Raw genomic sequence first — 576,716 nt, 5'->3', positions numbered from 1 at the left:
CATGAGCTGTTCCCCAGCCTCTCTTTGCACTTTATTTCCAATTAAACATTGTCCACTCCAAAGGCCATTTACTTGTTGTCAAGCCTAACAACTTCAGTTTTTTATGCCTTTAATGATACAGGGGGTAAATATGAATTCCTGACGTATTGCTAAATCTAATTAGTTTCTCATGCAGTAGAGAACTATTGTAACTTTCACTCTATTCTTGTGTTTTTTGTTTTGTTTCCAGAATCTTTAAATGCTTAGTATTTTAAGGCCTAAATCTGAGGCTCAAGAAGCCTGAGAGAACAATAAATATGTGGAGAGCTATGTGGGTTCTTCCCCTCCCTCCCCCCCTCCAGGATTGGTCAACAGGTTAATCATAAGGAAAAATATGGTTTTCCTATTTTTCTTTGAACATACAAATGAAGGTAGGATTGTGGCTGTAAACCACTTCAGTTACTGTAAACTTGAACCCACATTACAAGCTGGTTGCTATTGGTTACAAAGCATTGCTCTTCTGTGCTCACCAAGTGCTCTGTAATTCTAGAAAACCTATTTCTTTTGGAGACTCTGGATTGTTCTAATATTTACGTCAGTGACAATTTTCTACAAGAACATGTAACTCTGACATTTTTAGCACCAGAAATTCTTATTTTGACCTCTTCCTGTTTTATAAGACAAGAACTGTATAGATTTTGTTTTGTTTTCTGATAGGTTTGTATTTATTTTTGTTTTCACAGGAAAGGTGATTTGTAGCATTACTAAATAGCCACAAAACATTAGTGTGAAAAGTAAGAAACGGTTTAAAAAGGCTGTTTGGGAATGAAAAAGGACAAGACTCCAAACAGCACATCATAGATTAAAATATATATGCCCATCATTTTTCCACCTTTTGCCCCTCGTCATATAATAGTAATTGAAACAAGAAAAACAAAAGGGGAAAGTCTTGATTTTTTTTTTTTTAAACTTGATTTTATAGTACTGTGACAAAGTTCCTCCTCTATCTTGGTGGGTCCTGCGCTTATTGGCAGATTTTCTTGCCTCAAAGATTCACCATGTAGGTAGGGGAACAGCCCTGTCAAGGCTGTATCCCCACTTTGAACTTTAGGGTACAAGTGTGGGGGCCTGCATGAAGACTTCTAAGCTTAACTACCAGCTTAGATCTGGTCCGCTGCCACCATCCCAAAGCTAATTCCCTTCCCTGGGTAGCCTTGAGAGACATTCACCAATTCCCTGGTGAATACAGATCCAAACCCCTTGGATCTTAAAACAAGGAGAAATTAACCATCCCCCCTCCTTCCTTTCACCAACTCCTGGTGAATACAGTTCCAACCCCCCTGGGATCTTTAAACAAGGAGAAATTGACCCTTCCCCCCTCCTTCCTTTCACCAACTCCTGGTGAATACAGATCCAACTCCCTTGGATCTAAAAACAAGGAGAAATTGACCCTTCCCCCCCTCCTTCCTTTCACCAACTCCTGGTGAATACAGATCCAACTCCCTTGGATCTAAAAACAAGGAGAAATTGACCCTTCCCCCCCCTCCTTCCTTTCACCAACTCCTGGTGAATACAGATCCAACTCCCTTGGATCTAAAAACAAGGAAAAATCAATCAGGTTCTTAAAAAGAAGGCTTTTAATTAAAGAAAAAGGTAAAAATCATCTCTGTAAAATCAGTATGGAAAATAACCTTACAGGGTAATCAAACTTAAAGAGCTCCGAGGACTCCCCTCTAGTCTCAGGTTCAAAGTACAGCAAACAAAGATAAACACTCTAGTAAAAGGTACATTTACAAGTTGAGAAAACAAAGTAAAACTAAGACGCCTTGCCTGGCTTTTTTACTTACAAGTTTGAAATATGAGAGACTTGTTTAGAAAGATGGGGAGAACCTGGATTGATGTCTGGTCCCTCTCAGTCCCAAGAGCGAACAACCCCTTAAACAAAGAGCACAAACAAAAGCCTTTCTCCCCCCCCCCCCCCCAAGATTTGAAAGTATCTTGTCCCCTTATTGGTCCTTTGGGTCAGGTGTCAGCCAGGTTACCCGAGCTTCTTAACCCTTTACAGGTAAAAGGATTTTGGAGTCTCTGGCCAGGAGGGATTTTATAGTACTGTACACAGGAGAGCTGTTACCCTTCCCTTTATAGTTATGACACGCCCCCCAAATCACAGATAGTGTTGGACGTCCGGTTCCACACTGGCTGTGATTTCTTCCGGGAGTTCTAGGAGAAAACAGAGTTAATAAGACACATGTACCTTTAGACATACTACTGATTATATAAAAACTAACAATATGTTCCATTCCAAGAACAATTTTTAACCAGTTGACTCTGGGAAACTTTCCCGGGAGAGTGCATCAGCCACTTTGTTAGAAGCTCCTGAAATGTGTTGTATTTCAAAATCAAAATCTTGGAGAGCTAAACTCCACCGAAGAAGTTTTTTGTTATTCCCCTTGGCGGTATGAAGCCACTGTAGCGCAGCATGGTCTGTTTGTAGTTGGAAACGCCGTCCCCAAACATATGGGCGTAGCTTTTCCAGCGCGTACACAATGGCCTAGCATTCCTTTTCGCTGATTGACCAGTGGCTTTCCCTCTCAGTTTCTTGCTGAGAAACACGACAGGATGGAATTCTTGATCCGGTCCTTCCTGCATTAAAACTGCTCCCACGCCTCGCTCGGACGCATCTGTGGTTACTAGGAACGGTTTGTCAAAGTCTGGGGCCCTTAGCACAGGGTCAGACATGAGTGTTGCCTTAAGCTGGTTAAAGGCCTTTTGACACTCATCAGTCCACTGAATTGCATTTGGCTGTTTCTTTCTGGTTAGGTCTGTCAGCAGGGCGGCGATTTGGCTGTAGTGTGGTACAAATCGCCTACAATATCCGGCCAAGCCTAAGAAGGATTGGACCTGTTTCTTTGACTTTGGAACCGGCCACTTTTGGATAGCATCCACTTTGGCCTGTATGGGATTTATAGTTCCTTGACCCACCTGGTGCCCCAGGTACGTCACTCTGTTTTGGCCTATTTGACACTTTTTAGTCTTAACAGTTAGTCCTGCCTGCTGGATGCGCTCGAAGACTTTTTCCAGGTGTTCTGTCCATGAATCAGAAAAAATGGCCACATCATCGAGGTAGGCAACTACAGATTCTCCCAATCCCGCTAGGAGACCATCTACAAGTCTTTGGAAGGTGGCGGGTGCATTTCGCAACCCGAAAGGGAGTACATTGAATTCATACACCCCTGCCTGGGTGACGAAGGCTGACCTTTCCTTAGCGGGTTCATCTAGTGGTACTTGCCAGTACCCTTTTGTTAAGTCTAAAGTAGAGATGAATTGGGCATGTCCCAATTTTTCCAATAGCTCATCTGTGCGTGGCATTGGATAGTTGTCAGGACGAGTTACAGCATTTAGCTTACGGTAGTCCACGCAAAAGCGTATTTCCCCATCTGGTTTGGGAACTAGAACCACTGGAGATGCCCATGCACTATTAGAGGGGCGGATTATACCCATCTGTAGCATGTCCTGGATCTCCCTTTGTATAGCAGTTTGGGCATGAGGTGACTCCCGGTAGGGTGGGGTTCTAATTGGGTGAGCATTACCTGTGTCAATGGAGTGGCTGAGAAAATTGGTGCAAAGCTTGTGCACAGCTCCTTGATCTGCTGTCGCTGCAGACATCCAAGGGTCGTGGAGAGGTTCACCTCTTCCACGCCACCATCCTTTTTTCCTTCGTAGTAGACACCTTCAGGCCACTCCGCGTCATCTGTTTCCTGGGCTGTAAACTGGCAAACGTTTAATTCTCTGGAATAAAAGGGCTTAAGAGAATTAACATGGTATACCTTAGGCTTTATGTGGGAGGTGGGGGAGGCTATGAGATAGTTAACAGCTCCTAGGCGCTCCTGGACCGTGAATGGTCCTTCCCACGACGCTTCCATTTTATGGGCCTGGAACGCCTTTAAGACCATGACTTGATCTCCTACTTTGAAGGACCGTTCTCTGGAATGTTTATCATACCAGGCCTTTTGCTCTTCCTGAGCATCCTTTAGGTTTTCTTTAGCAAGGGCTAAAGAGTGTCGGAGGGTGCTTTGTAGGTTGCTTACAAAGTCTAGAATGTTAGTTCCTGGAGAAGGCATAAACCCCTCCCATTGCTGCTTCACCAACTGTAATGGCCCCTTAACCTCGCGGCCATACACAAGTTCAAATGGTGAAAACCCTAAACTGGGATGTGGTACAGCCCTGTAGGCAAAAAGCAACTGCTGCAACACTAGGTCCCAATCATTGGAGTGTTCATTTACGAATTTACGTATCATGGCCCCCAAAGTTCCATTAAACCTCTCCACCAGACCATTGGTTTGATGGTGATGAGGGGTGGCAACCAAGTGATTCACCCCATGAGCTTCCCACAGGCTTTTCATGGTCCCTGCCAGGAAATTAGTTCCCGAATCTGTAAGGATGTCGGAGGGCCACCCTACCCTGGCAAAAATGTCTGCTAATGCCTGGCACACACTTTTAGCCCTGGTGTTGCTTAAGGGTACAGCTTCCGGCCATCGGGTAGCAAAATCCATGAAAGTCAGTATGTACTGCTTTCCTCTGGGTGTCTTCTTTGGGAAAGGACCCAGAATATCCACAGCTACTCGCTGAAATGGGACCTCAATTATGGGTAGTGGCTGGAGAGGGGCTTTAACCTGGTCTTGGGGCTTTCCCACTCGTTGGCACACCTCACAAGACTGGACATAATTAGCAATGTCCTTGCCCATTCCCTCCCAGTGGAAGGACTTCCCCAACCGGTCTTTGGTTCTGTTCACCCCAGAATGGCCACTGGGATGATCATGGGCTAAGCTCAAGAGCTTTACCCGATATTTAGTGGGAACTACCAACTGTCTTTGAGGATGCCAGTCTTCCTGGTGCCCACCAGAAAGAGTCTCCTTGTATAAAAGTCCTTGTTCTACAACAAACCGGGATCGCTTAGAAAAGCTGAGAGGCGGTGGGGTGCTCCGTGCCGCCGCCCAAGCTTTCTGAAGGCTGTCATCTGCTTCCTGCTCGGCCTGGAACTGTTCCCTTGATGCTGGAGACATCAGTTCCTCCTTGGACTGTGGACTGGGGCTTGGCCCCTCTGGAAGCGATGCAGGTGCTGGGGCTGTTTCCATTGACTGTGAACCGCTGTCCGCTGGTGCACTATGTGGTATTTCAGGCTCTGGCTGAGCCTCTTGGGTAGGGTTATCTGCTGCTTCCGCCAGTTCAGGCTCACTGGTGTCCTCTGGCGTTGGAGTTGTAGACGGGTTTGCAAGCGCTGGACTCAGTGCTGGCAATGGTTCCGGTGCTGGCTGCGTTGCCAGTTCTGGTTTTGGGACTGGCTTTGGCTGGGTCTCTGGGATTGGATCCACTACGGCTGTTGCAGTCGTTGGCAGGGGATCCGGTTCCACCACCTTTGTTTGGGTCTCCGGTAACACAGACGGGGCCCTGGTGGACGGCTCAGGAACAGGGATGGGGGTGAAAGCTTGCCTAGCCTGGCTGCGGGTGACTATTCCCACCCTCTTGGCTAGCTTCACATGGTTGGCCAAGTCTTCCCCCAGCAGCATGGGGATGGGATAATTGTCATAGACTGCAAAAGTCCACATTCCTGACCAGCCCTTGTACTGGACATGCAACTTGGCGGTAGGCAAGGTTACAGACTGTGACACGAAGGGTTGAATTGTCACTGGAGCCTCCGGGTTGATGAGTTTGGGGTCCACTAGGGATTGGTGGATAGTTGACACTTGTGCCCCAGTGTCCCTCCAAGCGAGAACCTTCTTTCCGCCCACTCTCAAGGTTTCCCTTCGCTCCGAGGGTATGAGAGAGGCGTCTGGGGATCTTTGGTGTGATTGGGGTGTAATGAACTGTAATCGGTTGGGGTTCTTGGGGCAGTGAGCCTTTATATGCCCCAGTTCATTACATTTAAAACATCGCCCGGCTAAGGTATCACCGGGGCGATGTTGGTTGGTGGAGACTGGTGGGGTGGGGTGAGAAGGCGTCTGGGGTTTCCCTTGGGATGTGGGTGGGGCCTTGGGTTGTCCCCGGTGGTAAGGTTTTGTTTCGGCTTGCCCCTTCTGGTATTCGCTCCAACTGCTACTAGTTTTTTTCTTTTCTGCCACCTCCACCCATTTGGCTCCAATCTCCCCCGCCTCGGTTACAGTTTTGGGCTTCCTGATCTAGGATGTACCTTTCTATTTCCTCAGGAACACCCTCTAAAAACTGCTCCATTTTTACTAGGGAAACCAGATCTTCCAGAGATTTAACATTTGCTCCTGATATCCAGGCATCACAATTTTTGTCAATGTGGTAGGCATGCCGGGTAAATGCCACGTCTGGTTTCCACCTTAGGGCTCTGAACCGCCGACGGGCATGCTCGGGTGTTAGCCCCATTCTGAGTCTGGCCTTGTTTTTAAAAAGTTCATAACTGTTCATGTGTTCCTTAGGCATTTCAGCCGCCACCTCTGCTAAGGGTCCACTGAGCTGCGGCCTCCGCTCTACCATGTACTGGTTTGGAGTGATGCTGTATCCAAGGCAGGCCCTTTCAAAATTTTCTAAGAAGGCCTCAGTATCATCGCCTGCCTTGTAGGTGGGGAATTTTCTGGGATGGGAAGTGGTACCTGGAGAGGAGTTGCTAGGATGGGCTGGTGCATCCTGCCTAGCCCTTGCTACTTCCAGTTCATGCTTCCTTTCTTTTTCTCTCGCCTCCTCTTTGGCTTTCTCTAGCTCCATAGTTCTCTTGTGGGCCTCCTCTTTGGCTTTCTCTTCTCTTTCTTTTAGGTCCATCTCTCTCTTGTGGGCCTCCTCTTTGGCTTTCTCTTCTTTCTCTCAGCTCCATAGCTCTCTTGTGGGCCTCCTCTTTGGCTTTTTCTTCTTTTGTAGTCATTTTCCTGTTTTCTTGTGCTGGGTCACACCCCTCTGCAGTTGACTGAAACTGGGATTCACTTAGCTCAGGCTGCTGCTGAGTTAACAGAGACTTTCTAACTAGCTACTCCCGAGGATGTAAAAAGGAGAAAAAAAAAAAAAAAAAAAATTCAGCTTGTAAATTCCTTTTACCAGTCGTTTGCTCATTAATTGAACCCTTCTCTTAACAAAGGCTCTTGTTAAAAAAACTTAACACCTCTGCCTTCAGGCAAGGAGAGATAAGATATGCATCTACCTTCAGCTCTGCTTTCCAAGCAGCTAGAAGGGAAAAAAAAAAAATCGTACTGGTGAATACAGATCCAAACCCCTTGGATCTTAAAACAAGGAGAAATTGACCCTTTCCCCCCTCCTTCCTTTCACCAACTCCTGGTGAATACAGATCCAACTCCCTACAGATTCACAAGCCCAGAGACCTTCCCCTCTGGGAGAACCCACAGTCCAGGTCAATTGGGAGGTCTGGGGGGAACCCGGGCCCACCCTCTACTCCGGGTTCCAGCCCAGGGCCCTGTGGACTGCAGCTGTCTATAGTGCCTCCTGTAACTGCTGCATGACAGCTACAACTCCCTGGGCTACTTCCCCATGGCCTCCTCCAAACACCTTCCTTATTCTCACCACAGGACCTTCCTCCTGGTGTCTGATAACGCTTGTGCTCCTCAGTCCTCCAGCAGCACACCCTCTCACTCTCACTCTCAGCTCCTTGCGCCTCTTGCTCCCAGCTCCTCACACTCCCACCACAAACTGAAGTGAGCTCCTTTTTAAAACCCAGGTGCCCTGATTAGCCTGCCTTAATTGATTCTAGAAGCTGCTTCTTAATTGGCTCCGGGTGTCCTAATTAGCCTGCCTGCCTTAACTGGTTCTAGCAGGTTCCTGATTACTCTAGTGCAGCCCCTTCTCTGGTCACTCAGGGAACAGAAAACTACTCATCCAGTGACCAGTATATTTGCCCTCTACCAGACTCCTGGTCTGGGTCTGTCACAGTACATTCAAATAGAAATATCTCAAATTGGATTGTAAACTGCATTCTGATTGCAATGACTCTGGGTTAGTGGGTAAAAGTTACTGTACATAAATGCTGTAATTGGCTACTATTTAAAATAGCAAGACAGATAACTCAAGCACAGTTTAAACAGATTTGAATGTAATTGGAAAATGGAGGGAGTTTTGAGACAACACAAACTGATTTTTCTACCCTCCGTCTCCCCCACTTAAAAGATGAAATGGTGCCTTAGAGAATGGTTGGGCAGATGTTATAGCACGCATTATGTAACTGGATTTGACTTAACTGTATTTCATGAACAAAATAGCTTGCTATCTTCTCATTTAAATCTTTTAGTCAAATTGTATTTTTCCTGAGTACCATTTCTGAACCCATTGGTTTACCATTATATGGGATAAAGTAACATTTCCATTGGTATAATTGTCAAGGGACATCTCAGTTGAAATTCAGCCTGAACTACAAGGCAGAACACTGGAGTGCTGTTCTCTCCTCTGCTATAATTGCCATAGCAACAATTGCAGGTAGGGAAGCAAACCAAGTCGTCTTTCTCTGTCAGAAAGACACCAGTTTTTCGTTTTAACCATAATGGCTATAAGTAGTCTGTTATAGAGCTGTACTCTAAGTACCTGTGGAAGGTGTTTGAATTGGATGTCTAGTATCAGAAATGTTCCATATTAAGGTTTATTGGCACCACAAAAGCATTTTGAAATATTATTTAAAAAGCAAATGTGCACTTTCTAGCAGAAGATGACATTCTATACTGGATTATTTTAGAGGGGAAGGATGGTCCAGTAGTTAGGGCTTAATCTGGGTCTCCCAGGTGCAGGCTCAGTTGCCTGTTCTCCCACAGAGTTCTTATGTGACTTTGGGCAAGTAACTGTTTCTTTGTGCCTCAGTCCCCCATCCCCCAAATGGGGACAGTAACACTTCCCTACCTTATAGAAGTGTAGGGAAAAGCCTGTGTACATTAAAGCCTGTGAGGTGTTCACATACTGCGGTAATGGTGGTCATGTAAGTACTACAGATAGGTGGGGTTTCCCCCATCTCCCCCAGCACTACTTGTTTTCAAATTATACATGATTTACAATAGCCTTGATCTGGATTTCTGAAAGCATCTCCTACCTTGATTTACTTGATATGCTTTGATAGTAAAGGTCTCTGATAGTGTTTCCATTAAATCTCACTGAAATTGCATAGCTATTCTTTAGGACATTTGTTGTACTTGTGTTATTATCCTGAAGCTACAAATATCACAGACTCAAGAGGTGGAAGTAACCTTATTCAGGTTTAGTGTGTGTATATGCATAATTCATATATACAGGCACCATCCTCTGTTTTCTGTAGACTGATTTCCCTTGTTGAAACTTGTGACCAGTTAAGATGTTTTCTTCACTGTATCTAGAAGAGTCTAATATTTAAATACAAAAGAAGTAGCAATTCTGTTTCCTGGTGGCACTGACTAATCTCCTTGCTTCAGTTGAAAGAGGATTTAATCTAACCTATTTTAAATAGAGGATTAAGGACAATTAGGTTCGTCCTCTAGATTACTACTAAGATATTTTTGTGAAATCCCCTGATATGCACATCTACTAAAGCACCAGAAAAGTGTTGGTAAATTAATAAAACACATACATAATCTTTCTCTTTAAAAATAGAAATGAATTGTATGCAGATAAAACTTACTAAATACCAGGGGTGCTGGAACTGGGAGTGCTGGGGGTCCACCCCCAGGCTTGAAGTGGTTTCCATCATATACAGGGTTTACAGTTTTGTTTAAATGGCTTTCAGCACCCCCATCATAAAAATTGTTTCAACGCCTTTGCTAAATACAACATGTACTGTTTGTACACTGTTCTTCGTAGGGTTAAGTGTATAAAAAAAGTATCATAAGCCATGCAGAATGTACCCTGCATCTATCATTTGTAATTTACACTAGTGAACATGTAGATCAACTGGAATGGATTTCTTGAAATGTCTGGTGGCTAATGCAATTCAAATAATATGCTTAGCACTTTATGCAGCCTTTATAGTTTTTCAAAGTACTGTTAATTAGTTGTTTTATAAAGCCATTATAACAATTAAGTACAGACACAAATATACACTAACTTTGCATGTATAAGTGTTTTTACACTGTACCTAATTAATAGAATTACCTCTCAGGAGGTAGTCATACAAGTAAAAATGGATATTGCAGTTTTTGAATGTACATGGATTATAATTATTTAAACAAATAGATGTAAAATACTTAATCATGTGTGAAGGAAAAAGAAATGACTTTTTGTTTTTGTTTTTTAAAATGCGATGGATTAGTTGTAGAGAATATGACTGTTTAAAAGACAGATGAAAGTAAATTGGTTCTGTAACCATGAAGTATGACTAGTTGGGTAATACTAGAATGACACTTGCCTCTGAGAAAAGAGAACCAAAATGTGTTTTTTACAATTTCATCTCTAAATCGAATAATTGTCAGTTATCATAACTTGTATTTTCTTTAGTTTTGTTTCTAACACAAACATTAGTTCAGAGTGCAGGGACTAGTTTGTTCTCTTGGATTACACTATTGTATTATCTCTCTGTATTCAGGTGCTGTTTAACCCTGGCATCTTTAGGGCTGGCAACCAAAAAAATGCTTCAAATTATAAACTTGTCAGAGACTGGACCTAACCCACATATAAAAGGAAAGTGCATGTTGGCCACTTTCTGTTGTTTTCTGAGGGCATGGAAAATGAGGAGGAAACTAATTGCTGGAAAAGTTTAAGGGAGGGATAGCTCAGTAGTTTGAGCATTGGCCTGCTAAACCTAGGGTTGTGAGTTCAATCCTTGAGGGGGCCATTTAGGGATCTGGGGCAAAAATCTGTCAGGGACAGTACTTGGTCTTGCTGTGAAGGCAGGGGACTGAAGTCAATGACCCAAGATCCCTTCCAGTTCTATGAGATAGGTATATCTCCATATTAGCTAACATTCTGCTCTCTCCTTTTTAGAGTTGTGTAAGCCATTATTTTAAATGAAACAGTGCCATGAAAGCTCTTACAAACCACGCTGCTGTTTAATCTTAATACAAAATGTGCCTAGGTATAAACAATGCTATTTTATTATTGGAAATATGATACATGAAGAGGATGAGAATACTGCAAGTTAAGACTTAAGCAGTTTAACTTAATTATTCTTTTATTTATGACTTTGTCAATAACTGTTATGCTGGAGTTAGCAGATATATAATCTAAATGTTAAGAGTTAGCATTTAGTTTTGACTAAAATACTTCATTTATTGTTCTTAAGTAATGGTCAGCATTTTCCTTGTAAACCTGGAATACAAAAATTGAAAATGCTGTTCATGTTTACTGGGATTTCCTGTATCTTCTATATAACAAATGGCAGTTATGAATTAACTAACTTTTTTTGTGTTTTCTAAAGACCAGTTTTAACTAAAAGGACTCTCTAGCTTTGGGATTTTTGTTTTCGTTTTGTTGTTTTGACTGAAATTCATCAGTGAAGTTATGCTAGGAGTGAATATGGGTTTAAACCAACTTCCAGACTCTAGACCCCCTATGTGGCAACTTTTCTTGAATAGTTAAGCAACTTCTGCTAAGATGGGACAGTTTAAAAATGGGAAAACATTTTTCAGACATATGGACAAATGTATAACACTTGAAGCTAAATTTACATTTTTAATCCAATATAAACTTTATATCTCCTTATTGATAAGTTTTTCTATAAAACAGTATAAGTATATATCGGGGTAGCCAAACTCACTGGCCATCCGAGCCGCATACAACAATCATCAGAAGTTTGAGAGCCAAAGCACACCTGCCGGGGCTCAGGGCTTCAGCCCCACTCCTGCTGAAGCTATGAGCTCCAGCAGGTGTGCCCCAGAGGGCTGAAGCCCCAAGACCCTCCTCCCCACTGGACAGAAGCTCCCACCCCACCACACCACTGCAAGACGTATGTTCCGAGCTTCCCCCATCCTCAGTCTGGTAGGCGGAGAATGGTGGGGCAAAGTGTGGCTTGCAAGCCGCACATTAATGGTAAAAGAGCCGCATGTGGCTCGCTAGCCAGTTTGGCCACCCCGGTGTATATATTACAGTGCTTGCAGCTATTCCCTCTTTAGGAAAAAAATCAACAAAAAGTCTAATTGTCATTCACTCATTTTTTATTAAATCTTATCTGTCTTGTTTACTTTATATGCTCTTTGGGGAAGAGTCTGTATTCTCTGTTGTGCTGGTGCTTGACAAATATATAGGACATCTTTGTATTATTATAGCTTGACTTTTTGGGGGGTGGGGGGGCGAATTTTGATTTGTGCATCTAGATAATCACCTTGTTTCAATTTCCATGCGTGCATTTTAAACAAAATGCTCAAGGAAAATCTTGTAAGCTGTTCCTTTTAAAAAAACAAAACCATTATTCGCTTCTTAAAATGAATGACTTATAGCTTCATAACAGTAGAAGTGAATGTTGAAGTAGTGTTAATCTCTTAAATGGTGTTAAGTGGTAAACTGTGAGTTACACTAGGCCATCTGGTCACTTCATTCCTGTGTCTGGCAGGAAGATTCTCTTTTATATGTGTTTGGAGGAAGGAAAGGGGAGATGTGATGAAGAAAGCTGTGACTGTTTTAGTGCACCCACAGCTTTCATTGGGTGTACAAATATGTTGATTTTGTTTTTGAAAGGCCATGCTACTCTTGAGCCATGTGATTTAACAGGGAAGGAAAGCTTGAAATACTTTCTGTTGCGGGGGAGGAATGGGGATTCCAGTGAGCACACAGACTTAAATGTGTGACCTACTATATTCATTTTTTTAGAAGATTTGAGCTCCTAAATTTGGGGCGCTATTTCTTTCCCCAAAGGGGGGTTCCAGCCATTTGAGTTTCTTTTTAAGGGGCGAGTTACCTTAGCGAGTAACTGACTGTAATATTGTGTTCAAACACTTATCTCTGGAGACTTGTGCTGACATGGGTATGTATGACTGAGATGTCCATACACATTTGTCATTGTTTGCATAATGGAAAAGTCTAAATATATTATATTTTTGTTTATAATAATAAAAAGTTCCTGTACACTGGTTCTCTGGTCCCTGCTAATTATTTAAAATGACAAAAACAGTGTGGCCAAACCACGATTGGGGTAGAAATACCAAAGGAAACTACCGACAAATATTTGAAGAGTGGATAGGATTGGTGAAGATCCTTGCCAGAGATGGGGAGAAGTTATAGCAGTGGTTCTCAACCTCTCTTCCTACTCATCCCATCAAATGTTTACTTTCTCCTTTCCTCCCTAGGAGCGCTTTGTTGCTGTGTAACAATGGCTGCCTGTTCTGTGGAGCTCATGCTCTGCTCATTTTCTCAAGTGGTGGCTCAGCGGAGAGGGGAAAGGCGTGTGTAAGGGGTGCAGGGGCGGCTCCAGGCACCAGCACAGCAAGTGCGTGCCTGGGGTGGCAAGCTGCGGGGGGCGGCCTGCCGGTCGCTGTGAGGGCGGCAGTCAGGCGGCCCTCGGCGGCGTGCCTGTGGGAGGTCCGCCGTTCCCGCGATTTCGGCGACATTTCAGCGGCGGGTACGCCGAAGCCGCAGGACCGGCAGATCACCCACAGAAACGCCGCCGAATCTGTGTGACCGCGGACCGCCCACAGGCATGCCGCCGAAGGCCGCCTGGCTGCCGTGCTTGGGGTGGCAAAAAACAGAGCCGCCCCGAAGGGGTGCATTCCTCAGACGGTGGCTACTGCACTGGCTTTGCTCCCCTTCTTATGGCATGAGCGAAAAGGAAAAGTATATGTATGAACTTCCAGTGCTGCCAAGTGCATGGGTTCTTGGTAAGAGCACTTCTAACTGGATGCACCAATGGCCTCATGGGAGTTTGTCCCATAAATTGGGGCCTAATCCAGCAACTTGCTGACATCCTGTGAGGTACTGAGTGCCCCTTAGGGACCATCCAGCATTGGAAAGGAGGGGAATAAATGACCAGAACATTATCTAATTTTCACAAGTTCAGAATAATAGAGAAGAATGTGGGGTGGCATAGCAGTGGGAATGTGAGAGAATGTTGTGGTGTGGAGTTATTTCTTTAATGCCTTTCATTCTTCATGCATGTCTGACCTTCATGAAATATCAACTGAAAGTGTAATGACTACAGGAAAATGGAGGAGCCATTATGTGCTCAGCAATTACTCCCACACATACATTAGAACATCTTTTATTGAAGATGAATATTGGTCAGTACGCTAGAGTTATCCCTTACTCTTGTCCTTGGTAAGCAGTTATATCTTCTTTAACTCTTCCCCAGACAACCAGGAGAGACTGGTAGCAGGGAACTTTTTGGTCTAAGGCCAATTTCTAACAATACAGCATGCAAATAATCTCAGTAGTGGATTATCTGGCTTGGAGGCAATTGTTTTCTTAATTGAGCCATGTTATATCCTTAGGTTTTTCTTCAAAGGTATTTGGGATTTCACTTTTCATTTTATTCTGAAAGCAATTGGTAAAATACAGTAACTTCTCAAGAAATTGTCTTTTAAAAATATACACAGGACTTCAGGGGATGAAAATGGTAAAGTTCCTTTAAAGGGACTCAGTGAACATCATACTGATCAGTATGTATCGCAGCTTGAACTGCATCTTGTTCATACTCTGTAGTCCCCCCCCCCCCTTTGTGTGTGTGTGTGTGTGGCTCATACTAGCAGCACAGTAAGGGGTGGGTGTAGTGTGGTAAGGTAGGATGTAAATGAATTATAAAAACTCTTGAATATTTAACGTCTGTGGATTTCATTGCTAATTAAATAACCAATATAAAAGTTATGATTCAAATAACCTATACATTTCCCCCTTCTCTTTACATGGAATTTACGTCATTAGGATATTCAGTTATCAAAATGTGTGCAGTTATACAACAAAATCATTTTTTAAGTTTCCTTATTCCATTAAGGAATTAACAGGATTTGTCTTTCATAAGATAGATCTATTCAATACCTAATGGTTAGCTTAAACTAGTTTGGATGTTACAAATATAAATTATGTAAATTTCACTCTGGGGCTGGATATTTTAAAACAGGGGCTGCAAATCTTCTTAATTCTTCCAAATTTTACTTGAAAATAACCGTGTCTAAGTAGTTGAATAACTAGTATCTTTCTAAAATCTGCAATGACTTTTTTACAATAGTTCCTGTTAGTCTGAAATTGCAATGTGAGGAGAGATTCCTTTCCAGAAGTATTAACAAGAACTTCTTGTTCTTTCACTCTTGCAGGAAGCAATCTCAAATCCGTGTGGAAGTATTGATGTAACTTTCCTTTGTAAAGCCCTTAGGAGTTATTCAAATAGCAGTTGAGGGTCAGCTGGCAAGCAGAGTCTGAAGCATGTAGGTGAACAAAATAAAATTAGAACTAGAATCTTTGCTGGCTCCCTCTGGCCACTCACTCTGCACCTGTCATATCCAAGTGGTCACTGACAGTGGTGCTCACAGTCCCTACAGATGCTGCAAAAAGCTGGTCTCCTTCACTCCCAGCTTTCCAACTGTCTCCTGTCATCCTCACAGACATTGGTTCTTTGACATTCAGTCAAGCCCTACAGGGTGTATTCGGCAGGTGGGAAAGATTTGGAAGGTTTCAGCAGACAAACTATCCCCACTCTTGACAATAGTCTGGTAATGCGGCTGGGTGGAGAAACGCCCAGTATCACTCTCAGAAGTTTGATGGGTCAAGAGAAAGCCACTATATGTAGACAAGTAACAATATCTTTAGTGGCTTTCCCTTGACCCATCAAACTTCTGAGAGTGATATTTGAGCTGTTCATGATGTTACACAAGAAACCCAAAGATATTTATGCCCCTTTCAATCTGTTTGCATAAAAACAGTTGGGTCCTACTTCCCATTAAATTAAAAAGAAAATGGTCCCTCCTGCCTCTTCAGAAGACATCTTGTTTTATCATCTGGCCAAACGACGACGATAAAAGATCCTGAGAGGTGTTTAAAACTGACTCTGGGTAGAGAGAAGCATACTATTTTTTAATAATTTGCAAAATATGTGCTCTGTTATAGCCATACAGAATATAAAAGGTCATAAAAATTACCAGTGACTCTACTACTTGGTGGCTCTCTCAGTCCCATGCCTGAAGATTGTGGGCCTTTTATTATGGCAGTGATTTGTGTATAGATCTTTACACTATGAAAACTACCTTAGATTTACACTGAATCACCTGTTTTACAGTGAGATTATTGCTGCTGCTTCTAAATACAGAAACATCAATTAGGTAAATGACACAGGGACAGACTAACCATAAAGAACTTATTAGGAAATACAGGGAAATGTAGGAAATCACCCTAAAAAGGATGGAAGTGAACAAATAGGGGATGCAAGTACTTCACACATGACATAAATCTTCTCTTATTCTCACCCCATTCATTTTACACCTCCAAACCCAATCTCAACTCTGGTTACAAGGGAAAGAAGGCAACACTTCTCATAGAAAACTCTTGGGTGTTGGTGACAGATGAACACCTGTGTTAGCTTTTATAAGGTACTGGGCCTGTGATCTGAAAATGAATCTGGCCTCCAAGTGTTTTTAGTGAACTGACATGGCTGCAGTTTTCTTAGCAGTTTGAGGAGAGCGAGCAGAGTTGACTTTGTGGAGATGGTCAGGAATAATACAAACCATATATAGGATTTTCACTTGTTTCTTTTATGGAAATAGGAATAAAAATATTTGACAGTTAAATTTCAAGTTGTTCATAGACTCAAAGTACAAGCTGTTAATTGTACTATATATAACTAATTGGTATGCAAGTTCCAGCCCAGACTGGCCATGGACTTGCCCAAACAGTCCTGAGACATGCTTGTATTGAGTCATTAGATTTTAGAAAAGACTGTGCAATTTTGGAAGCGAGTACTTGGAGGCATGAGTCAGTTGAACTGGGTTCAGACTAGTCGAACTGGCTTCAAACTACCTTATATAATCTTGTACTGTTTCTAGAAGGAATTTTTACAGTAGAGCCTCTTGCTTTTGTTACAAGGTAGCAGAGGATGTAATGTGAAGAAGGATTTCCCCCATAAATAGATAAGGCTCTTGGCTGAAACATACCTTGGGATTTGACACCCATGCTGTTGGGACCAGGTGACCTACCTTTCTGAGATCTGTGAGCTGGTGTTGGTGAAAGCCCTTGACATGTTTTCTGCCATAACAAATATTTTTCTATTCTGCTGTGACGTGGTTAATTGGCACTTGCAGGAGCCTTTTAATAAAATTAATCCAACAACGTGGAGGAGGGTTGGGCTGACTTCTCGGTTTCTGAAGGAGTTCACCACCTCTCTGGATACTGTTAACTTCCATGGCCAATGATTGCTTTTATTTCTGGATTCATTTTTAGATTAAATTGTGAAAAGCTGTTGATACATGTCTCGTATGATATAGTATTAGTAATCTCAGTGCCACCTTCTTGGTAGACTGTAATGTGTCAAAAATCTAATCTAATGGTTTTCTGTAGCTCCTTTAGTATAAGTGCTGCACAGGTAAATTAGTCTTGAATAGTAACTCTGTAATGCATGTAATAAAGGATTCTGCTCTTTGTTCTTCTGGGGGATGTTGGAAGATCAGGTTGGGGTATGTGTTTTGAGAGCATGTATTTTTACACTGAGGTTGCTGATACAGAGCAAATTGGACTGTTTGGCAAGCTGGCCTCAAGCAAACTATGAATTTTAATAAAGCTAAATGTATGCAGCAAGGAACAAAGAATGTAGGCCATCCTTGCAGGATGGGGCAACTCTGTCCTGGGAAGTAGTGACTCTAAAAGGGGATTTGGGGGTCATGGTGAATAATCAGCTGAATATGAGCCCCCAGTGCGATGCTGTGGTTCAGAGGGCTAATGCGAATCTTGAGTAGAAGTAGAGAGGTTATTTTACCTCTATATTTGGAAGTGGTACAACAGCTGCTGGAATTCGGTGTCCAGTTCTGGTGCCCACAGTTTGAAAGACGTTGATCCATTGGAGAGGGTTCAAAGAAGACCCATGGGAATGAGTAAAGTATTAGGAAAAAAATGCCTTGTAGTGTAGACTTAAGGAGCTCAATCCACTTAGTTTAACACAGAGACAGAAAAGGGATGACTTGATTACAGTCTGTACATACCTATATGGGGAACAAATATTTAGTAATGGACTCTTCAGTCTAGCAGAGAAAGGTATAATATGACCCAATGACTGAAAGTTGAAGCTAGACAAAATCGTACTGGAAACAAGACACACATTTGCTGCCCTCTCTACTCCCTCTGTCATGTAGGCTGGTCAGCAATAGTTTGGTCAACCTGGGTTAAAAGTTGCAGGCAGGTTGACTACTCTGGGCATTGAGATAGTGTCCATCCGTTGCCATGAGGTCATTGTATGTTAATGCTAGTCGCACTACCTATGTGCTGATCTGAAGCTCAATTATGAGGCATTTAAAATATCAGATTTCACATATTAGAACTTTCTCAGTGACTTTGCCTAGAAATAGGAGGTTGGAGACAAGGTCAAAGTTGGTGAGACTTTCTATACATGGTATTTGTCTCTTGGAGAATCAGAGTATTGTGTGTTTCAGTGGGTTGGTGTGTGAGCTTCTCTGAAGGTGTTAAAGATTCCCATTAGCAGTGGGCATAGCTGTTCTTCTGTGGCTCTCACCAGCAAAGTGAGGTATTTATCTTTTTCTCAAGTAGTAATGTAAATATTTCTTGTTGCTTTTAAAGTTTCATTGGGTGTGATAGTGCCAAACTCTGTCAGAGAAAGCTAGTGGTCTACTGCATTTGTATGTCACTGAAAGATTTTCCTTTATTTTCTTCTGCAAGTGTCGAACAGTATATTTTTATGTTTGACACAAAGTGACTTCAAAGGAAGAGTTATATTTTAACTTTAAGCTTCTTTTTATGGTGTCTTTGTCTGGGACAATATTTTTAGTGAAAGCCAGAATGTTGACTTTCACTTTGCATTTTATGGCTATTATCCAGACCATTTGCCACTATCTTACCATCTAAATGTAGTTCTTATATCTATTTCTAACTTATAATATTTCTATGCAGTGTTTCAGTGAGGCTGCCAGAACAACCATATGGTAAATATTTAATAAGAGTAGTTAAGACTTCTTGTTCTCAGCAGGCTGAAGTCCAGCCCAAAAGGAAATGAAATAGACTTTTGAAATTATTTATGAAATGCTGCATATAACAAGATTGTTGGCTTTATTGTTCAGTTTACTCGTGTCATCTGTGTATCATAATGCTTTCAGCTTTAAGACATAAATAGTGCAAGTGAGGTTTCTTTTAAGCATAATAAAAATCTAAATAGTTCCATTGTAAGCAGTGGATCTTTTAATGATGCCAGTTCAAGGTGATGTAGTTCCGTATCCAGGATGGTGGGTCAGGTACAGTAGGTGATCTCATGGCCATCTGAAACCTGGAAGACAAAACATGGATCAAATAAATGACTCATCTCAAACTTGAATGGTAATAATTCCAATTTGAAAGACTTTTTTAGAGTTTAACAGTGAAATTGTCACTTGATATAGGAGTGGCCTCAGCTCTCTAGGGAATGTTACATCTCTTTAATTTACTGCTATTTAAAATATGGAACACCACGAAATTCATTTTGATTTGGAGTTGAAGCAACCTTTTAAACTAAAGTTAGAACTGAATAAAAACGTAATAGGGGAGGAAAGCCCACAAAAACTCTAAATTTTTGAACAGTACAAACAAGGAAATTTCTAGTTAAAATATAGAGCTCAACCTTACCTAAAAGAAAAAAAAATTGATGGAGGATATTTAGGATCTTGCTATAGTGGATTCAATGCCCTTTCCTATGCTGATTATCAATAAGGTTTATATGAAATTACAGAAAAAGACGAGCAATTTAAAATTCAAAATTCTTACTGTTCTCATAAGACTTGTAAACTGCATTATTTCACAGGTATCAAAGTCCTCCTTGGAGCAGGTGAGTAATGGCTTTACAGTAAAGATACCTATCAGAAGTTAAAATATCACTTAGTAACTGGCAGGGAATGTGCGTGCCAGCAATCTAGTCTAGGTCACTGAAATATTCTGGAGGCATTTGTAGCAGCTCCATAGCTAATGTTACGTTGAGCTATGCACTCGTAGTGTGACCTAATATATTTCCGTTCCTTGATGTAGTTGTAGGCATGGATGTGTGGTGTGGGGGCAGCAAGCAGTGTACAAGACTTCTGGGGGCTATGGGGGAAATAGGAGGCATGAAGAGGACCAGAGGGGAACAGAGCTGTGGAGAGGAAGGAGCCAGTGCAAGGACTCCACTTAAGGTTGCCAACTTTTCTAATCACACAAACTGAACACCCCTGCCCTGCCCCTTGTCTGAGACCCTGCCCCTGTTCACTCCATTTCTCTCTCCCACCCTCCCTCGCTTGCTTGCTCATTTTCACCAGGCTGGGGGGTGTATGGGGGTGTGTGAGGGCTCTGGCTGGGGGGTGCAAGTTCTGGGGTGAGGCTGGGGCTGAGCGATTTGGGGTGCAGAAGGGGGCTCAGGGCAGGGGTAGGGGGTTGGAGTGTAGGAGCGGGTGTGGGCTCTGGGGTGGAATTTGGGTGTGGGAGTGGGCTCTGAGTTGGGGTGTGGGGGGGGGGGCTCTGGGCTCGGCCTGGGGTTGGGGTGCAGGAGGAGGGGGTGAAGGGTGCAGGCTCCAGAAAGGGGGTTGGGTGCGGGAGGGGGCTCAGGGCTGGAGCAGGGGGGTTGGGTTCAGGGTGGGGTGCAGGCGCCAGGCAGCACTTACTCAAGGTGGCTCCTGGAAGTGACAACACGTCCCTCCCCCTCCTAGTGGGAGGGGCAGCCGGGGCTGTGTATGCTGCACATGCCCGCATGTGCTGCCCCCTCAGCTCCAATTGGCCACGGTTCTTGGCCGATGGGAGCTGCGGAGCCGGCGCTTGGGGTAGGGGCAGTGTGTGGAGCACCTTCTCTCTCCCCCTTCTCTCCTCCCGGGCCATCCCTCCGCCTAGGAGCTGAGGAGTATGTTGCCGCTTCTGGAGAGCTGTGCGGAGCCAGGTAGGGAGCCTGCCAGCCCTGCGCAAACCAGACTTTTAATGGCTTGGTCAGTGATGTTGACTAGAGCTGCCGGGGTCTCTTTTCAACTGGATGTTCAGATCGAAAACCAGAAACCTGGCAACCCTAACTCCACTGTTTCTGCATTGTGGTATTGGAACTCGAAAGGAAATATGTCAAATACTGGTATTTTAGTGTGCAAAAGATAGACTCCCGTCCTGAGCGCTGCTGCCTCAGCTTGCTTGCATGGAAAGGGGAAAAAAGTGAAACCAGTGAATATTAAAAAGGAAGGAAATGCAGAGTCTGGGTTTCACTTCCCAAAAAAGGCATGCAAACTACCTTAGCTAAGGCCTTGCAACAAAGGGCCAGCTGCTGAGAAGGTTGCCTCTAACTAGTGTCACCCTCTTGTTTTGTAGGCAAGTCTGCTGCTCCAGAGGAGTGCATTTGACTTCTCAGGGACAATGAACCTACCTAAACGGATAAGTCTTGGTCGTGAGTGGGAAGCAGTCTCTGAGGTGATGAGTGTCCAGCTCATTGCAAGCTTTGAAGATCCAGACCAGGATCTTAAGCATAATCCTATATTTGATGGAGTGCTCTTGTAGTGATGAGAGCACTAAGGGGGGGTTGATGACCTGTGCTGCTCTGCAAGTAGATAGCCGCAGCGCCCATTGGCTGGGAACGGCGAACCGCAGCCACTGGGAGCTCCAGGCGGCCGTGCATGTGGATGGTTAATGTAAACAAACTGTCTCGCGGCCCGCCAGTGGATTACTCTGATGGGCTGCAGGTTGCCCACCAGTGCCTTTGAAAATCTCAGACTAAAACACTTAGAATGCAAATGTCCTAAAGATAAACTTTCCCACTTCTGGAAAAAACAGTTTTCAAAGAACAATTCTGAGAACAAAGATAAATCCACTCCTCCAAAAGTAACATAACTCCTGAAGGCAATGAGGAGAGGAGGCTCAAACAACAAACCGAAATTATTATTTAGTATTGTCCTGTGCTGGGCAAGACAGGAAGATGCAATACCTACCCTGAGGAGCTTACAGTTTAAATACAACTTAGATACACTAATGAAATATCACTAATTATATAAAGAATGAATGCTGTGAAATATATATTGCATGCTCTGTTACATTTAATATTTCCTGAGTTGACCATCAGATTGACTTAAAAAGTAACAAAAAAGAGCTAAATTTTTTAACAATCTGCCTCAATGTGTGTGTTTTTTCTTCTTCTTTCACTTAAAAAAAAAAAAGAAAAAAAAAATTCCCTCTGTGGAGAATTAAGGGTGTGTCAGCACTGCAGCTGGGAGCAAGCCTCCCAGCCCAGATGGACAGACACATGCTAGCTCCACTTGAACTAGTGTGTGACAAGTAGCAGTGTAGATGTTGCAGCAGGGGCAGCAGCTCAGGCTAGCAACCCTAGTATGGACTTAGGAGGATTGTACTTGGAAGATAGCCCATGTCACCGCCCATCCCACAACATCCATCCGCACCACTACTTTTAGCACGCTCGCTTGAGCAGAGCTAGCATGTGTCTGTCAGCTGGGGCTGGGAGCCATGCTCCCAGCTTTAAGGTACGTCTACACTATAAGATTATTTTCAAGGTGATAATCCTTCACGGCTATTAGCATCCAAACATGTTTGCCACAACCACATGCAACCTATCAGCCTCTGTTGGTGTATCTCAAAACAGAAACGGAAATAAGCCAAAAGGTTCTAGCAATGGTTGGGCAATGTTGTATTCATAATAAATGTAGCCACCATGTTCTCTTTCCCAGCCTGGGTATGTCACAGAATTTAAGATGGTCCAGCATGAAAGTCTGGAGAGAGAGAGACTAGGTGCTCCTATATTTAAGGTAGCACTTTCAGACAGCTTTTAGGAATAAATGTGACCCATACATTATTATGAAACGCTAACAGTCTAGTTTAGAAATGAAAAATGTAGATGCTTACAGACCCAAAGTCTCCAGAGGGAAGCAAATCAATTCCTTCCACTTCTATGGGCCTGTGACAAGATCATCTTAGTTTGTTCAGCTTCCAGTCATGCAGCTCATCAGTTTCTCCATTGTGACTTGCAGTCTTTCCCCAGTCATCCTGTAGCTCAAGGCACTTCAGTCTTCCTTGCTTAGATGCACTAATTCTAGTGCTTATGAATGGCTTAGCACTCCAGCCAAATCATACAGTTCATCCCCCTCCCTGTCCCTGATGAGTAAGCAACAAGCCCGGCAAACCAGCGTCCACCAACCTCATGCTGGGCCTACAACCCAACTCCACGCTCACTAGTCTTTCTGTCCCTGTTGGGGGTTTTCACACCACCTTCTTCTGTGACCTTGTAGGGGAACCCAGGCCCCCTCTCTGCTCTGGGTTTCACTTCAGAGACCCTGTAGCAAGGTCCTGTAGCTGTACAGGGTACCCTGTATTACTACCTGTTGCTTCACACCTCCGTGGCTCTCTGCCTGTTTCTAGGCCTCCTATGTCTTTCGTTCCCTAGGCCTGCAGCAGAGAACCTCCTAGTACTTTTTGCAATCTGTCTGGTTCTACAGTAGGATGGACCTTCCTACCCACTACATGGGCAGAATGTGAAATTCTACAAGAATCCATGAACTCAACTTGATATTTCATTCCCTCCCCCACCTTGTTTTTAGTAAGCGTAAAATCAGTTACTAGTTCTAAAAAACTGCTTAGACACAGGCCCAAAAGTGTCTAATGATTAGATAGTGTGGCATTTTCATCCAAGTATACTCTTTCCTGCATAAGAAGAAATCTTATTTCCTAGGGTCAATATATCACTCAATACCAAAGACTGTGTGAACAAGTAAGTATGTGCGTAGTATTGCTCTCTGGCAACTTGTACAGAAATCCTTGATAAAGATACTAGCTGTTTCATCAGAGGATTATTTAGTGATGCTTACCTGTCCAGAGCATGGTGTAGGTTATCTTCTGTTTTCACTACTAACAATATCCATAGGATACCTGGGCTCAAGGGATAAAGCTGTGTATCACAATAGATGGTATGTTGGTAAGTGCACAGTCAGGGAAAATAGCAGTGGAGATTTTTTTTTCTCCTCCCTGTGCCATGGATTTAGAACATCAACATGGCCAAGAACAAATTGACTGTTACTCAGATACTGAGACAATGGAAGTGAAAATAAACGAGAGAGAGGGGGGGGGGAAAGCCTTCTAACAGAGGATAAATTCAGAAAGATGCAGGATGCAATCTCTTATGTTACTCTGAAGAAGAAAGGGCATGAGACTGTTTTCAGCCTCTGGATATGATGGAGCCACACCTCTGTGCCACATGAGAAGACTTAAATGTCTCACAAAACATGTTTTCAAGTCACTTTTATTTGAAGATACAATGATTATTCAACTTCTTGGCAGTAACTCCCTCCCTTAGGACATAATCCAACACTGCACAATCCTCAAAAGGTAACATCGTTCACATTGGAGAACTCAACCCCACAACATATTGTAAAATACTTTCCTTTAACATGTTTCAAGAATTTGCTTGATACATGTAAGCCTCACCCTTTTTTTTTTTTTTTTAAACATTAGAGATCTCCATTACTAGACACACACACACACCCCCTTGATATAATCTCTACTTTCTTTGATATGTATTGGAAGCGCCCATGTTGTAATGCCTCAGTAGACATTTCTCATATATTATGAGCAAGTTAGAACTTTACAGCCATTACTGACGTAGCTTCCCAATGCATCCTAGAACTCATAGGAGAAATGCTGGCTATAAAGCATCTTTCCTTCTAACAGAACTGAATACTGTAATGGACTAATAGTAGCAACTAGAACTAGACTCTGTTACAAGGGGGAAATAGCTCTTTTATTTCTTCTCCAGAGTACTAACCTACTATTGAGAAAGTTGAAGTGTGAGTCTATCCCTCCTCATGCCTGAGGCTTAGCAATTTCACTTTAAGACAAAATCTGCCTCTGTTAAATAATTAAAGGCTGTACATTGAAAGGCATACCAGAATTAACCTGGCCTTGAATAATGTCTGAACTTATCTTTGGACACTGAGATCAGATCTCTTCTCTTTTAAAACTATCAAAGGCAAAAAAATAAATCATATAAAACATGACTTCCTAAAGCAGGTTTCCTTTAGCTTCAGTATACTCTGTGCAGACTATGTTAAACTGAATCTGATGTGTCTCTACTAATAGACAAGCAGATTTTATTTCTCCATGAGGTGTACATTTAAAAAACAAATGATCCCGACACTTAAATGTTGATTTTAAACTCTGTGGAAAGTGGAACTGAGATCCTTTCCATTGGAACTATGAATGTTGAGACAAGTGCTTAGAAGATGAGTAAGTGCTAAGAGTCTGGTGATTAGAGTAATTCTTTAAGCAGATAAACCGCATGTTTACAAGTAACAGGAAATATATATATATATATGAAAGAAGGAATGAAAACACTAGAACTTGAAAACACAAGATATTGTATTCACATGGTGGGTTGGGATAGGGTGCTTTAACCAAACATATAGGGAGTGACAAATACAGTTACCATGGTGGCATCGTTAATGTTATGGATCTTAAGCTATGTAGGGAACAACTTGGTGATCCAGAAAATATAGAATCCAAAGAGAGATGAAGTTCCTGTTCATCTGTTATTTATTGTGCTTGGATAGAAGTAGGAGAAACATGATGGGGAAACAACCTATAAAACTTGTGGGGAACTTCCATTGTTTGTGAAGAATTTTACTAACTTGTACCGCAAAACTGTACAAAATATCCCTTTACATTGTGATGGTCATTCGTATACTTACTTACCTGACTAAATTGAATCACTGTAGTATTTCTTTCTTTTTCAATTGCAGATTCTGGTACACTGCACCCAAACAGTAGAAAAGCAGCTGCAATCTCTGGGCCAAATCTAGAAGTGGTATATAATTTGGATTTATACTAATTTAAATTCCTTTAGGCTTGCTTATATCAATTCTGCTAATATGTAAGGGACTCTGAGTTAGTGTGAAGGAGCCAGAAGGTGGTATAACTTGACATGTAAGTTGCATCAACCTCAGTTGCCTTATGCGGATGTAAATAGCCCTGAGACTCAAACTTGCGTTTAACTCTGGTCCCTAGCCTCCGCTGCAGATCTTAACTCATTCTTTTACTCCAAGTCTGTACAGTTCTGTATTCACTATGACTTTAAAACCTTTTCAGAGGATGTTAACCACAACTTTGCATCATTCTGAAATCCTGTTCATACTGGGGGCAAAATAAACATGCTTGGAATAACTTGAACTTGCAACATCTGTACATTTTTTTTTTCTTAAATATTTATAGAACTCCAACTTCACTGTTGCACTGAAATGCTGTGACTCTTTGTGTGGGGGATTTTGATGTGTTGGTCTCACACTAGTTTGCAATACCTGTGATTCTGTTTAACCTTGGGTCCGACTGAACCAATGTAGTCTACAATTTTAGCCAACTATGGACCCGACAGCCACAAAAATTATACCTGCATCAGTTGAACTGTTCTCTTTAGCGCATCATGCCTTTAATTTGTAAACTGCCAATACACTTCTTCTTACATAAGTGCTGGTGTAAGTACTTGGAGATTGGTACTTCATGAGTCCGAGAATGCACAAGTACATCAATCATTTGTAAGGGGTGCTTTGTGGATGTGCCAAAACTACTGGAGCAGAATCAGGGTTGCTGTGTGAACAATGCATCAAATGTGTAAATCTGCCTTAAAACTAATTAATTAAACTAGGAAAAATGTTTGATAAACTACTTGAAAAACCAAACCAAACAAAATGCAAACTATTTTTAAAAATAGAAGTGCATTGTAATTTGATGTGGCAATTTAAAAAAAAAACCACCTAGAGAACAGAAGAAAACAAATACTGTGTAAGGCGAACAACACAAAGCTCGTTATAGGCAAATGTGGCACTGTCCTTGTCTCAGTGTTTACAATCCAAGGCCCTCCACTTGGGGTTGCCTGTTATGGTAACTGCTAATGGCAGTAGCAAGTTTAGGAAGGCTTTGGCCATTATATGCAGGCAAAGCAAGATGTACTGAGACCCAGAAGATGGCGTTAACATATCTTAGAATCTCAGCAGAACACTTCCAAAATGGAGGACAAAACTGATGGGCCTGAGGATTGTTTATTGTTAGGCTTCCAAAAACAAGTTATTGGATGAGTAAAAGAACAAACTGTCAAACAAACCCATGCAGTCTTTAAATGTGAGATGGGGAAACTGAAATTGGTTTATATTATAAAACAGGCCATTTTAAGCTCTCTGAATGTCCTTAATTCCTGATCTGCACTTTCCAGCCATTCCAGTCCAAGACCTCTCCTCAACAGGAAGTCTGTTGTACTGTGGCACAGTTTTTGCTAGCTAGTGATTACAGAAATACAAGCGTGGCAGCTTCCAGCTCTCAAGAGGAGATGAGTGCATAACTAGTGTTCTGTTCGGCTTGGATGAATTTAAGCTCTTAAAAATCCTCAATTTTGGGGGGCTGTTCAGGATGCAATTTTCTATAAGCCCTCTATAATATCCCAACTGCTCATATGGATGCCAATGGGAGTTTTACCACTGACTTCAGTGAGGGCAGAGTTAGGTCAATGCTGAGCACTTTTGAAAATCCCACCCTGAATAATTAAATGGAAATAGAGATTCTGTCTTCTAAAACTGCCTTTCTGTGTAGGGTGTGTATTCCGCATGCAACAGAGGTTCAGAACTGTCAAGATACCGGTCTCTCATCTGTTTTTCATCTAAAGATTTCAAAGCACTTTACAGAGGAAGTAAGTATCATCTCCATTTTATGCAGATAGGGAAACTGAGGCACAAAGATGAAGTGATTTGGCCAGGGTCACACAGCAGGCCATTGCAAGAGGCACAGATATTTCTCAAATCCCAGGCCAGCACCCTACCAACTAGGCAACAACGCTTCCCAATAGAACTGTAAGTAACTAAAATGAAGACAGGTTTCAGAGTGGTAGCCGTGTTAGTTGTTTTTCTCCTGCTGATAACCCACCTTAATCGATTAGTCTCATTAGAGTTGGTTTGGCAACACCCATTTTATCATTGTGTGTGTGTGTGTGTGTGTGTGTGTGTGTAATATATAATGTGTGTAGATCTTCCTACTGTATTTTCCACTGCATGCATCTGATGAAGTGGGCTTTAGCCCACGAAAGCTTATGTTCAAATAAATTTGTTAGTCTCTAAGATGCCACAAGTATTCCTCGTTCTTTAAAATGAAGATGGTGATCTAGAAAGAAGTGCACGTTGGGCATGTTTGCAAATGTGTGGATATAATCTTCTCCCCACAGCTGATTACCGGTACATTTGCCTGCTTTTCCAATATATACAAGACAAGAAACTGGTCTTGAAGGATAGTCTTATCACTTAGGATTAATTTTAAACATTGAAAACAGAGCAGTAGTTTAATGCCTTCTATCTGTTTTAGACTGCAGATCAGTTACATGTAATTGAGTTTGGTTTTAGCCTGGTAGCTTAGCTTTTTGAGGCTGCAAATAGCTACATTGTGGTAAGAGGTTAACACTGGTTGGTTGACTGGCTTTTGACTCAGTTAAGCAAATTTTTAATAGTGTCAATAAAACACTTCACAATGGTGATGCTACAGCTCAGCTGTGAGAACAGTTACCTTTCCTATGACTTTTCAGCTGCTGACTGCTCATGTGATCTGTGTTCAATCCCACTCATTGTCTCCTCAGACAAGAGGATATGGAATGTTGGTTTTAGTTTTGCTTCTCAGCATAAACTCTGATAAATGTAATCTGCGAATCCTGTTGTATTAGGCATTCTGGCAGCCTCTGCAATAACTCTTACCCCTTGTACCTCAGCTCTTAAAGATAAGCTGGCTAAAGGTACTGTAGTTTGGCTGTTGGACCGTATGTGTGTTGGTGGTGGTCTTGTAATTGGTTAAGTGGGTAAATAACCATGCATGTTGTAGGTAAATCTAATGCACCAGATCACTAACAATGGTTGTATTCAACTTGTACGGTAAAGGAAAGAGGGACTGCTAAGTGCTTTTGCTTCAGAGACAGGGCTGTGTGAAATTATAAAGCATTTGTATGCTTAATAAACTTTTAAACCTCTTAAAAATATGTGCATGAGCAGTTAATATCTACCCCCTGAAACTTGGTATCATGTTGGATCAGGCCATTAGGAATTCTAAGGTAAAGTTGTGAACTGCTATTTCATATGCTACTGGAACTTTAGGTTTTTGTGTGTGGTTTTTTTAACTAAAACAGATGCAAGCTGTGAATATCAAATAAGATATTTTAATATTTTAGTAAATATTTTAAAAATAAAATGTAAACAAGTGAATTGCAGTCAGAACATATGCAGTAGCTTGTAAAATATTTGTAAGTCTGTTTGCTGAGCAGAAATATGATGTGTTTTACACATCTTCCCTTTCTGACAAGTAGAATAGTGCTTTATTTTTGACAGTCCTGTAAAATATTTAATAATGTTGTTTTCACAGTAATGTTTTAAAACAAATTGTCCTCAAAATATATTAACATACATTAACTGTGAAAGACGGGTATTGTTTCAGAGATAGGACTCTGGGGTTTTATGATGATATACCACTCTAAAGTTGAATTTTCTTGTTTTGCATTGTTCATATGTTTAAAAGGCTGCAGTCATATATTTAAAGGGTTAATTAGGATATATTCTATAACTGGATATTCTAGAAATGTGTGTAGGTGGGTTTAAAAAAAAAAAAAAAAAAAAGTGCTCCACACCAGTGGCACCCTTTCCTTTTTCTCAAATACTATGTTTCTTCTGAGAAGCAAATCCCAGCCACCAGTTTTGGAGATGTTAAAGCTTAATTTTAACTTTAAACATATTTTGAGAATGGAGGTTATTTATAAAACAATCAATAGGATTCTAAAACAATAAAAAGCTGCAGAGATTTTTCTTCAGCATATTTATGAGAATCTGTCAGGAAATGTTGGTAGCAGCTGTTTCAACAGTTAAAAATGTTAATGGCATATTGAGTATCAGCTGATATATTGAAGTTAAGTTAAAAGTATAGCTTTAACATTTAGGACAAAAAATAATTGAAAAATACCATACCAAAATGTCTTGCTCTGTTAACATTATAGACTTTGATATGGCCTACTACATGGCAATGTTTACAATTTTGCTTTAAGAACTAGTCAAGTGTGTATGTAACTTTAAATATCTAAAATTAATTATTGCTTTTGAAAGTCATGTTGCATCCAGGCTGACAATTTATGTACCATGTTTAAGATAAATGTCATTTAAAGAGATAAATGACACTATCAAAGTTGGCCTTCATTCTAAGGTAGTCCCTTATTTTGAAAAACTCCTTGCCCCATTCCCACTCTCAAATTTCAGCATTCTTCCCATTGCTGAAACAATTGAATATAGAGTAGAACCTCAGAGTTGCGAAATCCTCAGGAATGGAGGTTGTTCGTAACTCTGGACAAAACGTTACTGTGATTCTTTCAAAAGTTTACATCTGAACGTTGATTTTAATACAGCTTTGAAACTTTAGTATGCAAAAGAAAAATGCTGCTTTTAACCATCTTAATTTAAATGAAACAAGCCCAGAAACAATTTCCTTCCCTTTTTAAAAAAAGATTTGAAACTTTCCCTTATTTTTTAGTAGTTTACGTTTAACTCAGTACTTTGCTCCATTTCCTTTTTTCCCCTCTGCTACTGCGTGATTGTGTACATCAGTCAACCACACACCTCATTTGGAACCAGTCTGTTCGTAACTCTGCGATTCTACTGTACAGCCTTTTTGCAAAGCCACTATGTGACGCTGGCAAACCAGCTGCAACTTATGCCTAGGTGCCCAGGCCTCATTTGGATACTGACAAATACATAGCTGGAATTAATCTGACTCATATGTGTCAGTATTGTTAAAATAGATATTAGAATGATAAAAATGTGCTTAATGTTTAGACTTTATTGAATGCTTGTAAATTGCTGCATTCATTAATCTCACTTGTAACATCTATATCCCATGTTACAAGGTAAAATGTAAGTGTTTTGCATTGTAAGCCTCTGTAACTATGTAAATTACCCAAGAGGGACCAGCTCTCATAAAGGTAAGCTTACTTGGGTGGCAAGGTAAACCAGAGTACCCAAAGGGACTGTCTGTGACTCCATGGTTAAGCTGTTATAGTGCCTGAGGAGTTTACACTTAATAAATGATTGGTGAAATCGAAGTCTGCAATTCACAATCGGTTTGGAGTGTGTGTCCTGCTTCTTAATAGTCTGCCCTGAGATTGGTACTCATGCTCTTGAGTCACTGGAGGACAGCAAGACGGGTACCCAGAAATCACCTACTACAGGACAGGCCCAACAAGGACAATAACAGAACACAACTGGCCATCACATACAGCCCCCAGCTAAAACCTCTCCAGCGCATTATCCACGATCTACAACCTATCCTGGAAAATGATCCCTCACTCTCACAGACCTTGGGAGGCAGGCCAGTCCTCGCTTACAGACAACCCCCCAACCTGAAGCAAATACTCACCAGCAACTACACACCACACCAACCCAGGAACCAATCCCTGTAGCAAACCTCGTTGCCTACTCTGTCCCCATATCTACTCTGGCGACACCATCAGAGGACCCAACCACATCAGCCACACCATCAAGGGCTCATTCACCTGCACATCCACTAATGTTATATATGCCATCATGTGCCAGCAATGCCCCTCTGCAGCCATGTACATTGGCCAAACCGGACAGTCCCTCTGCAAAAGAATAAATGGACACAAATCGGACATCAGGAATGGTAACATACATAAGCCAGTAAGTGAACACTTCGATCTCCCTGGTCATTCTATTACAGATTTAAAAGTCACTATCATTGAACAAAAAACCTTCAGAAACAGACTTCAAAGAGAAACAGCAGAACTAAAATTGATTTGCAAATTTAACACCATTAATCTGGGCTTGAATAGGGACTGGGAGTGGCTGGCTCATTACAGAAGCAGCTTTTCCTCTCCTGGAATTGACACCTCCTCGTCTATTATTGGGAGTGGACTACATCCACCCTGATTGAATTGGCCCTGTCAACACTGGTTCTCCACTTGCGAAGTAACTCCCTGCTCTCCATGTGTCAGTATATAATGCCTGCATCTGTAACTTTCACTCTATGCATCTGAAGAAGTGAGGTTTTTACCCACGAAAGCTTATGCCCAAATAAATCTGTTAGTCTTTAAGGTGCCACCAGACTCCTTGTTGTTTTTGTAGATACAGACTAACACGGCTACCCCCTGATACTGGAAGACAGCTTGATGCACTATTACTATTGTTCTAGAAAATGGCCTGTGAGGAGGTCCTTCCTCTTTCAACACTACAGATACTACTTCTGTAATAACTGATGCTGCTTCAAGAGATATCCCTGTGGGTGCTCCACTCCAGGTGTTAGTGCGCCCCTCCGCCTTCGCTCGGAGATTTTACAGCAGTACACGCGCAGTGCCTGCCTCACGCGCCGACTGTACCTCAATCACGGGCGCGCAGCCCAGACTCCTCAGTTCCTTCTCTATTGTCTCCGGCCTGAGACGGAGCTCAGCAGTCTCGCTCAATTATTTCTTGCTTTAAATAGATGTTTATACAGTGACAGAGTCCTGTGGCACCTTATGCTCCAATACGTCGGTTAGTCTATAAGCTTTCTTGGGTGGGAAAAGTGGGGGATGGCAACCCATCCTTGACCTCAGGAGACTCAACAAGTTTGTCAAAAAGCAAAAATTCAAAATGGTTACCCACAATTCCAGCACTGGAGCAGGGTGATTGGGTTTCAGCCCTCAACCTGCAGGATGCTTATTTTCATGTAACTATGAATGCCCATAGGTGTTTTCTCAGATTTGTTACGGGCTCAAATACACCTCTACCCCGATATAACGTGACCCGATATAACACGAATTCAGATATAACACAGTAAAGCAGTGCTCCGGGGGGGCTGGGCTGTGCACTCCGGCGGATCAAACCAAGTTCGATATAACGCGGTTTCACCTATAACGCGGTAAGATTTTTTTGGCTCCCGAGGACAGCGTTGTATCGGGGTAGAGGTGTAACTACCAATACATGGTTGTGCCCTTTGGCCTCTCAGCTGCACCCCACATCTTTTCCAAGATTCTCACAGCAGCAACGGTGCACCTACGGAAAAAAGGAGTCATAATTTTTCCTTACCTGGATGATTGCCTGCTCAAGGCACAGACTCTTGGGGAGGCCATCCAAGCCACGCAGATGACCATCGACTGTTTCCAGGGTCTGGGCCTACAAATAAACAAAAACAAATCTACATTAACTCCTACTCCACTTAGAGTTCATAAGGCTCACCTTGATTCCACAACTGGACTTGCATTTCTCACATCTGACAGATTAAACACCATAAAAAATCTTGTTGCCAAGTTGCAAAACAGCCTGCAGGTCACTGTCCAGGACGCTCTCTGCAACTTCTTGGCCATATGGCCTCTTGCACTTTTGTGGTCAAGAATGCATGCCTCTACATGCGGTGCCTGCAGGGTTGGATGAACACTGTCTATAGACCGAATGTGCATAGCCTAAACAGACTTCTATCCATACCTATCAAAGTCAAGGACTTGCATGGCGCACGCTTCCACACAACCTCTGCTCCGGAGTCCAGTTCGTGCAGGAGTCCCCCTCCGTTATAATTACCACAGATGCTTCCCTCATGGGCTGGGGAGCACACATGGCGCACCACACCACTCAAGGACTCTGGTCTCCTACAGAAGCCTCACTACACACACATCTTTTAGCTTCAAGCGGTCCGCAGTGCCTGCCTCCAATTTCTCCCGCACATCCAGAACCAACACATCAGGATCATGACCGACAACATCACCTGCATGTTTTATATAAACAGACAAGGGGGAGCTCAATCCCACTCGCTCTGCACGGAGGCTATGAAACTTTGGAATTGGTGCCTCCAAAACAATATCCAGATTTCAGCCTCCTACCTACCTAGTTCACTAAACACCACTGTGGATGAGCTCAGGAGATCTTTTCCCCTAGATCACAAAGGGGAGATAAATGATACCATCCTACACAAAATATTCAAAATATGGGGCTACCCATGACTGGATCTTTTTGCAGTCATGACCAACAAAAAAATACCCAGAATTTTGTTCCAGAGGAGGCCTAGGAAAGCACTCGATGGGAGACACATTCATCATCAAATGGAACGACAATTTCCTATACGCATTCCCCCCCGATACCACTTCTTCACAGGGTATTACAAATAGGTAACACGCCTGTCTGGGCCACGTAGGGGCTATTAGTAGGATCCTGTCCCTCTCCGCTCGTATTTTTTGTAACGAGGATGTCAGTTTGCCCACCGATTCCACTTCCCACCCTCTTCCGAACCTATTATTGTAATGCAGGAGTCAACTACGCCACCCCAACGTAACGATGCTGCACCTCAAAGCATGGCTCCTCAATGGCTCTCTAATGAGGAACTCGACTGCTCTGAACAGGTACAAAAAAGTACTATTGCATAGAACACAATCCACACTTACCACCTATCTCCATAAATGGACTAGGTTCACTCACTGGTGCTCCACCAAGCAAACCACACCTGCTTCCGCCCCTCTTTCACTAATATTAGACAATTTAAGTTCTAAAAGATAATCTGGGCTCTCCTTTAGCTCCATAAAGGTACATCTAGCAGCAATTACGGTGTTTCCCAATAAGACCGGAGACACTATCTTCACCCACCCCATCACAAAGCGGTTCCTCAAAGGCCTCCGGACACTATACCTGGACATTAGACCACCCACTCAACCCTGGGACCTACACTTGGTCCTCACATGCTTGATGCACCATCCATTTGACCCTCTTGCAACGTTCTCCCTCCTACATCTATCCATGAAAACTGTTTTTAGTTGCCATGACATCTGCCAGATGTGTAGGAGAACTTGGCGAGCTTATGGCTGACTCACCGTACACTACCTCTTTTTTTTTTTTTTTTTTTTTTTTTTAAGGACAAAGTCACGCTCTGAACGCATCCTAAATTTCTCTCAAAGGTGCATTCCTCCTTTCACCTCAACGAATCTATCCATCTACCAACCTTCTATCCTAAACCACATGCAAACACTATCGAATCGGCAGTGCACCCACTTGATGTGCACAGAGCATTGTCCTTTTATTTGGATAGGACTAAGCCCTTTAGAGCTTCCCCTAAACTTTTCATTTCAATTGCAGAATGATCCCAAGGCAAATCCATCTTTACCCAGAGAATATCCAGTTGGATAGCAGACTGCATCCGCTTATGCTACTAACTAAAGGAGATCAATCCTCCAACTTCTGTTGGAGCACGTTCCACCAGATCTGTGTCAACATCTGTGGCATTCTTATGTAACGTTCCCCTCACAGATATTTGCAAAGTTCTTACTTAGGGACCCCTGACTGATGTTCGAATGGGCCGAGCTGTGCCGTCTATAGCTTTCTTACCAGTTCTGAAGTTCCTACCTCCTTAAGAGATACTACTTTTCAGTCACCTGGAGTGGAGCACTCACAGGGACATCTCTCAGAAGAAGAGGTTACTCACCTGTGCAGTAACTGACGTTCTTCGAGATGAGTCTCCCCGTCGGTGATGATCCGCTTCCCACCCGCCTCCCCTCTACTTCAGAGTTTGGAGCGGTCTCCATTGTAGAGAAGGAACTGAGGAGCCTGGGCCACGCGTGCGTTATTGAGGCACAGTCGGCACGTGAGGCAGGCACCACGCATGTGCAGCCTGTGCGAGTACTGCTGTAAAAATTTCCAAGCGAAGGCGTGGGGCGCACCAACACCTGGAGTGGAGCACCCACAAGGACACTCATTTTGAAGAAGGTCAGTTACTGCACAAGTGAGTAACCTCCTCTTCTTGAACAAATGTAGAAGTCTCAAATGTACAAGCCGCTTGGCTAGTGGTTCCCGCCCCTTCACCCCCCGTATTGAGCTTCATGCTGCAATGTAACTTTTGTCTGATATTAAATCACAATGGGCAGTGTTCACTGATCCAGCAAAGGACAATGTATGTGTATAACTGAAGACTGATGAATCAGTCTGAATAAAATACAAAACATCACAGAACCTGTTTTTGCCATATGAAATAATGTAAACTCCCATTTTAATAATTTTATATGCCTCTGAGCTCCTTGCTTACATCTGGAAGTAGAAATAACCACAGGTGTTTTATGGAAGGGAATGTATCTTTCTCTTTATTTGAAAAGGACCTAGTGCACTTCTACCTCGATATAATGCTGTCCTCGGGAGCCAAAAAATCTTACCGCGTTATAGGTGAAACAGTGTTATATCGAACTTGCTTTGATCCACTGGAGTGCGCAGCCCTGCCCCCCCCGGAGCACTGCTTTACCGCGTTATATCCAAATTCGTGTTATATCGGGTCGCGTTATATCGGGGTAGAGGTGTACATTACGGGTGCCTCTGTAATGTAAGTGGTGATGCTGTATTTTTTTTTTTTTTATCGGAACCAAACCAGGGAACTTCACAAGACCCTGATCTCTCAACAGAAGTGGTATGAACACAGCCTTTAACAGAGGTCTGCCCTCACTAAAATAACTGCAGTATAAATTTTTAATCAAGGAAGGTAGGTACAACCTGAAAGAGGTTGCTACAGCCCTATCTGGCGGCACTACAAGTCCTGCCTATACTACTACCAAACAAAGAGTAGCCCGCAGTTCTGCACTTTGTTATAGGCTTGCTTTCTGCTACTCTATTAGGGAGACTTAATACACACACAAACCACACCTTGTCCCACTGACCCCCTCCTACTTTAATCTCTCATTGTCTACTACTAAGGAACCTAGGGAGAAATTTAAATACACAATACACAAGCTCCTCCCCAGACTAACAAAAGTGGTACCGTGCCCCCAAAATTCATGCTTCATAAAACTTTGAGAACAAAGTGCTTTTCCAGCAACTGTGTGACCCCAGAGAGTTTGTAGCATGACGATTGAATGAACATAATCTGTGTATTATATTTTCATTTAAAAAATAGCCAGCAATCAAACCGGTTCTTGTTTCTTTCATTCAAATAAGTTTTCCTCCAAGCTCAACGCACTGAGATTTACTCCTACCTGCATACTCCAAGCTTGTCCACACTGTGGGGCAATATGATGTGGGAGAGAGGAGGATTTAAAGTACATTAACATGCTGAGTATTAATTGATCTGTGTAGACCCAGTTGGGGCACCCCAACTATTCTAGGGAAGTTTAATGTAGCACACATTAATGTGTAACACATTAATGCACTTCAGAAACTATATCCCATAGTGCAAAATTACCTTACCAGACAAACACTAGAACTCTAGTGAAATTATTTCTCTAATCTGTGCCCATTTGGGCAACACCACTCACTACATACTCATGGCTCTGCTTGCTGGTCAGAGTCATGGTTTGTATTCTGTGCGATCTGCCTTCAACGACTACTCCTCCCTTGGACTTCAGCTTCATTTTACACACAGAGTTGTAATTAACCAAAACCCTACTTAGCACATCACTGTGATCACTCAGTGCTCTTCGTGACCACATTTTAGTTTTGCGGTGCTTAAAACACATTATTGCCAATTTCAAGAGATCAAAAAATCATTAATCAGGGCTGAACTTTGCAGGGGGGTTGGAGCTTCTACTGTCATCATGAAATAGGCTCCAAAACCCCATCACACATGATGAAGTAGCAAGAGTTGGCAACACTTAAGGTTGCCAGATACTTTTCATTCTAAAATCCTGTTTTCAGTTGCTTATAAATTTGCTAAACTTTAAATGAGGCAGAAATTTTCCATGCTGGGTATTTTCCTCAAGCTATTTTAAAAAAAAAAAAAAAAAAAAAAAAAAAAATCAGCTAAACAGTCTAGCCCAGAGGTGGGCAAACTACGGCCCGCAGGCCACATCCGGCCCGTGGGACCCTCCTGCCCAGCCCCTGAGCTCCTGGCCCGGGAGGCTAGCCCCCGGCCCCTCCCCTGCTGTTCCCCCTCCCCCGCAGCCTCAGCTCACTGCGCCACTGGCGCAGTGCTCTGGGTGGTGAGCTCCTGGGGCAGCGCAGCTGCAAAGCCACAGTCTGACCCTGTGTTCTTTGTTGTGCTGTGGCGTGGCTGGCTCCAGCTAGGCAGCGCGGCTGCCTGTCCTGGTTCTCTGGGCGGCGCGGCTGTAGCACCGCTAGCCACCGGTGCTCCAGGCAGTGCAGTCAGGGAGCAGGGACGTTGGATAGAGGGCAGGGAAGTTCAGGGGGGAGTGGTCGGGGGTGTGGATAGAGGGGCAACAGTGGTTGAATGGGGGTAGGGATCCCAGGGGGACAGTCAGGAAGGAGAGGGGGGGTTGGATGGGGCGGTGGGGGACGGGCGGGGGTTCTCGGGGCAATCGGGGACAGGAAACGAGGGGTTGGATGGGGCAGAGGTCCCGGGGGGGTGGGGCCATCAGGGAACATGGGGGGATGGATGGGGCAGGAGTCCCAGGGGGGCCGTCAGGGGGCAAGAAGCAGGGGGGGGGGGTCAGATAGGGGGTGTAGGCCGGGCAACGCCTGGCTGTTTGGGGAGGCACAGTCTCCCCTAACCAGCCCTCCATACAATTTCCGAAACCTGATGCGGCCCTCAGGCCAAAAAGTTTGCCCGCCCCGGTCTAGCCATTTATGGGAAGGAGGCTAGGGGAAAATACTTTGTTAAAAATAATGGTGAACTGAGAAGCTCTAACAACCCATGCTTTGGAATAGTGACCTGGAATTTTGGCAGGTGTGGTTTTTGTATCAAGGATGTGCCTTTTGCTGTCCCTATGAAAATCCACCCAAATTTGGCCAGGTTGTAAGCCTCTGAAATATAGCAGTTTGCACATGCTCAGTATAGACACCTTAGATTTTTAGCAGCTAAAATCTCCAAAGATTCCCTTCTTTGCTGAGCATATGCCATCCTCTCTCAGCTCCTAGTGCCAGATTGCACATGTGCCACCCCATCACAAGGCCACTGAGTATGCTCCAATCCAGGGCTACAGGAGCTCAGAAGGACTTTAGAGAAAAAAGACTGGTAGGGCCAGGCACCAGAGTGGAGAGCAGAGAGCCTGTCTCTCCTGTGTTCTCAATGACCCTCCTAGTGACATCCAGGCAGCATGGAGGAGGAAGCAGCAGCCTGATTTTGAATGAGGAAGACACAAAAAATAGACTTTGGGGGGTGGAAAAGGGGCAGGGACAAAGGAATGTAGTGAGATTGGGGTTGGAGGTAGGGGAGAAACTAGATTGGCAGAGCAAGGAGACTGGGAGCTGTGGGAAGCAGGGGAGGCTAGGGATGGTGGTTTTTTGGGGGTGGGGATGGGGACAGGCGCGTTTGTTCTTTCTCTGTGTGTCATGCTGAGCTTGTACCTATGCCATGAGGTAGCACATCATTAGACTACAATGGTAAAGATTGGATGTGTACTTGAAAAAAGGGAGGACATACTAGCAAGTCGTGTAACTAGCATCACCTTTGAGATTTTGCTAGTTTGTCTATCTACAGTTGTTCTGCTCATCTGTTTAGATCATGTGCACTTCAGTGTACGGTCTGTTTTACAGGTGTAGCACCTGGCGCATTTGGTCACTTCTACAATACACAAGTAAATAACATCTGCCTTCAACACACCATTCTCCTCCTGCTTTACTAAAACAACTTTTTTTTTTCTTGTACCTTTCAGAGGTGTTAATTTATATTCACATAAGATGCAATTTAACTGGTTTATAAAATTTAATCTAACAAGCAGTAAGTATTTAGCTTCAACACTCCACATACAGTTCATTTAGAAAAATAAATCAACAAACAGATGAATCCCAGTATTGTCACTCGAGCACTGAAAAATCATGAGACTTCCCCCCCCCCCCCCCCATGATGATATTGGCTTGAAAATCATGAGGTTTTTTTAAGATAGATTTGGAGTTTATTTACCTTCTAGCTTTTGCATTCTCAAACATATCTCCACAACAGTGCAGGTTAGAAACTTTTAAAAAACAATCAAACAAACAAACCCAACTATAGCTGAGGTTCTGATATATCCACATAAAGCCAGGGCCTACAGCTTTAAGAAAAACAGAGTACTGTGAGGCTCCTGTGTGTGGGGGTTTTTTGTGTTTTTTTTGAAAGTTGAGAGCGGACAACAATGCAGTGACTTGAATCAAGAGTTTAAAGAGATTTAAACCGAGAAATAATTGGTTTTCCAGTCACAGGACTAAAACCACCTCTGCACATTGACCGTCCATCAGTTGAGTGTCTGGACGTGTTGCTGGGTATGTGTCCCGGGTTCACCCCCACTCAGTGCTTTGCCTTAACATCTAGACTAGCAGAACTCTATAGGAAAGGAAAAGCAGACCTGATGTCTTTGCTATTCTCCTATAATAACTAACTGAAACAAAATTTCCATGCAAAAGACTCAGGTGAATGTGCTGCAACCCTATTCGATCTTTGAAGATCTGTGCAAGTGTAACCTAGGCCATGCCTGCTTGGTGTGGTACTTTGTTCCCCTCTAGTGGCAGCTAGACCAGCTAGAGATTGATGAGGCTGCTACAGCCTTGGCTAAGAGAGAGCTGTCTTTTAGCGCATGCAGTAGAACAGGGGTGGGGAACCTTTTTTTTTTTTTATCGGGGGGCCATTGACCCACAGAAAATCAGTCGTGGGCCCCACACAGCTCCGCAGGGGAGCACGGAAGCTCCGTGCTTCCCCCTGCAGTGGGGTGAGACAGCGTTTACAGCTCCAGCCCTGCAGGGAGACGCAGAGTCTCGGGGCTTCTCCGGGGTGGGGCCAGAAATGAGAGGTTTGGGGTGCACAAGGAGGTGAGGGTTCTGGCTGGGGGTGCAGGCTCTGGGGTGGGTTTAGGGATGAGGAGTTTGAGTGTGGGAGGGGGTTCTGACCAGGGGCAGAGGGTTGAGGTGCAGGTGGGGGGAGAGTTTGGGTGCGGGAGCCGGGTCAGGTCTGGGGGTTGGTGCGCGGGCGGGGGTGCTGGGTCTGGGAGGGAGTTAGGGTGCAGCAGGGGCTGTGAGGTGCAGACTCTGGCCGTGTGGCACTTACCTGAGGCGGCTCCCGGGCGGCAGCGCACCGGGGATAATGTAGACTCCCTGCCTGCCCTGGCCCTGCACCGCTCCTGGAAGCAGCTGGCACGTCCGGACCCTAGGTGGAGGCGCAGCCAGGTGTGTCTATGCAGTGCGTGCTATCTGCACCTGCAGGCGCCACCCCCGCAGCTCCCATTGGCCGCGGTTCCCAGCCAATGGGAGCTGCAGAGCCAGCGCTGGGGGCTGAGGCAGTGTGCGGAGCTTCCCTGATCGCCAGTCTGCCCAGGAACTGCCGGGGGAGGAGTGATGCCGAGGCTTGGGGCTTCTGGCCCGTGGCACGGAGACTTGCTGTGGGCTGGATTAAATTAAGCAGCGGGCTGGATCCAGTTTGTGGGCCAGAGGTTCCCCACCCATGCAGTAGAAGCTCATGCATTAAACTCCAGGGGTCCCAGGTTTGATTCCGGTTGCCGCCGACCGGGATTTGTCGGCATTACACCAGGACTTCATCTCTCACGACAAGGAGATTGGGCTAGGAGTCATGCATGTTGCTGGTGACCTGAAGATAGGGTGTGGCTTGATCTTACCTCCTCTCTAGCCTTGCTAAATAAATAAGTTCTAACAACGGTGCAGGGGGAAGTAGTGCACAGAGAAACATGCTGGTGAATAGGAGAGCAAGGCCACAAAGAGGGGAATCCAAACATTCCAGAACTGGGCCTGGAGAATGGCCAGAGAGAAGAGAACAACGGGATTGAATTGCTCTAATTTTAAAGGTGGAGGTTCTATTTGAGTTTCAGTACTAATCCAATTACAGCAGCATTAATTTAGATCAGTACCGAAAAGAAACTCAAGAATGTCCTCCCAAAACATGTTAATCCTTAAAGAACTTTTTTTTTTTTTTTAAAGTGTATGTGAACAGTGGAGTGGAGTGGGGGGGGGGGTAGAAGAGGAATAGAAAATATGCAGTTAAGAGATAACACCATTGAAGCTCTGCTTACACCTATGTGTAAATTGCTGAAACTGATTCTGTACCAAAAACCCTTGAAAATTCTGCTGGGGTTTGTTTTGTTTTTTTGGTCTTGCCTAAATTGCAAATAAAAAAATGGAAACACACACACACACACACACACACACACACACACACACACACACACACACACACACACACACAGAGTCTACTAAATGATTATTGGTCTAAAACTATTCCATTTTCTGTTCGGTTTCCTACTACTAACAAGAGACATCCCCATTAGATTCCTTGGTGTCTGAACATGACTTAAAAATCCATGCATATTGAAGCAGGCTCAGTTCAATGATTTAACTCCTACTGCATTATGTCATGTGCCAGGTCAAATAGTATGACAGCACAACTGCAGGTTATGAAACCTTGGCATTTCAAGATCAGAGTCTTTCAAGCCTACAGAACAAAGGCCATTACCATAATGTAACCCAAAACTACTGGCCAGTGTTAAAAATATCTAACCATTGAAACATCACACCAGATTATTTGATTTGATGTGATACTGAAAGGTAGAATACAAACTAATTTATTAGATTATGGAAATGCTACCCGATTTATATAAAGTTTAACATGGGGGTTGGGATTTTATCATATTATGTTACACAGATCTTTTGATTATATCATGTGTTGGCAGCCTGCTCCTACAAAAACCAAATTGGAAATGCATTTTTCACAAAATTACAGATTTTAAATAGGTTTTAGTTCAACAGTTGACAGCCTTATGGTCTCAAATTTATACCTCTCAGATGAACAGGTCATGCCTTTACTATGTATACAAATGTATTTGTAAGAGAATAATTCTCCTCAGAAGAATGCCCCATTATTTTATTTCATTGCATTGTGCAAAGTAAGTACAGCACTGAAATAATTTATCAAGACTTAGCTCTATAATAAAAAAAAATTTTCATAGGATGCGCTCACAAAATATAGTACCTTTTTATAAAATAGAACTGTGTTTATAAAATCAATTATTATTCTCTGTGGATTACATCAGTGAAGGGAATATTTAGGGTCGTACTGGGGAAATCCTACTGTGTATAAGGATTTATCATAAAATTAAAACTTCAATCAACTACCTTTCACAAAGGAATATCTTATTTTAATCACATGGTAAATACCATATTATCTTACAACTATAAAACTGCTTAGAAATGGATTCTTTACTCACCTAAAAATGTCAATAGGGAAGAAAGGAGAGGTAGTAATGTAATATAATTGTGGAAATCAATTTGGCAAAACCCTTCCCTGACTCCTCCATAGAAGAAGGGAGGAAACCGGTTTGCTTTGTTGCATAGCTAGTGAAGGAAATTTAAGGAAAGGCTAAATTCCAAAGTTTCTGAAGAACTTTTATTTTCTTTTAGGAAAATTCAGGATTACATAGAATAAACACTAATCTTATAGTATTGGTTTGCAAACTTCTTTGATCAAAATACTTTTAAAGAAATCACACCACTGTTGAGGTTTAGCATCACAAATGTGGACAAGTTTTTGAACATGTGCATTCTAAAATTATCTGAAGCAACTCAGTTTATATCAGAGAATTTAATAGAATACAAAATAGCTAATTATTTAGTCACTTTATTTATACAGAAGCATTATGCACTTACAAATGTCCTTCAACCAAAAAAGAGAAACACCAGACACTTGTGTTGATCTAATTTCCCCCTTTTCTCTAGAAGATCATTTAGAAAGTGGATACACTTTTTTTGAAGTAGAGAAGTTCAACACTGATGCTATCTTGCACCCCTCCCCCCAAGTTAAAATTCTATAGATACAGCTTATGCTATTGGTTATCACATTACTTCAAAAGCACACTAAAATTGTCATGCCTTTCCTAATAGGGGATGTAATTACAAAATGGACAGGTACAAAGTCAGCGATAGTCATGTTGGACATTGTGCCAACCGATGAGCAAAGTCCTACCGATGGTGTGCCTGCTAATGTAGAAGAAATTAATTTAGTATGTAGGCATACACTTCAGTAAGTGTCGTTCCATTGTAGCTGAACGTGAGAGTGTTCATGATCCAGGTTTGTCATAAACTCACAAGGTGGTAATGTCTCCAGGAATCTTCACCACACAGAGCAACATGCAATATTGTTTTATCGTGTATATACCGTGTTTATGGCCAACTAGGTAAAACTACTGATGCTTATGGAACCTTAATTAATTAACCAGTTTTTCTATTTAGTGACACTGATTTGGACTGATACCATGCTTTTATTATTTTTCCCTTTTTAACTGGAAAAAAAAGTTCATGTCATCTGTGTGTTTCCTTTCACAACACCAAGATTGGATCATGCTACTATGGCAGTGCCCTGTCCTGATCAAAGACCCCCAGTCATGTTTTTTTAATCTTAAAACAATGAATTTCCATCATACACTGAACATTATAGGAGCACATGGCTCTGGGTTTTATAATAAAATTAAACAGATTTCAATCTTGGAACAGAAGTTGTACTTAAAAGCTAGTAGGTTTTAAAGTGTTCAGTAATTTTTATTAAATATGTGAAGAATGACAGATCCTCAGTAACTGCAGCAGTTCCAAGCACCATTATAACTGTTAACTTACATGTAGGTTGAAAAGGTCTGACATTATCAGAGTCTCCATAGATTCATATGTTAATTCATCAGAAAATATTTCCTCAGGAAATACACTAGTCCTTTTGGCTCTTAGAAAATTTTATTTTGCCTAAAGAGTTTTCATTGCTCCAGCAGCAGAATAAATGCCTACAATTGATCCATTTTTTTTAACTTCACCTACAAGGTCCACTTCTTTCAGTGTGATATAAAGTGTGACATTTAATAAAGCTTAAAATCAAGATTTACTGCATACATTGTGTAATTTAGACTATCAACATGCTTGTAATATTGCAGTTTCCAGACTCTTAACAATGCAAAGCTATTTCAAGAGTTGTTATGAATGAGATGGCCAAAGTGCAAGCCACAGAAGAACCATCTCTTTGACCAGGAAGGGTTAAGAATGGGCTAAGACAGAAATAAGGTGAAGATAGAAGATCTTACCGAAGGGCTGAAGCTTTGTAAGAACATCTGAGTCAGAACAGAAATCTGATTGAAGTACTCGAATGTATTCAACACAGGGGGTGACAACTTGGGATGCACAGGATTAGTTCACCACGCAGACACTTGAAAGGCTAGCAAGTCAAGGTGGGACATCGAATTGTCATAAAGCAAAGCTTGAGAGCCACTTTCATCAGACGAAGGAGCATAGAGTTTAACCTTCCACAAATCTATAGAGTCCTCTAATGGTCCTTGTGAAGAAGGATGGGGGAATGAGAAGGTGTGGGGACAATGGGTAGCTGAATAATGTTTCAGAAGGACACATGCCTACACTTAATCTGTGGTCCAAAGCTTCCTGTTTTACTACACTTGACCTTGCCAATGGATACTTGTGGGTGGAGGTTCACCCATGTGATTGGCCTGAGGCATATGTGGGACAAGAGGGGGTGATTCCAAGAACTGTAATGAAGGTAAAGCGTTGCTCCCAGTGAGTTGTTCAAGTCAGTTAAATATTTTCTGTCCTCATTCTCCTCTATTCTAATCAATACCTCTATCCCAGGAGACTTCAGTGAGAGTGGCAGAGATCTGGAATCTCTCTTTCCTGTAAGGAAACAAGAAAGACTCAAGATTACAGGGAAACTACAGTTTACTGTCAATGTCTGGTGGGTTATTAGCAGATTGGAGACTCAGTTCTCCTTTGATGTTTATCTTTACAGTGCTTTCCAAATTGCAGCGTAGGCCAAGGTCTCTGTTTATCATTTTTCTGTGGTAGAACACACATGCAGATGTAAATACTTATTGCAGTCACGAGAATTATATATTGTAAATCTATTTCTTTTAACAATTTATCTTGGAAACCTTTGGAGAAAGTGTTACTACTTCTTGATTTTTATATACAACCTCTAGAGAATCACAGTATGAAACCACCATTCACCTCAGATGGGGGCCTGATGCAAAGCCAGCAGAATCAATGAAACTTTTGACTGCTGGTAGAAATCAAAGAGGACATTTGCAGTTCTGTCATACATTGCACATTTTAAAATGAATTTGAATGTAAGATGAAGAATTAGAATCTAAATTAAAATGTTTCAAGATACTAGATACTGGAGATCCCAGAAATATTTTTTGATCAGAGCTCTGTTTTGTTTTTCCAGATATTTTACAACTCTCTCCAAAAATAGGGGTCTCTAAAAGACAAAATACTGTAACATCTCCCTCAAATAGATTAAACATTTTTTTAAAAAAGATATAAAACTTATGAAGTTCCAGAAGTTTAACACTAAGTTCTGGAAATTTCCTTTTCCATAATCTTCACCAATATTTAAAAACAGGGACATAGGTCAATATGAAAGCTTAAACCACCTAAACTTGCATCTTAGCACTTTAAATAAGAGCAGCCTGACATTCAGAGATGCAGATACAGCTGCAAAGTCTTTGAAAGTCAGGCAGCTTTTAGTTAAGTGCTTTAGTCACCTAAACTTGAAAAGGTTTAGCCAGATCTTTAAACTTCATTGGCCACAAATCTCTTTGGATGGTGTGTATATGCGTGGAGGGGAAATTCATTTTGTAGTAATTCTGTGGATTGTCCCTTTTGAGAATTTCAGTACGTACAAGACTTGCAAAGTTAAGAAGTGCCAAAATTAAAGTTACTCATTCAACCTTAATGCAGCCGCTTTGTGTGTATGCATTATAATACAGTCGTTAGTTACACAACCACATACTATTTTTTCCACTCCCATCCACTTACCTTTATTGTTAGGGTAAGAATATATCTTTGCAGTGATTTTATTTGACTGAGATAGAGCTGATGGTCTGCTCTCTCCAGAGAGTAGGTGTGTGACTGCTTCTGGTTAAGCAAAGTAACCTGAGAACAGTGAGTATATAAATAGATGTTTGGTTTCTTTGCACCGCATGCCCAGATCCTTTAATTGTTTAAGAGTCAAGTAAATACATTTCAGAAACCTACAAGCAAAAAGCAGTTTGCCCTAATACACAGAACTGGAGTCAAGGTAAACAGTACAAACAAAATAAATTCAATATCTATCGTACATGGAATATCAAAAACAAAATAACAAAATTGAGCATATACAGAAAACTGCTGAGGTATTAAATGCCAACATTTAACCAACTTTAAAGGAAACTCTTCTGGCATCTTTTCATGATTTGGCCACTAAAAATGACAGGAGGGTAAGAGGTTGTTTTTTTGGATACATCTATCACTATTAATTTTCTTATGACCTTCATGGAACTGATAATAGAGGGAATAGCTGTTTCCTTCCTCTTAGTACCCTTCACAATCACCTTTAATTGCATCTGGTTTAGAAACATTTTGAATTAGCAGAACAGAAATCTAAGTCCAGTTCTTCACCACATCCTGCTCCTTACATTTCATTGGAGATGATTTTTTGAATGTAATAAAACCACTACAGACTAAAAATGACACATTTGGAGTCTGTTAGATATTGTTTTTCAAATACAATGCTAAATTTAGAATTGCGTAAGAGAGGGGGAAGGAAAAATTGATAAGACCAAGGATTTCTCTTCATGATGTGCTAGCCTCTTCGTGTGGTGGTAGCATTGCAATTCTAGCTGGAACATTTATAAAAGATAATGTGCGTGTTGACTTGATATTAAAACTAATGGAAAACTATTAAAGCCATCACTGAGATTTTTGGTATTCCCAAATATATTGCTGTTGAGGATCTGTTAGTTACATATAAATCTCTTTTAACTTCACTGATAGTAACTGACCCTTCTTTAAACACACTAAGAATGTATCATATATGTCTTGAAAGAAATTCTCCATTTTGATAATTCAAGTTCCATTAGTAGCATCTATTTTATTCATTTTTGTAATATCACCCGCCAACAATCTGTTAATGAGAGAGGTCTGGAAATGAAAAGAGAATCTGAAGTTTTTCTTTGAGTGCTTGCTCATGTCTATGCCTGTGCCTGTAAGTGATCCCGCAAAGCAGCTGCCTCAAGTGCTTGGGGGAATCACACATTAGAGACAAGTGCCGAATTTGTAAAAAATTCTGGCCCTGCACACAAAAGGAGCGGGATATTCGGTTATAGGCTCTCCTCATGGAGCCCGGCCTCCGTGCAGCCCCGCCAGGAATCCCCAAGTACCTCGGCCTTGGTGCACAGTGTGCCCCCAGCACCAGGCTCTGCCTGGCACCGTTCCCAGTTGCCAGTGCCCAAAAAGCATGGCTCCCTGGATGAGGCAGTGGTGGGACCCTCCAGCATTGGTGCTAGAACGTTTTTTATAGTAGGGTGCTGAAAACCAGCAAAACTGTCCCCAAACTTTTTACTTCGTGGCCAGGAGCAGGGCCGGCAGCTGGGACCACGCATGCACAGCTGGGACCCCACATAAAACCTGGGAGTGCTGCAGCAACCCCCGCACCCCTACTTCCTGCACCTATACCATCAAGGGTCAGTCCGCCAGATGATTTCAAAGAGCACCAGGCCCTGCTGCGTCGAGTGGCTGAGAACTTGGGCCTGGAGGTGGACAAAATGGCTGAGCAGGTGGACGCCTTGTTTAATCTCCTGTCAGCCTCTACCCCAACCTGCACTATGGTGCATGATGGTGTCCTTAAGATTGCCAAGGCCTTCTGGCAAACTCCTTCCTGCATTCCTCCCACCTCAAAAAGGGCCAAAAAGAAATATTTTGTCCCGGCCAAAGGGTTGAATACCTCTACACCCACCCTCCCTCTGACTTGCTGGTGGCCTCCGTGTCCCTTTCATTGGCCGAACGGGCATACCAGCTCAACCCCCAAAAATAAAGAGGCCCAAACGGTTGGACCTATTTGGGAGGAAAATCTATTCGATGGCCAGTTTTCACTTCCGGGTGGCAAATCATCAGCCCCTCTTGGGCCATTACAATTTTAACTTATGGAACTCCCTCCATAAGTTCATGGAGTCCCTCCCACAAGGTGTGGTCCAAGAATTTGGCAACCTGGTGGAGGAGGGCACTGCAGTTGCTCCCTCCAGATGGCATGGGATGCGATGGACTCGGCAGCCAGGGTGGTTGCTTTGGCAGTGGTAATGAGACGCAGTTCCTGGATTCAGACCGCCGGACTCTCCCAAGAAATGCAGACCTCTATTCAGGAGGTCCCATTTGATGGGAACAGTCTCTTTTCTGAGCAGACGGATGCGATGCTGCATGGGCTAAAGGACAACAGGGCCACCGTTCGCTCGCTGGGAATGCATACACTGCAGCCTATGAGGAAGCAGTTCCATCCGCCCCACCACCTAAGCTTGGCAGTCTTGTCCAGGGTCTGCAAGGAGAAGGAACCAAGACTTTATTCAGCCACTGTTGCCTTTCCTCCACCTGCTCACCCATGCAGCCTGGCCAAGCAAAACACCCTGGGGGCCAGAAGTGCTCGTTTTGAGGGTTTGGTCGAGAGCAATGCCCCGGTTACCTTCCAGGATCAATCGTGCTCTTTCCTCAACCGTCTTTGTCCCTTCTGTTCGGCCTGGTCCCAAGTCACCTCTGACTGTTGGGTGCTGGACATAGTGTCTCAAGGTTACACTCTGCAGTTTACGGTTGCCTCTCCTTCCCCCCACCCCTTCCTGTCCCTCTTCAGGGACCATTCTCACAAGTAATTTCTTGTTCAAGAGGTCGAGAACTTCTTGCGCATGGGGGCTGTGGAGTAGGTCCCTCGGGACATGGCAGGGAAAGGTTTCTACTTCTGTTATTTTCTAATCCGGAAAGCAAAAGGGGGCCTTAGACCCATTTTGGACCTGCAATACCTCAAAAAGTCTCTCTCAAAAAGTAGAAGTTTCTCATGGTTTCCCTCGCCTCTATCATCCCCTCCCTGGATCCGGGAGACTGGTACGCCGCCCTCGAGTTGGAGGACACCTGTTTTCATATTCCAAGGTCATAGATGTTTCCTCCATTTTATTGTGGGCGAACCCTATTTCCAATTTACACCATTCCCCTGTGGGCTCTCATCAGCCCCAAGGCTCTTCACAAAATATATGGCACCAGTGGCAGCTTACCTGAGCGGTCCAGGTCTTCCCGTATCTCGACGATTGGCTCATCAAGGGCAAGTCTCAGGATCAAGTGCAGAGAAGCCTCGATCTGGTGTGTTCCATCTGCCATGACCTGGGCCTCTTGATAAACAAGAAAAAATCAACCTTAAGGCCAGTTCAACACCTAGAGTTCATAAGGGTGATTCTCGACTCCACGTGAGCCAGGGAATTCCTCCCGGAGGCACGTTTTCAGGCCATGTCGGATCTGATCTCCCATGTGAAGAACCACCCGCTCACCACGGCTCACACCTGCCTGTGGTTGCTGGGCCACATGGCCGCCTGTACATACATGGTCAGTCATGCCCGGCTCCACCTTCAGCCTCTGCAAGTGTGGCTGGTGGCAGTTTACACCCCAACTCATACTATCTGGACTGGGTAGTCAGGATGCTGGATCACATCCTGTCATCCCTGGAGTGGTGATGCAGAGAGTTCCCTTTGCAGCCCTGTCCCTATCACCGACCCTGGTCTCAGATGCTTCGCACCTGGGCTGGGGAGCCCACCAGGGTGAGCTCAGGGCCGGTGGCTGCGGGACGATCTGGCCCTTCACATCAATATCAGGATGCTACGGGCGGTTCACCTGGTTCACCTGGCCTGCCAGGCCTTCTTGCCCCACCGGAAGGGCAAGATGGTGCAGGTCCTCATGGACAATACTGCTGCGATCTATTACATCAACAGGCAGGGCGGGGCCAGGTAGTCACCCCTTTGCCAAGAAGTTCTCAGCCTTTGGGACTTCTGTGTGTCATTCATCTGGTAGCCGTGCACCTTCCTGGGACCAAGAATGCACTAGCAAATTGCCTCAGCAGGACCTTATCATCTCGCCACAAGTGGTCGCTCCATCCGGAGGTGGCCAGTATGATCTTCTGAAAGTGGGGGACTCCCCAGGTGGACTTGTTCGTGTCCCACCAGAACAGGAAATGCCACGTGTTCTGTTCACTCCAGGGGATGGACAGGAGCTCCCTGTCGAAAGCAGATGCTTTTCTGCTTCCATGGTTGGAAGCCCTGGTGTATGCCTTTCCATCAGTGCCATTGATCCACAGAGTCCTCCATGAAGATCAAGTGGGACAGGGCAAGAGTTATCCTGATAGCCCCCGAGTGGCCTCACCAGCACTGGTTCGGCATGCTGCTGGACCTTTCGGTAGCCGCACCACTGTGACTTCGTCTGCTCAGACCTGCTGTCCCAGAACCACGGCAGTCTCCTGCACTCGAACCTGGAGGCGGTGCACTTGACAGTGTGGCTGCTGCATGGCTGAATGCGGATGAGCAGGAATGCCCAACCCGGGTGCAACAGGTCTTGCTGGGCAGCAGAAAGCCCTCCACCAGAGCAACTTACCAGGAAAAGATTCATGTGCTGGGCTTCAGATCAGCACGTCCGGGCTTTGCTGCAGGTGATCCTGGATTATCTTCTGCACCTCAAACTTCAGGGCTTGTTCCTGTCGTCGATCATGGGCCACTATTTCGACTTTTCAGCCACCGTTCCAAGGCAGGTCGGTCTTCACTCATGACATGATGGCCCGGTTCTTGAAAGGTCTGGAGTGTCTTTACCGTCACATCCGGGATCCTGTCCCTCCCTGGGATTTGTATCTCATGCTGTCAAGGCTCATGGGTCCTCCCTTTGAACCTCTGGCTTCCTGCTCTCTTCTCCTTTTCTCCTGGAAGGTTGTGTTCCTGGTGGCAGTTACATCTGCCCGCAGAGTGTCTGAGATCAGAGCATTTATGTCAGAACCACCCCACATAGTGTTCTACAAAGATAAGGTCCAGTTGCAGCTGCACCTGGCGTTCCTGCCCAAGGTAGTTTCCTTGTTTCATACTGGCCAGGACATTTTCTTATCGGTCTTCTTTCCAAAGCCCCGTAAATCTTAAGATCGCAGCTTACATGCCCTGGACATCCGGAGGCACTGGCCTTCTACCTCAATAGGACACAGCCATTCCGTAAGTCAATGCAGCTGTTTGTTGCGGCAGTAGTCAGGATGAAAGGTCACCCAGCGTCTGCTCAAAGGATTTCGTGCTGGATCACAGCCTGCATCCAATACTGCTACGATCTGGCGAGTGTGCCTCCACCGGCAATAGTCAAAGCGCACTTGACTAGAGCACAAGCGTCATCGGCAGCCTTCTTGGCCCAGGTGCTCATTCAAGAGATCTGTAGAGCTGCTACCTGGTCGTCTGTCCACAGGTTTACATCCTATTATGCGCTGACCTAGCAGGCCCAGGACGATGCTGGCTTCAGCAGGGCAGTGAGTGCTGCAAGCTGCCAGACCATGAACTCCGAGCCCACCTCCATTGGCACTGCTTGTGAGTCACCTAGAATGGAATCGACATGAGCAAGCACTCGAAGAAGAAAAACGGTTACCTACCTTTTGTGACTACTGTTCTTCGAGATATGTTGCTCATGTCCATTCCAATATCCACCATCCTGCCACTCTGGAATTGTCGGCAAGAAGGAACTGCCAGAGGGCGAAGGGTCTGCAGCGCCTGATATACCGGCACATGAGCACGGCACTCAAGGGGGCGCCACTGCTGACCCTATGGATACCGCTAAGGAAAAAAATCTCCGACTGCGCATGTGAGTGCGCGCACACCTAGAATGGAATGGACAAGAGCAACACATCTCAAAGAACAACAGTTACGAAAGGGAGGCAACCATTTTTTCATTGAAATATCACTTCCCTGGTATTGCTAAAATAACTCATAATGGCAGAAAATTAACTACATTATCTGAATTCTCGTCTCATGTTTCCAGACCTCAGTATTTTCCCCACTAAATTTAATCCAATTTAAAATGTCTATTTTATACTATGTCTGTTTTTTAAGCTGAAAGAGAACTTTGTTTTTGTATGTGAAGATCTGGATTCATATGTCAGGTCTGATATATTTTTGTTCCCTGAATATCAGTAATGTCATGTTAGCTTAAAAAAACAAAAACCCCTCAGCTTTTTTATTTTTATGTTTAACTATTTGTATGGATCTCATTTTTGAGGACTCTTCTAGCAGGATTTGATATATATTATATTTCTTGTTTGAATGCATACTTTAAATTATTTCAAAAGCTTAATAAATGTTTTCTCATCACAACCGTGAGGGGAGTTATCGAGTGGTTGAAATAACATTTTAGTAGTATTGTTTGTAGACCTAGTTGCCATGTTGTATTCCTTGCCTTGTCTTTAAAAGGGAGAGGTTAGCTCTCCAGTTTAAATTTTTCATTGAAGGATCTGGATCTAGTATGGACTAGTTTGCATTTTATATGTTAAAACTTCTAGCTGCTTTTTTGTGTTTTGTTTGCAACTGTGGTAATACAATCTTGGCGGATAAGTGTTTTGAAATATTTTCCTGGTTAAGTATTCATAGCTGTGCTTTTGTTGCATGTTAAGAAGTTCTTATTTTATGCAGACTTCATTACCTTGAACAAATTCTTGTGGAAATGGCTATGACAGGATTAACATTGCAGAGGTCTGGTACAAGTCTGTCTTTAGGGACTGTGACTGTTGGAAAGATTTTATTTAAAGGCAAAATATTATTTGGCCTTATTTTGTGTGTGTGTAAATCTTGTTTCTAGGCTGAAATCTTACATGAAATGCATCCTAATGTCTCATCTGATATGAAATGTTGACATGAAATGGCTTGTGTAATTAGCAGTCCCATCAAGTTAAAAAAAATCATTGTGATAATGAAGGGGGGGGAGGGGTAGCTCCCTTTGATGGACACCCAGCCAGCCAGCTGTAAAATGCCTCTTGGTAGCTGTTCTCTTCTTGCTTTACCTGTAAAGGGTTAAAAAGTCCCCCAGGTAAAGAAACAAAAAGTGAGCACCTGACCAAAAGAGCCAATGGGAAGGCTAGAACTTTTTAAAATTGGGAAGGAAACTTTCCCTTTGTCTGTTGTTCTCGGGGCTGAGGGGCACGGAGCAGCAATGCTATAAGCAGGAATGCTGTGTAAGGTTTGAACCAGGTATGAGAAAGTATCTTCCACACCTAGAAAAAATAATTTGGATAGGGAATGTTTAGTTAGACACTATCAGGTTTATTTCTTATTTTGGCTTGTGGATCTCCTCTGTGCCAACCCCTGATGCTTTTGTTTGCTTGTAACCTTTAAGTTGAACCCCCAAGAAAGCTAGTTTGGGTGCTTAATTTTTGGAATTGCTCTTCTAAAATCTAGCAAAAGCCTAAGTTCCAGATGTATTTTCTTCCTTTTTGTTTTTAATAAAATTTACCTTTTTTAAGAACAGGATTGGATTTTTGGTGTCCTAAGAGGTTTGTACATATGCTGTTTGATTAGCTGGTGGCAACAGCTAATTTCCTTTGTTTTTTTTCTTCAGCTCTTCCCCGAAGGGCGGGTGAAAGGGCTTGAGGGTACCCCACAGGGAGGAATTCCCAAGTGTTCCTTTCTGGTTCCAAGGTTGTTGGGTTTTTTTGCATTTGGGTGGTGGCAGCGTTTACCAAGCCAAGGTCAGAGAAAAGCTGTAACCTTGGGAGTTTAATACAAGCCTGGAGTGGCAAGTATTAATTTTTAGAATCCTCGCGGGCCTCTACCTTCTGTACTCAAAGTGACAGAGTGGGGATTCAGCCTTGACAGTCATATTTAATCAAACTAGAACAAAATAATTTACCAAAAGGAGACCATTAGATTTTTCTGTATTTTCTGCCCTTCAGTGTGGTTTATCACTTTTTTTCTTTTTACATGTAAAAATACTGTCTCCTTTCCAGTCAGTGTGTTGGTTTTTTTCCTTCCTGATATCAGATACACCACCTGTGACATCAGGTTTACTGCCAAATTTATCTGATTGGGAACATGGCTACTGATAATGCAATCTTTCCCATGCTATCCTGTTGTTTACTTTCGTATCTGAGGGAAGTTATTGCTTGAGCAATTAATAGTGCGTCATGTAGACACCTGGCTGAAGCGATTTATACATTTTTAACTCTGTTATTCTAACTGAAGGAACCATTTTACTTTCCTTATGGGTTAACATCATTATTCCTTTCCATAAGTAGATTACCATCAGTTTTTGCTTTCTTTGTGCCTTTTCCCCTTTACCTTAAGTTACAGAGTGTATTGAAATGTTCATGAGACTTAAAAACAAAATACGTAGCTGGTTGTAAAGACAGTCCTTGGAATATTTCCTTCTGTCCATCTCAAAAGGAATCTTTGAAATTCTGCCAATGTCTTATGTAAATATTTATCTTAAATAAGAGTGACCTTTGCCATATCATTCCTACAGGATACCAGTGTAGTGGGAATTGCTATCTGAAATATAGTATGGCTCACTGAAAGATCCTTCAGAATTGGGAATATCTCCTCCATTAAAACCTGAGGGTACTCTCACTTATGCTTTGTTTGAGAAGGGAGAACATTTCCAAGGATACCGTTCACTTTGTTAAATCCAGATATAGAAACATCATTGTAAAATGCATCTGAGCATTTGTGGCAATGTATGTAAATAGAAAATCTCTCCTATTATTTTGATGAAAATGTTGTCTGAAGCCATTGGAACTATAAAAGAAAAATATTGTAAGAAGCTCAGGCTTGGTGGCTTGTGGGCCTTCTGAATTAAGACCCCACATGACTATTGTTGCTGTCTCATTGTAATTTACCAGGTACCTAGTAGAGAGTGCATCACAGTTAACCAAAGACCCTCTTGGGATTCCTATCAGGCTTACAATAGGATTTTTTTTTTTTTTTTTTTGGTTAAATTCCCTGTAGAACTGATGTTTACTCTCCAAGGAACTTTGCATCACTGGGAGCTGAATGTGCCTAGCATCTGTCATGATCAGTTCCAATGAAACTAACACATTTCTCAAGATACTCATTTTTTTCTTTCCTTGGGGAAATGTATCTCTTTCTGGAGTAATGGAACTGAATGAGTGGACAAGTGTTATTCCTTTTTAACACAAAGGTAAACAGAGGTTAAATGTCTTGACTGGCAGCACAAAAATGGGAAATGACTGCCTAGGAAGGAGTCCTGCGGAAAGGGATCTGGGGGTCATAGTTGACTCATTATGAGTCAACAGTGTAACGCTGTTGCAAAAAAAGCAAACATCATTCTGGGATGTATTAGCAGGAGTATTGTAAGCAAGACACGAGAAGTAATTCTTCCGCTCTACTCCGTGCTGATTAGATCTCAACTGGAGTATTGTGTCCAGTTCTGGGTGCCACATTTCAGGAAAGATGTGGACAAATTGGAGAAAGTCCAGAGAAGAGCAACAAAAATGATTAAAGGTCCAGAAAACATGACCTATGAGGGAAGATTGAAAAAATTGGGTTTGTTTAGTCTGGAGAAGAGAAGAGTGAGAGGGGACATAACAGTTTTCAAGTACATAAAAGGTTGTTAAAAGAAGGAGGGAGAAAAATTGTTTTTCTTAATCTCTGAGAATAGGACAAGAAGCAATGGGCTTAAATTGCAGCAGACACGGTTTAGGTTGAACATTAGGAAAAACTGCCTAACTGTCAGAGTGGTTAAGCACTGGAATAAATTGCTTAGGGAGGTTGTGGAATCTCCATCATTGGGGATTTTTAAGAGCAGGTTGGACAAACACCTGTCAGGGATGGGCTAGATAATACTTAGCCCTGCCTTGAGTGCAGGGGACTGGACTAGATGACCTCTCGAGGTCCCTTCCAGTTCTATGATTCTATACCAGGGATCGGCAACCTTTGGCACACGGCTCGCCAGGATAAGCACCCTGGCAGGCCAGGCCAGTTTGTTTATCTGCCGCGTCCGCAGGTTCGGCCGATTGCGGCTCCCACTGTCCGTGGTTCGCCGCTCCAGGCCAATGGGGGCAGCGGGAAGCCGCGGCCAGCACATCCCTCGTCCCGCGCCGCTTCCTGCAGCCCCTGTTGGCCAGTGGGAGCCGCGATCGGCTGAACCTGCGGATGAGGCAGGTAAACAGACCGGCCCGGCCTGCCAGGGGGCTTACCCTGGCGTGCCGCGTGCCAAAGGTTGCCGATCCCTGTTGTATACCAAATCTGTGGTAGAGTTGGGTGGAAAATTCAGGTTTGCAGTCTCCCAGTCCACTATGCTAACCAACAGGCAATACTGTGGCCCCACAGTTGTCCATCACATGGAAAATGAGGACACCAGTTTTACTAAGCCTTGCATACAAACAGAGCACTCTACCTTCTCAGCAAATTCTTTTTATAGACATTAATTCCTTTCTCTAATTCTACACAGCAGTTCCTTTCTCATTCTCACTCACCCATATCCTTTCTCTGAATTTAGAATTTATTTTGATTTCTGATTTCGGTATCAGATCTATATCTCCATATTCCAGAAGAGCTCAGTCTTTCCCTCTGGTGGATATCTCTGAACAATCATGTCTGAAATGTATTTAATAATGCTAATAAAGTTAGGCAGCACGATGTAAACTTTTAACAATCACTACAGTCTACTTGATACTGTGTAAACCACATTAACATGTATGTTTATAGTAGGGCTGTCAATCGCAGTTAATGCATGTGATTAACCAGCCAAAATCTGAAATGGTGCCCCTGGTGAGCCAGGAATGGCCAGATGGGCTGCGGAATAGCCATGGGCTCTGGCAAGATGCATCCCCTGTGTGAAAGCATGAAGCCTGCCTTGAGAGCTGCAGGCTGAGTGCCAGGCACCACGAGCTGCAGCAGTAACACAGAAGTATGTAACATCCAAAAATATTTAAATAAATGGTATTCTATTATTTAACAGTGTGATTAAAACTGCAATTAATCACAACGTTTTAAATCTTGCTGGTTAATTTTTTTAAATCGTTTGACAGCCCTCGTTTACAGTTGTGCCAAGTAAGACACTTTTTTTTTTTTTTTTTTTTTTAAACAGTCAGAAAATGAGGTAGAGTGGTAGTATAGTCAACAGTAGAAAGCTTAGTATCGGCATAACCAGAGCTTGAAAAACAGGTTTGGCCACGCTAAATTGAAGTTTTGCCAAGTGGGATATGTAGGGAATTGTTCTTTCTCTGAGAATGAGGAACTGGACTGGATTTTATCTTGTACTTAATTTGAGCCAGATAGCCCAGGGTTGAAAGGAAATATATATCTTCACTCCACTAGTTACCACCGAATATTTTTCTGTGAATGTTACTTTTAGTTAGGGATTCATCGTCTGAAGCCAGCAATATTCCTGCACACATCAGTGTATCATTTTATTAATAATAGTTATTTTTGCAGTTTGCATAGAATTTTATTCTTCAGCTAATCCAAACGTGCATTATAGAGAAAACTAAGAAACCTGTGGGAGTCATGCTCTCCCCTTGTAGTTTGCTGTATTCTCAGAATCCAAAGCTTTTATTAATTAAAAAAAAAAAAAAGCCCTTCTAATTGTTAAGATGACCTTCAGAATGTAAACAGATGTACTGTTGTATTGCTTGCAGCCTGCCAAACTGAGATAATAGTAATGAGAGGTGTGAAATGCTTCCATTCATCTAAATGGGGTACTAATTTTGAAACCTTATTATGATGTATTGCCAGTGCTGTTTAACTACTTGACTGCATAATGATATACCAGGTACATTCATCAAATATGACTGAATACATTCAGTGTATATTGTGGCACAGGAACATTTCAAGCAATGGGAAAGGATAGCTGAGAAATTGGGTTTATCTTTGATTGTTAGAGGATTTATATCAAACTGAAAGCAAAATTCCTACCTACAAAAGTATGCTTGCTCAGTGAACTCCATTTAAAGCATTTTTCTGTTTCTAGCCTTTCATTTACATTTAAAATTGCGTATAACTATTACTTGACATACTGTTTTTTATCCAGTATACATGCAGTTCTTTTAGAAAAAATTTAAGAATATGAAGGAAAAAACATCTCGGCAGATCTTATTGTGGGTGATCACAGTTTAACCTGGTTTCCAGAAAATTCTTAGTGACAGGTTGTGTGTGTAGGTGAGGATGGATATGAGCAAATTATTTAATGCCCCTCTAGGTTTTTATATTGTCAAATAAAACTTCACACCCACTGTAGGCAGCATGCCTTTATCTGTGAATCTTCCAGGGTTTGCTGTTCTTTAAATTTCAAAACTTCAACTTTTCTTTGCAAATTAATTTGCAATCAAGTCTGTAAAATTTAGGGGGGGGAGATAGAAAGAGTTTGGGCTTGTTCTTTGTTTCCTATACAGCAGTTTCACTGCCAGTCTTATTTCTGCTGAGCTTATGTTTAGATCTGATGGTTTGGAGTGTTTGTTTTATTAAAAGCTGCATTTTTTGTAGTAGTTACAGAATACCAAAGGAAAATTATTTTGAATCTTTGTAGTGAATTGATACTCTTAAGTCAATAACTTTTTGATTTGACTGTGGGCTAGTGAGAGATTTTCTTATTTGTTTTTAAAAAGTCCATGTGCAGATGTCGTCATCCCCTAACATTTATAAGTGTACTCTTTTTAAAAATATAAAGTGTGGCACAGTATTAATGACATATACTTATTTTTTGGGAGATAATGCACACTTTTATTTTGAATCAATTGCACCATAAACCGCAAGTTAATATAATATGCAGTCAGTTCTGCTGCCTAAGTTATTTTGAGCCATGTTACACTCCTATTGGAGGGATTTATACATTGTAACTTATCAGAGGACTGTTGGTTCTTTAATGTTCTCTTTAAAAAGAAAATGTTTAAAAATAAAGTAACTTTTTAAAACTTTCCCCTAAATATTGGGAATTTAAAAAACAAAAACAAACAAAAAAAACCCTAACCCTGTCAAATATGTAAAAAAAAAAAATATTTTTTTTCATTCAATTCATAATGAGTATGACAGTTCTCGGGGGAGGGAAATGTTCCCCTGCTTGGAATAAAACAATTGAAAGCTGGTGGGATTCCTACATCAACAGAAAAACCTTTTCTGGTGGTGTGGGCTGTGTCTAACTACAGGGCTATGCTGGCATAGCTATGCTGCTGCAGTGTCCATAGTGTAGACCAGGGTTTTTGGTATAGACCAAACGTTTTGCCTGTGACCCCCCATTTTAAGACTTACTGTTTCCAGTGATCCCAGACAGCAACAGAGAAACATAGCGACCAAGGAACTTACACATTAAGTACACTATTTGATGCTCTCTAATGTGGCATTAGAGAACACCATGTGATATAGCAGGCATTTTGTCCTTTCTTTATTTTTGACCAAAACACTGATGAAGCATAATCAAAGAAAGCCTCGTCATATTTGCAAGCACATTTCTTGGATTCTAGTTTTTCGTTCATAACTGCATCACTAGACTCACTGCTGGAAGTTGACGCAGATACTGTCTGTAAAAATGAGTCCATTGTGCCTCGTCTTCAAAAAGTTAAGCAAATGAGGCCAGGACTTACGGAGGCCTTGTGTGTTGATATTAGGGCAGCACTGAGACAGTCATTTTATGTCACTGTCATTGAGTGCTAACAGAATACTCAAGGTGGCATAAAAGAAGATATGGGCCCTGCCTTAGCTTACAAGCCACTGCAGTTTCCATCTCAGAAAAGCTAGCACAGGCTCCTACCAGCTCAAACACAGAGGCTGCTCTTTTGATGAGGCTGGTGCCCACAGATAAGGCTCTTCTGCATTCAAGTATCTCAGCTGGATGCTTGCATAGCTGGATGGTGCAAATGACCAAATTAGCATCCACACAGCCATCTCCGCACAGCCAACGCGTCCGGTTTTGCTCCACAAACACCGCATCAGGTATTGTAAAAGGTCCTTGCTATTATGGCAGCTTGGCTAAGAAGACGAGGAGTCTAGGTGTATCCTTACTAGATGACTGCCTAATACAGAGCTCCTCCCAACAGCAGGTCAGACTCTCTCTCTTCAAAAGACTCTTGACATCTTCTAAGGGTCTCAAGGTCAACAAGGACAAATCCACACTGACCCCAGTGCAAAGCATCAAATTAATAGAAGCAGTATTAGATTCCAGATTGGGAAAAGTGTATCTACCTGAGAGATTCAAAACAATGGCAGACCAGCATACAGGAGCTCCAAGTGCAGCCCTCAACATCAGTGAGAACCTGTCTGTGACTTTTTGTCGTACACGTTTGTCACACAGCATAGTGGACTTCACCTTTGTCCACTACAGGGTAGTTGAAGTGAGCATATCTACCCAACAGAGACAGCCTAGACAAGATGGACTCCCTCCCTGGCTCCTGGGCACCCTGCCTACAGGCTGCAGCTCTCTGGACTCTGAGACTCCCTAGTAGCCTATCTGGCTGCCGGAGTTGGGGCTTCAGGGATGGCCAGCTCCCCAACTGGTGGAATTCCTGGTCTTCCTGGCTTTGTGGGTGGCCAGTTCCTAGATCCTGGGGTCCCAGACTGTGGAGGTGACTGGCTTCCCAGCTAGCAGGATCCCTGCTCCCAGGGTGTTTGAGCGGATGTCTCCTTGGGTAGTCTGGCTCCTTGGCCAGTCCACTTGGCGGGCAACCTGGGAAACCAGCTAGCTGGGCAACTGGGCCTCCCGCCCAGCAGTTTGGAGGCTGGGCAGGTAGCTGGCAAGCCAGAAACCTCCATGCTGATTTTTCTGAAATGGATTTTTTTTTCCTCTTTCCTTATAAAACAAAACAAATCAAAACCACTCCATTCCCATTCGGAACAAAAAACCCTCAATCTTGAGATTTTTTCATGGAATGGAAGATCTTTTTTCCCCACACAGATCTACTAGTCACTTTTGAAGACCTGAGGGCCAATGGAGTACATCACACTCAGTTCTCAGTGTGCTCTATAGGCACCCAGTTTTGTTCAGGATCCAACTCAAGGTTTTTATTCATTTTTAAAGTGCTATCTTAGAATGCCTTTTCTCTGACTCACCCTAAGGAGTCGGCTCTTCGGTGACTTGTTGGTGAATCATTTGTTATCTAGGGGTAAGGCATTCTTGGTCTTTTGTTAATAAGCTCCTTACCACTGAAGAACAGGATGGCCCTGACAGTCATAAGAACCAGGGCCGGCCTGGAGCCAGCCCTGATCAGAACACAGTGCAAGACTGATTCTTTGGCAGAAGCCTTTCCTTGGAGGGTGAACCCGGGGGGGAGGAAATGTTCTCATAGGAGAGAGAACAAAAAAGGCAAAGGAGAAAACTTTCAGTATGTAATTGAGGCAATGGTAATTCAAACAGTGATAAAACCAAGGATACCTTATTAACCTACTCTTTTTTTTTTTAATTTAGTTTCCTGCATGGCACATAGATACCATGGTTATGAGAGCATCAGAAATGTATAGATGGAACTATTGCAGCATTACTTGGCCCTTATATGCACTTTACAAAAAAGAAATGGCCTTAAGTAGTACAGGATATGTGTCGTTTACTGTGGTATTTTTCTTCCAGTATACAAAGGTTATGGTGACAACAGCTATAATGAAGATTTAATAAGGACATGTAACATAAGAGGCTGTTTCTTACTGTATTGTGTTGTGACAACAGCTTATGCTATAGTTTACTTTTCTTTCATGAAAGATGAACTACTTTTATTAAAGGCTTTTTCTTCTAGAATAATGCTGAATAAAATTCCTGTTGCAGCTGCTTACATCATATTGTTTTCAACACAGTTAGAAAGGAAACTCTGAAATTTAAAACACGGAATCTTTTTTTAACTTGGCATTTTGTAGTAGTGTCTCTGATGTGATCTAATTGAAAAGATCCCCGTCAGAAACTCTCTAGTAATGTTTAGTTTATAAGCTTTATTTTTTACAAAAGCAAAGCTAGTTTTTCCCCCCGCACTATGGAAATGTCTTAACACTAGATTTATACATAATGTTTGTAGAAATTTTGTTTTGCTCTAATGAAAAAGTCTTATGTGTAACAATTGGTGCATTGTTAATGTCCAATCTCTTATGTGGTTTACCAACACAGCTTACAAGCTCAGGTTTCAACTTCTGTCTACTTCAGGTTTTCAAGAACAAAGAAAGCAGCATAATCTTGTAACAACAGTTTTTTGTGTGTGTAGAAATAAAAAGGCAAACTTGTATTCTCGATCTTTTTTAACAAACAGTATCAATAGATTATATACAGAATATTTCCTGTCTTGCTTAGTACTTAAGATTTGTTTTTAAAAAAAATCCAGTTTGCTACAATTTGACCCCTACTACAGCACCATCGTGTTGAGAGATAAAGAATGGATCTGCATGAGATTTTGAACAAGCCTTTAGAGAAAGAAAGTTGTTTTGTTTCTACACTATTACAATGAATATATCGGGGCTTTGGAGCGGAGCCCGGAGCTGGAGCGCGAACCAGTAGGTTTTTGCCCGGAGCTGGAGCGGAGCCGGAGTGGAGCAATTCAAAAATTTGATTGCTCCAAATCCCTGGAATATATAGAATGCAGTAACTGATTCTTTCAGATTGTTCTAGCCATGAATTAAAGCCTTTATCTATGCTAATAGGCCTAAAGAAGTAATTGATAAAAAGGCAGCAACGCATAGTTGTGCTATTAATAGGTTAAAAACATAAATTCATAGACTACATACTTCTATCAGTGCAAGCAGAATTTGCCACACTAAAACCAGTATCTCGACAGCAACTTCTTTTTCCAGTGGGATAAAGATTTGGTTTGTTAGATGACATGCTTAAATAAATTAATTGTAAACCTATATTATGGTTAGTTATTTAAAGTGTACAATAAAATATATATTATCACAAGTATTTCATCACATATACTTATACTGTACCTGAGAAACAGTATCCTACCTTTTTTTCCTTAAGAACTTTGCTACAGAAGTGTAGCATCTGGTAAGGTAATACTGTTTCAGACAGTCTGTGAAAATAATGTTTTATAGACAACTACACAGTAGAAGTTTACTTAAGTGTTATACAACTGCGGTGCGTGGCTCTTGACTAACCAAGGTCTCCTGACCTTTGGAACTTGATCCTCAACTGTTCTTCAGAGTCTTTAGATCATGCTGTAACGTTTGTCTGCTCAGCGTGAAAACTTTGTATGTTTCATTTTGACTTTTGATATCTCTTCTGTGTAATTGGATATTGGATGTGGCCAGGTGAGTTTCCATAAAGGTCAGGACTGACTGAGTTGATTTCTGTTCCATCATTATTTTGTTATAGATATTACATAATACAAATTGGACGTGTTGTGTGGATTTGTTGATCATATCTGGCTGTTCACTTAAGATATTGGGAGAAACTTAGTCAAGTAACAGCCTAGTAAGTGACAGTGGATTGGCTGGCTATATTTGGCGGCAATAATTTTTATCATCTTTGCAGTCGATAGCAGTAGTTACTAAAATCCAAAAAGCTACAGTAACTGTTTAAAAAAATCTCAGTAGAAAGCAACTATGAAGCTTATCTTGGATCTTAATTTAATTATGATCAAACTAAAGCATCTTCTAACCACCATCACCAATTACTTTGTGGGGAGAAAGGGCAGCCACCATAGGATTTGGAAGCCGTTTATAAGAGAGTTTGGCTGAGATATTCTAAAGTGACTGGTAATTTTTGAGTGTTTAATTTTTGGGTGCTCATTTTAGAGGACATCTTAAAGGGTCTGATTTTCCCCAGAAGCGTAGTGCACCCAGCTTCTAAGGGGGAGTTGGGCACTTAAAATTACTAGTCACCTCTGAAAATTTTGGGCTTTCTTCTGGAATTATTAGTAATATAACTTCTTACTGAAAACCTTACTCATTTTACTTTAACTTTGGTCTTCTACCACTGGTGGTGATAGCTTTAGTTACAGAGCTTGTTTATAAAGCTGTAATCTCTTTTCATCTAATACAGAAAGGCAGATAAAAAAATTAATTGTTAGGCATCAGTGGGGTTAATAGCAAACAAATGTAACCAATTTATAATCAGCTCTTTTTTTGTCAGTTCAACATTTAGTGTCTGCTCCCAAACTAAGTTGGTAGTATTGATATAGATAGGTTTGCTCAATTATTTTTTTTAAAATCACCCAGGCAATTGATTTACTTAGCATTGTTGTGTAACGCAGTGTGTGTCTGAGCCCATGCAATAGTTTGGGCAACCTAATAAAATTGATCTAAGTTTAATGTAAACCCCTGTAGTATAACTTCTGAAACAATAGGATTTAGCATGATTTGCTTTAGAAGAAATTGCACCAGCCAATAATGACAAGATAGCAATAAAAGCAAAATAGCCTTTTTGGAGAGGTTTCAAAAGCGTAACCATGTTCTTAGATGATTCAATATGTAGTCATTTGAGAGATGCTGAAACTACTTTGCTGCTTGCAAAGTGAAAAACAGAAAGCTAGTGAAATGCTGGCTCTACAAGAAATGGAAAAGGAGACATCTTGGGCTAGATGATCAATGAAGCTATTTTCAATAAGCTTTTGTACCTGTACAATGAAATATAGAGATGGAGACTTTCAAACTTTTGAAAATAGAAACTTAATAGAAAGATCCATGCATTAGTGAATTCCTGGGCATTGCAAAAGTAAATATGCTGACTGCTAGGAAGAATCTCCTTAGCAATAGTACAGAATGCTGGATGTGGCTCTTAAATGAATACTTGAACATCCGGGGGGGGCTGTAAGTTCATGCAAAGTAGGTTTCCCTTATTGTTTAAATTGGAAACCTGTCCAGAGGTATAGTCAGTTGGCTTGACTAAAGTTTTGTTTAAAGCAGAATTGTTGCCAATAGCTATACTACAGTGGCTGCTAAACTTCTTCCAGACATGCTCTGTGACATGTATAGTGTAACTGATGCTGTCCCTGGGACATCTAGTATTTGCTGCATCACTTTTAGAGGTTGAGAAGATTTGCATTGTTTCTTGTAATGTGTAATTACAGCATTGTGACATATAGTAATTGCTTCAGAGATGATGTGTGTCCTGTTGATTTTGGAAAATTTGGACCTGAAAATATTGAAAGAAGTTGCAGAGTTTCTGGGAATAATGGATTACTGTTCTCAGCTACCTGTCTGTAAATCTGGAGTAACTCGAATGAAGTAATGTCACCTAGTGCAGAATTTGGTCCATTACAGGCAACTCCCATTAGGAGTTAGAAAAATGCTCACTTCAGTTACATTAATGCAGAGGTCAGCAACGTTTGGCACGCGGCTCACCAGGGTAAGCACCCTAGCGGGCCGGGCCAGTTTATTTACCTGCTGACGCGGCAGGTTCGGCCGATCACGGCCCCCACTGGCTTCCCGCCGCCCCCATTGGCCCGGGACGGCGAACCGCGGCCAGTGGGGGCCGCGATCGGCCGAACCTGCCGCGTCAGCAAGTAAATAAACTGGCCCGGCCCGCTAGGGTGCTTACCCTGGCGAGCCGCATGCCAAACGTTGCCGACCCCTGCATTAATGTATTCCTTTGTACCTGGGAAGGCTTCTGTAATGTACTTCTCATTTGCCACATTGTAATTTTAAACATTGTGTGGGTTTTTTGTTCTTAATTACAGTGCACAAAACGTCTAAAAAAATCATGCACTTACAATTAATATATTTTTGTTTGAGATCTGCATGGTTAAAGATATAATCTATTTACTTACACACACATGTTCAAGGTGGAGGAAGAGAAGTCTGCTTTTGTAGGATGGGGTTAGAAGATTTCATTCTTAATCAACCAAATGGGTTACACTTTTCTTCTCTCTGGAGCCTTGAATTACAGAGAAGAAGAAACCTCCTTGCAAAATCTTTCACCAGCATTTCTTTCCTACTTGCAGTAGCAGAGTCCTGAAACTGAATGATAGAACAAGTAATGTGTTGCCAAAATTTTAGCAAGGTGTTCCCTCAAAACTTTTCACTTCATGGGGTGATGTATATGACGCTCCGTGGGTGAAATACCTTGCACATATATTCAGCGCTCTTATGTAACCCCTAAAATTCATCAATCTTTCCAATCCCAGTCTTCATGACTGTCCCCCACATCACTTTGCCTTCTGCTCCCCAGCACCTCCATGGAGGCTTTTCAGTGGTGGTGGCAGCTAGCTCGTCCTGGATGCAGCCTTTCTTTGCTGCAAACTGGCTGTCCAGTGTCTGTTGGCTTTCAGGTGGCTAGGATGTTGTAGTTCATGAGAACCCCTGGGACTGGCAGCATTTCGGTATTAAAGGCGTGGCCCATCTCCTAAGGTCTGTAGATCGTTAAAATGCACATATCATGTACATGCTGGCCTGGACACACATCCATGGGCTTGTAGCAGTGTCTGGATTATGTCAGATGTGCTGATTCTTGACTTGCCAAACAAGATGGTAAGTGCTTTATTACATCATGGATTGAGGCCTTATTTTTCTTAAGGCTTTCTTTAAATTCTCTTAATTGTTTGAGAGACTCACTGCCAAACCCATTTCCTTCACCCAGAATTATGCATTTTAAAATGTTGTTAAATTGGGGGGGAAGGGTGTTTTGTTTCTCCTCTGTAAATCAGAAAGTTCTTTCTAAAATTATGGGTTGAGCTCCCACTGCAGGTTTAATATATCATCTGCTACATCTTACAGCTAGGTTTTTCCAGTATGCTGAAAGCAAAATAAATTAACCCTTCTCATTTGAAAACTGCCCATGTATGAATCTACTGCTGTTGGAATAAGCAGTCCCTCGGAGTTTCTAGAAAGCTGTGTCCGTTGGAACCCTTTTGCAGAGTTCCGATGATATAAATCAGGGAGCGACACCAGCCACCCTCCATTTCCTTTTCACCAACAATGCAGCATGTTCAAATGCTGCATCCTCAACGCTTCCCTAGCTTCTCCTCCCCTTTCTCTGCCCCATTTGTGTGCTATTTTTTGTTTTTGTTCAGTGTCCAACTTGGAAGTACAACCTTGTGGTCACTTCTAACTGGTAATACTCATTCCTTTCCTGGTTGTTTAATCTTCCACCTGTGAGTATCCATGTGGGCAGTTTTCAAAGGTGAAAGCCTAGATGGCTCCACACTCTGCCCCCACTGCTTTGGAGCCTCAAAATAAGGATTCCTGAGTTAGTGGCAGGAACCAGGAGGTGGCTGGGCCACTCCCGCTCTGACGTTCCTGGAACCCTGCACGACGCAAAGGGTTGGGGGAAGTGACTCTTAACGGGCAGCACTTTCTAGAAGATTCTGAGATGGTGGGCCAGACATGCAGAGATGCTCGTACTCTAAGAGCGTGGCTCCATATGGGCAGTCTTCATCTTGCAGAACCACAGTTACTATGGTAAGAACCCTTTTTTTCTCCTCATGTGGGCTAACCGGTGGTCTCCAGAGGTCAGTACAGAGGGGATTCGTGACTGCCAGCCTTCTGTAAATGTCCCGGCTTGACAGATTAACGTGTAACTAGCTCTCTGAAGCCATAAATCTGCATCTACAGACATCTGTGTATCATTTAGTCTCTAGGATGTCCTAGCAGTTCTTACCTGTTCTTAGTATGAGAGAAAGCATTCCCCTTGTGGGTGGAAAACCTTCAGTTAGCCCAAGGAGACTTTTTTAATGGGCCTAAATTCTTCTTGTATCTAACCATATGCACTGACTCTTCACTCCTTTCACCAGTTAATCCCTCGCTCTTTAATGTCAGTTGCTTAACACAGACTGTCACTGCTAAATTAGGTAAAGTACAGAATGTAGATAACTCACTCTGTTATACTAAAGAATTTCACAAAACAAATTGGAACTGGGTTTGAAAGACTTGCACCTTTTTGTCTCTTATATTATCTCAAGATTGTTTTGATTGCTGTCCACGTACATTACAGGGTCCCTGTGTAAAACTGCATTTATTATAATAAAATGTTTGGCAAAGCTAACCACCGTGTTCTAGTTTAAAATACTTAAACTCAAGAACTTTCTCTTCAGGTTTGAAGGTCTCCATAAAGAGGTTGTTTCCTTTCTGAAAAGAGGTTGATGAAAGGGAGGAAGGTTTAAGGGAGTTTAATTGTTAGGAAAGGTGCCAGATTTGACATTTCTGGAACTGAAGTATTAATAAACAAATCTTTTTCCCTTTAACTAGAAACCACCGTATCAATGCAGCTCCAGTTCACTACCCCTCTCCATACCAGCCAGGCCATCTTAGAGAGGGGGAGCTTGGGTATTAGCAGTATAGAATGGCAAATTGTCCCATACCGACACTGTGTAAGAGGGCTGTCTTAAAAAGGTCCAGTACTTTTAAAAGGAATTCCAAGTAGAAAAATATTTTTTCTAGAGAAAAGTAAATACTCAAAGTGTGATGCTAATCTGAAGAGAGTTTAGGAATGGCACCATGGAGTTCAGTTTTCAGTTTTTGCATCTCAGAAATATTGAATCAAATACACTCTGTTGACAGGCGGCAGAAGTATGGTTTGCTTTTTGTTATCTTACCTGCCAGCCCTGCAAACTCAACGTGAAAGTCAAGCTGGAGTATTCCCATCTTGTGTATCATCCCCAGGAACTGACCATGTTCTGCATGCTTAATTATGCCCTCAGTTACATCTGTGCAACTTCACTACAGTCAGTAGATTCGCACAGGTGAATCTGATTGGAAATTGACAAACAATTCTCTTCATGATACTCAAGAAGGGAATAGAATCCAACATACCTCAGTTGTCTCCATTTGCTCTGCAGAACTGGAGTGAAAAATTTAAAAAAATTCGTCAAAGTAAACAGCTATGACTGAATACACACACAGCAAATCTTTTAAGACAGTGATTTTTCCACACATTCACTTTAAAACTAAGACTTCACTTTGAAGCCTTGTTTACACTAACAAATCCATTACTATATTCAGCAACTGTGCAGCTGCTAAGTGCTGCTAAAAGATAGCAAAGTTACCCTAGACAACAAAGGGGAAGGAATGCAAATCAGGATAAGTAAAGAACACATCAGAGATCTTCTGACCAATTAGAATGAATTCAAGTCAGCAGAGCCTAATACTATTCACCCCAGGGTACTGAAGGAATTAGCTGAAGAAATCTTGGAGTCATTGGCAATAATACAGCAGAACCCCATTTATTCAATCTCATTGGGATCGGAGCCAGATCGGATAATAAAAAAACTAGATAATCCATAGAACGGGAAAGTGAGATGCTCCAGTGCCATTTAGCAATTACAGACGAGATCGCCCACTTTTGGCCCTGGAGTCCTGGTTGTTTGGTTCACGCGGAGAGCTGGATAATGGAGGATCTGATAAACAGGATTCTGTTATATTTGCAAACTCATGGATGGCAGGAGAGGTCCCGGGAGACTGAAGAAGGACTAACATAGTGCCCATGTTTAAAGAGGAGAAAAAGGCGGAGCCAAGGAACTATAGACCAGTCAGCCTGATCTCAATACCTGGGAATCTACTAGAGCAATGTATACTGTAAAACATTCAATTTGTGAATACCTGGAAGATGAAGGGGTAATCCCTAGCAGCCAGCATGGATTTACTAAAAAAAAAATCATGCCAAACCAGCTTGATTTCCTTTATTGACAGGGTAACTGGTTTGGTGGATGGGGGAAATATGGTGGACATACCTGGACTTCAGCAAGGCTTTTGACAGTCCCACATGACATTCTGATAAGTAAGCTGGAGAAATGTGGTCTCAGCTGAACTACCATTAAGTGGCTACATAACTGGTTAAACAGCCGTAAACAAACAGAGTAACTATTAATGGAATTATGTCAGATTGTAGGGAGATCTCAAGTGAGGTTCCACAGGGTTGTTTAACATCCTTATTAATGACCTGGATTTAGGAATAGAGCATACTGATCAAATATGCAGATGACAAAAAGCTAGGGGGAGTTGTCAATACTTTGGAGGATAGAGCTAAAATTCAGAGGGATCTTGAATAATTTTGAGAACTGGGCTATAGACGACAAAATAAAATTCAACACAGATAAAGGTAAGGTGCTACACTTGGGAAGAAAAACCAAATGCACAAATACAGAATGGGGGATAACTGTTTTGGCAGCAGCACTGCTGAGAAGGATCTGGGATTTGTGCATGATCACAACCGCAACCTGAGTCAGCAATGTGATGCTGTTGCAAAAAAAGAGAAAACTTTAGGTTGCTTTAACAGAGACATAGTCACAGGAGGTGATAGAACTGCTCTACATGGTGCTGATTAGGCCTCAGCTGGAATACTGTATACAATTTTGGTCACCACTGTATATTTACTTAGCATGTACATAGTCGTCTAGCATCTTCAGTGGCATGATGCAGTTCTTCTAGGCCACCGCTGAACCTAGTCAGCAGGCATTCCTCGACAATGTGTCTGATGAAGTGGGCATTCACCCACGAAAGCTTATGCTCCAATACTTCTGTTAGTCTTAAAGGTGCCACAGGACCCTCTGTTGCTTTTTGTTTTTAGTAGTCTTATGATGGATGTAACTCCGTTTTACTTTGAGAAATATTTTTTTGTTAGTGATAATTTACTGTAGCATTAACTATGTCACTATGATGAAGCAGCTTGCTTTAGGTAAAATGATCAACCATTTGAACCACATATGTAGGATACAACCATTCCCTCGTCCCCTCTTGTGGGGTAGGGGCAAAGATAGCAAAGGCAGCCCTGAAAGACATCCCTTCTCTCTCTTTCTCCTAACACACTGATCAGTGTGTTAACATGGGGATGGGGCAGAGTGGATAAAACTCAATGATTTTTTTGAAAATGTTTTAAAACAACAAATCAGATATTTTGATTGTTTACATTAATTATTTTTAAAAAGAAAACCTGTTTGAAATGAAATCTGAATTTAATACAAATTATGTTAAAGACTTAACTTACTATAATCGTTTAGAACATTAAAAAAAATAAATAAATATGCTGAATCCATGAGCCACTATCAAAACTTCAGTGTTAAAGGCTGCTTTTCTCTATAGAAAATCGGGAGCGGAGAACAAATCTAACTTTTGAGGTCAAGCTTTATAAATATGATAGAAAACATAACTTAGACTGTCTCAGTTTCAAGAGACTTAGGCAAATAGGAACTTAACTTCCAGTCACTTTCACTTTGGCATATTTGAAAATGTCCCCAGGCTGAAATGATCAGTTTAACGCGCTATTTATTAATCAGAGGGATTAACTATAATTTAGTTGTAAATGTGAAACGTGTTTTGATAAAAAAATGTATGCATCCAAAACATTGAAGGTTGTTTTGTTTAATAAAAATAAATTTGATATGCTGTTCTGTGTTTAATTAAATTCCAGTTACCATCCGAATGCAGCTTGACAAATGGACAAAAAGTTAATTATCTAGTAAATAAACCATGTATCATTCACCATTTTCTAACATACAAAAATAATACAGTTAATCTGGAAATATTAAGATATACAATTTCTTAAATAAATGTATACAGTTATAGTGTTTATAGTGTAACCTTGGAGGTAGCAAAAAGATGTACCGCATCTAGCATAAAGCTCTATGTAGTTGTAAATCAACATTTCAATCGTTATATCAACCAAGGATAATGCATCTTTCTTTAGAAAATAACTGAAATTGACTAAAAATCAATTCTATAAAATTGAGGTTTTGCACTTGGTGATTTAAGTCACCATTTTTCAACCAGGGGTCCAGGGCCCCCTGGGGGGCTGCGAGCCGGTTTCAGGGGGTCCACCAAGCAGGACCAGCATTAGACTCACTGAGGCCCAGGACAGAAAGCAGAAGCCCCACTATGCAGGGCTGAAGTCCTCGTGGGGCTCAGAGCCCCACCACCTGGGGCTGAAGCTGAAGCTTGAGCAATTTAGCTTTTCAGGGCCCCCTGTGGCATGGAGGCCCTGCTTGCTACTCCCTAATGCCTGCCCTGGCTTTTATATATAGAAAAACAGTTGTTGTGGCACAGGTGGACTGTGGAGTTTATATAGCATGTTGGGGGGGCTCAAAAAGGAAAAGGTTGAGAACCCCTGATTTAAAGTCACCTTGATTTAAATCAATCCACCCTGGGGTGGGGAAGTAGAAGGAGAGAGATTCATGGCTGGGGGCCTCAGAGGGTATTAGGAGGGGAATACAAGTATCATAAAATAATCTGTGCTGGAGAAGGCCCTAAATCCTAGGGAACCTTAATTTAGGGATGGAGCAAAGAATCATTTCACCTACCTTCCTGATTATCCTGAATTCGTCTCTTAGAAAAGGGCTAGAGTTTTATTGATGGTAATATTGCCTGTTGATCATGTTCATAGAGGGAAATTCCATCCTTGCGGACTTGTAAAGCTGAAGATACCAAAAAGTTAAAATATGGTAATCCAATTCTGATAAATTTTATGACAGTTCTACAGGACACCTTTTTTCAGTATCCCTAAACACACTGAAACTGTGCTGCTGATCCCTTTAAGGTTCTAAATGCCTTAAGACGACTGGACTTGATCAATGACCAGGAAATTATCTTCCAAGTTACTGTCAACCTAGGGAAGTCAGTTCAATATATAGGTAGATTAACAAAATCTTTTGGTAGGCAACTAGATTATTGTGATATGAAGTCATATGTTCAACAGTAACTATATTTTATTCTACTTCATAGAAGGCTAATTTAAGGAAATGTACTAGAGTCCACATTGTACTTCATGATAGTGTGTCTGTTAAAATCAATACTTCGAGACTCTCCCATCATATGTCTCCCCTTCAAACAACTAATTCAGTCAATGCAATCAATATTGTTGGACAAGCACCACCCTCTTGCCAGGACAAGTGTGGGAAACAAATCTTAAAAAACAAAAGAGGTTAGCTAGTCTATTGCATAAAAAAGAAAATCAAGTGGTAGAAACTGGGCAAGGAGGAAACCTACACAATGCAAGACAAACAAAAAGCTCTGTGTGCTTAGTGGATTTCAAGTACTTAGTACTTTCAAGGGCACGCATGCCATTATATCAAAGCACAAAACTAAATTTCTTTAATTGTACTTAGTCCAAATATTTTCAACATCTTTAGTACATGCCACTTCAGACATTTAGTATATTTTTTCATTATCACGCATTTTAAAAATACTCTTCTGAAGACTGACTGTAACTCTGGAAATACTATTTAAATTACAACCCATTATAATAATTAGTTATTTTCCAAATCATTATGTGGGAACTCCCACATTTTTCACTGCAATATCAGATTTCACTTGAATAGTCTTTGGACTTATCCATGCAGTGGCTCAGCATTCTTCCTGCCTTCAGATATGAAAATTAATTTAATTCTGTGTAATCATAGACTAAGGCCAGAGGGGACCATTTGATCATGTAGTCTGATGTCTTCTGTAACACAAATTAGAGAACTTCATCCAGTTGCTCCTGTATTAAGCCCAATAACTTGTGTTTGACTAAAGCATATTTTCCAAGAAGGCATCCAGTCTCAATTTTGAAGATTTCAAGAGATAAAGAACCCACCACTTCTCTTGGTAGTTTGTTCCCTCACTGTTATAAATGTGTCTTATTTCTAATTTGTTTGGCTTTAACTTCTAGACGTTGGGTCCTGTTATACCATTCTTGCCTAGATTACGCCTTTAAAGCCTAATATTTTTTCTCCATGAAGGTACTTGTACAGAGTAATCTTGGATGGGGCAAATAGATTGAGTAATTTAGGTCTCTCACTGTAAGCCATTTTTTCTAGCCCTCAATTTCTGTGGCTCATCTCTGCATCCTCTCCACTTTTTCAAAATCCTTTTTAAAATATGGACACCAGAATTGTATATATTATTCCAGTATCACTCTCACCAATGCCGTATACAGAGGTAAAATCACCTCCCTACTTCTCCTTACTATTCCCGGTTATACATCATATAAATATTGTAGGTATGTACAGCATTGTCTATCAATATATTTGTGCCTTGTTTATATGTCTATATAGAGATTTGAGACTGAATAAATGGAGCGGGTTCCCCCACAATTTTAATACTAAGGTTCCTGGCTGCCATTGGCCCGGCTGGATGTGTATTCAGGACCCTTAACAGCAGACAGCCCCCCACCCCATCTCACACACACAAAAATTCTGGCTGCTAGGCAGAAGGTGGTCAAGATGGAGCCATGCAGGTTCAGTGGCTCCTGGCTAGGGAGCCATACGTCCGGATTTCCCCGGACATGTCCAGCTTTTTGGTGCTCAAATCCCCGTCCGGGGGGAATTTTCAAAAAGCCGGACATGTCTGGGGAAATAGGGAGGCATAAGCCAGGGTCCGCCCAGCCCCAGCACGACCCGCCGGATCCGCAGCGCAGCCCAGCCGCCCCGGCTACATTGTAGCGAGCTCGGGCGGCGGAGGGGCCGCTGCTGCCCCCGCAGGCCGGGAAGACCACACGCCCCAGCCGAGCCCGCAGGACCACGGGGAGGCCGGGCCCAGCCAGCGGCTCGGGCTTCCCTTGCGGGCGGGGACCCCCCAGCCACTGGGAGACCCTTCCTGCGGCCCCGTCGCCCCGCGCGGCGGCTCGGAACCCGGCACCGCGAGAGCTGTTCCAGCGGGGACAGGCCGGGGAACGTGCTCGGCGGCGGCAGGGAGTGCGGCGTGTGCTGGGGCTGCAGGGACCCGCACCGCCCCGGTCGCCGCTGAGCCTCCGAAGCCCACACCAGGCAGAGGCTGCCAGGTGAGCGGAGGAACAGGGCAGGCGGGGGGGTGCAGAGGCTGCAGGGCGAGGAGGAGCAGGGCAGGTAGGGGAATAGAGGCTGCAGAGGCAGGGGGGGCGCAGGGGCAGGGCAGGTGGGGGCGCAGAGGCTGCAGGGGTGGGGGGGGTGCAGAGGCTGCAGGGGCAGGGGGCACAGGGTGCAGAGGCGGTGGGGGGTGAGTGGGGAGCAGGGGTCACAGAGGCTGCAGGGGCGGGAGGGGTGCAGGGGCTGCAGGGCGAGTGGGGAGCAGGGAAGCACTTAGCAACCCCCAACCAAGATCAGAGCGGGAGGGAGGAGGGGGAATGCAGGGTGCTCAGAGGAGGGGGCAGAGTTGGGGCAGGGACTTTGGGGAAGGGGTTGGAATGGGGGTGGGGAAGGGGTGGGGTCGGGGGTGGGGAAGGGGCAGAGTTGGGGCAGGGCCAGGGCCCCCATGGAGTGTCCTCTTTTTTCAGTGTTGAAATATGGTAACCCTACTCCTGGCCCTAGTTGCCACTGATGTTTCTTGTGGTTCAGGGGATTCCCTTAAAGGGGCAGACTTTCCAAAAACTGTCCTGGCTGGTAGAGAAAGAAGGCAGGGGAGGACCCTTTCTAAAAATTAGATGCTTTAGCCAGCCACCTGTGTGTAACCTACCCACAAGGTCAGCGCTGCTCTTTTTTCCCCCTGGAAAATATTTGTACTTCTCAGGATTACCTCAGATCTTTTCAAAACAAAACAAGTCTTTGGCCAGTAAAAGGCAAAGGGGGGAGAAAACATTTATACACCCACATATCCATATTCACAGTGATGTTACAAATTTACATAATGGATAATCCTTTAAAAAAATCATAGCTAAACAGTCTGATTTTAATCTTCTTATTAATATAGTAATCGCCAAATATCCCAGTTGGTATTAGGGTCCTGGTGTGCTAGAAGCTGTCTAAACACACCATAATGCACAGTGCCTACCCTGAAGAGCTTACCATCTAATTTAAGAAAAGATGCAATGACTGTGGACAAAAGAGTAGGAAGGACATGGGAGGAAGGACAAGGGTAATGATATCAAAGCCACTTGGTTACATATGTTAATTATCTGATCACCTTGATGGTGGTGAATAATTTCTCTTAAAATTTTTTAGTACTTTTTCTTGTTGCCTCTGACCTAGCCATTGCTATTTGGTTGATAGGTTGTAGACATTATAGCAGAAGGTAGGGTATTGAGGAGTGATTTGAAGGAGTAGAGAATAGTGGCCATATGTGTCTGTTCAGGGAGGATACTCTTTGCATGGGAAATTGCATGATAGAAATTGGGAAGATGGCTGTGGGAGAAGTGTATAAAACAGGCAGCTGAGGCTGATGTTATTGGTAGAGTGGGGGGCGGGCAGAGGGCAATGCAATAAAAGACACAAGCAGTTACGTGTAAACTAAATTTTAAATTGCTTTATGAACCGAAAAGTAGGATAGGATTGTAACACTGCTGTTTATTTTATATAATGGTCAATTATCCAGGAATCAGAAGAAGGTAGGTAAATATTTTTAAATATGGTCCATGAACCACATTGAGGTCTGTTTCTACAATCTAACTTGTATTAATTTGTTGTTTGTCATAGCTCAAGCTCAAACCTAAATCCACTCCATTTTTTTTCTTGTTAGTATAATCCCCTGTGGGGCTGAGGTGGGTGAAGAGAGCTCACAGAGAAGAGGGGACATGTAGTAATAATGATTTAGTCATGGATGTTTCCTGTCTCTTAGCTGTAGGTGAAACTGGAAACTTCTTTGTCTGTGATCACAGCTGTTTTCTTCATTCCTGACTTGACCAGTAGTACTGGGAATCAGTCTGAGATTCTCAAGAACAGTTCCGTGCGCAACCCTTTGGAGCATGTTGAATCTGCACTTACCAAATGTAGTTATTTTTGATTTCCAAATCAGTGCCAAATGGGAACTCTTTCTAATAACAAGAAGGGGTAATTGCCTCTTCAGGTTAGAGCATAATATTTTTTTTTTATCAGATGGCTACAATCTACAGTTTATATAGATGAAACCTCTTTTTCTTTGCAATTCTTTTATGCAGAAGTAGACAAAAATAAGACAGATGTGGCAAAATACAAACTATAAGATAATCTCATTTGTATTAATATCCTTTGGGCTATATTTGAATTTTTATTTTTGGCACTATAGTTTTGATGTCTTGCCCTACTTCTCTGCCTGCAGAACAAATATGTGCCAGGATAAGTGTTTTGGCTTACATAGCATGCATTTACAACCACTTCCAAATTTACAGCTTTTTATGTGAGTGCTTGCTTTTTAACTGATCAAATACTTCAGTTGCTGAAGTCCAACATACTGCTTCATTCAGTGCCATTGCTGGCAGGGGGAATGACTAGACTAGCGTTTTGTTTTATCTTGAGTTAGTTTATTATGATGGACTTGAACTAGGTAACATGCTTAAACATGCTAGTCAGGACACTTGGCAAACATTTGTTCCACAGCATGCATGTTTGTGGTTTATCCTAGGTCAGTGGTCCCCAACCTTTTTCGTCTGGCAGGCGCCAGACGACGAGCCACGGAGGACCGTGGCGGCGAACAAGCATCCGCCGAAATGCCGCCGACAAGCGGCAACATCAATAGGCATCGCCACCGACAAGTAGCGTCATCCAGAGAAGTCGCTGCCGAAATGCCACCGAAAATCGGCGGCATTTTGGCAGCAACGCCTCTGGATGCTGCTGCTTCTCGGTGGCATTTCGGCGGATGCTTGTCCGCCGGCCAGTACGCAGGCGCACTTAGATGCCCCAGCGGGCGCCATGGCCCCCACAGGCACCGCGTTGGGGACCCCTGTCCTAGGTTATCCCCCTAAATATCAATATTTTGAATAGGGTGAAGCACAAACATTTGTGTCTTAGGGATAAGTGTCCAGGCTAGCATTTAGAAACATGTTTGCTGAGTAATTGGTCGTCAATTAATTAATTGGTAGTCAATGAATTCATGTTAAACTCTAGTCTAGACTAATCCTCAAAAATGCAAAAGAAAATCCAAGCAGTACATGTTAAACAAGAGGTTTATACAACCAGTTGCTCAGTAAACCTGGAGTCTTCTGAAAAGATCTATAACTAGACAAGTGTGGAACAAGGTACTGAATTTTCAGGGGCATATATTCTCAGAAGAGGGCGTTGAGTGTAATATATAACAAGTTTTCTTGGATATTCAATGTAAACTTAATTTATACTAATGTATTTTGTAGTCAGTCTTATAAAGGTAGCTTGAGTTTTTCATCACTGCTTTTTGTGGCTCCACTTTGCAGTAGCTGAGCCTTTGCTGTTATAGTTTCTGTGATTTGGCTTAGTTCCAGAACCCCACTTAGACACCAGGAGCAGACTATATGGCCAGGGAAACACCCTGGTGTGGGAAGAGGCAGATCTTATGCTCAGTAAAACTTAAAAACAAAAACATTTTTGATTGCGTACTCAAGACAAGGCTCTGAACAGAAAGCAAATGATTATAAAAGAATTATTTCATTAGATTAAAAGCCCCTTTCTGCTGAATTTCCCTCATTTTAAATTGTATTTATATATATATATATATATATATGTGTGTGTATATGTATTTTTATATATATAAAATACACACATTTTTATATTTGTGCTTACTAATAGGATTCAGCTGCACCAGCTTGTAGGTGATTTGGCCTGTGATATGCAAAAAATCAGACCTTATGATCATAGTCGTCCCCTCTGGTCTTAAAAATCTATACATTTTATCTTCTTATTCTTGAGCGTTTGAGGAAGCAACTCTGAGTCCTAGATTCCCTCTTCTCTGTCTTCATAAGAGAAATTTGAATATGTAGAACTCATAACTTTGAAGCTCCATTTTGGGCTCTGAAAGGTTTGTAGCATTTCATACTCTCATGTAAAGTTCCTTATATGAAAGAACGTCTTGCCTCTCAACAGGCGCATTCCCTCCTGAATCCCTTTTACAGTAGGGTAGCCGAGCAGTTGCAGTGCAAGTTTTTCCTATGCTGCCCTGCTAACATAATGGGTTGAGATTGGTTACATGTTCCTGAAGGGAGGCTCAGTTTTTAAAGGTTTCTTTAGGGAGCGGGCAAAAAGGGATATTAAGGATGTGGGTTAAAGAGTTTTGGAAGACCTTTTGGTTAAGGGTGGAGCACATGGGGAGATATAGTAAGAAGAGACCACCATTCCATGACCAGCTTGTCTCTACAGCTTCTTATCCTTTTCTATAACCACGATTCTCCTCCCTTCCTGTAATCAAACAGTGCATGGCAGCAAATCAGAGACTGGAGGCGTATGCTACCTCGTGTATTGTTTATATATGTTTTTGCTGTTTGAATAGGAAACTGCTACATCAAAATGTTGTTTAACCTTTTTCTATATCATTGAACAACAGACGCGGCTGTGATTACACTTATCTTCTCACCCCAGACAAAAGTACCTAACCTCCCTTGCCATTATCAAAATAATTGAAACTCAAAATGTACTAATATTAAAGTACAGTTCCATAAATGACTTTATAGAAAAATCTTTCCTAGATGAGAGACGACAGTTTTTTCATATGTTAAATGCTCTTGAAATACAGACATATTAAGTCTCTATCCAAATATAAATTGAGGTACATGGTACGTCAAAAGTGTTTTTCCCATCTCCATTCCCCATGTTGTGTAATTATATTGGTGTCATCCACACTGTGATATTCAAAGGTCTGTTACTCTGAGCACATACCTGAATGATATAATGTATGGTTTATATTTAGAGTGGGAAGAGGCTACTATTTCATTAAAATAAAGAAAATTAGTTGAACCCCATCAGCTACTAAGATGACAGTCACAGTTTATAACACAGTTTGATGTGTTACAGTTTGAAGCTTACAATGTTTACCAGGATTTACATTAGCCATGCCCCTCCCTTGAGACACTACATACAATCCCACAATAATACATACATGTTTGCATTTTTTTAATACCATGAACTCCTAAGGTACTGAAAAATGTAACTTAATCCAATAAGGTTTGTCCAGGCATTTGCCATATTGTCACAGGCAGGTACTGTTATCCTTTCAGTTTTAAATGCCTAACCACAAACCCTTAAGCACATCTAACATTGATGGTAATTAGCCTCAATGAGCCTTTCTGAAAACACCTCATGTTTTGGGTTTAAATCCTTTCAGGGGAGGGATGATGGTAGGGCCCATATATTCCCCCTCCCCACCTGGAAGTTGTGTGATCTCAGATTCCTACCCAATATCTCAATTAGGATTTAACACTCTCTTCCTCTACCATTAAATATAGCCCCATTGCAAGCAGACACCTTTGTCACACCATCATAGCAATAGAATACACATGCACCATGAATTCCATGGGTCTCTAGCCCAAGTATGCATGTGCCTTTGTAGGTCAGGCCATGAAACATTGGATTAGTGGGTGTGTATTAGTATCAAGAACTACCCTTTCACCCCTCAGGAGAAAGGGTAGCTATTCTTCCCTTATTCGCATAATGCAGGGCATATTGGGTGGCAACAGTGCAGGCAGATTACAAAGCAAGTATCACTTTAATCCATTTTAGAGAGCCATAAATATAGCTATAAATTGGGTTTATGGGCAGATTATTTATTCAGAATGCACCAGAACGATTGATCTCCCATAGTAGCTGCTGTGTCTTCTACCTGAAAAAAGGGAGACACCGAATACCGTGTGCGGGAAAAGACACCTTTGTTATCCTAGTTTGTAAATGGATGATGATGGTAGATGGTAGGCAATTATTTACTGTACCTGGTACCCAATTAACCATGTCTTATTTCTGTTACTTTAGCCCAAACCTTAAATAAGCAAACCCTGGTATTTTGAAGGATCACTACAAGTTTAACACAACAACTCTTCTTTCTCATGATTTCATTCTTTTTGGTTTCATGCTTTGGGCCTATTTCTCAAAAGTTGAATTTCTCAAGTGCCCCTCAATTTCATTGTCAGTAGTAGAAGTTCTTTAATGTGGAATATGGTAAACTGATGTTCAGTGTTTGTACCAAAAACTGCACCAACAAACATTTAGGGTATTGTTTATACTCTCAAGAGTAGGTACATTCAAAGATAAGATGGATGTTCTATCCTGTTTATTTTGCCTATGTACACTTTTGGAGTGTAGTTCTCAGCAGCAGATGAATTAGGTATTGGATTTTCTTTACCTACCTGTGGTAAGGTATATTGAAATCAGTGTTAGGTTCTGAACTACCTTTTTGTGGATATGAAGTAAACAGGCTATCATGACACACAGTTCAGTGTTTAATTATATTACAAATATATGTTGGTATTTTGTGCTGAAGTCTGGCAGAAGAATGTCTATATTCAGTTCATACTTCCGCAAATATATTCACATTTGGGATTTTTTAGCTTTTCTGAATTGTGGTGGAACTCCTTCCTAAATAGTCAAAATAAGAGTTTGCATCTGATTTCTCCTGCTCTCATGTTACTATTTTTTTTTTTGGAATTATACTTTCATTGCTTTGAGAATATGAATGTCAAAGAAAGATTAAGAATGCAAAGGAAAGTTTGGGATGTGAAATTGAAAATCTTTGTGTGAATATCCAACAAACTTCTGAAATGTAAATAGTACTGAAAATAGTCAATGTTTGCTATGTTAAATATTTGACTGGCTAATGGATAAGTGCTTATCCTTCAAATGAATCTTTTGATGTCATTAAATGCAATACATTGTGAAATATTCATACTTTGATTTTGTATTCGGTTGTAGATGGAAAAAACTATACTCTTTGAAAGAATGAAAAGTAAACATGACTTAAAAGCTCAGTACATCAAAGGAATTTCTTAAATATTTAATCTTTAATTGAATTGTTTCTTTAATTGCTGTGAAAATCAAACTTATTCTACAAATGCTGCGATTAACATTATTGTAAACCTTTTTATTTATTATGAGTCTTCATACTCCTGACGTTAACACACACTAGAGATGTCAAACATGAATTTGCCACTCTGTCAGCGTGAGACATTCACCAGTATAGGTATTACATGAAGTCTGTGATCCAGATGCTGTTAGTTTGAGGTGTATATTAAAGATTCCCACAACTACACTCAGGGATCAAAGAGGGATATATCATCAGCAACTAATATATATAATGGTAGGTAAAACTATAAAATGTAATTTGTGGGTGGTATTAGAATTTAAGTATTTTTCTGCTGATATATTTAAAATCTGAGTTCTTCCTTTATATTAAAGGGTCTGATTGGTATTTTAGGTTCCTTTATCATGGCAAAATTGCAGTGGAGTATTGTTTTTGTAAATATGTGAAATTCCGTCAGAGGACAGTCTGTTTTTCGTATAGCTCTGAACAAATTTCTCATCTAATTTTTATAACTTTCTAGAGTTATAACTTTCATAGCAGATCAAATGTGGGTTAGCATTCTCTAAACCAGACATTACATAACCAAGGATTTGCTGCCAGTCTACTGAAGATAGTCTGGAAATACAGGGAACTATTTAATAATACATTGTAAGATACTATTTATCACTTATCCTAAAGAGATAAGTGATTTTAAAGCTATATGTACAGGAATAACTGTGTGCAGGCTGAAATATAGCTACCCTTGTGTTGGAACATGACAGTCGTATAATGTTTGAGTTGCTAAATAATTATATGCTATCCAACTGACACTGCAGCGGAAATTTAAATAGGAAAAATGTAATAATCCATATTAGAATTTGGCCAGGACATAATTTTGACATAATTTTGCCTAAAGGAAAGGATGGGAACTATAGCAAGTGATCAGGATGTTGGTTTTAATCTTTATCTGAAAAAGGCAGCCCAAGCAACAAAGTGCCTAATGTATTGCTAGGGCATTTGGTCTATACTGACTGATAGTGAAGAGTACCAGCTACTCAGTCAATAACACCACACCCAGAAGCACTTGGTTTTGCTTTAGAGACCTCCCATTAGTGAGCCGGGGAGACCTCGCTCACCGCAAGGGGGAAGGGACCCATATCCCCCCCCCCCCCGAGCCCTGAACCAGCCCAACCCCACCGGCCACCGCCGATAACGAGAGTGAGCCGATGGGACCTCGCCCACTCGCAAGGGGAAAGGGGCCTATATACCCCCCCCCCGATGGGCCTTATCCCTTGAGCCCTGAACTCACCCAACCTCACCGGCCACCGCCAATGCCAAGAGTGAGCCGGGGAGACCTCGCCCACCCGCAAGGGGGAAGGGACCTATTAACCCCCTCCGCTGGGCCTTTTTCCCTGAACCCCGAACCTACCCAACCTAACTGAATCCCACCACGTGAGGGTCGCCCCATCACCATTACCCAGCCCACCTACTTGTACCCATGACTATTTGTACCCCCTATGTGGATGATTGACCCTCACCGCTTACCAACTGTGCCTTGATCTCGCCCACCGCTTACCCCCCCATTGGAGACATCACAGTCTGTATGTATTATGTGTGCTGCCAACCCCGACATAACAACATCCCCCCCCCATACTCTGTATGTTCCCCCAATGATCGACAACTGACTCTTCAAATCTTTTGTACCGTTTATTCTTAAATATTCTCTAATAAAATTTAAATCTCTACTTAGTTTAGGAGATCTGATGAACTTGCAGCTCAAGTTGGTATGGCTATACACATTATTCAGGAGAAACTTGAACACCACTACTTTGTTCAAAAGAGGTTTAAAGTGTGAGGGTTTGCTGCAACAGTGTATTGTTACACAGATTATTCAATAGTGGCACTTATCTTGCTTATATATAAATACTTTTTAGGTTAGATGAATGACTATATATAACTTGACTTCTGTATGCATTAAATTCTACAAATATTTTTCCAACTGTAATAAATACATCACATTTCAGTGTTCATTCTATAATATTTATATATCTGGAACATACGATATTTGACGCATTCTGATGAAGCTTGGTGCCAAAACAGATGTGATGGTTTACAGTCTGAGTTGTGGGATTTTGGCAGTTTGATTTAGTAATGTAAAACTGCATAAGTAACAATTTGTCCGCCAAGATTCATTCAGCGTATTCAATTGTCTTTTGAATTTCTGAGACAGGCTGATGTTTGAATATGCTTACAAGAAAGCAATGTCTGAATAGTAAAGAAAAAGTAGATGTGTTAAATGATGAACTGTTCATTTCAAAATTGGTCCAGTTCATTTTGTGGTAAATGTCCTTAGCATAAGGTCAACATCATAATTCTACAAAATATCTTATTGGGTGTGTACACACACACACACACACACACACACCATTCACAGGTTGGCTAACTTTTATAATGGAAATGGTCAACACAAACACTAAAGCATTGGGATTTTACATATAGAACACTTCGACTAATTGGGGCATTTTTTGATTTATATTGCGGTTAGAAAGTATTGGAAGGCTTCAAATGAACAAATTTTAGCCAATTAATTACTTTGTGAGTTGAGATATTAATTCTTATTGCTATGTGATTGGTTGCCCTCATTAAATGAAACTGTCTTTCCTAACTGCATAACTGTAATCATAATCACTGGGCCTTTGATTCTGTCAGGGAGTAGGGAGGAGTCGTTTATGATATAGGCCTAGGTCTTGCTAAGAAGTTTAGGGATTTTGGGGGGGGGATCTTTACAAAAAAAAAAAAAAAAAAAAGTCTTACAGGTCATCGAGTTACATCCTGTCTGGGATGTAATGACTAGGAAAATAATTAGATTATTGTAATTGAGCCTTGAGACAGAATTTAAGCTAACTTCCAGCATATTCACACACAGTAAATGTGGCATATGAGTTGATAGTCTTACTGCTACAGAGTTTTGAGGAGCTCTTTCAGTGGCGGTTGTCACAGGAACTGGTCTTTCTTAGGAGGCCTGCGGGTGGGAAAAGCCTTAGTAGAAAGAAATCTGGCTTGTATGCCCTTAATTCCTCTCTCCCCAGTTGTGCTCCCTCTCCCCAACTGTTTCCCCAACACCCCCTTCCACAACCAGCCCACAGCAAGAGAGACCACAGCAGCCACCTCTTCTTCCTCTCCCACTGGCTCTTCTTTTCTCCTAGGCAGTTAGCTAGCAATGAACAGGGGCAGAGAGGTGTCTGATTGCCTGTTCCTCCCCATGATACCTAGAAGTACCTGCTTCTGCATGTTCCCAGGGACCTTTATCTCCTGGGTCAATGAGGGAGACAATTACATGGAGGTGTCTGGGTCAGCTGGTTGAGTAGCCTAGTGTGTTGCATGTCTAGGCAGCTGGAGTAGTTGGGTAGTAGAAGTGTGTTAGTTGTGTGGGGTTGCTGGGGAGTGAGGAGGGATCCTGTGGTAGCTTATACTGTGAGAAACCCTGGACCAGTATTGGACTCCTCTCCCTGTGCTGCTGCAATCTCCTCCCTGGTTAAGATCCAGCAGGAAGAGCGGTGAGATGGGAAGCAGGCATCACAGTGGCCCCAGGTGGTGGCCAGATAGCACAACTGGAGGCAAATGCCTCCTGCTTGTCCACAGCTCATTAGCCGTGTGAAAATTAGGCTAGGCAGAATTCATTTTTTTTTTTTTATAATTGACAGGTCAATGTTTATTTAAGCATTTTAATAATTGATTTAAATGTTTACAGGTGTGTGAAATTATGGGGTTTAAGCATTTTTTTCTGTTTTTATCAATTTAAATTGTCAGTTGTGGGGAAATTAAGGGGACATCAGCTAATAAATATTTAATGACCGTTGCTGAATTTCCAAAAGTTGAAGCTACCTAAATGGCGCCTCTGTTCCAGGTCCATTAAATGCCAGCGTAACACGTTTTATATACATTAAGGTGGGACTGTATGTTCTCAAGCAGCATTTTTTTCTTTGTCTATCTGTAAAGTTTGATAATCAAAATATTTTTCATTGGTTTGTGTGTACAGTGAAATTGACATTTGCTGACATTTATTGATTAAAAATCTAATCCTTATTAGTCTAGTGATACTCCATTTGTGATGCAGGTTTGGACCCAGCTGTAAAGAGTGTAACAAAGTCCTTTTCTTTTTTTCTTAATTGTCTCTTTGCCAAGGTTTGTTACAGTAGGTCTGACCAAAGAGTCCAATACATTTTTCCTTCTCTCTATGTTGCTTAATATACTAGTGCTAGGACTCTTGTCTGAGGCTTGGGGAAATCTGCCTCTCTATCTGGTGCAGTGATGGTGGTAAACATTGTACAGCAAAAATTATTTACAGTCAATATTATATGAATGAAAATTTGCTCAGTCAGTTGCTTGCAAAAGAGCTGAATATAAAAGGTGTGTAAACAACAAATAAAATTTGCCTTTATTATTTGCCATAGCATTTGCAAAGAATTTTCCCACTATTGTTTACTTCTAGGCATGATTCTTCAAAGGCTGACAAAATATATTACTTTTACTTAATAATACATTTTTAGAATGCAGCCCCTCTGGACAGTCTGAAAGTACTCTAAAAGCAGGACCACTTCTGAACCAAGGTTCTCGTTTTATCTAATCTCCTGAATTTTTGTGTGTGGGGAGAATACGTTCTCTTACCCCGCCCCCTCAATGCATTAAACTGTGTTTTTGAAAGGGTTGCTTACTGGAACTGTTGCTTGATCTGTCTTAAAAATGTAGTATCTCAGTATTAAAAACTTAAAATACAGAGATTTTGATATTTCCAGAATTTTGCTACTTATTTTTGCATTAATGAAGGGACAAATCACCCCCCAATCTCAAACAACATAGACACTATTTTCAGAATGTGATATGCTGCAAATAACAGCAATACATTTAAAAAATTGAAATGTTTAATTTTGTAGTTTGACATTGTCTCCTTACTTTCTTTTGATGAACAATTGTAAATTCAGTGTTCCCCTTGCAACTAAGAAGATGAAATTGCCAGTCCTCTGCGGCGTCTTATGCAAGTTCTCTTAGTTTAGCCACTACTGCATGTAATTCTTAGCACCGCTATCAGTTATCTTGTAAAAACTGAAAAGGTTTCTTGATACTCTCTAGTCTTCATTAGCTCCAGGAGCAGGAACTCCACATCCTCTTCATAAACTCAAGTTTCAGCTGTTGTCATTGTCTAAGGGCTAGCTAGGTATAAACTTGACTTATAATTAATTTAGATGCCAGGGCTGCCAAGTAGCATGCATCTCATGTGACATCTTATGCCTGCCAGCCCCCCTTGTTATTCCTGCCCACAGTGCAGTTGGATTCTCATGCATCCATCTGGTTTGCAGACAGGCAGGAAAGGTTACTCCGCAGTGACTCCTCCTAACTGTTGGGGGCCACGCAGCCTCTCTGCCTCAGCTCTTTCTGCTGGCCTACAGCCACCATGGATCACAATATGGAGCAGGCAGGAGGGAAAAATGAGGCCCAAAGCACTCCCTTAGATGCCCCGTCACTCCCATGTTCCCCAGACATTTACTTCCTGCTGTTTTCCCCACATTTCCTTGATCTGGGGTCCCAAGAGTGTGTATGAAGGGACCCTAGGGAGTGTTGGAATAAGTTTCTGCTTCTCTGTACCATGTCCATCACTACTCCTTTACAGGGGGGAGGGGGGAGAAATTGGGAACACACTCAGCCATCAGAAGCATCACAGGTTGGTCAGTTCTAAGCCTTTAATATAGTTGTACTTTGTTTGGAGTTAAAGATTACCACATATTAACAATCTGCTTCTTGTTCCAATAATTTAGATTTGTTTATGATCTGAAACAAATTACTGTAAACCCTGCTGAACAAGAAAATGGATGAACTAACCTTGTCAGTTCAGTCATCTGGAATTAAGTACGGACAGCATGGAACTGCAGTTTAAGTGTAGATTTTTAAAATTTGTGAATATAAAGTGAAAGTGGTCTGAGGTGCAAATATCCCTGCTAAAAGATAAGATAATGACTTGATTGAATAATTTCATCATATTAGTGCATAATAATATTCTAGTGATGCCACAGCAAACATGAGGTGAGAAAGGCATCTCAATTTTTTGGATTAGATCGGAAATTAGAAATGATGGATTCTGCTGATTAATTTACTGGAGATGCACTGATAATTTTCAGTTGCAATTCAGTTGGGGTTGATCCTGCTTTGAGCAGGGGGGTGGACTAGATGACCTCCTGTGGTCTCTTCCAACCCTAATTTTCTGTGCTTCTGTTGCCGGCACAGAGTGCCCGAGGAAAGCAACAGCGGTGTTCGTTGCCCGGTGTGCTTCGTGCCAATGAACACACCAGGGTGGAGAAGCAATCAAAGTTTATTTGAGATCTCAAAGCAGTGCAAGGAGACTGGCACGTCTCAGATCAAGCACACTGAGACAAGCAGTTTTCCCTTTTTATTCTTTTTTTTCCTTCCCTACCTTCCCCCCTCTTTCTCCCCCTGCAGTAGTTACATTAAAATGACCTTGGCTGCGTAGCTTGTTCGCTATGTTCCCTTCTGCAACTTATCTTGTCCTTCAGCTAGAAGCATGTAGGTTTCCCTTATCACTACCGCTTCCCAGCTGCTGGCCTGTGAGGTTAGTAAAGGTTAACATGCAGGGGCTTTGATTCACTTTGGCCTAGAGCGGGGGGGCTTCATCGACTCTCGTGGTCTTCCACCCCCCCCCCCCTCCGAGTTACCTAGGGTGATGCCTAGTGACACCAACACTTCTATGAGTAGGCAGAACTAGATCTGCCATGTGGTGGTGTGCTGGATATCACTGTGCTTCATGAGTAATCTGATGTAAAATAGATTTTAACTAGATCTATTAGACGATATTCAGAAATCATTCTTCTGAGCATATGGCTGTTACAGGGCTTCTACTTACTGCTCAAAGGTGCTTCCTCCTGGCTATCTGGGGATTATCTCTGCCAGGCCAATGCCCCTTCCTGCTGTCGCGCTCGATCTCTCTCTCTCTATCTGTGGCCCCTCTCTCGCTCCAGGAGCTGCTACTTCCTCTTCGTGACTCGGCCTTCTTGCCAGGTCACTATGCAGTTTCCCCTTCCAGGGTACAGCCCTTCAAAGTCTTCCTGCCCAAGCAGTGTCAGACAATCCTCGTGCCCGCTGCCCTGGCCCTGTCACTCCTGCAGTGACCTGAGCAGTCTTCTAGTTCACTGCCCCAAGCAGTACCACTCTGCAGTGGTTGGTAGGGGAACCCACACCCATCATCTACTCTGGGTTCCAGTCCAGGGCCCTTTACCAAGCTGTCATGGTCTGCAGCATCCCTAACCTTACTGCTCTCACCACTGGACTACTTCCTACCTTGCTTCCACCCATTCTAGTCAGACCTCTCTCTCCTAGGGTTTACTAGGCCTCAGGGGTTCCTATCCCTCCTTCCTTCAGAGAGAGTGACTGCCACTCTTCACCCTGTAGCCATTTCTCTGGTGCCAGTCTCTTGATTTTATGTAAGCCCTGCCTGTTCCCTCACGGGTGACGGTGCTTCCAATTAGCAGCCTCCTTGTAGCCTAAATCTCTCCCCTTAATTGGTCAATTGATTGGGCCTGCCTGGCCTAATTCAACCCTTTCAGGGCTAGTGTGGGGAGCCTATCACAATGGCCCCAAAGGGGAAGGAGAATGCAGTCAGAAATACATTTTCAGTACATTCCCAGAAACACTAGGCTTTTCACAGAAACTAGAATGTTTGCTTGTTTGTCAGGATATATGTGCCAACAGGTGTGACAGAAAGTAGTTGCATTATGTAATGTTTTGTATCTCCTGTGCCAAAAGTTTAATCAGTGCCCTGACATTGTCTACCATTATAATCAGTGCGTGGCTCTGCAGACACCCATGCAGTCTGTGGATCTGACCAGTGCTCTTTTCACTCTCCTGGAGCACCAATGACTTACCATTGCCATATGCAGTGCTGTTATAGCCATGTAGGTTCCAGGATATTAGTGAGACCAGGTGGGAGAGAGAATCTTTTATGGGACCAACTTCTGTTGGTGAGAGAGAGAAGCTTTATAGAAAATATTGAAGAGCTCTGTGTAGCTCAAAAGCTTCTTTATCTCACCAACAGAAGTTGGACCCATAAAAGATATTACTTCCTCCACCTTGTCCCTCTAAGGGCTTGGCTACACTTGCTAATTAGAGCACATGAAAGCAGCCCCAGGAGCCTTACCTCACTGCCCGTCCACACTGGCAAGGCACGTAGAGCGCTCTGACTCCAGGACTAGAGCGCTCCTGGTACTCTACCTCAGCGAGAAGATTAACACTTGGTGCGCCTTGGCTGAAACGCCCGGGCGTCAGTGTGAAGGAGGTGTTGCATTACTGCGCTCTGATCAGCCTCCGGAAACGTCCCATAATCCCCTTAAGTCCTCTCTTAAGGCCACTCTTGTCACTGTTTTGGAATCACTGCAGGCATGCCAATATGCCCTTTGAAAGCTCAGTTTCTGACAGCCGGCATGCTTATCTGCTCCAAGACAAAGCAACCATTACTGTGGAATGCTGTGTGTGAGAGAGAGAGGCAGGAGGGGAGGGGAGTATGTTGCTGTCTGAACTTACAAGACAGCATGCTGACATGCTCTCAGCCCCCCAAAAACTCTCTCACTCCCCCCACATACACACAACACACTCCCTGTCACACTCCATCCCACCCCCCTCATTTGAAAAGCATGTTGCAGCCACTTGCATGCTGGGATAGCTACCAGAATGCTCTGCTCTCTGTGGCTGTTGCAAGAGCTGCTAATGTGGCCACGCCAGTGTGCTTGCAGCTGTCAGTGTGGACAGATTGCAGCGCTTTCCCTACTGCCTCTACGAAGGTTGGTTTAACTCAAAGCGCTCTACATCTGCAAGTGTAGCCATGCCCTAAGTGACTTAGCATAGTCATTCATAGTCATCAGGCCAGGGAAAGCATGAGAATGACTCCATTGTCTGGTAGTTAGGGCATTCTCCTGCAATATGGAAGACCCAAGTTCAAGTCGTTGCTCCAATGACTAATTAATTATTAATACAAATTGTAACAGCATCAGCAGGTGATTAAGAGCCATACCAGAATATCCTATAACGGCTAGGGTACTCTCCTGCAATGTAGGGAGTGAAGTTCAAATCTCTTCTCTACATCAGGCAGTGGGGTGAATTCTGGATCTCCTATATCCCAGAAGAGAGCCTTAATCTAGAAAGAAACCTATATCTCCATATATTTATTTTTTGGGGGAGGGAGGGATAGCTCAGTGGTTTGAGCATTGGCCTGTTAAACCCAGAGTTGTGAGGTCAATCCTTGAGGGGGCCACTTAGGGACCTGGGGCAAAATCAGTACTTGGTCCTGCTAGTGAAGGCAGGGGGCTGGATTCAATGACTTTTCAGGGTCCCTTCCAGTTCTATGAGATAGGTATATCTCCATATATTTTATAGTAAAATAGTGATCCATAAACAAATTGAGCATAGTCTCTTTTTTTTTTATCTTGGTGAAACATTCTGTTATGATTAAATTAATTTCCTACAATGTTGGGAAGAGATATTTTCAAATATTCTCAATTAAGAAAGTTATTCTTGGAGATTTTAAAAATGTTTCAGTGTTTGTTTCTAGCAATATGCTATAACGTCAGAATGAGACAACAGATCCCATGATGAACATTGTCTAAAGGAACATGCTCATTAAAGTCATTGGAGTTCCTTTGTGCTGTGAACTTTGTTTTGATGGCTGCCTCCGCTGTGCTTGATTAATTAGTAACTGATGATGGAAAAGTCTGCATGCTTTCTAAGCACATAATCCCTATGGCTTGTTGTAGACTGCTAAAGAATCTATTTACACTTTGCTCCACTGGTTTTTGTACCACGCTAATAAATATAAACATAATTCTTCATTTTACTGATTGATTTTTGTAAGTAACCATTGATTTAAAGAATTTAAGGTATTTTGCATCTATAAATTAGGTAAAGACTCATACTTAAAGTAGGTTATCATATGATTGTGAAGTTTACATGGTCAAATGTGGCTGAAACCAGGAAGATGGCTGCCATTTTCCTACATTCTATCTGCATGTAGAAGTGAGGCTGCCCTTAATAAAAATTGGCTGCCAACTCCCACTATCTTCAGTGATACTGAAGCCATGTCCACAGACATAATGTCTGCCACTCATTGGTCCGGGGGCTAGACAGTATACAGGTACTGTGAGGAGCAGGAGACACTGTGAAAGGTGGATGCAGAGAATGAGGGGGAGCAGGAGGCAGATTTAGGGGCTACGGGGGAATGAGGTGCAGGGGAAATGAGGGTGGGGAAGAGAGTGGAGGGGATGAGGGTCCAGAGCCCTGAGAAGCAGGGCATGAATGGGGATGGTGAAGGGGTTCAGAGCAACAGAAGGCAGGGATGGAGTAGGTGGGGGAGTGCTTCCCAGTTCCAGGCAGAGAAATTGCTGGGAGGGAGTCAGGGAAGTACATCTGCTTGCAGAAGGCTAAAACAATCCTGGGATGCATTAACAGGTGTGTTGTGAGCAAGACACGAGAAGTCATTCTTCCGCTCTACTCTGCACTGGTTAGGCCTCAACTGGAGTATTGTGTCCAGTTCTGGGCACCGCATTTCAAGAAAGATGTGGAGAAATTGGAGAGGGTCCAGAGAAGAGCAACAAGAATGAATAAAGGTCTTGAGAACATGACCTATGAAGGAAGGCTGAAAGAATTGGGTTTGTTTAGTTTGGAAAAGAGAAGACTGAGAGGGGACATGATAGCAGTTTTCAGGTATCTAAAAGGGTGTCATAAGGAGGAGGGAGAAAACTTGTTCACCTTAGCTTCTAAGGATAGAACAAGAAGCAATGGGCTTAAACTGCAGCAAGGGAGGTTTAGGTTGGACATTAGGAAAAAGTTCCTAACTGTCAAGGTGGTTGAACACTGGAATAAATTGCCTAGGGAGGTTGTGGAATCTCCATCTCTGGAGATATTTAAGAGTAGGTTAGGGATGGTCTAGACAGTATTTGGTCCTGCCATGAGGGCAGGGGACTGGACTCAATGACCTCTCGAGGTCCCTTCCAGTCCTAGAATCTATGAATCTATTAATTGTTTTTACTGTGACATTTTGCATATATCAATCATTCATATAAGCGATCAAGTTTTTTTAATATGTATATCTGTAACTCATCACCCCTAAAAGGTAATATAAAGGGAGGGGTGTGTGTGTGTGTGTGTGAATCATGATTAAGGTTACCTTTTAGTCACCGGTATTTCCTTCTTACTGCTGCATGGCCCGAGTTGGAATCCTCTGCATCCAGATTTCTTCAGCTTCCTTCTTGTTAAGCATGTAAACAGATATAGTAAATTGCTTTTTTATTAGTATAGTTAGTTTTCTAGTATGGTTAGTATAGCCTGTTTTTCTCAGTCCTGGGGTTCAAGATTTACATCTGTTGCCCTCATTCTTTCTTCATGAATGATGACCACCAGCACTGCCTCTACTCTTCGGTTGAGATACAGATCTCTATCTAGTGCAGCATCTGTTACTCATTTCCCCCACAAACATGTGGTGCTCATGAGCTTCAGTTCAGGAAAACTCCTTATGGAGAAGTCTGAGGCCTTACTCTGATCTGGTCCATGAAGATCCCCCAGTACATTGGCCCCAACCGACAAGTAGCACCCTTCTGAGTATGAGCTTGGAAGTGGTACCTAGAGCTGCCTAGGTCAAGGACTCCTCATACAAGGCTTTGCATGAGTGCAAAGGATACTCTTCTGGTTATAAAGAGCATAAATAATATAGAACATTATCAAGTATGTACTACTTATAATAAACTATAGGTACATTAACCTTTGCGAGCTTATACATGCTACTCATCCTGACTCTGTGCAATCAATACCAAATGCATTGTTATTAACAAAAATAAGTGATTACTCAACAATACACTGTGTCACTTCAGAGAAGAAACAACTTTTCCTCTCCTGGGTGGCAAGTCCTGCTCTACTCTTGCTGTCTTGTTCTTTGCTTCCTTTCAGTTTGAAGTGCTTCTTAGATTTGATGTGCCTATGGCTGTACCTCTTTTCACTGAGTTTATCCACAGGTTTATCTTCACCTTGTGGGCTCTCACTTGTCCATTAGGCATCTTTTGAACTGTATTCCTTCAACAGTTGTTCAAACAGTCATTCTCTCTGTTCATATACTTTAGGTTCTTTGTAGATAGCCTTCTCATTTACTTTTTTCAGGATCTGTTTTCATTGAACAAGCTTTTTGATCAATTTCCTTTTTCACCACTTATATTTCCTTTCAGTTTTCCCCCTTGACTCTCTCTCCAGTACATCTGTAGATTTTATTTCCCTCTTCTTCATAAGGAGGTAGATTCTCTTCTTCAATAACAGGCAATAGAATGATTCCCACCTCAGTATCAAGGGAGAGGATTCTAGTCCCCATACTACTTTAGTCCCCCAAAAAGACAGAAGGTGGACACCCATTTTGGACTTTTGACAACCGAAAATCTTTATTCGAAAGTCAAAATTCAGGATGATTACACTAGCATTAGTAATCCCCTCCCTACAGGAGGGAATGTGGTTTGCGGCTCTTCACATGGACATCTGTTTTCATGTAGATATTCATCTGTCCCACAAAAAGTTTGTTCAGTTCCTGGTAGTTCAGGAACTTTACCAGCGCAGAGTCCTTCCCTTTGGACTAGCAACAGTGTCCAGGTATTCACAAAGGTTTTCTTTGTGGTGGCCGCCCAAATGAGACAAGTTGCCTGTTTGAATTTAATAACAATTTGAGATTATCAAATAACAATAAATGGAATTATTTAATCAAAGATTATTAATGAAAGATGAATACAGCACTATCCAAAATACAGAAAGAATAGATACATTATCACCCCCTGTAGACAGTGAAGAGAAGGTAGTTTAGTCTTTTCTTCTGCACCTGGTGGTATGCTGACAGGGCTCATTCACAATCTAACTCCAAAAACCTCTGTCCTTTACTAGGGTGTGAGACAATAACTCCTTCTCAGAGCGCAAATACTTTCACAAAATTAATGTTATCACGTGTTCTGTTTTCCTAATTACTGACGGAATTTCTTTTATGGTTCTCAGTTTACCTGATTGAGTAAAAGGGAATCTCTAAGCCAGTCATGATTACTAACAGCTGTGATAACCAACAGTTTTCAATGAGTTAAAAACATCTTTCAGTAGGAGATTTTCTTCATTACAGAACCCATCAGTAATAACAACTATTCCTCATCAGTCTCTCAGTTTGGTTTATAACATACTTCTGTAGACATTTTTATTAGTTTGAGGGGTCTTTTCCCTGAACACCTGGATTCCCAAAGACCAGGAGATGCTCAGGATAATTAGATACAGGCCAACACTCAACCAGAAAAAAAAAAAATTCCTGAGTACAAGTAACTTTCAGTTTATGAATTCCTGAGTTCAGGTTACTTCGGGCCTTATAATTCATACACACAATTTGCTTATATTGTAAAAGATTCTGGGGCAATAGTTAATATGCAAATGAATTTAATATACAAGAATAAGTATTAAAAGGGTTAATATTTACTAACATACTAACAGATGTAATGGTCACACAGTTTTCTCATATTTGGATGATTGGCTGTAGTGGATCACTCCAACCATGTGGTCAGGTCAGCAACTTTTTCCTGCTCCATCTTCTAGTAGCGCTGGGTGTCTGCATGAACAAAGAAAAGTCAGTTTTGATGACCATATAGGCAATAAACTTTATGGAAGTGACTCTGGATTCCATCTCAGCAGGAGAATTCCTCCCCAAGGAAAGATTTCAATTAATGGGCAATCTGATAGCATAAATTACTCTCAGACCAAAGATTATGGTTCTAGTGTGCCTTTCTCTTCTAGGCCTCATGGCCTTGTGAATTTACGTGTACCAGATTTAATCTATGCTGCCTACATGCTTGGCTCCAGTCAGTCTGCTCACCAGACAAGGACCACATGAACACCAGCCTGACTCTTCACACGAGAGTAATCACCTCTTACCTGGTGGTTGAACCTGGCACAAGTGTGAATGGAAGTTCCCTTCAACACTCTCAACCTCCCCCCGTGCCACTGTCATCACAGATGCATCCCTTCTGAGTTGAGGTGCTCACCTGAACGACCATACCGTAGAAGGGATTTGAACCCCACAGGAGGCCAGACTTCACATCAACCTGCTAGAACTGAGAGCAGTGCGCCTGGCTTGTGGGGCCCTTTTGCCCACTCATATGTTCACTCCATATCCAAGTAATGTTGGACAACATCACTATGGTCTTTTATATAAACAAGGAGGACCAAGCAAGATCTCTTCCCCTCTTCCTGAAAGTAGTCAGGCATTGGAATTGGTGCATCAGCAACCACATTGCTATCCAAGCCACGTATCTTCCAGGTGTTCAGAATTCTTTAGTGGACAACGTAAGCAGGCACCTCTCTGCAGATCTCAAGTGGAAAATACGCAGCTTTGTCTTGAGCGAGATATTTGCTCAGTGGGGAAAACTTCAATAGGATCTCTTTGTGTCCCAAATGAATAGGAAGCTTCCCTTGTACTGCTCCAGAGCATCTATGGGCCACTACTCCCATGTTTACACTCTAGTGCTGTCAGGTACAGACCAACTGAAAGATCCATTTTAGCCCATTCCCCTGCTACCACAGGTTTTGAGAGTGGCTCTGGCCCTGTCGAGCCAGATCTTTCTCACAGCACCCAACAGTTCCCAGAACTTCTGAGACTCTCAGTCCATCCTCCATCAGCATTTGTCCCTTCCCATATCTGCTAATTCAAGAAGTTGGTAAAATCAGTCACCCCAATTCAGACCCACTTCACCTCATGGCCTGGTGTTTGGATGGACATCAGACCTACAACACTCATGTTCTGAAGCTGTCTAAGCCATTCTTACACAAAGTAGAAAAGATTCAACTAGGAACTGCTACTTAGCTAAATGGGGATGCTTCTCTACCTGAGTATGGTGCAATGGGTCTTCCTCAAACTCCGCAGATAGTCTAAAATGATTGGGATATCTCCTGTTGTTGAAGAACTTGGGTCTTTCCCTAAGCCTACTGTGGGTACTTCTTGCAGCATTCAGTGCCTTTCTTCTTCCAGTAGGGGGACGTTCCATTTTTTACTCACTCAGCAATGGTTAGATTCATGAAGGGCCTAGTCAGGACCTTTACACCAGTGGTCAAGTCTATACCTCAATAGGACCTCAGACTCTCCTGTCAGTGCTTACCAGACCACCATATCAAGCTTTGCCAACGTTCTATGTCCCACTGTAGCGGGGTGGACACCCGCTCCTGCCTGGGAAGGGTTAAAGCCAGCCCTGCAGAGGGCTGGGGCTGTGGGAAAAGCTACCTAGGCTGATTGGGGAAGTAGCCGCAGCTGGGCCACGCCCCAATCAGGCCCCAGCTGGCCTGTATAAAGAGGCTAGGAGCCAGGAGCTCAGCAGTCTCTCTCTGCACTCAGAGAGAGAAGGGCCTGGCTGCAGGGAGCTAAGACAGAGTACCTGGGTGGAGCAGGGCTGGGGAAAGGATGAGGAGCTGGGGAGCTCCAGCCTGGAAAGCCCCAGGCTGCGGCCTAGCATTGGGCCAAGGGGTACTGGGGGTTGCAGAGGGCAGCCCAGAGGTAGGCCAAGGCAGCAGGTCCAAACCCTCCGTGCCAGTGATGAGTAGGCTGATACTGCAGTCTGCCCCAGGCATGGGGCTAAACGATGACTGGCAGTAGCCTTACACTGAGGTGAGGTGGGGTTAGTGGGTGGGGGTTCCCCTGGGAGGGGAGACCCAGCGTGTGTGGGTACTGCCAGGGGGCAGTACCCAGAGCAAGGGGCACTGGGGTCCTGGGAGGGACACGGGGGGCCAGTGCAGATGACAAGGCGGATCACCGGCCTGCAGAGGGCGCTCCGGGCTGTATTGAGCTGATTCTCCGAAGTAACCAGCAGGAGGCGCCGCAGGGGTGAGTCCGTCCCCTTACACCTACCTTTCCATGATAGTTGATATTAGTTCAGTCAGAAGGATGAGCTAGATGGGGGCACTTCTGACCTATCATATACCATTTTTCACAAGGAGAAGGTCTTCCTTCACCTTCATCCAAAATTCCTCCCTAAGGTAACTTCTGAATTTCATGTCAACCAACCTGTCCATGCTTATCATGCTTCCATTGAAGAGAAAAGACTTCATTCCCTGGATGTCAGATGTGCCCTGGCATTCTACCTGCAAAGGACCAAACCAATTAGAAAGTCGCCAAGACTGTTTTTCACTATAGCAAAGAGGTCGCGAGGACAAGCAATATCTTCTCAGAGAATCTCTGAATGGATTTCTGGTTTCATCATCACGTGCTACCAATTAGCAGGTACCCTTCCTCCGAATGGAGTAAGGGCACACTCCACAAGGGCGCAAGCTGCTTCTATGGCATCTCTGCGGGAGGTACAGATACTGGATATATTCAGATCAGGTACCTGGAGTTCCATTCACAAGTTTACAAAACATTATGTGCTAGTTCAGGCCTGCACTGAGGATGCAGTGGTGGGGACTGCAGTTCTTCAAGCATCTTTACTGCCAGCATCCTTACACCCCCCTCTGGTGCTTGTCAGTTGCCCACGTGTGGAATATATGTAGGGACCAGCACTTGAAAAAGTGGAGGTTACTTAACTGTAACTGGAAGTTTTTTTAGGTGTATGATCCCTGTCTGTATTCCACTACCTGCCCTCTGTCCTCTCTGCTTTGGATCCTATTGGATTCACTGTAAGGAGAGGCATTGACCCACACTGCCTCTTATGCCCTTGGTTTGGAGCACGAGATGGGCAATTGCCATGTGCGAGCCAATGGGCGCTGCTTGTTCAGAATCTCCAGACTCAGGTGCATGGTGTGCATGCTTGCCCATGTGTAGACTACACATAGGGACTACACATCTTGAAGAACTTCTAGTTACAGGTATGTAATCACCTTTTAGATTGTTACTTTTGGCTCTGTACCAAACTGATATTCTTTTTATTTGAGATTTCTGGAAATGTCATTCTTTGATTTTCCAGTTTATAGCTCAAAACCATGTTCCTTAAAATTGTCTAAGATTCTGAATCTTTCAAGATCAGTTACTTTTTCAAAATCTGCTGTTGCAAACTAACAGAATTGTCAGTACCTTAATTAATGAGATAAAGTTGCCTGTGGACTGGAAGAGCTAAAATTACATGTGGAGAATAAGCTGATTTGTTATACCCCTGGATTTTATCAAATTGCTTTTATTTCTGTTATTAATATGAAAATGTTTATGTAACTTAATTCTCAGAAAGCATTGTTTTTTAGCTCACAGACTGTTAACTTCTCCCTCTTCACTCCCAACCCCCACCACCTGTTGAATATTTATACCTGGTCTGGTCAATCTCTAAATGTATCTAGCTAAAAACTAGCAGAGTAGCATACAAGTGATTCAGAAGTTTGTCATAGTTTGGAATTTAAACCTAGAAAAAATGCTTAGTGTATTTTGTGTGACTTCCTAAACGTTCAGATTTTATGAAGATCAGCCATCTTTTATGTGATGTACAGACAATTTGATGGATTTTTCACCAGTCTTTGGTTTCTGTGTTGCTGACAGTGCTGAAGAGAGCGTAGAACATAAGTAATGCTGCTTCATTTATGTGCCAATGAAACTAGGTTTCAGTACATTGAGCTTTGTACTATTAATAGAAACACATAATGCTTTAGGTTTATTTATGGTTTCTTGGACATATCTGTAATGGGCTTAAGCAACAGAATATAAAACATTGAATACACTTCATTGCACTGGCCACAGTGCAGAGTTCCTTTTTTCTATTATCCTGGTGTCACTCTGCAAATGATGTCTAATATATAGTACCTGGACATCAAAAGAATTCCTTGTTCAAAGTGTTCTCTTTGTAGGACACTATTACTGTTAATTAAAACATGGTGTTTTGATCTTTGCAAGTGGCATACATTAGAGCTTCACTGTGCCATTTTCCTCTGTATACCTTTTCCTGATTAGTAGAGATGAGTGCCCTTGTGGGATAACTGTATTGCAGTGTTATTGAATAATGCATGATGCTTCCTTTTTTTTTTTTTTACAGTATTACTTCACTGAACAATGCAGTTGCACATTTTATGCAAAATATTCCATGTATATGTTGTGAAATGTCTTTTTGTTTGGAGTAGACCAGTGACGTACATTAATTCATCACTTCTACAAACACATGGACAAAATCAAATTAATTCTGCTGTGACAAGTGGTTAAAACTGTATGTAAAAAGTTAGTTGACTTGTTTTTAAACCATTCTCTATGGTGAATTAATTTTAAGAACAAAAATAAATCTGATGGACTGAGTAAATTAGTCTGTCTTAATCTATATCCCTATGTACAATTAATTGTATTGTACCTCTGTGTAGACAGACAAATGTTGGTCATAATACTTGACTGGCAGCCTGACAGAAAAATACTAGCTTTCAAGTCAGCAAAGTACTGTGGGGGAACTTCAGCTCTTTAAAGGACTTTAAATAAATAATATTGCAACATTATGAGAGTTCCTATTGGTAATACGTTTAATGGGGGAGGGTTGTGCACTTGTAATTGACTCATGGCAAAGACCAGTTTATATTGCAAAATGAAGGAATTGGTTACGTCACCTACTAATGTTCTCTCCAAATCCCTTTATGTGGGCTCATAAACACAAGGAATATGTTTTTCAGTCCTGCTCGGGATAGAAGGAAGAAGCTAAATAGTCAATTCTTGATGTTCAAGGATTTCCTACTTGCATCCCCTGTGTATCTTAAAAATTGTACTACAACACAAAGAATTGTTTGTTTTTTTAAGTCCTTCTTAGTGTAAAAACGAATGCAATATACTGTATAATTTAATAGACTATCCAGGCCTGTACTGTACTCTCTGTTTTCAGAATTCTGGGGTTATTGGGGAGGCAGAGGAGAGCTAATGTTCTAATATGCTAAACACAAGTATGTATAAAATACAACATTTCAATATAAGGCAATATTTTTATTTAAAACAGATTGAAACTCTTTCTCTAAATAAATAATTAAATGTAAACTTAATCCAGTGGCACTTACAATACAGTGAAACTCCTATCTAAAGATAACAAGTACTGCACCCTGCGCAAATACTGAAGAGTTGGTGCACTAGGATAAATTTTAGATATGATATGTGGGAACTACTAAAACTTAGGAAAAAAAATAAGAGGCAAGTACTTTCTATTTTAAACTCTGTGAACCAACCCCTCAAATCATAATCCCAAGGGAAAGGGATCTGTGTCCTCAGATAGTAATTCTTACAAACTGTGAATACATAAATGCTAATTTAATCCAATTATATAGAAGCTTTGTGATGTGGGTACGTGGGGACTAAATGTGGGCCCCACTCATACTCCTTTTTTTTTTTTTCATGATCATAGGCTTTGAACCCAGATAGTATATTCAAAGATGAAAAGCTAATGCACTGCCCTGGTGTACAGCATAGCCCCAGTGTCTGGATTATGGAAAGTATTCTGGGGACTTCTAGATATGCTACTGTGGCTTGGTGCCTGTGGGATTCACCATTACTAGTATTTCAGACAACACAGGGTGGGTTCTGTGTAGAAAGCAAAGCACTTTTCTATTATATTTGCTTTAGTGTTGGGTAAAAATGGAGCTGTAGCTGGCTATTCATCCAATCCAGATTGTTCTTGTCATATGAATGAAATGTTAATATTATCAGTAATTTTATCAGAGTAGTGAGATGAGCGCTGGCCATGTGGAAACTTTTTTAAAACCTGATTTAATGGCAAAATTGTAAACCATCTCTTCTTTGGTTTCAAAGGCTAGCGTTTCAAGGATGTTCCCTTATTGCTATGGGGGAAAACATTACTGAAGACAACTAAAGGCAGAGTTTTGATAGCTTTCTTCTATTTGTCATTTAGGGTTCTTGGGGGGGGGGGGGACGATAGGCAGAGATTTAGGGACAGTATATTGATGACTGTGTGAAAATGGCATCTGCACTGAAAAATGACAGGACTAGCGGACTCAGTCTGACTGTTTTTATACAGAAATGCTGGGTGAACTGAGGATGACTCTTTCTTTCTTCCTTTCGCAGTGTGCTGGGGAAGAGAATTGGGTGGACAATCGGACTATTTATGTTGGGCATCGTGAACCTCCTTCAGGCACTGAAGCATACATTCCACAAAGGTATCCAGATAACAGGATAGTCTCATCAAAGGTAGAAGTATTTCCTTTCATTCAGTGTTAGAAAACGCATCATTTTCTGCTTTATTCTGTTCATTTTTTGTTTCCACAAAAATCTTTTTTTGCTTCTTAATTCATCATCATCTTTACTGTGACAGCTTCTGGAAAAGGTAAAATGAAAAGTGCTGCAAGTTTCCTTCACCAAATTGCCTCTGGCTTGAAGGGGAATAAAATGACTCATTCTGTGTTAATATCAGTGATGTACATTAAGCCAGTAATATGACTCCACATGATTCATCAAAAATGTGGGCTTTTTTATTTAAAAAAAAAAAAGGCAAATATTAGTGTGGAGACAAGTTGGGAAAAATGGAGGAATAAATCTTCCTTCTCTTACTTTATATTCCCCTGCTACATATCCAAGAATAGTGTTAGCTTTCTTAGCTACAGCATTGGACTGGGAGCTTGTGCTCAGTTGGTTATACGCTATGATCGTGGGCAGCAGATGAATCCCTGCTTTGGAGAGGCTAGCCTGCCGCCCCCCGCTTCCGCCCAAGGCCCCGACACCTGCATGCCGCAGCCCCGAAACAACCCCCCAACAGGAGAAGCCCTGAGGGGGCCCCCGCGACCGGAGGAGTCCCAGCCCGCCCACCCCAGCCACATCGGGCTGAGCCCCCAACCCCTCCGAGCTGCCAGGCTGAGCTGCCCAACACACTGCACCCCCACCCCGGGTCCGGCCCCCGTGCCCCCAGCTGAACCACCTCTGAAGGCCATCCCCCGGCCGACCCACCGGCCGCCAACGCTGGACTGAGCCGCTGGCCCCCCGAGTACCAGGCCCGCTCCAATGCCAGGCCAACCCCACAAGCGCCGGACCCGCTCCTCGGCCAAGCCTCTTTACTCCCCCGCCCACTGCTGACTCTCTGCATCCCTCCTCATTCCCCCGTCCCCGAGGAGGAGGGACACTGAGCAGCAGGGCCCTCCAGAGTGGGGGTGGAGTGGAGGAGACATGGCAGGCAGGAGCAGCAGCAGACAGTGGGGGCCTTGGGGAAGTAGTGGGGCCCAGGTGTGCAGCGGCGGGTGGGCAGCAGTGCCAGGGATGGCTAAGCCTTCCCCGGGCTATTATACCTGCCGCCTATGGCTATGATCCCCATAAGTCCCTTTCAGAGTTGATGCATTCTAGGATATTGTCCCCCATCCTGCATGGGCGGCGGGTGGAGCTGCCCTCCAGGGAGGCTAGTCCCCAGCTCCACCCCTTCCACCTGCACCCGTTTCTCTCCTCCCCCCCCCCCCCCGGAGGAGCCCCGGATGCCCCCTCCCCTTGGCTGGAGGAGCCCTGGGCCAGCCAGAGGCCCGAGCACATGCTCCCCCCCCCCCCCCCACTTCAGCCGGAGGAGCCCCGGACCAGCTGAAGCCCCGAGGCACCCTAGCTTATTATACCCGCCACCTATGCCATCCTGCAAGTGTGATCTACTTTAGTTGATCCTAAATTAATGACCATGCATTTGGTGATATTAAAATGGTTATTGTTCAAATGAGCCCAGCTTACCAAGCAATCCAGATCATGCTTAAAACTGTCCTGTTCTTATCACTCTTTATCACTCCACCATTTTTTGTCATCTAGTCAGCAATTTTTCTACCTCGTTGATAAAAATATGCAAATTGTATTGGGCCAAGAAGAGATCTATGCAGGATCCCACTAGAAACCCGTCCCCCTCCCGGAATGAATGATTACTCATTTTGAAATTTATTCACCAGTGTTAAATCCTCATAGTATGTTGCTTCGTTAATTTGTAGAGTGCTTATTTTATTATCAAAATAATATGCATGCAATACTAAGTCAAATGCCTCGCAAAAGTCTAAAAATATTATATCAATGCAGTTACTATTGTTAGCCAAGTTTGTAATCTTATGATAAAACATGACTAGAGGGGATAAAGGTGCAAAGAGGAGGGGGGCATGAGCCAGGGGATGTGAGGGTGGATAGGAGCAAAGAAGCAGGGAGGCAGGAACTGGAGAGTGGGCAGGTTGTGGAGAGGAGAGAGAGAGAGGCAGGACTTTGGGGTGAGATGGGTTAGAAGCAAGGACAGGCTGGGTGTTCAGGGGCAGAAGGGTCTTGTAACTAAAGACCATATCATAATGCATATGCACAAGGAAACCAAACTAAGGTTATATGGGCAGTTCCGGCATTTCTGAACATTAGAGTGTCTGACTTCACAACTTTAACAACCTTATTGTTCTTTTTAACATTTTTGGGGATATAATAAATTACATATACTCTACACTTACGTAGTGTACAATTAACATTTCTGGGGTGGAATGCTGAAATTGTAGTATACAGCAACTTCATTTCCTGTGCTAAGTAAATCTGTTCTCATAGTGACACTCTGAAGGGAATTGAGGTGGACAGAAGAGCACCAGCAAAATGTGCAATTGTCTTCAATGACCACAAGTGCTCACAACTTCTGTTTATGTCTCAGCTGAAAGATGTTACCTCGAGTAGAATCACTGTACCTCCACTGCCACCATTTCTTGTAGTACCTCGGCTTTCCCTGAAGGATTACTGTCCAAATATTGACACAGCTGTTGAGCTTAGGAGACATAGCCTAAGCTAGTAACAGTGTAGTTTGAAAGTCCTCCAAATATCCTTGTTCTGCTAATGAGTCCTCAATTGCATCCTGCAGTAAAACTAAATTATAGTTTTTTTTGAAGATACTAGTTATTTGTGAGTCATCTCAGAACTTCAAAGTCACAATGAATATCTATCTTTTCTTGTAGCTAAAGAGGTCTCTGTTCTCAGTAAATAATTTTAATATGTCACTGCGACAGATATTACAATTACATGGAGTATCTTTGGGGATCATACTGTATTAAATCTATGAATAGCTTATGTATGATTGTGCTCTACATGGGGGGGAGGGGGAAGATTACCACAGCGCCTCCAGGAACTAAAAACAGTGGAAGGTGATTAAGGTGAATCACTGAGAATGAAAAAGTCTAGGGAGGTACCACCCCCCTGGAGTGGCTTGCATATACTATTCATATTGGGTTTTCCAGAGACTAGGGGACAAAGAAAGGGCTTTTGGCATAAAAGAATGAGCTTGAACTGACCCAGTGTCTTCCTTCTGATCCAGCAAACAGACAGGACCAAGGGGGGGGGGGGGCAACCCTTGTGGAAGGTGTGGAATGACTTTGGCTTACTAGGGCCCCATATGGTTGGTGGGTGACCTCTAGTGAGCTTTTTAGCATGTGTACAGGGACTTTTATTTTTTAAGTTTTTCTCTGTAATGCTTTTATTTTAAGAATAAATGTGCTTGCTTATAAAGTACCATGAGGTAACTTGTAATTTCTGGTGATACATTATTTATAGCCTTTGGCAAGAAAGAAAAGCACAGGCTCTGGCCTTTAGGCAGACTGGCTTGCTAAGGCTATCACAGTGTAAGGCAGGGAGCTGTGCAGCCTTAAAACCCTGGGTCAGAAGGAAGTGGGACAAGGGTCCCTGCCCAGAGACAGATGTGGCTGGAGACCTGACTGGGAACTCCTGGAGTGGACCATGCAGAGGGGATACAGTGCAGTTACCCTATCATTGTTGCAGGGTATGTCTACACAGCAACTAGACACTCATGACTGGCCTGTGCCAGCTGACTCGGGCTCACAGGCCTTGGGCTGCGGGGCTGTTTCATTGCTTTGTAGATTTCCAGGTTCAGGCTGGAGCCTGAACTCTGGGACCCTCCCATCTCGCAGGGTGCTCATCATGACCCTGTCCTTAATGCCATTGTCACTTGTTGCCAGTGTTCAAAAGTGTGCACCTAAGAGAGCAGCTAGTGATGAATGCATGTGTAGTTCATTCTGTATTAGGAGCGCACTTAATGAGCCTATGCTAAAAGCCAGCACTACACATGGTCAGTAGGTGTTTTCAGACCTTCATAACTTAGTCAAATAAAATGAATTTTCTTCTGAAACAAGGCCATGTTCTGATCCTCAGTGAGGACTCTTTCTGGAACAAGTTGCAGCTTTTGAAAACCAGACTTTTCAAGTGGATGCCTATTCAAGCATCACTTAAAGATTAAAAAAAGGGTTATGAATGTCCTTTAGGAGGAGGGAACACAGGACTCCTTGACTCCAGCTTTATGTGCATTCCCTATTATGAAGAGGAGTTCTTCTGTGAATAAAGCAGGAGGCAGGGGAAGGTTTTCAGAAACATTTGGACAGCTGTCCATGTTGGTTTGGAGCCATTCTTGGAACCAACCAGTTTGGTGGGAAGCTAAGCTAGCTACAAGGTAAGTTTTATAATGGAAACTGTTTATCAACCACCATTGTGCCCTCCAGATGGCTAGACAGTCTCTGTTCTTTGTTACTTCCTTTTTAAAATGTGGCTAAGGCTTGGTCTACACTTACCCCCCAATTCGAACTAAGGTACGCAACTTCAGCTACGTGAATAACGTAGCTGAAGTTCGAAGTACCTTAGTTCGAACTTACCTCGGTCCACACGCGGCAGGCAGGCTCTCCCGTCGACGCCGCGGTTCCCCCGTCGACGCCGCGGTACTCCTCTCGTCTAGCTGGAGTACCGCAGTCGACGGCGATCACTTCCTGGTTCGACTTATCGCGTCCAGACAAGACGCGATAAGTCGAACCCAGAACTTCGATTCCCAGCCGCCGAACTAGCGGCTGGGTGTAGACATACCCTAAGATATTTGCACATTCATACATTTTTATTTGTCTCTTGCAAAGCACATTACACAATTGCCAAGGCATTATTAGCTCAGTTTTATTTGTAGCATAGCTAAGTTTAGAGGTCTCAAGCAAATTGCTTCAGACACTTCAGTTTGGGGGCTAAGACGTAAGTCTAACACATTAAAGATCAGAGTTCAGTTCTGCCACAAACTTCCTATATGGCAAGTCACTTAATGTCTGATTTCTAGAAAAATGGGAGCAGTGGATGTTGTCCCTCTTTGACTGTTAGCATGAGGACTTTCTAAGAAGAATTGTGAAGCACAGAGACATAAAATATTGGAAGAGGTGGGATTAAACCTCCAAGCCCTGTCTGTGCACATTTCTTTTGGCTGTGGGCAGCATTTTGGTGTGTCTCCCCCAACATTTGAAAAATGTATCCTGGCTAGTTTGCATAAATTTAAGAATGAGCAGTTCAGTGGGTACTTAATTTAACTGTGCATGTGTATTTACTAGATTGGCAGTGCACCCTTCTATAGGTGGGCTTAAAAAATTTGGCAGAAAATCTCTACTGCATATGTTCAGTATGTGATTTTGACTTGTCCAAGTGATGAGCATTTGAAATACATCTTCCAGAATAAAGATGTGAACTGCAACAGTGTTCTCTGTGAAGATTATTTTCTTGGCGAGTAAGAACTCCTAGCTGTTTAGATTATAAGGATATTCAAAATTAACTAGTAGGATTTGTTTTAAATAGTCTGTTTTTCCCCCAAACTGTTTCCCTCATTTCAAAACAGTAGTCCATTTTTGCTCAAACTATACAAAAAAATTCAGTTGAGCAGAGACGAAGCAGAACTGAGACTGCAAGTTGAAAGTCAGAAAATTATGGATTGCAATGGAAATTGTTATGCAACCTTCACTATAGCTGTTGCAGCCTGCTTTCTACTTTGACAAAACTTCATTTGACAAGTTCCATTTCTGAAAAGTGTAATTTTATAAATTCAGAAGTTCTGAAAACAGAACAACTTTCTCTTTATGGATAAAGTATATTGAATATAAACTGTATAATTGCAGCTGGCATTTGAGCTATGCTGCTGAAGGCAGACATCTTGTTTAAAAAAAAAAGAAAATGTAATTTTGCTATTTTGGCAACATGGGAACCTTAAATAAGAAATTGTAAACATTTTCTTTAAATTTTGTTTGTGTCATAAAAATCTATGTGCTGGAAATATTGCTGTTAATACATAGGAATCCAAATATTGTTTAAATATCTTGGTCTTTTCTGATGTATAGTTATACTTATTTTAGATGTTGGTACCTAGCATTTGTTTGGCTTGTTATAAGAAAAAAATTATTTGAAAATTTTAATAAATAAAAAGAGATTTCTATCCACCACCATGGTGGATTCATTCAGGGATGTGACTAGAGGTTTACCATTAGAGGGTTAGATAGAGAGATCACAAGGTTGAGGGTGGCACAACAGCCTGGAGATTCTTGGGCACGTGGGTGAATGGGTATATAAATAGTTATAGGAGGCACCAGGAAGAGTCCAGTAAGATTTGGGGAGGGAGAAATTTGTTTGTGTGAAGTGGGAGAAATTTGGAAAAAGATGAGGATGGGGTGGTAGCTGCTTGGACAAATGGGCTGTGGGAAGTTGAGGAATCAGCTGTCATCAAAAGGATTCTATTACTCCTGGGGGGGTTATGTGCCAAAAAATTAAATATAATGCACTAAAAAATTAAACATTTGGCAAAATTCTGAAAATTTTATTTGTCAAAATAATGCAGTATAATCACACCTGTTTCAATTATTTTGGTATGTTATTTAAACTACAATACAGAAAAAAGTCACAATGACTATTCAGCATTTCCTAAACACATGAAAGTTAAGTTACAAATATTTGGTAACTAATACCCTGCATTCCAGTAATAATCCTGAATTTTTATTCAAACTACATTACAGAACACCAAACGGGGGGGGGGGGGGGAGTAGAATGTCATTTTAAATTGCTCAGACTTTCACACATGAAAATCAGACAGTTTTGCTAATCATTGTCCTGGACCTAGCTGGGTACTTTGGGAAGTGCTTGGTTGTTATCGTCCTGACATTTTACTGACTGCTTGGTAAATGTTTTATTTGCCCTCAAAAGTGGTTTTTTTTGTTTGTTTTTGTTTTTTTTTAATGGGTAAGTAAAAATCTAACCCCATTGTGCCGCTTTGGCACAGGAAAAAAGTGAGAAAGTGCATAGATCTTCCTAGCTGATTCCCTTACTGCCATTTATAAGGTTTTACATCACTCTGGCAATGTAGGGGCCATAAAACTTCTACAGGTTTTTATGCTCCTGGGGGAATTGACTGAGAATGGGAACAGTTAACTAACAATAGAATAATTAACAAAGTTACTATGCAGACAGGTTGCTACATTTGTGCCTCAGAGAATGTGATCAATTAACCATCAACAGCAACATTAGCAAAACAATTTATTTTTTTACAAAAGCTATTTTCTTTAACTTAAAAACAAACAATTTTCAGTAACATGATACAAATATTTAATTAAGTGTTTTTTCAATTCTCAAGAAGTTACATTTTACTAGGCAGGCAGACTGCTACACTTCTGCCTCAGGGACAGAGCCTTCCTCCTGCATAACAAAAAGACCTACCCTCCTCCACGCCCCTGGAGCCGCAGTATCCAGAGAGAGGGACAGAGTCTCTCTCTCTCTCTCTCTCTCTCTCTCTCGCTTGTTGGCCAGCCCTGCCCCCTGACGGTGATCAATGTCTCCCTGCAGGCATGCATGCCGAGCCCCCCTCCCCACCGCAGTCTCTGAAGCTGCTCCAGGCACACTGGAACAGACGCGCTGCCTGGGCTGCTGGGGAAGAGACATGTGCCCCCCCTCCGCAGATTTCTTTTGCATTTTTCTGCATGGGGGCCACAGAAATATGCAGGCCATTTGAATTCTGCGCCCCTGCATCGGTGCAGAATTCTGTCAGGAGTCATTCTATACATACAGGAGCACTGCGACAGGATGCAAGAGCAGCACAGCACTGTAGGAGTGTGCCAGAATTACAGAGGAAGACTGTTATTACAACCTGGAGAAACACTTCTATGATTGAAATTGTACTGTATTAAATGCAGACAAACTGATTTTACGATCCCTTGCATAGTGCTCCAAACACACACAGCAGTTTCTGCAAAATATGCGCAATACACGCAAATTTCAATTGTAATTTAAAATCTATTTTTTTTTTTCAAATGTATGTGGAAGGTTTATACTCGTAATGTTTAGGTACTTTGCAGAAATGTTTTAAAACATTCAGTTAAGCCTTTCCTCCCTTGAGATGGTATCAAGTGATTAACTAGAGCTAGTATTCCCCCATCCAAACATCTGCCTATGGTTATTGCCTTCAGAGAATATACAGGGAAAGGCAATAAAACTGCCACAAATAATGTTTTATGAAGTCTACCAAGAAAAGTTGCTAGAAATTCTCTGAAGCGGAGGAATGGACATATCACTTTATTTGTTTATAGTGGTCGATTTTTATTTAATACTCTCAATTTTAATGCTTGTCCACTAAAGTTTTTTGTTTTGTTTGAACCTTGAATGAAGCTATAAGAGATCCCTTACTGCTAACCACAATCACTGTATTGTTTCGGCTCAGCCCTGACTGTGATTGTTCAGTGTGAATGAGCCATTAGTAGACGTCCCTTTGAGCTATTGATGCCTCAGAGAGGAGGAAAAAGATTTTGTGAGGTATTCCTAAAATATCCTGAAAGTCTGTGGTAGTCAGAAGGCATGAGTCGTGGAAGGAGCTTGTCCTCACAAACTGTTTTGTTCACTTCCGTTGAATTGTCTAGATGTGGCATTAATGCCAAGCTCATTTGGAACACTTGAGATAGAAGGTGTTGATATTGACTCCTGAAGTTGAGGAACCATTTGTTTTCATAATTTCGTGCAATAAGCATTGAAGTTTGCCTTGATTATATGCAGTTCTCCAAGTTCTTCAACACAGTCTCAGCCGAGGTGGGGGGACTCTTCCCTTTCCTGCAATCCAAGGGGCTTGTAATTGGCTGAACAGCTTGTATCACTTGAGAATTTAGAAGTCTCATTAGATGTCCTTTGTATTTTTGGAAAGCTTTAAAATTAAGATTACATCCTTCCTCCTAATTCTTCCTACCTTCAACCCACCAAAAAACAAGTGTTCCCAGTGATCAGAGCTTTGCTAGTTTTGTTTCAGGCATCTGTTAAATGTGGAGAAATTAAGGCATACATAATTGCTTTTCTAAAACTTGGTATTCATCCAGACTGTTGTTAGTACCTTCTGATCTGGTAAAGGAGGGATGTTCTTTCCCTCATTTCTACTTGGCAATATTTGAAAAATCAAAGCTGAACCACTTGACAACTAGAGATGTCTGCCCTTTTATTTTGCCTATCATTTCTTTGGGCAATTGGGTGGTGGAGGCTGAAATGACAAAAAAACAAGACTGGAATAAAGGTTGCCAGCCTCCATTTCTGCAGACCACAATCCAGCCACTGGGATTCCCTTGGTAAGAGTTATTAGTCACTTTACCTTGCCTAACACTGAATTAGAAACCTGGAACAAAGGTTCTTGCCTTGCGGTGAGGCATTCATATTAGAACTTAAAAAAACAGTCAAGCGTTAATTATTAAGGTTTTAATGCTTGCAATGAGTCAGTAAGAACATCTGCTATAGATATCCATGCAGATAGGTATTCAGACCTGTTAGCATCAGGCTTCCCTACAGCAAATATAGCACAGCACAAGCCAGAAGATGTAGTGAATTATAAAGCCCTGTAATGTGGGTGAGGATGCGGAGGATGTAGATCTTACGATGTTAAAGGCCATTCTTAAATTTCTCATCCCTTTGACTCAACCGTCCTACAATTCCTTCTCTGGATTAGATCATGGTGACTGCTTATGTCTTTGGAGCCTTATGGCTGCTTACAGTATGTGCATAAAATTGATATGAATTAATGGTGGCATCTGGAATTTTAGTTAGGAAACAGTGTGATAGGGTTAAGTGCCATCATGTATGGATGGGATCATAGTCAACTGTGTGGCTGTATGGACCAGCTTCTAACCAAGTAGCTAATATGTATTCAAAGGCTGGCCAGTCATCATCAATCATCATCTTCTCTGTATCTCTCGCTTGCTAAATTGCTGCCTGAACAAAACATTAGTTCTTCCTCCTTCTTAGAAGTATGAAGAGAACAGGAAGGAAAGGCACTTGGAGTGTAGTATGTTAAGTAGATATCCATAAACGCATCCTGTACTGAGTGGTTCCCTGTTCTAAAGGAACATTCTGTTTCAGCCAAGAGCATTGCAAAAAGGGAATATTGAAGTAGGAAGGGAAGGATTCCTAACTGTGTGTAAAGAAGTTTCTGAAGAACATCCCCGCCTTTGGTGCCTTGTGTAGTAATGTTTTGAAGTTTTTTATTTTGTCCAGGTCATGCAGTATTTAATGGGAGAAAGGGGTTAATGACTACCAAGGCCTGACACAGGAGTGAAGGACATTATTCTGGTATGAACAAGGAAGACTACCCTCCAGAACTAGGCTCCATTCAGTTTTATTTTCTGTCTCCCCTGATAAATGCTGCCTAGTTACTTTTTGTTTCTTTTTGGTCATTTTTTGTTCAGTTATATCAGAGAGAGTTGTTGTTTACTCCTGGGGGAATTGCGCAATGCAGAATTTGCACAGGAATTAATGTTGTGAGCGCAGAATTTCCTTCGTCCCACCCCAGAAATGGCCTGCAGAGCTGCTGGCCGCCACTAGTGGCTGCTGGACCTGGCAGAGCCCAGCTCGCAAATAGAAGACACTGCCAGGGGAAGGGGCAGGGAGCTGGAGGGTTCCAGGGAGCTGCAGTTCCCGGCACGCCCTGAAGGAAGGAGGTGGCATGCAGGAAAATTCACACGAGCCTGGGACCCAGCATCAGGCTGTTTCTCCCTCCGGATCCCTGGGCTCTGGGGGGGAGGGAGTGTGTGTGTGGGTCCACGGCTGGGCGGGGGTAGGGGGTACGGGTATCTGGGCTGGGGCAGGTCTTCAGTTGGGCCCTGGGTAGGGTTGCCAGGTGTCCAGTTTTTGACAGGAACACCTGGTCAAAACAGAACCCTGGCGGCTCCGGTCGGCACTGCCAACCGGGCCATTGGAAGTCGGGTCAGCGGCGCAGCGGGAGTCCGGGGCTAAGGCAGGCTTCCTGCCTGCCCTAGCTCTGTGCGGCCGCAAGGTCCTTGCAGTCCCTAGGCGCGTGGGCGGCCAGGCAGGTTCCGCATGCTGCCCCCCACCTCGATTGCCATCTCTGCAGCTCCCATTGGCCGGGAACCGTGACCAATGGGAACTGTGTGGGTGGCGCTTGCGGGCCCGAGGGCAGTGCGCGAAGCCTCCCTGGACGCCCATGTGCCATGGGGCTGCAGGGACCTGGCGGCCGTTTTCTGGGAGCCGCAGCAAGCGCTGCCGGGACCCCACACCCTGAACCCTCTCCCGCACCCCAACCCCCAGCCCTAGAGTCCCCTCCTGCACTCAAACACTCTCTCAGAGCCCGCACCCCCCATGCACCCCAACCCCCTGCTGCAACCTGGAGCCCACTCCTGCACTCCAAACCCCTTATCCCTAGCCCCACCCCAGAGTCCTCACCCCCCCTCACACCTTGCCCTCCTGCCCCAACCTGAAGCCCTCTCCCGGCCCCCCAAACCTCTCATCCTCAGCTCCATCCCGGAGCCCTCACCCCCCTCCCGCACCCCAGCCCCCACCTGGTAAAAGTGAGTGAGGGTCAGAGAGAGAGAGCAACAGAGGGAAAGGGGATGGAGAGAGCAGGGGCAGGACCTCAGAGAAGGGACGGGGTAGAGGTGTTTGGTTTTGTGCCATTAGACAACCCTAGCTCTGTGGGGGAGGGGTGCAGGTGTCTGGGCTGGGGGGGGGGGGCGGCACAGCTGTGCTCTGGGTGGGGGAGAGGGTCGAGAAACAGGAACTGGATTGTTGTGGGAGGTTCTTTAACACTCTACTGCTAGGGGAATTTTTGTGTGTGTCTGTATTGTTACAGACATACTTGGTGACGAGTATTTTGAAATGAATTACCAAAATAATTGAAACTAGCATAATTATATACTGTTATTTTTGACAAATAAAATATGCAGAATTTTGCAGAATTTTAAAATATTTTGCGCATAATTTTTAATTTGTTGGTGCAGAATTCCACCAGGAGTAGTTCTTGCAAGGATTCTGATGATTTTGAAGCGGTGTCTGTGCTGCATGTATTTATAAAAAAAAAAAAATTTAGCCATGGTAACAGTATATTTACACCTGAGCTGGAATGTGTCAGTGCATAGTTCATCAAGGATAGATATATTTGGAAGCATTTAAAGGATTAATTTATATACTAACTGAGCTACCTCAGTCACTAGGGTTCCTAATCGATTATGCTGTTCCCTTTTATTCTAAAAATATAACAAATAAAAAAATCTGGCTCAAGCAAAAGCATATATAATATTTGAGGCACCTGAGACCTGTTAAATTGTAGAAAAGTAGGGAGAGGCCTATATGGGATTGGAGAGATGATGTGCTGAGGTTGTAAAGTGGAAGGTGTCGTCTTATCCAGAACTTCTCTCAATCTCAAACCCTTGGGGAAAGGACTAAAATTCATATTTCTGTCTGTTTATTTAAACTACTTGAATTGGCTTTCCCATTCTGACATATAAAGTATCTAGACTGAAGGTAATATGCTTCCAACTTACATTATTACTCAAAATCGCTTACAGAAGAAAAGTCATTCTATAAGCTGTTGAATTTTGACTTGATAAACTGTCTTTAGGGCGGTTTAGTGCTATCAAAAAGCCCTATATGTTAAAATGGTGATCAAAAATGTATGTTTTCCTTCTATAATTAATTTTTGATTTTGATGGAGTGAAAAAAAATCTGTTTATTCCAGACACATTACATTTGTAGTGTAAGTAATTTTTTCTCCTCCTTGTCTGATTTGCTTTGGTAATACTTGGAAGTAAATAGATTCTCTTATTTTGAAACTGAGTATTCTTCTTCGAGTGCTTGCTCATATCCATTCCAGTCAGGTGTGCGCGCGCCGCGTGCACGATCGTCGGAAAACTTTTACCCTAGCAACACCCGGTGGGTCGGCTGTGGAGCCCCCTGGAGTGGCGCCCTCATGGCGCCGGATATATACCGCAGCCGACCCAGCGCCCCCTCAGTTCCTTCTTACCGCCCCTGACGGTCGTTGGAACTACGGAGCACAGCTTAGCTGGTCTCCACACTCCCTAGCGTCTAGCTTATTTCTGTAGATAGTTTAGATAGTTGTATAGTAGTTAGAGTCTTTAGATAGTTGTTATTTAGCTGGTAGCTGTTATAAATTGTGAGCGGGGGTTAAGGGGGTTGTTCTCCCCCCTTTTTTTCCCCCCGGAGCATACCGGGCTCATGCCCAAGGCTCCTGGCTTTAAGCCGTGCGCGTCCTGCGCGAAGCCGATGCCAACAAGTGACCCGCACGCCTCCTGCTTGAAGTGCCTCGGGGAAGCCCATCACGCAGATAAGTGCCCAATCTGCAAGGCCTTCAAGCCTCGAACGAGGAAGGAGCGGGACTTTCGGCTTCGGCAGCTCCTCATGGAGGCGGCGCTCAGCCCGGATCCTCCCTCGGCGCGCCCGACCCCGGCACCGAGCGCGTCGGTGCGCAGCGCCCCAGCGGCTCCGACCGGCGCCGCGGACAAGTCCTCCCGGCACCGGCAGACTTCGGCACCGCGCCCACCTCAGGGGACTCGGCGCCGATCCCTCTCTCCAGGCCATAAGAAGGCCCGCAAGGCTCAGGACACTGCTGCCCTGAAGACGCCGGCTCCCCCTGTGCCGGGGGTAGAGCCGCGTCCGCCTTTGGACCGCCAAAAGCAGGCGGCCACACCGTCGACTCCGGCACCGAGGCCGTTGAGTCCGGTACGGACTGCTTCCCCACCTAGGCTGGTGGTGGAACCTTGTCTCCCCTCGACTCCGGAGACGTTTAATACCGCGAGGGACCTGATCGCACTCACGGAGCCGGCACCGTCGCAGCTCCCGGCACCGGTGGCTCCGCGCATTGTGCAGTCGAGAGGCAAGCCTGCACTGGTGCGCCCACCGTCTCCAACCGTGGACTCTCGGCACCGCTCCAGGTCTCGGAGCAGGTCCCGACGCCGCTCGGAGTCCCGGCGCCGACTATCACCTCGGCGCCGGTCGTACTCGCGGTCGAGGTCCTCTTCGCGGCGCCGCTCCACATCTTGGCACCGTCGCGACCGCCGGCACCGATCGGACTCGAGGCGCACCTCCCGGTACCGGTATGAGCGCCGATCGAGGGACCGCTCCCGGCACCGGGTGTCGTCGCGATCGTCGTCCCGCTCCAGATCCGGATCGCGGCACCGGCGGGGCTACCGGCACCGATCCCGATCCAGGCACCATTCTCCGGCACGCTGGGACAGATCGTCCTACGACCGGCACCGACCGGCACCGCACCAGCCGGGGACGGATGCTTCGCGTTCGGCACCGCCATGGCCGTCAAGATCCGCGTCCCACTCCTCTGAAGGGGCCTCTAGATCGGCCTACCCTCCACAGGGACAGGCGGCTTCGGCGGACTTCGGGCACTTGCAGGACATGGCAGAGGACCCTACGCAGGGACCTGCTCACTGGTCCTTTTGGACCCCATGGGCCTATCACCAAGCCCAAGGGGCCCCACCGTCTGCCTCCCGCTCGGCACGCTCTGAGCCCAGAGCCCCGGAGGCCACCATCTCCCGCCCCCCGCCAGGGGGCATGGAGGCTCCAGTGCCCACGCCGGCGCAGGCCATAGACACTGGGACGAGCGAGGCCCAGCTCCAGGAGCACCTGGAGCAAGACTTGCCTTTGGACCCCTTGCCACCGGGCGTATCCTCCTCCTCCTCGCCTGATGAGGCGGTAGCGGGGACATCCGCCATGGGTCCGCCCCCCATAGACCTCCGGGCCCACCAGGACCTGTTGCGCCGGGTGGCGCGCAATATGGACCTTCAGATGGAGGAGATCGTGGAGGTTCACGACCCGATCGTGAACATCCTTTCAGCGGACACCCCATCCAGGGTCGCGTTACCGCTGATTCGCTCCATTCAGACCAATGCCACCTCCATCTGGCAAACCCCGGCCTCTATTCCCCCCACGGCCAAGGGCGTGGAGAGGAAGTACTTTGTACCCTCCAAGGACCATGAGTACTTGTACACTCACCCTCAACCGTGCTCGCTGGTGGTCTCATCAGTAAATGCACGGGAGCGCCATGGTCAGCAGGCGGCAGCGCCGAAATCGAAGGACGCTAAGCGCTTCGATTTGTTCGGGCGCAAGGTCTATTCCGCGGGGGGGCTTCAGCTTAGGGCGGCCAACCAGCAGGCGCTCCTAAGCCGATATAGTTTTAACACCTGGTCCTCCATGGAGAAGTTCAAGGAACTGGTTCCCCAGGAATCTAGGGAAGAGTTCGGAACTTTGGTAGAGGAGGGTAAGCGGGTGGCACGCACCTCCCTACAGACCTCACTGGATATAGCCGACTCGGCCGCTAGGACCCTAGCGTCGGGTATAGCTATGAGGCGAACCTCCTGGCTCCAGGTGTCGGGCCTGCCACCTGAACTGCAGCAGACCCTCCAGGACTTGCCCTTTGAGGGTCAGGGCCTGTTTTCGGAAAAGACAGACTCGAGGCTCCAAAACCTTAAGGACTCTCGAACAATGATGCGCTCTCTGGGGATGCACGTCCCGGGTCCACAACGCAGACCCTTCAGGCCCCAGCCTCAGAGGTTCTACCCTCCCCCGCCTCGCCCGAGACAGGACTTTGCCAGGAGGCGGGGTCGAGGCGGTAGGCGACGGTCGACCGGCCCTCAACCCGGTCAGAACCAGGGCCAGCCGAGACCACCTTCAGGGCCTAGACAAGCCTTTTGAAGGTGCGGTCGAGGACGGCACCAGAACCAGCACCCAGGATTCATCTCCCCCCTTCCGGGATCGCCTTTCCCGTTTCCACCGTGCTTGGTCCCTTATAACATCAGACCGTTGGGTCCTTCGCACGGTGGAGAAGGGATACGCCCTCCAATTTTCCTCGCCCCCCCCCTCCCACTCCCCCTCCCCGTCCCTCTTCAGGGACCCTTCTCACGAGCAACTCCTTTCACAGGAGGTTTTTGGGCTCCTCTCTATGGGAGCCATAGAGGAGGTTCCGCAGGAGTTAAGGGGCAGGGGGTTTTATTCCCGCTACTTCCTGATCCCCAAATCGAAAGGGGGTCTACGTCCCATCTTAGACCTGCGCGGACTCAACAAATTCATAGTAAAGTTGAAGTTCCGCATGGTATCATTGGGGACCATTATTCCCTCGCTGGATCCTGGAGACTGGTTCGCCGCCCTCGACATGAAGGACGCTTACTTCCATATAGCTATTTATCCGCCTCACAGGCGCTTCCTGCGATTTGTAGTGAACAAGGTGCACTACCAATTCGCAGTCCTTCCCTTCGGCTTGTCCTCGGTTCCCAGAGTGTTCACGAAATGTCTGGCAGTCGTCGCGGCATACCTTCGCCGACGAGGGGTACAGCTGTTCCCGTATTTGGACGACTGGCTGGTGCGCGGCCGCACCAGGGACCAAGTTCAAGCTCACGTCCACATGGTGACACAGACTTTCCACGAACTGGGCATTCTACTCAACAGGGAGAAGTCCACTCTGGTGCCAACACAGAGAATAGAGTTCATTGGAGCGATCCTGGACTCCAGAAGCGCACGAGCCATTCTGCCAGAAGGTCGCTTTCAGTCCATCGCACGCGTCATTCATGGACTGCGGGCATCTCCGTTCACCATCATAAGAACATGCCTTACCCTGTTGGGTCACATGGCCTCGTGCACCTACGTAACCAGCCACGCCAGACTGCGGCTTCGCCCACTGCAGGCTTGGGTGTCATCGGTGTACCGTCCTCACCGGGACGACCTGAACATGCTGGTCACGGTCCCGCCCTCGGTCTTGACCTCCCTCACCTGGTGGTTGGATCGCGCAGTGGTCTGTGCAGGAGTGCCTTTTCACGCCCCACAACCTTCCCTCCACCTAGTCACGGACGCTTCATCTCTAGGATGGGGCGCTCACCTCGGGGAGCGTCATACCCAGGGTCTGTGGTCCGCTTCCGAATTAGCCCTACACATCAACGTCCGGGAACTGATGGCGGTGCGCCTAGCCTGCCAGGCATTCCTCAACTTCCTACAGGGCCGTTGCGTGCTGGTCCTCACCGACAACACCACGGCCATGTTTTACATCAACAAGCAAGGCGGAGCCCACTCATCGCTCCTATGCCAAGAGGCCATTCGCTTGTGGGACTTCTGCATCGCCCACTCGATCTATCTCACCGCATCATTCCTGCCTGGAGTCCAGAATACGCTGGCGGACCGTCTCAGCAGGTCCTTCCAGACGCACGAGTGGTCGATTCGCCCGGATGTCATCTATTCCGTCTTCCGGAGGTGGGGATTTCCCCAGATCGACCTATTCGCATCCCGGGCCAACAGGAAGTGCCACGCATTCTGCTCCCTTTACGGACGAGCTCCAGGCTCTCTGTCGGACGCATTCCTTCTAACGTGGAAGGGTCACCTGTTCTACGCCTTTCCCCCATTTCCGCTTGTCCACAGGGTGCTGCTCAAGATCCGCACCGACCAGGCACGAGTAATTCTAGTGGCTCCCGCTTGGCCGAGGCAGCACTGGTACGCCACACTGCTAGAGCTGTCGGTTCAAGCGCCGATCACGCTCCCCTTGAGTCCGGATCTCATCTCTCAGGACCACGGCCGTCTGTGTCACCCCGACCTACAATCGCTCCACCTCACAGCGTGGATGCTCCATGGCTGAGTCAGACGGAGCAACAATGTTCGCAGTCCGTCCAGCAGATCCTGCTGGGAAGTAGGAAGCCCTCTACACGGTCCACTTACTTAGCCAAGTGGAAGCGGTTCTCCTGTTGGTGTCGGCAACGGGCTACGTCCCCCTTGCAGGCACCTATCCCTCTCATACTGGACTATCTCCTGTCACTAAGACAGCAAGGCTTGGCGGTATCTTCAATCAGGGTTCACCTCGCCGCCATTTCGGCATTCCACCCAGGAGAACTCTCGTCATCGGTCTTCTCTAACCCGATGGTCGTTAGATTCCTCAAGGGCTTGGACCGGCTGTACCCACAAATACGCCAGCCGGTTCCAACGTGGGACCTCAACCTTGTTCTCTCCAGGCTCACAGGGCCCCCGTTTGAACCATTAGCGACCTGTTCGCTCCTGTACTTATCCTGGAAGACGGCCTTCCTCGTAGCCATTACCTCAGCACGGCGTGTTTCTGAACTCAGAGCGCTGACGTCCGAGCCCCCATACACGGTGTTCCACAAGGACAAGGTGCAGCTTCGCCCCCACCCTGCCTTTCTTCCGAAGGTGGTTTCACCTTTCCACGTAAACCAGGACATCTTTCTCCCGGTCTTCCATCCAAAGCCACACGCTACTCGTCAAGACCAGCGTCTGCATTCTTTGGACGTACGCAGGGCCCTGGCTTTCTACATTGACCGTACAAAGCCGTTTAGAAAGACGACGCAACTCTTCGTTGCGGTGGCCGACCGGATGAAGGGCTCACCGGTCTCCTCACAGTGCCTGTCCTCTTGGATCACGTCCTGCATTCGTGCTTGTTACGACCTGGCCGGTGTCCCGACGCCACGCCTCACCGCTCACTCCACGAGGACCCAGGCCTCCTCGACTGCCTTCCTGGCTCAAGTCCCGATCCAGGACATTTGTAGAGCTGCAGTGTGGTCTTCGGTGCACACGTTCGCAGCGCACTATGCGCTGGTGCAACAATCCAGAGACGATGCTGCTTTCGGGTCAGCGGTTCTGCACACAGCAATGTCTCACTCCGACCCCGCCACCTAGGTGGGGCTTGGGAGTCACCTGACTGGAATGGATATGAGCAAGCACTCGAAGAAGAAAAGACGGTTACTCACCGTTGTAACTGTTGTTCTTCGAGATGTGTTGCTCATATCCATTCCAAACCCGCCCCCCTTCCCCACTGTCGGAGTAGCCGGCAAGAAGGAACTGAGGGGGCGCTGGGTCGGCTGCGGTATATATCCGGCGCCATGAGGGCGCCACTCCAGGGGGCTCCACAGCCGACCCACCGGGTGTTGCTAGGGTAAAAGTTTTCCGACGATCGTGCACGCGGCGCGCGCACACCTGACTGGAATGGATATGAGCAACACATCTCGAAGAACAACAGTTACAACGGTGAGTAACCGTCTTTTTCTATTACGTTCCCCAATCAGTCATAGCTGTCTTACCTATGAGAATGCAATAGCAACTAAGGACTGGAGAAGAATTGTATAAATCTGCAGAGACAGTGATTTATTAGGAAGTGATGACTATAAGATCTGAAAAGGATAACTTTTTCTTGTTAGTCTAATTTAACAATGAAAGCGTAGAATTACTTAAATCCGTCTCTTTCCACAAACCATCATCTCCAAATTTAATATAACTGACTGGTCACATTCAGGTTTTAGTGCTTAAATAGTAGAAAATAGAGTTTCAAGTAAAACTTCAGGTGGCCTATCTGAGACTATATTTTGGAATATATGACTTAGCTGCAGATTTTGCCACTTGTAGAGCAACAGTGACCAAAGATGACGACGACAACAACAGGGATCAGGAATCCAAAGAACCTCTCTTTAGCAATCCCTCCTCTTTAAGTGTTGCTAAAGAGTTGGTAATAAATCTTCTTGCTCTCCTCTCTTTAAAAATATCACCTAAGAGATGAAAAGACTAAAGATAAGAGCTGCAAAAGTGGAGAAAGCTTTATATTCTCCCCACAGTCTCTGATATATCATCATTTTATTAATCTAACTGAATTCCCCCATCGCTGCCTCCTCATCACTTTCAGTCCTTAGCAGGTTATAACTGTTATCCCCAGAACTGGCATCAGTAGCTTCTTTTCAAGCAATGACTTTCTCCTCTATTTTCGTTAGTCTTTGTCCTTAACTGGAATTTTAACTTCACATTACACTTACTTGCAGTAGACTTTGATTTTCAGTTTTTATTTTTATTCATTTTCTGTGTTTGTAGCTACATTAAAGCCTTGTAACAGACTAGAAATTTTTTATAGGTTTATTTGAATTGTGATTTCACAGATTTGATTAGAAATTGGTGTTTTGTTAGCAATGAAATAAAAACATAAGCTTTTTTGAAGTCTCAATTATTTTTGCAATCTACATTCCCATTCTGAGTGTAAACACATATAAAAGAACTACCACTTACCATTGTGTTGCTATGTGCAACCAAGTGTGCTGCTGAAAGCACAAAAAGCAAAGCAATGCAGGCTGAGTTTAACTCAAAAGTATGAACAGGACTTGAACTTAGTTGGAAACTTGTCACTCTGGTTTTATTTCTCAATCAGTTTTTTTTCTATTTAATTTTAAACAGAAAATCAGAATCCCAGATAATCTAATACACCTGTAATTGTAGCTCCTTCATCTGACAATTTCAAAACAAGATAACACCTTTTTGTAATCTTGTCTATCTTCCAATTACCCAGGGCTCTTGCTGCACCCCTCTTCTGCATCATTGCACCTGCCATCCTTTCCCCCCTTACTCCTCTTCCCCACTGGCTCCATTTCCCAGTACATGTTACCCTCACCCTTATAAAGTTTCCACCAGCTCTCCTTGCTTTTCTTCCCTTCTCCATCCCTATCTTCCCCATTCTCCCATCAATACAAATCCAGATCTCAGATCCCACATCCACATTCTCCTTTGCCTCCTCACCTCTTGTGACATTTTCCCAACCCTGGCCTTCCCTCCACACAAATCCTCTCCACCACCTTTTTCCCTCGTGTGCCACCATTTCTAACCTCACGCCCATCCACCTACTACCCATCTCCCCCTTCCTTTTCTCTTGCTGTCTGTGGAACCCCCACTCGATCTCTAAAAAGATCTCAGCCGTACACAGCATCCTCATATCTCCCTCCCTCCAGCTCCTGGATCCCTTCATCTGACATTGCCACTGCAGCTGTCCTCTTTTATGAAGGCCTCTCCTGGCTGGATCAGACAATAGTGGGGGTGTTGGGCTTCTCTCCTCCCATTTCTGCCATTTCCAACCTCTCCCTCCCCCCTTCCCACACATTTTCTTTTGAACAGCACTGCATCCGACTCTTGTTCCCCTTCATGTTGCCATCTACCATTCACCCAACTCCTCCCCATCAGCCTGCCTCTCTGATTTCGACTTCTGTCTCTCTCTCTCTCTCTCTCACTTTCCTTACAATCTCCCACACTCGCTCTTTGTGATTTTGTCCCCATGTAGATGACCTATCCAACCCCTTACCTGAACATTTCTTTACCATCACATCTTCACTTGACCTGCAGTCCTGTTTCCACGTTCCCACTCCCCAAGATGGCCATTCACTTGACTTGATCTTCACCAAGCACTGCTCTTTCTGTTGCTGAGTTCCCTCTATCCGACCCAGCTACCAGCTGGTCTCCTTTTCAGCATCACCCATCAACCTCTTCCCTCCTCCTCTACACCCTATCACTTGGCCATTTTGTGACTTCCAATTCACCAGGGTTGATGTCTTCTTGTCTGCTGACATCTGCTCCTATGTGCCAGCTTTTGTGCTGAAGAGCATCTCTGGCAGAAATCTCATGACCAGGCTGACTGACTTAATTACAAATTAGTTCTGCCATCTTCTTAGATAAACAGCTCTACTTCTCCAACTTAATTGAATTCCACGTGTACAGTCACAGCCATTTTTTGCTGCTTTTGACTCCCTCCTCAAATCATTCCCTCTTTTGCCTCCACTTCTCTCCACACTGGATCTCCAAGAGAAAATTATAAGTTTATATAGTCTTTATTTGCATTTTCATATTCTGTAATTTGTGTGTCACATTATATTCATTACAGTTTTGCTATATATAACACCGTTAAATAAAGGTTTTACAACCATAAACTGTTGGTGCTCTTGATTGTTCTGAGGGATGCATGTGTAACAAAATGAAAGAACATAAAGGGGGCTGATACCTTTTGGTTTTGTCCCTGACTTGCTGTCAAAGCAGGTTTAGCATAAATGAAAAAACAAAATGGAGATTAATTAAATACAGCATTAGAAGCAATTGTTTTAATATTTTAAATGTTTTTCAGTGGCTTTCAACTAAATATACCTTAACTAAATATCTGGGTATCATTGCCATAAAAACTTATTTTAGTCCATAGTACCAAGATGTCCAGAGGTCAAATATTTCTGAATGAAACTGTGGAGTGCTAGACTTCTGCTTCAGGTAGCCATGTTAGATAGAATTTCAGTTATTAACTGAATGATTTCAAGAATGCACGAATGCCAATTGCATATAAGTATATTTGCCTAAATAAATTAACAAAAATTTCTTCTAATTTGCATTTAATATTTAAACTTAGTTTGTGAATTTTAAGCTTGTTTGATTCTTAAAAGTACTTGTATATATTTTGGTGCTGTTAGTGATGTAGCAGGGCATGCAGTGTTAGAGAAAACAGCATTATCATCATAAATACTTAAATGCTCTTTACTTTTTTTTTTTAGTACACATTTTGGAACTTTGTACCGAAGAACTTGTTTGAGCAGTTCAGAAGGATAGCTAACTTTTATTTTCTCATCATTTTTCTTGTTCAGGTAAGCATTCCCATTTCTTAAATAGCTTCATATACACGTTGAAAAAATAGAACTTGTAAAATTCAGATAAAGCTTGAAAGAGATTTAAAAAAAAAAAAAAAAACCTGCATCCTCCAATCCACCAGTTTTGGTAGCAGGAGAAATTGAATGGTTGATATTGATTGGTTTAAAGATTGAGTGGTGACATGCTAAAGAACTTTTTCAACTGTTTCTAGTGTGAATCAACCATTTCTAGAGCTGGTGTGAAGCCAATCATGGTGGGAAATGGCAGTTACTTATAGCTGATGATTAGTGTGTATAAAATGAATGTTTTTTATGTTGTAATAAACAGGTTTTCACCTCATTTAAACCCACCATCATAATTGGCACTAACTGGCATCCATGTTGATAATACTCAGGATAAATGGCATAGTCTAAATGGGTATGGAAAGTGGATTATCCTCCATCAGCAAAAGGTAGTCCCTCCAGGCCAGTGTCAAGGCACACTTACAGGGTAGAGTGGGTAAGCTTTCACTGTCACTGTGCATGCTGACATGTTTGAGTAATTATAGGTTGTCACTTTTTAAGTCCCTTAATTTTGCACTTTGAATGAGCACTGAAATACACTAAATGTAATGAAAATTCACTGGTTTGGAATGAAAGGCCTTTTCTGTTTCTTCGCTTGTCTAGATCAGCGTTTTTCAAAGTTCAGGTTGCGACCCAGTACTGGGTCACGGCATGTAAGGCACTGGGTCGGTCTGGTCAGCACCACTGACCAGGATGTTAAAAGTCCTGTCGGCGGTGCTGCCCAGCTAAGGCAGGCTAGTGCCTACCTGTTCCGACAACGTGCTGCGCCCCGGAAGTGGCCAGCAGCGGGCCCGGCTTCTAGGCAGGGGGGTCATGGGGCTCTGTGTGCTGCCCCCGCCCCGAGCACCACTCCGCTGGGGGGAGGGGGCGCATACCTGTGGGCGACAGCTGCACAGAGCCACTTGCGCACCTCCGTCTAGGAGCCGGACCTGCTGCAGGCCACTTCAGGCGCAGCGCGGTCCACCCTGCCAGGACAGGCGGGAAGCCTGCCTCTGCACCCTGGCTGCGCCATTGACCGGGAGCCTCCGGAGGTAAGTTCACACCACAACCCCATGCCCCAATCCCCTGCCCCAGCCCTGAGCCCCCTGAAACCCAGAACCCCCTCCTGCACCCCAAGCCCCTCATCCCTGGCCCCACCCCAGAGCCTGCACCCCCAGCCCAGAGCCCTGACCCCCTCCTGCACCCCAACTCTCTGCCCCAGTCCAGAGCCCCCTCCCATACCCTGAACCCCTCATTCACGGCCCCACCCTGCAGCCCTCACCCCCGCACCCCAACTCTCTGCACCATCCCTTAGCCCCTCCCACACCCCAAACCCCTCATCCTCAGCTCTGTTGGGTTGCGGGCATCAACAATTTTCTTCAACTGGGTCCCCAGGAAAAAAGTTTGAAAACCACTGGTCTAGACAGTAGCAAGCAATAGTTATGTAGGTTCTTAGAACATTTTTGATTTTTCTCATTGCACTGGGACCCCAGTCTGTGTTCTGCCTGCTTACCATCTATATGCAGTAGTTACAGTTTGGTATTTTTGCATTTTCTCTTAGGACAAGAATAGCAGTGTCATGAGGGCTATGAAGAAAGCCCTTTTGCTGCCACTTTGCAGCTAACAATTACTGCAGTCTTATTTCCAGTTCCTCTAGCCTTTACTCCTTGACAACTAGAAGGAGGAGTGAGCATTCCAACCCACATGTTTTAACACTTGATTGTTTATTTTGCACTTAAAAATCCTTCCAAAGTACAAACAGGTATTATGTTTGAAGAAAATTTATAGAATTATAGGGTTAAAAGGGACCGCAAGGGTCATCTAGTCTTAACCGTTTGGCAAGAAGCAGGATTTGTTGTCTAAATCATCCAAGACCGATGTCTATCTAGCCTCCTTTTTAAAAGCTGCAGTGAAGGAACTTCCACTACCTCCCTAAGCAGTCTGTTCTATTGTCCTACTGTTTTTCCTGAGATTTAATCTAATTTGCTATGCTATAGTTTAAACCCATTGTCTCCCTCTGTGGCAAGAGAGAACAAGTTTTCTCCATCTTTTTATGGAAGCCTTTCAAGTATTTGAAGATCGCTATCATGTCTCCCCTTAATCTCCTCTTTTCCAAATTAACATACCCAGTTCCTTCAGCCTTTGCTCATATGGCTTGCATTCTATCCCTTTAATCATCTTTGTTGCTCGCCTCTGGATCCTTTCCAGTTTATCTACAAACATCCTTTCTATACTTTGGTGAACAAAATTGGACACAGCACTCCAGCGGAGACCTAACCAATGCCGAGTAGAGTGGTACTATCACCTCCCATGACTTGTATGTTATGCCTCTGTTAATGCAACCTAAACATGCATTCACTTTTTTTGCAATAGCGTCACATTGCTGAATCATGTTGAGGTTGTGATCCACCACAACTCCCAAATCCTTCACAGCAGTGCTGCTGCAAAGCCAGTTATCCCCCATTCTGCATTTGGTTTTCCTTCCCTATGTGTAGCACCTTACATTCGTCTATGCTGAATTTAATTTTGTCTATTGCCCAATTCTCCAATTTATCAAGATCCCTCTGAATTTTAGCTCTATCCTCCAAAGTGTTGGCAAGCCCTCCTAGCTTTGTCATCTACGAACTTGATCAGTATGCTCTATTCCTACATCCAGGTAATTAATAAAGATGTTAAACAACACCAGACCCAGAACAGATCCCTATGGAACCTCACTTGAGACCTCCCTACAATCTGACATAATTCCATTAATAGTTACTCTTTGTTTGCAGTCGTTTAACCAGTTATGTAGCCACTTAATGGTAGTTCTGCTGAGCCTGCATTTCTCCAGCTTACTTATCAGAATGCCATGTGGGACTGTCTCAAAAGCCTTGCTGAAGTCCAGATATTTTATGTCCATCACATTCCCCCTATCCACCAAACCAGTTATCTTCTCAAAGAAGGAAATCAAGCTGGTTTGGCATGATTTGTTCTTAGTAAATCCATGCTGGCTGCTAATGATTACCCCTTCATCTTCCAGGTATTCACAAATTGAATGTTTTATACATTGTTCTAATAGATTCCCAGGTATCGAGGTCAGGCTGACTGGTCTACAGTTTCTTGACTCCTTCTTTTTCCCCTCTTTAAAGATGGACACTATGTTAGCCCTTCTGCAGTCGTCCAGGACCAGTCCTGTCATCCATGAGTTTCCTCAGCTAATTCCTACAGTACCCTGGGGAGAATAGCATCAGGCCCTGCTGACTTGAATTCATTCAAATTGGTCAGAAGATCTGACATGTTCTTTACTTATCCTAATCTGCATCCCTTCCCCTTTCTTGTCTGTAGTAATTTGACTAGTTGTCCAGTCATGAGTTGTTTTTTGCAAGAAGACTGAAGCAAAGTAGGCATCGAGCAGCTCTGACTTCCTATCATCTTCGGTTAACAAATTACCTTCTCCATTGAGCAGCAGACCCACACCATCCCTGATCTTTCTTTTATGTCTGACTTATTTGAAGAACCCGTTCTTGTTGTCTCTAACATTTCTTGCCAGCTATAACTCATTCTTTGCCTTTGCTTTCCTGGTTTTGTCCATACACACTTGCGCTATTCCTACATATACTTAACTTCCTTGATGATTTGGCCCTCTTTCCATTCCCTGTATGTATCCATTTTGGTTTTTAGATAGCTAAAAAGGTTCTTGTGCAACCACATTTGGCCTCCTGTAGCTCTTATCTTTCCTCTGCATTGGAATAGCATGATGTTGAGCCTCTAGTATTACATCTTTTAGGAACTGCTAGCCCCCTTCAACTCCTGTACTTCCTAATTGGTCTTTCCATGGAACCTTGCCTACTATTTCTCTGAGTTGGTTGAAATCCACCTTTCTGAAGTCCGGTTTCTTGTTTTGCTGTTCTTGTTTCCTCTTTTCCTTAGCATCTTGAATTGTATCAGATCCCGATCCCTTCCGCCGAAGTTCCCGACCACCTTCACCATAGCAAGCATTTACCCTAATTAACTACTTTCACTATGGGGACAGACTTGGATATTTCCAAAAGATAGAACACTAACTTTTACCCAATTAAAACAAGGATTCATTCCATTAGGTTCCTACTAATCTTTGAAATGAGTTTTATATGGTATTTTAAAGGGTACCATTTGAAAGAACATCCACATATTTAGCAGATACTGATATCTAAAACTTAAAGCATACTTTATATGCTCAAAGTACTGTGCAATCATTAACTAATCACAGCACCTCTATAAAGTAGGTATGTAAATGTTATTCCCATTTTAGAGATGGGCATATTGAATAAAATATTAATTGACTTGGTCAAAGTCACACAGCAAGCAAGTGGCAGAACTCTGATTAGAATTTGGAGTTCCTCATTCCCAACCCTACACTCATTTCTCTTAATATTAAACCAATAAAAAAAGAGTGAGTCCTTATGGATTTTTTTTCTTGTGCAATGAGGCCTGCCGCAAGAGAACATCAGAGATCAGAAAAAATAGTCACCTGTGGTACTATTAAATAGACAAACCATTTGAAAATGGTCCTTAGTGCAGGTTTCACTATATTTATCCAGAATTATTATTTTTTATTAATCTAGAACTAGAGTGATAGATTTGAAGGTCAAAAAAAAAGGAATATTGGAAGCCCACTCCATTTGATTTTTTTTTTTTTTAATGGAGGGGACCATAACCAGATAGTTCAAGCGTTTTTCAACAAGAATGTGCTCAGATTTTCTTTCCACAAAATATTTTTTCATAGAAATGTCTCCTAGGTTTGAAAGCAGAGAATAAAGATTCAGACATTTCCAGATATCTAACTTGTTGAAGACTGATTGCTGTTGCAAAGTCAGAATTGTGTCCTTCACTCCATGTATAAACTGTAACATAAAATAGACAAACTATTTACAAGTATTTTAACGTATAGATTCATAGACTTTAAGGTGAGAAGGGACCATCATGATCATTTAGTCTGACCTCCTACACATTGCAGGCCTCAGGACCTTGCCCACCCACTCCTGTAATAGACCCCTAACCTCTTGCTGAGTTACTGAAGTACTCAAATCATGATTTAAAGACTTCAAGTTACAGAGAATTCACCATTTACACTAGTTGAAACTGTAAGTGACCCATGCCCCATGCTGCAGAGGAAGGCGAAAACCCTCCAGGGTCTCTGCCAATCTGATCTCGGGGAAGATTCCTTCCTGACCCTAAATATGGTGATCAGTTAGAGACTCTTAACTAGTTTGTAGTTAGTATAGTCTATGGTTAGCATAGAGTAGTTCCCTCACCCCCAGTTGGGGGAAATCTCCAGTCCCAGGACTATGTCCAGAGACCTGAGCTTCAAGAATTGCATTTCCTGCCCTTGTCTTTCTCCATCAGCAACGATCATCAACGGTGCCTGTACTGTCTAGGAGAAGTACATATCTCTGCAAGTGCAATATCTGCTGATCCTTTCCACCCAGAACTCAAGAGGCCCGGGAGCCCCAACTGAAGTTCCTGATGGAGAAGGCTATGAAGCCCCGCTCTGATCCAGGCCCAGCAGACCTGCCTGTAAATTGTCCTCCACCGACCAGCAGTGCCCCTCCAAGTACTTGGCTTGGAGCGGAACAGTTAACCCTAAAGCCCAAGGACTTTTCCTCCAGGGCTTTCTATGAAAATAGAGGGCACTCTCATGGGTGCAAGGACAGATCCTCACAGAGGACTGTCTATAGGAAATGTGTTTCCTCCCCAAGCCAGTCCAGGTTGGGTGAGACATCACGTCTGGAACCCATGGAAGTGGCTCTGCAAAAGATCCCCAGGTTGGAAGACAAGGCATGCAAAAAGAGGGATCATACGGTGACTGTGCTTCTGAAATGGAAGGACAGATGCTCACCGGTTCCATCTACGAGTGTGGGTCCAGACTCCTCATTGGCACTGCCTTATTCACCTAAAGAATGTTCAGCTTCACAAATGAGCCGGGTCCTTCAGCCATATCTGCTGGAACTCCCTGGATCCCAAGCCATACAGGGACCTATGTAACACCGGAGGACATACTCCTCCCCTACTCACAGTCTCCACTCTTTTCCGGCCCTGCTCCCTTGAGGGATGTTCTTTCTCCAGAGGAGGAATCTTTACTGATGTCTCAGGAGCAGTTCCATCTCCAACTATTGGGCAGGAGCGACCTGGAACCTGCTACCAATGGAACAGTCCTCGTAATCAGAGGAGTCAGAAGAGATAGCCGCACAGTATCTCTGCTCAGGCACAGGAGCCCCAACAGACAGTTGAGAGAGCGTACTTGCTATCTCTCTGGGTATGACCCTCCTAGGCACTGCTGGTACCGATTCCCCTGGGAGCCACTGCAATGGATGGGTCCTGCCATCTGGACTTATTGGGGCCTATGGGATCCTTATGGCAGGCCTCTGGAGCCCTTTCAGAAGTTGCACCGCTCCTCCCCTTCTCGCCAGCCAGTTCCATCTCTGTACAAGGAGGAGGAGCCAGAACCAGTTCCACTGGTACCAACGATTCCAATAGGGTCATTGTCTTCATTATCCCCAAACAATGCTGTCATTCTTTCATTGCTTTTTCTGCCAAATGACCACTGTCAGTACCAGGAGCTTTTAGAAAAGGTCACAAACGATTTACAGATCCCAATAGTGGAGGTTCAGATCCTTCCACACTAGCTCCTGGATATTTTGCAACCACAGAGATGGAGAAAGGTGGCCCTTCCAATTATACTCTCTACTAGAGCCAGCCAGAGTGGTATGGTACACACCAGCATCTTGTGGCCCTACACCAAAAAAGATCGAGCTACGTTATTTTGTTCCTGCCAAAGGAGCTGACTTCTTGTTTTCTCATCCTACCCCCAGTTCTTTGGTGGTACAGACAGTCATGGAAATCCACCCTGGCACATAAGGGCTCAAAGAGACTGGACCTCATGGGAAGAAAGGTCTTCTCCTCCACATGTCTGCAATTTTGCATAGCTAACTACAAGCATTGGTAGCTAAATACGATTTTAATACCTATGCCAGGCTTGCGGACTTTAAAGATAAACTTCCCATAGACAACCCAGTTCCAGTCCCTTTTAGATGAAGGGAAGTTAGTAGCAAAGGTGGCCCTCCACACAGAAGTGGATGCTGCAGACACAGTATCCAGGACTTGTACTGTGAAGGGACTCATGGCTACACTTGTCAAGGTTTCCTAGAAAGGTCCAAATCACCATCCAGGACCTCCCCTTTAATGAGTCCAACCTTTTCAGTGGAAAGACAGATGAGTCCCTGCAGTCACTAAAGGACTTGATCTATTTTGCAGTCCCTGGGGATTTACCTTCCATCCCCCAGGAAGAAAATACCAGAGAGCCTTTTAGATGGGTGCCACCTTACTCTCTTTGCCTACAGCTGGAACAAGATCACCCCAGACAGTTGGGTCCTGGAGATTATTCATCAGGGATACTCCATTGAGTTTCTCTCCTTCCCTTATCACAAACCCCGTTCCCAATTTCCCCTTGAGGACGAAAATTGATTTTTTCAGCTGGAGGCAGAATCCCTTTTACACTGGGGGATGGTAGCAGCCCAGATAAAGTGGCAGGGCTACACGGTGTTCCCATACCTGAACAACAGGCTTCTGGTAGGCCAATCTCATGAGGAAGTCATGTCAGTGATAGGATCTCTTTGGCAACTTCTTTCTACCTTTGGGCATTTGTAAAAATGAAGAAAAGTCTGTTTTGTCACCCACAAGGACAGTAAACTATTACCAGCACCCACCTGAGCCTCCATGCAAAATAGGAGCACGACTGGACTCAGTCTCTGCAAGAGCATTTCTTCCCTCAGGCAGATGTCACATGATGAGCAACCTGATTTTCTGCATTACCCGCAAACCGTGAACTATGGTGCACCAGCGTCTCTTGCTGTTGGGTCACATGGCTGCATATACCTATGTGATGCTGTTCGCCAGACTCCACTTGCTGTATCTGTAATCCTGGCTCCACTTGACTTACCAGCCAAACAGGGACCACATCCTCTCCAAGGTGACTGTTCCCATCAGAGTTCTCACCTCCCTTGCTTGGTGGTCGAACCCAAACAAAGTCATGGTGAGAACTTCTTTCAACCCTCCCATACCAAGAGCCACCATTATGACAGACACCTCCCTCAGGGAGGGGGCCCACACCTTGACTACCACACTGCTCAGTATACCTGGACCCCCAAAAAGGGCAGACTGCATATAAATTTACTGTGACGATGAAATGCTATCAAAATAAAGAACTCAATAGTAGTGGGGGATTTCAATTATCCCCATATTGACTGGGTACATGTCACCTCAGGACGAAATGCAGAGACAAAATTTCTAGATACTTTAAAACTACTGCTTCTTGTAGCAGCTGGTACAGGAACCCACAAGGGGAGAGGCAAATCTCAATTTAGTCCTGAGTGGAGCGCAGGATCTGGTCCAAGAGGTAACTATAACAGGACCTCTTGGAAATAGTGACCATAATATAATAACATTTAACATTCCTGTGGTGGGAAGAACACCTCAACAGCCCAACAACACTGTGGCATTTAATTTCAGAAAGGGGATCTATGCAAAAATGAGGAGGTTAGTTAAACAGAAATTAAAAGGTACAGTGACTAGAGTGAAATCCCTGCAAGCTGCATGGACACTTTTCAAAGACACCATAATAGAGGCCCAATTTAAATGTATACCCCAAATTAAAAAACACAGTAGAAGAACTAAAAAAGAGCCACTGTGGCTTAACCATGTAAAAGAAGCAGTGAGAGATAAAAAGGCATATTTTAAAAAGTGGAAGTCAAATCCTAGTGAGCTAAATAGAAAGGAGCATAATTAAGTGTAAAAATTTAATAAGAAAAGCCCAAAAGGAGTTTGATGAACAGCTAGCCAAAAACTCAAAAGGTAATAACAAAATGTTTAAGTACATCAGAAGCAGAAAGCCTACTAAACAACCAGTGGGGCCCCCTAGACGATCAAGATACAAAAGGAGCACTTAAAGACGATAAAGTCATTGTGGAGAAACTAAATTAATTCTTTGCTTCAGTCTTCACGGCTGAGGATGTTAGGGAGATTCCCAAACCTGAGCCGTCCTTTGTAGGTGACAAATCTGAGGAATTGTCACAGATTGAAGTGTCACTAGAGGAGGTTTTGGAATTAATTGATAAACTTAACAGTAACAAGTCACCGGGACCAGAAGACATTCACCCAAGAGTTCTGAAAGAACTCAAATGTGAAATTGCAGAACTATTAACTATGGTTTGTAACCTGTCCTTTAAATCAGCTTCTGTACCAATGACTAGAAGATAGCTAATGTAACGCCAATATTTTAAAAGGGTTCTAGAGGTGATCCCTGCAATTACAGACTGGTAAGTCTAACATCAGTACCGGGCAAATTAGTTGAAACAATAGTAAAGAATAAAATTGTCAGACACATAGAAGAACATAACTTGTTGGGCAAAAGTCAACATGGTTTCTGTAAAGGGAAATCATGTCTTATTAATCTATTAGAGTTCTTTGAAGGGGTCAACAAACATGTGGACAAGGGGGATCCAGTGGACATAGTATACTTAGATTTCCAGAAAGCTTTTGACAAGGTCCCTCACCAAAGGCTCTTACGTAAATTAAGTTGTCATGGGATAAGAGGGAAGATCCTTTCATGAATTGAGAACTGGTTAAAAGACAGGAAACAAAGGGTAGGAATAAATGGTAAATTTTCAGAATGGAGAGGGGTAACTAGTGGTGTTCCCCAAGGGTCAGTCCTAGGACCAATCCTATTCAACTTATTCATAAATGATCTGGAGAAAGGGGTAAACAGTGAGGGGGCAAAGTTTGCAGATGATACTGAACTGCTCAAGATAGTTAAGACCAAAGCAGACTGTGAAGAACGTCAAAAAGATCGCACAAAACTAAGTGATTGGACAACAAAATGGCAAATGAAATTTAATGTGGATAAATGTAAAGTAATGCACATTGGAAAAAATAACCCTAACTATACATACAATATGATGGGGGCTAATTTAGCTACAACTAATCAGGAAAGAGATCTTGGAGTCATCGTGGATAGTTCTCTGAACACGTCCACGCAGTGTGCAGCGGCAGTCAAAAAAGCAAACAGGATGTTAGGAATCATTAAAAGGGGGATAGAGAATAAGACGGAGAATATCTTATTGCCCTTATATAAATCCATGGTACGCCTACATCTTGAATACTGCGTACAGATGTGGTCTCCTCATCTCAAAAAAGATATACTGGCATTAGAAAAGGTTCAGAGAAGGGCAACTAAAATGATTAGGGGTTTGGAACAGGTCCCATATGAGGAGAGATTAAAGAGGCTAGGACTTTTCAGCTTGGAAAAGAGGAGACTAAGGGGGGATATGATAGAGGTATATAAAATCTTGAGTGATGTGGAGAAAGTGAATAAGGAAAAGTTATTTACTTGTTCCCATAATATAAGAACTAGGGGCCACCAAATGAAATTAATAGGCAGCAGGTTTAAAACAAATAAAAGGAAGTTCTTCACACAGCGCACAGTCAACCTGTGGAACTCCTTGCCTGAGAAGGTTGTGAAGGCTAGGACTATAACAGGGTTTAAAAGAGAACTAGATAAATTCATGGAGGTTAAGTCCATTAATGGCTATTAGCCAGGATGGGTAAGGAATGGTGTCCCTAGCCTCTGTTTGTCAGAGGGTGGAGATGGATGGCAGGAGAGAGATCACTTGATCATTACCTGTTAGGTTCACTCCCTCTGGGACACCTGGCATTGGTCACTGTCGGTAGACCGGATACTGGGCTGGATGGACCTTTGGTCTGACCCAGTATGGCCGTTCTTCTGTTCTTACTGGAACTGAGGTCAATCTGCCTTGTGTTCAAGGCCTTCTTTCCCTTCATATGCTCGCTCCATGTACAGATAATGTCGGACAGCGTACTCATGGTGGGGTATATGAACAGAGGATTAAGATCTTGTCCTCTGTGCCTGGAAGCAGTCAGACTTTGGAAGTGGTGTTTCAGAAACCACATTATGATACAGGCCACATACCTCCCGGGTGTTAATAACTCCCTAGCAAACAAACTAAGCAGACCATGAATGGCAGATCCACAACACAGTCCTAACCAAGATATTTAGGTAATGGGGTACTCCCAGATGAACAGAAAACTTCCCCCTGTATTGTTCCAGGGGAGCGATGGGTTGTGATTCCCAGAGTGATGGTCTCCTGGATGGGCAGCCTCAGATACACCTTTCTTTCCATCCCCCTACCATCGCAAGTCGTAGGGAAGATCCATCCTCCTCCTGCTGGCCCAGACTATCCTGGTTCATAGAACTTCTAACAATGTCCATACACGCCCATCAGGATCCTCCCTTTTGCAGATTTCCTAACCCTTGACAGGGGGGAAAATCAAGCACCCCAATCTGGGATCACTCCACCTCACGGGCCTGGTGTTTGGATGGGCGTCAGAAATAGAATGCTCATGCACCACCCCAGTTTAGGAAATCCTTAACCGAAGTAGAAAGGATTCTCTACAAGCTAGTTATCTAGCTAAATGGAGACACTTTTCAGCCTGGGTACACCTCCACCAACTTTCACTAAATACCGTGAGCATTCCAGTTATCCTATACTATCTCCTCTCCATAAAGACTGCAGGTCTAGCCCTTAGTTTGCTTTGGGTACACTTAGCAGTGATTAGTGCTTTCTTCCCTCCGTTAGAAGAACATTCTGTCTTTGCTCACCCTGCGACTGTATGATTTATGAAGGGCTGATTAGGATCTTTCCACTGGTCATTAAATCTATGGCTCAATGGGACATTAACCTTGTCTTGTTGACATTTAAAGATCCACACTTCTGACCTATGGCAACTTGTGCTATGAACCCCCCCAATCCATGAAGGTGGCATTCTTAGTGACCATCACTTCCACCAGAAGGATCGGGGAGCTAGGAGCCATTATGGCAGATCCTCCCTATACAATGTTTCACAAAGAGAAGGTTTCCCTTAGGTTATACCCCAAATTTCTTCCCCAAGATTGTTTGAGTTCCACATCAATCGGACAACACCATTACCTATATTTTTCTCGAAACCCCATGCTTCTTCCTAAGATAAGAGACTTCACTCCCTCAACATTAGGCTCAATTGGCATTCTGCCTGCAAAGAATCAAACCAATTAGAAAATCTCTGAGACTCTATTGCCATAGCAGAAAGATTGCATGGGCAAGCCATATCCTCCCAGAGGATTTCTAAGTGGGTTTTGGAATGCATCTTAGAATGCTACAAAATAGCAAATATTCCCCTCCAGGGGGTATTACAGATCACTCCATGCAAGCACATGCTGGCTCCATGGCATCCCTATCTGACGTTCTATTACAGGACATTTGCAGGGCATCATCTTGGAGTTCTGTTGACATGTTCATAACACATTACACTCTAGACCAAGCAGCAATTGCAGATGCAGCTGTAGGAAGGGCATAACTACAAGCAATTCTGCTGCCACCTTCCCTGCACCCTTCTCTAGTCTGAACACTGCTTGCCAGTCACCCATGTGTGAAATGTAGATAGGGACCACACATCTCAAAGAATATCCAGTTACAGTAAGTAACCTCCATTTCTTCTTTGAGTGATGGTGCCTATGTGTATTCCACACATGGGTGACTGACCAGCAGTGTTCAGACTGGAGGAGTGTGTGAGAAAGGTGGCACAGAGATGCTTGTAGTGCTGCCTTTCCTATGGCTGCATCTGTAGTCACTGCTTTCCGTCCTCCATCCCTTCTGCTTCAGATCTGGTTGGATTGCAGTAAGAAGAGGAACTGGAGAGGCGTTGACCCACACTGCCTTTCAATCCTTGGTTGGGAGCGCAAGGGGAGCTACTGCACAGGTGCAGGTCAATTGACACTGCTTTGAAGAATTTCCAGACTTGAGCACATGGCGCACATGCATACTCATGTGTGGAATACAGATAGGGACCACATATCTCAAAGAATCTCCAGTTACAGTAAGCAACCTCCATTTTGACAGAGTGCAAGATCATATAAGCCTATCCACCAATTCATGTATTTGCAATTACAGATGGTGTCAGGGAGTGGTATTGTCAATAGAAATAACCTTGATTTCTTATTGCACTTATTGCACTTACTTTCCTTTTTTTAATAATAAGTTGCTTTGTGTATAGTTGCACTGTGAGCTTTTTAAAAAGCCTAATATAAATTTCATGCTTGGAAAATGATTGCATTAAATTCACAAAACTATATTCAGGAAATGGTATGATTATTCTTTGTGTTGCAGTTAATTATTGATACACCAACCAGTCCAGTAACAAGTGGACTTCCGCTTTTCTTTGTCATCACTGTAACAGCTATCAAACAGGTGAGAGTTTCTTTTGGAGGGGAGGCGGGGGAGTAAAACTGAAGATTGTATGAAAATGTAAATGTGTTTTATTTTTCCTTTTTTTATTAACTGCCAATGTTACTTTTGTTTTCTTGGGGATTCAAGGGAAGGGTTATCCTTTCTTTACTTTGAAGGCTTTACTTTTTATTTGCCTCTGTTTTAAGTAGAATTTTATTAGTTGTTAAATGATGCTGGCTTTCATTTATTCAACAGAACTTTCAAAATTATTTTGTAATATTAGTTTGTACTTTGTGTAACTGTGCGCCGAAGAATAGTTTATACAGTTGTATTTATAAAAAGTATCCAGATATTTGTTTCTTTTTGTTCCTAAATATTTATCTACCTACCTATTCAAAAAATTTAAAATATGCGGAGGAAGAATTATAGCAGTAGGTTATAGAATAAAAGTATTGCTCTTATCTGTGAGGAAATGTCCAACATACAGTTGTTGTGATATGTATAGACAACGTCTATACAGTAGCCACAAGATGGACTTTTTAAGTATTTGAATCACATTAATTTTTACTTAAACTATTAACAGTTTATAACGAGACTTAATGGATCTTACAAATGATTGAGTATACTATATAATAATGCTTCAAATATATTTTAAAATTATCTATAAAAACTAAAATAATAAAATTCAAGTAAGTCAGTACTTCCCATATCAATGTAGCTTGGAAGATCTTAATAAAGGTTCCCCTAATCTAAATAAAATAATACTATAATAGTATGGAACTGTGTCAGCCTTCCTTTCTCTTTTGTAGATTTTAAATTAATATTACCATAGAGAGTGGATTACAGCAGTTTGTAACTCTGTGACCCCAGTACTGCAATGGTATCTGCTAGAGTGGATTGGTACACCTGTGTAGAATCCCAATAAAATCAGTGGGGGACCCCACACAGAATATATGCTGTATGCTATGTCTTAACTGTGTAAGAATTTCATACCTTCAGTTACACTGGCTCAACTTGTTCCCATTCAGACTCCAGTCTGCATTCTGCCATTGATCAGGACACCAACAGTTTCATTCACACAATATAGAGGGGGAAGAGAGTAAAGAAGTGTTGTGATAATTGGGCATACAAATTTACCCTAATTGTGAGTTCAAATGTGAAAAGTGATTGAAAGTTCATAAAATGTCACAATAACCTAGAACAACATATGTTGCTGGGAAAAGGTGGGAAAGGGAGACCGTCTGAATTAGTCCGAACAAAAAGGACTGTGTTAAAATCATATCTGGTAAACAAGGAAAATGTTGGCCCAGAAATCAATTTAACCAGCATTAGTGTATAGGAAATTAGGTCTAATTGGTGGATAAAATAGTGAAGGGAAGAGCTGTTTCACCCATCACTACCTTTTAGGGTCCTCAGAAAGACTTTGGGGGAGAATTAGCGAAAGTGGGCTGCCAACAACCACTGACTAAGAGACAGAAGATCAGGAAAGGAGTGAGCTATACCATCATGGCTGTCACCTACTCCATTTCCTGAGACCTCAAGATCCACTGTAACACAGTTGGGCCTTTATCTTGACCCTGGGAGAAGTCCTGACCAGATCAGGCCAGAGAGAGGGACCCAAATCACATTACCCCTTCCATCGAGACTGACTAAATCCCGGCCATCACCTGGGATGTGAGACTTTGTCTTCTGCCTCTCCCCACATTGTGTTTTTTTCCCCTTCCCTACCTTATTTCTTCTCTTTCCTATCCTCCCTCTTTCTTCTATCTAATAAGAGTCTGGGTTAGCTGGTCAAAACTGTGTTTTATGGCACTGCTGTAACCCTGTAACCAGCAATGCCCTAAACAGCCCTGGTACAAGTTTGCCAAGTCTTGGAGTAGCTAATAAGACAATATGCCATGCTTTTGTTTTTTCAGTAGTGAGATGCAAGTAAGAGTCAACACGAGACAGCAGCCTGCATTTTCTATCTTTATTGTTCTTTTCTCTCCCCTTTTGAGTGTGTGTTTTTGTTTTGTCTTCTAAGAAACAGAATCAGATTTTAACACCACCACCACCACCTCCAGACCACCTCAACTAACTTCTTCTCTTTCCGCCAAAATGGCTGTTATTACCACTTTAATACCTCCAAGACACTGTCAGACGGGGATGGTGTGTTTTGGTGGGGTGTCTGTCTTAAAACTTTCTCCAGAAAAGGGAAAGAGAACAAAAAATATTGTTAAAATGAAAGCCCTACTTAATACTTCACATTTCAAAACTTTAACTGTTTTCTGCATCTTTATTAAAAGGTTAAAAAATGTAGTGTGTTTGCCATGGTACTAAGCAGGCTAAGATCTTTGTCTACCAAACCTGGTTTAACACTGTTTAATATTGGACAGTGACAGGATCATGTTGACACCTTTAATTCTTTCGTCCAATATATTCCATCTAACGTGATACAACAGAGGGTACAATTGTTTGAGACTCTGTATTAACATTTTACTGCTCAAAATTGTGTGATGCTATCTGCTCAGTGCCAGGAGTCAACACTCTTTGTACAGACATTAGCCAGTTATTATTTTTCTTAACTTCTTCAAACAAAAGTATTCTGTGCTCAGAGAAAGAAGTTGAGATTATAGGACATCAAGAGAGATTAATATGTCAGACTTCAGTTCAAAACTTTTTGGTTAGCAATGGGGCCTCTTTATTCCAATATTCCATGCCTCCATTTGGGCTTGCCCCAGTTCTGGTCCCTAGAAAGAAAGTAACTTCCATTGTGTCATACTGGGACAACTGGCTACCACTGTAGTTGTTTCAAGTCATTTGGCAGTGATGAATGCAGAGAATACTCATTCTACACATTTCTCATTCATTAGTTGTAATAGAAATTACAAACAGCAGCATTTTCATTCCTTCACACTGCATGACTGACTATACTTTGCAGTCAAATTCAGTATTTGCTGACACTAGGTGGTTGTGGGAAGCACAACAGCTAGTTTTTACGGGTGGTTTTCCCACTCTAAGATTTGGGGGATTATTTTTAACAGTCTGTTGTTGTGGTTTGACAACAATCAAACAAAGACTGGATTATTACAAAGTGTTCCATATAAGGCCTGGTCTACACTAGGAGTTTATGTCGAATTTAGCGCCGTTACATCGAATTAACTCTGCACCCGTCCACACCACGAAGCTATTTAGTTCGACATAGAGGTCTCTTAAATTCGACTTCTGTACTCCTCCCCAACGAGGGGAGTAGCGCTAAATTCGACATGGCCATGTCGAATTAGGCTAGGTGTGGATGGAAATCGACGCTAATAGCTCCGGGAGCTATCCCACAGTGCACCACTCTGTTGACGCTCTGGACAGCAGTCCAAGCTCGGATGCTCTGACCAGCCACACAGGAAAAGCCCCGGGAAAATTTGAATTCCTTTTCCTGTCTGGGCAGTTTGAATCTCATTTCCTGTTTGGACAGCGTGGCGAGCTCAGCAGCACTGGCAACGATGCAGAGCTCTCCAGCAGAGATGGCCATGCAATCTCAGAATAGAAAGAGGGCCCCAGCATGGACTGATCGGGAAGTCTTGGATCTGATCGCTGTGTGGGGCGATGAGTCCGTGCTTTCGGAGCTGCGATCGAAAAGACGGAATGCAAAGATCTACGAGAAGATCTCTAAAGCCATGGCAGAGAGAGGATACAGCCGGGATGCAACGCAGTGCCGCGTGAAAATCAAGGAGCTGAGACAAGGCTACCAGAAGACCAAAGAGGCAAACAGATGCTCCGGATCCCAGCCCCAGACATCCCGTTTCTACGAGGCACTGTATTCCATCCTAGGTGCGGCCGCCACCACTACCCCACCACTGACCGTGGACTCTGAGGATGGGATATTGTCGACGGCCGCTTCCTCGGACATGTTAGCGGATGGGGAAGATGAGGAAGGAGATGAGGAGGACGAGGCAGTCGACAGCGCTTACAACGCTGATTTCCCCGACAGCCAGGATCTCTTCATCACCCTTACAGAGATCCCCTACCAACCGTCCCCAGCCGTTAACCCGGACACAGAATCAGGGGAAGGATCACTCAGTAAGTGTTTAAAACATCTAAACATTTATTTTGAACAGAACAGGAATATTAACAATATTAACAATGGGTTTTGCATGATTACTTTGCCCTAGGCGCTTAACGTTTCAGTCCCTGGCAGTGCAACTACTGAAAAAATCAAACAATGTCCGGTTTAGCATGATTGTTCTGCCCAAGCCGCTCTACTGTTTAGTCCCTGCCAGTGCAGCTACAGTAAAATCCGGTCTATATGTCCGGGGATAGAGCTGAAATCCTCCATGGACATCTCCACGAAGCTCTCCTTGAGGTAATTGGAAAGCCTTTGCATCAGGTTCCTGGGGAGAGCGGCCTTATTGGGTCCTCCGTAGTAGGAAACATTTCCGCGCCAGGAGACAAGCAAGTACTCCGGGATCATTGCCCTGCAGAGCATGGCGGCATACGGCCCTGGTCTTTGCAGGCTTTCCCGAAGCATCCTTTCTTTTTCCGTCTCTGAAATCCTCATCAGAGTGATGTCGCTCATGGTGACCTGCTTTGAATTAGGTAGGGGAATGTTAGTATTGGGACTGCTTGCCTGTTCCTTTACAGAACTGTAACCAGCGGTTTACAGCCACGCGGTGGAGGCGGGAGAGGGGCAGCATACAGGGATCTTTCCCTGGGACAGCCGCGAGGGGGTGGGACCGAGGCAGAGTTCATGCTTGCCGGATTGCTGGCAGCAGGGACTGACATTGCTTTCAACGTGAAAGGAGGCCAGTGCTATTATTAAAGTTTTAAGCAGCCACAAGTCTACGGCTTACCATGTCGGCCTGCTACACAAATTCCGGTGTCCTGCCCCGCTTCTCTGATCTGCACTCCAAGACCCCAGGCACTGAATGCGAAGGCCGAAAATTCGACCTTGTCCTGAGTGCGCATGTGATAGGTGCTGTGCATGGTCTTGTTCACAGAGAAAGACTATGTTCTTTGTTCACAACTAAATTTATCTTTCTGAGGAATTCACTCCCTTTTTCCCATTCCTACAGCTGCGACTGTCTCCCAACCTAGCCTGGCATCACACTCCCAGAGGCTAGCGCAGATTAGGCGTAGGAAGAAGAGGACACGGAAGGACATGTTCTTGGAACTTATGGGCTGCTCCCGAGCCCAGGCAGCCCAGCAGACCCAGTGGAGGTAGAACTTGTCCCAAATCCACCGATCACACATGGAACGGGAGGAGAGGTGGCGGCTGGAAGACCAGCAGGTGACTCAAACGCTGCTTGGACTAATGAGGGAGCAAACTGACACGCTCCGGCGCCTTGTGGATGTTCTGCAGGACCGGAGGCAGGAGGACAGAGCCCCGCTGCAGTCTATCTGTAACCGCCCTCCCCCGCCACCAAGTCCCATACCCCCCTCACCCAAAGTCCAAAGAAGGAGGGGCGGCAGAGTCCGTGAAAACTCTCACTCCACCCCTGCAGACTGCTCAAGTACCAGAAGGCTCTCATTCCCCAAAATTTGACAAGTCCTTTCCTTCCCGCTTCACCCAAGCCCCCGTCCAAGTTTCACCCCCCAGTTTCATGTGTAGTTGCTAATAAAAAATATGTTTCTGTTAATTACTGTTTCCATCATGTTCTTTTAGAGGAGAGTCTGTCTGAAGGGGGGGAAGGGGGTTGGTAATTGGACAGGACAGTCACCTTTACCAGGGTACAGAGGCGGGGGCAGGTTCAGCAGCAGGGCACACACACATTGCAGTCACTAGTTACCCTGGTCAGTCTGGGAGGTGGTTTTCATGTTCTGGGGGGGGGGGGGGGGCTCTGTGACTTTGTGGCGGGGGAGGGCAGTTAGAGATCTTATGCAGCGGTCCTTATCCTGGATCACAGAGCCACGCAGCAGGGGATCTGTAACCGTCCTCCCCCTGCCACAAAGTCACATAGCCCCCACACACACGGAGTTCCGAACAGGAGGGGTGGCAGGCTCCGTTGAAACAACCAGTCCACCACTGCGGAGCCTGTCATTCCTGGAGTTTAGAAGCATCATTTGCATCACTATACTACACCCGCTCCCCACCACAGTCTGCGTCCCAGGTTCAACACTTTCCCGCGAAAACAGTAATAAAGAAAACGGTGTTCATTAACAAAATTCAAGTGATTTTATTTTTAAACGTGTGTTGGAAGGGGGGGAATGGGGTATGTAACTGGAGAGGATACTGAACATTTACTGGGTAAAGAAACGAGGGCAGGTTCAGCTTCTCTGTACACAAACTTAAAAGGCACAGGTTACCCTGCTCACTCAGGAACCTAGCTTTCAAAGCCTCCCGGATGCACAGCGCGTCCCGCTGGGCTCTTCTAATCGCCCGGCTGTCTGGCTGGGCGTAATCAGCAGCCAGGCTATTTGCCTCAACCTCCCACCCCGCCATAAAGGTCTCCCCCTTGCTCTCACAGAGATTGTGGAGCACACAGCAAGCTGCAATAACAATGGGGATATTGGTTTTGCTGAGATCACAGCGAGTCAGTAAGCTTCTCCATCTCCCCTTGAGACGGCCAAAAGCACACTCCACCACCATTCTGCACTTGCTCAGCCGGTAGTTGAAGAGTTCTTTTTCAGTGTCCAGGGCGCCAGTATAGGGCTTCATGAGCCAGGGCATTAGCGGGTAGGCTGGGTCCCCGAGGATGACTATAGGCATCTCCACATCCCCAAGAGTTATTTTGTGGTCCGGGAAGTAAATACCTTCCTGCAGCCGTCTAAACAGACCTGAGTTCCTGAAAACACGAGGGTCATGAACCTTGCCCGGCCATCCGACGTTGATGTTTGTAAAACGTCCCCTATGGTCCACCAGTGCTTGCAGCACCATTGAAAAGTAGCCCTTTCGGTTGATGTACTGGCTGGCCTGGTGGTCCGGTCCCAGGATAGGGATGTGAGTTCCATCTATAGCCCCACCGCAGTTTGGGAATCCCATCGCGGCGAAGCCATCTATGATGACCTGCGCGTTTCCCAGGGTCACTACCTTTGAGAGCAGTACCTCAACGATTGCGCTGGCTACTTGCATGACAACAACCCCCACGGTAGATTTGCCCACGCCACAGTGGTTCGCGACTGACCGGTAGCTGTCTGGCGTTGCAAGCTTCCAGAGGGCTATGGCTACTCATTTCTGGACAGTCAGGGCTGCTCGCATCCGGGTGTCATTGCGCTTCAGGGCAGGGGACAGCAACTCACAAAGTTCAAGGAAAGTCCCCTTCCGCATGCGAAAGTTTCGCAGCCACTGTGATTCATCCCAGACCTGCAGCACTATGCGGTCCCACCAGTCCGTGCTTGTTTCCCGGGCCCAGAATCGCCGTTCCACAACATCAACATGACCCATTGCCACCATGATATCCACGGCGCGGGGTCCCGTGCTTTGTGACAGGTCTGTGCCACTCTCAGACTTCAGGTCCTCACCGCGCTGCCGTAGCCTCCTCGCCTGATTTCTATGCATCTGCCTCTGGGAAAGGTGGATGATAAGCTGCGAGGTGTTGACAACGGCCATAACTGCAGCGATGGTCGCAGCGGGCTCCATGCTCGCAGTGCTGTGGCGTCCGCGCTGTCACTGACCAGAAAAGTGCGCAAACTGATTTCCCGCCGGCGCTTTCAGGGAGGGAGGGCGGGAGTGACGGTCGGATGACGACAGTTACCCAAAAGCACCCTCGACACTTTACCCAGAAGGCATTAGCGGCTCGACCCAGAATTCCAATGGGCAGCGGGGACTGTGGGAACTGTGGGATAGCTGCCCACAGTGCACCGCTTCCAATGTCGACGCTTTCCCCGTTAGTGTGGACTCACAAAGTCGAATTACTGTCCTTAGTGTGGATACACACGTTCGACTTTGTAATATCGATTCCACGTATTCGATTTATTTAAAATCGAACTACTCTCGTAGTGTAGACATACCCTAAGACTACACTTGTATCCACTTGTGACTACTCTCAGAAGCTACAGCTGGTGTGGACTTTGGTGGGCTGCTTGTATACCAGTGTTAGCTGCTGGGAGCATGTTACACAGTGCTCCAAAGACTATACTGGTTCCCTATTCATTTCTGGGTGTAATTCAAAGTGGTGATATTGATCTCTTAGGCAAGGAGTTTCAAACATACCTAAGGGAACTAAAAGCATTGAATTCCAGTGAGATTTGAAATCACAGCTTTTAAACCCACTGTTTTTTAGGCTCTGTGTGTCTGGGGAATCACCTACAGTAGAACCTCAGAGTTACGAACACCTTGGGAATGGAGGTTGTTCGTAACTCTGAAATATTCATAACGCTAAACAGAACGTTATGGTTGTTCTTTCAAAAGTTTACAACTGAACATTGACTTAATACAGCTTTGAAACTTTACTATATAGAAGAAAAATGCTGCTTTTCACCATCTTAATTTAAATGAAACAAGCACAGAAACAGTTTCCTTATTTTGTCAAATCTTTTTTTTAAACTTTATTTTTTAATAATTTACATTTAACACAGTACTGTACTGTATTTGCTCTTTTTTTTTCTCTCTGCTGCTTGATTGCGTACTTCTGGTTCCAAATGAGGTGTGTGGTTGACCGGTCAGTTCATAACTCTGGTGTTCTTACCTCTGAGGTTCTACTGTATTTCTTTACCACAACAATTGAGATTAGCTGATTTGGAATTTCTGAGGAGTAGGGCAGGATGTCTTAAATTGATGGCCGTAGACTCTGGAATTTGCTTTTCCTGCTGGTCCAATAGCCTGTGGAGCGTGACCTTCAGTGGCATGGTGTAAAGGTCATCTGGGCTTTTCTCATTCATTAGTTATTAAAGAAATTACAAACAGCAGCATTTTGATTCCTCCCATTGCTGGGGTATATTTGTGTCTTCAGTTGGATTTTGGAGTTATCTTTTCATATTTGGTTGACATGTCAAATTGCATTTTAATTTGTGTGTATGCTCCTGCACACATGTAATGGGTAAAAAGAACAGGAGTACTTGTGGCACCTTAGAGACTAACACATTTATTAGAGCATAAGCTTTCGTGGGCTACAGCCCACTTCTTTGGATGCATATAGAGTGAAACATATTGAGGAGATATATATACACACATACAGAGAGCATGAACAGGTGGGAGTTGTCTTACCAACTCTGAGAGGCCAATTAAGTAAGAGAAAAAAAACTTTTGAAGTGATAATCAAGATAGCTCAGTACAGACAGTTTGATAAGAAGTGTGAGAATACTTACAAGGGGAGATAGATTCAATGTTTGTAATGGCTCAGCCATTCCCAGTCCTTATTTAATCCTGAGTTGATCGTATCTATATGGGTTTGATATGCAAACTAGATACGATCAACTCAGGATTAAATAAGGACTGGGAATGGCTGAGCCATTACAAACATTGAATCTATCTCCCCTTGTAAGTATTCTCACACTTCTTATCAAACTGTCTGTACTGAGCTATCTTGATTATCACTTCAAAAGTTTTTTTTTCTCTTACTTAATTGGCCTCTCAGAGTTGGTAAGACAACTCCCACCTGTTCATGCTCTCTGTATGTGTGTATATATATCTCCTCAATATGTTTCACTCTATATGCATCCGAAGAAGTGGGCTGTAGCCCACGAAAGCTTATGCTCTAATAAATTTGTTAGTCTCTAAGGTGCCACAAGTACTCCTGTTCTTTTTGCGGATACAGACTAACACGGCTGCTACTCTGAAACATGTAATGGGTGCATCTCTAAAAATAAAAAAATAAATACAGCCATAGAAAATCCTTTATAAGCTTGAAGTTACCCTTTCTCATAAAAAGAATGGAAAACCTGTGGGGTGAACTGTCACTGATATTGTTAGCAACTGTTGTTGCATCTTCCAGTTGTCATTAATCATAAGCAATATGCTGAATTCTGCCCCTGGATATATGGCATCTATTGCCTTGTTTCTAGGAATTTCCAGGCAAAAGAGCAAAAGAGCTGTTTAGGTCGGCTCTCTGTTTAAATATCAGTTCTAGCATCTGGTCTTTGTGTACATTAGGGGCTTCCATGGAATTAATGCAAGAGAGATTTGGGGAGGAGGGAAGTAGGAGGAACTTGCACCTCCAAAAAAAAGTATCCATTCATTTTTTTAAAAAACTAATAAAATAGTAAAACTAATTTTTTTAAATTTTATAATATGGCTATACAAATTTGAAAGCAGAGTTATCATTGTATTGCTGAGATCTTCAACTATATTTGTATTTGTTCCTCTCTAATGTAACCTTATAAATTGGAATAATTCATCAACCAAAATAAGCATCAGCAAGGTCACTGTCTCAAAACTTATTCTGTAGGGTTGGTGTACTGTGTACACCAAATAATAGTTCAGTGTAATCAGAAAACGAACAGGGAAACTCCCCAGTTTGTACAGGCGAGTCTCATCTTACGCGGGGGTTCCGTTCTGCAGTTAGCGCATAAAGTGAAAACCGCGTAAAGTCAAAATTACATTGAGTTGAATGGCGGGCGAAATCGCCCGCACTACAAGTACAATATTAAAATGGTTATTTTTCTCTTTTTTTTTAATTTTTGCCGACCACGTAAAGCTGAAATCGCGAATGTTAAATGCGCGTAAAATGTGACAGACCTGTAGTTCATTCCAGCCCTGTAATCACTTAATGTTGAGCCCAACCTTACCAAATGCATTCTGCACACTATGTCTCTTAAGCAGCCACTCTTATAGAAACCCCTCAGAGCACTTGGGCAAGGAGTGGTGGAAGTTGAGCTGGAGTTTACCCATTATTCACCAGAGATCAAGAAGTGGCTCTGCATTTTTTCACAAACCCTACTCACACCATCAGATTACCTTCACTTATGTTATTTAAGCACATCTGATTTGCTAAATAATAAACTATTGAAGATTTTAGTGATATGCTTTACTTTTAATTATCATCTTGTAATGGAAAATTCTTTAACTATTTTTTGTAAGAAAGCTTTGATCTACAACTGCAATGTAAAGTGTGGCTAGCTGCATTTCCTTAACTTTATTCCATTTCACTCTGTTTTCTAGGGTTATGAAGATTGGCTTCGACATAAAGCAGACAATGCAATGAACCAATGCCCTGTTCATTTCATTCAGCATGGCAAACTGGTTAGAAAGCAAAGCCGAAAATTAAGAGTAAGTAACAACTAACACTGGGTATTTTTTTAGGGATCAGGCTTAACTCTCCCCCACTCCTCCCACTTGCAAAACAAATTAGACAAAAATGTAGTGCGCTCAAGATCACAGTATTCACTACATCAGTGTTTCCCAAACTTGGGATGCCACTTGTTTAGGGAAAGCCCCTGTCGGGCCGGGCCTGTTTGTTTACCTGCCGCGTCCGCAGGTCTGGCCGATCGCGGCTCCCACTGGCCGCGGTTCGCTGCTCCAGGCCAATGGGAGCTGCTGAAAGCGGCGCGGACCGAGGGACGTACTGGCCGCCGCTTCCGACAGCTCCCATTGGCCTGGAGCAGCGAACCGCGGCCAATGGGAGCCATGATCGGACGGACCTGCGGACGCGGCCGGTAAACAAACCGGCCCGGCCCGCCAGGGGCTTTCCCTAAACAAGCGGCGTCCCAAGTTTGGGAAACACTGCACTACATCAATATGGAAAATAAAATTTTAGAAAAGATTAAATCTGAATAAAATATTGTAAAAAGCTATAGCATTTCCTTCCTCATCCTTGCTTTGCTAGGCTCTCCCCATCCATTCCCTATGCTGGGTTGTCTCTCTACCCTCCTTGGTCCTTTCATTATCTCTTTCTTAACTTCTAGCCCTTCACTCGTGGTTTTTCTTCTGTTTTCATCTCTCTCTCTCTCTCTCCAGCAAGATAGTCTCTTTTAATCCAATTTTGATGCAAAATCCATTCCTCTCCTTGCAAAGAGGACACAGCCCAATCAGAATACAATCCTTGCTTTGTACCTTTTCAGCATCATAAAGCCTCTCCTTTAGATTTCTACATTTGTACCTGCACCCCTGATATTTTGGGGGTTATTTTCAGAAACTAATGTCTGTAAATTGTCATAAGCAAAACAACTTGCCTATCTGGTTTAATTTTCAGAATGTCAACAGTTTGAAACAATTGATGGGCATTTCTTTGGAATACCCTTTTTTTTTCTGGTCCCTCCTGTTTTGCCAGAATTCTCTTGTCAGAGCTCTTGGCAAAATTCTTTGTGACTCTTCCGTTTGGTGTTCTGATCTCTTCACTAGCCTAGTATTTTTTTTAAGACCATTTATCCTTATGACACAGTTTGTTTGGGTCCCTTCATCTTTACCTTTTCAAACAAGCAGCTGTAGTTCTAGTGCCAGTCAGGTATTCTTAAATCTTCACTGTCAAAAAAATTACTCTTGCCACCATTTTCAATATAAATATAATTCACTGTTTGTGTCTTGTAAACATAAGCACATTTAATTCTGGTGGTGCGGGTTCTGTAATTTTCGCGTTGGAGTGTTGCTCTTTTAAGACTTCTGAAAGCGCGCTCTACACCTTGTCCCTCTCAGATTTTGGAAGGCACTTCAGATTCTTAAACCTTAGGTCAAGTGCTGTAACTATCTTTAGAAATCTCACATTGATACCTTCTTTCCGTTTTGTCATATCTGTGATGAAAGTGTTCTTAAAACGAACAACATGTTCTGGGTCATCATCCAAGACTGCTATAACATGAAATATATGGCAGAATTTGGGTAAAACAGAGCAGGAGACGTATAATTCTCCCCCAAGGAGTTGAGTCACAAATTTAATTAATGCATTATTTTTTTAACGAGCAACATCTGCATGGAAGCATTTCCTCTGGAATGGTGGCCGAAGCATGAAGGGGCATACATATGTTTAGCATATCTGGCATTTAAATACCTTGCAATGCTGGCTACGCCTGTTCTCATTTTCAGGTAACATTGTAAATAGGAAGCAGGCAGCATTATCTCCCATAAATGTGAACAAACTTGTTTGTCTTAGCGATTGGCTGAACAAGAAGTAGGACTGAGTGGACTTGTAGGCTCTGAAGTTTTACATTGTTCGCTTTTTTTGCAACGGCGTTACATTGTTAACTCATATTTAGCTTGTGGTCCACTATGATCCCCAGATCACTTTCCGCAGTAACTCCTTCCTAGGCAGTCATTTCCCATTTTGTATGTGTGCAACTGATTGTTCCTTCCTAAATGGAGTACTTTGCATTTGTCCTTATTGAATTTCATCCTATTTACTTCAGACCATTTCTCCAGTTTGTCCAGATCATTTTGAATTTTAATCCTATCCTCCAAAGCACTTGCAACCCCTCCCAGCTTGTTATTGTCTGTAAACTTTATAAGTGTACTCTCTATGCCATTATCTAAATCATTGATGAAGATATTGAACAGAACTGGACCCAGAACTGATCCCTGTGGGACCCCACTCGTTATGCCCTTCCAGTATGACTGTGAACCACTGATAACTGCTCTCTGGGAACGGTTTTCCAACCAGTTTTGCACCCACCTTATAGTAGCTGCATCTAGGTTGCATTTCCCTAGTTTGTTTATAAGTTGTAGTAGTATAATGTTTCCTTGTTTCTGCACAAACATGTAAGCAAATTTCTCTCTAATAAAAGTGGAGTGTTAATGCCACGGGCTAATTGTTAGAAGCACACACTCAAATAATCTTACTGACCTCTTGTATTCTCCTGCACCATCGTTCCCTGTGACAGATATGAAGCCTTTCATTCCCATTCTCTAGTGACAAATCTGTTTTACCCATATCCACTGGATTCCAACCATCTTGGATTCCTTTTGTTATTTCTTAATCCCAGTGCCTCCAGGCAGTTTGGACATTTTATGGCACCAATGTGTCTCTGAATTACTATAATTTTAAGAAATGTGATTTGAATATATTCACTGGTATCATGCTCTGAATTTTTTTTTCTTGTTTCTGATTCTTAAAAAGAAGAAAATTCAACCCACAAAACTATTAATACAATATTATGGCTGAGAATTTAAATACATGTACGTTTTCTGTAGCAAAAATGACTTGGTCTTGTTGTGTTGTGTTATGTGTTAGCTTCAACCATATCTATGAAAGAATATATCTTTCCATTAGAAATCTGATTTTTACCCTCACTCCCTGTAAGGATCTGACCACCTGAAACTTCACATTGTCAGGTCTTAATCCAAGATTGACACTTGATTTTTTTGGTACAATTTATCCCAAACTTAAAACCACAAATGCATTTTTGAGGCTGAGGTTGAAGAATTAATCCTTTCATTCACAGAAATATTACTAATGCTTTTTTGGTCTATTTTAATCTGCAAAACTTCTTGACCTAGACTATCAAAATGTGTGTTCTTGTCAAGTAGTTGCATCTTTATTTGTGCCTTTTAAGGGGGCAAGGGAACCGAGGGGCTGCAATCATGTTAACATGACCATGCATGACACTGCGTGCTTTATAAAGCATGCAAGGCCCCAGTAATACTTGTCAAGCTGTGTTTGGCCTGACAAGTGCTTTACAGAGCGTGATATATTTTGCATAGCCCAGATATGGGTGCTCATTAGGAGAGGAATGGAAGGCAGGAAACCACATAGTGCAGAAGGAGCACAAGAAGGAAAGAAACGTAGGGGAGAAAATATCTGGTATTGCGGAAAGGAGGGAGGAAACAACGTATGAGTGTAGGAGGCTGTCTGGAAAAGAATAGGATCCATCCCTGCCAAGCTTGCCAGATCTGAAGGAACTCCTGTCCCTGAGCAACTCCTGAAACATTTTAAAACCCTAAGGAAACTTATAGGGGAAAAAATCTTAAATGAAGTTATGGTTGAAATAATATCACTTCAATCAAGGGTTTTTTTCCCCCCATTGTAGTTTTCTCAAATGCAAATGTTAACATGAAAATTCTAATGTAAACTTCCACTTTACAAAAATACCCAAATTATTTGAAAGTACGCAGATATGGACGTTGGGTCGGCGGCTGAGCTAATTCATTAGGAATTCCTTCCACAATCTGGGAAATGTAAAAATACATTTTACCAAGTCCTACCTAAACTGTCTTGATTTTTACTTTTATACTTGGTCATTGTCAATTACCAAAATATTGTGCATCATTAGAATTGCTCACCTCCTACAAGTTTGTTTTGGTGATGTCAAAATTCAGTCTTTAATGTCATAGTTTTCTGTTATGAAATTCATTTTGTGACCACACTAAATCCGTCTGACAAGAGCACAATGATTAACTAGAAAACTATTTAGACAAGGGCAGTTTAGCATGATAAAGTAGGCAACCCAAGAAATCCACATCAATCGAATGTTCAGTTCGTCAAAATTCCAAAATTTAATTTTTTGATATTTTTCATTGAAACTTTGATATTTTGACACACACCCCCCCCCAATGACTAAATTCTTGCAATTTTTTGACCTTCTTTGACCTGCTGTACTTAAATTTGAGTTTAAAAAAATATATCAGAAGCTGCCTCTGCGGGGGGAAAAAATCTTTAAAATAATCTTTGACTCTGGGAGCTGCTTTGCTGTACTGTGGCACACTATAAGAAGCGGGCCGTGAGACATTTGGTTTATGTTGACCGTCCACAGGCATGGCCCCCCGCAGCTCCCAGTGGCCGTGGTTCGCCGTTCCCAGCCCCATTGTGCCTCAGTGTTTTTATCTGTAAAATAGGGATAATACCACACACATGCAAATCTAGAAGGGATGTTGTAAGGCTTAATAAAAGAATGTGAAGTGCTTTGAGATCGTCAGAGGGTAGATACTATACAAGTGCTAAGTATTATTTATTGTCTTACAGGACTTAGTACTCCTTTTGAGAATTGTATCTGCAGTTCCTTAGTCTTGTGATGAAATCTCAGCCCTATTAAAGTCAATGAAAATTTTTCTATAGACTTTGATAGAACAAGGATTTCATCCTTGGAATCTGATCTTTAGGCTATTTAACTAATGATAAACATGGTTTTTTTCCTATTTTTTTAGGTTGGAGACATTGTGATGGTAAAAGAAGATGAAACATTCCCATGTGACTTAATATTTCTGTCAAGCAGCAGAGGGGATGGAACATGTTTTGTTACAACAGCTAGTTTGGATGGTGAATCTAGTCATAAGGTAATAAAATACTATAGTTTTTTTATTTTAAAAATGCTATAACAAACTTTTTTGCATACAGTGCACAGTAACATCCTATATAATAGTGTAAGCAAAGATATTGGTTTGTGTGATTTTTATTTATTTATTTAAGCTGTCATTAACTTATTTCCCCATTGAGCCATTTTATGAGGAATTTTCTAACTGGTGCTTGCTTATGTGTACTTGCACTTTTGTATGCGCCCAACATGGGCACTCAGAAGTGAAGCCCGAGCTAGAGTTGTGCATGCGTATACATATGTGAAATCCTGGTTTGTGCGAGATTGGGGGCACCGAGGCATGCACCTATTTGGAAATGTGAACCTTTTATGTAAAAGGTTAAGAAAAGGCAAAAATATTTCACTTAGAATTTAGGCTGCTTAGATTAGAGGAAAAGAGTGATTCAGTTTTCTTTGCAGTATGAACTATCTGTGAGTTATGACAGGCAGAGGAAAATTTCAGATCTGTATTTGGAAGCGCATATTTTTTAATGAGAATCATTATTACATGGCTCTTGACAGTCTTAACACAAAATATGAAAAATTTACCTACTTCAGGGCCCTTTTTTCAATTACATAAATAACCTGGTCACTGCATGTGTTCTGGCTTATTTTTTTTGTTACACCTTTCTCATTCATTCTAGACTTACTATGCTGTTCAAGATACCAAGGCATTTCATAATGAACAAGATATCGATGCACTGCATGCTACCATTGAATGTGAACAACCTCAGCCTGACCTTTATAAGTAAGAAAATGATTTGTATTTTTATAGCTTTAGTATATGCTACTAAGGTATCCTGTAAACAAACTGTAAAATAATGTAATTATTAAAGGGATGCTATCAATTCAAACTTAGCCCAAAATTTAAATAATAGAAAATTAAATAAAAATCCAGTGAAATGGCTGATTTTTTTTAAAGAAATGGACTCCTGCAGTATTTGAAACCTAAGCATTGCAATCTAAGAACTTCAAAGTGAAACTGATTTTCATTGTCCTATCCAAGCAGACAGGCAATTCAAAGGCAGGTAAGAAGCATAAATAGTGACATGTAAATTGGATTTTTAAAAATCTTTCTCCTACATTTTAAGATGTTCAAAACATGGGCTAAGAAATGTGTTTGCAACCTCACAATCCCTCAGTTTTTTAGTTGTTCTAGTTGTGTATAGTTAGTACTTAGTTGTTCTAGTTGTGTATAGTTAGTAGTCTTAGTATTAGTGTTAGTTAGCTTAGTTACATGTTTTCCCTGGTGATGCCCTCACCAGGGTTCAAACGTTGTCCATGATGCTGAGGGGTGATTCCTAAATGGTTTGTAAGTGTATGTATGGATGATCATTTGGCAGCCCTGCAAATGTCCAATTGAGATGTCACTTAAGAAAGCCATTGACGTAGCTTGTGCTCTCGTAGAAAGAGCTCACACCCATGGAGGGGGCATAGCCTCACCTATTTTGTATGCAGCCTTGATATAGGATGTTATCCACTTAGTAATTTGTGAAGAGACTGCCTGGCCCTTCACACAGTCCACGTACAACACAAGTAGACGAGGCAAAGCATGACAGGGTTTAGTCTAGAAGGCTAGATGTCATCTGATGTCTAACCTGTGAAGGTGCTGCTCTTCCAGGGATGAATGTGGCTTAGGAAATAAAACAGGTAAATATTCCACCTGGTTCAAATGAAACTGAGAGACTTCTTTAGACATAAATGTTGGTTATAGCCGCAATATCGCGTAGTCTTTGGACAACTGCATATAAGGAGGCTCTGCCATCAAAGCCTGTAACACTCAGACTCTCCTTGCGGATGTTATCGCCACCAGGAATGCAGTTATTTTGACACAAGAAAGGAAAGGAAAGTGACAAGATGACTGACTGGCTCGACCAGAGGTCCCATCAGAGCTGCTGAGACAGTATTAAAGTCCCAAAAAGGAACTGGTTCCCGCACTGGCAGATGGAGATGAAAAATTCCTTTTAAGAATCTTACCATTGGAAAATACTGATCTCCCATGAATAGGTGGATGAAACCGTGAGATCATTGCCAGATGCACCTTCCATGAGCTAAGCATAAGGCCCCATGACTGAGGATGCAGCAAGTTCTCCAAGATGTCCTGGATGCAAGCCAGCATCAGCTGAATTCCATGGGCCAAGGTCACATTGAAAACCACTTCCATTTTGCCTAATAGGCCATTCTGGTAGAGGGCTTTCTACTATTGAGTAGGACCTGTCGAGCAGCTGGCAAACATTGCTCTTCCTCTTCATTCAACCACTGAGCAGCCATGCAGTGAGATGCAGGGAGTTGAGCGCAGGATGCAAATTGCAACTGTGATTCTGTGTGAGCAGGTCAGGATGGAGAGGAAAAAGGTATGGGAGGCTGAATGACAACATGAGAAGGTCAGAAAACCAACATTGCCTCCTCTGTCATGCCAGGGCAATGGGAATAAGCTTGACCCAATCCACTTTCAGCTTGAGGATGACCTGTGGAATGATAGGGATCAGAGGTAAAGCATAGAGGAGAGCTGATTGCCACCTGATTTGGAAGGTGTTGATCAGAGGGGCCGGACTGAGGGCCCTCTCTGTTACCCCCAAGATCAGACTCCAGGCTCCCCTATAATGGCCTGCCTACATTTGTAACTCAGACCTCAATTTGTCTGGTTTTGGTAGGTGAAAGGGGGTGGCCCGCCCTCAGGGAATTGCCAGGGTTTTACCAGAGGGTTTCTCTCCGACCTTTGGAGGACTCCCCAGAACAGACTAGCTCTGTTAACCCCTGGGAGGACACAGATACAGCCTTCCGCTGAAAGGATTTACACTCAGGCAGTAATTCTTCAAAAACAAAAGTAACCTTTATTTAATGCTATATTTCCTAATACAATAACTCTAAAACACATAATAATATTAGGAAAACACAGCAGATCTAAAACATATACTAAAGAAATAAACCACACATTTTCTTAACAAAGGCATAAAATCCCATTAGCACAGATGCACCTTAAAGTATGCAAAATTGCAATATCCTACAATTGGAAAACAGCTTTAAGTGATTGCATTCTAGATGTGATGGCCAGTCACATATAGGAGACTGATAGCAAGTTCTTAAACATTAAAACTATACATATAACAACAAAGCATACATACACAATCCTCCAGCTTTATCATGCCATACATACACATTTACATGTTACATTATATGTATATCGGAGTAATTAGGCTTACTTCTTTGATATCTTCCCTTCTGCTTTGTCAAAATGGGGTTGATATTGCTGCTGTTTTTTCACTGCTTGCTGCTTAGTGATTTAGCTTTTTTAGTGGACTTCCTTCTCTCCTGCTTCTATCCGCGCTGATGCCTTTCCCCCCCCCCCCACGCACATACAGGTACCTTTCCACTTTCACAGACAAACTAACTAAAGCCTGTCAGCTCCTTGCCTTATATACAGATTTTGATCTGTTCTGATTGGTGGTTTCTTCAATCCCTATCATTATCATCCAATCAGCTTCAAGCCCTCTCTCTGTCAATCAGAGCTGGACCTGATTAAAAACATGCGCTTTAAAGATAGACCTGTTTGAAGATCTGTGTTCTGCCTAACTGTCCCTACCCTTCAGGTTTCTGGAGTGACCTTTATTTCACCCCAACCAGCCTTTCTGCTATTGGCTGAATCGTTCTAAGGCCTCCATATTGGTTTTCACAGCTTTGGTTTCTTGCGACCACCATCTTGCTTTCTCTAGCTGTAACTGCTTAAAACTTTCTTTATTAACTATCTAAATACTTATATATATATAATATGCACCTTAATATTATGTTTCACTGTCACCAGTCCAATTTCACTAATTTACATAAACCCCAAATCTCAATCTTTCCCTGCTTCAGCTAATGGTGACAGATCAGTACTATTGATGCTGGACAGTGCCTCAGTGCTGATCAGTGTTTTCAGCACACAGAGAAGCTGGAAAATCCTTTGTATCACCTCAAGAGTAGAAGAGATGGCATTTCCTGTTTTCCCTTTTAGTAAATAGGTCGATTGTCAGGCTGCCCCCAAGCTGTGAAGATGATTTGCAGAACACTGGGCTTCAGAGACCACTTGTGACTCAGGTTAAAATTTCTGCTGCGATGGTCCATGAGATGGTTCTGGGCTCTGGGCAAATGATCAGCTATCAGAGTGATACTCTTCTTGATGTAGAACTGCCACGGCTTGGGTGCCTCTTCACAGAGCACTCTGGAGTGTGTTGCCCGCCTGGTCAAATAATACATTGCAGTGGTAATGTTGGTAAGTATGCGAACCACTGAGCCCTGATGTGGTCTAGAAAACTGTGACATGCATTATTATGTTGATATGCAGTGGAACATCCTGCTCTATCACAGACACTGAACATTCAGCGAGTGCTCCCCAACCCATCAGAGAGGTGTTGGTGACCACAGTCCTGGTTGTCAAGAGCCAGACAAAGGGAATGCCCTGATATACATTCCTTTGAACAATCCACCACTGGAAGGAGCCCAGGATCAACAGAGGGAGGTGGACTAGGAGGTGACAGGTTGGACAGTAAACTGTCCTGAGCCACATTTGAAGAGGAAGAAAGCAAATTGAACCACCTGAGTGCATGCGGATGTGTGGTTCAAGAGCCTCAGACACGTGCAAACTATTTTGGAAGGTTGAAACTGTAGACCCCGAGACAAAAGTGACAAGTCTGAAAATGGTCAGTCGTCAAAAAAACTCTCAAATGTGTAGAGTCTGTTAGGGCCCTAGTGAACTCAATTTTCTGAATGGGGACCAATGTTGACTTCCCACTGTTTAGGTTGAGACCCAGATGGTCAAGCAAGCACAGCATAATGGGTACATGAGAATATTTTCTCTGGACCTGTCCCTTAGTAACCAGTTGTCAAGATACAGGAAGACATGGGTTCCTTGTTCCTGAGGTCTGCCATCACCATGATCATACACTTGGTTAAAAACCCAGGGACAGAAGACAGACTGAAAGGGAGGACTACGTATTGAAAATGGTGGTTTGCCACAATGAACTGGAGGAATCTTCTGTGTCTCAGGAGGATCACCACATGAAAATAAGCATCCTGAAGGTCCAGAGCAGCAAACCAGTCATTGAGTCAACCCAGGAGGATAGGTGACAGGGTTACCATTCAGAGCTTCATGTATCCTATATATTTGATGAAGCTGCATAGGTCAAAAATGGATCTTGCCCCTCCTTTTGGATTTGGGAACCAGAAAGTACCAGAAATAAAAACCTTGATGCCGGTGCACCAGAGGAACTTCTTCCACTGCACCCAGAATCAGTAGAGATTGGACCTGCTTGAGGAGCAGTATCCCCTGAGAGGGATCCCTGAAGAGAGACTGGGAGGGAGTGTGGGGAGGAGGAGCGAAGAGGAACTGGATAGCATAGCCTGATCTGACAATGCTTAGGACCCAGCTGTTGGTGGTAATCAAGCCCCAAACACTAAGAGAGCAGGCTAGCCTGTCCCCAAATGGGGAGGAGGGGAGAAATGAGATAATAGAAGTCCCAACTGGACAAAGGAGTCAAACTTGGTGCTTAGGGGTGCTGGAGTAGGTTGTGTTGACTGGCAGAACCCAGAGCCCGAATGCCCCCATTTGGGACCTATGTCCTTTTCTAGGTAGTCCCGCTGTCTCAGGGGAGAGAAAGATTGCCCAAAGGGGTGTTGAGGGCAGTGCTGCTGCTGGCACTGTTGCTGGGTGCTGTAATGGCACATTTTGGCCACCAGCATATATACCCCCAAGGAACATAGAGTAACCCTAGAATCCTTGAAGGAGTGCAAAGTATCATTGGTTTTGTCTGAAAAAGTACCCGACTATCGAAGGGCAAGTCTTCTATTGCCTGCTGCACCACAGGAAAAATGCCCAAATTGTGCAGCCAGGGTGCCCTTCTCATGGTCACAGCTGAGGCCATCACTCTGGCCAAAGTGTCGGCAATGTCAAGCGCACACTGCAGCGACATCTTTGCTACCAAGCAGCCTTTGGCAATAATCACCCAAAATTTCTCCTTGGAGGCTTCAGGCAGGTGGTTTGTAAACTTAGACATAGCTGTCCAATTTACAAAGTTGTACTTGGACAACAATTCCTGCTAGTTAGCAAACAACATTGGCAGGGAAGAGGAGGTATAGATCTTTCTACCGTTTAGTCCAGCCATTTAGAGTCCTTGTCCTGAGGAGTGGACTTAAATTTGCCCTGCTGAGCTATGTCGTTCCCAGCGGTTATGACCAGGGATATAGGGGCCGAGTGGAAGTAAAACCCCTCAAATCCCAGCATCAGTACAAAGTAGCATTTCTGCAAACACATTCCCCTAGGTGGCACCAAAGCTGGCGTGCTCCAAAGAACCTTTCCAGGTGCGCATCATTAATGGGGAGGGTCACTCTCCATGGGGTCTAGCAAATTACAGATGTTCTCCTGCAAGAACTCCACCTGGATGCTCAAGGAAGCAGCCACACACCACAAAGGGTCCTTGAAGGCCTTGAAATCCTCAGGCACTAAAGGAGAGCTGGGCACTGCTGAATTTGTCCAGGGACAATGAAGAGGCAGTTAACTTGTGCCAGTGATGGGTCACAGACCTGGATGGGACAACTCTGGAGGCTCCACATGGGGAAGGACAACCGGTGCCTGAACTTTCAACAGGTCAACAGCCCCAGCCACTGAAGCGCCCATTGATGTTGCCTTGAAGTGGGATGGGGAGGGCAACCTCCACAATCGAGGAGCATCCCACTGATTCTATGGGGGCTACAGAGCATAAAGATAAAACATTGGTGGCCAGTTGGCACCAGGCCAAGGGCTCCGTCCCTACAGCAGGAAGAATGCTGAACTCAGTACCAATGCTGCTCCCTGAACAGTCCTGGATATGGGCCAGGTGATAGAGAGCGGAAGAGGATCCTGACCTGGATGCTGAGGAGACGGGTTTCAGGGCATTAAGGTGGAGCCAGTTCTGAAGGCACAAGCAACCGGCCTGACTCGTCTGTCACCCACAGCGAGGGAAGGACTGGTGCAATGGTGGAAACAGCACAGCCAGCACAGAGTATGCCTCAGTTGTCTCTGGCGCTGGCAGTGGTGTCAGTACTGAAGTCAGTGGTGATACTAATGCTGCTAATGGTGCCGAGGTGGAAGGCAGGGAATGCTGCCACAGTAACATTGGCACTGCAAAGGAGTTTCCCAGTGTTAAGGAGATCCCTTGTGCTGAGCCCAGCAATGGCCTCACTTCGACAGTCTGTGGTGCCCATACACCTCAAGGTTCAGCTGCCCATCCAGACAGTGAGGCTGAGGATGCCATAGCCCTGGCGAAGTCCTGGACCAATGGTGAGCTTGGGATGGAAAGGCAAAGGAGGTCTGCCACCTTCTGATATGCCGCTAGTGTGGAAACAGCCAGTGCCGGCATTGCCCTCGAGACCAGACTCAACGGGTGCCCCAGGACTGGAACTGAAGTCAATGGTATGGGGTCTCGCACACCCCTGCATAGGACTGGGGAGCAGTTGGAAGGACCTGCTTCTTCCCGTGTGCTGGGCGGCAATAGCCGTACTCTTCCTGGAAGAGGAAGAAGAGTCTCCACAAAGCCTGGAGCGGTCTTGATCGGTCTTGACACCTTTTCCTTGGGACACTCAATGGGGAGTGTCTTCTTCACCTCTTCAGAGAGGGGCCAGTTCCAGAGTGCAAGTCAGTACCACTCACCAAGGTCGAGGGCGACTTCCGAGCCTCCATAGGCCTTGGTGCTGAGACAGACTTCCTGGCTTGCTTGAGAAGATGCTGCTTTAGGCAAAGGTGTCTAGTCACCTGAGTCCATTTTGTGAACGAACACCTCTTTGATGTGAGCCTTGCCTAAGCAGAGAAAGCTCCTGTGTGAAGGTTGTTACTAGAGATTGCCCGCCTCCATCCCCGACTCACAATGTTAGAGCCCTGGTGAGGGCATCACCAGGGAAAATGCTTAACTAAGCTAACTAATATTAATACTAAGAGTACCAACTAACTATATGCAACTAGAACAATTTAAGTCAAAAACCAAGGGATTGCGAGGTTAAGAACCACACACAGTTCTGACTCCAGCCACCGTTAGTAAGAAGGAACTCAGCGGGGGTGGAGGTAGCGCCGCCTCATTATAGCCAGGGGAGTGGCTATGGCCATGAGGCACAAGCGCCGCCTGCTATGGGTACTGCTAGGCAAAATTGTTCAGCTCTGGTATTCTGGGCATGCACACATCTAAATGGAATACACAGCTGCATCACTTCTCGAAGAACTACAGTTATGGTAAGTAACATATCTTTCAGGAATTGAAAATGAATGAATAAATGTGCTCTAATTAGGAGGTCTGCAAGTAACCTTAGAACCACATTCGCCTTCGTTACACACAAACTTTGTATTGACTCACCGTTATAACTGATGTCTTCAAATGCTGGCTTATAAAAGTGAAGTTTATAAAAAGTTTAATATGTTTAAATAAATCCAAATTTTCAGGCTTCCTTCTCTATTATTTTAATTATATGTTGTCCATATAACATTTAATGAACTTTTATAGCATATAGAACCTTCATAGACAATTTTTAAAATAATCTTCATCTTAATGTATTTTTGCAAGTTGTTTTAGAAGTGAGATGCAGTGTCTGAGTATATAAAATTTCAGATAGTCATAATTCAGATTTTAAAAATGTTTTACAAATATTTCTCGTTATGTTTGTGTGCATATGTTCTATATAAAATAAATTAATATCTAGCATTGATACTAAAGTACTTTTCCTCTTACAGATTTGTTGGTCGAATAAATGTTTACCATGATAGGAATGAACCTATTGCAAGGTAAATCAGAGAGAGGGTTTTTAATGTACAATACCTACGTTTCTTTTGTCCCTGAATATGTGGTGATCCTGAGGGAGAAGTATGTTGTTTTGGTTTTACAGTAGGAATTTTTGTTTTAAAAGTTTACAAAATTCAGTTTTGTGTATAGCGAATATTTTATGCTTCATCTATTCAATCAGCTTTTTTTATGTTACATTTTGTTTTTAATATTAGGTTTGTGATCTGTTTTGATAGCAATTTATGGTTGTCTGTATCATAGATGTCTGAATGTAAGGTTAATAATTGATTTAGTACATTTATATAGTGTTGTTTAAAATCCCAAATTGCTTTGCATGCACAGTATATAGATATTTCAGATATTGCTTACTCGAATAGCTTCATTCTGTTCTACTTGTATTGTTCTACATAGATTCTTGCACTGCCCTTCTCACTGTAGGATCTCAGCACTTTCCAGTAGTACATTAAGCAACATGACTGTCTGTCACATGTAGTTCATTCTTTCTCATCTTCTCTGCAGGGGAAGAATTGTGTGTGCAGTGTAGTGTTTTTTGTTTTGATAGGGGTTTGCTGGGGTGTGTGTGTTTGTTTTAAATATACATATTGCTGTGTTTGTTAGAGAAGGCAAGTCAAAGAAGTACAGCTTGCTCATGGAATAGAAGGTAATGGTACTGAGTTCATTCCTCAGTCTGTCTCCTGCACAGACAAGCTTCACCCATACAGTAGAAAGTTCCATTCTGTCTGAGGAATTGAGTTGTCAACCATGGTCCTCATCTAAGGAGTTTTTAGATATACTGGGCGTAGGCCATTGAGCGCCTTGAAGATCAGGACCTCAACCTTGAACGTGACTCACTATTCTGAGGAACCTGGGAGAACAGCAGTCATATGCTCTTATCCTTCATACTTCAGTGTATTGCAAACAATATGCAGGGTGCACAACTGAGGGCTGTGATCGTGCCTCATAGACAAAGTGCTGTCAAAGTTCACAAGACTCCACACAGGCAGGCAGATTTGCTTTGCAGGAGAGGGGTCTAACATTGCAGACAACCCTGAGCAGTCACAAATTTAGTGTTTCTTATAATAACAAGGCTTCTTAAAATATAGAATGAAAAATTTCAGAGAGAGAGAGAGAGAGACTTAACGAGCCACTGGAGTAAAACGTGGCAGCATATAATTTTGCACAGCAATACCACTCAACAGTTTGGAACAGGAAGTGAAGAAATTTTCAACTGAAACTATTGGGGAAACTTGGAGAAACAAAATATATTGGCAGTACATCTTCTCCTGTTCTGTCTGGCAAGAGCCCATAGACACAGCATTCATTTTCCACGGATCAATTTATTGGTGGAATATAAGCTCTAATTTGCCCACTTCCTCTCAATTTGTTGTCTCTTGCACGTTGGAAGCATGGAAGAGCAATTGTCTCTTTTCCTGTATACTTTCTTATTTGTTGTTATTCTTCTGCAAGAAAAGAGAATGAAGAACCACAGAAGCAAAGCTAGAGAGGAAAAGCAAAGATGAACAAAGAAGCACAAGGAGGTGCCATTTCTCCTGTCTGCACTATCAAGGACCTCATCTACAGAGGGAAAGATGATCCCCCTCCTGTATGTGCTTCTGTCCAGGTCTCAACCCAAAGAGAACAAAAGCACTGGGATCAAGCTTTTCCTTTTGTGGCTACTTGCAGGCGTCCAGTAACCAAGGAGCCAGCCAGGGCTCTGCATTCTCAGGCTAGGTCTACACTACAGCGGGGGTCCGACCTAAGATACGCAACTTCAGCTACGTGAATACCGTAGCTGAAGTTGCGTATTTTAGGTCGGCTTAGCTAGCGGTGAGGACGCGGGAAAGTCGACCGCTGCCGCCGACTCCGCTGCCGCCTCCTGCCGAGGTGGATTTCCGGAGTCGACGGCAGAGCGATCAGGGATCGATTTTACCGCGTCTTCACTAGACGCGGTAAGCCGATCCCCGATAAACCGATTGCTACCCGCCGGATCGGCGGGTAGTGAAGACAAAGCCTCAGAGTGGCTCCTGTTAAGCCCTCTGCTTCACCTCAGTAAGGGACTTCAGGGTGTCAGTTCTCTTATCGGTGAGCCCAGTTGGTGAGAGGAATTCCTGCTATTCCAGATCTTCCTGGCCCTCCCTGCTTAGTTTGTCAAGGTGTTCTGGTTCCCTCAGGAAACCTGTGTACCCCATTAGCTGTAAGTGCTTGCACAGGTCTAACTGATAACATCTGAAAACAGGATTGCACAGGTATATCTGAGAAGCCTAATTCAGGCAGCAGAGCAAACCATTGCAACTTGAGCAAATTTGAAATGCAAATCAGTGAGACAGTGAATTATAGAACCTTGCAATGCCATTTTTATAAAGGCACTTCAGTACACTACAGTGCTGTAAGACCAGGGCCTGTCCTCCACTTACGACCCCATTTTACCTTTTGCTTGCTTTGGAGGATAATCCCTTCAAACATAGCATAAATTCCAAGGCAGACCCTGGCCTTCCCCATCACTCTGGGCTCATTTCCTTCTTCAGAGGTTCCCACTCCTTCAGTGGCATTGGCCTTTTCTCCCCTCACTCTGTCTGTCAAGGAATCAGTCCTATGTGGTGCTTCTTCCTCTCTGCATACACTGGGTCTGAGGTATGTACTGCACCACCCTCATTCTTGCCATGATACTTGCCTCTTGAACTCAGACTTCTTTTGAGTCTAGGAAATGAGTCTTTCCTTGTAGTCTCAACCGAAAGCTCCAGCATGTTGGTATTATCATTTGTGACCTGGAGCACATCCTGCCTCCATACCTCTCTGTACCATGTGGGGTTGAGGAAGAAGAAAAACTCCTGAGAGGAGCCAACCAAACAGTCACCCTCGAGCAAACTCAGGTAGCTCCCTCAGGCACTGTTGGCTAATTTCTATGGCTCTTAGGCGGGACATTCTCTCCCCTGAGCTGACTGGCTATTTGCTTAAATCCCTTTACGCGTAATCTCTTCACCTCAGTTTAACGCTACCTGGCTTCCATTTTTTCTTCTCTCTATTCCTTCCTTCAATATCCCCTCTCCTTTCCATTTAGCTAATCCTTTCCCACCAGAACACCTCACCTGACCCCTCCCCCCCAATACAGCCAGATCATGGAACTAGCTTGATGTTTGCAAATGAAAACTCAGTTCTCTCTGCTTGGATGTTATTGCTGTTCCCCTATCCTTTTCTTGTCTATTTAGATTATAAGCTCCTTTGGGGCAAGGACTGCCTCTTGCTCTCTGTATACAGTGCTTAGCACAATGGGGCCCTAGGGACTACATAATGCAAATAACAACCAAACTGCAGTAGTACATATGAACAGGCAATAGGAACACACAGCTCCGTGTTCTTTTCCTTCCCCACTTGCCCCATCTGTGTTTGGACATAGCCTTTCCCTGCCCCCTCGAAACAGTCTCTCTTTTAAACCAGGGGAGCTCCTGTCCAGGACAGTGGGAAAGTGGAGCCTGCACCTCAGTTCTTCCAGGAGGTGTGCCAGCAGCTGAGTCCAGAACAGTCAATTGGCTTGACTCCAGCAAGACAGCTACACTAACCGCATTTTGGAAAGTACTTCTGTCCCCAAACCATGGGGAAGATACATTGGCCTGGGATTGAAGCAAGGAACTGGGATATTGTTTCCCTGGCCTAATCCTGTTCTGTAGAGCTGCAAGAGAAATTAGGCTATATATAAATGATCCTGCTGGCTTCTTGGTGGCCCCATCGTCTTTGGTTTTCTGACCTCGAGAGCATCACTGTATACTTCTCCGTAGATACTACCTAATAGGCCAGAACTGCTATCTGAGACCAGCCAGCTTCCCCAACTCAGAACACCTAGCCTTGAGGGATGGCCTGGAGATTGAGCAGAGCTATTTAACTCTTGATTTCTCGGAGGAAATTGCTGAGTGGCCTTTGTGAGCTGAAGCTGAAAATAATCAGCCTTGACAATGTTCTCTTAGGTTAGTGCATCTTCATTCACTGGATATTGGAGAAAGGGGAGGATATATAATGATGCTTCTTTCAGTGCATCTTCAGTATTTTACAGGCAGGTTTCAAAAAGATCCTGATTCAGGAATATTTCTCTCTTCAATAAAGTTCATGGCTAAAATTCAAACTCTAAGCAACTATTCTCTTTGCTTTGAGAGTTGCAATAGAAACAAGGCCACCAGTAAAAATATTATAGATGAAAGACTGTATTTTGTGTCTATAGCCAAACTATGGAAAGCTTGTCCTTACATCGTAAGTGTCGCTCTTCTTGTGGTGTGGTGTGGTATGGTATAGCAAAATCTGGTGCATAGAGAGTTGAGATATCTGCCTCTTCTATTTGCAAGGTGACCATCTGTTCATAGCTGTATACTTTCAACTGTCACTACCAGCTGGTTGTCTTCCCTTATACAAACTGGCATTTGGTCCAGTCACCAGCATTAACAGCCGATACCTTACATTGTCATGAAATGTCTACAAGTGGTCAGGTCCAGGTTTTACATCTTTTCTAAAACACAGCACCTTTTAGCACAGTGCTGAAGCACTCTTCTAGTTCAGTGCTGACTCAAATTAAAAACACCACTTTTTGGATATCCAAACTTCCTTTCAGTGAAGACCAAGCAAAACAGATCTTTAAATTCAACAAGATTACAAAATAGTTTTCAATCATTGCTGATATGTAGCACACATATTCCCAGCATGCCGTATAAAAATATTTGCTTCTCATAAGATATATTTGAAGTACTGTATAAGTCATCCAAAGTTTTGAGAATTTAAAGGTTAGTTTATAGCAATCGGAGTCTAAAACTTTTGCTCCATCAAATTTCTTTACAGCTAACTTGAAAAGGGAGGGCGAAAGAGAACTTGAAAGCAGCAATCTTTCCCATCCTAATCAGTGAACAAAATTAGACTACAATTTTCAGGGGTGAGAACTAAAGCAAGATAAGTTGGTTACGATATGGCATGTATGTCTTGGACAATGTTGGTGGAACAAACTCCGTAATGCATTTTTCCGTTATCTTTGTATATTGAGGTTTATGGTCCAAATTCAATCTGAAGTCAGTGGTAGCTGCTGGATTCTCAACGCTTCTGTAAATCAGGTTACAGGTTTCTAAATATGAATTTAAGAGCTTAATTTTAGGTATTCATATATCTAAAAATCTTGACCATAATACTTTAATAAAAAATCCCAAATGTAAACTGCAAATGTTGGTTGCTTGTTAAGTGTAGACTTTCATTTAACCAAATGAGCAATACTTTATTTTCTGTAGCTAACACTGTCTGTTATGTTTCATGTGACTTTCATAACAATCTGATTTCTATTTCTGAATACTTAATATATTTTTGATAATCCTTTATCTTTTGTAGGCCATTAGGATCTGAAAATCTGCTTCTTAGAGGAGCTACTTTAAAGAACACAGAGAGAATCTTCGGTAAATATTTGAATTAATAAATGATGATAATGCATTTTCAGTTAAAATGTAAACATTAAATCAAGTTAGAAATCTATAATTACAATCACTTGAGCATAAATCTTCCCTTGCATTGCCTGAACTACATCTGCACCACAGAGTGCATTTTTGTCATTATTAAGAGAACTGAGATAATCACAACTGACATAAAATAGCAATGACACCCTTTTTTGAAATAGCAATTGATTTAGTATGTAGTAATCTTTAAGTACTAGCTATCAACAATAGACCTTGGAAGGAAATGTTTCTTAAATTCCGCACATAAATGTGTAACTCTAATCCACAAAGTTGTTGGTTTGGTGTGGATGTGACAGGCTAGCAGTGTGTGCTCAAAAGCCCAATTGTGTTAGCAGTTAATGAGCCATTGGAAAATGTTGAGTGTCTGTTGCTGAATCATTAGGGCAGATGAATTGTTACCCCAACCTAATATATGTAGGGTTGGCCAACATTTTCTCTTAAAACTTTTCTTCAGCAGAGAGTTGGATTTTCATCTCAACATTTTTTCCCCTCCATAAAGTGCCTGCTTTTTGCAGAAAAGTTCAGTTTTATGTTTACAAACCACTCACCAAAAAATTGAAATATTTTTATTTGGAAATGCTGCCACGGTGCATCATGGAAGTTGTAGTTCAGTTGCTTCATGTCCCCATTCTCTTCTATGGGTCAGGCTCCTTGGCCTGACTACGTCTCCCATGATGCACCACCTTCTCTTTCCAAGAGGGGAGACAGAATGGCAAGATATCTAGAAAAATTTTGCAACTTTTTCTCTCCAGAAGAACCCAGCAGGAAATGACTAGAGGAGAGATGTTGTTAAATTTCCCTTATTTACTTGGAATAAAGAACAATGTAATTAGTATAATTAATATGTATTTTTATTACTATTTTAAATTTCATAGGGCTATTTTATAAACTCAGTGAAGATGTGTATCAAGCTGAGATACTGCCACTTCTTAAGCAGTTGCTGTTGACCTTGTTAATAACACACCCAACATAAGGAATTATCCCAGCACAGCACACATGCCGGAGTATCTTATTTTTAGTAATGAGTTATGACCCAGGATACATTAGATCTGATTTAATGTGTACCTTGGATACATTTTTTTGTTTACAGCTGATTATAATTGCTGTATTTAATCTTCTATTTTTTTAGTCTCTGAAGCTGTTATTAATGGGGCTGTGCAAAACTATAATATTTTTTTTAATGAATGAGTAGGTTCTGCTGAAGAGAGCAAAATCTGTGGATTTCTTTTATTCTTGCATACATCATGTAGTTTAAGCTTGTTTAGAATACTTCTTATAACCTATCATTTAGTTTCTAAAATTGAAGCTGGACAAATAATCTAGAATTACAATATGGACTATTCAGAAATACTTTGTACAGTTGCATTGGGTAACATGTCAAAAGGCACTCCAAAGCAAGAATTGTGAAGAATGTGGTGTAGATTCAAGATGAAAAAATGTGAATTAGAAATGGAATGTGAATGTTGCTGCTTCTAATGCAGGTCCCTATGTGCATTTCGCTGTCAGTACATATACACTCAATGTGCCTGAGTCTGGAAGTTTTTTGCTAGTAGTGTCCATTGGTCTGCACCAGATGACCAAAAACGGTTTCAAGATCTGTTGGAGTTGTGGATAAGCTCCAGATTCTTCTGGAGCAAATTCAGGAGATACCTTACAGACTCCTGGATAGTTTACAGAGTGCAGGACCTAGCAGAGTGGCACTCTCCATTAACAGTGCCATCCTTGAGCATGCCAGGCTTGTGTGGCATGCTCCAGCAACAAGTGCACCTTACTCCTCAGAGGGTAGACAGGAGATATTTTGTCCCAGACAAGGTAACAGCATTTTTATTTACTCATCCTGCCTGAATCCTTTGGTGGTTCGGGCAGCCACTGAACAAGTAGGTAACAGCACCCAAGGTCCATCCCCCCCCAGGTAAAGAAACAAAAAGTTTAGACCTCTTTGGAAGAAAGGCATTTACGTCCACCAGCATGCAATTCCGAATAGCCAACTACCAGGCCTTGCTATCGAAATACAATTTGTCAACTATTCAAAAATTTCTGAATTCAGAGATAAGTTCCCTCCAGAGAATGGGGCATAATTTCAGGTCCTTATTGAGGAGGGTAGATTAGTGGCTAGAACATCTCTACAGGCTGCAGTTGATGCAGCTGACATGTCCTCAAGGTTAATGGCAACTGCTGTTGTGTTGCAAATCCTGGCAGCACTTCTTGAGATTTCTCAGGGAAGTTCAATCAGCTGTAGAGGATTTGCCATTCGATGGGAATAATTTTTTTAGTGAAAAGACAGATGAGTTTTACACTCACTGAAGGATTCCAAGGCAACAGTATGGTCCCTAACTTTATATACACTAGCACTGAAGAGGAAGTGTCATAAACAGCCTTATGAACCAAGACCAGTTCCACAACCCTTCTACCACCAAAGGGGATACAAACCACCACAGAAGCAATAGAGGATCCAGAAAACTGAACACAACACTCCTCCTCCTTCCTCCTCCTTTCAGCGACAACTTCATATCAAGAGGTACTTTGACGAGACCGTCAAGAGCTGCTAACCAACTGAGACGCCATTTCCTTCTGACCCAGACATCCCGTTTGGTGGCTGAATAGCCGAATTTTTCCATGCCTAGTAGATAACAGACAAATGGGTTCTTAACATCATCCAGTTCAGATACACAGAGCTCCTCTACCCTCCCCCTTCAAAACCCTATTCCCTTTTAGGGGCCACTTTCATGAGAAGATACTCATTCAGGAGGTAGACTTCCCACTTCAGCAGGGAACTGTAGAGCTGGTACCACCTAAATATCAGGGAGGAGGGGGGAGAATTTTATCCAAATATTTCCTCATATCCAAGAAAAGGAGGGTGGAGATCAATTTTAGACCTCCAACAACTCAATGTCTTTATCTGCAGATTGAGATTGTGGATAGGGTTGCCAAGTCTGACTGAAGCTGTTCCGGGAGATTTTTCCCCCCAGCAAGACGTAATGTGATTTTCTTAAAATATCCTATTAAAATCTCCTGGATTGCTTTCAATAGTCACTGGGAGATCAATGCCAATTCCGGGAGACTCCCGGCCAATCCTGGAGGGTTGGCAACCCTAATTGTGGATGGTCATCCTGGCATCAATAATTATGTCCCTAAACGGAGACAATTGGATCATGGGTCTCGGCATGAAGGATATCTATTTTCATATCAACATCCATCCCTCTAACTGAAGATTGATGAGATTCACTATAGGTCCAAATCATTATCAGTTCAGGGTGCTCCCTTTTGGACTAGCAACAGTGTCCAGAGTGTTTACAAAGGTACTTTCTTTCATCTCTCCTCAGTTTTCTAGTGTCACTGGGAATCTGCGTGAACACAGAAAAGTCCATTTTAGTTCCATTGCAGGCCACAGAATTTATCGGCGCATCTCTGGACAGATTTCAGTCACTGAATAATTTAATAAATCAACTCAGAGCCCTCAGTCATTGATTTGTACATGTTTTATTCTCCTATGTCACATGGCATCCTACCTACTTGACACCATTTGCGAGACTTCGGCTTCGCTGTCCACAAGCCTGGCATCAGATGGTATCTGTGCCAAGCAGGCAGTGGCAGTGCAACAAGAAGATGTATACAGGAGTTTCCTTTGTTCCACCCCCAGAAGATGATTATTCCACCTCCCTCCTAGGATGGGGCTCCCATCTGGACAAACACACAGCACAAGGGACGTGGACTCCCCGAGAGTCCAGGATGCACATAAATGTGCTGGCACAGAGAGCTGTCTGAGAGGCCTGCAAGCAATTCTTACTGCTTGTACAATCCCAATGTATTCAGGTGATATGAAACAATATCACAACAGTGTGCTACATCAACAAGGAAGGGGAAGTGAGGTGCATATCCCTGTGCATAGACACGGTAAACCCATGGAATTAGGGTGATTTTATGACTAATACACCATCATCAGTACATCTCCCAGGATACACAGAACTTTAGTGGCACAGCATACATGTCATGATCAACCACAGATGAGAGCTACATGACCCTGTGGTGCAGAGCATATTCAAGCAATTGGGATTCCCTTCTTGGGATCTATTAGTAGGACAAGAAAACAGTAAATGCAAGACATACTGGCCCAGAGGAATTAAAGGTCAAGACTCCAAAGGAGATACCATCCTAATCCCTTGTGTACCCCTTTCTCCGCATTCCTCTCTTACCTCGAGTCCTCCAGCAAGATAGAGTGGTGATCATCCTCATTGCTTCCAGATGGCCCAGACAGTTTTGGTAGCCCAACCTTCTCCAGCTGTCGGCTTGACCCCATCAGCCTCTGATTTTTCTGGACCTTCTGACATAGGACAATGGCAAGATCGGACATCCCATTCCAGAGTGTCTCCACCTCACAGCCTGGTATTTGGATGGGCTTCAAATCTAGAACAGACATGTTTGTTAGCAGTTCAAGCCATCCTTAACAATAGCAGGAAGGAATCCATCAGAAAGTGGCTAAGTGGAAGAGATTTTCTGTTTGGGCCTGACATTGCCATATGGCCACAAATGACCGGACATTCCCATTATTTTATATTATCTGCTCACCCTGAAGTCCTCAGCTCCCTATGAGTGCACATGGTGGCAATTAGTGTCTGCCACCCTCCAGTCAATGACCACTCTATTTTCACCTATCCAGTAATTACATTTTCTAAAAGGTCTAGTTCAGGGGTCGGCAACCTTCGGCTCACGGCCCATCAGGGTAATCTGCTGGCAGGCCGCGAGACATTTTATTTACACTGATCGTCTGCAGGCACAGCCCCCCACAGCTCCCAGTGGCCGTGGTTCGCCGTTCCCTGGCCGCCACTTCCCGCAGCTCCCATTGGCTAGTCACGGTGAACTGCAGCCACTGGGAGCTGCGGGGGGCCATGCCTGCGGATGGTCAATGCAGATAAAATGTCTCGCAGCCCACCAGAGGATTACCCTGATGGGCTGTGTGCCGAAGGTTGCCGACCCCTGAACCTTCCCTCCAGTTAGAACTTTCTAGTTAGAACCTTCCCTCCAGTAACTAAACCCACTCCAGCATGAGACCTTAATTTGGTCCTCTTGGCACCATTTTGATGACGATTGTTTTAGTGACATGCTCCTCCCATCTCTCTGTGAAGGTTGCCTGCCATGTTAGTGGCCATCCCATCAGCAAGAAGGTTTGGTGAACTAAGTCATTATGGCTTATCCACCTTATGCAATTTTCCATAGCGATAGTTATGCTGAGGCTACACCCAGAATTCACCCCCAAAGTCCTCTTGGGCTTTTGCCTAAAACAGACTATACATCTACCTGTTTGTTTGTTTGTTTTTGTTTTTTCTGAAGCTACATGCTGCTAATGAGGAGAGGAGACTTTATTCCCTAGATATATGCCAGGCACTGGCACTCCACCAATGAAGAACATATTGTCTTTTAGGAAATCACCTACGTTGTTTGTTTTGTTTGTTGGCAGAATGGATGAAGGGACAAAGTGATATCTTCTCAGAGGCTTTCCAAGTGGATTTCAGGCTGTATCCTGTTCTGTTATCCGTTAGTTGATACCCTCCCCTGCAAAATGTGAGGGCCCATCAAGCATCGCTTCATCTGCCACTGATAGACATCTGCAAAGCGCAAGATGGAGTTCTATACATACCTTCACAAGACATTATGCTCTAATCCAAGCCTCTGTAGCTGATGCTTCATTTGGATCTGCAGTCCTTCAGTTATCCATACTGCGTAGGTCCTCGCATCCTCCTCCTTCCTCGTCAATGTGCAGTGGAATACACATAAGGACCATTACTTGAAGAAAGAGGGGCTACTTGTCTTGTATAGTAACTGGAGTTCTTTGAGATGTGTAGTCTCTAGCTGTATTCCCCTATCTGTCCATCTTGCCCTCTGCTTGGGTTCTCACATGATTCGTGGTAGAGAAGGAACAGGAGAAGTAGTCAGTCTTCACTACCCCTTATGCTCTTCATCTGGACCACAGGTGGGGACCAATGGACAATACTCGCAAAAACATTTCAGTCTCAGGCGCATGAAGTGCATGCGTACCCACAATGGAATACAGATCGGGACCACACATCTCAAAGAACCTCCAGTTACTATACAAAGTGAACAACCTCTGTTTCTTAAAATTTGCCTGTACTAACCATGATGTTACAACTGTTTGTAATTTCTGAACATCATCTGAACCAGTATTTTTTTTCTTCATATGGCCAAGGCAGGATGTAATGGTAGGGTATGTAAATAGCAGGGCAATCAGAGATTTTTTTTATTGATGTCAGGATTGTATATCCTCCTTGATCTTGTGCTGTTCATTAACACTTGCATTCACAATCTTCAATCACAATCTTTACTAAAACAACAAGGAGTCTGGTGGCACCTTAAAGACTAACAGATTTATTTGGGCATAAGCTTTCGTGGGTAAAAACCTCACTTCTTCAGACACTCTATGCATCTGAAGAAGTGAGGTTTTTACCCACGAAAGCTTATGCCCAAATAAATCTGTTAGTCTTTAAGGTGCCACCAGACTCCTTGTTGTTTTTGTAGATACAGAATAACACGGCTACCCCCTGATACTTTACTAAAATAGTTTTTCTTGTTTCAGGTGTTGCTATATACACTGGCATGGAAACTAAGATGGCATTAAATTACCAGTCAAAATCACAGAAACGATCTGCTGTTGAAAAGTAAAGCTTTTATTATCCTTTTTTAAATATTTATTTTGGGGCGAAAAGAGTACGTTTGGATTTTAAAAAATAGACACCTTTTTGTTTATGCTAAAACTATACATTTCATTAACTAGAATATAAGTGGAAGAAAGACTTAGTAAAAATTGCATCTTTCTGTGTGTCACCATGGGCTCCCGTTAGATTTTTGTTCCTCTTATTGAACAGATATTTTAAAAACAACAACAAACACTTCTTAATGCTAGATACCGTTTAGAAATCAGCTGTTCTTTACCATTCCAGAGTATCGTAACTCTTGCTGCTTAGAGTAGATCCACTGACAGAATCACCAGATTGTGCCATGTTCCAGTACCCTTACAGTTCCCAATTTTTAGCATTTAAATGTTGAGTTCAATAGACAAAACTCCTTTGAGGCACTTCAGTCTGGAAAAGCATACTAGAATACAATAAAATGGAACCAAACTGCAAAAACACTGTGTACTACCAGTCTGTCTCTGGCAGGGTTTCTGTGTTTTATCTAAAATGAATGGTTTTCTACACAAGCAAAATGAATGGTATTGAAAAGGAAGCCTGTTGCTTTCCGAACACACTGTCATCTATAAGGGGAGTAGCAGCTACTTGGGCTGATATTGGTTGTCTGTTACCAAAGATATCGGGGATTATTATCTAGTCTCATTGTACTATAAGATAGCCCTAAAGCTTACCCTGGTGTCTGAGGGGCAGAGAGGATGCCATTGCTTAAGCAAGCTATGGTGATCAGCCTGTGTACCTCCTGTTTCCTTTCACAACTGCTGGGAAGTGGTGAAGGAGCTCTTCTTATTGTTAAAGGTGTACAGGTCAGAGCTTTCAGTTCATGCCCATCACTGATGTTAATAACAACATTTTTGTTTTCTTAAGCTTTGAGATGAAAGTTAGGCCTCATCTGCAATAGGAGGTTTTTGCCATTATATTGGTATAGTTATACCAGCAAAATCTTGAGCGTAGACGCAGTTATATCAGTATAAAAGTGCTTATACCAGTGTAGTTTGTGCTGGTTCAGGGAACTGGCATAAGCTGTCCTGGTATAAGGATAGTTATGACAATGTAATTGCATCTACACTAGTGCGTTTACCAGCATAGTAATGTTGGTAAAATATGCGTATAAAATCTGTGATCAAGTTATGCTGGTAAATTTTTAAGTTTATACCAGGTCTTAGTGATATTATTCTCTGCTGGAGAAATACTGTAGAGAACTGATTTAACATCATAACATTATTAGATTTGTTAATGAATATTAATTTGACTTAAGGAGCTTCAGTATAAAGTTTTCATAAACTCTGTACATTTTTATATACTAATGGAAGAGTTGTTTCTTTTGTTTGTTTTAGATCAATGAATGTATTCCTTATTGTATACCTCTGTATTCTAATCAGTAAAGCACTAATAAATACTGCCCTGAAGTATGTCTGGCAGAGTGATCCATTTCGTGATGAACCGTGGTATAATCAGAAAACAGAGTCAGAAAGGAAAAGAAACCTGGTATGGAAAATTACTGTGTGTTTGTGTAACATATAATTTTCTCTCAAGATGTTCAAGAGTGACACATGTAAAAAATTTTCTTTATAGTGTTCTAAATAGAAAAGTGTGGAGGAACATATAGCAACTAGGAAAGTGTAAACTTGTCGTTTTTATTTTAGTCCCCCTGAGATTGTTACAGTTCCATTCCACTGTAATCCCAGAATACATGATTGTATGACATTACGGATAACAGGAAGCCCTGCTGTTGAAGTGTATGATGGGTTGGTGTAGAGTTAGAGAAATGTTTTATTTTTAAAATATTTTTTAAAAGCTATTCTATAACATTTTTTAAAAGCTATTTTTTAAAAAGTATATGAAATATTTTTTCAAAAGGACACCATATTACTGAAAAAGTGTACTTACCAGACCCATATTGACTGGCTCTATTAGTTAATGATGCTTCATGGTATGTGTGACATCACAATGGAGTCAAACTGGCTGGCATAACTTTAAGAAGATTGGAAAAACTAGTTTTTGAATGACTCTTTGCCCCCTTGTTCTTTGTGCATTTAGCACACACTAGTTAAAATACATTTTTGAATGTTTTGGAGGTCACTTTTAAAATGCTGAATGTTAAGTGCAGATACAACACTTGACCATGCTATGCTGATCTGTTGTTTTTGTTCCGTTTGTTTGTTTTTTAATTCTAAGTCTTTGGATAACATACTTCCATACTATCCTAAATTCAAATGGAGGTACCCTGCAATCTTTTTGTTTTTATACATTTTCTGTTTCGTTAACACTTGTTTCATGAAAACCGTTTAAGTAGTGATTTTTAAATAGTATATAGATAATAGTAAAACTGAAAAGTTTAGAGAGGCTAAAATTGCTATATCAGTTAGAGGAAAGCAAATCCCCTAGGCGTGGTACCTAATTACTATAAAAAATAAATATTGAATAAATAGTAGATGTTTGTCTAAAGTAAACATATTAAAAATAGATGACAGAATGTTAGAAGCTATTGGCGAAGTATGGGATATGATCTATTTTTATACGGTAGCTTATGAATAGATCTCAGAAGTTGGGGATGAGCTTCTATTGATTAGAAGTAATTTTGACTGACTGAGGGGAAGCCATTTCAGGACTTTTGAGAATCACTTAGGGGATTACTAGAGCCACTGGATATCTACAGGAAAATTTATAAAATTCAATGGCATTTAGAACAAATCAAGTGAACTTGTTGGATATTTTTTTGGAGTCCTTTCTTTGTGACTTCCCACCCTGATCTCTTCCCAGAGGTCTTCCCATATCGTCGCCTGTCTCTCTCTTCTCCCTTCTATTCCCCCATAAGGACCAAAACAAAATAGTATTTGATCCCACATTCCAGTGCAACCTGATTCATGGAGCATGTCCTTTTGAATTAATCCAACTATACTGCATAAAGCACATTAGCTAAGTTTTTATACTAAAATGAACAGCAGTAAAATAGTAAACAATATTGACATTTTAAATTGGTATGGTCATATACAAAGTTAATGACCCCGAGGCGAATGAGGCAATTTACATCTGTTAGTCCCTCTTGCTGTAAAAATGTACCATAGGTGGGACTGTTATATCATGCCCCACCATGTCCTATATAAATGGACACTGGCTGACTTATCTGTTCCTGTAGATTGATAAATACAACACTGTCATTGTTCTTTCAGAAGTAGATCTGTGCAACCATAATTTGCAGAATATTTTTAATGAAAATTTATCTTGTGAAGAAAACACTTGAAAAATACCAAAATAGTTTCAGAACACCCTAAATTCACATATGTTTCCAGTGATCCTAGTGAAGAGTGACTATCAGTCATGAATTATTTTTCCTGGTCCTTGCTGAGACTACTGGCAGTGCAGTTTGGAAAAGCTTGTATTTTGGCTTTCTGCACTTTAAAATTACATTTGAACGAACATCCAGCTTAAAGAGACTATATAGTAATAGTGTTTAGTATTCAGTAGGTACAGTATTAAAAATCCACCTAAAGTTTGTGTTTTCTTGTTGCTGGTATTAGTTACTGAGAAATCAGTATTAAACTCTTAGCTCTTAATTTTGGGCCTTATTTTGCAGCCTTTCTTCACATAAATAAATTTTCTTACAAATAAGATTGGATTTTGCAACCTTTACTCCCACAAGTAATACTTACTTGTGTGATCTTAGTAACTGTGATTGCTAGGCTTACTAATGGGAGTAAAGGTTGCACAATTCAGTCCTTTATTTCTAAATTGCTTAAAATCTGTCATTTATTATCTATGGAAAAAACATCAAAGTATTAATATATACATGTGAATACCTCGCTATTTCATTGAGACAGGGAGGCCCTTTATTTGAAATATGGGAAATGCCTGTAATCTGTACAAATCAGCAAACCTTGCCTCCTTTTCTTGCTGTTTGGTTTTTCTTTTGATATTCTGTGAATATAAATTTTTCATCATTCATAGGTAGTCATTCATTCGACACTCTAGAACTTTGCAATACATTGATATGTAACTGAAAATATGTACTCTCAATCTGAGAATTACAAGAATTACAAAGTTGATTTCTCCTTCAAAGCTCTTTCTTCCTCATGCTTGATTAGTAGTGAAGTTGGAATCATAACAGATGTATAAAAATGTGCCAGTTTCTGACTTCACTGTATAGTGAAGCATGGAGAGAAAATGACGGTGATGGAGAAATGCAGAAATTTAAGCTGAGGGTTGACAGTAACTGAGAAGATTTTTCTTTTAAATGGTTCCACTTAATGTTTGAAAGACATTTGAAAGATAAACGCGTAAATAACCATTTTAATCTTGTAATTTCCACTGATTAATGAAAAATCAATGTTTTGGTTTTGTTTCTTTGGCAGATACTTAGAGCATTTACAGACTTCCTTGCGTTCATGGTTCTTTTCAACTACATTATTCCTGTATCAATGTATGTCACAGTGGAAATGCAGAAGTTTCTTGGTTCTTATTTCCTCACTTGGGATGAAGAAATGTTTGATGAGGACACAGGTGAAGGACCTCTGGTGAATACTTCTGACCTCAATGAGGAATTAGGACAGGTAAATTCCTCATAGAAGTTCTAACTGATGATAAAAATGTATCAATAGTTTCTAACACTTCAAGAAAAATAACCCAATTATGGTCATTTTTGGCTTTTATAATTAATTTTTGTCACTTCAAAATGTGCTGTTCAAGATTTGGTCTGGATTTTCAAAAGTGTTCTTCAGTTTTAGATGTCCAACTTGATACCCATAGGGCTTGATTTTCAGAGGTACTGACCACCCAAGTCAGTGGGAAGTTGGTGAGAATTGTAGGTGCTCAGAACCTCTGAAGAACAGGCCTGAGGTTTGTCAAGTTGTGCATCCAAACTTAATGGACTTAGTTGTATGCAGTGTTGTTGTAGCCATGTCGGTTCCAGGGTATTAGAGAGACGAGGCGGGTTAGGTAATACCTTCTATTGGACCCACTTATTTCTTTTAACGTGTGTGATAATTTCGAAGGTTTTTAAACAATAAGATCAATAGTAATTGAGAGAAGTATTGCTTAACCAATTATTAACATCATTAGTTTAAATTATGTATTTGGCACTGCTTGCTGTCAGTTACCCAAAAAAAAACCAACCCCACACCACCTTTGAGCTGTTACAGTAGTCTGACATATCAGTTGTCCCTGCTAGAGGACTTTTCATTTTGTTACCGCTGTGGGTTTTGAATTCCATGAAGCTCTATGGAAGGTGAAATAAAAACTAATGTTCAGGTGAAGAGTGCAGTTGGTAGGCCTACACTGTAACACTATAACTACGTTTTGTCTGTTTTTACATAATTGCTATGGTCCAGATTCTGATCTCACTAGTATCTCACTTACACACACGTTAGTATGTAATGCTTAAGTAATTCTGTTGACATCGTTATAGTCACTCTGGATTTATATTGGTATAACTATAATCAAAATCTGGGCTTATGCATCAGATATCAAAAGTCATTGACAAGTGTAAGCCATGTGCAACCTCTTTCCAGAAATAGCTCTTGCAGATAAGGGATTTAACATGGGAAAGGAGGAGGATGGAAGTGAGAAAAATGGATTAAGTGCTTCACTACTGTCTCACATACATTCTTTGTCAGGTGAAACATAGTTCTGCAGCTACCCCATGTACTGTAGAACCTTTCAGGTGCTGCCTGTATTTTGACAAAAGTTGACACCCCAAAGGAAGCTATTGTGTTCTTCTTTGTTGAGGACCAGCAGCTAAGGGCTTGAAAATTATACAACTTGAGTTATGAACAGAGACATTCTCAGTGTCTGACAATATATCCAGTTCTCTTTAATTAATGTATTTCTTTGCAGGTTGAGTATGTCTTCACAGATAAAACGGGAACATTAACTGAGAACAATATGGAATTCATAGAATGCTGCATTGAAGGGCATGTTTATATACCTCATGTCATCTGTAATGGGCAAATCCTCCATGATTGTACAGGCATTGATATGATCGACTCTTCTCCAGGAGGAAGTGGGAAAGTATGATGCTCCTTTAAAAAAAATATGAAAATGAACTGATCTTTATGTTGAAAAGAAAACTATAAATATACCTCTACCCCGATATAACGCTGTCCTCGGGAGCCAAAAAATCTTACCGCATTATAGGTAAAACCGCGTTATATCAAACTTGCTTTGATCCGCCGGAGTGTGCAGGCCCCCCCCCACCCCCCGAGCGCTGCTTTACCGTGTTATATCCGAATTCATGTTATATCAGGTCGCGTTATATCGGGGTAGAGGTGTATAATGTCCCAGAGATTTTAGTAAACTAAGTGGGTTTTTGGTGGAATTGTATCACAGCATAAATATTTTCCTCTTGTAGTTTAGTCTAAGGGTTTGTCTACACTGGAAACTTCAAAGCACTGCCGGGGGAACGCTCCCGCAGCAGCGCTTTGAAGTGCGAGTGTGATCGCGCGCGAGTGCTGGGAGAGAGCTCTCTCAGTGCTCCGCCACCTCCACGAGGAGATTAGCTCCGAGCGCTGGGAGCCTGTCTACACTAGCGCTTTAAAGCGCTCAGACTTGCTGCGCTCAGGGGAGTGATTTTTCACCCCCCCCTGAGCCAGCAAGTTAGAGCGCTATAAAATGTAAATGTAGACAAGCCCTAAGGGATTTATTTGCTTAACAAGAAATGTCCAAGAGAATCCACTTTATGAAATTGTAAAATATCATTAAATGAAAACTAAAATATGAAACTTTACCAAGTTAATAGCTAAACATGTATAATAATAGTTAGTTGACTGATTAAAGTAGAAATCAGTTATGATAATATAAGACAAAACCTATGATAAAAGGGAAAAGTGGGTGCTAAAAGCATATTCTATAGCCTTCATAAATTTAAACTAGTGCAAAATGGGGCCTTTTTAAGTTTTATTTGCTGTAATTCTGTAGCCTAGAGGTTTTCAGCCTTGAAGTTGTGACCTCACTGTTGGTTGGGAAGCTTTTTTCTGGGCGACTCAGTTCTCTACACAGTGCAGTTTTTGCTTTGCAGGAAAGAGAGACAGACACCAAAGTGTGATTAGAGCACAGGCTGCAGTTCTTCTTTGGCTTAACTTAGCAACCTTCATTGATAAAACATAACCCCAACCAACTGCCCGGGAACTAGCAGTTACCTCTTTGGTGTGGTTCCCAAGCTGCACTCAGAGAGGCCTGAGATACATAAAGAGAGGCGGTCCTTAGTCAATCCCTGCAACTGACTGTAAAGGTTTGGCCCCAGCTCCCAAAATCCCCTACCAAAGCATACCTTGTATGAGCAACCAGAAAGGGGCTGTTTCAAGCTATGCAAGACACTGAAGTCCACACACCCATCTGACAACATCAAAGGTGCAGACCCAATGCTTTTCTGGCTCTCAGCTTGGATTTAAGGCCCCTAAAAACATGCTCTGCTATTGTGCAGTAAACACCTGTCAGAGTTGCAACAGAACAGTCAAACTCACCCCACAGTAAGACCTGGGTGCTGAGAGAAAGTTTATAATATCACTCATGTCCTTTCTCTGTGACCCAGGGCCTTCTGCAAGAGCCTGTCTACTCCCTACAGGATTATATTCCACAGGGCATCTGCCTGAGAATCAGGGCGAGCCTCTCTCTACTCCTCTTACCTTTAGCCTGCTGCCTGCAGGCCATTCCCCTGAGAATCATATCTAATCTGTATTCCTTCCCCTGTCCCAGGGACTCCCGCAGGTACCTTCCTACAACCTGCACCTATCCATTCTGCTCCTTTTAAGATTACACTTCTATCTGTAAGAAGTGAGGTTCTTACCCACGAAAGCTTATGCTCCCAATACTTCTGTTAGTCTTAAAGGTGCCACAGGACCCTCTGTTGCTTTTTACTTCTATCTGAGAGTTGCATATGAAATGGGCCATTTCCCTTGATCCAAGGATTCTTACAGGAGTCATCTTACTCCCTGCTGTTCTCCTGAGCTGCTTGCTGGCTTTTATGAGGACCAGGTAATCTTCAAGCTGTCACCTGATACTGGCTTTATGACATCATTTAGGAGGAAGCTTGATTAGTCATGGGTAGGGCTAGCATCCAATTCCCTATAAAGGATTAGCCACCGTGTGAGACTGTATTACCTATCAAAAATATTCATAATTGGTTTTAGGTACAAGCCCAAATCAAATAAGTGGTTCTAATCTCCTACAAAACAGAATAATTTAGAAGGAAGATTGGGTTTTCTTTTGTTTTTGTTTTCATTTTTCTTATCCCTTTTCAAAATAATACTATATAATGACAATACTTTCCTTTTTATTTATTAGGAGAGAGAGGAGCTATTTTTTCGGGCTCTTTGTCTTTGTCACACTGTTCAAGTGAAAGAGGATGACAATATAGATGGATTAAAGAAAGCCCAATTGTCTGGAAGATCTTGTGTGTATATATCATCATCACCTGATGAAGTTGCTTTAGTTGAAGGAATACAGAGGTATGTGTGTAATTTGGTAGTTTTTAGGTCTCCAAAATAATTTTGAATATGGATATTCAGTTAATTGAAGCTGAAAATATATTTCAGCAGAGAAATATTATTAATAGGCAATTTTACAGAATCATATAAACGTGATGTTTACTATCTTCTCAGCATACATTAGTAATCCTTAGCCATGAATGAAATCAAAACAGGCTATTTCTATTTCAGAAGATAAAGTTAATTCTTAAGTACTTACAACATGCTAAGCTGCGTAATTATAAATGTATTACTTGTAATCTCTTCTTGTCTGAATTTGCATTTAAATTTGCAGGCTTGGTTACACATATTTAAGGCTGAAGGACAACTTTATGGAAATTTTAAATCCAAAAAATGATATTGAGAGGTGAGTGGTTGTGGAAATGTGAACTGGTTGGGACTGAGGAAATGGATTTTATCAATAGTGTATACAGCAATTTTTTCTTTCCTTAAGTATATTCATTTGTAAACCAAAAATTGTGAGAAATAAGAAACCACTTAGTTGAAAAAGGTTAATGTTTTACTGATAGTTATAATTTACAGGACTTCTCGTTTTCTGTTTTCATTTACTCTGACAGTTTGAGAAACTATGTAATGGGAAAAATGGGAAAACAGCAAAGGTATAACAAGATAGTCCAAGGCAAAATGGTGTTTATGTGGTATAGAAAATTACTATGGCTTCATCTGTTTGCATATGTTTTTTTAAACAATCCTATTTGTATAGTACCCCATTGGTTTCATTCCTGTTAAGTAATATAGGACTCTGATATTTATAACTAAATTCATAAGCAAATGGAGGCACAGTAATAATTTGGCAGTTGAAGTATGGAAGTACTAAAAAATACTTGGACTTATTCCAATTTTTATTGCATTTTGCAATCATAAGCCTGATTCAACTTCCTGCTAGATTTGTACCATTGACTTCAAACAAAAGTAGTATTGTGGCCTTACGTAGATGATTTTTTTTTTAAATTCCAGACTGTAATAACATAGAACTGAGTAAATTCTCTGATTAAACAAGTGAAAACAATATGATGTGGTCTGTCTAATGATTAGAGCATTTTTCTTGAGTAAAATATTTATGGAGAAGGGCCTTTCAGAGGTCAGAACTTGGGTTAAAGATATGTTTATATTGAAAAAAAATTGGGACTCTTTACTTCATAAAAAAATAATAAGAAGGGACCTGATAAAATACATTAAATGAATGGTATGGAGAAGGTAGAGGGGAATCATTGGGTTGAGGGAAATATTGGTGTTGGGTGGGGATTTATTAGGGGTAGGAGTGTCATTTCCCTTTGGGGAAAACAAGAATATTCAGTGTTATAATAAATTTTAAAAATCCTAAAACATCTGAGGGATATAAACCCTCATACTTCAAGGCATAGGACAACCTCTAGCTATTGGGGACTAGAAGGAAACTTTCCCTGTGAGTAGTATATTCCATATCCCTGTGTTACAGGGTTTCTTTCATCTTCCTCTGGTACTGGCTGCTGTCAGTGACTGGATACTGGACTCCATCATGAAGTCATTACCCAGCCAAAACTCCTGGTCTGGTTGCCAGGGGACTCACCCATTTTTCCTTAACTGACTGCATCTTACTTTGTTCCATGTGGCAGAACCAGGGCCGGCTCCAGGCACCAGGCAACCAAGCTGGTGCTTGGGGCGGCACCTGGAGGGGGGCGGCGCAGCGCTCGGGCCGCCGGGGAGAGCGGGGCCACAGCCGGGCTCGCCGCCCTCCCCCCGGCGCTCTGGCCGCCCTCCCCCCGGCTGCCGGGGGGAGAGCGGCGAGCCCCTGCTGGGGCTCGCCGCCCTGCGCTCTGGCCGCCGGGGGGAGAGCCGAGCCCCAGCCGGGGCTCGCCGCCCTCTCGCCGCCCTGCCCCCGGCGCTCTGGCCGCCGGGGGGAGAGCCGAGCCCCCGCCGGGGCTCGCCGCCCTGCCCCCGGCGCTCTGGCCGCCGGGGGGGGGGGGGAGCCGAGCCCCCGCCGGGGCTCGCCGCCCTCCTCCCAGGGCTCCGGCCGCCCTCCCCTCCGGCGCCCTCCCCCCGGCCGCCGGGGGGAGAGCGGAGCCCCCGCCGGGGCTCGCCACCCTCGCCCCGGGGCTCCGGCCGCCCTCCCCCCGGCGGGAGAGCGGAGCCCCCGCCGGGGCTCGCCGCCCCCCCCCGGCTCCGCCGGCCCTGGGCAGAACTTACAAATTATTATTTAGGATCAGTAACAAGCTTAGCTATGTGAAAAAACAGGCTTACTTCAAAATGTTTTTTTTTCTCTTTCAGGTTTGAATTGTTAGAGATGTTGAGTTTTGATTCTGTAAGGAGGCGAATGAGTGTGATTGTCCGATCAGTGGCAGGTAGAAATATCATATCCTGAATTTGCTTTGCTTTCGGGGGAGGGGGGTTAGTGGTTTGTGATCTTTTGTCTTGATTTTGAATTCAACTGGGTCTCACCAGAGTGTTCTTTTCTTCATGCTTTGCTCTTTTCTGCTCTTTCAGTGATGCTTTGGAATTTTAAGATGGTAATTAGCGCTCTCAGAACAATGTATGTCTGAAGAAACTGTCTTTAAAGATATTTAACCTGTTTTTTAAAAAAAATTAAGAAAATAAATTTTAACCATTTTAAACTTCGTATTTTGTCTCTTTTAGGTGACATTTTTCTGTTTTGTAAGGGAGCAGATTCATCTATATTTCCTAGAGTTACAGAAGGCAAAATAGACCAAATACGATCAAGAGTTGAGCGCAATGCAGTGGTAAGATTAAATATCAAATGGTATTTCCTGATCCTGCATTGTGTACCAAAATGGGGAGGAGGGTTCAGGGAGCCTCCACCGCTGTGCCAGACCTGGACGCAGCTACAGTCCTTCTGCCCTTCTGAGTGCAAGGATTACTCTTCATCATAGCCCCTGTAGCAGTAGCTGCCGACAAAAGTGAGCCCCCTCTCTCCTCTGCCCCCTTTCCTCTGAGGTGTGATTTTGCCCCAATTCCTAATAAACACTAAGAAACCCCTATTTTGAAGAATATTTACAAGATAATTGTGTAGTGAGGCTAATCTAACTAGTAGTTATCTAGAATTAGTTAATTAGCAGTGTAAGTTGAGTTTTTTAAAAAGTGCTCAGCTTTGGCCTAACTCTTCCCCATTGAAGTCAGTGGTAAAACTCCTATTGAAAATCCCACCCCCATTTTCAGTCTCCAGCTTTGGCATCTGATAGTTTTACTGGCTTTAGATTACTTCACAAGATCTCCTGAGAGAGAAACCATTAGAACATAATTTAGCTGTAAATGTTCTTGTTATGAGGAAGCAATACAACAATAATGCCTGTACATACATTTTTTGCTCACTAAAAAGGAAGTATGAGCTTGCTTGATTCCTTTGGGGAAAATATCCAACTTGGTTACTTGAAAGATAGGATTAGGGGTTATAAATACTTGTCTCACATGCCATTAAAAAAACAACAAAGGCCATTTAAATGAAATATTGTTCTCTCTTAAAATAAGATAGCATTGATTGGCATCAAATACTCAGACTGAAAACAGGTATTACTACAGAAAGTGAAGAAATGTCCATCAATGTTATCTGCTGTTTTAGAGGAAAAGTGGATTTCCTCTTTAAAACTCTTTCCCAGAGCACATTACTAAGCTTTACTATATAAAATAGCTTTCTCCCCTGTGAGAGAGGATGGTTGTTTAGAGGTGGAAGAAGCTAATGAAACTGAAAGAGCAATTTAATATACTATATCCATCCGACTTCTGGCAGAGTCTGAGAGAGAATCAAGACCCTCAGCCTCAATATTTCTTCATCCTGGATAATTGCATTTATGCCAAATTCTTAAATATAGCAGCTTCTGCAAGAGCATACAGGCAGCAAATTGGCTCACATGCTATGATAAATGATAGGTATCTCATAGATGTCCTGATGATTGTCCTTTTTGGATTGCGTATACGTAACTTTGTAGAGAGCTGGTCTATCTTTATTTTGCTTGATTAATCTTCCATAATAACATTAAATCCCACTTAAAATATATTCCCTCTGACAACGTCATTTAACTGGGAAATAAAACGCTTCCTTATTCTTATATAGTCCATAGTACAAAAGTTTGAACCAACTTGAAAGGTCGTTGCTGGAATCTAGTCTTAGCAGTCAACTAAACTGGAACAGTTAGATTGAGTCATGCTTTCAATATTGATCTGGTCCTTTCCCTCTCTTTTTTTGAAAGATTACTAAAACTATATTATTCATTTTGTCCATTTTGTCATGTAGACTTTACTGACTAACGTTAAAATAACACTTCAGATTCTGTGTCCAGGACAATATACTGCTAGGGAAAATGGAATTCACTTTTTACAAGAAGCAAGATCAATTTGTCAATATAATCACGAAGTTAGTTGCCCAAATTGTTGTGACTGGAAGGAGTAAAATTACTAGAGCCTCATCTCAAGCTAACTTCTTCAAGAAGTGGCTATTAATGTGTTCTGTCTCAAAGTGGAAAACTAAATTGAGAGGTGGTTGTAGTTGTTAATTGCTAAATACCAAAAGTACAAAAAATATAGAGGATTCTATGATGAGTACAAATTTATAATCGAAGTTCATGGGCAAAGCACTACAGCCACAAACTGCCCAGGTTTTAGCCAGGGGAAGATTAGCCTAAAACATTCAGATTAGGAGCTAGGATTTTCTGATTTACTAAGGCAAAGTACAGTAACACCAAGGGCAAGACCTGCTGTCCTTCCATTTCCAATTAACTGACTTGCTCTTCTGTCCAAGCAAGACAGTCCTGTTGATCTAACAAAGCAAAAAAATAACATTCATTTTCTTATGTTCATTTTTAGGTAAAGTTCACCTTTGTGCAGAGAGCCAGCATCAAGACCTGTACATGGGTTATGTGGCATTTAATGCATTGGCCTTGTTCTGATAATCTACAGGGAGGAATTTCATCCTCTTATGTATATGTTCCCTTCCAAAAATGGAATAATGTTGTTTCCTCTTCAAAAACTGAATTCAGTCATCTTTGGCAACTGGGTTCTGGGCACTGGCTCAGATGAGTTAATCACTTTATTAATAAACATTCTTGGCTTTGTTCCTCATGGCTCCTTACGGACATAATTAAAAAAAGAGCATATTGCACTTCTGATTTATACATAGGTTACTTACCTTCTGTTTCAATAAATTCTACTCATGGATTAAAATATATAAAGCCAAAATGGTAACAGTGGTAGGTTATGTTATAGAGCAGAATCGTCCAGTAATGCCCATCAAACTGTAAGAGACTTGTTTGTATATATTTGTTAGTTAGATTCATGGGAAATTCCTTTAACTTTTCAGGTTACATTGAAGGTACTATTTAACAGTACAAAGGGAACTTACAATGATAGTTTGTCATAAATAGCACTATTGTTTCTAAGGATATGTAAACCAGTTCAGATCAAATCAGAAGTAATCCAAACCAAAATAATATACTCAAATCTGTGCTTCCTGGTCATGGTCAAGATAGAAAGTGGAAACACCAAATTACAAGGAGTATGATAATTACTACTCTTGCAGTACTGTTCTGTGGAGAGCAATATCCATATCTCAAGGCTGGAAGTGTTGGTGATCAAGTGAAATTCTGTTGCCATAAAATTTCCAACTCATTTTTGGTGATTGTTACTTGTTTTTATCCTTGGCACTGTGCTCTGCTATTTCAGGGACAAATAGGGAGTGGGAGGATGTGATCTAGATCAGGGATTCTCAACCTTTTTCTTTCAGAGGCCCCCACCAACATGCTATAAAAACTCCAAGGCCCAGCTGGGGGCTGAGGGGGACCTTAGAGCTCCGGGCTTCAGCCGCTGAGCCACGGGGGTTCAGAACTTCCACCCCAGTGGGTGCCAGGACTCAGGGCTCCAAGCTTCAACCATAAGCCCCGGTCAGTCTAATGCCGGCTTTGTGGACCCCCTGAAACTGCCTTGCGGTCCCCCAGGGGGCTACAGACCCGCAGTTGAGAACCATTGATCTAGGTATTGTGGGCAGTCATCGGGATGCTTACAGTACTGTACATCAGCAACAGAAGCCACAAGCCATTGTGAGCCAATACAAAAATATAGTAGTACCCAACCCCTGCAGTAGTGCAGTGTGAAGGTGAACGCATGATATTTACACACAGTGAAATGCTTTACTGCTAGTCCTCAAATTCAGTTGCTGCATTGCAGGAGGGCTCTTTTCAAGTTCCAATATTTAATTGAAATAAAAATGGAATGCGCTCTCTCTCTCTCTCTCTCTCTCTCTCTCCTGCCTTTTCACTCTGTGATCACCACTCTCTCTAACATGGGCTTCTGTTATTCTGTCCTTTCTTGGCTCTTCTGCCTCACTGATGTTTTTTTCAGAGGATCATCTTCCCTTCCCTCTCCATTTCTATAAGTGGTGACCAGAATCTGCCATAGGTTCTCTCCTTTTCTCCTTCTACCCTTACTCTCTTGGTGATCTTGTTGACTCCTATGATGTCTTGTCACCTCTGTGCTGATGACTGTCAGATCTACCTGTTTATTCCAGACCTCACCCCTTTGTCTAGGTTCATGTATTTTTCCTCTCATCCTGATATCTTCTCTTGAATGTCGTAGTACTTATTTTAAATTAAGTATGGCAAAAACTGAATTTTTCATCACTCCCTCAACACTTCCCACCTTTCTCTGTTTCCATTGATAACTCCACTATCCTCCCCATCTCTCTAACTGGAAATGTTGGAGGTTTTTTGGCACTTTCTTATTTCTCTCTTCAACTCTTAGACTGTCCAGCAATCTACAACTGTAATTAACTTTTCTTGCTATTTTTACCATGTCCCTTAATTGGTTCTTTGTCTCTTTCTGTGTAAAGTTAAAAACTTTTGTCACTGAAAGCTTGAGAGAACTCCTGCCTACACATGATACTTATCTTCTTGACCCTCTCCACCTCGGACTTTGCAATCTGCCTACTCTTAACTGCTGATTGTTCCCACCCACTCATTCCTCAAACTGGAATGACCTCCCTCTGTAATGTATCAAGCACCTTCAGTCATCTTCAAATGCCTCCTCAAAACCCATTTCTTTCACCCTGATTTCTGTCACTCACTTCCACTCCTGTCCTATCCACTCCATCCTTCTTGTGCTACCTCAGTTTCATTTAAAAAATCACAGGTTATATAATTCAGCCACAACATATCATGACTCATGTTATCATTTGGTCTTAATCCTTGGCCCTCCTTTCACTGCTTCTTCCTTTATCTTCATTTTATTTGTTTCTCTAAATAAGTATGCAAACTCCTTGAGGACTGTGCCATTTATAATTCTCAGTAAAGTACCATTCAAAGTTTTGGCACTACATAAATATTTAACAATATCTGACACCAGCAAGAAAATAATTGATCATACTCGCATCGAAAATGGTCAAAGGAAAATGTTCTTGTTGTATGGCCTTCTGAACACTTGTCATTCCACCTGACTTTCAGTCCAGTTACTTTGGTGCATTTGCTGAAGTGTAACATTATGGTGAAAAAGGTACTGAACTAGATCGTTCACCAGACCAGTGCATACAAGAAAGTAGCTTCTTATTTGGTTTCCTTTTGTTAATGAGATACTTGACATCCTGCTTTGTTTCGTATGTGCTTGCTTTCTCTTCTTCTGTTAGAATTAAACTATTATAAATCAAGAAAATATGTGCAGTAAATATAGGCTTGAGATTATCATGAAATTGAGGTATTTTGGGCTTAACTTCACAAAATAATATAACTATAATATTTAGTTATCTCAAAATTGGATGATGCCTGCCCTTTCAGTGTATAAGGAGTTACTGAGAAACATGCATTGTTTTAGATTAGACAATTGTTTATAGCTCTCAAAAGTGAGGTCTATTTTTGTACAGTTTTAGTATTTTTTTCATTTGTACATATTTAAAGATAATCAGAATTTTAAAACTGATCTTTTTAGAATGGAAAATATGAGTAAAATCAGCTGAAAAAATTATAAACTTGAATCCCTTTTAAAGGGACATTTCTAATAAACCAAAATGCTTGCCTACAAATTAAATATTTGTGCATATAATGTAAGGACCAGCCAAGAGCCAAATTCTAGCCCTGCTTGTGCAGCAGCACAAGGGATTAAGAGTGAGAAGCACCCCTTTATACCAGCTACCCACATTGCAGGTAGCAGCTGAGGAGGGGCAGCAGGCTCCACAAAGCAAGTACATTTCCCGCTCCATGCAGGTAGGTAGGAGAGGTCAGAAAGGGGAACATATAGCCTTGGTTTCCCACGCTTTTCCACCTATCTATCCTACGGACTCAGCAGGATAGCTGCCTTAGCACGTCAGACAGCGTGTGCTGCAGTGGGTATAGACCCAGTACAATTTACTCCCTACTTGGAAGGTCACAATGTCTCTCCCAGGCTGCTCTCAGGGCAGCATAACATCCTGATGCCTCTTGCTCTGGCAGATCATATAGTCATAATAGAGCCCTAAACTGATATAGAGGAACCAAAGAGGGACTCTTCACATGAATCATAAATATTAGATAATATTAATTGCTTCTATTTTCAGAAATTTTCTTAATGGTGTTTAAGACTTTTATAGTATAAACATTGTTCTTTGTTTTTATCATATTCTTTAGGAGGGACTGAGAACATTGTGTGTTGCATATAAAAAGTTCACACGCAAAGAGTATGATAGTGTGTGCAAGCTGCTTCAGAATGCAAAGCTAGCCCTTCATGATCGGGAAAAGAAACTGGCAGAGGCATATGAGCAGATAGAGAAAGATCTTATTTTGCTTGGTGCTACAGCTGTTGAAGACCAGTAAGTATGTTGCTTTGACTATGTTGAATGATGTGATAAATGGGAAGATGTGCCTATTATCAGAGGCATTGAACCAGAGGTGCAATAATTATACCTCCTTTTCTGTATTAGGCACAAATCTCTTTATTTGTATCAATCTCCTATAAATTAGCTAACTACATTCTCAGTTATGCATAATAAATACACAGAAATCAGTATTTTCAGATAATCAGTGTTGCAAATTATTACTTTTACTACTATGTTTCTGACTAAGACCTACTACCAATAAAAATGTTAAATATGGCTTATTTCTTTCAGTCATAGATACCATACTAAAATAAAACTTTGAAGAATAACATGTCGTGAATATTACCCAAGTATTTCTATACTCATTTTATTTGAATCACAAATGGTAATGAACATTTTGGTTTATATCAAAGTCAGCATATTCCTAGAATTGTTTAATCAGACTGTACTGTATATTCACACACAGACCATAATTAAGGTTGCATGATCTACCTTAATTCTGGCATTTCCTGAGTTTGGAGTGCTTAGCTTTGCAATAATAATGTTCTTTTAATTTGCTTTTTATGGAGTTTATATAAAATCTCTCACTCCATGCGGAAAAGCGCATACAAAACTCAGCAAGATTAGGTCTGCTCAGAAGACATTGCTTGGACCTCTTCATTTGTCACTAGTTCTGGCTATGACGGCTGTGGAGCCCCAGGGGAACAAAAAAGCGAATCTCACACTTTTGGGGACAGCACTGATGTGTGATGGGGCTGGGTGGTATTCCTGTGTACCCTTCATCTGCTGGAGGGAAGATCATGGAGAAGCAAGTCTCTGAGATGGGCAGTCTGAGGAAATGAAGTGAGAATCTTTAGGGTTTGTGAGGGGAGCAAAAGATACACTTATTGGGTGCTGTGAGGGGCATGTGTGTGTCTGACTTTTATCACCCAGCAACTTAGATATTTCATTTTTTTAACACAACTAATTGAAGATACTGGATATGTTTTGTGTCTGTACGTGCTCTGGAGCTGGTGAGATGAAACATCCGATTCTTTAAGTAATAAAGATGAAAACAGAAACCTTTGAGTAGCTTTAAAATGGCAAGACACATTACTTATAACATGCTGATCTTTGTCTTTAAGCATTTTCAGATTCCCAGCTATGATTTTCATCATATTAGAAACTTATTGTGTCTAAAACCTTTTACTGAAATACTGTTCGTGTCATGGAAACCTTTTAGTAAGGACCCTAAATTTCTCATTTCCAGTCAGTCTATCAATATTTATTGTCAATTGATACCTACAGGCTGCAAGAAAAAGCTGCTGACACGATTGAAGCACTCCAGAAAGCTGGCATGAAAGTTTGGGTTCTGACCGGAGACAAAATGGAGACTGCTGCTGCCACATGCTATGCCTGCAAACTCTTCAGAAGAAACACACAGCTACTGGAGCTAACCACAAAGAAAATTGAGGAACAGAGTTTACATGATGTATTGTTTGACCTAAGCAAAACTGTCCTAAAGCACAGTGGCAGCTTAACCAGGGACAACTTCTCCGGGTATGTAGAAAGTTCAGCTTTCAAGCCAAGAAAAGATTTGGTGGGCATTTCATAATTTAATTAAATGGTTGTTAGAACAGCAATGGCAGCAATATACTGTAGCTCAATTTATGTTGGCAGAGTGTGAATTACTGTATAGCACCTAATACCTCGTGTAGGCTTGTTACGTGCAAAAAATCTTTACACTCTTCATCCTCTGGCTTGTCATGTGACTTGCATTATTTTAACCATTCCACTGCTAAAAATAGATCATGGGAAAAGATCATGGTTATGAAAAACATATTATTTTTATTTTTAAAAGATACTATGAACCAGAGAATATTGAATTATGCTTGTTGAGTGGCTAAGTGGCTACTAGACTAAGAATGAAAATATTTCATTGTCCTGTCAAGCATTCAAGCTCATTGTCAGCTCTTAATAAATAGGGTACCTCATTTTCTAGTTAATTCTGACTTAATAGTGTGCTACTTTAATGCTGCTGTTGTTTTCAAGGTGTCACTTGTAGCAAGGTGGTACACATGTGAGGGAAATTTTTAATATGTCAATAATGTATCATTATAATGGGTAGCTTAGGCAGTCTATTTTTGTCAAAAATAAACAAAAGGTTGTGTGTTGGCAGTGGAGACAGAAGGAGGTGTTGGGGGAAAAAAACTATTAAAAATGTAAATTTTTACAGAGTTTTGAAAACCACTGCTTTTTTTTTTTCCATTTTTGTTGTAAACATTCCCCTGCAATGCTGGAAACCCAAACACAATAACATTATACTAGTGCATGGAAGTCAAAGCATAAATGAAACAGAATCAATCTAGTTTCATTGTCCAAGCTAGGTGGTGAAATGCAAAAGTAAATAAGCAGAATGAGTCAAAAGTAAACTAGAATTTAAAAATATTTTGCCAGGAACAGCATAGAAGGATTTTCACTTTAAGTATATTTACCTTGGTAACGTCCCTTTTAATGTTGCTTTTTGGTAAATAAATTTCTCGCCTTCTCTTTCCAAATCAAAACTCAAAATATATATATTTTTACAGTAGCTCTTCACTTGCATTTTCTTCCTCAACAGACTTTCAACTGATATGCAAGATTATGGTTTAATTATTGATGGAGCAGCATTATCATTAATAATGAAACCTAGAGAAGATGGGAGCTCTGGTAACTATAGAGAGCGCTTTCTTGAAATTTGCAGGAACTGCAGTGCAGTATTATGCTGTCGAATGGCACCTTTGCAGAAAGCACAGGTTTGTGTTTCATGATCAATTACTTGTTAACTACGCATCTATGTAAATATTGAAAGTCATTACTGTTTGTGACATATTATGGTAATTTAAAATGTTATCTTTCACTTTTCTATCCTATAAAATGGAAGCAAAAAATTAGAAAAAGAATGAGAGGAGAATTTTTGCTAGAAAGCAATTAGGTAATGGCACATTAAAAGAGAACCCTGCTGTGCACCTGATTTTGATTTATGTATATGATCAACTTTTATGGTTGATACATACTGGTAAATGAAACATATTTAATGAACCAATTGCTTCATCTTCTACTCATACTACATGATACTATTGGAAGCATGAGTTACCTATTATTGTGGAGTGTTAGTTCTTGTTTTTTAAATACAAATAAAATCCAGATAGAATAGATAGATGGTGTAAACTGTTTGAAATACTGTCTGACTCCTGTTTTCTCATTGATGTTAACATAAACATATAAATTTGCTGTAGATATTCCCAGATTCAAAACTCTGTTTTACCTGGAGTTCAGTTTGTAAACAATATTAATAACTCCAGGGGAGGAAACTTTAAAGCATGTTGATATTTAAGACACAAAACATGGAAACATAAATATCTTGAATCCCCATATTTTTGTTTTAGTGCTCATGTACAGTACACATGCACATTCATTTAGTCTAATTAATGTATTTAATCACTCTTCTTTTCATCCTGGGGAAGTTTGTATAAGTATTTAGTTTGAATAGACCAGTTTATTAAAATTATAATGCTTGCTAGTTAAAATGGATGGATCTGTTCTCCCATATTTGGTCTTCTATATTCGAAAGACATACAGGACCCTATTATCTTAGTTCATTGCCAAGTTTGATATTCATTTTGCCAGTCATGGAATAGATCATGAGATTAATATTCAAGAAAACTATTCTCCTTAAGAAATAAGAAAAGAAAAGCAACTTTACTGGCTTAGGAAGCATTTGAGAAAATAAAAAGTTCTTTTTTAGGATTTTACTGAAAATGTACAGTCTGTACCTTGGGAATTATTGTAATTAAAGCTTTCACAGCCTGTAGATGATGACTGCATAAGCAAAACTTCTGAATAATTTCTACATTAGTCTCCTCAACAGTCTCTCTCCCCTACCCCTTTTAAAATGCACTGATAATACTTATAAAACCAGAGGACTATTCATATTCAAGGCTTTTTCTAGCCAAAGAAACTCTATTGGTTTTAATGTATAATAATTGAATTGGACAAAACTGTTTTTCTTCACTTTCACAGAATTTCCTTTGTAAGCATGTTGCTTACATTTAATTAACTGTACACCACATGCCATCTCACAGCACAGTAACCAAATTGTAAACATGTCAGGAAAGAGATTTTTAATGCTAATTCTTTTTCAGATCGTAAAATTGATTAAATTATCAAAGGAACACCCTATCACATTAGCAATTGGTGATGGAGCAAATGATGTCAGTATGATTCTAGAAGCACACGTTGGTATAGGTAAGTGTGCGGTCTAGATTTTACTTTAAAAGGAAATAAATATAATTTTAAAAAAAGAGGTTGTTTCAAACAATTAATTACCCATTTTCTTAGATAATGTTTATATTTTATACACTCCAGCTAATTATAAGGCATAATGAAATCTAATAATAAATTAACATCACCACATGCCCTGCAACTTTGCCAGTATTTTTGTATGTTTTAAATAATTCGTTAGCTTTCTGAACGGCTTCTAACAACTCTTTCTTCTAGGAATCACTGGAAAAGAAGGCCGTCAAGCTGCAAGAAATAGTGACTATGCAATACCTAAATTTAAACATTTGAAAAAAATGTTGCTTGTTCATGGGCATTTTTATTATGTTAGAATATCAGAGCTTGTGCAATACTTCTTTTATAAGGTAGGATAGGATCATGTAATCCGCAAATATGCATATGGTATTAACTAACTATATATAATAGGTACCCTCAACTGTAGAAAATGCTGTTGACTCCTAGATACAAATCCCCAGGTGGGTTTGCTCATTGTACTCCTGGGGGAATTCTGTGTTACTGCATATGCGCAGAATTTATGTCCCCCGCATATTTCTTTGCTTCCCCGCAGAAAAATAACTTTCTGATGGGGAAGCAAAAGGAAGCCACAAGAGCAGTCATGCGACCCTCCCCAGCAGTGTTTCAGGTGCCCAGGGCAACCATCAGAGAGGTAAATCACTGTGGGGCAAGAGGCGGGACCGGGGAAGACCCAACAGGTAGCTCCTACCCTGCACTGGACTCAGGTGCTAGTCCCGGCTGGGCTGGGGAGAACAGGACTTCCTCTTCCCCTGCACGGCATCCGGGGCTGGGTCAGACCTACTCACAGATTTCTCCCCCGGCTGCAGGAAGCACTGCAAACTCCCCCTCCTCCCACCCCCCCCTACCCTGCTTCCTGCACCCATCACTCCTCAGCTGCAAGGGGAGGGGATCTCTGTACAGGGAGCTGCTCCCCCGTCCACCAAATCCCCATGCATCCAGACCCCCTCATACCCAGACCCTCCCACCGAGCTTCACCCCCCCACACACATTCAGAACCCCCGCTGATGAGCCCCACTCCCCCTGCACCTGGACCACCCCAACGAGCCACCCGGATCCTCACCCCACCGAGCCCCAACCAGTTGTACCTGGATCCTCACCCAACTGAGCCCCACTCCCCCAGCATCTGGACCCCCACACCCTGCCCCACTGAGTCCCAACCACCTTCACCTGGACCCCCTGCGAGTCCCATTACCATCGTACCCATATCCCCGCAACAAGCCCCTGTGCATCCAGATCCCACACACCCCCACGCGCAGCCGGATCCCCCATTGAGCCGCCCACAAACAGAACCCTCTCAACCCATACCTGGATTCCCTCACATTAAGCCCCTCCACACTTGGATCCTGCCTTGCTGAGCCTGCCTGCCCACACCTGGTGCACCTGGCATGGAGGGGCAAGGCCCTGGGATGTTTCTGGGGCAGGCTGTGTCAGGATTGGGTGCAGCCTCACTGCTGAGTCCGTGTCCCAGGCAGGGGAGGCTGCAGAGTGATCTTCCACCTCTGTGCAGCCAGTGGTCTGTTCGTTCCACTGCCAGGCTGGAGCCTCCACATTTATTTGTGAAATAAAATTTGCAAATTTTTGCAGAATTTTAAAATATTGTGTGCAGAATTTTAATTATTTTGATGCAGAACTTTTAATTTTTTGATGCAGAATGCTCTCAGGAGTATCATTGTCACCAAACTCTGAGGCAGAACAGCTTTTATTTGTATGCACTGTGTGATCGTTAATACGGTTAAAAATAAAATTTTCATTTTGTCTTTAATCTTTATTCCCATATGTATTCCAGCAACTCCCTCCTTCCCTGCCCCCCACCCACCCATGTTCTAGGCACCATCTACAGTGCCTTTTAAATCAAGTCTGAGGACCAGTGTTTTAAAAATTAACGTAATTCTAACTTAAATCAGTTTCTAAGTTCAGTTGACCAATGTGGATGGAGAAACCCATTTTACTATTTATGTTCACACTGACTGGCCACAGTATATCAGAAACTAGTTTACCTGAATCCCATTGTTGATATGACCTTACTTTCCTCTTTCTGTCTTCTGTGCCTACCCACCCCCGTGTAGCATCTCATTTCCCTCCAACTTGACAGAGTAGTTATAATTTTTATTTCAAAATTGTGTTTATCTGTGCTAATGTAAAATGAGAATGTGAATGCCCTATTTCTATAAATCTATCACAGCCTTTTCTGTATTCTGTGTGCAGCACAATTAGTATTATACGATATTATAATATACATGGTTATAATAATGCGTGATATATGTTGTTGATTGTGCATCACTTGATAACTCTCACTTTGTCTTCCAGAATGTCTGCTTCATTTTTCCTCAGTTTTTATACCAGTTCTTCTGTGGGTTTTCACAACAGGTTAGTCAGGCATTTTAATTTTTCTGCTTATTGTAAAACCTTCTCTTTGGCCTTTTTCTGTATAATCTTACTGGACCAGCTAGGCTGAAAAAGCTATTAGTTTAGCTTACAGCTCTCTCTAAAGAAGGCTATTACCTTTGGTTAGTGTGGCTTTCAAGAGCTCTCATGACTGTTACTGAAATGAATTTGATGAATTATCAGAAAAGCCACATTATTTTCTGAGTCAAAGACTTAATGGAAAACACAAAACTGAGAGTTAGCTGTGGAAAGCAAAATCTCCATGGAAAACATGCAGTTCAATCTTTCCATTGATTTTTTGCTCACAGAGCATGGATAGAAGAAAATCTAAAAGGTGTGGGTGTGAACGGTTTGTCTTTTGAGGCAGGGGTGAAAGTGCAGAAGGCAGCTGGCCTGATCTGGGGCTCTCTCAGGCTGAGCATGCAGATGCCCATACCATGGAAATCAGGGGTGGGAGAAGGGAAAATAAACACACCAGTTTAGGGACCTAATTCTCCAAAAGAGAAAAATAAGGCATTCTTGGGGGAGGGCCAGGTCCTCTTTCTTTTAAGTTCTTGTTTCTTTGCTCTTCCTCGGCTGTTCTCAGCTATCTAAGTTGTATGGAAGGCTCCTTGTCTCTCCTCCCATGAAGTAAGGGAGATGAAAACAAATTCAGGAACTTGGAAGAAAAGGGGACCGACTGGACCTTTTTCATAGATTTTCACAGTAAAGCTCCAATGAGCTTAAAAAATTGAGTGTGAAACTATTTTCAATTTTAGGGATGCGCTGAAACCTATCTAGCATTTTGTGAAGCACTCTCTGGCTAATACTAGATGTTAAAGCATGTGTTGATGAACTTTGGCTGCAAAATTTGCCATTCTTTTTCATGAAAAATAACACTACTTTAAAAAAAAAAAGGAGAAGCCTTTGTAGTAAGGATTTTCAGTGCACATGTTTCAGGGCATAGGCTGATCATGAGGCAGGGTCTGGAAGAAACCCTCACTTTATAGGGGGCAAGGAATAGGTTTGTTAATGATGATAAACATTATGTACCTAGAATAAGACCCAGAACAGGGAGAAGGGGAGAAAAAGATTGGTTCATGCCCAGTCCCTTGTGCTGTCAAGGAGCTGATTTGATCCCCCTATTCAAGCTGTTCTCTAGAGCTGCTTTAGCTTAAACATGCTAGCTATAGCCCCACAAGTGACCATTATGTCATCTGAGGATTACTGGAATGTAGCAACACTCCAGCCATTACACCTGAACTCTACCCTATATTGGGTGGGTGAAAAGGGGGTGGAGTGGAGCTGGCTATGCCGGACAGAGATTTCCCCCACCAGGGGAATCAATTGCCCAGCTAGGGCAGCTTTACAGCCGCTTTGCACAGCTGAAACATTGTGAGGGGACCACTGACTATTGTCAAGTCAAATTTTGATTGACTTGTTTGCCCAGAGGAACCTGGGTGAAAACTGACTTTTATCCTATCTCAAAAACAGTCATCCAAGGATGCTATGTGGAATTTGTCTTCGTTTTAAGGAATGTGCTTTTGTGTCTCTAAACAAGACAACATTCTCCTGTTAAATCAAGCATAGTATGGTGTATTGTGTTTGAAAATATAACTGGTTAATATAACTCTTTTTTCCATCTGCAGCCTTTATATGATACTGCGTATCTAACACTGTACAATATCAGCTTCACATCTCTTCCTATCCTCTTGTACAGTCTAATGGAACAACATGTCAGTACAGAGATGCTCAAGAGAGAACCTTCACTGTACAGGTAAAGGTAATCATTTAGCCCCAAATGTTTGGCTTGTCATTTGTAGACAGTCTTTTTTGGAATGTTCCTCTAAAATACCATTAGTGATTCACGACTTCCATTGTGCACGATATAAGAAGTGCAACATCCTCTAACAATTAGATGCACTGCACCTGAGATGGTACTTCTGGAAATATTTTGGAAATGACCAGATGTATATAGCATACTATGGCTGTCGATTAATTGCAGTTAACTCATGCAATTAACTCAAAAAAATTAATCGTGATTAATCGCAGTTTTAATTGCACCGTTAAACAACAGACTACCAATTGAAATTTATTAAATATTCTAGATGTTTTTCTACCTTTTCAAATATATTGATTTCAATTACAACACAAAGTATACACTGCTCACTTTATATTATTTTTTATTACAAATATTTCCACTGTAAAAATGATAAACAAAAGAAACAGTATTTTTCAATTCACCTCATACAATACTGTAATGCAATCTCTTTATTGTGAAAGTGCAACTTACAAATGTAGATATTTTTTGTTACGTAACTGCACTCAAAAACAAAACTGTAAAACTTTAGAGCATACAAGTCCACTCAGTCCTACTTCTCGTTCAGCCAATCGCTAAGACAAACAAGTTTGTTTACATTTACGGGAGATAATGCTGCCCACTTCTTATTTATAATGTCACCAGAAAGTGAGAACAGGCATTCACGTGGCACTTTTGTAGTCGGCATTGCAAGGTATCTACATGCCAGATATGCTAAACATTCGTCTGCCCCTTTGTGCTTCGGCCACCATTCCAGAGGACATGCTTCCATGCTGATGACGCTCATTAAAAAAATAATGCGTTAATTAAATTTGTGACTGAACTCCTTGGGGGAGAATTGTATGTCTCCTGTTCTGTTTTACCGCATTCTGCCATATAGTTCATGTTATAGTTGTCTTGGATAATGATTCAGCACATGTTCATTTTAAGAACACTTTCACTGCAGATGTTACAAAATGCAAAGAAGATACCCATGTGAGATTTCTAAAAATAGCTACAGCACTCGACCCAAGATTTAAGAATCTGAAGTGCCTTCCAAAATCTGAGAGGGATGAGGTGTGGAGCATGCTTTCCGAAGTCTTAAAAGAGCAGCACTCTCATGCGGAAACTACGGAACCCGAACCACCAAAAAAGAAAATCAACCTTCTGCTGGTGGCATTTGACTCTAATGATGAAAATGAACATGCGTTGGTCCACACTACTTTGGATTGTTATCGAGCAGAACCCGTCATCAGCATGGACGCATGTCCTCTGGAATGGTGCTTGAAGCATGAAGGGAATCTTTAGCACATCTGGCATGTAAATATCTTGTGACGCCAGCTACAACAGTGCCATGTGAACACCTGTTCTCACTTTCAGACAACATTGTGAATAAGAAGCGGGCAGCGTTATCTCCTGCAAATGTAAACAAACTTGTTTGAGCAATTGGCTGAACAAGAAGTAGGACTGAGTGGACTTGTAGGCTCTAAAGTTTTACATTGTTTTATTTTTGAATGCAGTTATTTTTTGTACATAATTCTACATTTGTAAGTTCAGTTTTCATGATAAAGAGATTGCACTACAGTAGTTGTATTAGGTGAATTGAAAAATACTATTTCTTTTGTTTTTTACAGTGCAAATATTTTTAATAAAAATAAATATAAAGTGAGCACTGTACACTTTGTATTCTGTGTTTTAATTGAAATCAATATATTTGAAAATGTGGAAAACATCCACAAATATTTAAATAAATGGTATTCTATTATTGTTTAACAGTGTGATTTAATTGCGATGAATATTTTTAATCACGTGACAGTCCTAATATATATATATATTTCAATAGCTGGATAAACTCTGTAGATCATGTACAGTCTTAGACAGAAGTTCAGAATTATAGTAGAAAATTATTGCCCTACAGAGTGAAAAAAATGTATTCATTTAGTATTGTTTAATGCCTCCATCTGTGGAGGACAGCAGATTCCTAGAAACAAAACACACTATATATCTATGTATAGTATTTTCTTTTGAGGGGAAGGAGAGACTGAAAGCTGCAGTTTCTCCCTCCTTTTTCCTTAAATCTATTCTTTGCTGGATCTAATTCCATCAGAGAGTTCCTTGTTTCTTGCAGAGGTGAGTGGTGTTGGTATAGTCAAAGATATCTTTTATGCAGCAACATGTTTTTCAAAATAGACACCATGTGAACAAGTTTCTTTGAAGCCCCATAAGCATATTGTTGCTGCTTGTTAATACCTTAAGCCTGCTTGCAATCTGCCATAGTGTTTCCCTGAAACATCCATCAGTTTTACATGTCCCAAGATCCTTTCGCAGGGAAACCAAAATAGTCAACGGCAAAATGTTGACTAGTTTGCAGGACAATAATGCTAAAACTATTTTAGATTACTCTTTGCTGCCAGTTGGATGACTATCTGTGCCAATAAACTGCATTTGGCAGTTCACATTAGGATGAATGCCTGGTTTGGACTGCTGTAGCTGCAAAACCAGTGCCTTATTTTGAGAGTAATCGTAGATGCCCAAAGCATAAACTTGAAAAGTGTGATATGGCTCCAGGTATTTATTTCACAGTTGGGTGAACTCTTAGACCCTAAGGGTAATATTACATACTGCTATTGAAAACTCATTTTTATTACACCTTACAATTTAAAAAAATTAAATGCTCGTTTTGGAGAGTGACATTTTTGTTTGGCTTTTGAGAGCATAGCATATTTAATGCCCACTGATATTCTGAACTTATTTTGTCAGTCAATAGCACAAAATTATTGTAGGCCACATGAGATATGATGCTATTTTAGCCATTTATAGTGATGTGTTTTTTTGAAAAAATTGCTCTCAAATGAATGGGGTAATTTACTCACAATGAAAAATAATTTAAGACAGTCCTGAGCCCAGTTTTTTTTTTTTAAAGGTATTTGGGTGAAAATATTGATTGATATGATCAGTGTTGGAAAGGGAGACCGTGTATAAGTGCTTTTGTTTCCAAGTACTGTTTAGATCTTTATAATTCACATTTTTCATTTCAGTTTTGCTCTGACCCATTTTATGATAGGCCATGTCCCAATTTTCCATGTATGAGAATTAAACCAGTACCATTCAGATTCATATGTACTGGGGAAAATTTACTATAGCCAAACACTTTTGTCCAGTAAACAATCAATCACATTTTCTAAAGGAAAGCATTCTAGTAATACTCTTTATGTTAATATACTCTTCGATTCTGGTAAGCATGACTGCACCTATGTTGTTAACATTCCATATTGTAGTAATAAGTTTCCGCCTGGAAAAGAAAGCAAAGTCTCCAGAGACCTCTAGTGTTTCAATTTATTACATATCTTTTTAGGTTTAGGTCATCACTGTGCACAGCACTTTACAAAACTTGTACTTTAAACATGTCCCTTCCCTGAAGAGATTGAAATCTAACTTGGACTGGTACAGTACAAATACAGAATTTACCATCAGAGTGGGAACTGGTAGAATTATAGTCAACGAGTAGTGGAGGAGACTAGACAAAAGTCATAGATCTTATGGAGAGAGATGAATGTGGATCTGGTAGACCAGGGGTAGGTAATCTATGGCACGCGTGCCAAAGGTGGCACGCAAGCTGATTTTCAGTGGCACTCACACTGCCCAGGTCCTGGCCACTGGTCCGGAGGGCTCTGAATTTTAATTTAATTTTAAATGAAGCTTCTTAAACATTTTAAAAACCTTAGTTTACTTTACATACAATAATAGTTTAGTCATATATTATAGACTTATAGAAAGAGACCTTCTAAAAACGTTAAAATGTATTACTGGCATGTGAAACCTTAAATTAGAGTGAATAAATGAAGACTCGGCACACCACTTCTGAAAGGTTGCCGACCCCTGTGGTAGACACTTGTCACATGGGAAATGTCTAACTGTGTTCCAAATACAATATTTTAAATATTTCTTCTCACAAAATAATTTGTTGAGTTCATATTTCTTGGATCTTTTTAGCATGCCAGTCTGACTGCATATGTCTTGTTTTATTCAGGGATATTACCAAGAATGCTCTTCTGCGCTGGCGTGTATTTATTTATTGGACATTCTTGGGACTGTTTGATGCTGTGGTATTTTTTTTTGGTGCCTATTTCTTGTTTGACAACACAACTGTGACCAGCAATGGACAGGTTAGTATTTAGTTTGATCAAAGTTAGACTTGGGAAATGAAGAAATTGTAACTTTTAAAATCCCAAATGTTCAATTATCATTTACATAGGCGTAATTCATTAAAAATAACCAACTATTGTCATAAAGGCTTCCTGTAGAGATAACTGTTTTATGGGTGGCAGTGAGATAGGAGTGATATGTAACACTGTTTTTAACAGAAACAGAATTATATAGCTAAAATACCATGTATCAGTAATCAGCATGTGGCTGCATGCTGGTTGGGGAAGGGGTGGGGAAGGGAGTTTATAACCTGAACTCGAAATATCCGGTAAGAATTTGCTATTTCATAATTAATACCTACTTCATCAATATATATTGATAATTTGACTTCTTTAATTCATTTGTGCATATTTTTAAAAGATAGACACCTGAATATCCTTGTGATGGGCACCATGCAAGAGCCTAAATAGAACAGACTAGAATTACATGTTTAACATTTATATATTTTACGTCATTTAAGACATTCTGTTTCTACTTATGGTACAGTGACATGAATATAAATTTTTAAGGACCTTTTGCATTTTAGTTATTTACACATTAACATTTTTTGGTCTATTTTATTTGTGTCTTGCTTTTTTTTTTCTTTTTTGCTACTTGCTTCTCTTCCTAACCTCAGCTAATGACAACCAACACTCATATGGTAAGACTATTGTGGTTTTGTCATGATGTGCATTGCCTCTTTCCCTGTTCTTGAACTAAAGAACAGTTAAAATATTTCCTACAAATATTTTCATGACTTCTGTCCTTTTATAGAAATATTAGCAGTTGCTGCCTTTTTAGTTTCTTTAAAAATTGTTACAGCCAGGGAGTTGTATTAGAAAAACCATACATTTTTGACACTATTAATTTTCTGCTTTCCTTTGCATTTTGTTGTGTTTTCATCAGTGCTTCCCACTCAGCTCTTTTGTCTTATTGAAAATCTCAACTCTAGGCGATTTATAATATCTGACATTTCCACAACTTTAGAAAAGATTCATTGAATGACTGTGAGAATACAACTGTGTAATTTTTATTTACCCAATTTTAAGTGAAACATATCTGTCCAGAAATGTCAGATGTAATTCTATGTTTACTAGAGAAGTAATATTTGAGTAGAATGGATATTGTGACATCATTGAATGTAGTAAACTAAACCACTGTGTGAGAAAAGACAGGAATCTTCTTTTTAAGTTTGCCTGTACATTGAAAGAATTACCTTTGGGCAGTGCAGTATGCTACAGTAGTTCTGTTTCTCCTGTAATTATGTTTTCAATCTGAGGTTGAAAACTCTATATAGTTTCAGTTTTTGGTACTCATAAAATTTTCTTTCACAGCTGTGGGAGTCGCATAGCCTCTTGTTGTTGCCAGATGCATTGATTCAGAATCCATCTTTAATCTTTTAGTTGAGTCTTCTTGTGTAGATGAACCAGTTTGGTTTTTAACCATGTTCCCAAACCACATTAAAGCCTCATCCCAAAATGTTCAAAGTTGGGAGCTTAAAGTAATGGACCCATAGTAATGTTTAGGTACCTGAATAAGTAGCCTAATGACAGAGGTGCTGAGTATCCTGAGTTCCATTTGAAGTCAGAATTTAAGGGAAGTTCAGCACCTTTTGAAACTCTGACCTTTTATTTCAGTGTTAAGCATGGATTTTGGGTGCCTGAAAATGTTGGCTGTCAGGGATAAGTAATCAACTGAAACGTGGACATCAACCTCAACTCTAAACAATGATTGAGTGTCCAATATGTGCTAAGTGCCTCACAAAAGCAAGCTTTGAATGGCTTACAATATCAGTTCAGTATCTCACAACAAGTCAGAGTCAAAAACAAGTGAAGGGGTGAGGGAGAGACAAGTGTGACAGTCTCATGAAGCTACACTAGATGATCCACCTTAGGTTCCAAGTTGTTAAAATGGACAACTTCTAGGTTATTGCATCAAGAGGGTATTCTTTTTCCCCCCAGCTTTTTACCCCAAATCTCCACTGCCGCCAAGGCTAGTAAAAATGTGAGGCAAGCTAATGTCCTTTACTGTGGTGAAAAACTCCAATGTGACAGGCCAGAGTATGGCATGACATTCAGCTTAAAAATAAATCACAAACCCAAAGCATCTAACTTTACTTAGAAATCTTATTGAAGGTCCACTACAATCTCTAAAGTGACATACTGTTAGAATTTTGGGTGTCCTTTATCACCCATCGTCTTTCATTTCTCTTGGCCAGCTGACCGCAAAATGGCTGGCCCAGAGCAATTGCCTGACAAGCAAAATTCAGGTGTCCAAGATCTGTCAATAATAATAGTAGTCAATTTACTACAGCAGTGCCTAGATGTCCCAATTGAATTGTGGACTCCATTGTGTTAGGCACTGTACAAACATAGAGTAGGGATGTTCCCCAAAGAGCTTGCAATCTAAACAGAGAAGGCAAAGAGTAAGGAAAGGAATGCAACATAGAAGCAGAGTGATCGCAGGTGGTAAATGTCATATAACTTTCACAGTGTGTTTTGTGTGTGCTTGATTTGGTGTTTTGTTGTAGGATTTTTTTAAATTGTATTATTGGGGTCGGAAAAGTGGGGGGAAAGGCAGGAGGGAGGCTGGGTTAATAGGAGCAAGGGTGTGGGAAAGCCAAAAGAAGGGAATAGGGACATTGAAAGAAAAGAGGAGAAGAAGAGATGGGAGAGGTAGGAGGGAAAGTTGGAGAGGAACACGGAGAACAGGGACAATGAGGTCAGAAGCAGAATGATAGTGAGGGCGAAGAGGGTAGGAGCATATCATAGTAAATCAGCAAACAAAACACAATGCCCAGAATTTCAAGTAAAATGTTCACCATCTGGGTTTGCTTTTACTGGGAATCCGGACTTGCCATCCCACAAAGTCTGCTAATTACTTGAAGATCTAATTGCTGGAAGAAAGTCAGCATGTGTTGGCATGACCCCCAAGTCCTGAACAAATCAACTAAGTTTCAGAGTCCAGCCTAGCCTCTCTAATCAAGAAGTGAACTGAATTTTTCAGAAGTGGCACACACAATAGTACAGCCATGACCGTGGCCATATCAAAATCAAGTTGATTACCAAAACAAAACCTCAGTAAATCAAAATCCTTCAGGTTGTACAGGTAAGAGGATTAAATGCAGAAGGTCTGACTAGTGAATGAAAGGTTTCTCACAGGTTTATATAAAGAAATTAGATGGATGTGAAAGTCCTGATTATGGAGGAACAATCACTTTAATATTTCAATCATTCATTGGTTTAATGTTTCTTGGTCTTAAACACCATACACAGATAAACTTGGATGAACTGTTGAAATGTATTGAATGTAAAAATACCAAGAAGTTAAAAATACAGCAGCATGTGATCTTCGTTTCAATGGAATTAACTTAAGCTAAATGAGAAATCAACACTATGGGATAATATATGGTTGAAGATATCCTTTCTAACTAAGATTCAGAATTTGATATTGGGTATGATGAAGTTTGAGTCCTGGTCTATGTAAAATGAGTTGACGGTGTCTGTCTACTTTCTCGTGGAGAGTTGTCCACATCACAGAAACTACTAGCACAGTTGGCACTGAGGCACCCTTGCTGGAAGCTTCAGTGGAGAGACCAAGGATCACCATGTGAAAAAGGGAAGCTGCCATCCCTGGAGGTGACACCATGTGTTGTCAACCCTTCAGATCAGTACTAAATCAAATTGAGTGAGCTTTCACAGCTTCATATGCTCTATTGTTTATGGGACATCAATCTCTAAGGATAGTAATTTACACTTTTCATCAACACTAATAATAATTTCTGCAGAGAGCCTACTAGTCTGGAGTAAATGTGGTGAACGTCAAGGCCTGGGCAACTCCACACCTTTCTCCTCAACATGTAGTTGAGGAAGTCCACCAGATCAAAGTATGTCTGGAAGGAAAGACCCTTTCTACCTGACTGTGTGCTCCTTCTAGTTTCTGCTCTGGTGCCTCTCATGTGGAACAGATAGCCTGCCTGATATCTGCTCCGGAAGTTGCCCAAAATCTTGTGGTGTCTCTCTTCCCATTTGGTTTAGGATGAAGATCCAATGAGGTATAAGGGGCTGGCCAGGCCGGGCCTGTTCCAGTCACTGCAACACTCCATGCACAGTTTCAGTCCTGCTGTTATCACTATAGCTGTAGGAGTACTACTGCAATAGTCCTTGTCTCATTGTGAAGTAAAGATGACGGGGGCTGGTGGGGGGGCATGTTGCTGGTAGAGAGGACTTTGCTGGGCACCAAAAGCCTAGCAACCAACTGGGGAGAAGAGCTACAAACAAACAATGTAGCGAGAAGCAGCCCAGATTCCAAACTGGTGGTTTCCTTCACAGGAAATCAATTTAAAAGACGCACCAAAATCTCTATTAAACAAAATAGAAAACCTGGGATATTTTATCATAATACATGTTGTTCAGTCTATTAAAGTACATTATTTCAAGATTTATTTACCATAACTATAATTTCTGATAGTAGCTCAGATACCATGGTGAGGGGCGATCTTATGAAAACCTAGAGATAAATAACTGAGTAGTGAATATACATAATACTATGGATTTGACAGAATATTATTAATAATCCTATTATGTTACAGTAGTATGTAGAGGCCCAACTGAGATTGGGGCTTAATTGTACTAGATAAAAAACTTACTTAGAAAGTCTCTACCTTGCAGAATTTATAATACAAAAGGTCTTTATTTCTCTTGGTGTAAAAGCCAAACTTATTTTGGTTTGTTGGTGGTTTGGTTTGGTTTGGTTTGGTTTGGTTTGGTTTTAAAGCTCTATGTTAAAGTTGGTATCTGAAATAAATGATTTATAGTATGTCTGAAGTTTACTTTAAGTAACACCTAATCTCTTACAAATACTAGTATGTGGAAAATATACATGCCACTTCTGTGTCTTGTTTTAATAAGGCAGAAGTCATATTTATCCATTGCAATACAATTCTATCCTAGTATAAAATAGCACATTTTTCATAAATCTTGGAAATGGAATGAAGTGGAAAGAAATTGTAGCTCATTTAATCTTTGCATGTCTGTCCTTCCCTCATGCAACCAACTAGCAGCCTCTGGTGCAGCATGCTGGAAGTCTACTGGCACTACATTTGAATAAGAAACTTCAGCTCATCTGCTCCTGAGCTGTATGCTGTCCCTTACTGAGTGAGCAGCAGCTGCTCCCTCGTGTTTTGTCTGTGTTCATCTCTCAGGTCCCCTTCACATCATTTTCCAATTCTCTTCTCTGTGCCATCTATCTGAAGAATCTCAAGAGCATGAGATACTTCAGATATTGCATCATTATCACAGCTTTTAAAATGGATATATGTGTAGGTGTTAAAAGGTATTATGTTGGTATCCTGAACCATAAATATTGTATGCTACATAAAGCAATGTTCATTTAGGGTAGTTGAGGTGATTTTATTTCAAGGTGCATGTAGTGAGGAATCAAAGGGAAAAAATCTAGTATCAACTACTCAAAGGTGTTTGTTTTTTTTAAATCAGTGAAGTTTATACATACTTACATTTCTGTGATGGATATCTTACTTGTCCTGTTACCAACCTGATGCATTCATCAGTCTCCATGAAGACATGTGACTCCAAGAACTAGAGAGGAGAGAGGTCAGAAAGATGGCAGTTGAGAAGACACTGAAAATATCATCAATGCTCTCCTGGGAAACAGCGCAGTGACACACTAACTGTGCTGCAGTTTTTCTTTACACAAAGAAAAGTACCAATGAGCTTTGGGCTGAGTGTTCTAATTATGTGTATGTTGCTTGTGTGCAGTCTGAAATGTGTGCGCACGAGCAAAATAAACTGATATCCAAATAGGTTGTTCTAGATGGATCGTGATACAGTGAAGTACATTACTTATAATGACTTTTGACCCTTTTTTATAGATGTTTGGAAACTGGACCTTTGGAACACTGGTGTTTACTGTGCTAGTATTTACAGTTACATTGAAGGTAAGATATTCTATATTGATATTTCATCTACTGAGACTCTTTGGGATCCCCATCAATAACTATAGTTGTCCCCTATCCTGTTTACTAAAACCAACTTTCCCCACGTGGTATTTTGACTATAATCCTTCTACTTACGGAGAACTAAACACGGTTTCCTTTGGAGCTTGTCGATTCTGCTCCTGTCCAGAGCTGTTGGCATATGAAGCTATAAAAAACTCGGTACATTGATTGAATCTGTGCAGGGTTACTGGCAGCTCAAGAGTGAAAGATTTAGCTGGAGTTCCAAAGTTGGATCTTGACATGATATCACAATGTTACCAATGAATTGCCAGATTTTTCCTGTTTGTGGTTTGGTTTGGTTTTTTAAGTTCAGCTTTTTAGGTTGGTATGGTGATGTATCCGTTTTCAGATGCCCTATCAAAGTTGGTTTATGTTTAAATATACTGATTTCTTACATATTCTGTATAATGAAATGGAAATTTCTGTACAGAAATGCACATATGCTTATATTTTGCTTGGATTCCTTTTACGTGACTTTTTAGCCAGGGTATTCAAAATAGCTGGTTTTACTGAGTTCATTGTTGGAATACTTTCCCCAGTAGATTTTCACTGTCAAAAGAGAGAAGCGTTGGGAGTTCATGACTTATATTTCTATCATTCGATAAGTACAGCCTATTAGATTAAAAGAGAGCATCAATAATGAGCATCACTATGTAATTATTTGTTTGTTATAAGGGGGGAGAGAATTATTTTAATGGTTGAAGCAGTTTATAATTGCCAATTTTCAGTAATTATATACGTACGTTTGTAACTGATATAAACTAGGACAGTTACAGCCTAATTATAAAGAGGAACAAGAGGGAGGACGGTGAAACAATCGTCTGGGGCTGCGCTAGTAATATCTCATATATATAATTTCCTAATGAATAGTCAAGCCTTTGTCATGACATATACTAGATCTCAATACAGAATACAAAGATTAGTACTTAGGTATGGGAACTTTCTTAACTATGGTAGAAATAGAAAGGTATCATTGTTCCCTACAGTTCTGCATAGAGTTCTCAGATTAATTCTTTAAATAGTTCATTGATTTTCTTTGTACCTCATCTCCTGTTGAGTCTTTTATCACTTCTAAAAAAATAATATAAACACCAAGATGACCTGTTTTCTTTCAGCTTGCACTAGATACACACTACTGGACATGGATAAACCACTTTGTGATCTGGGGATCGCTGCTATTCTACATTATCTTTTCCCTCCTCTGGGGAGGAATTATCTGGTAGGAACCTAGTGTGAATTGTATTGCAAATGTTATTTTCACAAGCATAAAATACGTTTATATATTCAATTTTTTTTTTCAAATAAAATTCATTTCAGGTTTTATCTGTACTATAATTTACAATATGAGTTACCAACTTAAACATGTCAGTCATGGCGATTAATGAATAGTTGGCTTTTCTTTAGGTTGATAGCTGCTAAAAATGTTCTTAAAGAAGAGAAGAGTAATAGCACTCAAACTGAGTCAGTAAGCACCTGAGTTTCTGGTTGTTCTATTGTTTTAAGAAACCAAAAACTCTATTTTTAATAAAGGCTTAAGTACATATTGAAGAGGTCGCCTATTGTGCTAATATACATACTGCAGTACATTTTCTACTCATTTGTAAAATTGAGTTCATGTTAAAAGGTAAGGAGTTATGTGGAATTTCAGACACTAGCTAAATGTGTTAGTGAGTACTAGATTTGTTATGATAGCTAAATATTCCTGCTATTCACCAGATGTGAATAACATTTTAGTAAATGTTTTTCCTTTCCACCTTCTTTTCTTAAAATATATCTATATATTATTATTGCAGAATTTGTGCGCCACCTACTTCTACTTTTGTTACCTTATTTGTGTATTTTTATGAATACATTCTGGCAAGGTTTAATAACCACCCCAGCAAGGAAAATGGAAAGGAAAATTCATATTACAAAACTATTGGATGTATATAGGAGAGAATGTTTGTCAAGAGACTTGTCTGGTTTCATGCTTTTGGCTGCAAACAGAGTAGAAAGGCGTATGGCTTTAGATTAAATACATTTTTTTAAAATAGCTATAAAATGGCTTAAGTTTTATCCACATTTAAATTTTAACAGGATTAAATCAGTTTTATATAATTGAAAAATCACTATCAACTTAATTACATTATTAAAGTTTGTGGGGAGGAGAATAAACATGCATGTTATAAATATCTTGATTCTCATTCTCCACCCACATACTTCCCATGGGATTCCCATGCCCAATGAACTTTTGACTACCTTCTGGACGGGAGACCTTTGTCATTTATCTCCAACACATGCACATTCTGACCCTCTTATTCTTTTGGTGTCTTAATTGAGTGAGCCAGCTGGTTCCCCTCGCAATCTATAAATGGAGAAGGGAACTGTTGCTAGCTTGCATCTTGCATACCAATTTGGGGCTGGGAAGGGAGGTCTGCTCTCCTCTCCTCCCAGATCAGGAAGAATCTTCTGGGAGGCAGCCTATCCATTTCTCATTTCTGCAACAGCAGGACTCAAGGTTCCCGCTGACCCTGTTCCTCCCTTTTGAACTGGGTCTATATGACTGAGGTTCCCCATGTTAATGACCTGGATGTAGAAATAGAAAGCAAATTTGCAGATGACACTAAGCTGGGAGGGGGGTTGCCAACACTTTGGAGGATAGAGCTAAAATTCAGAGGGATCTTGATAAATTGAAGAACTGGGCAATGGACAACAAAATTAAATTCAAAAAAGAAATGTAAGGTGCTACACTTTGGGAAGAAAAAACAAATGCAGAATGGGGGATAACTGGCTTGGCAGCAGCACTGCTGAGAAGGATCTGGGAGTTGTGGTGGATCACAACGTCAACATAAGTCAGCAATGTGTTGCTGTTGCAAAAAAAGCAAATGCAATTTTAGATTGCATTAACAGAGACATAGATTCATAGATTCTAGGACTGGAAGGGACCTTGAGAGGTCATCGAGTCCAGTCCCCTGCCCTCATGGCAGGACCAAATACTGTCTAGACCATCCCTGATAGACATTTATCTAACCTACTCTTAAATATCTCCAGAGATGGAGATTCCACAACCTCCCTAGGCAATTTATTCCAGTGTTCAACCACCTTGACAGTTAGGAACTTTTTCCTAATGTCCAACCTAAACCTCCCTTGCTGCAGTTTAAGCCCATTGCTTCTTGTTCTATCCTTAGAGGCTAAGGTGAACAAGTTTTCTCCCTCCTCCTTATGACACCCTTTTAGATACCTGAAAACTGCTATCATGTCCCCTCTCAGTCTTCTCTTTTCCAAACTAAACAAACCCAATTCTTTCAGCCTTCCTTCATAGGTCATGTTCTCAAGACCTTTAATCATTCTTGTTGCTCTTCTCTGGACCCTCTCCAATTTCTCCACATCTTTCTTGAAATGAGGTGCCCAGAACTGGACACAATACTCCAGTTGAGGCCTAACCAGCGCAGAGTAGAGGGGAAGAATGACTTCTCGTGTCTTGCTCACAACACACCTGTTAATACATCCAGAATCATGTTTGCTTTTTTTGCAACAGCATCACACTGTTGACTCATATTTAGCTTCTGGTCCACTATAACCCCTAGATCCCTTTCTGCCGTACTCCTTCCTAGACAGTCTCTTCCCATTCTGTATGTGTGAAACTGATTTTTCCTTCCTAAGTGGAGCACTTTGCATTTGTCTTTGTTAAACTTCATCCTGTTTACCTCAGACCATTTCTTCAATTTGTCCAGATCATTTTGAATTATGACCCTGTCCTCCAAAGCAGTTGCAATCCCTCCCAGTTTGGTATCATCTGCAAACTTAATAAGCGTACTTTCTATGCCAATATCTAAGTCGTTAATGAAGATATTGAACAGAGCCGGTCCCAAAACAGACCCCTGCGGAACCCCACTCATTATGCCTTTCCAGCAGGATTGGGAACCATTAACAACTCCTCTCTGAGTACGGTTATCCAGCCAGTTATGCACCCACCTTATAGTAGCCCCATCTAAATTGTATTTGCCTAGTTTATCGATAAGAATATCATGCGAGACCGTATCAAATGCCTTACTAAAGTCTAGGTATACCACATCCACAGCTTCTCCCTTATCCACAAGACTCATTATCCTATCAAAGAAAGCTATCAGAGTGGTTTGACATGATTTGTTCTTTACAAATCCATGCTGGCTATTCCCTATCACCTTACCACTTTCCAAGTGTTTGCAGATGATTTCCTTAATTACTTGCTCCATTATCTTCCCTGGCACAGAAGTTAAACTAAGTGGTCTGTAGTTTCCTGGCAAGATTTCCCTTTTTATAGATGGGCACTATATTTGCCCTTTTCCAGTCTTCTGGAATCTCTCCCGTCTCCCATGATTTTCCAAAGATAATAGCTAGAGGCTCAGATACCTCCTCTATTAGCTCCTTGAGTATTCTAGGATGCATTTCATCAGGCCCTGGTGACTTGCAGGGATTTAACTTTTCTAAGTGATTTTTAACTTGTTCTTTTTTTATTTTATCTGCTAAACCTACCCCCTTCCCATTAGCATTCACTATGTTAGGCATTCCTTCAGACTTCTCGGTGAAGACTGAAACAAAGAAGTCATTAAGCATCTCTGCCATTTCCAAGTTTCCTGTTACTGTTTCTCCCTCTTCAGTGAGCAGTGGGCCTACCCTGTCTTTGGTCTTCCTCTTGCTTCTAGCTTGCAAGTCATGGGAGATTAGGCCTCAGCTGAAGCACTGTGTCCGATTTTGGTCACCAACGTATAGAAAGGATGTAGAGAAACTGGAAAGGATCCAGAGGCGAGCAACAAAGATGATCAAAGGGATGAAATGCAAGCCATGTGAACAAAGGCTGAAGGAACTGGGAATATTCTGTTTGGAAAAGAGGAGATTGAGGGAGGGACATGATAGCAGTCTTCAAATACTGGAAAGGCTGCTATAAAAAAAGACAGGAAAAAGCTGTTCTTTCTTGCCCCAGAGGGCAGGACAAGAGGCAATGGGTTCAAACTACAGCATAGCAGATTTTGAGTAAATCTCAGGGGAAACTTTCTAACCGTAAGAACGGTAGGACAATGGAACAGGCTGCCTAGGGAGGTAGTGGAAGCTCCTTCACTGGAGGTTTTCAAAAGGAGGCTGGATCGCCATCTGCCTTGGATGTCCCTTTAATCTTTGTTGATAAAAGTGACAATTGTTCCTTAGTCACCATGGCCATGCACGAGACAGGAAAACGTGGAGGTACAAAGAATGAGTCTGTGAGGGCCGCAGAGAAAATGAATGTACTGGGGAGCTGGACAAGGAAATATGTAGAGTCTGGGGATGTAGAAGGCATGAGATGGATGTGGGGGGAATGTGGGAGGCAGCAGGCAGACTGAGGAGGAATGCAGGAGAATGTGAGGAGGAGAAGACTATGAGGAGAAAGAGGGAAATATGGGGGGCAAATGAATGTAGGGAATAGATAGGGTACAGGAGCATACAGGGTGAATGAGAATGGGGCTGTTCCCTATCCTTTCAAAGGAGGGAGGGGGATAGAAAGGCAAGTTCCCAAGCACCAGCAGATAGACGAGGGTAAGTGGAGCTCTCTCCGATTAGTGAACAGGGAGGCTACATTCTTGTGAGTGTATTTAAGGTTGAATTTTGACCCTGAGATAACATACAAGTTGCGGAGGGGAGGTGTTCGTCCCCCTAAAGGTGAAAACAATCAAAAGGCATGTGAAAATGTTGTATGTTTTTATATCCTAATTTTTAAGCCAATCACGAGTGGGATATTTTGGGGGCATTAGGGGTCTGACTCATGATTTTTGAACATTTGGAGTTGACAATATTGAGGATGAGTCTGGAACATTTGGAGGGGGAAGGGAGACCTGTTGAGTATCCCAGACCAGGCTGAAGTCTATTCTGTGGTTAATTTGGGGGCTGGAGTTGCCTGATAATCATTCTCCTTCCATGGCCAGAGGAAGAATGATTTAGGCTAAAATATTGTACAAACTACAGTGGTTTTGACACTAAGGGCTTGTCTACAGTTACCGTGGGACCCTGTAAATCGACCACAGATCGCTCTCCTGTTGACTTCTGTACTCCACCACATTGAGAAGAGTAAGTGGAGTCGACAGGAGAGCATCTCCCATCGACATCGCATAGTGTGGACCCCGCGGTAAGTAGATCTAAGCTACGTCGACTTGCGTTACGCTATTCACGTAGTGTAGACAAGGCCTAAGCCAGGCGAAAGGTGGAGGCCGTTCGAACTAAGCTTGTCTGAGTTTTCTGGTTTGTTTGAATGTGAAATACAAAGTGAAACTCCAATAGATGAACTCCCACAAACTGAAAAGTGAACTCTGTGCAAATTGGAAACTGTTTCACACAACTCCGCTACTTCAGTTTTTATATTTAACAATGTTGGGAATTTTTTTCTTAGATGGTCCATTGAGGTTTAATTTCTTTTTTCTTTTTCCCACTAGGCCTTTTCTCAATTATCAGAGGATGTACTATGTTTTCATGCAGATGCTGTCTAGTGGTCCTGCATGGCTGGGTATCATTTTGCTCATAACTGTCAGCCTTCTTCCAGATGTACTCAAAAAGGTTTTATGCAGACAGTTGTGGCCCACAGCAACAGAAAGAACCCAGGTAAAAATATCTTTCTTAGTAGAGTTAGTGATATTTACTATGAATCCTTAAAAGTTAGAGCCCTCTAGCATTTTAGAAGCAATAAATGGAGAGAATAGAATGTTTAGTGATAAGTTTGTGTTAGTCATTTTCTTCATTGTTGAAATTTCACTGTGAGAGCTTTTTGATCAACTCTTCATAAATTATAAGACTGTTGAGAAATAGTTGATGGTACTGATCCAGGCAGTTCATTACAGCTATATACAATGGAAAACCATGTAAAGGCATTTCCTGAGCACAAAATAAAACCAATAGCAAGAAGGCAAGTTTTTTGTAACCAAATCCAAAGTAACTCTTTGCAAAAGCAGTTCCACTCCAATATCAAGAGAAGACTATATGAATGTTTGTTTAATTAATCCATGATTTGTAAATTTAAAAATTAATATGCATATGACTAAGTAGTTTAATACTGCTAAAATATCACGTTACGTGACCCATGTAATCTAATCATTTCCTAGGAAACTATATTACTCTTGTTTGCTGTCTCTAGTGAGGCTGTGGCTTTTACAAAAATTCATGCATTTAAACCAGTTGTTCTCAACCTATTTACCATTTTGGGCCACATATGCAGCTCTCTCTGTGTTATGTGGGCTGCATCCACACAATATATATACTACCCATATAACGCAGAGGATATCACATTGGCTGCAGCTGTGTGATAATTGGGCTGCAAGTGGCCTGCGGGCCATGGGTTGAGAACCACTGATTTAAATATTACTAATTCATAATGCTATTAGCTCTTTTCATCTATAGTTAAACTTATTTTTATTTTTGTTTCTTTCAATACTCTTTCTAGAATTAATATTCACATATATGAGATGCATATATTCACAACATACTAAACTACAAACACACTGACATGCACTGTAGTCACATCATTGAAAGACAAGCCTGTTTTCAGATCTCTACTTTCCCCATTCCTTTGATCAGCCAACAGGAAAAACTACTGTATGGTGTCAATGCAAAACTCCCTTACTGATGAATGAGAATGGAGCCAAACTCAAGTTGTTTGGATGGTAGCCCACAGCACTACTGCAGAGGGCCATCAGGCCAGTTCCAACCTTAAAACTCTCATATCTGTAAGGCAACTCTCAATGCCATTATTCTACATTCCCTGTATGTATAAAACTATAACTGACCCATTTCAATAGGAAAACCAAGCTTGTAGGAATAGCAGAATATTGGAACAAGATTTCTGCACAGATCAGATTGTAGAATTTTTCCATTTGGACCTTTGAAGATAGGATTCTTCGGTATATGACTGCTACTTACAGAAGCTCACTATATCATCAGTTCTCTGATCTCTGTGTAGGCTGTGGGTGCTCGGGCTAAAAACTCTAAAGAGAGAGAATGAGGATGGGTTATAAAACAAAAAAATAAAAAGAGGGTGCGGGGAGGATGTATATCTAATGGCATTTCTCAGTGCCATTATGTGTTAATATTGGGAAATGAACCAGCTGGAAAGCAGAGTGTGGGCTTAACAGTGGCAATGTTCATTTTTAATAAGGTCTAATATCACTAGAAAATCTTTAGCTTTTAACCAGATTTATCCCTTGTATTTCTTTCTTCTCTCTCTCTCCTTCCTCCTATCTTCCAACCTGCTTTTGCCTAAATAACCACTACCTTGCTTTAAACATACATGATGTGCACGATTACTTCCTACAATCTTCTGGGGAAATCAGACTAAACATCAGTGCCTTTCTGTTGAGCAGTCCACCATCTTTATGCTTTCTCAGACTTCAAGCAGTCTAAGTTTCTAATGGAATAAAAGGTGATTTTTTTTCTGCCTTTCTGCATGCTTGGCCATTTCATTCAAAAGACAGTAGAAAGCTTAATTATCATCAAAACCTGTTTACTGTTATCATTGTCTCCACTTCTGACTCACATATAAACTACTATTCAGAATAGCTTTTTCCTCCTTGTGTTTATCCTAAAGTGTTTACATATCATTAGTGGTTATCTGAGTCATCTTTGTCACAGTCATTCAAATTTTAGGCAGTAATATTTCTGCTTCAGGAATCAAAGCTCTGTGACTGTTTCCCTCCTTTTTGAAGCACTGATGTTTCTGTAGATGAATGCACATAGTGCTTGCATTGTAACTGACTAAGTTGACTGTTCACCACACAAAGAAGTGATAAAGCCCTTAAGCAAGATGATATTGGTTTTACCATTATTTCTAACTTAATAGAGAAATTATGGTATTAAGCCATTTAATGGCTCTTTTGTAATGTGTCTACTCCACTACTGTGGGGGAAATGCTGCAACTCTGATCTTTTGTTCTGCAGCCATTATTTCCAGCAAACATGTTTCATTTTGTAAAGGAAATTTTCCTTGTATTCTACTTCACGGAATTCTATGCTGCTTTCTAGAAAGAAAAAAAAATCTATAAGATCAGAAATAACTGTTGAATTCAAAATATTTAAATTAACAAAAATGTAGGAAATAGACTAGTGAAAGATGCCCTTTTATAGACCAATTTAAGGTGAAATCATGTCCCCATTAAAGTCAATAGCAAAGCTCTCATTGACTTCAATGGGGCCAATCTCTATTGCAGATTTCATATTCATATTTTCTGACTGACCAACATAATAAATAGAATTTTTTTCTTTTTTTTTTTTAAAAAGTGTTGTCATTTAAAAATGAGTTGTTGCATAAGTCACAGGGAGGACAAATGAAATTAATTTTGAAGTTCAAATTTTTGGCTAAAATTCTCTTCTAAATATGCTAGAATTGGTTTGAACTAGCAGCTTGAACAGCAATGATTTTTAGTTTTTGCATCCCTTAAAATGATAAAGCCTTCTTTCTAATATAGTTTAGAGGGCTTCTGCAACAGCTGAAAATATACTGAACCAACTCTAGCTCTACAGAACTTTGTATTTCTAACCTAGAGATTATTTGTGTGGGTGAACAGCTATTTACCATCCATTACCATTAAAAAACATCATTTGAAGTCTGTCACCGTTTGAAGTTCCATACCAGAGGGGGGGTGTTTATGCTAGCTACCTTCCTTTGTTGGGATAAAACAATCAATGCTTCTGCAAAAGCTTTGGAGGAATCTATTGCTATGAGTAACTTTAGACCAAAACCGGCATGCACCTCTCAGACAAGTAGGCTCAATAATTACTGTGAGACTATTTGCGTGTGTGAGGCAAGCTGAATTTGGCCCTTTAATTTGAAATTACACGTGTATGGTGTTTTCTCTGTTATCTATCATACACTGTGGTCCTGTGTTATACCCAAACTGCATTAATTTATTACATTTCCACTACCATTATTCTTTCTTCCCTCTAACTAACAGCAGAAACATCTAATATCTGGCAACATTCATTTGAAAAATGCAAAAGCACGTCAAATGATCTTCTTCCCACTTTTTTATTGGCTCTGTAATTTTACATTTTTAACCCATTTAAAAAAAAAACACCTTTTCCCTTCCATTTGGTTGCTGACAGATGTTTTCTCTTTAGTATTTTGCTTCAGTCCCAATCTCAGGTCATCCACCTTGTTATGAAATCTTTGCCTTTTGTTGTTTGTAGAGGAGCCAAAAATGGTACTTTGCTTTAGAAAGGAATAATGGGGACTCTACATACTTCCACTTTCCTATGAGTATAGCCTGTTGAACTAGAGTGCTTTTATTACGTCAGTGACCAATAAACTATTATCTTTGTCAAGTCGTTGGCTTCTTCTCTTTTGAAAAAAAAGAGGACAGGATTCTGCTTTTGAAGAACTTGAATCCCATGACAACTACTGACCCTTTCCCTGTGTTGGAATGAGTAGTCTTCAAGGTGACCTCCTGTAGCACCAACCCTCATCAGTTTCAAGTGCAACTGCCTATTTCTTCAGTACAGAATCATTCTGCAAATAAGTAAAGGGGACCATTTGCTCTTTAATTTTGGTGGCTGAGCACTTTGAGCTGACATCTCATAAATAAGGCTACGATTTTGTCACAGAGGTCATGAAAGTCACAGAATCCATGACTTCCAGGGGCCTCCATGACTTCAGCCTGCGGGGGCCGGGAACTACAGGATTTGTCTGAGCTCTGAGCCGCTGCAGGTGGTGGGGGTATCCTGCAGCTCCTGAGCGGTGGGAGCCCCTGGGAGCTCCTGGACACCAGAGACACAGGTGGCGGGGGAACCCGCACAGCTCCAGCTGGAGCCCCTGCAGCTGTCCAGCCACCACAGATGGTGTGGGGACTCCGCAGCTCCCCATTTTGTCACCAATGTTTTTAGTCAAAGTCATGGACAGATCATTGGCTTCCGTGAATTTTTCTTTATTGCCCGTGACCTGTCCGTGACTTTTTCTAAAAATATCCATGACAAAATCTTAGCCTTACTCATAAATAAACATTCTACCAGCATAGCTAATAGCCTTGTTCCAGGACAGTTTTGACATTCTTATAGGCACTGTGCTCTCAAGTCATTTGATCATGTCATAAGGAAATCTCTTGTTAATACAAAGAACTTTTTCTGCTGTAATTAATAGTCAAAAGAGTGTGGCAGAACATATACACATTACTAGTTAGTTATGGTACACTGTATATATCTCTGAGAGAGTGATTAGTATTCTATCAATGGAGTTCAAAATGGGATTAAAGCCATTCTGAGTGGGCAGTATGGCTCAAGGAATTAACCCCAGGATTAGGAATCTACATTTTGATTTAAACCTAACTTTTAAAAAAAATCTATATTGGAAAATTTTATTGCTTTATATGACCTTGATACAACAGTTAGATTTTTATTCTTTACATCTTGAGAAATTCACTCATTTCCCTCATGTATTCAGCAGTAGTCTCAGTGTTTTTCCTCATCCTTGCAGAAGAGTATGAAACATAAAACAACTCTAAATGCACTGGCGAACAGCGATGGGCCACTTCTTGAAGGAACTCTTTCAGCTTCCGAGGCATAATTAGATCAATGCTAGGTAACAGTATTGCACATGTTGCCAGTTTGGAGTCATTTCTATTGGTGTGCTGTGCTATTTACAACTAAAACTATTTCCTCCAGAGTTTTTGTTGTGCCTTACCAGTTTTGATATATAATATCATGACCATTTTCTTAGAGATCCAAGTTTTTGTATGATGTATGTCATATCACAGGTAAGGTGTTTTTGTCTCAGACACGTAATAGTAAAAGGCCCTGATCCTGCAAAGCAATCTGCCTGCATGGATCCATACACCCACAGGGGGTTCCATTGAAGAGGATTGGGTTTAAGAGATTAAGTATTGTATGACAATTGCTTTCATATTTATAAACTACTTGTTCTCATGCTATATCTTGGGTGCTGAATACATAGTATACAGAGAAATAATACTTATCCATTAGCAGTTTATTCGTCATAGCCCAGGTTCTTCTCAGACACATGTATAGACCAAATGCAGACAAAACAAGATGTTAGACATACAGAGTCTTAAAATGCTGTAGGTATTACTGAAAACTCAAACATGGAGCTCCATGTATTATGTCTCTTGTGTGATATATATTCTTGGATGAAAAACTGCATTAGAATGGCATTAAGATTGAAAGTACATAGCAGTAATTTTATGGTAAAAAAAAAATCACACAGGAATTTTGTAATTATCTCCAAAACAGGCATTAAAAACCCAGAAAATTTGGAGTTTAACATGTTTCGATTTCTTTTAAGTTTAAGGTTAAGGTACAGAAAAGCATAGTTAAAGCACAGGAAGAACCTTAATTCTGCCCTGTGGTGACACTATGCAATAACGCTATAGTTACAATTAATGCATTATTCTAGTGTCTGGGGTCCCTGATTAGATTAAACTGCTTTTCAGGTTTTTTCTGTCCCGGTGTCACTACAGAAGTCACCATGGGGAACCTGTGAGGGGGGTCAGGAAGGGTGAGTGGAAATATAGAGGGTGCAGGAGTGTTCATTGGCCTTCAAGGATAGTTGTGGGAGAGAGTGTTATGTATGAGAAGGATCTTGTTTTGAGGAGACCAGGGATATGTCTACACTATGAAATTAGGTCGAATTTATAGAAGTCGGTTGTTTAGAAATCGTTTTTATAAGGTCGATTGTGTGTGTCCCCACACAAAATGTTCTAAGTGCATTAAGTCGGCGGACTGCGTCCACAGTACTGAGGCTAGCGTCGACTTGCGGAGCATTGCACTGTGGTAGCTATCCCACAGTTCCCGCAGTCTGTGCCGCCCATTGGAATTCTGGGTTGAGATCCCAATGCCTGATGGGGCAAAAACAGTGTCGCGGGTGATTCTGGGTACATGTCGTCAGGCCCCACCCTCCCTCCCTCCCTGCTGTGAAAGCAACGGCAGACAATCGTTTCGCGCCTTTTTTCAGCCCAGATGCCATAGCACTGGGATCATGGAGCCCGCTCAGATCACCGCGGCAATTATGAGCACTATGAACACCACGCGCATTGTCCTGGAGTATATACAGGACCAGAACCTGCCAAGGCAAAACCAGGCGAGGAGGTGACGGCAGCGCGGCGACAAGAGTGATGAGGAAATAGACATGGACATAGACCTCTCACAAAGTACGGGCCCCAGCAATGTGCAAATTATGGTTTAAATGAGCCAGGTTCATGCCGTGGAACGCCGATTCTGGGCCAGGGAAAGAAGCACAGACTGGTGGGACCGCATAGTGTTGCAGGTGTGGGACGATTCCCAGTGGCTACAAAACTTTCGCATGCGTAAGGGCACTTTCATGGAACTTTGTGAGTTGCTTTCCCCTGCCCTGAAGCACCAGAATACCAAGATGAGAGCAGCCCTCACAGTTGAGAAGTGAGTGGTGATAGCCCTGTGGAAGCTTGCAACGCCAGACAGCTACCAGTCAGTCGGGAATCAATTTGGAGTGGGTAAATCTACTGTGGGGGCTGCTGTGATGCAAGTAGCCAAAGCAATCAAAGAGCTGGTGGTATCAAGGGTAGTGACTCTGGGGAAACGTGCAGGTCATAGTGGATGGCTTTGCTGCAATGGGATTCCCTAACTGTGGTGGGGCGATAGATGGAACCCATATCCCTATCTTCGCACCGGAGCACCAAGCCAGCGAGTACATAAACTACAAGGGGTACTTTTCAATGCTGCTGCAAGCACTGGTGGATCACAAAGGACGTTTCACTAACATCAACGTGGGATGGCCGGGAAAGGTACATGATGCTCGCGTCTTCAGGAACTCTGGTCTGTTTCAAAAGCTGCAGGAAGGGACTTTCTTCCCAGACCAGAAAATAACCGTTGGGGATGTTGAAATGCCTATAGTTATCCTTGGGGACGCAGCCTACCCCTTAATGTCATGGCTCATGAAGCCATACACAGGCAGCCTGGACAGTAGTCAGGACCTGTTCAACTATAGGCTGAGCAAGTGCAGAATGGTGGTAGAATGTGCATTTGGACGTTTAAAAGCACGCTGGCGCAGTTTACTGACTCGGATAGACCTCAGCGAAACCAATATTCCCATTGTTATTACTGCTTGCTGCATGCTCCACAATATCTGTGAGAGTAAGGGGGAGACATTTATGGCGGGGTGGGAGGTTGAGGCAAATCGCCTGGCCGCTGATTACGCGCAGCCAGACACCAGGGCGGTTAGAAGAGCACAGCAGGGCATGGTGCGCATCAGAGAAGCTTTGAAAACCAGTTTCATGACTGGCCAGGCTACGGTGTGAAAGTTATGTTTGTTTCTCCTTGATGACCGTTCCCCAGTTCACTCTTCTTCCCTGTAAGCTAACCACCCTCCCCTCCCCCCTTCGATCACCGCTTGCAGAGGCCATAAAGTCATTGTTACTTCACATTCATGCATTCTTTATTAATTCATCACACAAATAGGGGGATAACTGCCAAGGTAGCCCGGGAGGGGTGGAGGAGGAGGGAAGCGCCGGGTGGGGTGGGGGAGGAGATAAGGACAAGGACACACTGCACTTTAAAACTTTACAACTTATTGAAGGCCAGCCTTCTGTTGCTTGGGCAATCCTCTGGGGTGGAGTGGCTGGGTGGCCGGAGGCCCCCCCACTGCGTTCTTGGGCGTCTGGGTGAGGAGGCAATGGAACTTGGGGAGGAGGGCTGTTGGTTACACAGGGGCTGTAGCGGCGGTCTGTGATCCTGCTGCCTTTTCTGCAGCTCAACCATACGCTGGAGCATATCAGTTTGATGCTCCAGCAGCCGGAGCATCGACTCTTGCCTTCTGTCAGCAAGCTGACGCCACCTATCCTCTTCAGCCCACCACTTGCTCTCTTTAGCCCGCGATTCAGCCCGCCACATCTCCTCGCGTTCATATTGTGCTTTCCTGCACTCTGACATTGTCTGCCTCCACGCATTCTGCTGTGCTCTGTCAGCATGGGAGGACATCTGGAGCTCCGAGAACATGTCATCCTGAGTGCGCCTTTTTCGCCTTCTAATCTTCACTAGCCTCTGCGAAGGAGAAACATTTGCAGCTGGTGGAGGAGAAGGGAGAGGTGGTAGTTAAAGAGAACAATGGGTACACTCTTTCACGTTAAATCTTGCTGTTCACATTACACAGCACATGTGCTTTCGTTACAAGGTCGCATTTTTTCTTATATTGAGGGCCTGCCGGTTTGGTGTGAGAGATCACTCACACAGTGCCAGGCAGCAGAATTCAGCTTGCAGGCAGCCATGGTAAGCCACAGTCTTTTGGCTTTTTTAACCTTCATAACATGTGGGAATGGTTTCAAACAGCAGCGCCCTCATTTCACATACCAAGCGGCCGTTGGGTTGGCCATTTAAAATGGGTTTGCAATTTAAAAGGAGGGGCTGCGGTTTCCGGGTTAACATGCAGCACAAACCCAACTAACCCCCCTCCACTCCCCCCCACACCCAATTCTCTGGGATGATCACTAACAGCGGGGAACATTTCTGTTCAGCAGAGCAGGAACGGGCACCTCTGAACGTCCCCTTAATAAAATCACCCTATTTCAACCAGGTGACCGTGAATGATATCACTCTCCTGAGGATAACAAAGAGAGATAAGGAATGGATGTTGTCTGCATGCCAGCAAACACCGGGACCATACGCTGCCATGCTTTGTTATGCAATGATTCCAGACTACGTGCTACTGGCCTGGCATGGTAAAGTGTCCTACCATGGAGGACGGAATAAGGCAGCCCTCCCCAGAAACCTTTTGCAAAGGCTTTGGGAGTAAATCAAGGAGAGCTTTCTGGAGATGTCCCTGGAGGATTTCCGCACCATCCCCATACACATTAACAGACTTTTCCAGTAACTGTACTGGCCGCGAATGCCAGGGCAAATTAATCATTAAACACGCTTGCTTTTAAACCATGTGTAATATTTACAAAGGTACACTCACCAGAGGTGCCTTGTGTGCCCTCAGGGTCTGGGAGCACGCCTTGGGTGGGTTCGGGGGTAACTGGTTCCAGGTCCAGGGTGAAAAACATATCCTGGCTGTTGGGGAAACCAGTTTCTCCGCTTCCTTGCTGTGAGCTATCTTCAATGTCTTCATCATCATCTTCCTTGTCCCCAAAACCCGCTTCCGTGTTTCGTGATTCTCCATTGATGGAGTTAAAGCACAGGGTTGGGGTAGTGGTGGCTGCACCCCCTAGCATGGCATGCAGCTCAGCGTAGAAGCAGCATGTCTGCGGCTCTGCCCCGGACCTTACGTTTGCCTCTCTGGTTTTGTGGTAGGCTTGCCTTAGCTCCTTAATTTTCACGCGGCACTGCTGTGCGTCCCTGTTATGGCCTCTGTCCTTGATGCCCTGTGAGACTTTTTCTAATGTTTTGGCATTTTGTTTACTGCTACGGAGTTCAGCTATCACTGATTCATCTCCCCATATGGTGAGCAGATCCCGTACCTCTCATTCGGTCCATGCTGGAGCTCTTTTGTGATCCTGCGACTCCATCATGGTTACCTGTACTGATGAGCTCTGCGTGTTCACCTGGGCTCTCCACCACGCTGGGCAAACAGGAAATTCAAAATTTCATGGGCCTTTTCCTGTCTACCTGGCCAGTGCATCTGAGTTGAGAGCGCTGTCCAGAGCGGTCACAATGGAACACTCTGGGATAGCTCCCGGAGGCCAATACCATCGAATTTCGTCCCCACTACCCCAAATCCGACCCGGAAAGGCCGGTTTCAGCGCTAATCCCCTCGTTGGAGGTGGATTAAAGAAATCGATTTAAAGAGCCCTTTAAATTGAAAAAAAGGGCTTCGTCGTGTGGACGGGTCCAGGCTTAAATCAAGGTAACGCTGCTAAATTCGACCTAAAATCGTAGTGTAGACCAGGCCCAGGGCTATGTATCAAGCAGGGACCTGGAGTGGGGACAGAATTCCTGTGTGCCCAGGGCCAGAGTGTTTTCCCATGGTACTACTGAAAAAGCAGCATAGGGTCATGAGCTCTTCAAGCACAAAGACGTTGAGACTCAGCACCTGGGTCTCCAGTCTCATTAATACCAGTTGTCTTACCCAAACAAACTCCCACCTGGACCAATGAATACACCTTGCTTCCCACTTTACCTCTTCCCATGGTCATCTCACCATTTCCTGACACCAGAAAACAACCATGTGGGTAATCAAGGGGAGGGAGGTCAGAGTGACAGTGTGTGAAGAGAGTGATGGGGTGTGGGGGAGCCAAAGGGAGGCATGCAGGGAAGTGGGCTGCGGGGGGGGTGGAGAGGCAGCTGTGTTTTTAGATAACTTGTAGCCCTGCAGAGCAAAAAACAGACGCTTTATACCATTCTTAGGGGAGTTTCCCAGTTTTGCACTGTGGACACACACAACTTGTTTCTAGCCCTGGACAATCCCAAAATAGACCTTGAGCTCATGACATTTTATGTATAGAACACATCATTTTTAGAGGTATTTAGGGTAACTGGCTTTGTGGGTTGAGGGATATGAAATATAGTTCCTGTATACTTTTTTTTTTTAATCCTTTAAAAACATTTATAAAATGCTTTCCCATAAGATGCAATGTATACTTATCTGTTTTTTTCCTTCTTAATTAATGCCTGTATTTGGTCTATATATGTTAAAAAGATTCTGGGCTATATTAAATACCCCTCTGCTGAATAATTCCCTGTATTTCTCTCACCGTTTGTCTTCAGAGAGTGATTATACTGTGGAGTTAAAAAGTGACCCTTATTGCTGCCCTTGAGCATATACAAGTAGTATTTGAGGGATGTGATTGTTATGAAAGAAATAATGTCTCAGGCAGCTTTTATAAACAGAAAGGGGGTGAAATGACTAACATGGATGTTTTTACCTCCTTTTGCCATTTTTTGTTTTAAACAGAGGAGGTAGGTTTTATTAATGGTTTGTTAATTTATTAATGGTTTATTCATTACTCATGAGAAAGTGACTGATAGCATTGGCTTGAATATTACTTAAGGTTTATTTTCCTCTCTATCATATAGCTTCTTTAACCCATAAATATTAGTTATATGTGCATTTGCAGAGGAGAATAGACCACTGCTTTGGGAAGGCCCGAAGCAAATTTCCCCTCAGTTAGTGCACATGTACTTCAGTCTTGTCATGCAATACTGCTATTATTGTAGTCTTGAGTATTTCCTGGGTAGATATTACCCATTGTGCTAGGTTATGGGGTGATTTTATAGCATAGATAAATGTTAATGGAAGATTAGACTAAGATAATATTGTGATGTGTGGTATAAATTGCCTTAATAGATCCATATGTAACCCAAGCAAGATCTGAAGAAGTAAAGAGCTAGTGCATTTAACCCCACTGTGCATTCTCATCAATTAACATAAACTAGTTGAGGAGAATTCTCTCTCTTTGGAAATGCTGGACAAAATATATGAAATTATTCTGGCCTTTTAAAAATTCCTGCTCCACTGATAAAAGGTCAAGGATTAAAAGATATTTAAATCAATATAGCAAAATATAATGTAAACTGGTAATAATTCTCAAATTGAAAATGATCCTTCTAATCCATACTCTGTTCTTTAATGAGCACATTATCAACTTCATGTATGAAGAATAGCTGGCTCGCTAATCTCTAAATCTAATGTAAAATTAATCATGTAGAAATTGGCTAATTGCTCATCACTTTGGGATTGCCCCTTTGATTGAAACAAACAAGCCAGACAATGGTGCTCTTGTGAGCAGTATGTGTGTGCCAAAGGCATAGTGCCTCTCTGAAATGACATTTTTTTAGGATATTTAGCTATTTTATTGTCCACTTACTGTGTATTATTTCTTTCTTTTCTTGACAGATTAAGTCCAGGCACTGTTGGGACCACATTTCAGAATTCACACCTCTTGCCTCTCTGAAAAACCCAAAATATAGGAGCAATTCCCCAGCCAGGAGGTCTAATTCTCATTCTAAAAAAAGGATGTTTACGCACTGGAGAGGCAATGATTATTCAATACTTCCATCTATCTTTGGCTATTCAAATAACCGTTGCAATTCCAGTGCAAGATACTGCTACAGTGGGTCAGGTTTGGAAACATCCGTATGACAGATCACCAATTCAAGCCTTTAAGAACTGCATTTTTCTTTCTTTTTTGCAAAAACAGGAAATATGTCACAGAACTGTACTAAAATACACTTGGCTTTTCCTGTCTGAAATAATGTTCAGACAAATAGGATCAAGAGCTATAAGTATGAATCTTTCCAGGCCTGTTGGCTCCTTTTTTATGTTTTGAACTGCTGCAGCAATGAACAATCCGCACAGTCTGGTACTGTGAGACTGATAACACTAGAAATTCTCTTCATGCTGTGTCAAGACGTTTGTGCGTTTGTTGCTTCTGTTGTCATTAGTCATTTTCTGTATTACTTGAAGTGTATAGTTTTAGTCAATGACCTACATTTTGAGATCAACAGTTTCAATTTTCAGCCAGAAGCAATGACCTCAGATAACTCCAGTGAAAGTCACTTAAAGAATATTTAACAAGTGCTGCTTCTGATTTTCCTCTGTACTTTTTTCTTTCTTTGCTTTTTCTGTAGAACAAACTGGTGTTTCCTCTGTGCAAATCTGCTTTCAAGAAACACTCTCTACTATTCACTTCCTTGTAAGTGGCCAAATCAGGGCTAGTATGGTTTTAAGTTAGTTTCCCCTGTAGAAAGGTAGACAAAATACATTTTGCTTAGACTAGAGTCACACCATATGGAGTCAAGCTGGCTGTCAAATACATAAAACCATCGTTATTGATATTTACTCAGTTACTGAATTTAAGAATTTAGCCTAAAATGTCTGAATTTAAGAATAAATTAACCAGTGTTCCTATCACCTAGCTACCTCTCTGGAAAAGTGTATGTGCATGATTCTAAAGTATACATATTAGAAAGTATTGGTGGGTTAAGCTTTTTCCTGTCAATGATAGGAAATAGTTGTTCATAACCAATCTTTTATGCTACTCAAATAGGATTTTTTTAATATCTCCATTTTTGGTCTTTGATTCTTATTTTAACTTAATGGCTAATGGATCCACTATATGTATCTCATTATGAAGAAGCCAGTATACGTTTGTTAGTCTTTTGAGACATAACCACTAGATGGCATGTGTCTATTACTATCACGGCCAGCTCCAGCATTTCTGCCGCGCCAAGCAAAAAAAAAAAAAAAAAAAAAAGCCGCGATTGGTGGCAGCAGTTCAGCGGCTGGTCCTTCGCTCCTAGAGGGAGTGAGGGACCTGCCGCCCCCGAATTGCCGGAGGTGCCGCCCCTCTCCCTTGGCCGCCCCAAGCACCTGCTTGTTAAGCTGGTGCCTGGAGCCGGCCCTGATTACTGTGGGTTAAAACATATTTCTGGTAGAAATGAGTCTGACTACAAGATGTATGAATTATTTAAAGCATTACAGCCAGCTTGTGCTTCCAATTTCTCTGCAGCATTAATTTTACCTTGCACTGGTTTTACTTAGATATGTACTTGCTTGGTTTTTGTCCAGTGTTTTATTTGGGGTGTAAAAATGCTTCAAGATTTAATCTAACACTGGTCAATTTTAATGTACCCATAGTTAATAACAGATTAACAAGCATTTCCATGAATGCTTCTGGCAGGCCATTAGTTAAAAGTTTATTTCTAAATGGAAACTAAGTTTTTGGGATGAGAGCTGCTGCCTTTATTAGAAAACTTGACCAAGGCATTGTTTGCAGACTTTTTAATGCTGTAGGTAAGGGGGGAAAGGGGAGGATTTCATTTTGTGTAAAATAACTTAGAAATACATGTTTTTTAAAATAAAAGTAAAATCAATTCACTAGGAAACGTTTCACACAAACATTTCCAATGAACTCTTCATAAGAACCAGTGACCTACTGTTAAGAAACACTGGGGAAAACAGCTAGAATTTTTAAAAAGTGAATTGTGAAAACTTCATTATACCAAAGATTAGAGAGAAGAAGAGAAAAGTCTGACAACCTCATTCATTGCCCTAAAGAATGATATTAGGGCATCTTTACCATTTAATATGTAGCAGTTTTCAGTTTCAAACAATGCCATCATATTGGTCACATACTGTAATATTAATAAATATAAATATATTTATATTTGCCATTGCATACTTGAATGTCGGTCAGTTAGAACTGTCCCCTACATAAAACACTGGTGTATATATTTTTTAAATAATCTTATATGGGTATAAGTTTTATACCAGTAGTAGTGACAAATTTCCTGTGTGCAGTTAACAAATTATTTGTAATGTATTTTTTAGAAATCTTAAAATTGCCTTTGCACTGAAATATTTTTCATACAATAGCTATTTATAGGTCTGGTTTATGCATACATCTGTTAACACACCATTTTTATTATTTTTAAATATCTGTTTTGAAGGCTCTTTTAATATTTTTGAGTTTTGGCCACTTAAATTTTAGCTGACAGAGGAATTGTGGTTGAATGTTAAAATTCTAAAGAATGTTTAAATTAGAAATTTAGGTCTCTTGCTCTATCAGTCTCACCCAAACTACTGATGTTTTGGTGCTGTTTATTATAGTAGTGATTAGTGTGATACATTTTCTGCTTATATACTATTACTCTCACTTTTTTTATTCTGTAAAGCCTCATCCTTTTTGATTTTTTTCTCATTTCCATCCTTCAGCCTTAAATAAGAAGACTCTTGCTTGATCTTGAAAATGCTTCATTCCTGCGCTGCCTACTAACAAAACAGTTTACTGCAACCTTCTTACAGCCCAACTCTTACCTAGAAATCATTGACAGAGATTTTATACAGGCTGAAACACTTTGTGTTTGGGGAGTTGTTTAAAGGACAAAATAGTTTTTTTTAAATATGTCATTTTCAGGAGAGAGAGAGATGTTTTGCATTTACTAAGTCAAAGCAGAAATATCTATTTAAAACTTTTAATTAAATAATTGTACTATATTTATCTGCAAAAATATGCCATCTAAATGAAAAAGGCATATGTTCTCAAAATTAATTGACACTTGATACATCTTTGTTTCAGTCCCTTGTTACTATTGCCAACCTAGTCCAGTGCAGCAGATGTTAAACTCAAGAGTTTCATTGTAAATGGATCAGATAGGACACACATGTAAATGTAAGTTATATCTAAATAACATTAGAAGGAGTATTATTAATGGGACATGGTCATTTTATGGACTTTTGTTTGATGAAAGAAATTTCAAGAAGAAGATAAGAACAATCTATATAACTTCTTCACTTGCCTTGTTTAAATTGTTGCAGCTTTAACAACAAAATATCTCCATAACTGCTTTTATAAATGTATTGGAATTGGTGGGCACCAACCAAATGTTTGTGAAGACTTAGAAAGTATTTCAAGCTTCTTAGCTACTGAAGTTCATGTATTCCTGCAGTGAGTAGTAGCAAAATACTAGAATCATTTTCATTGTATGGTACACAATAATTAATATTGTTTGTTCAACTGCTTAATATAAAAGCTTACAGTTTACTTTCTTGCTTGCATTAGCCTGTTTGTCTTGATCCCACTGGCTTGCAAGTATAAAAGGAAACAAGTTTAATTGAGGAACTGCACTATTTTGGAAAGCCAGTGGGATCATTGTGATCATGCTATTGTCTGTTAACAAAGCTTTAATGGAAATTTGTCAAAGTATTATGAAAATGTAAGTATACATGATTCTACTTTGCAGAATAATCTAAAAATCAGTTTATATAGCTTTAATTTTTTACCATATGAAAATATACAGACTTTAAAATGTGGTGTTTCTGACTTGTTATATTGTATGCATATACGTACTGTCACTTAAAATGTCCTCATTATATAATGTAAAGTAGAAGCTGCAAAAGTGCTATTGGGAATGGGGGGAGTTGTTATCAGTGCATTAAACATTAAAGATGTCTGTAGTTATCTGCACCAAATACTGACATTTATTTTTAATTGTACGATAGGTGCATTTATCTGAAAATAAATCAGCCTTCAAATCTAACGTTTAGATTATCCTATAACACTTCATTCACCTGACCTAAACAGTCAAATAATCATACATTACTGTAAAGTTTATTTTCAATGCTATTTTTATCTTTCATTTCTATAGATACCCACACATAACTTGTTTATGTATACTCATTCATATTTTGGACATTTCCATAGACTATATAAGCAGGAGATACGAATCTGTTTGCAATAAAATAAAAATTAAAGACTGGTTTAGCTTGTTGATGAGCAATTAAAATCATTTAAGGGTCAATATGAAATGATTTCTTATTAACCTGTAATAAACTGTAAGTAGATAATAGAATAATAAAGTAGTGTTTGAATCTGTTACTGATATGTTTGTACTCACATTTTATTTTAGTCGTCTGATTGTGCCAGCTTCAGTGAGCTTTGTTCATCATGACCAAGACTTTTTTCTTTCACAGTAGTTTGAAAAAAGTGTTACATTTTTAGGAAGTGTATGTAGCCAGAGGAGGAGCAGAGTGATAGAAGTGAGAGTTCACTCGAGGCTTAGGTTTAAACACAAAATCACTCACTCTGGATTGGTTTTATTGCAGAGGTTCTGGGTTAATACAAATTGGCACCAGTTTGGCAAAGCTTCGTTCCTTCCATGCAGTTTTACAGCCAGCAAGCTTTAAAAAAATTTGAAACAGACAAAAACTATAAACCACACCATGTAGCATATATTTTTCCCTAGAATTCCTTGCCCTGGAAAACCCAGTTTTCTACCCCATGAGTAAAACCCTTCTTTTAAGGTAGGTAGGGTACTACCAAATTCATGGTCCATTTTGGTCAATTTCACAGTCATAGGATTTTAAAAATCATAAATTTCATGATTCTAGATATTTAAATCTGAAATTGCACCGTGTTATAACTGTAGGGGTCCTGACCCAACTCTGAAGGCAGGAGCGCAGAAGTAAGGGTGGCATGGTATGGTAATCCCACCTTTACTACTGTGTTGCTGCTGGCAGAGCACTGCCTTCAGACCTGGGTGCCCAGCTAACAGCTGCCACTCTCCAGCCGCCCAGCTCTGAAAACAGCGCAGAAGTAAGGGTGGCAATACCGACCCCCCCTAAAATAACCTTGCAAAAAAAACAAACCCAACCCTCATTTGGGTCAGGACCCCCAGTTTGAGAAACGCTGGTCTCCCCCGTGAAATCTGTATAGTATAGGGTAAAAGCACACATAAGACCAAATTTCACGGTCCGTGAGGCGTTTTTCATGGCACGGAATTTGGTAGGGCCCTAGATCAGCTGCACTTAATTAGCTCTCAAATAGTTCCTCCCTGAGCTGTCTCTGAACTATGGTTGGGAATTAACCCCTGAAGTGCCAGGCCATTGGCTGGCTTGTCAAGGACTCCTCTGCAAAATGCTCCTGGGGCAGACAGCAGCAGGGACTTGAGATTCCTACCCGGGACCACCAAAATATTTTAATGCACCATCGCAGTGTAAGGTAGATAATATGTTTGTAGACTGCTAGTGTTAAAATAGGTGTATTAATATAGCCATGACTTCAAAATAGCTCATTAGAAGTCTGAAAGACATAATGATTAATGAGCCCATAGCAGAATGTATGGGTCACATCAAGTGTTCAGGAAAACTTATTTTTATTGATTTATTTATCATTTCAGAGGATATTGTTAGGACAAAAGAACAAGTTAAAAATCACTTAGAACAGTTAGATGCCTGCAAGTCACCAGGGCCTGATGAAATGCATCCTAGAATACTCAAGGAGCTAATAGAGGAGGTATCTGAGCCTCTAGCTATTATCTTTGGAAAATCATGGGAGACGGGAGAGATTCCAGAAGACTGGAAAAGGGCAAATATAGTGCCCATCTATAAAAAGGGAAATAAAAACAACCCAGGAAACTACAGACCAGTTAGTTTAACTTCTGTGCCAGGGAAGATAATGGAGCAAGTAATTAAGGAAATCATCTGCAAACACTCGGAAGGTGGTAAGGTGATAGGGAACAGCCAGCATGGATTTGTAAAGAACAAATCATGTCAAACCAATCTGATAGCTTTCTTCGATAGGATAACGAGTCTTGTGGATAAGGGAGAAGCTGTGGATGTGGTATACCCAGACTTTAGTAAGGCATTTGATACGGTCTCGCATGATATTCTTATCGATAAACTAGGCAAATACAATTTAGATGGGGCTACTATAAGGTGGGTGCATAACTGGCTGGATAACCGTACTCAGAGAGTTGTTATTAATGGTTCCCAATCCTGCTGGAAAGGCATAATGAGTGGGGTTCTGCAGGGGTCTGTTTTGGGACCGGCTCTGTTCAATATCTTCATTAACGACTTAGATATTGGCATAGAAAGTACACTTATTAAGTTTGCGGATGATACCAAACTGGGAGGGATTGCAACTGCTTTGGAGGACAGGGTCATAATTCAAAATGATCTGGACAAATTGGAGAAATGGTCTGAGGTAAACAGGATGAAGTTTAACAAAGACAAATGCAAAGTGCTCCACTTAGGAAGGAAAAATCAGTTTCACACAGAATGGGACAAGACTGTCTAGGAAGGAGTATGGCAGAAAGGGATCTAGGGGTTATAGTGGACCACAAGCTAAATATGAGTCAACAGTGTGATGCTGTTGCAAAAAAAGCAAACATGATTCTGGGATGTATTAGCAGGTGTGTTGTGAGCAAGACACGAGAAGTCATTCTTCCGCTCTACTCTGCGCTGGTTAGGCCTCAGCTGGAGTATTGCGTCCAGTTCTGGGCACCGCATTTCAAGAAAGATGTGGAGAAATTGGAAAGGGTCCAGAGAAGAGCAACAAGAATGATTAAAGGTCTTGAGAACATGACCTATGAAGGAAGGCTGAAAGAATTGGGTTTGTTTAGTTTGGAAAAGAGAAGACTGAGAGGGGACATGATAGCAGTTTTCAGGTATCTAAAAGGGTGTCATAAGGAGGAGGGAGAAAACTTGTTCACCTTAGCCTCTAAGGATAGAACAAGAAGCAATGGGCTTAAACTGCAGCAAGGGAGGGCTAGGTTGGACATTAGGAAAAAGTTCCTAACTGTCAGGGTGGTTAAACACTGGAATAAATTGCCTAGGGAGGTTGTGGAATCTCCATCTCTGGAGATATTTAAGAGTAGGTTAGATAAATGTCTATCAGGGATGGTCTAGACAGTATTTGGTCCTGCCATGTGGGCAGGGGACTGGACTCGATGACCTCTCGAGGTCCCTTCCAGTCCTAGAAACTATGAATCTATGAATCTTTTGATCAGATTTAACTTCTGCATAACATTTAGTCATAATCCTGGACAGTACAAATTAGAGATTTTTATGAAAGCTGAAGATTTCCCTCAACCCGATCACAAAATGTGAGGTCAAGAAATCCCATAAAAGTTTTATTGTAAGACACACAATCATTCAGAAATATTTATTAGTTTAACTGAACTGCTTCTGTTGCTGACCCAAGTTTTAAAGAAAAGCTACATCATAAGACTTCGTCTGACGGTACTTTAGATTATAGATATCCCACTCCTTTCTTCAAAATGAAATCTTGGTAAGAATTAATTAAAAACCCAGCTAAACAGAATTCTTACTGAAACATTCTAAAGATCAATATTTAATACCAGAACAACAGAAAAGAAGTAGAAGAGCTGTCTAAAAACTGGAATTCTCAAAACAATACCTAAATTTTCCATAAGTATTAATATTGCATAAGATAAAATATTGTTTAATAATGTCTAATCTGCCTAGTCTTTGTTTCAGTATTTATGCACACTGAGCTGTGGAGAGGTTAGAGTAAAAATCATTATGCAAATTAACTCCCTGATTGTAGTCATTCACAACTCTGAAACTTTTACCTTTTGATGTTGATATTTTTCATACTAGGTCTCTGCCTCAAAGTGAATTTATTTAGGAAACTTTGAGCAAAAATAATTCGATTTTTCAGTAGAAGGGGAATGGAAAAAATATACACTTTCCCCATTTTTTTTTAAATGTTGTTTGACTTTGTTTTGAACAGAGTTACCGTCAAAATGGCTGGGGCTGAAATTTGGAATAGAAATAGTCCTCACTGAAAAGAAGTGTTTTTGTGTTCTGCAAAAAATTGTGAACTTTTGTAAATTGCGTACTGAGCATATGCAGTAGATATTTTTGCTAAGTTGGTAAAGTGCAGAAAAAAATAAAAGTCCATTAAATATATGTATGTGCCTAAGTTAGCTATAGAATGAAATGGGTCATGAAACATTGCTTTGTATCAGCAGGGACACGAATAACTGGGACTTCGTAAGTTATGCAAAATCTTGTAAGGCATGCAGAAGCTAAGACATTCTTGGAGAATGAAGTTCCTTTTTGTTCTTTTTAAAATCTTTTTGAGTTAAAACCCTAGGAATTTCCGTACCAAAACTGTTATATATAATGTTAACAGAATATTAGGGTTGAATTATGATTTATGCATAATTGCATATGATTATGCATATGATTTATGCATAAGCAGCCCAGGTCCCCTCTTGGCCGTAGACCAAATTGTTTCCATAAACCCCCATGTTCCCATTCAAACAGTTTGAGCTGTTCAGGTATCATGGCTTTGGATTCCACATGTCCCCCACACCCATCCCTTTGGCTAGGGGAAGTTGGAAATTGAAATACAAAAAGTTAAGATTTTCTTTGTAATGTTACTTTGGCTAAATTGTGGTATTTTATAGGCCGATAGTTCTTACATATGTATCTTAATATATTGTTTATATTTTAAAGCCCTAAACTGTAGGATGCAGAATACAGCAGAGGTAACATTACTATGAGAATTTTTTCATTTCCACATTTCTGTGTATTTAAATTCATAAACATAACACTGGAGTCCCAGACAAAAAATATGTTAAGATAGAGTTAAGGTTGAGGGCACATGTTCATATTTTAGGATACAACACCACTGTAGAGTATTTTAATTATCCCATAACAAAGCATTAGAAGCCTAGGAAATTCAGAGTTAAGGTTAAACCTGAAAGAAATCAGAAATTATTAAAAAATAGAAAGGTATGGTATGCTTAGTTAAGATACACATGGTTTTCCTGTCCCATGAACATTTTTGAGATTTCAAAATTTTTCCCATTCAGCATTGGGGCTCCTGGTAGTGGATATTTTTCTCTGACCAGAAGTTCCGTCCTGGACCTAAGAAACCTGCCATGAAAATTTTCTATGAAAAGTTTAACAAATCAGCATTTTCTGCCATCCATGTGCTAAATTACTTGGCTACAACCTGTATTTGTTTCTGCCAGACATTTGAAATGCATTTTACTGCTTTGATATTGTTCTGAATATTGGGGATGATGAGGTACATCTACTTAGCGTTTCAATTGCTTTTAAACCCCTAACCAAAGGGGTTTACTCCATAGGAAGAGGGAAGAGATCATCACAGTGTATAAATGAAGGAGCTTCTACTGCTACATAACTGCACTCAAGAATAGATACATTTTGTGCTTTGCTGGAGTATGTTTAACATACAAGCTCAAGAGGAAAGGGCAAAATATTAATAACTCCTCCTCCAAGTATCACAAGCTAAAAATAGTGGTATAAAGATATAACAAACAGCACAAATAGGAATGTTGGGGGCTTCAGCAAAGACTTGTGCATAAGCTAGATGGAATTATAGCCTCATCCTTCAAAATGTGGTTTGTTCGACTGCTGGTCTGTATGTGTATTCCACACATTGGTACACATGTGCTTCATGCACCTGAGACCAGAGATTTGTAGCAAGTAGTGTCTGTTAGTCTGTGCATCTGCAGTTGCTCTCTGAACCAAGGGCATAAACAGTGGCACAGACTGATGCCTCTCCAGTTCCTTCTTACCACCGCATGGTCTGAGGATTCTCTGTGTTCATTTCGATCTTCCTCTGCTTTTAATACCTGTAAATAGTTTTTAGTAAGTTTAAACTTCATGTTTTTATAGTTAGTATAGTTAGTTCTCCCTGCTTCAGGGAGCCTCTCCCCATGGAGGATCATGCCAAGACTGTATCTCCTGCCCCCGTTCCTTCTCCATCTGTGATGAACACCACCGCTGCCTTTACTGCCTTGGAGAGCTCACACCGCCACCAAGTGCAGCATCTGCCACTCCTTGCCTCAAACCCTTGAGGCAGAAGCATCTCATGAAGAAAGCCATGAGACCCTAGTCGGAACCAGGCCAGAGAGACTACCCAGTACAGTGGTCTCAGACTGTGAGTAGCACCCTTCTGAGCACGAGCTCTGGAGTAAACACCAAAACGGTTAAGTCTAAGAAACCCTCTCATGAGAGGAGGGGAGATGACCATAGCAATAAGGACAAATCCCAGTACAGATCTGCCTGTAAAATAAATAAATGAAAAGGATCCTTCCTCATTTTGGTCCAAGTCAGGTGAATCCTCGTGCACAGGTCCTAAAGAATTAGATCTGGATAAACCTTCTGTCCAAGAAGGTAAGGTGCAGATGAAGAAGGAGCCCATAGTTCTGGCTGCATCCCACAGGCCAAAAGATCAGTGCCCACCAGTCCCATCTGTGAGCTCCATGTTGGACCCCCATTCAGTGGTCCCAGCACACTCTGAGTGGGATCCTCTGCAAGCTCCAGGAAGGACTGAAACCCTTATCTTGCTGGAGCATATTTTCACTCTGCCTTATCCACAGTCCTCTCTTCTGTCAGGCCTGGTCCTCCTTAGAGATATTTCAATGCCAGAAACCACTTTGAGAAGAGGATCCTCCCCTACCGCATGCACAAGTCAGAGCATTCTTTCACTGGTACCAATGGCACCACTGGTAGAACAGGAGCCTACCTTTTCATTGGATGTATCTGATGCTCCAGACTAGCCTTCCCCCAGGTCCTCTAGGGAAACAAGGCCCAACAGAACCCATGGGCGGTCTTGGACCATCCTCCTTCTCTAGGTTATGACTACATAGGGGACTGTTGGTACTCTATGCCTTGGGGGCCCCTCTGAATGGTTGATCCTTCCTACTGGCCTTACTGGGCCCCAAGGAATCTGTATCACAGACAACCCAGATCCGTGCAAGAATTGCACCAACCGTCTTCTCCCAGTTAATACCAGCTGTCAGAGTTTGCAGAGAAAAAAGTCCAACAGCTCCTAATGAGTGTCATTCTCCTGACTTGATGAGGCAATTGCTCCATCATCTCCTTCCCCATCTGATGACCATAGGCAATACCAGGAATCATTACAGAAGGTGGCAACCAAGCTCCATGTAATTCTTGAGATCCAAGACACACAGCATGGTCTATTGGACATTCAGCAACCCTCTGGCCCTAGTAGGGTGGCCCTCCCAGTCAACGAGGCCATTATGGAACCCATCAGGTCTGTGTCATACCCCTGCCTCCTGTGCCCCTACTGTGAAAAGGGCTGACAAATGTTTTCATGCTGACTAAAGGGCAGAGGTTTTTAGTTACACAAACAGTGCCCAAATCCTTAATGATGCAATAGCTACAGATAGGTCCAGAATGCGGCACCCCAAGACTGCTGCAACTGACAAGGGTGCTAAATGCCTTGATCTCATGTGAAGGAAGGCATTGTTATCAGTTAGTCTCCAGTTCACAGTTGCTAGCTACCCTTGGTACTGTTAGCAAAGTACAATTTCCTAAATTATTCTAAATATTTGGAATTCAGAGAGAAACTTTCCCAGGGAGACATGGCTCAGTTCCAAGCCCTCATTGATGAAGTCAGGTTGATGTCTAAAACATCATTCCAAGCAGCGGTGGACACAGCGGACACTGCATCTAGAGCCATTGCCATAGTTGTAGTCATGAGGTGCGAATCATGGCTTCACTCCTCAGGGTCCCTGTGTTGGGCTAGATTAGGCCCAGAGGCCCCTTCTGGAGGCCTCAGGGTCCTACCACATCCAACCCAGAAAAGAGCAGTAGAGATGTCCTCCAAGTGGCCTAGAATGGCTGGGGGGAAGAAGCCACTCAAGCTGCAGGGAGTAGCCAATCAGGGCCCAGGTAGGCCATATAAAAGTCGCTACAGAGCTGGAGACAGTGAGTTGCTGCCTGGAGTTGGAGGAGTGAGGACTGTGTTCCTGGCTGGCTGGCTGACTGACTGACTGAAGGAGCAGCAGGACCACGGACGGCTTAGTGCTGGCAGGGACCAGGGCAGTGAAAAATTGCTCCTGGCTGGCTGCTGGGCCTGAACACAGAAGAGCCCTGAGTGAAGGGTGAAGCATTGGTGAAGGCTGGGACCAAGGGGAAGTGGTCCAGGGAACTGAAGGCAGTTTTGTTAAAGGGACACAATGGCGCATGGCTGCTATTGTTAGGGTCCCTGAGCTGGGATCTGGAGTAATGGACAGGCCTGGGTTACCCCCATAGGCTACTGGGAAAATGACCTGCGATTTGACAGTGATAAACCCCCAGAAGGGGATCTGAACTACTTAGTGACCCAGCTGGAGAGCTGGGCCCAGAGAGGGCAAAACTATTGCCTGCAGAGAGGAAACCCTGGGGATACAGCCTGACACCAGGGCCAGAACTGTTTAAAGATTGCAGGCACACCCCATCCAAAGGAGTGCTTGCAAGAAGTGCTTGCCATGCTGTTACAGTTCCCCGGGGGGGGTCCAGAATACCATCGAGGAGTTGCCCTTTGATAAATTTAATTTCTTGAGTGAGAAAACCAACAAGTCCCTACATTCTCTTAAGGATGCTAAAACAACTCTCCACTCCTTAGGCATTTGCACTTTGTCCCAAAGAGAAATCACCACAAGCAAACCTACAGAGCCAGCTCTACCCACCAGGCATTTTATCACCAGTGCCCTTATAAACCACCACACAAACAACAAAGGGTTCGAAGACCCACGTTTGCAGCTTCCTCTGCCTCCATGACTGCTGCCAATCCCCACCCGCTATCCAAGGGTTTCTTTGTGGGATGCTCGAGGACTGAATACTGATATTGATGCCATGCCATATTGCCCCCCAAACCTTTGGCTACTTAACCCACTTTGCACACAACTGGAGGGCAACAACAGACAGATGGGTTCTAGAGATCATCCACTCTGATTACACAATCGAGTTTATCTCACCTCCCCACCACAAGCTCGCCTCCCGGCCTCTTCTCAAGGATCACTCTCACAAGGAGATCCTTCACTGGAGGAGAGAGAATTCACCTTCTGATGAAGGTCCATAGAGCAAGTTCCATTCCAACATTAAAGGAAGGGGTTCTATTCCTGCTATTTCACAGCTCCCAAGAAAAATGGAAGATGGAAACCAATTCTTGATCTACGCCAACTAAAGATCTTTATTCGCAAATCAAAATTTCTTATGGTAACACTGGCATCAATAATTCCCTCCCTGGAGGAGAGCACATGGTTTGCGGCCCTGGACATGAAAGATACTTGCTTTTATGTGGCTATTCACCACTCTCACAGAAGGTTTTTCAGATTCATGATAGGACAACAGCACTACCAGTTTGGAGTACTCCCATTCAGGCTGGCAACAGACCCGGGTTCTTCATGAAAGTCTGTATTGGCAGCCCAGATGAGAGGCAATGGCTACACCATCTTCCTATATCTGGACAACTGGCTACCAATGAGCAGATAAAGCTAATAGGTCCAGTCAGCAGCCCTATTCTTACTCCACCTCTGACATCATTGGGGATTTGTATAAACAAAATTCCACTTTGACTCCCATAAAGACTATAGATTTCATAGGAACAATCTTAGACTCATCCTCAGGAAAGGCCTACTTCACTACAGGTAGATTTCAGACTCTGGGCATATGGATAAATCAAGTCACCCTCAAACCACAATAAACATCTGTCTTTTCCTCCTAGGCCTGCTTGTCATACATAACACTGTTTGCCATGCTCCACCTCCATTGCCTGCAGGTCTGGGTTTGGTCTGTTTACTCATTAGACAAGGAAAATATGAATCCCACAGAAGGTCAGAGCCTTTCTCATATGGTGGACAAAAGTGGACTAGGTGTGAGTGGGAGTTCCCCTTCTTCCAATCATACCCAACACCAACCGTAATTACAGATGAATCCCTCATAGGATGTAAAGCCCATATTGACAGTCGTACTGCACATGGTCCCCCTGGGAAGCCAGAATGCATATCAATCTGCTGGAGATGAAGGCAGTTCACCTATCCTGCAACACATTCCTCCCCCTCATATGGTTCCAGCACATCCAAATGATGTCAGACAACATGACAGTTTTTTATATAAACAGGATGGATCAAGATCTAAGGTAAATTGAGTTTGAGACCCCTGCGATAGCGTCTAGGAACCCTAGTCCCAGACCAGGACCCCACTCTGCTACACACTATACTAACACAGAACAAAAAAAACCAGTCTATTAGATGTCTTCACTCACCAGGGGCTTGCGTTGGATTCTGTGTAGCTGCTCCAACTCCACACACGTAAACAATAACACGCACATATTCTCTCTCTCTCTCTTTCTTTAATGCTTATGGGTCCCTCAGGAAGAGACACTGCCTCCTGTAATGCTGCAAAGAATTTCTTGAGTGGGGGAAGGGAAAGGGGAGAGTAACCCTCCACGCTGCCTACACTCACTCACTCTCACACACACAGCAGCAGGTGCTGGAAAAAGTCCTCAGGAAACTTTCAGGGACAGATTTCTTCCTTACCACCCCAAAATCCCTACAGCATAGTTGTAAGTATGTCTCCTAGCATATATTTGCTGGGAAGCTCATGGGTGGAGAAAACTTTTGTGATGGTAGGGGCTACCTGCCCCTGCTTGGTTCCTCAGCGATTGCAGTCGGACTAGCTTCACACACATGTGTGTGGGTTGTCACAGAATTTGGGGTGCAATCCAGACCAGTAAGGGGTTGTCACTTCTTACCCTGTAACCTTGAATGCCTCACAGTGCTTTGCTACTGTAGCACCTGCCCTGGGACACTAATAGTCAGCAACAAACATGCAGGTCACACCGAGTGTATATGTATGACTACAGCCCTGGTCCAGCAACTATAACCACAGCAGTCTGCCAGCAACATACCTGTCACTCTACTAGCCTTGGTTTTACTACTTGCAGGGTAACCCCAACTCACTCCCAGTCCCAAATTTTCCCAAATGTGCTCTAATGTCTAGTCCTCTCCTGGACAGTTTGTTCCTCAAAAGGCACACAAGTACATCAAGGCTTATTAACTTCACTTGGTTAAATACACCCTTCCTTTTAAACAAAGCACTGAGTTAATTTATAGTAAAAATAAATGTATTAACAATAGGACATAGGTTAAGTGATGCCAGGTAAAAGGAATAAAGTCAGAAAGGGTTGCAAACAAAAGTGAAACATGCATCTAATAGTCTAAAACTTAATCTAGCAAGATATAGCCTTTATCCAAGATGATTTAGACTCATAGACTCATAGACTTTAAGGTCAGAAGGGACCATTATGATCATCTAGTCTGACCTCCCGCATGATGCAGGCCACAAAATCTGACCCACCCACTCCTGGAATAATTCTCTCCCTTGACTCAGCTGTTGAAGTCCCCAAATCATGATTTAAAGACTTCAAGTCGCTGAGATTCCTCCAGCAAGCGACCCCTGCCCCATGCTGCGGAGGAAGGCGAAAAACCTCCAGGGCCTCTGCCAATCTACCCTGGAGGAAAATTCCTTCCCTACCCCAAATATGGCGATCAGCAGAACCCCGAGCATGCGGGCAAGATTCTCCAGCCAGACCCACATTGACCATTGATACTAATTACCAGCGATGGCATGTTATTGACTTATTGACTAAAATCACGTTATCCCATCAAACCATCCCCTCCATAAACTTATCAAGCTTAATCTTAAAGCCAGAGAGGTCTTTCGCCCCCACCGTTTCCCTCGGAAGGCTATTCCAGAACTTCACCCCTCTGACGGTTAGAAACTGTCGTCTAATTTCAAGCCTAAACTTCCCGACGGCCAGTTTATATCCATTTGTTCTCGTGTCCACATTAGTACTAAGCTGAAATAATTCCTCTCCCTCCCTGGTATTTATCCCTCTGATATATTTAAAGAGAGCAATCATATCCCCCCTCAGCCTCCTTTTGGTTAGGGTAAACAAACCGAGCTCCTCGAGTCTCCTTTCATACGACAGGTTTTCCATTCCTCTGATCATCCTAGTGGCCCTTCTCTGTACCCGTTCCAGTTTGAGTTCATCCTTTTTAAACATGGGAGACCAGAACTGCACACAGTACTCCAAATGAGGTCTCACCAGTGCCTTGTATAACGGAAGCAGCACCTCCTTATCCCTACTAGAAATATCTCGCCTAATGCATCCCAAGACCGCATTAGCTTTTTTCACGGCCACGTCACACTGCCGACTCATAGTCATCCTGTGATCAACCAGGACTCCGAGGTCCTTCTCCTCCTCCGTCACTTCCAACCGATGCGTCCCCAGCTTATAACTAAAATTCTTGTTAGTCATCCCTAAATGGCATCACCTTACACTTCTCACTATTAAATTTCATCCTATTACTATTACTCCAGTTTACAAGGTCATCCAAGTCTCCCTGCAGGATATCCCGATCCTTCTCCGAATTGGCAATACCTCCCAACTTTGTGTCATCCGCAAACTTTATCAGCCCACTCCTACATTCGGTTCCGAGGTCAGTAATAAATAGATTAAATAAAATCGGACCCAAAACTGAACCTTGAGGAACTCCACTGGTAACCTCCCTCCAACCTGACAGTTCCCCTTTCAGTACGACCCGCTGCAGTCTCCCCTTTAACCAGTTCTTTATCCACCTCTGGATTTTCATATCGATCCCCATCTTTTCCAATTTAACCAATAATTCCTCATGCGGTACCGTATCAAACGCTTTACTGAAATCGAGGTATATTAGATCCACCGCATTTCCTTTATCTAAAAAATCTGTTACTGTCTCAAAGAAGGAGATCAGGTTGGTTTGGCACAATCTGCCTTTCGTAAAACCATGTTGTAATTTGTCCCAATTGCCATTGACCTCAAGGTCCTTAACCACTTTCTCCTTCAAAATTTTTTCCAAGACCTTGCATATTACAGATGTTAAACTAACAGGCCTGTAGTTACCCGGGTCACTTTTTTTCCCGTTCTTGAAAATAGGAACCACATTAGCTATTCTCCAGTCCAACGGTACCACCCCCGAGTTTACAGATTCATTAAAAATTATCGCTAACGGGCTTGCAATTTCTCGCGCCAGTTCCTTTAATATTCTCGGATGAAGATCATCCGGTCCACCCGATTTAGTCCCGTTAAGCTGTTCGAGTTTGGCTTCTACCTCGGATACTGTAATGTCAACCCCCCCTCCTTTATTCCCCTCCGTTACGCTGCCTCTATTCCTAAACCCTTCATTAGCCTCATTAAAGACCGATGCAAAATATTCGTTTAGACATTGTGCCATGCCTAGATTATCCTTAATCTCCACTCCATCTACAGTCTTCAGCGGTCCCACTTCTTCTTTCTTTGTTTTCTTCCTATTTGTATGGCTATAAAACCTCTTACTATTGGTTTTAATTCCCCTCACAAGGTCCAACTCTACACAGCTTTTGGCCTTTCTCACTCCATCTCTACATGCTCTGACCTCAATAAGGTAGGTTTCTTTGCTGATCCCTCCCCTCTTCCACTCTTTGTACGCTTTCTGTTTTTTCTTAATCACCCCTCTGAGACGCTCGTTCATCCAGCTCGGTCTAAATCTCCTGCCTACGATCCGTTTTCCCTTTCTCAGGATACAGGCCTCCGACAGCTCCTGCAACTTCAACTTGAAATAATCCCAGGCGCCTTCCGCCTTTAGATCCATAAATATGTTAGTCCAATCCACTTCCCTAATTAGTCGCCTTAATTTATTAAAGTTAGCCCTTTTGAAATCGTAAACCCTAGTCTCCGATTTAATTCTGTTAATCCTTCCATTTAGATTAAACCGAATTAGCTCAAGATCACTCGAGCCAAGGTTGTCTCCTACAACCATTTCCTCAACAAGGTCCTCACTACTCACCAAAACCAAATCTAAAATGGCATCCCCCCCTCGTCGGTTCAGCAACTACTTGATGAAGGAATTCATCAGCTATCACGTCTAGGAACATCTGAGCCCTATTATTGTTACTAGCATTTGTTCCCCAATCTATATCCGGGAAGTTAAAGTCTCCCATGATTACACAGTTCCTATTAGTATTTACTTCCCTAAAAACATTAAAGAGTTCTCTGTCCATATCCAGGGTAGATCCCGGCGGTCTATAGCACACCCCAAACACTATCCCAGGGGAGGCTCTAGTAGTTCCTCAAAAGGCACACAAGTACATCAAGGCTTATTAACTTCACTTGGTTAAATACACCCTTCCTTTTAAACAAAGCACTGAGTTAATTTATAGTAAAAATAAATGTATTAACAATAGGACATAGGTTAAGTGATGCCAGGTAAAAGGAATAAAGTCAGAAAGGGTTGCAAACAAAAGTGAAACATGCATCTAATAGTCTAAAACTTAATCTAGCAAGATATAGCCTTTATCCAAGATGATTTATCTCACCAGACATTCTTCTTCCCAGCCATGACTGACTTTGCATCAGTCTGGACCTTCCACAGAAGTACAAAATGCTGCTTTCCCCTCTCGTCCTAGGTGAAAAATCTTTCCCTAAGCAGGGTTCTGACCTATTTTCAGTTTCCAAAGACTTCAATCCCTCCTTGGTTGAAGGGGACCATCTTTCTCAGCTTGTCTGATGCCGAAGATGGCTTCTGTCTTTGCTCATACCTTCTGAAGTTCAATTACTTTATTTCAAGAGGCAAGATGATCTCATGCTGTTCTTACCTTCCTGTGGACTTCTCATCCCTTTGCTGATTTCTATGTAAATGAGGCTTCCATTGTTCTAGTTTACACCTTGCTTAATCTGACAGGAGACCCATAGATAGCTACCATCTCTCCTGTCTGGGAGGGAACCTGTTTGGCCATAGACTTTAAAACATATTATTAAGTATCCATATTTCATCATATAGTGTTCATATGAACATTTCACAATTATATTAACCACCAGTATGGCATTAACATTCAGAAAAGACCACACTCTATACACTTTTCTAACATAATAATAGTGTATACAATCAGTTGGTTCAATTGCTTATCACTTGAGGTTCAGCCTCCTTGTCCTTTATAGAGCAATAAACTTTTGCAATATATTCTTTGAAAAGTAAAACCTAGACCAAGCTTCTCTCCCCTGCTGGGGCATAGACACCATGTTGTCTCCTCCCTCACTTGTTGGCTTGATAACTTTGTTTACCTAATATGTAAAAATGGACCTTCATTGTCTTTGCCTGGGGACTGGACTAGTCAGAGAAAGAAATACACATTCTTCTTCGAGTGCTTGCTCATGTAGAATCCATTCCAGGTGTGCGCACGCTCACATGTGTGGTTATCGGAGCTTTTTGCCTTAGCAGTATCTGTAGGGTCGGCAGTGGTGCCCTCTTGAGTGCCACGCTCATGCGCCAGTATATCAGGTGCCACTGACCCTATGCCCTCTTGGTTCCTTCTTACCATCCATGGTAGTTAGTCGGAGCGCCTTCCCTTGCATTGCAAGAGCTAGCGGTTTTTGTCTATTTTCTTTGAGCCTTAGGGCCTTGTAAATAGTTTTGTTCATAGTAGTTAGTGTTAAGTAGTTAGTAGTTAGCAGTTAGGGTCCCAGCAGGGACTTCTCCCCAGGTGGGCCATGCCCCGGTCTCCTGGGTTTAAGTCTTGCGCAGACTGCAACAGGCCGATGCCTGTGACTCTCATAGCAGCTGCTTCAAGTGCTTGGGGGAATCGCACATTAGAGACAAGTGCAGAATTTGCAAGAACTTCTGGTCCCGCACGCAAAAGGAGCGGGATATTCGGCTTTGGGTTCTCCTCATGGAGTCTGCCCTGAGCCCGGCCTCCATGCAGCCCCACCAGGACTTGCCGAGTGCCTCGGCCTTGTTGCGCAGTGTGCCCCTGGCACCGGGCTCCGCGTGACACCATTCCCAGTTGCCGGTGCCCAAAAAGACTAAAACCCTGGCATCAAGCAAAAAGGGCCCTGCGCCATTGGGCAAAGGACCCACTTCGGGCCACCCGACCGCTCCAGAGCCGTGCACTCACACCCCTCCAGCCAGGGCTCTTAGTCCCATGAAAGGTCCACTGCCGACTTCCGGGAGCAGCAGAGGGCCAAAAACCCTGGCAGCACTGACCCCTTCACAGGCTCCCCCGGCACCAAGAGCACAGGCCACCCATGCCACTGACACAGCATGTACCGTAGGAACCAACAAAGGCTCTCCACGAGGACAAGCCAGCCACTAAGATCCTTCAGCGACAGTGGAGCGCCGCTGATCCTCCGAGATGAAACAGCGCTCTCCACCTCTGCGCTGCAAGTCACCGGAGCTGCAGCCCAGATGCTCTGGGGCTCGTCCTCGGTCACCCGCGCCACATTCCCAGTCACCAGCGTCTCAACATGGAACTTGTAGAGCAAGACACCAGTCTATGTACTACCCATGCCACTTACCCTCCCGTAGATTGTCTTCTAGACGCAGGTCCTGGTCACCTGTATCATAGGAACACTCCCCGTCGCATCTCTGGTCCCCCCGATACCAGCACCCATCTCCTCGTTCCTGGCACCGCTCCCTGATGGCAATGACCAGCAAGCAGACCTAGGCATCAATGGCCCCACCGTGATCACCAGAAGGGGACTCCTCCATCATGGAAGCCCAGTTCAGCCCCTCGCCTAATCTGCACCAGTGCAAATGGGCACCCGAGGCTGTGTCAACATCAGCGCTGACTTGGCAGCACGGCCTGTGGCCAGCGCGGTAGCCTTATTGGGGTGCGTGGGGAATGCCGCTTGTGGCAATGCCCCCTTCTCACCATTCATCGGCTGCTGCCTCGGAGCAGCAACTGGTGGCACTGACTGCACCGGGCATGCCCAGTGATCAAAGCAGAGGGAACAGTGCCCACCCCTAAGCCTCCCCTTCCCCCCGGGGGAAGATGCCCCGGAACCTCCCCCGGCGGTATAATCATCATCCTCTTCACCAGATGAGGCGGTTGCAAGACCCTCAAGGGCAAGCCCGGGGGACGATTTCAAAGAACATCAGGCCCTGCTGAGTGGGGTAGCCAAGAACTTGGGTCTGGAGGCAGAGGAAATGGCTGAGCAGACAGACACCTGGTTTAACATCCTGTTAGCCTCCACCCCGACCCGTGTCACACTACCGGCGTCCTTAAGATTGCCAGGGGTCTCTGGCAAAACGCCATCCTCCAACCCTCCCACCTCAAAGAGGACTGAAAAGAAATACTTTATTTCAGCCAAGGGGTTTGAGTACCTCTATATTCCCCTCCCCTGGGCTCGCTGGTAGTCTCTGCAGCAAAGGAAAGAGACAAACGGGCATACCAGTTCGACTCCCAAAAATAAAGAGGCCAAATGGTTGGATCTGTTTGGGAGAAAGATTTATTCCACATGCAGTTCCGGGCGGCGAACCATCAGGCCCTAGTTGGGCTGTTACAACTTTAACTTATGGAACTCCCTCCGTAAGTTCAAGGAGTCCCTTCCACAGGAGTTGGCCCAAAAATTTGGCACCCGGTGGAGGAGGGCACTGCGGCTGCCAGGTGCTCCCTCCAGACGGCATGGGACATGGCGGACTCGGCATCCAGGATGGTCGCAGTGGTGATGAGGCGCAGCTCCTGGCTTCAGAATGCAGGTCTCTCCCAGGAAATGCAGACCTCCATCCAAGACCTCCCATTCAATGGGAATGGTCTCTTTTCAGACCAGACTGATGCAATGCTGCATGGGCTGAAAGACAGCAGGGCCACCCTTCGCTTGCTGGGAATGCATACACCACAGCCTGCGAGGAAGCAGTTCCGGCCGCCCCCACTGACTAAGCCTTGTCAGTCTCCACCAGGGACCTGCAAGAAGAAGGGACAGAGATGCTAATTTCAGCTGCCATTGCCCTCCTTCCTCCTGCTCACCCAAGCAACCCAGTCCGGCAAAACATTCTGGGAGCCAGAAACGCTTGTTTTGAGGGTGTGGTTGAGAGCGACACCCCAGTCACCGTCCAGGATCCACCCCACTCTTTTTCTTCAACCATCTGCATCCCTTTCGTTCAGCCTGGTCCCAATTCACTTTGGACCATTGGGTGCTGGACATAGTGTCTCACAGTTACACCTTGCAATTTTCGGTCGCCCCTCCTTCCCACCCCCACTCCTTCCCATCCCTCTCCAGGGACCCTTATCATGAGCAACTCCTCGTTCAGGAGATCAAGAACCTCCTACGGATGAGGGCGGTGGAAGAGGGGAAAGGGGTTCTACTCCCGCTATTTCCTAATCGGGACATGAGGGGAAAGGGGTTCTACTCCCACTATTTCCTAATCCCAAAGGCAAAAGGGGGCCTCAGACCCATTCTGGACCTGCAATGCCCCAACAAGTCTCTCAAAAAGTTGAAGTTTTGCATGGTCTCCCTCGCCTCCATCATCCCCTCCCTGAATTTGGGAGACTGGTATGACGCCCTCGACTTGAAGGATGCCTATTTCCACATCTCCATATTCCAAAGTTACAGGCATTTCCTCCAGTTTACAGTGGGTGAATGCAATTTCCAATTCACAGCGCTCCCCTTTGGCCTCTCATTGGCTCCAAGGGTTTTTACCAAAAGTATGGTGCAGATGGCCACTTACCTCAGACGTTGAGGGGTCCAGGTCTTCCCATATCTCAACAACTGGCTCATCTAGGGTAGGTCCTGGAACCAAATTCAGAGTAGCCTTGATCTGGTGTGTTCCACCTGCCATGACCTGGGCCTGTTGATTAAATGAGAAAAAATCCTCCTTAAGGCAGGTCCAGTGCATAGAGTTCATAGGAGTGGTTCTTGACTCCACATGAGCCAGAGCCTTCCTCCTGGAGGCACATTTTCAGGCCATGTCGGATCTGATCTCCCATGTGAGGAGCTGCCCACTCACCACGGCTCACACCTGCCTGCGATTGTTCGGCCACATACGTGGTCAGTGATGCCCCGCTCCACCTCCAGCCTCTGCAAGCGTGGCTGGCGTCAGTCTACACCCCCAACAGACATGATCTAGACTGGGTGGTCACGGTGCCCGGATCACATCCTGTCATCCCTGGATTGGTGGTTGGACACTGAGGGTCAGTATTGCAGAGAGTCCCCTTCACGACCCTGACCCCATCCCCGTCATTGACCCTGGTCTCCAATGTTTCAGATCTGGGCTGGGGAGCCCACCTGGGCAAGCTGAGCACCCATGGCTGATGGGTGAGGGACGATCTGGCTCTCCTCATCAACATCAGGGAGCTCAGAGCGGTTCGCCTGGCCTGTCAGGACTTCTTGCCCCACCTGAGGGGCAAGGTGGTGCAGGTCCTCACAGACAATACCACCGCAATGTATTACATCAACAGATGTGACAGAGCCAGGTCGTCAGCCATCTGCCAAGAAGCTCTCAACCTTTGACATTTCTGTGTGTGGCATGCCATTCAGCTGGTAGCCGCGCACCTGCCCGGCACCAAAAATGTGCTAGCAGATCGCCTCAGCAGAACCTTCTCATCTCGCCTCGAGTCGCTCCATCTGGAGGTGGCCAGTATGATCTTCTGGAAGTGGGGAACTCCCCAGGTGGACCTGTTTGTATCCCACCAGAACAGGAAATGCCACGTGTTCGGTATGCTCCAGGGTATGGACAGGGGTTCGCTGTCAGATGCTTTCCTACTTCCATGGTCGGGGCCCTGATGTATGGCTTCCCGCCAGTGCTGTTGATCCACAGAGTCCTAGTGAAAATCAAGCGGGATAGGGTGAGGGTTATCCTGATAACTCCCGAGTGGCTCACCAGCATTGGTTTGGCATGTTGCTAGACCTTCCTCCTGCAGAGGTCTGAGCTCAGGGCACTTATGTCAGAACCATCCTATACAGTGTTCTACAAGGACAAGCTCTAGTTGTGGCTGCACTCGGCATTCCTGCCCAAGGTAGTTTCCCAGTTTCATACCAGCCAGGACATTTTTTTACCTATCTTCTTTCCGAAGCCACATAATTCCGATGAGAAGCGCAGGTTACACGCTCTGGATGTCTGGAGAGCGCTGGCCTTCTATATCAACAGGACACAGCTGTTCCATAAGTCAACACAACTGTTCGTTGCTGTGGCAGACAGGATGAAAGGTCACCCAGTGTCTGTTCAAAGGATTTCATCCTGGATCACAGCCTGCATCCGATACTGCTAGGAGCTCGTGCATGGTTAAATTGGAAAGGATGGGGATCGATATGAAAATCCAGAGGTGGATAAAGAACTGGTTAAAGGGTAGACTGCAGCAGGTAGTACTGAAAGGTGAACTGTCAGGTTGGAGGGAGGTCACCAGTGGGGTTCCTCAAGGTTCGGTTTTGGGTCCGATTTTATTTAATCTATTTATTACTGACCTCGGAACCGAATGTAGGAGTGGGCTGATAAAGTTTGCGGATGACACAAAGTTGGGAGGTATTGCCAATTCGGAGAAGGATCGGGATATCCTGCAGGGAGACTTGGATGACCTTGTAAATTGGAGTAATAGTAATAGGATGAAATTTAATAGTGAGAAGTGTAAGGTGATGCATTTAGGGATGCATTTAGGGATGACTAACAAGAATTTTAGTTATAAGCTGGGGACGCATCGGTTGGAAGTGACGGAGGAGGAGAAGGACCTCGGAGTCCTGGTTGACCACAGGATGACTATGAGTCGGCAATGTGACGTGGCTGTGAAAAAAGCTAATGCGATCTTGGGATGCATTAGGCGAGGTATTTCTAGTAGGGACAAGGAGGTGCTGCTTCCGTTATACAAGGCGCTGGTGAGACCTCATTTGGAGTACTGTGTGCAGTTCTGGTCTCCTATGTTTAAAAAGGATGAACTCAAACTGGAACGGGTACAGAGAAGGGCCACTAGGATGATCCGAGGAATGGAAAACCTTTCCTATGAAAGGAGACTCGAGGAGCTCGGTTTGTTTAGCCTAACCAAAAGAAGGCTGAGGGGAGATATGATTGCTCTCTTTAAATATATCAGAGGGATAAATACCAGGGAGGGAGAGAAATTATTTCAGCTCAGTACCAATGTGGACACGAGAACAAATGGATATAAACTGGCCGTGGGGAAGTTTAGGCTTGAAATCAGACGAAGGTTTCTAACCGTCAGAGGGGTGAAATTTTGGAACAGCCTTCCGAGGGAAACGGTGGGGGCAAAAGACCTCTCTGGCTTCAAGATTAGGCTAGATAAGTTTATGGAGGGAATGGTTTGATGGGATAACATGATTTTAGTCAATTAGGCAATAACATGTCATCACTGGTAAAATGAGGGTCCGGCTGGAGAATCTTGCCTGTATGCTCGGGGTTCTACTGATCGCCATATTTGGGGTCGGGAAGGAATTTTCCTCCAGGGTAGATTGGCAGAGGCCCTGGAGGTTTTTCGCCTTCCTCCGCAGCATGGGGCAGGGGTCGCAAGCTGGAGGATTCTCTGCGACTTGAAGTCTTTAAATCATGATCTGGAGACTTCAACAGCTGAGTTAAGGGAAAGTGGGTGGGTCAGCTTTTGTGGCCTGCCTCATGCAGGAGGTCAGACTAGATGACCATAATGGTCCCTTCTGACCTTAAAGTCTATGAGTCTATGAGTCTATGAGATGTGCCTCCACCGGGGATAATCAGAGCACACTCGCCTAGAGCGCAAGCATCATCAGCGGCCTTCTTGGCTCAGGTCCGATCCAAGAGATCTGTAGAGCTGCTACCTGTTCGTCTGTCCACACGTTTACATCATATTACACATCGACCCAGCAGGCCCCTGACGATGCTGGCTTTGGCAGGGCAGTGCTACAAGCTGCAAAACTGTGAACTCCGAGCCCACCTCCATTGGCACTGTCTGTGAGTCAGCTAGAATGGAATCGACACAAGCAAGCACTCGAAGAAGAAAAAGCCTACCTTTCGTAACGGTTGTTCTTTGAGATGTGTTGCTCATGTCCATTACTTTCCCTCCTGCCACTCTGTCGGAAGGAACTGAGAGGGCATAGGGTCAGCGGTACCTGATATGCCATGCTCATGAGCACGGCACTCAAGGGGGCACCACTGCTGACCCTACAGATACCGCTAAGGCAAAAATATCTGACGACGGTGCACGTGGGAGCACGCACACCAAGAATGGAATGGAATGGAGATGAGCACCACATCTCAAAGGACAACAGTTACGAAAAGGTAGGTAACCGTTTTTCCTTTGTCTAAGGCAGACTGTTTGCTTGCCAAACACATTTTAAGAATATAATTCTAGCACATATTCATAACTTTTTGTACACACCCTGTGCATACATCATACAAGAATATTAATCTGTTAGTTACTAGTTTTCCAATCAGATTTTACATGACACCTTTTAGATGCAGCTATAACCATAAAAAGCAACAAAGAGTCCTGTGGCACCTTATAGACTAACAGACGTATTGGAGCATAAGCTTTCGTGGGTGAATACCCATTTCGTCAGATGCATGTGGTGGAAATTTCAAGAGGCAGGTATAAATATGCAGGCCAGAATCAGTCTGGAGATAACGAGGTCAGTTCAATCAGGGAGGATGAGGCCCTCTTCTAGCAGTTGAGGTGTGAAAACCAAGGGAGGAGAAACTGCTTTTGTAGTTGGCTAGCCATTCACAGTCTTTGTTTAATCCTGAGCTGATGGTGTCAAATTTGCAAATGAACTGAAGTTCAACAGTTTCTCTTTGGAGTCTGATCCTGAAGTTTTTTTGCTGCAGGATGGTTACCTTTACATCTGCTATTGTGTGTCCAGGAAGGTTGAAGTGTTCTCCTACAGGTTTTTGTACGTTGCCATTCCTAATATCTGACTTGTGTCCATTAATCCTTTTACATAGGGATTGTCCAGTTTGGCCAATGTACATAGCAGAGGGGCATTGCTGGCACATAATGGCGTATATTACATTGGTGGACGTGCAGGTGAATGAACCAGTGATGTTGTGGCTGATCTGGTTAGGTCCTGTGATGGTGTCGCTGGTGTAAATATGTGGGCAGAGTTGGCATCGAGGTTTGTTGCATGGATTGGTTCCTGAGTTGGAGTTACTATGGTGAGGTGTGTGGTTGTTGGTGAGAATATGCTTAAGGTTGGCGGGTTGTCTGTGGGCGAGGACCGGCCTGCCTCCCAAGGCCTGTGAAAGCTAGGGGTCATTGTCCAGGATGGGTTGTAGATCGCTGATGATGCGTTGGAGAGGTTTTAGCTGAGGACTGTAGGTGATGGCCAGTGGAGTTCTGTTGGTTTCTTTCTTGGGCTTGTCTTGCAGCAGGAGGCTTCTGGGTACACGTCTGGCTCTGTTGATTTGTTTCCTTATTTCCTCGTGCGGGTATTGTAGTTTTGAGAATGCTTGGTGAAGCTCTTGTAGGTGTTGGTCTCTGTCTGAGGGGTTGGAGCAAATGCGGTCATACCTCAGCGCTTGGCTGTAGACGATGGATCGTGTGGTGTGTCTGGGATGGAAGCTGGAGGCATGAAGATAGGCATAGTGGTCGGTGGGTTTTCGGTATAGGGTGGTGTTAACGTGACCGCCACTTATTCGTACCGTGGTGTCTAGGAAGTGGACCTCCCGTGTAGATTGGTCCAGGCTGAGGTTGATGGTGGGGTGGAAGCTGTTGAAATCGTGGTGGAATTCTTCCAGAGTCTCCTTCCCATGGGTCCAGATGATGAAGATGTCATCAATGTAGCATAGGTAGAGAAGGGGCGTGAGTGGACGAGAGCTGAGGAAGCATTCCAGGTCAGCCATAAAAATGTTGGCATATTGTGGGGCCATGCGGGTGCCCATAGCTGTGCCACTGGTCTGGAGGTATATATTGTCACTAAATTTGAAATAATTGTGCTTGAGGTTACAGAGCTCAGCAACCAGTTGTGCTGTGGCATCATCAGGGATACTGTTCCTGACAGCTTGTATTCCATCTGTGTGTGGGATGTTTGTGTAGAGAGCCTCTACATCCATGGTGGCTAGGATGGTGTTTTCTGGGAGGTCACCAAGGCATTGTAGTTTTCTCAGGAAATCAGTGGTGTCATGGAGATAGCTGGGAGTGCTGGTGGCATAGGGTCTGAGTAGAGAGTCCACATATCCGGACAGTCCTTCAGTGAGAGTGCCAATTCCAATTGCACCATCTACTCAGGACACTCCCTACACTAACACAGGAACAAATCAACATACCCTTAGAGCCCCAACCGGGGTTATTCTATCTACTACCCAAGATCCACAAACCTGGAAACCCTGGACGTCCCATCATCTCTGGAATTGGCAATATTCAAAAACCTGTAGGAGAACACTTCAATCTCCCTGGACACACAATAGCAGATTTGTTGCTTTTTACAGATCCAGACTAACACCGCTACCCCTCTGATACTTTATAACCATAGTGAGTTGGGGTACAATGTGTTGGTCAGGACAGCTGAAACTCATTACTTGATAACAGTGAGCCCCTTACCCTCTAGCTCTTGGATGCTCTTAGTCAACGCACCCCTGTTGACAAGAGGGGGCAGTACTACCCCTGAAATGGATCTTTACTGGCTCCCGGTGGAGCAGATTACTGTCATACCAGTGAAAAAGGTCCACAGTAATTATCTGCAATACACAGCAGTTTATTGAGAAGGAATTACACAAGCGGTAAAGGATTTTGGCTACTCTGTCTAGCAGCGTTGCTTCTTCAAGCGTCAATTAAGGAATCCCAACCACAGTAATTTACTTTGCTTGATTCTTATATGCTTTTTCCTCAAAGGAGTCACATGTCTTAAAAGTATGCCCAGTGGGCGCGTGGTTACTAATATTTACCTAATTAGTATTTTAGAAGGGAGGCTGGAAATGGTGGTACCGAACGAAGATCACCCCACGTTTACTCACTCATCAATCATTCACTCTGGCTCTCTGCGTGGTGTCCTTGCTGTAAGGTTGCTAAAACCAGGTCAACCTCTGCTTCATGCTGGAACTTTATACATGTGATATTTACTTTTGCATGGGCCCATATTTGCCGACCAATAGGTTCAATATCGATCCTACATGCAGACGTTGCCAGTTCTTTATCAAATTTGCTTCTGCTTAAAGAGAACCTGCTCCCAGGATCCTCTGCAGCCATTCAGCCATGTTTAAGTCATGTCAAGTTATGCTAACACCATTAGCTCAGTATGGCCACACCAATTTGGCACTTACAAAACTGCAGGAAGGTTAGCCATTGGCTGACCCAGAGGCAGTAGGTCAGAGCCCTCTCTCCTGGATAGGGTGTCACCTTTGTCTGTTAAGTCTCCATGATATATCCGAGGTAATCCATAATTTGACCTACTGAGGAATTGTTGTTGTTTCACAGTGACATTAATGACAAGTGTGTTCTTAGATTTCAAATGATAAATTTCATCAACTTTTAAATAAATATGACACCAGTGTGATGTGTAGTGAATATGTCAGGCCTGACGAGTTGCTGACACAGAGTCGTGAACCACAAATAGGCTTCTGTGTTGCATGTGCACAAGTGACTTCCCCAAAGACCTTACAGGATTAGGAAAAGGGAGATAGCTTTTTTTTTTTTTTTTTTTGGCTGCTCCTGGCTGTCCCACCATGCAGGGTTGGAACACGCATGACAAGGGAATAGTTTTCTGCACAAACAACATCAGACCAGATCTAATTCTTTGCATCCCTGAACTGGTGTTGATTTGGGTAGAATACAAATTCACCGTGATTTTGGAAGAGTTTGGGTTTCTAAACTGTTTTTACATCAATATGGATGTCAGTCTTGCTCCTTGCTACTTCTGTACGGTCTCCAATGCCTTGCCTGAACCCACTAGTGCTATAATCCCCTCCTTTTTTGTTGCTGCTTTCCCCAGTAGATTCCAATATGTAGTTCCAACCAATGTTTTTCTATCTTTTCTGCTGTAGCAGGTTTCCCTCCTTTTTTAGTGCCTTCTCTTACAATACTGGTGAGTCTCTTTACTTCACTCCCCTGGCTTTTTCATAAGATCATAGAAGGGACCAATGAAAAAGACTGACTTGATCCCTGAGTTTATCCCCATAAATCCAGGATACAGTCAGCCTAATAATGGCATCATGTAGCACTCATGCTTCACTTCATCACAGCCAAAAGGCCAATATAGTGGTAGCAAACTATTGCTCAAGGCCAATATTTTCAAACCTGAGTGCCTAAAGTTAGGGTCCTGAATACAAGACTTCACTTTCAGAAATGCTGAGCACCCCAAGTTCCTCCATTTAACTCAGTGGGAGCTGCAAGTGATCAATATTTGAAAGTGAGGACATGTGTATATACATACACACACAAAAATTATATATATAAATATATATGCATATGCATACACACATATATATGTATTAGGGCTGTCGATTAATCGCAGTTAACTCATGCAATTAACTCAAAAAAATTAACTGAGATTAAAAAAATCACGATTAATCGCACTGTTAATAGAATACCAACTGAAATTTATTAAATATTTTAGGATGTTTTTCTACATTTTCAAATATATTGATTTCTGTTACAACACAGAATACAAAGTGTACAGTACTCACTTTATATTCGTTTTTATTACAAATATTTGCACTGTAAAAGTGATAAAAGAAATAGTATTTTTCAATTCACCTCATACAAGTACTGTAGTGCAATCTCTATTCTGAAAATGTAACTTACAAATGTAGATTTTTTTTGTTACATAATGTGAATAATTTGAACAAGAGTATTGTCAGGCTTATTCAATGTTAGGCCTAAAACTTCCGGAAGCCTCAAAGATCAAGCATAGCAACCAGAGCAAGTGTAGCAAGTTCAAAGTAGGAAATATTGTAGACTTGTGGTCAGCTTCAAAAAGCAAGCTTTGCAAAATTAGATACGGACTTGTGGTCAAGGTGTAAAGTATTTGGATAATATAAGCTGTGCATCTGTGCATAGATCATAATTTCAAAGTAACCACAACAACCACAGTAAACATTTGGCCTAACCTGATTGGTTGACCTGCTTCAAAACATGGCGGGCAGATGAGATAAAATGTGTAGAGCCTCAGGTGGGTTTGTGTGTGTGTCTTGGTCTAAGAGGTCGTTCTCTTTGATCGGTCTGATCCACACACCCTGAACCGAGGAAACTTGAACTACACCGACTATCTGTACCTGGCCAGTGCAAAGAATGGTCGACTAAAGGGTAACATATTCTCGGCAGGGTAAGGTTTCGAAGTAAAAAAAGTCTGGTTGCATGCAGTATAAAGTCACGGAGTAAAGAAGTCTGCGTTGCTCAAGCTGATTTGATCTCAAGTTGTATCAGTGCTATTGTGTTAAAAATAGTAGAGTCGAGCCAATTTGATCTCCGGTTATATCAATGCTGCAATATTAAAAGTAATATTAGAAGCTTAATAATAGTATCAAACTGCTTAGGAATAGTAGTAAGTTGTTAATATATAAGGTCTCTACTTGTACTTGTGCTTACTGAGGGCAGGGACAGTACATGTGAAGTTAGCAGTCAATAAGTAATAGTAGCTTTGTATGTACTCATGCCTATCATCAGTATAAACTGCCAATGTCAAAGACATGCTTTTATAGTAGTAAGTAGCTAATGCATAATATTACCTGTACTTGTGCTTGTTTGCAATATAATTTGTCATTTATATTAATCCTTATTCAATGCTGGTCTCTATTTCTCCTTTTCCTATTCTGTCTGTGTTGCATTTATAGCTGTAAGTCATTAAACTCCTTTTTTAAGGAATAATCAGTAGTCTTAGTTTTCTCTTATACAGACACTGCTCAACCTCATTACATCTGTGTTGGGTGGTGGGAAGTAGCGATCACCCGGGGCCCCATTGGGGTCCTCACGTGTGCCTCCTTCTTCCTTTATCTCCGCACATAACTGCACTCAAAAAAACCCCATGTAAAACTTCAGAGCCTACAAATCCACTCAGTCCTACTTCTTGTTCAGCCAATCGCTAAGACAAACAAGTTTGTTTACATTTATGAGAGATAATGTTGCCTGCTTCTTATTTACAATGTCACCTGAAAATGAGAACAGGCATTTGCTTGGCACTTTTGTAGCTGACATTGCAAAGTATTTACGTGCCAGATATACTAAACATTCTATGCCCCTTCATGCATCAGCCACCATTCCAGAGGACATGCTTCCATGTTGGTGGTGATCATTAAAAAAAAATAGTGGGTTAATTAAATTTGTGACTGAACCCCTTGCGGGAGAATTGTATGTCCCCTGCTCAGTTTTACCCACATTCTGCCATATATTTCATGTTATAGCAGTCTCTGATAATGACCCAGCACATGTTTGATTTACAAACACTGTCACTGCAGATTTGACAAAACGCAAAGAAGGTACCAATGTGAGATTTCTAAAAATAGCTACAGCAGTCGACACAAGGGTTTAAGAATTTGAAGTGCCTTCCGAAATCTGAGAGGGACGAGGTGTGGAGCATGCTTTCAGAAGTCTTAAAAAAGCAACACTCTGATGCAGAAACTACAGAACCCGAACCACCAAAAAAGGAAATCAACCTTCTGCTGGTGGCATCTGACTCAGATGATGAAAATGAACATGCGTCGGTCCGCTCTGCTTTGGATCTTTGTGGAGCAGAACCCGACATCAGCATGGATGTCTGTCCTCTGGAATGGTGGTTGAAGCATGAAGGGACATATGAATCTTTAGCGCATCTGGCACGTAAATATCTTACAACGCCGGTTACAACAGTGCCATGCGAATGCCTGTTCTCACTTTAAGGTGACGATGTAAACAAGAAGCGGGCAGCATTATCTCCTGCAAATGGAACCGAACTTGTTTGTCTTAGCAATTGGCTGAAGTAGGACCAAGTGGACTTGTTGGCTCTAAAGTAGGGCTGTCGATTAATCGCAGTTAACTCATGCGATTAACTCAAAAAAATTAATTGCGATTAATTGCAGTTTCAATAACTGTTAAACAATAGAATACCAATTGAAATTTATTAAATATTTTGGATGTTTTTCTAAATTTTCATATATATTGTATTCTGTGTTGTAATTGAAATCAAAGTGTATATTTTTATTACAAATATTTGCACTGTAAAAATGATAAAAGAAATAGTATTTTTCAATTCACCTCATTCAAGTACTATAGTGCAATCTCTTTATCGTGAAAGTGCAACTTACAAATGTAGATTTTTTTATTACATAACTGCACTCAAAAACAAAACAATGTGAAAATTCAGAGCCTACAAGTTCACTCAGTCCTACTTCTTGTTTAGCCAATCGCTAAGACAAACAAATTTGTTTACATTTACAGGAGATAATACTGCCCTCCTCTTATTTACGTCACCAGAAAGCGAGAACAGGCATTTCAATGGAACGTTTGTAGCCGGCATTGCAAGGTATTTATGTGCCAGATACGCTAAACATTCATATGCGCCTTCAAGCTTCAGCCACCATTCCAGAGGACATGCTTTCATGCTGATGACTCTCGCTAAAAAAAATAATGCGTTAATTAAATTTGTGACTGAACTGCTGGGAAGAGAATTGTATGTCCCCTGCTCTGTTTTACCTGCATTCTGCCATATATTTTATGTTATAGCAGTATCTAATAATGATCCAGCACATGTTAATTTTAAGAACACTTTCACTGCAGATTTGACAAAACACAAAAAAGGTACCAGTGTGAGATTTCTAGAGATAGCTACAGCACTCGACGCAAGGTTTAAGAATCTGAAGTGCCTTTCAAAATCTGAGAGGGATGAGGTGTGGAGCATGCTTTCCGAAGTCTTAAAAGAGCAACACTCAGATAAAGAAACTACAAAACTCGAACCACCAAAAAAGAAAATCAACCTTCTGCTGGTGGCATCTGACTCAGATGATGAAAATGAACATGCATCAGTCCACACTGTTTTGGATTGTTATCGAGCAGAACCCGTCATCAGCATGGATGCATGTCCTCTGGAATGGTGGTTGAAGAGTGAAGGGACATAGAAATCTTTAGCGCATCTGGCACGTAAATATCTTGCGACGCCAGCTACAACAATGCCATGAGAACACCTGTTCTCACTTTCAGGTGACATTGTAAACAAGAAGCGGGCAGCATTATCTCCTGCAAATGTAAACAAACTTATTTGTCTGAGTGATTTGGCTGAACAAGAAGTAGGACTGAGTGGACTTGCAGGATCTAAAATTTTACATTGTTTTACTTTTGAATGCAGTTTTTTTTGTACATAATTCTACATTTGTAAGTTCAACTTTCATGATAAAGAGATTGCACTACTTGTATTAGGTGAATTGAAATACACTATTTCTTTTGCTTTTTACAGTGCAAATATTTGTAATCAAAAATAAATATGAACTGAGCACTGTACACTTTGTATTCTATGTTGTAATTGAAATCAATATATTTGAAAATGTAGAAAACACGCAAAAATATTTAAATAAATGGTATTCTATTATTGTTTAACAGTGCGATGAATCGCAAATAATTTTTTTTAATCGCTTGACAGCCCTGAAATATATATTTGCCTATGCACACATGTGTATAATATATAAATATATATAATATATAATAGGGGGGAGGGATAGCTCATTGGCCTGCTAAACCCAGGGTTGTGAGTTCAATCCTTGAGGGGGCCACTTAGGGATCTGGGGCAAAATCAGTACTTGGTCCTGCTAGTGAAGGCAGGGGGCTGGACTCAATGACCTTTCGGGGTCTCTTCCAGCTCTATGAGATAGGTATATCTCCATATATTAACATAGAATCATAGAAGATTAGGGTTGGAAGAGACCTCAGGAGGTCATCTAGTCCAACCCCCTGCTCAAAGCAGGACCAACACCAACTAAATCAACAGTGCATATGCATATATGCAGTAGTAGTAGCAGGCTGGCTGCTGCTTTCCATCTCCCAGAATAAAGCAAATAACCTCTCAGCATTCAGTTTCTGAAAGTGACAATCCCAACGTAACAAAGATTTGGAATGAAGTGAGAGTTCTTGGGCCATGCAACTAAACTGATGTTTTACTGCATATCTGTTCTGTTTTTAAAATTCATGCCTGTATATTGCTTTTTGTTTTTGAAATGGGGTCAGGAAAGGCATTTAATGGCAGTTTTCACCACTAGGTTTTGTTCTTGCAACTAATCAGTTTATTGTAACCCATGATACATTTGAGTGAATTGTCCATTTGATTCCTCCACCCACCAGTGCACTTCAATACAATCCGATTTGTTATGGCAACGTCTCTTGTTTCATTAGGGACTTGCCTGGGCACCAAAGCAGTCTGGTGAAACACTAGGGTCATCCATCTATAACAAGTTAAATCTTCAACAGCGCCCTCTTGATGGAAATTAATTTACTATAGGCTAGCATGTTTACTATAGGCTATTACAGTTTCTCTGATTCATTCAGTCTTGAATTCACTGCTCTACAGCCAAAATGCTTCTGAAATAAATGTAGTCAAACTTTCCTAATTCTGGGTCACTGAGAATGAAAATGATGCTTAAAATTGTTGATTGGCTCTAGTTTTCAAGATATGCTATTGGGTCAGTATATACGACCCTTGACTTGGGAATGGCGGAGGATAAGTGAGTTATAAAGGGAAGGGATCTCAATTTAAACCAGAAATGACTCAAATACATCTTTGACTGGATCTATGAATAAATCTATGACTGGGTTTGGACAGTACTGGCTTTTTAGGCAAAACAATGAATGATGCAATCTGGAGCTAGTATTGCATCATACATGATATGAATTGCATCCTGTTATTCCTAGAAGTCATGGCTGATGCAATCATAATGAAGCTTACATCACTCTGCTGAACAAATTGCCCTATATCAGCTCTAGAAATCATACAGTGTCATGCTCTCTTATTTGTCAGTGTTTGATTTTGCAAAGGGACACATTTCTGTTTAGCCAAAGTGAGCAGAGATGCCTCGTACTTGTGTGAACAGTGCAGATAACTTCTGCTATGTTTGTGGTGAAGTGACTTTTGCATCACAAAAGTGCAGTATAACCACTATGGTTAAGAAAGCCTATCACCTTTATTTTGGCTGTGCATTATCCAAACATTCCATCAGCTATACGCCCAGTACCCCACGGAGAAGGACTACCAGTTCCTGATGCACCAGAATCATTCTCACTTGAGTCAGACGAGGAAGAGGATGAAACTTCTGGTCCTGAACCATCAATGTCACAGGACCCACATTTTCTCCCATCCTCCTCCTCTGAACCACATCTCATAACACAAGGTGAACTGAATGACCTTGTCAGGGATTTGGAACTACCCAACAGTAAGGCAGAGCTGTTGGGCTCCAGACTACAGCAGTGGAATCTCCTGGCAGGTGATGTTAGGGTCTCCATGTTCCGTGACCGTCAAAAGGATTTTGTCCCATTCTTCTTCATGGAAGGTGATCTTGTAGCCTGCAACAACATTGATGGTGTGATGGCAGCCCTCAACATCGTTCACGATCCAGATGAGTGGAGACTGTTCATTGATTCATCGAAGACGAGTCTTAAAGCTGTTTTACTGCATAATGGCAATGTTTTGCCATCAATTTCAGTTGGTCATGCAGTCCATATGAAGGAAACCTATAACAACATAAAACAACTTTTGAGGTGCATAAACTATGACCAACATCAGTGGCAGCTTTGTGGCGATTTGAAGGTTGTTGCTCTCTTGCTTGGTCTGCAGACTGGATACACAAAGTACTGCTGTTTTCTCTGCGAATGGGATAGTCGTGCAAGAGATTCCCACTACATCAAGAAAGATTGGCCACTCCGACAGTCATTGGAGCCTGGGAGGAAAAGTGTTCAGCATCCACCACTTGTTGAATCAATGGAGAAACGCTATCAGGGCAAATGGAGCCCATCAATGCTTGCAGACTATTGCTGGACAGTGACAAGAGATGCTCCATTTAATGAATACAAAAGACAAGCCAAGAAGCGCCGAGTAGACACTGAATAGGACTAAACTATGTACAGAATAGTTTTTTTCCTTTTGTTTCATAATAAATTTTATTTATATAACCCTTTTGCTGATTTTTAAAGTGTTACATAAACAGGACAGGTGAAATATTATCATGTAAAGCAACCATAAACACATGAAAAGACCTAGGTTTACAATTTATGATTAAAACTCTACTATCTACACAATATACATAGACATAAAATGTAAAAACTTAAATATCTTAGAAACAGTAGCCAATCAGTTGTTTTAATTGTCATATTTGAATTCAGCACATCAAAATACATAATAAATAGCACATTTTATCCCTGAAGCAGACGACTTCTCAAAAATTGTAGACCAGTGTTACTCAGCTTTAGAGTAACCCTGAAATCAAGAGCCTCTATTATTAATAGAGAAACTGCAGTTATTTCCAGTGAATTCTCGGGATTCATATTCTGTTTCTTTGTAGCACCCTGTACAGAAGCTCAAAGGCTAATGTTTCCACCCCACAGAAAGAAGGATTTCTAGAGTTACTTTGACCCATCAGAGAGCAGTGCATTTATTGTATGGTGCCTTCTAACCCTGTGAGTCATGTTTGTGCAGCATTCTAGTACATTGTTTAATAAAAAGGCAGACTAGTGTCGTGATGAAATTAAATTTTGTGCACATCTTGCTTAAACATAGAACATTATAGCCTGAAATCCCTATGAGCAGGATTGTCTGTGAAGTCACTTGTTTTTCCTCTTATTTTGCTGCCTTGTAATGATTGTAGCTGCTAATGCATCTTTCATCTAGTGCTGCATTATCCAGGTTTCTTTTGCTTGTATTTTATTACTTTCAGCTTTTTATCGTTTAATCAAAAATAATTTGATGACACTTACTAATAATCATTTTTCTTATAAAATCATATCACTACTCAAGATCAATTCACAACTTAATGAAAAAGAAATTGACAATATTTTAAACTATAACATAGAATCGTAGGAGTGGAAGAGACCTTAAGAGGTCTTCTAGTCCAGTCTCCTGATCTCAAGGCAGGACAAAGTATTACCTAGACCATCCCTGACAAGTGTTTATCTAACCTGCTCTTAAAAATCTCCAATGACAGAGAGTCCACAACATCCCTAGGCAATTTATTCCAGTGCTTAACAACCTTGATAGAAAGTTTTTCTTAATGTCTAACCCAAACTGCCCTTGCTGCAACTTAAGCCCATTGCTTCTTGTCCTGTCCTCAGAGGTTAAAGAAAACAATTTTTCTCCCTCTTGCTTGTAACAACTTTTTATGTTTTTGAAAACTCTTTATCATGTCTTCTCTTCTCCAGACTAAACAAACCCAGTTTTTTTCAATCTTCCCTCATAGGTCATGTTTTCTAGACCTTTAATCATTTTTGTTGCTCTTCTCTGAACTTTCTCCAATTTGTCCACATCTTTCCTGAAATGTGGCGCCCAGAACTGGACACAATATTCCAGTTGAGGCCTAATCAGTGTGGAGTAGAGCCGAAGAATTACTTGTTGTGTCTTGCTTACAATACTCCTGCCAATACATCACTGTGGACAGTCATTAACATTGACCCTCTCATCCTCAAGTGTTTCAATAAAACAAAATCTCCCGCACACACCTTGGTGCTTGTTTCATGAAAAACTTTGATTGTTGCCTTTGTTACTTAATTTTCCTGTTACTCTTTTCTCCTGTGTACTATGAATTCTCTCTGGTATATTGGCTCTTCACTGGACAATAATTACCAGTTCCAATAGTAGTGTGATAATGCTCTACAGTTAAGGTTGTATGGCAGATGGGCAGTTTCTGGTTTTGGAAAGGATGTAAAATAATAAAAATTAGTTCTGCAGACTTCAGGCATCAGACAAACACATTTCCTATAATTTCACTTGAAAACAAAAACTTGATATCACAAATTGTAACACCAATGATGAGAGAAACTGCTTTTTATTCCTACCTTTCTGTTTTATAGCCTATATGCTATCCATTCATGGCGTGTTGGGCTAGCCCTACTGATTTCAGCAAGCATTGTTTACTTCAGGCTTACCTTTCAACTAGCCAAGTTTCACATGGAATGCAATGACCTAAAACAAGACTTAACAGACACAGATCACACTAACAGAACTTCTTTCCTTGACATCTTAGTTGTATAAGCACCTTACTAATATTACTAATTCCAGCATGCCTTTAAAACGTATGCTTTTGGAATTGTACCACCTGGATTGCCAAAAATATAAATATACTCTTAAAATGCATTATAACATTGTAGACTATACCTCTAAAATATTTTTTCTTGCTCCTTATCTGTGTAACTGAGCCTTATTTTTTTCAGATGGAGGCATTCTCCAAACTTCTAATATATTTAATTGCTCTTTTCCATTTATGCAATGTCCTTTTTGTGATAATGTAATACATACTTTGTTATGTAATGAAGATCCTGGCCTTTTAAAGTCTACAGAATTGTTGCCATTGATTTCAGTGTTGTCTGGTTTTCTCCATCCTCTTCTTATTGTAGCATAATAGCATGGTGAGATTTTTACTTCTGTTTCACATGATGCAGACATGTGCAGCGAGATATCAGGCATATCTACAGTGACTTCTATGTCTGTTTACCTGAGAGATCACAGTTAATGCAGAAACCTCCTTGTACAGTTATTTTAAATTGCTTCTTCCTACATGATTTACCTTGCACTTTTCTCTGTCAAATTTCATCTGCTGTCTTGTTGCCTAATTACATATTTTTATTATTTATAGAGAGATTTATGTTGCACCATTGTCACATAGTCTCTGGATACATTTATAATATAAAACAATACTTTCTCCCAAAGGCAGCTACAATCATCAGCCACCTGCTGATTAGCCACCCTCCAGGCTTGAAAACACAGCACTCTAATCCAAACTCATGAAAATGTGTGGGTAAAGAGGCCAGCTTTGCATCAGGCTTTGGTGGCTCAACAGAGGAAGTTAGTGCTAGAGCTGAGGCCTCCCCACTGGAAATACTGCTGCCTGTCCTCTATATCTCAAAGCTAAGGCCTGGCAGCAAGAGTACATCAGCTGCTTTCAAACAGTGGATGGCAGAGTGCATGTAAAGTCTGTACAATAGGTGGGCAAGTCCATCATTGTGCGTTTTTTAGCTCTGTCTGAAGTTTCTCACAATTATCCTAACTCTTGATTGCGCTAAATAATTTTGTGTCTTCTGCAAAAGTCTCTGATGTCTTGTTCATCAAATTTTCTGATAATTAATAAAGATATTGAACAACTCCTGTCTTAGTAATAGTGCACATCCCAGTATTAACCTCTTTCCACATGGAGAATTAGCTATTTATAACCACACTGTGTTCCTTACCTCTGTTTAGGCTAGTGTTTGAAAGGACTTTACCTCTCACCATGTAGTAATGATATTTAATAATACTGAGTACTTACAATGTTTATGTTTAAGAGCAAACAGCTATCAGTCATGATTTTCATAACACCACACTGAAGTCAATAGGCAAGTATCCTGTTCACGGCCCTATGTATTCCATGGCACAATGGGATCAAATTCCATGGCAGCAACCCCTAAAATGTATGGCAATGTAGAATTATGCTATTGCCATGAAATAACCTCCACTTCTAATCCCAAAGCCCCCCCACAAACACACACAGCTAGGGCGAATACTCAAAAATACTCAACATAAATTTTGTTGATTGAGAATGAGTTTTTTGTTACACTCCCTGTGCAGCCTGGCTCCATGCCCCGAGTCTCAACTCTCACAATGTATCCAGTTGACCCAGTTCAGAATCATCTTCCCCATGTTTTTCAGGCATGAGGAGCTTGTAGCTGGCCAGGGCAGCTCATCTCTCTAACTCCCTTGACCTAGATGGCTCGGCTAGGCCCCAGACTAACACCAGCATTTATTTCTGGCTCCCCCCATTCCCTGTTTGCAAGCTAGATTATTCCAGTTCAGGCTCCTCAACCGCTTGCTGCCTATGTCCAAGGAATGGTGCAGAGAGCATGTATTGTGATCAAATTAACTCCCTGTTGTGGGGAAAATGGGAGAGCAAGAAGCAGCTGTAAACAAGTCTTGGAAGGACAGGGAAGAGCAAAAAAAATGTTGACTGCATGGCTGAAGCAAAATGGTGAATTCTCAGGCAGTCTGAAAAAATCCCAAGTTACTTGACTATATTCAGCAAGGTTGCTTAATAGCTTATCAGGAAGGGTGTTTAGTGAGAAAATTTAAATGATTATTCCATGATTCTCCTTTTGTCCTTTTAACCCTTTCAAAGAATTCAAACAGGTTAAAAAGAGACACATTTTATCCACATAAAAGTTGTGGTAGTCCATGGGAGCACTCCATGGTGCTTTATATCTAGCTTTAATGTTTGTTTGTTTTCACATTTTTCTTATTTATTAAACGCTTTAATTTCAGGAGAAGTGAAAGTCCTTGGGGCCCTGCTGTACAAACACAAGTAAGCAACCATTATTGCTGCAGAAAACTTACAACCTTAAAGAGACAAGAACAGACCAAGGGTTAAAGAAGGAGGTAGGGTGACCACATGACAGAAGTGAAATATCGGGACGCCGGGGGGGGCGGAGCCAAAAAAGAAAAGAAAAGCCGGAGCAAAAAAAAGAAACAGGCCGCCCCGACCGCTGCCTCGTGCACACTGACCGCACTCTGCGGTGGGGCCCCAGGCGGCCCCTCCCCTGCGTGCGCCTGGACCCCGCCCCCACCGCCCAGCGCCAGAGGGTGCGCTCAGGCCACGTCCCCCAGCCCCCTCCCTCCACCCACTCTCGGCCAACTGCCACTCGTTCCCTCCCGCTCCGCTCGGAACGTACCAATGCTGCAGATAGGGGTGGGGAGCCGATGGCCAAACACACGCCTCCCCTCACACCCCGCACTGGGGCTGGGCCAACACGCGTGGGAGAACCCGCCCGACGGGACGCCGGGCTACTGGCCCTTTAAAGGGCTGAAGAAGCGTCTAGTTCGCGGCCGGATCGCGGCCCACGTGCGCGGTGCCCACAGGTGCGGCCCCATGGCCCTGCCCGAGGGCCGGCCCCGAGAGCACTGCCTCCACCCTGGCCTCCTGTCCCTCGCCGTCTGTGGGCTGCTGCTGCAGCATCATCACCCCGCCCCGCACGGGCTACCCAGAGCGGCATCGGACCCCCCTCCCTCCCAGAGCCTGCCTGGCACAGCCCCCCTACCCCCCGCAGTGCTAGCCTCAGCATCCAGCAGGCAGGTGCCGTCTGGGGACCCCAGCGCCCAGCACCCACTTACTGCTGCACTCTGGGTTTGTGCAGCGCTTGCGCTCGGCGAAGTGCCGGTCCAGGTGCTCGGTGGCCAAGCAGAGGGGCCACTGCGCAGGCAGGAGTAGGGCAGAGCAGGGCAACTAGGGCGAGGAGCAGGAGGGAGAAGCGCGGCCGTGCTGCAGCCATGTTCGCAGGGCTGGCGGCACGGGGAGGAGGGAGCGTCCCTCTGGCTCCTGTCCGTGTAGCTCGCGAGCGGGTCGGGTTGAGAGGGGCAGGGGGGGGGTCGCTGCCTGCGCTGCCGGCGCCTACAAGCCCCGCCGCTGCCTCTGCGCGCGCCTGGGGAGTGGGGCTGCAGCACTCTGTAGGCGCCTGCCGGCCGGCGGGAACTCAGCTGCGCTGCCCCAGGGCCCAGAAGAAAAGGTGAGCGGTGCCGGCAGTGCCGGGTTGCCGCGGTCCCCCAACATCGGGACAAAGTGTGTCCCGACCGATGTAAGGTCGGGATGCGGGACAAGTCCACTAAAATCGGGACGTCTGGTCACCCTGGAATGAGGATATAGCTTACAACCAAATGAAGCTAGTGATGAGTGGAACAGTTTGTTAGTGTCATGATACTGAAGTAAATTTCATAACTCTTGATTACCCATAACTCTCTTTTAAAAAGATGGATCTCAGGCCAATTTTCAGTCTTCTTGTATTACAGCTGTTTTAATGTAGAATCACAGTTCTGGTAGCTAAGCTATTTTGTTCATTAGTTCCTTCAGAACTCTCAGTTGCCATCTGTCTCTAACATTTTCTTGCAACTTAACTGCTTCCGTGCTGAAATCTACTTCAGCCTTTAGGCAAGGGTAGAACAAGATGGTACTTTAAATAGCATGTGGATCCTCCAATAGAAAGCTAACATTACACTGGTGATCATTGCCACATTCCACAGGGAGCAATCTGGAGCAGCGAGGGGTTGTGTCCCCACATGCCCTGCAACCTTGGGTGTCTCACAATGATGTGGTGCTGTAGTTCCCAGCCCTGCGTGTTCATAAACAGCCAAATAGCCTGCAGGTCACACCCTGAGTGTCTGTGTACAACTGCAGCACTGCTCCAGTAACTCTACTATTGTTGACCAGTGAGTTATTAGTTTTCAAATGATACCTCACAAGCCATATTTTCTACAAAGATTATTACAGTATTGCATAAGGTCTGAATACAGACGTGCATTTGGTCATAATTGGGGGGAAATCATCACCAGAAGGATAGAAAACAAAGAAAAAAGGCACTTATGATTAAATAAGCCCCCTTTACAAATATTGCCACTAATGCTAATTATTCCATCTATTCTTCCAAGTAAAGTTTTCAGTAAAAGTCCTGCTGAATCTAATAGTTTTCAGTCTTTGTATCGCTTTATTATTTATTATTTGTATTGTGGTAGTGCATAGAGGTTCCCATCAGGGCCTAAAGCCCCTTTGTATCAGGCACTTTACTTGCATATAACAATGGACAATGCCTGCTGCAAAGAACTGAAATAGCAAATATCTTATTAAAGTCCCCCTTGCACTCTAAAACCTTTTTTGATTTCTCTGCTATTTCATATCTTCTTTAACTGACCATCATTGGAGTAATCGAAGATCCACTTGCTTACTCATTAGGTTTTTGTGCTATACTGAGATATTTCTAATTATTTGTTGACATCCTCTTTTCTTTTTGTTCTTTGATTCTGTTATTCTTATGCATCATCCCTATCCAGTCTATGGATTTTAATTTCTTTTCCACTCAGCTTGTTTCAAATTAATTTCCTCATTTTCAATAATCCCCCATCTTGTACTTATGTGTCATAGTGCTACCCTTTCCTATACTATAGCATAAGAGGATAGCAGGTGTAAATTTATATTCTGATTCCTGATGCACAGTGACTCAATTGCTCACTCCTATCCCAGCTCAGGTTCAAGAGCAGCTGCTTTTGTCTTCCAGAACAAGCTTTTTCAAGAAGAAATAATTTGATAATGAGAGATTGTTTCTGTAAACTATTCCCTGACAGAACATTGAGTCACTTCAGAGTAGGTGAGTGTATGGATAGTTATGAAAACATCTGTAAATTCCATACCTGTGCCATTCAAATACTAAAATTGGTTTCTGGTGCCCCCTCCAACTAAGAAGTGGGGGGTGCAAAGAATGCCTGTGTAGCTGCTTACTAGCCAGAGAAGCAGCTTGAGTGCACACATGCTGCCCAGTCATAGATGTTATATTTTTTAGGCTCTGGAGACCTTAGTACATTCTGGAATGCTATTACCAAGAAGTTGGAAATTTTCAACATGAACATGTGATCCAGTAATTACTGGTCTACAATTTTTGAGAAGTCGTCTGCTTCAGAGATAAAATGTGCTATTTATTATGTATTTTGATGTGCTGAATTCAAATATGACAATTAAAACAACTGATTGGCTACTGTTTCTAAGATATTTAAGTTTTTACATTTTATGTCTATGTATATTGTGTAGATAGTAGAGTTCTAATCATAAATTGTAAACCTAGGTCTTTTCATGTGTTTATGGTTGCTTTACATGATAATATTTCACCTGTCCTGTTTATGTAACACTTTAAAAATCAGCAAAAGGGTTATATAAATAAAATTTATTATGAAACAAAAGGCAAAAAACTATTCTGTACATAGTTTAGTCCTATTCAGTGTCTACTCGGCGCTTCTTGGCTTGTCTCTTGTATTCATTAAATGGAGCATCTCTTGTCACTGTCCAGCAATAGTCTGCAAGCATTGATGGGCTCCATTTGCCCTGATAGCGTTTCTCCATTGTTGCAATGTCCTGGTGAAATCGCTCGCCGTGCTCGTCGCTCACTGCTCCGCAATTCGGTGGAAAAAAATCTAGATGAGAGTGCAAAAAATGTATCTTTAGTGACATGTTGCAACCAAGGCTTTTGTATGCCTTGAGGAGGTTTTCCACCAACAACCTGTAGTTGTCTGCCTTGTTGTTTCCGAGAAAATGTATTGCCACTAACTGGAAGGCTTTCCGTGCCGTCTTTTCCTTGCCACGCAGTGCATGGTCAAATGCATCATCTCGAAGAAGTTCACGAATCTGAGGACCAACAAAGACACCTTCCTTTATCTTAGCTTCACTTAACCTTGGAAATTTTCCACGGAGGTACTTGAAAGCTGCTTGTGTTTTGTCAATGGCCTTGACAAAGTTCTTCATCAGACCCAGCTTGATGTGTAAGGGTGGTAACAAAATCTTCCTTGATTCAACAAGTGGTGGATGCTGAACACTTTTCCTCCCAGGCTCCAATGACTGTCGGAGTGGCCAATCTTTCTTGATGTAGTGGGAATCTCTTGCACGACTATCCCATTCGCAGAGAAAACAGCAGTACTTTGTGTATCCAGTCTGCAGACCAAGCAAGAGAGCAACAACCTTCAAATCGCCACAAAGCTGCCACTGATGTTGGTCATAGTTTATGCACCTCAAAAGTTGTTTTATGTTGTTATAGGTTTCCTTCATATGGACTGCATGACCAACTGAAATTGATGGCAAAACATTGCCATTATGCAGTAAAACAGCTTTAAGACTCGTCTTCGATGAATCAATGAACAGTCTCCACTCATCTGGATCGTGAACGATGTTGAGGGCTGCCATCACACCATCGATGTTGTTGCAGGCTACAAGATCACCTTCCATGAAGAAGAATGGGACAAAATCCTTTTGACGGTCACGGAACATGGAGACCCTAACATCACCTGCCAGGAGATTCCACTGCTGTAGTCTGGAGCCCAACAGCTCTGCCTTACTCTTGGGTAGTTCCAAATCCCTGACAAGGTCATTCAGTTCACCTTGTGTTATGAGGTGTGGTTCAGAGGAGGAGGATGGAAGAAAATGTGGGTCCTGTGACATTGATGGTTCAGGACCAGAAGTTTCATCCTCTTCCTCTTCCTCGTCTGACTCAAGTGAGAATGATTCTGGTGCATCAGGAACCGGCAGTCCTTCTCCGTGGGGTACTGGGCGTATAGCTGATGGAATGTTTGGATAATGCACAGTCCACTTTTTCTTCTTTGACACACCTTTCCCAACTGGAGGCACCATGCAGAAGTAAGAATTGCTGGTATGATCTGTTGGCTCTCTCCAAATCATTGGCACTGCAAAAGGCATAGATTTCCTTTTCCTGTTCAACCACTGGCGAAGATTTGTTGCACAAGTGTTGCAGCATATGTGTGGGGCCCACCTCTTGTCCTGATCTCCAATTTTGCAGCCAAAATAAAGGTGATAGGCTTTCTTAACCATAGTGGTTATACTGCGCTTTTGTGATGCAAAAGTCACTTCACCACAAACATAGCAGAAGTTATCTGCACTGTTCACACAAGTACGAGGCATCTCTGCTCACTTTGGCTAAACAGAAATGTGTCCCTTTGCAAAATCAAACACTGACAAATAAGAGAGCATGACACTGTATGATTTCTAGAGCTGATATAGGGCAATTTGTTCAGCAGAGTGATGTAAACTTCATTATGATTGCATCAGCCATGACTTCTAGGAATAACAGGATGCAATTCAGATCATGTATGACGCAATACCAGCTTCAGATTGCATCATTCATTGTTTTGCCTAAAAAGCAAGTACTGTCCAAACCCAGTCATAGATTTATTCATAGATCCAGTCAAAGATGTATTTTAGTCATTTCTGGTTTAAATTGAGATTCCTTCCCTTTATAACTCACTTATCCTCCGCCATTCCCAAGTCAAGGGTCGTATATACTGACCCAATAGCATATCTTGAAAACTAGAGCCAATCAACAATTTTAAGCATCATTTTCGTTCTCAGTGACCCAGAATTAGGAAAGTTTGACTACATTTATTTCAGAAGCATTTTGGCTGTAGAGCAGTGTAATCAGACATCTTAAATAACACTATTGGGAAGTGAGTAGGGAATAAGAATCCTGGAAGGCTGCTGGGCAGGAAGACTGATTTGATAAGTATGTACTGTCTGAGCTACCCAGACATGCTCAGGGCCCCTCTCCTGACGTATTTAGTATGTAGTTTTCAAATATTCATAAACCAATATGTTCAAGCTTATGAAAGCATGTACTTTTTACTGAAGAGTTTCACTTACATTCAGCAGGATTGGGATCTTTAGAGCTACAGCAATACAGTGCAATTCATGAGGTTTTCACACTTAATCTTATTTTATGCCTTTATAGACCTAGAACACAAAATGCAGTATCTAACCCTTAATTTATAATAGACACATGGACAGTTTGTCACAATCCTAGTTAACAATAGTAACTGATTCAGTTTTAAACTTCCTCTATAACAGTCTTGATTGGAACCTGTTACCAAACAAGAACAACACTGACAATCCTTAAAGCACCTACACAAGCATGTACACTTCTTTACTAATTATGCACCTGATTTCAGGCAGTACTCAATTGACTGATCTGGGTTGCCACCCAAGAGAAAGTCTGCATCACCAGAACTTTGATCAGCCATTCAGCTGAGTTACTGTTCACCGGGAGTTAATCCTGCAAACACACACTTGCAAGCTACCTAAACTGCTGGAAAAAAAGACCGTTAAAGTTACCTATTCAAGATAGGCACACCTCTACCTCGATATAACGCTGTCCTCGGGAGTCAAAAAATCTTACCGCGTTATTGGTGAAACCGCATTATATTGAACTTGCTTTGATCCACCGGAGTGCGCAGCCCTTCCACTGCTTTACCGTGTTATATCCGAATTCGTGTTATATCAGGTCGCGTTATATCGAGGTAGCGGTGTACTTAGTAACACCAGGAGGACTTCCAGATAGTCAGCCCAGGACCTCAGTCTTCTCCCTTTGCTTTCTAAAAGTAGAGGACCCAGTGTGCTGAATGAAACAGGTCATTTCATCCCATTCTGCTGAGCAACATAACTTCTTCCTGGAGAAGCTGGTGTATCTAAGGGTGACCCAAACTCTAATGTAGATTTGAAATGTTCAACCCAAATGATTGTTGTCTCATCTCCCACCATCCAGCCAGAGAATAAAGCATCATTTTTGAATTCTTACAACTGCCTTTTGAAAATTCCAGTCTTTTTGTGTAAAAGACCTTGTGTTATACCTGTTTGTGGAAGACAAGGAACAGGACTGACAACAGCTCTGATCATGGGAAGTATTAGGCAATCTTAGCTATAGGTGGTGCTACCTATAATAAGTAATAATAACAGAAAACTTCAGCCCCAAACACACTCTTCAGAAAAGTTATGAGTGACTGAGTTTGGGTTAGAATGGAAAACAAAAACGTATCACCATCCAGGTGTCCATTTGTTCAGCTATGGAGAGCTAAATATAAACAAAAATCCAGAAGCCTTTCAACAATTTTAAGTTTTGGACAGACTTTGAGACAAAAGAACCCGGAGATTATCTTCTCCCACTGATCATACTCGGTGAATCCTGATGGTTCAGTGGTTTCTCTGGAGCATTAGAGTGTTATAACACAGCAGGTGCGGTCACAGGCCCAGCAGCAAAGCAAGGGGAAAGGAAGTTTGCACTGAACTCAGATCTTTTGTGTAACGAAGGAGAAACTACGGCGATTGTCAGCTCAGCGCAGCGTGGGTGGATGAAGCGGACAGGCTACTACTGCAAACAGGGCGCAGGCTGGGTGTGTGTGTGTGTCCAGGGCTGCGAACAGGAGACCGGGACTTATTCCCCGCGTGCTCGGTCCGGGCTGGCTGCGTGACCTCAAGCAAGCGGGATAACTCTCCCGCGCCTCCGCCCCCCTCCCCACCTGTCCGTCCCACGGCAGTGCTGGGAAGTGCCCCGAGAGCCTTCCAGGGCAGAAGGCAGCTTATGTTCCTTTGTATTGTTCTTATTCCTGTCACCAACGGAACCCGCGACTGGAGGCGGCTCCGTTAAAGGGCTGGCCCAGGTGTGCCAGCTGCTACCTCTCGGCGCAGAAGAAACCCGCTACCCACGGCAAGTGCATGAGCAATGGGCCGGCTGCAGAGCGCCCAAGGCGGGGGTGGGCGGAGCGCACGCGGCAGCTGCTGCGGGGCTCCCGCCCCCGTAACAAAGGAGCGCGGCCGCCAGCCCCCTATGGCGAGGGGCTGTAGGGGCGGAGTTGCTGCCCCCGCCCACCACGCCCCGCCTGTGCGGGGAGGGGGCGGCCGAGAGCAGCGCTCATCTCTCCTCCCTCCCGGGCCGGGGGCGTCTGCAAAGGCAAAGCGCTGACAACAAGCCGCGGGCACAGGGGGGACGCGGAGCCGGGCGGGCGGGTTTTGTGCGCGGTGCTCAGCCCCCGGCGGCAGCAGTAGTAGCGCTCCCAGGTGAGTGTGCGCGGGGCGCGCCCCCTCCTCGTGCGCCGGACTTGTGGCTGGACCCTGGGGAGCAAAGACCGGAGCCTCCCCCCCCCCACACCGCTTATGGCTGCACAGAGCAACCCGGGGGGGTGTTAAAGCCCCGCCCCTGACTCCCCTCCGTGGGGCAGGAGCAGCCGCTGCAGGGATGTGGCGGCCGGTGGGAGCGGCTGCTGGGGGTCCCCGGGCCGGTCCCAGCTCCCGGTAGGGCGCACTCCGCGCACGGTGTGAGAGGCGCGGGCATGGAGACACACGCCGAGGTCTCTTGCCAGAGTCCGGCCCGTTCATTCCCCTGGGAGCGCGGCAGAAGCCTGCTAGTGCCCTAGCCCGGCCCGCGCTGCCCCTTTCGGGGCGAGGGGCGCTCCGCGTTCAGCTGCCGCCTGCCCCTGGATGGAGCTGCCCGGGCTGAGCCGTATCTTGGGACCAAGGCTGGGACTAGCGCTACATCTCCGGTCGTGGGGTGGGTTAAAGCAGAGCTGTGGGGATAGTTCGGGCTGCTAGGAAAAATCTGCTACCCGATTGTCCAACCCCGGGTAAATCTGATCGCTATTGCAGGGTGTCGTCTCTTCAGGCTGCATTAGAAATGAGAGAGTGCTAGGAAAAAACGAGCCTTGTATTGCTTTTTCCGTAGTTGAAAAGAACAAAGAATTTTTCACATCAAGGGACACTTAGATTATATTTAAAAAACTCCTTCGTGGTGTTGCTAATAATATCTGATATTATTAAATGTGAAATAGATATCTATCTGTCTCTATATAGAGATAGATATGTCACTTTTTATACTGCTTGTGCTAGCTGTTACATTTTATATTTCACTCAGTTTCAGTTTGGACTTTCAAAATAGATTAGCCAGGCTTCCTTTTGTTTGTAGTCCTTTTCTAATGAGTATTTCATTCTGGTTTCCATTTAGGAAAAGGGTTATTTACAACCCAAAGACTACAGGGAAAGATGTGTTTAAAAACCTCTTTTACTGACATTTTTTTAAAAAATGGAAACATTTCACCTGTTAGGTTTTGTAAAAGATTTGCAAGTCCTAAACTTTGGGCCTATATAGATCTAACAGTGTCTCTTTTAAGGCCCCAATCCTGTAAGTAATATGTAACTGAATGAAAGTACTGAAGTGCCAGTGAGTTCAGTGGAATCAGCATTGCCAACTCTTGCAACATTTGGTTTCTGTCTTAAAGCCCCAGTCCCTGGATTCATTAGGTTCATAAGGCTATGTGATAATCTCAGCTTTTATTTATTAAGTAAATTTCTAGTCCTTATTATTGCAGGGGAAAGGTTGAAAATGTGAACCATGAAGGTAAATAAATAGCACCCAACGTTTATTATTTAAACACAATCTCACGGTTTTTAAGTCAATCTCATGAGGTTTTTGAATGGTTGGGGCTGACTACTGGGAAGTATTTGAATACGTAAGATTAATCACATGGCTGTTTGCGGGATCAGGTTATGTTTTAGTACTGACTCAGCTTTTTTATTTCTATTTCTTATGGATTACAAGTACAATATGAATATTAAACAATAAAGAATAACTGTTATTACAAATTTCAGGTTTCAGAGTAGCAGCCGTGGTAGTCTGTATCCGCAAAAAGAACAGGAGTACTTGTGGCACCTTAGAGACTAACAAATTTATTAGAGCATAAGCTTTCGTGCGCTACAACCCACTTCTTCGGATGCATCCGAAGAAGTGGGTTGTTGCCCACGAAAGCTTATGCTCTAATAAATTTGTTAGTCTCTAAGGTGCCACAAGTACTCCTGTTCTTTTTGTTATTACAAACAAATGTTGCTAATGTCAAATACTGTATTAAAAGACAAAACCAACTACTATTGATTTAATTCACAATTCAGGAACATACTTGAGCACTGGCTTAAATCTTGTTTATTTCAATGGGATTTAACCTCATCTTTAACTTTAAGAATATGCTTGTGTTCTTCCTGAATTGGCATGCTTTACTGAGTCAAGAATCTACTGTACAAGAACAACTGAGCATCCACAGAAACTTTTTTTATTGACTTCTGTATCTTTGGTGGAAGAAGGGCCCACCTATGCAACATTGAAGGAAGTTGCATGTGTGAGTAGTTGGGGGAGGAGGGGTGTGACGGGTTGGATCACAGAAACCCCCTTGGGAGCTGCCACCCAATGTGCAAAGACTACCCCTGCTTCTGTTTTCCCTGCCAGCTCAGGACTTCAGCACCCTGTCTTGCTGAGCGAGACACTCCAGTCTGGCTCCAACACAGACCCAGGGTCTGAATTACTTGTCCCAAAGCTGCAAGTTTACCCAAAAACAGCTCACAGAAGTGTGCTTGTCTTTAGCACTCAGATGCTCAACTCCCAATGGGGTCTAAACCCAAATAAATCCGTTTTGCCCTGCATAAAGCTTATGCAGGGCAAACTCATAAATTGTTTGCCCTCTATAACACTGATAGAGAGATATGCACAGTTGTTTGCTCCCCCAGGTATTAATACATACTCTGAGTAAATTACTAAATAAAAAGTGATTTTATTAAATACAGACAGTAGGATTTAAGTGGTTCCAAGTAGTAACAGACAAAGTAAGTCACAAGCAAACTAAAATAAAATGCGCAAATCTATGCCTAATCAAACTGAATACAGATAATCTCACCCTCAGAGATGCTTCAGTAAGCTTTTTCTCAGACTGGACACCTTCCAGGCCTGGGCACAATTCTTTCCCCTGGTACAGCTCTTGTTCCAGCTTAGGTGATAGCTAGGGGATTCTTCATGATGGCTCCTCTCCCTCTCTGTTCTCTTCCACCCCTTTATATATCTTTTGCATAAGGCGGGAACCCTTTGTCCCTCTGGGTTTCCACCCCCCCTCAGTGGAAAAGCACCAGGTTAAAGATGGATTCCAGTTCAGGTGACATGATCACATGTCACTGCAAGACTTCATTGCCCACTTGCCAGCACACCCATATACAGGAAGACTAACAGGTAAACACAACCATCTGCAGACAATGGTCCTGGTTAATGGGAGTCATCAAGATTCCAAACCATCATTAATGGCCCACACTTTATATAATTACAATAGACCCTTAGAGTTACATTTTATATTTCTAGTTTTAGATACAAGAGTGGTACATTTATACAAATCAGATGATCATACTCAGTAGATTATAAGCTTTGTAATGATACCTTACAAGAGACCTTTTGCATGAAGCATATCCCAGTTACGTTCTATTCACTTATTACCGTATTTTCTCTAAAACTATCCCAGTTACATTATATTGACTTATTATCAAGTTTTTATAAAACCATATAGACTGCACAACGTCACAAGGGGGACCCACAGGAGATACTAGGCCAGGCACGGCCAAACTGTGGCTTGAGAGCCGCATGCTTCTTTTACAGTTAAAGTGCAGTTTGTGGAGCCACCCCTCACCTCCTCTCTCCTACTGGGGGCGGGGGGAAGGGGATGGGGAAGGTGGCAGGGCTTGTGGCTTCTGCCCTGTGAGGAATGGGGCTACGGCTTCTCCCCTGTGGGGAGTGTGGTTTCGGGGCTTTAGCCCTGCAGGGGGGCATTAGGGCAGAAGCCCCATGCTCCGGCAGGTGCCACCCAGCGGCTCTCAAACTTCTGAAGTTTGTATGCAGTTAGGAGGGTCAGTAAGTTTGGCCAACCCGTACTATGCTGTAATATTGTAAACTTATTAATTTGAAATGTTAATTTTTCTAAATGCTTTTAAGTAATTTCTGTAGTTCTATTTTAATGCTGAAAAAATGTTGTCAATTACCATCTGTTACAAGGTAATAGAACCTGCCTGTTAAATCTAGACAAGTTTTGTAAGCAAAGTGTTCAACATCCAGTTACTTAATTGAATTGAAAAAACAAGCAGATCAGAAATCAGCTAACTGATTTCTTCCTAAAGGAGCAGAGTGCATGTTTTCCTCTGATCCTGCTACAGCAGTTGGATGCTGTCAAATGAACTTTATGCAGGGGAGGGTCTCTGACATTCAAACTTACTTTTTCAAGATAAATAATTCTGATATCTCCACAATAAGTAAAATACCAGTAATAAATCATGCAATATATACGTTAACATTAAGGAAAGCAGAATACATTCTACATCTGGGTATTCAATAGGCAGACCACAGGCAAATCCGGACTGTCAGATGGTTTTGAATGGATCGCGAAATCTTTTATTTACTTATTATTATCGTTGCTGTTGTTGTTCTATTATTTTCTCTGGACTCCACCTTGACCTAGAAATTTGGACTTTGACGAAAAATAATTGGTTACCCTTGTTCTACGTTCTAAACTGAAGGCAGTCTAGTCTGGTTTTTAGGATTCACATACTTAGCCTTTGGTGAGCCTGGGTTAAACAAATCTGTGTATAGAATATTGGCAGCATCCTATTTTGGGTATGATGTATGTCATATCTTTTATATAAGAATAATGCGCTATTGGTAGAGGCGTTCTCATGACAAATTATAACTCGTATCTGGAGACTTATACAGTATTTCAAACAAGATTGTCAACTAACCAACCCACTTGATTTACTTAATTGATCTGCATAGCATATTCAAATTCTGCAGTATTAACGTTTACTATTTAAAATAAGAAGTAAATTTCTAAGCCTGCTGGTTGTCAAGATAATGTCCAAAATGTGAACCAAGTGTAATCTGATAGTGTTTATCTTCCTGAGTCTACAGACAGTCTTAAAAAAAGACTTGGAGAGGTTTAAACCAGTGGTGGGCAACCTGTGGCCTGCGGGCCGCATGAGGCCCGTCAGGGTAATCTGCTGGCGGGCTGCAAGACAGTTTGGGTACGTCTTCACTACCCGCCGTATCGGCGGGTAGCAATCGATTTATCCGGGATCGATATCTTGCGTCTCGTTAAGACGTGATATATCAATCCCCGAACGCGCTCACCGTCGACTCCGGAACTCCACCAGAGCGAGCGGCGGTAGCGCAGTCGACGGGGGAGTCGCGGCCATCGATCCCGCGCCGTCTGGACCCCAGGTAATTCAATCCAAGATACTTCGACTTCAGCTATGCTATTTGTGTAGCTGAAGTTGCGTATCTTGGATCGATTTCCCCCCCCCCCCCCCAGTGTAGACCAGCCCTTTGTTTACGTTGACCGTCTGCAGGCACCACTGCCCGCAGCTTCCAGTGGCCAGAAACGGTGTACCGTGGTCACTGGGAGCTGCGGGCGGTCAATGTAAACAAACTGTCTCGTGGCCTGCCAGTGGATTACCCCGAAGGGCCACGTGCGGCCCGCAGGTTGCCCACCACTGGTTTAAACTGTCTTCCTCTTTAATCTCATTGGGGTATAGACTCTGAACTCAAATGATATGTAAATATCAGTGCAAACTATTTCATTGCTAATAGACTTCACTCCTACCTCCTTTCACCCACAAAAATCTATGTGGGGTGGGAATTGGGCAGAGTTGCAGAGAATAAAATAGAGGGAAGAAAGGAGACAAAGATGGGAAGGGAGCAAAAAGGAGGATGGGGAATAGAGAGGAAACAATGGGCCAAAAAAAGCAGCCCTCCTAATGGGGGAAACTCATTTTTCCCAATGAGTGAGGAGGATGTGATGCTGTGGGGGCTCACCCAGATCAGTAAGGGATTATGTCACCACCTGCCATGTAACCCTGGCTGCTTCTGTGCTGTGCAGCTTTGGCTCAGAGCACTGTCACCAATAGCAGGCTCACAGCACAATGGCCTCATCCTGGTTTCCACAGCCTGGTTACTCCTTGCCGGGTGGCCCCACCAGCCCTTCCAGACCCAAGTTTTCCCCAAACTGTTTCCCCTGCAGTGTTCAGTCCCTCTCACTGGACTCTCACAGAAGTTATTCAATTTGCTGTCTCTAAAGAGAGACAGAGGCAGGAAGGCCTCAGAGGGAATGGACTGAACAGAGCATTGAGTGATCCATCCCGTCATCCACTCCCAGCTGCTGGCAGTCAGCTTTTGGAGACTCCTGACACAGAGCATGCGTTTGCATCCCTGATCATCTTGGCCAATAGTTGTTGATGGGCCTATCCTCCATGAACTTATCTAGTTCTTTTTTTAACCCCGTTATACATTTGACCTTCACAACATCGCTGGCTAGGAGTTCCGTAAGTTGACTGTGCGTTGTATGAAGAAGTACTTCCTTATGTTTGTTTTAAAGCTGCTGCTTATTAATTTCATCGGGTGACCCCTGGTTCACGTGTTTATGTGAGGGTAAATCGTACCTCCTTATTCACTTTCTCCACATCATTCATGATTTTTACAGACCTCTATCATATACCCCCTTAGTTGTCTCTTTTCTAAACTGAACAGTCCTGGTCTTTTTAATCTCTCCTCATATGGAAGCTGTTCCATACCCTTAACCATTTTTGTTGTTCTCTGTACTTTTTCCCATTCTAATATCTTTTTTTCAGATGGGGATAAATAGAACTGCATGCAGTATTCAAGATGTGGGCGTACCATGAGTTTATATAGTGGCATTATGAAATTTTCTGTCTTATCTATCTCTTTCCTAATGGTTCCTAACACCTTGTTTAATTTACATTGGAGATACAGTCAAGCCTGAAAAAAATAAATTCCTTTGTCTAGGACCAGCTGGGCTTATGCACAGTCTGCCAAACACATTTGAGGATCATATTTCCAGCAAATATCTATAATTTATACATGGCCCATACCTACATCACGTTATAGTATTAATTACCAGACTCTTACCAATTTTCCAATGAAATATTACAAGACAACAGTAAGCTAGTCAGGTCGGCTGAGACTCACTGCTACATACCAGGGAGCCCTTGCCCTCTGGCATTGGGGTGCTCTTAGGGTCACAGATGTATGTGACAATACTGAGGAAATAATTATATAATAACTAAACTTAGTAACTAGGTCTTTCTGCAAATCTCCCATTGGCATCAGTGGAAGTTCTGTTTATGGGCTGCGGTTAGCAGGTAGTCCGTGAAGTATACCACAATCCTGAACCATAGTTAAAGATGGAATTTGGCCTTCTCCAAGAAATTAATTTGGTGCTCCTTCTCTAATGTTTTAGGGTGGGTACAAGCCGCATACTCTACTCAGTGTATGCAGGTAACCTTAGTTAATGTTAGGAAATTACACAATAAATTCACAACTTAGCACACAACTTTCCTGTGAGGACAAGCCCTAAGTTTTTAAACCAATATATTTATACTGGTATAACCCCCATTTAGACACTTCTATTCCAGTGTAACAGCACATTTTGTCAATTTAGCTTATGTCTTTTGGGAATGGGTTTAAGTTAAGCTAAAATAAGGTACTCTTATACTGGACTAAGTGTCTTCATGGGGTGGATGTGGGAATTATACTGGTATAATTGATGAAAACTTTCCCATAGTTTCTTAATTTTTTTAGGATAGTTCTGCATGGCAGGATGCAACATGGTGGAATTCTAGTTTCTGTCAAGGTATTTCAACATATTTCTTAAAGAGCTATGCACGCTAGGTCCATGAAAAGTGAACTTTTTTGGTAAAGTGATATGGAAGGAGACAGAGGGCACTGAGCAGTGGGAGCACAGCACATTAGGTTTATGTTAATAATGCTCTAAAGGTAAGTACAAATATTTGGCATACCCAATAATTTAATTGGTATACGCCAATCCTAGACCAACCTGCTTCTGTGGTGTACTTGTGGTGCGAGTGCCACAAGACCCACGTGGGCTCTACAAGAATGAAAATTAACACAGATGTTGAGGGCAAGCTCTCTCCTTGAGCAGCCCTCTCATTTATACATCTGTCAAATCTCCTTTTTAACTAAGGGTCCCTGATTTTTTCCCCTCTGCTTGAGCCATGAAGAAAATATTTGCAAATCTAGGGATCAAGCTTGCGAGGGAGTTAGGGTCAAATTCATGTAAGGCTGCTTGGGAAGTGAGCAACTCATTTACATAAATGCACTGTCACCTGAGCAGTTTTGCATCTCCTACCTGCATGACAATGCTGATCCCTTTTGTGTTTCCCTTGCTTTGCGCTCTAGGCGGACTGTACTTAGTCAACATTGTGTGTAGTCAGTTTGTGACTGTGTAAAATGGGTGCATGATTTGACCTCATATTTTCAGTTGTACACAAGCAAATTATTCTCCTAGCATACGCACTGTACAAATGGGTTTCCCTGAGTTCAGAGTGTGCATGTCCATGCTCCTGTGTTGTGGATGTTGCATTAAAAAAAATTCTTCTCCAGAATTTTTAATACTTTGACAGGTGTCTTAAACTGTCATATTTTGGATTAATTTGCAAAACATGTAATTCGCTTGTGGGCCTGTCCTCACTAGGTAGGAGGAGAGACTGAGAGAAATCATTTTAATGTATAAATATTGTCGATTTTCATACTAAAAAGAGGCAAGGCTACCTGAAAGATGAAAAGATTAACATGAGAGAGAGAAGCTTTTTATTACACGCAATTACACTTATCTTAATCCCCTTTGAAGACTTGGGGGGGTCTCAGTTTTATTCACACTGTAGCTGCAACTGCTCTGAGATTAACTTTCCCTTCTTAAAATCATAATGGGAGGTTGATAATCCTCTATAGGAGATTTTTTTTTTTTATAGAAAGTCGAAGTTTATCTTGGAGCACTAGAAATCTCTGGTAGCTAGATTAAAGTGATGATCACAGTAAGCTTCTGAAGGAGAAAAAGAGCTCTTCAATCTTTAAAGTATCCTACACTTTTTAAAATCAATTTAAATATACCTTGGAGATAAAATATGCCCTTCTCTTCCCACCCCACCCCCCCTTAGAGCAAAAAGTAAAAGGTATGTGGGGGGAGGGGGAAGAGAGCATATTTATGAATTTAAATATGAATATCCTTGGGAAGAAGGTTGCATTGGTAGAACTTAAGAAATAAAGCTTGCCAGTAGTTTAATTGGCTTTGTTTTGCTAATAGCTCTAAAAATGCATTACATTCCTTATTAGAATTACTACAGATAGATGACTGACTTTTCATGTATGTCATACTGTATTTAAGCACATAGTTTCTATATTGTTTTGTGTACAGTGCAACCTTCCTAATTGAGAATCATGATTTGTAGACCCATTGTAAGGAAGCAAACAAATATGAATGTGAAGAATATTGCATGATGTGTTCATTAACTTATTTTGGCAAGTGTACTTCAGTTTTATTTATAATGCTTCATAGTTTTAAATAACAGTGAATGTACTGGAATATATATTTTAAAATAATGAAATGTTAGTACTGTTAAACCATGTTCCAGCAATGTACTATTAAATCTTTGCTGAAGATTGGGTACAAACTCAAAATTATTTGTGAGAATTACTGGGTTTGTAGGTTAATTCTCACTTCATCAGTGAGGTTCCTCTATATTTCCATTAGTATGGATATACTGAGCATGGTGAACTATTGAATAAATTCTAAGTATAGCGTTAGGTAATACATTACCTGATTTCTTCTTAAAGTGTTGGAATGAAAGGTACATGTGTTCTATGTGGAAACTGAGGTGTGGAGTCTTGCAGGGCTCTACATTGGGACTAGTACTATTTTTATACCTTTTTAATGATTTAGACAAAGTTACTGTATAATATGTAAGATGATACCAAAATAGGTGAAGTGGTTAAAACCCAGAGTGGTGTAACTTGCCTAGTAATCTGGATAGATCAAGCAAATAGGCTCCGAGGAGAATTAGACACATTAATACATAGAAATAATGCACAAAATAAATATGTGGTGATCAGTGAAATAGCTCATGCAATATAGATCAGTTCAACATGAAACAGCAAAGAAATCCAATAGTATGTTGGCTTGTAATAGGAGGGATATTATGGAGTAACATAAGTGATCCATCCCCTGTCGCTCATTCCTAGCTTCTGGCAAACAGAGGCTAGGGACACTATTCCTGCCCATCTTGGCTAATAGCCATGGGTGGACCTCTCCTCTATTTAATTTATCTAGTTCTTTTTTGAACCCTGTGTAAGCACTATATCCAGATGTACAGATACCCTTTTCTTAACCTGTGTACTATATAATTTTTTTTAACATTCGCTTTAATAAAGTCACAGCCAATGAAAGGTTGGCACTGAGTTATGCTAACACACTGAAAGACCATTCAGATTTCATGTACCGTCTGGATAAAACAGACAAGACCAGCTTTACCTCTTTGGGTGAGGATTATGAACTCTCATGTGTCCTATCTACAGTGTGCAAGTCTTTGAGCACAGTCTTCATTAACCCAAGGTGCACGCACCCACATTTTCTCTCCTCAAACCATACGGCATATAACTTTCATATGTCCTATACCTCATGCAATAAACATCTCTTACATATACCCCCAAAATACTTGCATTCATTGCACACCTTGCTGCACATCCATTATAAATGCTGCAGGCTGGCTTTATAGACAATGGGCTTGATTCACACATTTCCTGACATGGAGATGGAGGTGCAATTTGCAGCTATGCCTTCGGGGATGGATTCATCCTCTCAGGTTTGCACTAGGGATGTAAAAGATTAAATGGTTAACCGGTAAGCATTAGGGTTACTGTTAACCGGACCTAACCGGTAACCCTGGCTGGCCGCAGGGACCCCGGCCCCAAGTTGGGGCTGGTCCGGGCGGGACCCTAGCCAGAGCCACCCCGGTTAAACAATATAATTTTAATCGTTTAACCGGTTAACTTTTTTAACCGATATTTACATCCCTAGTTTGCACCCTTCTCCTGGGGTTCTGCCAGGGAAAAGCAGCCTTAACTTATGGTTAGGGCTCTATAGGAGCTCTACGAGCTGTAGTGGTGCACTGGGTCATTGCATCTTCTGGAAGCCCTGGCTATGTCTCTTTCCCAGCCAACAGAATCCACTCTAGGTAACCTTTTCAGAAGACATTTATATTCTGATGGTTTGACTGATCCGAGAACCAAATTTTTATTGTGTTGCTTCGTTGACACATTGACAGATGGTTCCAAATTCTGCCCTGACTTCTCCCATTTGCAACAACATTGAAGTCACTGGGGTTGTTTGCAACAGTAGACAAGTCAGGGCAGCATTTGTATGTATGAACTCAGAGGGCAGGCAAAACTTTGAGAAGTGGAAACGTTTTCATTCTATTACATTGTGTCATGAAACAAAAATCACATATCACAGCTGGTGAGTACTGAGCTGAAAATTTAGTTTTTTTTTTTTTTTCCAAATTGGTAATCTAGTTTTGTGCCACTTTTCTGGGTTTGACTAAATCCCAAGACAGTTATGAACACTACGTGACTAGTGATACTGAAGTATCTTTGGAATGACCCTCATGGACCTCATATCTGCCAAGGGCACAGTGAATGATGCAGGCACATGATAATAGCTCTAACGTCCCAAAGTAATTGCATGTCCTTTTCCCTCCCTTCTGCCCTTTCCATTCCACCCCAAATCTCTCTGCAGTGTACTCATGACCCTCCACCAGTGCTACTTGTCCCTCCATGAACTACATCCACCTACACTGTTGAAGCCCACACTTCCATCTCCTTTAGTCCCAGTGTTTATGCTTCCTTCCAATACAACTTCTCTGCCTCCTGAGTCACTGAGCCCTTAACCCCTAAATTAAGTTTACATTACTTATTTTATGTTTAAAATAAAAGAAATGAACTGGGCAAACAACTTCGTTAAGGTTGTAAATCTGTATCTCTTTAGAAGTTTCCTTTTTTAAAAAAAGGAAATGCAAGAAATCCAAAGTGAAGGTTAAACTAATATTTATGAAGTAATTTCTGATCACTGAGGTGTAACTGTGACACTCTACCTCGGGGGAACACCCTAGACCCCCATGTTGATCCTTATAATATGATTGTGTGGTATCTAATGCAAAGTTTGTCATGTTATGTGTCTTCGGAAGGCTCATGATGTACTGAGCATTGTTATAGTAATGGCATAGGTTGTAATTTCATGTATATAGTTATGAGGCTGAAAATGTGTCCTCATGGCTTAAAGCAAGTCCAGGCAAAAAAACTCTCAGAGCAGAGGGGCAGTTCACACCTCATCAGGGCATGTATGGGACAAACCCAGCCCAGCCTCACAGGAACAAAGAACACTGGCCTAGGCAGCAACAAAGGATCTGTTGGACTCTCGAGTGAGTCACCCCCCTTCCTTTGATCAGTTTAGGATTGCGATGAGGTAATGCTCACCTGACTCTGAAGGGGGGAGGGCAAAGCCAAGAGGGGAAAAAAGGAGAGATGTTTGCCATGCTCTTCCTCTCTCTCCTACCTCCATCTGCAGACATCACCACCAAGCGACTGAAGCACTGATCAAAGGGGAGAGCCTGGCTGAAGGGCAACCAGACAGCCTGTGGTGAGAAGAATCTAAGTTTGTAAGGACACTGGAAGTGCTAAGATCAGCTTAGAATGTGTTTTGCTTTTTTCATTTGACCAAATCCGACTTGTTGTGCTTTGACTTATAATCACTTAAAATCTATCTTTGTAGTTAATAAATTCATTTGTTTGTTCTGCCTCAGTGGTTCTCAAACTTTTGTATTGGTGACCCCTTTCGCACAGCATGCTTCTGAGTGCGACCCCCCCTTATGAATTAAAAACACTTGTTTATATATTTAACACCATTATAAATGTTGGAGGCAAAGTGTGGTTTGGGGTGGACGCTGACAGCTTGTGACCCCCCCCCCATGTAATAACCTCACGTCCCCCTGAGGGGTCCCAACCCCCAGTTTGAGAACCCCTGTTCTACATGAAGCAGTGCATTTGGTTTGAAGCGTGTCAGAGACTCCCCTTGGGATAACAAGCCTGGTACATATCAATTTCTTTGTTAAATTGACGAACTCCTATAAGCTTGCAGTGTCCATCAGGCATAACTGGACACTGTAAGACTGAGGTTCCTAGGGTTGTGTCTGGGACCGGAGATATTGGCTAGTGTCATCTAGTTGCACAATCCAAGGAGCAGCTTGCATGCCAGAGGCTGTGCGTGAACAGCCCAGGAGTGGGGGTTCTCACAGCAGAGCAGGGTAAGGCTGGCTCCCAGAGTCCAGGATTGGAGTGATCTAGCAGATCACCGGTCCAGATAACACCAGAGGGGAACATCACAGTAACCCTACTGCATTTCACTTCACTCTTGAGAAGGAAAAATTACTCTGACGCTCTGTGATGGTGTCCTGATGGTATCAACAAATAAAGTACAAGATGCTGTTACACTTTGTAGTATTTATCTTCTGCTAAAATTCCAGCATTATATGTTACATCGTTATCTCTGCATGTGTAGCCTCTTGTTTTCATTGTTGCCTATGATGGTTTGAACACCTGCAGAGAGTTAAATACAAATTAATTTATCATAATATTCATTTTTCTGTATCTCGCTCTTGTAATGCTGCACATGCTCCAATAGAGGTCTCCTAGAGAGTAACAGTTTGTTTACTTGTATTCTTTTACCAGTGGGAATGGCTTATTGCTTTTTAAAAAAAATTATTTCTTGCCTTCGGGGTACAAAGCATATGCAGCTTCCATTAAAGTCAGTGGGTGCTATGGATGTTCAGTACCTTAGAAAATCAGGCACTCTGTTTTTTATTTTAAAAGTAGACTTAAAAGTACAGCAAAGCCTACAATATTTGGAAATGAGGCGGAGTTGGGAGAAGAGGGGAGTTGTGTCATGTTGGCTGCAAATAAAACAAGTTTATTTTTATACACTGAGAAAATACAGTTTATAACGGTGTTTAGAGCAGAAGGGCTTTGGTAGGAATGGTGGGTGTGAGTGAAGTATAGTAATTAACTCTAATTAGATAATACTTAATCCTTCTCAGACTATTCCTGAAGGATTCATGGTTAAAACATTGCTAGTCTCATTCTTTATTTACAAACAATCCTTTTATTCCAAGCTAAACTTGCTGAGTCAGTTTTCTTTAAATCAATAAGATTGTCACCTTCAAGTATAATGCAGATAATCCCGAAGTATACCAGTATTACCATCTATACTCTTGGATGATAATTTTATTTTGAGGCAGTCAAAGTCAGCATCTGGAAATATGGAGAAAGTTAAAGGAAAAGAATCAATGAATATTTTCTTGCTACTGTAATAAGTGGAGAGTACAGTAATCATAGGTCACATCCTTGTCCAGTGCATACTAAATGTGAGTGGAGGAGATGTCACATGTCCCTTCTTCCCTCTCGTTCACTTGCCCAGAGTTACTTAGCAAAGCTATTTGGGTCTCCAGCAGCTTTGTTCCCTGTCTTTTCTTTGGCTATATATTGACTTAAATCTGCAAAGGTGTTTATTAGACTGATAGGAAAACTCTGTCTCAGGTTGCTTCACTGATGTAATGTGATGGATGTTGACAACGGGGCTTTACTACCCCTGAAATGGATCTTTACTTGCTCCCGGTGGATTACTGTCATACCAGTGAAAAAGGTCCACAGTAGTAATCTGCAATACACAGTAGTTTATTGAAAAGGAATTACACAAATGGTAAAGGGTTATATTAAGCATATAACTCCTGTGTTAGACATTAAGAGCTATACATTCCTCTTAACGAGTCTCTTTCACAAACAGGACCTGCGCTAGCCTCCCACAGTTCCTGCTTGGCAAACAGAGAAGGTGGTTACCAATTTTATAGACAGCTTCTTTCCTCCTGGTCTGTTTTTCTTAGCCCTCTGGTCTGTCTTGGATTCCCTCCGAATCAAGCCTTGGTTGCCTTGAGACCCCTCTGGTTCACAGTCTACTCGAGCTCACAGAGCAGAGCTTTGGCTACTCTGTCTAGCAGCGTTGCTTCTTCAAGCATCAATTAAGGAATCCCAACCACAGTAATTTACTTTGCTTGATTCTTATACGCTTTTTTCTCAAAGGAGTCACATGTCTTACAAGTATGCCCAGTGGGCATGTGGTTACTAATTTTTACCTAATTAGTGTTTTAGAAGGGGGATGGTTCCGAACGCAGATCATCCCACATTTACTCACTCATCAGTCATTCACTCTGGCTCTCTGCATGCTGTCCTTGCTGTAAGGTCATACAACCAGGTCGACCTGTGCTCCATGCTGGAACTTTATACATGTGATATTTACTTTTGCATGGGCCCATATTTGCTGACCAATAGGTTCAATATCGATCCTACATGCAGACTTTGCCAGTTCTTTACCAAATTTGCTTCTGCTTAAAGGGAACCTGCTCCCAGGATCCTCTGCAGCCATTCAGCCATGTTTAAGTCATGTCAAGTTATGCTCACACCATTCGCTCAGTATGGCCACACCAATTTGGCACCATCCCAACAATGGAGGGGAAACTTCCTCTTGCTAGAGCCTTGTTTCTTTCTAGACTTTCTCAATGAAGAGCTCTGTGGAGCTTAAGAACTTGTCTTTTTCACTAACGGAATTTGGTCCAATAAAAGATATTAACTCACCCACCTTGTGTCTCTCATATTCTGAGATCAACACAGATACAACAATACAAACAAATAACTTGGCAGTTATAAATCTCCAGAACTGAGATGTCTCCCGCAAAGTTAAAAATCATATAATAAATAATATAGCTTTATTCCCTAGTTAATGATGATTGTTCTTTGATTTCAAGCACAGGTGACTTTGAGGTCAAGACACATTATTTCTATCCATCTATTTCTGTAAATGACAAACCTGCAGGTATCTCTCCCATCCATAAACACACAGTTAAAGCTCTTACCTTTTTGTATAGAGCACCAACTTTTACATCTCTCCCTGCCCCCCAGTTCTTCCCTTCCAGGAATAGGGCAGCCTCAAGAGGCCCATACCCTGTGTGAGAAGCCAAAACAAGTTACTTATACAGCATTTCTTCTTCCCTGCCCTGGTCTTCCTCCCACCACCAAAATGCCCTCAGAGTTCATTTGTTTCCTAACATGTACTTTTCAAATCTGTATCAGTCATTTTACCTTTTCATGTTGCAAGAAATATTTAAATATTTATATTGTTTTGCTTTTTGCAAATCTTGTATTCCTGGGACATTTTCTCTTTTATCCAAGCAACCTTGGTCGAGAGATTTGCTTTTATATAAGCATTGGTCTTTCACATTAAAAGTACACCTCTACCCCGATATAATGCGATCCGATATAACGAATTCGGATATAACGCGGTAAAGCAGTGCTCCGGGCGGGGCAGGGCTGCGCACTCCAGCGGTTCAAAGCAAGTTCAATATAACGCGGTTTCACCTATAATGTGGTAAGATTTTTTTTTTGGCTCCCGAGGACAGCATTATATCGGGGTAGAGGTGTGTGTATATAGAAGTATCTTTGGCTTTCATGCACTTGTTTATAAGGTTGTAATTGTTTTCCATTAGGATGTTACAGTTTGTAGTTAAATCGACTTAATCTGTCTCAAGGCCTCTGGTTCACGACTCAGTGAAGGACCTTTTCATACAAGGAAACCTGATATTACTTTTGGATGAAAGCTAGTTTCACTCATCTGATATCCTGGATATGCACCTGTCCTCTTAAATAAGTATAAAGTAGCTTTGTTCTCTTCCAAAAATCAAAGGTGCTGGTAATATGTGTGTAACTATCACTGTTTTTAAACTTACCTTGAATAACGCTAAATGTTTTAATTTCTCACTTTTGGCAGAAGTCAACATAAGGCACTTTAATGTCTGTCTGTTGGCACTGGAGGGTGATCCTATGTAAGGAAACTGGCAGCTGCAATTGTTTCGTAACAGACAGCCAGTCTAATGAGGGGAAAGAAGAAGATATTGAGCCACAAATTGTGGTATCGGACATCATCCAGCTTGTGCGAGAGCAGCAGCAGGTGCCAGCAATGCAAGCAGGTGAGAAAAATCTACCAAATGTTGCAAATGTTTCTTGCTGGTGCCAAGCTATCGAAAACCTTCATAACATACTATCCAAGTGTTGGCTGGTAAAATGGTATAGCTTAAAAAATTGGTTGCATTCAGCAAGGATTCTTCCTCAAGGGTTAGTATTTATAAAAAGAGAGGGAAAAAAAGTTAATTCTGGAAAGTAGACTGGAAAAAATGATCTAGCTTGTGGTTCAGCTTGACTGTCCTATGAGCTGCCACTTTGTTCTCCAAGCAGTCAGTCTGAAAGCTCTTCCTCTCAGCAACTGCTCACAGCATTTCCTTGTCTAGGTCCACAGTAAGCGGGATCCAGTTGATCTGGTTAACTGGTTGCAGCTTTGATTTTCCCCCCAAAGGGTAATCACAGGGAACATGCTGAGAACATAGGTGCATTGTACCCCAATGTGTGATGATGGTTAAACTCTGCCCACACTCGACTAGTAGACGCTCATCTTAATCCTACCATGAGAAATATCCCAGGCACTTGCCAATTTTCCTCCACTTAACAGCCAGTGTTAGAATGCAGCCAACAAATGGCTCACCAAAGCACAGCAAATGCCACACTTGCCACTGTTCGGGGATATACCCCACTACTGACTGCATAGCAGAAATCCTATCTGGGCAGTGCTGCCCACTTTCCATCCAACTAATAACATCATCAGTTCTCAGCGATGGACAGAACAGGCGAGCACATCTGCCACTCCAGGAACTCCCACATAACCACCAGGCTGCATGAATGGCTACCTGGCTTTGGGCTCCCAAGCCACCTCTGGAGCCAGCTTAACAGGTTCAGGTTGGTGTGGTTCACTGTGCCAAGATCAACAACCATGTCCGGGGCATCCAGAACAGCCCCCTGTGGTGCTGTGGAAGATGCTACACGTATGGTGGTTCTTTGAGTTGGGCTTCCTGGAGGTCTTCCCAAGCTGAACACTGCTGACTCAGAGGCCATTGACTGGTTCAAGACCACTTAGCTGTTTTGTTTTAGTTTGCCTTGCTTGTCTTGTCCGCACACAATTGAATTATATGCTGCTCAGGGCAAGTGAGAGGCTGAAGTGATATTGACTGTTTGTTGTCAGTAGCTACCGGTGTGGTGCTCTGCTCCTGTTCGATGATAAGTCGGCTGTGTGCGTGTTCCCTCTGTGTGCTGCCCCAGCTCTGTGCAGATAGCTGACACAGCAGACCCCGAGAGAACCCCCAATGACCACAGACTCTAGTAAGGTACGAAGGAACCCGAGTCAGGTTTATTGTCAAACAAAGCACAGTAAGTTTCCTATAGACTCTACAGGACATACTACGAATATGTGCCCCCTGGCAATGGACACAGCTCAGTCAGTGGCGGGACTTTCCACTGCCCCCTAGGCTGGCCAAAGATACGCACCCCGGGACCTACTTTTATACAGTTACAGGACAAATTACTCATCCCTCCTGATGTATTGAGGTACAGCCTCTTGGCTCATTAGGGTGCTGTCTCCCCTTTGATCATGTTGTTCCAGACATACAGATCTGTCCATCATGCTGTCCTGTCTTTAAGATGCACCTGCCTGTTCCTTGTTATGTCTATGGAGTGTCCTTGTATCAGGCTGTCCAGGTGCCACCTTGGCACAAGTTCCTCTTATTAGCACTTATATGTTAAGCACCTGCTTCTAACAACCTTCTTTTCGCCAACTTCTGTGAGCGGGGCCTGCCTCTGGCTCACAGCCCAGCTTTTGCTTAGCAGTGCCTGGAAGTACTTTGGTTCAGGCTTCAGGCCTCCGACTAGGCCTCTGACACAAGAATTTATATTTCAGGGCTTCATCTTACTACACTGTTCACCAGGTAGAGTCCCTGCATCTCTCATGCCACTTCAATTACACTACTGTGTCCACTCTGTAGGGAATGTTGTAGCTAATATCAACCTCTAACAGAGTGAGACTAGGAAAAGACTTCCTCTATGACAGGTTATTTTATAATTAGTTTCTTGCACCTTGTTCTGAAGTGTCTGATATATTAATAAGAGTTAATTTAACTTTAAAAGCAACATTATTTTTTTCTTAAAGAAGAGCCTACTATTTTACTGAGAAACCTAGTTTATATGTGCTGCTTGGCTGTAAAGGCCTAAAGGATTGTAAACAGACATTATGTGTGGGGTGATCAGGCTGGGGCAGGAAAAGAGAAAAGAAAGGCAATTAAACTTTCTCTACTTGCTGTTTTTTTTATTTGTTACTTTTACTAGTCTAGAAGTTTTTATAAATTACTATTAATTTAAAATGTTTAAACTTCAATTTCTAGTAATTTTAAGCAAGAATCTTATGCTAGGTTTGCACAGAATACTTTTGCTTTAAATATCTTGTTAATTTCCTAAATTGAAGCACTTCAGTGGCTTCAGGCCTGGTGGGTCGGTTTTTGGTTTTTAAACGAGGCTTCAGAGATTTCTAATAGTTCTTGATCTTTTGGACACTATGTGGATATCCACAATTGCATATACCTATATCTGGATATCGCTGCTTGGTGTACTTAAGCCAGTAAGGAAAACAATGTACTGTGCATTCAAGACTACGGTAATTTCAGTTGTTAACTTTGGTTCCAGTGCTGCTCTCAGTGAAGTTTAATGCAAAATTCCTACAGACTTCAATGAAAGCAGGACTGGGCCCTTCATCAATATTGTCAGTTCAGTACATAGCAGATTCTTCACTGAGGACTATAGCCATCCCAAGTTTGACACGTGTGTTCAAACCATTAGTCACAGTGCAAAAAAAGCACCTTCAAATTCATAGCTGCAACAAAAATTGTTTTCATTCTAAAAAGTCAAAAGATGTAGGAACGTATTTTCTTGAAACTAGATGGAGGGCACAGCCATTAACGTGATTTTTTTGAGGGTGGAAGTTATAAGATTATGAAACTAAGAGCTCAGCATGAAAGCTCCTTCTCCATCATAACTAACAATGTTGCTGGCAACACTAATCAGATTAAAAGAAATTGAATCATTTGTGTTTGTGGCCATTTTTAGTGAGCTTTGATTTTAATAAATTAGCCTAATTGATAATAGAGAGTTCTATGACTGTTGTCAAGGGATTGCTTAAAAATCAGTTCTAGAAAGAATTACAATTGCATAATATTTTACATATTTAAAACTAACCGTTTATATAGTGGGTTGCGTAGGAGGTGGATGATGGATTAGCAGTTTCAATCCTTGTTCAAATGATTTCTTCAAGACAAATTAACCTCATCCCTTTGTGAGTTCTGCTTTTAAGAAAACCAGTGTGAGCATAGCCCATTAAAACTGAACACTCTTTTGGTGCGGGAGTGGGGGAATAATGCTATAAAATATTGCTATGGGGAATAAATTACAGAACTTGTGTTGGAGTATTCTCTTTTCTGTGGCCAATTTTTGATTCTCATAACACATCAGGTTTCTAAATCTCTCATGCAGCCTAGTAATCTGGATCGCAATAGAGAGCATTCTCACTGCCTTTATTTGTTTAACCATCTGAGGTTAGTGTTGTTTTAACCTCCTGCCTCTCTTTCAAAAGTCAACCTCCCTATTGTATTAGGCATTATTTATATTGGAATACCTCCTAGGAGACCCAGTCAGGATTGGGGCCCCATTGTGCTAGGCACTGCACAAATGTAGCGCAAGGGACAATTTCTGTCTCAAAGGATTTAGAGTCTAGATTAAGATGTGACGTGGGGAAACAAATAGTGGAAAGAATAGAGGGCAAGGGTAACAAGGACAGAAGTGTGACGTCACACAGACAATTACTTTGAAGTGGCATCTGTAATACTCCCTCTTTCCTCGGTTGCCTGTAGAGCTGGTTTGGGGGGGAAAATTCATGATTGTTTGTCCCTGTTCTTTTATGGAAGAATTTCAAAAGCTTTCAACCGACGCTGGTCAACTTGCCTTCTTTCCCTTCGGGCACAATGTCTTTAAGATGGCACTGCCTCCTCCCACTACAGCTCAGCCTGAGTCAAGCTCCTGAGTGCTGTGCTTGCAGGCCAGTGTCAACTGCTGCCACCTCCTGCAAATTGTGTTCCAGAGTATGCTCATGTAGCAATGGTGTCTTTTGACCAGTGGGGGCTGACCTAGCTCACTGCTGTGTCTGCAGGCTTCCTGGAGCCTGGTCTTCCTGCAGTTTTTTTGTTCCACTCTCCTCCTATGGCTTAGAGTGAGGTCAAGGTGGCTCTAGAACTTGCAGAAAGGTAAATGTGCTACTATGGCATACTGGTGATAACCAGCGTAAAAACGGCAAGTAGGAATGCTGTGACAAGCAGCATCCAAATGAGGGTGCCACAGACAAAGCTTTTACCAAAGTTAGGACCTAAGCACAGCTCAGCTCGGGGGCTTAAAGAATCAAAATAAGCAAAGATCTGGAACAGAAAATAAAGCTTGAGAAATCCCTCTGGTGCAAAATTATGCAATAAGATCTACTTACCAAATAGCAAATATTTTTAAAATGTAAAACTGAATAAAATGGGCTTCTTTTCTGTTAGTTTTTATGTGGAAAAATTACAAGAGAACTGAAAGCAGCTGAATGTACATGTGCATCAGCAATTCATATAGAAGCACAAAAACTTGTTACAAGAGTAATTAAAAACCAAATTAACCATTGTTATTAAGCTGTAATTCAGACTCTTTAAATGCTCAGCTGTTACATTCATAAACTCTTTGAAGAATGTTCTTGGCCTCAACTAAAAAAATTAAATTACATAGCTTTCTGTGTACAGCAACCAATAGTTTTTCAGCCTTAGATTGCTGAGATTGCTTGCTTTGAGATGTTCTAGCAGGTGTAATTTAATAAATCTGAAACAGATTTTCAGCTAACGTTGTATTACCAAGCCACTGGTATGTACTCATCTTAACAGCCTAATGGAAGTACAAGCCAAAAAAGAAATAACATACACCAGTTCTATTAAGCATTTATAAATTCTGCTAAATCCACTTAGGCATTGCACTCAAATAGTTCACAACCAGCAGCAAAATCAGGATAAATGTGAGACGTGGTAATGTTTGTTGTTGCTTACTAAATAGTGATATACAACTGTTTTACCATATATTATCCAGAATTGCCTGCCCTCTCAAAAAGGGATGGGAAGTAATGCATTTGGATTAAATCCATTCTACTTTTGAATGTCCTGAATGTAACAAATTTCCCCCACCACTTTAAAAAAAAAAAAAAAAAATAGAATTGGAATGCTGTGTGTGTAGGAAAGATAAGTTAGCCAGTCTAGCTAATCCTTTATTTATTCTTGCATTTTACTGGAGAATGTCTCCCAAGAAACTCTTTCGTGGAACAGGTGCTATTCCCCAAGAAGCTTTACCATACTCGATATTTCATTGGAATTAACCTTGGTTTTATTTGGAAGGCTGCAAGGGACAATCTGAAGAAAGTGGTTTTTTGTTTGTTTGTTTGTTTTTCTTTTTTTCTTTTTCAAAGGGCTTATTGCAACTAATACAACTGGCATGTTTACAGAGAAAATACTGATTAAAAACAATAACCAGAATGGATGACCAAGTTCCTTGTATATAGAAAGAACTGTAAAATTTGTATATATGCCTCAAAACTGTTGAGGACAATCGTGGCTTGGTTTTATATTAGAAATCACTATGTGATATGGCATAGCACCAAAAGGATTGTTTTTATGCTAATGAGTTGAAAACTGAGAGAGTACCAATATATAAGGGGGGAGGGATAGCTCAGTGGTTTGCGCATTGGCCTGCTAAACCCAGGGTTGTGAGTTCAATCCTTGAGGGGGCCACTTAGGGATCTGGGGCAAAATCAGTACTTGGTCCTGTTAGTGAAGGCAGGGGGCTGGACTCGATGACCTTTCAAGGTCCCTTCCAGTTCTAGGAGATAGGATATCTCCATTAATTTAATTTAATTTAATTAAAAAAAAATATTGGGCTTTAATTTGGCCTTTCACACTCGTTTAAAAATGTTGGCATATCTTTTATACAACAAAAGAAGTTCGTGTGTGTGGAGCTGTGCAGATGAGCGCTTATAAACCTAGGTCCTGTAGATGGAAAATATCCCATTCATATTTTTTTTTTTTTTTTTTTTTTAAGACTAGAGATGTGTGCAAATATCTGTGGGTGAAAATATCTCTCTTCTCTCCCCCACTCCACTCCACCTGTGTGCCAATGATCTGTCCTTCACCTAGGGGTGGTTGAATTTCATTGGTGAAGACTGTATGTATATACATTGAAAAGTTTGCTAATTTGCATTAATGACTGGAAGACCTACTGTGGATAACTGAATCTGGTAAGTGAACAATTTTGTAGATTGTGGGCAATGGTGATTGACTAATCTGGCCACTGGCATAACACAGGGCATAGGGACTAGCAACTGAGCCCGGCGCAGGGTAGGAGCCACCATGTAAAGCTGGGGAGAGCCAGGTGCAGGGGTGTGAGGCTCGGGGGGGGCCCTCTGGATATGGATGCATGGAAGTTGGATCTGACCCAGCATGCTGGGGCATCCCCAGCCCTGCGCGCGCGCACACGCACCCACCCACCCACCCCGGTAGTGATGTACCTGTTTGCCAGCTGCTCTGGGTGTCTGCAACAATGCGCCTGTGGTGCTGGGGAGAGGTGCCTGGTGGTTTTCTAGAATACTATGAAATATTACATACAGAGGTGTGATATATTTATAGTAAAGTGATGAAGTCCTAGTAATATGAAATTCATTCTTGTCCTCTGCTAAATCTTTACTGTGAAGTTGGGTGACAACGTTGTTGTTTTTTTTTCTTGAATTTTAGCAGGTTTGCAGACTAGTGAAATGACAACTGGCAGGTCGCATCTAACTGAGTACTTTAGGATCCTTTGGGCATGAGAAATGCAGTTTTTAACTTTTATATTACGCTCATATAGCAAATAGTTAATTATGTCCTGAATAATTAATAAAAAATTAAGTTTAAAGGAAAGAATATAGTATTTCCTTAATAGGATGCAGGCATTTTCTTTACTAAGGTATTCTTATGAAGCCAGTGAAAAGAAGTGCCAGTTAGCTGACAGTTGGTGGACTAGATTCTTTCGATATATCTATGAAAGCGCTTTTCAAGTTGGATTGGAAGCGTTCTTATTTGTCACTGTTTATCTTGAGGAAGGTGGCAACACTTTTGTTTGAAAGGAGATCTCATGACACAATGAAGAATTTTAAATTCTGCCACTAAGAGTGGTTTTGTACTGATATGTTGTTTGCAGAGAAGCATAAGCCTGGTAGCAAAGTATTATGTTTTTAAGATTTAAAGTGGCTAAAGAATTGAATTTGGAAACTTGTTACTATTTAAAAAGCTGTTTGTTAAAGTAGGACTACAAATGTCCTTCGTGCATCAGCCGGTGATGTGTTGTGAAGACAGGGTTTTGTTGGGAACAAGATTAAAAATACATTATTACTTTATTGAACTGTGCAATTTGACAAATGATAAACTTTTGTTTAAAAGTTCTGCCAAATAGATGTATAGTAGAAGCTTATATCTTCAGTTAGAGATATTGTTACATTACTATAATAATGCATTTTTAAACCATTAGTTGATTGTGGCTGAGATCTAAGAATTATACATCATCACTTTTGAATGTATTTTTGTCACACGGTTCAACATTATTCATATTTTTTTGTCTCTCAGATCTATAGAGCTTGTTTTGTTCCCTCCTGCATGGGTATCTCCATCACAGAGGCGGTAAGGTTTAAAAAAAAAAATACTTGCTATACTTGATTAATTCTTGCTGAATAAAAATAGCCTTTTAACTAGCCTGTTCCTTTTTTGGTATCAATTTAGGGTGAAATTCACCCTGGTGAAGAGGACCTCTTACAAGATCTTCCACAGTTCATACCACTCAGTCCCTCAAAGTGTGTTTTTTTTGTAGATGGATCAGCTATGCATGTATCTGGTTTAAATGTAGGTAAAGTGAATTTCACTCTTAGGAAGGTGCACATATCACCTTTTGTAGTGGAGTATGTGTGATGCTAGCTTCTAATGAACTTCACATTACCTGTTGGTATACTGGAAGTTAAAGGAAGAAATATTGTGTTTTAAAATCTCCATTTCCAGCTATCAGTTTCAAGGCAACTGCACCTGTATACCTCTTCCATGGTCAACCAAGGGTACCCACTTCCAGATTTCTGGCTCCTTAGCCATCACTCTCTTGGGCAGAGACTCACATCTCTCTTGCTCCTGACCGGGTTGTTAAGGCTGCATAACGTCTTGATTCATGCTGTGATATTTCTAGCAAGCCAGTCTGTCTAAACAGGCCAGCGTCTGCACTTTGCTTTCTCTCCAGAGGTTATGAATAGCATAATTGCGGGCAGTTGTGAGTTTCCACACAGGTCTTTCTAAGCAAGCACATTTATTCTTAAGGTGAAAACATTACAGAGAAAACCACTGAAAACAAAAGAATCTACACACGTTAAAAAGCTTCCCAAAGGTCACTCCATCTCCAACCTTGGGGTCTTGTAGGTGTCAGTCCTTCAAATCTACAACTGGGTTTTTCCCATGGTTACAAGTTCATGACTGTCTTCAGATTCAGAACCAGAACCCAGACTGAGCAGATCAGCCTGTTTCTTCATATAGCTTGGGCCTTTGAACTCTAACCTCCAGGAGCAGGTAATTGGCAGACAGTCCCCCTCATCTCAGCACGTAGCTTCAAAAGGCTTGTTTTTTTGCATATCTGAAGAGGGGAAATACCTCCCCCTAGGTATTCCCCAGGAAATACACTTTATTCTTATTATCCAAAAGTGCATTCTTGTCTGGCACAATGTCAGTGAAGTCCTTTGAACTCCCTGGCCTCACATTACATTTCCCCCCCTAGAGAGGTTACATACAATCTCAGCCCACAATAATGCATAAACTTTGCATTTAACTGTCACATACCAGGGTTCTGTCCAGACCAGTGGGGAGCTGTCACCCCTGCCTTGCAACCTTAGGTGTGTTACAATGCCTTGCTGAAGTAGCTTGCACCTGGGATGCTGACAAACAGCCTTCTGGCATGCCAGCTACACCCTGAGTGTTTGTGTGTAACTGCAACCTGCCAGCCACACTTGGGTTACACTCTGGATTTTACCAGCCTGGGTTATACTGCAGGGTGATGCCAATGCACTCAGAGACTCAGGTTTCTCCTCCTCCTCCTCCCCCCCTCCCCCAACCTCCAAGAAATGTAAGTCTTGTACTGCACAGCCCTCTCCTGGATGGTCCAAATATACTAAGTTCCATTATTCCTGTAAGGGAATAATACACAATAGTTTGTTCCCCCAAATGGAGTTACCCAGACTTTTCAACTTGAACACACTGGATTAGATAAAACAAGTTTATTAACTACAAAGAGAAATTAAGTGAGTACAAGTAATGATCCATAAAAGTCAAAAGTGGTTACAAGAAAAATAAAGATAAAACATTCTCTAGTGCTTACTTTTAACAAACTATGTTAGATTAAAGCAGTTTCTCAACACGTGCTTCTAGTAGCATTACTAGCCAAACTCTTCAGGTCAGGACCCTTCCCCCAGAGTCCAATGGCTGTTTCCTTTGTCTTCTCAGGTATAGAGAATGAGATGGGCAGGGAGAGAGAAAGGGTTGTCTTGGGGTGTTTAACCCTCTTTTTTAAAGTTCCTCTTTGCAAAGCATTTCCAGCTGAGAATCAGGAGACAGGGAGTCTGCTGGAAGGAGGAGACTCCATGCTGTTTCTTTGCCAAGATGCAGATCTCTTTGCCCTGCCCCCCTTCTTTGCCAAAGAATGGCCACTTTGTAGGTAATGGCCCGTTAGCTTTGTTGACACTTAGCTGGTTGTCAGTTTGTCTTTTGTCTTTGGGAAACTGGTTTAACCACTCCCCAGACTTGCCTGGAAAACATGCTTCAGTCATGATTTCAGCTTGTGTTTATAACATTACATCTGATGTTGCTATATGCATTTTACCATGATATTACTGATCAGCAAGTTGTGAGTTTTGAAATGATCCTCACATGGTATACTTTGTACAAAGATTATTACAATAGCATGTAGGGTGTGAACATGGATGTATTCTGTTACATTAATACAATAAGGTTTTTCAAGGATATTGCAGGAAATTGCTATATCACACTAGGTACCCCTCTGAAGGGTCAGGGCTCCATTGTACTTGGCATTATACAAAGAAGTAAATGCCTGAATTACAGAGCTTGTAATAAGTATCTGTGTTTTTGCACTGACTCTGTGTGCGTATGGGCCATGCTCTCTTCTATATTCATAATAATATGCTGACAGTCCTTAATTATAGGTACTACTGACACTATTATAAAAAGATTCTACAGTCAGTAGTAAAGGGACAGACTTTATAGCCTTTTTACAAGTCTGTTCCTTTACTGACTATAGAACGTTTCTGTAATGGTATCAGTAGTGCCTATAGTTTAAGGAGTTTGTCAGCATATCTATTATGAGCCAATATTTTCAGAAGTTTATCAGCTAATGGTTTTTCTGCTGTTTAGTATAAAATAGTTTAAATTTTTGGCACATTCCTAGAACTCTAGATCCTCAGGGTGAGACATGCTTAATGGCAAATTGGAGCTATGTATTTAATCATATGGAAATAGACCCACCATATGGTTAGTCTGTGTATTGTCTCATTGCTTCAAATAATAAAAAGGGTTGAAATCTTGGCTCCATTGAAGTCAGTGGAACTTTTTGACAGGACTTCACCCAGGATGTTTAAGCTGTGCAGGTTAAATCACACCTTAAACCAATGGTTTTCAAACTTACTTTTTTTTTTTTTTTGGTGACCCACTTGAAGAAAAATGTTGATGCCCATGACCCAGTGACGCTGGGGATGAGGGGTTTGGAGTGGGCGAGGGGCTGGGGCAGAGGGCTGGGGTGAGGGCTGCAGAGTGGGATTGGAAATGAGGGGTTCAGGGTGTGGGAGGGGGCTCTGGGTAGGGGGTTGGGGTGCAGGGAGGGCTCTGGGTTGGGGGTACAGGCTCTGGGGTGGGACCAGGGCTGAGGGGTTTGGGGTGCAGGAGGGGGCTCTGGGTTTGGGAGGGCTTAGGGGTGCGTCGCGACCCACAGTTTGAAAACCACTGCATTAAACTACTAAAACAATGTCCATAGTTAATACTGAAACATTTTTTCTTGAATCCCCTGTTTGGCTAGGTATTACACCAGATATGCCATCTAAAATTAGATCTTATTTGGGTAGGAATATTAAAGTAAGGAAATTTTTAAAAAGTGTAGCAAAAAATCGAGTCTTATTAGCTGAAAAGGGGACCATCTACCGGGGGGGAAAAATCACACTTCAGGTAACATTTCAAGTAAATTATTATAGTAAATATGTATGTTGAGTAGAACTATATTTGAAAAGCCACCTCATTGCCCTTCTTCAGATCCCACTATCATGATGCCTACATAGATGCAGACAATGATTAGGCAACTCTGTTGCTGTGACCACTGTCTTGCATGCTGATCATTATGGTCTCATTTTTTCTGTGCTCTCCCCCTGTTTATAGTCTTACATTTTGACCCAAAGTTCATCAGGTTATACTTACTACCATCTGTAGTTGCTAGGGCTGTATTTTTGTTGTTTCTCATCTGGTTCAGTGGACTGGAAGTGAGATTTAAGGCAAAGTTTAAAGTATTGCATGCTGCAGAAAATAGTTCTAATTGCACACTTGACACAACTTAAGTGTGAGATATAGCTGAAGTACTGCTGCAGTGTTCTATTTTTTGAACTATTCACATATACAGTGTAAAAAGGCAAAAAAAATCTTTTTGAAGTAGGGTTTGCCTGCATCTTGTGAAAATATTTTTCTTTTATTAGTCTTATAATAAATAACACATCAGAAGCAATGGGCTTTCGCATTTATTCCTTTCCTTCAAAAGTTTCCTGCAGAATCTATTTGTTCACCAAAACTAATATTAATGGCTTAAAACCTCCAAGATAATTTAGCAGTTATAGTTAAAATTCTGTGTTTTTGACTCACCTGGTTAAACCATGTTTTGCTACTTAAGACCACGCACTCCTCTGAGAGAGGAGCTCACAGGGTGGCAGGGGGTTATATAGAGTTACAACCCATAAGCCTGAGTTCAAAACTTCCTTGCTTTTTACACTTAAAGAGAAGCTGCATCCATTTTGCTCAGGATGGACTTCAGAGACTTCTCATGGTAAAAGAAGCATCATTACCAAATATAAATATAAATGGAAACGTTTAGAATATTTTTGAGGTCTCTACAGAAGGCAGCTGGATAGCTGAAAATCCCGTATTTTGTACAGGACCAATAAAACAATACACTAGAAGCCTTCATTTTTTATTTATCAGATGTTCTTAAATGTCATCTGTGCAATTTCTTGTTGCTTTTTCCCCCCCTGAGTGGTAGATTAGCACTTATAAAGGTATGTCTTCACTACCCGCCGGATCGGCGGGTAGCGATCGATCCCCGCTGGATTGATGTATCGTGTCTAGTCTAGACGCGATACATCAACCCCCGAGCACTCTCCCGTTGACTCCTGTACTCCAGCGCCACGAGAGGCGCAAGCAGAGTCGACGGGGGAGCGGCAGCAGTCGACTCACCGCAGTGAAGACACCACGGTAAGTCGATCTAAGTACGTCGACTTCAGCTACGTTATTCACGTAGCTGAAGTTGCGTAACTTAGATCTATTCCTCCCTTTCCCCCCCCCCCACCCTTAGTCTAGACCAGGGCTAAAAGAGGCTAATGAAGGGGAAGGTCCCCCACTATATCTACCTGCTCATTTCAAAGGCAATAGTTTAAAATGCTGTCATCACTGATTCAGAAAGGGGGTTAAACATTTCTGGTTTGCTTCAAAGTTGGCCTAGGACAGAATTGATTGAAGGTTATCTGATTACTGTTTGAAATGAGTTCATTGTCTTGAACCACTTCCTCATCACATAAAAACCATCAGCACAATTGGAGTCCTTGTTAGAAGCATCAGTAGAAAGACATATACTGAATTGCCTCACTCCTACAGGCAAATTGGGAAGGTCACTGCCTTGGGTGTGGCCAGAGACCTCTGAGCTGTGAGAGCTATTAATCCAGCCACTGTCGCATGTGTTAAAATATTAAGAAATGCCAGTTTATTTTAAAAAAATCCTGTTATTTTATACCAATTTGTTTAGGCATAAAATTTTCCTTTTTAATCAAATTAGGTATAGCTTTCTTTAAGTTTCTTCATGTTAGAGAAGTGGGTGGTTCTTTTGTTATGTACTGTATAAAAGATATATTTTTAAATGTGGAAGGAAAAAAACAAGTCATTTTCTTATATAAACTGGTGTAGCTTTCATTGGCAGTAAAAGCTACTATAATTAAGATTGCAGTGCAATTTCTGTTATAAACCTTCACTTTAATTCACTCATCAGTTTCTCAGATATTCACCTTGTGTTATGAAACTTTTGATGCTTGTTCAGAGCTGAAATAGGAATATTTCTGGAAGCTTAACCAAATCCATTTAGCCATTTGGCCAGATTTTCAAAGGCATTTAGGCACCTAAAGGTGCCTAGTGCGATTGATAAAAGGGCCTAAGCAGGTTAGGTGCCTGACTCCCATTGATTTTCAAATCTGTAAATCTGGCCCACTATCTACTTTAGAAGGCAGAGGAACCCATTCTTGTTTTAAATTTTGTGTGTGTGTGTGTGAATGGATAACATATAGAACTTTAAAACTTTATACCTCAGATGTGACTCTTCTATAATGACAAATAAGTACATGGTAAGTTTAGGATTGTTGTTGTAGTTTATTAAAATTAAGTGATTAAAAGTGGTTTCTTTGTATAGATAGTCTTGTATTAGATTGAGTTGTATTATTGCTCATGGCACTTAGGAGTTGACACAGTATGCTTTTTGTAATTGTTTTTAAAAACTCAGTGAAATAATATATTTATATAAAATTTGTAATACTAAGGTTACAAACTTGGGCCCTAATCCTGTATCTATTTGCTGAAGTGGACCTGTGCAGCATTCCACTAAGTGACATGAGTCAAACTATCCCCACCTAAAGGGAGAAAATTCATAACAAAAATAGCATTTTTTAATATATGTATGTATATACACACACACACACTGTGCTGTAAAGTTGTAATCTTGCATCTTACTATGGCTAGAAACAAGTGTCTCCTCCCAATGGAAAGGGTTGTGCGGAAAAAACTATATTTTTATAGTTGAAGATTGATAGTTCCTTTTATTTTTCATCCTGTTGGACAAACTCCAGACAAAATGCTTATCATTGAGTTCTTTGTCTCTTAAAAATACATACTATAGGTTTTTTAGAATTGCTTATAGTTTAAAAAATGGTCATATGTCAAATATATTTTTTGCTGGAGGAAAAGGTTTGTATTTTTTGTTTTAATCGCTAGAGGTTAAAAGCAGGATATTTAATCTGCAGAGTCACTTAGTGAATTGTATTATTTTCTCAGATCAGTTTATCAGATTGGTTTGAACCTATTTGATTATAAGGTACATTAGAAAAATTGTGATTCTTTGAAATTAGTTTAAATTGTTCATAATTAAATTACTGTTTGTTTTCTTAAAATGCAAGATAAGCTAACCAGTGAACAGGTTATTCTTCAAAACAGATTAGCAATTGCACATGGAAATATTTCTTAATTTATGTGGCGGAGATCCTGCTCATGTTACACCTGTTGTTTTTGTTTAAGTTTAATCCTGTCAAAAGTGTATGACCTGTTTTTGAAGAAGCTCACCTGGTGAGAAGTACTATCACAAATTACTAATTGCATTGGAAGAAAAAATAACCATTTTAACAACCCTCTTTAGGTGTGTGACTTTCAGTCAGGAAGCACCTCAGGGTAGAGTTGTTCCTAGCTATTACCATGGAGATGGTGATTCATTTCTGCTTCCTCTTGGGACCCTGCACTAATGGAAGATTTGTGCATGCTGAACTGCTGCTGGATGATTCCTAACTCCAGCAATCCAGAGAGGATTGTCGGTGGTGAAGGCTGGCTAGGGTGGTGAAGGCACTCCTTCAGTGCTGCCAATGAGGTCTGTGGGAGGTGGAGTGCTGGTCCCTAAAAGACTGGGCAATTGTGCTGGTAGAGGTTTCCCCAGTCGTGCCTCAGCAACTGATATATGATTGGGCTGTGTGTGGAGGTGGTTTGGCCACCTTTAACAGATCCCAGTTTTGACATCTGAAGGATCCAGAGGCAGACTGATCCATCTAACATAAGAAAAGCCATACTGGGTAAGCTCAATGGCCCATCTAGCCCACTATCCTGTCTTCTGGCATTGGTCACTGTCAGGTGCTTTGGAGGGAATGAACAGGTAGTAATCAAGTGATCCATCCTGTCGTCCTTCTGGCAGTTAGAGGCTAGGGACACTCGGAGCATGGGGTTGCATCCCCGACTTGGCTAATACCCATTGATGGACTTAACCTCTGTGAACTTATCTCATTCTTCTTTGAACTCCATGATAGTTTTGGCCTTCACAACACCCCCTGCCAGTGAGTTCCACAGGTTGTGTGAAGAAATACTTTCTTTTATTTTAAATCTATTGCCTATTAATTTCATTGGGTGACCTGCTTCTTGTTTTATGCAGCAGAATAAATAACATGTCCTGAGTCACTTTCTCCACACCATTCATGATTTCATAGACCTCTGTCATATCCCCTCTTAGTCATCTTTTTCCAAGCTGAAAAGTCTGTCTTTTTTAATCTCGCTTTATATGGAAGTTATTCTACACCCCTAATAATTTTTGTTGCTCTTCTCTGTACCTGTTCCAATTCTAATATCTTTTGAGATTGGGTGATGAAAACTGCACGCAGCATTCAAGGTTTGTACTTACCATGGATTTATTTAGTGGCAATAAGACAGAAAATATCATATCTATCCCTTTCCTAATGGTTCCTAACATTGTTAGCTTTTTTTGACTGCTGCTTCACATTGAACAAATGTTTTTAGAAAACTATTCACAATGATTCCAAAATCTTTAAGTGGTAACCGCTAATTTAGATTCCATCATTTTGAAAGTTTGTCTTTAGTCATCTTTTATAAAGGGCCAGGAGTGACTGATTCTTCCTAAAAGTGGAGGCCCATGAGGCTCTGCCCCCTCTGTGTCCCCACCCCTGCCATTTCTCTCCTCTCCACTCCCCGACCCCCCCAGTCCTGGCCAAGCTGGAGTCAGGCTGGGGAGCTCGGACCTGTTGACCTGAATTTGATGGGTTAGTTATTATGGCTCACCACTGATTGCATCCGACCAGAAGATTTACAGGTACTTGTCCAATTCAGACTACAGAGTTCAAGAACTCAGAGAGCTCTATATCGGGAGAGGACTCTCGGGGTGCTTGGCAAGAACACATACACTGAGGACAATACCAAATTGATAAAACCTTTATTGAAATTAACATAAAAATAAGAAATGCAATGAAACTTATAACTGCAAAACAGTAAAAGAATTCCAAAACTCCTGGTGGTAACATTTCTATTAGAAGTACCTTAACCTAACATACTCTCACCCTTCCTTGAGGACCCGGTAATAGGAGGTGAAGGACCAGCCTCACTCCTGGCATGCCCGATTACGCGATGGTGTTGGCTTCCCCAATGGTTAGGAATGTTGAGTAGTTATACTATACTGCACAAGCTGAGCTGATAGCGTGATAGAGGATAGAATACATAGAAGATGAGTGTAGGAGAACTAGAAAAAACACTCCAAGAAACCAAAGCTTCAGGAGTTAGAAGAGCCTAGAACAGCCCTTTTACAAGGTATTTTATAGGAACCTGATCTATGTAATTCAGGCTATTTCCGTACCCTAAGAAACTTATGGGTACCCTTCTCCTATAGGTTAGTGGATTATGACACTTACTTTCTAAATATATTAATAAGGATTATCTTACTCCAAAACTGCCAACCTAGGCTCTCTTGGTGACCTCCAAGTTGTGGTGTACCCTGCGGTTACCAACCAGTTGTAGATTCCGGATAAACCTGTGATATGATGTGGATAGTTCCTCCCTTTGGTTCCCCAAAGTTCAGGGACCATTCTTATCTGTGCCAAAGGTTGCCAGCTTTTATGCTGACATATTCATAATTTTTGCTATATAGCGGATCTTACAGTCCGGTAGGCTTCTTGCATTTCAGCAAAACTTATTAGGAAACACACGCCTCAACCCATCCTAAATTCCAAGGAGTTAATACTAATGAAATATAAGAATAAAATGGATTAATTTAAGAAAAATAAACATATTAATTAATACTGCTGGCTGAATTAGTAGGATATAATAGCTAGCAAAATAATCCTATGGGCTACAGAGACCTCTTCTTCTCTTTCCCCCCCCCCCCCCCCCCCCCCGGGCAGGTGGAGGATCCGCAGCTCTGCACAGCTGCCTGCACGGCTCTACCCTGACCTGGCTCCGGCTTCCGGCCTGGCCTGGGAGTGGGGTCTCATGGGTCGAAGTGCTGCAGCCTGGCCATGGGCCGCCCCACCCTGGGCAGGTGGAGGGTCTGTGGCTTCTCACAGCTGGCTGGGCTCCCCAGACCACTCTTACGTGGGCCAGGCTCCAGCTTCTGGTCTGACCAGGGGTTGGGGCTTCGGGGAAGAGGAGGGGTAGGGGGCGGGGCCTATGGCAAGAAGTGGACAGGCTAGGCCCATCCACTTTCAAAAGTGGGAGGGCCATGGCCCCTTGCTTCTCTCTCCCTCTCCCTCCCCCCCCCTCCGGTTCTGGCATGCCTCCAAAAATAATGCTTTTTTTTATGGGAGCTTGTTCAATTTGCCCATAGGGAAAGAAACACTCTTTCTCATCTCAGGCATTCTGCTGGCGTTGCAAGGGATGTTAAGAGGTATGCTGATAAAGCAGTTTCCTTTGTTATATCTAATTTTGAACAATGTTCCTTGTATTTCATACCAATTTGCTGTTCCTTCTCTTGTTGAAAAGTATTTTAGAAATAAAGAATTGTGAAAGTGAGATTATAGACAGCAGCATTTACACTAAATGAATGCATCCCATGGCTTTTAAATTTCATATGTGAATATTTTTTCTGTCCCTTATTTTGGGGCTTTTTTCATATAGTATGACCCATATTTGAGCCTTGGCATATGACATACGTTTGTCAGTTCACTTTCTACCCCCTTTAAGCAGTTAGCCCTTAATGGACCTGCACACAGTGGACTTGCTTTCTGAGATGTTTGAGAACCCTTACTTGATATGTTAGCCTGTAGTTGAGGCTATACTTTTTGTATCACTGTCATAAATATAAAGGGAAGGGTAACAACCTTTATGTATGCAGTAACATAAAATGCCTTCTGGCCAGAGGTACAGAACCCTTTTACCTGTAAGGGGTTAATCAGTTCAATTAACCTAGTTGGCACTGACCAGAAGATACTTTCAAATCTGGGGTGGGAGGCAGGTTTTGTTTGTGCTCTCTTTGTTGTTCCCTCTGGATAGAGAGAGAGGCCAAGCAGGTAACCCATCTCTTGAAAAGATACCTTGAAATGATCCATCTAAAATTACAGAAATTGTAAGTAAGGGCAAGGAAATGTGTTAGATTATCTTTTGTTTTAGCTTGTGAATTTTCCCTATGCTAAGAGGGAGGTTTATTCCTGTTTTTGTAACTTTGAAGTTGAGACGAGAGGGGAATCCTCTGTGTTTTAAATCTTTTTATCACCCTGTAAAATTACCTTCCTTCCTGATTTTTACAGAGGTGCTTCTTTTACTTTTTTTCTTTATAATAAAGTTCTTCTTTTAAGAACCTGATTGATTTTAGTGTCCTAAAAATAAAGGGTCTGGTCTGTACTTTTATTAAAGGTAATTGGTTGGTATATTATTCTCAAGCCTCCCCAGGGAAGGGGGTGAAGGGGTTTGGGGGGATATTTTAGGGAAATAGGAACTCCAAGTGGTCCTTTTCCTGAATCCTTGTCTAAATCACTTGGTGGTGGCAGCAATACCGTCCAAGGACAAGGAAAGGATTTATGGCTTGAGGAAGTTTTAACCTAAGCTAGTAGAAATAAGCTTAGGGGGGTCTTTCATGCGGGTCCCCACATCTGAGAGTGGGGAGGGAACCCTGAGAAACACACTTTTAATTAGCCTAGCTATGGGGAAGTTGAACTGAACAGCTAAAAGGAATATAATAGTAAAGCTCTTCATTGCTTACAATGGAGGCTGTTCAAATTTTTCTATTTGTGCAAAATTCACAGGTCCCGCTTAAGGACCAATGGGGATAATTCATTGCACTCTTTACATCTGGATATGAAGGGTCTGGGGGCTTAACCATAATTCCTTCCCATTTCTCTGAATGCAAATCTCATAGCCCAACAAATCTATCTTCCTAAAAGATCTGTACTGAGCTTTTTTCAGAAATTGAATCCTACTTCTGCTCAGCCAGCAGATGCTGCTGTTGAATCAATAGGACTGAGGCAGTGTAGTGGTGAGAGGTTTTGAAATATTCTAGAGACTTGGATTTAACACAAGGAGAGAGAGAGAGAGAGAAGGCATTACTATAAAACAGCAAATACGGTTTACATAATGTTTCCAGTAAGGTATGAAAATATAGCAGATTGGGAATCCGTTATTTAAGAGATCTGCAAGTATATTTATAGAAATTAATGTATTGACTTATGCGTTGAATGCCCCAACAATAAGATTGTGTGGGAGGGAAGGGAGGGAGAGGAAAAAATAACTTTTTCCCTTCTTACTGTATGATACAATTTTGCCAAATTTTTAAAATTATTTTTACTTGCATCCTAAGAAATACAAATATTTCATCACTGATGACTATATCTTATGAAACAACATAACTTTGCAAAAACAGTCCAGGGAGATAACTGATGAACCTAGGAAGCTGAGAAGTACATACCGCCTCCTCAGCCTCTCTAGAACCTGCATGGCACATAATAATAAGCAAAAACTTTCCCGTGCAAACCCTGCAACTGGCATCTGGCGTCAGCAGCTGTGCCAGGGGAGGCTTAGCCTGCCCTGGCCTATTATACCTGCTGCCCATGGAGCTGAAGTTTTCAGAGAGCTATCCACACATGGACTTCTTTCTTGAGTGGCAACAGTTAATTTAGAATCCATCATTATTTATGTGCAGTTGGGATTATTTTTCCAATGTGCATTACTTTGCACTTATCATTGTTGAATTTCATCTGCCATTTTGTCATCTAGTCACCCAGTTTTATGATATCCCTTTGTAACTCTTCACAGTCGGCTTCAGATGTAACTATCCTGAATAATTTTGTATCCTCTGTAATCTTTGCCACTTTCACTGTTAGCTTTCTTTTCCACATCATTAATGAATATTGAACAGCACAGGTCCCACTACAGATCCTTGGGGGATCCCATTGTTCACATCTCTAGATTGTGCAAACTGACTCTTTATTCCTACCCTTTGCTTCCTATTCCTTAGCCAGTTACTGATCCATGGGAGGACCTTCTCTCTTAACCCACAAGAGCACAGGAGCCACTTCTGCTGTAGCTAGCAATGAAAAGACACCAGTGTCTGTAAATATTGTTTACAAATTAGTGTAGACCCTGAATGAAGAATTGTGATAGAACATGCATGTTGATTAATTCAGGTAAGACATTTATTTTTTAATTCCTCCAAAAAATTCACTTCTATCAACTTTTACCTAAAATAAGAGAATACGTTTTCTAAAAATACCATCCATCACACTGCAAATGGCCAAGTCCCCATTCTGTATCATAGCCTTTCTTTTTCTTGGCACAATTCAGGTCAAAAGAAACCGTATATACTGCTCCTAATTAGAAGGTGTAAAAGTGAAGTGATGAATTTGGTGCTTGCAACAATAAAAGGCATGCCTGCCATGTTCTATTTGCATGATGAGGTTCTGTGCTGTGCCTTTAAGGGAGCTTAGCTCAGGGAGAGGGGGAGCTAAGGTGGCTTTATGGCTGGACAGGTCCTGGCACAATTTTGACAGGCCTGGGGGATGTAAGGGTATGTTTATGCTGCAATAATAAACCTGCGGCATGAAGCCTCAGAGCCTGGGCCAATTGATTTTGGGCTCATGAAGCTCAGGTTGCCTGGCTAAAAATAGCAGTGTAGATGTTTGGACTCAGGCTGGAGCCCAGGCTCTGAGACCCCACATTACAATTTTATAGTCCCATGAGTGAGCCCCATGAGCCTGAATGAGCTGACCTTGGCCAGCAGCCACCGCGGTGCTGCAGGTCTTTTATTACAGTGTAGCTGTACTCAAGTACATCAGCGTCTTTGGGCTGTTCTATGTCTGCAGCACTGCCTGGAATCTGCAGAATGCTGCATGCTCTGCCTCTCTCAGGACCCCTACTTCGCGGTTTGTGAGGGGATCCTTCCAATGCCAGATGGAGTGGCATAAAGGGGCCTAAAAACACTGCATGCCTTTTACCCAGAGTAATGAAGTCGGAGTGAGGATGAAGATCTCTCCCTCAGTGATAAGGATAAATGGTGTTTGCAAAAAAAAGGTTGCAGAATTCTGTTTTGCAAGTAAGCAAGGATCTCACTGCAGAAATGTCTTTCCCTATTGAATGGTAAAGCATCTGCAGCCATTGGTTTCCGTGGAAACCAGTTTTGCTGGGAAGGCACTGCACTAAACTGAATATGTCAGTTTTACTGAACTTGAGATTTATGTTCTTTGGAATTTAACATTCGTGCCTGGAGCTTCTTATTTCATTTGGCTCTCAAACGCTGTGTACTGTACTTTATTTATTTATTTTTTTAACTTACAAAGTAAATGCTCAAAGGAAGAGATTAGCTACATGCTTGGAATTTGTGACAAAGCAACAAGAAAGGTTGGTATTTATGAAGCTAAAAGTTAGGGGTGTCTTGTTTTCGACTGACTGTTGCAGAAATATATTTTGACTTAACTGCTAAGTCAAAAGTTGCTTCTGTGCTACAACGCAAGTTTATTTTTTTTTAGCAATATTAGTTTAATGTTGCTATTTGTACATAGCTATAGCTGCTTTGCAGAGTTACTAATGTGTTTGTTTCCTAATAAGATTTTGGCAGGAAGTTGGTCTGATTTGTAGTTTGTTCAGATTCAGTCAGCATGAACTGCGCGCACATGTGCTCTGACAGAATGGTATTTTGGTGTTGGTTGTAGTGTAAGTTTGATTTCACATTTCAAATAATGCTTGTTGCAAAGACTTATTTTGGCTTGGAAATTTGAGATGGGTAATTTATAAACACTAAAATATGCTAAATGAATTAATGTGGTGTTTTGCTTGACACAAAATATCTCTGGCAGAAGCTAACAAAATGAATAAAAATTGTTTAACTGAGAAGAGCTTGAAGAGTGAGTAATTGTAGTTATGTTTAAATGTTCTAGTCAAAACATGAATATACAATGTAGCTTCATGTGAATTACTGAGTCAGGGATATATGAGGTAGAAGTCAGTTTTGCTAACAGGAAGACAGACACAAATCTGTTTCCCATATGTAATTGGAAAATAATGCACAGTATTGAGAAAAGTATCCTCTCTATAGAAACACTTTTATAGATATGTTGACAAAACATTGGTTACAGCTTGACAAATATTATGGAGGCACCTGGGGTTGCATTTTAAAGTAGGCTTAAAAGGGGGCATACATTTCTATTTTTCTCTTTAAGGGGACAATCAGTGTGAAATTTCACAGATGGTTAGTTTTTGTGTGCTTTGAACTTTTTTGTTTTTTCTTTGTAAACTTTTAATAGGAAGCCTTTGAACTTTGGGCTCAGGCTGAAAATATTCCTTGATCATTCCCCCTTTCTTTGGCCTGGTCCACACTACCCCCCCACTTCGGACTAAGGTACGCAAATTCAGCTACGTTAATAACGTAGCTGAATTCGAAGTACCTTAGTCCGAACTTACCGCGGGTCCAGACGCTGCAGGCAGGCTCCCCCGTCGACTCCGCGTACTCCTTTCGCTGAGCTGGAGTACCGGCATCGACGGCGAGCACTTCCGGGATCGATTTATCGCGTCTAGACAAGACGCGATAAATCGATCCCAGAACACCGATTGCCTGCCGTCGGACCCGGAGGTAAGTGTAGACGTACCCTTTGTTGATGATAGCTATCTCTCTTGAAGTATTGTCTGTCTACAAAGGACTTGATAGAGAAGTTGAACTGTTGCAATAGGGATGTGTGGGTTTTTGTTGTTGTTGTTTTTTAAATGTTTGGATTTAGGATTTTAGCAGTTAGTCATGTTACAGCTGAAAGGTTGTGTGCTTCGTGGTTGTGTGGGTGAAGGTAGTGGGGAGGGTACACATGAAATCTTTTCCATAAGGAGCTAAACTTTTCTGTCACTTTATCCTATGACAGGGAAGGATTCATGGACAGCTGCTGAGGCATTTAAATAAAAAAAAAAAATCTCCCACTGCACTTCTACCCCAGTACTAGTCTGTCCCCACCTCATCCAATGCCCACTATCAATTAAACATTTAAAAAAAAAGCGTCAAAAATGTCATCATGAAGCAAATAGTGTTGCTACACACACACCATGGCTGACACAAACCCACAAATTTAATGAAAGGCCAGCAGTATATATCGTCTACTCTTCCATCCACAAGCACACATCTTAACAATTACCACAGCTATCATATACTATAGACCTTAGGCCTCAACCATAACTGTCCCCTAGGAGTGCCAGCCTTCCATCGCCCCCTTTAGCTGCCCTTCTGCAGACAACCATTTTCCAGTCTACTTTGTCCCAGCACAGCTAACTGCTATACCAGACATCCACAACTACTAATGTAGGTGAGGGCAAATGTTCTGGTGTACAGAAGGGTGAAAACTGGGTGGAGTTCCTATGAGGAACAAACTATTGGAATGGATATCAAAGTATCTGGTCTCAGCTTTTAAAACTTTTGTTTAAGATCTTCCTTTCTAGGTTATTTACCTCTTTCCTTTCTAAAGTTTCTCTTTATGCTAGATTTAGAAGCAGATAAGTGGTTTCTGAGGCAGATGCTAATGTAGATCTGTACCTAGAGACTAAGCAGGTGACTGTCCCCTTAAATGATTTTATCACCTCAGTACAAATTCTGTGCATTTGGGATCCTGAGTTGTGCTTCCCAGTGCATTACATCCAGCATCATCAAGCCTATCGCTGAATGTTTTGCCTTGATGATCACAACTTTTTGAATAGATTTCACATGTTTAGAATCTCTTGAAAATATCTGCCCATGTTGTATTGTACACATTAACAATATCCAGTTCTGAAAATGCTCTTCCTCTTCCAAACCTGCAGCAAATTCACAAAGGAGCACGCCCTGTGTCTTGTGTTCTGGTGCGGTAGACAGGAAGCACCCCAGAGAGAATGCATTACCAGATAGAAGCTGACACATGTCAAGTTTATCATAGCTGTACAATAGTGGCACTTATTATGGATGAGGATGAGCAAAAGGGAGTCTGGGGGCGTGCCCTCTGTTTGCCTCCTCCCAATAGTTCTTTTCTTTCCCCACACACTGTGGCCCACAACTGGTACAATCCCCTGACCTTCATTTTAAAGGATAGCCTTTATTTCATGTCTAATGTCAAGTCAATGTAAGAGACATTTTTGCATGACTATTGCCATAAATCATATGCTGAGTTACAAATGCATGGTTTGTACCATGAAACATCATGATATATTTTATTTTGTCCCGTATTTTTCATACAGTTCTCCTTTGTTCCGTTGGAATGTAGACGGTCTTCTGCATATTCTGGTAAATCGTACTTGATGAGAAAAGGAGCAAAATGAGCACTATAAATATGCCATTTGGACATGACATAAATCCAGTCTTGTGTTGGAAGGAAATCTTGATGTAGCAGTAAAGTATGAATTTCACCAAAAGAAATATGACATGACTATGAACTGTACTCAAAATTCTAGGGTAAATAGTTTAAAAATTAACAAAAATAAACGTCATTTCAGCCTGTTTAAAACTAGGCACCTTGAGGAAAAAACTCTGCTAGCAAACCTTACAAAAAGAACAGAGACAGAGTTTAAATATCTGTTCAAATGGAAAAAGAAGCTCCAGGATTGTGCTCTGGAAATGAAAACTTCAGTGACTTACATAGATGGATTAAGTCTTGGTGGAAACACACTGCCAAACTTTGATCACAATTGGACAACTAAGTTCAAAGGAGATTCCTCCACAGATATAGATATTATCATGTTTACAACAATATGATCTGAGACTGGAATATAGCCCAGGCAACATGTTGTTCATGGGAGCTAGCCTATCGGACGTTGCTCTCTAACACAGGATCAAGGCAAAGAAAGGGAAAATAAAACAGCAGTGCAATTAAGTCTTATTGACAGAGCAATGTTTGTTATATGATGAAAGAAAATTTGCACCACAAAGATGAATTTGTTGGTGAAAGGAATTGAACCATAATTCCATCTTTCTTAAGATAATAGGTTTTGCAACAAGGACATAACCGTATAGGGAAAACTGATTAAGAATCATGTATATAGAACTAGCTTAAACAAGAAGATACAGTAATACTACAAGAATAATTCAAAAATTCAGGGGAAGAAAAAGCAAAAAAGCAAAATTCTCTGTTCTTCCAATAGAGTTGTGGTAGTATGGGTAATTTGGAGACCTGCATGCTTATTAATTATGGGGTTGTTTTCAAATTTTCTTGAAGTAGCAACATTACCAGATACAGGCACAAAAACTCTCATTTTATAACCCACGTTTGCAAGACATGGTATACGATAGTAATTGTTGATAATGGACCACTATTTGAAGATCCATAAGGAGTAGCTGACAAATGAGAATTCCAACAGCTCATTTCAAGTTAAGGCTGTCAGCAATCAAATGGATTGACAGTGTGTGGAATTAAAATAGTGAAACATCTCCTCAGAAAGTCTCTAGGTAGGTGGGGGAAGATCCATACCTATGTTAAAGATTCAAAGCAACACTTTTTGAAAAACAGTAAACCTTCAGACTGCTATTTTGAAAGAACTCTGTAATAGTGAAGCCTGTAAAAACTCCCTGGGAGCAACAATCTGATTTTCTATTCAAAATACAAAGCACAAAGTAGTGGTTTGAGTATGCCTTATACCAGGGGTAGTCAATTCCCTCCCCCCCCCCCCCCCCCCCAGGTCCAAATTTCTTGGTTAAGGTATAGTCAAGGTCCAGACTCCAGAGAGAAATTTTTCACACCACAATACCTATAAAAAGTTTTCGTGGTCCATTCAAAAGCATCTGGTGGTATGGATTTGGCCTGCAATCCACCTATTGACTACTGCTGCCTTATATCGTAAAAGAGGAATAAAGAAATTTTCTTGAAAGATCTACAGTTACAAAAATAGAGAGAAACTGTAATGTGATCCAGTTTCTGTCAGGAACATTTAATATACGCTAATTCCTAGGAAAGGTTCTATTTTGGTTTTTTTTGGATAGTTGAAAAATGGGTGTGTTTTTTTCCACAAAAAATATCCATCGAAACAAATTTCATTTCATATGAAAACTTTTACAGATTCTTTGTGTTTTTTTTTTTTTAAATTCAGTTTAAATGAATTTTAATTCTGAATTGAACACCTTAATTTTGTTTTGATTAAAAAATGGAAAAATTGGAATTTTCTGCAAAAACCATCATTCCCTTAAATTTTTTAACCAAAAAGCAAGCAAACAAAAAACAAACCTTCTCTCTACCTTCCCACTACGACCACCACACCTATTTGGACCGCATGTCGACTGGGTTTTCTCTCATAAATGGCAACCAGCTATAACCAACCTGGGAAAATAATGTTCCTTTATTTAATGAAGGTGTTGTGCAAGAAAATAAACTGATGGAAACTCCTTACTACAGGTAAATGTCAAACTTTGTTATCAATAACACTGAGATAGAAAATGAAAGAGCAGTTGATGCTAGAACGATTATTCTGGTCATGCTATTGGCCATCTTTTGCAGAGAAAAAGTTGTGAAGTGATTCCTGTAATGCTGACTGTTTAATTAATATACTGCAGTAGGACTGAGACCTTGATCAGGATCTGGGCCCCATAATGCAAGAGGCTGTACAAGCACTAAGGGATGGACCAGTTACTGACAAAGGGGTGTGTTTTTTCAGTTCTTCTGGTCAAACAAATAGGAAGCACTCTAAAGAATGGCCACAACCAATGAGAGGTTGGATTAAACCAGTTGATCCAGTGGTAGCAGTCCGAGACCAACTACATACACCTCCGTGGTGGTGGTCTGGGTGCTGCTTGATTAAAATGTTTTGTTTATAAACATTAGCAAAGTGCATGCTTTCAGAAAGGAAGAAGCTGTCATCTCATTAAACTGTTAAGGAGCCTGATTGTTTTCAGAAAATACTCAGCAGCCCACCCTCAAAAAATCAGGCTTTGTTTTGAGGCATCCAAAATTGGTAGAAAATTTTAAGATATTAAATCCTAATGTTTCCAGACCATCTTGTGTAGACTCCAAGTAAAGCAATTTTTTTTGTTATTAAGCATCCTTTTTATGTTAAAAGGAGTGATGATCAGTGCCCCCTCTGTTGCATGTAATTATCTAGTTGACTAATTCTCTCTTCAGTTAAGGGTCTTTGCCCATTTGCTGTTTGCTTCCATAGAATTATTTAATTATAGCAACTTATTTTAGTCAAAAAGTCTGGACTTTGTAACTCTCATCACCTACTGAAGAAGTATATTTTGACTGTTTCTATGAAGCCATACTTGTAATGACCCCAATGTATAATAATTCAGAACTCTGAAACATAAATAAAATAGCCACAGTTTTGCTTTTTTCCTCGTGTGCGTTACATCAATCATAATTAAGAAAGTAATAAAATAGATGCAAACTTAATCTTTAAGGCCAAAGAATCAGGCTGGGGACCTGAGATCCATATATCCAATTACTTCCACTTTCCTGCACTTCTGCTTACTCTTCTGCTGAAGCACAAGACAGAGCTCAGACCTTTTAGGACAAAGATTTAGCATTATACAGAATTACACTTGTGAGAGAGTGACATACAATTTTTCTTTTCTCTTTTTCCCCCCTCTTCTCTCTTTTCTGTTCTTATTAAATTAGAAAATCTACAAACAATATTTACATTGGTTGTGAATATGTCTCACAAGTAACTCTGATGTGGTAGCCCTTTGGTGTTTCTCATCCAAATTTCCACACTTGATGCTATTACAAAATATTGAGGAAATGTATACCTTGTACCCACTTATACATGCGCTTCCCTCCAACTTTCTCATAGGTTGAGTCCTCAGCCCTTCTTGCAATGTGTGAAATTTAAAATGTAAGAAACTGAAGGGACATATATACAGGTGGAGTGGGGTGCTAGTTCCATGGTCTTCTAATTCCACAGCATCTCTTCAGCAGCAGTCTTAAACTCTCATAACCATTGGTGACTCTGTCTCCTTTGGCTCCTAGTAAGATAGGAAGAACACCATCTGGATCCAAATGGATGGGCACAGTTTTTTGAGACCCTGACCTTGCAGGGGACACTTCAGTCTTATTTCTGCATGATTCAGCTGCTGAGTTGCACCAGGCTGTCTCCAACTTCCCCTATTTTTAGCTTCTTCCTCACTGAGCTCCAGTTGTCTCAGCTTCAGATGGTAATTAGGAGTGTGCCCTGCCTGGCTGTTTGCCCACAATGAAAGCTTCCTAGATAGTTTTCATTGTTTGGTGATTGCCACACTTGTGGATGTTTCTGGCTCCTTTGACAGAGTCACCTTGCCCAGTTACACCAAGTTTGTACAGAGTATGTCTATGCTACAGTTGGGCCTGTACCTCCAAGCCTGGGTAGACAAACACACTAGCTCTGCTTGGGCTAGCATGCTGAAAATAGCAGTGTGGATGTTGCAACAGAGGCAGAAGCAAGGGCTAACTTCTGCCCCAGCCCGTGGTTCCACACTCAGGTGGCTATCCTGAGATTCCATCTATACAACAATGTGCTGCTTCAATTTTTAGCACGTGTCTGTCTGCCCTGGGTGGGAGGCACATTTCCCAGCTGCAGTGCAGACCTACTCATAGAGACCCCAAAACAAAAACTGTGTAACCTACCCACTGTTTCATCCCTTATTTACACCACTAATGCAATGCAAGCATGTGGGTTACACTACAATTACTAATGGTCTTGTTGACTGACATATTTTTCTTTAACTTTAAAATACCAATGTATTGACTTGTAGTCTTTGAAGAAAACCAAACCAACTGAAAGATGCATACTAGAAAAGAAAGTTTAAAATTAACTGTGACATTTTGTATGAGTAGCAAAAAAGAATGTGGAAGGAAAAAAACCTCTCTACATGTTTTTTCTATGATATACAGTCAGTCTCTTCCTCCAGGGCAAACATTCCTGTTCTTTGCTATGTAGTCAAATTTGATGTGGTACCAGTAGTAGTGTTGTTGTCGTTGTCGTCGTCTTCTTCTTAGAAATTCTTTTAAAATGTCTGTGGTATGTAAAATCAACAACTATAAGTTAAGGCTCACATTTCATTAAAGGTTCATTTGTCAAGATCGTTCTAGAATTATCCCTGGCTCTTTAATGTGCAGATCACTAGATTAGTGAATGGGCAGTATTAAAGCAAATAGTGTTCTTGAACTAGTATGTTTTACCTTAAGATTTGCAGTAAAATAGACACTTTTCTCCTTCCATCCAAATTTTACTCCCCAGAAAAGACTGTTTTTAAAGTCCAGTATTTTCTAGGAATCCTTGAAAGGTTTGACTTGACTTAAAAACTTTTCAAGGTTGGTTAATTTAAATGTCTAATAACCTTGGCTGTCTTCATTTAAAAATAAAACTATTAACAGTAAGGGCAAATGGCATGTGTTTTGGCTTAATTTAGTTATTTTAACTATAAAATGCTAAGTCAAGGGAGAATGGATGGAAAACGTGAACATATAATCACTGTTTTAGGAGGCTATTGTTCAAATGATCTTTCAGCACATTTTATTAATGGAGACTATCCTTTTACACAAGAAGTTCTGTCTCCTGAAACTCTGGTACTTTAAATCCTGGAGGAAGCAAGCATTATTTAGCGATTAGAGAACAATTTCCCTCCAGCGCCCATTTCCCACAAGAACATTTCACCTTGTGAAGTTTTCTGGGAAGAGGGGGGAGGAGCAGTGATATATTTAATCTCCTCCCATATTCTTCTGGGTATAGCTAGTCTCTTCCCCTGACACACATGTGCTCCCCATTTTGGGGTTTCAAGGGAGATATTGCTTTCCTAATACACCTCTACCCCGATATAACGCGACCCGATATAACATGAATTCGGATACAACGCGGTAAAGCAGCGCTCTGGGGAGGCGGGGCTGCGCGCTCCGGTGGATCAAAGCAAGTTCGATATAACGCGGTTTCACCTATAACGCGGTAAGATTTTTTGGCTCCCGAGGACAGGGTTGTATCGGGGTACAGGTGTATATAAAGGCATCTTCAAGGAAGGAAGCACAGCTCTCACCCTAGTAAGTTCATGGTTTAGCTGTTAATTGAGCTAAGGGGCAGCATTCAAGCATTTTAAAAGCCTGTTCCTGGGGCCTTCTGTCTGCAGGAGACAAGGTGGGTGCCCAAAGTTACTTGTGCATTTATGGCTGGGCTCCCTGGAGAAATCCTTCCCATTGATTGTGGGACTACAGGCAAGGCTTCCTACCACTCCTGTCTTGACAATGAGAGGGAAGAGAAAGGTACAGTACTCTCATCACAACCCATCTCCAAAGACACAGGGGAATTATTGCAGTGTTCTTGGAGAAAAGCATCTGTATGGAACAGAAACTGGGCCTACTGTGACATGGAGAGGTGTTTGTCTTCATGATCTGTGCCCGAGAGTTGCATACCTGTGTGTGTGTGTGTGTGTGTGTGTGTGTGTGTGTGTGTGGAGGGGGAGGAGGGTTGTCTCTCTGTGACCCAAGAACTTCTTAATGCCAACTATCAAGGAGGTGCAGAGGGGTTACAGGAATGTCCTGATTCTGGTGTGTACATTCTGGTTCACCAAAGAATGTTGTGTTGTCTCAAATGAAAGCCAGAGTCAATAAGGTCATCAATGTCACTGTGAAACGTATGCAGCTACTATGTAACAAGTTGCATGTGTGTATATATACTGAAAACATATTCTTAAAATCTGTATCAAATTAGTCACCAGCAAAGGTGAAAGACAGGTTTCTGTCAGATAACAGACAAATAATCATATTTTAACATAAAAACTGATTGATGTCTCGTTCACAATGGGACACCTCTCACCACTCTAAACTGAATACACAAGAAGGATTGTGAGGACTTCAGAGAAAAAAATTGAACAGGAAGAGAAGCAGAGGGGGAACCCTATCTGGTGGGTACACTTCAAAGATTTGCTCTGCTATATTTGGGAGATAGGGAGTTTTCTTTATCACCTTTTACTTAGGGATAAAAGGACAGTGCTTTTGCTTTATGGAAAAAGGTGTCTCAACCAGGCTTGGTTGAAAATGTTGAAGAGGACTTTGGGTAATAAACTTGAGACAAGCGAATAACTTGTTTAGTCTCTTGTTTAGAGACTAAGTTTAGTCTCTAGAAACAGGCTTATGATTTTGTTTTATATGTAAACATTTGTTTCCAATATTCTTACTCATTATCACTTGATTCTTTAATCTTTGATAATAAATTTATTCTTGTTTTCACTATAAATATATTTAAGAGTGGTGTTCAGCAAAGTGCTGGTCCTGAGTTGTATCTGACAAGCTGGTGTGTTCTGTTCCTTTGAGAATAGCAGGCCTGGTAATTCTGTGAGCATTCAGTGGATAAGGGACTGGACATTGCAGAGAACCCTCTAGGGGGTGGGGTGGATGGGGAGTGCCATGTGCCTATTGACACAGTTCAGGGTAACTGCACCTGTGTTCCCCCTCTATATGGTCCACCAAGGCCATTCACTCTCAGGATTCTGGCTCTCCAGCTATCACCTCTCTTGGCGGATGCATGTGTTTCTCCTCCTCCTGAGCAGGGTATTTCCAGGCTTCATAGTTGTCTGTGTTGTGGATTCCCCAGCAAATCAGACTGCCTCAGCAGGCCTGGTTTGCCTTCCTTTTTCAAAGGCTATAAACAACCGAATTGCCTAAAGTTATAAGTTGCCACACAGCTCTTTCTAAGCAGGCCCATTTATTCTTAAGGTGAAAGTATTACAGAGAAAACATACTTAAAAGAACCTACACACATACTAATAAGCTTACCAGAGATTGTCCCAACTCCAACAAGGACTCTAGCAGGTGTCGGTTCTTCGAACACCACCAAAGTTTTTTTCCTGTGGTCACAAATTTATAGCTCAGAACAAGCACCCTATGAGTCTCGTATTCTCCTTCATACCGTTTGGGTCCTTGATTCTTAGAGACCATAGGTTTCTCTTCAAGGCGTAGCTTCAAAATCTTGTGTTCAAGGTGGGGCATCTGTGCATTTCCTTCTTCAGGTATTTCCTAGGAAATCCATTTTACTTGAAAAACTGATATTGTTTCAAAGAGTTCTTTGAGGCTCGTAACACTTCCCAAGGTTTATATTAGTCAGGTCTCCTCCCTGGAGAATGTATGTACAATCTCACAATAATATATCAACACGTGCATTTTAATACAACAAATTCCTACAATACTTCAATCTTAATCCAGTAAGTTTTGTCCAAGATATTGCAGGAAAATGCCATATCTGTCACACCTATCAATGGGGCCATCAACTCTGATAGTGGCCTTTAGGTGCTGCCGCAATATATATATATACTGAATAATAATACCTAAACCCTAATTTCTGATCTGAATCCTTTTCATTAAGTCTGATGCAACTTAGTAATTACTATGTCTAAAGATGGACATAAACTGGAGCACTTGAGTCCAGGCTCCCTTGAACTCCGGGGAAATTAGGTTCTGAATTTGGAGACTTGGACTCTAGTTAGAACATCTTTGTTGTTGTGACTTTTGAAGCTGAATACTTGGTTTAAGTGTGGGAAATACCTCATGTTCTCTCTTGGAAGTAGATAGAAGCCTGTAAAGAGGACCTAAGTGCTGCTACTGCTGACAGATAATGGAGGTGGTTCCTCAGTTCAAGTGGTAGCAGTGCAACTGTTGAGCTTACATTTGAGGATCAGCAAATGTAGGTCCTGCAAGGATATAACCCATATTTGATCAGTGGCTTTTAAATAAATATTCATTTCTATATATCAGCATTTCTATCTTTGCATATTTGAAGTTCCTGTAATGTAGGTGCTGTACAAAGATCATATATAAAAACAAAACCGATGAGATCTGTCCTTTTGATTTAATTTCTTTTGCACTGGGTTCTCTGGGGAATGCTGTGATGAAACAATGAGTCTTACAGCATGATATGAAGATAGTGAAGGACTCTTTCTGATTTCCTTGGGAAAGCATTCCAGAACCTTGGGCCTGTTGTTGATGGCTTCCTGGAGTCTACACCTGAGCTCTTTCAAACACCGTGTGCTGGGTAATTGCAGATGCCATGGTGGCCCTGGAACAAGAGGTTGTCCCTGAGATAGCATGGGGATATCAAGTTAAGGGCTTGGCAAATCCATATCAGAACTTTGAAGTGGATCTGGTAATGCACTGGCTCTCCATACAAGTTGTGACATGCCAGTGAAATATACTCTCTTCAGCTTGCTCCATTTAGAGGATGGGCTGCTGTGTTGTGTACCAGCTGCAGTGTCCTTGTGTAGGTTGAGGAAGAGTGAGTTACAGACAGTCCAGCCTGGAGGAGATTGAAGTGTGAATTACTATGGGTAGGCCATGATACAAGTGGAAGAGGTGGAATGGTCTTGCTAACCAGAGATGAAATCCAAAACCTGTGGAGACCAGATGTCCCCAGTTGAGGGTCAGGTGTTAGTGCTTGTTGATTCCTCAAGTTATAGTGAAGAGAGCAGCAAAACCCTGTATAAAACCACAGAACTTGTCCGTCCCGTTGCTTAGCTGTTAGTGCTGTAGGGCATGCAACTGTCACTATTCTTTCTTCTCTAGCTTTTTGTCAAAGAGAAATCTTGGTGTTCTGAATGCAGAGCAAGAAATATTGATATTTCCTACATGTTTCCTCAGACAATCCAAATATAAGGATGGGAACATGGAATTGTAGCAAAAAATCTTAGATTATGATTTAGGAAATCTGGTTTCTGTTCCCTGCTCTGTCATATTCTTCCCGTGTGATCCGGGGCAAGCCACCTACACACTGTACCTCTATTCACTATCTGCAAAATGAGGATGACAGTACTTCCCTACCTCACAGGGATTTTGCTGCCTAAATAAATGAATGCTTGTGAGGAATAAAGATACTATGGTGATAGGGGTCATATAAGAACCTAGATAAGGTTAGATATATGAGAGAGCTTATGTCAAGGCTCCTTCCCCACTCTGAACTTTAGGGTACAGATGTGGGGGCCTGCATGAAAACTTCTAAGCTTAACTACCAGCTTAGATCTGGTCCGCTGCCACCACTCCCGATGTGCTAATTCCCTTCCCTGGGTAGCCTTGAGAGACTCTTCACCAATTCCCTGGTGAATACAGATCCAAACCCCTTGGATCTTAAAACAAGAAGAAATTAACCATCCCCCCTCCTTTCTCCCACCAACTCTTGGTGGATCAAGATCCAACCCCCTTGGATCTAAAAACAAGAAGAAATTAACCATCCCCCCTCCTTTCTCCCACCAACTCTTGGTGGATCAAGATCCAACCCCCTTGGATCTAAAAACAAGGAAAAATCAATCAGGTTCTTAAAAAGAAGGCTTTTAATTAAAGAAAAAGGTAAAAATCATCTCTGTAAAATCAGGATGGAAAATAACTTTACAGGGTAATCAAACTTAAAGAGCCCAGAGGACCCCCCCCCCCTAGCCTTGGGTTCAAAGTTACAGCAAACAGAGGTAAACACCCTAGTAAAAAGGTACATTTACAAGTTGAGAAAACAAAGATAAAACTAACACGCCTTGCCTGGCTGTTTACTTACAAGTTTGAAATATGAGAAGCTTGTTCAGAAAGATTTGGAGAGCCTGGATTGATGTCTGGTCCCTCTTAGTCCCAAGAGCGAACAACCCCCAAAACAAAGAGCGCAAACAAAAACCTTCCCCCCCCCCCAAGATTTGAAAGTATCTTGTCCCCTTATTGGTCCTTTGGGTCAGGTGTCAGCCAGGTTACCTGAGCTTCTTAACCCTTTACACGTAAAAGGATTTTGGAGTCTCTGGCCAGGAGGGATTTTATAGTATTGTACACAGGAGGGCTGTTGCCCTTCCCTTTATAGTTATGACAGCTTACCTACAGAGCAGATGGAGGGTGAAATCCTGTCCTTACTAAAGTCAGGGCAAAACTCCCATTGACTTCATTGGGGCCAGGATTTTTACCGAAGTCTTTAGATATATTGTGGTTATGATTTTATCCCTATTCAAAACTCTTTATTCATGAACAGCTGGGTTCAAAATCATAGTACCTTGTGTGACCCAAGGTGCCTAGGGTAGCTCACGCTGAAAATGCCAAGGTCAGGGAAGGCTGCAAAAAGGAAAGCTGATTTCCCCCAACACTGGTGGTTAACACTGTAACTAGATTCACCAACCAGTCATAAACTGTGCTCCTGATCCCTCACTCTCATTATTTAGAAGCTAAATAAAAGAAAGAAATCGCACAGCCCCGTTATTGCATTCCAGTCTCAGGCTCCCAATCAGCAAATAGGTCCAATAAAGTGGGGAGTTATTTAAAGCTTCATTCACCGTACAAAATGATCTTCTGAACCCCAAAAGGCCAGCACCATTACCAGATCAATACTAGTTTGGATTTTACCCAAAATACGATGCTGCCTGCCAATCCTTTAGTATCTAAAACCAAACATTTATAATAAAAGAAAAGAATGAGAAGAGAATTATTACATGGTCAAAACAATCTGATATATGGATTCTGAAGTCATATGTAGCTATCAGGTTATTAGATACATTGATGAGTTTGCTGGCTTGTAAAAATCCCTCTGGAACACAGCCACAGCTTGGATGGGTCATTCAGCCCTTTGTTCAAAGCTTCAGTTTGTAGAGAAATTGCTCCAGATGTGAGAAGCAGGATCGAAGACAAAATGGAGGTGATACAGCTGCCTTTCTATATTCTTGGCCATGTGGCTTGTACATCCTTTGTCCCAAACAAGCTCACAGTACATGGGCATGGAAAATTATTTGGAGTCCCCTGACCATAGGCATGTTGCTACATTGTCCTGCTGATTCATATGCGTAGCCCCTGGCTTCTCTCAAGGGGTTAATTATACAGCTGATTGTTTGATGGGCCATCAAGCAGGTTGGGTAGTGCTGATGCCAATCTGTCAGGGGGTGTCACCGAGTTGGACAGCACAAGTTTGAGATATCAATATAAGGTACATATGTATAACTCATCATACAAAGATGAGATTTTATATATATATATATATATATATATATATAAATAAAAAATATGGTAAGCTTGTGTGTATATATATGTATAGGTGTGTGTGTGTGTGTATGTGTATATGTAATATATATATATATATATATATATACACACACACGCACACGCACACGCTTACCATATTTAGCAAATCATAACTTTTTCACTGATACCTTACATGGCATATCTTGTATAAGATTCATTGTAATTTTGTAATAATGGTACTGATAATATAAATGGTTCCTCATATTCTGTACAGTATCGCACCTTGCCTCCCACCAAGGAAGCATGGATGTACAGTCCTTCTGGGACTGTTGATGCCATGCTGTGAATTACTTGGTAGGGACTGTTAAAAGATCAGTGTGTCTAGCACCATCAACGTGGATTCCAAGGGCATCTCTGCCATGGTGTATTCTAGGTTCATCAGCCAAAAGTGCTGGAATAGATTGTTTATTCTTCAGTGGTCTCCCAAAAAAACAGTATCTGCCAAGTGACCAAGCTGATGTGCTTTTAAAAATAAAGGTTGAAGTGTAAAACCTTTGAGGGATCCATATAATATAGCTATAGATGTTCTGATGTACATAATGGTTGCCAAACATTTTACAGGTTTTCCATGTTCTCCCTGAATTCAGGTGAAGGCTTCTTACTAGTAGAAAACTTCAGGGATTCCTGGTTGTGCAAGAGTCTTTGAAACAGATGTAACTTCTCAAAGGACAAGATATCACTCATTGCCTGGAACGAGCAAAGCTATAATTACAAATTGAATTAAATAGTGTGAGAGTGTAACAGGAAAGAACTGTACTAAAGAAAAGTTTATAACACTAATCTATGGCTGACAGGGCTCTTTAAAATGTACCAATACTTCTAAATTTCTATAAACTATGCAAGCTACTGTGCTGCTTCTTGAGTAAGCCAGCACAGAGCCAGATGGAAAACTAGTTAACTGAACTAAATTGTTTTTTTCCCCCTCAGCCCATTTTCAGCTCTAAGGAATAAAACTGCATTATAATGGATGCTGAATCTGTTTTTATAACCAAAAGTGAACCAAAATACAAAGTAGGTGTAGAAAAGAGCATTGATGGGAAAAACTAATTCTCTTGCTGTTTTGAAACTCAATATAGCTTTAAGAAAAGTCTGTGTAAACCTGCAGAAATTGGGTCAGATGTAGCTCTCTAAGATGACTGATCTCATTAAGATCAGCAATATTTTTTTTATTCCTTGCTTATTAATTTTGTTGTTTTTCCCTGAGAGTGTAGGAATTGGGAATGTAGACTAGATAACAATGTTTTCTATCCACACTTACCAGCTAACAGAGAATGAAGGACATATACTGCAGTGTACTTCCCATAACTGGCATTTTCTTGTGTAGTACAGCAGTTTGCGATGAATCCCCCTGCTGTAATAGTATTGCACAGGAGTTGTTGAACCTTTCTTACTAGTGATGATGCACAGGTTGGAAAGGATCCAGCTAAGCTCTCATAGCCTGGGCTGAGTTTGCAAGGCAGTCTGTTTTTTAAACTAATAATTTTAAACTTGAAAACAATACATTTGATCTGAAATCAGTGAGAATGTGGAATTCCACAATGCCACTTTTCAAAGTAGAACTACTCATTAAGCTTTCCTACACAGACCCCAAATTTTGATTTACAATGAGACCCGCTGAAGAATATGAGTAAAAAATGCTACTAAATCAATCTTCTCTACTACTCATTTTGCACAAGTGGAAACAATTTCACAAGATGCAAGACCGCAGTGGAGAATCAGGCCCATTATGTTTACTGACTCTGCAGAGAGTTAAAAAATAATTTGTAAGCTGAGGGCAGACAACATAAGAGAGCCACTGCTGAAACAGCACGCTCTGCTCCTGTAAATGATTGTGAAATTGTGTACGTCTATCTTGCATTTCTTGCTACCCAGGAAATGGTGTAATCTCTAGGTGGCCTTCGCTGTTGAGTACAAACTATATCTTATTCCTTTGTATTTTGCTAGAAGGAGTCAACAAGTCCATCTGATCTCCTGAAATCTGGAAATCCTCACGGAGAATTTCTTGGACATGGTGTTCCATGGCACATCCTGTTTCAAAACAAACTTCAGATGTTAACAGACAAGCTGCGTGTGTGTTGTGTGCTCTAACTCATGACCCAATAAACTCAGAAATATAGCTGTTACAGAATCATACTATTACTATGGATCTTTTTCCCCTTGCCAGGGTACATTCTTAAATGGAGGTCAGATATATGAAATATCTATCATACGGCAAGCTTTATACATACAGTATTTATAATATAAAATCTTGCTACAAAAACGTGGTAATCTGTTTAAATAAATAAACCCAAAGCATGCATACATAAATTGAGATGTTGTAGGCCTATTAAACTTGGAATTACTATATGCTGTTAAACTTTGAATAAATTAATATCTAAATAAGGGGAAAAAATCCATACGACTGCTGAGAAAGACCTGATACATTGAGGAGTATCTCTTCTCAATTCATTTTATTACTCCATGCCCTACTTATCTTTGTTGTATTAACTGATTTGTCACCACAGCGATCCATGTATTTTCCTGGAAAGGACAATTTTCTTTTTGCCAGCTACATGGTGTTGTAGAAATTAAATTTATTTAGCACTTTGCTTGTGCTAAATAAAATAAAATAAGAAACAACTTTACAAAAATGAATGTTTATTCTTCACTTATTTTAGAAGCAGAAATTTGAGCGAAAGCAAATCATTAAAAAAATTTTTTGTTAAAATAACATGAAGGTTTTGAGTTACAGCAAAAAAGTTGGACATTTGCACTCTTGTGAGAATGATTAGGTTACTGTTTATAGAGGATCACATGAATGGCAATATCTAGGCAGTCAGTTGAGTTCAAGGAGGATGCAGTAACAGCTTTAATTCTGGGGTGTTCTTGCTCTATGTATAGTTAAGCCAGATCTTTATCACTTTAGGTCTTATCTTTAATATTTTGTGTTTTACATATGCACATATTAGAATCTAATAATATTTTGCTCTTGCATAGCACTTTTGATCCATAGATCTCAGACTTTATAAAAAGAAGGTATCATTCCCCTTTCCCAGATGGGTAAACTAAGGCATAGGGAGATGAAGTAACTTCCCCCAAGGTGTCGTGTGTCAAAATATGCCTAGGAACTACACTAGTACAATGGGGCTGATCCTGGCCCAGTGAAAAGCAAAACTCCCAATGACATCAATAAAAGCAGGATTGATTTCAGTGGAAAAAAATAATATGGAAACCATATATTTTTTTATTTGATTTTTATATACATCCATCCTAAAAAGTTGATACCCAGCTGAGAGGAATGCATTAAGCATGATGTATTAGTTCAAAAATGTGGTATGACAGTCACCTGCTTTTTCTTCAAGAACCAATACACCTATACAGACTTTCTTTAAACTGCAGGCATGTGTGAATGCTGTAAGAAGCAACATAGCTCTGGTAAAGCACGTCCTATTATTACAAAGCAAACTTCCATTGAAATGTATCAGAAAAAATGGGAGAAAGTGCTAGTAGGTAATCTAGCATTTCTCATTGCCAATGCAGAATTGCTTCCTTCGGTATAATCTCCAGCACTTTTGCCCCAGTTTTAAAAATTTCAAGTGATCAGGCATCTATCGCTTCCCCTGGGAGACCATTTCAGTTGAATAGATTTCACCATAAGGACTCCTAAAATAGGTGTTTGTAGCCTGAAAAACTTGCTGTGCAATATAAATTGTAATGTTGACTTGACACATGCTAAGGGCCTTATTTTGCATTCCAAACTCCTGTTAGCTTAAGAGAAATGCTGCCAGAAGCTGGGAGCAGACAATGGGATGGATCACTCACCTGTTCTGTTCATTCTTTCTGAAGCACCTGGCATTGTACGCTGTCGAAAGACAGGATACTGGGCTGGATCGACCATTGGTCTGACCCAGTATGGCCATTCTTATGTTCTTAGAAGTTGTTGGTGTTCTAAGAATGTGCGGTCTCATCCTTACATTTTATAAAGTAAAGTAGTAGCTGCACATGCTCGATTTTTATTTTTTTTAATAGTAGATTGTGTATAATGGGATTCAATCTAGTCTTTTCATAGTTAAGGTTGAAGCCATGTTATATTATAAGCGTTAGTTTTAGCTATTCCATCCCCAGCCCAATTATTTTGGTTAGCAACATTTTTTTGACTGAAAAATGCCAGATTTGCTCCAACTGCTAAAGAGAAATTCTCTGCAAAATTTAAAAAAATAATAATGAAATTTTGGGGTCTTCTGGGTAAGTAGACCCGACCTTCCCACACTATAAAGCTGTCCTTGCACCTTTGAAAAGCATCAGGGTATGCTCTGGGCAAAATTTCAGAGGAGAAAGGTGCCCCTGGATGGTTTATTGTGTTTAGAAGACAACAGGCTAATCTCATAATGATCAGAATTGGGGACGATTTCTTACAGATCTAGCTATCATTTCTAAAATAGATCAAAGATAGAAAGACCAGGGTAATACAGAAGTTTTATTGTAAAACCAGTACAGTATATTGTAACTTGAAATGAAATGTAATACCTTTTCTCTGTCAGGAAAATATAAGTATATAAACAAAATTTTGAGAAAACATTGTCTTTTTATTGTCTGTAGCTCAAAAGTTGCTTATTACTATTCCTTCAAATTTTCCACACAGCTACATCTCCTTTTATAATTAGTGTAGCTGCTTGTAGTTAATCTTTTTAAAAAGTCTTATTTTCAAAGTATCTAAAGTTTTAGGTCCCTCTACCCTTTAAAGAAATAAGCTTGATTGTAAAACTTATAACTTTACATATTTTAAATAACATTAAAATCTAGGACATAAGTTAATTATTGGTTTTTAAAATATTTATGAAATTTGGTTATAATTTGGCACACTGACAGGTATCTTAAGTATCCTTAGGGCTTTATATGCAGGGCAAGGAGAAGTGGAGAAAAAATGTATCTACTGCAACATTTATGCAAGTTGATCTTTGTCTGGCTAGCTGGAAGAAAAGGGGCATTGTCCCTTTAAGGGCTCCCTGACAGCAGGTGGGGAGAAAATGAAAAGTTTATGGGGATGGACAGGAAGGGAGGAAGAATTTGGGGGCAGGGCAGGGTCACTGCATTGCCCTTCCTGTTGACCAGAAGAGTGGAGAGGTATTTATACCCCATGCAGCCACAAAGAGGCCCTCTTGAGCAGGATCAGGATTTGGCACACTGACAGGTATCTTACAACCTCCAGGGCTTTACAACGCTTATGCAGGGCAAGGAGAAATGAGAGCCTTGCAAACAATTCTGATGTGTGTCAGAGCAGTGAAAAGGCAATAGGAGCTAGAGGGCCCAGGACTGGAGAGAGAGACAGAGATATCGAGCCAGGAACTCCATGGAGATCTTAAGTTCTACAGTGGGCCAGTAGTTTTAATAATAATAATTTATAAAAGGCAATAGGCTGAAAAAATGAGTAAAAGTTAAGGTTGCTACTGTGTGTGTGCATATACTGAGGAATGTACAGTTAGGGCATGGAAAAAGCAGTTGGTTGGAAATGAACAGTTAAGAAAAGGCTGATAAATATTCAAATGCACCATTAGGTCAGCAATCTCTTAAAGAAATGTACATATGTGAAATACTGTGCTGCACATTCCAAAAACAACCTTACTCTAGCCCCTCATAGCTACCCATTATCCATTTATTAGGGTTCAGTTGCATCATAACTGAATACACCTTGACTCCTTTCATCTTCCTGTGGTAAATAAGTAACTTGATTAGACAAGCACCCAAGAAAAGCATCTCATACTTAGGATGGCACAAGGCAGTATAATTGCAATTGATAGGATGAAAGTAAGGAGAGAATTTAGCTGAATATAAACAAAAGCAAGCATCCTGACAGTGAGATTTATTAGACTGTGGAATAGTCTCCCAAGGGAAGTAGTGGAAGTCATTGCTTGTGACTTTAAAAAGAAGACTGGATACATGCACTGAAAATGAACGTCCGGGAACAACCATATGGAGGTAGTGTAATGGACTAGGTGACTTAAATCTTGTCCATCTCTAATGTCTATGAATCCAGTGCCATAAAGTCAGACATTTTGGATTCCTGAAAATAGAGATGTAGAGGATAAATGGGCTGTTATCGGACAGGATTTTAAGCGCTAAGCTCATCCAAACTATCTTGAAAATGGTTCTAATATCATTGGGGATTTTTTTTTAAGCAAACACAGAGGACGTCAGGCACAAAGGCAAAAAGTAATGTTTTAACTATAACTAGAAGAGTGTAAATATATTGTGGAGGCTAGTACAATTTTATTGCCCTTCTATCTGCAATGAGTGAATTTTCCTACGTAGCAGTTGAATTGGCAAGAGGGTAAAATGAAGACTAATCCTCACTTAAGGAAGAGGATACTGCTTTGTTCAGGTTTGCTGAATTGCTTGTTTAAGCTCATAGGCTTGCTGTTTCCAAAATGTGCTGTTGCTTCAGTGCAGCTCTCCCCAGTGCTTGCTTCAGTCTGATATAGAGATTTGTGCTACTGTCTCATCAGTGCTTCACATTAATTTTGACATTTAATAGTGATGCTGCAGACAAACCAGTGCACAGAGGAGAGAGAAGTTTTAAGTGATCCTGAGGTAATTAACATTCACGACTCTGGCTTCGAGCAGCATCTGCCAAGCCTATGCATTGCAAGGTGGGGGTGGGGGGGGGGAGGAGTGTGCACTCACACCTCCTTTTGTGCTGATAGGGGATCTGTGTGGAGTAATTGAAATGCAGGGCTGTGAAGCACTGCTGTAGTGTGTTTTTTTTATTTCTGGAGCAGGGGGAAACATGTTTGCTGTGGATCTCTTTTGTTTGACCAGAGAATATGTTTGCTGAGAATTGAAGAAATGGCCCTAGAAGAATTGGTGCAGAGATTAAATGCGGTTTCCCAGTGCACTGGTAGGAGGAGCTGCTGGTCTGAAATAATGTTTTGTTAATGCTGTCAATGAATGTATAGGTTTTTTAAGTAAATCCCTGTGACTTGAATAGCTTTATGTTCAGCTGTGTTAATGAGAGAGAAAATGTTTGAGTTATTCACATAAGACTGACTTGTGTTTACATGGACACTCCTTATTTTTAGTAACATTTCATTGTGTTTAGAAAGGTTTTAGTTACTGGAAATTAATGAAGCCAGGTTTAGAAAGATCCTGTTGAATAGGTTCCTATTCTTAGATAACTGCTGGCACAGTCAAATAGTCTAAACCAGTCTTGAGTCTTTTGCAGTTCTGACCAAGCTGCAGCTACGGAGTGGGGGGAGCTGTAAAGCAGGCTTTACAAAGCTGATATGTGCAATGAAAATATAAGGCACAGCAACCTCTATTTTAGGTAGTTCTAAATTGCACTTCCAGGAGGATGAAGCCATGACTCCATTAGTCATAGCAAATTCAGTGGTGCATCTGAATAGGAATAAAACCTGCGGCAAATATCTGTACATGGTTTTAGGGTTATAAAAAAGATTAGTGTGATTTATGACAATTGCTTAGTTTTTTTTTAAAGGTTTCTGAAAATTTAAATATTTAGAACTGAGTAGCAGCATATAATGTTTTGATCTGTGGTTGGCTTGAGATCCAGGCGAACTTTGATGGGCAATTGTTTATGCAGAAATGTGAACATATTATAGAATCTACAACATACACCTCTTCATAACAGATGTAATGGTTATCTTGAAAGTGCAGGGAAATATTTTTTACATCCTTTGAAAATATATATATTTTGCTAGTTATTCTTAGGCAGTTGACAGATGTTGCAAGTTTTGCATCTCCTTGTCATCCAAAGTATACTGGTGGGTTCTTGATACAGAAATTTCAAAGTATCATTCCTTGCAAATATTGAAATTTGAAGGATTTATTTTCTTGGGATAAACACACACTCATTCCCAAGGAATGAATATAGTATTTTTCATTATTGCATATTGTCCTTTTCACTTTTAATCTGATTGTAGGAGATAATTTTCAAGATGGCTGACGCTGTTTTCCAATGAAGAGATTAAATACCAAATTTGAAATATACAGATGAGCTGCATCAATTTTATTGACTAGAGGGAGTGCTAGTTTAATAAAAGGTATTTTAAGGGAAAGATAGTTTAATAAGATGAGCACAAAACATTACATTATAAGAAAATGTCACTGTACCCATTGTTTTCTACTTGGATTGCTTCTCACATGCCTGTTTTCACCAGATACCTTATTTCTCTGTTTGGAAAAATTGGGTTCTCTCTCAAATTCACAGGTATTTCTTTTTTTTTATTGCCTCTCTTGATTTAGTGTGGGTTTTTGATAAAACAAAAAGCCTGTGACTTATTTTGTGTACTAGTCATCTAATAGCATAAGATGCTATGCAGTAACAAAACTGTTAGCTTGAATAATTCCTATACTAAAAATGTTTCTTTCCCTCTCTGTCGTGGCTGTACTTTGTCTAGGGTATGACCAGCTATAAAGCATACCTTACATCAGTGATGCCCAATGTTTATCAATATAGGTAACAGACTTGTGACTTGTATGGGAGGTTTTTCTTCCTGAACTTCATTGAGGCTGGGTGCTGGACAGCCTGGGCACATTGACAGGCACATTTCCTAACCATCCAGCTGTGTGCACCCTAACCCACAAGACTGAAAGAGGCTCCCAGCCCTAGTTTCTCACACCGGGGCAGGCACTGACTTGTATTGCTAATAATTATTTATGCAAATATATATATTTATCTGAAAATGGGGTGGTATTTTAAGTAGAATGACACTTTCATGGTTATATGATTTAGTTGTACATGTGTACGCGCGCGCTCTCTCTCTCGCTGCGTTTCTAAAGTGCCAATCACTGTAGTATCTAGGAACAGTGTTAGCAAAAAATACCCCTGCATCCTCTTTTTTTTGCCTTCCATGAGATTGCATTTGTAGGTAACCTTACTTCAGCTGCAGTACTATTTAAACCAAGCTTTGATTTTTTTTTATCCCCTTTTAATTTTTTCCTTAAGACTGATTTATTGTAGCCTTCTCGAAGGGCTCTGTTGGCCAGCTCCTATTTTTTGCATTGTGCTCTTTGAGTAAAGTCAACCACTCACATGACTTCCACTATCACCCTCTATTCACTGACAAAAAACTTAATTACTGCAGAGTTAAGCTTGCACTGTGGTGTCTCATGCCCTTTCAGGAAGTCAAGTTCAGCAAAACTCAAACTTCTGTAAACCAGGAAATCTAAAGTTATGGTGCACACCCACGTAACTGTAACTCTGCCCCCTAGAGCTGGAAATAGTCACCGGGAATTTATCTGCATCCACTCCAGCTGCATTCACCATGGTAAGTGCAAGTGTATGGAATGGTGGAGGGATTAGCTGGAGCAGCTTGGAAGAGCTGTAACTGTGATATGAAGCAATCTGGGGGGCGGGGAATGTGAAGCCCTGTGTCTGACCCCCTATGTGTGTGATCAAAGGAAAGAGGTGGAAGTGTATCTTGAGAGATCCAGTATGCCTTATTTCAGCACTGTGTTGTGTCAGTAGCAGGGCACAGGGGTCTTCTTTCCCTGGGGATTGTGAGCAGTGAGGTGGGAGATGAATGTGATCTGTGGGTTTAATGAAGGGTAAGGGAAAGTATAGTGTTAGATGGCATCATGTCCCAAAGGGTGAGGGAGTTGTAAAATTTTGGAGATTTGGTGGTCTTTTTGTGGAGTAAGCTAAGGGAATGTCTACACTTCGAGCTGGAGGTGTAATTTCAAGCACGGGTAGACATATGCATGCTAGCTTTGGTTGAGGTAACATGCTAAAATTATCAGCATAGCTGCAGCAGTGCAGGTGGCAGGATTGGCTAGCCACCCCAAGTACAGTCCCACCCAGGACCCTAGGTACTCACTCAGGCGGCTACTCCATCCAGCTGCCTGCACCACAACAGCTACACTTCTGTTAGCTCTATCAAACCCAGTGTGCGTACATTTATCCTAGCTGAAATTTATACCTCCAGCTCACAGTGTTAGACATATTATAAGAGTTGCTTGCACCTGTGGGGGTGCTCTGCCAGGCTTCCACGGAGGTCTGGTCTTGACTTACTGGGAATGCAGCCTGCATATCCCTGTCAATGACAGCCAAGCAGGGGGAACCACCAGGTGTGAGACGTGTGTCTGGTGGAAGCAGGCAAGAGAGCTGCAGGAAGAGGTGGCTCGTGTGTGGCATCTGGGAGTGGGAGGACTTCATCAACAGGACACACATGGAGACATGTGGGATGGAAGATACTAGCTGACTATAGATAACTATAGCAGCACCAGAGGAGGAAGGAGTACGGTCTGCTTTGTGAGGAGGAAATCCGCTGCTGGTCACCTCAAACATTACAGTTCACCCCACACCTAGGTCCCCTGTCCATCAAGGTGAAGAACTGTATGCCATACTGGCAACAGGAGGTGAGGAGCAGACCCAGTAGCTGAGGAGGAGGAGGAGCCATTTGCCCCCATGACTGGGAGGCTGATGGCTGCTGCACCCAAGGGGAGGAGACAGAGTGCTGGTGGTCAGGGACTCCTTCTTAGGAGAATGGAGGCATCTATCCGCCAGCCTGATGTGATGTCCCAGGAAGTGCGCTGCATGCCTGGAGCCTGCATCCAAGATATTACAGAAAGGTTGCCATTGCTCATCCATCCCTATGATCACTACCCCATGTTGCTCACCCCTGTGGATCTGACCCTGAGCAGATCGGCAGGGACTACTGCCTGTGAGCACAAGGGTGAAGGGGTTGGGGTGCAAGTTGTGTTCTCATCCAGGCCCCTGGCTGAGGTCAAGGCCCAGGCAGGGATGCGCTCATCCTGGAGAGGAATGCATGGCTGCACAGATGGTGTCTATGGGAGGGTTTCAGCTTTCTCAACCATGGGATGCTATTCCAGGAAGAACATCTTTCTGGGAAGAAATGGGGTCCACAAGACCAAGAGGGGAAAAGAGCATCTTCATGCACAGACTCGCCAACCTAGTGAAGACGGCTTTAAACTAGGTTCAAATTGGGCAGGTAAATATAAAAAAGGTTACCTTAAGAGAGTATTCTGGGTGATAAAGAGAATATGCATATCAGATAACAGAGAATATCTGTAGGAAAGTGTAATCTTCAAGCCCTGGGCAAAAAGTGTAAGTTACACTGGCAGCATGCTCTTAAACACATCATTTGTCTTAAGCTGACAAGCCAGAGAGAGCTAAAAGTAGGAGGAGTTCAGAAGGGACATGTGACACAGTGAGATGGAATAGAGACATACAATTTTGTTGCTGCTGAGTCAGACTGAAGACTTTTCTGTACAAGATTTTCAGGTATCTGAAACAATACATTTTAATGGGAGATTTGAGCCTGCTTCATAGAATCTGTCTGACAAGTGTGTGTTTTATTTTGTTTTTAGTTCATGATTTCTTTTCTCTCATCCTATTGTGCCAATAAAATCTGCTTTTAAGACAACTTGGATACTGTTAAGTGGATCAGTCATTGGTGGGTCTTGTGAAGAGTGACTGAACTTAAACTTTGGGAAAGACAGAATCAGCAATGAGTTTTGGCCTGATTACAAAGTCAGGAGCAAAGGGTTTTGTGATATCCAACCCCAAACCATGTTACTGTATATGGAGGCTGGCACTAGCAAGTGAGAGTATGGAGAGATCCGGATAATCTGAATAATCCAAATAATCTAGGCCAGAGTGTAATATTTCTAAGGTGCAGGCAGAGATTGATAGACCACTTCCTTGCAGAATGTCTTCCTCAAATAATTACATGACAACATTTAATGTAAGAGTAATCACTTTTGAGGATCACTGTCTAACTCTCTTTCTGTCAGTAGCCTGATTTCTTATTTAAATGTTGTACCTGGAGTAAAATAAGATTTGGAGAGTAAAACATGCTAAGGTGATTGGTGTCACTGAACAGCATTGTTACCATAGAGCACCTAAACTCAATCACCTTAGTCTTTCGGCTTTCACTGTGCTCCATTTTTGTTGCAGTCGTTGTATCTACAGCACTTCTTGTGACCCCCAACAACTGGTCATATCCCAATTAATTTAAAGGGAGGATTATTTACAATAGAAATTTAGAGAGAGAATCAAACTAAACTGAAATGAAGCAGAGTAATAAACTTTTCTGATTCTAGAAATAACACTCACCAGCTAAATTCTTTGCGTTTAAAAACATTAAATACTTACAGTATGTCTATAAACAGCCCTGTCTGACTTCCAGAGTGGGCAAGTCCCTTATTTTGATTAAAATTAAATAAATAAATTAGTATCTTATCCCAGACGGTCTCATGTCCATCTGTGTATTACAATCCTTTAACCCATGCCACACCTCTCTTTCGCTGGCTGCTTTTCAAATCCAGTTTCAAACCAAATTTTGGGCAGTGTAACGCTCTTGCAAAACCTGTTTAGTAGGTAACTCCTATCTCTCTTCTTTCTTGGTATTTCTTTCTGTACTCAGCGCTATGGTGCCTGAGCGTCCTGCTGCTATGGTGGGAAAGCTATGCCAAACATAAGGGTCTTGTATCTTGTCAGGAAGGCAGCAAGTTTTAGTGATCATTCTTAGCATTCACATGAGGGAGTTCCATAGCCAAGCAGAGGCTCGCTCTGCTTCCATTAATCTTCTTGTTGTCATAGTCTTTTCTCTCTTAACTCTCAATGCTTGTGCACCAAGAACCTGGCCAACCATCTTCTGTTAATGTCAGTGTTGAGATTAGCAACCTTGCTAATTCTACCTTGCTACTTAAAATCCATTGACAATGTTTTTCCATTTTCCTTTGGAAGAATTATGGGTTTCCATTATTTGTATGCTCAATCACAGGTTTTAAATAAAAAAATGTAAACCAACACACACTGATTCCTAAGAGCTTAATATTCGGGCCCATTGAATTAAATGTTCATTGTTCTTCTTCTTCTCTAGAATCTCCCCATCCTTCCCCCAAATTTATACAGTGCTTGATTTTCACTTTGATTTAGAAGATAATCCTATCTATTTCTCTGCTTCAGTAACATTATTTTCTCTTAATCAGTTTCTTTGAAAACTGTAGACTCAGAGCTGCTCTGAGAACAGACAAGACCGGAAGCAAGGTGGTTATTTTTAAGAACAGCTCCTATCCTGTGCTGCTGAGGGGGGGGGGGGTAGGAGGGGAGGAAAGGAAGAGTTCTCAATATGATGGGTGAAGGTATCTTTAAATATAGACTTTTATTTTTTTTTAATTGAGCGGTATGACAGGAAATTAAGAAGGTTGGGTAAGGAATACAGCTCAAAGAAGAGCACCATTATTTTCACATCAGGGGAGTGGAAACATTTACCAATTTCTATGTTAATTTTGCAGTGTGCTTCGCAGATTTCCAGTTGATTGTATCAGTGAGAGATCCCTTCCTGTTCTTAAGAACTGACGGGACAGGGAACAAACGTTTCCACATCCTCCTCCTCCTCCGATCTAGTATTTGGACACAAGAATGATTACTTTAGGTTTAGATTGATGTATTTAACTTACTTCCTTTATTTTTTTTTGTTAACCATTATAAGATGCTGATCTAGTGCTGAATTAAATAAACACTCCAGCTGGCATCTGTGATTTTTTTTTTTTTTAAGACCCTGAGAAATTGTTGCTGGGGGCTTATGTGAGCCCTGTGCTGTAGAACAGAATTCATTTAATCATAACTGCTAAGTTTTATGTAGCGCTGTAGTGAAGCGGCCTGGCTCCCAACGGCCCCAGAGGGAGAGGAACCAGAACAGCCACCCCAGTGGGCGGAGCCAACCCCAGAGAGGGAGGAATTAGAACCGCCACTCAAGTGGGCGGAGCCACCACCACCTGTTCCCGCCCCCCGGAAGTCAAGGGGCGGGACAGGAAGTATAAAAGCCCGGCCCCAACACTCAGTTGGAGCCGAGCGGCCGGAGAGGACAGACGCTCCTGCTTGGGCTCCCGAGAGACGGCGCCTACCCCGAGCCCGGTACTTGGACGCCGACGGACCGAGCCTCCCCCGAACCAGGCACCCAAACACCCAGCGCCGCCCAAACCTCCCGCTCGGCAGGTACCCTGAGGTGGACTGGCCCAGCCTGCCCCGAGCGCGGTACCCCGAGGTGAACCGGCCGAGATTGCCCCGAGGAAGGTACCCCGACGTGGACTGGCCGAGCCTGCCCCGGCAGAGATTGCCCCGAGGAAGGTACCCCGACGTGGACTGGCCGAGCCTGCCCCGAGCACGGTACCCCGAGGGGCCACCTGAGCCGGACCCGAGACCGGAGGAGCGGCCGGACCTAGACAGCCCCCAGCAACCCGAGGAGCCCATGGTGTGGGACCCCGCTGCCGAGCCCAGCGAGGAGCAGGTACCCATGGAGGAGGAGATGGGAAGTAGCCCGGGGATAGCAGACCCCGAGCCTATGTCAGTGTGTTGCGGGCAGGATCCCCACTGACCCCGCGGCAGACGGACTGCTGCGGATAGGGCCCCGGGCTGGAACACAGTGGAGTGGGTGGGCCTGTGTTCCCCCCTGCCACCCCACGCCGGGTGGCAGTCTCTCCTCCTCCCTAACCTGGGCCTCTGACAAACTGATAGCTTGTTGCCCCGCCCTAATTTAGGGCCTGGGCTGCCACTACTTGTATGCTCAGCCCCTGCCTAAGGGCCTGAGCTTGTGAACTATTGCTGGTGTGCTCAGCTCCTGCTGCAAGGACCTGAGCCCCCTGAACCATTGTTTGCTGCCCCGCCCTGACTAAGGGCCTGGGCTTACTGACTTTGTTAGGGCTCAGCTCCTGCTGCAAGGACCTGAGCCCCTGGACTGCTGTTTACTGCCCGCCCTAATTGAGGGCCTGGGCTTCACTTACTGACTGTGTTCCTGTGTGTTTGCTCAGCCCCTACCTGCGGGTCTGAGCCTAGCACTGCTGTTTGCTGCCCCGCCCTGACCTAGGGCCTGGGCTGACCCCAACTGACCCAGTCCCTGGCTAAGGGCCTGGGCCCCCAGAGAGAGACTGATTGGTTGCAGCCCCCCCTGACCCGGGGCCTGGGTTGCGGTTACCTGCCTGCTCACTCCCTGGCTGGGAGACTGGGCTTACTGACTTTGTGAGTGCTCCGCTCCCGCGACCAGGACCGGAGCCCCTTGAACCCTGGGGTATCACCCCGCCCTGAGCTAGCACACGGGCTTATTTGACGGGGCAAGTGTTCAGCTCCGGCTGCCTGAACCAGAGCTTAGGACTGGTATACTGCCCAGCCCTGGCTGAGGGCTGGAGCCCCTTGCAGCCGCAGGGAGCCTTTTGTTTAGCCCCTGCCTAAGGGGCGGAACCCTTAGACCTCCTGGTTCCGAGGTCTGACTTGGCCGTACAGTGAAGCGGCCTGGCGCCCGACGGCCCTTAAGAGGGCGCAAACCCCCGCACCGGACTATTACACGCGCCATGTGTCACGTATTATGCAAGTTACTTAATTAGCTAATTTGCACACTTCATTAAATTTGACTATGACCACAAACATCAGTGTTGAAAATACTGTGGATTTAGTGGTGGTGAGAGGGTGTTTGAGACTACAGTTCCCGTACAGGGTTTCTCCCGAGAGATAGAAGCCGGTGTGGGGAGGCAGGACCTTTATTCCTTGCCCCGCTAAGTTCAGGCAAGGATTTGTGGAGAGCCAGAAGCAGCTTGGGGGAGAAATAGCAATAACTAGGGCAGCCTGATGCAGGGGAAGCACAGGTGACTGCTGAACTACTTCCACAAGTAATCCCTTATCTCCCCTCTCCCCTGCTGCCTCCCTTCCCATCCCCACGGTGGGGCATTGATGCTGCCGTTATGCCACCACCTTCTCTCGGCTGCTCCATGTGGACAGGAAAGTCAGGGGGAGCGGAGAGCACCAGAGGGGAGGCAAAGAAGGTCTCTGGATTCGTCTGGTGCCATATCAACCCCTGCTGATGACCAGGCAGGACTGCAGCCCAAAACTGATTGCTAGCTGAGTATGTGACATCCATCATGTGCTGCAGGAATGATATTGGGGCAGCCTGCATGTCATTCTCTCACCAGATGCATGACACTTGGCAGGTCTGTTAAATTAGCCCTATGACCTTTATTAGGGACAAACCCAGAACCTAGAACTCTGCAAAAGAGATGCAGGTGGAGTGGGAGGGAAGGAAAAAGACACTCCCTTCTCAAGGCAACAGAGCAGCCATGGAGGAATTCCATAGAGACTGCTTCAAGTCAATAGCTGAAGTAGCCTGTGTGGGGCCTTTAAGGTATGTTTGCACCACAATTTAAGCCCAAGGTTTGAACTCAGGCTCAAGCCTAACCCTTCTTTCCCTCTACACACACACTGCACCAACCCAGGGCTCAAACCCAGGGTCCCATGAACCCATGGGGATGGAGGGGCCACGCCTGAGTCAAGCCAGGTCCCAGGACTGTTGCTTTGCAGTGTAGACACAGCTCCACTGGACTTATGCTCTGGAGGTCCGCCCAAAGTATCCCACAATCATACGGGCCAACTTTTGGACAGTCAAGTTTGGTGGACAGTCAGATTTTCCCACACTGCACCATCACTTTGCATAATGAACCCAAAGCTCGCTGTGCTACTGATTTATATTGGAGTATGAGTTAGTAAGGAAAAAGTTATTAAAAGTGTCAGTTTGTTCTGACACCATTACTGCTGAAACAGAAGGCTGTGAACATGATCATTAAATGTATGACTTCTTAATTGAAACAGCTTAGTTTTAACCCTAGGCAGCAATAAAAAAAGGTAGTGATTAAAGGATGTTCTCAGGATAAAATCCTATTTTAAAAAATATGAATGTGTCACAAATAACACATTAAGTGAATTTTAAAAACAATCTTAATTTGCTTTTCACTCTTTGCTTGCTATTAGTTTGCATTTTGTATTTTGTGCAGACTGTAAACTAGGTTTCTAATTATTTTTGCTTTGATTCTGTCAACGCTAGAGAATATGGGCATTGCCAGCATGGTTGCAACCGCCTAGCATGCTGTTAACCCACCATGTGTCCACATGCTGGTGTGTGCATTTGACTGAAGTGGAAGGAAGTGGTAGGGAGCAAATGACTGAATTCACGGAAGTACTAATAATAAAAGATAATTGTTCTAAAATTAAATGTGCATATGGTACGTGAGAGTGTTGGGACTAGAGCTTCCTGAGGCACTAGCTCTTTCTCTATCCCTCTCCCCTCAAAGGGGGTACACAGGAGGTGGGGGGCCATAGCTCTCCATCCCTCACACCAGCCAGTGGAGTTAATTACCATGGAGAAGACCGCTCACTGCATCCTTTTTTAAGGTTGCACAGCAGGCATGAACTATGTGCTGGGGAGATTTGCAAGGCATTTTGACTAGAGCTGGTCAAAAAATGGAAAAACTTCACACGAAAATGTTTTCCTTTTTATTTTTATTGTCAAAAAAATTCCAAATTAACATTTTATTTTGGACCAGCTGTAATTGTGACCTGAATGCAGATCTGAGCATACGTGGCACAATCCAGCTTGTAAATAAATCTTTAGTATAGGAAATGATTGATTGACTTTACGTATGATATACTACCTGACTTCCTCAATTTATTACCTTTTCCCTGCCACGACTGTCCACTATGACCTGGATGCCTTAAGATAGATGTCCCTATTAGGTTAACAATTTAAATAACCAGGATTTTCAGGCAAAATGAGAAACAAATGAGTCCTGTGGCACCTTATAGACTAACAGACGTATTGGAACATAAGCTTTCGTGGGTGAATACGCATTTCGTCAGACACAAAATAATGGTATTATCATTCCATGTGGGGCAGGACTTTCATAATCACTCACTTGTGACGTAACTCTGATCCCACAGAAGTTACTGAGAATTTCATCATTGATCTCATTGAGAGCAGTGTAACAGAGGGGTAGCCATGTTAGTCTGAATCTGTAAAAAGCAACAGAGGGTCCTGTGGCACCTTTAAGACTAACAGAAGTATTGGAGCATAAGCTTTCGTGGGTGAATGCCCACTTCATCAGACGCAAGATGAAGTGGGCATTCACCCACAAAAGCTTATGCTCCAATACTTCTGTTAGTCTTAAAGGTGCCACAGGACCCTCTATTGAGAGCAGAGTTACACAAAACTGGAGCACTTTGAAAATCCCATGCATTGTGTAATAGCGTGTTGTACATGTGTCATATTTACTCAGAAAACTTATCACTGCTGAGTGCAGTCATCCACAGCACTATGATTGAATATAGGGACTGGTTTTTATATATAATATATAAAACACACACACAATCTGCCAGAAGTATGCATGGTACTTTGTAGATGAGCCATACTTGACAGGAAGGAAATTGAAATCTAAATTAGACACAACAAAAGATGAAAACATCAGACAAGGATGTACGGTCTGGAAATGTAGGATAGTCATCACCATAAAATAAGGTCACAAGCATTTGATTTTACATAATCTGCATTGTGATTTTGGTTTTAGGGTTTTATTTTTGTGAGGGTTGGAGATGGAAGGCTTCCTGAGTGAAGTGGGTTTCAAATAGGTACACCTCTACCCCGATATAACACGAATTCGGATATAACGCGGTAAAGCAGTGCTCTGGGGGAGTGGGGCTGTGCGCTCCGGTGGATAAAAGCAAGTTCGATATAACGCGATTTCACCTATAAGGCAGTGAGATTTTTTGGCTCCCGAGGACAGGGTTATATTGGGGTAGAGGTGTATTTGATAGACCAAAGAGAAATTAAGGCTACATCTACACTACAGGGGGGGGTCGATTTAAGATACGCAAATTCAGCTACGCGAATAGCGTAGCTGAATTCGACGTATCAGATCCGACTTACCCTGTTGTGAGGACGGCGGCAAAATCGACTGCCACGGCTCCCAGTCGACGGCGCTTACTCCCACCTCCGCTGGTGGAGTAAGCGCGTCGATTCGGGGATCGATTGTCGCGTCCTGACGAGACGCGATAAGTCGATCCCCAAGAGATCGATTTCTACCCGCCGATTCAGGCGGGTAGTGTAGACCTAGCCTTAGTGACACATGGGATTAGGGAGGTCTACGAATTGCAGTGGGCTACAGGGGATTAAATATAGCAGTACCTGGGTAAGGAGGACCCAAAGGGACCGTAAAAGAAAGGAGGCACGGTGAATGTGTGTCAAAAGATGGGAGGAGAAGGAGTTAAGGTAGCCTCACTTGACATGTTGGAAATGGGAAATATGAGGGACATCTTTGTCTAGAAGCACAGGATGGAGGGTTGGGAGAAGGATAGGGAAAAAAAGAATTTGTCAGATATTTTGTTCACCATAAAGGCCAGGTCTAGATTACTGTGGTAAATCGATTTAAGCTATACTACTTCATTACGTGAATAATGTAACTGAAGTTGATGTAGATAGATACATTTACCACGGTGTCTACACCACGCTATGTTGACGGGAGACGCTCTCCTGCCGACTTCCCTTACGCTTTTCGGGGAGGTGGAGTACAGAAATAGATGGGAGAGTGCTCTGCCATCGACTTAGTGGGTCTTCACCAGATCTGCTAAATCGATGCCACTGCATCAATTGCAGTAGCGCTGATTCAGCTCCTTAGTGAAGACATGCCCAAAGAAACTGATAAGCTCTTAGCCTAAGGTGGGGAGGGTACAAGTGGATGAATAGCTTCAGCATTTCATGCTCTTTGTGGTAGTTCCTTTTTGGCTCTGTATAAAGCTGAGTAAAATAAAATTAAAGTTTGTCAATATTGTCACTGTTGTGTCATGCCCTTTTAGGTTCCTCTTTGTGCCCTCATTAGTCTTTCCATGACACCATTATGATGAAGATCACGTGTCACCTGGATACCCAGGCAGTGGCCTAAACTGTTCTCTGCCTCGCTCAGGGTTAGAGTTTGGTCTTACTCTGTCAGCTTTAATAAGTCATGAAATAGAATTTTTGTTCCAAGATTGCTACGCTATTCACCTTTGTGACACTTTTTTTCCCTTTTTTAAATAAAACTGAATGGAAAATGGCATAAAATATCACCTTTGATATTGCTCAGTGTGATTTAGTACAATGTAGAACTGCGGGGTACAACGTGCTTCTGAAAATTTGGCCACTTCATTTAGGTTTGTAAAGATGAACTGTGCTTTTTTTGAAAGTCTGGGCCTTGCAATCTACTTGCAATAATGTGCTTATGTGACCTACTGAATTTTCTTTAGCTAGCAATTAGTAAATCTAGAGAACTTTGAGGGTGGTGTGGAAGAAACTTGTATTGCATTCAGTCTCCACGGTCTATAATGTTGCCTCTATAATCATAGAATCATAAAAATGTAGTCCAGCCTCCTGCTCTGAGGCAGGGCCAAGTGAACCTAGACTATCCCTGATAGGGGTTGGTCTAATGTGTTCTTAGTAACCTCCAATCATGGGGATTTCCCAGCCTCCCTTGGAAGCCTGTTCTAGTACTTAACTATCCTTATAGTTAGGAAGTTTTTTCTAATATCTAACCTAAATCTCCCTTGCTGCAGATTAAGCGCATTCTTTCTTGCTCTACCTTTAGTGGACATGGAGAACAACTGATCACCGTCCTCTTTATAACAGCATTTAACATACTTGTAGACTGTTATTAGATCCACCCTCAGTCGTCTTTTTCTCAAGACTAATCATGTTCTCTTTTTTTAACTTTTCCTCATAGGCCAGGTTTCCTAAACCTTAAATCACTTTTGTTGCTCTCTCCAATTTGTCCACCTCTTTCCTAAAGTGTGGAGCCCAAAACTGGACACAGTATCCAACAGAGGCCTCCCTAGTGTCAGGTAGAGCGGGACAGTTACCTCCTATATCTTACTTACAACACTCCTGTTAATACACCCTAGAATTATATTACCCTTGTTTAGCAACTGCATCACATTGTTGACTCGTATTCAATTTGTAATCCACTATAATGCCACCCACCCCCTCCTTTTCTGGAGTACTACTGGTTGTCCAGTTGTTCCCCATTTTGTAGCTGGGCATTTGATTTTTTTTTTCTTCCAACGTGTAGTGCTTTGAATTTGTCTTTACTGAATTTCATCTTGAGTCTAACTAGGACTGAGATTGCATGAAAGACTATTATGTCAAAAGATGTACAATTAAAGGATAAAACAATGTAGATGGTTCGTTTTCTTAAGCACTTGGAGTAGAGGAAGGTGATCAAGAACAGTCAACATGGATTCACCAAGGGAAAGTCATGCATGACCAACCTGATTGCCTTCTATGATAAGATAACTGGCTCTGTGGCTATGGGGAAAGCGGTGGATGTGATATATCTTGACTTTAGCAAAGCTTTTGATACAGTCTCCCACCGTATTCTTGCCAGCAAGTTAAAGTATGGATTGGATGAATGGACTATAAGGTGGATAGAAAGCTGGCTAGATTGTCAGGCTGAACGGGTAGTGATCAACGGCTCAATGTCTAGTTGGTAGCCAGTATCGAGCAAAGTACCCCAGGGGTCGGTCCTGGGGCCGATTTTGTTCAACATCTTTATTAATGATCTGGATGATGGGATGGATTGCACCCTCAGCAAGTTCGCAGATGACACTAAGCTGGGGGGAGAGGTAGATACACTGGAGGGTAGGGATAGGGTCCAGAGTGACCTAGACAAATTGGAGGATTGGGCTAAAAGAAATCTGATGAGGTTCAACAAGGACAAGTGCAGAGTCCTGCACTTAGGACGGAAGAATCCAATGCACCACTACAGGCTGGGGACCGACTGGCTAAGCAGCAGTTCTGCAGAAAAGGACCTGGGGATTACAGTGGACAAGAAGCTGGATATGTGTCAGCCGTGTGCCCTTGTTGACAAGAAGGCTAATGGCATATTGGGCTGCATTAGCAGGAGCATTGCCAGCAGATCGAGGGAAGTGATTATTCCCCTCTATTTGGTACTGGTGAGGCCACATCTGGAGTATTGCGTCCAGTTTTGGGCCCCTCACTACAGAAAGGATGTGGACAAATTGGAGAAAGTCCAGCGGCGGGCAACAAAAATGATCAGGGGGCTGGGGCACATGACTTACGAGGAGAGGCTGAGGGAACTGGGCTTGTTTAGTCTACAGAAGAGAAGAGTGAAGGGGGATTTGATAGCAGCCTTCACCTACCTAAAGGGGGGTTCCAAAGAGGATGGAGCTCGGCTGTTCTCAGTGGTGGCAGATGACAGAACAAGGAGCAATGGTCTCAAGTTGCAGTGGGGGAGGTCTAGGTTGGATATTAGGAAAAACTATTTCACTAGGAGGGTGGTGAAGCACTGGAATGGGTTAGCTAGAGAGGTGGTGGAATCTCCATCCTTAGAGGTTTTTAAGGCCCGTCTTGACAAAGTCCTGGCTGGGATGATTTAGTTGGGGTTGGTCCTGCTTTGAGCAGGGGGTTCGACTAGATGATCTCCTGAGGTCTCTTCCAACCCTAATATTCTATGAACCCTTCCTGTATTTAATTGGCAGGCTGAGTTGTTTGTGTGGTTAACTGGATTTTTGTATGGCTTGTAATGTAGTTTTTATTTTCTATGGAAGCTGTTCAACTCTGGCTGTTTCAGAAGAGGCTTTTTTTCTTCTTGGTTTACATTAAAACCTACATATTAGTGTTGTGTTGTGTTTTTGGCTTTTTAGAGCCTATCTCATTTTCTTATTGCATTTAATATAGTGATTTTAGACCCCAATACTGCAACAGGCTCCATGCAAATGGACTCCTGTGCCCACATGAAGCCAGTTGTGAGATTGGGGCCTTAGGCTTCTTTACAGTGCCAATCACTGGAAGGGTCCAATTCAACTCCCATTGAGGTAATTGAGAGTCTGATGATAAACTTTGTGGGGAGTTGGATCAGGTCCTAAGTGCTTCCCTGGTAAAAGAAATTTGCAATATGTGGACTTTGAGTTGTCGTCTTGTTCTCCACCTAACCTTTACAATTGGAGGAGACTCTAATTTTATAAGATAAAAGATGTCACTTTATAAGATATAAAATCCCAATGCAAATTATTTTAAACAAGATTTAACTTTAGTGTTACTGTATAAATTAATAATCGCTTGTATTTTATATAGCACCATTTGTCCAGAATCTTCCCAAAGTTCTTTATGTACCTTACACAAATATACAAGGGCAGTGCACTGTTTAACATCTCTGGCAACTCTCTAAAGCTGGCAGTGAAGGTGAGTAACTTAATTAATTGAAATTACAGGGAGAATTTAAATGGACAGAATGTGGTTACCCAATTTGGAATTTGCTAATTTCCAGATTTGTACTCAGTGTGTGAGTAAATAGTGTGTGGGTGTAACAAGCAAACTGCCTAGTCTGGGTATTGTGCTTCAGCATCAGTATTCTTATCTGACAATCGCACAGAATCTTAAATGACCTTGGATAAGGCACATTTGAAATCTTGTCTGAAGGAATAAGTCTGTGACAAGATGGTGATCCATGAAGACATGGCTGAAAGCTTTTGTACAGTGTTAGTAAATGCTTTATTTTTAGTAAGCACTATTTATTTTTTGTTCTGAGCCAGTAAGTTTTGCCCTCTTTCTCACGCAGTGGTGATATGGTATACGTCAACAGAGTTTGTACAGATTGTTACATTAATCCAAAACACAGATATTAAATGGGAGAGAAAAACCTTGAAAGTATTAATGCCTAAAGAAACAGAGAGGTATAATTAAGAGTGGACTTTAAAGTGTCTAATTATTAAATTAGATATAACTTTGAAATTCGTTTCAGCAAAAATGAACATTGTGGTTTGAGGTAACATGAAGAGGTATCATGTTATGGAGCGTGGTGGTGGTAGTTGTTTCTGTGTGACTCTGGTGCAGTCACACCTGCCATCACAATACCAAAATGCACTGCTGTTCTGTCTGTCTTCTACGTGGGTGCAGGGAAAAGGCTTTCTGCACCTTCTCTTGATTCCGACACCTTTGCACATCTGTGTCCAAGCAGCCACAATATAGTTCTAATTATCAAAGTAAAACAGAAGATAATTTACTAACTATTTATACAGTTCCTTATAAAGGTAGTTTCAATAACTGTTCTTTACATGCAATGTATGCAGTTTTCTGCAGTGTGTAAAATATTTTATTGCATTTTACTGGTGAGGAACCCTATTTTAGATTTGAGCCATACATTGGCACCTATAGATATCCTAGTTATAGGTTTACCATCTGTCCTGGTATGACCAAGACAATCCTCATTATGTCGTGGTTGCATTAGAGTCCATCAGATACCGGCTGTGCTTTTTTATTACCCCGCATAAAAAGCCATGGAGTTGGGGAGAATTTTTTAAACTGTGAAATATTATACACACACCGATTTGATTACTAGTCATCTTTTGGAACTGTAGTACTTTGGTCTCCTAAATATTTAGCAGTTTCCACTGGTTATTAAGTTTTATTTATTTTTAATTCCTGATGAGGGAAAATGCAGTTGATGTCAGAATGCAGATATTTTTATACATACTTAGCCTTGGGCATGCCATTAGCTCCTAATGTAATATAGAGGGGGACATTTGAATTTGAATTTAGAGCTTATTCAAGCTGTCTGGTTTCTTCTTATGCTTGTGATAATCCCTTAAATCATGGACTCAAGAAGTCCATGTATATCTGAAAGTTAATGAAAAACAGGCAGGATATATGCAGTGTAATCTGAGTCAGACTTCCTGTTTTATTCCATACTCACTGATTTGCTATGCCCCCCGCCGGGCCATGCACTTCCCTCCCCCATCCCGTGTGCCTCAATTGACCCATCTATGAAATGAGTGTAATAGTACCTATTTTGTGGAGGTGCTGAATCTTAATTCATTTTTGCTGAGCTTTTTGACATCCTTAGGTAAAATTAAAGTCTCTGATCAAATCAGTAAATATAATATCAAATTAAGAGATAATCTACTGATACCAGGTGTTTGTTTGTGTGTGTGTGTGTTTTCTATAGGGAACAGTCTTGCATTGATAGGGTATGGATTAGATCACCTAAGTGATAGAAAAAGATTCTCTGTTTTCTGTAAGATACTAGTCAGTAAAATGTCTTTAAACACTATTCAGAGTACCGTATTCTTCCCACATGTCATTCAGCTATACCAGGTGACAAGTTTCTGAAAGCTTCGATACATCAGCATCATTTAAAGAATACATCATTAATATTCTTTAAAAGTCTGAATTTGAGAGAGAAATCACAGCAGGGGATCCCAAGCATGATAAAATCTCTCTTAATGAGAGAGGGATGAACTAATTATTACTTTTTCACAGGGTTTTGAGAGAGAGAAGATATTTTCTGCCAAGATGGTTTTATTTACAAGGGGGGCAGGTTAAGAAACTTCAGTTTACCCATACTGCGACAGAATATACAGGTTTTTTTTTTTTTTTTTTTTTTTAAAGAATTGTGCAATTGGGTAAATTTCACCAGAATTTCATTTTTGGAGAAAACGGGAGTGAAAAGTTGTGACAACATTGAAACATCCTGGAATGAAACGTTTTGATAATTCATTTTGAAACTACTTTTCATTTTGAATTTATTAAAAAATTTGTATTCTATTACAATACAAAATAAATAAAAATCAAAACATTTTAGTTTTGTCACAATTAAATGTATTGATCAAACTAAAACATTTTTCCCCAGAATTTTCTTTCATGAAGAACTTTAAAATTGTTGTTTCTTCAAGTGTTTGCTCCTGTCAATTCCATGTTAGGTGCGTGCATCCTGCGTGCACCGTTGCCAGAGATTTTACCCTCAATGGTATCTGTCAGGCTAGCTGTAGCGCCCTCTGGTGCTGCACGCATATGCGTTGGTATAAGGGGTGCCACTGGCCACACTCTCTCAGTTCCTTCTTACCACCTGTGACGGCTGCTGGAACTACTCTTCTTCAGCAAGGCTTCTTCTCAGTGGTTTTTGGACTCTGTTTTCATAGTTTAAGTATAATTTAGTGTGTGCGTGTGTGTGCGTGTGTGTGTGTATATATATATATATTAGAGAACCCTTTCCATATCAACAATGGATATGGAAAGGGTTCTCGAATACTATCGTTGAGGGGCTCTTTGCCCCCAGGGCCAGGCATGCCCTGGTCCCTGGGCCTCAAACCTTGTGTTTCCTGTGGCAAGTCCTAAGCCCATGAGTGACCCACTCTCCAGTTGTCTGAAGTGTTTGGGAGAAACTCACGTGAGAGACTGGTGCCCGATATTTGTCAGGGCTTTCAACCCCACATAGAAAAGGACAGCGATAAGACTGAAGGCTGTCCTAATGGAAGCCTCTCTCAGAGCCAAGCCGCTCTGATTCTACACCAAGCACTTCAGCCTTGGTACAAAGTGCTCCTCCAGCACTGTGCATTTCCCAGCACCGTTCCCCATCTCCGGAGTTGAGGAAGAAGTACAAAAAGCAGCGCACTGACGGAGGGCACTCACTGGTGCAGAAGAAGGAGAAACATGGGGAAGGCAGTGGAGTGCAACCCATGCTGGGCCACTCCTCCACCCCCGGTCCCACAGTGGTATTGTCAACTCTGCCCGTCCAGTACAGGAGACTCTGCCAATGCCTGGAAGCAACCGTGGCACCAACGGATTGCTGGTATCATCAATCCCCGAGGCCTTTTTAGCAGCCAGGGACTTATTGACACTCCCACTCCCACCGATTCTGATGGAACAGCCACTGGCTACAACCACTGTGAACAGAAGAGCGCGGGGCTCCGAGCACTGGCATTGGGCCTCCTGGGACCTTCTAGGAGCAAGCTGACCATGATACCATCTTCGACACAGTCTCTGATCCACTTGCCTCACCGAATGGAGGTAGAGAGGGGTACCGCTCCACTGTGGTCACCTTGGGAGGACTCTTCATCTGAGTCTGAGGTGGCATCCCACATCCAGCCTAAGGGCCACCACTGGTACCCGTCCTATGTACGGCTGTACCTCAGTATGGGTCCTCCCTCCTGCACCTGTCCAAGTGGGCAGTGGCCATACTGGAACCTTTGGGGGTTTTCCCCCGGTACCGGGTCCTTCTTCCCCCTGGTCTTGCTCAGCACCTTCTGAGAGGCGGGCTACTGCTCCTCCCTACTTGGCACCAGACCCTGACTCCAGTACCAACACCGGTACCAATGTTCAAGATGTGGCTCGTTCGACATTGAGGCTAAGGAAGAGGAAGAAGCCCCTCCTCTGGTACAAGCCTCTTCCTTTTCCTCCCCAGATAAGAACATCTTGGGGCTGAGTAGCTCACTTCCATCAGGACCTTCTGAAGCAGATAGCAGCTAACCTGGGGTTAGAAACTGAGATCCTTAAGGAATCATTCCACCGCCTTAACAGTATTCTGGCTGCATCAACTCCTTCTAAAGTGGCCTTACCCATTAATGAGGCTGCAGTGGGTTTGGTCAAGGCCCTGTGGCAAACTCCTTCTCTGCCCCCCACCTCAGAGGGTGGAAAAGAAATATGTGCCAGCCCGCAGGTCTGAAATACCTAGTCTTCCACCCCCCTCCAGGGTCCCTCGTTGTGTCAGTAGCGAACAAGCGGGCCAGACGGACGCTACCCTCCAAACACATACATGTAAAAACTGGATCTGTCTGGGAGGAAGGTTTATTCAACAAGTCATCTAAAGCTGCATATCTCAAACCAGCAAGCCCTACTGGGGAGATACAACTACTATCTGTGGGATTCCTTGTCCAAATTCAGACTCTCTGCCTCAGGATTTCAGACAGGAATTCTCTGCCCTCTTGGTGGAGGGTAAGAACATGTTTACTAATCTTCCCTATCTGTTGTTGTTTGAGATGTCATGTCCATTACACGACCCACTCTCCTACCCCTCTATCGAAGTTGGCTGGCAAGGAGGAACTGAGAGGGTGCGTGGCTGGCAGTGCCCCTGATACCGGCGCAGAAATGCTCTGCATCAGAGGGCGCTAGAGCTGGCCCGACAGATGCTACTGATGGGGAAAATTTCCAGCAACAATGCAAGCGATGCACGTACACTGAACATGGAATGGACATAAGTAACACATCTTGAAGAACAACAGTTATGGAAGGTTAGTAACCGTTTTTTATTGCTTAGATTTAAAATGAAGCCACGTTTTGAAATCCTTCACAAAACGGAACTTCCATCCTCTAGTCATCTCTACACATACCACTTTACAGTAGTTCCTGAAATGGGGCTTTCTTGTGATATAAAAAAAGTAACTTGCACAATATTTCAATTTAAAAATTCTACATCACATTATACCATGATTGTTCTTCTATTGAAGACATCAAAATCCTTATAAGATCCAAGAATATCTTCTTTTGTATTTACTTCACAAATAACTTATTGTACAGTCACTCATATGCACAATCAGTTTGCTTTTATTATTTTAGGTGTTTAAATAAGTATTTTATGCTGCTCACCTGCAGAATCTCTGTTGGGTCCAAAATACTATACTCTTAGGATAGAATGTAGCTTCAGCAAGAAGTATTTTAAAGTGATGCTGTCATGTATGTTAAACATAACGTGTGATTTGTGTTAGTTTACAGTTCGTTAGAAACCATTTTGGATTATCATCCTCATTCTACCTCCCCCCCCTCCACCCCCGTCTTGTTTACAAAACTAAATCAATATATTTCCAAGAGATTGAGGAGAAAAAGCTCAGACCTTGCTCTCGCTGCAAGGTTTTGAATCTGGATTCCAAAAGAAACTTCTTCAACATTTTGGGATGTTCAGCTCCAGAGTTCTAGTTTGGGTCAGCCTTTTTAATTCTTTTTTTTATCTTCAAAAAGAACATAAATACTTTGAATTTGCATAGCATCTTCCATCGGATTTACTTTATAGCACTTCTAACCATTAATGAATTAATGCCACAGTAATTCACACCTTATGTATGTTGATTCTTGGTTGGACATTAGCACGGTTGTGGAATATTTTGGAGCTGTGCTGTTGAGTAATATATCAATTATCTTTATTAAAATATTAATAATCTGAAAACCAGTTTTATGCCATTTCTGACAGCGCCATTGTTTGCGTTTTAGTCAGATAGAAACCGCACCGATGTTTTTATTGAATTGTGCCCTTAAATTTTTTTTATAAAGGTAAGACGGCACTGTTGCAGGTAAAACTCTGTCAGAGTTGTACTAAAATATATGCTTTAGTTCAGCCAGAAGTTCTAGGCTCAATATAGGAATTACTGGGTGAAATTCTATGACCTGTGTTATGCAGGAGGTCAGACTAGATGATCATAATGGCCCCCTCTGGCCTTAGCATTTATGAAAAGCCTCAATTGTTTATGAAGGCCAGGGAATAGCTAAGAGATAACATCATGTACATCAGACATGTGGATGTTTAACAGCAAGACTTGTAAATTAAAGGGGTTTTGTATCTTTATAGGTTTAATAGATTTTGACACTGAGTTTCTAAGAATAAATGCTACTCTGATGCACTCTACTATAGAGGAGCTCACTTCGGAAGAGAAAGGGGAGCTTGTTCAGATGATCCTTTAATGGAAGTGGGGGTGGAGGTGCTAGATAGCCAACGGATTGTTCACAGAAGGGCCTTTTGTGGAGATTGCAACAGTATATATTCTGAAAGATGAACAGACACTTAGGAGGAAATATTTTTTAAAGCAATTTTCAAGAAAATTCCAAGTTATAAACCAGCAAATTTATATGAAGCGGTATTTTGTTCTATCCCAGAGTTATTTTGTGTTTTCAAATAAGAATTGTTAACCATTTCAGATCTGTATTCTGGTTCTTAACTTTATTTTTGGTTTAATTATATATGAGAAAAAGCTTGTTGAACTGCATGAATTAAAAAAAAGACTAGCTTCATAAAGCATTATAAGGGTGTTTGTAAGGGGCTGGATATTGAGGAAGTCTGCTCCCAGCATTTGTCTGCATCGTTTGTAGAGGTTCTTTGACTTTGTATAGAAGTTCAACAATTGCCTATTATTTCCTAACTCTTTATTCCAGAAAACTGAAAGAAGAATACGTAATCTGATGTTTAAGCAAGCTGGAGGAAGTTGGTAAATTGGAGAGTGAGAGAGCGGACTTTGCATCTGTTCAGTATTTTCTAGCATTATCCATCCATTCCAAATGAACTTAGAATTTACTCCTTTGTAACTTTGAGAACCTAATCAGCTGGTTGTGTTTGACAGTACTGAGCACTTGTTCAATTATGTTCCACCGAGATACTGAATAGAAGCTTAATTGACTATAGTAGAAAATTCTTCCAATTGAATTGTAAAATCCCATTACTTTACTTCCAGCCAGAATTGTGTTCATAGACTAGTAGTGTTGAAGTTGGCTGTATATCTGCACTATCATAAATGCATTTTGCCAAGTCGTGCTAGTGTATAATAAGCTAATACAAACCTGAAGACCATTTTTGTGACTTTTGAAGGAGGAGTTTGGCTGCCATGCTTGGAAATCGCTCTGTTTGTGACCAATGGGTAAATATTTCATGATATTTCTACAGTGTGTATGTAAATAATTTAAATATTTGATTTCTCTACTCTTTCCCGTTACATCACTCTAAAGTAAACAAGATATAATTTTATTAAATTATTCAGGGAGAAACTGAAACAGCCAAAATAGCTAAGGACCAAAAGTTGCTCTCATCCTTCTCTGTGGATGCACAAGGCCCTGAATTCAGCTGGACCATAGTGGTACTGCTACATATGTGAGGCAGACTGCACACATGGACTCTGCATCTTCTATCAGCTTAGGGTGTAGTGATCCACAGCAACTTTTTCCAAGGCAGTCTGATGGGGTAGTGGGTGTGACCAGTGGGCTGACCATTACTCAGGTCCACTGGCTGAAACCCCTGTGTTGGGGAATTACAATAGCTTTTCACAGGGGTGTGGTGTTCTAAAGTCAGCAGAAAGTGGCAGAGCTGGTGCTCTGAATTCCAGGGTGGATTGATTGAAGTCACCAAGTGAAAAGCCTCAGTTTAAATCAATTTTAATCAGCTTTTCCATTTTTACTTTATTTTCTAAAGAAAGGTGCATTCTCATTGGCTGATCTAACCATTAGAACATGTTGATATATAACTAAATAGAACCTTTGCATTAGATTTAGTACATCTTATTGATACCTTGGAAGGTAAAACACTATATATACATTTATTTAATAAGAATCTGAAAATATTAAGCAATATAATTGTTGAATGGTACATTTTGAGTATGTTAGAAAATGGTGAATGATATATCACTTATTTACTAGCTAATTTAACTCTTTGCTCATGATTTGTATCAAGCTGCATTAGGATGGTAGCTGGAATTTAAACACAAAACAATATATCAAATTTATTTTTATCAAACAAGATCTTAATACAGTACATAACTATTGTGCCATATTTATAAATAGGGCCCTACCAAATTCGGCCATGAAAAATGCTTCATGGACCGTGAAATCTGTATAGTAGGGTGAAAGTACACAAAAGATCAGATTTCACTGGGGGGAGCCAGCGTTTTTCAAACTGGGAGTCTCGACCCAAAAGAGAATTGCAGTGTGGGGGTCACAAGGCTATTGTAGGGGGATTGCAGTACTGCCACCCTTACTTCTGCACTGCCTTCAGAGCTGGGTGCCCAGAGACCAGCGGCTGCTGGCCAGGTGCCTGGCTCTGAAGGCAGCGCCCTGCCAGCAGCAGCGCAGAAGTAAGGATGGCAATACCATACCATGTCACCCTTACTTCTGCGCTGCTGCTGCCTTCCGAGCTGGGCGGCTGGAGAGTGGTGGCTTCTGGCTGAGGTCCCAGCTCTGAAGGCAGCAGTGCAGAAGTAAGGGTGGCAATACCATACTATGCCATCCTTAGTTCTGTGCTGATGCTGGTGGCGGCGTTGAAGTAAGGGTGTCAATACCGCAATCCCTCTACAATAACCTTGCGACCCCCCCACTGCCCCCTATTGGGTCAGGACCCCTACAGTTACAACACCGTGAAATTTCAGATTTAAATATCTGAAATCATGAAATTTACTATTTTTTTAAAATCCTAAAACCGTGAAATTGACCAAAAAGAACCAAGAATTTGGTAGGGCCCTACTTATAAAGCATGAGCTCAAAAGTGAGATGATTTTTCCCCCTGATTTCTTTCTTTATATAGAAAAGCAGCCTTTAACTCAAAGTATGTGATAGAAGCTCATGGATTCTGTGTGTGAGAGATAAATATACACTTATCTCTTAAAACATTTAAATTTTATATATATGATTGTTTTAAGAGATTATAATTTTAGTATTTGGTATTAAATTCAGATTTCATTTTAAACGAGTTTATTTTTTTTTAAATTGTTCTAATTTAAATTTTAAAAATCGGATAAAAAATAAAAAATCAATTTGTATTCACCCTGCTGAATTCTGGGAAGAAGGATTCTGTTCCTCTCCCCAGTGATGACCTTACAGATCTTCTAATCAAGGTGCCTTTACACTGCCTTTATAGAAGGTTCCAGGACTTTGACTGCTTAAGAAATAAGTTGATCTTTTCTTTTTGGTGCAGTCAGTTTTCTTTTTTTGTTTTGTGTGGGTTTTTGAAAGCAGCTATTGGACCCTGCAAAAAGAACAAGTATTACGGATTTTAGGAATTTTCATCATCCTAGTTCAAATGTTTGAAGAGGGGGAAAGACATAATTTGATTGTGGTAGAGGATGCTACTGTAAATCTTTAGAAGTGTCCAGTACAGCAGCAGTGTCTGTGTAAACTGATAGTTAAAGAGCTAAAATGGGCCTGAACCAAACCCCCATTTCTTTGTACCTGGATTTTGGAAAAGTTTTTATCTAGATCTGCATTCTGCAGACAAATTATCAATAAATCAGCATTCTTTGATTTTTCTCTGATTGTGTATTAGCCACAAAACTTTTCCTAGCATGATTTTTGTTTGATTGGGATTCATTGTACTGTATGTTCAAAACATACAATGTGTGTGCGCACACGGGCTTATGATTATTGGGTATCTGTCATGGGAATTGCAACTTCTGTGACTTTACCATTTCCCTTCCCTGCTTGGCTACATCCCTCAGGATGTATCAGGAAATCCAATCTGATTTTGTAATGGGGGCAGGTCAATAGGTGTAGTGCTCTCCAGTTCTATTTTCTGTCTCTAGGGGTATAGAGCAGAGGTATTCAATGCAGTAATGCTCAGAGCTAATGGAGGATCCCCATGGTCACTGTCTCCATTTGTTATAAATGGGAGCAGAGACAGCTGATATGGCCAAGTCTGACTTGGGCTTTCTGATTGCACAATGCAGAGGAGGACTATATTGGCCATCCCTGCTTCTCACATGATGTTTACGGCACAGCAGGGATGGCTGACATGGCAGTAACTTTGACTCGCAAATGGGAAGCACCACTTATCATATTGGAAAAACAGTCTGGAGTGTGGCAACTCCCCTATAAGGCCTGATTTTTGTGGGGAGGGAGATATTCATTGGGATGGACCTTTAGTTTATGGAGATCTTGGGCATGGAGGTTCCCAATTTCCATACAGTTTGTTTGTAGGCATTACTCACATGAAGGATCTTACAGTAAAGTGTTTTCCACTTAGGATGTAGGATAAGATTTTTTTTTGTAGGGATTCATTTGTTGTGTCCTTTCTTTATTGTTGCTCCCATCTTGCCTGCAAGGCTTCTTGCATAGTGAGGTCATGTCATTTCATCATCTCCTATGTGCGTTCAGTGTGTGTAGTTTATTGGTGTCTTTCAACATCCTTTGACTGGCCATTGTGTATGGACTGAGTAGTACAGCAAATCACTTAAGTGCACTGAACATCTGGATTCTGGAAATGCCCTGGCACAGTCATAGACAGTGCTTAAACCTGATCCAGTAAATCTCTGAATCTCTCTCCAAAACCAAGAATTAGTGAAAGCACCACTGAATACAAGAAAAAATTATAGAATATATTCAACTATGGGAAATCAATAGTCTCTTTATGTATCCAAAAGCTTGGCACATGACACCGAAGCTGATTGAAATGGGTTATGTCTGCTTACTGAATTTAAAAAAACCAGAAAACAGCACATGCAGGCAAATAATCCACTAAGGATAGAATGAGCTGCTCACTTTCGCTAAGAATTGTAACCATGGTAACTGCATCATCATCACCACATTTGTGCCAGGCTTTGAGAGATAGAAAGATGGCTATTGATTCCCAACTGTCAGAGCTTTTAATTTTTACACCTTGACTTTTAGTGACAATTCCAGATGATCTAAAAAGGCCTAGTCTCTTACTCTGTTCAGATCTGTTTGTGTGAATACCTTTCATTACCTGTGTTTTTAAGAAGTGACTATGATAGTTCTCTAACTGATAAGCAGGCTGGGGAAAAAATTCTGATCAGGCAGTTTAGAATTAAAGTTTGCTTGTCTGACTAGGAAACTGGTAGACCTCACACTGACAACTCCCTCTTTTCCAGTTTAATGTGTTTCTCACAATTTTGTTTAATTATATATGTTAATTTACATAAAGACCCTGTTGGAGGCCCACTTGGGTGGTGATTAAAATGAGCAGTTCAGAATGAATTCTGTGTTCATTATATTATGAAAATCTCATCCTTTATTCAAAGTTTTACATAGACCTTTATGTGATTTGTCAATCTTGCATCCCTATAGACATTGTCCAATGGAAGGAAAACACACAGTGCTGCATTATAACAATTATCTAAGAAAAATTCTTTTCCCTTCTGACAATTCAGGTATTTTCTTAGCATTTCTTAAAGATTTCTCGAAGATATTATTTATAACATGCCATCTTTATAAGATATTAGAAGCAACACTACTTCTGTGAAAATGAAATATAGCTAATATTATACATTTGCAATCAATGTAATACTACAAAAATATGAAGAATTTCTAAACATATACTTTAATCTAAAACAGTTGTACCTAACAATATGCCAGATTTAAAAAAAAATTATTAAATGCAGGAAAAGGATTAGGACAGACAGTGGAAGAGGTGTGAATGGAATTCAGGCTCACTTGACTCCTAGGTCAGTGTATATTGTCCTACTGGTAACCAGAGGGAACATTTTTCTGAAGAAAACAGTGGTAGCAGCAGAAGCATCCCTTTTAATACTCCCTGCATTTAGCAGTGAGTCCTGACCTGATTGGAGTAATTCAGCTGACTGAGAGGGAGAAACTAACTCGACTATGTACATAGCCACAAAGCAGCCATCCTCCGCTGCATACTTTATTTGTGTAGATTTATACAAACAAAACCTATCCCAGATAGGGTTGCCAGGTGTCCAATTTTTGACTGGAATGCCCGGTCGAAAGGGGACCCTGGCGGCTCTGGTCAGCACTGCTGACTGGGCCGTTCAAAGTCCAGTTGGCAGTGCAGTGGGGCTAAGGCAGGCTCCTTGCCGCTCCCGTAAGCAATGGCATGTCCCGTCTCCGGCTCCTAGGTGTAGGGGCAGCCAGACGGCTCTGTGCGCTGCCCCCACCAAGAGCTCCCATGCGGCAGCTCCCATTGGCTAGGAACCGCGGCCAATAGGAGCTGTAGGGGCGGCGCTTGCAGACGGGATAGCACACAGAGATGCCTGGCCGCGCCGTGCCTAGGAGCTGGAGTTGGGGATGTGCTGCTGCTTTCGGGAGCCGTCTGAGGTAAGCACCACCTGGAGCCTGCCCCTCTCCCATGCCCCAGCCCCCTGTCTCAGCTTTGATCCCCCTCCCACTCTCGAACCCCTCGGTCCCAGCCCGGAGCACCCTCCTACACCCCAAATCCCTCTTCCTCAGCCCCATCCCAGAGTCTGCACCCTCAGCAGGAGCCCTCAGACCCCCACACCCCAACCCCCTGCCTCATCCCAGAACCCCCTCCCACACTCTGAACCCCTCATTTCTGGCCCCACCCGGAACCCACACCCCAAGCCCAGAAGCCATATCCCCTCCCACACCCCAACCTCCTGCCTCAGCCCAGAGCCCCTTCCCATACTCCAAACCCCTCAGCTCCACCCCCAGCTCAGAGCCGCCTCCTGTATCCCCAACCCCTCATCCCTGGCCCCACCCCAGAGCCTGCACCCCCACCCAGAGCCCTCACCCCCTCGTGCATCCCAACCCACTGCCTCAGCCCACAGTCCCCTCCCGCCCCCTGAACCACTCATTTTTGGCCCCACCCCAGAGCCTGCACCCCCTCCTGGACCCCCAACCTGCTAAGTAAGCTCGGTGAAAATGAGCGAGTGAGTGAGGGTGGGGAAGAGCGAGCGACGGGGGGGGGGGGATGGAGTGAGTGGGGGCAGAGCCTTGGAGGAGGGGCGGGGCAAGGGTGTTCAGTTTTGTGAGAGTAGAAAGTTGGCAACCCTAATCCCAGACTCTAGGTGCCCCTGCCAACTATTTAGAAGTACAGCTCTAACAGCAATCTACAGTATATGCACCATAACTAACTAAACCTTGCAGCAAAATAATTCTCTCCCTTCATAGTTATTACCCTCAAGCAGCATCGCTCTCCTGAAACCCTCTCATATAATGATGGGCTTCAGGGAAACTGCAAAGCCCAACAAGTTTAGGCCTTTCAGAATAACTGGGAAATGTTCCAAAGTTGCTCTCATGGAGAATGCTTCGCCTCTTTTTAAATGAAGGAAGTGCCAGCTTGAGTTCCCTCACTAATCTCAGTTGTGACAGAACAGCATGAGGCGAGAGGCAGTATCTTAGGTTTTACGAGTTTAGCAACAAAACTTGTGAAAGATGTACTGTGCACCTGTTAAAAGCTTATAACTGGAACCTATTTACTTCAGAACACTCAAAGCTGCTTCTCTTCTGCTGTTTGTGTCAAAATTTGGCTTTTTGCACCCATCTTGTCCTGCATAGTGCTGTTTTGGGAGGGTCGGAGAGAGTTGTTAAACAACCTTATCTAGAGTGGCTTGTGACCAGTGCCTCCATTATAGTTTGTGTAATAAATAATCCCCTTCAGCCCATCTCATTGCCTGTGTGACCAGTACGAACTGCTACCCATGTGCCATCTCCAATCATAGCATTAGCACACAGGTCATAACTTTCTTTTTTTAATCCAATACAATGCTAGAACTGGGAAATTCAGACCTACAATATGGGACAACTTTCAAAAAAGTTTGACAGCCTTTACCTTTAGGTATTATTTCAAGAAACATAAATATTGCCAGGTTTCTCTAGGATACTGGAATCCTTTTATGGCTAGAAAGGAAGATATATGATGGAATTTCATAACTTGTGAAATATTTTGCTTCTGTTTTAAACTGAAATAATTAAACTGATCTTTAGTGATTTTTAGGGCATGGCTAAACAGTAATGGGGTTAAAAATAAAGAAGTTTTTTGAGAGAGGTAACTATTTAAATTCCTGAGAGTGAGGGGTTGGCCGCTGGGCTATAGTGCATGTATAAATAGACACGTCAATTTACCTCAGTCCTGAACGGCTTATATTCATCTGCTATAACAGTCATGGTCCACCTTTTGGGGATAGGCTGTCAGTTAGGACTAAGATTGGACAAATAACCTAATTTTCACATGCAACCTAATTCACAGTTTGTCTGGATTTCTAATGAAGTCAGGTGGTGCTTTAATAATATACTTGCTAACCTCCAATATTTACTGGCAATGTATTGGGGATTTGTGATAAATGAAGCGGTGGGGGTAGCTCCCTTTTATGGACCCACCTAGCCAGTTAGCTATAAAATCCCTCTTAGTATCTGTTCTCTACTTGCTTTACCTGTAAAGGGTTAAAAAGTCTCCCTGCATGGGTAAAAGGAAGGGAATGGGCACCTGACCAAAAGAGCCAATGGGAAGGCTAGAACTTTTAAAAATTGGGGAAAAAACTTCCTTTTTGTCTGTCTGTTCTCTCAGAAAAAAGGGTCAGAGCAGCTATGCTGTAAGAGCTTGGGCCAGGTATGAAAAAACATCAAATCGTACCTAAAAACTACTCATTTAAAATCCCAGATATGTAAGTAGATCAGGAAATGTCTAGGAAGATGCGATTAGGTTTATCTCCGTATATTTCTTTAGGGCTTGTGGACTCCTCTGTGCTAACCCCAAATGCTTTTGTTTTGCTTGTAACCTTTAAGCTGGACCTCAAGAAAGTTATTCTTGATTCTGAATTTTTGTAAGTGGTTTTTTTTTTTTTTTTAAATCTAGCAATAGCCTACGTTTTCAAATGTTTTCTTTCTTTTTGTTTTTAATAAAATTTACCTTTTAAGAACAGGATTGGATTTTGTGTCCTAAGAGGTTTGTGCACATGTTGTTTAATTAGCTGGTGGCAACAGCTGATTTCCTTTTTCTTTCTCAGCTCTTCCCTGGAGAGGGGGAGAAAGGGCTTGACGGTACCCCACAGGAAGGAATTCCCAAGTGCGCCTTCCTGAGTTCTCAAAGGGGTTTTTGCACTTGGGTGGTGGCAGCATCTACCCATCCAAGGTCAGAGAAAAGCTGTAACCTTAGGAGTTTAATACAAACCTGGAGGGCCTCACTCTCTCAGCTAATGCAAAACCAATCTCTTTTGCCTATGGTATGTGTTCATCTTGTGAGTTTATTTAAAAAAAAAATCTATCTATATATCCTTTGAAAGAGCTATCACACGTATTTATAAAACAAATACAGCACAATGCAAGATAATATACAGGTTCTATAGATAGCATACCTCTATTCAGACACCTGAAATAAGTAAAAATACAAAATAGGAATCACTTTACGCTAAATTTCATACATATATGCAATGAAACCAACTTATTGGACAATATAATATAATTCCAGTTGAGATGTTTTTGTTTCTATGATGGTTTTTCAGCGAGATCAATGATCATTTGTGTGCTGTGAGCTAATTAACAGCTTGAGCTTTTTTTTTAATAAACATCTGCCCTTGTGTTGTGCTTTCTCCTCCAGTTCATTGGATTCCTGATCTCATTGAGCATATGCTGCTGTTGAGGGACACACACGGCACCTTAACATTTTTTCCCCCCAAATATACAACATGTAAACTGGTGTACACCCTTTGATTTAGAGTGATTGCAAAGCTGTGCTTGCAGCTCTGTCTGCAGAAGCACCTGCAGGTCTAAGGTGCCCCCCCTGCAGGAGGAGTGGGAGAGAAGATGGACTCATCCATAGAGCAGCAGATCCTTCAGCCCAGCCCACCCCACCCCCTGTGTGCTGGGAGCTGGAGGGCATATAGGGTATGTGTGCTTGCATCCTCTTGTGCACCAGAACTGCACTGGTGCTGATACCAGAACCTTTTGCACTCATGGAGGAGGGTCATTTTGTTCTACATGTGAACTTTTCAGAGCTATGTAGTTAATACAAGGTTGTAGGAAATAACTTACTCATCAGTGTTGGGAAAATGACATCAGGGATTTCAAGATATTCAGCAAAGATAAGATACCCGTATGCACACAAAGGTGAAAGAAATAATGTGTGTCAAACAGCAAATTGGTTTTTCTTGGAGCTCATGAAATTAAACTTACTTTACTGTGGTGGGGAAAAAATGCTTGGACAGTCATAAATTCTCAAAGGAAGATTCAACGACAACTTATAAAATGGAAATTAATGGAATGGTAACATTCTTGTGTGCAGCTGAAAGTAGAAATTATTCAAATAAGTAAGTGGAAAAATTAAACCTGCTCCATTTCATGATTTTTTCTGATTCCACCACTCTGTGCATAGTCATTAAATGTAGTCACAGTGGTGTTCCCCTGTGTATATTATTGTTTACAAAGTAGAAAGAGGGGATCAGGTGCAGTCTAGTTAGTATTGCCAATTAATGTTCAAAGAATATTGCTATCTTTTCGAACGGCTAATTAGCCTGTTGATGCAGTACAGAGCACAGAAGAAATCCTGTCTGTGTACTTATTTGTTATAGTAACCCAACAGCAAGAAAAATACTCAGGTTGTTTTTTCTGGTGATATGAGGATGGCTGCTGTTTGGGAAATGCTGCATCATACCATCTGTTTCCTTCTGATTGTGAATTGCCATGGCCATTGTTGTGATTAATTTCTTTGCTGCTAAGAACAAATTTGAATGCATGAAAGAAAATTAAAAGCTACTTGTAGCAACGTGATTGTGACTTAATGCCCTGATTTCATTGGGATTGTGGGTCCTTGGTATTTTTGCAGTTTGAGTCATAAAGCTTTAATCTTCAACAAGAAAGGGTACAATCCAGCCTTTGTGGCACAGAGTACATAGGAGGTAGGTGGAGACAGAGAAGTTTTGCTCCTGCTTAAGCGTTATGATTCCCCACATGGGTCATCAGCAGAATTTGAACCATGAGCCTTCAGCAGCACAGCACAATCCAGCACCATTTGAACTAAAAGTAACTTAATTAGCTGGTAGCAGTAGACAGCTGTTGGTCTCCAGGGAGTCAGATGCTATGGGGGAACATTGACACACATGGTTTGTCAGTGTTCTGCATAAGCATCAGGCGGCTCAGGAGAGTGCTCGGCTAGCACGCACCAGCTAGTTAAATTTTGTGACAGATACAAAAAATAAAGTTCCATTCTCACTCGTTTTGCTATTGCTTAGGCATTGAACATCTAATACAATGCAAATGTCCAAAACAATTGTTTTGTACATGTTTAAGCTGATTTTCCCCTTGCCCCATTTTCTGTGTGTGTGTGTGTGTGTGTGTGTGTGTGTGTGTGTGTGTGTGTGTAATGAGTCTTTGGTTGAGAAGACGCCGGGGCGGGCCGGAGCCACTCGGCCGGGGCCAGCGTGCTCGGCCGGGGCCCGAGCCAAGCTGGAGCTGCCAGGGCCGGCGCGCTCCGCCGGAACCGGGGCCGGGGCCCGAGCTGGGCCGGTGCCCCCGGGGCCGGAGCCGCTCGGCTGGGGCCGGTGGCCCGAGCCGAGCTGGAACCGCCGGGGCGGGCTGGGGCTGGCGCGCTCGGCTGGAACTGGGGCTGGCGCCCCAGGGCCCGAGCCGAGCCGGGCCCGAGCCGAGCCGGGCCCGAGCCACTTGGCCAGGGGGCTGGACTGGGCCGCGCCTCCTCGTGCTCCCCCACCCCAGTTTACCTGCTGCCTGCCTCCCTGTTTCAGGAGCGTTCAGGGGAGGGGGCGGAGTTGGGGCGGGGACTTTGGGAAAGGGGCAGAGTTGGGGTGGGGCTGGGGCGGAGTTGGGGTGGGGGCGGGGCCCCTTGGAGTGTCCTCTTTTTGTTATTTTTAAAAAGGTAACCCTAGGTAAAAAGGATGTAACCATTAAGAATGCCCTTTTCAACCACCCCTAAGAGTTCCATTGTGTCATAAATTTCACTTAAAATAAGGATTGCAGAGCGTTTTTTATCATGAGTGAACAAGATTTTACTGGTCTATTAGTATATATGATAGAATTATAATACACCCCTGCCCCCCCGAGCAGAAACAGGTTTGCTGATAGGCTGCCGTTGGAGTGGAATACATGCTAGCTAGGTCACTTCCACCAACAGAAATTGGTTTTAAAAAAAAATATACCTCATCTGCCTTGTATCTCTACAAATATTCTAGGAAGTTAATGATATTCAGTATAATGGGACTTGAAACAAGGATTCTATCTTTAGTTCACTTAAAAAATGTCATAGAGGGATTCCTTTTAAAAAGAGAGAGCTAGTTTTGATATGCTGTACCTCAGAATATTTTTCTGATATATGGGATTGTGATAAATCTGTTACCACACAAGATATAGTTAAACATAAGTCAGTGGAAAGAATTGACTGCCAAGTAAAGCAGTGTTATCAATTTCCTCTTTCTCCCACATTGAAAGAGACGCAGGAGCGTACAGTGCAGAATTTCCTGGTATGTTTTAAGAAAGCAGGGATCCATTTCCCTCTTCCTTCCTTCCCATTGTTAGCTGTTCATTAAACTCCCAGGAAGATTCAAGTTTTTCTTTTTTAAGACGTTTCAGTTTCCTTAGTATGAAAACTCAATTTGACTTTGAAAGGCTCAGGTCCGTTCTATGCAGGTTTTCTGTGTTTCAGGGGGGATGGAAATCCCAATCAAACTAAATTGGTGAAAAAGTACACCCTTTATAGTGTACAGCATTGTATTGGCATCAATATTTTCTTCTGATTTGCTGATATCAGCACAGTGCTGGCCTCGGGGGGATACAGGCTGGTGCAGACACGGGCACAGGAAGTGTAGTGAGTGTCAGCATTAGATTTCTGCCTGGCTGAGTGCTGATTTGTGAATTCATGAAAAGGACCTCCAAGTGCCCTTCTTCACTGAAAACCTCAGATGTCACTTTGCGACAGTGGAACATTCCTGCACTTCAGCGAAAAGGATGCGAACATGGAGCCAGTGTTACTTGGAAATGGAAAAACAACTCTTTGATACTGTGGGACAGTGCATGTTGCTGTAAAGAATTACCTAACTGGATGTGTCTTCTCGACTTCATCAAAAACAGCATGAAGTTGTTTAAAAAAGTTGCAGCTCAATGCAATGCCACATTGAAAAATAGGTATTGTTGAACACTTTTGCTGTTGGTTTTTCTGCTAGCCTCACCTGCATAAGTGAGAAACTTTTTTTTTATCTGCTGCCACTGAAGATGAGAAAGCTGTGAATGTATTATTCTGTATCAAGATGTCGTATGTTCAGTATTAAGGTGCTAAATGCACTTGAAATTGAAAGAATCTTGTAGCTTCATCTAGAAATTATTTTGGCATTTTCTGTCGGTGAGAAACAACTGCAGTAGTTAATTATGTTCTATTTGCTTTGGTTTCTGCAGAACAGCATGAACAGTACAAATAATTGACCTGCACCTATTTCTAGTTCTTAAAACCTCTGTCTTTTTCCACACCCTCTCCCTTTTTATAGCATTTGAATGCCCCCCCCTTCCTCCAACTGGGATTACTGGAGGAGAAAATTTTTTGTGTGGTGCCATTGGCATAAAAAATCTTCTTTTGGATGTGTCATCAGAACACAGGTCTGAAGAGTTAACTTTTTCCCCTTGTTGAATAACTTTGAAAATACAAGAATACATCCATGTCTCTACACGGGTTTTTAAGGGAAGGACGAGAAGGTCATTACAGATTACTAACAAGAGTCAGCCAAACCCTTCGCCATGTCTCATCCACAGTACTTCGTTCCCTTCCAAAGAGACACTCGCGAAATAACACACGTCGAGCATGGTCTGGTGAGATGTCTTCATGTTTGGGGTTTTTTTTCCAGTTAAATATTGGATCTCTTACTGAATATTGATTTCTAAGCTCCTGGGCCTAAATTATGGTGACATTTTACTAGGTTTTGCATTTTTCTTTTTTCTTAAATACTTTAAAAAATGCATTAAAAGTTGGAAGTGAGACTGAAAAAAAACTTTGTTTTGACAGTCCTTCCAGACTGAACAGAAACAAGTTGCAGTGAGACATGGCAAGTCATCCACTTGTTTAATTGTATTGATAATACTAGAACCTTCTTGTGAAAGAAAATAGGAAAATTATCTTACATTTTTGTATTCTGCCTATGCCAGTTAAGGAGTATGAAGTGACAAAAGCAGCCGGATGTCTGGTGGGTTTTTTTGCTTTTTGTTTTGTTTTGTTTTAAAGAGCCGTAAGTGGTATGATACAGTATTTAGGTAACGGTTTTCATAGTTACAGTGATAATTTCTCCATTACTGATGTTTCTTCTTAAATATCAGAATACTGAAGAATAGGCATTTTCTAGATTCAGATTATATACATCTGTTAGCATCCAACAGATGTTCAGAAATTTTGGATTTCTTGTGTATTATATACTATTTATTGAACAGTGTTTAGTCTCCTCTTCCCTCCCCCCCCTTTTTTTTCTTTCACTTTTTAGTATTTACTGGGATTAGTCCATCTCTTAGGAGACGTACAGGAACAAACATATTGGAACATATCTGTGATTTTGTTTTTCCTTACAGTCCTGAGTGTATTATACAATTGATATCCAGATAACACAGCTTCTTAGTAGAGCTGTTGATTAATCGCAGTTAACTCACACGATTAACTCAAAAAAATTAATCGCGATTTAAAAAATTAACAATTAATTGCAATTTTAATTGGATTGTTAGACAATAGAATACCAATTTATTAAATATTTTGGATGTTTTTCTACATTTTCAAATATATTGATTTCAATTACAACACAGAATACAAAGTGTACACTACTCACTTTATCATTTTTACAGTGCAACTATTTGTAATCAAAAATAATATAAACAAAAGAAACAGTATTTTTCAGTTCACCTCCTACAAGTACTGTAGTGCAATCTCTTTACTGTGAAAGTACAACTTACAAATGTAGATTTTGTTGTTGTTGCATAACTGCACTCAAAAACAAAACAATGCAAAATTTTAAAGCCTACAAGTCCACTCAGCCCTACTTCTTGTTCAGCCAATCGCTAAGACAAACAAGTTTGTTTACATTTATGGGAGATAATGCTGCCCACTTCTTATTTACAATGTCATCAGAAAGTGAAAACAGGAGTTCATATGGGACTCTTGTAGCCAGCATTGCAAGGTATTTACGTGCCAGATATGCTAAACATTCATATGCCTATTCATGTTTCAGCCGCCATTCCAGAGGACGTCTCCATGCTGATGACGCTCATTACAAAAATAATGCGTTAATTAAATTTGTGACTGAACTCCTTGGGGGAGAATTGTCTTCAGCTCTATTTTACCTGCATTCTGCCATATATTTCATGTTATAGCAGTCTCGGATGATGACTCAGCACATGTTCATTTTAAGAACATTTCACAGCAGATTTAACGGAACATAAAGAAGGTACCAATGTGAGATTTCTAAACCTAACTACAGCACTTGACCCAAGGCTTAAGAATCTGAAGTGCCTTCCAAAATAAGTCTTAAAAGAGCAACACTCCGATGTGGAAACTACAGAACCCGCACCACCAAAAAAGAAAATCTGCTGGTTGCATCTCACTCAGATGATGAAAATGAACATGTGTCAGTCCGCACTGCTTTGGATTGTCATCAGCATGGACACATGTCCTCTGGAATGGTGGTTGCAGCATGAAGGGACGTATTAATCTTTAGCACATCTGGCACGTAAATATCTTGTGATGCCGGCTACAAAAGTGCCATGAGAATACCTGTTCTCACTTTCAGGTGACATTGTGAACAAGAAGCGGGCAGCGTTCTCATGCAAATGTAAACAAACTTGTTTGAGTGATTGGCTGAACAAGGAGTACATTGTTTTATTTTTTAATTGTTATATTTTTGGTACATAATTCTACATTTGTAAGTTCAACTTTCATGATAGAGATTGCACTACAGTACTTGTATTAGGTGATTTGAAAAATACTATTTCTTTTTTTGACAGTGCTAACATTTGTAATATAAATAAATATAAAGCGAGCACTGTACACTTTGTATTCTGTTATAATTGAAATCAATATATTTGAAAATGTAGAAAAGATCCAAAAATATTTAAATAAATGGTATTGTATAATTAACAGTGCAATCAATCGCGATTACTTTTTTTAATCGCTTGACGAAGCCTAAGAAGTAGGGCTATGCCTGATTTGCCTTTAGTACTCATTTTCTTAAAGACCTTTGTTTGCTTCAGTCATAAAAATGCAACTAAAGCCACTAAGAAAAGTTTGTATAGAAGAATAATCTGAATAAGAGAACATGTGTTTATTAGTCACACAAAATTAAGGTTTTGTTTTGTTTTTTTAGTATATGGAACATCCTCAAATTTAGGTCTTGTCTGTACTTGAGATTCAGCCATCAGTGGTCAGCAACTAGCATAGCTGCACTGGGGCAACCTGAAGCATAGACAGAAAAGCAGCCATTTGCACCAGTCGACCTTCTTCCAGTTTTAAGTAGTTGTAAGCTCTGCTAGTATAGAAAGCTACACGTTCTAGGATAGTAAAGTTGTCTCTTGATTTTAGCTTGTCTGAATCTCAAAGATATTTATACTATCCCTGAGAGAAATGTTGTAATGTTATATAATCCTCTCTTAGGCTACGTCTTCACTACGGGGGGGGGGGGGTCGATTTAAGATACGCAAATTCAGCTACGCGAATAGCGTAGCTGAATTCGACGTATCGCAGCCGACTTACCCCGCTGTAAGGACGGTGGCAAAATCGACCTCCGCGGCTTCCTGTCGATGGCGCTTACTCCCACCTCCGCTGGTGGAGTAAGAGCGTCGATTCGGGGATCGATTGTCGCGTCCCGACGAGACGCGATAATTCGATCCCCGAGAGGTCGATTTCTACCCGCCGATTCAGGCGGGTAGTGTAGACCTAGCCTTAGTTAGAATCCTTTTGTTATATGACATGCAGGTGTTGTAGTTACAAAACTTGTCAATTTCCCTAATGGAGTGTCCCTCTTCTATCCCACCCAAACTTTGTTGTTGTTGTTCCAAAATACTTTAGATTTTGTTAGAGCAGTCTTTCTTTTTAAAGTCTTCCATTTCCTTTTCTTTTCCCCAATTTACGCTGAGTGTGGAGCAACAATAATTTCTTTTTTAATGGTAGCCGTGTTAGTCTATATCAGCAAAAACAACGAGGAAGTCCTTCCGGCACCATAGAGACTAACAAATTTATTTGGGCATAAGCTTTCATGGGCTAAAACCCACTTCATCAGATGCATGGAGTGAAAAACACAGAAAGCAGTATAAATATTACAGCACATGAAAAGGGATGGGAGTTGCCTTACCAAATGGGGGGTCAGTGCTAAAGAGGCTAATTCAATTAAGGTGGAAGTGGCCTATTCTCAACAGTTGACAAGAAGGGGTGGAGTCTGTTTTTGAAATTAGGCCTGAATAGTGTCCAGTTTGCAAATTAATTCCAGTTCTGCAGTTTCAGGAACCAATCCTTGCAACAAACCCTGTTGCCAACTCTGTCCGCATATCTATTCAAGGGACACCATCATAGGACCTAACCACATCAGCCACACCATCAGGGGCTTGTTCACCTGCACATCTACCAATGTGATATACACCATCATGTGCCAGCAGTGCCTCTCTGCCATGTACATTGGCCAAACTGGACAGTCTCTACGCAAAAGAATAAATGGACACAAATAGACATCAAGAATTGTAACATTCAAAAACCAGTAGGAGAACACTTCAATCTCCATGGACACTCAATAACAGACTTAAAAGTGGCAATTCTTCAACAAAAAAAACCTTCAAAAACAGACTCCACCCCTTCTTGTCAACTGTTGAGAATAGGCCACTTCCACCTTAATTGAATTAGCCTCTTTAGCACTGACCACCTATTTGGTAAGGCAACTCCCATCCCTTTTCATGTGCTGTAATTATACTGCTTTCTGTGTTTTTTTCACTCCATGCATCCGATGAAGTGGGTTTTAGCCCACGAAAGCTTATGCCCAAATACATTTTTAGTCTTTAATGTGCCACAGGGACTCCTTGTTGTTTTTCCTTTTTTTAATGTTATCTGTATGTATGTTATAAGGTTTTATACTACTATTGCTCTTTAGTCAAACAAGCCATGTGTATTGTTAAAGATTCCCATACCTTTCTAGTAACAGATGTGAATTAGCATGTTAGCTGCAATTCCAAAGGAAGACATCAGCCATGTATTGTAAAAGGAAAGTCTTGGATTATGGATTGAGAGAATATCAATCAAATAATATGTATCTTGTAACTATGTCAGGTAACATTCATATTGAACAAATGGGTGCTTGTCAGAGTCAGAGTAACAGACTTAACATGGTTTCAATGAAAACACCATGCCACTGTTTGTGAAATGCAGATGATGTCTGACAAGAAAGCCTCAGTTGTGTCTTAACAGTAATTTATATCAACTTTTACTTTATCTTGTGGGCCCTAAGATTTAGAAGTTGGTTAATTGCTTTCAACCTTCTTTGTCACAAAATTAAACCACTCTTTCCATCCCAGAATCCTTTGTGCCATAATACTTCAAAGAATTTGAGAATGGGGTAGGTATCCACTCACTTTCACTCCCATGTTGGCTACTGGGAATGGGGGAGCTCCACTCTTCCCCCATACCCATTGAGGCAAACAGTCCAGAAATCTGGAGACTTTGTGTAAGTGATTTATGCCCTAGTTTGTATATTTGATGACACCGCATTAGGTTGGTCACATAAATGACAGCAACTGTTCAGCCTCACAGGATCTGAATGTCTCAAACGATCTTCAATTCATTTTCTATTCACATTAATGAAGAAGAGCAAGACCAGCTCTTCTGTCCCCCCTGGAAGGGTGGGTCTCTCCCCCTAAGCATAGGTCCTAGCTACTCCCTCCCCTCTGTCAATGGTAGATTGGAAGAGTCATTCCCCTGACCTTGACCATTTTTCCTTCTCTCTCTTGCCTTGGCAGGGGGGTCACACTACTACTAGGTCGGTCCCCTGGAACGCAGAGACCCAGCCTTGAGTGCCACTCAGCCCTACACAGCTCTTTTCCAGCTGTAGCGCTAGTGCCTAGATCACTGTCCCCAGCCATTGTCTCAGATATACAGAGGTCACAAGTGTTGCCTTACATAGTACTTCTCTATCTGTAATTCTGATTATGGGTGGGTGATGGCAGCCGTCAAAGTGAGGGTTCTGGAGGACTCCAGCTGTGGAGATGTGTGGCCTAAAGCAACTCCCCACAGGTCTGTGGCTCTCCCATCTCTGTGGCAAGCATCCCCTGCACACTGACCTGCCTCAATCCTGATATGGGTGACTTCCTCAAGTGGTGCCAGGGGTAGATCAGTCTCCATGGCCCATACAGTGTTCTCTGAGTCTGGCAATAATGGAAAGCATGGTAGCAAGTTTGTGATGGGGGAGCTGGGATGGAGAACCTCAAAACCTCTCTCATATGGGGCCCCCAAACATCCACTGGATGGGAACAACTTAATAAACCCTAATAAACTGTGCATATATTCAAGCTGACCTACTGGTGAAAGACCATAGCTCATTAGCAATATTAGCCTCCAAGCCACTTATTTATTAGTTTATTGATGACGATTGATACAGCGGTGGTGCTTAGAGGCCTCAGCCCTATTGTGCTATGCACTGTATAAACACACAAGTCAGGACACAGGCTGCCTTCAAAGCTTACAGTGAAAGTAAATAAGTGCTAAGTTAAGGTATAAATAAGCACTATTGTAATACAAATATTTATTAACAATAGTAATATATTACCTATATTAAAATAACACTAAGTTTGCAAAGACAACCACTTAAAAATTAGGAAAGGCCAGAATTAAGATTGCTCTTTCTGTCTGTGCATATGCATTATACTAGTATTTAATTACATGATTCCTTTTTCTTTCCATCCCTTTGTGGATTGTAAACAGGATTTGAATCCAGGACCTTCAGGCCCATAATTCAGACCTCTGCCACTTGAGCTCAAGGAGTGTAACTGAAAGCAACAGAAAGCTGTTACAGCCTCTATTTAAACTGGCCACTAGATGGAGATGTGACACATGCTTTGTCAGTAGGTTACACAGCTATTTGCTAGACAGCAATAGAATGTTGGGAATGGACTGTGGCCTAATGTTTGCAAACGGAATAGCCAAATACTTAGATTTGGCAAATTATTTCAGAACAGCAGCATGCTTGAGATTTGGGGCTGCCAGATCAGAAATCTGGGTTCTATTACCAGCTCTGCTAGAAGTGCCAGAACCGGGCTACCTTACATGTAAAATAGTGGGAAAGTCTAGAAAACCTTGCTCGATAAGGGTTGGGAAGTGTACAAGAAACATTGACAGCTGTCAATGGACAAAATGAGACCTGAAGAAGAGCTCTGTGTCGCTTGCAGTCTTGTCTCTTTCACAAACAAGTTGGTCTAATAAAAGATATTACCTCACCCACCTTGTCACTTGAACTCATGGTCACCTGAATTCAGTGCATCTTCAGCAAGAGTACAGGGTATTTTGTGGGTCTCACTTGCAGACTAACAGCATGTGCTCAGTCCTGTCAATGCTTAAAATAGTAAACAAAACCCAAAGCCAAAATATTTTCCTGAAACAAGTACTAAGACTTCAAGGCTTAAGTCTATTGCCAAATGTGAGATGTTGGGTATATCTACAGTATGTAAATATCCGGGGTGGAGGTAGAGAATATTATGATTAAAGAGATAATTGCAAGAAGCAGTGGAATTACTGGAGGGAAATGTTTGAGTAAAGTCATCTTGTCCCTCCTCTTGCATTTAAGGAACAAAGTTCAATCAATAATAAAACTATGTGCACAGCAGGATAGTGCGATCTGAGCATAAGAAGGGAAAAGTGGAGGTTTTTTCCCTTTATGATTTTGCATCATCATAGAGATGAATGATGTAAGAATTTCTGTAGCTGATATGAAGAGCTATTATTTTTTCTCCGAGTGGTGTTCTTGGTTGGATTCTCTGGCTCAGGGTAAGTCATCTTAACTGTAAAATAAGTCCCTGATCTTGTAACAGTAAATGTGCAGGTTTCAGAATGGTACAATCTGTTTAGTAGGGCTGTTTGATATGTGTCCTGTGTGTTGCAGGAAGAATTTTGAGGTAAACTGCATGGTTTATATAAGCCGCCATAATACATGTTTAAACAATCCTTCCTATAGATTTTTCCAGTTCATTCTTTGAATCTTGAAAACGCATCTATTTATAGAATGCATTGTTTGAGGAATCTAGACAGCTTATGGTGCTGATCAGAGCTTTAAAAATCCACTCTTCTAGGAAGAGTAGGGACCCTTCCTGGGCAAGTACCATCAAATTCTGCAGGATCTAAACTTTCGTTTAAAACAAACAAACAAAAATTTCTAACACTTGTATTTGGAAAAGACTGGTTAGATTTCACTGTTGCTATTTAGATTCTTGTGGGCAGCAGTAAACCTAACAAGAATCACAGCTTGAGAAAGCTATGAGCAACTGCAGAGGTAGGAGGAATTGGAACTAATCACTGATGAGGGGACCAAAAATAAAGGCTGCAGGAGAGGTAGACCCCTGGCCCCAACCACCCACCCGTCTCTGTGGTAGGAGTGGGGGACACTCCCACAGCTCCTTCTCCCGGTGATTGAGTGTGAAGGTCTTCACGCTTATCAGACATATTAGCCAGAGGCTTCTGCAAAATATGGACCCCCCAGAGCAAGGTCCAGGGACAGCGCCCTGATAGAATCCCTCCCTTTCTCAACAGCTGTGAAAGGAGCTGGTGCATTCTTACCTGAGCATTGCTCTTGGACAGTGAAAGATATCTGGACTGGAGGATGTCTTCCCTGTCAATATGAGATTATTAGTGTTTGGTAAAATGTCCAGGCTGTGAATGGATGTGTGGATTGGTGTGAGGGTAAGCATGTGATGGGAAGGGAGATACTGATGTGGTAAATAATTAAAGAGAAGCATAGTGAGATGTGACAACACCAAAATTCTGCCATTTCCTGACTTCTGAGTGCTTGACTTTGAGTTACAATCTACATTAAAAGAATATGTATATCTAAATAGAAAATTGATCAATACTATGCTTCAGTTAGACACATTGTATAGTTAACTATTTTACTCATTTTAATTGATGAAGCATGATTTTGGGGAGGCACGGGGTCATAGACTTCGTCTTTGGGCTGATGCGTGTCAAGCCCTGGTGCTGCTGATGGAGGTATAGAACTTTCCTCATCTCTAGGTCACCAGTAGTGAGAAAAAAGTTGTTGCCATTTGGTAACTATTGTGTTTATGTAAAATGATACATCGGTCTCAGTCAAGTTCTTAGTCAGAAAGCGGATACATAAAACCAGCTCCACAACTGGCATCCTTCTGGCAGTCAGCAAAAGAGACTAAGGATTGAAGGGTCATGGAGACTGATCTGTTCTCTCACCCAAAGTCAGCATTCAAGCATATTGACAGAATTTTATCTGGCAGTTTAACTTGCTGCAATCTGTTTAGTGCTTGTTATGTGATAAACGGGCACCTTCACTCTGCAGAGCTGCCAATCCAGCAACTAACATGAGCAGCACCAACTCTGCATCAGATTTTTCCCTGTAAGTCTATATTGATTTATTTTGCAATATTGGAGGGATCAGACTTTTAAAAAGAAAACCATTTTTTCCAGACTTTTTTGTAGATTTCACTTTTTTAAACACAAAAAAAAATTAAGATATTTGAATGAGCAAAACAGGTGATTTGGAGTTTTATGACACTTGAAAGACAGTCAGAGGCACATGCTGTGATAGAAAGTAGAAATATCTGAAATAGGTGAAGTAAACCATAGATTTGATTTTTTTTTTTTTTTTTTTTTTTGGACTGGCTTTGCATATAATGAACAAACCTCTGACGTTGCCTTTAATAAAATATGGGGGGCACCTAAAATGCATAAAATAGAAATTGTAATGTGTGAAAGCATTTTGCATTGCTTTAGTAAACGTCTACCTTGAAAAGGTGATCCATGTAATTTAGTGTTTGCTTGCAGACTAATTCTAGATATGCACGTTTTCAGTTGTGGGTCAAAAGATATGTGGTGAAATCCTGGCCTCTTGGAGGTCAGTGGCAGTTTTGCCATTGACTTACTTGGGGCCAGAATTTTACCCTAGATCTTTGAAAACTAATTTTTATATGATGAGAAATTGGAAGTAGATGGCTTTAGTGGTTGGCAGCTTGGAGGCCTGCCCAGAGTACTGAAAATTTAGGGGCTGGAATCTGAGTGATTGAGTATTTATCTCTAGTTGCTCAAATTTTGTCTTGCCTAGGCACTTCTTGACAAATAACCAGTCTTGATTGGACATTTTTTCCACTGCTGACAATTCTGTTAAAATTATATGATTCATATACTCCTGTAATCTCCTTTTCTTAATCAACGAGTAAATTCCAGTTTGAATGGAGAGTTTATAAACTATTTCAGAAAACTTAAAAGATCTCTAGATAAATTATGCAAAAGAGATGTCATACAATATATGGTAAGTGACTGGGATTGATTTAACACATTATCAGTAGAAACTAGGACCGAATCCTACTTATTTGGAACTGAAGACATTTAAGAGGTTTGTTATATATCAACAGTTACCATGTGAAACTTAATTTCAGCTCACAATAATAATGTTCTTTTACTATAATAGTTATGGTGTTTCATTAATTATTCAGTGTGGTTTAAATATTCCAAGAGTTTGTAAAATGGTTTGATATTGTCTTTTAAATGATAGACATACAGCTTTTAGTGCTATAGCATTGTGTGTGATGTCTAAGTACTGTAGCTGTTTTGCAAAGCGAGTATGGCATTTTTTGGTAATTAAGTTGTAACCATTGAGATACTAACCTATGAGGCTGCCATTTTGATCCAGTCTGATAATGATCCATCCAAGAAAACCGATGGATACAGTGTTAGGCCTGATGTTGCTTATTCACTGAAACTTCTTTACAGTGATGGCTTAATATAATAAGCTGTCATCTAAATGTTTTACTGTAGGAAAGTGAAATCAGTTGCCATTTCCAGTGAGAGTTTTCTCTCTAGTGTAATGTTGAAATGTGAGGAAGCAGAAATCCATTGTGACTGTATCTGCATTCTGTGTATCAGGGCTGGCTTTCTTTCTTTCTTTATTAAAAAAAAAAAAAAGCCCACAACACTTTTAAAAACGCATTATTTAAAATTAACATTTAACTTAAAATATTTATTTGCTTTTACTACAAACATTTTGAAAATGTTTTGTTGTACACTTTCCAAATGCATCCTTAGAAAACAAAAATCACACTATATTTATATCTGGGTTTGTCCTGAAACTCTTGAAATTGAAGATAGACACATCCTGTTTGATGAATCTGGATTACTGCGCTTTTAAATTCTCACCCTAATGAATGGCAATAATGTACAGTGTCTAGCTGATATAAGTAATAGGAAATTAGCTTCTTGTACGTTTAGTTACTGATTTTTTTTTTTAGCCTGTATGAGGAAGGGAAATGGAATTGCAGAAAAAGACACTTCAATATCACTCTTATTCAATTACAAGAGAGATGTTTTATTTCTTTAGAATTTAGAGCAAAAGTGACTTGCTGGAAATCTTAGAACAGATTTTTTGTGTGTGTGTCACCAATAAGCAAAATCACTATTTACATTGTGGGCAGGGCTATTCCCAGACCTGGAGTATAATTTTACTGGTACTATCTCTCTCTTGTTGTTTTTACATGTTTGTAATCTTTTGTGCTTGTTGCAAGCTGTTTAAGATATTTTCCCTATCTTAAAGCAGTATTTGTGTGGTGGCTGTACCTACTTCCTCCTACTATATATATTTGTTATGCATAACAAAGCCCCTTTGTTCATGAAATACGTTGCACAGATCTCAAAAGGTTCTGAGGTTCAGTACACCCACACCTTCTTAGGGAAACTGGGCTGGAAACAGCAATCTTTTTGGTGAGGTTTCTAAAATTTAAAGTGGGCCAAATTACCAGAAGAACAGCCTGTCTTCTATCTTAGTATTTCTACCTCTGTTCCAAGCCAAAATCAGGAAGTACAGAGCCACAAAACTTTCATCAATTTGTTTGGTTTTTATTAAGTGGCATTTTTTTTAAGTCTCTCAAAATATTATGCTTTGGACAGTTTTGTGTATATATTATATACAACTTAAATTTCTTGCCATCTGGTTTTTGGATTGGCTATGGCATGGAGGCTCCATTAGTCTTCTAGGCTGGCTAATTTTTTCTAAAAGCAATAGACCAAGGTCTGTTGTACATAGGGTGGGTGTGTGTGTGTAGGAGTGTAGGAGTGGGGTTGTTTTGTTTTTTGTTTAACATCTGTTACCAATAGGGTTGCCAACTTTCTAATGGCACAAAACCGAACACCCTTGCCCCGCCCCTTCTCTGAGGCCCCACCCCAACTCACTCAATCCCCCCTCCTTCTGTCATTCACTCTCCCCCAACCTACTCACTCGCTCATTTTCACAGGGCTGGGGCAGGGAGTTGGGGTGCGGGAGGGGGTGTGGGCTCTGGGGTGAGGCCAGGGATGAGGGGTTTGGGGTGCGGGAGGGGGTGAGGGCTCCGGCTGGGGGTGGGGCTGATGGGTTCAGAGTGTGGGAGGGTGCTCAGGGCTGGGGCAGGACTTTGGGGTGCGAAAGACGGTGCGGGCTCCGGGAGGGAGTTTGGATGCAGGAGGGGACTCAGGGTGGGGGTTGGGGCACGAGAGGGGGTCTGGGCGGTGCTTACCTTGGACGGCTCCCCAGAAGCAGCGACATGTTCCTCGACTCTTAGGTGTAGGGGCGGCCAGGCAGCTTTGCATGCTGTCTCCACCTGCAGGTGCCACTCCTGCAGCACCCATTGGCTGTGGTTCCCGGCCAATGGGAGCTGTGTAGCTGGTGCTTGGGGTGGGGGCAGCGTGTGGAGCATCCCTGGCCGCTCCTATGTCTAGGAGATGACGGACGTGTCGCCGCTTCCGGGGAGCCATTTGGAGCCAGGTAGTGAGCCTGCCAGCCACGTGCCAACCAGACTTTAAACAGCCCGGTCAGCAGTGCTGACTGGAGCTGCTAGGGTCCCTTTTCAACCGAGTGTTCCGGTTGAAAGCCAGATATGACGGGTTGGAGCCCCTGTCCGGGATGCTATCTGATTGTACTGGGGTCCCACTGAGCCCACCCATTCCACCAGCCTGGACTTCCTCACCCCAGGGCCGGCTCTGGCTTTTTTGCCACCCCAGGCAAAAAAGCCTCCCGCCGCCCCCCGGCGGGGAGCGCAGCAGGGGAGGGCACCGAGCCCGGCCGGAGCGCCGGGAGGAGGGCAGAGAGCCCGGCCGGGGCCCCGCTCTCCCCGGCCGGCCAGAGCACCGGGGGAGGGTGGCGAGCCCGCCGCCCGGCCCCGCTCTCCCTGGCCGGCCGGAGCGCCGGGGGAGGGCGGCGAGCCTGGCCGCGGCCCCACTCTCCCCGGCCGGCCGGAGCGCCGGGAGGAGGGTGGAGAGCCTGGCCGGGGCCCCGCTCTCCCTGGCCGGCCGGAGTGCTGGGGGAGGGCGGCCCGGCTCTCCCCAGCTGGCCGGAGCGCCGGGGGAGGGCGGCGAGCCCGCCGCCCGGCCCCGCTCTCCCAAGGTGAGCGCCGCCCCCCTCCAGGTGCCGTCCCAAGCACATGCTTGGAGGGCTGGTGCCTGGAGCCGGCCCTGCCTCATCCTGTCCTTGCTGTGCCAGGCCCTCAAGCCTTCTCTAGCGCACACACTCAGGTAAGACCAGACCCAGCTACAGACACTGAAATCAGCTCTCTGAGGAAGGATTCATCTTGGGGATTTACCAAGCACTCCTGTGCACACCTCCTTTGGTGTGTAAACCTAAAATTATATTGTCTTCCGCTGTACAGAGAGATCTGTACAGCGCAAGCTCATAAAAATTGCCCCCTCCCTCAATATGGACGGAGATACGCACAGCTTTTTGCTCCCCCCACCCCAATATGAATTGTACAAACTGGTTTATAGAAAAAGACAAGTTTATTAAGTACAAAAGACAGATCAAAGCAGATTACTGAGTAAATAAAACAAAATATGCAAATTAGGCTTAATACATTAAAGAAATTGGCTACAAATAGTAATTTCTCACCCTAAATGTTGTTTTATTCAGGTTGCAGAGTTTCTTGAAAGTAAACTGCACTGCTTGCAGCTTAAATCTCCAGGTATACCCTTCACAGGCTGACCTTTCTCAGCCTGGGTCCCAGTCCTTCTCCCCAGATCAGTCTTAGGTGTTTCCAGCAGTCATTCTGGGCAGGGATTCAGTGAAGAATCTGAGACCGTGATTAATACATTATCCAGCCTTAAATGGAATTTACATGTGGTGGGAATCTTTTGTTTCCCAGTCTGACTTCCCACCCCCTCTTAATGGGGAAAAAAACTGGAAGACCAAGATGGGGGTCTAGTTCCAGGTGACACAATCACCTGACCCTGTAGTGTCAAAGCAGCAACCCAAGAAGCTTCTCAGGAAGGCGGGAGATTAGTATCTTCAAAGTCTAATTGTTCTTCCTAATGGCTAATTCAGGCTAATTGCCTAGGCCTGGTCTACACTAGGAGTTTGTCGAATTTAGCGCCGTTACATCGAAGTAACTCTGCACCCGTCCACACCACGAAGCTATTTAGTTCGACATAGAGGTCTCTTAAATTCGACTTCTGTACTCCTCCCCAATGAGGGGAGTAGCGCTAAATTCGACATGGCCATGTCTAATTAGGCTAGGTGTGGATGGAAATCGACGCTAATAGCTCCGGGAGCTATCCCACAGTGCACCACTCTGTTGACGCTCTGGACAGCAGTCCGAGCTCGGATGCTCTGACCAGCCACACAGGAAAAGCCCCGGGAAAATTTGAATTCCTTTTCCTGTCTGGGCAGTTTGAATCTCATTTCCTGTGTGGACATCGTGGCGAGCTCAGCAGCACTGGCAACGATGCAGAGCTCTCCAGCAGAGATGGCCGTGCAATCTCAGAATAGAAAGAGGGCCCCAGCATGGACTGATCGGGAAGTCTTGGATCTGATCGCTGTGTGGGGGGATGAGTCCGTGCTTTCCGAGCTGCGATCGAAAAGACGGAATGCAAAGATCTACGAGAAGATCTCTAAAGCCATGGCAGAGAGAGGATACAGCCGGGATGCAACGCAGTGCCGCGTGAAAATCAAGGAGCTGAGACAAGGCTACCAGAAGACCAAAGAGGCAAACGGACACTCCGGATCCCAGCCCCAAACATCCTGTTTCTACGAGGCACAGCATTCCATCCTAGGTGCGGCCGCCACCACTACCCCACCACTGAGCGTGGACTCTGAGGATGGGATATTGTCGACGGCCGGTTCCTCGGACATGTTAGCGGACGGGGAAGATGAGGAAGGAGATGAGGAGGACGAGGCAGTCGACAGCGCTTACAACGCTGATTTCCCCGACAGCCAGGATCTCTTCATCACCCTTACAGAGATCCCCTACCAACCGTCCCCAGGCGTTAACGGACCCAGAATCAGGGGAAGGATCAGTCAGTAAGTGTTTTAAACATCTAAACATTTATTTTTAACAGAACAGGAATATTAACAATAACAACAATGGGTTTCTCATGATTAGTTTGCCCTAGGCGCTTAACGTTTCAGTCCTGGGCAGTGCAACTATTGAAAAAAAATCTAACAATGTCCGGTTTAGCATGATTGTTCTGCCCAAGCCGCTCTACTGTTTAGTCCCTGCCAGTGCAGCTACAGTAAAATGCGGTCTATATGTCCGGGGATAGAGCTGAAATCCTCAATGGACATCTCCACGAAGCTCTCCTGGAGGTAATTGGAAAGCCTTTGCATCAGGTTCCTGGGGAGAGCGGCCTTATTGGGTCCTCCGTAGTAGCAGACATTTCCGCACCAGGAGACAAGCAAGTACTCCGGGATCATTGCCCTGCAGAGCATGGCGGCATATGGCCCTGGTCTTTGCAGGCTTTCCCAAAGCATTCTTTCTTTTTCCGTGTCTGAGATCCTCATCAGGGTGATGTCGCTCATGGTCACCTGCTTTGAATTAGGTAGGGGAATGTTAGTATTGGGACTGCTTGCCCGTTCCTTTACAGAACTGTAACCGGCGGTTTACAGCCACGCGGTGGAGGCGGGAGAGGGGCAGCATACAGGGATCTTTCCCTGGGACAGCCACGAGGGGGTGGGACGGGGCAGAGTTCATGCTTGCCGGATTGCTGGCAGCAGGGACTGGCATTGCTTTCAATGTGAAAGGAGGCCAGTGCTACTATTAAAGTTTTAAGCAGCCACAAGTCTACGGCTTACCATGTCGGCCTGCTACACAAATTCCGGTGTCCTGCCCCGCTTCTCTGATCTGCACTGCAAGACCCCAGGCACTGAATGCGAAGGCCGAAAATTCGACCTTGTCCTGAGTGCGCATGTGATAGGTGCTGTGCATGGTCTTGTTCACAGAGAGAGACTATGTTCTTTGTTCACAACTACATTTATCTTTCTGAGGAATTCACTCCCTTTTTCTCATTCCCACAGCCACAGCTGCGACTGTCTCCCAACCTAGCCTGGCATCACACTCCCAGAGGCTAGCACAGATTAGGCGTAGGAAGAAGAGGACACGGGAGGACATGTTCTCGGAACTTATGGGCTGCTCCCGAGCCCAGGCAGCACAGCAGACCCAGTGGAGGGAGAACTTGTCCCAAATCCATCGATCACACATGGAACGGGAGGAGAGGTGGCGGCAGGAAGACCAGCAGGTGACTCAAACGCTGCTTGGACTAATGAGGGAGCAAACGGACACGTTCCGGCGCCTTGTGGATGTTCTGCAGGACCGGAGGCAGGAGGACAGAGCCCCGCTGCAGTCTATCTGTAACCGCCCTCCCCCGCCACCAAGTCCCATACCCCCCTCACCCAAAGTCCAAAGAAGGAGGGGCGGCAGAGTCCGTGAAAACTCTCACTCCACCCCTGCAGACAGCTCTAGTACTAGAAGGCTCTCATTCCCCAAAATTTGACAAGTCCTTTCCTTCCCGTCTCACCCAAGCCCCCGTCCAAGTTTCACCCCCCAGTTTCATGTGTAGTTGCTAATAAAAAATACGTTTATGTTAATTACTGTTTCCATCATGTTCTTTTGGAGGAGAGTCTGTCTGAAGGGGGGGAATGTGGTTGGTAATTGGACAGGACAGTCACCTTTACCAGGGTACAGAGGCGGGGGCAGGTTCAGCAGCAGGGCACATACACAGTGCAGTCACTAGTTACCCTGGTCAGTCTGGGAGGTGGTTTTCATGTTCTGTGGGGGGGGGGGGGGTGTTGCTCTGTGACTTTGTGGCGGGGGAGGGCAGTTACAGATCTTATGCAGCGGTCCTTATCCTGGATCACAGAGCCACGCAGCAGGGGATCTGTAACCGTCCTCCCCCGCCACAAAGTCACATAGCCCCCCCACACACAGAGTCCCGAACAGGAGGGGTGGCAGGCTCCGTTGAAACAACCAGTCCACCACTGCGGAGCCTGTCATTCCTGGAGTTCAGAAGCGTCCTTTGCATCACTACACTACACCCGCTCCCCACCACAGTCTGCGTCCCAGGTTCAACACTTTACCGAGAAAACAGTAATAAAGAAAACGGTGTTCATTAACAAATTTCAAGTGATTTTATTTTTAAACGTGTGTTGGAAGGGGGGGAACGGGGTATGTAACTGGAGAGGATAGTGAACATTTACTGGGTAAAGAAACGGGGGCAGGTTCAGCTTCTCTGTAAACAAACTTAATAGTCACAGGTTACCCTGCTCACTCAGGAACCTAGCTTTCAAAGCCTCCCGGATGCACAGCGCATCCCGCTGGGCTCTTCTAATCGCCCGGCTGTCTGGCTGGGCGTAATCAGCAGCCAGGCTATTTGCCTCAACCTCCCACCCCGCCATAAAGGTCTCCCCCTTGCTCTCACAGAGATTGTGGAGCACACAGCAAGCTGCTATAACAATGGGGATATTGGTTTCGCTGAGATCACAGCGAGTCAGTAAGCTTCTCCATCTCCCCTTGAGACGGCCAAAAGCACACTCCACCACCATTCTGCACTTGCTCAGCCGGTAGTTGAAGAGTTCTTTTTCAGTGTCCAGGGCGCCAGTATAGGGTTTCAGGAGCCAGGGCATTAGCGGGTAGGCTGGGTCCCCGAGGATGACTATTGGCATCTCCACATCCCCAAGAGTTATTTTGTGGTCCGGGAAGTAAATACCTTCCTGCAGCCGTCTAAACAGACCTGAGTTCCTGAAAACACGAGCGTCATGAACCTTGCCCGGCCATCCGACGTTGATGTTTGTAAAACATCCCCTATGGTCCACCAGTGCTTGCAGCACCATTGAAAAGTAGCCCTTTCTGTTAATGTACTGGCTGGCCTGATGGTCCGGTCCCAGGATAGGGATGTGAGTTCCATCTATAGCCCCACCGCAGTTTGGGAATCCCATCGCGGCGAAGCCATCTATGATGACCTGCGCGTTTCCCAGGGTCCCTACCTTTGAGAGCAGTAGCTCAACGATTGCGTTGGCTACTTGCATGACAACAACCCCCACGGTAGATTTGCCCACGCCAAAGTGGTTCGCGACTGACCGGTAGCTGTCCGGCGTTGCAAGCTTCCAGAGGGCTGTGGCCACTCACTTCTGGACAGTCAGGGCTGCTCGCATCCGGGTGTCCTTGCGCTTCAGGGCAGGGGACAGCAACTCACAAAGTTCCAGGAAAGTCCCCTTCCGCATGCGAAAGTTTCGCAGCCACTGTGATTCATCCCAGACCTGCAGCACTATGCGGTCCCACCAGTCCGTGCTTGTTTCCCGGGCCCAGAATCGCCGTTCCACAACATCCACATGACCCATTGCCACCGTGATGTCCTCGGCGCTGGGTCCCGTGCTTTCTGACAGGTCTGTGCCTCTCTCAGACTTCAGGCCCTCACCGCGCTGCCATAGCCTCCTTGCCTGATTTCTCTGCATCTGCCTCTGGGAAAGGTGGATGATAAGGTGCGAGGTGTTGACAACGGCCATAACTGCAGCGATGGTCGCAGCGGGCTCCATGCTCGCAGTGCTGTGGCGTCCGTGCTGTCACTGACCAGAAAAGTGCGTGAACTGATTTCCCGCCGGTGCTTTCAGGGAGGGAGGGCGGTAGTGACGGACGGATGACAACAGTTACCCAAAAGCACCCTCGACACATTTTTTTACCCAGAAGGCATTGGCGGCTCGACCCAGAATTCCAATGGGCAGCGGGGACTGCGGGAACTGTGGGATAGCTGCCCACAGTGCACCGCTTCCAATGTCGACGCTTTCCCCGTTAGTGTGGACTCACAAAGTCGAATTACTGTCCTTAGTGAGGACACACACGTTCGAGTTTGTAATATCGATTCCACATATTCGATTTAAGTAAAATTGAACTACTCTCGTAGTGTAGACATACCCCTACTGTCTGGTGGGCATTTCCCAGATGTGAACATTTTTGCAATTGATACAGAGCTTATATTCCTAACTTCAGATACAGCAATAATACATGCATACACATAGGATAATCATATTTGGTTAATCATAACCTTTTCAGTGATTTCTCACAAGATCCATCTTGCATCAAATACAACTTAGTTATGCCATATTCATATCATAAGCATATTTCCATGAAGAATATGGGCGTGATGTGACACCAGACACCTGGCAACCCTTGTTATCAACCTTTGATCCCATTGACCCCAAGGTTTTATTAACTTGTCTGCAGTCCTTAACTGGGAGAATGCTGTTGCTTTTGTGTGTTTCAGCTCTTTCCTTCTAGAGGGTAATTTTAGGTCAGTGATTATTTGCCTCCAGGAATCTATTATATGGGGTTCTACAAAGTTTTTTTTTCTCCTCCTTCTCCTTTATGAGTGAGTGTGAGATTGTTTTGTTTGATCTGAGTGTCATCAGCATGCAGTGACATTCATCTCAGTCTAACTTTTTTTTAATCAGATGTGGATTTGTCTCTAATTTCCTAGTGTTCAGCTGAGATTAGGATTTGAAGGAAGGTAAAATGGCTGAACCTGAGTGCAGAGAAGATGGAAGTGATGCTAGGAAGGCAACATTTACACGGCACACCTTACAACGGCGTGGCTGTGCCCCTGAAGCCATACCATTGTAAGGTGTGCTGTGTGGTCGCTCTTTATCTCTGGGAGAGAGCTCTCCTGGCGACAAAATAAAACCACCTGCAACGAGGGGCAGTAGCTTCGTTGCTGGGAAAGCCTCTCCCACCAACAAAGCTCTATTCACACTGGTGCTTTTGGTCACTAAAACTTTTGTCATTCGGGGGGGGTGTTATTTCACACCCTTGAGCGACAAAAGTGCCAGTGTAGACATAGCCTAAGTTAGGAAAGGAGTCTGGAGGATATAGTGTGAGTACACTTCTACCCCGATATAACACTGTCCTCGGGAGCCAAAAAATCTTACTGCGTTATAGGTGAAACCGCGTTATATCGAACTTGCTTTGATCCGACAGAGTGCACAGCCCTGCCCCCCCGGAGTGCTGCTTTACCGCTTTATATCCAAATTCGTGTTATATCGGGTCGCGTTATATTGGGGTAGAGGTGTAATTATAATCTTGAAATCTTGTACACCCTTTGTCCAAGATGTTCAGAATTTACAATTGTTTTTTAGATTCCTGAATGTCCCTGGAATCTCATGTGTGCTAGTGGCCAAAATCACATTTAAAAAAAACAAAAACAAAAAACTATGACTGGTAAGAAGTGTGACAAAGTTCCTCCTCTAGCTTGGTGGGTCCTGCGCTTATTGGCGGATTTTCTTGCCTCAGAGATTCACCATGTGGGTTGGGGAACAGCCCAGAGACCTTCCCCTCTGGGAGAACCCACAGTCCAGGTCAGTTGGAAGGTTTGGGGGGAACCCGGGCCCGCCCTCTACTCCGGGTTCCAGCCCAGGGCCCTGTGGACTGCAGCTGTCTATAGTGCCTCCTGTAACAGCTGCATGACAGCTACAACTCCCTGGGCTACCTCCCCATGGCCTCCTCCAAACACCTTCCTTATTCTCACCACAGGACCTTCCTCCTGGTGTCTGATAACGCTTGTGCTCCTCAGTCCTCCAGCAGCACACCCTCTCACTCTCAGCTCCTTGCGCCTCTTGCTCCCTGCTCCTCACACTCGCACCACAAACTGAAGTGAGCTCCTTTTTAAAGCCCAGGTGCCCTGATTAGCCTGCCTTAATTGATTCTAGCAGCTTCTTCTTAATTGGCTCCAGGTGTCCTAATTAGCCTGCCTGCCTTAACTGGTTCTAGCAGGTTCCTGATTACTCTAGTGCAGCCCCTTCTCTGGTCACTCAGGGAACAGAAAACTACTCATCCAGTGACCAGTATATTTGCCCTCTACCAGACTCCTGTACCCCACTGGTCTGGGTCTGTCACAAAAGATTGTGATCATTTCTCTCAGAGTTGGCCCTTGTCACAATAATTGTTGCCTGTGGTACTGGTAGATCCCACTGCAATATTTCAATCTACACTTGAAGAGTCTTCAGAAGCTTCAGCTGGTATGTAAAATTGGTGTCATCCAGCTCACTGGTGCTAGTCACAAAGAATTCTCTAACAATTGCTCTAGCTTCAGATTTAATTCTGGCTTTGTAGGGTTAGGAATTCCCCACACCACCCCTGAACTCCCCCATCCTCCCGTAGTTGTCAATTAATTACATGTAGTGTTGCCAATTTAGTCGTTTTTCAACCTCCCATGTAAATTTGAACACCCCTCTAATTTCAGTTTCCGGGAAAGACTCTGGTTATGGCTGCCTGAGAAATCACCCCCTGAAGTCTTCACAACAGTTGAGAGACAGACCATGGAAATAAATATCAGAGGACTGGTTGATGGGCTTGTGCTCTGAAATGTGCATCAGATATTGGTCCAATACAGTCTGTTGACTGTTGCCCCTTTTTGACCCAAGCAGCTAGTCAAACTTCGAGGCCCAAGAGATGTTCCAGATGGAAGCAGAAATTAATGGAGTATGGTATTTAATTTGATGCAATCTTGTTTATTTACAAGGAGTGTACAAAATCCTGCTTCTCTGAACACAGGAGGGACCAAGCACAAAAGAAGCAATTTCTCAGCTTACAGCCCCAAGTCTCTTTAGCCAACACTAGACCCAAAAGCTCTCTTTCTAGCTTTTTCTGTGGTCACACCGTATTTACAAGCTGCTGCTTGGCTTTTTTGCCCCTACTTCCCTTCATTCTTCTCTGTTCTTGGTTTCTGTGTGTTCAACGTACGTGTACACACTCACTCACTCACACTCTCTTACTTCTCAGTTTCTGTATGTTGTGTGTATGCACAAACCTCCACAAAAGCCTCCGTCCATTCAGTCCAAAACTCCTGGGTGCATTCACATAACCCTTTTGTCTTAGGTAGGGTCTTGTGATTAATTTATCCTTACCGTTATGTTAATTGAAGGATGAGTTCACACCCGTCAATGTCTGCAAGGTTTTGACTTATCCCATAACAAGGTTTCACCCAACTTATAACTCCTCTTTGGGCACAGTGCATGATCCGTCACCTTTATCGGTGTTGCCCTTTGTACTTTTAGATGAAAGTTGTAAATATTTTATTTTTATTAAAAATCATCAGGGTCTTGTGTTCTGTGATTCTACAGCTGCAGAATTAGTCTGCAGATTCTTAGATTTCATGATAAAATAAATACATTTTCTCCTACGATTCCCCATTTTAGCAGAAAATCCAGCTAATGTGCTTACCTATCTTTGTTGGATCTAGGGGGTGGATATTGGGAGGTGGGCAGCCAGCAGTGGGGCATCTGTCTCCCTGATAAGGATTTCTAGGGTATATAACTAAGAATTTGAGACCTCCCCAAATATTTCATCCTACAAGGAAGATGCATTTCTTCCCCAGTGCAGAAGTCTTAACCACCTCCTTTGTGCCAGAAACTGAGAACTTCTGCCTCTTCCAGGAAGACCAAAGCCCCAACCAGCTGCCAAAATCTGAAGGTCCCTCTGCCCCAAACCCCAACAACTTCTATACTGTGCTATTTATGCTTTAGGTTATAGCTAGACTAGACATTCTGTGGGTGCAGAGAATGTGTTTTCCTATATGTTTTTACAGCACCTAGCACACTAGGGCTCTGACTTTGATTGAGGTCTTTGGGTTTTACCACAGTACAAAAAATATCCACCACATCCCTTAGTAAACTTATCTAATATTCACTGTTAAACATTTGCACTTTTTTGTTTTTGAATTTGTCACTTCCACTTCCAGCGGTTGGAACTTATGCTTTTTGTCTGCTAGATCAAAGAGCCCTTTAGTATTGGATACCTACTCCATGTGTAGGTATTTATAGGTACATGAGTGGTGGAGTAACAAGAACATTTTTCAAGTACTTCCAAACAACTGGTAATAAATGTTAATATATTAACATTCCCAGTATCACATATTTTATTTATACCACATTTGTTATATCTAATAATTTTTCTTTCTTTGCCCTTTTTGGTCCGCTACATTTTTTTCTTCTTTGAAGTACATTCATTATTTTGGAAACAATGACATTTGTATTTTAGCTTCTCCTCAGAAGAGAATTCACATACAGTAATATGGGGTTTAAGGAGAAGTTCTAGCTTTTTTGCAATTCCAGCAATTCATAAGCACACTTGGTACAGGGATAGGTACTTTGAGCAAGCATCTGATGTTAAAATAAAATTGTAATAATAGTATGTTTTGGAGACTCTTCTATATGAATTTAGCTTTAAATATTCTTTTAAATATACACCTCTACCCCGATATAACGCTGTCCTCAGGAGCCAAAAAATCTTACCGCATTATATTGAACTTGCTTTGATCCACCAGAGCGCGCAGCCCTGCCCCCTCCCCCCCCCCCCCCCCCCGGAGCGCTGCTTTACCGCGTTGTATCTGAATTCGTGTTATATCGGGTCGCGTTATATCGGGGTAGAGGTGTACTTTGAAAATCTCTTTTTCACATGATGGAAAAAAAAAACACTGCAAAGCTTTTTAATGCTTTGTGTATGTTTAGAATAGATGGTTATTTCAAGATTGGAAAGTAAAATCCTGTAACATTATGTAAGCAAAATCTTAAGCTGTGTTTTCCCTTCCAAAATACAATGTGATTTCTTACCTGAATCAGATTGGACATAAGAAGCACTTCAGATGCATGGGCTGAATAATGATAAAGGACACTGATCTATTATTTCATGCAAATGTAGTCAGTTCAACTAGATGAAATGTATATCTGTCTTGCTATGAAATCTTGTCATGCTTCAGATTAGACAGTTTGTAGGCACAACAGAATGCCTTGTGGCAGAAAAACCATCAGTTGGAAGAGAATTTAGATCTAGTCATCTTTGTTTAACTCAAGCAGTGAGACAGCACATTTTATCTTACAAATAGCCTAAGGGGTTGCCTTTTTTTTTCTTTTTCTGATTTGAATGATAAGGGTGACATTGTCATGCTGAAAACAATTGTTGCCATCAGAAAGGAGCTAGACTGGTTTGGTCAACTTACACAATGCCTTAATAATACAGTACTGTAAGTCACTAATTTACTACCTGAACTACTGGAATTTGTCTAAGATATTGGGGTTAAAACTCCATCTCCTGTGAACAGAACCATGGAATCTTTAATACTCACAAGAGGTCAGAATCTTGGTTTTAAATCTTCTCCATCAGAAGCACCTCTGATAACACAGTACCTATTCATGGCATTCTAGACAAGTGTGATGTAGAACTGACTCATAAAACAAGGACATTATCTGAATCAGCAGTACTACTTCTACAGCATCTGGTGATATGTTTGGGCGTTTAGGATTTATTTTATTTATTTTTTTTAGAAAGCAGTGGAGTCATGGAGGAGGCATTCAGAAACCCTTTGTTAAAATTCTGCTACCAAATGGAAGGCAGGGTTGGAGGGATTTTCTTGCCTGAAGTTCATCTGGTCTTTCTGGATAATACTAAAACATCCCTGCTGAAAATTACCTTGGGGACATAAAAATGATTCTGAAAAGCAATGGATGTTGCTTTCTGGAATTTCAGAATGCATTAACTGGCAGGTAACTTTGAAAATTTCCCTGGGGAGGATACTCCTGAAATCCCCAACATGGCTTTCAGTTGTCTGCCCCCAGTTTCCAATTTCACCGGTTGAACACTGTACTTTACTATTAATATACTCAGCATATTTTTCAGGAGGCAAGAGCTATAAACATTTCCACTAAAGTGAATGCAATATAAACTTGTTTGTTACGTTGCATTGCCTTCCTCCTTGGTTGAGTGTGTGCATTTTTCCCTATTTAAACAATCAGATTCCCCAATCCACCCATCCCCATGTGAGCATACTCCGATTTTATGCACAGTGTTTATCACAAGCTAAGGGAGTGAAGTTTGTGGGAGACCCTTGTTTAAATATTGATGGTACCGTACTGCTATGAAGTGTCCCATACAAAAAGTGGCCATGCCCAATTGTGATTAGTTTTGAGGTTTTTTTTTTTTTTTTTTTTTTTTTTTTTTTTGCACAATTCCCCTCCGCACTCCCCAAAACTGTTTAGTTGTTACTTTTTAAATTTTATTTTATTTACTTACTAGATTCAAATTATTTGTACCCAGGCTCCCTAGAACAAGAACTTCAAATACAGGCAGACATACTTTATAACATTTTGGTATTGCCGCCAGCTAAGCAATTGGGGTAGACTTGTGATTTAAGGCAAATGAAGTAAAATGCATAGAACAAAGCACACATGAATTACAGTTTGCCAGATTTTGGAGTACACAAGGAGTATATTGACTAGTTTCTCTTCTTGGTTACTGGTGTAAATTTAGGATAATTCCATTGAAGGCCATGACTTCAGTGGAGTTGTCCTAGATTTGAGCTTGTTTAACTTAGATCAGAATCTCGGTTCCAGTAGAAGTCATAGCAGTTGGTTTTACATCCTCTCTCTTTTGGGGATCTGCCTGAAGATCAGGGTTCTGTTGTAGAACAGAATGCTGATATCCCTCATTACCTGCTAAATTATCATTCCTCCACCTGTGACTCTTTAAATTAGTCACAGCTGGGCTGTTTGAAGCCTAAAGATAGTCAGTTGTCAGGAAGTAGATGACAGATTCACACTTCTCTCTGGACAAGCTGAAGAGGGAACTACTACTATTTTTTTTTCCCCACTGCCTCCCCCTCAGGGACAGTAAGAGCTTCTACCTTCTTGAGCTGAGGAAGCACAAGAGAGACAAGCTAAATTAACGAAGGCTTTCTCCACAGGAGGAGGAGTTCTGCGTGGACTCAGGGCTACAGGAGAACATCTTCAGAATCTTAAAGGGGAAAGAATGGAATGCTCTTGGCCCCTCCCACATCCTCTTCCCCCAATGCACGTTAAGAGCTCTGTTCTAGGGATTTCTTCATCAGAAACTCTGCAACTTGCCATGCAGTTCCTTGAGAAATCCCCTTCCCTGGGCTCCAAACAAGTCAAAACCAGAAAAAACACACTTGAAGAGACTGCTCTGCCACCTTTTTCCTTTCCCAATGTTTCTCTGCTCTGCACTCTCAATGTCACACATTTTGGATCCTGGTTATGCTTTACAAGTTAGATACATGCAGCAGCGAGGAAATAAAGTGAGCTCAAGAGTGATGGTGGTAGTCAGGTGAACTAGACACTACTGAACATTTTGGAGGGTGTATTTTAGCCAATGACACTATACACCTTCTCTTGGATTTTCACTGTCCGTGAAGGAGAGACAGGACTTTAGTTATCAAGGTCATGTCTGAAGGATCCAGGCACAGAACTGGAAAGAGTTCAGTTTTACTTATCTTTGTTGAATTAAGAGCTTCCATATTGGAAGTCTGTATGCTAGGGCGAACACTGCCATGTTTTGAACCCGTAGTTTCAAGGATTCTTCGATACATGGCAAATCCATCCCTTTTGATTTCAATATAAATGTATTCAACCAAAGTAAACAAGCCTCAACACCATGATGACCATCACCACTGATGAATAGATGACTTATTTTCTATCTAACTTTCTTTGGTATCCATCACCAAAGTAAAGGAGAACCTTAATTTTTTTTTTTCAGTTCCAGAGCAAGACTATAACTATGCCACTACTCCCATACCCCATCCCTGATTGGCTTACCCAGTCTGTCTTACTGCAGATGCAGTAGAAGAAAGTGATTTAAATACATTGTAACTGATCAATGATGCACTCTATAAATAAGTTTACATCTCTGTGAGCAGAGTTGTAGAAAACAGATTTTGCTGGTGGTGGGTGGAGTCCATGGGACTAAGAAACTTCTGTAAATGACTGGTTTCACAGTGGTAGCCGTGTTAGTCTGTATCAGCAAAAAGAATGAGGAGTACTTGTGGCATCTTAGAGACTAACAAATTTATTTGGGCATAAGCTTTCGTGGACTAAAACCCACTTCATCAGATGCATGCAGTGGAAAATACAGTAGGATGATATACACACACACACACACACACACACACACACACACACACAACATGAAAAAATGGGTGTTGCCATACCAACTATAACGAGACTAATCAATTAAGGTGGGCTATTAGCAACAGGAGAGAAAAACTTTTGTAGTGATAATCAGGATGGCCCATTTCCAACAGGTGACAAGAAGGTGTGAGTAACAGTAAGAGAAAAAAATTAGCATGGGGAAATAGTTTTTACTTTGTGTAATGACCCATCTACTCCCAGTCTTTATTCAAGCCTAATTTAATGGTGTCCAATTTGCAAATTAATTCCAATTCTGCAGTTTCTCGTTGGAGTCTGTTTTTGAAGTTTTTTTTGTTGGAGAATTGTGACTTTTAGGTCTGTAATTGAGGGACCAGGGAGGTTGAAGTGTTCTCCGACTGGTTTTTGAATGTTATAATTCTTGACGTCTGATTTGTGTCCATTTATTCTTTTGCGTAGAGACAGTCCGGTTTGGCCAATGTACATGGCAGAGGGGCATTGCTGGCACATGATGGCATATATCACATTGGTAGATGTGCAGGTGAACGAGCCTCTGATGGTGTGGCTGATGTGATTAGGTCCTATGATGGTGTCCCTTGAATAGATATGTGGACAGAGTTGGCAACAGGCTTTGTTGCAAGGATAGGTTCCTGGGTTAGTGTTTTTGTTGTGTGGTGTGTGGTTGCTGGTGAGTATTTGCTTCAGGTTGGGGGGCTGTCTGTAAGCGAGGACTGGCCTGTCTTCCAAGATCTGAGAGAGTGAGGCATCGTCCTTCAGGATAGGTTGTAGATCCTTGATGATGTGCTGGAGAGGTTTTAGTTGGGGGCTGAAGGTGACGGCTAGTGGCGTTCTGTTACTTTCTTTGTTGGGCCTGTCCTGGAGTAGGTGACTTCTGGGGATTCTTCTGGCTCTGTCAATCTGTTTCTTCACTTCAGCAGGTGGGTATTGTAGTTTTAAGCATTCTTGTGCCAACAAATTCTGGTATAGGCAAGAAGATGCAGTATCTATTAGCGGATTGTTTCTTTTACTTTTCTGCCAGCACACACTCTAAAGAAATAAAAATTCTCCGTAACTAGCAAAATAACTCTTCATAGAATTTAATTTTCCATTTTAATTTTCATTTGAACCTGAAAAAAAATTAATCACATTTGTCTGTTTTCTTTCTGAGAGTCTGAAGTCCTGTGATAATGATCATGACACAAATAAAATGGTAGAAAAATGTGGTAGTGGTAGGAAATGGGATAGAAATAAAATATCCCCCTTTTACTAGCACCAACAAACCATGTTAGGTTTCTTTCAGTTTGTTTAAAAAACAAACAAACAAAAAACCAGTGGGTGGGAAGCCAGAGACAGGAAAAGATGAGTGCAAATGCTAAAATCTTTGCAGAGTAAACAAGAAGAAGAAAAGCAGGGGTGGGGGGCAATTGAGGGCTGTCCCGCACTCATATTAGTCACATGTGTATTGACTCAACTGATGAGCATGTGTCAGAGCTCATACAATTCATTTTGTGACCTTCAACTCATCCTGATTGTGGCACTCAACATTTTGCTTTGCTTTATGGAGAAACACAGCAACACAAAACCGATTCAGTGGACTTTTTGGTGGTGCGGAGGGAGTATTCAAAGTCTGAAAAAGGCAAACTGCCAGTTTTGCTTTATGTACAAAAAGTTTATTACAAATCTATGATCATGAGGTTAGGGGATTTTGTTAGTTTGCAAAATCTTATTTCCTTCCTCCACCAACCCAACAGATTTGCATTCTCTTTCCCTATTGGTAGTATGTTTATACTAATTAGTGCTTAGCTGGACAAGTTGAACTATAAGGATTTTGATGCATATGCTGGAATGTAGTGTTGTGAAATTAAAGCTTTTGACTAACCAGACTGCTCCTCAGCTGAGGTGGTTCTGTCTGAATCACAGCAAGAGTCCCGCCCATTCTGTCACACCTAGTGTAAAAGTAAACAGTGTAACAGTGCAAATAGCAGTTCTTAAAGTGGTAAATGATAGCTTGTGCTTCTGTGAAAAAGCTTTTAGTCTCCACACTTCTACCTTGGACTGGCCAGGAAACACCACAGGAAAAGAAAGAAAAATGACCATTGTTTTAGGGTAATTACATTTCATGGACTGGCTGCTTTTTCAATCAGGTAAAGGTATATGCTTCCTGTTTGCCTCACGGAGAATAGGCGTGGGATGCAGTGACAGCTGCTGTGTCTTTGTTATAATGTCCATAAACAATCCAAACGCTTTGCAGGTTTTTTGTATTTTAAATAGTATGCAGCGACCTACATTTGTGGGATTTTATAGCTGATTAAAGTGGTGCTTTACAAAGACGGTGTCTATAAAGAAGAAGAGGGGTAAGTATTGTAGCTGATCTTGTTTTTTATTCTATAGTATAGCTGCCATGAGCAGCATCAGTTTGGTTTCTCCTTATACTAAATAAATGTAATAACTGAGATGCAAATTGTTTTCCAAAAGGAGAAAAAAACATTTGGGGCCAGGATTTTAATTCGTTTGTTATGCTGGGATTTTCCTTCCAGGGAAGAAACCTGAGCTTTGGCCTCAGAATCTGAAGAGAGTCCTCCTAAAATCTTCTGGAGGACAGAATTATCCGTGCTCATTTGCCGCTGCTCCTCCCCCTCTCTTCCTCCCCCCCCCCCCCCCCACTTCCTGCTCCCTGGCAATACTGCTCCAAATGACCCCTCCGCTGGCCTTTTGCTGATTCTGGGCTCCCTCTCCCTCGCTTGGGGACTGTGGAACCTACTGAAGCCCTGGAGAGGGAGGGCAGGGCAATGGGAGCTTGTGCATGGCGAGTTTTGGAGGCTTTGTGGGACTTGTGCTGCCCCTCTCACCCTTGTCTACTGCTGGACTGGTTACGTGTGTGGTTCTGCCAGCCTCTAGGGTTCAAAATCGTGAGTCAGGCCCTAAAATTATGTTGATTGGCTTAGAAGAAAGAAATGTGGGGTTCTTTTTATTTGCCTGCTGGTTTTTGAGCCTTTACTGCTCACGTTTTCAAGTTTTTCTATGCAACTATGAGAGCTAGAAACATAAAAAGATTGTTTCTTCTGAGATTCAGCAGATGGAGCATTTAAGAAAAACTCCAGATATCATGAGTTTTGTGATTAATATCGACAACACAGCAGTGACAGTGGTGGGGAAACTTGGACTCTGGGTGCAGGGGTGAGTGGCCTCAGAGCAGGTCCACAGCTGAAAGGAAGCTCCCTGTTCTGGATGCGACTAGCATACCATGGGCAAGGAGCCTAGTAAGGTTGGAGAGCTCTGGCGGGGCCCACTACCCACTAAGTGCCAGACTCAGAATTTGGCCCATGATCCCCATCTTACAGATGGCCAGGTAACTGAGGCAGGGAAGTTAATGGGCTGATTTTTCAGGTCCTTTTACCTCCTGACTACATAGTTATTCTGTAAACGCTGTGAAGGGTGTAATTTTGCATCCCAAGGAAGGCTCCATTAGTGAAAGGTTTGTTTCTGATTGATTTGGTTCATTAAAGTGCGGGGGAGGGTGGGTGGAGAGAGGGGAGCTGCACTTCCTCTATTTTAACAGATCTGTGTTTTTTACTATTGTTCATGTGAAATAATATGTAAATAAATATTTTTTGAAATCAACACATCTTTATTAACCCTCTTACAAAAACAAAACAGGTCAACTGTTCTTTCTATCTTAGGTTCCCTCCTGTTACCCGTTCTGACCTAAGACCTTTCTCTCTCCCATTTCAGTTTCCATTCAACTTTCTTTCCACTGCAGATCCATATCAAAGCCAAAGCTTTTTCTGGTCCCTTTCAGTGGCTCCCAACCTGTCGCCACTGTAATAAAGGATACCATCTGTCTCCACTTTATTTGAACTTCTGGCTCCCACCTAAGACATTTGGTGACCCTGCTTCCATCCAGACCTGCCTCCCTCTCATGAAAGTATCCAGTTCCTGCTATCACTTCTTCTCCTGCTCCTTCATGTTAAATGATCCATAGAACCCCGCAAGTTTGGCATCCTTTATACTTGGGCCAGAGATGCATGCCAGAAGGATGTTGAGTGTACTAGTGGAGGAAGAATATTCATTTGATGATGATCTCAAAGGAGTTTGGGCTTGAATCAAAATATTCAAAGTGAAGTGAAGATTCAGATGACCAACTCAGCTTTTGTCTGCTTAATCATACTGAACCTGTGAACCTATTAAGCTTCACACATCACTGCTGATCATTTCAGCACAGCCCTAGGAGTCTTCTCATGTGATTTCTTCCACTGGAGTTTCAATGGCCACCTTTGGTAGTAGACATTTCCTTATGCTCTTCTTCATAACCATGAAACATCACCCCTAGTAGTACAATATATGGACCAAATTAAGTTAGAAGTGTTAAAGGTAGGTAATCAATTTTGCTGTTGGGACGAAATAACTGTGACCAAATGTCACCTGATAACATGTCATACGACCAAATGTTACATGATAAATTTGGCATGAAGAAATGTCCCATTCTGAGAACTCTTTGCAGCCTCACCTCTTAAGTGGAAAAACCCACAGTGAAAATCCTGCAGCAAATAGAGGTAGATCTAGGCCTAATTATGTATTTTCCTAGGCTTAAATACTTAATAACCTGTTCAGTGGGGGACATAAATAAGATCCTTTGATTCTCTTGATTTAAATTTTAAGCATTTTTTCCTATCTGAAAATTAGAAATGGATTTGGAAATGTACTTAATGAATCTTGAACCAACTATACCTTTTATATCATAAAAGCTAGAGACTGCTTGTGCTTTATTTTGTAGGGGAGGGCCTAGTGGTGCAGCGTAATCCCTGAGGGTGGCTTTCTTCTTCTTCTGTGAACAGGGAAGTACAGTCCCTAAAATAGTGTCTTGCCTCATTCTTTAGCTATCTGCTAGCAATGATAGAGTTTATGCCTTCTCTTGAGAAACACCGTTTTTACTGCTATAATCATTTGCAAGGACTTTTTGTTTTTATCCAGAAAAGTATCAATTAACAGGCAAAATATGATGCTTAGTAGCTTCCCCTGCAACGGTAGCATGTCTCATTAGTGGGGTCTAGATTATTGCAGGATTCACCCTACTATTTTAACAGCTATCTTTATATTGTGAAGTGTTGAAATAAGTATTGATAATATCAGCACCATCGTTCTCAAAGGAGTAGTGTTATCACTCAAAGATAGATTCACCCCCCCCCCCCCATTACAACAATCAACACTTTCAAACTTTCGATGCAGTGAAGGACTTTATTTAGATGTTTAGCTTTAAACAACCAAGTTTGAAAATTGCTATTGCGGTGTCAAGGTGTGGCAAACAGCTGACACAGGTTAGCAAATAATTATTTGGACAGTGGACTTGTATGTAAAAACTGATTTTCTTAAAGTGCTTTGGGATCCCTTGTAAACCATATAAAATAAATGCAAATTATTGTTTAGTGGTATGAAAAGGAATAAATACCTTTTTTAGTTTTCATTCTTTTAAATACCATCACAGAAGATTTAAAATGTTTTAAAACCCCTATTAATTTTGTCCTTTTAAATCAACCATTGCATTCAATTACAGTTTGCAAGAGGTGGCACACTAAAACTTTTCATCACTTTAAGAATCAACCCTATTATATCTCCTCCTGAGACATTCATTGTCAGGAAGGCGTGCCGGAATGTATTTTGCTGATTTTTATACAGTCTGACAAGTATACAATATACTTCCTCAATGTATTCTATAAATGACTCTGTGGACATATGATGTGTCATGTCAAATCAGGCAATTAAACTGGTCATTAATTTTTTTTAGATTAATTGCTCTTTTAACAGGCGCCTTCTTCTGTGTACCCATTGTGGGAGGAAACACATCTTTAACTGTAACATTTTAATATTCAAGGCCCACATTCTGCAAACAAACACGCTTAACTTTACTCACATAAATAGTCTCGTTGACTTCAATGAGACCACTCACCTGAATGATGTTAAGCAAGTAATTTTTTTGTAGAATCTGGGCATAAATTAGTATTTTCATGGCTGACCTTGACCCATGGGGTTGGCTACCTCAGTCAAGCGCTCCTTCAGTGGCTCAAGAACATGAGTGCCGACCTCAGCGCACACAATTATGAAGCAGGGCACAAACCCGAAATTGGCTGAGAGTTCTATACTTAAATTTCACCAACCAAGAATCATAGAATATCAGGGTTGGAAGGGACCTCAGGAGGTCATCTAGTCCAAACCCCTGCTCAAAGCAGGACCAATTCCCAACTAAATCATCCCAGCCAGGGCTTTGTCAAGCCGGGCCTTAAAAACCTCCAAGGAAGGAGACTCCACCACCTCCCTAGGTAATGCATTCCAGTGCTTCACTACCCTCCTAGTGAAATAGTGTTTCCTAATATCCAACCTAGACCTCCCCCACTGCAACTTGAGACCATTGCTCCTTGTTCTGTCATCTGCCACCATTGAGAACAGCCGAGTTCCATCCTCTTTGGAACCCCCCTTCAGGTAGTTGAAGGCTGCTATCAAATCCCCCCTCATTCTTCTCTTCTGGAGACTAAACAATCCCAGTTCCCTCAGCCTCTCCTCATAAGTCATGCGCTCCAGACCCCTAATCATTTTTGTTGCCCTCCGCTGGACTCTTTCCAATTTTTCCACATCCTTCTTGTAGTGTGGGGCCCAAAACTGGACACAGTACTCCAGATGAGGCCTCACCAATGTCGAATAAAGGGGAACAATCACGTCCCTCGATCTGCTGGCAATGCCCCTACTTATACAGCCCAAAATGCCGTTAGCCTTCTTGGCAACAAGAGCACACTGTTGACTCATATCCAGCTTCTCGTCCACTGTGACCCCTAGGTCCTTTTCTGCAGAACTGCTACCTAGCCATTCGGTCCCTAGTCTGTAGCTGTGCATGGGATTCTTCCGTCCTAAGTGCAGGACTCTGCACTTGTCCTTGTTGAACCTCATCAGGTTTCTTTTGGCCCAATCCTCTAATTTGTCTAGGTCCCTCTGTATCCGATCCCTACCCTCTAGTGTATCTACCACGCCTCCTAGTTTAGTGTCATCGGCAAACTTGCTGAGAGTGCAGTCCACACCGTCCTCCAGATCATTAATAAAGATATTAAACAAAACCGGCCCCAGGACCGACCCTTGGGGCACTCCACTTGAAACCGGCTGCCAACTAGACATGGAGCCATTGATCACTACCCGTTGAGCCCGACGATCTAGCCAGCTTTCTATCCACCTTACAGTCCATTCATCCAGCCCATACTTCTTTAACTTGGCAGCAAGAATACTGTGGGAGACCGTATCAAAAGCTTTGCTAAAGTCAAGGAATAACACATCCACTGCTTTCCCCTCATCCACAGAGCCAGTTATCTCATCATAGAAGGCAATTAGGTTAGTCAGGCACGACTTCCCCTTGGTGAATCCATGCTGACTGTTCCTGATCACTTTCCTCTCCTCTAAGTGTTTCATAATTGATTCCTTGAGGACCTGCTCCATGATTTTTCCAGGGACTGAGGTGAGGCTGACTGGCCTGTAGTTCCCCGGATCCTCCTTCTTCCCTTTTTTAAAGATGGGCACTACATTAGCCTTTTTCCAGTCATCCGGGACCTCCCCCGATCGCCATGAGTTTTCAAAAATAATGGCTAATGGCTCTGCAATCTCATCCGCCAACTCCTTTAGCACCCTCGGATGCAGCGCATCCGGCCCCATGGACTTGTGCACGTCCAGTTTTTCTAAATAGTCCCGAACCACTTCTTTCTCCACAAAGGGCTGGTCACCTTCTCCCCATATTGTGCTGCCCAGTGCAGCAGTCTGGGAGCTGACCTTGTTTGTGAAGACAGAGGCAAAAAAATTGAGCACATTAGCTTTTTCCACATCCTCGGTTACTAGGTTGCCTCCCTCGTTCAGTAAGGGGCCCACACTTTCCTTGACTTTCTTCTTGTTGCTAACATACCTGAAGAAACCCTTCTTGTTACTCTTAACATCTCTTGCTAGCTGCAACTCCAAGTGTGATTTGGCCTTCCTGATTTCACTCCTGCATGCCTGAGCAATATTTTTATACTCCTCTCTGGTCATTTGTCCAATCTTCCACTTCTTGTAAGCTTCTTTTTTGCGTTTAAGATCAGCAAGGATTTCACTGTTTAGCCAAGCTGGTTGCCTGCCATATTTACTATTCTTTCTACACATCGGGATGGTTTGTTCCTGCAACCGCAATAAGGATTCTTTACAATACAGCCAGCTCTCCTGGACCCCTTTGCCCGTCATGTTATTCTCCCAGGGGATCCTGCCCATCTGTTCCCTGAGGGAGTCAAAGTCTGCTTTTCTGAAGTCCAGGGTCCGTATTCTGCTGCTCTCCTTTCTTCCTTATGTCAGGATCCTGAACTCGACCATCTCATGGTCACTGCCTCCCAGGTTCCCATCCACTTTTGCTTCCCCTACTAATTCTTCCCTGTTTGTGAGCAGCAGGTCAAGAAAAGCTCTGCCCCTATTTGGTTCCTCCAGCACTTGCACCAGGAAATTGTCCCCTACACTTTCCAAAAACTTCCTGGATTGTCTGTGCACCGCTGTATTGCTCTCCCAGCAGATATCAGGGTGATTAAAGTCTCCCATGAGAACCAGGGCCTGCGATCTAGCAACTTCTGCTAGTTGCCAGAAGAAAGCCTCGTCCACCTCATCCCCCTGGTCTGGTGGTATATAGCAGACTCCGACCACGACATCACCCTTGTTGCTCACACTTCTCAACTTTATCCAGAGACACTCGGGTTTTTCTGCAGTTTCATACCGGAGCTCTGAGCAGTCATACTCCTCTCTTACATACAACGCAACTCCCCCACCTTTTCTGCCCTGCCTGTCCTTCCTGAACAGTTTATATCCATCCATGATAGTACTCCAGTCATGTGAGTTATCCCACCAAGTCTCTGTTATTCCAATTGCATCATAGTTCCCTGACTGTGCCAGGACTTCCAGTTCTCCCTGCTTGTTTCCCACGCTTCTTGCATTTGTGTATAGGCACTTAAGATAACTCACTGATCGTCCCTCTTTCTCAGTATGAGACAGGAGTCCTCCCCTCTTGCACTCTCCTGCTCGTGCTTCCTCCCAGGATCCCATTTCCCCACTTACCTCAGGGCTTTGGTCTCCTTCCCCCGGTGAACCTAGTTTAAAGCCCTCCTCACTAGGTTAGCCAGCCTGCTGGCGAAGATGCTCTTCCCTCTCTTTGTTAGGTGGAGCCCGTCCCTGCCCAGCACTCCTCCTTCTTGGAACACCATCCCATGGTCGAAGAATCCAAAGCCTTCTCTCCGACACCACCTGCGTAGCCATTCGTTGACTTCCACGATTCGACGGTCTCTACCCAGGCCTTTTCCTTGCACAGGGAGGATGGACGAGAACACCACTTGCGCCTCAAACTCCTTTATCCTTCTTCCCAGAGCCACGTAGTCTGCAGTGATCCGCTCAAGGTCATTCTTGGCAGTATCATTGGTGCCCACGTGGAGAAGCAGGAAGGGGTAGCGATCCGAGGGCTTGATGAGTCTCGGCAGTCTCTCCGTCACATCGTGTATCCTAGCTCCTGGCAAGCAGCAGACCTCTCGGTTTTCCCGGTCAGGGCGGCAGATAGATGACTCAGTCCCCCTGAGGAGGGAGTCCCCGACCACCACCACCCTCCTCCTCCTCTTGGGAGTGGTGGTCGTGGAACCCCCATCCCTAGGACAGTGCATCTTTTGCCTTCCAATCGGTGGAGTCTCCTTCTGCTCCCTTCCCTCAGATGGGTCATCTACTCCACTCTCCGCATTCGTACCTGTAGAGAGAACATGGAAACGATTGCTCACCTGTATCTCCATTGCTGGTACATGGACGCTCCTCTTTCTCCTTCTGGAGGTCACATGCTGCCAAACTTCTTCATCATCCGTCTGTCCCTGCTGCGCCTGCTCTGAATCTTCAGAACATTGTGGCCGTAGAAGCATCTCCTGACGTCTGTCCAGGAAATCTTCATTTTCCCTTATGCAACGCAGAGTCGATACTCGTTTCTCCAGACCTCGAACCTTCTCTTCCAATATGGAGACCAGCTTGCACTTTGTACAGACAAAGTCGCTTCTGTCCTGTGGAAGAAAGACAAACATGGCACAACCTGTGCAGGTTACAACAGCTGATCGCTCACCTTCCATATCACCTTCCTCTTAAGAGCTTCCTCAGCTGTTGCAAGAACTACTCAGAGAAACCTGCAGATGAAAGCCTCAGTGAGCTCTCTCCAGGCAAACTCCCTCTGTTAGCCTCTGCTGTTTGCCGCTCAGCTGGTTCGCTGCTGACTGCCCTTATATACCAGTCAGGCCCACCTGGAACAAAGCACTCCCAATTCACACTTTTCAAACAAACAAGCAAGCAATCAAGCACACGGTCAAACTGACAAACTGTCCTAGCAACAGACACTCAGATACTCACCAACACAGCCCCCCTAATGCAGCACTTAACGTACCTCCTCTCGGACAGCTCCCAGGCAAACTCCCTCTGTTAGCCTCTGCTGTTCGCCGTTCAGCTGGTTCGCTGCTGACTGCCCTTATATACCAGTCAGGCCCACCTGGAACAAAGCACTCCCAATTCACACTTTTCAAACAAACAAGCAAGCAATCAAGCACACAAGTATCAAGAATAAACTCTTCAGGCACTGTAGCAGCCTAACCGTGGAGTCACAGACAGTCCCCTTGGGCACTCTCATCTGTCTTGTCACCTAGGCAAGCTTACCTTTGTGACTGATGGTCCCTTACACCAAAAAAAAATTATATTCAGGTTACTCCTAGTCCCCTCCCAAAAAATTACTTACCCTACGTGAATTGCATCTCAGATCTCACACCAAAGACAATGCTTGCAGCCAATCCTATAATAATCTAAAGATTTATTAACTAAAACAAGGAACTAAAAGTTATTTACATGGTTAAATCAGGTAAACGTACTGTGACAAAGTTCCTCCTCTATCTTGGTGGGTCCTGCGCTTATTGGCGGATTTTCTTGCCTCAGAGATTCACCTTGTGGGTTGGGGAACAGCCCAGAGACCTTCCCCTCTGGTAGAACCCACAGTCCAGGTCAATTGGGAGGTTTGGGGGGAACCCGGTCCCGCCCTCTGCTCTGGGTTCCAGCCCAGGGCCCTGTGGACTGCAGCTGTCTAGAGTGCCTCCTGTAACAGCTGCACAACAGCTACAATTCCCTGGGCTACTTCCCCATGGCCTCCTCCCAACACCTTCTTTATTCTCACTACAGGACCTTCTTCTTGGTGTCTGTTAATGCTTATACTCCTCAGTTCTCCAGCAGCACGTCCTCTCACTCCCAGCTCCTTACACCCACACCACAAGCTGAAGTGAGCTACTTTTTAAACCCAGGTGCCCTGATTAGCCTGCCTTAATTGATTCTAGCAGTTTCTTTATTGGCTGCAGGTGTTCTAATCAGCCTGTCTGCCTTAATTATTTCCAGAAAGTTCCTGATTGTTCTGGAACCTTCCCTGTTACCTTACCCAGGGAAAAGAGACCTACTTAATCTGGGGCTAATATATCTGCCTTCTATCACTCTCCTGTAGCCATCTGGCCTGACCCTGTCACAGTACATACACTTGTATGAGTTAGTATTAAGTTTCAAAAGGTAATAGAAGCTTCTATAATCAAGCTTTATACGTCCTTTAGGGTTAACCCAGGGCAAGCACTGGGGATCTTTTGCTTATGCTTAGTAATCCTTGTCCCTCAGAGCCCAAGCAGCAAAAAAGATGCAGTTCCTCCTTGTTAGGGCTTTTTATTCCTTTCTCCTTCCTGCTTCCAGTTGCAAAGTCAGCTGTTGGGAGGAATTCAGTTGCAAGTCTCCTCTTCATGGCAGGAGGGGGGAGAAAGGGGGAAGGGAAGCAATCCACAAAGTCTTTTGTCTTTGTCAGTGGTTCGTCTGGTATTGATGGGCCTCCTTTTATTAGGCAAGAGAGAACATCTTCTGTTGGAAACTAGTATTTAATGCTTCTCTCCTGTCTGGTGATTTACAGCTACAGAGCAAACATTCACATATTTCCTTATAACATGGGATAGAGGTAATATAAGTGAGGTTAATGCAGGCAGCAACTTACAAGTATTTCATAAAGTCTAAACATGACTCATTTTTGTAACTCTAATACCTATTCTAACAACATTAATACTACAGATGAGCCTGACTGGTTCCAGCTATGTGTTTGTCAGTGTTCAGTTGAGACCTAGGGGCCTTGGCATGAGCTAGTACCTGGTCTGCCAGCATCACAACCTCTTTGGGCTTCTTGTTGGACTACTTTAAAAATAACAAAACCTTCTCCCTCCCTTGACAGGCCACACATCTTTATTAAGCCCCCTTTCCCTTTCTTCAATAGTGTGACTGTGATGAATTTTGAACCCTTCCCTTTCAGGACATGCTGAGGTGTTGGGGGAGCTTGATCTGGGTTTTGTATCAACCTATATTAGGTTTTGTATCAATCTGATCTTTTTTTTCCTCTGAAGTACACAATAGGAAGCGGAGTCAAAAATAACATTTTAAAAGGCAACTGTTTCTCTTAGTGCCCCCTTACCTCTTGCTCTTGGCTGTCTCCTTCCCACAATAATTTTTACATGTAACTGAAGACTTCTACAGAACTAAAGATTCTGAAATTTACAAGGAACCTAATTACCATCATACTGATATTCTGCTTTAACCTGAGATTTGTTAGCTCTACAACCTCTTCTGCATGGGAATCCCTGTGCTCTGAAATCCTTGTCTGTGATGAGGTTTGTGCCTGCCTTTCTCACAATCTGAAAGGATTCAGAAAAAAGCAGTTCTAATCTACACAAATGTTTTCACTTAATTTTACCTTGACCGTAAAACTAAAAACAATCAAAACTGTGCAGGTTTGTTTAAAAAAGAGGGAGAGAGAGAGAGAGAGAGATTCAACTATGCCAAAGTGTCAGGTTATTGTGTATTTATAAATGTTGCCTTACTGAAATGTTTATGTTGACAGGATACATATTTCTGTTTTTGTGACAGTGGTTTAGCCCCATCTTTCACTTTACTGCTGCTATTTTTCCACAGATGTCATTAACGGCAGTCCGTGTCTTTCCTCCACATAATCGAAAAGGAATGTCATCACTTCTGTGTAGTTAAATGCATTGTATATGAGGACTCAATTTTCAGCATGCTGTGCAGCAGGTTAGACCAGTGGTCCCCAAACTTTTCACATCACGCTCCCCTCCCCCTCCCCTTATCTCTGTCTGCACCCACCCGCAGGAGATGGGGCCAGGAGCAGGGCCGTGGCTGAGGGTGGGGGACGGTGTGGATGGGGTAAAGAGGCCAAGGCTGGGGCCGCAGCTGGGTGTGGGTAGGTCTGGGACCAGGAGTGGAGCAGCCGCTGGGGGCAGGGCCTGGAACGGAGCTGAGGCTGGCGGCAGGGCTGGAGCAGAGCGGGACTGGGTGGTGCTCCCTCCTCACCCCTTGTGAGGGCTGGCCCAGGCCCTGCAATGCCCTCCTGAACGTTCCTCCGTGCCCGCTTGGGGGGAGGGGTGCCCCACAGTTTGGGGACCACTGGGTTAGATTCTTGACTCCCATAGCTGTTAGTAGTTGTCTAATCAGCCAAATATAGTGCTGAGTTCACACTAGCTGTTGTATCTGAGTGACTTTGTGTTGCTAAATAAGAAAAAAATGGCAGCATGCGTCCATGCATATATTTTAAGATTAATAGAATTTCTGATTTCCAAAATACTGTTTTGATGTCCTAATAGGGAAGAGGAGTAGGTCTGCCTGGGACCATTTTGTACTGCAAAAACTATAAATAAGGTAATTTTAATTACAATTGCTGTCTGAGGATTGGAATTCAAGGTCTTAATCCAATGTACAGACTAATCTTTACATGCCATTCAGGTGGTATCAGGTGATAAACTGTGGCAATCTGTTAAACTTCAAGAGGGAGTGGGTATGGATGGCGTATGAACCGTTGGCTGGGGGAGGCTAGTCCTCCAGTCCTGCCCCTTCTCCCCAAGGCCCCGTCCCTTCTGTGCCCCCTGCTGGAGCCCAGATCCCCCCCCATCGTGGCCAAGGGCCCCCACCCCAGGCTAGAACCTGGATCGCTGGAAGGGAGGGCGGTGCGGCCTCAGTCCCAGAGCGCCGGGAGGGACGGCGGGCAACGTGGCCTCAGCCTGAGCTGGGGCCACCGCCCAGGGGGAGATGCAGAGCAGGAAGCCGGGAAGGCCTGGGGGCGGAGAGTGGGCGGGACCACGCCTGTCTGTTTGGGGCGGGACAGCCTCCCCAGCCTATGATACCTGCCGCCCATGGGAGGTAGGGTCTTATGCTTGAGGCAGAGGACTGAGAGTCAAGAGATCTGGGTTCTGTTCCTGACTTTGCCACAGATGTATTGTGTGACATAGAACAACTCACTTGAATCTCATTTGTTCAGCTTCCACATTTGTAAAATTGAGAGAGTATTTCACAGGTGTGATGTGAAAATTAATTCTCTGTTTGTAAGATGCTTTGAGTTTTTCAGATGGAAGGCACTATGGAAGTCCAAAGAGTTTTATGTAAGATCTAGAGCAGTTAAAATATTTTCTAGGAGGTGGCCGGTTTTTTAGTCTAACTGTAATTTTTTAAAAAATTCTTTAGGATCCAGCCACATTTAGTCCTTATAGATCCAGGAAGCATAATAGTGAATGCTAAGAATGAAATAGCTGAATTTCTTTAGTTGTGGTTTAGTTACACTCTCAAGCTGTATTTTAATGCAGTGTACTGTACCAGCTTGTTTGATATTTATATTTAAGGTATATGTATTGTAATAAATGTTAAGTGGGTTTGAGATTATAAGCATTTCTGCCTCACTAAAAATGGATGTGTGGAAGGCAGACGAGTAAAACTTTTGCAGGTAAGCAGTTAAAATATTCCGTGGAATCCATTGGTCACTTGTTTTCTGCTGGTTCTGTATGTATAGTATTGGTTGATAGCCTGGATTGCTGAATATATAACTGAACTTTTCCCCATGTAAATGGATTGTTGTGAACAGATATAAGCATCAGTCCAATTTGTTTATTCCTGCTGTTCTATTTTCTTGACCTCTCTTGTTGGAAAAGAGCTCTTATAACAGCAAATGGGGGAGGGAACCCAGGAATTGTCATATAGGACATCTAATTACTTCTGGTGCCACTCTCATTTATCTTCTTGCTCTTCATATTAGTGAGTCTGGATTGCTGCTAAATAATCTTGAGACCATTAATTAACAGATAATCTATCCTTCAGCAATTACTTTAACGGCTCAAGTAAAGCAAAACTGCTAAATATTAGTGTGTGAAAGGTCATACAAAAATAATTGGTTATAATTGATTTTTGAAAGATTGCCTTTTTTTTTTTTTTTTTTTTAAAGCCTGATGTACGTTTTCACCAATGTGACTTTGTAAGTAAAATAGGGTTCTTTTTTAGAGAAGGGAGCTGTTGTAGCACATTTGGTGGATTTATACATCTTCATAAGGAACAGATGCTTTATGGATTTACTACGAGGCAAAATATTCTGATCTATTTCAGTCGAAGATGCAAGGGTGAGATTTCCCTACTAAATATGAAATGCCCAGTTAAATTCCAAGGGATTTGCTAATCAGAATGGTCTTTGGGGAAGACAGCTGTCTGTTGGACAATATATTTCCTTGTGTTGGGAGGAAAAAAAGATCGTTTTACTTGAGAGGTTACCATTTGTTAAATGTAGGGCTCCTAAAGGGAGGTTTTTGACATGCAACATTGAGAGCTTTAATTAATTTTTTAACACATTCTTGTTCTGACAGTATTTGAACAGCGAATGTGTTCACACTCTAAGTAAATAAACTGAGTGTAATACATGCCAGTTCTTTATACAATAAGACTGAAACTGATAAATAGCCAGTAAACAGCTAACCCTTTGCCAGACCTCTGATCATGTTGAAAGGCACACTTGCTTTGCATGTAATTTGAAGAAAGGTATTGTATCCCGCGGAGCTTGGCTTTGACTGAAAGATGGAATTTTGTGCTTGCTTTGTGTTCTGAAGGCAGGCTTACAGATAAATAGGTCACTGTCTATGGAACTGCTTTGCACTAAATTGATTTGTGGCAATATGACCTTAAGTCTGATCTCTTTGTTGTACAAGGATATTGCAGAATTGTGGCTCCTTCTGAAGAAAAGCACAGGTGTGTCCAGCTTTATATTTGTTTTCCATTTTTTCCTAGTGACTTAATTGTCTTACTCAGTAACTTTGGCAAATAACACTATCCTATTGAGGAACATGTGTCATGGGGTGGAGTGTAAGGGCACAAGAAATTGAACTCTTATATTTTCAGCATGCATAATATTGTATAAATATACTGTCGGGGGTGGGGAAGAGGTTATGTATATGTAAATCTGCAATGTAGCCTTCTATTCTTAGACATATTACATAGTATATCACACTTATCAACTACATTGCTTTGCAGTTGTTGCAAGAAACCAGTTTTGCTAGAGATACATTTGGTAAATTTTTATAACAGTTAAAACCACTGTTATAGCTAGTGGGAAGAGGGTGCTATCTTGGAGAGCTATTCTGCTCTCCTTAGACTACACTGCTTGAGCTGTAATTTTCACTCTGACAAATATTTATTTTTTGTACTGATCTCCATGAGAAGCCCTGTGCAATAAGGAAGGGGGGGGAGGGAAGACAGTTGCTTTTTCAGGGGGCATTTGTCATTCTAAAACTGTTAGTGTTGGAGGCTCAAACAAAAATAAATTATGTTTTAAATTCCTTAATTAAAGATTTCCACAGAAATCTTGTTTCACTTGGGAGGTAAATGAAACATGGAGATATTATTTGCTATAAATAGTACAGCTACAGTCCATTGCAAAACTGAAAAGCATGTTTTGTGGAAATAGTGACATCCAAAAATTGCTTCCTTATTCTCCTTCTTCAATTCACATTTCCAGTTCCGTTTTCTATTATTTGGTATGCATGATTGTTGTTGAGGAATACCAGAGGAAGGGCTGTCACTTGCTGGGATGGCATTTTACATTCCAATGTTGCTGCTTTTCAAACGACATATTTAAATGAAACTGGTATGCGTAAGGGGTGGCTTTTCTGTTTAGAATAACTAATTAAATTATCTGTGTGTGAGCATTCGCTGCACTCTGTGTTCATCAGTAGCCGTTCCTATTACTGCACTTGGTATGGAGGAGCATACTACAAGGCATGCTGCATATGAATGAATAAAGGAATAATTAAAGGTAAGGCTAGAAAGATCAGAAGGCTGGGAGGATTAATCATTAGATAAAACTTTTGGTATTTGTGTGTTGTGGGGAGGTGCCTATATTTAAGAACATGCTGTATATTTAGAATATGTTTTACCTCGTAGGATCAGTGAATATTCTAGGTAGAATAAGATCATTTTATGAACTGTAGCTATCCAGCCTAGCCATGACAGTGGTGTACGAATTTAAATGTATAGGTCTGAGTTAAGTGCTAAATAATGGTGAGAGTTTCTGCATATCACATCACTGGGCTCCCTCTTTCAGTAAGGTTTGATTAATGTTGGACAAAATGTAAACACGTTAGCAGGCAGCTTTGACTGGCAACTTCCAGGGCTCAGTTCTGATCTCAAATATGTAGCTACATATTGTGAGCCTGTTCATTATGGCCCAGATCATCCCTCCCTGGGATCCATGTATGATAGGGCCCCATGGGGGTCACTCCAGAGACAAGTGGAAGGAAGGGTCAGCTGTCTTCATGGCACTGTTACCGCCCTCCTCCAGACCCCATGGGAGGAGTTATAGGGTCCAGGGTCCATGAAGGGGAGGGAATGAAGACTAGGCAGGCTGGGGCAGAAGGAGGAGAGAGACATTGTCCTTTTTCACCTTATGAGGATTCTCTAGAAAGTAAAATACAGGTGGGGGCAGCCCTGGTAGCAAGGCTCCAGTGGAGGGGGCAGAAGGACAAGGGCAAACAGAGCAGAAGGATTGTCTGGAGGATAGGACACTATTGCTGGGACTCAGGAAAGCTGGGTGTAATTCCCTGCTTTGCCTGCAGCTTTCTTGTGTGGCTTTGGGTAAGTCTCTGTCCCCCAGTTCCCCCTCTGTAAAATAGTTCAGTACTTCAGAGGGCTGTTGTGAGGACAGGAGTAAAGATTGTGAAGTGTTCAGATACTACAATAATGGGGGCCACGATCAGCCCCTTTGATAGGACCAAGGAGCAGGCTGTTTGGGATTAGAGTTGGTGCCTCCTGCATCTCCCAGGAGAGCCAGGCAGATAATTGGCTATGGGGGAGGGCCCCCTAATGGGACAGTGTGAAGTGATCCTTCTGCAGGTTTTCTCCCCAATGGCAGGGATCTAGGCCAGGAGAGCGGCTACATTCCTATGTATTTGAAATCAGTATAAAGCCCTACAAGCTGTAGTTAAGGGCAAAGCCAACAGCAAGGGCTAATTTGGAATAAAAATAGGTATGTTCCAGTTACTGATACATGCCACAGAAAACAAGGAAGGTCACATGTTGGGGAGCAGAGTGGAGGCTGAATCATCCACTTCTGCTATAGCTCAGTATTTTAAGTGAACTAAGGCCCTTCTCATAAAGAAAGAAAACAAAACAGAGCCATTTCTCTGTCTTTGAGCGAGAGATTCAGTGGAGTGTGGGGTGGCCTGGTCATGGTCAGAGCCCTCCTACTGTAGCTATGTGGGATACGCCATCCCTCCGGGAGGGGCTGCATCCTGCTAAGCCCTGAGCTCTTAATGTGAGGACACAACCCCAGAGAGTCATGAACAGGCTTCAGAAAGCAATCTGTTTACAAGCTTTCTTTAAGAAATATTTTCTGAAGTTACCTGATTGTGGCATTTGAATATTTTCTCTTTCCTTGCTTTTTGGCAATATCAGATCTTCATTTGGTTTTTTTTAATCCCAGGTCTATACCAGACACTTCGGTTGTTTTTGTTGCAGTTGTCATGGATTTTGTTAATCTTTAAGGGAATTAAGGCACATGGACCTAGATGACTGAATTTTCTGTATCCTATTATGGATGGATTTTTATATTATTTTTACAGTTTTGCAGGCCAAACACCTGTAGTTTAGGTTGCACATGTTTCATATCAGTTGCTTGTATTTATCATAACACTGCTTTTGCATGTTTTTTTCTCAACCCCAAGAGCATGAGTGGTTTTGTTTTGTTTGTTTGTTTTAATTTGAGTTTAAATGGTTTAGCCATTTTCAGTAAGGAAAGAGAATAGAAAAAAAAAAAGACATGTCTGCTGTCATAAATGTTTACTTCCTTTTTTGAATCTCTTGCACCTGAACTGGGAGGTCATTGGAATTTGAAATTTGGCAGGGAACTAGTCCCTAGCGAGCAAATGTGCCTTTCGATAATCCAGTGAGTCTAATGATCATTTAATTACAAATATAGCTCAGACAAAATCCCAAATCTGAACACCCCTTACAACTGAGGCAGTTCATATCTAAAGTTTGCTGTTACACCTCTTTACTACATTTGATCTATGAAAGGTTCTGCCTTTCATCCATGTAATGTTATCTGGAAAGTAGGGGACTCCTGGAGAAGGTTGTCTCTTCCTTTTTAAATGAGTTTTCAGGCAGCTCTGAGATGAGCCTTTGGGTCTCCATTAGAGAGGACTGGAGGGCCCCCCAAAAAATAGAGGCCAGCAAAATACCCAAACCCAGGGTTGTGAGTTCAATCCTTGAGGGGGCCACTTAGGGATCTGGGGCAAAAATCTGTCTGGGGATTGGTCCTGCTTTGAGCAGGGGGTTGGACTAGATGATCTCCTGAGGTCCCTTCCAACTCTGATATTCTATGATTCTATGATTCTATGTTGATGTTGTCATCTTTTGCTCTCTGACACTTTTTAAACTATTTGAGCTGGCTTGAGCAACCTACGTGATCTTCTGGGAGCATTTCCTCTTCAAAGTGTGGTTCCAATGCAGTGTCTTGGGTGCTCTGTTCTGTGCAGAGAGCCAGGAGCCTTTGAAACTTAGGGTATGTCTACACAGCAGTTAAACACCCACAGCTGGCATAATACTAATATATAATAATAAACTGCTATTGGTTTGTTTTCAAGCTTTGCTCTGTAGGTTTCACACACACACGCTTGGAATAATCAAATGTAATTTGAACTTTCTTCCTATTACATATGGAAGGAAAACTTTGCATCTTTCCAGTTGTGGGTAAAAAGGAGAGTCAGAGAGAACTGAGAAAATCTCTCCCCATTAATTTGCTTTTCACAGTCAGCCCTCAACAAAAATAACTTGGAATCCTTGCTCAGAAGTGTAGAGTTTATGGCTGAAATCCGTACAATACAGTGTACCTTCCATACAGTATCTTCTTCTTTTTTTTTGTTTTTTGTTTTTTAAAGTTTCATATAAGGCCATATGCCAGATCAGATCAGACACTGAGCAGGTTCTCATTTTGGAACCCTAGAGAGGGGGGAGAAAAGAGCCTTCCATGCCTAACGTGCCAATCCATCTCCAACATGCCCTTTGTGCTGAAGAATAGGGAAAACTTGGAGTGTGTGGGATAGAGCCAGCATGGTTGGCTACTTCAGCCCCTGGGAATTCTCATACATCTTGGGAATCCGTAGGTGCTCCATTAGAGAAGCTAGACTAGGGATCCTGTATCTGCCCCTATTTCTTTAACCTATAACAGTTAAACATGGGCAGTACTTTACAAATGCATTTAGATGGGTCAGGTAGAGCTCATTCATTTATATTTTACTTGGATTTTCACAGGCTCAGAAATGCCAGAAAAGCTTGCTGTACTAACTATAGCAAAGAAATGTTAAGGAATGACTAAGTTACTTAGTAACTGCTTAGTAAATGTTTATCTCTTCTTTCACACATCCAAGCTGCTCTTTATAAATGAATCGGCTCTTCAGCTTGACAATTTATAGTGGTGTTTTTGTAGATAGGTGCGTGAAGCACAAGTACCACAAAATATATTGATCAGCAGTGTTGTTTTCATCCATTGATTGAAATTGCCATGCTTGTGAGTGTACAGGAACATACCCTGTGATCAACTTTCACTGGGTAAATACCCCACATCTGCCTTCCCAAGTGGAATACAGCATAAGTTCATACCGGAGCAGTATGTGGTGGTAACCTGAAAATTATCTCAAATTTGGGGGGGGGTGGGATTTTGCAATTTTGCACTTTGGCTCAATGTATTTTTCTAACCACGTAAGATTCAAAGTTTAAGGCAGACTGCCAGGTGGAGAACCATGTGGCTGTGGTGCCAGGGCTTCCAGGCTGCAGGGGAACCTGAAAGTCCTGGGAGCCCCCAGCTCTGAGACAGGCCTCCTGGTGGACTGTCTGGGAACCAGCAAGCCTGGAAGCCTGGGCTCTCCAGCAGCCTGTCAGATGACCTGCCAAAGAGCAGGGGATCCCCAGAGCTGGGAATGATTTTCCAAATAAACAAACCATTACAATTTTCAAGTAAAACTGAAATTTTCCTGCAGAAAATGCAGGATCATTCCAACAGAAAATTCTTGACCTATTCCAATTATCTGCTGTCACTGATGTATCACGTGTACCTTCTGAGGCCACCTTGATGGTACCTGATACCATGATACATTGCAGCTGAGATCCTCCTAAGCACCTAACCCAGCCGTTTCCTTGAGGAAGCTGGAGAAGGAATTTTCAGAAATTTTGGAACTTGTTCCCCCAGTTGGTCCTGCAAAGCCTGAGGCTGCCTCTCAGGGCAGGCTGCAAGGAATGTGCTTTCCCATTGTTTTTCTTTGGGGGAGCACTGTTGATGGAGGGTGGATTTAATGAGGAAATAGTGTTGGGGTGTTAGGCTGGAAAAGACCATTTTGAACATATTTTTAAACGTAATTGTGCAATTCCCTCAAGTTTTAAAGGGAGATGTATTTTTTTAAATCCTGGTAAAAACAACCCCCTATCATTTTGATAAGGCTCTTATCAAATTTTCTTAATACAGTAGGTCTCTCCAAATTCAGTAGCTGAGGTACTAAGAATTTTCTTTCCTCTTAATTCTCATTTTAGACTTTAATATTCAGAAAGCAAAAAACTGTATTAACTTTGTTTGAGTCTTAACTCTGACTACAGCCAGTCAGTTAGAAAAGTGTAATATCCCATTCAATCCACAGAGGCCTGTTTGATAAAGTATTAAATCAGACACATTTGGGTCAAGTTCCATTTTTCTCATTTAAGCACTTGCTAATGGAACAATCTTATGTTCAGTCTTTCACGCTTTTTCTATGAACATGTTGTTTCTCTAGAAGTATGTCATATGTGATTGTCATATGCAATAATAAAGACACTCATGTATTTAGAATAAGCTGAAATAGCTAAAATTAAAAATGAACATTTCAGAAATTATTTTAATATTATACACAGTGCACATATACACAATAGTAATTGTTTAAAATATTGTCTATTTCAGAAATGTTCCAGCTTTTATTAACTTTAACTTTAATTTTGTGGTGGCGGTCCTGAGGAATCTGAAGTTATAGTACTGATGTAGATAACCGACTTTGAGATGCACACAATCGGTGCTCCCTCTCCTCCAACCGCTCAAGGAGAATGAATGAATTATTTCTAATCTCTTGATATGCAATTTCTTTTTGCTTCAAACCTGGGTCTTCCATGCATCAGTCTCACTATGCTGGGTCATCGTGAAGGTCTTGAGCACAGGTCTGTCTGCTGCTGACATACTGCAGCTACCGTACACGATAATGTATATGTGATTTAGTTCATGATAGTCTATGAAGTAATCAAGAATCCCTGCTGTCACCTCACATTGGCGGTAACTACCATTACTTGGAACAGCATAGGGATGGGAGCATCTGAAAGTGTCATCAAGACAGTGTTGGGACACTTGAGAGCAGGATAAAAACCAAAGAGCACTGAAGCACATTATGATCCAAACTGTGATGACTAGACAGTGTCTCTCTCTCTCTCTCTCTCTCTCGATAGATATCTATATATATAGATATATGAAAGAACTGGAAATCTTGAGGTGGTTCTGACAAATCTGAAATTCTGTAAAAATAATTCCCATTTTTTCCTCTTTTTTTCTTAACATAAAACCAAAAAGTATCTTAAGTGTTTGGGATAGTAGAAGCCATCTTGAATTTCCTCAGTACAGGGAAAAACAATAATTAAAGGAGTTTTGTTTCTGATCTCTAAACTGATGTGTCCTTATTTCTTAGAGACTTTCCTTAAACTAGAGATTGATTAGTGTTTGGACATGTCCACTTGAATCATCTCATTTTAAGTTTGTTCTGAATTACTCAAGAACTTCAGCTTGTTCTGCTGGGTGGACATGGGTGAAGTAGTAGAACTGACATGGTTTCTTCTGCCAGGATATGTGGTGTGCTGTTCCACTCGGAGTATCTTGCAAGTACAGTTAAGTTAGACTGTAGATCGTAAGGAAAAGAGCAATCCTGAATCAAAAAGTGCGTCAAAGGTGCAACGCCCACATGTGTCTGGAGATGAAAGTACTTAGACAAGGTGAAGCTAATGCTCCAGTATCTGGGGCTCAGTATCGCAAAGAAAAATAGTAAAACATAGACAAGCATTTCTAAAATGGTTTTAACACTAATTTTAAGTGTTTGGATTAGAGGCCCTTAGAGAAGCATTTGGAAGAATCCAAAACCTGAGTTGGCTACTGACACTGTCAAGACATACATGTGAGTGACTATTTCATCACTGGAAATATCATAACAGTGAGCGTCTCATGTGCTGCATTGGGTGCTGCTGTACTGGCACACCGCCATCAACATGCACTTCAGCAAATTGTTTGCAAGAATGATCAGTTTGTAATCTCCATGTACGAAAGATGACCGTGATCATGCTGTGAATGATTCCTTGCCGAAGCCTCAATTTATGATTTTAATGAAGAACCAGATGGAGACTTTAAAAAAAAAAAAAAAAAAAAAAAAAAAAAAAAAACCACCTTGTGCTCATGGTAACAGGAAGCCCTAGTTAATGTGAGCAGAGCAGTGGCATAATCTGCATCTGTGCAGTGTCCTTTTTTTTTTTTTTTTTCCTTCTCATTGCATGCATTGCAAGTGTCTGCCCTGGAATGTATTTTTATTGCTAGTACAGTTGTCTCTAGGAATTAAGCTATGTGTTTAACATATAGTCTCAACTGGTTCTCCTGCTCTTCTCTGTGAGAACAAATTAACAAGAATTTAAAACTCGCATTTGGTGGGAATTGTTTAAATGATAGCACTGAAGCTTACTGTATCCACGTTGGCTGCTGAGTCTGTAATGGAAGGGTAACTGTTTGGTTCATTTTAGTTTGTATTCACTTATAGCATTTACCATTTATCTTTAATCTTCATATCTTCCTTGCTTGTGTGGTGTGCTGAAGTTACTGCTGGTGCTGCTCAGCATAACTGCTGACAGTGCTTTCACTTGAGATGTAGATGAGTCTTCAGAAGGTGTTCCATGATCAGAATCATGATTTTAACAAATAGGGAGGAACTCGTTGAGAATTTGAAAGTAGAAGGCAGCTTGGGTGAAAGTGATCATGAAATCATAGAGTTTGCAATTCTAAGGAAGGGTAGAAGGGAGAACAGCAAAATAGAGACAATGGATTTCAGGAAGGCGGATTTTGGTAAGCTCAGAGAGCTGATAGGTAAGGTCCCATGGGAATCAAGACTGAGGGGAAAAACAACTGAGGAGAGTTGGCAGTTTTTCAAAGGGACACTATTAAGGGCCCAAAAGCAAGCTATTCCGCTGGTTAGGAAAGATAGAAAATGTGGCAAAAGACCACCTTGGCTTAACCACGAGATCTTGCATGATCTAAAAAATAAAAAGGAGTCATACAAAAAATGGAAACTAGGACAGATTACAAAGGATGAATATAGGCAAACAACACAGGAATGCAGGGGCAAGATTAGAAAGGCAAAGGCACAAAATGAGCTCAAACTAGCTACGGGAATAAAGGGGAACAAGAAGACTTTTTATCAATACATTAGAAGCAAGAGGAAGACCAAAGACAGGGTAGGCCCACTGCTTAGTGAAGAGGGAGAAACAGTAACAGGAAACTTGGAAATGGCAGAGATGCTTAATGACTTCTTTGTTTCGGTCTTCACCGAGAAGTCGGAAGGAATGCCTAACATAGTGAATGCTAATGGGAAGGGGGTAGGTTTAGCAGATACAATAAAAAAAGAACAAGTTAAAAATCACTTAGAAAAGTTAGATGCCTGCAAGTCACCAGGGCCTGATGAAATGCATCCTAGAATACTCAAGGAGCTAATAGAGGAGGTATCTGAGCCTCTAGCTATTATCTTTGGAAAATCATGGGAGACGGGAGAGATTCCAGAAGACTGGAAAAGGGCAAATATAGTGCCCATCTATAAAAAGGGAAATAAAAACAACCCAGGAAACTACAGACCAGTTAGTTTAACTTCTGTGCCAGGGAAGATAATGGAGCAAGTAATTAAGGAAATTATCTGCAAACACTTGGAAGGTGGTAAGGTGATAGGGAACAGCCAGCATGGATTTGTAAAGAACAAATCATGTCAAACCAATCTGATAGCTTTCTTCGATAGGATAACGAGTCTTGTGGATAAGGGAGAAGCTGTGGATGTGGTATACCTAGACTTTAGTAAGGCATTTGATACGGTCTCGCATGATATTCTTATCGACAAACTAGGCAAATACAATTTAGATGGGGCTACTATAAGGTGGGTGCATAACTGGCTGGATAATCGTACTCAGAGAGTTGTTATTAATGGTTCCCAATCCTGCTGGAAAGGCATAACGAGTGGGGTTCCGCAGGGGTCTGTTTTGGGACCGGCTCTGTTCAATATCTTCATTAACGACTTAGATATTGGCATAGAAAGTACGCTTATTAAGTTTGCGGATGATACCAAACTGGGAGGGATTGCAACTGCTTTGGAGGACAGGGTCATAATTCAAAACGATCTGGACAAATTGGAGAAATGGTCTGAGTTAAACAGGATGAAGTTTAACAAAGACAAATGCAAAGTGCTCCACTTAGGAAGAAAAAATCAGTTTCACACATACAGAATGGGAAGAGACTGTCTAGGAAGGAGTACGGCAGAAAGGGATCTAGGGGTTATAGTGGACCACAAGCTAAATATGAGTCAACAGTGTGATGCTGTTGCAAAAAAAGCAAACATGATTCTGGGATGTATTAACAGGTGTGTTGTGAGCAAGACACGAGAAGTCATTCTTCCGCTCTACTCTGCTCTGGTTAGGCCTCAGCTGGAGTATTGTGTCCAGTTCTGGGCACCGCATTTCAAGAAAGATGTGGAGAAATTGGAAAGGGTCCAGAGAAGAGCAACAAGAATGATTAAAGGTCTTGAGAACATGACCTATGAAGGAAGGCTGAAAGAATTGGGTTTGTTTAGTTTGGAAAAGAGAAGACTGAGAGGGGACATGATAGCAGTTTTCAGGTATCTAAAAGGGTGTCATAAGGAGGAGGGAGAAAACTTGTTCACCTTGGCCTCTGAGGATAGAACAAGAAGCAATGGGCTTAAACTGCAGCAAGGGAGGTCTAGGTTGGACATTAGGAAAAAGTTCCTAACTGTCAGGGTGGTTAAACACTGGAATAAATTGCCTAGGGAGGTTGTGGAATCTCCATCTCTGGAGATATTTAAGAGTAGGTTAGATAAATGTCTATCAGGGATGGTCTAGACAGTATTTGGTCCTGCCATGCGGGCAGGGGACTGGACTCGATGACCTCTCGAGGTCCCTTCCAGTCCTAGAATCTATGAATCTATGAATCCTCAGTTAGCAAAAATATCCCTCTTGTTATAATTGAGCCCACTAGAAGGATCTGCACCATGCCGGCCATTAATCTTTCCACTGCTTAACCACACCAAAAATACTCTATTTTTAATACAACACTGGTGTCAAGCAATGCAAGATGCATTTTTACTGTGTGGTTGTGCATATGTGTGCTTTGAACATGCAAAGTGCTGTGTAAGTGCTAAGTGTGAGGGAGGAAAAAAGTGGTGGGGCTCTACTCATGACACCATGTGCTTTCCCCACTCCCCGGATGACTGCTCCCTTTTCCCTTCTTGGGTCAGCTGCGCTCTTTCACAGATGGTTGCTATTTACTTCCCCTTTCACCATTAGCTGCCAACTCTCTTCCACACTTCCCCCCCCGCCCCCCGGCTGCAGCCTACCTTCTTCTCTTCTCTAAGGACTCTCTTCCTGCCCCCTGCCCTCAAACACTGGGGACCTCCATAGCTAAAAGCATGAACTGCTACATCTTTAGCTAAAGAGCTGGACTCTATTTAAAAAAACCTAGAAGTACGTGTAAAGGAAGGGAATCTTACAGGTGCATCCTCTGTGCTGATCTGCTGAGGATATGAGCCTGTTGAAACCCCATTTATAAACAATATTAAAACACACGTGAATAATTATAACTGAATTAATATTGATATTATATGGATTCAAAATGATCTTGAATACCATACATAACATACACGTATCATTATTTAAAAAATCTCATTAATCCTTTCACCACCCTCATTGAAATGCAGACATCTCTAAAGGGAAGACTGAACAACTGCACATAGCAATTGCAACAGTATGTCGCAGTTTAAGAAGTGAAGATAATGAGAATTCCATATCCTGTTGACAATGGGAACTCAAAACTTTGGTGGCCAGAAGGTAGTTGCCCAAATTAGAACTCATCCAAGATGCAAGGACTAGCACCCCTCTTCTTGAGAAGTGTCATGGAACCTTTTAATGACTAAAAGTGGTCATGTAAAAGCTGTTCAAGCAATAAAGTCCCTCATATCACCATGCTCGGACTTATAAGGGAAGGAATGCCACTTACTGAATTCCCAGTACCACTTCCTCTAGCAACCTGGATTTACTTTCTTTCTGAGTATTGACAGGGCAAGACCTTGATTAGCTTGTACAATTTTACAACATTACTGCTCCTGGTAGCATGGCAGCAGGCTGGTTCAGTCCTTCATAAAGTACATCTTTCCCTCCTGTGATGAGGCCCTTAATTGTGTACTTCTCAACACTTTAAGTGGCTAAAGGAGGGATAGGCCCTGCTGCTGGGGGTTGGGAGGTCTGAGCTCACCCTGCAGTGGCGGCTCCTGTCCCAGAAGGCTGTAGGGTGACCAGATGTCCCGATTTTATAGGGACCGTCCCGATATTTGGGGCTTTTTCTTATATAGGCTCCTATTACCCCCCCACCCCGTCCCGATTTTTCACACTTGCTGTCTGGTCACCCTAGAAGGCTGGCTGGACTTGGCTTCCTGCTCTGGGTGTTGCGACCTGGCCTCTGGCACACAGTTGCAGCACTGCTCAAGTTTGAATGAGTGGTGCTGTGACCCTGTGCATCAGGTTGCAATGCCACTCACTTGTATTTAGCTCAGCCTCCCTGCATCAGGAGCCAAGTCGCAACGCCCAGAGCAGGGAGCCGAGCCCAGCCAGCCCTGTGGGACATGATCTACTTCAACCACAATGGGATTTGGGGGGTCAAAGCAGGACAGTCCTGTGAACCCTACACTGTTGGGAGGTATGAAATCGTGATGTTTCTTAATGTGAAGTAAATTAGAAGCTATGTATCAAATAGACTGATATTCAGGGTAGGATTAATACCATGGAGGTGGAGTTTCTGTAGAACATGATTCTATTTAAAAAACTCAGAATGTGAAGATCTGTTTTATTCATCATGGTTCTAAAGAGGAACCTGTCTCTCCTGAATGGGTGGAGAAATATGAGCTGTCTCCTAACAGTAAGCCTCAATCAATTGTCTAGTTTCAAAAATAAGACTTTAAATATTTAAATGATTCAGCTACGCGTCAGACACCTAATGCTGAATTTGAACTGACAAGGCTATTTGTTTTCTTTAGTAGCTGGAGTTTAAAGATACTTTTCAGGTATATAACCTTGCTAATTTGATGGAATGTTGAGGAAGATAAAGCATTCGTGTATTTAAGTTTACATGCCATAGCCCGACTTCAGTGTAGCAGAAACAAGCTATTTCTGATGGAGCTGTTTTATATAACTTACAGCTTTCCTTCTCATGGCACTTCATAAATTACTTTCAATGGAAAGAGTCCCATTGTGGCTAAAAATCTTGGGGGACTGGTCACTTACAGTTTCTGATCCAATAATAGAAATTTAGGTTGCAATGGAGCTAGAGTTGGGTGAATAATTAATTTGTTAGTTCGATGGCAGTTCAGAAAAATTGGGGGGGGGAGGTGGAGTGGTTTGTGTTGAACTCAATCTGAAATATTTAGCAGTTTTTGCTGAATCAAAAAGGTTCATTGCAGGTCTCTTCCAGAGCAGGGATTTGAACATGGGTCTCCCACATCCTCAATGTGTGCCCTAACCATGGGGCTAAATGTTATAATATAAGGGGTTTTGAAGGTGGCAGCATCACCACTCCTCTGGCCATTTGGGAATGACCAAAACTATTTATGTCAAATGCAAAATTAGCTTTGGGTCAACCAAAACGGCATTTTTCATCAGGTAAAATATTCATCCTAAAAGTTTTGTCCAGCTCTAAATGAACCTTAACATTAATTGTAGAAAAGTTCATTTCTATTGAATAAATTGTGGACTGCCAGTCAAGCTAATACTTTAACTGTGAAACAATTCAACATGGTTACAAACAGCACATGAATCAACCAGGATAATGTACTACACGGTCAGGGATTGGAGAGAGAAACTCCTGTTGCACACTGGCCTAATGGTTCAAAACAACTTCTTAACTTGCTTTATTTGTGGAGCTAGCAAATATCAAGACCACTACAAACAGCATTTCTAAAAAGAGCTACAGTCCCTGTTTCAGTAAACAAGAGCTTTTAGGAGAGAGTTCCCTCAGTGTCTTAACTGGTTAATTGGACCCAGTCCCCCACTTTCGGGGCTACACAAAGAAATTGACTGTTGGTGATGGGGGAGGCAGAGATGAAGACTGAATGGGGAATGAAAGCTTTGCCACAGGGCTTATTTTCCCACCTCTGGGAGTTGAAGGGAATGCTCCACAAGTCGTTATGTTGAATATATAATTACTAGACTGGATGGTGCTTTAATGAAGATTTTCTGTTGAAGTCTTTCCTGTACAGTACTGTTTGTGTAACTTGGTCCAGAGGGAACACAACAAAATTGTCCTTTCCTGACCATATTGGTCCAATTTTGTGTGTTGAATTTTTTTTTTTTTTTTTTTTTTTTAAATTTTCTACTCAGACCATCAAAAGTGTCTTATGGGCTAAGTAACGATTTTTATTTTTTTTTAAAGAGGAAAAAAAATCAACCCAAAACTATTTACAGTTTTTCAATCATGTTGGACTTGGTTCAGAAGGACCATAATAGTTTCCAAGAGTTGTACAAAAGAACCTGCCTTTAAATAAAAAATAAAGGGAGAAACAGGTTGGCTTTCAACTCCATATAAAGTAAAATACCACAGCATATTGCAACTGATTCCAAAGAGCCTGATCCAATTCCCATTGATTAAATGGGAATAGGATCTGACCCTAAACAAGGGAAAACAGATTATGCGATAGGATTATCTACAGATCCACCTAAATATTATTTTCAGCCTCTCCTCCTTGTTCAGTTGTGTTGTAAGAAAAGATTTTGCTTTCTCATATTTGAAAGATACATTTTCTCTTATCTTCAAAGAATCTGAGCTCGATATGAAAAAGCACAGAGGCCTTTGTACCAATAGATATAAATTCTAATGCAAGCACCATCATTCCTTTCTTCAAATCTTTGTCGTTCTAGCTACAGGTTTTGGCCTTCACAACATCCCCTGGCAATGAGTTCCACGGGTTGATTGTGTGTTGTTGAAGAAGTACTTCCTTTTGTCTGTGTTTTGTCACAACTATGCCACTCAGGGGTGTGGATTTCTCACACTCTGAGCAATGTTGTTAAGCCAACTTGATTTTCTAGTGTACACCTGGCCTTAGCCTCCAAGTCCCAGATCCTACAGACTTCTGCATAGGGCCTCCGTTCTAGTGCAAGGATCTGCACTGTTACATCTTCTGGCAGGATTGGTGCTCAAAGCACTCTGTACATATATGCAGCGTGGTTTATTTCACCTGAAATATATTACTACTTCTGATTTTAAGAAGAGTTCACTCTGTTTATGTGAGAGGACTTTTGGCACTGTTAGGTAATTTGATTCACCCTTTAAGATGACATCAGATAAAGATGAAGAGCTTTCCAGATGGAAAGCAGCTGTAAATTGCTAGCCATTAATGGGACCCGTGGTCAGGACAAACAGTACAAAAGAACCATGCCGATGGAGTAGGGGGGGGAAAAAAAAGTGTGAGGAGAGAAACCTTCCCTTGGCAGAGCTTTATCTCCCCTGTCTTTTTCAGTGTACTCGGCCTCTCCAGAGAGGGTTTTGCTTCTTTTCTTTTCTTCCTTATACTGTGGCATGAGAAACAAAATAAAAAGAAAACAGAAATTGATTAGTGGGTGGTCCTTTATCTCCTGGAGATGTACCTTGATCTTTCCAGGTCTCTAACTGATCTGAGGGAAGGGAATTATTTATATATGCAGCTACATTCCCAGAATGCCCTGCCAGAAACCCAGATTACAGTCCTGGCTTCCCTGGAGACAGCTCCTGGCCTGCCTTGCTGTTCTGGTCCTCTGTGTGAGGGAGGCAGCTTGAAGAGACATTTTGATCCACCCCATTGTGGGGGAGGGAGTCTTCAACTCTTCTCCCGCCCCCTGCCGCTGCCGCCGCCGCCTTTGGAATGTTGGTTCCCAGCCCTAGACCAGAGTCAGCAGTATAGACTTTCACATACTGTAAACTGAGATGACATCATCCTTCCCCTCCGTGACTGCATCTTCTGTCCCAAAGGCATTGTTGTTAGAGTGGCTTGGGAGGGCGTGGCTAGGAGTCCCCTCTCAAACATTCAAAGGCCAACACACCCAATTACAGTACTTCTGTCCTTTACTGTAGACCCCTTACTTTGTGGTAACCAAATGAGGCTTCCCAGACTCTGAGAGACACCTGTCTCTAGAATTTCTGGAGTAAAGCCTATAGTAAAGGGAGGGGGGGGGGGCGGGGAAGAGAAAGGTAATAGCATTAAGTTCCCTCTCCAGCACACATAGTCTAACTAGACGACCTGTGACAAATAAATGCTTGCTTCTCAGTTGGCTCCAGATATTTTTTTTCTGTGTAGACATTCCCTAAGTTTCATTGAAAGTCAATAGAACTTAGATTCCGAAGTCTCTTGGGTACTTTTGAGAAGTTTTTTAAACAACTTTTAACTTTCTTGGTTTACCTTAAGTCAGAACTTGACCATATTGATCACAGATTGTTTTAATGTCCTCTTTTTAATGATAGGCCTAAACACCTAGGGCCAGATTTCCAAAAGTGCTTAGCACCTGAAGTTGGGGCTCGATTTTCAAGAGGTCAGATCTTATTTAGGCACCTACTTGAAGTGGTCAGATTTTCAAATGAGCTCAGCATGCAACAGGTCCCCATTGTACTCAACATCTGAGTGCAATGGGATCTGTTGGTTGCTTAGCTCATTTGGAACTCTGGTCTCTCCCTCACTAACCCCATCTACCTTTTTATCAGTATGGGAAAGACAGGGTGGCCAGAAATCCCTCCTGTGATGTAATTCTCCACTTCCTGCTCCCTTTGATAGATTTATGTTTATCTAAAATTAAGCTTTGCGGGGCATATGTTTTTGAAAATCAGTGGCCCCTATAAGAAAGGGCTATGCTATGACAGAAGGGAGTGCATTCAGCACTTTAATTATATTCAGTCACCTAGTCCGTTTTGTATTTATTACATTTAGTACCTTTTCAAGTATAGGCTTAGCACATAAATATCTAGGAATGGGAATCTGATCTACAGCCTAAGGCTACTCTAAAGCTGATGTTTTTGACAATCTCTAACACTTTTGTTTTTAGAATTTAAATTTCTTCTAGCTACAATAAATGCATCATGGAGAGTCCTCCCTTATTGCTGTAAAAATCTATTAGCTGAACCGCAGGTTGGTTTGTTGTTTTTGTTGTTTTTTAACATCCCATACCGTTTTAATTGATGTAAAAATAAGACAAAAGATCTGGGACTCCCTTTCAGGGCTAGGGTTGATGCTGTATTTGTGGGGGAAAGTACCTGACCATCTTCCTCTCCTAAAGTGAAATCCTGAACCCATTGATATCTATGGGAGTTTCCAGTGACTTCAGTAGATCCAGGTTTTTACCCCAAGCATTTTGTCATTTTTACTGTGTTTGTTCTCCTGCTGGAATACATTATGGAGCTGAGATTTTGTGCTGCTGGGTGAAAACATGGATGTTACTGAATAGTAGCATAATCTGATTCCTACTCTAATACAGCACAGGCTTGATCGTGTTGCCGTACCGAAAACCTGAGGCAGCTTGTGGAGGTAGGATTCTGGCATGTGATGATGACATTATTTATTATTTTTATTATTATTTTGCACTGCTGAATGACCTCACTTTTGTTACCATGTTAAGACAGCCAGAGGAGCTTCTGATTTTTATGGGAAGGAAGTGCTGCAACATAGTTTATTTGGAGTGCTTCTGTTGTAAACTGAGCCAATTAGACTGAGCTTTTCAGGTTGTTTTGTCCTAGGGTACTTTAATAATAATAATTAATAATAATAAAAGTAATTTTACCACTGTTTGATCCTGACTCTGGGCTGAAGAACTGTGGGACAGGACTATGCTTTCGGATGGCAAGTAGAAATCACAGCTCTTTCTATATTTCTTTTCTTTTGCAATGTCACAAATGACATTTTCTATTTTTTATTCTCATAATTTTTCTATAATATCTTCTCTGGTGGTCCTCTGATCTACAAGATACTTTGAACCATTCAGCATAGGTTTCTATCAAGATTTGCTTTTGCTTTTTACTGCATTTTGGTCTTTGTTTTGGTGGTTCATTGCAGCATTTTCGTGGGAGGATATAGATACATCAGATCTACCTGATGCAACAAAACATTTAAAATAACTTCTGTTTACCCATTCAAACAATTGTCTAAACCAGTGGCTCTCAGCCTTTTCCATATTAGGATACCCCTTCCATCCATCAATATGGAATGGACAGGGTGGTCATAACCCCATGTGTCAAACTTAAAAAAAAATAAAATCTTACTTCATAATGCAGTTTTAGAAATTTTCTGTCTTTTTGACAACTAGTTAGGCTTGTGTTGGTAATGCAGAGAACTGTACTCTAGCACATTTGTACAACACTTGATCGATTTTTTTTTTTTAGCTTTATAATTCATTCCACCTGAAGATTTCAATGTGCTTTACAAACATTAATTCTTCTGTACTTCTTATGGGTGTTATGCAATAGGCAAGTATTATCATCATTTAACAGATGAGGATACTGCAATATAAAGAGGATGTGTGACCTTGGGAAATTCACAGCACTTATGTAGCAGAGGCAGGAATAGAAACCGAACATGCTGATGCAGTCCTGTGATTTAACCACAAGACCATCCTTCCTCATATGTCATGGTGGTTCTTGATTTCTAAATTGATTGTTTATGATGGTCACTGTTCCTCTGTATTCTGTATTTGGGCACCTGTATTTGTCTGTCTTACCTTTCTTTCTTAAGATGTTGGTCTTCTATTTTAAAGGGACTTTTTTCTTCTTGCTTAATTCATTTGTCACCGAGAATGGCTTCAGTATCCACTGTGAGGCTTCTAAATATTGACTTTGGTGAGTTACTAAAAATAACTTTTTATGCCATTTCATCCTTGCCTTACAAATACTGGTCCCAATCCAGCAACCTCTATTCCTGCCTATAGTCCTATTGATGTCAATAGGGCTAGTGGCATGAGGATGAACAGAGGTGAAGGATTATGCCTACAGTAGCTATTCTATCTACATTTCTGATATTTTATGGGCATTTTTCCTTATATCAGAACATCTATGTAAATTTAAGTTTGGCCCCAAATTTAGGCTTCTTTAAATTTAAAGAGCGAAGTTAAAATTTTTACTAAGCTTAATATGAATGGAATTTAAAATTTTCTGTGTGCTATGTAACTTGACAACATCTTTCTAGTGCAAGAGAACCAGAAAAGGAAACTGACTAGACAAAAAATTGAACTTGATTAAAATAAAAATGATAGTATTTTATCTTAGTGTCTGACTTCAATTAAATGCAAAGCTTAGCATATATTAAATTTAAAATAAAATCTTCCAATAGTCTTAGGTTTGGATTCTGCAAGGCACTTTGTGCAGCTGGGCCACTACACCCTCACTGACAACCTTGCCAGATTGGGGTCAAAGATGTTGTTAGTTACCCTCTAAACAACGTGTTTTTAAATTAATTAATCTTGATAGCGTCCCTGTTACTTAGCAGTTTGTCCCATCATTTTAAGCCATATATTCACCACTGTCAGTCTTTGATCTGCTTTCTTTCTTTGTCAACTCTTTCATTCTCATTTACTAACTGCAGTCCACATGTCATCTTTTGAAGAATTGGAGCATTCATTCAATCACATCTTAAGCACTCTAGAAGTGAGCACTCCCTCGTGCTTCCCTGGTATACAAGACAAAGATGAGGTGACTTTGGATATGTCTACACTGGAGCTGGAAGTGTAATTTCAAGTTTGAATAGATGTACCCGCGCTAGCTCTGATTGAGCAAGCATGTTAAAAATAGAAGGGCGGCCGTGGTGGTGTGAGCAGTGGGACAGGCCAGCCGTCCTGAATACAGTCCCATCTGAAATCCCGGGCACGTACTCAGTTGAGGTCAGTTAGGTTGCCTGTACATCATTAGAAGTGTAAACCCCACATAATCCGGAAATGACTTGAGCAAAGATGTACTTCTCCCTCCACCAGCATTTCTGATTTAATTACTCTACAAACAGAATTCCCCCTCACACCTGTTCTGAAGTATTGAATAATTTACATTCAATGTCAAAAATCTATAATGTGATGTAATGAGTTTTGTTGTTACTTCAGATAAAATTAGTCTGAGGCAATTTTGATTACCAGTGATTTGCCTTTGCAGTTTTGATGTTCCTTTTCTTGTTTTCTCCTAGTAACCTTTGCTTTTATAATGGCCTGGTCTACACTGGGGGCGGGATCAATCTAAGTTACGCAACTTCAGCTATGTGAATAACATAGCTGAAGTTGACGTACTTAGATCGACTTACCGTGATGTCTTCACGGTGGTGAGTCAACTGCTGCTGCTCTCCCGTCGACTCCGCCTGCGCCTCTCGCGGAGGTGGAGTACAGGAGTCAACAGGAGAGCGCTTGGGGGTCGATTTATCGCGTCTAGACTAGATGTGATAAATCGACCCCCGCTGAATCGATCGCTGCCCGCCGATCCGGCGGGTAGTGTAGACATACCCAAAGAGTGATATTTTATTACATTCTGAAGTATATTAACACAATAAAGTGCATGCAGGAAATAATTTTGTAAACCAGGTAGTTATACAAATTATACATTACTGAAAATATGCTATTGTGCATTGAGTATGTTACTTTAGACAATACTTCTTGAAATTCAGGAACAATAGTAAGAAAAAGAGACTTATAGGAAGAAGAGGAGGAGGGAGAAAGAACAACTACCAGAGTCCAAAGTAACAAACCTGAGGTTGTTAACCAGATAACGTATATACAGATCAGAATGGAACCAGCTCTACTTATAACGTTCTGTGGAAAATTCCAATATTTCACAGCAGTTTTTTGTTCTGATTTGGAATGAGAACTTGAAATTTTGAAATTTCCCACAGAAAAAACATTTCAAAATTTTTGAATTTGGAAAAATCTAATCGTTTTGGTTTGTATTTCCCTCCCACCCGTAAAAAAGGAAATGGAACAGCTGGCTGCCCCAAGTCCAAGGACATCCTCAAGCTGCCCCATAGTCAGTGGGAGTCAGAAGAGTGCCCTGCCATGGAGCAGAAAGTCTAGAAGCCCTGAAAGCCCCATCTTGAGCTTGTGCTTCCAGGGTTGCCAGGCTCCTGGCTGTGAGAGTCCTACTTTGAGCCTTTATGGTATGGAGCCTGGAAGCCTTGGGGTCCCCAATCCTGGAGCAGTCAGCATGGCGGGTCTACTCCAGAGCCATGGACCCTGCATATGTTTCCATAAAATGTTTTGGGTTTGTTGAATCTGCATTTTCTGACAAAAATTCCCAACCAGCTTCAATTATAATTCTTACTGTGGTATGCATGACTTAAATGATTAATATATCAATTTGGTGATGAAACTGACCAATTTCATGGTTGTATGCAGTGTTGTAGCCGTGTCAATCCTGGGATATTAGAGAGACAAGGTGGGTGATGTAATGTCTTTTATTGGACCACACCTGAGAGAGAGCTCTGTGTAGCTCAAAAGCTTGTCTCTCACCAGCAGAAGTTGGTCCAATAAAAATATATTACCTCCTGCACCTTGTCTCTCCAGTTTAACGATGTAATCTGTTGATTTATCTGTCTGTTGTCTCTAGGTATGTGTGTTTGCATATATACATATACGTGCACACACAACTGGTGGCATGACAAAGCAGAGAACGAGATTTGTCACTCTAAATATTTACCTGGACACCAGGATATACAGTGCTGATGGTCAGAAGATCAGGCAATAGGAGAAAGCCATGGAGTGATCTATTTCCACAATGTTCCTGTGGAAAGACTTTTTCAAAAAGATATGCAAAATATTTTTAGAAGACCCTCATATATCCTCATCCTCACCCTGTGTGTTCGGGGGGAGGGAGGAGGGGAAGAGGCGGAACAAGTAAGGAAACAAGGGATTCATCTATCAGGGGGTAGCCATGTTAGTCTGTATCTACAAATACAACAAGGAGTCTGGTGGCACCTTAAGGACTAACAGATTTATTTGGGCATAAGCTTTCGTGGGTAAAAACCTCACTTCTTCGGATGCATAGCTATGCCCAAATAAATCTGTTAGTCTTTAAGGTGCCACCAGACTCCAAGGGATTCATCTGCTGGTTAAGTAGGGTGCAATGGGAAACTGTTTTGAATGTTTTCGGCGTATGTAATTTGGTGGTATAGGTTTAACCAACTAAGGCTCTGATTCACTGATGGGATTCAACATAGGCACTGACGTTTTGGTCTTGGCATCAGTGAAATTAGGCTGTCTTCTATTTTTTCTTAGGCTTCAAAGGCAGTTTGTTTAGATAAAATGAAGATCGAGCAATCAAACTCCTTTATATAATGCAAACAAGGGCACTAATAGGATTGTTCACATGTGGGGGCATAAAAATGTTTCCCTGAATTTTATGAAAAAATTACCTTGGATGCTCAATTGCGTGCCGGATTGCTCAATTTGTCAAAAATTGGGCATGCAGAGTCTTTTATTTTCAATTTTACTAGGAGCTTAAATTTCTGTTTGTTTGTTCCTGCAGATGTGGGATACCTTACTGTGTCTGTGTATATTTTTGGAAAATGTAGGCTTTGAACCTGTAATTAGATCTGTATGGGCAAATTGGTTCACCTGTGCACATCTGTTTGCAGGGCCAGAACCCTAGGTTTTAAAGTATGTGTGATACTGCAGATGGAAGCTTCATTGTTTCTGTTGTCCAACAGTAAACTCCCCCTGCTTTTGTTGGACTGGATTTTTCTTCTCTGTGGGAGGGCTGATCATCCAAGATACATCTTTCAAAAGAAATTAAAGAACATAATTCAATTATCTCCTGTACATATCAGACACTTGCATAACAGGAGGCCCCATAGTTAAATCATAGTTAACTGTTATCCACATCTTCTTGTGGATTTGAAAGTAAAGTATGCAGAGGTCTTTTGGCTAACTAGAGGTTCACCAGTTACAGAAAGATGGGTTCAATCGCTGTGTGACCTTGAAAGAAGTTATCAGTGCTGCTTCTGTCAAGCTGCCAGAAAGAGAACAGTAAAGTTCTGTTTCAGAAAATAAGTTGCGACTTATCGGGAAGAAATTAAACTGATAATTCTTTGGCTACTCTTAAAAATAGCACTTCTCAGAATTCTGCTTGGGTGAGATTCATTCAATTAAAAAAAAAATCTCTCTCTCTCTCTCTCTCTCTCTCTCATATATATTTTTAGTCTTCCACAGATTTCAATCAGCCTGTTGTTGCTGTTTGCCACTTCACTAGTCTTTAGGTTCACTTCTTAAACATTTTTCTTTGGTGGCTGAGATAATTTTAATTTTCTATTCCACACCATGCACTTTTGATCTGTTGCCAAGCATGATCCAATTGTAAGAAGTAAATTCCAATGATCTACACAGGGTTTACTTTTCTGAAGAGAAATGACAAAAAATACCTCAAATGCTTAAAGATTTAACCAAATGAAAATGCCAAGTTAGGATTGAAACTCCATCCTTACTTTGATTAATTAATCTAAGTATTAGATATCATTAGAAAGATGTGCTTGAATAAGGCAGAAAAGTGCATTTTCGATTAAGTTCTTTAACTTTTCATTATTGCTGTAGGTTTCAAATCTGCAAAAGCATAGAAATTAATTGAAGGTTTTATGTTTTTGATCCCTGGGAATGATATTTAAAAATGTTCTCTTATGTTGCCATCAGTGCTATTTGAGCTCCAAAAACATCCAGGTGGTTAGCACTGTGTTAATTATGAACAGACAGATGAAGATGAGCCATAGCTGTAAAATTTTAATCCAAAATCCCAAGTGTGTTTGGACTGGGATTTTGGTTTGAACCATTTATGTAGCGATAAAGGTTAGCTGTTAATTTTGATGTAGCTCTATACTTTGATAAAGGTTGAGGATCCTTCAGATTTGAGGTGTTGTTACAGGCCCATTTCTCGATTCCGCTCATAAATCAAAAGAACGTTTAGAAAATCAGATCACTAAATTACATCAGCGGTTGTCTCTAAAGTTACACTTAAATGCTCAACATGGCTTTTAATTACCAGGCTACTTGCAGGATATATTGCTCTTGTGAAAAATACTTCTCATTGTCCTATAGTGTGGCGGTGGCAGACTATGTGCTTTCCTCCATTAATGTTAGCTAAATAGTCCCAAATGTTATTTACGTGGCAAAAGCATACTCCAGGGTTGGAAGCAGAAACACCTGGACAGTCTGAGTATAACTGTTTTTATTCCCGTTCAACTCTTCTCTGCTATCAGGAACCAAACATATGTGTGGACCCTGTCACAGTGAGCATTCAATAACCGCAGGTAGTACTAGACTGGCACTATTCTATTTGATCAGATCTACATTTTAAAATGGATATTAGCTATAATATTCTTTAGGTATTTTAATTGAAAATTCATGGTCTCACATTCTCAGTTCCGTCTGTCAGACTCAGTCATGTGCTGGCAGTGATATTTCAATGCATGTTAATGTGAGGGCAAAATGAAATATAAAAGACCAAGTGAGAGTCAGACACATTACAAACAAGTGGATGAAAATGAGAAATGGTGGCACGATGGTCCACAACAAAACAAGAACAATGCAGAGAAATACCTTCATACAATCACAGGAACAACAATATTTAATTTTTAGATTATCTGAGAGAATGAGACCACAGCTGGAATAAAGAAACCACAAATCTAAAACTGGGACAGTCACACTTCCTTGTCTGACAACCAAATTTTGAAGTTTTAGCTGTCCTAGGTCAAATACTGTGGCAGGAAATTAAATAATTGGTAAAGTTTGGTTATATTTGTCATTAATCAAGCTAAAATAGTAGGTATTAAAATCCTATGCTTCCAGGAATAATTTGATCACTGAAGGTATCAGGAAATATATTCTTCCATGTTTATTATAGCTCAGTTAATTCAGGTGCATTACCTGTGTGGAAGGCTCCTTCCTCTGAAGTATGTCTTACCCATCTGATATAATATGCCAATAATCGTCCTGCTATTTAGTCACCGGACACCAGACTAGATGGACCAATGGTCTGATTTGGAATAGTAAACCTTATGTTCCTATCATAAAGAATATTCCATTGTAAAAACTTTTTTTATTCTTAAAAGTATTCATTCAACTACATTTGGATTTAATAGCTAGTGTAGTGAGTGCAATTCTGAATGTACATGTTGCTTCTTCGTGAAAACTTTTAGACATATTGAGAAGTCTGGAGATGCCTGCATAATTTCATACAACATTCTGAAAAGGTTACTCTGTGTACATTACAGGAGGGTTTCAGGAAGAGTTGACTGCTTATGAATAGCACCATTTTCTGCTTTTAAAAAAAATGATCTGAGCAGGCTGTAATGAAATTTGAGTTTGAACTTCAAGTGCAAAATCAGATTTACCTCTATCCCATAGTATAATCACGTCAAAAAATATTGGACTCAACAGCCATCCTATCCTCCTTACTCTCAGCAGAGCGATGTTACTTGTAATCATTTGTGAATATATCAGTCCTGCTGCACATGGGAAACCAAAGGATTGCTCTTGCCAGAAGACTGAATGACTTTCTCCAAACACGTGACAGGTGTTTCAAAATTTGAATAGCTCTATATGTCACTGCTCTGGAACTGAGAGTTTGTGTGGACTGTGATTCTCTGTAAAATGACATAGCATTGTTTTTTGTTTCAGAAGAAATCATGCATCAGGATATCATTCCCCTCTGTGCTGCAGATATTGAAGACCAGTTAAAGAAGCAATTTGCCTATCTGTCAGGTAAAGATTGGAAAGTTCCTACTATATCTATGGTTCAAATGTGCGGTTTCAGCTGTTGTTTCTATCCACGCTTTCACGTAGTCGCTGAACACTATTATCGGGGCAGCCATCATTTTGCGATCTGTATTTAGAATGATTCATAAAGATATGCTATTCTGGAATTTACCAACAAAATTGTTAAATATGATTGAAACTTGAATTATTTATATAATCTCTAGTAGTGCCAGCTGGCTGGCTTAGTGGGCAGCATCACAGTGCTCTATAGATCTATAGATAAGGAGACCCAGGTCTGAGGCTAACCTCAGATAATCACACATGGGTCAGTAGGAGATAATGTAAAAAACTGAAGGAGAACTTCAGGATTTAGCCTACTGTATAGAGGACTTTGTGAATTGAGACTTGAAAAACTCTGTATTTGATTACTCTAAACCCAGTTACTAAAAGAGCTTTTTAAAAAAAACAAAAAAACCAAAACAAAAAAAACCCTAAATATATATTAGATTATGTTGCAAACTTACTCACCTAGGGTGGGTCAAGAAACAAGAAAAATTTAGAATATGGTTTCTTACCCTTTGACATGCAGAGAATGTAATGGTAAGTATACATGTCACCAAGGGATTACACTGAAAAAAACACCCCATTAGTTTCTCCTTACCCCACCCAGCTCTCCCCGAACAGAACTAGACTTCTTCCGCTTTCTACCCATCTCTCAAACCACCCACACAATATTGAAAACTAGCCATTCCTTTCCCTCAAAAAAGGCCAATTCATTCCTAATCCTGTCCTGTCCCCAAATCTCCCACTTTATTATTAGCCAACCATCATGATATTGCTTTCTCGGTGTCCATGAGGGTTCATTCCTAGACACTGCCTTCCTATCCTCCAACTATAAGAACATAAGAATGGCCATACTGGGTCAGATCAATGGTTCATCTAGCCCAGTATCCTGTCTTCCAACAGCGACCACTGCCAGGTGCTTCAGAGGGAATGAACAGAACATGCTTTGCTGAAGCCACACCAAATCAAGTAAGCCTGACACCTTACTGAAACCCACTGAGCAAGTCTCTACACAGCATTGAAATACAAAAGAGCATTCTGAGAAACTACTGACAATGCAGTAAAATAATACCATAAATGTGCCATAATGCTCATTGGAAAACATAATTCCAACTCTACATACAAAATGATGGGTCTAAATTAGCTATTACCACTCAAGAAATAGATCTGGGAGTCATCATAGACAATTCTGTGAAAATATCCACTCAATGTGCAGTGGCAGTCAAAAAAGCTAACAATGTTAGGAAACATAAGGAAGGGATAAGATAGTAAGACCGTAAATATCATAATGCCACTATATAAATCCATGGTATGCTCATACCTTGAATACTGTGTGCAGTTCTGGTCACCCTATCTTTAAAAAAAAAAAAAAAAAAAAGTTAGAAACTGAAAAGGTACAGAGAAGGGCAGCAAAAATTATTATGGGTATGGAACAGCTTCCACATGAAAGATTAAAAAGACGGGGACTTTTCAGCGGAAAAGAGACGACTAGAAGGGGATATGATAGAAAGTGAATAAGAAAGTGTTATTTACTCCTTCTCGTAACACAAGAACCAGGGTGTCACCCAATGAAATTAAGAGGCAGCAGGTTTAAAACAAACAAAAGGAAGTACTTCTTCACACAACACACAGTCAATGGAACTTGTTGCCAGGGGGTGTTGTGAAGGCCACAACTATAGCGGGACTCAAAAAAGAATTAGATAAATTCAGGGAGGATAGTCCGTCAATGGCTATTACCCAGGATGGTCAGGAACACTCCCCCTTCACCCCCCCCCCCCCCAACATGCTCTGGGTGTCCCTAGCCTCTGATTGCCAGAAGGTGGGAGTGGACGACAGAGGATGGTTCACTAGATGATTGCCCTGTTTTGTTCATTCCCTCTGGGGCATCTGGCACTGGCCGCTGTCAGAAGACAGGATACTGGGCTAGATGGACCATTGGTCTGAAGGAAAGGTGCAGGCTCAACTGCTCCAGACCCTTTGTTATGATCATACAAAGCACACGGGATTTTTATAGAGGAAGGTAATATGCAGCATTTATTGAAAATACAACAGTTAGCATACGCTTTACTCACTCTCTCTCTCTCTCTCCTGTCAGTGATGTTTATAGTTACCAGTCTGTTGTAGTTCGAATCAATCTAATGGCCAGTTAGATTGAGCATGAGTGTGGAGCTGGGCCCTTGTCGGTCGCGATCCGATGCTCCGAGGCTTTGCAGGACTGAACCCAGAGTTCCATGGCAAAACACCCCAGCTTTATAGTTGTAAATTCCCATTTGAGTCCATGCATTTTGCAATGTCATTCTGTAATCATTAGTCCTTAAGTGGTGTTATCATTCGATGCTTATTGTCCGACTTCCCAGCGTTATCTCCTATTTGTTGTCTCGCCTTCGGGGGTGCCTGCCTCGCCTCTGAGGTCGTCAATGCTGCTAACATGTTTAACATCGGATACAATGGATGTTTTCTGATTGTCTTCTGGTCTTTCCAAGTCTCTCACTTCTTCTTGACCATCTGGACATTTGTGATGGCTTTCACACCTTATCTTTTCCTGATGCATGCATTCCTCATTCACACAAACAATCTCTTACAGAAACCTTCAAAGGTATACAGACAGCATTTTATATTCAGCAGAATACATTGTAAATTAAGCCTTGCTAAATCTTATAACTAAAACAAATTGGGGCTTCAGGTCCTCAACATTCCTCTAATCTCCTTAACATAGATACAATACACTCATAAGGATTGTTCTGGTCTGTCATTGCTTTCTGCTGTTCAAAAAAGGGTGGCTGACAGGATGAAATCAAATCATACATTAATTCTCATAGTACATTATAAAATCCATCTCTTACACCTTCCCCCACTAGCCCAGAGCACATGTGGAGTTTTTGCCTATGTGGAAAGGGGGACAGCAGAGGAGAGATTTCTCCACCAGTGCCTGCTTCCCAATGGCCAGATTGTGGGGGAAAGGAAAGCTGACTGGCTTCCAGAGTTTCCCCTTCCTGTATATAAAGCCCTTGGTGGTGTGTAGCAGCCATCCTGCTGGAGTTGCTGCTCTGCCCAATAATGGAGGTATAGTTTGAACTGCAATTAGCACCTCCCCTCCATTAAAACGAATAAAGTTGTGGCCTTTCTCTGCAGATACAGAGATGGATATGTTTCATTCTCCTGTGTGTCAATGCAGTGCTTTGCTCAGTACAGGTGCATTAAATCTCATTGTGTTCATTGTTCATCATTAGTTATAATGACTGTATCCTTTCTATTGTATGAGCTGACCTTGAGGTTTATTTCTTCTGTGATGTTAATAATTTTTTTAGGCTTTGTCAACACTGCGCGGCTTTTAGTGACACAGCCATGCCGCTACAGCCATGCCGCTAAAAGATGCGCAGTGTAGCCGCTGTTTGTCGGCAGGAGAGAGCTCTCCCGCCAACAAAAAACTTCCACCCCCAATGAGCAGCGGTAGCTTTGTTGGCAGGAGAGTGCTCCTGCCGACAAAGCGCTGTTCACACCGGCACTTTTCGTCAGCAAAACTTTTCTTTCGGGGGTGTGGGGTTTTTGTTTTGTTTTTTTAACACCTCTGAACGACAAAAGTTTTTGTTCAGTTGCCAGGGTAGAGAAAGCCTTAATGTCTAGGGGGAAACAAGCAGAGATATTTTGTCTTAAAGTAAAGACATACTTGATGTTGGAGGGGAAAGTTGGAAGTGAAGGACCATCTGGTATTTAATGTAAAATTCTTTTGTCCTGCGTGAGGTCTGTGATGCTCTAAGGGCTTGTCCTGTGCTTTAAAAAAAATTACAATGTCACAGCTGTGCCACTGCAGTGGTGCTGCTGTAGCACTTCTGCATAGACAATACCTACGCCGATGGGAAGGGTTCTCCTATTGCTGTAGTTGGTCCATCTCCCCGAGAGGCAGTGGCTAGGATGATAGAAAAATTCTTCCGTCAACTTAGTGCTGTCTGTGTGGGGACTTAGGTCTTCTTAATAACGCCACTCAGGGTGTGGATTTTTCACACCCCTTAGCAACATAGTTAGGGCCCTACCAAATTCACGGTCCATTTTGGTGAATTTCACGGACATAGGATTTTAAAAATCAATAATTTCATGATTTCAGCTATTTATATCTGAAATGTCATGGTGTTGTAATTGTAGGTGTTATGACCCCAAAAGGAGTTGCGGGGAGGGGGTTCACAAGGTTATTGTAGGGGGAGTTGTGGTACTGCTACCCTTACTTCTGTGCTGCTGGTGGTGGTGTTGCCTTCAGAGCGAAGATCCAAGCTCTGAAGGCAGCACTGCTGCCAGCAGCAGCACAGAAGTAAGGGTGGCATGGCATGGTATTGCCACCTTTATTTCTTCACTGCTGCTGGTGGGGCGCTGCCTTCAAATCTGGGTGCCCAGCCAACAGCCACTGCTCTCTGGCCGCCCAGCTCTGAAGGCAGCACAGAAGTAAGAGTGACAATACCGCGACGCCCCTAAAATAACCTTGCGACCCCCCTGCAACTCCCTTTTGGGTCAGAACCCCCAATTTGAGAAACGCTGGTCTCCCCATGAAATCTGTATAGTATAGGGCAGGGGTAGGCAACCTATGGCATGCGTGCCAAAGGCAGCACGCGAGCTGATTTTCAGTGGCACTCTCACTGCCTGGGTCCTGGCCACTGGTCCGGGGGGGGGCTCTGCATTTTAATTTAATTTTAAATGAAGCTTCTTAAACATTTTTAAAACCTTATTTACTTTACATACAACAATAGTTTAGTTATGTAGAAAGAGACCTTCTAAAACATTAACATGTATTACTGGCACATAAAACCTTAAATTAGAGTGAATAAATGAAGACTCGGCACAACACTTCTGAAAGGTTGCCAAACCCTGGTATAGGGTAAAAGCACACAAAAGACCAGATTTCACAGGGGGAAACCAGATTTCACAGTCCGTGACGCATTTTTCATGGCCATGAATTTGGTAGGGCCCTAAACATATTCATGCCGACCTAATTTTCTAGTGTAGACCAGACCTAAGTTTCTGTTTTCTAACTAGGGGCAAAAAAGTGCTCGTTGTTGTATAAGAAACAGTCTGCAAGAAGGATTTACTACTTTTTCCCCCTGCTGTGAGTTAAACCCTATTATGAATAGAATAGATGCAATCCAATTGAATGCAATTTAAGCTTCCTTAGCCCCCCAAGATTCTTTTTCACACAGCCACAAGCATATTTAGCACTCATTATATCCACAGTGCAGTGGAGCTTAACAAGAGCAGCCATTTCTCATTCCAGGTTATTGAATTTGTACTTAACCCCTCGATCTATTATGAGTAGACATTTTTGTTTTAAAAGCTAGTGCAGCTGTTTAAGGAGGGGTTGTGATAATTATTTACCTTTTTTGTTGCAGTTTACCATTATAGTGCAATTTGACTTTATGCATTTTGTCTATTTTTGCACTCCATATTTATCCTAGTGTTCATATTAAAGTGTGTTAATAGTTAACTTTCAGTGCTCTTCTATACAGTGTTGCTATGGGTTCTGGGAACACAAGAGCAGTGTTTAATATTCTGTCATTGAAGTTATGTAACAGCTTGCTCACACTTGCATTGTGACTTTGCTGCTCTGCTGTTCAGGATATTTATTTTTGTCCATGAGAGTGTTGGGTTTTTTTTTTAATACTTGTTTGACCTAGTAATATAAAATAAATTACAATTAATGGAAGTATATAGATTAAGAATATTTTTATTAAATAATTTCCCTTTCAGAGTTTTTAAGCTTGGTACATTATTTATTGCCTTAGGTAGATGCACTTAAAATGTAGCAAAAATAGCAGTGCTGCATATAGTTGAATATGCAGTATTTTCTCTAATAAAATAATTATTTATTTAGCTTTGAAATACTTGTCTGAATGTAGGACCATAACAGGAAGTCAATGAACCTCAGCACAAAGCCTTATCCACCTTGGGCACCTCTTATGGGTAGGAGACCATGGCCTTTTCCAAACCTCTTTTTGTGATCGTGGGTACCTCTGGATCAGTTAACTCTGTCATCTCTTTTTCCGTTAAGGGTAACAATTCTTTCATTTAATGTGGTCGGCAGACAGCATTTCTCCCCCTATGTCAATAGCCCCATCCAAGTTTATACTTGAAATTAAACAAAATACTTTGTATTTAAGAAATAGAGAAATGAAAAAGTAAAACTAAGAAAAGCTTTTAAACGTAACCCTATTTAGTCAGAACCTTGAAAAATCATGCTAGTACAGACTGAGTTTAAAGATTGTAGTTGTTGCTCTTAGATACGTAGACATTTATTCCACCTAATCTATGGGTAGCAGTCCTGGCCAAACACCAGTTTAGCTCCAGACAGGGGTCCAAGTGGTCCATTTGTGTAGCAAGTTCATGCCCGTCCCCACAATTAAAATGATGTTCCTTGGCATGTCCCTTTAGTCATTGTTCTCTCTACAGAAGAACTTTTCTTGTTTTGGAAAGCATGTAATATTTTCATTAGAATATTCAGACATCAGTTTGAATAACTCACTCCCTACAGCGGTATTTTTCTTTTACTTTACTGTCTTTTCTATTTTACTTGGTATTTTACTCTATTTTTATCTTTGTTACTCTTTGATCTTCTAATTTCCTTCTGTGTTTCAAAGAGTTCTCTCGAGCCTTTGTTACCTTTTCCAAGGACATTCTCTCCCTCTGTGGGTCATCAACACCGTGCTTAGGGCTTTGTTCCTTAGCACTTCATGTTATTTTCTCACTCAGACACTTGCTCAGATTTTTTTTCTCCCCTGAGTGAGAAGTTGCCATATTTCCTTTATATTCACACTTCAACTCCCTGCAATTGTTTATGCACAGATACGTTATAATAGAATATAGATGAGTAAGAATAGACAAGACAAGTGTATCTTATCAAAATGTTATCTGCACAAGTTAATTGTCACAAGCACCTTGAATATCATAATACATGATAAAATACAAATGACTTCTGGCCACCACAAATACTGAACCACTCATTCCAGCTCCCTTTTCTATGTATTGTTCTCTGGTACAACATGTAATGTCAAACAAAATGTAGATTAGATAATCATGGTAAGAGTCATGATCTCCTTTAATGTAACTTTTATAATACACATTTACGCCTTTGTTTGTAATTCCCATGTTACCTGCCTTTTCTGATAATTATGCATACTTTTTGCAATTGCAACTTGAAAATTAGGTTGAAGTACTAGTTTTTACAGTACTTGATGCTCTTGGTCCTTGAGATTTGTATGGCAAATCTATGTCTTATGTTCCTACTTTGCACCTTTGTTTTATATTTGACTTTAATGTTAGCAATACTCTTCCTTTATACTAGTGGCCCCCATCTGGCGGGCGCCAGACAATGAGCCACGGAGGACCGTGGTGGCGGATGAGCATCCGCCGAAATGCCGCCGACAAGCAGCAACACCAATAGGCGCCGCCGCCGAAATGCCGCCGACAAGCAGTGTCATCCAGAGGCGTCGCCGCCGAAAATCGGTGGCATTTCGGCAGCAACGCCTCTGGTTGACGCTGCTTGTTGGCGGCATTTCGGCGGATGCTCGTCCGCCGGCCAGTACGCGGGCGCACTTAGACGCCCACGGGCACCGCGTTGGAGACCCCTGCTTTATACAGTATGCAAATAACAGCTGTTGCAAGATTTGTACGCTAACTGGTGAAACTCTTTTCTATAGTAGCCACAGGAATGACACTGCTTTTAAAGATTTGTTCAGAACTTTTGGCCAGATTCTTTGTCATGTTCCGGGCCCTTTTTACTGCCCATAAACTGTCCAGAGAACCCTATAACAACTGTGTGGGTGAAATGAGACAATCACTATGCTCTTGAATGAACTCACATAGAAAAATGATAAAGGACAAAAAAACCCCAACAAAACAGTCACTCCATATCTGACCTCTCAGTCCTCCTTCTCAAAGGAAACCTGCCCAACACCTTTAAAAGACAAACCTGGGAGCTTGAATTCATAACTTTTGCTAGATACTACAAATCATGGGCTGAATAGACACACTGGATTTATGGTTTATTACAGCAATCTGTAATCCACTAACCCCACCCCACCCCTTTTGTCCTATGACTGAAGAGGGGTTAGCTGACCACTTCATGGTTAAAGGTCTCTTACAATATGTTAATTCCTTATGTTGAACAATCTGTTCCAATTTGTATTTAGCTATGACACTGAGTACATATCCCAGACCTGAAGAAGAGCTCTGTGTAGCTCAAAAGCTTGTCTCTCTCACCAACAGAAATTGGTCCAATAAAAGATATTACTTCATCCAACTTGTCCCGCTAATATCCTGGGACCAACACAGCTACAACAACACTAAACAGATCTCACCAGTTGAGGATTCCCTTACCATGGTGGATTCCTGAGCAGATGTACAGCTACGCCACTCCCATTGCAGCCCCAGGATAAGGAGGGGGTGTAAAGCTCTGCTGTACTCTGGCAGTTCTTGGCTGGTGGACAGTCCCTTGTGGGACCATATCCAACCAGCATAAATTAGTCATCATAGAACCAGCCACCAGATCAGCAGCTGGCTCCTTTGCCCCAACTAGCTGCGGACAGAGGGTGCACTGTAGAACCTGTGTCCTTATTTTCATGTTCTTTGTATTCTCTTGTGACTCCCCTGAACAGAAGGAAAAGGTGCTTTACAAATTAAAAGAAGTGACCCAAAACTATTTATTAAGCCTCTAACTGGTGGGAGGCATAACTGATTTATAGATGTAGGATTCTCTACATTTGATTGTTTGATTGTTCTTCTTTTGTCTGTTAAGGTAGACAAAAGGCCTGGTCTTGCAAAACTCCCATTGAACGTATGGCCATGTTGAACCTGTTTTATAGTAGATGCTTTCAACAAAATAAAAAATATAGTATGTTAAACCCTCGGCAAAAGAAAGAAGACTAGAAACTACATATGTTCAGACTAACCAGAGCAATCTTAAATTTTAGTATTTTTTGCTTTGATTTAACAGTTTTAATATTGTATTGATCCTGTTTTCAAGGGGGGGAAATAGAATGAATCTAAAATTTGGAGGTCATCTTGGATGTCTTACAGCTTCTGTTGGTTTTCAGAAACCAGATAGGTAGTATAACTTAAGCTGAAATTTTGCTGAGAAAAACCAGGAATTAAACAAATCTATCTATAGAGATCGATCTAGTGTACCAGATTCTCAGGTGGTGTAAATAATTCCTTTGACCAAAATGGAGCTGAAATGCCCAAACTGAGGAGCTTAATCAATATTTTGTGGGGCGGGAGGAGGGGGAGGTTAAATCCACATTGCCAGTAGGACAGCTGTTACCACTTCCCTTGCATTGTTCCAGCTGCAGACCAGAGTTTTAAAATTTTAAAATAAAAAGTTAAAGTACTAAACTCACTTTTGGTGCCATACACAATTTTTTAAGAATTTATTATTTGGCCATAAAATATTAGATTTCAAATACATTCTCAAATTTGGCTAAATTGTAATCCACTCTAGTTTGTAATTACAGATACTTTTGAATCCCTCTGGATTAAATGCAACCCTAAGAAGAAAAACACTATGTGTAAAACTCCTTTCTTGTTCCAAAACAAATATTTCAACACATTTTTCTTCTCTGATCTTTTTGCTGTATATAAGGAATGCAATATAATGAATAAGAAAATAATGCAGATTTTAATCAACCCCATACAGTTAAAATTGTTCACGAGTATGTTGAGTACTTCTGTTAATAAGTCAATTTTTTCTTTATAGAAAATTGAAATTCCAAATCAGGAGGAGGGTTATTTCCAAACACTGTCTCTTCAGGCTTGCATTGACTTAGGAGTTAGTTACATTAGTCCCAAGTGCTTGAGCCTTGGCATCGCTCCATACAGAGAAATGGAATACAGCCAAATTAGGGCTTTTAAACTACTGGTGTAGATTTGGGACACTTAATCATGCTAATACTTTTGGGTTTTGTTTGCTTATATCAATCAATGGAGAGACACCATCCATTTTTTGAAAATCTGAATATCAGTTACAACTTCCCACCATGGATTTAGGTCTGAGGATCCCTGTCCTTACTCCTTTTAACTAATACCATTTGCCTTCTAATTACCGCTTGCCATATCGTGTCCATTACCCTTCCTGACCAAAAGGACTGGAAAAAGTGCTTTTGAGAATCCATCAGTACCATCCCTTACTCAAGTGGAATGGTCACTACTGAATGTTGCACAGCTGCCCTCCATCTTTCTCCTGTCACTTCACCAAAAAATCTGAGAAACCTTCTTCACTATTCCCAAACCCTTCTAGCCCTAAGAAGAAGAATCTGTGTGCAGCTTATCTGTTTGGGGGCTTTTTTCTTTCTGTAAAATAATTCTAGACACTAGCCTATGCTGTTCTTCTGCTATGACTGAATCGACAAGTGTATTAATCAACGATCCAAGCAGAGAATTCTTCTTTGAGTGTTTTATTCATTTTACTGTAGTGCGAGTAATTCAGTCACTTTGTGATTTCACATTAGCACCATACTGAGATGTAAACATTATTAATCATTTCTTGTTTGGGATTGTACATCAGATAATTGATGGCAACACGCTCAGATACCATTGTGTAAGAACCTGAATAGAGCAGAACGTCATGAAGCCCTAGTTTGCCATGTCTATATCCACCCCTACAAGTCCTTCTGTAATCACGCTTCTTCCATGACATTTGCAAACCCTCATCCTCCTTTCATAAAGTGTTACATTAGAGAAAATAAAATACAATTACAGTATGTGTAGAAAACACCACCACTTTGTCACCCATATGTTGTCTGTTTGGATTTTAAGTTTTTCAAGGAAAGGACCTTGTCTTTACACTTACCTGAAAGGTGCTTGGCATGGTTTTTGGTACTATATCAACAATGAGAGAGGCTGGGATTTTCAAATGAGTCCAAGGGAATTAGGCACCAATGTCCCATTGGATTTGGGTGTCTAGCTCTTATAGCCTCTGTTGAAATCCCCAGCCCTGGCGTACCATAGTTCTCAAGTGAAAACAGTTATCTATCTATTTTGATTTAAATAATTAAAACATGCCTATACAAAGCTCATGGTGCTTTTGTGCATAATTAATATTAAAACTTAACCCCAGCATTATTAAAACAGTCAAACAGGAACTCTGCCTGCCAGCCACCTACCCAAAAAAAAAATCCTTTCTACCTCTTTGTTGCTGCAGGAAATATAACCTCAATTTTCTCTTTAAAAAAATCTATCAAATAGATGGTGTTTGCAGCCAGCCTGGAAGATTATCAAATTCAAGCCACTTCAGACTGAGGAGGAGGAGCCCGTTCCTGAGTCCCAGAGTCCTCGCAGAGAACACTCTGGCGGCAGACCCCTCTCTTTTAAAACGAGAGAGATCTGGCTCGAGCACCACAGCTGGCTGCAGCTGGGCCAGTGTGTCACAAAGAGAGAGGCTGTCCCTCAGATAGGCAGGTCCAGGCAGGCTCAATTAGCCATTGAGGAGTTGTTTCCCATTCAAAACTGTTAATAGTTGAGAAATCTAGGACTCTCAGGCTTATAAATGGAAGGGGGACACATGTATTTTTATCTTTTTGACTTTTTGCTTTTATTCTTCATACACATCAGAAATGAAAAAAATCTCGCAAGTCAACTGCTTGAAAATGTAAGGCTAGTTCTACAGAATATTCCTCCATTGTTTTTTCCCAGTCCATTAATCCCCTGGGAAACTGTTGTAACATTTATAGATTTTAGGGAGTTGTGCAGCAGTGAATCAGGCCCCGAAGATCTAAATTGCAACTAGCTTCAATAGAATGGGCTGCTTATATGAATCAAGATTATTCATGTCAGTAATAAGTCTTGCAGATTCCAATCCCAGTGTTGGGAGTTACCTATCGGTAAATTGAAAAGGTCAGGGAAATGTTATCTGCCTTTCCTTCATATACATAGGATCATGATGTTCTGTACTCACCTAAGCTAAATAGGAGTCGATTCATGAGGATGCTTTCAGGCATGTGCAATTAACAAAATAATCAAACACAAGCTAAGACTTATTAAAAGGTAGATGAATTTATGCCTCATTCATAAGCAGCTTCACTCAAAGAAGGAAGATCTATGGAACATCAGCATTTAAAAAAAGACCAGATTACCCGAGAAAAATATCTGGCATACAAATAATAATTAATACTTCAGGTCAAATGACTCCAAAATTGTTTTCTACATTATGGCCCTAAAGCAGAAAATCATTTAATCACATGCCTAGCTTTAAGCATGTGGTGATGTGTTGCTAGATAAATATTAGTGTTAGTTTTAAACTTTAAAATGTATATTGCAACCACATTACTCTTTTTTTTTATGTTTATTTGCTTGCTTGCTTGCTTTTTTGTTTGCTTACGTTCCAGGTTTCTGGCTTTCTGATTTGTAGAAATTAATTGGGGCAAAGCAGGCAGCCAAGAGGAATACCACAGATTATTTATAGTGGATGTCTGTTTAAAACTGCTACATTTCAGACTTCGGAAAGAAGACCCTCCTATATTGAAAAAGTATATTCTAGAGAAACCCAAACACTTACAGAGTTTAGGATTCTCTGAGGTGTAGAAATAAACATTATTTTGAATAGGAAGAACATTTTTAATAAAACTAATAGAGGAAAATGTTTGCTCTCTCTTTTTTGGGAAGGGAAAAAGGAAGAGAGATTAAGATAATCAAAACTGAACTTGACTTACGTTTGTTTTGAATATTTATATGGCTAAAATTAACTTTCATATGCTAATGCTTGGCTGTGTCATAAGGGTGTGCTGCGAAGCCATGCTATTTGCACAGTAGTTGTAATTTTTCCTCTTGGAATGTATCCAGGATGATTCATTTTTAGTACAATTTACATTCAGGAGTTTTACAGAGATATCACCATGTTGCATGAAAGTAAGCTGAGCATAGTAACACAAAGTAACCAGAGTAACATACACAGAGTCATGGATATATATGCTTTTCTGATTACGGATGTTTTGGAGCAAAATGTTTATTTTTATCCAAATAACTCTATGAATGTAGATATTTCTTTCTGAATTAATGTCAGGTGCACTTAAATTGCGTTTCTCATATTATCCTAAATTTACAGCAGCATTATAATAATTAATATTATTGTTGATAATATTGTTAGAAATAATATTATAGCTAATTTATTCACGTTGTCAGCTGTAAGGTTGAGGAAGAATTTCCCCATGGCATTGGCAGGGACCTTATTGATGGTTTTGTTCTCTTCTCCTTTTGTAGCATTGAGCAGGGATAATCTTTTAGGATTGGGTGGGTCTATCCCACACTATTAACTTGGTGCAGTTGCAGGGGATTAGAGAACCTTGGCTCTTCTTTTATATATTAATTAATCATATTTTTAACTGCAATGGTGACGTATATAAAAATACTTATATCTACAAAACCTGTGGGAAATACATTTTAAACTATTTCACTTCCCCTTTTCTTAATTTAGATTCTTTGTAGTGCTGGACAAGTCACAAAAGGTTCAAATAAACACTCAGAAGCTCAGATGTTTAATTATACTTTTATCTCTTCCACTTCTGTCTGCAGAATTGGACAGGAAATCTCACCAGAAACAGACTCTTGTTATTCTGCCACTTCTTCCAGACAAGAGTGGAAACTGGAAGTGTAGAGCCTTGCAAAAATAAAACAGGGGATTACATGAGCATTTTCAACCCTGTGAAAGGTTTGGCTCAGCTCTGGGTGAAGGTTCCAACTGACTCTAGTTTGGGTGGTTTGGTTTTGAATTGACAGGTTTTATTTTAAATAGTTGTCCATTTCTCATTTTATGTGGAGTATCTTTGCATTCAGGTAAAGTAAATTGTATGCAAGGCGCAGAGTCATCTGGTGTTAAAACCAGTTCACAATGGGAACAAAGACACTTTACCTTTTTTTTTTTTTTTTTTTTTTTTTAAATAAAAGTTGCAAGTACTGGATATGGTGGATTATATTTCCTAAATTGTACTTGAAAACTAGATTACTCAGAGTAAACATCCCCATTTCTGAGGACTACATAAAAATTATTTTTTAAAAATTATTACAATAATTGGTTTGCCAGGAAATATTAACTACATAAGGTGATTAATTACATATCGACACTTTTGCTTGTGCTTTTTAGGTGGCAGAGGAGAAGACGGTTGCCCTGTTATCACATTCCCAGACTACCCAGCTTTCAGCGAGATCCCAGAGAGAGAGTTTCAGAATGTCCTGACATATCTAACTAGCATTCCAAGGTAGGTGCTTGTTGTGCCAGAGAAAACAGCAACGGTTATCAAATATGTTTACATTCAAACACCTATGTCACACAGGTTGCAAAGTTCAGACTCTGTGACCAAGTAAATGGAGAAAAGGAACAATACCATTTTTCTTATGATGGATTATAGTCATTAAGAGTTTTTATTGGTAAGATAGCTTGAAACGAGAATTAAGAGATAGTATTTATACTTCACCGGCACAATCAGAGAAAATAATTCTCTGCTACAAGCAAATGCAGTTTTTGAGCTATGCCCCTCTATTCTCTGAAAAGAATTGGCTGGGTCCTGTTGTTTCACTGCATTCACTATTTAATTAAAAATGTACACATGCTTGGGGTGACATCTCATTCTTGTTAACAAAACCAAACTTGGAAAAGCCGGCGTTATTCGGTGTGTCTCCCTTCTGGACTTCTGAGGATTCCCTGTTTCGCCAGTCACTATTTTACACCCTGTTACCTTGTTGAGACCCCACAGTGGAACAGCAGCCTTCCAGCCAAGGAAACACTGGGCAGGACACCACACAGAAAGTGAGAATACTACTTAGTTATTCACAACTTCTTCTACTGATCAATATGTGTATTCTCTTTTTCCCCCAGCAGCTGAGCACACTTTCTCTGCAGCACTTTCATCTCCTTCTGGTTGTGGTGCACAAAAACTGGCCTAGCAATTTACCATGGTTCTCTTACATAGCAGTGTGGTCCATTTTATTAATGCAATGGGCCAGCACACAGAAACCATGTTTTATTGTAAACTTATTGTGGAATCAGGATGATTCCAATTTTTCTGATCTCCAGAATGAGAGAAACACATTTTATTTTATTTTATTTCTTTTAAATTTTAAAATCATCTTTGTTGCTAAATATATCCCCCTATTCTCAACCATTGGTTTTGCAAGGGTCAGATGTAGGATTTGACTTTTTACTTGATCAACCTAAGGTATCTTAATAATGGCTGGGTTCTTTGTGTGCAGAGACTACTGCCTATCATGTTGACCAATATTGTCTTATTGTTGACTTGTACTCCCCCATCTGTCTATGTCCATCTGTCTTCTTTTGTCTTATACTTAGATTGTAAACCTCTTCTGGCAGAGACCATCTTTTTGTTCTTTGTTTGCAAAGCACATAACACAATGGGGTCATGGTCTATGACAAATGTCCCTAGGCACTACAATAATACAAATTATAAATAACAATAAATAATAGGGTAGAATGCACTACACATATTTGGTCAACATACTGCAATACCCCAAGGTGTGTTGTTTTGTTGCATTATTACAACAATGTAGGAGAAATGTAATTATACTATACATAGCTCTCTGAGTTAGAAACAACTCACTTATAAAAACATGATTATCTAGCACTGACCCTTAAGCAGTGTTCTTTCCCCTTTGCATCACAATAATAGCAGTATGTGAGCAGGGGAGACCAAAGTAAATTGTGTAGGTGCAGCTACTAGACTATATTTGAAATAACTGTTGGTGGTAGGTGGCCTCCATATAAACTGTTTTATTTACCCTGTACTCTTTTTAAAGAAACATTTGTTTTTTCTTTTGCATATTATTGTTGTTTAACTTTAGTCTCACCTTTTTTTCATACCTTGCTTGCTACTCGGTAAAGAGACACCATAACAGTGGTGGTCTGTTATACACACCACAGTGTTACTGGCAGTGGTCTGAGCTGTACTTGATGACTCTGCTGTATACCAAACTATGGGTAGGCTATAAGTAGGTTGCCAGAGTTGAGAAATCAGTCTGACCAAGTCTCTCTGCAGGGGGCTGGTGATATGAGGAGAATGGAAAATTCCTAAACAGGATGGAGATTTTAGGAACAAAGCAGGGAGTTAAGAAGGACTCACAGGGAAACCAGGAAGAAGGCTTTTTGGAGGAACGGGAAGCTTTGGGGAAGAGACAGGCACGAGAGGGGAATAGTTGGGCATGCTTTCATAGTGGGAAGGGACTTGATTGAGCTGTGGGATCAATCAAGGTCAAAGCAAGCTGACCTGGAGAGAGTGAGAGAGAGGGGCACTTCCTAGGTCAAAAGACAAACTATGTGCTGCAGGAGAATAATCCTGGATGTCCCTGGCCCCATCCCAAAGAGTGCTCCATAGTGGTGAGGAAATGGAGGCAGGGAAATGCATGTAGGGTTTACTATTCTGTGCATATCTTGTGTTAGTAAGTAAAGAACAATGGTGTGTTAGGATCCTATGCAAAGTGTGTGCATGCGTGCGCATGCACATGCAAGACTGACCACATACCCCCATGGAGGTAAACTCTAAAGCCCACGAAAGCTTATGCTCAAATAAATTTGTTTGTCTCTAAAGTGCCACAAGTACTCCTGTTCTTTTTGCGGATACAGACTAACATGGCTGCTACTCTGAAACCTGTCTAAAGCCAATGTGCCCACACAACTGGAGTTCTGAAAGAGTGTGTAATTAAGCTACTGGAAGTCTAATGGTGGGGAGGGCAGCACTACTCCCAGGGGCCAGACTGTTGGACCATGGGTCCCAGCTCTTAGGGAAGGGGGTGCTAGACAGAGGGTCTGCACCCTGAGGATGTGCCTAGAGACTCCAAGCTTGGGGCAGTGCCTGAACTCTGTTGAGACTCTGGAGGCTTAAAGCCCACTGGATTTGGAGAGTTCCCAGCTAGAAGGAGCTTTACCAGGGCGCTGTCCATGACAGTCCTCTCCATCAAAACCCACAAGTCCTGCCTCCCCAAATAGTGGATACAAACCTGGGCCTCCAAGGGAAGGGAATGGTGCAGATGAGTGAACCTGCATGATGCCGTGTGTATAGGTTTATATGTATAGATATTGCAAGCTAACAAAGGAAATGGATTGGGGGGAGGTCCTCAATCCCTTAGCAGTTTGAAATATTCTCTTAATTTTTAAAAACTAAACAAACTACATTGAGCATTTTATTTAATGCAATGCAACTCCCTCAAGTGGATATGCTTGGAATTACAAAGTGTATTAATATTTTATAGATACAACAATGTAATACAGTGAACAAAATCCTCTTGAGAGCATCATCTAACGTGTGTTGTAATCTTTGTAAATGTTAAATACAAAGCTCTTTTGTGACCAGTTTTATCAACAATATACATTTAATTCTTCCTACTCTAGCAGTGCAACTCACGGATTAAGGATGAGTGCTGTAGAGCAGTGGTTTTCAACCAGCAGTACGTTACCCCTGGGGGGTACACAGAGGTCTTCCAGGAGGTACATCAATTCATCCTGATATTTGCCTAGTTTTACAGCAGGTTACATAAAAAGCATTGGCGAAGTCAGTACAAACTAAAATTTCATACACACAAAATGAGAATGTTAGCAATTTGTCAGTAATAGTGTGGCTGTGACACTGTTGTATTTTTATGTCGGATTTTGTAAGCAAGTAGTTTTTAAGTGAGGTGAAACTTGGGAGTACGCAAGACAAATCAGACTCCTGAAATGGGTACAGCAGTCTGGAAAGGTTGAGAACCACTGCTGCAGAGTGTAGACTATGAATGATTGGTAGCTAATCCCTTTACTGTTCCTGTTTTGATGAGATGCACGGTGTATATCTGTGTTTTTAAGTCTGTCTGTTTAAAGAAGGCCTTTAAAACCATTGTCTCCATAGCAGCTACTGATATTTTTGACCGATGATACTGAATAAAGTAGGGTTTTATCTTATGTAAAGGGTGGAGTTTCATGTTTTTGTGTTGCTTTGCTTTGCTTTGCTTGTAAAGAAAACTAAAGTTTAATCAAGCCACATCAAGTTGCTTTTTAAAAGTTTTTACAGTGGTGTAATCCCCCAGCAACAATAATTCAAGCAACAATGCAGGAATAGCAACCTAAGCTACAATGCATGGCAGTATGTAATTTACTAGGGAGATGCAGCCTAACAAAAATATTTAAAAACTAAGGTCCTGACACTGCAAACACTTATACAGATTAATAACTTTAGTCACAGGAGTTGGTTCCATTTGAAATCAATGGCACTGTCGTTTTAGTAAAGTTATGCACATGCTTAAGTGTTTGCAGGAGTTAGGCTTAATGTTAATAATGTTACCTTACTGAGATGTTGTTAAAGTACCTTGAACAAACTGGGAATCAGTACAGAGCAATGACCCTACGGGCTTGTCTTCACATACAGCACGACAGCGGCGCAGATGCACTGATACAGTTGCGTCACTGTAGCGCTTTAGTGAGGACACTCCTCTACCGATGGAAGAGCTTCTGCCATCAGCATAGTGAATCCACCTCCCCGAGAGGCGATAGCTATGTTGACAGGAGAACCCCTCCCATCAGTATAGCGCTGTCAACAAAGTGGGTTAGGTCAGTATAACTACATAGTTCAGGAGTGTGGATTTTTCACACCCCTGAATGACATGGTTATACAGACATAAGACTGTAATGTAAACCTGACCTTAATCTTATACCAGTTAGAAATATTCCTGGGGCTTAAAAATAATTCCCTCCAGGGCTACTCTCCTGGTCTGGTGGAGAAAGCAGAGAAGACTGTTTGTTTCTTGCTGTTCCATCTCTTTACTGGGTGGGTGCTGTGGTCATAGCTGCTGCTGAGCTATCGAGAGGAAGATGAGGTAGTACAGGACAGTGATAGTTCATAATTAATAAGTGGGTGAATGCCAGAGGACCCCAATTTGCATTGTCCAATGTCAAGCATCAATATCTTGAAGTGGTACAGGCACCCTTGGGTACTCTTAGGATATGTCTACACTGCAATTAAAAAACCCACAGCTAGGGTGACCAGATGTCCCGATTTTATAGGGACAGTCCCAATTTTGGGGGCTTTTTCTTATATAGGCTCCTATTACCCTCCACCCCCTGTCCCAATTTTTTACACTTGCTATCTGGTCACTCTACCCACAGCTGGCCTGTGCCAGCTGACTTGGGCTCACAGGGCTGGACTAAGGAGCGGTTCCATTGCAGTGTAGACGTTCGGGTTTGAGCTGCTTGGGACCTGACCCTGACTCTGGTACCGACCCCAGTACCAATGTCCACCAGAGCCATCTCCAGGATGTAGTTGAGGAAGAGACAGGATCCCCTCCTCTGGAAGCCTCCTCCTCCTCCCTAGACGAGGCCATCATGGGTCCCAGTAGCTTGCTTCCACAGGATGATTTCAGGGCCTATCAGGACCTTCTGAAGTGGGTTGCTGCGAACCTGAGCCTGGAAATTCAGGAGCTCAAAGAGACATTGCACAGCCTTGTTGATATCCTGGCTGCAGCAGCTCCATCCAAGATGGCTCTGCCCATCAATAAGGCGGTGATGGGACCAGTCAAGGCCCTGTGGCAAACTCCTTCTCTACCCTCCATCTCAAATAGGGCAGAGAAGTAGTAGTATGTGCTGGCAAGCGGGTTCAAATACCTGTACTCTCACCCCCTCTGGTGGTATCTGCAGCTAATGAAAGGGACAGGCAGAGCCAGTCGAGCACTACCCCAAAACAAAAAGATGCGAAGAAATTAGATCTTTTCAGAAGAAAGGTTTATTTGATGGGTAGGCTTCAACTACATATCTCCAATGAGCAAGCTTTGCTGGGAACATTGGATTTTAATTTATGGGACTCCTTGACTAAATTCAGAGACTCACTGCCCCAAGAGTCAAGGGGATGGATAACTTGATGATTACGTGTTCTGTTCATTCCCTCTGGGGCACCTGGCATTGGCCACTGTTGAAAGACAGGATACGGGGCTAGATGGACCTTTGGGCTGACCCAGTATGGCCATTCTTAGGAATTTGTGACCCTCTTGGAAGAGGGTAAGAACATAGCGAGGACCGCTCTCCAAGTGGTTCTGGATACTGCCAACTTGGCAGCCAGGACTGTGTCCTCTGCGGTTACCATGAGGTGCAGTTCTTGGATCCAGTCTCCTCCAGATGTGGGCTAGTGTTAGTTTAGTCCCTGAGCAGACACCACTTGGACGCAGTGCTCACATTTCCTTCTCTGGTCCTCGCCTCCCTGGGCTGGTAGAAAGGCCCAAGATTGGTGATGAGGGCGTGCCCTTTGTTACCTCTCAACCGTTGGCCACCTTAATCTCAGACACGTCGGACCTAGGGTAGAATGCCCACCTCAACAATCTCAGTACTCGAGGCCTCTGGTCCCAAGAGCTTTCCCTCCACATAAAGGTCAGGGAGCTCAGGGTGGTATGCTTAGCATGCCAAGTGTTCCTCCCCCAGATCTCAGGCGAGGTGGTGCAAGTCCTGACAGACAAAACTGTGGCCATGTTTTACATCAATAAGTAGGGAGGGGCTCAATCTTCGGCCTTGTGTCAGGAGGCCATCCGTCAGTGGGACTTCTGCACGAAGCACTCCGTTCATCTCGAGGCGTCACATCTCCTGGAAGCCTGGAATGTGCTGGCGGATCACCTCAGCAGATCCTTCTCCTCTTACCATGAGTAGTCCCTTCATCCAGAGATCACCAAATTCATCCTCCAATGATGGGGGCCTCCACAGGTGGACCTGTTCGCCACCAGGCAGAACAGAAAATGCCATTAGTTTTGTTCTCTGCCCGGACACAGCCTCGGCGCCCTTTCTGACATCATCTTGCTCTCATGGACAGACCACCTACTTTATGCCTTCCCCCAATCCCCTTGGTTCACAAGATCCTCCTAAAAATCAAATGGGACAAGGCAAGAGTTATTCTGACAGCACCAGTGTGGCCGCGCCAGCATTGGTTCGGCACACTCCTGGATTTCTCGGTGTCAGATCCCGCTCTGGCTCCCGCTCTGCCTCCCTCTTCATTCAGACCTGATTTCACAAGACCACGGCCGATTACTTCACCCAAACCTTGCCTCCCTGAACTGAACTACAGGGATGCAGCATGGCTGAACGCTGAAGAACAGGCCTGCTCGGAACAGGTTCAGCAGATCTTGCTAGGCAGTAGACAGCCTTCCACCAGGGCTATCTGCTTGGCCAAGTGGAAGTCTCTCTCTTGTTGGGCTTCTGAATGTGCTCTCTTTCCATCTTAATCTTCCTTTCAGTCTATCTTTGACTATTTGCTCCACCTAAAACAGCAGTGCCTGGTCCTCTCATCCATTAAAGTGCATTGGGCAACCATCTCAGCCTTCAACCTTCCAGTTAACAGCAGGTCAGTGTTCTCCCATGAGATGATGGTTTAGTTTCTCGAGGGGTTGGAAAGACTGTACCCTCAGATCCACAAGCCGACCCCTCCATGGGACTTCAGCTTGGTTCTGTCGAAGCTTACAGGCCCCCCTTAGAGCTGTTAGCATCATGCTCCATGACACTTCTCTCCTGGAAGGTCGCCTTCCTGGTGGCGATCATCTCGTTCAGAAGGGTCTCTGAGATCAAGGCCCTTACTTCAGAGACATCCTACTTAGTGTTCTTCCAGGATTCGGTCCAACTGTGCCTCCATCCGGCCTCCCAGCCAAAGGTGGTGTCACAATTCCATAACAACCAGGTCATTTTATTACCAGTCTTCTTCCCTAAACCTCACAAAAACTCCGAAGAACAATGGCTTCACTTGTTAGACGGGCTTTTGCCTTTTATATTGAGAGGATTAAACGCTTCCGCAAATCCACACAGTTCTTTATAGCAATAGCAGAAAGGATGAGAGGTCTACCTGTGTCAACCAGAAAGATCTTGTCCTAGATAACTGCCTGTATTTGAGCTTGCTGCGAGCAGGCGACAGTCCCGCTTCCTCCCATCTTAACCTCTCCATTCCACAAGAGCCCAGGCTTCATCATCAGCGTTCCTTGCGCAGGTCCCATTCCAGGACCTCTGCAGAACTGCGACCTGGTCATCAGTGCATACCTTTGCATCCCACTATGCTATCACCCAAACACCACCAGTTTTTGGGAGGGCAGTGTTGCAGTCAGCATGTCCATGAACTCTAAGCCCACCTACTGGGGTACTGCTTGTGAGTCACCTAATGTTGAATAGTCATGAGCAAGCACTCGAAGAAAAAATGGTTAAAATCTAGCTATGAATCTATTTATGTGGACCTCATCCCCATAGTTTTTGAGCACCTAATAGGTAAATTAAGATGTATTTATTTACACATGCATGGAAATGATAGCTATTTAAAAAAAAAATTCAGCTACCAAACTTGGTTTCAAAAGCTAGTTAAGGTTGTTAAGTAACAACTTGCTCTTCATTTCTGCCTCACTTGCACAAACTTGTACGTTAACTTGGTATGTTCTGCTCTTTCCTTTCTTGTAGACCTCCCTTTTGGTCTCCAATTTGGGAGAATGTCATTGTCTCTGGGTCCCAACTGCTTTAACTCTAGAACTCCTCTCTCTATTCCAAGAAGCTCTCTTGAGTTCCAGGAACCTCCATTGTTTGACATTTTTAAACCAGAAATTAGGGAACAACCCTGCACTAGATCTTATGCATCTCATGGGTTCTGAGGTTCTGTTACTGCAGTTCTCCCAAACTTCAGGGAATCCCTGCTTTATTATTGATTATCATTTTATTTAGCACCACAGATGTACATTGCTGTAAGTGAGTCAAAGGTGCCAAAAAGCACACAGCTTAACAGCTCAAGTTGATGCAATATGCAACAATTTTGCAGCTTCAGTGTCCGCTTCCTTCTGCTGTTTTGGCTGCACTCACTCCTCTCCATCGGTTTACAACCCAAGGTAAAGATGCAGAACCTACATTGTTCTGTTACACTCACAATCCCTTTCCCAGAGTCATTGGCTAGAATGTTCCAGGGCTTCCAGTTAAATCTATTGTGCTTTGTATGCTATTCCTTTCACATGGCACAGCTGCTGAGCTGTTGGAAATACCATATGTTCCTATGAAAGAGAAAACAATCAAATTTGAAATTTGTTTCAAATGATTGCATTCAGTCATAAAGCTGAATACAATTGAAAAGGTTTTGTACCATCCATGTGCCAATGGTTCAGATGTGATGACATTTTGGCAAACATTACTTAGAGCAATGGCTCTCAACCTTTCCAGACTCCTGTACCCCTTTCAGGAGTCTGATTTGTCTTGCGGACCCCCAAGTTTCACCTCACTTAAAAACTACTTTCTTACAAAATCAGACATAAAAAATACAGAAGTGTCACAACCACACTATTACTGAAAAAATTGATTGGTTTCTCATTTTTACCATATAATTATAAAATAAATCAATTGGAATATTAACATTGTACTTACATTTCAGTGTATAGTATATAGAGCAGTATAAACAAGTCGTATGTATGAAATTTTAGTTTGAACTGACTTCACTAGTACTTTGTATGTAGTCTGTTATAAAACTAGGCGAATATCTAGATGAGTTGATGTACCCCCAGAAGACCTCCTTGTACCCCCAAGGGTACATGTATCCCTGGTTGAGAACCACTGACTTAGAGAATGTCTCAGTTTAACTAGGTTTGGAATTGTTTTGAGCTTGGTTTGAGTGGGTGAAATTCACTTCTGTGCAGTCAAAACCTATGTATCAATTAAATCCCACTTTTATATCCTCAGGGTTTAAGAGGGATTTAAGCAGTGCATGGCTCTTGTAAAGGCCCACTGCCCACAGGTAAATTTTTTTCACCCATTGAAAACAAAGGGAAAAGTGAGCATTGTAAAATGATGAAAGTTAATTATTAAAAATATCAGACATGGTACAGGAACTCTGTCAACCACCATTGTTGCTCTTGTTTGAATCACTCAAGAATTTAACAAATGTTTTCCCCTTCTTATTCTTGTCCTTTTCCATTTGACACAGGTTGATTGGCTATTTTTCCTCCTCTGTTTCTAATGAAAATTTAACATAACTTTGTCTTTTGGAGTCCACTGGCAGCACTGATTACTGGATAGATGTAAATATTTCTAGTTTTTGTTTTGTTTTGTTGGTTTCATTTGTTTGATGTGGGTGCCACACAAGTCACATTCCAAGATTTGTGGATTTTTTAAATTAAAAAACTAGGAATTTAAAATCTGAATGCAAAATAGGGATTTAGAATCTGGTTGATATTACTTGCTTATGACTTTTTTTTTTTTAATTGTCACATTTTCAATCTAAATTATTCGTTAGTGTCTCCATAAACAAACTTTTTTGTTCGTGTAAGATTCAAATAAGACGGTAATTAGTTTTAATTCTCTTTGGTTTCTAGACTTTTTAAGCAAAGATAGGTATAGAAATTCTCCCTAAAACTCCTGGCTGTACATTTCAGTAGGAACAGTACTTGATCCCTGAACAGTTGCTGTTACGATTGTTTATTTTGCCACACCTAGGAGTAATCTCAAAGAATTCCCTAACATCCTGTATGTTCAGCTTGAAGATCCTGTGCTTCAGCTTTATTGTTTTGATACTCTTTGCTGTGTAAAGACAGCTGGATGTCAAAGCCAACTCCTTGCCTTTAGTAAACATTCTGTATTGTAAATCAGACTTTGTAAGGAGTGTGGTGCACCAATGAAGCAGCCCCATGCTGAGCCTAACCCCATAAATGCAGGCATTTCTTAAAATCCAGAAACATAAGAGAAACAAGCAGAGTGAGTTCCTCACAGCTCTGGAACTATAATAAATGTTACAACCTGAGCAGCTCCAGCAGAAGATGAAGAGAAGCAGAATAGGACTACTCATTACTAATGTAAAGGGACTGTTGGCCCCTTACTAAAACTCAGTGGGAGCTTTTTGGTTGGCTAGCTCCCAGTACCAAAAAGAAAGGGGAAGGGTTGATCGGAAATCAGGACCCTAAGACTGACAGTCCCCAGGAGTAATGGGGAGACGCCAGTGCTCCAGGTCAGCGGGCAGGCTAATGAGGGAGTCAGGAGGCGGGAGGGGGGGGGGGGGAGGGTCCTGTCCTATGTGTGAGCTGGAATTGCCTGGAATGGACATTCCAGAGATGGCTGGTTGTGATGTCCCTGTGCCACAGAGCGGGGTTACATATTTTCCTTTAACCTTTCCCATTTTTTCCTTATTTTTTTTTAATTGGTTGCTGTTTATTAAAGTGTATTTACCTGAAATGTATGCAATGATCAGTGGGTCACGGCAGCGTCCAGTGCAGAGAGAGCACCCTGGAGTGGGGGCACCCTAGTCCCTGTCCTAAGTGACCACAACAAGGTTGGGGTTTGAACCCCCCAGGAATCCTGGGCCCAGCCTTGTCAGGGTTACGAGTACTCTGCCACACAGGAGAGTGGAAGGGGAGCTCTTGAGGTCAGGCAGGCCTCTGGGTAAAGGAAGTGGGAGCGAGGACACAGATCCTTTCGCTAGCCCATTTCACCTGAGTCATTTATAAGCCAGAAAAGTTTCCCACAATAGCAGGACCATTCCCCCACTTACACGAAGAAGTTTCACTGCTCCCTCTGACAGGGTTAACAAGGTTTCCCCCCCCCCCTCCCCCTCCACACTTCTTTTCATGGTATGCCAATCTTAATCCTAAACAGGTTACTCCCAGAAAATCACAACTTTCCAGCTGAATTAGAGCCCTTTAATGTACAGGCAACAGAGGGTCCTGTGGCACCTTTAAGACTAACAGAAGTATTGGGAGCATAAGCTTTCGTACTTGCATCTGAAGAAGTGAGGTTCTTACCCACGAAAGCTTATGCTCCCAATACTTCTGTTAGTCTTAAAGGTGCCACAGGACCCTCTGTTGCTTTTTACAGATTCAGACTAACACGGCTACCCCTCTGATACTTAGTGTACAGGGTGTTCTCCATTTGGGGGCAGGAAAAATATTGCTAAAGAACGTTATAGTATCATTGTTTTTATGGATATACTTTTGAAGATTATCAGACTCATTTTTACAGTAGCATTTAAGGGGGTGTGACAGATTTGGAGCTGCTCTCTAATTCATGAATTCTGTTTGCTGGCCTACTTATTGGGATGTTTTCTTGCTCTCTTATCTCCACAGTACAGTTAATAATTTGGTACAGGAGAGTAATACCAGTTGGTGTAGGGTAAGAAAATTAACAAGGGTCAAATAGCAGGAAGTTTGGGGGGAGGGGCCACAAAACCCACAATAATCACCACAATCACCTTGTTCAAAGTGTTACCTGTGAAAGTGCTGCAAAGCACTACAACCCATATGGCATAGAAGAAGTTTGTTTCCCCCCCCTCAAATACTGTTGCAAGACAAGGCAAGGTCTGGAAAGCCCCAGATGTGTACTGCTGTTTGTACCTGGGGAACACTTACATGTGCAGGTGTAACGTCCTACAGGCAGTCGCCAGCACTTGAGTTCACTGTGGGGGGAACAGTCTCTAAATTGCACAGTTCAGTTGCGATGCTGGGACACTGGTAAAATAAAAAACTGCCTATGGTGGTGATAAGTATGGTGTGGTAGCTGAAAAGGACCACTCCTGGAATGAACCCAAGGAGTGTTATTTTAATTGGTCTATGTTTTGTTAATCTAAATTTCCTGTGGTAATAAATAAATACTTTATATTTTGTACCAGTTTTTTAAATAATGTAATTAAAATAAAAGCCAAGTTAAAATTACAGAAGGATGCTTTAAAGGCAGAGCCGTCTTATATTGTAGACTTATACCCTGGTAGACTGTACCATAGAGGGTGAGCTTGCACCCCCAGTTCATACTTTAAGCCTAGTATTAATGGTGGTTCAAATAATTACAACTACTGTGGTCTTGGAAATGTGTTGCTGTGTAATGAACTTAAAAGAACACAAAAAGACAGAAATATAATGCAAATAAACACATGCTAGTATAGAGAAGAAAAACAAGCAGTGGCATGTAGGCCTGGCTTGGCATGAGTAATTGGACATGGGTGAGGCCTCATTTCTTGGGAGACAGAATTAAGAAGGAAAATAGCTCTGCAGGCTGGAGACAGAATGTTTGTACTAGCTAAGATAAGCGGAAACACGCAGGGAACCATTTGCAATGGACAAGATAACAGTGGATAAGATAAGTTGGGAACATAAAGATGACTTAAAGAATAAGTCGTGCGTGGGCAGTGTGTGGGCAGAGCATGCTGTACAGGGATTGGTTCCTACAGAAGTACCAAGCCAATCCCAAAATGAGTAATGCAATGTATAGTAAGTGCAATGTAACTAAGAAATGTATATAAAGAAAGTTTGTTTTGTAACTTTTGGTACATCCTATACCCACTCCCTACACTTGAGTCTGATCAACTTAATGTAGCTTTGCTGTATGCCAAATAAAGGAACCTAAGTGGTGAGACGAGTTGAACTGAGTTCTTGGGGAACCGAGTGGAAGAGGTCTCGGGGTGGGACCCAAACACTGTGTTGATCTGACATAAGAGTTTGTCTGGGTAAACAAGCAGAAGGGAAAAGAATGACTCTAGATAGCCACCCCGTGCAAATACTGAGAGGAGTTAAGGGACAATGCCAGAACCATTGGCGCTGAGGACTCAGCTCAGACTCCTGTTTTGACCAGAAGGGTCAAAGCCTGGGAACACTGAAGAACAAAACTGTAGCAGTGTTTGAAAGGGGCAGCAGCTGTTTGTGGGAACCAGACTGAGACAGGACCCTCTGGGCGGATTGAAGAAGTTAGGTCTGCCTAAGTTACCATTAGGTGATGGTAAAAGTTTAGGTACGATAGATGTGGATAGACTGTTTTTAAAAATCCTTTCTCTCTAATGCTTATTACAACTGATAAAATAAACTTTGGTGATAAGAAGGCTGTCTGATCACTGTATACTGCTGGTCACGCACTCCTGAAGAAAAGAACTGTTGGTGCTGGAACTCAAGCTGAATCTGCAGCTTAGGAATGGTTGATACGCAGGGTACAGTAGCCCTAGGCCCAGTCTAACAGTGGGAGAATTGCTAAATTCCACCCCAGGATAGATAAAGGTACCAGGCCTGACATCTTAGGACAGAAGTGCAGCTAGCTCTGGAACCAGGACATGGTGTGTCAACTTAAAGGATCACCCTTACATCTGAAAATTGTGTACCTATTATTGTTATAACTAACACCTAAGATCATTATAATTGAAAGATGAGAAAAGAAACATATAGATATATTTTCAGTTGGCTTGCTCTTTGCATTTTGACAGTAGTTTGTGCACAATCAATTTCACTGTTTCCGTGTATTAGTCAGTAATCCCTTATTTTATGTGCGCTTTTTACATATCTACAAGGGACATATCTCTCCTGTCTATTGGGATATCTCTCCCATCTGTCGCTGGAAAAATCTTTGCTCATGTCCTCCTGAACCGACTGATTTCATCTGTCTCTGAAGCTAATCTACTGAGACTCAGTGCAGACATGATTTTCAATATCAGGCAAATACAAGAAAAATATATCAAACCAAACATTAATCTGTTCAGTGTTTTCATTGATCTCACAAAAGCATTTGATACAGTCAGTAGAGAAGGATTATGGATGATCCTCAGCAAACTTGGTTGCCCACCAAAACTGGTAAAGATCATTTGTTTATTTCATGATGGGATGCAAGGTCAGGTACTTTTTAATGGAGATATCACTGACTCCTTTCCCATTTCAAATGGAGTCAAACACGGCAGTATCCTTGCCCCTGTACTGTTTAACCTCTTCTTCACTCAAGTTCTCAACCATGCTACAGATACAGACACGACGGCTCAGTCTTCAATCTTACAAGGCTTAAAGCAAAAACAAACCTACTAATAAGAGAAGTACTCTTTGCGGATGATTGTGCCCTCCTAGCGCACACACAGAGGATCGTAGATCGCTCCACTGAAGCATCAAAATTGTTTGGCCTCACAAAAAACTGTGGTGTTGCACCAATCATCTTCACCACTCTGGCCATATCACCAAGCGTAGCCATTAGTGGAATCCAGGTAAAGCAAGTTGGCAGTTTTATCTACCTCAGCAGCAACATCTCCAATGATGGATCTCTTGACAAAGATCTCAAACAGGATACAGAAAGCTTCTCAGTCATTAGGAAAGCTACATAACAAAGTCCTGAAATCCCACAACATAACCCTCTCAACAAAAATAAAACTTTACAATGCTTTTGTGCTCACATCTCTCCTCTACGGCTGTGTGACCTGGACACCATACAAACAGCCAGAGGCCTTCCATATGCGGTCTCTGCGTGCCATTATGGGGCTCCGCTCCCAGGACAAAATTACCAACCTGGAGGTTCTCCAAAAGTCAAATGCCACAAGCATCGAGGCCATGCTGATAAAAGCCCAACTATGCTGGGTTGGACGACACATTAAGATGCCTGAATATCGACTCCCCAGAAAAATGTTCTATGGAGAATTGGCACAAGGACACTGGAATCAAGGCCGCCCCAGAAAGCGCTACAAGGACAGTATGAAGAACAGCATATGCTCCGGTGCAATAAAACCGGATGATCTTGAGATGGCTGCGTTAAATAGATCAGCCTGGCAACACACAACACTCAGAGCTTTCCAAGCCTTTGAAGAGGACAGAAATAATCAATTGTTAGCTGCAAGGGAAAGGGGTCATACTACAGCTATAGAGCTACCAAGATGCTCACCAATGACTGTCTGCCCGATCTGCTCACAAGCATGTGCGTCACGCTTTGGACTTTAGAGTCACTCCAGAATCCACAAAAACAGAGAGCATGAAAATGTCATGTCGAACCGATGGACTAAACAAAGAACAAGAGATGATTTTTTTAAAAAAAAATAATGTAATTGTAAAAGCACAAAAATGGCCAGGGGACTAAAGGACATTGGTAGTACTTGAAACAACTTGTAATTTTTTTTTAATTGATTAAATTTCAGACTGATCATGACTAACAAAAATGTGGTAAACATTTCAACAGCTCTAAACGTAGTGTTGCTTCAGCTCTCTGCAGCTCCAGTTTACATAAGCTTAACCAACATGAAGCACTTTTGGCTATGGTGACCTATATATTTTAGTTATCCAGAAAATAGCCCCTCAAGGATAATATGTCCTGCTTCAACCATCTGTACTTAAGACAAGTCTGTGTCTACTCTTCAAAAAGAAAAACTGCAGTTCTTGGAATAGTTCTGACAAAGACAGAAGTTAATTTATGATCTGAAGAATGTATCTATTTTGCATGTACAATATGGAAACATTTTAAATTCCTTTCTTTTAAAGGATTCAGTCCACCAAAAAACAGCCACAGTTTAAGCATGTAATGTTTTAAAAGATATAAGGTCTGTTAAGCAGGAACTCTCTTTTAATAGCTATTATTACTTGTTTGTGCAAACACTTGCTTACATTTGTGCATGTAAGAAGTCCTATTGAAAACAATGAGACTATTCACTCGTGTACATGTTTGCAAGCTTGTGGTCCCAAAGGACAGAACCAGACAGTGTGGAAAGAGAATCAATATGCACAATACATGCAGAATGGTCGGGGGAATGCCTGGTCATGTTAGTTTTTATTTGTAATGTTAGCTTTATATCCTCCACTTCATGGCACCAGTATAAGCTTTTGAAAATGGAAACCATCCCTACATATATGATGGGAAAGCATCTAGTGCTACTGTATTATAATTAATCGATAATAACAATGTGAATATTTAGGAGGGATTTGAAAGTGGTTTGGCAAACAAGTTGATAAAGGGTGTTCCAAGAATAAAGAGCAAAATGGAAGATGTCAGAGAGACCAGTGAAAGAAAGATGTGCAGGATACTGATGCTGATGCTATTGGTGGAGCAGAGGGAGCGAGGGGAACAAGCAAAAGAGGTGGTCAGGTCAGAGGTGTAGGCAGGGGCTGTGCACTGTTGTTGTGTGTTGCTGATGAATGATATAAGGGATTTATCAGTAGGCAGTATGTGGTGTGGAATAAGGTTCAGGTCTGAGGGCAGGGGGAGGGGATGACCGTGATTAAGGTTCTTGTTCAAACTCATCCCTAAGACACAAATCTTTCTTTTTAAACTATGTAAGTACCTGGCATTGAATGTAAAATTACCCGTCAAACCTAAATTAAATGCAATGTTAAGTAGTTACGGGTACTTAGGAATAAAGTTTCAAAGCAGCCTGCAAGAATATTAACCATGTGATACTTAGTACAATCCATGGAAACCATATGCCTAAAATGCTGCCCAGCTATTTTGAAAATGTATCCCTTAAATGTTGTTGCCATCAATATGAGTACATTGCTTTATTCAGTTGGATAATATTTAATCAATGAGAAACTTTTTCTCGATCTAGACCAATGCTACTCCTTTGGCTAATTAAGCCAGGTGGTTGGGTGGAAGTGCATCACACAGTGATATTGTCAAAATCAATCGATACCGATTTGTGTTGTGGAGCAGTCCAGAGGTGCCTATTGCCCAGCTTAATAAAGAATTTGATCTCTCCACAGGAATTAAGAATAGCCATCCTCCTCCTTAGTTGTCCTTGCCTTCTGATCGGCAAAACATTGATAATAGCCTGTCCTAGTTGTATGTTATTGCTGGGGTGGCAAATACAATAAGCTGTTTCTGCTATTGTGGCTGGTACAATAATTAGATGGGGTTCAGCAGGCAAAAAAGGCGGAGACTAATGAACTAACCTTGGGTATGTCCAGGGATGGAATACTGATGGACAAATTTCAAAAGAGTCCGAAAGATCTGAATCAGTCCCTACAAAGTTTTGCTTTCATTTTTCTTTGCCTCTGCCATATCTGACCTCTAAACAGTCCTGCCACAACACAACCCCAGACTTAGCTGGCCTATCTATGTCTGTCCCATGATCACCTTCCCAAGAACAGTTTTGTCACGTTGTTCTTCCTTTCTTCCCATGTAATCATAGCTGTATGACCTCCCTATTCCCACTTCCCACTGAGGCAAATTACAGCCTGATCCTTATTTATGCTACGTACAATACAATATTGATGAAAATTCCTCTGTTCCTGTATGCTGCTCACACCTATGCTTTGAACTCCTGAACTATACCCATACACATCATAGGATGTCCCTAATTCAATGAGATCCTGGAATACTTTGTGTGATTCTGAAAAGTATCCATGGGGCATGAGCTCACAATGCAGGAGACCAGCAACAAGCACAACAGCAAAGGGAGCAGATGACTGTTTTCATCAATGGTGCAATCAGGATAGAATCTAGGAACGGGAGACGCGGCAGGGAGAAGGAGGAAGGAAATAGTATTTTAAAATGTATATGTAACTTCTTATCTGAACCAATGAGAACATTAAAACGGGTTCACTTTCCTTTCGATAAACAGGAAGGCCAAGGTTAGGGCTGGTTCAGATTTTTTCTATGCTGCTTCATCCATGACTAGTAAGGGAAGGGTGTAGCTACCAAAAACAAAACAAAGATAAGGCCCCCAAGGCATATGTTTTTAATGCACATTTCTAAAAAATACAGATACTTACGTGTACATGATTCTAGTGTAGCATGAAAAAAGGAAATTATAGCATGCACACTGTGCTGTCATACTAGTCACTCAGACTGATTTTCTCCAATAGACTACTTTTATAACTTTGATTTTTAATATGACTGGCTCTGAGTTATGTGGATATTATGCTTTCCCTGTTGGCTGCTAGTTCATTAGTTATGGATGAAGTTTAGTATTTATTGCCAGGAGTAGTCACAGAATTTTTTTTACTCAGTATTCAGTTTTTAGCACAAACCACTAGAGGCCGCTATTGGACATACAATGCCCTGAAAGATATGGTTTTAAATTTCTTTAACAAACTGGAATCTCTTCTCCCCTTTTTCTCCTGTATATTTATTCTAATGGGAGTTCCTCCAGTACTTAAGGGGAGCAGATCCCCAGAACTGTTGTGACGATCATAAATACACTTTTACCACAAGTTCATTGTAGATCATTTTTAGATGGAACACTGCATGCACATCAATTGGCAGCTTTAGGCTTGAATACGGATGCTCCCTGACTTACGCAAGCGTTCCGTTTCGGAACGCCTTGCGTAATTCTTTGCATAAGTCGGGACTGTATTCCCAAACATTACATGCAAAAAAAAAACCCCCACAAAAAAACCCCTTATGGAACTTTTTCCGTAAGTGCGGATTTGCATAAGTTGGGTTTGCATAACCCAGGGAGCGTCTGTAATGCTCTACCTGTGGTTGTAGGTAGATCTACACTTCGAGCTGGGCCTATACTTCCTAGCTTGAGGAGACATAATAGCTTTAGCTCTGACTGAGCTCACGTGCTAGAAAGAGTATAGCAGAGGCAACAGCAGCTTTAGCTGCCCTGAGTATGGCCCCATCTGAGATGCTATGCATGTAGGAGGGGCAGCTGGACCCTCACACCATTTTGCTGCTGTGGCTACACTCTACAGAGCTAGTGGGGATATGTCTTTTCAAGCTGGGAATCACACACCCAGCTCATTGTAGACATATTCTGTGTGAGCTAATTTTTTCTTCTTCCCCCTTCCTTTGTTGATGATCTAGAAGTGCTGCAGAAAGTTCTGAGCTGACAATGAGAGAGAATTGAAATGATCTAAGACCCAATAAGTGATTAATTATCATCATCAACTCACATTTGGATAGTGGTCTACTTGTTCAAAACACTTTATAGGCACTAACTAGTTAAAACTTACAGGAAAAAAACATCCCAATGTGTAGAAAGAACAGTAAATATGGCAGGCGACCAGCTTGGCTTAACAGTGAAATCCTTGCTGACCTTAAATGCAAAAAAGAAGCTTACAAGAAGTGGAAGATTGGACAAATGACCAGGGAGGAGTATAAAAATATTGCTCAGGCATGCAGGAGTGAAATCAGGAAGGCCAAATCACACTTGGAGTTGCAGCTAGCAAGAGATGTTAAGAGTAACAAGAAGGGTTTCTTCAGGTATGTTAGCAACAAGGAGAAAGTCAAGGAAAGTGTGGGCCCCTTACTGAATGAGGGAGGCAACCTAGTAACAGAGGATGTGGAAAAAGCTAATGTACTCAATGATTTTTTTGCCTCTGTCTTCACGAACAAGGTCAGCTCCCAGACTGCTGCACTGGGCAGCACAGTATGGGGAGGAGGTGACCAGCCCTCTGTGGAGAAAGAAGTGGTCCGGGACTATTTAGAAAAATTGGATGAGCACAAGTCCATGGGGCCCGATGTGCTGCATCCGAGGGTGCTAAAGGAGTTGGCGGATGTGATTGCAGAGCCATTGGCCGTTATCTTTGAAAACTCATGGCAATCGGGGGAGGTCCCAGATTACTGGAAAAAGGCTAATGTAGTGCCCACCTTTAAAAAGGGGAAGGAGGAGGATCCGGGGAACTACAGGCCAGTCAGCCTCACCTCAGTCCCTGGAAAAATCATGGAGCAGGTCCTCAAGGAATCAATTCTGAAGCACTTAGAGGAGAGGAAAGTGATCAGGAACAGTCAGCATGGATTCACCAAGGGCAAGTCATGCCTGACTAACCTAATTGCCTTCTATGAGGAGATAATTGGGTCTGTGGATGAGGGGGAAAGCAGTGGATGTGTTATTCCTTGACTTTAGCAAAGCTTTCGATACGGTCTCCCACAGTATTCTTGCCGGCAAGTTAAAGTAGTATGGGCTGGATGAATGGACTATAAGGTGGATAGAAAGCTGGCTAGATAGTCAGGCTCAGCGGGTACTGATCAATGGCTCCATGTCTAGTTGGCAGCCGGTTTCAAGTGGAGTGCCCCAGGGGTCGGTCCTGGGGCCGGTTTTGTTCAATATCTTCATTAATGATCTGGAGGATGGCTTGGACTGCACTCTCAGCAAGTTTGCAGATGACACTAAACTGTGAGGAGTGGTAGATACACTGGAGGGTAGGGACAGGATACAGAGGGACCTAGACAAATTAGAGGATTGGGCCAAAAGAAACCTGATGAGGTTCAACAAGGACAAGTGCAGAGTCCTGCACTTAGGACGGAAGAATCCCATGCACTGTTACAGACTAGGGACCGAATGGCTAGGAAGCAGTTCTGCAGAAAAGGACCTAGGGGTTACAGTGGACAAGAAGCTGTATATGAGTCAACAGTGTGCCCTTGTTGCCAAGAAGGCTAACGGCATTCTGGGCTGTATAAGTAGGAGCATTGCCAGCAGATCGAGGGACGTGATCGTTCCCCTCTATTCGACATTGGTGAGACCTCATCTGGAGTACTGTGTCCAGTTTTGGGCCCCACACTACAAGAAGGATGTGGAAAAATTGGAAAGAGTCCAGCGGAGGGCAACAAAAATGATTAGGGGGCTGGAGCACATGACTTATGAGGAGAGGCTGAGGGAACTGGGATTGTTTAGTCTGGAGAAGAATGAGGGGGGATTTGATAGCTGCTTTCAACTACCTGAAAGGGGGTTCCAAAGAGGATGGATCTAGACTGTTCTCAGTGGTAGCAGATGACAGAACAAGGAGTAATGGTCTCAAGTTGCAGTTGGGGAGGTTTAGGTTGGATATTAGGAAAAACTTTTTCGCTAGGAGGGTGGTGAAGCACTGGAATGGGTTACCTAGGGAGGTGGTGGAATCTCCTTCCTTAGAGGTTTTTAAGGTCAGGCTTGACAAAGCCCTGGCTGGGATGATTTAGTTGGAAATTGGTCCTGCTTTGAGCAGGGGGTTGGACTAGATGACGACCTGAGGTCCCTTCCAACCCTGATATTCTATGAGAAAGGTGGATAATTATTTGTCACAGACCATAGGCGCTGATGTCTACTGGCGCCGGTGAGTGCTTGACTTCCCCCTGTCCCTCCCCCGCCCACCCCCATTCCAACCCTTTCCCCAAAGTCCCTGCCCCAACTCCGCCCCCTCCCTGCCCCTATTCCGACTCCTTCCCTGGCCCCACCTCTTCCCCTGAGCGCGCCACTTTCCTGCTCCTCCCCCCTTCCTCCTGGAGCTTGCTACAGCTGTTTGGCGTTGGCAAGCGCTGGGAGGTAGGCAGAGGAGCAGGGACATAGCAGGCTCGGAGGAGGAGGTGCGGTAGGGCGGGGAGCTTGGCTGCCGGTGGGTGCAGAGTACCCACTAATTTTTCCCCGTGGGTGCTCCAGTCCTGGAGCACCCACGGAGTTGGCGCCTATGTCACAGACTGTCAAAGTTCAGGGGTGTAAATCTAGACCATTAAGGGGTTTTCACCTCAATTCCTGCAACCCTGGGTGCCTCACAATGCTTTGCTGCTGTAGCTCCCAACCTGGGCTGCTCACAGACAGCCTACCAGCATGCGGGTCACATCCTGAGCATCTGTGTGCTAGACAGCTCTGGGCCAGCTGCTATGACCCCAGCAGCCTGGCTGCAGCCCCACTCTGGCTTCCACCAGCCTTGGTTACAACCACAGGGTGACCCCAACACACACCGCAGTTCCAAATTTCCCCAAAACTATGTGCCCTGAAGTGTCAAGCTCTCTCCTGGACAGCTCAGAGATATTATAAGGTTTGTTTGTTTGTTTGTTAGTCTAAAGGTGCAAAAATACATCACAGCTTATTAACCTGACTGGGGTGAATCCATCCTTCCCTTTAAACGCAGCACTGAGTTGGTTTATAGTAAAATAAAACAAATGTATTAACAATAGGACCTAGGTTAAGTGATGCCAAGTAAAAGGAATAAAGTTAGAAGGGTTTACAAACAAATAACAGTGAAAACAAACATCTAAAAGTCTAAACCTTAATTTAGCAAGCTACATCCTTTGTTCAAGATTGTTTCTCTCATCAGTCATTCTTCTTCCCAGCTGTGGCTGGCTTTTCCTGAGTCAGGACCTTCCACAAAAGTACAAGGCATTGGCTTCCCTTGTCTTCTTAGTTGAAGATCTTTATCTAAGCAGGTTTCTCACCTATATTCAGTTCCAGGGACTTCAACCCCCCTACCCTGGGTTGAGGACCCATCTTTCTCCGCTTGCAAAAACTGTGGCCTCTCGTGTCTGTCTAGTAATGGATGTCAAAGGTGGCTTCTGTCCTTGCTTATATCTCCCAGAGTTCAATGACTTTGTTTCAAGAGGTAGGATGATCTTATGCTGTTCTTCCCTTCCTGTGGGCTTTGCATCCCCTGCATGATTTCTGTGTAAATGGGGCTTGCGTTGTTTCTGATTCCACCATGCTTAATTTACATAGACAGGTAGATAGCTGTGGCATTCCCTCCTGCCTGGGCAGACGGTAAAGCCTAATATCCGTGAGTATCCATAATTCCTCATGTAGTGTTTAATAATACATTTCACAATTCTATTAATCACCAGCGCGTCATTAGCTTTCAGAAAAGACCTCACTCCATACACTTCTATAATATAGTAATGTAGTATACAGTCAGTCGATTCAGCTGCTTAACACTTGAGGTTCTTCCCCTCCACCCTCATCCCGTCTTTATGGACCAGTAAACCTTTGAAATGGATTCTTCTGAAAAGTAAAACCCAGACCAAGCTTCTCTTTCGTGCTGGGTGTAGACTCCATGCTGTCTTCTTCCCCACTTGTTAGTGTGATGGGTCTTTGTTTAGGAAAGACCCACCTGTTTAACATCTCCCCCGACACACCTGGTTTGAACACATTTTAGTTCTCATTCCAGCATATCTCTATAACTCTTAATACCCATCATGACACATAAGTATATGATGAAAGAATATTGATTAGTAAGTTTAGTTTTCAAATGATACCTCATAAGCATGGCCCTACCAAATTCACAGCCCATTTTTGTAAATTTCAGTCATAACCATTTTTAAAAACCTTAATTTTATGGTTTCAGATATCTAAAACTTAAATTTCATGGTATTGTAACAAATCATGAATATGTATTTTAATATGGCAAAATATAAACATGTAAAGTCCTCAAGTTAACAAAAGCAGCGGGGGGAGGAGGGGGAGTGCTGGTTTCAAATGTCACTAATTGAATGTGAGCATGGAGCATCCTGAAATTCTTTCTTCATTCCCTGTCTCTGCTCTGAAAACACCTGTCTGTGTTTAGACATAGCTCTCTCTGCATCCATGAGTTTGTTGGAATTGTCAGACAGCGCCGAGCTAGCCTTGAGAGATGGGAGATTCTGCTTCCACTGAGTTCCAAAACTGCAGCACAGGCAAAGTACGGTCCACTTCTTTCGTGATATTTTTGTAAGCAGGAATCTCCAGCCTACAATTCTCATCAAAGCCAGGAATTGCATTAAGCAAGGTTAAATCCATTGCTGGATTTGGGGGGGGGGGGTAGGGGGAGCATTGGGGATGGGGGCATTGCCTCCCCAAACTGCAAGCCTCAGGCAGGCAGCCTTGATGTGCAATAGAGGAGACAAGACTGCTCCCAGCTTGCGCCCCTGAGGCAGGGAGTCAGAATTTTGTTTGAGTGGTAGCCGTGTTAGTCTGTATCAGCAAAAAGAATGAGGAGTCCTTGTGGCACCTTAGAGACTAACAAATTTATTTGGGTATAAGCTTTCATGGGCTGACGAAGTGGGTTTTAGCCCACAAAAGCTTATGCCCAAATAAATTTGTTAGTCTCTAAGGTGCCACAAGTACTCATAACATTTTGTTTATAAATAGAGTGATTAACAGCTGATTAAGATAAGAAAGGTCTGTTAGGATGTTTCCTAAAGTTAAATGATCTGTTCCAAGCTTGGTAAACTGTAAAAAGTAAGTAGCCTAAATGACTGAAAGTAATTCTAGATTTTTCTACAATTGTTTCAATTGTTATATTCAAGAGGTAGTAACAAAGTTACTAATATCTTTCTTTGAGAAGATAACTAATTTTTTAGACAAAAGAAATGCAGTAGATCTTATCTACTGGGATGTCAGTAAAGCATTTGATACAGTTTCACATGAGAAATTATTAGTTAAACTGGAGAAGGTGGGGATTAATATGAGAACTGAAAGGTGGATAAGGAGCTGATTAAAGGGGAGACTCTAACAGGTCATACTGAAAGGTGAACTGTCAGGCTGGAGGGAAGTTACTAGTGGAGTTCCTCAGGGATCAGTCTTGGGACCAATCTTATTTAACATTTTTATTCCTGATCTTGGCACAAAAAGTGGGCGTGTGCTAATAAAATTTGCAGATGACACAAAGTTGGGAGGTATTCCCAATACAGAGAAGAACTGGAATACCATACAAGAAGATCTGGATGACCTTGTAAACTGGAGTAATAGAAATGGAATGAAATTTAATAGTGCAAAGTGCAAGGTCATGCATTTAGGGACTAACAAGAATTTTTGCTATAAGCTGGGGACTTATCAGTTGGAAGTGACAGAGGAGGAGAAAGACCTGGGTGTATCAGTTGATCACTGATAGTAGGATGATTATGAGCCCTCAATGTGATGCGGACATGAAAAAGGCTAACAGGGTCCTGGAATGCATCAGGTGAAGTATTTGCATTAGAGACCGGGAAGTGTTAGTACCATTATACAAGGCACTGGTGATACCTTATCTGCAGTACTGTGTGCAATTCTGGTCTCCTATGTTTAAGAAAGATGAATTCAAACTGGAACAGGTGCAGAGAAGGGCTACTAGGATGATCTGAGGAATGGAAAACCTACCTTATGAGAGGAGACTCAAAGAGCTTGGCTTGTTTAGTCTAACCAAAAGAAGGCTGAGGGGAGATCTGATTACTCTCTATAAATACATCAGAGGGATAAATAGAAGAGGGAGAGGAGATATTGAAGTTAAGCACCAATGTGGACCCCAGAACAAATGGCTATAAACTGGCCATCAACAAGTTTAGGTTTGAAATTAGGCAAAGGTTTCTAACCATCAGAGGAGTGAAGTTCTGGAGCAGCCTCCCAAGAGGAGCAGTGGGGGCAAAACACCTAACTGGCTTCAGAGCTCCGCTTGATAAGTTTATAGAGGGGATGGTAGGCGCGGGCCGCAGGGATGTGCTGGCCACTGCTTTCTACAGCTCCCATTGGCCAGGAACGGTGAACCGCAGCCACTGGGAGCTGCAGAGGGCCGTGCCTGAGGATGGTCAATGTAAACAAAATGTCTCGCAGCCTGCCAGCGGATTACCCTGATGGTCCGCGTGCCGAAGGTTGCCAACCCCTGGGTTGGACATTAGGAAAAACTTCCTGTCAGGCTGGTTAAGCACTGGAATAAATTGCCCAGGGAGCCTCCATCATTGGAGATTTTTAAGAACAGGTTAGACAAACACCTGTCAGGGATGGTCTAGATAATACTTAGTCCGGCCACGAGTGCAGGAGACTGGACTAGATGACCTCTCAAGGTCCCTTCCAGTTCTATGATTCTATGAAACTTGCATCTCCACAGCTCATTGACCAGATAAATTATATGTGCATTACATATAGTATGGACAACATTTGGCATTGGAACATGGAGAACAGATTTGAAAGATTTCGTCATGTACGTTGCATTGTGACCTATGAAAACAGATACTTTGTCAAAGTCCACACTATATTTTGAAATGGTTTTAATTATCACTTGAGAAACTGTAATGTAGTTAACAGCATCCAAGTAAATGCAGTCGGCGAGCACTCTTGTTAGTTTTCCTATCTATACATCCTCGACCTTGTCAAAAATTAAAATCAAATAGAACATGCAGTCCATAGTTGTCTTGCTTGTCAGTGGACTCATCAGAAATAATTGCAAAAGACTCACAAGTTAGAGACTTCATCTCCTCAAAATGTGTAGCAAAAACCTTTAGAAGATAGTCCTATCGTAGCTTATTTGCACTTGGTAAGCAACCAGTATTTTGTACATTCCGTTAATGAATTTGCACAGCTTTGGGTGATCAAGCTTTTCAAATGGTATATTAGCACTTGCAAATGCATCCAAAAGTTCCACTGTAGCTAATGACGAGTCTCAAAGCTCTCTGTCATCTTAAAAAGCGATGAAATTGTGTTTTGGTTTTATTACCATTTTGTTTCCCAGCAGTGCTGTGACCGGGTGCCTGGATGGGCCACATTGAGGATGCCACACTCAGGGCAGACTGCAAGAAGTAGGGCAGACAATCCCCCAAACTGGTAGTTTATTCTATAATTAGATTCACCAAGCCAGTAACCAAACAGCTTCTGCAGTACCACACTGGCTATCCAGAAGCCAAACACAGTCTCCTTTAGGCATTCCAGCCCTTGGCTCCCACCTAGACAACTAAGTCTAATATAGTGAGCGATTTACGGAAAACCTGATTCACCATATATAAGGTTCACCAATCCCAAAAGACTAGACACTTATGCCCAGGTCAATATGAATCTCAGATCTTACCCAAGAATCACAGTGTCAGCCAATCATTAATAACTACAGTAGAACCTCAGAGTTACAAACACCTTGGGAATGGAGGTTGTTCATAACTCTGAACGAAATGTTATTGTGGTTCTTTCAAAAGTTTACAACTGAACATTGACTTAATACAGCTTTGAAACTTCACTATACAGAAGAAAAATGCTGCTTTCCCTTTATTTTTTTAGGAGTTTGTTTAACATAGTACTATACTGTATTTGCTTTTTTTATATTTTAGTCTCTGCTCAATGTAGATGATATTATTAGTTTCCTGCAGTATCTTACGTCTTTGATCTTCAGGTTAACTGGACATAAACACATATATAATATAAGGCAATTAAGACATGAATGAGAATTAGCATCTAAAAGCTAATTGGGTTACATTGGTAAACTTCTAACAAGATACAGGTAAACACAGACAAATACACATAGCAACTATTCTTTGATTCTTATCAATACAAAGTGAATGAGTTGGGGATTGTTAGCCTAATTAACGTTTCTTTGATACCCATACATAAGTGAATTGTCTTGATTACAGGTGCAATGCTTCTTAAGTTATGGGTCACATTCCGGTTTGCTGGTCTGCCAGTGTCACAAATGCCCTTCCTGCTGCGATGACTTTCCCAGTCTAAGTGGCACAGAGCCGTTGGCTGCCATGTGTGATCCTACAAAACAATTTGTCACCACTGGCATGTAGAAAACCAGATTTCACAGTTTGTGATGCGTTTTTCACGGCCGTGAATTTGGTAGGGCCCTATTCATAAGCCATAGTTTGTACAAAGATTATTACAATAGTGTGTAAGGTGTGAATACAGGGGTGCTTAGTGTCAAAGTATTATTCCCATTTTATAGATGGGGAAGCAGGCAGGAAGGTGAGATGACCTGCCAGTTACCAGAAACAGCAAGCCAGTGGCAGATAAAGATTAGACTTTAGCATGACATGAATCCTATATTGCACTTGCCCCTCCACATCACATTCTCTTCTTTGGATGGCTTTCCAGCCTCCAACCAGAGTAGGTACAACTGAGCAAGACCTGGATACTCCAGTTCCCATAATTTTGTGCATCATCCTGGAACGTATCAAGAAACACACAGTCCTCCTCCTTCGAGAAGAACAAGTAGGTTTTAGACCACTGAGGTCATGTGCAGACCATATTATTGTTCTCAGACATATTATAGAACAAAGTGAGGAGTGGTAAGCACCTCTTATGATAGATTGACTCTTCTGTCTACATGAACATATTGCTGAATGGATGCAAGGTATGGATATTAAATAAAAATCTATTTTATTTTCACCTAAAACATAGATTATTATTTATCAGTCATTTTTCAGGCAAAATTTGACTTTAATGTGCAGCATGTGCCAGAACCTAAAATTAAAATGGAGTTGGCTGCCCTGGTACCTTGCTTCAAGATAACAAACACCCAAAATAAAGATATGAGAACATTGAAAGTCTCTTGAAATGATAATTTAGGAATCCTTCAGGTCTCCAAAAGTTAGTGTTCAAGGTTATTTAAATCACTTAATGTGAAATTAGATCTGAAACTAGACGTTGCTATCAAAAGGATTTTCCATGTCCCTCTGTAGTGACATCCTTCTAGCTTCCTCGTGAAAGAGTTTCTCAGATTCAGGATCATAATCTTTTTATAATACCCTATTAATTGCTCTTCACTCAGGTTTTTTTCTTTGCAGTGAGGGGCAGGGTGGAGGGACTTAAACATCTTGCAAGCTGAAAGAATTAACACAAAACTTTTAAAGAAATATTTCTGTTTTCAGACTTCTCACATTCTCCATAAATTTGCCATATTCAGTACGAAATTATGATGGTTATGTACAGTTAAATTTGGGATGATTCACCAAAAGATTAAATTTCTGTTCAAAGATCAGGATGATGCTATACATTTTTTGGATTGTAGAGTTTGAGGTGACAGGTCACCAACATGAATCAGATTTGAAATGTGAGGGTATAGTTTGCTTCAGGAGACTGCTATGCACATAGCTCTGTGGACCTGCCAGATATTTAGAGTTTATCTGGATCTTTTAATTTTATGCTGCAGTGACTTATTATTATTAGAAACAATTTTGCCCTCAGATGTGTGACCTCGCTGAGAGTCTCATACATACATCCATGGAAAGAATTTGGCCCTAAGTTATTTTCTGTCTAACCAGTTAAGTGTCATGATATCATACAGTTGTATTTATAGCTATCACTGTTAAAATGGTTTCATTATATTTGCTTTCTACCTATATTATTTCTTTGCCACCAATATTCTGAGATATATACAAACCTCAAATTGTGTGTGTGCCATAAAAACAGTAATACTGGGGGGTGAGGGGGAATTAGAAAGAGAAGTAAATGTTTAAAATGCATTCGGTAGTATGTCAAAATTACAGAGCTTTGGAGGCTAGCAGCAAAATTAGCTGTCCAAAAGGATGGATACCTTCCTGCTTCTGTTCTGAGGGTTAAGATACTGTACCACCCTTAATATATAACTAGCACGTGCGCGCGCACGCGCACACACACACACACAGTGCTAGAAAATATAAAAGGGCCTATATTGATAGAAAATGTCCAGAGGCTGAAGATTCTAGCCAAAGAAGGGATCTTACAACCTTGTACAAGACAATCAACCAGCTAATGGGAAACTTTAGCTGTACTAGAGGCCCTATTAAAGATACAAATGGAAAGACTCTTTGTACAGAAGAATAGCAAAGGAAAAGATGGGCAGAACATTTTTTGGCTATTTTAAATAGACTAAGCTCAAGCAAACTATTAGAAATATGTGATGAAGACCTATCACTCTAGAGCTTGATACGGATTTTTGAGATATTACAATGGAAGAAGTTAGAAAAGCCATCAGTAAGCTCAAAAATGGGGAAGCAGCTAGAGAGGATAACATTACTGCAGCGATGCTCAAAGCAAGTGATGAAACAGGCCTCCTGTCTCTTTGGGTAGAATATGGAATGAAGAAAAGAACCCAACCCAGTGGAAGAGAGGCATTATAGTAAAATTGCCAAAGAAGGGTGACCTTACCAACTGCAGTCACTGGAGATGAATCACATTACTGTTAGTGCCTCGAAAAATGTTGTGCATCATCATCCTGGAATATATCAAGAAACAAACAGTCCTACTTAGAGAAGAACAAGTAGGTTTTAGACCACTGAGCTTATGTGCAGACCATATTATTGTTCCAAGACACATGAAAGAACAAATTGAGGTGTGGTAAGCACCTCTTGTGATAAATTTTATAGATTTCCATAAGGCTTGTGACCGTGTACACAGAGACAGTCTTTGGAAAATTAAGGCCTACTATGGAATACCAGCAACAATAATTAGAATAATCAAATAATCTAAGCATTGTCCTGGTTAGTTCAACACATCACTTAATGGAAGAAATGACCCACCCTCTGGCAGATACAGCAGAACAAGTTGGTGTATTCATCAACAGAAAGACAAGATTGATAGCCATATATGTTCCAAAAGTAACCATTCGAGTGGATGAAGAAACACTAGAAAAAGTATGTCATTTTACCTGTCTAGGGAGGGAGATGTGCAATGATGCCAGCAGGGATAGTCAACAGGCGGACCATGGGCCAAATCCGGACCGCCAGATGCTCTTGAACAGACCCCAAAATCTTTTTATTTACTTATTATTTTCATTATTGTTTATCGTTTTTTCTGGGGTCTGGACCTTGACTATACCTTGACCAAAAAATTTGGACCTTGAAAAAAAATTGACTACCTCTGATGGTGACTCTATGCTAGATGTCAAGCAAAGAATATCAAAAGCAGCAAACAACTTTCATAAACTTGAAAAGATTTGGAAAGGTAGTATGATTGGCACTGACACAAAATTATGAATTTTTAACATCAGCATTGTCTGTCCTACTTTACAGAGCAGAGTCATGGAAATCTATTAACAAATGTTGATAAACTCATTTCAAAGTAAATGCCTTTGGAAGATCTTCTGTGTCCATTAGAAAGTTTCTTTTAACATCAGAAATTCTAAGTAGACCAAACCAATCTATCAGGGGGTAGCCGTGTTAGTCTGTATCTACAAAAACAACAAGGAGTCTGGTGGCACCTTAAAGACTAACAGACTTATTTGGGCATAAGCTTTCGTGGGTAAAAACCTCACTTCTTCAGATGCATAGAGTGAAAGTTACAGATGCAGGCATTATATACTGACACATGGAGAGCAGGGAGTTACTTCGCAAGTGGAGAACCAGTGTTGACAGGGCCAATTCAATCAGGGTGGATGTAGTCCACTCCCAGTAATAGATGAGGAGGTGTCAATTCCAGGAGAGGAAAAGCTGCTTCTGTAATGAGCCAGCCACTCCCAGTCCCTATTCAAGCCCAGATTAATTTAACACCATTAATCTGGGCTTGAATAGGGACTGGGAGTGGCTGGCTCATTACAGAAGCAGCTTTTCCTCTCCTGGAATTGACACCTCCTCATCTATTATTGGGAGTGGACTACATCCACCCTGATTGAATTGGCCCTGTCAACACTGGTTCTCCACTTGCGAAGTAACTCCCTGCTCTCCATGTGTCAGTATATAATGCCTGCATCTGTAACTTTCACTCTATGCATCTGAAGAAGTGAGGTTTTTACCCACGAAAGCTTATGCCCAAATAAATCTGTTAGTCTTTAAGGTGCCACCAGACTCCAAACCAATCTAAAGCATCAAATATGGTAAGAAGACAACAGACGTACTTAAGACCTGATTTAAGGATGCCACCAATACAACTTCCATGGCAAGTGAAAAGGTGGACACTACCTGGAAAGAGAAAAGGAGGGCAATCTAGAGAAATATTATGCAAAACAATAGGCAAAGAAGCCAAATCCATCAACATGGTACTTGGAAGCCTGAGAGAACCAGCACAAGACTGAAATATATGGAAGAAACTAGTGGCTGTCCTATGCACCCGAATGTGTGGGAGGATAAAGAAAAAGATAATTGAAGGGAGCCACTTCATCAGAAGATTTCAAGGCCAGTTCTACACTTTCTCCTTCTCATGGTAAATGACAGAGAAAGAATACTGTATTTTGCATTTAAATTATTTCATCATTTAGGTATTAAAAATTGAGCTGGGATTTCTTTTGTATACTGCTGACATAAAGAAATTTTAAGGTAGTTATTGAAACTATTTTAATATTTTGTGTCTCAGCCTATCCCTTAAGAAAACTGCTTAAAAGCTTTCAATTAATACAGTTTTTACATGGTAAAGTGTCTAAAATATGTCTACAGCATTACAAAGTTCAGTGTTCAATTTAGACTTCATGTTTTAAAACATGCATAACATATCTTAGTAACTGTCAACTCTAGAAAGTTTATGCCTTACCCAAGTGAAGGACCAAACAACATATATCTTCACCTAATAACATTACTTCTTAGTGCTTATTATTTCTAAAGTGAACCTAACTAGATGGTTTCTACAGTGAATCCAGAACTAGTATTATGAGTTATAGAACCATTTCCAAGGTCCAAGTCCTGAAGCATTCAAAGTAGAGCTTTATGGAGAATGCAGAACCTCATTATTCCATCATTTACAGAAGAAGGTGCAAGACAATTTCACTCTTCTGAAGCAATAATTTCCCAAGTTAATTGCCCTTGACTTTTGCCTCTTTTAGATGGTTAGCAGTCCTCCTTAATTGGATCAAAACATAAAAAACTCCCAACAGAATGGGGCGGTAGAGAGCTAGATACAAGATATCTTATGGAGTTCACTTCAGGAAATTTGTTAGGCACTCAAATACCACAGTGGTGGATGCAGTATAAGAACCTAAACAGTTTTTTTTTTTTTTTTTAAAGTCAATTCTGAAGTGGTGGTCATCTTTGATGGAGAACAAATTAATAAAGTGAGACCTCTTCAGATGCCGTTGTTCAGTGTCTAGCTAGTGGTCTTCATTTTGCACTTTGGGTTCTATAGTGTATTACCTTAAGCTATGAATTTCTTCTAATATTTTTAGTATGCTACATAGCACCCTAATATTTTCAAGTAAGTTAGATAACACCCTAATGTTTTGCATCTGACCTATTTTCTTTAAGCTGAAGTTGCTGTAGAGGAGAGTTCTATTTTACCTAATTTATACCATAGTCATCTCCACGTTTTCGAGTGCTTTACAAAGCTTACATAAGTGGATGAGTAGATTCTTGCTTCTCTTCTATTTATTACTACATATTAAAGGATTTATTTTAGTGTTGTGGAGCAGCTGTGACAAAAGTATGGGGTTTATGTTTTGTCCTGGAAGTGACCATTCTTGGCAGCAGTAAAAGGAGAGTTCCAGAGCCACAAGCTGACTGGTGAGAGAAGGTTTTGTCCACTGCTCCCAAGAGTCTCACACTTGTAGCCAATGCTTCCATTGACTGAGGAATGCAGACATTTTAGCAGATCTTTGTGGTAGCTCAGGTCCTGCCCATTGAAACTTTTAAAGATCAGGACTCTCTATTCCCCCTGGAAACACATCTTGCCAGTTCTCATCTGGTTTCTAATCACCCATTCCTAAACAAGGCAACTGAGAGTCGTGATGTTAATTATCATTCCTAGTCTTCTAATAAGCAAATGAAGAATCATCTCTGACTTCAGATAGCCACATCTGCTGGAAATGCCTTTTACCATCAAAGGTGCCAGGAGACTCTGGTGTCTCTTGACACATGAAGATCTGCCTTGGCAATCAGCTTATCCGTTACCTCCAGGCTTGACCTCTGCAAGGCATTGTATCTGGGAATGAAATCAGGGGTCCTGAGAGCGCTCCAGTTGGCTCAGAATACAACAACTCACCTGCTTAGGAACACAGATTGCTGTAAACATGTCACCCTGGTGCTCTGGTCACAGTACTGGTTCCTCATTGAATACCGCTATTATTTGTATAACTGTTGCCACTAGGCACCTAGTCAATAACTAGTACCCCATTGTGCTAGGTGCTGGTGAAACAGAGAACAAAAGGATGGTCCTTGCTCACTGAAGTGTTACTGACAAAATATTTGTTCAGCTGTTGAAAGTTTAAATACCTAGCCCATTAGTATAACCAGGCGGAGATTGTAAGGGCAGGGAACAACTGACATGCATTGTCAATTAACTTCCATTTGTTTTTAATAAAAAAAAATAAGCAACTTGTTAATACTGAAATACACTTTATTAAATCCACATCATTTAGTTAGTTATTTAGGTCAAAAATGATGTAATCCTGTTCTCCATTTGAAATGTCTGATCTCTGCTTTAGTGAGTTACTGTAGCAAGGCAATCTCTATGTTGTTGTGTCAGTGTGAAGAGCAATATATGTAAGCAATATTCATGCAACAGTATAAAAGCAGCAGAAACTTTTGACATCTTATATATGTACCAGTTATCACCACCCAAACCTTGGAGAAATGTAAGGATCTTTCAAATGATGAATACATAATTGCTTCCACACGCCGTAGGGGAAAGTTGCTTTCTGAAACAGCATGTGCTATAAGCTCTCCCACCCTTTCCCCTGGTACATGAGATCATAAATCTTACAACAGAAGACAAAGGCGGGAGATGTCCCTATAGCATAAAGCAGAAGGTTCACTGAATGAAAACTTCATCCATTACTGTACACTGTCTGAGATATGTGCTTGCAGGGAAGGGAGTAAGGGGTTGTTTCAGTACCCCTCAGCCATCTGGCACTGCATTATGGGATACTGGCCTTGGAAAGGTGAGACCCAGCCTAGGGTATAATTTTTGTCCAATTTACTTTCTTCTCCCTCCCTTCACTTTTCTTTCCACCCCTTCCTACCTGTAGTCTGGGAGCACTACTAATATAGCTGATTCAGTGCCTTTTTAGCTACTCTTTTTTTCTAAGTCATGTTCTGTTCTGTCTGTTTATAATTATGCAGAGTATAGAGAATGATGCTGACCTCCTGGTGTATTTTTATTTATTTTGGGAAGGATGGGAGATGGAGGGACCAAATTGTCTGCTCGGTGATTTTTTGAGTTTTATACATTTATAAATTGCCTTTCAGAATACAAATAAAGTACATAAAAGAAACATCTATAAACAAATATCAGGTTATATCTGTATTCACTGAAAACAGGGTCTGACCTGCTCTGCCTATTATTAAGGTTGCCCATAACTTCCTATTATACCAATTTCCAGTTGCTTATAATTTTCACAAATGTAGTTGTTTTGGCTGAAATTTTCCATGCTTGCTGTCTAGTCTGGAAAATTTCAACCCAAATGATTCTGCAGTTTGAGACCTAGATTAGGGGGAAATCAGTTTTTCTGTCAATGTTAAAAAAAATCAACCTTTTATTTGAAAAACTCTAGAACCCCCAAGGTTTGGAGCAATCGCTTGGAATTTGGCAGATGGATGGCCTTTGCCATCCCTGTGAAAATCCATTCAAATTTGGCCACATTATTAGCATTTTAAAAATTGCAGTTCATATATGCTCAGCGTAGATTTGCTACAGCTTCTTGGCCAATAACTCTGAAGATTCTATGCACTGAGCATTCTCCAGGCTAGGACTGATTCATTTGTAGGTCTGGTCTGCTACGGGCTGGGACCAGGCACCAGAAATGAGAGCAAGAGTCTCTCTCCTGTGCTGTCAGTGCCTCTCCAGCTTCCTCCTCCAGCCAGTGAGGAGGAAGCTGCCTGATTCAAATGAATAAGGGACAAGATCCAAATCGGGGGGGGGGGGGGCAGGAGTAGAAGACTGGGACACAGTTGTTCGGGGAGACTGGGACTGGAGACTGACAGGTGGGGGGAAGAGAGGGGATTTGGGATGAAGGGAGCCTGGGGTTAGCTGGCCAAGGAGACTGGGAGCCAAAGGTGGTGGGGACTGGCTGGGCAAGAAGATGAGACTGGCTAGGTGAAGAGAATGGGACTGGGATGAGGAAATGAGTGGGGAAGAGACAGGCCTGGTACAAGGACAAGTTGGTGGGGGCAGGGTAGAAGGGATCAAGTTGGGGTGCAGAGAACAGGCAGAAGTCTGTGCCCACTGGAGCACCCTCCTCTCCTGAGCCTGGAATGGAACCCAACATTCCAGTCTCTCACCATTCCTCTGAGGTTAGTAAATATAGACAAGCTCATGAAAAAATTAATAATTCTGTATTCAGAGCAGGGATTGAATAGTGTGCAGCAAATAAATCCTGGTCCACACACTGAGCAATGAGGAGAAAACAAGAAACAACATATTGAATGGCTGCTCCTTAATTGAGCACCATCCACCCTGTGCACTGAATGAGGCAGGGATGTTGTGGAAAGAATAGTATACGATCATGTAATTACACTGTAGCATAATGCATATGCACAGGGAGGAGAATAGGAAAAGGTGTATAGGAAAAGACAGTGCTGCAGAGGTTGCTAGCCCCCCTCTCCACAATTACTATTTGCTGAATTTCTCTCTCCAGATGGGTATTTGAGGGAACAATGAAAATCTTAAGAGCAAATCTGCACACAATAGGGACTTAACAGTATGTTCTCAGTATTACTTGGTAATGAGACTTGAATTTTGACAGCAATTCTCCTTTACCTTCCACTTTTTTTTCTGCACTCTAGCTAACCATACAGCACTAACTATGTTATCAGGATAGGCATCAAATATTGGTAGCTCAAATATTTTTCCTGAGGTTTGCAGTTTACTTCATTATTATTTTTATTAATTATTTGTATTACTGTAGTGCATAGGATCACAGACCAGGACTCCTTTATACTAGATGCTGTGCAAACCCAGAACAAAACAATGGTCCCTGTCCCCACAATTAAATCATTGGAGTAGCATACAAAACCATAGAGAGAGGCAAGGATAGCTGCAGAGTACTTTAGATTTGTTGCTAACAAGTACTTTATAGATAAGTTGCATCAAAAAACTATGTTAAGAGAACGTTAAAGTTGCAAAGCTAAGTGCTCAAAAATTAAGAAACCCCTGAATTAAAGTTCCTCTTGCAGCAACTACTGGTCCAGGGCATATTTTGCCAGGAATTTATGTAACTGTTTTCTGGACAGCCAAGAAATGTTGGAAATAGGGAATCCTGTATTCTGATTTTGACTGTGGAAAGGTGTCTGGTTATAGACAACAGAGCCAAGCACATAGATTTGTCCCTTCATTCTGAAAGGCAAATTGCCTAAGTATACTTGGGCGTGCTATATTACAGACCTGCTTTCTATTATCAGCTCTGCAAGATGTGGCTGTGTGCAACTTTTCCACTACCCTATCTGAGAAATGAGGAAAAGATATTTGCCTTCTTCCTGAGGTCGGGTTATGAGGTCTTGCTAAATCATAAGAGTTGCGAAATGCACAGAAGTATTAACACACGTCCGTGGAAGAGCTGGAACTAGAACGCCTCCTGGCTCCCAGCCCTCCTCATTTTCCCCTATGCCTCAAGGTGGGGCTATGGTGACATCATGTCAGATGCTCTCGTTCTGTGCCTATGATGCAAGAAGCTATGCAGAGCCTGGGAGCATGCTGAGTGAAGACGGCACATGGGGCGCTCTGTGTGGGACTTGGCATCATGCTTAATGCAGATGGAATGTTCAGAAATTTTAGGCGCAAGCTTCTGATAAACTCTACTGAACCTGTGGAAATGGCAATTTTCAGAGGTTTAAAACTGTCAAATCTAAATGATTTTTCCTGGGCACAGCAAAGGGGACACCTCACTCCAGGAACATCCCCATTCCAAATTACAAATCTCTGGAGGCACCCGAGCTCCCAAGAATCAATAAAAAGACATTTTAACATGGTCAAAACTACTTATTTTCCTCTAATAGTGTTCTCTAGACCTTTTCTCTGCCCTCTCTCCCCCCCCCCCCCCCGGAAACATTCAAATTTCAGCATGAGGAAGAGAGCAAGGCTGGAAAATTTCAGCCCGAATGCTTAGTGTGGCAAAATTACAATAAACTGAAACAGGAAATTCTGAATGGAAGGTGTTATACAACTTTTAACCATAAGCTTCACTACCAGTTTCACTTATAATAAAATGCATGCGGTGGTAGTATTTATTTATTTTTTTGTATTGCTGTCGTGCCCAACAGCCCTAGTCCAGGATCAGGACTCCATTGTGTTGTGCACCGCACAAACACAGAACAAAAAAACTGTCGCTGACCCAAAGTGTTTACAATCTAAGTATAAGACAAATGACAACAGATGGAGCGCTACAACGAGACAATACTGGTCGGTATGAGGGGCTGTGGTCTTAGCACACCGGTGGGCCAACCACTGTCAAGGTTTTTTTTGTAGGCATCACCGCGAAGGAGAGTTTGAAGGAGGATAAGCAGATGGCTTTGCGGTTGTTTACAGGGAGCTCTTCCCAAGCATGAGAGGAAGCACAAAGGTTCTTGCTTGTTTGAAAACTTAACAAGTAGGTGATGGAGGCTGGCATCATTGGCCGATAGGAGGCAGAAATTGACTTCCTGATAGTGAATGAGAGAAGCTAGGCTGGGTAGGAACTGGTCCTGTAGTCATGTGGTAATGCGTAGAGCTAGATGAAAACTTGTATTTATCATGTACTTTTGACCATCTTACATGCCCTCTGCCTATTGATCCATCTTTCACTGGACTTAGTCTAAATTCCAAACCTCTGAGCCATTTCAAACAGCTGCCATTTTTTAAATAAAATTGCTTAAAAAATGTATGTATTTTTCCAGACTCTGTGGAATTTCCTCCTCAAAATCACACTGTTAGTATTGAGTCTTGGACCAGTGGCATGTGTAAGGTTTGATATCTTGCAAATCTTCAGAGCCATTAGAAGGAACATTGTTACGATTATTAGTATTATTTCCAATTATTGTTTGTTTTGTTTTAGTGCCCACATATGATTTCCAAGAAGAAATGGTAAATTTTACACAGCCCTAGCTACTGCAGTAATAGTTAATGAAAATTCTCTTGTAGTTCAAGTATTAAACCCTGCTACAGTGTTTTGTATCTGAAAGTCTGCGGCTGAATGTTCAGCAAAAACAGATGCCCTGCGTGGTGTATTGTCTGTAGAATTTTAAGACAAGAAGTTTGATTTCAATGTTCTGTTCTTAATAGAAATGTTATTGCTTTGAAAAGCAGGGAAAGTGGGTTTCCTCCAAAATGGGGGGGGGGGTGGAAATTCCAACTGTTACAATACAAAATTGTAAACTGATAGTGGTTTGGGGCCATACTACTGAGATGACCAATCTGAAAGCTATGTATGAGTGGTCTCTGTGGCTCTGTGCAGGATTTGCCTGTGCAGAACAGCTTGCAGGATCAGGGCCTTAGAATGGATGCAGGAGCAACCCTGAGGTTCCTTGACTCTGAGCTACTGGCATGTGTTGTGGAGATGACTAACTTGATCTGCAGAAGTGGAATGCATCCTGTCGTTAGAACCCTCAGGGATCAGTGTGTGAGTTAGCCATGTGTGCGGTATAGTGAACCACATGGCCTCCAGCATTAACAGAATTTTCTTATCCATTTAATAATTAAATGATTTAACAATTCGAATCTGACCTAATCGGATATCAGCATTCCCTAGGTGGAGTATATAGGTTAAAAAAGTAAGAAGTCTAATAAAAAATATAAAGACATTGTAAATCATGAACCCCAAAATAAGCTACAGCTCATTATTTGAAAGTTTGCATATTTTGCGTGGGTTCATGTACTGGTAAATTTACAGGGCTAGAATCCACCTCAGATAGAGTGGATTGGTCAAGCTTATGAGTTAAATGCTCAAAAGCTGTATGTACCAGTGATAGTTATCCTAAACCAGAAATATGAGTTAAAGGCTGCTTGACTTGGTTCTGGGAAGCTCAGGGGCAGTAGAAGCCTTTCTGTGGTAAAAGAAAATAAATGTTCTGTTTTGGTTGATACATATGTTGTTTAGCTTTTCCTTTGTTAGTATTGATTCTTTCCTTTCTCATTACTTTTGGAAGCCTAGTTCCACTTTTTGGCTCCTATAAATATGTAGCCCATACTTTTGGCCAACTTGCAGTGAGGAATAAGAGGATGGGTTACTAAGACCTATAATAGAATCATAGAATATCAGGTTTGGAAGGGAGCTCAGGAGGTCATCTAGTCCAACCCCCTGCTCAAAGCAGGACCAATCCCCAACTAAATCATCCCAGCCAAGGCTTTGTCAAGCCTGACATTAAAAACCTCTAAGGAAGGAGATTCCACCACCTCCCTAGGTAACCCATTCCAGTGCTTCACCACCCTCCTAGCGAAAAATTTTTTCCTAATATCCAACCTAAACCTCCTCCACTGCAACTTGAGACCATTTCTCCTTGTTCTGTCATCTGCTACCACAGAGAACAGTCTAGATCCATCCTCTTTGGAACCCCCTTTCAGGTAGTTGAAAGCAGCTATCAAATCCCCTCTCATTCTTTTCTTCTGTGGACTAAATAATCCCAGTTCCCTCAGCCTCTCCTCATAAGTAATGTGCTCCAGCCCCCTAATCATTTTTGTTGCCCTCCGCTGGACTCTTTTTTTCCCAATTTTTCCACATCCTTCTTGTAGTGTGGGGTCCAAAACTGGACACAGTACTCCAGATGAGGCCTCACCAATGCCGAATAGAGGGGAATGATCACGTCCCTCGATCTGCTGGCAGTGCCCCTACTTATACAGCCCAAAATGCTGTTAGTAAATTAATAGTAAATATTAATTCAGGAGACCACACTTAGATGACTAGAATTTTCATCCACCATAACACACAATATTTATCTGTATTGAATGTAGCTAACAATATGTAACTCATTTATGATAAACCATCAGTGCTAAATAAGCAAGAAATATTTCCATATCACTTTACAAACCTAGAATAAAAAAGCACCATCATTACAATATGACAATAAACAAACCACGATCATATGTAATTTTTACAAGCACAGCATGCAGAGCTTCCTACAAACTATATAATTCTGCATCAATTTATATTTGTTTTCTTTAATTATTGCTGTGTTCTGCTACAGTATATATTATAGCATATACAAGTTGCCAAATATACCGAAAAATTAGCAATTCAAGTAGTCTATCTTGTACTTGCCTGTCATTTTCATTTCTGTTGTGATTGGCTGGCAGTCAAGTGCTGGCATTACACAATTGGTTTTGATAGGAAATTACCGGAGCAGAGCTCTTTATTTGTACTCGGTGAATGCAGCACATGAAGCTGAACAGAGCAGAAAAACAAAGCTCATCTTTACACAAGGATTCAAGTGTGATCTTTCTCACAGATGTTTCCATTTCAAAGTAGTGCATCTTATCTTACCTTTATAGCATATGACTTTGAGCTCTTAGATGCCTTAAGGATTTTTTGCCTTGGTGAATATAACAATTGCCCTAAGAGAAGCTTTCTAACATGGACGACTATGAGAATTTCAGATGGAAGGACTAATGTAATACATGGATCATAAAAGCTTGAGTTTTTGAAGGGATTAAGACACGAGTAAAATAAGAAGCCAGTCCAAAAAAGGAATAAGAAAACAGATGCAAAAGGAAAAGGATTTTGTTTTTATCCAGGAATAGTGATACTGAAAACTATATGAAAGATGGATTATACTGGCAACAAAAATCCTGAGAAATCAAAGGGGTTTATATTCCACTGAAATAATAATTGTTCAGGGTATGTGAAACCTTGCCTCCTGTGGATAAGCACAATTTACGGCTTAACTGACTGACAAGCTGCATGGAATCCTTTTGGGAGTGCTGCATCCTCCTAATGGTATATCAGATATATTCATGTGTGTATTTTAAATAAATAACTTAAGGCTCAGCACAAGAAAGGTTAACCTACTATTTTTTTTAAACTGTGAAATATTACTAGAGAATATCAGACCGTTTCATCTGTATGTTTAACTACAGGTTTTTTTGCTCCCCCAAACTTAGTTTACAAGATGCTGGAATTGGATTTATCCTTGTCATAGATCGAAGGCAAGACAAATGGACCTCTGTGAAAGCCTCCATACTGCGAATAGCGGTGAGTTCTTTTTTCAGTTAAGGCCTTTATGGTGGTCCTTCCAGGTTGAACCTATCTCATATATAAAATGTACTAAACATTTTTTTCTTTTACCAGTGTTACAGTATAACTTTTTGTTCAAGAAATACATTCTAACTGTTCTTTCTTCTGTTTCTGATTTAACCCACCAATACCCAGTGGTATGGTGTACAGCTGGGGTCGGCAACCTTTCAGAAGTGGTGTGCCGAGTCTTCATTTATTCACTCTAATTTAAGGTTTCGCGTGCCAGTAATACACTTCAACATTTTTAGAAGGTCTCTTTCTAGAAGTCTATAATATATAACTAAACTATTGTTGTATGTAAAGTAAATAAGGTTTTAAAAATGTTTTAAGAAGCTTCATTTAAAATTAAATTAAAATGCAGAGCCCCCGGACTGATGGCCAGGACCCGGGCAGTGTGAGTGCCACTGAAAATCAGCTCGCATGCTGCCTTTGGCACGCGGACCATAGGTTGCCTACCCCGGTGTACAGTATGCTTATAATGTGGTCTGCAAAGTAACTTCATCCCTACCTAGGTTCAAATGGAAAATAGCTTTTGCATTGGTAACCCAAAGCTAGTAGAGCTGAGCTGTGATCATTTCACTGATCAAACAAGCTTTGGGTTGTTGTTGTTTTTTTATGAGGATGATGATTTTTTTAAAATGTCAGTTTTGGTTTAAATTGAAACCGTCTCAGTATTTGTTTAAATATATGAAACTCCATCTACAAAAGTACATTTATAGGAGGAAGTTCTGTGGTTTAATATTTCAAAAGGTAGATACTACATACATTTACAATCTGCTAATTCTGGTAACATAGTTTTAAAACAGGTTTAAAAGAAAATTCAATGGCAGGTGTTTTAAGTTGTTTCAGCATGCATTTCATAACTTTTTAAAAAAAAATTACCAGAGCTTAACTAACATACCTTTCAGTTATTAATTTTTTTAAATTAAATATAAACAGAATTGTTAAACAATACAAGTTATTTTATTACATAAGCTGCAAAAGAGAGGCATGTCTAATAATAAAAAATGAATATTCACTTGTACACTGATCAGGTCCTAATCATAACCCTTTCTTATATTTTTTGCCTCTTTCAATCTTGTCATGCTGGCATTAATTACCAGTATTTCAGAGTGTTTACCAGTAAGTGCAAAACCATAGCGCTGTAACCATTTCCTGTATAAGCGGTTCTCCTCCTGGGAGGTAAAAGCAAGTCAGAATCAAAGCTGCAAATTATTTGCCATCTTGGCATTGCTGCTTTGTTCTTGTGGCATTGCCACAAGGCTTCTTGTCTGTTGTAGCATAGCAATTTGTTTAAATAGGTTTGACAATATGATATTCCCATAATAGGACTTGGAATTTTCTGGATGTTAAAATATGTTTAATAAATCATTGAAAAAATGCTGCAAAAATGAATCCTGATAGTACTTCATGAAAATTTGAGACTTAGCATTGAGAAGATTCCAGTACTGAGACCTGAAAAGAGCTGAGTTTGGAGTGGTTGGGGGTGATTAAAGAAATGGAATTCACTCTCCGGTAGTTTGTGAACTGTTCCCCAAAATCCAGCTTTTCTGCTTGATGTTATAAAATCACAGTTGGTTGCAAAATTGCCTTTGATGTTGGGTTCTTTAGCAGCCATGATAAAGTTTAGAGCTTACAGTAAGCTCTAATGTTGTGGTTTTAAGCACCAGGTCCATATGAAGTGCTCCATGTGTTGAAGAAATGGGAGATTTTTGTCTTTCACACAACATAGAACCTGAATACCTACTCACTACGATACATATGAGACCTGTAATTGCAACGACTGCAATGGCAGCTGGAGTCTTTGCTTGAAGGAAGTTAAGCTTTAAAGGCAGAACCTGGCAAATATGCATAGGCTGTTGCAATGGAATCATAAATGTTCCCTTCTCTCGTTAGGTCCTGTTCTGTGTGCTATTTTAAAAAAATCAACGATTCCTTAGCTGAAGTTGCACACGTGCTCAGCTTTGGCCTAATGCTGCTTCCGTTGATGTCAATGACAAAACTCCCGTTGTCTTCAGTGCCAAACACATTTGAAAATTCCACTTTACCATCCCAGATAAAAATGTCGTGGCTAGATAGAGATGACATTGTGACTAGACAGGATAAGAACATAAGAACGGCCGTACCGGGTCAGACCAAAGGTCCATCTAGCCCAGTATCCGGTCTACCGACAGTGGCCAATGCCAGGTGCCCCAGAGGGAGTGGACCTAACAGGCAATGATCAAGTGATCTCTCTCCTGCCATCCATCTCCATCCTCTGACAACAGAGGCTAGGGACACCATTCCTTACCCATCCTGGCTAATAGCCATTAATGGACTTAACCACCATGAATTTATCCAGTTCTCTTTTAAACACTGTTATAGTCCTAGCCTTCACAACCTCCTCAGGTAAGGAGTTCCACAAGTTGACTGTGCGCTGCATGAAGAAGAACTTCCTTGTATTTGTTTTAAACCTGCTGCCTATTAATTTCATTTGGTGACCCCTAGTTCTTGTATTATGGGAATAAGTAAATAACTTTTCCTTATCCACTTTCTCCACATCACTCATGATTTTATATACCTCTATCATATCCCCCCTTAGTCTCCTCTTTTCCAAGCTGAAGAGTCCTAGCCTCTTTAATCTCTCCTCATATGGGACCCGTTCCAAAGCCCTAATCATTTTAGTTGCCCTTTTCTGAACCTTTTCTAGTGCCAGTATATCTTTTTTGAGATGAGGAGACCACATCTGTACGCAGTATTCAAGATGTGGGCGTACCATCGATTTATATAAGGGCAGTAATATATTCTCAGTCTTATTCTCTATCCCCTTTTTAATGATCCCTAACATCCTGTTTGCTTTTTTGACCGCCTCTGCACACTGCGTGGACATCTTCAGAGAACTATCCACGATGACTCCAAGATCTTTTTCCTGACTTGTTGTAGCTAAATTAGCCCCCATCATATTGTATGTATAGTTGGGGTTATTTTTTCCAATGTGCATTACTTTACATTTATCCACATTAAATTTTATTTGCCATTTTGTTGCCCAATCACTTAGTTTTGTGAGATCTTTTTGAAGTTCGTCACAGTCTGCTTTGGTCTTAACTATCTTGAGCAGTTTAGTATCAAGTGTATATCATGGGAGACATTTATGAACGTTTTAGCAACTGCTAACTAGAAATTCACTTTGCTAACAAGAAATGCACTCACTTATATTTGTTTGTTGGGACTGCTCCAGTACACAAGTTTTGTTTGCGGCGCATAGATTCATTTAATCATGAAACAAAATTAACTTAATGACCCACTGAAATTTTGTTTCAGGTGCAGAGACTCTGCACTAGCAGTGGCAAACAAAGAGCTAATGCCCTTATAACAGGGCACGCTCCCCGCTGGGGTGTCCTTTCAGGGCTGCGTCTGGGGATTAGTTCTGCCCAATGTGATGCCCCCTTCCTTCTCTCAGTTCATGATACAGCTCCTCATGCTCTCTAGGAGTTGCAGTGTTTCCGCTTCATGGCTTGGCCCTCTGACCAGGCCACTATACAGTTTTCCCCTTCCAGGGAAACACAGTCTCACCAGACCAGCTGTCCAGTGCCATTCCAGATAGTCTTCTGATTCAAGACTGTGCTTCTTTCTTAGTGGCTGGTAGGAGAACCTGAGTCTACCTGCTACTCTGGGTTCCAACCCAGGGACCCTACTATAAGTAGCCATGGTCTGTACCGTCTCAACTTTTACTGCCGTTTCCCTGGGCCTCTTCCTACTCTGCCCTCCACAGGCTTTCTTCTACACTACCCCTCTGGGTAAACCCTTCCCTTAAGGTCAGGCTGCTAGGACTTCTGTTCCACCCCTAGCTTTCCTCCTTTTCTCCTCACTAGGCCCAGAGAGTGACTGCAGACCTCCCCACTACAGCCCCCTTCTGCTCTCACTTCCTGGCTTTATCTAAACCCTCTCCTACTTCTGTTCCAATGGGCTCCATCTCCAATTAGGACTTGTCAGTCAAGCCTAAATCTCTCCCCAGGTGAAGGCTACTGGGTTACGGGAGAACCTCAGGGTTGTGAACACATCAGGAATGGAGGTTGTTCATAACTCTGAAATGTTCGTAACTCTGAGCAAAACGTGATGGTGGTTCTTTCAAAAGTTTACAACTGAACATTGACTTAATACAACTTTGAAACTTTACTATGCAGAAGAAAAAAGCTGCTTTCCCTTTATTGTTTTTGGGAGTTTTTGTTTAACACACTGTATTTGCCTCTTTGGGGGGGGGGGGGGTCTCTGCTGCTGCCCGATTGTGTACTTCCAGTTCCAAGCGTAGTGTGTGGTTGACTGGTCAGTTCGTAACTCTGAGGTTCTACTGTAATTAGTCCCTTCTGAGCCACCTTAACCCTGTCAGGGGTGGTGTGGGGTGAACACTTCATCTCATACGTTCCCCCTCAAGACTGCAACGCTTGGAGGTATAGACATTTTCTACCCTGCATCTGCTGAAGCTGGGCTCACAGATCATCCCTTTCCTGCTCTAGTTCACCCACCTAAAGAAGCAGTTTGCCCTTCTGTTCCATGGTGTCCCATTATCTTTCCCTCTGAAACTGTAGGTCTTGTACTGCTACTTATAAAGTCTGCTCTGTAGCTATCATTTTCTCCTGTAACCCCTTCTCTGCTCTGCAGATTCCCTCAGCACCCTCTCTCTCAGCGTCTGAGTCCTTCCCATATACTGACTGGACCCAGTGTTCACCTCACCCTTCTTCAGGTTGGTCTTTGCAGACGTCTTTCTCACCTCCAGTTCTCTCTTGCCCTCTGTCATCACTGCCCTGTCAGCCTTCTCTACTACAGCCGTGCTCATGCTGTGGTCCACTAACCCTTTCTTCCAGCTCTTAATCAGGACCTTGCCCTTCTCTGGGTTACAGTTCTGTTCGTTATGAGGACAATGTCTCCTCATCTACCCTGATTCCCCTTAGGAAAAACAGGCGCCGCCTCCTTCCTGCTCTCTCAACAGGTGGGATGCCTCTGGGCTTTTCTGCTTTCCTGCCTTCAGGGTAGGGCTTCTTGTCTCCATACCAGTAGAGGCACTCTATTTTTATGTGTTCCCGCTGGCCACAGGCTTAGCACTGCCTTGGCCAGGCTTCTGGACTCCTGGCACTGGAAACACTTTTCCATTTCCCTCCTCTCTGGTCCCTGCTCACTTCCCGGAGGATCGTAAGCTAACTTTGCCAAATAACCGTGTAGGTATACTAGTGCTTCCCATTGTCTCTATTGATTCTCCAGGACCCGTGGCAGGGTTCCCTCTCCACTCTGAACTCTGGGATACAGATGTGGGGACCCGCATGAAAGACCCCTAAGCTTATTTCTACCAGTTTAGCTTAAAAACTTTCCCCAAGGCACAAATCCTTTACTTGTCCTTGGACGGTATTGCTGCCACCACCAAGTGATTTAGACAAAAATTCAGGAAAAGGACCACTTGGAGTCCCTATTCCCCCCAATATATTCCCCCAAGTCCCTCCACCCCCTTTCCTGGGGAGGCTTGAGAATAATATACTAACCAATTGGTTACAATGTGAGCACAGACCAAACCCCTGGGTTTTTTGGACATTGAAAATCAATTAGGTTCTTAAAAGAATAAATGTATTTATTTAAAAAAAAAAAAAAAGGTAAAAGAATCACACCTGAAAAAATTAGGATGGAAGGTAACTTTACAGGGTAATAAAAAGATTTAACACAGAGGATTCCCCTGTAGGCTTAGCTTCAGAGTTACAAAAAACAGGAATAAAACTCCCTCTTAGCATAGGGAAAATTCACAAGCTAAAACAAAAGATAATCTAACGCATTTCCTTGCCCTTACTTACAATTTTTGTAATCTTTTATATGCTCATTTCAGGTATGTTTTCAGGAGCTGTTTTTCCTGACTGGTCTCTCTCTATCTGTCCAGAGAGGGAACAAACAAAGAGAGCACAAACAAAACCTTCCCCCCAGATTTGAAAGTATCTTCTTTCCTTATTGGCCCTTTTGGTCACGTGCCAACCAGGTTATTTGAGCTTCTTAACCCCTTGCAGATAAAGATTCAGTATAGCTGCTCAGGAAGGATTTTATGTTACCCTTAGCTGTATGTTTATGACAACCTGTATAAAGTAGGGCCTTGATCCTCTGTTGTCAACCACCTTCAGTGGAAGCCTCAACTCTGGGGACCGGCTCAGGAGAGTATATCTGCCCTCTGCAAAGAAGGCCTCCATACATGGTGGGCTACATAGTCTCCTTTTCCTGCTACAGGCCTTCACATTCCCCTTGTGTTGGGGCGACCTTCATGCCCCCATTATCCATCAATTTGTGATGGGGCACTCTTCCTGCTCAAGCATCATCTCATGGGTGCATCTGGGAATTAGCTCTGCCCAGTATTCTCTCAGATTGTACCTCAGCCCCCTCTTGCTCTCTAGGAGTCACAGTGCTTCCTCTTCATGGCTTGGCCCTCTGGCCAGGTCACTATACAGTTCTTCCTTCCGAGGTAACAGTCTTCCTGGACTAGCTGTCTGGGTGCCATGTCACGACTGTGCCACTTTCCTAGTGGCTGGTAGGAGAACCTGGGCTCACCTGGTAATCTAGGTTCTAACCCAGGGACCCTACTATCAGCAACCAAGGTCTGCACCATCTCAACCTTTGCTCCTGTTTCCCTGGAGCCTCTTCCTACTCCGCCCTCCACAAGCTTTCTTCTACACCACCACTCTAGGTAAACCCTTCCCTCAAGGTCAGGATGCCAGGGCTTCTGCTCCACCTCTGGGTTTCCTCCTTTTCTCCTCACTAGGCCCAGAGAGTGACTGCAGACCTCCCCACTACAGCCCCCTTCTGCTCTCACTTCCTGGCTTTACACAAGCCCTCTCGTACTTCTGTCCCAATGGGCTCCATCTCCAGTTAGGGCTTGTCAATCAAGCCTAAATCTCTCCCCAGGTGAAGCCTACTGGGTTAATTAGCTCCTTCTGAGCCACCTTAACCCCTTCAGGGTAGTGTGGAGTGAACACCCCCGTCACAGCCCTGTTTAACTATCCTGCTCTCACAACCTGAGCAGTTGGATAGGATTGTGCAAACAAGGCAAGACTTCTGACTGAGAATTCAATTAGGAGCAAAATATTTCACCTGTGGAGTTTTATGTAACACCCCTGGATAGTCAGTGCTGAGACAAGAGATTATCAATGAATCTCCGAAAAGAGAGGCCCTGACACCAGAGTTGAAAAGTGGATCTCTCTTTTCCTATCGTATTTTAGGGTTTTATACTGCCATCCATAAGCTGCATATCTGAGGTGTCTTCCTCCAAAAGTCTGTTAGCAGTGGTGAAGTCCCTGATGGACTTCTCAGTGTCTCTGGCTCTCCTTCAGTTTATAAGACTATAACTTGGGGTAGGTTTTTTTTAATTTTTGTTGTTTGATGGGTTGGAGGGAGTGACTGATGATGTGTGTACCCTCTGTTTATGATAGAAAAGCGTTATCAAATAGTAACGCTTTGCAGCATTTCCTAAAGGTGACCAGACTCTGGATTCATTTAATCTGCTCTGGAAGTTTGTTCCATGTCTGGTTCCCCTTGACTAAGAATGCTTTGTATTCACTTCTTATACGCTTCGTATTGGGCTTTGTGAGCTGCATTGTCCTGTAGGAGTGCAGCTCTCTTAGTGGTTCATAGCTCAGTCTCTCATGTAACTGGGGCTTGATCCATTAATTGCTTTGAAGATTAGGACCCAGGCCTTAAACCGGCAGCAGAAGTGGACTGGTGACCAGTGGAGGGACTAGAGCAGGGATCAGCAACCTTTGGCACGCGGCTCGCCAGGGTAAGCACCCTGGCGGGCCGGGCTGGTTTGTTTACCTGCCGCGTCCGCAGGTTCAGCCAATCGCGGCTCCCACTGGACGCGGTTCGCGGCTCCAGGCCAATGGGGGCGGCGGGAAGCAGTGGCCAGCACATCCCTCAGCCTGCGCCACTTCCTGTAGCCCCCATTGGCCTGGGACAGCGAATCGCGGCCAGTGGGAGCCACGATCGTCCGAACCTGTGGACGCGGCAGGTTAACAAACCAGCCCGGCCTGCCAAGGGGCTTACCCTGGCGAGCCGCATGCCAAACATTCCCAATCCCTGGACTAGAGCATGGATCTGATGTGCTGACCACAGCCTAAAAAAACATTGACGAACCTGGCAGTCACATGTACTATCTAGAGCCTTTGCATTGTTTTTACAGTCAGCTTCAGATACAGTGAATTATAGTAATCTAGATATTGATCTCTGTGGCCAAGACCTGGTCCAGAGGGAGTGAAATTTCCTAGTGAGCTGGGGATAAAAGATGATGATGGTTTTTAGTAACTGATGTTACATAGTCATACAAGCTTAGTGATGAGTCAAACAGGACTTGTCCTGTTGAACCATTTTGAAGAGTGGGGGCTGTATGACTTCATGGGACTGGGAGTTGGGGGAAAATGTTCCAGCTAGTTCTTCACAGTATGTCCCCCAACCAACCACCATCGCTTTGGGCTTGCATGGATTGAGTTTAAACCAGCTGCTCTCCATTCAGCAGCTGATATTTTATAGGCATTGTGATATCTTAGGCGTGGCAGTGATTGTGTCAGCAACAAAGAATACGATTATGTTCATTTTCTGTCTGTATATTGTTTTGTATGTGTTGAGATATTTCTGATTGTGGAAAACTTAGGGTTTTTTTTAAAGATGAGATAAAAAAAATTTGTTAATTACACTTCTCTCAATTTAACTATTTCTTTTTGTTTGTTTACATTGTGAATTTAACAGCATTTTGTGTATAGACATTTTCACTATTTCCCTGATATAGTCAGTCAGTTTTCTCTTTTATTACATGGGTTTTTAACACCCACAAAGAGGAGAGAAAAATACTTTTTGAATGGGGTTGTAAAGCTACAAGCATTATCAGGGAAACTTGAGGACAGACCTGGTGCCTAGAACTACTTTTACTTATGTTTTTTAAACTGACTAGAATTTCAAATTAAAGATATTCCTCTAAGCTCATCTAACTCAAACTTCCCGACAAAAAGCCCATATAAGAGAGCTCATCTTGTGCAGGAATCTGCCATTAAACCATGTTGGGTGATTCTGGCAATTTACACTGTTAATGTAGTTTCAACAGAAGTACCTGCTTGCTGCTTTATATACAGGAATTCTGGCATACAATGTCTTCTGACTTGCTATATACAGGTGAATGTAGAAGGAATGAAATTGCATAACATTTTGGGTTATTACAGGAAAATGTAGATATATTGAGGTACTGTACATAAAATGAGATTTCACGACTACTCATTCTAGTCCAAATATTTTAAATATCTAAAATATGGATCTGACCTTGTCATGTGAAATGCGTGATACTAGTCAGTTTCTAGCCCTCTCTCATTTTGATGGTTCACATACTTGTCAGATGTCATCTCTGAATGCAGTTATTTATTCAGCTGAAAAGTGGGAAGTCTTTAAAAACTGTCTTTTGGATTAGCCAATTGTCAGTCAGAGTAGAACAAAGAAAAGCAGTGGCAGCAGATCGAGTTGTACTGTAGTTCCTTGGGGAAAAGATGGATTGATGAACTGTGAACTTGTCAGCTATAGAAAGTAGAAATTCTGCTCTTCCCAGGTGATGTTTACTATACCCATTCTACAGTTGCTCATCATCTTAGTATCCAGCATAGTAATGAAGCATAGAATGCTCTTTATCAACCCTCCACCAGAGCTTCTTAATCCTAGGGTGAGTTTTGGTGCCATAGGAAGCTTGCATTTCAATAACCTTCCAAGCTATCATTAAGATTATATATACATTTATTCACTTTAAATTCTGCTTTAAACATAGCTGGATTTGATTTTTGTTTGTAGGTACTTTCGCTTTCCACAAATTGCAGCATAGTGGGAAGCTTCCCGTCACTTGAGAGGAAGGGAGCAGCTCAAAGGCGGCTTCCTCAAGTCTGACCAGCTGGAGAGGAGCAGCCTACTTCCTAGCACTTAACAGAAGCCTTGGGGAAGCCAGTAAGTGGGCTGCTCCTCTTTCATTCAGCCAGCTGGCAGCTCTTCAGTGCTCCAGGTTTGGGACACCCAGAGGACAATGGAAAGCACGGTACAGTTCCTGGGGCCGTAACTGATCTTCATTTACTGGAAAGCTCTGATTTAGTGGGTGTACTATATGTAAAGAAATTTCCCCAAATCTGAAAGGCCATGCTGTTCTCCATTGGACTGGACATGGATGGTGTCAAAGCCAGGAATCTATAGATGCACAATAAGGTAGAGAGATGGAGGGGTGTGTGTTTAAATGAACAAATGGAATAGATTATCCAGTGGGACTAAGAGTAGTGTCAGGGGCTGTGCTGACCAATGAATCCCTCGGCCAGTTTGTGTGGTTTTGCAATATTTTTTTTCTCTCCCCTGCTATATGAAAAGCTCATACAAACACAAGCTGAAACTAACTAAGGCTCCATGTGGATGACCCCACCATTGAAGCCAATGGGCTCCATAAGAGCCCACCACAGCCACCTGCATGGAATCTGCTTGCAAGATTGGGACCCACCTAACTATACAAGGGTAACAGTTAATCTGGCTCTGTACAAAGTGCTGTCAAACAACCGTAGAGAAAGTATTTTTTCTCTGCTCTTTCAGTTCTAGTCATCTTAGGGGTTATTTCTGACCATCATAGATGATGAACATTTCAGTCAGAAGTATGATTTTTTTTTTTTTTTTAAGGATTTTGCATAAACTGAAAAACTGATGACCATCGAGGTTATCCAAAGGTGGCGTGTGGGCCTCATGAGACCTCTGTATAATTGAGCTTTAACTTGCGCATGTGTGTGTTTATGTACATTCTGCGAGTGTATCTAACTTGTTTGTATTGATTCAGTGTTACAAATTGCCACTTTTTTAACAGCTTCATAACTGTGGCAGGATCTAGCAACACTGACTCAGACATACAGGAGGAGATTCCCTTCATCTTTTACTTATCAAGAAAGTTGGCATCCTTTTCAGTACGATTTCCCTTCAAAACCTTCTTTTTGGCTTCACTGTGCATATAAATACTACAGGGAGTGGGCTGGTCCAGTGGTGTAGCAGCTGTTTACTGTGGTAATAGGAGAGAATGTAAATCATGGAATGGATTCAGGATTCTCCTAGGCCAGTATAAACTGCTTTATTGTAGCCTCTAGGGGTACATCAACATTGCAGCTGGGAGCGAGCCTTCCTGCTCTGTTAGACAGACCCACGCTAGCGAGGCTCGATCTAGCATGCTAAAAATAGCAGTATGGACACTGCAGCTTGGGCTGGAGCCCATCTGACCCCCTAAGCTTGAAAGCACAAGCCACAATGTCTACACTGCTATTTTTAGCATGCTAGCTCAAGCTCTGCTAGCACAAGTGTGTTCACTTCGGCTGGGAGGCATGGTTCTAGCTGCTGTGTAGGCAGACATACCCAAAGATAAGAGCCACTCAGAAACGTCTTTGTTAGCCTACACAATGTAGAGCACAAACATGGATTTTGGAGGAGTCTTACACAGCATTGCCATCCTAGTCAGAAGTGAGGAGCCACTGTGTGAAGATGGTGAATGTTAAATGTGAGAGATTAAAGAGATTCTGTCATGATTTAGTCATAGAGTAAGGTAATATCTTTTATTGGACCAGCTTCTGTTGGCGAGAGAGACAAGCTTTCAAGCTACACACAGACCTCTTCCTCATAGATATTTTATAAAGTTAACTTTATACAGAACAGATTATTAAAGAGAAATAATTTAAAATAGGTATCTTTCTTTTCATCGTGTTATGCTATTTGTTTACTTTGGGAATTTCACTCTGCTTGGACAATAAAATTACGCTGGTCATTACCACTTATGTTTGTAGGTACTTTCAATTTTCGGTTCTCCAATGCCAGCATAATGGTTCACAACAGTGCAGGGAATGTTTTTAAATTTTAAAAACAAAAACTGTTCTCACTCTGAATTATTTTTAATTTAATGAAATAAAATCAATTATTTGGTTCTGTAATGCACTTCAGAAATTACAAACCCTGAATTTTGATCCTAAACTGAATTGTCCCTCTCTAAAAGGCGTGCAGAGTATACTTCCTGAAATAACGTTTTAGGGGGAAATGTTAAATAAGTTAATTAAAGATTTTAGACTTGGAAGATACTATTTGTGGAAATTATTCCTGGTTATTTAGGGTTTCTTTTTCTTTTTCCTTATTGATAGCTGTGGGTAATAGGTGTGAGAATACCTCGCAAGAAATGGCAGATTCCCATGTACACTGAAACTGTACAGTAACTCCTCGCTTAACATTGTAGTTATGTTCCTGAAAAATGCGACTTTAAGCCAAACGATGTTAAGCAAATCCAATTTCCCCATAAGAATGAATATAAATAGGGGGGGTTAGGTTCCAGGGAAATTTTTTTCACCAGACAAAAGACTATATTATATACATACAGTATAAGTTTTAAACAAACAATTTAATACTGTACACAGCAATGATGATTGTGAAGCTTGGTTGAAGCGGTGAAGTCAGAGGGTGGGATATTTCCCAGTGATGCCTTACTGCTAAATGATGAACTAGAACAGCTGAGCCCTCAAGGGTTAACACGTTGTTAATGTAGCCTCACACTCTACAAAGCAGCACAAATGGAGGGAGGGGAGACAGCATGGCAGACCGACTCTCACCTGTGTGTGAGAGAGAGATGAGCATTGCCCCTTTAAGTATGCTGACCCCGCTCGAAATACACTGCCTTTTTAAGTAGATCAGCAAGTTGAGACAGCCCGTGCTGCCAGCAAGCTCCCTCTGTCCTGAGCCCTGTCATGTCTCCCCCCTGCTCTATGGAGATGAGGTAAGCGGGGGAGCAGGGGGAAGGGGGACACCCTGACATTAGCCCTCCTCTTCCCTCCCCCCTTGTACAGCAAGCAGGAGGCTCCCGGGAGCAGTTTCAAGGCCGAGGGCAGGAGCAGCACATGGCAGTGGGGGGAGGGACAGCTGAACTGCCCGTTAATCGATAGCCTGCTGGGAGGCTGCTGCACAGGGAGCTTAGGGGAGCTGATGGGGGGCTGCTGGTCCACCCTGGTTCCAAGCCCCCACCAGCTAGCTCCAATGGGCTGCTCTTTCTGCAAGCAGTGGAGAAAGCAGGCGGCTGCCAAACAACATTATAAAGGAGCATTGCGCAACTTTAAACGAGCATGTGTTCTCTAATTGATCAGCAACGAAACAACGTTAACCGGGACGACTTTAAGTGAGGAGTTACTATACTACCTTCAAGAAACATCACTTGGATCAATAAAACCATGTAATAAAAAAACCCTGTTTCTATGAGAAGGCCACTGTAGTGTGGGTTAAGTAAAGAGACTATTAGTAACAATGTACATTAGTTACAGAACATTAAGTACCTAATTGAACTGTTTGAAATACTATTCAGTGCAACCTCATTTCATGGTTTGTAGCATTCTGCTTGAGCGCCATAAAAATGGATATCATACAGTCGGAATACCGTATTGCCTTCTGTGATGTTGAGAAGTACATACAGTAAATTCTTGAACATTCAGTGTATTAACTTGTTTTACTGCTGCTGAGGTTTGCTTAGTGGTTAGGCATCAGGAGCCAATACTGCTTCCACTGAAGTCAGTAGTAAAACTCCAGTTGACTTTGGGTCTGATTCTGCTCCCACTGAACTCAAAGGGAGCTTTGCCATTGACCTGAATTGGAAGCACAATGGGATGGGGTCAGGCCCTAGGTTTGGGAAACCTACGCTCCCTGGAATTGCTAGTTAAATTCTTAGCAGGTCGAGTCAGTTTTCAGACATACAAGACAGATAAACTGAGTACTATGCATTTTATTGTGCTTCAAATGAGACCTTGAAAACAGAGTTCCTGTCCATTTTGTGCAGGCGCTAAATATTCCATGGCACTTTTTTTAGAGTTGTCACATGCCAAAATGTCCTCTCCTATCATCGTTGTGCAAAGTTTTATGCCCTGAGCAAATCTGTAAGGTCACTACGCTCTCTTCATTTAAATCCCTCCATCAGACCCACTTCTGTTGTAATATCCACAACATATCAGTGATGACTAGGTTGTTCAGCAGGTGATAGCTAATTTTATTTTTATTTATAACTATGGGTAGAAGATAAGTTAGCTGTTGCTCAGTTTGAACTCTGTGTAGCCACATAATCTTACGTTCATTGCCCTTGTCCTCCTTCCTTCCTGTGGTTTATAAGCCGCCTTCGTTTCATCTTATTTCATATTAGATTGTACATTTTCAGGGCAGGAACTGTCTTCCTATGTATTTGTTCAGCACCCCACATAATGGGCCACCAATTCTGATTGGGGCCTCTGAGCTCTACCATAATTTAAATAATAAGAATAGCTAGCTGCTGTCTTCCACTCCACAGGTGGCTACATTTCAGTGGTGGTAGATGTAGTATATAGTTTGGGAAGCATTGTAGGAGAGGCACTATATAAATTATTATTACTATTACACAAATATTTCTTCACACCATTGTAAATAGTGTATACACGTACGAGATGGTTTCAGTCACCTGCACACCAAAGGGGTTCTGGTCATGGAATATACTTTATGTGGAGGAAGTATTACGTCAGTTGCACATGGATGTGAATATTTAGATCCACTGAGGTCAAACGTTTATATATTGTGAATGCTGACTTTTTTGGCAATGTTTACCTTCCATTAGTGCTCTGATATTGACAGCACATCTTGGCTGCAGTAATTTCACTGCATCAATTGCCAGAAAGAGACGTGGTTCCAGGAAAATTTATCTTCCTAAATGACAGAACTGATGGAAATGTTGAACTGATGAAGTTCAACACTTCTTCTGACACTTAGTGATGGACAGCAGAGGAAGATATGAGATCTTTCTTTCACACGCATGGCTATCCTACAAATATCCAACCTATCTATGGGAGGGTAACATTATTCCTGGAATGACTCACTTCATGGATCAATACTGCCTGTAAGGATGTTAATACGTGATGCTGCTGTTTACTGGTATTGCAGTGAATTGATTGATATGTCTGTGTACCATTGCCATCTACTGAATGGCATTCAAACTGTTCCACTGTGTCAGTTCCTTTACTGCTAATAGCTAATGGCGATTCAGTCGGTAGAGGGGTGTGCTTTTAGAGTCCGGTGCTCCAAGGTCTGTCCATGGTGCTGGTGTGATGTTCCAAATGGCCACAGCAGGCACCATAGTGATAACCGTGAAGTCCTAAGTTGTGAGCTGTTTGGGACGGAGACTCTGTCTTAATGTGTGTGTGGAGAAGACATATCATGTTGCGGGTACTATCACAGCATGAATAATAATAGCCTGGGTGGCCAAGGATTTGTTAGTGTCGTATGAAAAAGAATTTACAGTAATTTTTTTCCTGCATATTGTAGGAATCTTTCTACCAATTTTCTCATTTCCTGACCTGGAAATCCATAGCTGTGTCCTCGGAGTATAAAATGTTAACTTTTTAAGTAAAGTTGTTCTATATTTTTTCTCCCCTCTCACTTACATTGTGAAGAATTTGACACTTGTACAATAAATGAACATTAACCCATAGTAACCACACATTAAATTAATTCATGGTTTATCTTCTTAATAAGTTGGCATGGAGCACTATTAGGAAAGCACTGTGTGGTTTGTTATGTCTGCTTACTACACAGTGGGCTTCATAACAAATATGCTGCTGGATTGGAGTGACGTGGGTTTTTTTCTGTCCTTTTGCCTTTGCTCGTTCAAAAGTTGGCTAGTTTGCAAAGTTAAAATGTGTTTTAGGAATGTCTCTTATGTCATGTCCTTGTCTCTGCAAGTCACCAGGACTTTCTGAAAAAGGCATAAAAAGAGTGCAGTTATCTAGCTAGTGATGATATGAGCTCAGATAAAGAGGAACAGCAGGCACCTGTCCAGCATTGTTTACAGTAGCAGTTCGCCAATGTTACCACTTCACATAGAAAAATCTACATATTCCTTCAACTACTACCTCTCAACTGATGCCCTCCCTGCTATGCAGAGTGTCATTTACAGGTGGGAAAGGGAGTGTACAGATAGGAGAAATGGAGGCAAGTGGAGATGAGAGCAAATATGTAGGCAAAAGTAGAGTTGTACAGAGCTTGCACTTAATGCAGAGGGAGAGGGGAAACTACTGGACAGTTTTGAATGTGGAGTGACTTAGTCTAAGCAGCAGGAGACACAAATTATCTTGATAGCATTGTTTCAGATAGACTGGCTGTGGTGGTCTCTTTAAGCTAATGCCTGAGAGAGTCAATTATGGTGATAATAGTTCACATGGCTAGCAATAGGCAAGGTATACAAACAGACCAGAAAAGATAATCATAATGCATTCAAATGGCAATGGAAAAAGATAACTGTAAAAGAACTACACCTGTAAGTTTTTAATAAGCCTCCAATCTACTGTCTTTGAACTATAACATTTATTTCAACTACATAGCAGTAATAATGGCTCTGGACAGTATAATTCATCATCCAAACACTTCACAGTCCAAGGTGGAAAATAGTTAAAATCCTAATTCTCATAGATGAGCAGGTTTTAAAATGTTCTGATTACAGGCCTTGTTGAGTTTTTATTCAGTGAAGCATTTACGTATGGTACAGTCAGGAATGGTTTAGCATGGGTTGCATATAGTCTAAAGATACATTTATAGAACCCAGTGATACAGAAATTAATGGAACACACCTGTTTAATGATACTTACAGGCATCTTTCCCAGGAAACCTGCAGCTGGTCCTTGTTCTGCGCCCAACAGGATTTATCCACCGAACTCTCTCAGACCTCGCTTTCAAATTCAACAGAGATGAATTTAAAATGAAGGTACCTGTAAGTATTTTTTTGCCTCAACTATACTAGCAGTGATCTGTTAAGGTACTTAATCTGGACAATGTGCACATTAGCAAATGGAAAAGAAATGCTTACATGTTACTTTAACAATTTGTCTGTGCTGTTCCATGTTGGTATTTTGTTCCCAGGGAGTCTTTTTAGACAAATAAGAGTATTTTAACATGTGAGTAAACATAAAATGAGTAATCTAATATCAAGCACTTAGCTAAACCGTAGAGTTAATATTAACATTTATAAATGTACAGCTTTGTTATGTAAAATATAGTGTATGTACTTTTAAAAGACTATTTTGTTCATGTATATCTATTGTGTAGTGGCAGATCTTGTATGTTTACATCATTGAGCAGCAGGAGGATGATTTCATTCCCAGCTGTTTTCAACTAAAACACCTTATATGTAATGTAATTTTTAATGATACACAGCTACAGGGTCTGATTTTTTTCAACCCAACCTCCATTGTTTTCTTGCCCATGATTATTTGTGGGAACAATTAATGTTACTTAAATGTCCAATCATATGATTGAATGCAATCATAAAGTAGATACCAAAGCTGTCTAAGCTACATCAGTTTATAGCCATTGAAAATTGTGGGTGAAAATTTGCAGTCACAATAATATTTTCCTGAAAAGTGGAGCCTGGATTTTTTACGTCTGGCCCATAATATAGTATCACTGGACGATTTGTCATATGACTGTGATGACTTTCTTAAACACCTCTTTCTTTTGTATAGATAATGACTCTTTTTACCCTAACTAGGGGGACATCTTCCTCAAAGTCAAAAACTGGATTATAATTGAGAACTAAAGCAAACATTCAAAACTCCAGTTGCATGCTGTAATTTGTCTCTCTCCCTTTCCACTCAAGTTAAGCCACATGCCTATGATGTCCTTGGTATGACGTGAATTAACCGAATACCATAGCTTTCGGAAAATAGCCATATGTAGTGTGCCAAAAGCAAAGATTGTATGTTGTACAGTACACATGCCTTACTTAACACATGCTATTCAGCCTGAATAAAATGCTGGTGGTTATGTCTGTAGTCATTACATTTGTAACATCTTCCAGCATAAACTACTATTGAGTTGGTGTGCTGTTGTATATATGAAGGGAACAAATCCATCCTATGCTTCTTCCCTTGATTTCAATCTCCTGAGTAAAGACTGCAGGATTTGCCCCAAAATTCCTAATATGAGTCTTGTCATTTATTTGGTCATATTAATTCTACTCCTTTATGGTTGCAGATCATAATGCTGGGCTCAGTAACAGAATTGCATGGTTATATTGACAAAACACAGCTAACAGAAGACCTTGGTGGCACTCTGGATTATTGCCATAACAGATGGCTCTCTCACCGCACTGTAAGCCTTAGTTGTTTTTATTTTTCGCAGTTTAATGGGCCCTTCTGTGTTATACTGTCATTTATAAAACACATTCTAATTAATGCAAGCTGACATCAACTGAGTGAGGAGATGATCTCAGTGGAACTTAATCATCTTCGAGAAATAACATAAGTAATAACTTTGGGAGTGGTTTTCTTAGGGTTTTAGAGCAAAGGAATATTGGTGTTTGGGGGCTGGGGGGCAGGGGCTGGGTGGGTATTATTACAAGAGAGGGGGAAAAGCTCAAGTTAAAAAATGACTCCAGGTTATAAAAATGTGTGGCAAATACATCTGATATAAGCATAGAGAAAATATGCAGTTAAGAAGCTAATGGTGAAGGTGTTTTATTTACAACTCTTGCTAGCAAAATATTCTTTAAAACAAACTTTTTCAAGCCAACCTTTTTAGTTGTAGTCTAAAGTTTGCATTTTACTATGGTTGAGGGCAGTGTTTTCCCCAGGAATTGAAATTGGGGAGGGGGGGTTCGAATTTACCGGGGGAGGGGAGGTGTCAGGGCCGATGGGGGGTGAGACCGTGAGGGTGAAGGTGGGCTATATGGCACCATAGTAAAAACTGAAAACTGTTTCATGACTATTTTATTAGATTTAACTCATGTTTTGAAATCATCACACAAATTAAAGTTGGCTACTCAAGCATTCTATGAAGTATGACATCTACATCCTTCTTGGTTTCTTGTTATAATTTTGCACAACTCTGTTAATTAACTTCTTGAACACAACGCGTTCATCTTTGGTGGCTTCTCGTGTGTCCAGTACTTCCATTCCTTCAATTGGTATGCTCATTAGTTCATTCACATGATCAGGCAGAAGGCGACTTCTTTCAGAACACAAAATTCTATTCAATGATGAAAAAGAACACTCAACTGTAACTGTTGTGACTGGGAGTAGAAAGAGATGAATTCCTACTTCTTTCATCCCAGGAAACATAGCATAAAGATCGAGTCGAGCCACTAGTGATGATTAAAAAAGAAGTTGAAGTCAAATCTTCATTCATTCGTCGTATGATATTCCACTCTGTGTTCAATTTCTCTATTCTGTCCTGAGCACATGGCATCCCCATTGCTGGTAGTGCCTCACTTCACTCAACTGTCAGTGTTTTATAGGACAGGGATCTGTAAAAGCTACGTAGAGGTTGAGTAGAATCTAGAAGTCGCTGTTGTAGATTTTTAAGAATCAAGTCTGTGTACTTTTTCAGTTGTCTTAAACACTTCTTGTCCTCTTCAGTTAAGGATTCAATATAAATGCCTTCATTAGTCAACTTCTGGACTGAAGTCTTTGCTTCTTCCAGTACTTTTTCAATGGATAGCTCTCTGATTGATCCAAATGTAGCTTCTATTGCTGGAGAAAGATCTATTACTGTTGTAGCAGATGCCTGGATGGTATTGTTTCATGACCCAAGTGGTTTCAACAATAGACTTACAAGAGAGAGAATGGCAATAGTCTTCTCTGAACATAGTAGCAAAAGTAATCCACCAGCCTCACTACTTAGATCCATCCCATCTTGGTAGATACTTACCAAAGTCAGTAATAATGGCTGGAGTAATTTTAAGACAACAGCCAAGGATCGCTCATGAGAAAGCCAGAGGGTTTTCCCAGGTTGGACTAATTTGAACTTCAGTCCCAGTGTATCTTCTATATTTTCCAAGATACTCAGTCTTTTTGGACTCTTGCTGAAAAAAGAATATAATGAAGACATTAAATTTATAGCTTTTTAAATGTCTTTTGAAGAGTCTGCAGCTTGTACTAGCGCTAGTTGGAGTAGATGGCCTCTGCAGTGTGTGTAGGAGAGATTAGGGTTACACTTTTCTCTGAGCAAAGCTTGTACTCCACCATGTCTTCCAGAGAAGTTTGCAACTCCATCAAATGCACAAGCAGCCATCTGTTTGGGGTCCAATTGACAAGCATTTAACTCTTTTAAGATGTGGGTTGTCACAGATGCAGCCTATGTGTCTTCTATAACTTGAACATCTAGAAATGCATCTGTTGGCCTACCACTGACATCAAGATAACGTACACAATGACTTAATACTTGCCCATTTGCATCGGTGCATTCATCAGCCATGTATGCAAATTTTTTGAATGTGGTGAGAGAGGTCTTCACTTTTTCAACTGTTGAGTCTTTCACTGTTGCACCATATGCTTCTAGCCAGTCAGCTGAGTTTCTTGCAGAAAGATAGTGAGCATTTGCTGGTCTTGTTCGGAACCAGTGTTCAACTTCAGGATGAACAAGTGACAATGCACTTAACATTGGCCTCCAGTTTGTAGTGTGTGGTATCTCTTGCTTAAATAGAAAATATGATGCCTCACCCATGTTTGTTCGCATGTCTCTTGAGGTTCCACCCAGCTCACAGTGATTTCAGCTGAGCTCTCAGTGGGGGAACCTTGCTGCTAGTGCATACGGGGGGCCCCCTCTTCCACTTAGACCTGATTATCAGTGATTTCAGCTGTAGTGGTCACTTAACAAAACAAAAGACTATCTATGAAGCCTAATCAGCTCTGTCTTTAAACAGTGGAGAGGGGCAGGTCAAATAGTACTTGTGACTCAGGCAGACCATCAAGCAAAACACCTGTCCCCACGCTCTCTCTTGATGCCCTCAATCAGCACAGGCTAAGTACAGTTCTACTGCCCTTTACCCATACAATAAGAATAACAACGTTTCATTCAGACACACAGACACAAGCATTCAAGTGATTTGTAACCCAACCCCAGCCAAAATCTATCACTTGGGCAACACAGCTCTGTTTGCTGGATACCTAGGTAGATTAGGTGTGACTGTAAATACAATCTGGTCCTGAAGCCTTTCCCCCCAGCCCCCAGCTCATCACTAGCTGTCAGGGAGAGCTCATTTTAGACTTTGCTTACAAATCATAATTTGGCCAACATCACCGAAATGAATGCACTGACATCATCATAAAAACAAAAGCTGTATAAGGAAGCTCGTCTGTTCATACTTTTTCAAATCTATTATACTTTTTCAGATACATGTATTTTATCATACACTTTATATGCATTTAAAGTATGTATTAATGTTTCAATTTCAATTCAAATTTCCGAACAATCACTAAATTGGCAACACTGCATGTAACTAATTCACAAAACTGGGGGGGGTGTTGGGGAAATTCAGGGGGGGTGAAGAGGGGCTGTAGGGAAATCCCTGGTTGTGTGTGTGTGTTCAGAGCATGAAATGTCTTTAATGGTTTTATATATTCCAAAAGGCCATAGAAAGTTTCGCCCTAATGGTTAAGCAAACAGCTCAAATGCTTCAGTCCTTTGGGACCGAATTGGCTGAAACAGAACTACCAAATGATGTGCAATCAACCAGCTCCCTTCTTGCAGCACATAGTGAAAAGAAGGACAAAATGAAGGTAGGTATATCGTATGAAAGTACCCTGCTTTTAGTTAGCACATTTTAATTATAACTAGCAATAAAAATACAATAGAAAAATAGAGTTTTTGAAAATATTTAGATAATATTAAGAATGTGAGACCTTTGAAATCTTCTTAAAGCTGCCTGGCTATATTTGAAGTTTAATAAGGATCTTTATTCCTTGCAAAAATAATCCTGGAAGCTAAGAAGATATAGCACATACACATTATGATGTTATGTTTCTGTAATGGAAATTGCTGTACAACCAAAGATGTAGTAATGGGAATGTTTAGATTTTCATTTTTTTTATTTGTAGTAATGTGTGCGTATATATAGATATAGATAGATACACACACATACATACACACACACACCTCTACCCCGATAAAACGCTGTCCTCGGGAGCCAAAAAAACTTTCCGCGTTATAGGTGAAACCGTGTTATATCGAATTTGCTTTGATCTGCCGGAGTGCACAGCTCTCCCCCACCCCCTCAGAGCACTGCTTTACCGCGTTATATCGGGGTAGAGGTGTATATGAAATTCTGATTAGGAATGGACAAACCAGTTCAGATAACATTTTTTTTAAACATTAATAACTTGAACCAAAACTAGTTTGCCAGCAGTTTCAGAATACAGCAGCAAAAAATCTCCAGTTAATTGTGGCACAACCGGAAGCACTGGAAATCTTGAGAAAGTGTCTGTTATCATGAAACTTCCAACACAGGTTTGAGAGGATGGAACAAGCTTGGAAAATGTTGAGGTTCAACTTTCAGTACTTTTAATCATAGAATCATAGAATATCAGGGTTGGAAGAGACCTCAGGAGGTCATCTAGTCCAACCCCCTGCTCAAAGCAGGACCAACCCCAACTAAATCATCCCAGCCAGGACTTTGTCAAGACAGGCCTTAAAAACCTCTAAGGATGGAGATTCCACCACCTCCCTCGGTAACTCATTCCAGTGCTTCACCACCCTCCTAGTGAAATAGTTTTTCCTAATATCCAACCTAGACCTCCCCCACTGCAACTTGAGACCACTGCTCCTTGTTCTGTCATCTGCCACCATTGAGAACAGCAGAGTTCCATCCTCTTTGGAACCCCCCTTCAGGTAGTTGAAGGCTGCTATCAAATCCCCCCTCACTCTTCTCTTCTGCAGACTAAATAAGCCCAGTTCCCTCAGTCTCTCCTCGTAAGTCATGTACCCCAGCCCCCTAATCATTTTCTTTGCCCTCTGCTAGACTCTCTCCAATTTGTCCACATCCTTTCTGTAGTGGGGGGGCCCAAAACTGGACGCCGTACTCCAGATGTGGCCTCACCAATGCCGAATAGAGGGGAATAATCATTTCCCTCGATCTGCTGGCAATGCTCCTATTAATGCAGCCCAATATGCCGTTAGCCTTCTCGGCAACAAGTGCACACTGCTGACTCATATCCAGCTTCTTGTCCACTGTAATCCCCAGGCCCTTTTCTGCAGAACTGCTGCTTAGCCAAATTACTTTATTAAATTGTTCTCGCTATTCTTCCTATAAAGAACACTTTATCTATGGTACTTTGCAATATTTCTTTAGAAAGACCACTAAAACATGTTATTTTTTGTTTTCTGCAGGAGGATTTGAGGTTAGCATTAAAAGAGGGACATGATATTCTTGAAAGTAATAGAAAGCCAGTTGCTGAGAACCCTGACTACAAACTCAACCAAGATCAGCTTGACAATCAAACCACTGTGGAAAGGTGAGGTGAATGAAATATGGAGTGTGCATTAGTTTTTATTTTACACATTTATTTTATTTTATTTTCTAGTATTTAATTTTTATACATGTAGTTAGCAAACTGGCAAAGTGATTCAAGGTGGTAAATATTTAGAAGGTGTTAGTAGGCAGTAGCTCTTCTGCTCCAAATCCTCTGAGCAAAGTGCTGCAGGGTTCTATTTTTTCTCCATTGTTGCTCAGTCTGCATGCGAGGGAGATAAGGATTCAGTTTGGATTTCAGTGCCATCAACATACTGATGACACTCTGCTCTGTATCTCCATTTCATCTGGTTCAGATGATGCAGTTGATCAGCTGTCCCACTGTCTGGAGAAGATTGCTACTTGTATGAGAGATGGCTGACTGAAACTCAATCCAGATAAGATGGGTGATATTGTTTTGGGGGAAGCAGTAAGAGGGAGATAGCAGAAGTGACATCTTCTTTTGGGTGTTTGTCCACCTTTTATGACTAAGAACTTATGAGTCGTGTTAGGTCACCAGCTGTTTCTGCATGTCCATATAGCACCTGTAGCAGAGAGTGCTTTTCTTCCATCATCTGGTAGAAGGTTGTAGTCTTTCAGATACAGACTTCATCAGAGACATTCATGTCCTTGGTACCTCTAAATCAGTGGTTCTCAACCAAAGGTATGTGTACCCCTGGGGGTGCGCAGAGGTCTTCCAGGGGGTACATCAACTCATCTAGACATTTCCCTAGTTATGCAACAGGCTACATAAAAAGCAGTAGAGAAGTCAATACAAGCTAAAATTTCATACTGATAATGACTTGTTTATACTGCTCTATATACTATACACTGAAATGTAAGTACAATATTTATATTCCAATTGATTTATTTAATAATTATATAGTAAAAATGAGAGAGTCAGCAATTTTTCAGTGTGGCTGTGACACTTCTATATTTTTATGTCTGATTTTGTAAGCAAGTACTTTTTAAGTGAGGTGAAACCTGGGGGTACTCAAGACTCCTGAAAGGAGTACAGTAGACTGGAAAGTTTGAGAGCCATTGCTCTAGACTGAGTAGTGCAATGCGGTCTGCTTGGGATAAGTTAAAAGGCCACCCAGAAACTTCAGCTAATGCAGAACAGAATGTGGTGGTTCCTTGCTATAATGTGTGATGCAGGGCTCATAACATTGTTCTGTAGTCTACTGTGACTGGCAATTCAGCGTGTAGGTTTTGACCATTAAGAACTTTATTATTTGATTCCTGGTTAGTTTAGAGACTTCCTATCTCCTCACACTCATACCTGACAGTTGAGATTGGCTGGGACTATACAGATGACAACTGGCTGGAGGGAAGATGGTCTCAGTGGAGGGCTCTTGACTCTGGAACTCTAACCCTTTGGGCTTAAGAGACCAACTTAGCTGACCTTGGGGTACATAGAGAGAGCGCTATATATTTACTCAGACCTTGTCTGAGAAGGTGATTGAAATGGAGAGAGTTCTTTTCCCTTAATTACACCTGGGGGAATTCTGTGCCACTGCGCAATGCAGAATTTAATGTTGTTTGCGCAGAATTTCCTTTCTCCCACAGAAATGAGCTGCAGTGCTTCTGGGGGCCACTGGATCCGGCAGAGCCCAGCTTGCACATAGAAGACACTGCCAAGGGGAGAGGGAGCTAGAGGGTTCCCATCGGTTGCAGTTCCCCGCACATCCTGAGGAAAGGAGACTGCAGTGTGCAGGAAACGCTATAAAGTCTGGGTCCCGGCATCAGGCTGTTTCAGGCTGGGCTCTGAGGAGTAGAGGGTGTCTAGGCGGGGGGGGGGAGGGAAGCACAGCTGGGCTCTGGGGGGTAGGAGGGCGGGTGTGTGGGCTGGGTCATGGCTGGGCTTTGGTGGGGAGTGGGCATGGGTATCTGGGAAAAGGGGGGCCATGGCTGGGCTCTGGGGGGAGGGTGAGTATCTGGGCTGGGGGGGCCCCACATCTGGGCTCTGGGGGGGTGTAATCTGGGCTCTAGGGTGGGAGGAGTCCTGGTGTCTGACATCCTGGCTGGGCTCTGGGAGGAGGATGGGGAGGGGGCAGAGAAACAGGAACTGGGTTTTCATAGGGGTTTCTTTAGCTCTCTACTTCTGGGGAATTTTTTGTGTGTGTCTGTATTGTTACAGACATACCTGCTGACAGGTATTTTGAAAAAAATTGCCAAAATAATTAGGGCTGTCGATTAATCAAAAAAATTAATTGTGATTAAAAAAATTAATCTCGATTAATGGCAGGTTTAATCGCACTGTTAAACAATAGAATACCAATTGAAATGTATTAATATTTTGGATGTTTTTCTACATTTTCATATATACACCTCTACCCCGATATAACGCTGTCCTCGGGAGCCAAAAAATCTTACCGCGTTATAGGTGAAACTGTGTTATATCGAACTTGTTTGATCTGCCGGAGCACGCAGCCCCGTCCCCCCGAAGCACTGCTTTACCACGTTATATCCGAATTAGTGTTATATCGGGTCGCCTTATATCAGGGTAGAGGTGTATTATATTCTGTGTTGTAATTGAAATCAGTGTTATTTTTTATTACAAATATTTGCACTGTAAAAATGATAAACAAAAGAAATAGTATTTTTTAGTTCACCTCATACAAGTACTGTAGTGCAATCTCTTTGTCGTGAGAGTGCAACTTACAAATGCAGATATTTTTTTTGGTTACATAATTGCTTTCAAAAACAAAATCACGAAGACAAACAAGTTTGTTTACATTTACAGGAGATAATGCTGCCCTCTTCTTATTTACAATGTCACCAGAAAGTGAGAACAGGCATTTGCATGGCACTTTTGTACCCGGCATTGCAAGGTATTTACGTGCCAAATATACTAAACATTCGTATGCCCCTTCATGCTTCGACCACCATTCCAGAGGACATACTTCCATGCTGATAATGCTCGTTAAAAAAATGTGTTAATTAAATTTGTGGCTGAACTACTTGGGGGAGAAATGTATGTCCCCTGCTCTGTTTTACCTACGTTCTGCCGTATATTTCATGTTATAGCAGTCTCGGATGATGACCCAGCACATGTTGTTCATTTTAAGAACACTTTCACTGCAGATTTGACAAAACGCAAACAAGGTACCCATGTGAGATTTCTAAAGATAGCTACAGCACTCGACCCAAGCTTTAAGAATCTGAAGTGCCTTCCAAAATCTGGAGGCGTGAAGCATGCTTTCAGATGTCTTAAAAAAGCAACACTCCGATGTGGAAACTACAGAATCCGAACTACCAAAAAAGAAAATCAACCTTCTGGTGGCATCTGACTCAGAAAATGAAAATGAACATGCATCGGTCCGCACTGCTGTGGATGGTTATTGAGCAGAACCTGTCATCAGCATGGATGCACGTCCCCTGGAAGGGTGGCTGAAGCATGAAGGGACATATGAATCTTTAGCGCATCTGGCACGTAAATATCTTGTGACGCTGGCTACAACAGTGCCATGAGAAAACCTGTTCTCACTTTCAGGTGACTTTGTAAACAAGAAGTGGGCAGCATTATCTCCTGCAAATATAAACAAATTTGTTTGTCTGAGCAATTGGCTTAACAAGAAGTAGGACTGGGTGGACTTGCAGGCTCTAAATTTTTACATTGATTTATTTTTAATGCAGTTTTTTTGTACTTAATTCTACATTTGTAAGTTCAACTTTCATGATAGAAATTGCACTACAGGACTTGTATTAGGTGAATTGAAAAATACTATTTATTTTGTTTTTTTACGGTGCAAATACTTGTAATCAAAAATAAATATAAAGTGAGCACTATACACTTCGTATTCTGTGTTGTAATTGAAATATGTTTGAAAGTGTAGTAAACATCCAAAAATATTTAAATAAATGGTATTCTATTATTGTTTAACAGTGCAATTAATTGTGATTAATTTTTTTAATGGCTTGACAGCCCTAAAAATAATTGAAACCGGCATGATCATGTACTGTTGTTTTGACAAATAAAATTTGCAGAATTTTGTAGAATTTTAAAATATTGTGCACAGAATTTTTAATTTTTTGGCAGAGAATTTTTAATTTTTTATGCAGAATTCCACCAGGAGTACCTTATGCATGGGTGAGGGCAGAGCTTTTGGTGTATCGCTGGCCTTTTTACACGGTCTTAAACATTTTTTTAAGCAATTGCTAGGTGCCTGATATAAAAAATAGAATCAAACCTGTAGAGTTAAGTATTAGATTTTAAGGCTTTTCCTCTGTGTTTTGTCTTAATTTACTGCCAAATTTTAAGCCTTTATATGACCATAACACAGAGATACAAATTTGAACAGTATTATCAAAACATAGATAATTTCCCTAGGTTGGTATTTTAAGTTTTCTGTGTGTCATTTTGTGTTTCTATATATTTGCTTTAGTTCCAACATTTTCCATGCAGTTTCATTTTGAAGAGCTTGGCATTCCAACTAACAGAGTTTGGCAGAAGCAACTTCATTTCTCCCATCACTGCAATTAGTTATCTACAAGCCATCTGTTTGTTGTTTTGAGTAGTTTATCCAAAATGTCCCACATAGCTGTGATATCAGAGGAAAGCTGGAGTGACTACAGAGTCCATATAAACTCCTCTTCTGAATTAATTTTAATTTTTTAATTCATCCAACTCCTAAATGCTTTAAAATCTTTTTTCAAAATTCTGGTGAATTTTTATGATGCTGTAAGTGAGGCAAAATACACCTCAGTCCTGACCTGCAGCCATACTGTTATACCCTAATTACAGAAATGTACATTGTGAGGATAAGTACTCAGATACCATAGTGCTAAGTGCAATATTCGTGTCTATATACATAGGTAGGTTGAACAGTAAAATAGACATAAAACATTTGGGTTCAAACCTGTCTTAAATTACAAGTGAAACAAGTTCTTATTTATCACAGCCACTACTACACACTTGTATATAGCATAAAACTGCAGATTAATAGTCTCTGCACAGGAGAGAGAAGTATAAAGGGTATCACAAACCAGAACTTAGATGTGGGTATGTGCTGCATCTAGATCTAGCCACTGCTATCAGTTTTCCATAAATGCTAACATTCATGGTGGATTTCTGTTTTACATCAGTATTATTCAAGAAACCACTTACATGCAATATCAAAAATGAGGAAAAGCTACCTAGTAGTATAGGAACACTGGCTACTCTACTGCTAACAATAGTCCATCAGATTGCTTAGAAAAAGATTACTTAAAGGTAGGCTTTGAGTTGTCCACTAAAAGATGCTATTGTCTCTTTAATCCTGAACTTTCTTTTAGGCTTCTGGCTCAATTAGATGAAACAGAGATTGCCTTTGATGAATTTTGGGCTAAACATCAACAAAAGCTTGAGCAGTGTGTACAGCTTCGGAATTTTGAACAAACTTTTAGAGAGGTGAGAGTTTCTTGATGGTGTTTTAATATTTTACATTTATGTCACCTCCTTCATTCCCAAAGGATCCAAAAACACTTCCCAGATTATTTACATTCAACACCCTCTAACCCTTAAGGCAATGTATTTTTTCCCTTACCTATTTATGCATCTTTCACATGCAACTGAAAGTTTTCTTCCAAACTTTTTTCTTGTTCTTGCCTTGGTCTTGCATTCCACTATCACAGTATGTACCCTCTGGGCAGTCAATTACTGTCAGTGATACTTCAGGGACAGAGGTGAAAGTAACTTAAAGGATTTACCGGTACTCCGGAGTCCTGTGCAGGGGGTGTGGCCTCGGCCAGAAGAGGTGTGGCCTCAACCAGAAGAGGCGGGGCCTTTAAATTCCCCGGGCCCTTTAAATCAAGATTTAAAGGTCCCAGGACTCCGGCTGCGGCTGGGAGCCCCAGGGCCTTTAAATCACCCCCAGAGCTCCCAGCTGCAGAGGCAGCTGGGAGCCCTGGGACTCGGGCAATTTAAAGGGCCCAGGGCTCCCGCCGCTACCACAGCGGAACACCAAGCCCTTTAATCACCATGGGAGCCCTGCCGCTGCTACTCCAGGGCTCTGGCAGCGGGGCTTGGGTGGTGCTTTAAAGGGCCCGGGGCTCCCCGCAGGGGGACGGCACTTTAAAGGGCCCGGGGCTCCGCCACTGCTGCGGGGAGCCTCGGGCCCTTTAAATCACCAGCCGGTCTGGTCCGGCACGGCATACTGTCTTACTTTCACTTCTGTTCAGGGATTACCATTAGGGTGTGATGTTTGCAGTGTTGTTGCAGCCATGTTGGTCCCAGGGTTTGAGAGAGGCAAGGTGGGTGCGGTAGTATCTTTTATTGGACCAATGTCTGTTGGTGAAAGAAACAAGCTTTTGAGATGCACAGAGCTCTTCATCAGGTCAATAGGGAATGATATAAGTAGGAGCCTCGTTGGCTTGAATGCTTCTCTCTAAAGACAAAGTGTATTCCCCTTGCAGTGTTCTGATCTCCACTGACCAATGGGCACAGCTATTCAGTGGTTCCTTCCAAACCAGTTCTCATGTAGCAGCAGATTATGCTGGCTGTATAGCACTAGTCTTATTACTGAGGCAAGTGAAATCACTCTCTTGGATATACAGTTGTCTCTCATTTCAGGTCAAAGCAGCTTTGAGTATTGCGTCCGAGAGGTTATCTGCTTTCACAGATGTGGGAAACAGCGTTTCACACGTGGAGCACATTCTGAAGGAGCTTGCCAACTTTGAAGAAAAATCACGTGTATGTTCTTGTAATTTCTCCATATTTCTTAGTCTACCGTATATTTTTGCTTTTTGGAAAAAAAAAAAAAGAGCAGGAATTAGTTACTGAATATATTTTATGACCCAGAGCCAAAACTCAGAACTGGATAGAATGAGTGTCTTTTCCTCCCAATAATTAAAACAACCAGTGTCATTAAAATTTAGAACTGATAAGGCTATCAAAAAAATTAAAAATGTGACTGGCAAACATTTCTAGTGTGGACACACAAATGGAGAACATTTTTTTTCAGTTTTCTTATGTATATTTTGTAGTGGAATAGTTATATAGTTATGTACATATGGATAACCATTGTAAAGCCTTGTGGTTAAGGCACTGGTCTGGGATTCAGGAGATGTGGGTTTGATTCCTGGCTCTGTCACAGCTTTCATGTGTGACTTTGAACAAGTCATTTAATCTGTCTGTGCCTCAGCTCCCCATCTGTAACATAATGATAGAACTTCTGACTGCACAGGTGTTGTGAGATTAAATCCATTCATGTTTGTGAAGCACACAGATACTATATTGAAGAGGAGCACCGAAGTATTTGGACATCTGGAAAGACAGGAAAACACCTTTATTTATTAGACAATGCAACAGTTAACAATTTAATAAATGAAATTATTTGCATAGCAAATAAATGCACTTTTCCATAGCAGAATACATGTTTGAGTTTTATTTTGGGAACTTTTTAAAGAATGTTATCCCTAACATTCTAACTAAATCTAGTATTTTTAAAATGTTTTGCTTTCTTAGGAATCCTTAGAAAAAGCTAGGGTGCTAGCTTCTCAAGGTGACCAGCTTGTTCAAAACAACCACTATGCTGTGGACTCCATTCTTCCAAAGTGCAATGAGCTCCATCATCTCTGTGATGCATTTGCTACAGAGACAGAAAAGAGGAGAGATCTTCTTAACAAATCTCTGGAACTGCATAGTCTATTGGAGAAGGTAAATTTTATATGAAATAGTTCTGCTTCCCATCTCACTTGCTAATAATATTGCAAACATGTGATGACCCCATATGTTTGAGAAGTAAATAATGACCAGTAGAGGAAGAATGTTTCCAGTGTAAAACGGGCATTTGCTAATAGGGAGAAAAAAATATCAGAAATCTGACTTCCCCCCCTTCCATAGCTGAACATTTTGTAAATGTGTGAAGTGTATTCTGCTAACCATTCACTTGAGTGTTTCCACTGATGTGTGTTCTTTCCTGTTTTCGTTGTGTGTTTCCAGTCCATGAGGTGGTGTGATGAAGGCATTTACCTGCTAGCGTCACAGCCTGTAGACAAATGCCAGTCCCAGGACGGAGCAGAATCAGCTTTACAGGAGATTGAGAAATTCCTGGACACGGGGGCAGACAATAAAATCAAGGAACCGAATAAAGTTTACCAACTATATGAACCCATTCTCAACCAGGACCTAATGGTACCCTTAGGATTTATGCATGTGCACATATATTTACAGTCGCTGTTGATTTTAGATTTGGTTTCTTGCAGGGCTGATGTTAATAGTAAACCACATAGCACTTTGAGCCTGATTGCTCATTCTACTCACCAACTCCACCTGCAGTAGCCGGGAGCAGCATTGGGGGGCCGCTGGGAACTGCAGCACCAGTATTGCTCTAGCCCAGCCCTACTTTTATGTGGACCCAGGACTGCTTTTATTTATTGGGGTATGGAGGAGGAAGGGATGGTCTTCCCCTTTAAAGACTTCCCCTGCAGCAGCCAAGGCCACCCGCTATGACAGCTTTAATGTAGGATGGTTAGCAGTTCTACCTCTTCCAGGGCACTGTGCACCAGTGGATGTGATTGGGAGTCACAAGACAAACATGCCTCTAGCTTGATTGTCCCGTGTCCCCCCCAACTCCTGCCTCTGGTTTGCTGCCAAAGACATCAGGAGATGTAGCAGTGGCCCTAGTTTCTTGGATAGTCGTGTTCAAAAGATATTCTATCAAATGAGTTCTTGTGGTGTGTTGCATATTAGCAAATACTGATTCTATGACATGGGTATGCTCTTTAGAAAAACGAATTGTTCTAAATGCAATGTCACTTTCATGTGTGTCTCTTACCATTCTTAGCTATTCTATTATGTAATGTAATTAAGTTGTCCTAAATCCTTAAGTGACATAGGAGTATAGGTCCCATTTTCAAAAGTGACTCTGGCACTTAAGAGTCTAAGTTCCACTGACTTTCAATGATGATTAGGCTCCTAAGTGCTGAAGTCTGTTTTAAAAATAGGAACTTTGACTCATACGCTACTTACGTACTTTTGAAACATTTACCCTTAATGTGGAAGTTTGAATCAATCATTATTTATTTGATTTCCCTAAATTTACAACCTGGTCAGCAGTGAAATGTTTTGATGGTGATGTACATTAATGTAATTGGAACTAAATGTCTCAGTCTGGCATTATAAATTATATTTTAGTTAGAATTAGGGAAGAATTTCTCTTTTTAAAGTTTAGAACATTATTTCTACATGTTCCTTTTTATATGCTGTATAAAAGCTGCACATATTGGAGGTTATTGTACCATAAATGACAGCATGACTTGTAGACTTATTCAGAATCGTGATAATTTTATGCTATTTCTACAGGAACATGTGCAAAAAGTTTTTCAAAAGCAGGAAAGCATGGAAGAAATGTTTCAAAAGAGACAAGTGAGCCTTAAAAAACTAGCAGCTAAGCAGACCCGTCCAGTTCAGCCAGTGGCACCAAGACCTGAAGTCTTTGTAAAATCTCCTTGTGTCTCTCCAGGTAAATTGCTGCAAAAAGCTATTAAATCAGGTTCCTGCACTATGCCAATGAACTTGAAGAGAATTTAAGCTATTGTCTGTGTTTATACAAAAGACCTCTGTCAAACCTGCTCCAGTTTAACAGCTGCTGTATGATTCTGTACCAGGTCTTCGAAGAGGCTCTGACTATGTGTCCAACACAGACGATAACATGCTCCGGAGAATGAACTACAGAAGACTAAAAGTAATTCTGAATTTGTTTCATCTTGATCATTGTCTCCAGTACACGCGTGTGCACACACAGAGAACTAGAGAAAGTCATAGTGCTTTGTGAAGTAACAGAACTCAAAGAAATACAGAGAGCTCCAGACAAAAGAGCTCTGGTAAATCAAGTTGTGGTTAAAATAGAGTTCCATTTTGTCCTCTGGGGCAATGGTTCTCAAACTTTTTTTTTTCGCAGACCACTTGAAAATTGCTGAGTCTCGGCGGACCACTTAATGCTCTTTCCAAATGTTGTTTGTACCATTAGCTAACTATTGTAAAGTGCTTTGGATAAAAGCACTATATAAAAAACAAACTTAATAATAATTAATGTTTTTTTGTTCTACAAATAAAAGCACACGACTCATATTTTAATATCAGTAGTCTTACCTTTCTAATATGATGGATGTGCCCTTTCTCTCTCGCCATAGCACCCACAGAGCTGAGGCTGGGAAGCAGGGCCGTCTCTCTCCGGCAGCCGCAGCCCTGGAGCTGGGGAAAGTCACCTCTTTCTCTGGCCGCTGCAGCCCTGCATGTTCCAAATTCCCCCCACCCCCTCTTCTCACCCCACTGCTCCCTCCCACCTACCCCTTATTCCCCCCAAGGCCACCACCTCACCTTACATGTGCATCTTCTCAGGGGCCAGGCACCTAATTAGTGGAGCCACACCTGTGCAGCTCCACTAATTAGGTGGGTGGCTCTTCATTCCCTTTTGTGCGGCCGCCCAGGTGTGCACCTTAGAGGAAGCTGTCTGCAGACCACCTGAATGGAGCTTACGCACCACTGGTGGTCCATGGACCACAGTTTGAGAACCTCTGCTCTAGGGTTGTACCATTGCCCTGAGATCATTTTTGCTGGAAAGAAAAGCAAAAGCAGAACCTTTCTAAGCTGGTGGGCTGGCTTCCTCTTTTGTGGGATACCCCATTTATCCAATGTTCTGATGTTCCCCGAGACCATCTGATAAACTTTCATTCTTTTGCCCTTGAATTTGCCTCATAGTTACCTTCATTGTTAATAGTTGCAGCCTTTCTTGTAAATAAAAGAACAGTTCCATATGTCAATGGTATAGCAAATAGACTGGAAGTACATTTTCCTATTTTCCCTCTGACATACTTTTTCACGTTGTGTTCCAGAGTGAAATGAGTGAAATCCGTCAAAGCAGAGGTGGATCTGTGATGGATGATGAAGAAAATCTAGCTGTGTTACGAAGGTGGGTACAGCTTGGTATACAACAGCCAGCATGATGTTCTGATTGGACTGATCAAGGTCTACCATTACCATTTGGTTCAGCAGATTCACATGACTATGATGTAGCCATAGGGGTGCATAAAATGAACTTCCATCTTGCATGGTCCCTTACAAGTCTTCTTCCTTCAGCAAGAGTGATATGGGAGGATTTAGACTTCTTAAACTCCGCAAAATTGTATCTTCCAGCCTCATTTCTGGTTGGTTTTGTGCTCTGCTTCCTTCAACCAGCTGTATAAACCTTCTGTAAAAGCATACCTTCGACTGCACATTGAGCATGACCCTCCCCCCCTCCCCCATTGCAGTTGTCTTCTTCTCCACTGGCGCAAGACTGCAACTTGCTGGGATTGTCTAAGTATCCCCATGTTTATGACCAGATTAAATCAACAGATATTAAGACGATGCTGTAACTTTTGAAAAGTGAACCTTAAGAAAACTGTTTAATTTTACATTTGGTTACGATTCAGAGAAGCGTCTGAGCTTTCATGTGTTTCTCTGAATCAAGCCTCCAGACCAGGGATCGGCAACCTTTTGCACGTGGCCCGCCAGGGTAAGCACCCTGGCGGGCCGGGATGGTTTGTTTACCTGCCGCGTCCGCAGGTTCAGCCAATCGCGGCTCCCACTGGCCGTGGTTTGCCGTCCCAGGCCAATGGGGGCTGCGGGAAGCGGCGTGGGCCAAGGGATGTGCTGGCCACGTCTTCCTGCAGCCTCCATTGGCCTGGAACGGCAAACCACAGCCAGTGGGAGCCGCGATCGGCCGAACCTGCAGACGTGGCGGGTAAATAAACTGGCCCAGCCCACCAGGGTGCTTACCCTGGCGAGCCGCACGCCAAAGATTGCCAATCCCTGCTCCAGACTTTGAGGTGTACTTCTCATGGAAGGTAATCTAAGCTAGTGGAAGTGAATCAGTTGTGCTCTGTGATATACATTGGACGATATTTTCCCATTTTTAGGCTGCAGATTGTATTTTGGTTGTACCATGTATCTAATTTCACTTCCTCCAGGCCAACTTTCCATGATAAATGCATTAGTGAAAGGGGATTTTAAAGTTTCAGTTCAGATAGGTATAGAGCAGGGGTCAGCAACCTTTCAGAAGTGGTGTGCTGAGTCTTCATTTATTCACTCTAATTTAAAGTTTTGCGTGCCAGTAATACATTTTAACATTTCTAGAAGGTCTCTTTCTATAAGTCTATAATATATAACTAAACTATTGTTGTATGTAAAGTAAATAAGGTTTTTAAAATGTTTAAGAAGCTTCATTTAAAATTAAATTAAAATGCAGAGCCCCCCCAGACCAGTGGCCAGGACCCAGGCAGTGAGAGTGCCACTGAAAATCAGCTCGGGTGCCAGCTTTGGCACGTGTGCCATAGGTTGCCTACCCCTGGTATAGAGGTTTGAATAGTTATCAAGTCTTAAATAAACTACCAAAGGTTTTGGTCACCATACTTTGCAATTTTTAGATGATTTTTCCTGAAATTTGTGTGGCTGGTTGATCTGTGTTTAAGCTGAAGGACAAATGTGTAAAAACTGGCCATCAATACATTTAGGCTGGGAATTAGAAGAAGGTTTCTAAGCATGAGGAGTGAGTTTCTGAACAGCCTCCCGATAGGAGTTGTGGGCAGCAAACAACTTAATCAGTTTTAGGTGTGAGATTGACAAATTTAGGAGTGGGACTGTATGATGGGGTTGCTTGTGGTAGTAGGGGTCAGGGCTCAGCAGACCTGGGGGTCACTTCCAGTTCATGTTGTTTGTTCCTAAAATCTGATTCGTCAGGACTTCAGCTAGTCCCCTGCAGGGGTCAGGAAAGATTCCCCTTGCCCCAATGTATTCTGGTGGGGGGGGGGGTTTCTCCTTCCTCTGAAGCATTAGAGATGGCCACTGCTGGAGACAGGACACTGGATTGGGTGGGCCAGTGCTCTGAGGTGGTACTGAGAATTCTCTCAGGGGCTTGGCTGGCTAGTTCTTGCTCACGTGCTGAGCATATGTGGGATCACGAAAGAATTTCTCCCCATTTTCTGCCTGACCTAATGGTTTGGTCTCCTACTGGCTGTGGTGCTTTGTTCTAGTTTTGGTTGTTGGGTGTGATGTTAGTGGCCTGTGATATACAGAAGGTCCAACTATTTGATCTGTCAGTCCCTTCTGGCCTTAAACTCTATGTTGGGGAAGTCCCTAGTATTCCTTTGTCCACATCACAGAACCACCATATGAATTCCAAAATTAGTAATCTTGGTCCAGTACAGATCTGGGATTGGCATAGCAGGGTTTGCAGACTGCAATGTAGTGGCTCACCTACCTGAAAAATCCTTCACTATAGCTGTCTCTAGCCATCACTTAGTTCCATGTGTTCATGAGCATGTGATACTTCACCCACCCAAAACTATAGTGAGGGAAAGAAATCCATGTTAACTGTGGAAAACAAATGTGACAGAGACATGGCATGATATTTCTTCATCATATGCCATAAATACTGATGCATAAAATGGCTTGAATATCAAATGACCAACTGAATTTAAAATGTAAAAATCTATCTTCAGTAGCACATTGTAGCTCTAACTCCAGCTCCTGCAGCACTTGAAAATGAAGCAGAACCCAGGCTTAAAGCATTTGATGTCACAATCTGCTGCCTCAGTATATAATTTTCTGATTTAAACAGCATCCACCACCCCTCCCATTTTTAGGAAAGACTTTTTGACATAAAATATGGATATGCAAATGTGATATTTATATTCAGCATTAATTGTGTCTGTAATATAGGTTAAGGAATTTTATAAAGAGATTCATTAGTCTGTGAAATTAACAGTCCTTTCTTAATTATCTCTGTTAACAGCCATGTAATTAATGAACTTATTGAAACTGAACGAGCATATGTGGAAGAACTTCTTTGTGTTCTTGAGGTAAGTCTGTTTATCCATATATCTGTTGGAGCTACTCCTCTGAGGAGCCGACACCTTCAGTAGTTTATCCTTAAATTAATAAATTCTAGCAAATGTACAATACAAAAAAAAAAACTTGTTTGCCTTATATATTATCTATCTAGAAATCATTTTGGGAGGACTGCCCCAGTGTCCCCAGGGCTTAGGGAATAGCAGTGATGGTCTAAAGCCACCTTTGCATTCTCCCCTCCTGAGCTATGCTAGGTGATCAGACCAGAGAATGTGGCTCATCATGCCCAGTGGATAATGTCTACATTTGAAAGTCAGACTTAAAACAACTTTGCATGCATTTCTTGATGTGTTAAAATACTAAAGGACAGGATCTGCAATGATTTTTGTTACCTGCAGTAGCGTTATAAATGTGGATGAGCAAGAACATCTGAAATATCTGTGTTTAAGGTTGCATAGACACTATAGTTAGTTTTATACATTTCAACTGATAGTTTCAAAGAGTTACAAAAAAAATTGCAAATTACATACGAATAAATGATGTGGAAATATGCTAGCTTTGCCTTGAATGCGGTGATTGTGTAAACTTAGTTGCATTTTTATTTAACAAGGACATTCAGTAATTCTTCAAATTAACTCTTTAGAGACTATGAATGTGTGTGTACAATCCTTCTGAGCATTCATTTTAATATCAGAGGGGTAGCCGTGTTAGTCTGAATCTGTAAAAAGCAACAGAGGGTCCTGTGGCACCTTTAAGACTAACAGAAGTGCCACAGGACCCTCTGTTGCTTTTTACATTCATTTTAATGGCAGTCGAGAAGAGCAATGTTGCAAGTGCTAATATTACATAATTGATGCAGAAATCTTCTTTGTTATCGGCTGCTAGCAGACTGATTTGTGGAAGGGAGACAGGTGTTGGAACTAATTAATCTGCCTCTCTCCATGTCACAGGGGTATGCGGCAGAGATGGACAACCCTTTAATGATGCATCTCATTTCACCAGGGCTCCTAAATAAGAAGGATATTTTGTTTGGGAATATGGAAGAAATTTATCATTTTCACAACAGGTTAGTGTTTGTGATCAATCAAAAAAGCTGTGAGTGGGTGGGTGGGTGGGTGAGGGTAAGAGAATGAATGTTTTCAGTTATATGTTATACCATTTTACGTAGTACTGCTTGGGTGAGGGAGGGGTCTCGGATTTTTTTAATCATATTAAAGGACGCTGACTTAGTCCTTCCGCAGTATCTGATGCATTTAAATCCATATTGCATAGGAAAAAGAAGGCAAAGTACCTAAGGGAGACAAGGAACCTTGCATTGAGCTGTGTGAAGCTATCTAATATCTGCAAAAAGCATAAAACAACCAGTGTTTTGCTGTGTGCAGTCTGTCCGTTCACTCACCCAATTAATGGAGGGAGTTAAACAGTTTCAAATATAATAGAAACTGTCTTGCAACCATTACAAAGTTACTGTCATCACTCCATAATAACATGACCGATCCCTGGATATGGGTCTTTTTTTTCCTGCCACTAAGTATTAACTTCTTGCCTCAGCCACTAACCATTTTATCCCAGCCTTGATATTCTTCTGTATGGTGGTGGCTGCTGAATTTACACTCTATTAGGGAAATTGACCTTTCACAGGAGTTTGAATTAATGGTTACTGTTTAGCAGATCTTCCCCCACAGGGCAGAATTGGAACTGGTGTAGGAAAGATAAAAGTATAATTTCAGAAAGTTAAGTATGAAGGACAATTGTTACATTCATGTAGGATTTGGCCAACAATTTTGATTGGAAAATTGCCAACGTGTGATCTAGTTAGGCTTTTTTTAAAAGTAGTTTCACATACTATACTTGTCCTTGGGCCAATGTATGTGGTTTTACAGTCACAGTTTTCTATTTCTTTAAATGTTTTTTTCACTCTTTTTGGGTGAAAAGTCCACACAAAATGTGAAACTATCTTAGAGGAAATAGCACAAAATGCTGCCAGATGCACAAAGTAAACAAACGGAAAACATTTTTCTCCAATCCCGTTCAGTTATAGTAATCTTCTGTACCATTTCTAACAGTAGGTTAAACAAAAATTTCAGAAATGTAATTTTTAAATTTGGTGTCCCTTTCAAATAATGATTTGGGTGAGCATGTTTAGTTTTGTAGTACAGGTTGAACCTCTCTAGTCCGGCACCCTCAGGACCTGACCGGTGCCGAACCAGAGAATTTGCCGAACCACGGGAGGTCAATGGAGAGTGCCAGCGGGTCTCCATAGGCTTGGGAAGTAGGGGTGCAGGGTGTGATGCAGCAACCCCAGGCTTTGCACCCAGCATGGCCCCCCCACCTGGGGGACCCGCTGCCACCCGGTGTCCTGGCTGCTGGCCCCCCGCTTGGGGATTCCGATGCTGGCCCCAGGTCCCAGCCGCTGGCCCCTCGTCTGGGGTCCCAGCTGCCGGCCCCAGGACCTCCCCCTCCCTCCTGGAGCTTGAACGCCGCGAATCAGCTGTTTGTGGCACTCCGAAAGCGCTGGGAGGGAGGAGGAAGAGTTGGTAAGCGCGGAGCCGCTGGCATGCGAGAGGCGCAGAGGGAGGGGGGTAGAGGGAGGAGCTTGGTGCTGGTGGATGCTCTGCATCCACTAATTTTTCCTTGCGAGTGCTCCAGCCCCGGAGCACCCACAGAATCAGCACCTATGCTGGACCATGGATTTTGCCAGACCAGGAAGTGCTGGAATAGAGAGGTTCAACCAGTACAATATTACAGCTCTGATGTTTCCTAAAGTTTAGAAAATGAATTCTATGGAGAAAACTTAGATTTCCTTAGGCTATTACAACTGTGGGTTTTTTTTTTTATTTATTTAGGATATTTTGTCAATATGACCTAACAAAGTTATCTTCTTTGTAGAATATTCTTGAAAGAACTAGAAAATTACATAGAATACCCAGAGCTGGTGGGAAGGTGTTTTCTGGAAAGGGTATGTATCATGTATACAGTGCGTTTTACTAGATCAGGGGTGGGCAAACTTTTTGTCCCAAGGGCCACATCTGGGTATGGAAATTTTATGGTGGGCCATGAATGCTCATGAAATTGAGGGTTGGGGTATGGGAGGGGGTGAGGGCTCCAGCTGGGGGTGCGGGCTGTGGAGTGGGGCCAGAAATGAGGAGTTCAGGGTGTGGGAGGGGGCTCTGGGCTGGGGCAGGGGGTTGGGTGTGGGGGGCGAGGGGGAGGATGGTGAGGGCTCCGGCTGGGGGTCAGGTTCTGGGGTGGGGCTGTGGATGAGCGGTTGGGGGTGCAGGAGCGTGCTCCTGGGACTGAGGGGTTTGGAGGGCAGGAAGGAGATCAGAGCTGGGCGTAGGGGGTTGGGTGGCGGGAGGGAGTCAGGGGTGGTCCTTGTGGTCTTTTAATGCCATTTATCATTCTGGAACTGAGACTGTGATGATACTCCCTCGTAGGGAAGTCATAGGGCCAAATTCAGGCCTTGTAAATGTAACCCAGCTCTGAGGTCTGGCTGCAGCCTTCTCCGTTTTCTCCTCAGGGTTCTTGGTTCACCTATAAGGGTGCCACCCAAGGAAACCCCTCATAGTGAAGAGAACATAAATGGGCTTTAGATGCTGTAGTCAATGAGCCAGTCCACTAGAGACCCACTGTGGTGTTTCAGGAGCACTCCCCTCTAAAGGGGTTACATAAAAATAGGCGCAATGCCATTGTAATTTACTGAGTGCACCTGTTCATGCCAAGACTAAAATTGGGCCATTGTTTGCTGCAGCCATTAATACTTTATAATGCATTTGTGAGGGTTTTTTACAATAGTATTTTTCTTTGCAAATGAGGACAAATATCCATTTTTAAAATCGATGCAAATTCTTAAACTCAGAGGTCAGAATTGAATGACCCATTAATTGCTACACTGAATGAGCCAACATACCTTTTAAAACAGAGGTGGGCAAACTATGGCCTGCGGGCCACATGCGGCCTGTCGGACCGTCCTGCCCAGCCCTTGAGCTCCTGGCCAGGGAGGCTACCCCCTGGCCCCTTCCCTGCTGCCCCCACCCACCCACACACAGCTACACTGCTGTGCAGGCAGTGCTGTGGGCGACAGGGTTGCACGCTCCTGCCAAGCAACACAGCAGCGTGTCTGGCTCCGGCTGGGCGGCGCGGCTGCCAGACATGCTGCTCTGAGTGGCATGGTAAGGGGGCCGGTGGGTTGGATAAGGGGCGGGGAGTCCCAGGGGGCAGTCAGGGGACAGGGAGCAGGGGCAGTTGGGATAGAGGTTCTGGGGGCGGTCAGGGGACGGGGGGGGTGGATAGGCATGGGGTCCCGGGGGCCTATCAGGGGGTGGGGGTATGAATAGAGGTCAGGGCAGTCAGGGGACTGGGAGCAGGGGGGTTGGATAGGGGGCGGGGTCCTGGGGGCGGTTAGAGGTGCGGGTTCCCAGGAGGGCGCGGTTAGGGGACAAGGAGCAGGGGGATTTGGATGGGTCGGGGATTCTGAGGGGGGCAGTTAGGGGGCGGGAAGTGGGAGGGGTTGGATAGGGGGCGGGGGCCAGGCTGTTTGGGGGAGGCACAACCTTTCCTACCCAGCCCTCCATACAGTTTTGCAACTCCAATGTGGCCCTCGGGCCAAAAAGTTTGCCCACCCCAGTTTTAAAGCATTGAAATGTTAGCTAACATAGTGATCCATTTGGGTGAATGTTTTCAACACTATTATAGTTACACATGTGACTTGAAGCAGTTGTTTAACACCAGAGTTTGCTCCTAAAATAGTGGGCTAGACTCCATAAGTGTTGCTTTTAAAAAATATATATATATATATATATATGAATAGGTTTGCTTGATTTAAAAACTAGCTTCTTCACAATGTTAAACCCAAACATGATATTCAAGATGCTTGCCACAAAGAAACCGGGCTTGGGATGAACTCAGCAAGGAAACTGAGCTATTTCCACAGAGGAAATAGAAAAGAAACAGAAAAGAGAGTAGAGCTGGGTAAATACTACAATAAAATAACTAATCGCAAATATTCATTAAAATAAAAACTTGCATTTGCTTTCATAATATTCACAACCGGTAGCACTTTTGGTCAGAAAATGAAACTCACTACTCTGCAGAGGGCCAGCATAAAGCCTATGTAACATGTAAGCCCCATTTAAACTCTGTTTAGAGGGCTAAAGTAGAACTTGCGTATCACTTAGGCTTTGTCTTGGCCCTCTCTACGGGGCAAATTTGACCCACAAGATGATAGGTTCATAAACACCTATGTGAATATAACACAAACGTTTCTCTACTTTAAAAAGTTTCAATCATACAGTCAGGGTGCAGAAATAATACCACATGGCTTACGTGATCAGACATATCCTTGAATAACAAATAGTAAAACCCTTGAAGACATTGACTAATGCACAACCAGTTGGGTGATAGGTTAGTGCAAAGTGTTTGAACACTTTGCAATAATGAACAAATTCATCAAATTCAAATCTGTACACAGATAACTCCCAAACAGAAAAACTGCAAAAGTGTTTGAATAAATTATGTGCTACAAAGGCTTTGCCCCACTCCACAAGAGTATACCACATGATTCTATTGATGGTAGTAGCACTTATTATATCTGAATGGATAGCAAAGTTTTGTTATGGATTAGCCATCAGCAACATTTACCACCTGGATGCAGCTGGTGACATAGCAACCTACCTCTAAAGAGCACCTCTCTATTTTATTACTGTTTGCTTATACTTCTGGTTACTATTAGAATGCTATATAGACTTATTTCTTTTTCATATATTAAGTAAGGGATATATATATATATATATATATATATATATAGATATAGATATATAGATATATATATATATATGGCTTGTACACAGAGGCGGATTTACAGTGAAACACAGGGTGCCCTGGCACGAGGCCCCCCAACAACAGGGGGCCCCAGGGCCGGGCATCTGCAGGGACAGAAGCTTTGTCCTGCTGGCTCCTGGGGCTCCTGCTGCAGGCTCTGCACCAACCGGCAGCCAAGCTCTCCCCTCCCCCGAGCGTGCCGCGTTCCCACCCTTCCCCCTCCCAGCGCTTCCCCCACAGCCGAACAGCTGTTTGCTGGCACTCAGGTCTCTCCGGGAGGGAGGGGGAGGAGCGGGGCTGCAGGGCACTCGGGGGAGGAGGCGGAGAAGAGGCGGGGATAAGGCCTTGGGGAAGGGGGTGGAATTGGGATAGGGCGGAGCAAAGGCAGGGGCCCGCACTCCCCCTACACATTACCCCCCCTGCCGTGAGCTGCTCAGGGCAGGGGGCTGGGAGCACCCCCACGACCCCAGCCCCTTGCCCTGACAGCTGCACCACCTCCCCCAGCCCCATGCCTTGACTCCTGCACCCCCCACATCCCCACCCTGAGCACCAAATGGGAGCTCCTGCACCCTCCCCACACATTCCCACCTGAATCCCTCACACCAAATGGGAGTTGCCCCAGGTAAGCGCTCCACACCCCAACCTCCTGCCCCAACCCTGAGCCCCCTCTTGCATCCTAACTCCTGGCCAGACCCTGCACCCCAACCTCCAGCCCACTCCTGCACCCTAACTCCCTTCCAGACCCTGCACCCCCTCACATACCCCCAGCCCTGACTCCTGCACCCCCTCACACACCGCCAGCCCCCTGCCTTCCCTGACTCCTGCACCACCCCCTACATCCCCACCTGCACTCCCCACACCAAACGGGAGCTGCCCCAGGTAAGCGCTCCACACCCCAACCTCCTTCCCCAGCCCTGAGCCTCCTCCCGCACCCTAAGTCCTGGCCAGACCCCGCATCCCAATGTTTTTTTACTTTTAATAAAGTGCTCTTAACCAAAGCGCTTTACAATAGTTAGCTAATGGTACAAACAATATTTGGAAAAATCATGAAGTTGTCCGCCGAGACCCCCAGCGATTTTCAAGTGGTCTGTGGAAAAATAAGTTAGACTACAAAAACAATCAAGGTACCTCACTTTATTTTCATTTACTTCCTGTTACTTACAGGAGGAGGAGGAATTTAAAAAAATGAAAAACGGGGGAGGGGGGAGATACGAGAGACGGTTCTTTTTCTTGGCTGGGTCCCAAGGAGGGGCCCCAAAAATGAAGCTGAGCACAGGGCCCCACTAACTCTAAGTCCGCCACTGCTTGTACATATTTAACAGACATTTAAACTGAAGTAAGAATTAACAAAAAAATGTTTTGAAATTCTGCAATACAATGTGCAAATTCATAATATCCTTTAAAATGATAGTGAATATTTTAACAATATTTTTTGCCAATAAGGTTCCAGGGAATTATACTGTTGTTTGTCCTGGTTTTTCTTAGTCTCATAGGCAGGCATTCCTAAGAATTTTATGTACTTTTACTAAAAATTTCAGTAGTCGAATTCACAACAACCTTTTCCCCCAAATTCAGATGGAAGATTTCCAGATTTATGAAAAATACTGTCAAAATAAGCCCCGATCTGAAAGCTTATGGAGGCAGTTTTCAGATTCTGCATTTTTTCAGGTATACTTATTGATTTCTTCAAAATATTTGTATTTGTAAATTGATACATTTTTCTCAATGTTTCTAAGGCTGAAAGAAGAAAGACTTTATGTATTAACGAAGTGCTAAATTCATTTTAGGAATGTCAGAGGAAACTTGATCACAAGCTGAGTTTGGATTCCTACTTACTGAAACCTGTTCAGAGAATCACCAAATATCAGTTACTGCTGAAGGTAAGGGATACAGAGTGGTATTCATGCTTATGGTTTTGAAGGTTGCACATTTTTAAAAATTACATTATTTTGTAATTGTGTGTCATCTACTTGTCTCATCCTACCCAGAGAAAAGCCTAAAAGACAGCAGAAATAAGAACATACATGTACTTTCAGGTCATGAAGGCTGATGGACAGATCCCAGTCTGCCATCTTCTTGTTCCCTTCTCTTGTTTCTTTGATTCTAAAAGCAGGAAGTGAGCAAACTAGTCTTTCTGTATATAGTCTTTGCTTAACCGTTGCTTTTGCCTTTATTCTCCCTCTGGGTAGACAGAAGGAGGACTAGGACAACCAGACTTGCAAGGAATACTTCCCATTTACTTAAAACTTGTGACCATTGGAGGAATTTGCACCATGGGCTCGAAAATGTGCTCAGAAAAATGCCTCTGTAGTTAAATAGAAACTCTGCAAGATAATGCAGAGGGATACATTTCAGGTATCAAGTACTTCTTAATTGACACCCACTGTATGTTTTTAGAAAATATATGATGATGTTGAATTTTATAGTTTTATATTAGAAGCCTGAAATTTTTGAAAATGCTACACCAAATTTCCAAACATTTAAGACATGTCTGATTTTTTTCCATCATAAATTATTTAATAGACATTCAAGACATAACCTTTTCCATGCATGTAGATTACTTGTTTTAACAAATGCTTCACACACATGCAAGTTAAGATTCCAAAATGAGTTTTTAAAATTATAGTACACTAATTATTTAAAAATAACATTGGATCAAATTTGCCCTGGGCACAAATCCATTGAAGTTTATCAAGCTATAACAGGGATGAATTTTGCTGATGATGTTTAAATATGAAGAGTGGAATAATCAAATGATTTCAGAAGTCTCTCTTAAAATATCCTTAGTTCCTGCAATTTGACCTGCCTGAGTGAACCCTAATTCCTATGTGATCTCCCCCTGAAGTTAGTGGAGCGCCACATGGGCTACATGGATCAAACTGCAGGACTGGTGCCATAGAAAAGAAAAGAGCATCTTCACTTAGATTGTAAAGTCTTTGGTGAAGGACTGCCTCCTTGTTATGTTTTTGGGCAGTGCCTAGCACAGTGGAGCTTCAATCTGTGACCAGGGCTCCAGGCCACAATCTAAATAATAATAACAGCTTAAAATGAGCATGACCTATACTTCAGTTTTAGAGCTAGGTAACAATAGAAAGATTTTCCACAAAAATTCATGCCAATTTTCCACTGTTTTAATAGTAACTGTTTGCAAGATTGGGCTGCATAATCCTCATTTACAGATATTTACCTACTTTATCATTTACTAATGTTTGTAAAGTGCTCTAAGTGTGAATTGTTAAGTCCTGTCCCTGGTAGAGGTGAGAAGTAGAATTTAGAACCTTCCAACTCCCAGACTTATATTTAATCCACTGCCATGTGGCTTTTAGAGATTCCCATCTCCTCCTCCTCCTCGGGCCTTTTTCAGATGTGGCAAGTGGGAATTTTTGGTTGAAAATGTCACAAAGGACCAGATTTTTGGTTTTGGTGGGTTTTTTGCGCAAAATTTCATCAGCTAATTTTGAAAATTTGCCTCAAATTCAGTGTTGAAAGTACACTTATCTTGAATACTAATAGTTATCTGTTTACAAAACTGAATGAGCATCACATCATTGTTTTTTCCACAGGAAATGCTGAAATACAGCAAAAACTGTGAAGGAGCTGAAGATCTGCAGGAGGCATTAGCCTCTATATTAGGTATTCTCAAAGCAGTCAATGATTCCATGCACCAGATTGCTATTACTGGCTATGATGTAAGTGACAGCATTTCTTAATTATTTTTATACAGATACAAAAATAAATGAGGTGTGTGTGTGTGTGTGTGTGTGTGTGTGTGTGTGTGTGTGTGTATAATAATGCAAATGGGATTGCGCAACTGTTTCCTTTTAACTAATATCTGAACTGTGTTGTCAAAAATAATGGGAAAATGGATTTCTTATATATTTCTCACCAATCTCATTACTAATACAAACTTTTAATAGATTTTATTACAAGTCCCAATCCCACTTTGCAGATCCCAATTTTCCTCTTTAAATTTTCCTCTTCAAATACAAAGTAAGGTATAAAGTCTGTTTTATTCAGCAGTGTACCTCAGAAAGAAGAGAATAAGAATTGTCATGTCAGTTGTCCATTTCTAGTGTTGTACATTGCCTGACAGTAGACAGTGCCACATGTTTCAGAAGAAGGCATTGTTAACCCATGCCTAATACTTTATCCTTGGAGGGAAATTTCCTCTAGAAATGAACTGACGGGGGAGTTGTGTTGTAAAACCAGCCCCAGGAATTATAGCATCCTTTATCCTGGAAAGCAGTGACTCTGAAAAAGATTTGGGGGTCATGGTGGATAATCACGAACACGAGCTCCCCACGTGACTCTGTGGTCAAAACAGCTAATGCGCTCCTGGCTGCATAAACAGGGGAATCTTGAGTAGGAGTAGAGAGGTTATTTCACCTCTGTACTTGGCACTTGTGTGACCACTCTGGAATACTGTGTCCAGTTCTGGTGTCCACTATTCAAGCAGGATGTTGATAAATTGGAGACAATTCAGAGAAGAGCCACTAGAATGATTAAAGGATTAGAAGACATGCCTTATAGAGAGAGACTCAAAGAGCTCAATCTATTTATCTTAATAAAGAGAAGGTTAAGGGGTGAACTGATTACAGTCCATAAGTACCTATTTAGGGAACATTATATTTAATAATGGGCTCTTCAGTCTACCAGAGAAAGGTATAACAATCCAACAATTGGTAGCTGAAGGTAGGCAAATTAAGACTGGAAATAGGTGGAAATTTTTAACAGTGAGGGTAATGAAACATTGGAAAAATTTACCAATTGTCATGGTGGGTTCTCCATTACGGACAAGTTTTAAATCAAGATTGGATGTTTTTTCTAAAAGATCTGCTCTAGGAATTATTTGGGGGAAGTTCTGTGGCCTGTGTTATACAAGAGGTCAGACTAGATGATTGCAATGGTTCCTTCTTGCCTTAGAATCTTATTCTGTAGGGTTCCCATTGATTTCAATAGGGCCAGGATTTCACCTCCAAGTTCCATTTTATCTGAACCATCAAAGTAAAGAGGTTCAGATAAGACTTCTTTTGTCTTTGGCTAATCTCACATCATTCTATATCATATTTCTCTTCAGTATTTGATGTGCTGTTGGATACGTATAATGATGTTACATATGATTTGTTGATGTGAATTTGCACGTAATGGTGGATTCCTCGTCCTTTCTTCATTGAGAATGGTTAAACTCTAAATAAGAAACAGCATTGCTGCTCTGATATGCTGCTTCTGTTCTCTTTAGGCTAATTTGGACCACCTTGCATCACATAACTTTGTGTAAATTCTTCCCACTTCAAGTTTAATAAACCAAACAAATTATGTATAAAGGAACAATGTCAATCATTTTTAATTATTTTTTTAAAAAACATTTTGATAGAGCACCTTTTTTACAAATATACACACACATACCTACACACACAAATTACAGGGGTTTTCTGCTCTCCTGTCTAATGCTATCAAACATTCTTGGGTCCACCTTCCCTTACCGATTGTGGGAGTTTCGGGCAACAACAACAGTATTGCCAGGACAACATTTTCAGATGGAAATGTGTTTTCAAGTTGATAGTCTCTTCAAAGTGTAAACAACTTCACTGTTCTTGTTTCAGGGAAACCTGAATGAACTGGGCAAGCTTTTAATGCAAGGATCCTTCAGTGTATGGACTGATCATAAAAAGGGCCACTCAAAAGTGAAGGATTTGGCACGTTTCAAGCCAATGCAAAGGCACCTGTTCCTCCATGAGAAGGCAGTGTTGTTCTGTAAAAAGAGAGAAGAAAACGGAGAGGGATATGAAAAAGCACCTTCCTACAGTTATAAGCATTCCTTAAACGTAAGATCTTTAGCAATCATATTAAGAATAAGATAAAAGTAGTACCTAAGCCTTTGAGCTGCTTTAATACAGTATATTACGTTCACCCACTGAAGACATTTTATACCTATAACTTTATTTGTAAACACATTGGGCTGGTCTACACTGGGGGGGGGGGATCGATCCAAGATACGCAACTTCAGCTATGCGAATAGCGTAGCTGAAGTTGAAGTATCTTGGATCGAATTACCTGGGGTCCAGACGGCGCGGGATCGACAGCCGCGGCTCCCCCGTCGACTGCGCTGCGCTGCCGCTCGCTCTGGTGGAGTTCCAGAGTTGACAGTGAGCGCGTTCAGGGATCGATATATCGCGTCTTAACGAGACGTGATATATCGATCCCGGATAAATTGATTGCTACCCGCCGATACGGCGGGTAGTGAAGACATACCCATTATGTGCCCAATATATTTTGCTATCTTAAACCCCTTAAGAATTTTTTGCAGTATGGAATTTGCACTTTGAAGCAAGTCTGGCCAATATTGTTATAATCTCTGCCTTCTATGCTATTTACTGTGTCCTTCCTGTCATCCCCATCTCTCCATAGCCTCCCTTTTTTAACTCCAATATCTTCTGTTTTGAGTTACAAAACCATATTAGGCTAATGTAGTCCAGATTGCGATCCCCTTATCCATGTTAAATTGGTAATTGGGACTACTGGGGGAATAAGGTCATCCAAAATGTAAGGGTGTCCAAATCTGGCCCTTAAATATGAGATAATTTATGGGTCTGCCTTGATTAATTTACAGAATCTCCCCTTTCATCCTGACACATTGGTGACAGCTGAGAGTAAAGCGCTAAATCTCTCCTGCTTCAACTGCATAATGCACGGGTTGTACATGATCAATATATTCTTTTGTCTTGAGTGCAAAACCTCAGATCAGTGATGAAAAGATTACTCTGCTGAATAAGTTTTTAAACAGTTCAGTGTATTGGGATAAAAGAAGATGACTAATGGGCCTCCGTTATTTTAATTGATATTAAGCATGTCAACATCAGTTTGTTGTGTTTGCCAGATGACAGCTGTTGGAATAACCGAGAACGCTAAAGGTGACTCAAAGAAATTTGAAATCTGGTATAATGCGAGGGAAGAAGTTTACATCATTCAGGTAATGGTGCTTCACTTCAGTTTAAATGAACTCATTGGCTTATATTTCTGTTTTACGTACTGATCATTTTTAATTTCTGAGCCATGCGCTTTCACAGAATAAATGGTGAGGTGCTTTCCACACTTGCTGTATGTTTGGAAGTGTTGCTCCTACTTACAGAAATTGTTTGTCTTAGCAATGTCACTTGGACAAGGAGCCTAAGTAGAGACCTGTGCAGCAAGTCTTGTGTAGCCTGAAGAGGATTAAAAGTTGTGAGACTCTTTTCTGGTTTCGGTATTAGCCAGTAATGCTTTCTGACTTCCAATAAGGGAAGTAAATGGAGCCTATATACATCACTATACAATCCTGATTCACAAAAAAATGTGCCTGGTGAAGCATTTTTCATGTTTGTGCGTAAAGGTCTTTGAATGTGTGTAAAAGTCATTTAACCAGATCCTCAATATGTGCAAATCACTACTGCTCAGTTGAAGTCAATGGAGCTACAGTAGTTTACACCAGCTAAGGATGTGGCCCACTTACTGTAATAGGAGCCATTCAGCAGAAAGACAGGAAAGAGGAAAAATATAACTCTTAATTTCTCTCTTCTTCTGATAAATTATGAAGGTAAAAAGTGAAGTATTATTCAACACTATAAAGGTTTTTGGGACACAATATGTAAGATGTTACATGGTGTAATGGGTTTTTTACTGTATTACTGTGTACTGGTATAATGAGAGGAAAATAGAACCCACACGCAGAGGTGAATGCAGAAGGTACTTTAAACAGAAGAGGCACTCTTTCTCGTGTTTAAAAAAAAAAAAGTGTTGTCTCATTTTATAACCTACTAATCTACAGCTTGCAGCCCAGTAGTTTTGTGACACAGTTCCGATGTCATTGACCAAAAAGTGGAGTAAAACTGTGTGAACTTATCCCCTGATCCTGCAAGAACTTACAAATGTGCTTAACTTTACACACCTGAGCTACCCATTGACTTCAGTGACACTGCTCAGGTGTGTAAAAGTCAGCATGTGTGTGTTTGCAGGATCCAGGCCTTTATGATGAAAAATATAAGATTCCCAACATTTCACAAAAACAATTTGCATAAAAAAGTCTTGTTAATTTTCTCATTAGAGAAATGAAATCTCTATGCCAGTGACAAAAGCTCCAGTCTCTCCTCCCTCCCCTCCCAGACCAGCTAAAAACTTAAAATAACTCCCCTTCCCCCAAGGCCCTGAGAGAGAGTTCTGTTTATCTTTTCTTTAGGGCTCTTCCTAGGTGTGTGTTTGCCTGCACTGTTTAGTGTAACTAGCTTTCAGTATTTGATCACTGGTTTCTTTTTTGTGATAGGCACCAACCCCTGAAATTAAAGCTACCTGGGTAAATGAAATTAGGAAAGTGTTAACTAGCCAACTACAGGCATGCAGAGGTAAAACATTCTCTTTATCTCTTTCCTTCTCCCTTCTACACAGTGCAGTTTTGTACTGGAAACCCCATTCTCTACATCTGGTTTTGTAAAAAAAAAAAAAAAAAAAATTCTGAATACAAAGGCTCCGAGTACAAATAAATTATTTGATAGGTATTTTTCTTTCTCGCAGAAGCTAGTCAGCACAGAACACTAGAACAGACACACAGTTTACCTATACCTGCACCAACTTGTACAAGGTAAGTAAATACGTCATCAAATCAATTTGGTGGGCTAAGACACAGCAGATGGTTACAAAATACATTAGGCTTACCAATGATGTTCATCTGTAGTTCTTTTGTCCACGTGCCTCTACTATACATTTTACTTCTTAATTTTTCTTTGGTGCTGCTGCTTTTCTACACTGTAGAATTATAGACCTGGGGTTTAAATAGCTTTTGAACTTTTATGGATTTTTTTAAATGAAGAGCTAACAGCAGTGGTATGAACTAGAAAATAGCTCAGTCTAGCACACCTATATGTGTCAAAACATACCAGATTGCATGTCTACAGAATACAGCATTATTTATTATATTTTATTGTAAAAATTTGTATATTAAACTCCAAGAAATAAAGAAAAATGTACTATACATCTTTGATTTGAACACAGCAGTGAAATGACAACTAAAACGTGGATTTTAAACAGCAGGCCACAACTTTTATTACACTGACACTGAGGAGGGGCACTACCCACCCATCACCCACACTGTCCTTCACCAGGCATTTAATTGGTTCCAGTGCGGGGTTTACAGGGCTCCTACTATATAACCTGTAGCTCAGTGATAGGCTCTCTTCAGCCTACTCCCCAGGACTCAGCTCGCTCTGAGTCCTAACACCTTCCCCTCCGCAAGTGGAATAGAGGGTGCAGAAAGATGGGGACCTCAGCCCACAAGGAAAATGTGCCAGCTGTACAGGGTTCTAGAGACAGCCCTCTCCTCCCCAGCCTGGAATCTAACCCCCTTCTGGTTCCACAACTCCATTTGTATTTCCTCCTTCACCACTTGCCTGTCTGCCCAGTGGTAATAGCTAGCAAGCCGACTTCAGTCCATCATTCTTAGCAGAAGGGATGTTCAGGGCTCTGCTAAGGCAGAGATCACCAGACTAGGGGCATGGGGGGAGGAGTCCTGAATCCTTTCTCAGCCACAGCAGCAACCATAACACATATGGCTGCAATCATTGGGTGACCGTCCCCATCCTAGCTTTCCAGGGAGCGGAAGGTGTGGTCCATGCACACTCTTCAGTATTCATGTCTGCAGGAAGGAGCAATAGCAGCCTTGTGGCCTGCAGAAGAGGCAGATATCTGCCATCCCTGTTCAGACTTAGAACTACAGGAGGTTTATTGTCTTAATTGTCTTCTGATAAACAGTCCTTCAAGGAACCAGGGAAGAACCGTCAAAAAACTAGAAGAGAGAAAAACTGATCCCACAAGTCCAGAAGGTTGTGTCACCTCAGTAGCACCAAAGTACCCCGAGAAAGGCAAAGGTGAGTCTCCGTTACAATTAAATTATCCATGGGCACAGAGTATCTTACCAAGGGGGAATGGAGAGTGTCCAATGTAAAGTGAGAGCTAGGAGTATGCTCTTGGGGTTTTTTTGTTACAGAGCCAGCATTGTAGATAGACCCTCAGATTTGATTGTTTCCCAGATTTCTCTTTTACTGGACAAATGTCTTGACACTACCTCAAAACTCTCTTAAAACCCTGCCGAGAATGTACTGATGAAGAGCCCTTTATTCCTCTGTGATTTGGTTCCCATCACTGAGTTCAGCCACTAGACCACTTCTAAATGTAAAGGTCTGCACAGTGGTGATAAACTGTTGCTTGGATTCTTCTGCAATGCGTGAACTTTCTGACTTTTATTTCTCCCTCAAAATGCTAGTTCCCTGGCATAGTGTTGGATGATTTTGCCTTGACCTTTTCATGTATATCTCCCCTTTCTCTCTTTTCATCTCTCTTCATTTGTAGATGATACAGTAATTAGTTCTACCTCAGAATGCTCTGCACTGTCAAAAAAGCGCTTTACACTTCAGGGCTTTACTAACCTCAAAAGTCAGAAAGGTAAATTTTTAACAAGCTAGATTCTGTTTTCCAAGCAAGGCTGCAGTTGGTCTGGGGGGTGTGTGTGTGTGTGTGTGTGTGTTTCAGTGTGAATATATACATGCATATAGGGATATATAGCTTAGCTCCTCTCCCAAGTTTAAGTTGGTTTTTGCTATAATAGACCCTCGCAAAGGGCCCTGAGGTAGAAAGTCCACTGGGGGAGGTGGACAGTACCAAGTGCCTATAATCTCCCTTGCACTTGGTGATGGGGTGTTTTAGGGCCTGGTGCTAGCCAGGACAGTGGAGTGGTCAGAATGACATGGGGGGAGTGCTGAATCCAGTTTATGTACATATCAGTTCCCTCCATGGAGTCCCCAGGAGGCGTTTAAGCTGCTCATCTCCAGTGGAAACACTGAAGGAGGGTAGCAGTGGAAAGCTCATTTGCCTGCCCTCTGAGTGAATGAGCAGCAACATGCTCCACCATCAGTGTATCTGCTCTGGGTTATCTGTATTAAAACCAGTAGGGAACCAATATTTTGTTAGAAGTGTTTTCTTATTGACTTCTTATTAATCAGATCTGTAGTACTTAATGCAAGGCTGTGCATGGGGTGCTGCTATTTTCAAGGATATAAGGAAATAAGAATTCAGTTCTTTTCAAAAGAGGTCTTCAGTTTTGCTCTGAAACAGGAGCTGGTCTGAGTCCGAGATGCATTTACTTGGCAGCAGGAAGCAAGAAAGTATTTGTAGAGTCCTTCTTGTTTTGGATGATTCTCTTTAAATAGTCTGCATTGCACTAATATGACACCACTTAGTAGAACACGTGATTTTCAAGCACCCTCTTAACACATCTTTTTAAACCCTGATTACCTTTGAGTTCTTTCTGGAGAGACTGTATCAGCATAGTGTGTCTAAATACTCAAAGCACATATGAGGTAAGCACTAATATTCCATGCTTGCCTTGACAGAAACTCCATCTCCTACTGCTAAAAACCAGACATTGCCAATGATCCTTCTGACAGGACCAGGTATTGCTGTAGAATTAGTTTTTCCAAAATAAAATGATCATGTTAATATAATGTTTGCACCTAAAATGTAGATTAACTGTATTCTGTTGATTTACAGTTTTTAGAAAAAAAATCATATATTTGTATCCATAATTGTAAAAATGTCCTTGCCAGTTTAGCACGATAATGGATGTAATACCCCAAAAATTAATTCCTTTTGTTATAATCAATCAATGGCAACTAAAATGAATTAGATTAATCAGAAACCATTTACTATATTCCAGTGTAAACTCAAAGGTATTTAGCGTGCAATCTGCCTATTCTGTTTTTTCCAGTTCTTCAATATCTCTCTTCTGTGTTTTTTGCCTATTCATCCTACTGCAGCTTCTCCTACCAGCCCTGACAAAAAAGCTAAACGACATGAAGTAAAGAGTGATCCAACTCCTTTTGGTTTAAGAGGTAGAGTGATAACACCTTTTCTACTCCACAATAAGCCATAGATCTCGAATGTAAAAATATTCATATCAAATAAGTGTGGATGCACATATGATAGTGTGTGCACAACAGTATTCTCATCCGCTGTTTTTTCCATGACACTGGTTCCATACCTTCTTGTACACTCTCTCAGGCAATATTTCCCCTACAGAATAGTCTCTTCTTCCAAACCCCACTTTCCAAGGTTTCTTCAACCTTGTCTTTAACCATGTGAAAGCCCAGCTGGTGTTGCAGGCTTTTGGGTGTGGCATTATCCAACAGCTTTCACTTTGCCTATGCTGCGGGGTGTTCAATGCACTCTAAGTGTGTACGCAGCCTCTACACACGTGGAATCTGAAGGTCTGTGACATCTGAGCTCTGTAGGAAACCAGCCAAACCTTCTAGACTTCCCAGCTAGTATGAAAGGTCTGGACTTTGAGGATATTACAAGGAAGAAAAGTTTTGCTCAGGAGTCTTTGCAAGGGTCTGGGAACCTGGGTTCCCTGAGAAGATGCAGGGAGAGATGAAGACAGTCCTATGGGAGTCTGTTGCAGAGTCAGAAGGGAAAATGGATGTAGTCCAGTACCTTATCCTCTGTAGAACTCTATATGGATTTGGAGAGAAAATGATTTTTTTCCTGGTGGGTCAGATAATCCAGATCCAGGTCACGTGACAGCTTCTGCTTTTTGATGAAAAAGAAATGTTTAATTCATATATTTGGGTACGAGTTAGATCCTACAGCCATGTTTTTAGAAAGCATGTACCTTAGAAAACACTCAGACAATGATACTGTTATATCATTGAGGTTCTCTGTCCTATTAAGTTTGTTCATTTCCATTTGTACCATTATAATACAAGCTGCTTATCCTGAGCTCCCAGCAAAGATTTCAAATACAATCCTTGAATAGACTGTTGATTTGAGAAAGAAAATAACCAAGAAACTAAATTAAAAATGTCCTGCTATTCCCCCTGTCACGCACCTCTATCCCCATTTTGCCTTTCCACCGCTTCGCCTTCCCTCTGCCCACCAAAGCCTGGGGAGGATAGATGGGCTGTGCCACTCAGTTGAAATGACTAGTGTAAAACTGGTGCAAGTTCAATCAAAATCAGGCCCTATAACTGAATTATATCCTCCTACTGATTTCTTTTCTAGCAATCTCTTTTCTCATAGGTTCTCTGCCTTTTTCTTTTGCTTCCTTTCTAAGGTTCCTCAGGCAGACAGGTCTTTGGGAAAAAGGGCATTTTTTTCTAGTTTGGTGTTTTGTCAGCGTTGGGCTAGTCCTGCCTGAAAATAATAAGAAATCACTCTTGGAAATTCTGTGGGCTTTTGTGTTTTTCCCCAACATGGATGCAGAATCACTTTCGACTGTTTTTTTTATTTTTAACTCAAATGCTACCCTTCGTGAATAGTAACACTACTGTTACCTGAATTCCCGTAGTGTCTAGCACCCCAACCAAGATTTGGGACCCAGTAGCACTGGGCGCTGTATGAACACATGGTAAGAGGTAGTCAATACCCCCAAAGAGTGGGAGAAACAGGATGCAACATATGAGCAGAGTGATAATTGGCAAACACCAAGTTTAGTCCCCTGTGTTTGTTTTTGTTCTGTTTTTGTAAATGATAGCCTGGAAGAATTGAGCACCAGGAACAGACCGCAAAATTACTTTCCTCTATTATATTGTTTTTTTTAATTTAAAAATAATGAAAAGGGTTCTAGTTGCATCTCACAAGCCCAGCAATAAAGGTAACTTTTAAGCTAAAAATGAAATTTGAGTGGAATGAAGCAGGAACTTATTACTCAGTTCTTTCACAGATGCAAGTTCAGTATTAACATTGGACAGGGCCAAATGGCTCAGTACTTCTAATCTTCTACCAGCAGCCCAGCGCAGGCAAGGTAAAGTATCAGTCCTGGGCCACATGAACCTATGTTTTTGGTGTGCTGTGGATTAGAGATTGTTTTGGCTTTACTCTGCTAGTACTAGAACACTTTTTGTAACATGTATTGTCTGGACACATGGTGCAGGAAATAGAAACTGCCTCATAGATTCCATGGAAAGCAAAAATGCTGGGTTCCCCTCCCCCCCCAGTATAACTGATTATTATCGTGTTTTTATATTTAGAGTTGGCTTGGGGAATGTTCCTCCTGTCATTCTTTTCACTGGGTATTAATGATGTAACCGTTTGTCCTGAACAGAAATGTATCATAAAAAATTAATTCTGAAACTTTCCTAATCTGTTTTATCATGATTTGCTTTTATGATTAAGAACCACATGCATATGTTTGTGGTTACTTTGTTCTTTTAAGGACCTGTTGACCTCAGTGAAAAGCAACCTTAGTTTGATTTTATTTGGAACAGCGAGTTGTGCACCCTGGATGTGATTCAGCGTCGTAAATAAGCTAAATGGGTTAGCCTGCATTACTTGTCCTGAGAAAAATAATAACGCTTTACAATGTGATACATACATCTTTGTTCCTGGGGTGGTTACTGCAACAGTTTTAATCATGATCAATTCTCGTAGTATTACTGTGCAGCTTGTCACCCCCGTTTGGCTTTGAACAATAACAACCTGATCTGCCGAGGTGCTGAAGTCAGTGACTTCAGTGGGAACTGCAAGTGCTCAGCAATTTGGAAAATCAGGCCACTATTGCTGCCATCTGATTATCCAGTTAAGCTTCTTTGATGATGTCACACCTACCCACTAGCCCTCAGCAACAGCAACGCACAAATTGGAAGCAATTTCCATTTCTACTGCCTCCCAAGAAAAACAGCCGTACATCTAGGGGGGTGGGTGGGGGTGGGGGTGGGGGGGTGTTTAAAAAAACAAACAAACACAGAGGGACTTTTTCTTTTCTGCTTATTTTCTTTTTAAAAACATTAAGGCCCAAATTCACCACTGCCATAAAATAGCACAACTTCATAGGAATTGTGCCAGCAGTGAATTTGGCCCCAAGGGTATAAATATTTTCCAACATAACATTTTCCTCCTATTTCTACTTGATATCTAAGTAACTATTACAGACTTTGGGTGCAGTCCTGGTCTCATTGAAGTCAGTGGGAGTTTTTCTTGTTTCTGGGACATTTTCGCAAAGTTAATAACTATAGGCTATTTGTTTACCAAGGTTGGGCTAAAACATCTCAGTCACTTGATGCCTCTGAAGAAAATGATGGTTGGTCTAGTGCTGAGGACCCACTTAATTCATCAGATGCAGAGGAAGAAGAAGGAGAAGGGGGAGGAGAGATGAAGCTGGTAACCAGAAATATTTTTCTACTGATTTAGTGAAATTTGTATTGCTAATTAATATAGTAAAAGTATCTAGTACATGGGAATTTTGTTTGAACTTGCAGCAAAACATAAAAACCCACGCTTGAAGTCCTTAATCAGGCAAAATTCACGGTGATTTCAATTTAAGGTTGGGTTTGCATAAGTGTCTTGTGAAAGGTTTTTTGTCATTTGGACTCATAGCATCTGCAGTTGTTTATATTACGTACAAAAGAACTGTGAAAAGTAACACAGGTGTCTATTGTTTACTGCCTCAGTAATGAATAATAGTGAGTTAGAAAACAATATTATCCAATGAAATAGCATATATAAATCTCTGGTTCCCTGACTGGTTCACCTAAGCTTTTTCTGGACTTTAAATTTTATCTCCTGTTTAGAACCTGAATGAGGGTTGTTGTTGGGTTGGTTTGTTTGTTTGTTTTTAATTAATTGATATAATGGAGAGATGTACAGATGTTTCTCAGGAAGTCATTCAGGATGTTTGTGAGAATACATATACTGACTTCACATTTTGGGTGAATAGCAGCATTTATTGTCCCTCAAAGTAAATATTCACCTCGACTTTACTGTGGTTTAAAAAAAAAAAAAAAAAATTACCCCTGCGGTACAAAAGTCAATATCTGCTTAATATCTATTATTTTTACTGTACAGTTTAATTTGTTCATTTGTTTTTCCTTCTGTGCATTTAGACTCCTGGTAAATACACTGTTGTGACTGATTATGACAAAAGAGGTTCTGAAGATCTTGCAGTGAAAAGTGGAGACCTCGTTCAGCTGATCCGTGAAGGAGAGGACGGACTTTGGTATGGAAAATTGTGTGTAGCTGCTTGAAAATGCGCACAAGTACCTCATCAATTATGATGTCATATACTCTGAAGAATTTGTGTGTGTGTATAAAGAATATATTTTTAAAAATTTAAGCAGTTTGACAGTAAAATTCTTTTCTTAGGTATGTGAAGAATCTGAGCACCGGGAAAGAAGGTTTGGTGCCAGCCAACAATTTATTGATGCTCATAGGCAACTCAAAATCAGCTCAGTCTTTAAGCAGCTCTGGTAAGAGATTAATTGTAAATGTGGCAATGGTCAGTTTAGCTAAACATGTATATAGGTCGCATTTTGAAAGAACAAATGACATAGCATGTTTCTTGTGATTGTTTTCCCTCCTACTCCAGAATCAGGCACTGGATGCAGTACTTTGAGTTCATCATCAAGTTATAATGAAAGTTGCAATGCTGGCAGCACCAGCTTCTGAGACATCAAGGGCTAATGCTAACATTTCCTCAAGTCGCCTGTGAACTTCCAGCATCTTATGCAGACTTCTGAATGTTGGACTGAAATGGAGATCCAGCATGTATGTGTTGCTTGTCTCATGTTTTAAATGGTGATTTATGGAGCCATCCCTAGGAAGAGCTCAGTGAAAAGTATGTGGAATCTGAGATTATAAAGAAAAGTAAATGATCTGAAATGGGATCTTCTAGAAGCTTCTGATCTGAAGTCTGAATCTCAACATACATTTCCCCATGGATATTGCCATCAAATTTCTACAGACACACCATTTTACCACAACCAGAAGAAGAACAGGACAAGACAGGAATGTGTTCCTCTGTGGTAAATCCTATTGTAAAATAAAAATAATTGTATAATATAGAAATAAGGATAAGAAATCTGAGTTTACAGTTCACTCTCCCAAAAACCTTTCTGTAAGGATACTTCTGGGTTAATGCAGTATATGGAGTGTCTTTTACAATAACCGGGAATTAAATGTAGATCCAGCCATTCTCTTGTCTTGAATTTTTAGCACTGTGCTTTCTGCAGTAAAATGCGTCTTCACAGGCTGTGGTGCAAAAGAAATGGACAATTTGCTGACCACAACAGCATCAAAAGAAAAGACCATTTTATCTTTTCCAGCATTTTTTACTGTGTCCAATGGCCATTTTTGAGGTATTTTGGCCTCTGAACCAAGTTCTTTACCAAGAATCACTGTGTTTACATAACATTGGCAATTTAATAGCATATTTGATACAAAATTATTTTTCATTACTAAGGTACACATTGAAACACAAAATGTTTGTATTACTTAAGTGATTTCGTAATGATTTGTACTACAATGTGGTTATCTTCAGCTCTAACAGTTAGAAGATGGTTACAGGCAAATGAAACTATGCTAGCTACACTATAGAGCTCAAGAGCTTTCCTAATGCTGAAGATTTATTGTGAGGATTAGAAACCTGAACCTTTTAGCTAAGGATGTATGTTTGTAGATTTACTCAAAAGGATTAAAAAATTTAAACAATTGTGTATTTTTTCTATAAAATGGGAGGGTGGGGGCAATAACTTTATTTAAAAAAAATCTGAACTATGTTGTGGACAAATATTTTAAATCCTTTTTTAAAAGGAGGGAAATCATAAACATACAGTTTTTCAGGGTATACTGTAAATGCTGTAAATTATCACCTCCTCAGATATTCTTTGCAGTTCAGCCTTACAAATGCAAACAGTGTATCGATTTTGAAATTTTTTGCTTATACTGGAGTATCATTTTTTCCTGGTCTGTGTACTGTATTACTTAAAATAATCTGGAGTGTTGAGGGCTTGATGTTCAGAAGCACTGAGCGCAGTGAGCTTCTGTTGCAATCCATGGGAACTGCTGGTGCTCAGCACCTAGAAGTCTAACTTAATATAAGAAATCTAGATTTTACATTCGATGTGAACAGCTAAAAGAGAAATGCCTCAAAAGAATTATCTTACTTTTCTCGTTTCCTGAAGCGATTCCTGTCCCAGTTACAATCAAAATGCAGCTGGCTGTGGCCAGTGCATAAATGTGTGTATAAATATATGTGTGTGTGTGTGTGTGTGTGTATATATATATATACATATATCAATGTAAAAGATGTATTTATAGTCTTCATGCTGCTGAAAATGTGTCACTTTACAATTCATAAATACTTAGGTTTCTTGCAATACTGCAGTATGAAGGCTGGTCAGGGTTTTTACTTTATGCGTCATTTCCAAAAAACGATTAATCCGTTCCTTCTTAAATTATCCTAAACTGTGCTAGCCAGGACTGTTTAGCCTGATATGTGATAATGAAATAACAATGTGCAGAGATATTGGTTTGCCTTCTTGTTTGTAAGTTATTTTGTAAATGATCTGTAACATAATTTACTTAAATATATTGCTCTCAAACAGTCCTATAATGAGACTGTCCTTTCAGCTGTCTCATTGCAGCATCCTTTCCATTATTTTTGTGACCTTATACACACCATTGCACTTTAATACAGCACATTTCACCGTTTCCTTTTCTACAGCTGTTGTAAATTATAAGTACAAAATCAGAGGTCTTTATTGGATGTATGAAATTTGGATGAATAAATTTCAGCATTTCTTGCTGGATGTCCTCAATATGGAGGTGCTGTTTGCTTTATTGTCTCAAGGTGCTCAGACACTATTGTGATGTGCGTCATATAAGATCATAAATACACCTCTACCTCAATATAACGCTGGCCTCGGGAGCCAAAAAATCTTACCGCGTTATAGGTGAAACGGCGTTGTATCGAACTTGCTTTGATCCTCCAGAATGCGCAGCCCCGCCCCCCCTGAGCACTGGTTTACCGCGTTATATCCGAATTCGTGTTATATCGGGTCGCGTTATATCGGGGTTGAGGTGTACTCAGTAGAAGTCAACAGGGCTGTAATGGCTGGCTCCAAAAGCCAGGCTAACACCTTAGGAGTAGCCCTCACAATTCTACCAGAATGAGCCTTTTGAAAGATAACCTTTGTGTGTCCAAACCTTTTGCTCTCTTCATTTAATCCACCTCTCAGAATTCCATTCCTACTTCTCCCCTGGTTTGCTCTTCCAACTCTCTGTCACTTCCACAGGGCTGGGGAGATGGGACCAGCCTGCTGATTGGATAATAAATTTAAGATGCTGCCAGGTTGGCTTGACAGTAGCCAGATTTCTTCGCTGCTTGTTGCAAATGTTTGTTTTGGTTTAATTTTGGGGAGTGGAAGGGGTGTCTTTCACAGATCTGGTTGAGCTCCCCCTGCTGGACACTCACCAGACTGGTATGAGAGGATCCAAATGCTGACTCCCACATGCCCTTAGCATGCTGGGGCTGGGCAGAGTTGAGATACTGTCCCTGGCTTTGGGCCTGTAGGCATGCACTCCGGGTGCAGGCCTTGTGTTTGATGCTCTCATGGCAGGGGGGTACCCTGAAGCCTGATGACACTAATTCCAGGAACTAGGCAATCTTCCCCTGCATCTAGTGCGTATTCCCCAGGATCCCACCAAAGGTGTGAGTTTTTGGGTTTACAGTTTACCTCTTCAGGGATACACAGTAGTGAAAACCTACAGACTGACTGCACAGGTTTGTAAAACTCTATTACTCTTTACTTAGAATGGGAAATACACAGAGCTATACAAAATAACAAATATACCTAAATGCATTTCCCTGGCTCAGGTTCCTCACCACTCTGCAGAGTTCTTTGGACTTGGGCAGAGTCCTCTTCTCCACATGGACAGAGCCAGATTCCATCTCCTGCACATGGCTTCTCTTCATAATCTTGGTGCCCCCTCTGTCCTGTAGCTAGCTCTTTCTGATCTTGGCTCATCCTGCAGTTAAATCAGACCACCCCGTTGCTATGAAAGCCTGCTTATCTCTTTCCTGAATGCTTCCTGTGTCTCCAAAACCCTTTTCCCTTTCTTCTTCCTGTGAGTCCTTTTTAAAGCCCTGCTTTGTCATCTTTGTACTGTTTGGGAATTTTCCACTCTGTCCACTTCCCCCTCCCTGCAGACTAGTTGCAAAAACTAGCTTCAGCCAATCTCCTTAGCATACCCATTGTTCGGTTAGTGCACGGTCATTAATGATTCTCCATTGTCCCTGGTCTGGGAGGTACTGTACTGCAGCCCATGTCAGTAAATGGTGGATTCCACATCCACGCACAGATATTCCCAGATGCAGCAATTTCATAACAACCAGAATTCGTAAGTTGTACATAGACAAATCCCCCAAATCGTCATGGGGGGGCACCATTGGGAAGTCTATCTTGAGAAAGGTGGAGGTCCCATGCCATCTCCTCCTTATGCCTGTCATGATAACAGCCAAGGTAGGAGAGATTGGTTACTAAACTCTAATTTATAGCATCTGAAGAAGAATATACTTTAGTGCTCTAAGAGTTAATGGTATCTTCAGGGCACCCCACTGTGTCTAGGTATTGGAAGGCAGGAGGTGATTTCACACTAAATTGAGATATTCTGGGCTAGACCTGTGGCCAGCCGCTGCCATGTGACAAAGCCAGGTTTAATTTCACGCCCTCTCTCCCCCATCCACACTGGATGTGCTGCGGAGACAGCACTTCAATCCATTGGATCAAAGAGCGTATCTTGTGTACTCAATAGTGGCCTCTGTGTAGCCAATTAGAGAGCCCCAGTAATTGGCTCCAAGAGTCCAATGCTCCTGAGCTACAGACTGGCAGCCACAACATGGGTTCTGCAGCATTAAATAAACATGTTCCTAGGCCAGTTTTAGTCCAGTGGAATGTGGAAAAAAATCATGTTTTTATACAGAACTTTGAATAATGACAGAGACAACTATTTAACTCGTTTCCCACTGTAAACACCGTAGTTTCTTTTCATGTTTCCTGTATTCTAGATAACTGGCTCAAAGTAGAAGCATACTCCTCTAGTGGGTACAAAGCTGGGTTTCCAGGGAAGACTTCAGGATGAGTTCATTGTACTGTGTAGAACTATATTCACTGAACTAAACTAACTTTTCAGATAATCAATCTCCAATTCTTCAAAGACTGCACTGGCTTCCAACCTTCTTCCAGGTGCTATCTAAGGGGTTTATTTTGAAGTATGGTATAAAGTTCTATCTGGTATGCATCATGGCTACCTGAGAACACTACCTCCCTCCATAAACATAGACACAAAAATTAAGATTAGATTTGTGCAGATGAGGTCAAGTGCTTTCAGATCTGGAATTTGGTTCTCCCACTCACTGTAACAAAGCGGAGTTTGACTTTCAAGACTTGGTGTCAATCCCATCTAGATACTGTACTGCCTAAATGCAATCGATAGGGTGCACTAGAAATACCTAAGATGTTGAAATAGCTCCATTTATTCAGGCTTTCATCTGTGGGAGACGAGTGGGGTGGGAGGTTGGATATGGCTCAAACTAAGGTGGGAATCTGTTTATGTTGACAATAGTCAATATATGTTTATTATTTAGCGTGTGATGATTGTGTTAATATTGTGGGTAAAGAAAAGGCCTTTTCCAGCAGGATAAGGAGACCAAGATGCTCTCTTGGGGATCCATAAACAAGGAATAGAAAGGCCATGTTATGGCTTCCAATGGAGAAGCAATTTTCAGAGCTGTTATAGCAGAGTGCTTGGTAAGTGATCTTTGCCCTTCACAAACAGCTTGAAAGGATAAGGGCCAGCTGCTGCATGAGACTAACCTCAGGCCTTTTGCCAGAGATATTAACTTTGCTCTATTTGTTTTTGTTCTAGGGAACTTTCAGAAACCCGCTTTTAATTCAATTTTTATCTAATTATTTTTAGAATTTATCTCTGACCAGTCAATTTCAGAAAATAATTTAGGACCTTTCAGACCTTTTAAAATCATCTTATTGCAGTGTTACGTGTGAAATTACATTCGGTTAGAAACGGGGACCAAGATATGCTGTTCACTTTATTCAGAAGGGTTGTGTTTGACCTTTTTAAATGGCATCAAAATATCTCAATCACTTCTCACATGACTTTGATCGGCAGTAGTTGGAAATCTGGTCAAATAAATTGTTCTCTCAAGATTTCCACCATCCTAAGATTTTTGGCCTGATCCAAGCCAGAACCAAATGCATACATATGCCTAGATGTCTAGGGTCTTCTCCAGGAAAAAAAACTAACAAGGTATATTCAGAACCAAGCTTTGAATATGTGAAATTGGAACTCAAGGTTTGGCTAAAATTTTTATTCAATGTGTAGATCACATCTGAGATGGGCTCAAACCAAATCCCAGATTTGAATGCCCACTCCATCCCCACTCTCCCACCCCCAATTTTGGAGTGTTCATCATCCAGACATCTCTTTTGCAGCTTGAACCCACTTCTTATACAAATACTAGACCAGTTAAGTACTAACAGTAAAAGTGCGGGTGGATAGAAGGGAGAGACCCAGTACATGTAAGAAGTTCTGGTACCTCTCACTAATACCCCTTTCATCAGGAGAGTCCTAATGTTTTCTGTAAAATGTCTCTGAAAGGGCTGCCATTGAGTTAATTTAGCAACAAACACATTTACAGTGAGAGAAGCTCAAGGATTAACAACAGGACAGGACAGCTGCAAGGGGAAGTAGATTGTGTTTCAAAACAGTTTAACAGCAAATGTTTTCTGGCAAAAAAAGCTTTAATAAGATCAAGTTTTGTAGAGTTGTGACATTATCCAGGACTATGATGTCTCGCAGAAGGTGGCAGTGTTCGGGTGATACAGCTCAGCCCACTGTTAGTATAAATTTGAATATGTCTGCCCTAAAGTCTCTTTATACATACAGTGTCTGTTTGCAAAATTAATGTAACATTTGATGTTTACATATATTGGCTTTCTGCTCTATTTGGTTCTTTAAAAACAAGTTGCTAGCAGCTCCTTTGTCCTCCTAACAAGATGGTGAGCATACACATGAGGGGAGAAAAACTAAACCCAAAATAACAGATTTCAGTTCCAAGAAGCTACTCACCATAGCTGGGACTGCCGCCATGCTCTATGAATCCCAAGGAGAAATGTGAATGCAGTGCTTTGAACTTGTGTGCATCAAGTATAGCAAGTTTATCTTGTGAATACACTCACAATAGGACCTCTGAAGCTAGAGTGAGTCTTTGTTTTACTAAACACTTTAAAAAATGTCATTTTAATAGAACTGGAGCTAGATGCCAGTCTCTTTAGGCCACACTCCAGACTAACAAAAATTCAGTGGGGGATCCAGTGGCATAGTGAGCCAGGACCTGTTTTTGACTCCTGGCCAGTCCCTACAGTCCAGTGTGGGCAAGGCTGATACAGAGGAAGGAACCTCTGGTAAGTTTGCACTTTGCTTTGATATTGCAGGGACACATCTGTTCATTTACTCTTTTATAATCACGCTAGAAGAGGTAGTAAAATAACCAATAGAGGAAGAGTTACTATCTGCTTCTCACTCCCCTCTACAGTTAGGCAGTGGGGACCCTGCAGAACAGTTTATGTGCACTGGGATGTCCCGTGAATCTTCCATAGAGATTTCAAGGAAACTTTCCTGGAGGTCATCTGCAATCTTCTGCCAAAGGTTTCCGGGGAGGGCTGCCTTATTTCTTCTGCTATGGTAGGAGCCTTTTCCCACACCAGTCAGCAATTACTTCAGCAGGCACCAATGCAGCACACAGGCTAGCAGCATACGGACCCAGTCTGCAGCTGGATGCATGCATGAACTGTTCCCTTTCGGCCTCCGTTACCCTCAGGAGTGAGATATCAGCTAAAATCACCACCGCCTGTGGAAAACAGTGCCAGTATTCAGTTCAGTTGCCCTATCCACATGTACTTATGCCCGTGAGGTATCACCCCACCTTATTTTCCCCGGGCCGTACTCACCATAGCTGGGACTGCCGCCATGCTCTATGAATCCCAAGGAGAAATGTGAATGCAGTGCTTTGAACTTGTGTGCATCAAGTATAGCAAGTTTATCTTGTGAATACACTCACAATAGGACCTCTGAGCATCTTTGCAGCTGGAAACGTGTCCTTGAGGGTCTCTCCATCTACACCAGTGGAGCAGCTCAGCCAGATGAGGAGGAGAAGGAAGAGGAGGCAGGATGACATTTCCAAGAGATCCTGCAAGCCTCTGGTGCTTCAGATACCAAACACAGGGCTTGGAGGATCACCCTCACAGACAGCATGGATGGGGATCAAGCAGAGAGGAGAAAGGCACAGGAAAAGGAGAGATGTGCAGCAGGAGATGCTAGCACTTCTTAAGCGGCAGACAGAAATGTTGGAGACTCTTGTTGACCTTCAGATTCAACAATCCCGTGCTTGCCTCCCTCTGCAGCCCATCGAGAACTGCATTCTGGGACCTCCCTATACACCCCCACCACACATTTTACCTGCTGTCTGGGGCTGCTGCACTATCCCTATCACTCCATCCCAGGGGAGAGTATAGGCAATCACAGCCACACATACACTGACGAGTGAGAGACAAGGCTGACATGTGTTTGTGAAATGGAAATGTGTTCTTTCCCCTTCAAAGGTTCTTTTCCCTGTATTTATAAAGTTTCATTCAGTTATAAATGTCTGTTTGTCTAGGTTTGGAATAAAAGTCTATTTATGGAAACTTAAGTCATCTATATTAGTTCAGAACATATGCTGGCTTGGGCTGAAATCCTTCACAGATAATAGCAAAGGGCGCATTTGCAATGTTATTACTACACACAGAGCACTCATTACAAAGTTCATACTGGGGTGCAAGGTGGTCTGGTGCCAAAATAGGGATATGCGTGCCATCTATTGCCCCACCGCAGATCGGGAACCCCATTGCTGCAAAATCACAAAACTCACATGACTGGAGTACTGTCATGGATAGATATAAACTGTTCAGGAAGGACAGATGGGGGAGAAAAGGTGGAGGAGTTGCACTGTATGTAAGAGAGTGCAGTATGATTGCTTAGAGCTCCAGTATGAAACTGGAGAAAAGCCTGTTGAGAGTCTTTGGGTTAAGTTTAGAGGCAAGAGCAACAAGATGTTGTGGTGGGTGTCTGCTATAGACCATCAGACCAGGAGGATGAGGTAGACGAGGCTTTCTTCGGACAACTAACAGAAGTTTCTAGATCACAGGCCCTGGTTTTTAATGGGGGACTTCAATCACCCTGACATCTGCTGGGAGAGCAATACAGCAGTGCACAGGCAATCCACGAAGTTGTTGGGGACAACTTTCTGGTGCAAGTGCTGGCGGAATTAACTAGGGGCTGTGGTCCTCTTGACCTGCTGCTCATAAACAGGGAAGAATTGGTAGGGGAAGTAGAAGAGGGTGGCAACCTGGGAAGCAGTGACCATGAGATGGTCGAGTTCAGGATCCTGACAAAAGGAAGAAAGGAGAGCAGCAGAATATGAACCCTGGACTTTAGAAAAGCAGACTTTGACTCCCTCAGGGAACTGATGAGCAGGATCCCATGGGAGGCTAATATGAGGGGGAAAGGAGTCCAGGAGAGCTGGCTGTATTTTAAAGAAGCCTTATTGAGAGTGCAGGAACAAACCATCCCGATGTGCAGAAAGAATAGCAAATATGGCAGGCGACCAGCTTGGCTTAGCAGAAATTTGTGGTGAGCTTAAACAAAAAAAGGAAGCTTGCAAGAAGTGGAAACTTGGACAGATGACTAGGGAGGAGTATAAAAATATTGATCGAGCATGCAGGGGTATAATCAGGAAGGCCAAAGCACAATTGGAGTTGCAGATAGCAAGGAATGTGAAGGGCACAAGAAGGGTTTCTACAGGTATGTTAGCAACAAGAAGAAGGTCAGTGAAAATGTGGGACCCTTACTGAATGGGGGAGGCAACTTAGTGACAGATGATGTGGAAAAAGCTGAAGTACTCAATGCTTCTTTTGCCTCAGTCTTCACAGACAAAGTCAGCTCCCAGACTGCTGCACTGGGCAGCACAGTATGGGGAGGAGCTGAGCAGCCCTCAGTGGTGAAAGAACAGGTTAAGGACTATTTAGAAAAGCTGGACATGCACAAGTCCATGGGGCCAGATGCAATGCATCTGAGGGTGCTGAGGGAGTTGGTTGTGATTTCAGAGTCATTGCCCATTATCTTTGAAAATTCGTGCCTTCGAGAGAGGTCCCGGATGATAGGAAAAAGGCAAATATAGTGCCCATCTTTAAAAAAGAGGAGGAGGAGAATCTGGGGAACTTCAGAATGGTCAGCCTCACCTCAGTGCCTGGAAAAATCATGGAGCAGGTCCTCAAGGAATCCATTTTGAAGCACTTGGAGGAGAGGAAGGTGATCAAGAACAGTCAAATGGATTCACCAAGGGAAAATCATGCCTGACCAACCTGATTGCCTTCTATGATGAGATAACTGGCTCTGTGGACATGGGGAAAGTGGTGGACATAATATACCTTGACTTTAGCAAAGCTTTTGATACGGTCTCCCACAGTATTCTTGCCAGCAAGTTAAAGTAGTATGGATTGGATGAATGTACTATAACATGGATAGAAAGCTGGCTAGATTGTCAGGCTCAATGGGTAGTGATCAATGGCATGATGTCTAGTTTGCAGCAATGTGCCCCAAGCGGAGTGCCCCAAGGGTTGGTCCTGGGGCTGGTTTTGTTCAACATCTTCATTAATGATCAGGATGATGGTGTGGATTGCACCCTCAGCAAGTTGGTGGATGACACTAAGCTGGGGGGAGAGAGAGAGACGCTGGAAAGTAGGGATAGGGTCCAGAGTGACCTAGACAAAATGGAGGATTGGGCCAAAAGAAATCTGATGAGGTTCAACAAGGACAAGTGCAGAGTCCTGCATTTAGGACGGAAGAATCCCATGCACTGCTACGGGCTGGGGACCGACTGGCTAAGCGGCAGTTCTGCAGAAAAGGACCTGGGGATTAAAGTGGACGAGAAGCTGGATATGAGTCAACAGTGTGCCCTTGTTGCCAAGAAGGCTAACAGCATATTGGGATGTATTAGTAGGAGCATTGCCAGCAAATTGAGGGAAGTGATTATTCCCCTCTATTCGGCACTGCTGAGGCCACATCTGGAGAATTGCATCCAGTTTTGGGGCCCCCACTACAGAAAGGTGGCAACTGCTGTCAGTGCTCTAACCTCTGTCTTATCTAGTTAAATGGTCACAGGTCACCTGCATACCACAGTGACCTACGAGGATGGCTGGGAGATCTCGGTGGTCATGGGAAAAAAATGATAATCCACTGGGCAGTCAATGGAATGGTCCATTGGTCTGTGCAGTGGGACTAGTGTAATGAGTGTTTATGTGAAAAGCTATGTGATACCCAGCTTTAACTGTACTGAGCCATAGAATAGTCCTGCCTGTCTCAGTCCCCATGGCAGTCTCAGACTTTGATCCATAGATATGTCCCTAGGCTGGGCGCTGGCTAGCCATGACATTAGCTCACCCTACCTAATTCTGTCTACTGAACTGCAATATCCTCCTGTAGCTCCCCAGTCTGAGGTAAATCAAAAGCTATTCACTCTCTTCAAATCCACTCTTGCTCAAGCGCTGACTTACCTTGCGGCACTAATTCTTCCCTATCTGTCTTGGGCTGCCATCTGGATCATTCATCTGCTGTTTCCAAACCTGATAATGGGCTCTGCCAATGGTTGCCCTTCCTCAAGGGCTTTGCAAAAGTCATGGGGGGCTTTCTGTTTCAAAGCTGGCACAGCTCAGAATGGGTTTCATAAATACCGTTTTGCTGAGCTGTCTTAAAGCAGAATTGAAGGTGGAAACCATGTATTTAATAGGAATGCTGACCAGTGCTCCTATCGTTTGTCAGATGGATACAAATATGATCAGTAGGAATGTTCTAAAATATTCGTTTCTTTACATGTATTTTAAGTTATCTGACATGTTTACAACAGACAATTTTTGACTGGCTTTCAGTTGAAGGTATGGGCTACATTTAAGAGGACTGCTCTAATGGGTGCTAATAGCTAGTCAAATTCTGCCCTCAAATAGGTGGATGTTTTTAAAGAATTTATTTTACAGATCTAATATGAAGAGGTGCCCTGCATCTCTCTCCATTTTCCTTGGTTGTCCTGTGCTGCTCTATTAGCGTACTGCTCCAGCAGTAGCCTGCTGGGAGTCATTGGTCTGGTCTGGTATGCCCCTCTACTGTTGTCACTGATTCCATGCTTGTTGATAACTTCCTCTACAGTCTCATTGGTTGTTTCTCTTAGAGTGTAGTTTTACTGTAAAAAGCATGGCTCTCTAAAATGGCAGGTAGGGTTCCGTGCTGTTTCTGTCTCAATGATTCTAGATCAAATGTTCTAGCTGCCTGGCCTGACAGTGCAACCAGGGCTCTGAAAGTCAAGCTGGGTTTTCTGGTGTGTGCCTCACCACCAATAATGGCTTGTACTCTGCTGAGCTGGTGGGGGGAGGAATAGGCAATGAAAGAGCGTCTATTTTCAAACCTGGATGCCCAAAGTGAGCTGTCTAAATCCATATTTAGGCAGCTAAATAGAACTGGTCTTATTTTCAAACCTGATCAGTTCTCAGTCAATTTCTCATTGATTTCAGTGGGAGCTGGGTTTGCTCTGCACCTTTGAATACCAGGCCCGCTTACATTTAGGCATCCAAATACTTATTTAGGCACCTAGCCAAAGGAGACTTGCCAATTCAAGAAGCTGGGGAGATTCCTTCACAAACTAGCCATCTAGCCCATGACCAGAGAATAGCTGCTTCCACCAACACCATCCTGCCCCCAGCCAGTCACCCGAGAGCCAACTCGCCCTGTCACCACTTCTTTACTGTGAGTAGCAGATGCCAGATAGAGGAGCCACCTCGTGGTACACTCATGAGTTACTGGGGTAAGGAAACGTGGTGGGTCTAAAGGTGTGGGGCCCAAGATTGGAAGGTGGAAGAATTGATGTATTTCGGAAGGACATTATAGAATTAAGGGATATTTCTTGAGGGGAGAGTGTTAAACTGATGGATTGGGGTGGTGAGAGGAGGCACCAAAGTTTTACCCAGAAAATGTCTTGTACCATTGATTAAGATGGGACTTTTTAGAGGGAGACCATTGTTTAAATTTTGGTAGCACATTATTGTCCTTTTAGTAATAAAAAGAACATCTGCAAGCCAAGTCCTAGCCTCAGTCACACCTGTGCAAACTCAGCGGGGAGGGAACCACGGGCAGAATTTGGCCCTGCAGTTGGAACAACAGGCAGGTTGACCCATGAGCCAGAACAGAATCCAGCTCACTCTTCCACAACTGAACTATCACTAAAGTCAGTTGATCGGACTCGGAGACTAATAATTAGTTTATAATTAACTAATAAGGTGCCTTTTTTACAGTCGTGCTTCACTTGGTCGCTCAGTAAGGTTTGTACTGTTGTTTACCTGTATGTTTATTCACCTGCCCATTCACGCCTGCTAGCACACAATTAGCTGAAAATGCTTGGGCACGTCATGGCTACCTTTATGTAAAACAAACTCCCCATGAAATAGCGATGGACTCATACTGACCTGGCAGCTGAAACAAACCTTCATCCTTAACTGCAGGAATTATTTTCTTCCAAAGGCTACACATATTTAAATGAATGTTGATGTACATAAATGTACTAAAAGCTTTGTGTGTAACAGACCCACCTGCAGCAAAAAAGAAGAGTGATTTCTGCAAAGAGCAGGGTAAAAAATGGAGAGTGAAGAAGAGCTTCTTGTTCTTTCTCTTACACCTCTGTAAAAACAAAATTAAGTCAACAGAAATCAATGGAATTATTATGGATTTAAATCAGTGTAACTGGAACCAGAATCTGACCTTGATTATCTGCTCTTTAAGAATGATTTATATAATCGAGTTAGAACCTTGAAATCATTTCAGAAGCAGGAACTTCTTTATCCACAATGCAGTGCAGCTGAATGATCAGACCTCTGGAGTCTTAAAGTGATGGGATGGAGTCACATATAGAAAACAGACTACACTTTGCTGGATAGAAACATAGGACTGGAAAGGACCTACTGGATCATCAAGGCCACTTCTCAGGCAACCCTGTCACATAATCCCAATGTGTGGATGTGAGACCAAAAATAGGACATGAGGAGAATGCTAAACTCTTCAGTTTCCTTAGCTTGTAGTCTGGAGGAAGACAGATCATTGGCCACACCCTACATGAAGTCCCTAGTATAACAAGAGGCACATGTAGCTCTTCTGTCTGGTGCCGCCGGCAGCAACAAGGGGCAGGTTCCGTATCAAGGGGTTCCACTTAACGTTACCAAACAGAACCATCTTGAGCCCCCAACCCAGAAATTTGGGAAAACTAAACATAAGAACGGCCGTACTGGGTCAGACCAAAGGTCCATCTAGCCCAGTATCCTGTCTACCAACAGTGGCCAATGCCAGGTGCCCCAGAGGGAGTGAACCTAACAGGTAATGATCAAGTGATCTCTCTCCTGCCATCTATCTCCACCTTCTGACAAACAGAGGCTAGGGACACCATTCCTTACCCCTCCTGGCTAATAGTCATTAATGGACTTAACCTCCATGAATTTATCCAGTTCTCTTTTAAACGCTGTTATAGTCCTAGCCTTCACAACCTCCTCAGGTAAGGAGTTCCACAAATTGACTGTGCGCTGTGTGAAGAAGAACTTCCTTGTATTTGTTTTAAACCTGCTGCCTATTAATTTCATTTGGTGACCCCTAGTTCTTGTATTGTGGGAATAAGTAAATAACTTTTCCTTATCTACTTTCTCCACATCACTCATGATTTTATATACCTCTATCATATCCCCCCTTAGTCTCCTCTTTTCCAAGCTGAAAAGTCCTAGCCTCTTTAATCTCTCCTCATATGGGACCCGTTCCAAACCCCTAATCATTTTAGTTGCCCTTCTCTGAACCTTTTCTAATGCCAGTATATCTTTTTTGAGATGAGGAGACCACATCTGTACGCAGTATTCAAGATGTGGGCGTACCATCGATTTATATAAGGGCAATAATATATTCTCCGTCTTATTCTCTATCCCTTTGTTAATGATTCCTAACATCCTGTTTGCTTTTTTAACCGCCTTTGCACACTGCGTGGACGTCTTCAGAGAACTATCCACGATGACTCCAAGATCTTTTTCCTGATTCATTGTAGCTAAATTAGCCCCTATCATATTGTATGTATAGTTGGGGTTATTTTTCCCAATTGCATTACTTTACATTTATCCACATTAAATTTCATTTGCCATTTTGTTGCCCAATCACTTAGTTTTGTGAGATCTTTTTGAAGTTCTTCACAGTCTGCTTTGGTCTTAACTATCTTGAGCAGTTTAGTATCATCTGCAAACTTGCCCCCTCACTTTTTACCCCTTTCTCCAGATCACCCTGCCTCTGCGAGGCAGTACTCACCTCCCCACCCCGATGCAAGCACTGTCTGTGTATAACCAAAGAAAACGTTTATTAAAAGGAGAAGGAACACAGCATTAATTTGGAAAAACACTGCAACTGTGATTCAAAAGTAAGAAAACACCTACCCCTCAATATCTTGGGGCAGCAGTCCTATGCCTCTGTTTCCCACCTTGCTCTGTGAAAGTCTCTGATGGACTAATGTCCCTTTAACATACCAGACTCCTTTGTCCTCTGCTGCACCCCACTCAGAGTTGGTTGTCTGAGGTCAGTGAAGTCCCAGAATCCAGTGGAGTGTTCAAGTGGGATCATCTTCTGCCTTGGGGTGGTAGTCAAGCGATGTCTCCACAGCTGCTTCCTGCTGCTACCTCCTGCCACTGCCTGCCCGTGTCACTTCCACCAGTTCTTAGTGAGTTCAGCTCTTCGTGATGTCACTGACTAGTGAGGAACCTCACAGCTACTGCATCCTCTTCATTGCCTTTCTCTGTAACGCCATCCCCTGCAGTCAATTCCACCAGCCTCCAGGTGTTGCTGGAGCATCAGGAATATCCATTTACATTGATAATTTGAAGGGTTTAACTAGCAGAGGCAGTAGCTAGTTTGACATTGATTATAGATTTGAACCAATTGACTGCTTGTCAGATGTCCATGTGTGTCCTTCATGGTCATCTTATCTTTCCTTTTTATGCAGAATGTGATTGGACAGCGGGGACCCCACTAGAGTTTAAAAGAATACTTCTTTACTTTTTTTTAATCTGTTTTTGCTGTTTTTCCCACACTGCTTGTTTCCTATATGAACTGTGTACCTTAAAAAGCAACACAAAACATCTGCACTCAGGTTTAAAAAAAACCAATAACTCCGTTTTAGAGCTGGTCAAAAAAAATTGCACAAAACATTTCTTTGTGTAAAAACAATAACTTTAATGGGAATACAGACTGTGGTTTTTTTTTAAATATATTTTAAGTAGGTTTCATCTTGGTAGGCTTTAAAGTAACTTTCTCTTTCAGGCTGAAGATTCCAGAAGACAGGCTGCTTGAGCTATACCTAGGTCCAGAAAGCTCATTTGTCTGTTTTTAGATTAGCAGAGAAGAAACTAGAAATGATTAAAGTGATCGTAAAAGAATGAACTTAGTTTTAATTTTGTTGATGAATGAATGTTCAGTGACTGGTTGCTTAAAAAGAACCCTAGCAGTCAGCTTTTATAGATAGAGAGATTTCTATAAACTGATGATATAATGTCATCTCAAGACCTTTTCAGTCAGATACAACCATCGAGGAACAATACTACAAGGAGGATAGCACTAATTTGAAAGCGAGAAAGGATGGTGATGTTGCATTGGCTCTTAGTAATATTTCTAAAGCACAAGAAAGACAACAAATACACTATGCTAATAGACTAGTAAATATGGGAAAACAACATTCAAGGCTGGGGACTGTCACATAAATGGTGGATTCTCTGTAACCTGAAGTCTTTAAACCATGAGTTGAGAAGTTCAGTAACTCAGCCAGAGGTCTATAACAGGAGTGGGTGGGTGAGGCTCTGTGGCCTGCAATGTGCAGGAAGTCAGACTAGATGATCATGATGGTCCCTTCTGGCCTTGAAGTCTATGAGTCTATGCCAGCTTCCTCAGAAGTGGTCTTGTGTCTGGATTTTTAATTTGCGGGGGAGGGGGGGTGTTTATGTGTGTTCACAGATGTATGGGGTCTGTGGTGTGTAAAACGCTGAATATTTTTAAAGTATTGATTTAAGCAGGACTTTTCCAGATGATGCTTGCAAATCACAGGTTGACTTCCTTTTGTTTGTTTTAAACCTGCTGCATATTAATTTCATTTGGTGACCCCTAGTTCTTGTGTTATGAGAAGGAGTAAATAACACTTCCTTATTTACTTTCTCCACAACAGTCATGATTTTATAGACCTCTATCATATCCTCCCTTATTTGTCTCTTTTCCAAGCTGAAAAGTCCCAGTCTTATTAATCGCTCCTCATATGGAAGCCGTTCTGTACCCCTAATAATTTTTCTTGCCCTTTTCTGAGCCTTTTCCAATTCCAATATATCTTTTCTGAGATGGGGCGACCACATCTGCACACAGTATTCAAGATGTGGATATTTTCTGTCTTATCTATCCCTTTCTTAATGATTCCCAACATTCTGTTGGCTTTTTTGCTGCTGCTGCACATTGAGTGGATGTTTTCAGAGAACTATCCACAATGACTCCAAGATCTTTCGTGAGTGGTAACAGCTAATTTAGACCCCATCATTTTATATGTTTTGTTGGGATTATGTTTTCCAATGTGCATTACTTTGCATTTATCAACATTGAATTTCATCTGCCATTTTGTTGCCCAGTCACCTAGTTATGTGAAATCTTTTTGTAGCTTTCACAGTCTATCTTGAGTAGATTTGTATCATCTGCAAATTTTGCCACCTCACTGTTTACCCCTTTTTTCCAGATCATTTATGAATATGTTGAATAGGACTGGTCCCAGTATAGACCCCTGGGGGACACCACTATTTACCTCTCTCCATTCTGAAAACTGACCATTTATTTCTACCCTTTGTTTCCTATCTTTTAACCAGTTACCAATCCATGAGAGAACCTTCCCTCTTATCCCATGACAGCTTAGTTTGCTTAAGAACCTTTGGTGAGGGACCTTGTCAAAGGCTTTTTGAAAATCTAAGTACACCGCTACCTCGATATAACGCCACCCGATATAACACGAATTCGGATATAACGTGGTAAGGCAGTGCTCCGTGGGGGCAGGGCTGCGCACTCCACTGGATCAAAGCAAGTTCAATATAACATGGTTTCACCTATAATGCGGTAAGATTTTTTGGCTCCCGAGGACAGCGTTATATCGAGGTAGAGGTGTACATTATATCCACTGGATCCCCCTTGTCCACATGCTTGCTGACCCCCTCAAAGAATTCTAAGTAGATTGGTGAGGCATGACTTCCCTTTTCAAAAACCATGTTGACTCTTCCCAAACAAACTGTGTTCATCTGTGTGTCTGACAATTTCGTTCTTTACTATAGTTTCAACCAGTTTGCCCAGTACTGAAGTCAGACTTACCAGTCTGTAATTGCCGGGATCACCTCTGAAGCCCTTTTTAAAAATTAGCGTCACATTAGCTATCCTCCTGTCATTTGGTACAGAATCTGATTTAAATGATAGGGTACAAACTACAGTGAGCAGTTCTGCAATTTCACATTTGAGTTCCTTCAGAACCAGGTACGGCTCTAACTTTTTTGCTGCCCCAAGCAAAAAAAAAAAAAAGCAGCGCCGCTCCGCCAAAACAACGCCCCCACCGAGCACCGCCCTGCCCCGCCGAAACAAACCCCCCCCCGTGCCGCCCTGCCCTGCCCTGCCTTGCTGAAACAAACCAAAAAAAACCCCGAGCGCCGCCCCGCCACCCGAAGATTGGCAGCCCCTTACAAGGTGCCGCCCCA

At 42.1% G+C, this 576,716-nt stretch overlaps 2 protein-coding genes across 5 annotated transcripts; both read left to right on the top strand.

Annotated features, from left to right (window-relative positions):
• The first annotated feature begins 96,364 nt into the window (after positions 1 to 96,364).
• ATP11A (ATPase phospholipid transporting 11A) lies at positions 96,365 to 222,392 on the top strand. Its single transcript, XM_065423542.1, has 29 exons — positions 96,365 to 96,511; positions 102,174 to 102,296; positions 124,481 to 124,570; positions 137,851 to 137,931; positions 148,919 to 149,026; positions 153,827 to 153,955; positions 154,617 to 154,720; positions 162,704 to 162,754; positions 168,105 to 168,169; positions 174,816 to 174,897; positions 176,265 to 176,415; positions 179,280 to 179,477; positions 180,760 to 180,933; positions 183,205 to 183,368; positions 183,682 to 183,753; positions 185,655 to 185,728; positions 186,021 to 186,124; positions 191,981 to 192,162; positions 193,456 to 193,707; positions 194,768 to 194,942; positions 196,332 to 196,434; positions 196,687 to 196,832; positions 198,811 to 198,870; positions 200,517 to 200,644; positions 204,696 to 204,831; positions 210,741 to 210,806; positions 211,982 to 212,085; positions 217,286 to 217,451; positions 222,303 to 222,392. The coding sequence occupies exons 1-29, from the start codon at positions 96,365 to 96,367 to the stop codon at positions 222,390 to 222,392; spliced, it is 3,525 nt and encodes a 1,174-aa protein (XP_065279614.1).
• A 73,234-nt stretch (positions 222,393 to 295,626) lies between these two features.
• On the top strand, positions 295,627 to 558,444 carry MCF2L (MCF.2 cell line derived transforming sequence like). Of its 4 annotated transcripts, XM_065400826.1 has the most exons (34): positions 295,627 to 295,804; positions 442,841 to 442,924; positions 457,089 to 457,203; positions 498,919 to 499,009; positions 515,718 to 515,837; positions 517,100 to 517,216; positions 520,474 to 520,623; positions 522,230 to 522,354; positions 527,628 to 527,742; positions 528,904 to 529,023; positions 529,798 to 529,989; positions 530,275 to 530,466; positions 531,637 to 531,796; positions 531,942 to 532,018; positions 533,169 to 533,245; positions 536,108 to 536,174; positions 537,114 to 537,229; positions 539,053 to 539,122; positions 543,559 to 543,651; positions 543,771 to 543,863; positions 545,547 to 545,672; positions 547,587 to 547,808; positions 548,861 to 548,953; positions 550,280 to 550,358; positions 550,528 to 550,594; positions 551,761 to 551,876; positions 552,358 to 552,450; positions 553,398 to 553,457; positions 553,821 to 553,895; positions 555,725 to 555,805; positions 557,033 to 557,160; positions 557,883 to 557,995; positions 558,142 to 558,245; positions 558,365 to 558,444. In XM_065400826.1, exons 1-34 carry the CDS (start codon positions 295,627 to 295,629, stop codon positions 558,442 to 558,444), a joined length of 3,789 nt encoding a protein of 1,262 aa, XP_065256898.1. The 4 variants fall into 4 exon arrangements, with proteins under 4 accessions (XP_065256898.1, XP_065256907.1, XP_065256916.1 ...); XM_065400835.1 differs by lacking the exon at positions 555,725 to 555,805; XM_065400844.1 differs by lacking the exons at positions 553,398 to 553,457; positions 555,725 to 555,805.
• The last annotated feature ends 18,272 nt before the right edge of the window (positions 558,445 to 576,716 follow it).

Source organism: Emys orbicularis, chromosome 1 (assembly GCF_028017835.1).
Source record: "Emys orbicularis isolate rEmyOrb1 chromosome 1, rEmyOrb1.hap1, whole genome shotgun sequence".
NCBI classification, from domain to species: Eukaryota; Metazoa; Chordata; order Testudines; family Emydidae; genus Emys; species Emys orbicularis.
The sequence above is the reverse complement of the archived record's forward strand: the minus strand, read 5'-3'. Positions and strand labels throughout refer to the sequence as shown.

Coding starts and splice junctions, on each gene's coding strand:
- ATP11A (XM_065423542.1), top strand. CDS start 96,365: ATGGTCTTTTATATAAACAAGGAGGACCAAGCAAGATCTCTTCCCCTC. Junction 154,721..162,703: donor CCTCAGCCTGACCTTTATAA/GTAAGAAAATGA, acceptor TTCCTCTTACAG/ATTTGTTGGTCGAATAAATG. Junction 162,755..168,104: donor AGGAATGAACCTATTGCAAG/GTAAATCAGAGA, acceptor TATCTTTTGTAG/GCCATTAGGATCTGAAAATC.
- MCF2L (XM_065400826.1), top strand. CDS start 295,627: ATGTCTGTCTGTTGGCACTGGAGGGTGATCCTATGTAAGGAAACTGGC. Junction 517,217..520,473: donor GATGGCTCTCTCACCGCACT/GTAAGCCTTAGT, acceptor ATATTCCAAAAG/GCCATAGAAAGTTTCGCCCT. Junction 553,458..553,820: donor GATCCTTCTGACAGGACCAG/GTATTGCTGTAG, acceptor ATCCTACTGCAG/CTTCTCCTACCAGCCCTGAC.